This window comes from Mytilus galloprovincialis, chromosome 7 (assembly GCF_965363235.1).
Source record: "Mytilus galloprovincialis chromosome 7, xbMytGall1.hap1.1, whole genome shotgun sequence".
NCBI lineage: Eukaryota > Metazoa > Mollusca > Bivalvia > Mytilida > Mytilidae > Mytilus > Mytilus galloprovincialis.
In genome coordinates, this window is record NC_134844.1 from 24,043,074 (window position 1) to 24,470,845 (window position 427,772).

Genomic DNA, 427,772 nt, shown 5'->3' on the forward strand with positions numbered 1-427,772 from the left:
GTTTGATTTGCTTTACACTTGTCATTTTTGAACCCTTTTATAGCTTTCTGTTCAGTGTGAGCCAACAGTTCCATGTTGAAAGCCATAATTCAACCTATATTTGTTAATTTTTTATACATTTGGACTTGGATCGGGAAATCAAATAATTTTAGTTTGATTTTTGAAAAGGCATCACAGATTGACATACAAAACGACATATATATAAATGAAACTTTTAATGCACAAGTTCATATGTTACAAAGATTACAGAAACATTATCCACCGATATATCACTATATCACAATCTGATTAACACCATTCAAAGTTTCATCAATGTCTGAAAATTTTTCTATTTTTTTTTTTCATTATTTTTTTTCTTTTTTTTTGACAAAAATGCTGGATGCAATCAATACTATCTTTGATTGACTTTTGTGTTTTGTTCAAAGATGTAAATATAAACAAAATCATAGAACTGAATGAATAAACAAAAAATACGTAAGTTACTTGGTATTGAATCAATTCCTGATCAATTTTTGTACAAAAGAGTTCATATCAGTCTCTACAACACCACATTATTAAAGTACAAAAAATCATCTGAGTGAAGCACTTTCATTGGATGTTCATTTTAATCTGTACAATCACAACTTAGGTTTAAACGTTGTTTGCCGTTGAATATTGCCTTGCCACGTCTATAATGGCAGAATTATGCTATTTATACATCAAGTTGTGGACAAAAAAAGAGTGGTCTGACACATACATACATGCATACATACAAATTTATAAGTACCCCTTACAATCAATACAAAATGAATTTACAGTAATTTTAATTTGTATTTTGATGTGAAATGAGGATGTTTAGAATTTTGTTAACAAATGCATGGTTCAAACATGTAAAGCCCAAGGAAAAGAAAAAGCTTTCAAAAACTGTAATCAAATTTGCCCAAAGATCAATTATTAAGAATGCTATCACAAATAAACCACAGTCCACATGCTTAATCATCCACAACTTTATATATATAAAAGCTTCTGACATGCTGTCTATGACACTTGTTGTGCCTGTGGCTTTCCAAAGCCACCTGATGAGCCACCACGATGTCCACCACTTCCACTTCCACGGCCACCTCTCGGAGCTCCTCTTCCTGCTGAAATGAGAATGTGTTATATTTAAAAGCGGAGTAGCATGTGAATCAAATGATTTGATAAACTTGAAGTCTATGTAAAGTTGTATTGTCATTGACCTTCAAATGCCAACTAGAGATTTGGAGTCATTGACCTTCAAATGTCAACTAGAGGTTTGGTCATTGACCTTCAAATGCCAACTAGAGATTTGGAGTCATTGACCTTCAAATGCCAACTAGAGATTTGGAGTCATTGACCTTCAAATGCCAACTAGAGATTTGGAGTCATTGACCTTCAAATGCCAACTAGAGATTTGGAGTCATTGACCTTCAAATGCCAACTAGAGATTTGGAAACTATATGCTATTCCATGAATGATAGGTGTTCCAATGTCGAACTCAATAAATCAGATTTACACACTTATGATCCTTTAAGCAGCTGATATTGCAAGGGAATTAAGCCTATGATACCATATTCATTTTTTGAAACAAGAAAATTTACTGTGACAGTGACCTTGAACTTTGAACTATTTACCCCAAAAGCACAAGAAATTTTCCCCATGCTGGTGTCTTTCACCTTTATCAACAGGAAAACTAAAATTGCATACAGAACCTATTTGTTTGTGACAAACAGACCAAAGAACATGTACAATGTAATGACTGCATGAACAGTTCTTTTTTCAGGGACTACAAAAAGATTAGAAATTCAAAATTTAAAATGCCCAGATGAAAGAACTTCAAAGGACTGACTTTCAAACTCCTAAATACAACATTAAAACTCATTGAAGGGATGATTTTTATCTCTTATATAAAAATTCACATTAGTTCTAACTTGTTGACTTGTTTCAGAAATAACTTAGACATAACATTCATCACATGAATGTAATTGTTATGGGTGGCTGAACAAATATCATGCTCCAATAACAAAATTCATGCAAAACAAACATCACTCTCAGCCCATGTACAAGGGAGAGCTGTTTTTGCATGCATCTTAAATGCATTCTTATATTAACAGGGTTGGTGCATAGTTTTCCAAACATCCTTCAATGTATAGTTAATGACCACTTATAAATCTTGAGTTTTATCCGCCATCTCAGATATGATGTTTGTTACTGTATATAGTCAAATCAATAACTACGAATGTTATCAAGACTCAATCATGACCTCTTTTTTTTGGTATGTAAAAATTTGAGTTTTATAATAATATTTTACCAATTAGTTAATTGATATCTTGATTGTTTATGTGTGTGTTTATTATTAGATATTAATTTCTGGAATGATATTAACGCATAAATAGGATTATAACTGTAACAGTATTGCGGATAATACATCTGTGACAATAAAGATGTGCAAAGTTGACACGCACCTCCCCGAGGTCCACCTCGTGATTGACCACGTTTAAATCCTCCATCACGATCACGAGAGTAGCTGCCATTATAACCTTGGTAACCATCAGGACGATAGTTGTCTCTTGGTGGGTAGCCTTGGTAACCACCTAAATAAGTAAATGTTTTACACAAAGTTAATAATAATGGTTTAAAAGAGAATAAAATATCAAGAAAATGTATTTTTTACATACAACTAAGTTTGAATCATATTTGTAGTACAATTAAAGAGTGATATACTTTGTATCCTTATAATATATACTGAAAACTAATATACATATTTTTAAGGTAGTGTTACAAAATAATGCAAATATGATATGAAGTGTTGAATACTGTAATTTTTTTTATTGTGACAGTTTTTGATTACTGCCACTTGGTGAGTATTGCAATATTTACATTCTGATATCTGATACAATTTCAAGAAAAGATCCATACAGAAATATGAAATAGTAAGTCTCGCATTTTTGTCAATTCTTCAAAACTTTGAATAATAAATGCATGCAAAAATTTCTTGATTTTCAATTTGTCAAACTTGGTTCTTTTCCTATATTGGTACATACAAAACAATAGAAAATCAGTATTATAAATCACCATGAGAATAGACTATTTTTCATATTACTGACTTTTGACTCTGAATTATATAATTTTTTAGACTGGTTACCTTTTCTATGGTAGAACATCTTGCTACCAAGTCAGGTATGAGCTGGCTAAAGAAGTAAAACCAAGCTTCCAATTAGTATAATTTTGGGGAAAATTAACTGTTAAACATTTCTTTACACGACAAAATCATCTGAAAACAGTAGACTTTCCTCTCAATTAACACCAATTATATGTTTGTTTTTACTTTGCTCTTACTTGACCAAGTATCAGGATGTACAATCACAGAAAGAGTAACCTGTTGAAAATTATATACTCCAGAGTCAAAAGTCGATAATATGAAAATAGTCGACTAGTTTACAATAATCTAACATACGCTTTGAATTCAAAATTGTGCATATCAAATTATAAGTTTGTTGAAATGTAAATTTAATATTAAAGTTGTCTTTTGTATAATGCAAAATCTTTTGTTTGCAACCTATTGACAAGTGATCATGCTAATGCTCTTTAATGATGGTTTGATTTTACAAATGTTAATGTTGGAATATAAAAATATGTTTCTGATCAGCAGTAAGTATGTGGCAACAATCTTGCATTAAATAAAATTCTGTAATCTGTAGAAAAAACAGAAGATAATTTTAGGGCAAATATGCCATACTAACCTCGGTTTCCACCCCTATAATTGCCTCCTTCTGATCCACGGTTATTTCTGTCTCTGTAGCCGTTTGACATTCCACCTCGGTCACCACCTCTTCCTCCACGGCTTTTCCACTGGTTACCTCTATAACTATTGCTTGACTGGAAATTTCCTCCTTCAAAAAATTACATTACATTAGTGTTAGAAATAAGTTGTCCATGCCTTTGATTATTGGTTCAATTTCTTTCCTGGTAAATAAAACTTAGCTGTTTCATGAACTTGTTACAAAGGAAAATTTCTGATCTTAAAACTCGCTAATAATGTGAACACCTGGGCATTTAGATACTGCCTTTGAGGGTCAGAAAAAGCGAAGCGACTTCATTCACCTAATTGACCAGTAGCCAGGGCCTGCAACAGCTAGGTGAACTATAATCTTGTTAAAATTTGTTTGGTCCAATACAATTATAACAGATATTAAAAGTATACAAGAATATGTGTCCATGCTGAAATGACCATAAAAATCAGGGTCAACTTGAAATTTAAGTTCACCTTACAAGGAATATGTGTAGTTTCAAGATGATTTCACCCAAAGAACAGGGTAAACCATAAGTTGAAACCTAAGAATAATACAATAATAAATAGTTTAACATAACATTTTCTGTAATAACCCACCAGGTTCCAGTGTGTCCTGTGTTATTAATACATATTCTCAGTTTAATCATTCTTCTTGTAAATATTTTTACCGGGAAATCGACTCCAATTTTTGTAAATTGGTTTTTATTACAGTAAAATCAGAGATCAACAAAAAACCGTGATCATGTGATAGTCTTATAGTTGTTAATGTCTGTGTCATTTTAGTCTTTTCTGGATAGTTGTCTCATTGGTAATCATACCACATCTTCTTTTTTATATTACACTTTTGTGATAAAACCTTTTATACGCCTTTTACTGGCAATAAATGAGCTCATGTAACCCCCATCTACAGTAACACACAAATCAATATGTAAATTTAATTCACTGATCATTTTTCCTACCTGTACCTACCTTCTGATTGTTCATTTTGTTGTGAGTCTTCCCCATCTGGGTGAGAGGCAGAGTATAACTGAGACTGGAATACTCCGGCATTTGGATTCATGGTAAATTTCTTATCTTGGGACTCGGCGGACTGGGAGTTCTGTTCAAAGAATACAATTTTACATTTTACATTTATTAATTCTAATTTCAAAATTTGTGAAGTGTCCATTTTAACAGTTGTATCACATATTTTGTTTTGAGTGACCATAACTGTATTTCTTGAATTTCATTTTATATTAACACATGTAGAAAGACGTGATCTTCTAGTAAAAGTTTTCTTTTGCATTTTATTATACTGGTTATTCATTGGATACCAATTTTTGTTGTTTTTTGTGTGTAGAAGTAAACCACAAATTAAAATGCTCAACGAATTCTTTAAGGTTGTTAGCAGACATTGGCAAAACCATGAAATCACATAGTCAGGAAAAAGGTAAGTTTTCTGCAATCCACGAAAATTAATGAATCCAATTTTTTAATATTCTTTCCTTATAGTCAGTATACATCTTTACAAATAAATATGAAAAAGTTTATTTTCCTTACAGACCTATATGTAAGAGAAATCTAAGAATACACAGTTGACTTACAGTTTGTATCCTTAAAGCTGGACCTATTACATGCATACACATACACAATGTATGAAACAATACTCATCAATCCATGGCACAAGATGATGAGAAAATACTTTATCCATCATTATGTTTAAAGCTTGAATCGTACCTGTTGATTGGAATCGCGACCAGGTGGCATCTGTGAATGTAATTCAAACTGGGAAATTGTTGAATCGGGCACACTTTGTCCTAAAACTTTTTGTGAAATAGTGTCCTCACTGAATAAAGAGTCACTGTTTTGTCCATATGATTGTGATGAATGCCCAGGTTGTGAATATGACTGTGGTGTTTCTGCTGTCTGTGATAATGATGGTGTTTGTTGCTGCTGATGAACGTCTCCTCCATAACCCGAGTTGGTGAATGTCTGTGACATACCACTATCGGTCTGTCTTGATTGTGGTCTTCCTGGCATAGGATGTGCTGCTACCACAGCTGGATCCATGTGCGGGGCTGTAAAATATATCAAACATTAGTTTTGATTGTCATAACTACTAGATTCATGTGCGGGGCTGTAAAATATATCAAACATTAGTTTTGATTGTCATAACTACTAGATTCATGTGCGGGGCTGTAAAATATATCATACATTAGCTTTGCTTTGATTGTCATAACACCCCTAAGTTGCTGCGTTAATGTCTCACCAATTTATATGAACTGCATAGCCATACGATTTAGAAAAATATTTTAGTTACACCATGTCAGGTTGAACAAAGTTAGACCTTTACCTCATTTCACTAACAAAAGAAAAACTTTTGAATTGGTTGATTTATATTATATACATGTTTTTGAGTAGGAGAGGGAAAATATAATAATTCACCTATCAATAAAAGTAGTAGTTTTCAAAGCATAAAATCTATTTTGCAAACAAATGTTTGACCAATTTAGACAGCAAGCCACTGTCTTGACTGAACCCACTCCTATGATAATATCTAGACCTGCATATACATGGTATCAATCATTATCAAATATACATGCAAGTAAATCTATGTACTCTTCTTGTTCTTTTTTCCCCAGTGAAAACATTAATACGGTTTAAACAATTTCACTTTTTTTAAAAGATATTACATGTACAATATACAAATTTCTGATGCCCAGATGTAAATTATAGTGTTGTTATTTTTTAATCATCATTTTTCAAATACAAATGTTTTTCATCTGTTACTTTCCTAAACAAACATGTGTATATTGTACCTACACTGGTTTAATATATTGCAGATAACATAAAGAGGTGAGGTATATGTCATAAAAAATTGTGCACACACACACTGCAAACAGGCTATGTTTAGTATGTTAATGTTATATAAATTAAACTACATGTAAATATTTAAATCTACTAAAACTGTTTGATGAACCTAATTACTTCAGAATATTGTGATTTTTTATGTGAAATTTTGACCCAATTTCTTTGAGTTTCATGCATCAAAACATTAAGTAATAAAAGTAAAGGTTTAACGAAAAAATTTAAAAGAAATATACAATAAATACTAAGGGCTCTCTTACTAATGTTTTGGTGTCATATCTGCACTTTTTAAACCCTCAAATGATGTTATTTTTTATATGTTAATTGTATATATTATTTAATTCACAGCAAACCAATACTTACAACAGTCCATGGCTGACAGCTGGAGACTAACACCTAATAATTATCAACAATTCATTCATACTCTGGTGCACGACTCTTAACATGCCAAACTTAAAAGGACAGAAACATTCTCGTACCATAAAGAGTAAAACAGTAATTGGATTTATTTCAAAATTTATGAAGATCAAACAATTTAGTTAACTACAAAAGTAGAAAGTAGGGCAGTAAAAATAATCAAAATAAATGAGTACAGTATTCCTCAAAATTGGGATTATTTTTCAGTTTATAATCTTAGTGCAAACAATACAGGACAACAACAAGTGTTCCCCTTCTCCTATTTCTGTTTATAATTGTTTCTTTACAAGATACATTTTGTACTTGGGGGAAAGGAAAGACAAATGTATCATATTTCCTATAAATACTAGTACTTTATGATCTCAATTTACTTTAAACTGTTCCAGAAAGGGGTTCAAAGGGTAGTCATAAATCATATCTGGTGGAGGGTTCTATTTTCCCATATTAAATTCTTAAGGTATTATTATATAATTATTTTTCCTTCTCCCTAACGCTCCTCTTTTCAACATTAAATTATGGAATAGCTGTGTCAACACAATCAAAATTACATCAAATCTCATATCATACCCTAACTGTTTTCTCTTAACTCAGTAAAATTATTATAAATCAAACATTATTCCATAAAGCTTTCACACAAAAATGAATAAAAAGCATGCCTGTTTGCTATAAGAGTCAAATCAGAGTAAACTTTAGGTGGGTGAACTCCAAATGCTTTTAGTATATATTACAATGAACACTGTAAAGTGAGGAATTTTGCAGACTTCAAAATTTCAAACTTTATAGGACCAAACATATTTGTCAGGTTACTATTTTCTTAAATTCTCATTTTTGCCTACTTAAGAAATCAAATTTGCACAATAATTGTTCTGAAAACTAATCCTAATCCAAAAATTTCAAAAAAATGGAAACCTTGCAAAGTTTTTCTCACTTTAAAGTATAGTCACAGTGGCAGAACCAATAACAGCTGAAGTGAGACAGGCATATGCTGTGTATTAATTGCATATCTTACATTCCATATCTATTGTTGATTCTTGTAAAAAATTAAAGTTGCCTTGTACTGAAGAGACTATTTCTTGGAATGGTCGCTGGCGTTGGTAAGATACATCTTGTTGTGTTGTTGTTGCCGTTGGAGCTTCTGAGAAAAAAGAATCTGGGTCCTGTAAATTGTTCATTGGTGGTTGTCCATTTTCTGTTGTCATTTCAGGTTGTTCTTCAGACACATCTGGTGGTAATGCAGACTGAACTTCTACAGAGTCTGGTTCAGGAACTTCCTGAGCGTTAACAACCACAAATTCCTGTTCAGTATTGCACTCCTCTGCAGTTTCTTCCTTGAGAGCTTGTTCAAAGTAGCCACACCCACTTATATCATCAATGAGTGCCTTTAATACCTTGTATGTTGTTCCTACTACTTCTTTCTCCTTTGCATCAATTAAGTTGACAACATGATCTGCGGCAGTGGTTAGTTGAGCTAGATGATCCTTGTCAGCTTCCCGAGATGGATTAATCAGTTTATACAAATCGTCCAACTGATTCAAATTTTCTTCCGACAAAACCTGTAATAAAGATTGCACTTTAAAACATGGTATGGCATTTAATTATAATCAGATTCTGAAAACTTAAATATTGAAGAGTGAATTTCTTTTTACAAATTTTCCAGATCGTTATATTTCATGCATTTAGAAGCAACAAAATATTGCAAGAGTACAGTGACATGTCTTGTGTCTGTTGTGTGCAAGCATATTAAAATATTTCTTTAAATATGAGGTTAATACAAAGCACTGTCATTTTGTCTTTGGTTCTATTTTATTCTTTTCCATGTAATTATTGCAAATTTAAAATGTTTATAGAAACTTGCAATACTACAAATTATATTACTAGGAATCGGTGCAATTTGATCACAGCACAAAAGATATAACTGTGTGCTCAACGCCAAACTAACCACCTCTCCATCCATGTCTGCCTGACTGAAAATAACTTTTTACTTAAACTGAACCTAGACTTAAAAATATCATTACTTACCACAGCTCCATGTCTGCCTTTCTGGAAGTCACTTCTCACTTGATCTGAACCTAGACCGTCAAGAAGATTTTGAACTCTTAACATCTCCTTCACACGTTTAAGTTCAGCAGTCTGACGTTCCAACTTTTCCTTCTTTGCATGCTTCTTGTTGTACTTTTCAGCCTAAAATAAGAAATGCCATATCAAATATAAAGTAACTTTCTTGGAGCATTTGAAAACTGTTAAACCTATTCAAAACTTCAATTTGAAAGCCTTCAACATAACACTGGCAACAGTGTGAAATGCAAAATCTGAACAAATATTAAGTTATATATAATATATCATTATGCAATGAAAGGAAATCTGTGTTAAAGCCTTATATTTGAATATCTATGAACTGAAAAGAAGGTATCAGGTGTAGAAATCATAGTTAGGAGTAGCAAGGTTAAATATTTTCAGAAACCTATGAAATGATAATTATAGCCCCATTTTTGTTTGTTCAGTTTGTTAAATGGTTTCTTTATGTAAAGGCAAACTATACAATTTTAAAATTGTGTCTTTTAATTTAGAACTACCACATGCTTAAACATAAATTTTTCTGTAACTGTAATTTTGACCTTCGTTTTACATTAATGTTATTTCAGCTTGCAAGTTTAAAGGAAGCAATGATCATTCAATTTCAACACACTGGCATGAAATTATAATTATAAACAATAAAAGATTTATCTTACATCAGCATTGATGGAAAGAAACTGCTTCATAAGCTCTTGAGCAAAGATCAAGTTCTGATCAACTTCATTGTACTTGTCTACTGCAACCTGCAAAAAATTATTATTTTATAGATCATAATACATCTCACATTATTTAACAGTCAAAATTTCACAAGCACTAACGTATCATGTTTATTCCTCTTTTTTTAATTTCATTTTTTTTGGGTAAAATATATATGTTTCCTTTTTCATAACATTTCAATCATTTTTTTTCATTCACAATTTATATGAGTTAAATCAACATGAATACTTTACATTTTTGAAGGGCAGCACATGCATGCAATTAATCACAAATTCGTGTACACCATTTAATCCTTTATTTTAGACTGGATTTTTAGTATTGGTATTGTCATCTGATAAAGTCGTGCTGATTAAAAGACACAGTTTGCTCTGCTTTCAAAACCTTTCTGTTCTTTGAACCCATCGACTTGGAACTTATCAATTATTGGTAATATTAATTATTTGAAAAACAAAAGGGTCTCGAATGGAGTATTTTGTTTATCAACAGCATTGTAATATATAAAGTTATAAAGTTGTATTCTTTGATTCACCGTTTTTTCGTCATGTTGGCTGACAAATTGGAAACTGTACCTATGCCTTATTTCAAGTCTAGAATTTTAGTATTTGTATTGTCATTTTATTAAGGCCAAAATAAATTAATAGTTTCCAGTTTCCCGACCCTACCTCTGTTTCTGACGCCGACCCTAAACATTTTATTGACAAAAATAAAAAAAAAAATGAAAAATCCGGATTTTTCGGTCTGTCCGGATCCGACTATTTGTTTAGAAAACTACAGATCTTTAAAACGTTTGATAGCAACGACCAATATGGATAAGTCAAGCGTTTCAAAAACCAAGATTTTTAATAAACAAGCATGGCTTTTTGACAACCGTGCAGCGTATTTATTAGCTGTCAAATATGCAAAATGTGATCACATGTTTGCAAATATAATGACATCAATTCCGGATAATTACAATATGATGAATCTTTTTAAAGAACAACATGATGGACCTATAGACGAAAAAAAAGTTTTAAGACATACAAAAACATACATGTACGACAAGAAAATAATTGACAAATAATTTTAAGAGTAAAATAAGATTAATTTACTGCTAAAATCAATCTAGCTTTTGTTGTAAAAAATGCTCTTACGAATGTTGTAAAAAATTGTTCTCAGACACAACATAACGGCTGTTAACGCTTTTGGGGATTTGACAGTTGGAGTTAATGATGACAAGAGGCAGACAATGTGTACCGAGAAATAGAAAACTTTCCCCAGTAGGCAGACATGGTGTATGATTCATGTTCATTTATAAATGAATCTGCCCCTGCACCATGTCTACTTTTATTTTTTTAAATTTTCTCTGGCTGGCACACAACAATTTATACCAGAGAAGGAAAAAAGTCATGCCCTATTAATATCTACAATTTTTTTCCATGTATTAAATATAAAGACAAAGATTCTCACTTTTCTCAAAACCTGAAATTTTAATATTGTCAGAACCCCACTCCTCAAGATTAAATTCTGTCAAACATCAAAAAACATCTATTTATTAAATAAAGAGGGTGGAAGAGTATTACCCAAAAAAAATCATAAGCCGCTGCTTAGGCCAAATAAAATAATATGTGTGTTTCCTGTTTCATCTTTGAAAAAAATAGGGTAGGTAGGTAGGGATTTTTTTTTATTTTACCATTTTTTTTACATTGAGTCTATGGGAGAGAAATCCTGACTTTAACAGTGCTTATTGAAAAATGACCAAAAAAACTTTAGGGTAGGCTATTTCTAAGCTTAAAATATAGGGTAGGTAGGGAAACAGGAAACACACATGCTTTTTTATTTGGCCTTAGCATCAATTTACAGTGATTCTACTACTAAAAAAAGGGGGTAGGAGTCTGTTCCCACATGTATACCCTGTGTGTCATTAGCATTGTTAGGTTCAACGAGGCCAAACAATAATACCATGCCAGATTTTTCACTGCCATTTTTGCTTTAAGATAATTAATTGGCAAGAACATATTCCTATTACGGCCCATGAAATTCGTAAGTTTATTTTCATATTTCTTATATTTTTTACAGAAAATTAACTAGAGGCTCTAAAGAGCCTGTGTCGCTCACCTTGGTATATGTGAATATTCAACAAAGGACGCAGATGGATTCGTGACAAAATTGTGTTTTGGTGATGGTGATGTGTTTGTAGATCTAACTTTACTGAACATTCTTGCTGCGTACATATATCCCCATCTATAATGATTGGCCCAGTAGTTTCAGTTGAAAGTGTTAGTAAAAATTGACAAATTTTATGAAAATTGTTAAAAATTGACTATCAATTCGTCTGAAATTTTCAGGGCAGATAGATCTTGACCTGATAAACAATTTAACTCCATGCCAGTTTTGCTCTTAATGCTTTTGTTTTTGAGTCATAAGCCAAAAACTGCATTTTACCCCTATGTTCTATTTTTAGCCATGGCGGCCATCTTGGTTGGTTGACCGGGTCACCTGACACAATTTTAAAACTAGATACCCCAATGATGATTGTGGCCAAATTTGGTTTAATTTGGCCCAGTAGTTTCAGAGGAGAAGATTTTTGTAAAAGATTACTAAGATTTATGAAAAATGGTTGAAAATTGACTATAAAGGGCAATAACTCCTAAAGGGGTCATTTGACCATTTCGGTCATGTTGACTTATTTGTAAATCTTATTTTGCTGAACATTATTGCTGTTTACAGTTTATCTCTATCTATAATATTATTCAAGATAATAACCAAAAACAGCAAAATTTCCTTAAAATGACCAATTAAGGGGTAGCAACCCAACAACAAGTTGTTCGATTCATCTGAAATTTTCAGGGCAGATAGATCTTGACCTGATAAACAATTTTACCCCATGTCAGAATTGCTCTAAATGCTTTGTTTTTTGAGTTATAAGCCAAAAACTGAATTTTACCCCTATGTTCTATTTTTAGCCATGGCGGCCATCTTGGTTGGTTGACCGGGTCACCGGACACAATTTTTAAACTAGATACCCCAATGATGATTGTGGCCAAGTTTGGTTTAATTTGGCCTGGTAGTTTCAGAGGAGAAGATTTTTGTAAAAGTTAACGCCGGACGCAGGACGACGACGACGGACGACGACGACGCCGGACGCCGGACGCAAAGTGATGAGAAAAGCTCACTTGGCCCTTTGGGCCAGGTGAGCTAAAAAACCTGTAGATTTAATTAAGTACTAATAAATATCAAAGAAGCATGCAGGCACATCAAATGATTTCATTTTGAATCTTTTTCTGCTGTCATCGATAGAAAAAAATAAAAAGTTTTCATAAAATAAAATGTTTTACCTACCTACCCTACCTAATTTTTTTCGGGGTGACATAGGAAACACACTATTTATTTATTTTGGCCTAAGTAATGCTGATTAAAATAGTACAACATTTGTACAATAGGAAACAATGTGACAATGATTGAATTTAGTAGTGTCAACCCTGTGATTATGACCAGTGTGTATAGCAAATCCCAAATACACCCGCTTGTTGGTGCGCCTGACAGACGTGAAACGTACAGATATTAAAGGTAAAATGTGAAATATAATGCCATGACTAAAAGGAAATCACATCGGATGGTTCCGGAATTTATTAATTTGTCTAATTGCTTATTGTTTGAAACAATAATCGATGTAAAAGGGTAAAATTTTCAGTATACCCTATCAAGTATATATACCCTTATATAAGTTTGACTTCTAGCTTTCTTCAGTTATACGTTTATTAGGTGAACAAACAAATCATTTTAAATGGTCTTTAGATTTAGTAGTATAGATACAATGCAGTCTTCACGACAAACTTTTAAATCTACAGGCCCGGAGCTCAAGTTTTGAAAATTTTTAGTTAGATTCTGTTGGCCTGTAGATATGATTTTTACAGGCCCGAGAGCAATTTTACTAGCCTGGGCTGCCACTCAGCGTGAAGACTGTACAATGTCATGGTATTTAGTATGTTTGGAGTCCAAATGTTGCACTTAAATAACAGATAAAACTTGAATAAGTATGCTACAGCTCATTTGGATGCAATCTTTTCAACCAGTCAATTGTAGGAGTGGAGAAAACTAGTGGATGGTACCATATGCCCATCTTTGTGTAGGGATATGTTGCTTCTTTTGTATCATAGTAATTGAACATACAATACCTTGAGAATGATAAGCTTAAGCTATTGTTTTAATAATTCTACGAAACCTTTTGTTTAAATTTGAGTGAAAAGACATGCATTAGACTGTGGTCCTGTCCCGTCTGTCCACCCAAATTTCACTGATGGGTAGATGGTGAAAGAAAATATCACCTGATCTGTAGTATATACATTCACATGTATCATATACTACTGTACCTGCTGGTCTTTCTCCAAAGGAATTCCTTTATCCTGCTTCTCCCTGTAAGCATCCAACTTCCCCTGAAATATAAGCAGAATTTATATACATATATATATATATACCATGCATACTGTATACATTTACATAAATTTATAATGTCAAATATTTTTGCATTGTCTTCAATCTGCAAAAAAATATCCGAGTTCAAGAGTTCAATAATTAAAATCTACAGGTATAATGAACTCAACTTAATCCCCTATCCTATAACAAACCCAAACCGAACACTAAATTAAAGAAGCTTGTTAGACATGTTAGATTTATAATAGCACTCTATATCATGATCATTAACCATTTTAAATGCTTTTAACATGTTTAAGCATCACAAATCATCAATGATTGTTTTCATTAAGGTTGATTTCACCTTCAGGCTTAAACTAAAGATGAACCTTAAAATTTATGTCTAGTTCCTTGTCTCCTTGCTTTATCAAACAGGTCACAACACACTGGGCAAGTTTATCTCCCTAGGCTTCCTGATTTTGCCTTAAAGTAAAGATGCATGTACATGTAAAACAATATATTTGTGTACTCCTCATTTTTCAAAAAAGTTCTCCAAATGTCACCTCATGATTGTAATAAAATTTCCTGATTTGAAATTCAACAGTATAAGCTTCTATATGAAACAACGTTTACAATCATCCCTTATGAAAATGTTTATGCAACACAGACTACACGAAATACGTCGGACCGTCGGACAAATCCGGTGAATAATGAATCGGTCTGGTAAAATTTTGTTGAATTCCGGTCCAAATGTCCGGTGTTTTTTTTCCATGGATTTTTCTAACATTCTAGCAAAATTGACAAACGATCTCAAATTCATTTTCATCTTTATTATTCATCACAGCGATGTTTATTTTGTTCAACCGCTAGCTTTATGCCGAATATCGCCAACAGGTAATGTGTAAATCCGGGTAAAAACATATCTGACTGGAACTGACTGTCAAAAACAACAATGGATGCCATCATTGGCACAACAGGAAATGTAAATAAAACCGGATCAGATTCTATGAACAGATAAGGATAATTCCAGGTTTGCCGATTTAAATACAATAAATGAATAAAAATCCAAGCAGATCACAAAATTTAGCTATGAAATATAAACACTAGAATTGAAAACCAAAAGATCTATGAAAAAGAAAGAAGAAACAGGAAATGATATTTTATACAGAAACTCTTAATTATGTTTAGTTCACAAACATTGTCAAAATCCAATAAAATGGGACATTACTCTTACACTGGCAGACCTATTTGGAAAATCACCGTGATTTTTGTAAAAAAATCGGTGTTTTTTGGACAATCTGCGCGGAACGGATAATTAATAGAGGTTCATCGTAAATTTTCCGTTTTACAGAATATTTTGCGGTTCTCCGGAGATTTTCCGTGTCTCAGGGAATTATCCGTTTGTCCGATAAAACGGGTGTGTATTGAGTCATTGATAGAACCAGTGATGCGTGAGCGACGGTTATTAAAAGGTCGGTTGTATAATCCGTTATGCGTGAGCGACGTTCAATCATTAATTGATCGTTGTATAATCCGTTAAGTGTGAGCTCGAGGGACGGTTGTATTGAGGTACAGATTGTGATATATGTAGAAGTTTACAGAACTACTAGTATCATTAATCGATTGAGATATAAGGAATTTTCAAAAATTTATCACATAATGTTTCTGTAAATTTAGAGAGAAACAGATTATATATTTCTCGGGGTGAAAGGTTTACTTTTATGGTGGAAAAATACATGTGTATTTCTGAGGCCGCAGATCATTTAACCTTCATTGGCAAATAGGAATTTTTAAAACGGTCTTGATCACCTGCTGATCCATTAATCGTTCAGAATGAAATGCACATTTATACCTCTTGGGGTTGAAGGCATATATTAGCAAAATTAACAATATGCTACGATGAGATAATAACAAGTTGCGAATTTTAGTCCGAATGTGTATATATATATGGGCATATGGACATACATTCATCTTTATAATTAATCAGTTCATCTGTCATTTGTTTTATTAAATTACTTTTCAATTGTGGTATAAATACAATTTTATCATTGTGTAAGACGATTTGAGAATAATGCTTTCATCGTAAATACTTCAGAAATTATAATTGATTCAAGAACCGTTTATTGGAACAAAAATAAAATGAACGGCTTGGAGGAAGTTCTAACCTTAGTTGATATCAGGGGTTAATTGGTATAGCAGTATGTTACGTAATACAGCGATCGTCGATGCATAATATGCATATGTATGTATATAGTATGCATGCAACTGGATTTCGACATCTCGTGGGTTGTCTTTTAGACAAAGAAGTTCCATTTTAAAGATATGAAAGTACGTCAATGCACGTCTTGTAAACTAATCTGTTACTTTTTTAAATATAAATAAGTTATATTTTAAAAGATTGGATGGTTATTTCACACGTATCAAAGTTCTTCTGTCATCATTACTGTTTTTCAATTATATTTTGAGAGTTCGATCTTAAAAGTTAAAACTAAGTTCGTCCTGACATTTATGGAATATTTGCCACTGGAAGTTAAACAACCAACAATCAATCATCTTATTACAAAATTTAAAATATGCCTGAGCGATAATATTCTTTTAAATTTTAATGTGAAAGACAGTTTCTCCATTTATAAGACGGAACTTCCCGGTCTAATGTTAAGTGTATCTACATCCCGGGATTGAGATTTATTTACTATACTAGCAAAAAAAAAAGAAAAGAAAAGAAATGATGATACGTTTTTTTTTTAATAATTAAATAATTAACGTTAAAAATATATGTAATTAACTTGATCTAAAACTTGACCTCGCTCATAATAGAGAATGTTAAAAATCAATTGTGTCGACTGCACGGGATTGTCCAACGGCGGGAAATACCCTGTAACTATAAACACAGGTGATGTTACTGACCGATTGTGGAATGTCAACTCAGGGTTAAAGTGATGTGTAATGATTGTGCGCTTGAAAGTTGAGGCTCTAGTAGGTTCATTTCAATTGATAATCGATAATCTAAAATCATTTTTTTTTCCAAATCAACGATGAAGTTTTGGATATTATGGAAGGGATTTTGTTTAAGGACAACGGAGGTACCTTAAAAGTCTATAGGAAAATATACAAATAAAATAATATAAAATAATTTCGAAGGTCACAACTTGTATCTTATAATTCAATGATAAAGCGACTTCATCAGTATTAACAGTTGTAAGATTGCAATCAGATGACTTTTAATTTTGTTTGTGTTTCAGGAGTGGGAGTGTATAAGATTACCTTATATTACAATGTTTGTTTATATTGCTTGACCCTTATGGGTGTAATTTTGCAATAAAGATTAAAAATATATACTTTGGATGTTCCATTCTCAGCATTGTTTCTGGTCTGTCTGTTCGTTTGTTCGTTCGTCCGTCTGTCCCGCTTCAGGTTGAAGTTTTTGGTCGAGGTAGTGTTTGATGAAGTTGATATCCAATCAATTTTAAATTTAGTACACATGTTCACAATGATATGATCTTTCTAGATTTAATGCCAAATTAGAATTACCTCATTTCCTCATTTCCTCAGTCCACTCAGGGACTTTCTATAATAAGTAAAGAAAGTCCCTGGTAGTCCCTGGTCTGTTAAACAGAAAATGATAGTGCGGATTGGGCATCCGTGTATACTAGTGACACATTCTTTTTTTTAATTTATTAAACTTGTTCTCAGTGGCAGATCCAGATTTTTTTTATATATAAGGAGAGGGGAGACTAACTGATAATGTCATGAGAGGACCAGCTCCAGTCATTCTCAAGTGATTCCCTATATAATCAATATTTATTTTTCAACAAAAGGGGGCGGACACCGTGTCATTCCCCCTTTATAGCCGACTGAAAAACTCAAAGGGCTGTTTAGGCAGTCAATGTCGTCAAAAACTTCTATGTGTTGTATAGCCAGTCATTGAGTCAGTGTCGTTAAAAACTTCCATGTATATCAATCAATCAAATCAAGACTATTAAAAACTCCCATCAACGCCATTCCCCACTAAATCCGGCTCTGGTTCTATTAATTTCATTACTTCTTCAACATACTAGTATCGGGAGCATGTGAGTATGGTAGCACTCCGTAGATAGGTCTGTAGTTTTGCATGTAAGACACTAACAGTTGGCCTAACGTATTAGAAGGCCAGGGTTGGAAGGTTATTCAACATTCTGTGGCTCAATTGTAACCATATTTTCTGTGAAGTGCTACCTAAGCCGTGTCCTGGTGAACCCTACCCATTTTTTTCAAAGGATTTTCCAATAGCACATCGAAACGCTTCCAGCATTCTATATTTTTTTCAAATTGTACCTCAGCATAATACAGGTCATGAGGTACATTTGTTTGATGTACATACTGTTTAATTTCCTGTTACTTCGAATTTTCGGGATTTTTTTTTTCATCAGATTTGCCCTGTTGTCTTTTCTTTTAACTCCGTGTAAACCCTCACACGCGATGTTTACAGAATTATTTGTTTGAAAAATTAAATTTGTTGTATTACCTCTTTTATCAAAATAATATTTAGTTAGCTTTATAAGCGCCTTTTCAAAGTCCAAGCATTGAACATTGCAAACACATATAGATATTTTCAAATGAATTAGAAAATATCTTCCCAAATCGACAGAACGAACAGAGAGATATTTGCCACTGGTCTTTACCCAGTTAACGATTCACTCTTAAATGCATTTCTCAAAAAACGATGGGAAACAGAAAAAACCCAGACTAAACAGAAAAAAACCAGACTATATCTTTTGGATAAACAGCCAAGGACATTTCCAGACATGAATATAACTGCATGGACCATCGCTTACAAGTTTTGTGACAGAACAGGCTTACAACTTTACTATAGTACATGTACAGTGCTTAGAACTCGCATAATTTTACTCCAGTTTACATAGTGCATTATTTTATGTTTTATGATAACAGAACTGTGTTTTATCAAGGTTTATCATGACTCGTATGGTTTTATGATAACTGATTTCTGAGGAATATGTTTAATAATGTAAACTTTATTTAAAGATACGTTTTTAACCGGATTTTTGTGACAAAAATGTCGGTTATTGATTTGGGGATGTACGGCGGGCGGGCGGGCGGGCGGTCGGGCAGTCGGGCGGGCGGGCGGGCGGGCGGCAATCAAATGTTGTCCGTGCATTAACTCATGAACCGTTCAACCAAAGCTTTTAAAATTTTAATATGTTATTACTGACAACTATTCGAAGGTCAAGTTCAATAATGGCGATTTTGACTTTTACCGTTCAGGAGTTATGGTTCTTGAAAGATTGAAAAATGGAGTTGTCCGTGCATTTACGCATGAACTGTTCTACCAAAGCTTCCCAAATTTTAATATGTTGTTACTTATGACAGAATGGAGGTCAAGTTCAATAATGACGAATTTGACTTTTACCGTTCAGGAGTTATGGTTCTTGAAAGATTAAAAAATGGAGTTTCCAGTCGTGTCCGTGCATTTATGCATGAACTGTTCTACCAAAGCTTCCGAAATTTTAATATGCTGTTACTGATGACAAAATGGAGGTCAAGTTCAATAATGACGATTTTGACTTTTACCGTTCAGGAGTTATGGTTCTTGAAAGATTGAAAAATGGTGTTTCCCGTCGTGTCCGTGCATTTTCTCATGAACCATTCAACCAAAGCTTTTGAAATTTTAATATGTTGTTACGGATGACAAAATAGAGGTCAAGTTCAATAATGACGATTTTGACTTTTACCGTTCAGGAGTTATGGTTCTTGAAAGATCGTAAAATGGCGTTTCCATTCAGGTAGTTGCATTTACTCATGAACCATTCAATCTAAGCTTTTCAAATTTTAATATGTTGATACTGATGACAAAATGGAGGTCAAATTTGATATTGACGATTTTCACTTTCACCATTCATCAGTAATGGTTCTTGTGATATTGCCAGGACACAAATAAATGTTAATAAATCCGGTTTGCTGTCGTTGTGACAGCCTCTTGTTTCCAATTGGTGCTAAAGAAAAGCACCATATGAATATTCATGAACCTACAACGATTGGTCAAAATCGTTATTTAAAAATCCTGTTTGTGAGATGCAGATTCATTTCAATACCGAACTTTCGTCTATATATTAAGTTTCACAAGTGTATAACACGGAGAAGCTATCAGAAGGTACATTACTCCCATTTTGTTTGGGTGTGAACCATCGATGTTCACAGCAATATCAAAGAATAAGATGATGATGGTAGAAAGAACTATGGGCGTCATGTGGCAAATATTACATGCATATCGGACCATGAGTTGTCAATCTGTATGAAAAGATTTCCAATACAACCATATTATTGAGAAGGAATGTTCACATGCTCTCGTTCTTGTGTCGTTCACCTTAGACACACATCCTTTTAACGATGTTTAAAAAAAAAGACAGAACCAATTTAATGTCATATATCCCTATTTTTTAATATAACTATAACAAGAATACCCCTATTTAGCGGACAAGCAGTTTATTCTTTTTTCTGTTATTGAATATTGAATACCAAGAAAGAAAATAAATCCCGAAATTAATTTGAAACTTTGATACTCAATAGTTTTCCAGCAAAATATTCACATCCCTTGGGGATAATTAGTGTTTGTCCAGTTGCATATATAACATGCATGTCGGAATAGGAAATTTTGCATAATGTACTTTCAGAACCATGTTCACATCATTATACATTATAGCCAACAATTGTGATGACAACTCCTTCCTTTGTTCGAGAACAATCTTGTTGAAATAGAAATTTGTGATTTTACTATGTCCATAACTTCGATGAACCCAAAGCAAGTTAAATATCGACATGTATTTAATTCAAATAAGTTCTCTTCTTCTTCTTCGTCCATCGACATCCAATGATAACATACTGTTGTCATACAAGGACTAGTTTATTTACAAAACTTTTAACTCAAATAAACAAAATGTATGTTTCTTTCTTATGTTCAATGTAAAAATGTATATAATTTTGAATTGCAACTATCTATAGTTCCGTAACTTTCTATCAAGGCGTATAAAAGAATGGTCGATAAGTGCGTATATTTTTGTTAAATCAATATTTCTTGTACGTTTCAAACTGTCCTTCACTTTTGAGAACGAGTACTTACATTTCCCCAAATTTACCCTTGGAAAAAATGTGAAAACAGATTTTTATTTTATCAAATCTTTTTTTTTTGGAATTATTTAGATTTTTATAAATAATATTCTTTACAACAGAAATGTAATTTATAAACAAGCTTATGCGTTTAATAATGAATAGTATATCGGACACGCAAGACAGAGATTTATACTATACACCTGATAGTTCAAAATGGAAAGTTTCAAGTTATCGGTCGTATACACTGATCAATACCCTTAGAAGTGAAGCGATGCATGAACTTGCAAGTCCGACAGGAAATCGCTTGAATACCTGAACGGGTCACCTCACAATACATTTGGGAGTAATACCTTTAGCCATGCTGGTGATCAGACAAGGGAAGGTACAAATTTATTTAAATAAGTTTATTACATAAAAGAATTATGAACAAATTAGATTTTCGAAAACAATTTTCACGGAACACTTATTTACGCTCATTTATGACTTTGAACTATGACTTTTTCACCAATTCCCATATAAACAGTTAAAAACTACATACCTTGGTTACCACGGTATAGCTGACTTATATTAACCCTTAAACCAAATTTCAGAAATCCTTGTATTGTAGTTCCTGAGAAAAATGTGACGAAAAATTTTCAACTTGGCTATTATGTGTAAAATCAAACAAGTGTTCGGTAAGGGAGCTACCATTTGATTTTTATGGGGGGGGGGGGGGGGGGGGGGCTAGGAGGAAATTTGAAAAAAATAGGCAGGACAGGAGTTTTGAGTAATAAAAAAAAAGGCAGGATGAGACACTTGCAAAAAAAAAGTCAGGACGACAATTTAGGTAAAAAAAAGTCAGGATCAACTAAAAAAAAAAAGGCAGGACCGAACAGAGTGAAAAATAAAAAGGCAGGACAGAGATCACAGCTTAAAAAAAAAAATGCAGGACAAAATTTTTCATCCTAGCCCCCCCCCCCCTACCCACCCCCCCCATAAAAATCAAATGGTAGCTCCCTAAACAGGAAGTTGTTGAGTGATGAATCTGAAAACGCATCAGCTGACTTATATTAACCCTTAAACCAAATTTCAGAAATCCTTGTATTGTAGTTCCTTAGAAAAATGTGACGAAAAATTTTCAACTTGGCTATCATGTGTAAAATCAAACAAGTGTTCGGTAAACAGGAAGTTGTTGAGTGATGAATCTGAAAACGCATCAAGTTCCAAGTATAGCTGACTTATATCAAGCCTGAAACCAAATTTCAGAAATCCTGGTAGTGTATATAGTTCCTGACAAAAAATGTGACGAAAAATATTCATGGGACGGACGGACTGACTGACAGACTGACGGACGGATGGACTGACGGACTGACGGAAGGACAGACAGAGGTAAAACAGTATACCCCCCTTTTTTTCAAAGCGGGGGTATAATTAAATATCTTGCAATGCAAAGCTAGTTGTTTGCGATGTGCGATGATGCGTGGCTGCATGGTAGATTACCACGTGAATTAGATCATTTTGATTATCTTTGAATTCACCACAGTCGCTTGAATTTTAGTGATGTATGTACGAAATTTTTTTTTTAAAATACTGTTATATGTATAATATATATAACAGTATTTTTTTAATTTTTTTTCCATACATATATCACTAAAATTCAAGCGACTGTGAATTCACTAACACGTGGCTGTTGACACATTACACGCAATATACTTAAAATACCTGGGGCAATTTACACTTCTGGTTTATTGTCCCTTTAACCAGCCAGTGTATCTGTGTATGATGTATTTATCTACCGTGCAAGGGTTGTGTAGCCAGTCAAGGTCGTTAAATGTATCTCTAGCTTCATTGACAGACTCCCATAATATATTCGAATTTTGAAAAAAAAGAATGTGGAAGGACGTAAAGACAACATTACAAATTGGACTAGTGTACATGCAACATTCAATCTATTTCTTGTGTGACAGTTTACTGACTGTCAAACCCGTGTTCAATTTATTATTTTGATATGGTTCCATCATTCGAAAATAAGTTATCAAAATCTCAGTAGGCTAAAAAAAAACTACTGGATTTTACCCACAGAGTGCAACAAACACAGGTCACGGAAATGGTCTCTACTACTTCAAACTTTGGCAATCTAAAATGAAATCTAATCAGTCAATTTCCCAGTATCACAATTTCATGTAACAGAAGAAGATGGTGCCTTGAAGATATATATATATATAGCTGAGTAAAATAAATATTTTTTTAAACAAGATATATGCAGGGAGCTCTATTTTTAACCAACCCGCGCATGAACAGATTCATTTTTTCTTGTATTTACTTCCTGAATGACACGACTCTAGAAATGTTTGCCACTGGACATCAATTTAAAAATTAAATAGAATCAGACAGTCATGCTCGAGCAAATAACATTGAGAACGGAACTTTATAGCAAGATATATACTATAGTGTATACAGATTGTATTTGAACACATACGAGGGTCTTGAATATTGTCTTATAGTTGTAAGTAATTTTTCTGTAGTCTTCATATTTTCCCCCATTATTCTATATTCTTTGTTTTCTTGGTGTCTATTTTATTTACTTTTTTGGCCCTTTGTTGTGCACTTTTTGTCCATATATATTCTCTCTTCTTCTATATAAATCCTATTCAAACCCTTATAAACATACACAATCAAAATGTTCAACTCAAAACCCCAGTTGACTTGTCATCCATGGAGTTTTTCTCAACCGTTGAGAATATAACAAATGCTAAATGAGTCCGTTTAAAAAAAAGATGTGGTGTGATTGCCAATGAGAAAACTCTCGTTAAGAGACCATATGCCACAGAAATTAACAACTATACATGTAGGTCACCGTACGGCCTTCAACAATGAGCACAGCCCATACTGCATAGTCGGCTATAAAAGGAGAAAAAGTCTAGGAGTCCATTACTGATATTACATATATATATGATTAATGTATCACGTATACGTCTGATGCTTAATTGTTGGCTCTGCTGGAAGGCAAAATATTTAGCTCTTTACTGACTAGTATTTAACAACTGAAACTAGATAAGTTATGAAAATCAAGGAATCTATGTATGCTATAACAGCAAATTTGAACGGAACCAAAACGCAACTTAGTAAAATAATAAGTATACAACTTGCATTCCAGCATTTTAATATTGGTAATTATTAATGATGTAATGCGTAAATAAGTTATCCTACACAGTGGAACAAATGGGAAGCCAAAGTACGTTAATGTCTGGATTAATCTTCTGCAAAAACAATGTCATTTTGTTTATTTTATCTGGTTAAATCTTCTGACATCAGACTCGGACTTCTTTAGAACTGAATTTTAAATGTGCGTATTGTTATGCGTTTACTTTTCTACATTGGCTAGAGGTATAGGGGGAGGGTTGATATCTCATAAACATGTTTAACCCCGCCGCATTTTCCCGCCTGTCACAAGTCTCTAGTTTTAGTCTCTTGTGTACAATTTGGAAATTAGTATGGCGTTCATTATCACTGAACTAGTATATATTTGTTTAGGGGCCAGCTGAAGGACGCCTTCGGGTGCGGGAGTTTCTCGCTACATTGAAGACCTGTTGGTGACCTTCTGCTGCTGTTTTTCTATGGTCGGGTTGCTATCTCTTTGACACATTCCCCATTTCCATTTTCAATTTTATTTCAATAAACTGACTTAAATAAAATTTAAGCAAGTTAAACTGTAAGCTTGCCGCCGTTGATACCCCCACCGAAATATTTCGGTTCACAGGAAGTTGTTGAGAAATGAATCTGAAAACGCACCACACGGTACAACTTACTTGCATAAACCCTGTAACCAAATTGATAGATACGAAAAAGATAGATACGAAAAAAAATTACTTAAATAAATTTTTAATTTACATGTAATGTATGACGTACTTAAAATCATCTTTGTGTAAAGAAACGTTTGAATTGGCTGATCTTTTTGTAAAGCATGCTATTTTGACGGTTACGGATTCAGACTCATTAAAGATGCATTTCTTTCTAACACAAACGATGCAAACGGCTAAGCTCGCACATGTTTTGATCATTTCTTTCAAACACATACGTTTGCAAAGTTTACATAAACTTTGACAAACTATGCAAACGCTAAAAATGCGTCTGCAGTTTGTCGTTTGTTAGTACAAACGCTGCATTTGTTTCTAACTTCAACCTGATTAAACGAAGTATTTGTTTCTACGTTTGTAAAAAAGTCTGATTACCAACAACATGTGCATGAATTATTGAAAATTCAAACAGGGTCATTAAAGATTTATCAAACGATGTATTTGTTTCTCGTGTATCGTTTAGAAAACAGTAACACACGCGACACAACGTTTACAAAATTCTTGTTAGAAAGAAATGCGGCCTAAGAAAAATCTTATTAGAATCACAAGAAGTTCTGATAGGTCGTAAAATAAACTTCCCATCACTTTATTCTTTTAACATGTCAATTTCAAAAAAAAAAATTCGCAACGATGTCATAATTGAAAGCACGAGGAAGGCTGACCAAAATGTTCAACTTGCGGCTAGTGATTGACAGGTGTGATTATATCTTGGGGCTCTTGTGGGGAGCATGGTGTCGGACGGAAAAAAGATTTCCAGTATTCATATATATATAAATGTCGATCTGATGTGGAAAATTGTGAGTTCTTTTTTAATAGCACAAAGAAAAAGACGTTAGAAGAGTAACAATGTGTAACTATAAACGAATTAAAGTTTGATAAAAAAAAAAAAAAAAAAAAGCATTCAATATCAAACCTTCTTGGTTGGAGAAAACATGTTCAACGTATACCTGCAAATATGTCTTAATAAATTATTTTGTGTATTTAAATTATCTCCATTGAATACAATACAATTTATTAAATGTATCTATGATATCCTCCGTAAATAAATATCTGTACAGGTAAAGTTAAATTCGGATCAACAGATTGATTTACGACCTTCCGCTTGTCCATGTTGTATTGCAAAAATATCACAGCAGGTGTTACTCACACTAGACAAGTGTCAAATCAGTATGACATTATGTCGGATTACGGCATCTGCAGTAATTAAGACTCTGTTTTTACTGTTTTTACAGGAACTGATTTATCTTAACATGACAATAAAGAAGAATTTTGTAAGGTGAACATATTTGTAGTATTGCAAAGTTACCACGTGCACTTTTCCTGTTCATTGGTCACATTTAAATAGATGATTCTTTATTGAACTAAATTCGATATTTAAATTGCAAGTAACTTTAATATCAAAACCACCGCTTTTTATTTCTCGACTGAAAAGGGTAATAAGACGGTTATTTTTATCTGACTGTAAACATTGTATATAATCACAACGATCTATTAATAATCGTTGCTCACAGATAACGGATTATACAACGATCTATTAATAACCGTCGCTCACGCATCACTGGTTCTATCACTGACTCAATACACACCAGTTTAATCGGACAAACGGATAATTCCCTGAGACATGCGGATAATTCCCTGAGACACGGAAAATCTCCGGAGAACCGCAAAATATTCTGTAAAACAGAAAATTTACGATGAACCTATATTTATTATCCGTTCCGCGAAGATTTGCCAAAAATCGCGGTCATTTGCCAAATAGGTCTACCAGTGTTAACTGAAATGCATTCAAGCAATTGTGCACAACTTTCATAACAATATACCCTCTTGTTACATCATTTTGTTTTAATTTGTGCATTTTGGGGAGGAGTAGGGCACAACAAAGTCATATGTTTGTTGTTTTTTGTCGGATAATATACAATTAAATGAGAAAAAAAAATTGGTCTGGTAAAATTTCATTCGGTCTGGTAAAGCTAGGATGCTTACCAGACCGAATGTCCTGTAAAAATAAAATTCATTCGTGTAGTTTGTATGTAATGCACTTTTGATGCATGTCATTGATTATTACTTGTCAGTCTATTTTTGCTTCAATAAGAATCCTTTTCCCTGCAACTTCATTTAATTTTTTTTAGTAAATAAGACTGTTTATTTGTCAAAATCCCACAAGTTCCATGTGAAATAAATATAAATTTGGACATCACAAAGGAAAATGTGGGACACCCCACAGGTAAATTAATTGTATGATTTTCAATGTCAAATGCCACAGATTCCCAAATAGAGATAGTGTTTGTATGTATATATATATAGCAGTAGCGGGTCCAAAATTTTTCATACAGGGGGCCAGCTCCAGTCATTCCCTTTATAATCATCCAAATTTTTCCCCAGAAAGGGGGTCCTGGGACCTCTAGATCCGCCCATGTTTAAAAGAACCTAAATAAGGAATATACCAATCCAGTTCTCTTAAATGAACAAGTTTCTAAACTTACACCAGATAGCTCAAGGTTAAAATGAGTAAATGAAGCTATCAAAAAATTGGGACTTAATGTGACATAATAACATTAATAACATTGTGATGTTGAAATTGCAATAAAAAATGGAAATATACGGGAAAGTGAAAAATTTATGTAGTCTATTCACTTTTGAGGATTTGCTCTTATGCACACAACAGTAAGAAATTTGGACCAATAGCATTATAATGTTGAAATTGCGATAAAAAACGGAAATTTATGGAAAAGTGAAAAAATTTATATGCGTCTATTCACTTTTGAGGATTTGCTCTTATGCACACAACAGTAAGAAATTGGGACCCTGATTACAGAGTTGATGATACAGTGTCTTATCATTTCACTAAGTTGTGGAAGATTCTCATAAATGGGTTCTCAATTTCTTTTAAGGAGTAAATTATACCCCAAAATAATTTTTGAAGATCTTCCTCAGTCTGATTTAAGAATTAAAAATGAACTCTTTACAGTAGTTTGAAAGAATTAAATCTTGCTTTGAAATATACGGCTTTCTTTATAAAATGATGTTAAGTTATCAAAAATCGACTTCTTGTAATACGACCGTTTTGGAATCATAAGGAACCTTGCATTTTTAATACGTTTCCGGTTTTGTCCGCCATTTTGTCTAGTAAATGCGTCATGACCATTTTTGAACAAAACTAAATAGTCTTTGTACATATAATCCAAAAGATAACAACAAAAGTATGAAAAGAGGCATCTTTAATCATCAATCTTTAACGCCATGACACATATAATAAACTGTTATAATTATCGATTGAGAATACACGAAGAAACCGAAGTTGCTAGGGTCGAATTCCTATGAGCAAATGAATAGTTCACAATGTCAATGATTTACCTTTCTTTTTTCAAGATTTCGAACTTTTTTTTCCAAAACTGCTAGGATCTGTTTCATTGGATCCCCAGCATCCGAATTGACTTGTTTCTCTGCTTTTGTAGAGGCGGCAGGCATCGTTCAACGGCAACAACTCGACATAGATTTTTCACGTGCTTCGATAATTTTCGTAGTTCCTCAGTCTTAACACTACGGAGTTTTGATTCCTCAAATACAAGAGATGGGTAAATATGTTAAAAGTAAACTTGAAAGGCACGAATTTTAGGAAAATAAGAGATTGAGAATAAATTGAAACATTATTTGAATCCAAATTAAATAAATTTATGAAGCACCGAGTAGACTGGATACCTGTTTAACTTTGAGCGAAGTGCAAGGCAATTCCAGATGAAAATAAGAATGAGGTAAACATTCTGTTATAAATATAAATCACCAGATTGGAGCACTCCACTTTGGAAAAGAGTCTTTATATCAGAACCAGTATTTAAGAAAAACAGGTAATAATATTTTGAACACATTATATTCAATAAAAACGTGATTTCTTGTCCCAGCCACTTAAAAAAAAATATGTTAGGATCTATTGATCTATACACAACTGAGTTATTTTTTGTACAGTCAGCACATTGAAGTAGATCTAACTTGCATTTTTAAGCAAAGAAACATGCTATTTTTAGAGGGATTAATCAGTTATTGATCCCTGAATGGTTCAAAATAATCAAAATGGCATGCTTTAGACCTCCTGAAATTCAAACTTTTATTGAAAAACGTCCATTTAATATATGATCGTTTCGAAACATTTATCAATCAAAGTGTAACTTTAATAGCTGCTATTAAAAAAATATATATTGAGCATCCATTTGTATGTACATACGATAAGAACAAAACTAAGATTTTTGAACGGTATGTTATAAAAAAAATAAAAGGTAAAAATCTCATTGCATCATAAATTTGATAAAACATTAGGGACTTATCATCGCCTCTTATCCTATCATTTTTTATCTGGGAGGGGCCGGGGCTCAGTCGGGTCAAAATACAGGGGGGATCATTTTTTTCTTTCTGTATGTGGAAGAGGGGGGTTCAAATTTTTTTTTGTAAATTCAAAGTGATCAATATTTTTTTACACATGGAAATAAGTATTTCACATACTTCAAGAGACAACATGTCAAGAAGAACATTACAACAGTCAAATCTAAATATATTTTATCACCATTCATATACAATTAATTATGAGTAAAACATCACAAGACTTTGGTGATGTAGGAAGCTGCATATGTGTTTCATAATCCAAATAATTTAGTCGTTATACATGTATTTCACTCACGTTGATCACTAAATTCACAAGCATAATACTGGCTGCCAAGTTTTGTCTTAATCAGCTTAATAGTTTGAGAAAAATTAAATATAAATTATAACGAAATCTACAGCGATTTGTGCAAAATTTTGTCCAAAATACAAAGCATGCCGAATCATGAAAGAATATAGTGTAGAGTAATAAATTCTCCAATAAATGATTAAATATTCATCTTATCTGCATACAAACAGTTGAATTTAGATACACAAGACGATTCTGAGATGCTGAACACCACTAAATTAGTAATGCATCTTTTTGTTTTCATTACAAGATTCCTTTGGGTCCATTTATACTCTTACTTTTTAGGCTAATAAATCAAAAATTTTAGGTTACTTTCACAATAAAGGAGTTACTTTATTGTTCAAGCTGAAAGCATGAACTATCCATAGAAAAGTTTAGCGACTCAATTGACGTGTCAAGCAAGGCAGGCGCGGATCCAGAGGGGGGGGGGTTCCGGGGGTTGGAACCCCCCTTTTTTGGACGATCAATGCATTTGAATGGGGACATGTAATTGGAACCCTTTGTCCTGGGTTAGGACCCCCTTTTTAAAATGGCTGGATCCGCTCCTGCAAGGCCTTACGTAGAACTTAAGTTTAAGTAGCGTTCAGGAGAGGGACATAATTATACTTGATTTCTCTTAGTAAATAATGTGTTGTTATTGTTTCAAAAAGTTATTTTTTTAAAGTTACTAAGGATCAAGTTTTCTTTAATAGCACAATATAGGAAATTAGAAAAAAAAGTCAGGAAAATCTACCCAAAGCACTGGCTTGTACTACCTACTTATATTCATGGAAGAGGCCTCATGGAAGAGCCCTATTTCAAGACAATTTCCCCTCAAATATGTTTTTGGACTCAATCAACTGAGAATATTTCATTTCCTAATTTTCGTGAAATAACATGATAAGTGTTTTGCATGTTAAAGTTTTTGCATGTTTGATAGAGGGGGGATCAATTTTTTTTAAATGATTTTACTAAGGGGATCAAATAAAAATAGTCAAATATTAAAGGGGGATCAAGAAATTTTGTATGTTTGATTTCAAAATGACCAGCCCCCCTCCCAGGTAAGAAATGAAAAGTCCCTAAATTGAACTTGTTTTGAAATAATTGTCAAGTTATTTGAATTACATTTGTGGAAATATTTTTTTTTTACTTGGCTTCCACTTACATAAAGTCAGCAAAATAACATATTTTCCATACCGTTTCCAGCGTCGGAAATCACTACATCTACATGATCTACATCGTTGAAATGTAAAAAGGGTCTAAGACCCATCACGCAAGTACTAACATAAAGTCACTATAATGTTGATGCCGGCAAAATAGCCATTTTTATAGAATAGGCTATTTTGCCGGCTTGAATTGGGATATTTCAATAAAAGCTATGGCAAGCCGGCGTTCTCGTCAAAACTATGTTTAAACCATTTTTCGAGAAATTTACACACTGAGAATTACAAAAAAACACACTGAGATTTAAAAACTTCAAAACACACACTGAGAATTAAAAATTACACACTGAGAATTAAAAATTACACACTGAGAATTAAAAATTACACACTGAGATTTCATAAAGACGCACTGAGATAACAAAAATGAAAAACACACACTGAGAATTGAAAATTACACACTGAGAATTGAAAATTACACACTGAGAATTGAAAATTACACACTGAGAATTGAAAATAACACACTGAGATTTCAAAAAGACACACTGAGAATAAATAAACTGAAAAACACACACTGAGAATTGTTAATTACACACTGAGATTTCAAAAATACACACGGAGATTAATATGCAAATTACTAATGAATATTCATGAGATGAATAATTCAACAGATTAATATCTTGATCTCAAAAACTCTTGTCATTATAGTGAAATGCGATTCCTTCAACCAATTAACATTCGTAATAAATTTCATGACTTAACATCGCTCATATTCACAAGTTTGTTGCCTATAATTCATATCATTACTACCAGTGTATCGGGACTTAAAACCGTTTTAGCATGGGTCCCTTTTAAAAAGTCTTCCAACTGTTACCCTGATTTCGCAAGTTAATCTTTTATATTTTTGTTACGTTTATATGCTATTATAGACACTTGAGTAAAAACGTCACTGCATTATTTGTTTTTCAGTGCAAATTGTTCCAAGTTTTCTTATAATTTTAATACAAAGTTTTTTACCATTTGGTATAAATATTTTGTAATAAGAATAAGCGGGTATTTTTTTTTGTTCTTTTTTTTTATGAATAATTTGGAACCAAATCGAAGGACTAACGAGTTCTGTCCCCTAGTTGCTTTAAGCTTGTAATAGATTCAGATTAAGTATGCTAATTAGATATGTGCGCATAAAAAGTGCGCACAAATCTCAGTGTGTCATTTTAAATTCTCAGTGTGTGTTTTCAATTTATTTATTCTCAGTGTGTCTTTTTGAAATCTCAGTGTGTTATTTTCAATTCTCAGTGTGTAATTTTCAATTCTCAGTGTGTGTTTTCATTTTTGTTATCTCAGTGCGTCTTTATGAAATCTCAGTGTGTAATTTTTAATTCTCAGTGTGTGTTTTGAAGTTTTTAAATCTCAGTGTGTTTTTTTTTTTGTAATTCTCAGTGTGTAAATTTCTCGAAAAATGGTTTAAACATAGTTTTGACGAGAACGGCTTGCCATAAAAAGCCAACACAATATATGTTGAATGTGATTAATGGTATCAGGGTGAGGCCGTTCCCAGCTACCAGAGATTGGTATATAGACGGAGTGGCCGACCTTGAAGAGGCTTCTATCTCTATAGGCAAAGTATCTATCTTAGTTAATTAAGATTTGGGTCAAGTGCACCTTACACCTGCATGATTCAAACTCACAACCTCAGCGTTGACGGACTCAGGCTATCGGAATACAGTAGTTTGACTCAGACTTTATCATAAAAATTATTCATGTCTGACAAAACAATTCATTGAGCTGAATCCAGTGGTGTAATTATTTTTTTCTAGCTTCGATGATCTTCGATAAACGATCCATAAAATGAAAAAGGGGCCGGGTTACTCATCAATAAATTTATACACATTTTACACACACAAAATGTTCACAAAATGACACATTGGTTGAATTTACTTGCATGCAATATTTTGAACATCGAAAAAGACAGGCATTATGTTTGTTGACCACATTAATATCATTGTGTAAAAAATCTACACGAAAATCCGTATTTTGGTGACATTAATCAATTTTTATTTAAAACCTGGTCCGTCAATGGGTCGCATGTATAAAACCTGGTCTGTTAAGAGTTATGAATGGCAATAAAAGTATAACTTTATTGCTATATTGGGTGTTATCGGATCAAATGGATAAGCTCAAGACGAGTGGCTAAAATATACGGAAACAACACATGAACAATGAACAATTTAGACAATGGAAATTGAAAATTGATAAAAATGGTTCCAGAAAGTGTAATATTATAGTTATTTTAATTTGATTTTCATCCAAGAATGGTCGCATATATCATGTGGATTCTGTTTAATATAGCCATGAATGACACCAATTTGTCCTCTACATTGGTAACTAGATATATAAACAGAGATAAACGTATGGCACGCCGTTATTATATTTATTCAATTTCAAGATATCTTATTTAGTTAAATAAGATATCTTATAAACTAATTGAGATATCTTATAAACTTTTAGAGATATCTTATATATTAATTGAGATATCTGATTTATTAAATAAGATATCTTATATATTAAATAAGATATCTTATTAAAATGTTTATAAAGATATCTTATTAAATATATAAGATATCTTATTTAAAATATAAGATATCTCTATTAATTTATAAGATATCTTATTAACTATATAAGATATCTTTTATATAGTTCATAATAGAGATATCTTATTTACTAAATAAGATATCTCCATAAGTTAATAAGATATCTCTATTAGTTTATAAGATATCTCTATTAATTAATAAGATATCTCTATTAGTTTATAAGATATCTCTATTAATTAATAAGATATCTTATAAAGTATGTATTTAAACGATATCTTTATAAAGAAGTAAGATATCTTATATACTTTATAAGATATCTTATTAATTAATAGAGATATCTTATTAACTTATAGAGATATCTTATAAACTAATAGAGATATCTTATAAACTAATAGAGATATCTTATAAACTTTTAGAGATATCTTATTAACTTATAGAGATATCTTATAAACTAATAGAGATATCTTATAAACTTTTAGAGATATCTTATTAATTTATAGAGATATCTTATTTAATTGGTTATAAAGATATCTCTATTAGTTTATAATATATCTCTATTAATTAATAAGATATCTCTATTAGTTTATAAGATATCTCTATTAATTAATAAGATATCTTATAAAGTATGTATTTAAAAGATATCTTTATAAAGAAGTAATATATCTTATATACTTTATAAGATATCTTATATATTTTATAAGATATCTTATTAATTAATAGAGATATCTTATTAACTTATAGAGATATCTTATAAACTAATAGAGATATCTTATAAACTAATAGAGATATCTTATAAACTTTTAGAGATATCTTATTAACTTATAGAGATATCTTATTAACTTATAGAGATATCTTATAAACTAATAGAGATATCTTATAAACTTTTAGAGATATCTTATTAATTTATAGAGATATCTTATTTAATTGGTTATAAAGATATCTCTATTAGTTTATAATATATCTCTATTAATTAATAAGATATCTCTATTAGTTTATAAGATATCTCTATTAATTAATAAGATATCTTATAAAGTATGTATTTAAAAGATATCTTTATAAAGAAGTAATATATCTTATATACTTTATAAGATATCTTATATATTTTATAAGATATCTTATTAATTAATAGAGATATCTTATTAACTTATAGAGATATCTTATAAACTTTTAGAGATATCTTATAAACTAATAGAGATATCTTATTTACTTTCAAATTAAATAAGATATCTTATAAAAATTAAAGATATCTTAATACTTAATAAGATATCTTGTTAAATAAATAAGATATCTTCAAATTTGAATAAATATAAAAACGGCGTGCCATATAAACGTCGTAATGTAACTAAACATCAGTAAGTAAAATATATTGGGATGCTAAAATATAAAGAACAGAGAAAGAATAATGAGCAAAATAAATAAAATGTAGAGAAAAGTAACATAACAATTTATAGAATACAGAAATAAACAACACTCCCAATACGGACCCTCATGGTATACACGAGAATCTGGATGGAGACGCAGAATATAGAATGAAAGATAAGGACAGTAGAGAGTGATGCATTGCTAAGAGAGAGAGAGAGAGTAAAAATCAAAAATTGTTTAAGAATACACACATGAAACACCCCTGGGTGTTGAAACAGTAACGGATTGCGATGTACTCAAATTGGTGACAAATGCTATAAGTTTACATACGCATATGGACAACTGCAGTTCTCCTCTGAGTCTGCACTTATGTAGAAAGGAACTAAACGGAATAAAATGAATTAAAACTCAAGATAACCAAATGTAGCTGCATTCGCTCCTTTCCATTTACTTCTTTAGAATGATTTGTAAATAACATATGATAAGTAATAGAAGAACAGAACCAATTGGATGATGCTGACGAATTAGCGTTTAACGTCCAGTGACAAATATCATGTGCATATGAGAACGGCAACACGTTATATGTACCCTGTGTTGTATTAGAAAGACACTTTCAGTTCTTTTCCTTTTATAACGTGCTACTTTGAACAGCCACAAACATTAAGGCTAATTGAAAAAGTTAATAATTAATTCATGCATATTCCAGCGGCCAATCCATGTCACGCTATATTATAGTGACACACCCTTCAATAACATTCAAAGAAAGTCAAAATAAAAACGCTCTTACTAGAAGGATATCGTATTGTATTTTTTTTTACTTGAGAACTTCGCATCTCAATGGGAAAATATAAAGGTAGCCCAAACTATTTTCTTGGCTAAATAACTCTGAACTGACACAATTTTAATTGTCCAACCCATTAACATACTTTATTCTCATAATTTTCACTAAAACGTGGTATTATTCACGTTATATTACAATTATGAAATATTAACTAATAACCGGTTAGCCGAGTGTCGGTCGTGTATATGCTGAGCTTTTTTAAAATGATTATCACGAAATTGAATAGACAGTCATTATGATACCAGTCGGAAACCCGGTTGAAATAGAACAATAGAATCGAAGCTCTTTGTTAGAGAAGGCGATAAATGTTTACTGTAATGTTTACTATAGTGACAAACATTTTAAAAGTTAATAGAAACAAACAAAATTACAATTTTCTTCTCAATTTCGAAGTGTTTTATTTTAAAAACACCATTTGCATAAGTTTTCTATTTATCTAGTACATAGTTAAGCAGAACAACTAGATATCAAGTCGACGACATGGGTATCTTTCAAGTTGGATGAAGAAAATGCATAACCTCCGATTTTTTTTTACCACGGACGGAAAACATATCAATCTATTAGTTCAGTAATTTTCGTTTCTGCCCTTCCATTATGTGACTCAAGAAAAAATTCAAAAAAATGGGTAACAATTGTACCGAAAAGAGTGCACCTTTTTATGTTAGGGCGTGTTTGAGTTGAATATTTTGTCTTGATATCGTACAAAGCAAGAATATTTCATACATCGTCTCGCTTCAGATTCTCTGATTTTTATATATCAAAGCTACAGCTTGACTTTATAACATAAAAAAATCACAGCACTAAAAGATGAAATATATGGGTCAAGTGAAATACCTATCTAATGAATCACAAAAACAGAGTACGAATAGCTATTTTTTTACTGAAAGTACTTGACGACAGTCTTTCAAGTTGGATGATGAAAATGCATATCTTCGAAAAATTATAATTTTGTGTGTGTGATAACTAGGGTTTATAGTCTTCAACCACTAAAAAAATCTAGTCTGCCCTTCCACGAAATATTTAATTAGATTTTTTTTAAATGTTTATGAATTTTTGAAAATTCCACCTGACAACCGATTAGACAATAATATTAAGTTGAATCAATGCAGACAAGATCATTAACTGATGCTCATTAGCTAGTAGATACATTTGTCTTTTAAAATACAACTGACATATAAACTGAGGATCGTAATGGTGCCATGCGGATAAATTTATCGATTTTCAAGAGCAAAATTGGCAGCGCGTCATTCCTACAATGGCTTCCATTTCTACGACTGTGAAAATTAACTGGCGTAATGGGTGATAATTTTGACGAAGTAGAATCCTGACTGCTTATAAAAATATTGTTTTGAAAATTTTCCTAAATTTTGAATTTAAATCTTAAAATACACCTGTAAATTATTGGTGTTACCAGAGACATATAATATATAATGTATTATATGTCTCTGGTGTTACTGTCAATGGTGAGACCACTTTGATAAAATAACACCATTGACCAGTTAAGTTACACCACTGAATATATAATGACAATCAGCATTTGTGTTTCTTTCTTGTTAAACAAGCGAATTATCATATTATTTATGAAAAACAATACTTATTTAACAATGTTTTAACAATATCATGTATATATGGTCCATGCCACTGCTGGTGGAGATTTATTTCCCCAGCCAAGTAGTCAGCACTTCTCTGTTGACTTGAGTTATCATTGATATGTTCATAATGATAAATTAACTGTTAACAAAACTTTGAACTTTTGGAAACTAAGGCTTTTCTACCTCAAGATAGATTACCTTAGTTGTATTTGGCAACACATTTTAGGAATTTGTGGTCCTCAATGCTCTTCTACTTCGTACTTTATTTGGCCTTTTCAACTTTTTGGGAGTCGAGCGTCACTGATGAGTCTTTTGTAGACGAAACGCGCGTCTGGCGTAAATATAAAATTTTAATCCTGGTATCTATGATGAGTTTATTAACATATACAAAGTTTTAAAAAACTGGTGTATGCTGGAAACTAATGACACTATTTAGTCACACTACTGACATTTTTAGTTATTGATATTATGTTATATAATTTGAGATTTTTTTTCCTTCTTTTTCTTTTTCTCAGTGTTCTTTATTTTTTGTTCAGTACTTAATAAAAGTAAAATTTGAAATGTGTTGTCAATGGTGATACTTTTGTGTCATTGGAGTTACTGAAGGGTCAGTGGTGTTACTATATAAAAATGCGATATTTTTATTCATAAATGAAAGTGTGTTTAGATCGTATACTAAGGATTAGGCATATTCTTATCATTTCATCTTATATATTTTACATATATTCAATTTAAGTGTATTTTTTAGTATTTACAACAGCCATAATTAGGACAGCCAACTTTTTTACGACAATGTATTCTGAAATCTATGTTTGAATAGAATGCACAGTTATATGAATAATGTCAATAAGTAGTAATTTAAACCTTAACAACAAATTGGAAGAGTTGTTTGATGTTTAACAATAATATTTAGAACACAAATGCATGTTTTAAATTGGTAACACCATTGACACGATTCTATCAAAGGATGACCTAAAATTGTTAAAATTGAAGGAACTCTTCATTTTTCCCATTGCATATTTCTGAATATAGTTGCTACCATACTATAGAATAGAGGGGCACATTTAAATGTTTTAAACAATGACATAATTTTTCCAAATATTACTTCATCGAAATTTGCATGATTTTTTATAATGACCCATGTACGTTCATGGATCTACAATCTGTCGACTCCTTATCTTGGAATTGCACAAGGTCATGTTTTTCTCTGACTGCTTATGACGTCTTTACACTAAATTCATTGGATGCTAGATCGATAATTTAGTCTTAGATGCATGATTTTTCTAAAGTTTATTAGTTGTCATTGGCTTTGAGCTAGCTGTCAGTAACTGCGAATACACAGCTAAGGTAATCTATTCATGAGGTAGAAAAGCCTTAGTTTTTCAAACATTTAAAGTTTTGATTACAGTTAATTTATAATTATGAACATATCAATGATAACTCAAGTCAATACAGAAGGGCTGACTACTGGGCTGGTGATACCATCGGGGAAATAAATCTCCACCAGCAGTGGCATCGACCCAGTGGTTGCAAATAACCTCATCATAGATACCAGGATTAAAATTTTATATTTACGCCAGACGCGCGTTTTGTCTTCAAAAGACCAACCAGTGACGCTCGAATAAAAAAGTGTTTAAAAGGCCAAATAGAGGACGAAGTTGAAGAGCATTAAGGACCAAAAATTCCTAAACGTTTGCCAAATAAAACCAAGGTTATCTATTCCTTGGGTAGAAAAGCCTTAGTTTTCATAGATACCAGGATTAAAATTTTATATTAACGCCAGACGCACGTTTCGTCTACAAAAGACTCATCATTGACGCTCCAATCAAAAAATGTTTAAAAGGCCAAATAGAGGACGAAGTTGAAGAGCATTGAGGACCAACAATTCTTAAAGTTTGCCAAATACAGCTAAGGGAATCTTTTTCTGAGGTAGAAAAGCCTTAGTTTTTCAAAAAATTAAAGATTTTTTTGCAGTTAATTAAAAATTATGAACATATCAATGATAACTCAAGTCAACACAGAAGTGCTGACTACTGGGCTGGTGATACCATCGGGGAAATAAATCTCCACCAGCAGTGGCATCGACCCAGTGGTTGCAAATAAACTCATCATAGATAGCAGGATTAAAATTTTATATTTACGCCATACGCGCGTTTCGTCTACAAAAGACTTATCAGTGACGCTCGAATAAAAAAATGTTTAAAAGGCCAAATAGAATACGAAGTTGAAGAGCATTGAGGACTAATATATATATAAACAAAATATTAAAAATTTCCAAAACGAATTGACAAGTTTTACTCTGTTATTAACGAACCTGCCGCCCAAGAAAAGACATCAACCAAGTAACCTCAGTCAATATGGACAAAACCTGTGTTCAAATCCTAATGCTCGGAAGATCGTCTAGAGAGGTGTACATTTGACAGTACTGAAAATTGACTTATATTTAAATAAACAATATACCTATGTATTAGTACATAACAAGAAAAATCAAACAATATTGAGTGAACATACGTTCTGTCGATACATGTATCTTGAAATTGCACAATGTTTTGTTTTTCTCTGACTGTAAATGACGTCTTTACACTAAATCCATTAGATGTTGGATGTATACCGATTGGTATTTCAGTCTTGGATGCTTGATTTTATTTTCATTAGGTGTAAATGTCTTTGAACTGGCTGTCAGAAGCTGCAAGTACTCTGAGATTTTTCTTTAGTGTTTTTGTTCTTGTGGGGATGTATGAATACACTGCCACGTCCGGTCTGTGTTTTTGATAGATGTTTTTTCTTCTGCTTTTTATCTATCCGATGAGTTAAGCCCTTTTCAACTGATTTTTATTTTCTACTGATTTTTATATACTAGTATGAGTTGTTATTATGTTGTACTGTTGCACCATTGGCCCTATGTTAGGGGTATGGTTTGGAGTCACCTAACTAGTTTACTCTGCCGCATAGATCAGGCCGTTATAGTTTTCTCGTTTAAATTGTGCTTGACAAGTTGACCTTGGTGGTGTTAGTGGGCGATGTTATGACCTGTATTCAACTTCACCATTTGGAACTCTTGTTTTAATAGCTTCCTTGTGAGCAGGACCCTCTATCAAGGAAATTATGATAAGAAATACAAACCCAGGAATATTCAGTCTTGTATTATTTTTAATTTTAGTTTCTTGTGTACAATTTTGAGTTTAGTATGGTGTTCATTATCACTGAACTAGTATATATATTTGTTTAGGGGCCAGCTGAAGGACGCCTCCGGGTGCGGGAATTTCTCGCTGCATTGAAGACCTGTTGGTGACCTTCTGCTGCTGCTGTAGTGAGAGAACATCATATGTAGCGGAAAGTAAAGTTAAAGAATATTGCTAACTTTTTGTCTTTCTTCCTAAGAATTTCCCGTATGAAGTCAGCCTCATAAGAATAACGAAACAAGTCGGAAAGAAAAGGGGCACGCTTGGTTCCAATGAGAATGCCGATAGTTTGTTGAAAAACATGTTCTCCAAACGAAACAAATATGCTGTCAATCAAGTATCCTGATAATGTCCGTTGACCTGTTGACTTGATTCTGATTTTAATTACATCAACGACATTCAGAAAGAATATACATATTTTATACAATATATTGTTTTTTACTTCTGTTTTACTATTCCGCCAACTAAAAGGCAAAAACCCAGGATAGAATTCCGTTTTGATTATTATAGAAATATATCACAACCTGAACTCTTATAGGTAAAAAGCGAAATTGAGAAAAATGCACTCCTAGAAATTTCGTCTAAACAACGACGATGTACAAACGCACTATATAAGGAATTGTTAATGTATTATAATTTTGTTGTCAGAATAAGGTCATTCAGATTTTGTCACATGTCTTAACGTTTGTAGTTGTAAATCTTATTTATTTCTGTTGTATTCGTGTGTTATGGTAAAGATAATTAATCATCCAGTTCACTTATTAGATTTTAGGGAGCTACCAATTGATTTTTAGGGGTTGGGGGGTCTAGGATGACAAATTTTGTCCTGCAATTTTTTTAGTTGTAATCTCTGTCCTGCCTTTATATGTTTCACTCGATTCGGTCCTGCCTTTTTTTTCATGCCAAGAAATCCTCGCTAAAAATTCCGGTCGACCTCCTACGGCAGTCATTAGTAGCTAAAGATTTGATTTCATTCAAGAAATTAATTTATGACCCTCATGTACGTGTCGCTTAGAACACGGCCATATACCAAATGGTCAATATCAATCATCCATGTAATTTGCTCTATGGGGTGTTGGCAGAATTTCAACGGAGGCAATTTCTTGGCATGATTAGTTTATCCGGACTTTTTTTTACATAAATTGTCATCCTGCCTTTTTTTTTTGCAAAGTAGCTCATCCTGCCTTTTTTTTAACGCAATACTCCTGTCATATCCTGTCCTGTCCTGTCCTGTCCTGGCCAAGTGAGCTTTTCTCGTCACTTTGCGTCCGGCGTCTGTCGTCGTCGTCGTCGTCCGTCGTCGTTAACTTTTACAAACATCTTCTCCTCTGAAACTACTGGGCCAAATTAAACAAAACTTGGCCACAATCATCATTGGGATATCTAGTTTAAAAATGTGTCCGGTGACCCGGCCAACCATCAAAGACGGCCGCCATGGCTAAAAATAGAACATAGGGGTAAAATGTAGATTTTGGCTTATAACTATGAAACGAAAGCATTTAGAGCAAATCTGATAGGGTAAAATTGTTTATCAAGTCAAGATCTATCTGCCCTGAAATTTTCAGATGAATCGGACAACCAGTTGTTGGGTTGCTGCCCCTGAATTGGTAATTTTCAAAGAAATTTTGCTATTTTTGGTTATTATCTTGAATACTATTATAGATAGAGATATACTATAAACAGCAATAATGTTTAGCAAAGTAAGATCTACAAATAATTCAACATGACCAAAATGGTCAGTTTATCCCTTAAGGAGTTATTTCCCTTTATAGTAAATTTTTAACAATTTTCATTTTTTCGGTCATTTTTTGTAAATTTTTACAAATTATTGTCCTCTGTAACAGAAGGGTCAAGTTTATTATAGATAGAGAAAACTTTAAGTGGCAAGAATGTTCAGTAAAGTAAGATCTACAAACACATCACCATCACCAAAACACAATTTTGTCATGAATCCATTTGTGTAATTTGTTTAATATATACATATAACAAGGTGAGCGACACAGGCTCTTAAGAGCCTCTAGTTTTCAAATTTCATCCTAGCCCGCCCCCCTAAAAATCAAATGGTAGCTCCCTTTGTTTGGATCAACGAAATTTACACTATATATTTGGTTTACAGTTTGATTCAGAAGAAACACCGGCATATAGGTGAATAATTGTGCACTTTGTGTTAAAAGCATAAAATTTGGTAGACACCTAGTTTGTACCAATCTAAACAAAATTAGATATGGATCGAGGCAAGTTCAATTTTATCCACTTCCGATTTTATCATAAAAATGGCGATCATGCATTTGATAACTGAATATGGTTAAATAATTCTTATAACTGGTCGCCAACGTTTGATTTGTAGACGATTCAAGTATTGTGTATTCATTGTTTGACATAATGTATCAATTCTTTGAAGCCCTCGGGGTATTTAAGTCGATTTTTTTTTCACTTCCGGTAAAAAATATCACGAAAAACGTAATTTAGGGACAAAATACATATGTTTAATAAAAATAAGCAATGTTTCCAAAAAAAAGTTTGAATATCATTGACCTGATTTGTTCAATCATACATCAGAATAACGAATCGCTCGATTAATGGCGTAATAGTGGTTTTGGCATTCAGAGTCCTTTTATTTAAATCTTTAAGAGCTTATCTTTGAATTGTTATTTAGACTCATGATTTATAAAGTGTAAGTCTATCTACATTCAAAAATAATAATGAAACGATAATATTCACCATAAATGAATTTCAAATTAAAAGTCAACATTTCTTATGAATTTTAACACGAAATTTCGACCGGAAGTAGACCAAACGTCACCAAAATTCTGCTACAACTTCATAAACAACTCTGAAAACAATCTGATGCACTTCCGATCAAATTCAAACATCAGTTCTTGTAGTTTAAACTATAAAAAAATAAAGAGAATTAAAAACGTTGAGTTTCAACATGCATCCGCCATCTTGGATTTTACCGGAAGTAAACTATATTTCTAGCTTGCCTCCATATATAAAATTGAAGAGTATAGATAGAAGTATGTTTGAGCAAAATTTGGTGCTTTTAACATGAAGTGCACAATTCTTTCAAATATTACATCTATCTGCTGTGACGCTCGAATAATATTTAAAAGAAAGGTAAAATGAAGTACGAATTAACTGGAAAATCATTGAGGACCAAAAAGTTTTGTCAAATACAGCTAAGGTAATCTATTCCTGAGGTAGAAAAGTGGGAGGTTTGGTAAGCCAAACAACCAGATTCAACCCATCAGTTTTCTAAAAATGTCCTGTACCATGTTGAAGCGCCGACCGTTATTGTAAATGGTTGGCAGATATTATATAAATATCAATTTTAAAGTCGAAGGAATAAAACTGTTTTGAAGTCCAAACTTTGAATAATCAAGAATAAGATTTGTTGGAATTAAATAAAAGCAGCTTTATTAAAAGCTAATATCATAAATAATAATTATGAATCAATTACAATATATCTAAATAGAATTGCAGTGTGTGCTACTATATTGAAAATACATGAATAGTAAAATCTAGGTCACTTACTAAAAACAGCTGATCTGTCTGCTATATAATTTGAAACTGACTATACTTTTCTCTAAACGTTTAAAAGATCAAGTTAATCAATACACCTAAAAATAGTACGTGTGTACACAAAATGAAAGTAACCAAAATGGCCATAAAGTTGACAAGTTCGATTTGGGATAATTCTAACATTATAAAAGGATAAATATGGATTAAATAGGATGCATTAATAACTTCTGAATAAGGTAATTATGTTGTAACTATAGAAAATCATTCCGCATAACAAGCAAGTGTACAAAAAGTGAAAACATGTATGACCTAGTTTCGCGGAAAATATACGCCGGGAAATACGAATGAATGAACGTTATTATTAAAATAAACTGCAAATAATCGTGGCACAACACTGCTCCTCTTAAAGAAAAAAGAATTCTGTCCCTAGAATTGATATAAAATGAATGAATATTCAAATTTCAACTAAGAAGCATACATACAATGTATATAAACAGTAAAATAATAAATATTATATATATAAATCTCATAAAATTAAAGTTCAATATGAATACAAAGTTCTTTTCTATTTTCTTGAATTCACAACACAAACGGAACTTCTGATCTTCTTAATACCAAAATGACCAGAATATGCAGTATCGCGACAGCTGATTAATATTGGTATCAGGTCCGTTCGCGCCCAAAACACTTTCTTTATAACAGCTGATACCAGAAGTTGTAAATGATCTAGTTCACTTTTAACTTCTCTCCATTTTTGGTATATTACTCCACCAATACGGACAAGATTACTCCAATTCAGCCAATAATGTCTTACTGCTGGGCTGAAACTGGCACATTTATCTCTATCTGGTGTTTCTTCTGCATCCATCCATTTATGTAAAAAGGTGTAATCTGGGTCTTCTTTCTGGAATGTACTCATCTCTTTTTCTGTGTATTTAGTTAACCAACTGGAACAATTACCATCACTTGACTGTGTTACATTCCTTATCATAGGTTTATCTGTTAAATTCTTTACATTATCAACCTTTTTTCTAAATTCTGACCATTCTTGTTTCCATTCAATGCATTCAGTGCAACTGGAATCAAGATTTCCCTCTTTCAAATGTATACAAAGATCATTTTCATTAGAATTTCTAGACATTGCATCAGCATTAGAATGTTTTGTTCCTGGGCGGTGTTGAATGTCAAAATTGTATTGACTAAGACTTTCAATCCATCGTGCTAACTGTCCCTGAGGGTCTTTAAATGCAAATATCCATCGTAATGATCCATGGTCTGTTCTCAGCAAAAATTTTCTTCTGATCAAATAGTGTCGAAATTGCTGCATAAATGTGACAACTGCAAGTATTTCTCGTTTTGTGACACTATACCTCTGTTGTACCCTGTCTAGTTTCAATAAATCCTTTAGATGATCTGGTAATGCAGGAATTTCGGCCTCATTTCTGCATTTATCATTCATCTCCCAGGAATTTTCTGCTTTACAGTTCCGAATGGTACTATTCCATTCATCAGGAATACGTACTGGTTCATCTGTAAGGTTTATATTCATCTTCAAATTTAATTGTACAGGGTGGTCCTCCATATTCACCAGTCTAAAGGGAATGACTTTCTCAAAAGGGTCAACAAGGATTTGTGTAACCATAATATTCCGATTATCTTCAACCACTGATTTTAGCATGGTATATCTGGTATCTATAGCATCAGTATTATAACTCCCACCAAATAATATCTTCTCAGAATTGGCTGGAACGGTTACATTTTCAGTTAAAACCACTCTTGCTATCTTGTCATCCACCTTCCTCTCAGTGTAACACTCTATCCACTTGCCGTCCACATGTATTCCCTTCTTAGAGTTTATTGTAATGTCAAGTTCATCTACAATATCACATCCAAGAAGAATGCTATCACCAATAGGGGCAATATACATATCCCAAGAAAATTCATGGTTCCCAAGTTTAACATTCATCATAGCTATTCCATGGGTCTCCATACTTTTCCCTGCCTCAGCTACTACTAAATTTCTGGTCGCTTTCTTTAATATTGGTCTCTTTTCCTCAGGAATCCCAAAATACAGACTGCTATTAAGAACCGTCACTTCTGCTCCTGTATCCAAAACAGCTTTGGTCACCTGCCCATTAATACTTATGGGAACTTTAATTGTTGCTGACCTCACTCTGTCTATCTGGATAACACAACTAGATTGCCGTCTACTGTCCATCTTCTCTGTTTTCATCATAGGAGTCATTACAGCTGTCGAGGTACTTTGTTCTGACGTCAACTCAGACATTACCTCTACAATCTTTGTTTCTCTCACAGGTGACAAAGGACTTAAATCCTTTTCTTGTTCTTTATTTCCCTTCTGCATCTTGGATTCTTTGAAAAGAATATCAATATCAAAATCTGCTGACTCAGCATCTTCATTTCTCATCTCTAAGAAAGCTGCTGACTCATCATCTTCATTTCTCATCTCTAAGGCTGACACTTGGCCAACAGTCCCAGCCTCTACTTGTTTAAAGAATTCTCTTCAGTGCTATTCTTATACTGTTGTTTATCATTTTTCTTATTTGGGCAGTCCCTGCTGTAATGCCCTGCTTGATTGCATGAATAGCATTTGGAGTTGGGTTTCTGTTGTTTTTCACTAACTGCTCTCTTCTCTGTGGTTAGATTCATCAGCTTTTCCTCCACTATTTCTCCAACTGCCTTTATTATATCTCTGGTCATAGACTCTTTCATGTCCCTACCAAACTGATTCAATCTCTCCTCAGTTACGAATCTCTGGGGACCTGCTTTTCTGCAGTTGAGGTCTTCATAGTCATATCCTTCTTCTTCTTCCATTGTCTCCACTTGACGGATCTGAGTTTTTCCTTTCATGCCATTCTTACAAGTTAGATGCCAAGTCACCAGGTTTATCGTTTCTTCCATGGTTTTTGGTCGCTTGGTCAGCACATCATATGCCAGACTCTGATCAGGTAATCCAGACAACATATATTCAATACTGATATTATTGAACAGCTGTTTGTCCATTCCAGGGTAAGCCTTTCTAACCATGCCTTCTATCCTAGCAGCATATTCATGGATGCTTTCTTTATATTGTTTCTTGATGGTCTGTAATTCACGTCTGTAGGTCTCCGGAAAATTGTTGTTTCCAAAACGTCTTTCCATTTCTGAGTTAAACAGCATAAAGGAAGTGCGAACTTCTGGAGCTAACTCTGTGGCAAAAGTAAGGGCCTCATCTTTAAGGACTAGAAGGATTTCTTCTGTTTGCTGTCGTGGACTCCAGTTATTACGTTCTGCAATTATCTGGAACTGTACCATAAAAGTTTTCCAGTCTCCTTTACCATTAAAAAATGGAAGTCTTGACTTATAGGAATCTTGACTTGCAAATGATTCTGTTCGATTTCGCATTGGATAGGCCGTCTCACTAAATCTTGTGTCAGGGTAGTATGTGGAATTTTGTTGATTCCATCTATATGGTTGTTGTTCACTGTTACCATGGTTACCATAATTTCTATATTGTGACTGCATACTATGTGCTGAAGGTTGGGATTCAGTAGTCATTGTTTGCCTTATATTAAATTCTTTCTCTCTTTCAAGTTCTTGTATCCTTCGTCTAAGTTCCATCACCTCATCTGGTTGATGATTCACATATGTTGATCTGTTCAGATTGCTGTCACTCAAAGAAGATGTTCTGGGCCGTGATAGGTTTGTCATGGTATTTGTCTGATTTGCTGTCATTGGTTGAGTCAAATTAGTAGTACTATTCATTGGATTTGAATAAGAACTTACATTTATACTATTAGTACTAATATTTGTATGTAACCCCCAAGCAGGATATGACTGACTGTTTAACCTAATACTAGGTGAACTTATAGTATTAAAGTTTGAAATGCTGGGACCAGCCATTGAACTATTAAAATTATTAACACTTGTAATTGAAGGGTAAGTATCAGAAATAATACCACTAGCCCCTGGTGCACTATTCGAAACAATTTGTGTCTCATTTTCTCTTGTTAAACTCGAAAAATTGGAATTAACACTACATAAGGGAGCTCTTGGGGACCCTCCATTATTTAAAAACATAGGAGGTGGTAGTTGTCTGTGTCTTAAATTCATATTTAATATACCAGACTGAATTAATACTTAATTTCAGTTACCCTTATATTATTAAAATATTTTAAGGAAAAATACACCTTGAGTTTCAATAACTCTTGGTGTTCAATAATTTATTTATGGAAAATACATCTTGAATTTCAATAACTCTTGGTGCTCAATAATTTATTTATGGAAAATACACCTTGAATTTCAATAACTCTTGGTGTTCAATAATTTATAAATGGAAAATACACCTTGAATTTCAATAATTCTTGGTGTTCAATAATTTATTTATGGAAAATACACCTTGAATTTCAATAACTCTTGGTGTTCAATAATTTATATGGAAAATACACCTTGAATTTCAATAACTCTTGGTGCTCAATAATTTATATGTAAAAATACACCTTGAATTTCAATAACTCTTGGTGTTCAACAATTTATTTATGGAAAATACACCTTGAATTTCAATAACTCTTGGTGTTCAATAATTTATTTATGGAAAATACACCTTGAATTTCAATAAATCTTGGTGTTCAATAATTTATTTATGGAAAAATACACCTTGAATTTCAATAACTCTTGGTGTTCAATAATTTATTTATGGAAAATACACCTTGAATTTCAATAACTCTTGGTGTTCAATAATTTATTTATGGAAAAATACACCCTGAGTTTCAATAACTCTTGGTGCTCAATAATATCATGTAAACTACAGTTTGAGTTTCAATATATGCTGATTTGTATGTTGTTGGGTTTTTTTCTATGTATTACTTTTTTCCTCTCTTTTTCTTTTTTTTTTTTTTTTTTTTTTTAAATGTTCTTTTTACCGCTGCCACCAATTGAAGCGCCGACCGTTATTGTAAATGGTTGGCAGATATTATATAAATATCAATTTTAAAGTCGAAGGAATAAAACTGTTTTGAAGTCCAAACTTTGAATAATCAAGAATAAGATTTGTTGGAATTAAATAAAAGCAGCTTTATTAAAAGCTAATATCATAAATAATAATTATGAATCAATTACAATATATCTAAATAGAATTGCAGTGTGTGCTACTATATTGAAAATACATGAATAGTAAAATCTAGGTCACTTACTAAAAACAGCTGATCTGTCTGCTATATAATTTGAAACTGACTATACTTTTCTCTAAACGTTTAAAAGATCAAGTTAATCAATACACCTAAAAATAGTACGTGTGTACACAAAATGAAAGTAACCAAAATGGCCATAAAGTTGACAAGTTCGATTTGGGATAATTCTAACATTATAAAAGGATAAATATGGATTAAATAGGATGCATTAATAACTTCTGAATAAGGTAATTATGTTGTAACTATAGAAAATCATTCCGCATAACAAGCAAGTGTACAAAAAGTGAAAACATGTATGACCTAGTTTCGCGGAAAATATACGCCGGGAAATACGAATGAATGAACGTTATTATTAAAATAAACTGCAAATAATCGTGGCACAACACATGTCAAGAATATATCAGTTGTAATCAAATGGTTAGTTTCTATGTGTGTTAGCGTTTTTTGTGCAGTTCACTGTTTCTGTTATTTTGTTGTTTATTCATAGTTGATGTTTGTTAGTTTTTAATCCGGATTCGTTTTCTCTGTATCGACTTTTGACTTTAGAACAGTAATATACTACTGTTGCCTTTATTTAAGCACATAAAACGGGAACATTTGCGCTGATACGAACTCAGAACAAACACTAGATACATAAAAAAACATCAAAAAGCGAACCCATGACAAACACTAGAGTTAAGAAGAGAAAGCATTTAAAAGGGGTAACATTTTAAAACGAAATAAAAGTAACACATGAAGAATAAGTAACGAGTAAAAGAATAAGTAACGAAAACGTAATGAATGAGGAAGAAGTAACGAATACGGAATAAGTAACGGATAAGAAATAAGGAATATCAACGATTAAGAAATAAGGAATAAATAACCAACTTGAAGACCCTGGATTTTTGTTATGCTTTAATACTGAGATTATTTTGTTATGATTGTATCCCAAGATCTATTTTTTCAATGCTTTTTATATTGTACTTTAATCATTTTTAGCTCTATTTTTTTGTTCAAGTTAACAAAACATTCTCCCAATACATGGAATTGACTGAACTCTGTTTTTAAAAATTGTCATGTTTTCCGACGTGGATCTGCGTTCAGACCATTCAATAATTGTTATTTTTGGATCCCAACGGAACGCTCGTGGGACTTCTGCATTATTCCATTTGACCACGATCACGTGATGTCCTTGGTGTTCGTGAATCATTTGCAGAATTAAATCCCCCAAAATAAATTCATTGTTCCATTGGTCATTTACGAATTTATCTGATCCAATGATAACAAAGTTCCTACACGATTGAACTGCTTCGGAATACGCACGCGCTTTTGTTTTACCTGGTATCATATCACGATCATCTACGAAAACTGATAAGTTATGATTTTCGAAGAATGGAACGAACGAATTTTTTACAAGACTGTATTCATCTTCATTATACGTTATCATAATATCATATTTTATAGCCTCATTAACGGACAAATTTCCGATGTTACATGGACACGCTTCAGGGAGTGTATGTTGAGGACCCTGGATTAGAATGTACCTCGAAACCCGTCTTATAAATATGTAATGATAAGATTTGACAATCAATATTATTATTATGCATAAATCCATAGCAAATAAAATGGTGACAACATTTTCCACAGCGTGCATATAATGATTAAATGCGTTTTCGTCATCTTTGAAAAATTGAAAGGAATATCTCCAGTCTTCACTTTTTGATATGCGTCCAATGACATCTTTCCTCAGCTTATCATATTTTTGTCTTGAATAATGCGTAAGACCAGTTGGGAGCACAACAAAAGAATAAGGTAGCTCTATCTCTGTCAACACTGACCTGTTTAGATTCTTCACAAATGTCAATTTCTGGGCAAAGAATTTGTGTTTGCCGTAAACGAATGTGCAAACACATGCCAGTGAATTTGCCCAAATTTCGTTATTTGAAGATGAAAGTTTAATAGAATTAAGTTTTCGTTCGTCGAAATATGTATTGTAGTATTTTTTGTACAAATACTTTACCATGGGTCTACAACCATCAAATTCCTTATCGCATAGTGCCGAGGTATCGCCAGATACATTTTCACTTACAATACTAGATATATTATTTGAAATTACCACGTCATCATAAGTCGACTGTGCATAAAACTTAAGATTATAAATATTTAATATATAACCGTTTGGAACATGAATACAATGTTCAATATCATTTTGCATTTGCAGGAAAAAATATCCAATTTTAATCTTTATGGTCAGAACTGTATCCTTGTAGATTACGTCTCTTTCGCCCCAAAAACTAATTTCTGTACTGAAGTCTTCAGATTTAATAGATTTTATTGTTAAGTGAAACGTTTCATCTTTCCTATATGAATCATTGTCGAAATCTTTTATACGTTTTAAATTTTGTTCCCAGTAATATGATCGATATTTGCCAGTAAATGATGTATTTCGAAAGTCTAGGAGCTGCGTTGTCCATATCTTCGCATTACACGATATTTTGACATATTCTCCTGGTACTCGATAATACACTTCCCTACATAATGGTGTACGTATATTGTCTATTTTGGCATATGATCCCTCATATGTTAGCATACCCTTCGAAAGTACTTTATAAGAATGGTGTTTTTCATACAACTGCAATTCAGGCAACGAATAATCCATATTTCGGAAATCAGTTGAAAGTTGTACAGAGACAGTGGACGTCTTTAAATAAAAAAAGTAATACATCCAGTATTGAGCAATCCAAGCAAAATAGTCAAGAAAGAACACCAATATAAACGCATGTACCATACACACTATTATATACAATATAACCCTACTCTGACCATATTTTTGTATCCATTTATAGAGGCGGTATATGATAACACTTGTAATAGAGATGATTTCATCTTTGAAAACATGCATGAGAGATATAACATCAATGAATGTTAAGCAATCATAGACCATTTCCTTGTATTTCCTCGATTCTTTAACTAACTCCAATGTCTGGATGTGCTCATTATTTTGTGGAATCCCTAGAATAATAAATGGGGTTAAATATCTAAATACCCATTTAATTTTCCTTGGTAGAAAAACAGAAACAAGAATGCACCACATAATAGGTATATATATCCTCCACAGATCCAGTTCTATATTAGTATCAAGGCTTTTTAAAACGATGACAGGTAATATAAATAGCATTAACCTTACCACCAAAAATTCAATAACATCCATGAGTACTTTGCGTGTTTTTAATCCGTTCTGAAAATTGATAGGAAAACAGATATTATAAAATTGTAATGTGATTAAAAAATCTCTTTGATTTTCATAAAACAAAACAAGTTGATGATGAGCTAATAATTCATATTTAAAAGAGCAAGTGCAAAAATGTAAGAAGATGCAATGAGATAAAAGGTAAAATCACAAAAATAATGAACTCTGAGGAAAATTCAAAACGGAAAGTTCCTAATCAAATGACAAAATCAAAAGCTCAAATGCACAAAATGAATGGAAAACAACTGCCATATTTCTGACTTGGTACAGTCATTTTCCTATGTAGAAAATGGTGGATTAAACCTGGTTTTATAGCTAGCCTAACCTCTTACTTGTATGAAATTCGCATCAAATTTCATTATATTGACAACGATGTGTGAGCAAAACAAACAGCCTTATTCGGTAAACAAGTCAAAATTAGGGTACAGCAGTCAACATTGTGTTATAATCATAATCACGATGAAAACAACGAAAAATGTAACAAAGAAGCACAAAAAGGCATACAGACCAATCACATTATCAAAAATGAAAGACAAGAATACATATTATCATCAATCAATAACACAATGACGGGATATTTAAGTACAGAGCCACGTCATACTGTAATAGAACAATAACATAATGACGGAAAAATCATTAACAACATGGACAGAAAAACTCTTCAACTTCGTACCTTTTTTGGCCTTTTTAACTTCTTTTTTTCGAGCGTCACTGATGAGTCTTTTGTAGACGAAACGCACGTCTGGCGAATACACAAAATTTCAACTCTGGTATCTATGATAAGTTTATTTACAACCACTTGGTCGATGTCACTGCTGTTGGAGTTTTGATTCTATGTTGACATGAATTATCATTGAATATGGTCATAATTATAAATTAACTGTTTACAAAAAATTGAATTTTTCAAGTACTAAGGATTTTCTACCACAGGAATAGACACTACAAAAGTCAAAAAGTTTGAAAAGACCAATTTTTGTCTGAAAGTGCATGAATTTTTACTCAACATTCTTTCTATGTCTGAATTATTGAAAAAATTCTTAACAAAGTATGAATTTATCATATAAGGTTCTTGATTTTTCTTGACAAATTCTTGACTGTCCTAAATGTTTCTCGATCAGTCTTGAAATGTTCTTGACATTCTAAATTATATCTGAATATTGATACACGGTAAATAGTGATGTTTCGTCCATTTATAAAAACAGAACGGTACTGAGAAAAAATCTTTAAGGTTTAACAAACGATGAAAGATTGAATTAATTCATAAAACATATTTAAAGCTAACAATTTAAGTTGGCATTTCTTTTTGAATGATCAATGGGAGTATAGGTTCTTAATGCTAACGGTGTTTGAAGACTTGCTCACTATGATAGGTCACTAGTCTAAGGCCACATGTTAAGATAGTCGGTAAGATAAATTCGTTACATAGTGAACTAGTGACGTAATACGGTCTATATGGGGTCAGTAAATTCCATATGGGGATTTGAGCTTCGGTTTCACACAATATGAAATTTACTGACCCCATATATACATTATTGGGTCACTAGCACAATATGTAACATATATTATATTACCTCCTATAAATTTATGGGGATACGATTGGTTGACAGACTACACGTGGTAACTATATATATTTTGTGTAGGGTGCCCTAAAAAATACATGGTAAGTTACCATATAGAGTTAATAACCATGTGGGGTTAGTAAGGAATTACCCTTTCAAAACAAAAAAGAAATCTGAAAGGTTTAAACAGACGAAGAAACTGATAATGAACGATTGAAATTCATTCATAAAACAAATTTAAAGCTAACAGTTGTTATTGTTGCCATCTATTTTTTTGTATAGACAAAAGTAGGTTCTTAAACATGTTAAAACTAAATATTGACAAGACTTAATCACTTTGATAGGCCGATAGTCTTAATACCACATGTAAAGACAGTCGTAAGATAGATTCGTTACACGATGGGCTAGTGACCTAATACGATATATATGGGGTCAGTAAATTCCGTATGGGGTGAGACCGTATACGCTCACTAACACACCATGTAACTAATAATATCATGTATATTGGTCATGATTTGTAAAACTCAGAAATGTCCAGGAAATTCAAGACACAATTATAATTGTTCTATATAATAAGAATGTTCTTATCCCGGGCATAAAAAACAATGCCGTATTTGGCGAAACCTTTTCAACTTTTTATCTCCAGTGCTGTACAACTTTGTACTTTTTTCACTTTCGATCTTTTATATCTGGGCGTCACTTGTAAGTCCTGTGTGGAAAAGGCGCGTTTTTGGCGTATTGAATTTTAAACCTGATGCTTTTTGTTATCTATTAATCATGTTTTTCTTTGTCTAATATGTTCTCCTATTTATTTGTATTGTAGTCCTGTAATATTATGTTGTCATTTCAATGTTATATTTAACTTTGCCATTAAAGTGCGAGGTTTGGCATGCCACAAAACCAGGTTCAACCCACCACTTTTACTCCCCTTTAAAAGTGTCCTGTACCAAGTCAGGAAGATGGCCATTGTTATATTGTTGTTCGTTTCTGTGTGTGTTACATTTTAACGTTGAGTCGTTTGTGTTTTCTCTTATTTTTGAGATATTGAGATCAGACGTGGCACGGTACTTGTCTATACCAAATTCATGTATTTGGTTTTCATGTTATATTTGTTATTCTCGTGGTGTTTTGTCTGATGCTTGGTCCGTTTCTGTGTGTGTTACGTTTCGGTGTTATGTCGTTGTTCTCCTCTTATATTTAATGCGTTTCCCTCGGTTTTAGTTTGTTACCCCGATTTTGTTTTTTGTCCCTGGATTTATGAGTTTTGAACAGCGGTATACTACTGTTGCCTTTATTTATCACAAGCCCAGTAGTCATAACTTCTGTGCTGACATGAATAATCATTGATATGGTCATATTTATAAATTAACTGTTAACAAAACTTTAGAATTTTTGAAATACTAAGGCTTTTCTACCTCATGGATAGATTACCTTAGCTGTATTTGCAAACCTTTTAGGAACTTTGGTCCTCAATGCTCTTCAACTTCGTACTTTATTTGGCCCTTTTAACTTTTTTGGATTCGAGCGTCACTGATGAGTCTTTTGTAGACGAAACGCGCGTAAGGCGTAAATACAAAATTTAATCCTGGTATCTATGAAGAATTTATATTAAAATGTCAAGAATTTGTCAAGAAATTTTAAGACCATATTCAGAATGTCGAGAATTTGTCGAGTTAATTTAATACAAATTTAATATGAATCCGAATTTGTCAAGAAAAATTGAGACACAAGTCATATTTTTGGAGAGAATGTCGAGTAATTGTTCATGCAAATTAATACAAAATTGGCTTTCCAGACTTTTGTAGTGAGAGTACGTTAGCAGAATTTGGCAAAACGTTCAAGAACTTTTGTTCTTCAATGCTCTTCAACTTTGTACTTTCTTTGGCCTTTATAAACTTTTTTTGATTAGACGAAACGCGCGTATGGCGCATATTCAAAATTTCTATCCTGGTATCTATGATGAGTTAATTTTATCGACCCAGTGGTTGTAAATAAACTCATCATAGATACCAGGTTTAACTCTGATAATGTCGGTTAATTTAATTGACAATTAAATTGCATTCGGAATATTTGGTCTTCAATGCCCCTAATAGTTATCAAAAGTATCAGGATTATAATTTAATACGCCAGACGCGCGTTTCGTCTACATAAGACTCATCAGTGACGCTAAGATCAAAATGGTTATTAAGCCAAAACAGTACAAAGTTGAAGAGCATTGGGGACCTAAATTCCAAAAAATGTACCAAATACGGCCTAAACGTCGTACTTTATATTGATGTTTTTACTATTTTGATTCAAGCGCCAGTTATGACGATAAGCGTGTCTGACGTACAAAATGATCAACGAGAATCTTTGATGTGTATGTTTTTAACGTATTATGACAGAAGTACGTCATATAGTATAACACGACAACATCCATATCTAAATGATAAACTATCTTTTGGAAACGCGACATTAAAAATAACAGATGTATTCATAATATAGTAACACAAACTTAATAATTTTCAAAAGAATCTACTTTGAAATGCGTATTATATTTATATATTATATCAATACACACATTGCACTTAAAATAGGTTTAAACCTTATATCATATGTAAATTATCGATATATGCATGTACGTATTGATTTAACTGGATACATAATGATAGAAACGATTGAATGGGTAAACTGAATGGTCTTAAAATACGTTTATTGAAAACAAATATTGGTTTTTAACATAAAAAGCATATAAGCAAAATGGAGAGTCTTTTCTTCAATTCTTATCATAACAACTTGATTATCTTACCTTCGGTTCATAACAACATCAAGCCAAAGTTCTATTTCAAATTCTATAAGACAATTCGAGAGAAGCACATACTAACTTAATATATATTTGACATGTGTGCGAAATAGATAGAATGCATTTGTTCTGGATGAACAGACATTTTTGAGTTGTCTTCCTTTTACTTGAAAGAAAACATAAAAACGTTTTTGCTCACAATATACTCACTTATAAAACTTTTAAATTAACTCAGTCAATTTATGTGTAGTGACATTCGCAATATTTGATATTGTGGATAGGCTTGTCAACCACAATTTAATAGATATAGGAAGATGTGGTATGAATGCCAATGAGACAACTCTCCGTCCAAATAACAATTTATAAAAGTAAACCATTATAGGTCAAGGTACGGCCTTTAACACGGAGCCTTTGCTCACACCGAACAGAAAGCTATAAAGGGCCCCAAAAATAAGTAATGTAAAACCATTCAAACGGGAAAACCAACGGTCTAAACTATATAAAAACGATAAACGAGAAACACGTATGAACTACATAAGCAAACGACAACTACTGTACATCAGATTCCTGACTTAGGACAGGTGCAAACATTTGCAGCAGGATTAAACGTTTTAATGGAACCAAACCTTCTCTCTTTTTTGAACCAATAGTATAACATCACAACATACAAAAACATACTATAAAATATCAATTGGAAGGCTTAACTCAATAAAAAAAACGCAAATTAACATACAATGAACGAACAAATTTGATCTTGGATATCTGACGGCAAACTCATAGTTAATAACATTTATAAGGGATAAATAATTAAGGTCAAAAGTAAATACACAGGTTTAAACGAAGTAAAAGTAAGATACAATTGTGAAATATTAAACAATTTATAGAAAATCTTCACTTTTGAAAAAAGCTGCGTCATATCAAGAAGATAAAAAATATACAATATAACGCAAGCTGTGTTGCATTTTTTTTCCGATTCATATTTTGTCAATTATCGTTCAGCTATGCTGCATTTTTGTTATTTGTTTAATTTTAAAGGTAATATTTTCTTAGATCTCATTTCTCTAATGTCTCGATAGCCACAATTCTACAAGGATGTATTAAATATAACTTAAAATAAAAGTTTCAATAAATTGGTCCTACAAGTTTATTTCCACGACATAAGTTCAAATTTATATTTGATTTTTTTAAATTGTTTTTCTACTACATTTTGTACAATTGTTTTTAAAGAAATGGAAAAATCAACCATAGTCTTTAAAGAGGATCACATTACATTTAATACCTAAATAAGGCAAGTTACTTATAAATTCCCCTTTTATGAATCTTTTTGGGACTTTTTAGATGAAAGTGAGTCTCGATTGAATACCGAAAAATAGGATCTAAATGAAATAAAATATAGGTGGCACTTTTGAAATATACATAATGTATCAGTTGGTCCTTCACTGAACATCAATCAATCAATCAATCAATCAATCAATCAATCAATCAATCAATCAATCAATCAATCAATCAATTAGTTAATAAATTAGTGTTTATTTTTAAAAAAGCTCCTATTTGATTTTAGTAAGGTACAATGATTGAAGATTGTATTTCTGTAAATATTAGCAATGCAATAGGAACTCCCTTTTCGTCTAACCTGTGCCACTTTTACTATAAAGTTTCGTAAAAAAAATATATCATAGAATGAAATGTTGATATGTACTTCTATCTTATTCAAAGGTCAAAACATAGGGGTGCCCGGCACATTTTTTTTATATTTATATGAACCAAACTTCTAAGAGTTTAAACTTATACTAAAATTCTGCTCTACCACTCACTTCACTATAAGTCCTTCTCAAAATTAGATTTCATCGTTTACCATGTGCATTCATACTGTTAACATTCACAAGTTATGTTTATTTGAGATGAAACATAGATATCATATCTGCGAACTAGCAGTTTAACGAAACAAAACATATATAAATATCATATATCTCCCAAAAGATGGATGGCTTGCGAGACAGCTGTATTTACAAAGTGCAACCGATATGATATACCGATAGTTTAATTTGGTTAAAACATACTTCATTTGCAAAAGAAGTAAAAGGGTTTGGACACAAGTTATAACAACATTAGAGACGTCCTCTCCCAATATAAATATAAACACAAAGTACATTAGATAATGACACAAAAACATAGTAGGAATGCATGTAATACATACTTCAAACGAAATAAGAAATAAGAAATAAAAATTAAAAAAAAAAAATACAATATAATAAGGAATAATAATGAAAAAACTGGACTGGAGTTTAGTTTAAACATATTTTATTTGCTGAATTAAAGCAAAATGGATTAGACACAAGTAAATCATACTTATGAAGTCTTCTCCATAATACAATATAAAGTTACAATAATAATATAATATAATGGACATGCATATAAAACAAACAATTTATGCAATATAATACTAGCTTTGATAGGTGAACAAAGAGGATAGAAAGTAAAAAGAGAAAAAGAAAGTTTGAAAAGTCGTATAATTCTGTGACGATGACTTGTGAATTGATGACAATGTTGACGTTCCGTGTCAGTAATAATAACGCTCTATCAAGGCATAAGAAATCTGTTTGACCTTTTTATGAAATTTTGAACATGTTTGAAAATTTGAATATTTTGTTCGTTCGAAAGTTCCAAGTGTCCGCAAATTAATAGTTTTGTATCTAAAACAAAGTTTTCAGATAGCCAGTTAAGGTTATGGAATAAGGTTTTTCTACATAATGTGTATTTTGGGCAAACGAAGAAGTAATGGTAGACATCCTCAATATCGGACCCACAATGGCAAGAAGGATCATCTATAATATTAGCTCTAAATAGGTCATTGTTTAAGAATGAAGCGGAACATCGCAATTGCGTTAAGATTATATTTAATTTCCTTGGGCCGTACAAATAAAACGTTTCAATTTTACATAATAGACTATCGTTTTTTAATTCTTTCTTAAATTTAGAAATAGAGTCGACACTGCGAGTTTTGGATCAAGTTTATTCCATTCACGTATAGTAGAGGGAATAAACGATTCAGTAGTAAGGGAAAGTCTACAAAATGGAACAATAATATCATGACCATTTCGCAACGGGTAGTTGGTTGTACTTTGTACACAAGGAGGTACAAGATTACATAAATATTCTGGTGCATGCTTTTGGTTCATGTTATAAAACATCTGTAATTTTCTTCTCCTTCTTCTTTCAAAAAGAGACTGGAGTGAAGGGTTGTAAAGTTGAAATTTAGAATGTTAATTGATTGTTTTAAATCTTTGTGTTATTCTGATATAAGATTGTACGGACTCAAAAAATGTCTTTGTTTTACTGAAAATAAAGGTCACCGTCACCGGCTAATAGAAGCTCAATGGATATAGCATATCTTTCTAATTTTGAAAACAGTATTTCTCTTGCTTCGTTGTGAAAAGCGCACTCTAAAAAATAGTGTATACTATCCTCAACAGGATGACCACAGCTGCATGCGGTACTGGGTTTAATATTAACACGATGTAAATCTGAATATAATCTGATATACCGATCATTGATTATAAAAAAAAAATAACGAAATATTGGTTGCTGGTTACAGAGAATTGCTATTAATTACTTTTATAAGATCGTTTTTTCTTTTTTCTTTTACATGTACTTTGTTATTTTCATTAAATTGTTTTCGTTACACACTTTTTGAGTATTTATAACCAGAATTACATCTTTTTAGCCAACAACTTGGCAGTTGTAAACAAGTGAGCACTTTCCTTTTTATATGTAAGACAGTTACACTCAGATTTTACAAACTCTAAATCATGAATGTTGGTAGGCTCCATCCGAATACATGTGCGTTGATGGTTTACTTCAACTGAAATTATTTATCATATTAAGCCCAATCAAAACAAAACAAAATTACAAAAAGTGACTTTTCTACAGCAGTTTACAACTGTTTCCTATTTCATTCAATTAGTACTCCAGTACTTAATTTAAATACCTCATTTAAATTGTTCATGCTAATTTTTCATAACACTGTTCTGTCCTGGATTTTAGTGAATAATAATACGTAAATAAATGAATAATGCCTTTGTTTTTTTGGGTATAATTTATCATTTCCAAATGATAAATTCACAATTTTTGCCTAAATGCATGAATAAAGTTTTAACTGTTTAAAAGTGTAAATTATGTGAAAAAGTTAGTAATTCACTACCGGACTTACATAATCTATAAAATAGATGACACGATTGCTAAATTTACAGACAATTACTTGGGAAGAACATGAATTCTTGAAATTAAATCAAATTTAAAAATGACCTTCAGCATTTGCTTAAATGTAATGATTTGACCAATCATTTAAAAATAGCTATTTAATGACACATTATCGTTTGAAGATTAGCATCATCATATACTTAAATGTAATAAATTGGTTAATTTTCTGAAAATTACCATTAAAAAGTAAAATCACAAAAAAACTGAACTCCGAGGAAAATTCAAAACGAAAATTAAAGTCCCTAATCAAATGGCAAACTCAAAAGCTCAAGACATTAAACAAATGGACAAAATCTGTCATATTCCTGACATTTTCTTATGTATAGAGTGACAGTATCTTCAAATGTAAGGTGTAGAATAAATTTAAGTTAAAATTGTTTCAGGTAGTCGCATAATGTATTATTCCATTGTGTTTGGGGATAAAGTATCCTCAAGTGGGAGTAACTAAATTCATTTTGATCATTGTACATATTTGCCTTCTCCATTTGATACATATAATGCGTCAGTATCAAACTTTTGCTTAATAGTGACAAGAAACCCAAGCTTCGATTCACTTTACCAATTTCAAACAGAAGTGATAATTTTGGTAACCCAGTCTCGATATTATACTTGCAAGACGGTCTAGCTGTTGAGAGTGTCAGTGTATTTTATTGTTAATAGTGTGCAATGTTTTTGCTGAATAAGATTTTTGTTTGTTAGGCAAATTAAGAAAACGACCAATTGATAAAATCTAAGGTTCTTTAAAGGGCTAAACCAAGAGCCTAGCTATGTGCATACTGAAAAGTAGCAAAGTATAGACCCCTGGCTTGACATCACACCAATCCAATTGGAACGATGGTTCAAAATAAATGCATGAGGCTATCAGGAAGCCTATGAGGCTATCATTCCTAGAGGCTATCATGCCTATGAGGCTATGAGGAAGCCTATAATGAGACAACGAGGAAGCCTGTAAGGAGGCTATGAGGAAGCCTAGTAGTGTTGATGTTGAATTGGTGTTGGAATGAATTTGTATGAAATTTGACAGTTTATCCCCAGAAATTCTTGGGGGATGAGTGAAATTTTTGAAACAACCAGTGATAAAATTTCATAAATGAAATCAATAAACATAATGCTGAGATTGCTTCCCCTGTCATGGCAATATTGAAGGTGAAAGGAGGGGTCGGTGGGAGGCAAGTTTTTAGCTAAAACACTATTAGCACTATTAGCCAAGATTATTCTATAACTGCTTAATCTGCATTTAGATAAATGAATACTCAAGGCAGCATACACAGGTTTTTAATACACAACTTCTTAATGGGATACTCCTAAGTGGGAGGAGTTAAAACTGCACCCAGATTAATGTATCAAGAAACAAAGGACAAAGGAAGCCAAATGCCACAAGTGGTCACTAATTAACAAGACATGTATATTTGTATTGGAACTGATAAAATTAGACCTCCTGCTTGTTATGTAATAGGGAAATGTGTGTTAACACCTGAGCAAACATCCAACCTCATATCTTCTTGCAAATTCTTTGACCTGACAATTAAACCATCCTGATCTAACTTTCGGCCCTATATTTTAATTTTGCTAATAAATGTGTCAGTGAACAAAATCCTCAAAGTCACACATAATGAGTTCATATTAATTTCATAGTAATTTAAATAATTTAATTACCCCTGATTTCTTTCAGAACACACTGTTTGAACTCATGATATGTAAAATTAAGGATTTAGTGCTCACACTATTATCAACCTAATTTTTCCTGCTATCACCTATCTTGTAAATAAACTCCTGGGAAATACTGTGTAGCAATGCCATTGGTATCCATGTTTGAATTAAACATAAATCATAATTTAATTGCAACTTTTATTTTATATATATACATCACAATTATAATTTGGCCCTTGGGGAAACTACTCAGCTAAAAAATTTTAATTTTTTGCTCCATGCCTAAACCAAGAGCCTAGCTATGTGCATACTGAAAAGTAGCAAAGTATAGACCCCTGGCTTGACATCACACCAATCCAATTGGAACGATGGTTCAAAATAAATGCATGAGGCTATCAGGAAGCCTATGAGGCTATCATTCCTAGAGGCTATCATGCCTATGAGGCTATGAGGAAGCCTATAATGAGACAATGAGGAAGCCTGTAAGGAGGCTATGAGGAAGCCTAGTAGTGTTGATGTTGAATTGGTGTTGGAATGAATTTGTATGAAATTTGACAGTTGAAATTCCCTTGGGGAAACTACTCAGCTAAAAAATTTAATTTTTTGCTCCATGCCTAAACCAAGAGCCTAGCTATGTGCATACTGAAAAGTAGCAAAGTATAGACCCCTGGCTTGACATCACACCAATCCAATTGGAACGATGGTTCAAAATAAATGCATGAGGCTATCAGGAAGCCTATGAGGCTATCATTCCTAGAGGCTATCATGCCTATGAGGCTATGAGGAAGCCTATAATGAGACAATGAGGAAGCCTGTAAGGAGGCTATGAGGAAGCCTAGTAGTGTTGATGTTGAATTGGTGTTGGAATGAATTTGTATGAAATTTGACAGTTTATCCCCAGAAATTCTTGGGGGATGAGTGAAATTTTTGAAACAACCAGTGATAAAATTTCATAAATGAAATGAAATCAATAAACATAATGCTGAGATTGCTTCCCCTGTCATGGCAATATTGAAGGTGAAAGGAGGGGTCGGTGGGAGGCAAGTTTTTAGCTAAAACACTATTAGCACTCGATTGTGAAGGGAATTTCGTCTACAAATCTAGAAAGAAAGGTATCGATATAATCAGGTACAACACTTTGCCTTCCACCCGAGGCCCTCTTACAAGAGGTGGCTGGTATGTATGTTTTTTTTTATCGCACTGAGTGACACCCAACATTCACGGATCATCTGTTTAATGTCCAAATTTCGAACGAACGGGAATGGCTATATGTTTCTACATTCTGCTAAACAAACGAACGCTTCGATGAAGAGTTTTTTGACGCACAAGAAAAGTCCAGAGATAACCAAATTTTGTACCCATAATAACCACAAAAAAGGCTAGACACGTAATTAACTTCAACGCTTCAAAAATCGCCATCTTTACCTGGTATACAAATATAATCAGTTCACAAAAAAGAAAATAACTGTTTTTTCTGTTACCATTGTGTTATATCACACTATAAAAAAGTGAAATGCAAACAATACGTCTTGTAGTAGAATTTTTAACTTTTTTGATTAATAAAATTAAGTCAGATATAACCCTTTCGAGCACCCCAAACGACACATATATATAAATATCGGTTTAAAACATTCAGTATTAATGTTCTCAAATATGTTTTCAACATTAGTTGTTATAATTTTGATTTTCAATTTAGCAGTAAATGAGGGAAGTTTTATTGATAAAATAAATGACGAGAATGATCAGCTAAAACCAGGTAAGCTATATCAATCACTCTTTACTGTTTTACCTTTATATATTAGATTTAAGTACTATATGTCTGTCAAAATTCATCTTATTTTACCAATATCTGTTATATGAATGGCTTGGAAATTTTCTACGCGTCCTTTTGTTGATTTTGTGAAACTCATATTCGAAAAAAACCGTCAAGTAATGGTATATGTACAATCATAGTGCAGTTTTTTTGACGTTTTTGTTATTGAAAACAATGTATTCTTTTCAGAAGAAGGCATTTAAAATTATTTAGCGATAATGTTCATGCCTATTTCGCACACAAGTTGTTAGGCTTTGTTGACCTGTATTGCATAAGAGTTTTCCATCTATCAAAGATATACTGCACGGTTATATCTATATTTGACATATGAACCATGATGAGTAATAAACTATTATGCATGTGTGTTTTGTTCACACAATATCATGAATTTGTAGGTGACTGTCATACAAGTAAAAGGTTTAGTTACCTATAAAATCAGGTTCATCCACCGTTTTGCTACATCAGAAAATGCCTGTTCCAAGTCATGAATATGACAAGTGTTTTCCATTCATTTTTATGATTGTGAGCTTTTGGTTTTGTCATTTGTTAATGTATTTTCCGTTTTAAATTTTCTTGGAGTCGGTATTTTTGTTATTTCACTTTTTTGTTATACTTGGTCAAAAGTTTTGTATTCGGTATGGAGAACTGGTTGGAAAAGAAAATTTCAAATTTAGATTTTAGAAACTGGGTTTTGAAATGCCGTACCAGGTATCAATGACATAGTTAGGATTCATAAATATTAAATTTTGAAAACTTCCTGTGGTTAAAGTGATTTCCTGGGTTAATTATGTTAAAGAGGCTCAAAACAAATGAGAACCCTTGACATCAAGATCACTTAAAGTTATCTTAAATTACAATTTAGCAACATTTTTTGTTTGGTAGAATAATTATGCATATAATGAGATGTGAACTTTACTATAACATAATTACACAAATGAAAATTTACAAGATGAATGTGTCTGAAAGAACTTTCAGAACATATCGAGAAGGAAAAACGGGCAATTTCAACAGTATTCAAAATATATTCAGAAGGACAAACGAAAGTCTCAAGCTAATACAAACAAATAGAAACATTGCTTGGGGTTGATCTATCATAAAAAAGAAAGTAAAAAATCAGACAACACTGTAGCCACGATTAAAGACGACCACAAGACAAACAAAATTATAAAACATTTCACAAAAAACAATAGATTAAACGTATGTTCACAAAAAAGCTACCAGTAAATTAAGTTATGACGTAAGGATTGATTAAAAATATACATGTTAGCTGAGGAATTTGTATTTTGAATAGGATAGCTAGCGAGGCAACGTTTGCCTCTGCATGTTGACATAAATAGTTCATTTTGGTTGCCTTACCATAACCTCTCAATGAAACAATGAGCTAAAATGCTTTAACAGTTGATCAATTTGTATAGGTGTTACAGGCTGCATTTGGCTCAAAAATTTTGTTAGTCGACGTTACATAAGTAACCAGTGTATGTTCAAGTGTAAGTATAATCCATTAGGATATGAAATGAAAATAACACTTGATAAAATCCGTTCGTGCGTGCGAAACGCTTTTCTGCTTATGTTTTCTCCAGTGATGCTCAAACTTAATAGTTTCAAGTAAAGAATGTATAAATACCCGAAAACATGAGGAACAATATATATGTAGGACTCAAATCTATGGCGGGTTCCTAATCCAGTGCAATATGAGGTTACAAACGCTAAATAAATCAAATCTATGGCAGATTTTTGTTTTCTCCAAATTATGACAGATTAAGAAACTACGTAATTTTCCTGGAAAAAGAGTGAAATAGAACGTCACAATAAAGTAACGCCATATAAGTCGTCGCCGACTTCAGCAAAATTGTTGGATCTCCAAACTTTTCTGGAGTCATGTGTTTAAAATACTAAGGAAAACACTTTCCGTTTTCCAACTAGAACAATTTGCCAATGGTTTAAACATGTTAAAAGAAGATGTGATATTTTATCCATAGGAGGAACAATAATTATGTGATGTACAATCCGAATACCGCGATCAAAAAATGCACAGCTGTTTTTAGTAGTGGATATTTTGGGAATGGAGTTATAGTAAATATTTTAGCGTCTACGACTGGCAAAGAATTAAAAGTCAGAAAATGAAATTACTGATTACAACCTTGACTTAAATCGTCAAAGTGAAAAAAAATAATCGTAAACGCTGAAATAAAAATATCAAAAACTGCTTTCCATTTTTTTTCTAGTGTTTTAATTAATGGTTAAAACAGGTACAATGCACAAATTAAGACATGCTTTTTTTACCGGGGAAGATCATTTTAATCCTGATTTCTGTATTACGGTATATCCCTTCTATACTTTTTTATTGGTTGACCTCTATGGTTTTGTTTTTATTTCACAAATGTTTATAGACATGCCCCGTTGTCGTACATTTCAACTTACTTAAGCCAAGTCAGTGATTGTTCATATGTACTGCTTTGTTCTACATTTGCATAAAACTTGCCATAGATTTGGAAACAACAAAAATCCGCCATAGATTAGGAAATTACAAAACTTGACATAGATTAGGATTTTAAAAAATCTGCCATAGATTTGGGATGGCATGACGTCATAGTTGCCATAGATTAGGAATCTGCCATAGATCTGGAACCCACTATAGATGTGTTTTTTTCTACATATATAGCCAACAGGAACTTTGAAAATAAGGTCGAATTCATATATGGTCATCTTTGCCTGAAGAAGTTTGACCCTTTGTTTCTTATTAATTCCTTTATTTTATTACTACGAATTAAGAAAATATGGTATAAATCATGTCAGTACTGGATCACTTACTACTGAGCTTAACTTGCTTTCCTTTTTCAGAATGAATTAATTTGAATAGAACTTATTCAGGTAGTAATATATGTTGAATTTATGTAAAACAAGATATTCTTGCATTTTTCACAGTATCCACGATTAATTCCACATGTAAAAATTCATTGGAATGCAGTGGGAAACTTCTGTGCTTAGATGGTACCTGTCAGTGCGTTGCAGATCTAACATGGAATGGCACAAGCTGCATTACGAGTAAGCTTTTTGAATCCAAATTTTGAAAGGGTGGAGTTATACGTTAACATTACATTTTACAGCCAAGAATGCTGTAATAATCATGTCTGAGACAAAAAATTTCAAATCTGGTGACTCAAACATAATTGAAGATTTTAAAATAAATTAAGATTGACAACAAACTTATATAATTAATAATCTTCGATTGATTTTTGAAGGTTTGTTTCAAATATAACTTTTAACAATTGTAATAGGGTTACACTATGCCACAACCTTGTGGATGTTAGAATTGTACCAGAACATTGTGGTTGCTATTTGGTGTTGGGTATGCCTTATTGAAAATGACCTAATATGTAAAACGTAAACATTAATTGCAATTTATGAAATAGCTATAGTGAATTTTTGTGGTCACATTAAAGCAGAAACGTCATTTGCGATATAACTTGTCAAAATTATAAGGTATAATTAAAAAAAAAAGATATCTTATAGACATTTGTTGATTTTATATATTTTTGTTTACCGGCAAAAATGATTTTGTCATATCTTCTTTTAATGGTAAATGGTTATGACCAAGAAGTTGTAGTTTGGTTAAGTCTTTTCATTTTCATAATTACTGGTAATTACAGAAAAAATATTCGGTATGCAGTGCTATTCTCAGACGGAATGCCAAGACGATCTGTTTTGTGTGGCCGGAATATGTTCATGTCCAGATACGTACTACCTTGATGAAAACAAATGTGTTCGAAGTGAGTTAACTAAATGGTATGATATCGGTAACTTGCAGTTGTTTTTTGCTTATTAAAAGAAAGACGAAAGATACCAAAGTGATAATAGCACTCTTTAGTCGTAAACAAAATTAACAATATCATGGCAAAACACCGGTAAACATCCAACAGACCAATAACAGTATATATAACACATCATAGACATGTCAAGACTGAGCAGTACAAACCCCAACACAACAGGGGTGATCTCCTGTGCTCTGAAAGGGCAAACAGATACTACTCTACATGTGATATCCGTTGTGTTACTTTTATAAAAAGCTAAATAACAACAATACCGAACTACAAGAAAAGTCCCCCAAAAAAATGGCAAAATCAAAACCTCAAACGAACGGAAAAACGTTCATATACCTGACTTGGTACAAGCTTTGCCTTATGTAAAAATTGGTGAAAAAAAACCTTATTTTATAGCTAGCTAAACCTCCCACTAGTATGACAGTCGTATGAAATTATAATGACAACCATATGTGAAAAATACAAACAGTTCTGTAAAATCTAACGATGAGACATCACTCAATAGAGGATATGAAATTGATTCTTATCTAACCCATAGACAACACCAAATTAATAAACCATCGTTCATGGAAATTTTCTAATCCTGAAACAGAAGTGCAGATCTTGCTACACAGATGGCACTCGTAGTGTTGCTGATTATCAAATAAGAAGTCTAATTCGGAAAAGCACATTTGGAGAAAAGATAACAATATTGTGGTTTAGACAAAGGATCATGTCGGTTGTCATCTGAACAACAAATATTCCAGAACAGTCAATAAAGTTGTGATGTAGAATGTGCAATCTGCCAAAATATATAAACTAATTTTTAAATTGTGAAGAATCCTTCAAAAACAAACCAGCATGTATGCTAACTTATCTTCAAGAAGTCTATCACAATTGATGTTTTAATTATCTTTTGAAATAATAAAACAACAATTCAAATTGATGTTAACTTTGTGAAAAGTTTTCGTTTTGATGTATGATTCCAAATTTATTGACGCGTCGAAAACTAAAGATTGATTGATTGATTGTTGGTTGCTTCACATCCAGTTGCAACTATTTCATGCACGAAAACTCAAAAAGACTGATATTAAATTTGATACCAAGATTTATTGCCAAAATAAGAATGTTCTGTGCGTTCATGTGTACATCATTGTGTGTTCTCAAAATGTCTTGGATAAATTTACTTAATTTAAAGAATAAACACTAAGAATTTAGTATTTTCACATGAAATTGAACTAAAGTATTGAATACAAAGCTGGTTCTCAAATGCGAAAGATAAAAAATAAACTCCTCCTGATTTGATAAGATTATAGTTCACCGACCATTTGTAGTTCAATTATAGAATTTGGTATTACTGGAAAAAAAGAAAACATTCTTGTACTATTATCTTTATAACACTTAAAACTTTACTTTAATGAAAATTATGTATAATGCTATTTTTCTGCCATTCAGGGAAGGCTTCTAAAGAGGAATGCAGTAAATCAGCAGATTGCCAACCAAGTTTATCATGTTTTCGTCAGATATGCCAGTGTCCTTCCTCGGATTTTTGGAATGGTTCCATTTGTACATTGAGTATGAGTAGATTGATATATATCCAAATTATAGATATATACTATACATGTGTTCAAAATTCATGTAACACACCCGTATGTTATAGATGTATCCAAAAGCAACGAGAATCAAAAGATGTGTGGAGTATATGTCAGAAAGACAGGAACTATATATAGAGAACCAAAAGACATCTAGAGGTCTTTAACAACAAACAGGTGTCAAAATGAGAATTCTCCTGAATCTTAAAATGTAACAAGTTAAAAGATACGATCACAGATCTGCAATCAGCCTCACATTTCTCCAAATTACAAAAGCATTAATAATGAATTCTTACTGCAGAATGCATTTCAGTCAGTGCATGTATACTTCAATGAGTGTGATAAAAGATTTATTCCATTCCTAAATGTTTTATGAAAATAGCAACATTTTTATTTTTTGGAACTTAAACAAAACCACTTTAACGTGCAATTTGTTGCTAAGGATATTGCAGGTTAAAAAATAATAATTCATAATCCTATGTTTCAGGAAAAACTGTTAATTCTACATGTTACAGTTATCCAGAATGTAAGGAAACATTAGAATGCAAAGAGGATATATGTCAATGTAGAGATACCGATTACTGGGATGGCAGTTACTGTGTTAACAGTAGGTATTTTTGTTAGTGTTTACAGTCCTTACATGTACAGTTGGAATATATAAAACATTGCTTCTTACAGCCCGTAGATATACAGTTAGAATATATAAAAACCTTGCTACTTCATTGTAATGAGGACAACATAAGAAAAATTAACAATTTGAATCCGATCAATCTTTTAAAAGATTCTACACAATAAAGGCAACAGTATACCGCTGTTCGAAATTCATAAATCGATTGTGAAAAAAACAATTCCGAATTACAAACTAAAACTGAGGAAACGCATCAAATATAAGAGGAGAACTACGACACAACGGTAACACATCATTAAAATGTAACACAAACAGAAACGAAGTATAATCAAACAATGGCTATTTTCCTGACTTGGTACAGGACATTTAAAAAAAAAATGGTGGGTTAAACCTGGTTTTGTGGCATGCCAAACCTCCCGCTTTAATGGCAATGTTAAATATAACATTAAAATGACAGCATTACATGACAGGACTACAATACAAATAAATGGGAGAAAATATAGGACAGAGAAACACGAATAATAGCTAACAAAAAGTATAAGGTTTAAAATTTAATACGCCAGACACAGAAGACTAACCAGTGACGCTCAGGTGAAAAAGTTCGAAAGCCAAAACAAATACAAAGTTGAAGAGCACTGAAGACCAAAAGTTCCAAAAAGTTAAGACCAAAAGTTCCAAAAAGTTGTGACTAATACGGCTTAGGTTTTCTTTTTTTTTTGTAATGTGTTTATTGGCAAAGAACTACATGTATATTAACAATAGTAAATAAGTTCATAGTACATCAGCAAAATCGAGACAAGTGCATAAAGTTGACATTTTGAATCCTTCTATAAACATATAATATTTTATTAATAATAACTTTAAAAAAGAATAGAAAATCTTAATCTGAGGTAGCATGGATTGGGTAGATATTTTTATTTCGTGAAAGTTAACTTATAAAATCATTCTATTAGTTGGAGCCAGGGGTTCCAGCAGGTGTACGCTCTTTGCAGTGGTTTATTTTTATAAAATATTATTTTTTCAATAAACAGATTTTCTTTAAGATAATTTTTTAAGGCTACACTATTTACTTGTCCACATTGCATTTTTGTTTTGTATATATAGTATTTAGTTAATAGTATTATGAGATTTCTTATGTAGTTTTTTTCTGTTTTTTCTAATATCCCAAATAAGACAATATCTAAATTAAGTGGTAGTTCAATTTGGACTTTTGAATATATCCATTTATTAAGTTCTTCCCAAACATCAAAAACTTTCGGACATGTCCAGAATATGTGTTCAATAATTTCTATTGAGTCCAAACAGAAAGTGCATTTATTGTTTTGTGAGACTTTAATTTTGTAGAGTAATTTATTTGTTCCCAAAATTCTGTGATTTATCCTGTATTGGAGCCACTGTAATTTTGAGTTTTTAGTAATGTAAAACGGAAGTCTGTATATTTTATTCCAAATAATATTATGTCTATTTAAGATTAAGGACCACTTTTCCTGTGATGTGATATTTGTTATTTTTTCATTTAAAACATTGTACATGTCTTTTGATCCTTTTGTAGATTTCATAAATATAGAAATAGTAGTTGGTATAATTGGCCCATAAGGCTTTATAAGCTGATTACTTTTAATATTAAGACTTTTCATATAGGAATAAACAGCTGACATTACTCCTTGAAATATAAGAAAGTTAGGCTTAGGTTTTCTGTCTGGGATAGGAACATCCTTATTATTTAGAATAATTCATACTTTGGCAAACAGTAAATTTAATAAAATGGCTATATAATGGATATACATGATGAGACCGAAGTGGTGACTAACTATAGAATAAAAACGGATACATTACATAAAGCAACTTAAACCAGCACATCAGCCGAGTTAGCCAAAGTCATCAACACACTTGGTGACGTCACATTTGAATTTCTAAAAAGATTCCCCAAAAATAAGATAGAATTATGATAGAATTCAAGATTAGATTTGTAAGACTGATAAAACATTTATTTATAACTATGAAAATTACACTACTTATTAATATCAAATTGTGATAGTAATTAGATAATTAATTATATTATCTAGCTATGTCGGTGTTTCTTCTGAATTAAATTGTCAACCAAATATATCGCATAAATTTCGTTGATCCAAACTAAAATCTAATAAATGAACTGAATCATTAATTATCTTTACAATAACACACGAATACAACAGAACAAAATAAGATTTACAACTACAAACGTTAAGACATTTGACAAAATCCGATGAGAATAACAAATTTAATATAACATCAAAACTAAATACATGAATTTGGGATGGAAAAGTACCGTGACACGTCTTATAGCAATGCGAATTCACACTCAGCAAAACAGTCACAATCGAGATAAGTCACGTTCGGTAATGAAAAGATCAGACTACGTAATGACAAACTACAATCTAACACATGGTAAAAATGTCCTGCATAACATCGCCTCCATATAAGAACTTCTGTATTTCCGTGATAATAGTCTCTTAACTGTTTCAAATAGCATGTTCTTTAAGCAGTCTATATCATTAATTTAGTCTGAGTCAGTTAATCGTTTATCTTGATATTATGTGGTAATAAGTATAGATTATAACATGGCCTTTTCCATATTGGCCCTGGTATCATCCCGAGACTCCCATATCGGCCTCGAGGCTTTAGCCGAGGGCCCATATGGGTCGAGGGATGATACCAGGGCCAATATGGAAAAGACATGTTATAATCTATTTATCACATATCTAAGTTCTGCAGAATAGAGACACAAAGTTCAATTATTACAATTTAATGAAACATAACAGGTAAAATTTTGAATTTTGTATCACAAAAGTGTCGTTAAGGACGCATTGACGTGACGTCATTTGGAATCAGGGCACAATATGAATATCGTCTTTTTTGCCCCGGGCAATTTTGAGGTTATTGCATATGCAAAACCCAACGTATTCGTAACAAATATGTGATAAAACTTAATATTTTTTTATGTCGTTTCCGATCTATTTATAGGAAATGTTTCAGAGTACTCCAAAATACAGGTTAAAATAACATACGGTATTAATTTAAACAATTAAAAAAGTTCCCTCTTATTCAAAAAGAGATGCATCCTATTAACATTGGATTGTTTTATATTGGCGGTTGTAGGTTTTGATAATGGAGCGAGGAATGTATACTATGTAAGCTGTTTGTCTTTTTCATATCTAGATTTCAAATTTAATCACGCTATTAGCAATATCATAAGTATAATTTATACATAACTAAGTTTAAAATTTTAGGTCTTTACCTATCTGTGTACACTGTGCGATATCAAAAAACTGGTCTGTAAAAAGTTGATTATGTTTTTAACATAGTTATATTTAACTGCAGTTATAGTATAAATGATCGCTTTTACATTCGATTTACAAACTTACTTCTAGGGTTGTTTTTGAAGTAATTTTAACGATATACTTTTGTGTTTTTCTATCATTAAAGAAAAGTTACCAGGAATGACATGCAAAGATCAGTTTGAATGCAGACCAGAATTACCCTGTCTTGATGGTACTTGTAATTGTCCTGAAACAGAATTTCTTGAAGAACACAAATGTTTATCAAGTAAGTTTGAAAGGTTTTTCTTTCAATGAATGTAAATTTTGATATCTTCTGGAAGTAAATGTATGTGCGTTATTGTTGATGATACCAATACTTTATTCTTTTTTTCGATTTAAATATTATCTCAAGACAAGCATAAACGGTTTACAAATAACAGTAAAAACAATGAAATATCAGAAAGATATAATCAATTGTTCCTTGTATTTGTTTTGCACTTTTTTCTCTGTTTAGAGCTTTATTAAAATACACAGTATCATAGCTTCAAAAATGTTTTAACATCATTTAGACATATTTTATGAAAACGTCACCAACATGTAACAAAATGATAGATATTTGGTATGCTAAATTGCAAAGAACATCCTTAACAAACAAATCTTCTATCACAAATGAATCAAACCATTGCCTTTTAGATACACATTAATTCATTTAATCTAAGCAAAATTGAAAAAAAAACACTGCAAGACTGTATCAAAATTTTCTCTCCAGTGATGTTTCACGCCAATATATTTGAAAATCCAAATATTTAATTAAAGATTAAGAGATTATCTACCAAAATAAAGAAAAAGCATAGCCAAAACCGGCCAAATAAGTAGCCAAATTCTGGTCTTATAACTGTAACAAATACTGAGAGGAAATTAGTTGAACCTATTTCATCCTTTATATATTTTTTATTGAAGTCGTTTTAAAATAAAGAACGAACTGAATCCTTCTTTTTTACTTTAGAGAAAATTGAAAATTCTGTTTGCCAGACTACGGCTGAATGTAAAGACACTATGAATTGCAGAAATGGAAAATGTAAATGTACGGATTTGGAATATTGGAAATCAGAAAACGAGCAATGTATTTTAAGTACGTATTTTCTTTCTTATATTTTTGAACGTGATTGTATGTATTAACATGGACCAAAATATTTCAATTGTTCAAGGTCTGTCATGTATGCCTTTAAAAACATTATTAACCGCGGCTTCGGCAAGTTTGATTGTTTCTTTGGTTATCATGCTGCTATCGCATCCAAGCACCTGTGTATGAACTCCCAAAATATAAGGATGATAAACAAATAATCGGGTTTTCTGTGTAAAGAAAAAAATGGAAATACATAACTATTCAAAATTGAAAGCAGAACACTTTATTAATGTAATGCCACCATTGATTTCCCCTATCAGTGTTTGTTAAATTTGTATTTTTTGAAAAATTGTGCTTAATTTATCTTTGCTTTGAATAAAGAAATACTCGGCATGAGTAAATTTTTATCATATCCAGAAGTACAGACAAAATTTCACATACTATGTCATTGCAAATAAGATAATAACTATCACAGGAAGTTAAGGAATCAAAATTCCAAACTTTCTTTCCCGTTTACAAGCTTTAGTAACCATGTAACCACAAGTTTTCAAAATCTTTTATAGAAACACCAAATAAAAATGGTCCTTTGAAACACCCAAGATATATGTTTACGACTCAGAATTGCTACTGCAATGAAATGTAGGAATAATTTCCTACAACTGTAAAATTCAAGGCAAAAAATCGACCCTTTTTCGTATGAAACCGGATGTGACGTACTACAATTTGGTGGTATTACACCTCATAATAAATATCATCACTAAGAACACTTGTAGTATATTTTATAAAACAACAAGATTTTTCATTATTTTTTTTTCAATATCAGAAAAGGAACTAGGTGGTGATTGCTCTTCGTCAATTGAATGTCAGAAAAATCTAGAGTGTGACTCCGGTGACACGTGTGTCTGCAAAAGATCGACGTACTGGAATGGCATAAATTGTGTAAAAAGTAAGCACATAAAAAATATCGGTGATTTCAAATCATTTTTTTTTTAATTATGATTGCCTGATTTCAAATATAAAGAAAAGAACAAACTTGTGTATATTATATTTGTTTTTTTCTTTTGTTTTGGTTTTGTACATAATTTAAACCAGGTCGTTGGTTTTCTTGTTTGAATTGTATAACAATTTTATTTTTAAATTGACATGTAATAAAATTTTTTGCTAATTTTTGAAGGTCGAACATCCACTTGTTTATTTATATTTATTTTGTTATTGTCCGATTGTCGGCATGTTTTTTTTAAACGACTTCTGATATTTACTTAGATGTTTTGCCTGGAATATGCATTATATATATATGCTAATATTTGGGCACAATCAGCACACCTTTCAAACATCATAGGTAATAAATTAAAAAAAAATATCATTCAAAGTCTTTAATATTTCCTGATTTGGTACAATCATCAAATAACAAAAAGATTTCTCGTTATTTCTTATCATAGGGTGTATGAATTGCACTTAAATTGGTATGAAAATGAAAAAAAAGTTATCAAAATCATTTCCTGAATATACTTTTGTCTACGTCTTTTTAATCTTTAGATCTACCATCTGAGTGTGAAGACATAGACATCGACACCGATGGGGTGTATTCAGTATACCCTAAAGGAAAGACATCATCGAGAAGAATATCTGTCTACTGTATAGTAACGGAGGAGAAGAAATGGACGGTACATGTATTAACTGAAATATAATCTTATGATTTACAATAAACAGAGTATGTAAGACTGTCCACTCTGTCATCAAATTAACTCACCGATGACAGCTCGAGGTGTACTCTCATTTTGCTTTGAGTGTACCTGATATTTTTTGTTTGCAAAAACTTTGTTAATGAAATAAACAGTAAAGTTCATGTTTCCAAAGTGCTTTTAGGATTGACCTTCATAAGTAGCGTTGAAACATTTGAAAGCCAGGGATTCCTTAAATATTAGGATCTTTATGATCAAAAGTGACATACACAGATTATTAAATATCAAATAAAATTGAGAATGGAATGGGAAATGTGTCAAAGAGACAACAATTTAATGTCTCTTTTGCATCTTTCGCCTCTATTCGAACTATGTTTATTGATATTTTAACTTTCAATGAATTGTTTTATTAATTATACTGATGTATTTTCGGGTAATCAAAATGTTAAAATGTGTAAGAAAATTTTAAACATAAAATCGGAAATGGTAAAATGAATCATGCCTTCCCCTATCATATATGTTGATTTTAATGATATAATCTAAGTTCAAGCCTTTCACAATTATGTTAATCTTTATGATATAATCTGGACACTTTCGAAATACATTGTAATAGTCACATGTGTTGTCACTATGATGTCAAAAACCATGTCGAAATTGACATATTTAGTCAATAATTGCCATTTTACACCTAGTGTATCGACGAAGTATAACCAACGTTTTCCCCAAAACGATGTTTAAAACACAGTTAAATCTTTTGTAAATTTATTTTGTACCCACATGTTTTTAGAATTCACAATTTGCTCATATCTGGAAATAAATTATATGATCTAACGTTATGATGTTCATTGTAGTTTTTGCAGTTTTGCAATAAATTCAAGTAGGTTTGAAACCCAAAATGAAAATATGAAACACTTTTGCCTGGTATTCATATAAAGTATATAATTATTTGTGTATTTTTTTCGAATGTAATGCATCAATGTTTGGTTCAACATACTCTGTTAATAAGTTAGTTTAAATACCCACATCCAGAGTCCAAAGTATGAATGGTGTGCTGCAATTACCATATAAAAATGATTAAATCACAAAAATATCGATCTCCATGGCAAATTCATAAATTACCTTATCAAATCGCAAAACCAAAAACCTGGTTTTATAGCTAGCCAAACCTATAATTTGTATGACAGTCGCATCAAATTTCATTATATTGATAATGATGTGTGAACAAAACAAACAGACATAACAGGCAAAAATGTAAAAAATAGGGGTAGAGCAGTCAACATTGTGTTATAATCTTTATCACTATAAAAAAAAACCACACATATGTAACAAAGAAGCACAAAAAGGCATAAAGACAAACTACATTAGCAAAATTGAAATACAAGAATCCAAAAATTTACAAAATCACAATAACATAATATTACGAGATGTATAAATACAGAGCCAAGCCATATGTATCAAAGAAACACAAAATGGCATATAGACAAAGCACATTAACAAAAATGAAATAAAAGATTACAAAAATTATCATAGTCAATAACAAAATGACGAGATGTATAAGTAAAAAGCCATTATAAGTCATATGTATCAAAGAAACACAAAAAGGCACACAGACAAAGCTCATCAGCGAAAAATAATGACAAGAATTTAAAAAAATATTAAAACAATAACACAATGGGTATCACCAACCCAGTAGTCAGCACTTCGGTGTTGACATGAATATCAATTATATGGTCATTTTGATAAATTTTCTGTTGACAAAACTTTTAATTTTTCGTAAAACTAAGGATTTTCTTATCCCAGGAATAGATTACCTTAGCCGTATTTGACACAACTTTTTGAAATTTTGGGTCCTCAATGCTTTTCAACTATGTAATTGTTTGGCTTTATAACTATTTTAATCTGGGCGTCACTGATGAGTCTTATGTAGACGAAACACGCGTCTGGCGTATAAAAGGATAATCCTGGTACCTTTGATAACTATTTTCACCACTGGGTCGATGCTACTGCTGGTGGACGTTTCGTCCCCGAGGGTATCACCAACCCAGAAGTCAGCACTTCGGTGTTGACATGAATATCAATTATATGGTCATTTTAATAAATTTCCTGTTGACAAAACTTTAAATTTTTCGTAAAATTAAGGATTTTCTTGTCCCAGGAATAGATTACCTTAGCCATATTTGGCACAGCTTTTTGAAATTTTGGGTCCACAATGCTCTTCAACTATGTACTTGCTTGGCTTTATAACTATTTTGATCTGAGCGTCACTGATGAGTCTTATGTAGACAAAACGCGCGTCTGGCGTATAAAATGATAAGCCTGGTACCTTTGATAACTATTATCAGGCGCCAACCTTCCTCTAACCTGAAATAATAGTGTAATATCACAGCATAGAAAGACTAACTAAAAATGGTCAATTGAACTGACTTAACTCAATCAAAAGACATATTAACAAAGGCAAGTAAACATACATTGAACGAAGAAATTTGACCTATGACACAATGTAGATACAATATAAATACAAAAGGGGGAGGTGTAAAACAATATCAGTCAGACAGTTTTAACCTAAGACAGAATGTAGTTGAAAAAATAACGTACACTGGTAAATCTAATAATTGTATTGTAAGGAGTACATGGAGTACGGAAATATTTTTTACAAAATGAATAATTTGTTGTTCAGAGAACGCAAACAGCAGTACAAATTAGATTGGTAGTGAATGTGTTGCCACTCAGTGTATAATGACGAGTAGGGTTAAAATGTTTTCATTGTATATTTTTTTGTAGGTTATACAAAGGCGGTATGATGGTTCTGTAGATTTTTACAGATCTTTGTCTGAATACACCGAAGGATTCGGAAGAGTTGACAAAGAACATTGGTTAGGTAATTAGATTTATCTCTTATGTACGTTTTGGATCTCAAAACCCGTGATAATTGTTCGGATCTAGAAGAAACTATAGGTCCACGTGTCAACAAACCAATAGCGAAACACATGTTAAACAGGAAACAAACACTAACCTATACTAAATTAAAGGTTAATGACTTAGAACAGTCAAATACATAATGTGGCGGTATCAAACATGCTGAACATCCCTTATAAAGCTACTTTTTTGACAGTCGAAAACTTCTGATGAAACTACACATCGACTGAAATTGCTGTCTCTTGTAACGGTTTTCACAAAACAACTATTCAAAGTATGGATTCTACAGGGAATACATATTTTGATGTGAAAGAATTTTTAATAACTAATCTATCCATCGTAACGTTTCAAGTTCCATATATATTTTTTCTTAAAGATACCAGTTTTATAATTGAGTACACCAAGAACGCGTTTTGTATTCATATTAAGGGCGTTGTTTTGAAGCCAAATCAAAATAAAGTTGAATAGCATTGAGAACCAATTACAGAAAAGGTGTGATCAATCAGAAAGAAGACGAAATAATGCAGAAAAGGTAGTCAAAAATCACACTATACATAATACTTAAAAGATACCAGGGATTACCAATGATTTAGTGGGTAAACAGATGAAGGGGGCATACACATCGTTTTTAAAAATATTGAATTTCATAGCCAATCAATTGAAGAACTTAAGTTTTCAGAAGGATACAGTTTTTACAATTCTAAAATGTTTAACCACAGAGTGAATGTAATGTTTCCTGGCAAAAAAACTAAGTCCATTTTTAAGTAAAAAACGGAAAAACAGGATTTTGTTTTTACAAAATTTACTTCTGGATACTATCTTATGATCATAAACAAGCTTCTATCCAAGTTTAGTAGAAATCCAGGATAGTTTAAGAAATTATTAAAATTTCAAAAACTTTAACCACAGAGTGAATATTTGTGGATCCTTTGGATCTGAAAAAAAAAACAAACAACAGACAGAGTTTGGAGCCAATGGCCCAAAATATTGAATTTCATAGCCAATCAATTGAAGAACTTAAGTTTTCAGAAGGATACAGTTGAGAACTATGCCAAAGGATTAACCAATACTCGACACTTTATTTGAATGGTTTCAGACCCTTCCAAAAAACCGGAGGTTTTAGATGCGTTTTCTTTTATTTGAAACAAATAAGTTGTTGTTTAAGGATGTATTCTTCTGACTTTTCAGTCTCGTTCAGTCTCGTTGAAATCTCGTTCTTGATTTATTTCCAAAACATGTGATAGAAGTGGAAAATATCAATGAATTTTAAAAATATTATAAGTAAACATAAATCTGTGAAAAAATTTTGTATTTACAATGAATGGATTTTGCGTAATCCAGTTTTCAAATTTTACGACCAATCAAGGCAGTATGGTTAGCCAAAATTTTGAGAAAATGGGTGAGGGATACAAAAAATGATTTTACAAGAATCATGTACATCCCATATCATTTCGGCCTTTTCAAATTTCTTAGATATGTCTTTTTCCATTCATTTATAACAAAAAAGTTGAAATAATATGCATTTTGTTCTTAAAACTGAGAAAAATCAGAAAAATACAAGATTGACAGCACGGTAAATTTTAAACAAAAAAGCGTCAAAATATGATAAAACTTTCTTATATTAACACCTACCTATAGTTTTTGTAAGTAAAATTTATTCAGATTGGTCCACTTCATCTTTATAGAAAGTATGAGAAAAAGTTTAATTGTGGAACTGTGATTTTTTTCATGGTAATAGCCCAAAAATAGGTAAAAATCGATGAAAAATGGGAAAATCATCAAAATTGGTCATTTTCAAAGGGCCGTAGCAAAAATAGAAGTGCACCACCATATGATTTTTTCTTCACCAATTATTTTGTCACAGTCTTATAAACCCAAAAATCAGGTTAAGAAAAAAAGTTTAATTCTAGTAATTTTTGGCTCCTCAGAGGTGTACATCCTTAAATACACAGAGCCTCGAACGATATTATTTTATATGCAAAAACTATTATTTGGAATGTAATACTTACGAATTTGGGATTGACATCAAAACTAGGAATCCAACATACACTTTTCATCATTCATGAAAGAAGAACTTTAAGAAAATCCTCAATCCAACTTCCTGTCATTCGGTATTAACAGAAAAAAAGAATGACGAAAATATCCTATAATTGTACTACATACCATTTTACTGTGTACCTAAACTTCATAAAAATCTTGTAAAGACAATATATAGCTTGGCAGTCAAGATGTATGACAAAACATCTTTTTAAAGATTAGAAAACATTTTTTCCACAGAAAAGGTGGCCTGCAGTAAAACTGTGATGATATCAAAGAAGTATGGAATGTCAATCGGACGTTGATTTAAAAAAACAACTTATGAAAATCTAAAATAACAATATTTGCATTTCTAGATATATCAAAACGCTTGATTTATCTTGGCGTAACTACTTTTCCCCTCGATCATTTGAGAGATCGACTGCATCATTTCATTTATCAGGGTGTTGTTAAAAAATTGTGAAACGTAGTTACAAATGCATTGATTAAGAGCTTGAATAATCCTACTTTGTGTATAACCACAATGAATCCCTCAACAAATAAAGTGCAGAAACCAAAATGCTTTTTTTTTAATTGACAGCATATTTGTTAAATTTAAAGAATGACAATTCAATTTATAGTCGGTTCTTCAATGGGTACTAACTTCGCACCATAACTAGATTTCCCTTTAGTACCTATTTGAAGAAAAATTATAGAGAACCTTCCAAAAGTCACAAAAACATCTTCTTCTAACATTAACTTTCCATTTTTATTGCATCAGATGCAAAATCCTTAATTTCACTTTCATAAGTATTAATGATGTTTTGTCATTTAATAACCCACAATTTAATGAGTGCTTACATCTCGATTTAACCTTTACTCTGAAGTTGTTGTTTTTTTTATCTCCAAACCAGTGGTAATAATTTAATCTTTCGTATCCGGACACCATGAAGTGGATTGTAGAAACTATAAATTTGATATAAGTTAAGATATTGGACGAAATACCCTACATTTTGACATAGTAATCTATATGTTGCACCAGCGTCATTTAGATTTTGAAACAAAATACCTGGGGTTACCAATGCTGCAGTGCTTTTCAGAATAAAGGGATTATAGTCATCTAACAATGACTCCAACGCTATTCACTTCGTGTCTAAAGATTACTGTGAAAGTACTTTATTCGTGGGTATCAATTTTCGTAGTTTTAGGACAAGTTACATGTTCGTGGGTTTTTAAATTCGTGGAGTTTTGATTTCTGAAAAAAAAAATCCATCGAAGAATCTGAAACCATCCGAAACGCAGAGTCCTGAAAATAAACAACCAAGACAATCACATAAACAGTTTGCAGATTCCCATAAACCTTTAAATTTTCTGAAAAAGGGCAAACATATCGTCAACCGTCGTAAATAAATAAATAAATTGGGAAGAGTACCTATTGTAAAAAATTGTGAGGGTTCCGCGGAACCCGGTGTCTCGCCTACTTTTGCTGTTAATCGCAGGCTCAACAAAAATGAGGAAAAAAATTCATAAAAATATTCCTCTCGATACTATCTTTTGATTGTAAAAAGCTTCTGTCCAGTTTTCGTAAAAATCCAGGATAGTTTATGTATCTAATAAATGTTTTAAAAAAGATTAACTGCAGACTGTGTGTAATGTTTCCTGGCAAAAAAACTAAGTCCATTTATAAGTAAAAAACGGTGAAAACGGGAGAAATCTGACAAAAAAATCACTTGATTCTAATTAAAATAAATGATGTTTGAATAATTCGAAAATAATTAAGAATTAAATTAAAGTACCACGCCCATTTCTAGGATTTAAAACAAAATTCAAGTAATCTAATATTGATTTATTGTCCAATACACTAATTCGGCGATATTTTGCCATATGTAATTTAAACATATTTATTTATAGTGGATTGGGAAACAAGTTTTGCAACTTATATTAATCCCTTTCCACTTTCCGGTTGCGAGTACTGCCTTATAGCGGCATTAGCCTGCCATTTTTCGAAGTCTATACAAGGGTTCTTTAGCGTGCAAGAGATATGGTTTTCTCTTAACACGGGTCAGCTATTTATCGTCCCCTTCCGACGGACTAAGTATGAAGTCACATTAACTTTGACCTCTCATTACAACTTCATCCACTGCACAGAGCAAGTGCATGGGAGGAAATGTGATGTAAATGAACATCCACTGGACGATTTAAAATAGATAGAGCAGGTTTTAAAAGTACAAATATAAAACAACAGTCAAGTGAAAATAAGATTAACAATTGGAAACGCATGGGAAATGTAATCATTTTTTTTTATCATGACTCTTTCAATTCTCTTCTTTGTCACGTAATCGGTGTTATCTGTCTGTCTTGATTGTTTATTGATGTCACGATCCACTAAACTTCGGCAACAAATTCGAAAGATAATTAGCTTGCGATCATCTATCATCGAGTGAAATACTTTTTGTCGATAATAAGTTATAGATTCATAATGAATATAAAAAATAAAAACCGTGCATACAGAACCTATATGATTATACATGCATGCAATGGTTTAATAATTTCAAAAGCATTAAAATAACAAGAAACTCATTTAAAATGACTGTAATGAAAGCAAAAATGCTTATAGTATTTAATTTGTTTCAGGACTTGAAAACATTTATCGTATCTCCATCGATAGAACACATGAGCTAAGTGTTGTCTTAGAAGACTGGGAAGGCCAAAAAAGAGAGGCAAACTATTCCAATTTTTACATTAATTCCGGAAATTCCTACGGTTTAGATACATCGGGCTATTCAGGCAATGCAGGTAACTGGTTTTAATAGAAAGAAAAATAACCTATATATTCAAAATGAAGAATCTAATGAAACTCTTTATTCTGTATTGTTTAAAATTCTATACAACAATTAAGACTCTTTCTAAGTTCAATTTAGGTATATATTTACAACATGGCCTACATCGTGTTATATATCTTATCAGTTACATACCTCACAAATAAAAACTGTATTATTTCATTTCAATGAAAGTCTATATACATGATATACAGCTTGTACAAATTAAAAAGATGAACTAGTCTTTTCACTTATCAATTACATTTGGTGACTGAGACATCTTTAGCTTCATTCTGTGACGCAATAATTCGATGATTCTCGTGCTAATATGGTAATTATACAAAATCATCACAACAATGTGCTATCTGAATGTTTATAAATGTTGTCAAGTCTTATTTCCATTTGCTTTTTTGTCTTATATTCACATATGATTTTATATTGTTTTTCCTTTCAGGAAATAGTCTTGATTACAGTAATGGGAGATCTTTTTACACATATGATAGAGACTATGGCAATTGTGCGAAAACGAAAACAGGGGCGTTCTGGTTTCGGAGTGGTTACTGTTATAGATCAAATCTAAACGGAAAATATAACGGAACAGGTCAAACAGGAATTATCTGGAATGCCTACAAACCATATTATTCCTTAAAATCATCAATAATGATGATAAGAAGACGGTAATCGGATTTCAGAGTTTAAGGAATTCAACGTCTTAGTTCTTTTTATGAAATAACATTTAAAATTAACTAGTGGAAACTAACAATAACGGTTGAGTTGCTTTCTTTTGATGAATTAGTGTATATTGTAATCTTTTTTGTTTGTAATTTGTTTACTTTGGAAATAAAGACAAATATATACATCAAGCTTAATAACATGTGTACAGTTTTTAAGAATGTCTTTAAAATATTTTTTTAAACAGTCTTATTTATTACATCAACCCTATGTTATAAATACAAAAAACACGATGTGAATATATTTTTTTTTTATCTAGGACAATTTCTAATGGCAACCATTATCGATATATTACTAGTAATAATCTTTTTGTGTCAGAGGTGAATAATTACACTTTTTTTTTGCCATTACATAGTCAGTTTGTTTTCGTCTTATGAGTTTTAATGTTTGGAATATTCGCCTCTTGTTGCACTAGCAAGACAATAACATTAAACAAAATTGATTTAACATGTACAATAAGATTGAATCTGTTCAAATGTCAATAGATATAAGATGTGGTTTTGAGTGCCAAAGAGACAACTCCCCATCCACGTCAATATATGTAAAAGTAAACTATAATATATCAAAGTACGGTCTTGGCTTACACCGAGCATCAAGCGATAAGGGGCCCCAAAAAAATACTAGTGTAAAATGATTAAAACGGGAAAACCAACGGTCTAATCTATATGAAACACGAGAATGTTTTCTCCATCTGAGATTAGATGATTTATAAAAATACGATACCCTCACACAAGTAATTCTCATAAATGAATGGCTTCCCACATCTTTCAATATCAATATTCAAGCAAATCGGTTGACTCAAGATTCTAATAGCATTGTTATCATGTTTTAACTTTTTTGGTGTTAATTTGTACAGATTAAGAAATATGTCTCTCCAAAGAGGATTTAACTTTTGAATAATAGTATCTAAAAAAAAATCTCACAAAAACACTGGCCTCTGAGGAAAATTCAAACTTAGTCTAATGGAAAACAAATGTCATATAAACCGTCTCTCGTTATTTTCACGATTTTATCTATCTCAAAAATTTCTATATTATAATTTAAAAACAAAATTTATCTTTGGTAAAGCTTCATAGCGTCTATCAATATATACAACTGTCACATTTTACAGCAGATTTCAATGAGTTTCATCTATCTGAAAAATTTCTATATAATTTAAAAACAAAATTTCTCTTTGGTAAAGCTTTATAGCGTCTATCAATATATACAACTGTCACATTTTACAGCAGATTTCAATGAGTGTATGTGTAGCTAAAGGTAATCTTTGGTTAGTTTGCTTGCTAGCTGAACCGTGAAGTCATTATTAGTAAAGGTATACTACCCTCCTTTCGAAGTAGCATAGTCCTACAGACAGATATATTGGTTATCTAGTCTTGTATGATTTTGAATTTTAGTTCATTTCAATATTTAGGAGTTTAGTATGACGTCCATTATCACTGAACTGTACATTTATGTTTAGCGGCCAGCTAAAGCTCGCCTCCAGGTGTGGGATTTTCTCGCAAAGTTGATGACCTATTGTTGGTCATCTGCTGTTTTCTGCTCTTTGGTCGGGCTGTTTTCTCTTTGACACATTCCCCATTTCTTTTCATAATTTTATTAAAAAGGGATTCCTTATAGGTTAATACTGATGACGCATCCTCTAGCAATCATTTCTTGTTTTTTCTGTCTTTTTCTCCCGTTAAAAGTAATGAAAATTCCTTGTATTTCTTGTATAACCTTACTGAAGTACGATGAGAAAAACTACTAAACAAGAGATTTGAAATGGTAATGTTGATAAACATGTTGAAAGTTTTACGGACATCATGATGATACAATTATTGTATATTTGTAGCTCAGAAAAAAAATAATAGAAATGGTTTGTTTTCAGGAAGCCACAACCCCTATGCCTTCGTTGTCTATTAGTGTAAGCTATCAAAGAGAAAAAAACATGGGAGCAGACATACTAAATTATATGTTGCACTTGGTATCTTCCGTCGTTTATTTTTTAGTCCTTAAAGCTGTGTCTCGTCCACATTTTTTAGTATAGTTTATTATCCAATGGTATTTTCTGATTTTTTACCTATCCTTTATCTTCCAATCGGTAAATTTGACCGATAAGACAAATCTTCAGACAACTATGTCGCATGAAGTCTTGTATCGTTGACAATTGTGATATAAAAATGTGGTTGAGGGCTCAAATTTTATTAAAGTAATATGTGCCTGTAACTAATGTCATGCAATGTGTTATACCAAAGGCCCTTTATTGACAAGAATATTTTTAAGAAAACTGTCTGCATCTTCATTCTTAGATAGACTGTAAACTGTAATTGAAACCTGTACATATATAATATGTTTGATTCGTAGAGTAACATCATTAAGACAAACTTAAAACACACCCAAAATTCATATTCTTTTTTACCTTTTTTTTTTAGCAAAAGGGATGAAAACAGCTAAAACAAATCAGAAAAAGCTATAACAAAACATTGTTTCTGTAATGATTTATTATCAGGAAGTTGGACACCATATCGCTTCAATAAGGAAATAGTTACATTCAATAAGAATACACACATTTCAGAATAATTTCTCATATATTTGCTTGATAATGGGATTCTCAGATTAAGGTTACTTTGAGAAAAGAAGTTGGATCTACCAAAATGTTGGTCTATTCTCACAAAGAAGTGTCTTTCGGTTGTTTTCTGCTTATCTCTTTGACACTTTCTTATTTCCATTCTCAATTTTATTGCACAATTAATTTCATGCCTTTCACCTTTTACCTTTGGTATAGTGACTTAATGGTTAGACGAACAATCTGACGCCATAAAGGTCGCATGTTTAAACTTCACTGCCGCTGGTGAAAAAAAATATTTCCTATATTAAATATAATCTTAACTTAATTTTACTTTTATTTCAAATAAGATCACTGAAATACATGTTTAAGTTATGTTAAAAGGAAAAATAAATTCTTCATAACTCCGTTATTTTTGTATGGTTTGAGCATCGATATTTCAATGCACCTGGCACGTTTTCATCTTTTTTTTTTATATATGTTTGTACATATTACGTCTCCAAAAGGTGGTCCTCAGCTGACGTTTAAGAGATACCACATGACCAAGGAATAGATTATTTTAAATTTTCTACAAACATATCAGTTATCTGTCATATGAGTCTAAGTTGGCCTATGGATGAGCCTTTGTTGACATGAGCAATTTGACATATTGGACAGCGTTTATTCGGGTAGAAAACATAAACAAAACGTGCATCCCAAATGGTTAAGCATGAAATGATGACTGCAAAAGAATATGTATGCAACATTGCTGGCAATCAGTATAAAAATAATCTGATTACGAAAACAACTGTTCAAATCTGTTAAACAATAAACAAGGACACAAATAACCGTTGCAATATATTCAGGGCAAACAATACAGTATAAATATCTCGTTGATATCTCCTTAAAATTTTGTCACCAAGAAAGAACGTATACAAGTCTATGCAATGTTTTTCATCATTTGTCAGGAAATTCAATGTTTAATTGCTTTTAATATTGTTTTCCCCAACACAAAATTTCAGCCCCGTTAACATTTTAAAAATCGTCATCCCTTGATTGACAGGTAACTAAATATTTGGCCTGCAATAAACATGTCTGAAATGAAACTGTCAATAAAACCAATGCTAAATAAATTCAATTAAGCTCAATTTAGACATGAATACGTGATGTGCATAAAGATATAAAGGTACACACAGATGTAAGCTGGTCATGATCACTTTCTTAGAATGTCAAATATATAGATATTTCAATATGTTGGAATGTATATGGTGTATATTCACTTGTATCAATATATATTTTGAATGAGTTAAGCCATTTCAATTGATATTTTATAGTGTGGGTTTCTATTTTGTAACGTTACACACTAAAAATCTTTAATTGAAATAATTTTACACGATCAAATAAAACATATACTGAACGATAAAATTGAGAAAGGAAATGGGGAATGTGTCAAAGCGACAACAACCCGACGATAGAGCAGACAACAGCCGAGGGCCACCAATGGGTCTTCAATGTAGCGAGAAACTCCCGCACCGTCCTTCAGCTGGCCCTTTAATAAATACATAATACATTTGATCAATGACACAATATATAAAAAAGTGCCAATAAGACAACTATAACGTGTTCTTTTTTTGTTATGATGTCTACAAAATACCTGTTCTCATCTTTTTATCTCATGATATGAATCACGGATTCGATGTGGTTTTAAAATATATCATTGAAATAACCTGGCATGATAACTGGGAAATTCATTTAAATGGGTTGTAATATTATTTAAATTTGTGAATTAGTAGGAAATTCTCAAACATCTCAAACAACCAACACTATGACAACAGACAATATATCTAAATGTGTCAATACTTTTCAAATAAATGACATATTTACCATCACTTGACCTATTGGCATTTAGATTCTTGGGGGGTGTTATCGGCTCAAAAGTCATGCAATCACATGTTTTTGGTAAAGATTGTAGTATGAAAGAGAATGGTTTTATTAGCACAATCTTGGGATGTTATGCCTTCAAACATTGTGTTTGATTTTGGCTTTCCAATCTTTTTTTCTTTTTCTTTTTTTATTGAAATCTGTACATTTGTTAGTAATGAAAACATCTAATACCGGTACCTTACCCCTGCCTCGTTAATGTTAGCAATAGATCATGTAAAAATATATGTGTTAGTATTTGTTAGTTCATTTTACAAAACATTATATCAGCTGTAGTTACATTAATATACTTGGTATGAGCGCGTCTTGCGTAATAAATTATACACCTTGTATTATTGGTGAATGTTGTTTATATTTTTTTTTATAAATTTCGTGTATGTGTAGCTAAAACGCATTAAAATTACCAGGATTATAGTTAAATACGCTCAACAAAACAAATTGAACCAAAAAATTATAATGACTAAACATGGCAGATCTAATTAAAAAAAAACTCCATGTTGCAGAAGTACTAAATGCCTTTACTTTTGTGAATCACAAATTGAGGTTAAGTTGTTTGGTCGAGTATGGTTCGGGCATTGAAAGCATTATAACATTAGATAAAGTACATGTCGAGAATGGGTCACGACTGATAAAATATAGACTTTAATATATGGTTAAGATTAGTACCGAGTATAAATCAGTTAAGTCGAGAAGGATTAACATGGGGTTCAACTCTATCCAGAAAAGTAAGAATGATTCATGTAGAGTATAAACACTGCGCATTCAATACTTGTACATGTTTCTAATGTAGCGTTTTGTCATCCATCGTGTCATATTTTTGCCCGTTTGAGAATTTGTTGACGTTAACTGCGACTTTTCATTTGGAATATATTAAGAGCTATGCAAAACAAGGGATATTTTGTTTTGTTAACAATCATCATGGATTTATATTATTTGCATTCCAAAGACATTGTCTAATCCTGTTGTGTGTGTACGTGTTTGTGCTGTGCTAAATTGGTTAAAGTTATAAAATTAACAAAAATAGAATGAGAATTTCGAATCAATACAAAAAAATAGATGGCAAACAATAAGTTTGAAAACATAATTTTTGATAATAATATCGGTAAAAAAAATAGTATACATAAAATTGTATGAGTTAAACCAACACTGAATTAGAGTTAAACAACAGTGAATAACTGATCATTTCAGTTTATTTCAAATTATTCTAACCGTGAAAATGTTATGCTAAAACAGCATTGTGTTGATATTCTTTAATCCAACTACCGTCGTCTTCTAATCATCATCATTGATGCTTTTAATAAACCACCTCCAAAGCCACTCCAAACAAACCCTGTTTCTCCTGTCTGGTTGTATTTTCCATTCAGGTTTGAATAATAACAGTTATTTTGCCAACCTCCCCTGTTCCAAGTTCGAGTACAACCGTTGACTTTGCTTTTAGTGTGAAATGATTTACCCTGATGATACTTTAAAGAGTCTCCTAAAATAAGACAAAATAATAGTAGATAAAAAAGTTATGCAAAATAAAATACAAAGATGTCTACAGGTAATTCTAATTGATTGTCAAGAGAATAAACATCAATGTATTAGAGATTGAGTTTATTTGATAAAAAAATGCATGCCTATGAAAAGACAGACAACTTCCAAAACATGACTTTTCAGAGAAAAACTTCCATATGTCAAATAACATCATTAGAAACAAGATCAAACGAATTTAATGACAAATGAAGTCGTAGGAAGAAGGAGAACTCGGATTTTAATAGCTAGCCTATTTAGATATCGAGATATAATTTATACAATAACATCATCAGAACAGACATTTTATTACATATACGACTAGATAAAAAAGAACGGGACGCTACAGGATGAGTTTACTTTTGTAAAGCACATGATCCAACAATACATATTTTGTATTATACTTTTTGGAACGACGTACTCTCCGTTCATTGTGTATGCGACCGTTTGTATCATTTGTCTATGCACCCAAGCAAAGTATTTATGATTCAAAAGAAAGACTTACTTATGGATAATCTATCAACTAGCATATACTCCAGGGCATCAGTAGATATACGTGTCAAAGAATCGAGGGGATTACTAAAACCGGGAGGTGTTAACTTACAATCATGAATTTCAAACCTAAACAAAAAATGTTAAGGTCCTTCTCGATAAAGTAAAATTGAAAATGGAAATGGTGAATGAGTCAAATAGGCAAGAAGCCTTCCAGTGAGCAGCAAACAGACGAGGACCATCGATGTGTCTTCAATACAGCGAGAAAAATAGTTTGCAGACACGGACAATTAAAGTTTAATACACAGCTAACCATATAAGTATTATCTACAACACTTTTATGGTCCGTTTGGTCTACTAGGATCATTTTCCATTCGAATATGCAATATTGCTACCCGTAGCAGAACGTCTCCGACGCTGTAAAATTGAGAAATTAAAAGGTGTGTCACTTTGTGTTAATTTGAAAGGATATTCAAAATATGGTTAATTTTGAAATTATTAAGAAACTAAGGATTCAACTCCCTCATGCAAAGTTGGCTTTAGATTAATTTGGCTTTTTATTTTAGGTAATTTTGACATATAGCTCTTCAACGGTTTCGGTACTTATCCTCTTCGGATTTCAAATGTTAGGTTTTGAGTGTTCCTGATGAAGGTAAATCCAGAAAAGCGCTTCGGACGCAATAAATTATTAAACGTGTTGTTTTCAATTTTTTCCCATTCTTATAAAAATTGGCAAATAAAAATGAGAGTATGAAATTGTTTAAAACTAGTTTGCAAACAACCCTAAGACTATCATTGATATATCAATTTTATCACTGTTTACTAAACTTTGAATTGTTCGAAATCAAAAGTATTTTTGATCCAGGAATAGATGCCCTTAGCTGTATGGCTTTTGCAAAATCTTTCGGAACTATAGATCTCAAAAGAATTTAAACTCGTACCTGATTTGGGTTTTTAACTTGTTTTGAGCATCGCTGATGAGTTGTTTGTAGAAAAAAACGCACGTACTAGGTTTAAAGCCGGGTATCTTTTTAGTTGTTTAGCTATAAGAGCTTTCTGTCAAATTTTTACAAAAGAGTTTCGTTCAGAACGTATTGTTTTTTGCAATATTCCAAAAATTATAAGTTCCGCAATTTAAAAAAAACGATCAAAAAGACAGTTTAATATTGTCAACTATACATGATGCAATCCTAGTAAGTATTGGCGTTTTCCGTCAAGTGATCTCAGAGGAATTGCATCCACAGTCAATCAATCAAATACAAACATGACAAAGAATGGATTCCAATAAAAAATCCTACATAAGACTTATAACATGATTTATAAAGGCAAACACCAATTGGAAATTCATTCCCATAGGAATGCCTTGCATAAAAACGGCTGCTGTGGTTGTTAAATTTGTTTTATGAAAAGATTTGACAAGTTTTCGTATATCAGGTATGAGCGAATATCCATTTTCAACAAAATTGACAAAGATTAAAACTTTTTAATCCATTATCCCTTCCCTTTATATCATAAGATATAGGAGATCCCAAAATTAATCCATTCAACCTTTCATACGGAATTCTTCGACAAGATAGATGCACAAGGACACACATAACTGTAAACAGCTTTTTTGAGGGGAAAAATCTTTTATCAGACCATTTAAAATCAATTGTCAAAGGTAGTACCTTTTTGAGTTTCATGCATGAAATACATCAACATTTGACCAACGGAAAACATAATAAACAACTTAATCGGGGATAGCTGCTTGAAAATGGGAGGTAATTGCTACTTCTAGTTTCTTAATAGATTACATCACACTGATTTAAAAAAAATGTTTTCTAGCTGCTTTAACATCAAAATGGTTACTTTTGGTTTAAACAAGATCACATCTGGTTGACCTTTATCAAGATCATATGTCGGCCAACCTAATGAAAAGGATCTTTTTGCTTTGTACTGTATAAATATGAAGTTGTGACAAAGTCGAAATCTACAAGAGTGGCTAAAGATAACAAAGGAACAGTCAAACTTATAGATCGAAAACAAACTGACAACGCCATGGCTAAAAAAAGGAAAAGACAAACAGACAAATAATAGTACACCAGACACCAAATAGAAAACTAAAGAATAAGCAACACGAACTGTAATTTTAAGGTACATGGATATGTATCACTCGAAAATTATCAGTTTAAACAATTACTACATTCTGAAATTTGAATTTTTCTAGGAGTTCTGTATTTTTGTAATTTTGCTTTTTTCTTGCATAAATATAAATTTTTGGTCTAGAAGTTTAGCTGCACCGTTTTTCTGGTTAGATAGTAATTTTGTCTACGAAAAAGTATTTTCTTATAAGTTGTGATTAGCTTTGAACTCACCTTTAGAAAATGTGAGTTCTACTTTGTGTCGTTAGTCTTTTTGTTAACAATGTTGTGGGTTTTGTTGATCTGACAAGGCAAACCATTTTAACTGATTTTTATAGTTTGTTCCTACATGTTTGTTGTGGTGTTACACCGACTAAAAAGTCTGCACCAGATTTTGTATGCGCTTGTCTAAATTTAAAGTCTGCAACTTAGTGATTGTCGTTGGTTGCTGCCCATCATTGTTTTTTTTATAAACTTTATTGACGGCGGAAATGTGACCAATATTTGCAAAACAGATTTTAGAAATACAAATCAAGAAAACTGGTGATCAGCGTCAGCTTTTTATGGATTCAGTGTATTAAAAAAACTAACTTAAAATGGAAACAACGATAAGAATTTCATTTACTGAAAGTTAAATCCGTTGAGAATTGTTTCAATGTCGTGGTCACAGGGGTCGAAATTAGCGCTAGTCCGGTAGTCCGGGACTAGTAAAATTTGCGTCGGACCAGTAGATTTTGTCAGCTGGTGGTCCGGCGGACCAGTAGAAATTTGTCGATAAAAATCACTGATTGCATCGCAATCTCCGTTTGTTTACAAAACAATTCACCTGTGAAATCAATTACACGGTATGGGGGTATTACAAATGATCAAGTTAATTAATATCTCGGGTGGGCGTCCTTCACAACAATATAAAATGTGGAAATTTTTGGAAGGAGTTAAACCGCCGGACAAAATAATTAAGATAACTGAAAATCAAAAGGAAGATCGAAATAAAGTATACGAAAGTGACTAAAGGAAACGCAAATACCAAAAATCATGGGAAAAAGATCGTGAATGGTTGCATTATATAGTAGATCGAATATTTCTGGACAGTGCTCCAGACGACCTAGTCAGGCACCCTATGGTCGTCGTGAGGATTGCGATGACGTGGAAGACAATGTTGATATTTTTTCTGTCCTTGATCCTGATTTTGATAAAGAAAATCATTGAGATTACCAAAGCCTTTATCAAAATCAGAATAAAGACTATTCCTTTGTCTAACTTATGTCGAAACGAAAGCATCACAATAAAATTAAACATCTGTCATTTATATTAGTGTTTGTCAAATGAATGTCATTTTTGCAGGACCAGTAGATTTGGAGCCGGACCAGTAGAGTTGTCAGTCCACTGGTCCGGCTGGCCAGTACACAAAAAAGCTTAAATTCGACTCCACGACTCGTGGATATCGAAAATTTTCTTAGCTTAAGGGTGCAGCATGTGGAGCAGGATATGTTTACCCTTCCATAGCACCTTGGATAACCACCGGTTTTTGGTGGTGTTCGTGTTGTTCAGTCTTCAGTTTTCTAAGTTGTTGTGTTTGTACAGTAGTTTGTCTTTTTGTCTTAATCTTTTTTCGGCATGGCGTTGACAGTTTAATATCAAGTTATGCTTTAAAAATGTCCCTTTTATAGCTTTCGCTATTCTTTTTAAGATCATCAAGAAAATAAAAGTATCCTTTTTCATGTTTTTAAGATAATTGTTAAATATAAAATTTTCTAAAATAAAACTTGAATTTTCATTTTTGTAACGACAAATAAATATAAATGATGTTATGCATAACAAATAAACTTGGAGGTAAATACTAATAATTTATGGTTGATTTTAAAAATGAATATTTGCTTATTTGAAGGGAAATTAAAAAAAAACATGTGTATAGCGATGTTATAATCATAAAGAAACTAATCTACAGGGTTGTCAATTTTTTTCAATCTTAAAGTTTATGCAATAAAAAAGGTAAACCTTTAAAATATTTTGAATGGTTAATGTCACAAAGTCGGCTTTACATCTTGTTTAAAACAAAAACGTATGTGAATTTACCTAACCAATGTTCTTTGTGTACTCTTCCAAAGCCTTGAGTGTATTCGGACAACGCCCTGTAGAAGTTTACGGTGCCATCGTATCGTCTCTGCATAACCTAAAAATAAAAAGAACAGAGGTATCGAATGGAATCTGTTCTTTTTAGTTTAAGATACAACGAAATGTTATCTTATACACTTTTAAACAAATCTATCGTTGATCTGTATTTTGATAAGACCTGTTTAGTTTTAGTCATTATTTTGTTGTTAAAATAGTATAGGCTTATGAAAGAGGGGCGAAAAATACCAGATGAACAGTCTAAATCTAAAATAAAAGAGGGATGAAAGATACCAGAGGGACAGTCAAGCTCATAAATCGAAAATAAACTGACAACGCCATGGCTAAAAATGAAAAGGACAAACAGACAAACAATAGTGTTGCTTAGTCTTTAGTTTTCTATGTTGTGTCTTGTGTACTATTATTTGTCTGTTTGTCTTTTTCATCTTTAGCCATGGTGTTGTCAGTTTATTTTCGATCTATGTGTTTGACTGTCTATCTGGTATCTTCCACCCCTCTTTTAGACAACAATATCACGTGTATATAGAGTGAATGTAATAAGGTTCTTCGATAATAAAAAAAAAAAAACCAACACATTTCTAAAAAATTTCTAACTTGATATTATGTAGTAGACTTATTTATGTTTATTATATAGAAAAAAATCGTAGTCTCACCTTCTTCGTTTATCATATGTTAACCAATCGTTACAGAAACGAGAAGGTTGACTTATTGAATTGAAACCCTTTAAATTATCATGCAATTGTAGACAAAAGTCAGTATGTATGTACCTCCAAAATATTGAGATAGTACAAAAAGTATATGATTGAGAGTTTCTCAAAGAAAGAGAAGCCTCATCTAAGTGGATTTAGTTCTTTCGTTCATAATATCCAAGTTGTCTGAACATCAACTATTCAAATATACTAGTCAACAAAAGAAACTTTGGAATAAAATTTATCAAAAAGTATTTAATATAAAACAAAATGAGATACACTATTTTAAAACGCTTTCATTTGCAATGTATGCAAATATGATCATGAAAATCAAAACATGTCGGCAAGTAACAAAATTCCGTGTAAACGATCATAGGGTGCAAATTATTTTTGCCGAAAGTTGGATAAAAAAATCGACACATAATTTTCTAATTACGAAATGAACTTTCAAATTTGTTTAAAAATATTCAATATGCTAATCAAGTTATGTTCATATTGTAACTGTATGCTGGTTCTTTGTTTCAAATTATAAAATATCGAAGTTAAATAGTAGTCAAATTTGCGTTTAATAAAAATTGTGATAGAATTTGGCATATTTTAATTATTCATCTGAACAAGAATTAAAGAAAATTCACACTTATAGACAGCATGTTTAGTTAAGAGCGAGTCTGTGTATTGATTTCCTTTTGGTTTCGTATATGCTTAAATATCAAATTTGACAATAGCATTTGTAAAAAGTGCATTATTCTAAATTATGTCATCAAAAACAATATGGAATATTAAATATCATGTTTTTTTTATGACTCTTGAATATTTAGAAAAGTTACAGTCTTAAGAATTAGATATTCTCTAGATTTCGCCTACTTTACAAACCGGGCATTTCGGCAAACAAAAACAGTTATTTTCTTTAAACTACTCTCTTTATCAAAACCATACAAACATTTGTGAGGGTTAACATTTATCGTAAGTTTAAAAGTTTATTATTTTCATACATTTTATTAAACAACTTCTAGAGATAATTGTCGAAACAGAGATAAAAGTCAAATAAACTAAGTTGTCCTGGTGAGATTACCATTTTATGTATATAAGTGGTTACAACTTAGAAAACTTAATGAAAAGTTAAAAACAAATTCAGAACATTATATTAGTAAATGAAATGGAAAAAGAAAAGAAAAGTTTACCTTCATTTATAGTAATATATTCTACAGATCCAACAACTATTGCTAGTGCAGAAATAATCAAGCCAAATGTTAATGCCATTTTCCCACTTTAATGAATCGTGCAAATCATAGCCGTGTGTTTATATAGAGTTTGGAGGCTACAAGGAAATGGAAAATAACTTTAAAAAAAAACCAAAAAAAAACCAACCGTCTAAAAAACATAACATAGACGGAGCAGCACAAACCCAACATAAACTATAGGAATTCCAAGGAGTTTATTCAGAGTACTTTGATCGTCATACACCTATACAAAAATAATCTTGGCTTAAATATCACAAACATAATAAAACGTACGTAGAAAAATATGTTTCTTATTTCAACGGATTGTAAAACGTACGTTAAAACATGATGCTTTATGCATAGTAAACATACGTAAAAATGAGTAAAAAAATTAGATGTATGACTTAAGTTGCAATTTTTTCCAATGTAAAAAAAGAAAACAAACAATAAAAATATCAGGGTGATACATGCTTTATTCATCTCACTTGTCCTATTACATTTAAAAGAGGGACGAAAGATACCAGAGGTACAGTCAAACTCATAAATCGAAAATAAACTGACAACGCCATGGCTAAAAATGAAAAAGACAAACAGACAAACAATAGTACACATGACACAACATAGAAAACTAAAAAATAAACAACACGAACCTCACCAAGAACTAGGGGTGATATCAGATGCTCCGGAAGGGTAAGCAGATCCTGCTCCACATGTGGCACCCGTCGTGTTGCTTATAAGATAACAAATCCGGTAAATAGTCTAATTCGGTAGGTAACATTTATGAAAGGGAAGGGGATTGTAGTTACGACATAAGGAACATATCCTATATCATTTGTGAAACGGTTATTCAATAACAGTCAACCAACTTGTGATGGCGTCTGTAAAATGTACGAAGAGATGATTTCAACTTCACCATTTGGAACTCTTGATTTAATAGCTTCCTTGTGAGCAACAACCCTCTATCAAGAAAATCATGATAAGAAATGCAAGCACGGGAATATCGTATCAATTGGGAGATACACCGTATGCAGGTGCTGCTGGAATGTTGCTACTTAGAAATGAAAATTCACAATTGGAAAGCTGAAATCATCTCCTTTGTCGTTAAGTTTTGTTTTCGACCCTCATTGTCAATTTCTAGCTATAGATGTAAGTCAAGAAAGTTTGACAATTATAAGTAATGTTTTATCAGCTATTAGAAATCATATGAATAGTCATAATAAGTGATATAATCTAATATATATTTGATATACAAATGTGCGTGTAATATGAATCTCACAACTAATTACTTCCCTAGGTGATTAGTGGAATGTAACAGGAACCATCAGGAGGAGCTTGGACTCCTGAAGGATATTTTAACAAGCAAATATTTGAAATAAATATTTAATTATGTTGTTAAAAAAAGACCACAATACAATGGCAAAAAACAGTCACCAGAATCAAACACTTGGTGATTTTAAGAATATGTTTTTAGCGAATCAGCGGAGTGCTGTGTTCAGTCAAATGCCAGTTGAAAAACAGATCATTTTTTTTTAACTGATGTTCGTATTTAATAAAAAATAATAATAAAAAAAAAACGGATAACGACATGACAAAATCCTTTAAGGGCGTACGATACATGGAAGGTTATTTATGACTTTGTCTACATAAAATGTTATTTTCGCGACGACAAACTATGACATATAAAAGATGCATGTTCGACTGTATTTTTTATAATTTAAATTGATTTACCTCGAAAACGAGTACAAGGTTTGATTACTAATGACGATTATTTGTACCAATTTTGATACAAAATTCAACATTGATTTTTTTTAAATTTGATGCATATACCGCAAACAATGCAGTATTTGACCTAAAATCTTGAAACTTTGTTAAAAAATGATTATTTCGAAAGAATTGTCGTTCATAAACGAAGCATATAAATGCAAAGAATACTTTTATAATGTTTTTTTTTACAAAAATCCGCTGGTGTTGATACAAAAATTAGGCGGGTTTATCATAAAAAAACCCACCCCGAAATGTTTAGTAAATGTCTTATATTTTGACCCCTTTATCTCTTAAAGTACCATACGAAGATATACTTTTATAACATAATTGAATTGCTAAGGTGAAAAATAGCTTAATGCAAATTTTCGTAGATCATGGGATCGAATTGTATCGCATGCACTTAAGTAGGTGTACAATCAGTAATTGCGCACTACATTTTCAAATTTAAGACTTCATAATTAAAACAGAAATTGTATAAATGAAGTACCTACTTGGAAATATCTTAAGGGATAATACATTTCTGTTAATGATTTTACGTAATGCTACTTAAAACAAATGTTATCATGTGATCAGGAAAGGAAGTACTTTTATATTTACTATAAAATCCTTTTGCATTACAGGTGTCCAATTTAAGCAGAGAACCGCCATCCAAAAATGAAAAGCTTACTATTTATATCTCTTATTTTTGAAATGACATTTTTTTGTTTACCCAGTAGTTTGCCATGCGAAGGGGAACTCTGTCCCAAAGTAATATCTATGCCGCTGATGGATAATATGAAAGCATCGCTGAAGGCCGATATTGACGTTTCACAGATAAATAGGTATCTAAAAGCTTATATCCAACAGGAGATAAAAAAAGACGTACGCACAATAATAAAAGATTTAGTGGAAAAAAAACTAAATAACATGAAGGTAGAGATGTCTTCAAGAGCAGAGGGTAAGTTTGAAAGAATATATATGTAACATTAAATAGTTGAAATTAGGAATTACATGTATTTACTGAAATTTAGGAATTACATATTACTCCCGATGCACTTAGTTAATACAAGGAATACCTGAAACAGCCCAATTATTACCAGTAACTCAAAATATTTAAATAATTTTTTTCACCTATTTACTAACTGTTAACAATGTCGTAAAATTAGGCCGGTGACCGAAGTCGGTATTATGAAATTTTAATCGTCAAAAATGGTATACGGCTGTATCCTATATCATTCGATTTGAAAATATGTGTACTTTGAGATTATTTTGGTCGTCAAAAGAAAATATGGTGCAGTTTTTTCAGAAATCAAGATCAATAAAATTAACGGTACCAATTTTCTTGCACCAGATGCGCATTTCGACAATACATGTCTCTTCAGTGATGCTCGTGGCCAAAATATTTGAAATCCAAAGCTTATATAAAAGATGAAGAGCTATAATCCAAAAGGTTCAAAAAGTATAGCCAAATCCGTGAAAGGAATCAGAGCTTTGCATGAGGGAGATACATTCCTTAATTTAAAATAATTTCTAATATTTTGTAACAGCAAATTTTAATAACACAAAAAATCCGTATTTTCATGCCAGTACCGAAGTACTGGCTACTGGGCTGGTGATACCCTCGGGGACTAATAGTCCACCAGCAGAGGCATCGACCCAGTGGTAGTAATAAAATTAACGGTACCAAGGTCACATGTCGTTTTCTAGGAAAAACAAAATTGAATATTCAATTCTACTTTAAATACACTTTTTACAGTAGAATGATTGAAAACTTGAATTCCTTTTCTTCCTTATTCATTTTTTATCAAAAAGTGGAAACCTACCATTAAATGAGATTTTCTAGTACACGTATGCGACTTTACAAAAAGGGGTGTAGTTTTCAGTTTGAAACGATGTATTTTGTTCAATTTATAAGAACAACGACCGTAAAAACTTTACAAAATTTATAGAAAATTATGAACAAATATGTTTTTGTTAATATGTCCATCTAGTATGCCTCAATGAAAGGGGAAACTTAAGTTTTGGCCATAAACGTTGAATTCGGTACATGCAAAACTGGCAACAAAAAATATTTCAAAACAAACTTATAGTTTAGTTTCTACAATGTAATGACAATTTCTATGAAATGAAATGTATCTATAGGAATATAAATCATTGTAAAATAGACTTAAAACTTTAAAAAGACATGTTTAATGACAGAACCGCCTTTTCTTCGGTTAAAAGATGGATAAAGATTTGGTTATTCAATCTCAAACTTAGTTACTCAAGATAATTTTTTTTTCTATCAAGGACAGTTTAACATACCACTAAATATATGTATTACTACATTTGATCAGTAGTTCAGACCTCAAATGACTTTTGTAGTTTTAGAACGTTATTACGATGTTATGACCCTTGGCTGGAATACATATATTCCTACATGGAAGGTTTAGCAAATCTCGAGTTAGTATTGGTCCCAAGTGTTTAATGAACACGACATAATTCTTAAGCCAAAATCCTATAATAATATTGCGAATATGAATGCTAAGCTTAGGACATTAAACCTGCTGTGCCTTAGAGTAGAGTGGTGGCAAAATGTTTGTGTACCACACCATCTTTATCCAGCATCATTGGACATTGAATTCAAAATATTTTGTCATTGAAAAAAACATTTTAGCCGTATCAATCTATAAATTGGGGAATATAAAACAACCGTTTCATCAGTGCACCTATAGGACAAATGTCAAATGAACCCTGTCCTGATTGCAACTCCTAATATCTCTAGACAAAGGTAAAAGCGCCATCTCTGATTGACAGTATACACTTGCCATGATCACATGACTGTAGTCTGTGGATTTTTTCTATTGTCGTTATCATTCTGTAATCACTGTTATGTTATTAAGACTTTTGCATCATTCGTATCCATTCTTAAAATAAGCAATTTCCAAGCAAATAGAACATTAGAATGATTGATCAAAATAAAGTAACAATCATTCGCGCACTTTCGGGTAAATTTCATAATTACACCTATCAACTGTGTCAAAATACAACATTCTACTGTACGTGATAGATAAAATATCCACTTCTGCATTTAAGAAAATAACAGTATTTAAATAATTAAACTTAGTGTTTGCTTCTTTGAAATGTTGAGGCAAGTTTCAACGGAACTGAGAAACTTATTTTGCCTCTTATATAGATAAAACTATATGAACACAACCTCAAAAAAGAATAACGGACACCAAAATGATTCAACAAAACAAGAAAACATCAACAAAAACAAGAAATATCAAGTCCAAAATATTTGATGAAAACTATGTATTCAGCCCAATCATGGACAGGACACAACTATCCGGAATTGTTTTAAGTTAATTTTTGAAAAATAAAAAAATATCGTTTTTTACAATCTTACCTCATAAAAATTTGTGTACATGAATAGAAAAATAGCAGTTTTATTACTTTATAGTGTTCGATATAATCCATTCATCAGCGCTTTGTTATATGATGTTGGAATCAGGTGAAACACAAATTGTTCCCGTTTACAGAAATGTTTACCTTCATAATTTGTCATCAAAAGGCTTTTATGATTATCTTTTTGGCCTATTGCATAGAACGTTATGTGTGATGTTTGAATACAACAAAAAAAAAGATATTTGAGGGCAGCGTTTGAATAAAAAGCCAAACTGCATGCCACTAATGATCTGCATTTGATGTCAAAATTTTCTGGCTAAAAGCTAAAATACAAAAAAAAAAACTGCACCAAATGTCTTTTTGACGACCAATCTTAATTTCAAGTTTAATCATTTTTCTAAGACTGTGCCACTTTTAAGCCGTATACCCTGGTGTGAAATTAAAACTCTTTAAATAATCGACTTTTGCCTATTCCGTCACCGCACTATATGGTCAGCTGATCAAACGTTAAGGTAAAACTAAATAGAAGATCAGTGAGTACAATTGAAAAGTGATCATCCTAAAAGATATCTTGATGTTAAACATATTCGTTGAAAACGGCTGATGAGAAAGAAAAAATATTTACAGAGGAGTTGTTAGAATTGTACAAGATTACAAGTAAGTAATTTGTTCATGATATTTTTGTTGTATTTCAAATAAGTCAACTTATACAAGATATTTAACATTTCTTTTTAAATTCTGCAGTAAAAGGGGGGGGGGGTAATTGGTGTAAACCCTAATTTAAGTCCCCTTCCAGGTCCTTTTTCACGAACAAATCAGAACAAGGGGCTTCGTAATAGCCGTTTAACACGTAATAAACATATCCATGTGTTTTAATACTATGAGAACGACCAAATAATTTAAGGATGGGGGGGGGGGGGGGGGGTATGTTTTTTCCTAAAAAATAGTATTGCCAGATTTGAATATAACTTATAGCATATCTTTAAATTGGCATTAAAGATTGCATATTTTGGCGTTAATATTGAGTCACTGATAAGGTCTTTGCGTCGGAACTAAACACATTTATACTAAAAACAGTTGTTGGCATGACACGGGTTATGTTCTTCACATATATGTTATGATGGTATGATACTAAACCCCTTACGGGAAGGATTGTGCCTGATGTTCATATGATGAAATCATAATCTTTCAGTCAGTTTAATTGAAGTCTGGAGCTGGCATGTCAGTTAACTGCTAGTAGTCTGTTGTTATTTATGTATTATTGTCATTTTGTTTATTTTCTTTGGTTACATCTTCTGACATCAGACTCGGACTTCTCTTGAACTGAATTTTAATGTGCGTATTGTTATGCTTTTACTTTTCTACACTGGTTAGAGGTATAGGGGGAGGGTTGAGATCTCACAAACATGTTTAACCCCGCCGCATTTTTTGCGCCTGTCCCAAGTCAGGAGCCTCTGGCCTTTGTTAGTCTTGTATTATTTAAATTTTAGTTTCTTGTGTACAATTTGGAAATTAGTATGGCGTTCATTATCACTGAACTAGTATATATTTGTTTAGGGGCCAGCTGAAGGACGCCTCCGGGTGCGGGAATTTCTCGCTACATTGAAGACCTGTTGGTGACCTTCTACTGTTGTGTTTTTTTATTTTGGTCGGGTTGTTGTCTTTTTGACACATTCCGCATTTCCATTCTCAATTTTATTAACTCGGGAAAATTGGAAAACCAACTTAATACAAAACTGCATTGTCAGTTCCCTCACGAGTCCAAATTACCAGATTTTTTTTTATCAAATTGATAATCCAGTTCAAATAAGCAATGTCTTAGAAAATTTGAAAATCAAATATTTTTTAACGAATGACGACCCTAGGAAATATTAATCGTACCTGAACTCGTGGGACATTGAAACTTTTCTTTTGTTCTCATTGTTGAATGCAATAAGGTTGCCTATAATTTCATCCACTTCAGTAAACTTTGAAGAATAGGTGTTTAATTGGCAATCATATCACAACTCCTTACTTTTATATTTATGATACAATTTGTTTGCAGGTATATGAAGTGCTGAAGATAAGAGGTCTTGAAAAAGTTATCAGAAAAAGAAAAAGTGAAGATGATCATATTATGTACTTTGTTTCTTTGAAGAAACATTTGATGTGATCAAGAAATCCTTGTTCAGTTCGACATCCGGGGCTTGATTGCTATGGCGGTTTATGTCACGGCTCTCACAAAAAGTATGATTTAATGTTTATAAGATGTGATCAGTTAATTGATTTTCGTTCAGACGAATTTGTTTAAGAAGTCGGAAATTTTTACAGTCGTAAGATGTCAAATTCAGCAAATATTACAATTGAAAACTCAGAGGAAAACCAAGACAATGAAAAAAAAAACCATGGTGGAAACTCGGGAACCTTTGGAAAGGATGAGACCTATTCTTCTAAATTACAAAAATAAAAAACCAATTATGATGTCGAGGATGTAAGACCATTTTTCATATTAGAAACACACATAGAACTGTACAAAACCATCGACGCTACAATCTGCCAAGCCAGCCATCTTAAAGGGTTTCGGCGTGTTCGAGGTTTACGGAGAATCTATTTTAATTCTGAGATCGATATAGAATCCCTCATTCCAGCAGGCATAACCATTCGAAATAAATATATCCAGGTTTACAGTAGAAACACAAGGATAATTGTTCATGAAAGACAAACTCACCTGAAAATACGTGTTAAAAATGTGCCTTGTTCCGCCAAGGATGGACAGATTTAGCGTTGCTTAGAATTTCACGGATGCGAGGTTATAAAAATGTTCAGAAAACTAATGCGGGTAGATGGCATGTTATCGAATTATCAAATTGGTGATCGAATCGCAATGGAAGCTCCTCTAACTAAAGCTTTACCAAGATCTGTAATTATTGGTAAATACAGAATAATAGTTATTTGAATTGTTTACATTGTCATTTCGGGGACTTTTAAAGCTGACTATGCTGTAGGGGATTTGATCATTGTTGAAAGCGTTACGGTGACCTATAGTTGTTAATATCTGTGTCATGTTGGTCTCTTGTGGAGAGCTGTCTCGTTGGCATCATACCACATCTTCTTTTTTATATTCACCAAGGCCAAGACCATCATAATCGTTCTGATATCTCATGCAATAAATGCCTACAGATAAGTCATAAATGTTCACAGTGTCTAAATAAACTCATCATAGATACCAGGACTAAATTTAGTATATACGCCAGACGCGCGTTTCGTCTACAATGACTGGTGTTGTCTTCATTGTAACAACCAAGGACACAGACAAGCAGAGTGTGATTTGCACCTTAGTGAAAGAGACGACACAGAAGACAAAAATTCAGATGAGTATAAATCGGAATCAGATGATTCTGTGCAGATATCACAATCAATACTGCAAACTAATCCCCAATGGCAGTCAAACAAAATTACCTACTAAGATCAAACTGACACTTCTACCAATACAAGTGCAGACAAAGATGATACGTACAATCACGACCCAGGATTAAAAGCTATGAACATCAACTTTTCCACCGATCGTTCACGGGAAAAAAGACAAGAAAACAAACCTGACTAATAATTAAAAAAAAGCAGGAAAGGAGATATAAGCCAATATTTCCAAGGAACAAACTAAACTCAAAGAAAACAAAACTGATAAGAGAAATGAAACCACCCCAACAGAAGAGTACTCAGAACGTATAGGTCCTGCACGAAAGACAAGTAAAACATAGGACCAGTACCGTATGTTAATCTATTACAATGCAATTGTTAAATAATTAAAACAGTACAATGTTCAAATATTAAATATATGTACACAACATTTATTTTTTTATTTTAATAATTAAAAAAAACAAACAAAAAAATTAATGTAATGCAATGCAAGATTGCATACTTTCAAAAGATATTGTCCATTTGAATGTATAGTATATGTATATCATAAAAAATGTACCAAACAATCACATGTTAAAATCAATGGTACGCTATTAATAGAACATTGAATGTATATATGGTAAACACAACATCATTGATATTAAAATTGCAAGAAATATCTATATCCAACAATTGTTTTCCATGCAAAAAAAAAAAAGAAATCAATCAGACATATATATATGTCACGTTTATAATCCAGAGTGGTAATATTTTAAACTTCTTTGAAATGTATAGAAAAGGAAAATCCACATCTATTTTTTGAACATGAAAGACAATTTACAGCCATCCGTATTTTCTAAATATTCGCATGTGAATCGAACAATAGTACTTTACATTTCCTGTTAGTACTTGGAATATTGTATATCACTAAGCCATCATTTAAATTGTTTAACTTTTCTTTAAATAACGTCTGGTTTTCGGACATACCACTTCAATTTGCTAATCCTAGTTTGGGTCATTGTCTAATGAATATCAAGGCCAAGTGCGGTCTGAAAATATATAATGAAATAATAACAAAACAATGTAGTTATCATACTAGGCATGTTAAAATGATTACTTACAACAATATTGTAAAACTATTGACAAAGTTATGTACAATTAGTATATTAATATAATACAAACTGTATACCATGTAAACAAATGCTGTTTATATTATGTATGAGAAAACTTTACTTTTTTAATTATTAAATGTTTATGGTAAACAAAGAGTGAAACAATACATATATGTACATAAATTGTATTGGTTCAAAAGATAAAAGTCAAAGGCTTTTTATATGTCAACATTGTTATATTCTATTTGTACAAGAAAGTCATTTTACTTTACAGAAAAATTTAAAAATGAATTCAAAGGTGATGTATATCACAGTTATGGAAATTCGCAATCAAGAGCGGTATCTATTTATATTAGTGATCACACAGATTATCCATTAATTGATAAATTTCAGGATGAGTAGGGGCGACTAACATAGGAATTTCAAAAAGAATTAAAAGTTATATACTTTAGTTAAAATGTATGCACCAAATCTTCCTAAAAATAGAAAAGTAAATGACATGATACAGAGAAACAGTTTAGGTATGGTCATAGTTAAGGGAGATATGAAGGATACACTATCTAATATTGACAGCAAAAAAACCTAACAACAAGAAAAAAAAAAGAAAAAAATAGGGAAATAAAAAAGGAAACAGGTTAAAAGGGTTAATCAAAACACATAAGTTGATAGACATTTGGCGAGATATACATAGTAACAATATACAATTTACACGGAGACGTAAAAATAAGATAAATGAAGCTTCACACATAGATTACTTTCTTGTTTGTTCAGAAATAAGGTCACATATATTTTCAGCAGATATAAGACCTGTTCTTATTTCGAATACAGATCACTAAGCTATATCTTTAAAGGTAAAAGGGAGATCACAATCAAAAGGGAAATAATTTAAATTAATAATTTTAAGTATCTTGGATCATGGAAGTATTATATTAATACTTCCATGCTTGGATAATATAGAACAAAAAAATATAACAAAAGGTCTTATCATAAAATATCAGAATAAAACAAAACTTACTGATAAAGTAGGCCATCAATGTGATATGTTTAAAATTGAAGTTCGAGAACATACTGTTGCATACTGTAAAAGAAATGCAAATCAAAATAAAAGTGAAATACACCTTTTGGAAAATTAGATTAGAAAATTAAATGAAAGTATAAACAAAAATTGTAAAAATGATGTTATTAAACATTTTCAAGAATAATCAATTTATCATGAATGTAAACTAAGAAAATAGTTATGAAATAAAAAGTAAAGGAGCTTAAATAAGGTCAAGGATAAAATGGGAAGAGGAAGGAGAGAAAAATACTATATTTTTGGGGGTTAGATTAAGCCAGACAAACTATGAAGACTATAACTGCCTTAAAAGATGACAAAGGAGTTGTACAGACAGAATCTTCTAAATTTTTACAAATAGAAAAATGAATTCTATCAAAATATTTATAATAGTAAAATCATAAATTAATCATAAATTAAATTTTAAAAAAGTGAGATAATGAAAGGCACTTTAACCATTGAAGAATGCACTAATTCATTATTCAAGATGAAACTGAACAAATCACCAGGAATTAATGGACTTCGTAATGTTGAGTTCTATAGAACTTTTTGGGATGAGGTAAAAGAATTTGCTGTATCTACATTTAAATATTCATATAAAAAAGGGGAGTCAACGAATTCCCCAAAATTAGGAGTTATTTCTCTTATACATAAAAACAATGATCCGCTTTGTGTAAAAAATTATAGAACTATAACTTTATTAAATACTGACACAAAAAATTAATTGCATATTCATTGGCTCAGCGCATTAAAAATATCCTTCCAAAATTATTCATAAAGATCAAAAAGGTTATGTTAAAAATAAATATACAGGTTATAATATTAGACAAAACCAAGATATAATTGATTATGCGGAAAAATTTAATATAGAGGGGGCACTACTATTTTTAGATTTCCCAAAAGCATTCGACTCTTTAGAACAGGATTTTATTTTTTCAGCTTTTAAAAAAATTATGGATTTCGAAATTCAATGCGTCATTGGATTAAAACTTTAAATACAGATATTAAAAGCGCAGTTATAAATAATGGATTATTATCTGAACCGTTTTACATTCAATGCGGAATACGACATGGATGTCCGTGCAGTGCGATAATTTTTGTTATTGCAGTAGAGATATTAGCCTGTAAGATAAGGCAAAACCATAATATTAGAGACTTTGAAATTAAGATAGATGGGAAAACACATTCATTAAAAATCAGCCAACTTGCATACAACACTTTTTTTCTAAAAACACAAAAAAAGACATTTTAAAAGTTTTAAATATTATTGAAATTTTTTGCACATTATCAGGGCTTTTAAATTAAACAGGTAAAAAACCCGAAGGAATTTAGATAGGAAAACATAAACACTGTAAAGAAAAATACGAAAACATCAACTTTACAGACAAAACAGTGAAATTTTTATGAGTTTTTTTGTTGTTGTAATAAAAATGTTTCTCAAATGCTCAACAATAATTTCTTTGTTTGAGAAATATATGATCTAGCAAAAATAAATGAATGAATAAATGAATAAAAGATATAAATTTTACGAATTACACATCTGGAACTGATTAAGTAATATAATTTTACCTTTCACCGCTACATGATAACCTTTACTAGCACTAACACATTAACAATAAATGGTTATGGCAACAAATTACAGACAAACTACAATAACATATGTACAATGAAGGAGTGACAGTGGATAATTATGAGAAAAATATATAAAAATAAAAGAGAAGCATATAAAATAGTTATCGAAGGTACCGGGATATAATATAATATAATAGAAATTATTACAGAAATCAAGTACCTTTTAAAAATGAGTTTCTCAACAACAAGCATTCATTAAAATAGTTGACAACAATTTTTGATATAATTGTTTGAGAATTACCGTTTAGAATTGATTTAAGCAAGTTATATAATAAAGAAGGTAATTTGTTGTTCAATTGATCATTATTCAAGTTTTTAATGATATTATCTCTCACATAGTTATAGGATGAACATTTTAAAAGAAATGTGTAGTTCATCTTCAATGCCTCCATTGTTGCAGCAAAGACATACCCTACTCTGCTTTGGCATTTTTAGATATCGCCCTCTTTCAATAGATAAAGTATGAGCACTTAATCTTAATTTACATAATGTTGATCTTTCACATTTGGATGTTTGTACCTGTTTGATTTTATAAATATTTTGATATGAGCGTCACTGGTGAGTCTTATGTATACGAAACGCGCGTCTGGCGTACTAAATTATAATCCTTGTACCTTTGATAACTATTACATTGATCAACATACGAGGGTCCTTTTTTTGGTTTATATAGTATATTAAAAGTTTTTTTTTATTGATGTCAGTCTCTAGCTTCTGAAAGGCTATATCATTGATTCTCTCTTGAATGGGTTTTAAAAACATTTTAATATCAAATGAAAATAGATTAACTAAATGAAATCGAAGTCTTGAAATAAGATTTTTCATATTTATTATCGAAGAGGTTTTTTTCAGTTCCATTGTATATTTTTAGGGCAAGAGAATTATTTGACTCTAGTATATGGAGCCAATATTTTATTGCGGAAGATACTATTCTGGTATATAAGGGCAAACTATTCAGCTCGGCTAAATATGCAGCATTTGATGCTTTGCAATGTATTCCTAGAATTTCTTTAATAAATTTAAACTGCACGTGTTCAAAGGGATCTGAATCCCTGTGTTGTTTGTCTATCCCCCATACTTCACTACCATATATAGCAAATATTATAGGCTCAACAAGGGTGTCAAATTAGTGTTTTTAATAGCTTGCATTGGTTATTCAGTCCAATTGTGTGGGTTTTTTTTTTAATTTAAAAAAGTGCTTTTCTACCCTTTTCAACAAGCAATGAGCTGCATAGATTTACATTTCATGTGTGCTGCAGTGTTATGCCAAGATAGCAGTATGATTTAACTGTTTCCATGAATTCATTATTACATTTAAAAAAATATTATGGGTTTTACCATTTATGTTAAATATAAAGACTTTTTTATTTGTTTATGTTATTTCTAGTTTCCAAAATTGACAAAAATTACTTCTAGCATTTAGAGCTGTTTTTAATCCCTTTTTTTAGAATTTGATAATAAAAGTATATCGTCTGCAAATAAAAGGGAATTTATGTTTGTGTCTCCAATAACAATGGGATCTGTATTAGCATCTTGGATACTTTTAACCAAATTATTTATGTAAAGATTAAATAATAACGGACTGAGAACTTATCCCTGTGTAACACCATTGTTGGAGACGAATTCTTCACTGAGACCATTTTGGAATTTAATTCTACACGTAAGTTCGCCTTACATGGAATTAATTATATTAAAAGTTTACAGGGTAATTCAAGTTCCAAAAGGATATAAAATAATCCATTTCTCCAAACTGTATCAAAGGCTTTCCTGAGATCAACAAAGGCAGCAAACACCTTCTGTGTCTTACTTTTCTTTTGTTCTATCACAGATTGTAAGGTGAAGATGTGACATGAGGAACGGGATTTTTCTTTAAATCCAATTTAGTTTTCGCTTATAATGTTTTGTTCATTGACAAAATTTGTAATTCTCACAAATATAACTTTGTTGAATAATTTTCCTGGGTTAGAGGTTATAGAAATTCCTCTGTAGTTTGAAGGGTTCAGCTTATTGTCCTTTTTGTGTATAAAGAAATGAAACTTTCATTTCACACCTTAGAAAATGTTCTTTCTCTGAAGATAAGGTAAAATAATTTAGTTATAGGGTCAACTATTACTTGTATATATATCATATTTGATCATTTCATTTGAAATCGAGTCCTTTGCAGTGGATTTTTAGGGTTTTAGAGGCTTTAATTATTTCATCTGCTGTTATTTGTTGGTTATAAGACATGTGACGATTAATAACAAAACTATTTACCGTTAAAAAAAAGAAGATTAAAAAATGAAATATTTATTAAATCTTAATCTTCTTTATATTACAGATAAATTTTGATTCTGACATACCTGTGAAAATGCTACAGCACATCTTTTGTTTTATTTTTAAAGTCATGACCGGTGTGACAATTTTGTATCAAAACCAGGATATCTGAAAGAAAAAGAATTCACACTTTTACAGAGAAAATATGAAAAATTTCCTGACACAATTCTCGAAATATCAGTTATTGCTAGTTGATATATATATATAGTAAATAGTTAAAACAATAAATCTCACTGATATGTGTTTGTTTATTTCATTGCTGATAATTTCATAATTAAGCTGTTAGATTAAATCTAATGTTAATTTTATATACTGATGCTTACCAGAAAACAACCCTGGATTTCTGGTATTAACAAACAGGGACTCTTCACTGAAATGCTTGACTAGTGAAGTATATTGTTAACAGCAGACAGTACAATTTGTTGTTGATTAAAAATATAAAAAAAGAAATAAGCAAACGTGACTCTCAATGCCATCAGTTTGTACACGTCTATATTGCAGAATGTCACCCTCGATGCAAAAATCAGGCAAAAAGGGGTCGTTGGAAAACGTATTTTGTCAAAAGAATTTTACTCTCGAGGGCAAGTTGATCTTATTGATATGCAAATTATGTCTGATGGAGATTTAAATTTATTATGAACTATTAAGATCAATTAACCAAATTTAGCATAGTTGAATGTTTATCATCAAAAAGAGCTGCTGAAGTTGCCTATAAACTTCTCACAAATGTGTTTCTTATATTAGAAGCGCCTCACATTTTGCAGAGCAACAATGGTAGGGAATTTACATCTTATATCATTCTAAAAGTGAAGAAGTTATGGCCTGAATTGGTAATAGTACATGGAAAACCACCTGATCCTAAATCCCAAGACAGTGTGGAGAGGTCCAACGATGACGTCCATGACATGCTAGTTGAATGGAGACAACGCAACTACAAAATGGGCAACAGGAATTAAATTTGTGCAGTTGCAGTAAAAAACCTTTATACTTCTCTTCTAAAGTGCTCAGATTATGTCTTGCTATGCAAAAATCAATTAATCAAGTAAATTAACATGAATTTGAGGATGTTCGCTTGTCATGTTTTGGAATTTCTGTCAGATTTTCGGAATCCTCTGGTTTTATCCATTTGATTGTCTTTAAAAAAAAATGCCCTATAACCCCTTTTTTTCTTTTTATAAATCTTTTACCTGTAGAATTATAAGCCATCTGTAAAAGTCTTATAGAATTGTTGTTATTCTTTAATAGTTTTTAATTAACTTAAACTTGTCAATGATGAAGCTATGAAAAATCAAGACAGAACATTTTCCCGCCAAAATTTCAATGGCTATTATCTCGAAAACATGCACACTGACCTATATTTTTTTTGCTTTTTTTGTTCCTTTATTAATACCCTATCAATCTATACTAATATTATGACAAGCTTGTTATTTTGAAACTGAGAAGCGAACTTCCTTAAACGGCTTGAATTTGCAATTACAGGGGCCGAATTAGTTCTCTTAGCATACTTCCTTCCATTCTTTAACATGTATATTACTGTTACCAACATCATAGTCTCATCATACGTAAAACCATTACAACAATTAATCCTACAAACGCTGAATCGCTGAAACAACCTTTTCATTTTATATTCGATAGAGTTTACGTTTTAATCACGACTTTCTGGTAACAAACATATGTATAGAACTCACGATCAACTCACCATGCAAAAATACATATAAGTTGCACTGAAAATTGTTTATGCATAGATGGTATTTGTCAGAATGGAACTAATTGCGTCATAATTAAGATTTTGTTTTATATACCAGTGAAATAGATACTAGCAACACTATACTAGTTTCCGTATATAATTGTTTTATTGAGAGAATGTGATTGTTATTGGTAATTGTTATCATACTAGTAATTATTTGTTATTTGGAATGTTCCGTCTACTTCAAGAAACACTATCTGGACAATGTCTTGTTTTTTATATATATATGTGTGTATTTGTAAAAAAAAAAACTCAGCAAAGCCAATAATTTAAACAATTCTTTCTGTACATTTTCATCTTGTACAAATACGTGAATCTCAAAAACACAGAAGTCTTTGACATTTGCTCATCTTGTCGCATGGTTCATTTGAGCCATCGCTATTTGGCAAGAAAAGTTACTTAAAACATAAATTAGAAAATAATTAAGAAAGTGAATAGCTGCCTTGGTGTTGTTTTGTTTTTATCTTTCATTCTCCAATCGAGTAAAACGTATGGCTAACAGCAAAGAAGCCCTGATGATAAGGAATAGAAACAGAATATTCTCGCTAGGATATAGCACATTTTTCCTTTATATTGGGGTGAATCTATCATTTTGGATGTTCCTAACCATAACAATCGGTATGTGACTTGTCACCAGTCAACCTGGGCTGGCAGATTATTGAACAGTTTATCCTTTGTACAACTATGAACCTTTGTTCTAATAAAAATAATGTTCTCAGATAGCACAAATATAAAATAAGCTCGACCTTTAACCTCCACATGATCCCTTGCCCATATCATGACCCCAAAACCATAAATCATGTATCCATGTCTGATAAAAAGAAGTCGTTCCCAATTTTTATATGGTAGTTATTATGGTTGTTTATTCCACAATGTTGTCTGTTTTGCTAATTCTAATTTCTTTCAAGTTTTACCTATCAAAACTTCATTATTTGTAATTCATCCAGAGAAAGAAATGGGCAAAGTTTGTACAGATTCTGTAGAATGTCAAGACAATTTGGACTGTATAAATGGCAGATGTAGTTGCAACCGCTCAACATATTGGAATGGTATACGCTGTGACCAAAGTAAGTTTTTATAAGTAATTTTATTTATAGTTTTTTTCAATAAAAAGAGTCTCAGGGAACACAGTCTAGATCTATTTAGAGTTCGTGTGTTTTCCCGCGGGTATTTCCGTTGGTTTGTATATTTATGGAAAAAAAACCTCAGCAAAGACACATTTGAGGTTTATAATTTGTTTCGCAAGACGTGTTTCGTCTACATAATAAACTCATCATAGATACCAGGATTTAAATTTTGTATTTAAGCCTGACGCGCCTTACGTCTACAAAAGAATCATCAGTGACGCTCGAATAAAAATAATAAAAAGGCTAAATGAAGTGCGAAGTTAAAAAGCATTGAGGACCAAAATTCTTATCGGTTTTGCCAAATACAGCTAAGGTAATCGAATCTTGAGGTAAAAAGGCCTTTTTAGTATGGGTTTAACATTTGTTGATACTAAGAATTTTTCAAATTTTCAACACAATTATCATATCGTGTAACACACGCACATACATAAATTTATAACGTTTGAAACGTTTTTGTTTAATACCCAGTCATTTTGTACTTGCAATATATCTATGAACCTTTTTGTAGAATTACCTTCTGAATGTGAGGATATATCTAGTGATAAGGATGGTATATATTTGGTCTACCCTAAAGGCAAAATGACGTCTCGTAAAATATCTGTTTACTGTATCATGAGCGGAAACAAGAAATGGACAGTAAGTATGAAAATAAAACAAATAAAATTCAATATCGTGAATAAACTCATCATATATATCAGGATTGAAATTTTGTATTCACGCCAGACGCGCGTTTCGTCTACATAAGACTCATCAGTGACGCTTTAATAAAAAAAGTAAAAAATCCTAAAATGAAGTGCGAAGTTGAAGGACCAAAAGTACCAAACATTTTTGACAAATACAGCAGAAATATTTTTTCGGAGGTAGGAATGCCTTAGTATTTCACAAATTCAAAGTTTTGTAAAAAGTTCATTCATAATTATGACCATATCAGTGATAATTCAATATGGTATCATGTTTTATGAAAATATTTTTTTTTCCTTTCGAACATTGTTTTCGTTTCTCCTTATATTTTCATGAAATTCGTAAGTTATAATTAATTTGATTTTGATTTTAAATGAGTTGCAATCAAAAACTATCATTCATGTCACAAAAAAAGGAAACTTTATCTTAAAACAAGCAGAATCTATAAAGATAAAAGTAGATAAATAAAATCACGAATGATTATTATGTTCAATATAAACGATGTAGCAAAGTGTAGTGTCATTAAAGGACATAACACAGTGTAAGGTGTTTTTTGTTTGTTCTGTTATTCTTTCCCTTAAATTAAAAATTGATTGTAAACAAAAATAATCGGAATATTAACGCACTTTATAATTCAAAAAGTAGACAGGTTGATGAGATCTTATAAATAAAACTTTTAATCGTTTCAATTAGATTTACACTCATTTTTGTTTTTCTTATGTATTTTTGGTATGTCTTATTTGAACACACATGTATTTATCTTTTTTTGCACACAGGTAATACAGAAGAGAACTGATGGATCTATGGACTTTTACAGAACGTGGTCGGAATATTCAAACGGATTTGGAAGGGTAGATGAAGACCATTGGCTAGGTCATTGCTTTTTTCATTTTGAGTAAACTTTTTGGAGTGACGAAATATACACTATGGTATTATGATGACGTCATTATGACATGGGCTTTGCCTGATTTATTTTAAGAATCCATTTTACCCACAGTTCATGGCAGGATATTAAGTATATATAACCAGTAGTTTTACCCAAAAAGCCATGTCTTCCATATCAAAAGGAGAAGGACTACTTTTGCCAAAACATCAAATGTATTTCAAACTGACTCTTATTTAAAGAATTCAATTTTGAATCTAAGAAGCTAAATAAAACAAGTACTGTTCAAGTTTACAATACACCTTTATATGCGCTACACAGACACAAAGAATAAATAGAAATCTTCGCAAAATCGGATTTTTTTGGTCTTAACATAGAGCACAGTAGTTGCCAAGAAAGATATATACACATTAAATTGTTTATTGTATTAATCCCCCCCCCCCAAAAAAAACCCCAACCCCAACACCATTTGACGGACGCTTGTGCATTTTTTTTTTATATTTATATATTTGTCTTAGCCTGCAATTAGCCTATTTTGCTATAAAATCTTGAAAGCCTACACATGGTGTCATAGTCAATTTGTGTAACAAATGATTGATTAATATTCATATTTCAGAATGACTTCCTTTTCAAACTAAATTTGCAGCCCCTACATATCTACCGTAATTCCAAGCGTCTACAACCCCTTGAAAAATTAATATAAAAGTGTATATACATATAAATATCTATTTACCGATATATATATTTATGATTATATGAATATATATAAATATTATTTGATGAACTTATATATTTGTAAGCTCTTTTTCGAACGCAAGGGACTGCAAAGTAGTATCTTTTCCTCTCACTCTGAACTGACATTCCAATATTTTATAAAACATCATATAAATTTAAATAAGCTACATATTAGAGGCATTTGTCCTTCATATAGAATGAAATTCAAAACAGTGTGGCTGTGGCCATTGATTGACACATTAAATTCATCCATTGACTGGGACAATTTAGGTGAACGTGTGTATGTAACGACCATTGCTCACTGTGTACTTTTTAAAGACACTTAAACTATGGGGTCACCAAAGGTTCTCAACACCTTAATAAAGTTATTCGAAAAAATTAATCAGAAATAACACGATGTTTTGATTTATATCAATTATATAAATCAAAACATAAAGGTTATTTCTGATTAATTTTTCGAATTATTTTATAATAAAAAGCGTTAAGAAACCTTGGTGACCCAACGGTTTAAATGTCTATCGTAGGTACGTCGTGAACAGTGGTCGTTACAGAAAACGTTCACGTAAATTGTCCCAGTCAATGGATGAATTTAATGTGTCAATCAATGGCCACAGCCACTGTTTTGAATTTCATTCTAAGTATTTAACAAGTTGGTGTACTAATTTCCCTTTTTAAAATTATTTCAGGCAACGAGAATATTTACCGTTTATCCCAAGATGGCACTCATGAACTAAGCATCGTCTTAGTAGATTGGGAAGGAAATCTAATGGAAGCTAATTATTCTAAATTTTCAGTAGATAGCGAAGAAGACAACTACTCACTCAGTGTGTCAGGATACTCGGGAAACGCAGGTTTGACAAATTTATTGAGGTCTTTTAAAAATTATTGTCAGTATTTATAAAAGGCCAGCAAGAATAATTTTACTTTACACTTGAATAAGTGAGTATATCATACCTGAAACTGTTAATGTAAAGAACATTATCAATATATCTGAATGTGAAAATAAATGATCTGTCTGCTTGCTTACCCTTTTTGTTTTTGACAAGTTTCTGAAGGAACTCAGAGTCGTATGAAAATAAAAAGAGGTCGGCAAATCAGGCACACAGTTCGTTCTCATTGTAATGTTGACAATTTGTTGAAAAAGTTCGACTGTGCGATGTTATTTATATATAGGTGGATGATATTGGCCAACAGTTGCTCTGTTAGTGCAATATATAACACTAAATAAGATGACTTCTTTGTGGTCACTTTTCTGCCTTCCTTATCAAATCAATAAATCTGTCTCTCTACTATATATTAAGTATGCAATTTGTTGTTTTTTATTCTCTCAAATTATTGTTCAATATGGGTTAGTTTGGGCAAAAATTCGGAAAACAAAACCAATTGTGGATGTCCTTTCCGTGATTACAATCTAATTCAACGCAGTGCTTGTTCACGTTCAAATTTCCTAGATTGCTTCAAATTATAAATATTCATTCTGAATACATTGACAGCAAAAATATATTAACCAATGGAGTAAGACCGTTGTGTAATTTGTAAAATTTCAACAATCCTATCCCTTTTTGTATTCATTATGATTAAATCATAAAATCTGGCATTTAGAATGGGACTGTTATACTAGCATAATATACCAGATTTAGATCTCCTTTAATTTTCGACTGTCATTTCCTAACTTTTATTAAATGTGTTCAAATATAAGAATATCCTTCTTTTGAATTTTATGTTTGATTCAATCGTTTAAGAAAAGTAGATCTCACATTGGTCTACTGTTCAGATGGCGTGGGCTAACATTTGCTCTGACAGTGCAATATTTATATTATTTATCAGGGAAATTATCTAACATCTGCTCTGACAGTGCAATATCTATTTATCAGGGTAAATTATCTAACATCTGCTCTGACAGTGCAATATCTATTTATCAAGGACATTATCTAACATCAGGTCTGATAGTGCAATATTTATCTATCAGGGAAATTATCTAACATCTGCTCTGATAGTGCAATATCTATTTATCAAATAATGATCTAACATCAGGTCTGATAGTGCAAGATCTATTTATCAAGGACATTATCTAACATCAGGTCTGATAGTGCAATATTTATCTATCAGGGAAATTATCTAACATCAGGTCTGACAGTGCAATATCTATTTATCAGGGAAATGATCTAACATCTGCTCTCATAGTGCAATATCTATTTATCAAGGAAATGATCTAACATCAGGTCTGATAGTGCAATATTTATTTATCAAGGAAATGATCTAACATCTGCTCTGATAGTGCAATATCTATTTATCAAGGACATTATTTAACATCAGGTCTGACAGTGCAATATCTATTTATCAGGAAAATGATCTAACATCTGCTCTGATAGTGCAATATCTATTTATCAGGGAAATTATCTAACATCTGCTCTGACAGTGCAATATCTATTTATCAGGGAAATTATCTAACATCTGCTCTGACAGTGCAATATCTATTTATCAGGGAAATGATCTAACATCAGGTCTGACAGTGCAATATCTATTTAACAGGGAAATGATAAAACATCTGCTCTGATAGTGCAATATCTATTTATCAGGAAAATGATCTAACATCAGGTCTAACAGTGCAATATCTACTTATCAGGGAAATGATATAACATCTGCTCTGACAGTGCAATATCTACTTATCAGGGAAATGATCTAACATCAGGTCTGACAGTGCAATATCTATTTAACAGGGAAATTATCTAACATCAGGTCTGACAGTGCAATATTTATTTATCAGTGAAATGATTAAATCATAAAATCTGGCATTTGGACTGGGACTGTTATACTAGCATAATATACCAGATTTAGATCTCCTTTAATTTTCGACTGTCATTTCCTAACTTTTATTAAATGTGTTCAAATATAAGAATATCCTTCTTTTGAATTTTATGTTTGATTTAATCGTTTAAGAAAAGTGGGAAGCGGGCTAACATTTGCTCTGACAGTGCAATATTTATATTATTTATCAGGGAAATTATCTAACATCTGCTCTGACAGTGCAATATCTATTTATCAAGGAAATGATCTAACATTTGCTCTGCTAGTGCAATATCTATTTATCAAGGAAATGATCTAACATTTGCTCTACTAGTGCAATATCTATTTATCAAGGAAATTATCTAACATCAGGTCTGACAGTGCAATATCTATTTATCAGGGAAATGATCTAACATCTGCTCTGATAGTGCAATATCTATTTATCAAGGAAATGATCTAACATCTGCTCTGATAGTGCAATATCTATTTATCAAGGAAATTATCTAACATCAGGTCTGACAGTGCAATATCTATTTATCAGGGAAATGATCTAACATCTGCTCTGATAGTGCAATATCTATTTATCAAGGAAATGATCTAACATCAGGTCTGACAGTGCAATATCTATTTATCAGGGAAATTATCTAACATCAGGTCTGGCAGTGCAATATCTATTTATCAGGGAAATGATCTAACATCAGGTCTGACAGTGCAATATCTATTTATCAGGGAAATGATCTAACATCTGCTCTGACAGTGCAATATCTATTTATCAGGGAAATTATCTAACATCAGGTCTGACAGTGCAATATCTATTTATCAGGGAAATGATCTAACATCAGGTCTGACAGTGCAATATCTATTTATCAGGGAAATGATCTAACATCTGCTCTGACAGTGCAATATCTATTTATCAGGGAAATTATTTAACATCAGCTCTGACAGTGCAATATCTATTTATCAGGGAAATTATCCAACATCGGCTTTGAAAGTGCCAGATTATAAATTAATCAGGGGATGGTATGGGCTTCAGATTGTTCTGATATTTTAATATAAAATATCTATAAGGGAATGTTATGGGCTAACAGCTGCTCCTATAATTAAATCTTATCTATTGATCAGGTGATGGTATGGACTACCACAACTCCAAATCATTTTATACAAAAGACCGGGACAACAAGAATGGATGTGCCGTCAGCAGACATGGCGGTTGGTGGTATGACGACTGTTATCAAGCAAACCTTAATGGGATGTATAATGGGACAATAAATGAATCTGGAAAATATACAGGACTAGTATGGTTTGAATGGAAAAGGGACTATTCTTTAAAAACAACGCTGATGATGATCAGAAGGAAAGAGTAAATACTGATACTCGTATTAAAACTATTAGGATAGAAACCAACTTACATCAACTTACTTAATAAATTATTTTGTATACTTTATTGCTTAGACACAATATGATTTTTCTACAAAACTGCTACCAATTAGCCTGTTCTACAAAACTGCTACCAATTCCCATGTAATTTGATGATTGATATTCGAAAACACTGGTGTAGACCATTTTGCTAAACAAGTTACAGCTGGCCACACATCATCATACCTATTTGTGATGGAGTACATCAACTTTAGTTTTTTAAGTCTTCAGGCCAATTAACTGGGATCTAATTTATATAATAGACAGCATCTTCAAATATTTCACTCATTTAATAATACCACAACTGCATGTGTGTACTTTGAGATTTAAAAAGATCATGTCATATTTTAAACATGTTCAAAAGTTAGAACACTCGAAACTACAATTTGGGAACAAATTAGAGGTATTTATCCTGAAAATAACTATAAAGGACAAAGTTGGAGTCTCTTGTGGAGAGTTGTTTCATTGACAATCATACCACATCTTCTTTTTTTAAATTTTTGCAAACATTGTTTTTAATCAGTTATACTACTTTATCACGAATGTCTTTTTTTCTGCAAAATTTTATCCAAAACATTCTCATTAAAATTGTATTTTGCCGCAATTTTATATGTGATTTTAATTTGAATATTTACTATTTTTATTTATTCTACAAGTATATGTTGAGTGGCTATGGGGCACTCTTACAGCTTTCATTATTTGAAATTCTGATATTTAACAGGCAATCAGAAATCATATAGTCAAATAAAAAAACAAAAAACCCAATGTCCAAAAATATATAAATAAATTTGGTGTATTTACTGTCTTCTGATTGGTTAAAATTATTAGTTTTATTTTCAATGTTGTCAATTTTGATGGCGACACGCCCACTCTGACGTTGTGTATTCATACGCCAACATGTGTGTACGTTGTTATTGTTAATATATATAATATAAAAAGTTCTTTGATTATTCAATGTGAAGAGTCAAAAATTAGTTGTATGGTTCAATAAATTCAAAATAAATAATAGCCGTTCATTAAATAAACCAGGAAAAAAACGAACAACAATAACAAAATTACACAGATAACTAAAGATTGATCAACATATATCCCACAACTATAGGTCATCTCACTGTCTGTATTTTTCTGGTCATCTCCTAATAAGATTGCATACCATGGCTTTGTTATGACAAATACATTAACCCGGCCTTAAATACTTACACAGACATATCAAACATGTCATAATAAATTAAACAACATTGATAAATTTGATCCAAAAATATCAAAGTATCTACCTATTTACTGGTAAGACAAAGAAAACAATTGTTTCTATCATGCAAAATACACAAATACAAACCAATAAATCGATTATATTGTTGTATGCATATTTATATTGTATTGTCATCTATTCTATCATTATATCATTAGTCTTTAATGTAATAATCATATCAAGCCAAAGTTGTATAATAACTGAATACTGAATAAAATAAAGCAACAAATTAGGAAAGACAAGAATGGTCAACTGTTATAGCTTTTTATTACCAAATAAAACAATATAGTTTCAGTCATTGAGAATTATTGCTATATATATTCAGAAAAGAAAGAAAGGTTTGGTTCCATTTAAACGTTTAATCCCGCTTCAAATGTGTGCACCTGTCCTAAGTCAGGAATCTGATGTTCAGTGGTTGCTGTCTGTTTGTGTGGTTCCTGTGTGTTTCTCGTTTCTAGTTTTTTATATAGATTAGACCGTTGATTTTTCCGTTTGAATGGTTTTACACTAGTAGTTTTGGGACCCTTTATAGCTTGATGTTCGGTGTGAGCCTAGGCTCCGTGTTGACTACCGTACCTTGACCTATCATGGTTTACTTTTAAAATTGTGACTTGGATGGAAAGTTGTATCATTGGTACTCATACCACATCTTCCTATATCTACGTAACATATGGTCAAGATTATGACCGAGTATAAATCAGTTAAGTCGAGAAGGAATAACATGGTGTTCAACTCATTACCAGAAAAGTAAGAATGAGTACTGTAGAGTATATTAACAGTATGCATTCAATACTTGTACTTGTTTGTAATGTAGTGTTTTTTCATCCTTCTTGTCATATTTTTTCAGGTTAGATAATTTGTTGACTCTACCTTCGACTTTAAATTTGGGGTATATTAAGGGCTATGAAAAACAAGGGATATTTTTGTTTGTGTACAAATATCAGGGATTTGTATTTTTTGCATTCCAAAGATATTTGTCTAGTCCTGTTGTGTGTGTTCGTGTTTGTGCTGTTCTAAATTGGTCATCATTCACAAAAATAGAATGAGCAAAAACCATTCCAAATCATTACAAAAAGTAAGATGGCAAACAATAAGCTTTAAAACAAAAAAATCATAATAGTATTGATAAAATAATTTGATATACATAAAATTATATGAGTTTAACAAACACTGAATTAGAGTAAGTAAAATGATGAGTCTCTGATCATCGCAGTTTGTTTCAAATCGTTCTAATCTTTAAAATGTTATGCTCTTACATATAAGCAGCTGAAACGGACTTGTGTTGATATTCTGAAATCCAACTACCGTCGTCTTCTAATCAGCATCATTGAGGCTTTTAACGAACCACTTCCAAAGCCATTCCAAACAAACCCTGTTTCTCCTGTCCCGTTGTATTTCCCATTTAGGTTTGAATATTGACAGTTATTATACCACACTTCATTATTCCAATTTTTAGTACAACCGCTGCCTTTGTTTTTAGTGTAAAATGATTTACCATTATGATACTTTAAAGAGTCCCCTAAAATAAGACGAAGTAATCGTATATAAAAAAACATAACGCAAAGGAAAAAAATCAAAGATACTACAAACAATTCTAACGGATAGCTAGGTGTCAAGAAAAAATAAAAATCAATGATTCGGAAATTGAATTTATTGGACAGTATACCGATGAAGAGACAGACAACTTTTAAAAAAAATCCATATGTCTCTAAACAGCAATAGAAACCAGATCACACCGATTTACTGAAAAATAAATTCGTTAAGAAATGATGGAGAACTCGGAATTCAATATCAAATCTGACTAGAGATTCGAAGATGTAAATTTAAACCACAAGAAGAAAAGATGACAGACTTCATTTAAAACGGGTAATCTGTAAGTTAAAGAAAACATTGATTTATCATCCACTTCCAGTATATACTGTATCATCCGATGAAGAAGAAATAAACACAATCTCTATTCGAATTGTATATTGATTGCCTATCTTCATTGAATAAACTATCAAAAGCTTATTTATTTAACATATACAACTAGATAAAATGATTTGAAACTTTTTTCTCGTTTGTTATGAAAAACATTTTATCTAGGCATTTCATAGCTCACTGTACGGGGCGCCGAATGGGACTCTTGTGGTTTTGTAAAAAATTCAATTCTGTCATAACAAAATCATTTTTTGTCTTACAAAACTATGTGATAAAGACTTGTTTTATGAGAACTTCAATTTTGTGATGACAAAATTCATTTTTGTAGACAAAAAGGTATGCAAATATAAACTTATTTGCATACAAAAATGACTTTTGTGACAAAAATGAATTTTGTAACACAAAATTGACTTTTATGACAAAAATGAATTTTGTAACACAAAATTTAGTTTTGTGTTAAATTTTCACTTCTATTTAAACCAAATTCAATTTTGTTTTTCACAAAAATAAACAAAAAATGACTTTTGTGGCACAACATTGACTTTTGAGTTAAATTTTCACTTCTGTTTAACAAAACTTAATTTTGTCTACACAAAAATAAACACAAAATTGAATTTTGTGACAAAATATCAGTTTTGTATGCAAATTAGTTCACAGAATCCAAACATAACTAATTTGCATACAAAATTGACTTTTGTCGCCCAATTTTCAAATGACAAAACTTTAAATTTGTAGTATGCTACAAATTTTGTTAAACTGAACTCATTTTTGTTGAACAAAACTCACTTCTGTCCGTACAAAATTGAATTTCAAGTACAAAACCACAAGAGTCCCATTCGGCGCCCCGTACACTGTAATATATGTGCGGAAAAGGCTACCTATATTTGCTTACACCCACGTTGGTTGGTATTTGGTGGATATAGTTGTCTTATTGACATACATATACAACATTTTCAAATTTTCATTAAATCTAAAACAAGATATACCACACACAAATGGAATATTCACCTGCAGTACCAGAGTATCCCGAAGCACTAAAGGTGTATAATTTTTTAGAACCAACCGAAAATTGTGAATAGTTTGCTTGTCGTTGATTTCCATTCCAATCTTCAAGATGAACACTTAGTTCGTGTGTTCCATCTTGTGTTATACGACGAATCTTCATATTCCCTAAGAAATGAAAGAAATTATTTCAAAGAATAGGAGTCTCTTCAGTGCTTTGTAGTCAAAGACTTCGAGCAAATATTTAAATCATTTTGTATATAGCAAGTCCTCAATAATAAACCTTTTACTGAATGGTTGACATATGCCATATAGAACCTTATCGTGAAAATGGGGATCCGTTTAAGAGTTTGAGGTCATATATGATAGCCGATCTAAGACATTGGAGCAGTGTACATGTATTTAAAAACCTTCAATTTGAATCAACGAGAATCATATCAAATACTAAAACTTATGATCGGTTTGAATTTTTTTTCAATGTCATGGATAAATTTCCGTAGCTCAAATATTTATCAAAGATACCAGGATTATAATCTAGTACGCCAGACGCACGTTTCGTCTACATAAGACTCATCAGTGACGCTCATATCAAAATACTTATAAAGCCAAACGAGTATAAAGTTGAAGAGCATTGAGGATCCAAAATTCCAAAAATTTGTGCCAAATACGGCTAAGGTAATATATGCCTGGGATAAGAAAATCCTTAGTTTTTCGAAAAATTTAAAAATAGCCAAAAAAAATAATACAAAAGTCCCTTTTCGTGTCTTCAAAATGATTGAATAAATTTACAATGTTCTTAAAAAACAAAAGAATTTAATGAACTGAAAGTAATCTAAAGTGTTTTCAAGTGCTTTTGGTATGTTCTTTTTCAATCTAATATTATATGCAACAAAAATGTAAATGTAAATACACTGAATGACATATGTAACAAAAAGTCGAGTTTAAATAATTTTGCTTAAAACAAAATCGTAAGTAAATTCACTTATTGCGGACCTGTATTTGTATTGCTATGAGTTACAATTTATGACAAAAATCAGCAAAGACCCATCGAAACAACATCTCATAAACAAATTTAATAATATTTTTAGATATTTGGATGACATTTTGGCTTTCAATAATGACGACTTCAGTATGTATACTAAAGAAATTTATCCTGTTGAACTTTCTTTAAATAAAGCTAATACTAACAATGACCACTGCCCTTTCCTCGATCTTGATATCTATATCACTAACGGAAAGCTTAATACTAAAATTTATGATAAAAGAGATGATTTTTCATTTCCTATAGTTAATTATCCATTTTTAGATGGTGACGTTCCATTGTCACCATCTTACGGTGTTATATATCTCAACTTGTACGATTCGCTCGTGTATGTAACAATGTTCTAGATTTTAACGAGAGAAATTTATGTATTACTGAAAAATTATTACACCAGAGTTTTCGATATCACAAACTAGTCAAAACATTTACTAAATTTTAAAATCGGTATAAGGACACCATTCGTAAATATAGCTCAACATGCAGACTTCTTATACGTTCAGGTATTACACATCCAATTTTTTATGGAAATATTTTTTATAAAGCACAAAAATGTCAGTATTCACCTCAGAAACTAACAAAACCTTTAAATAGACTTATCAAGAAGGGATATAGCTACGATACTGTTGTCGGGTCACTAAAGATTGCTTATTTTGGCGTTAATATTGATTCACTTACAGGGTCTTTGCATCGGAACTAAACACATTTATTAAAAAACCAGTTGTTGGCATGACACGGGTTATGTTCTTCTCGTATATGTTATGATGATATGATACTAAACCCCTAACGGGAAGGATTGTGCCTGATATTCATATGATGAAATCATAATCTTTCAATCAGTTTAATTGAAGTCTGGAACTGGCATGTCAGTTAACTGCTAGTAGTCTGTTGTTATTTATGTATTATTGTCATTTTGTTTATTTTCTTTGGTTACATCTTCTGACATCAGACTCGGACTTCTCTTGAATTGAATTTTAAATGTGCGTATTGTTATGCATTTACTTTTCTACATTGGCTAGAGGTATAGGGGGAGGGTTGAGATCTCATAAACATGTTTAACCCCGCCGCATTTTTGCGCCTGTCCCAAATCAGGAGCCTCTGGCCTTTGTTAGTCTTGTATTTTTTTAATTTTAGTTTCTTGTGTACAATTTACGGAAATTAGTATGGCGTTCATTATCACTGAACTAGTATATATTTGTTTAGGGGCCAGCTGAAGGACGCCTCCGGGTGCGGGAATGTCTCGCTACATTGAAGACCTGTTAGTGACCTTCTGCTGTTGTGTTTTCTATGGTCGGGTTGTTGTCTCTTTGACACATTCCCCATTTCCATTCTCAATTTTATTACCTAACCAATGTTCTTTGTATACTATCCCAAAGCCTCGTGTATATTCATACAGATCCCTGTAGAAGTTGACGGTGCCATCGTATCGTCTCTGTATAACCTAAAATTAAAAAACCAAAGGTATCAATTGCAGCGAGATATAAGATTAAAAGGAAACACATGTCAATTTATTCATTGATAAGCAAAACCCATTTAATGTGTAATTTTCTTGTTGTAAGTGCTATGGACAATGTTTATGATCGTTTATAGAACGGATACCATTTTTAAGTCATGTAAATTCTATTTTCGTAATTCATGTACCTATGTCTTAAGGTTAACCTCACACAGAAGCAGTATAATGAAAACACACCGATTAGGTCTGGTCATGGAGACCAGACTAAGATCTATTTATAATTCATAATTACTCAAAAACAAAATAACAAGTAGAAAATACTTACAGTCCATTTCTTGTTATCCCTCATGATACAATATACGTAAGTTCGTCTTGTATTTCCTCCAGGATACACAGGATAAACACCATCAACTGTATCATTAAGATCTTCACATTCAGACGGCCGATCTAAAATCAGAAATTCACAACCAGAATATTGACATAAAATTGAGAATGGAAATGGGGAATGTGTCAAAGAGACAACCACCCGCCCAAATAAAAAACAACAGCAGAGGGTCAGACTATATACCAACATTCAGATGATCGTACTAAAAGAATGACGTTCACAAAAAGAACAGCATCTTTATCATTAATACATCAGTATCAAATCGTTTATAATTTTCTTGACAAGCATCATTTTATATGTGCTTTGGAAAACCTTCTATATATCATCACTTGCTGTGGTTGTCAAGACAATTACATTGAACAAACCGGCAACACCATATGAAAACGAATGACAGAACGTAAAAAGCAAATTCGAGTGCCCAGAACAAGAAAAACATACTTAGCGAATATATTGATAGATCGCTGGATCAAAACACCCAAATGTCTTTGTTTTTCTATGTTATCGGTGTTCAGATATACATCGGAAACCAATAGAAATTAAAAATATTCTTTTTTAACATTAATTTTGCTAACACAACTATCATTATTCGATTGAATAAATAAACTAAATAGTAGTCTTACATATGCAAGCGACTCCATCCCAATAGGCCTTATCTAGATTGCATACACAAATACCATTTGAACATTTTAAGTTGTCATAACAATCTGTGGATAAAATGCATGCGGCATCTACTCTTTTCCCTAAAAAAAAATAATATTTGACTTATTAATATACTTAGGATATGTCTGTCAACACAATTCAACTCAATATTCAAGTTTTCGTCATATTCAAACAATTTCGTTAATATAAATAAGAAGATGTGATATGATTGCCAATGACACAACTCTTCACAAGAGACCAAAATGACACTGATATTAACAACTATATGTCACTGTACGGCCTTCAACATTGAGCAAAGTCTATACTGCATAGTCAGATATAAAAGACCCCGCAATGACAATGTAAATCAATTCAAACGAGAAAACTAACGGCCCAATTTATGTATAAAAAATTAACGAAAAACGAATATGTCACACATAAACAAACGACAACCTTTGAATTACAGGATCCTGACTTATGACAAGCACATACAAGCTGAATGCGGCGGGGTTAAACATGTTATCGGGATCCAAACCCTCCCCTAACCTGGGACAGTGGTGTAACAGTAAATCTTAAGAAAGAACTATAAAAATCAGTTGAAAAAGGATAAACTCATCAGATGTAGGCTTGAATGTATAATTTGTAGAAAAAAATAAAGCATCATAAAATAAAAATCTTTTCTTCATACCGGAAATAAGCGCCAACGAATTATTGACAGAAATTATGACTTGAATACAAATGCCTCGAAATGCACTTGTTTCTCTTTTTCCTGCCATCCTTGTTGAGTTTTATAATTTTTAATTATATTGAGGTTGTGAGTTCGACACGTGACAAGTGCGTACTACTCATAATTGACTAACTAAAGATAGCCAGTTGGATTGCTGATTGCCGGTGTTTCTCCGGCATACTCAACCAATAAAAACTGACCGGCACAATTTAATCAATAGTGTGAAACAGTCGATTAACACCAACAATCAATTTATTATTAACTAACACAAGAAACACTAATGATCAGGAATGGAGAGTTGGTAACCATATTATCAGCAATATATGATTTTGTTTTCCAGATACATCTAATGTTTTAACTACCACTGGATCAATTCTACTGGTGGTGGACGTTTCATCCCGGAAAGTAACAATAGTCTAGTAGTCAGCACTTTTGTTGACACGATAATATCATTTTTCTGTTAGTTTACGATGCATTACATTTTGAATTAGTCACAATTATGGCAAGCCGTTTTGCTATGTATTCTTACTTCAAGACTATATAAAGTATATAAGATATCTTATAAACGTTATGAGATATTTTATATAACATAATTATAAAGATATCTTATATTACAAAAAATATTTAAGGAATGACTGTAATATTTTTTCTGTCCATGAAGAAATAACATAAAAAATGTGGTGCACACTGAATTACGATCGTAGCGGGTTATCTCACAGTGTGCATCACATTTTTATGTTATTTCGAAAAGACAAAAAAAAATATAACAGTCATTTCTTATAATTTATTTTTAAATTCCATTTTAAAACATTTTATTTTACTAAATTATGTCTATTGGCTGATAACAAAATAACGGCAAACAATCAGAAGACGCGTTACATCCAAAATTGTAACATAAATTGGATTTTTTCCTTTGATGTTTTTATGAAATAATTTGCTTAAAAAGTGTGGTGAGGGAAAACCATGGTATATTATATGCAAATTTATGTTGTACCATACTTTGCTAATTAAATATGCAACTCAACTAAAATCCAAAGGAAAAAAGGCGGAGCTTCAGCCATGGTATAACATATTCATTTTCATGTTATTCCATGGCTGAAGCTCCACCTTTTTTTTAATGTATCCGCCTCTAAAATATTTAGAAAACCGTAAAACGTACTAAAAGGTCAAGATCTTCCTTTGTTTTCATTTTATAAGAAAAAGCAATAAATTATGTGTACCACATTTTAAGAAACCTTTTTCAAACTATAGGATTGTTACGAATTCCCTTAATTTTGGAAACAATTACTAAATGTTTCTTCTTTCAGTTTTGAAAAAATTAAATGTAAAACTATCATTTCCTTTGCGAAAATTCAATTAAATTTCGATATAAAAAGGGGGGTACCTATAGAAAAAGGAATAAATATCAACTACAAATATCTGTGAAAAAAATATGATTTTTATTTTTGCAATCAATTAGGGGGACGTACACTATCTACGCCCCTGGATCCGCCACTGTTTAAATACATTGTGTTATCATTAAAATTGTGTTTTAATAAATAATCTAATAAAATAACGGAAGAAAAACATTTTTGTATGATACATTGAAAACAAACAAAGAAAAACAATTCTTACCGTCATTAGAATAATCATTTAATCCTTGTCGCTGGAATCCGACATTTTTTGTTTACCTCAGTCGGATGACATTATGAAATTACCTGCTCATACAATCATACACGGGGCGCAAAACTAAAAAAAAATGGGAAAATCTGACATTTTCTTACTTTCTGCAAATTCAGGGGTTCTATTACATGAAATACACAGACGATCATACACGAAGCGCAAAAGTGACTTGCGCGAGCTTCCATTTCATTGGATAAAACTGTAACGTGATCAATTTCTAATATAAGTTGAAGGTTTTGAAGCTGTCAATCATTTTATTTATATTACAAATTTTATATACCATGTGTCTTACTCATTAACATATTTAAACAAACTCATCCTTCGGATTCGTTTGTTTAAATATGTTAACTCGTAAAAACCATGGTATATATAGTACTTAAATTATTATGATATGTAGAAAGCTGGTTGTTAGTATAGTGGTTAAATCTAAAAATCAAGAGAAAAGATATTTCAAAACATTCAATATTAAATACTAGAATGAAATGTTATTACTTTGTACACAAACATTTCCTTTCCAATAGTTTGACTTGTCACACTGGCAATGCTCGTTAAAGCATTTTAATGTGTCTTTACATTGAACTGTAGCTTCACATGGAGATTTGTATTCTTTTCCTTAAATGAAAAAAGTGAAATTATATATTCTATATTATATGTTATCCGTTTCCTTAAAAAAATATAGCCAGATATATAGAAACATGTTAAACCTGTTCATCTGCCGTCTGGGAGAATATTACTCGATAATGTAGGACATCCGACATTTATAAATTCGCAGTTATGTCTGTTCAGAATACTAATGTTTAATCCGATGCTTCATGTAGTGAGGAGTGCAAGTTACAGAAATAAAATACGCACATAAACAGTAAAACATATTTGAATAATTATTTCAAATAAAGATAAAGAACTTCATATCAAACACTAAACACTATTTGGATTTTTATGCAGGGAAACTATTTATTTCTACGGTTTTTTTCTCAAAAACTCATCTAGTTCATGGACAGAAAACATACCAATAAATCACGCGAATAAAAAAACAAATCAAAAACGGAAAATTGGTACCTTGCACGTGCACCAATCGTGTTGCTCGTGTCATGAGGAATGTCCTATGATTCTACTTATTTTTTTGCTTATATGAAGCAAAATTCATACAGAACATTCTTCAGACAACAAAAAAGTCATCTAGCCAAGTTATTAAATTTCATTTCAATAAATATTGCTGCTGATGTCTTGAAGCTCAATTAACAATCTCATGTATCCCAGTAACTTTTTGTTGTATAATTTTTCTTTTAGTACATTAATCATGTCGTTGGTTTTACAGCTTACAGTATGGGTTTTGTTCATTATTGGAGAACGTATGAGGACCTTTGGTTAATAACCTTTACGTCATTTGGATTTTTGTTTAAAGTTGTTCTTCTCGAAATCATATCGCATTTTCTTATTTTTGTATTGAGATTAAGTTTACACATCTCATTCAATACTTTACGCTTTAATGTCATGTCAAAGATGTTTATGAAATTGTGGGTATAATTTCGGCATGTTCAACTGGATCTACAAATAGCAATGCAACTAAATCTATTATATTTTTAAACATGATCGCTTAAATAACAGTATGTATACTTTTAAATTGAATTTATGCAAATCCTTCAATTATAAAAAAAAAAAAAAAAAATAACATTGTAAAGATTTTTCTTAAAAATTGATATTTTGTAGCTATATTTATTTACTTTTGGTTTATATAAAATAATCAAAGGGCACCACCTCTGTTTATGATATATAAACCAAACGTTAAAACAGAGATGGTTGATACTGATATCATTGAATATTCAACCTATCAAAATATCAAGTATTTATCGACAAAAGATATTATTATGTTTGGGTCTCAAACCCATAGGCGATTATTAAAAAAACTCTTTTCAATAAATAAAACTATTTGATACTTCTTGTAGAACAAGAAGTCTCATATAAAGTGGAATTTGCTGTTCAGTATATCATATACAATTTGTCTGAACAATAACTATTCATAAGAAAAAAAAATAGAATTTAAAACTGATAACATACGTCGAAAACATGTATCTGCGTCCAGATATTCTGACACCTGACAATTGCAAGACTCATTTAAGCAACGGAAGTCGTCTTGACACTCATTCTGGGAACTGCATGGCATTCCTGCTGTTTTCCCTGATAACATAAATTTTAAATTACTTTTGTATTTGTTTCATATATGAATACTTTTAGAAATATGTTTTTTCTACCTCACCTAGATATCTTGTTGTTTTTGTTTTTAAGTTTGAAAATTATGCACAGTCAATTTAACTTTTGTTTACCGTTTCCTTCCATTATGCCGTTATATGATTTTGTAATTGTTGATTGTTTTCATTGTTTTGCTGTCTTGTTTGACATTTATTTAAAAGCAATTGTTATCTTAAAACATTCGGCAATTTCTGTTCATTACTTTATTATTCCACTGAGTGAAGGAAATTATTGGACAATTCAAAATAGATATAAGTATATATATAAATAAAGGCAACAGTAGTATACCGCTGTTCAAACTCATAAATCCATGGCCAAAAAACAAAATCGGGGTAACAAACTAAAACTGAGGGAAACGCATTAAATATAAGAGGAGAACAACGACACAACACTACAATGTAACACACACAGAAATATATAACATACATACTATTTACACAGTAGATGCCATCCCAGTAGTCTGTGTCATGACACTGACAGGTATTTTCTCTGCAATCAAGTGTTTCCTTACACTGACGACGATTTTGACATGGAACGTTTATTTCTCTTCCTACAAATTTTTCCATTTTTATTATAAAATTGTAATATCCATATAACAGTTTCTTGCATTTATAGCAAAGCATTGTAGGTTGAAAGTAATTGATTACCATTTTAACCACATTTTAGTGAGAATAACTACTGGCATCACAAAGTTAAGATTAAGGGGGCTCGCGGGTCTATATCATTTTTTTTAAGGGCATATCCAACAGTTTATTTTTGACGATGAGAATTTTTTCCCGTAAAGATATTTCATTCTTCAATTGACAGAGAATAAAATTTTGCCAAAAAAAATATTTGTTGTCGATTTCGTTTTTGCAAAAAATACTGCTGAAAATTGGACATTTTTGCAATTTTGAAGAAACAAACGTTTTTTATTTAAAAAAAATAAATATGATTTTTTAATCAACATATACTTATATAATGGGGCTCAAATTGAAGCAACATAGTTCAAGATGGTTAGAAAAATCTAACTTTACCATTTAAAGAACTAATTCTTACTCAAATAAAGTCAAAAACGTCACGGTTATCCCCAAAAACGTCAAGAAATGTACATTTGAAATGCACATTTTAGATTTTTTTAAATATTTCTAACGGTGTCGATTTGACCAAAGTAAGATATGTTATTCTTTTAAAAAAATGGAACGTCATAACATTTTGAAAAATATTTGTCACCATGCTCGTTTTTGAGAAAAATCCAGTAATATAATATTGTTTACTCTATCCCTTCCGTAAGCCTCACAAATTGCGCCAAAAATTAAGACGTTTCGGGACGTAACGTTATATTTCCCCGCTAATTTTTCAAAGGCAGTGCGACGGTGTTGCAGACTGTGACTTTGTTGGATAGTTGTCTCGATAGCACTCATATCGCATCTTCTTATTTATAATAGACCAGTATCTGTACGAGATAATAATTCAGTTAGCTTTACTATTGTGTTCGTCAAAATTGTGAAACATGCAAACAATTAATCCGAATAATTCAGTCGTTATATTCCGCTGATCTAAGATTACAAGTAGGAGAGATCGATTACGGGGAGGGACTGAATTATTCGGGTTAGCAAACCATAGAATTACAAACTATTAAAATAGTCCCCGTCTCTGGTATACGGTATTTCATCCCTCTTTTAAAACAAACGAATTACACGTTAGAAATCCGTTTCTGTGTGTCGGTCTATAGTACAAAGCAGGGTTAATTTTCATATTATATTTACATTTGATGTTTTTGTTCTGATTATTCATTTTATATGCCACTTGACGTCCGTCATCCATAATCATTATTTATTTTACCGTTACTTTACAAAGATGTGTTTTTCTTACACTGATTTATATTACACTGTCTATATAATTTCACATATCGAAATCAATAAAGAGCATGTGAAATTTTGCAACCAAACACTTGTCTAAAATCTCTCAGACTCTATATTATATATTCATGTTGCAGTTTTGTTTTTTTTCTTTCTTTACAGGCTTCTAGCTATAAAAAAAATCTGTATGTTGACTCTTAGTGTTTTGAATTATATGTGTCGTTGGGTTGCTGTCGTATTAATGTATACCTTTAAAATCTTTTTCATAAAAAAAGGATTGATTGGGTATAGAAATATTCACATCTCTGGACTGCTCCCGTCCAACAGTTACGTGTATATATCTCAGATGTATAAATTTGCAGCCTCGTTTATAGTCGAAATAAAAATGTCGTAATATCAGACGCATAGAGTAAGGAGAGTTTCGCGCTATCTATACGTTAAAATACCATCTAAATAAATGGTTGAAGCGATATACGAACTTCGAATAAAATCTATAAACAACAACAAAGGTCACATGAATCTTCAAATAAGTCGCATCTGTTGCGCCTTTTGCAGTTGTAGATGAAAAAAATACTTTGATTAACAAAACAGTTCAGTAAGATATTAACTTTGAGAATAAACGAAACGGCCGAAAAATGTTGAATATCATTATAAATTGTGGCAATTTTTTCGTGTGTTTTTGCTTTTAATATATAAGTATATGAAATTGACACGGTAATTTTTCCACATAAACGAGCCTGACTGCCGTGGTATAACGCTTCAATATATGAGTTATTGCATATATACACAATGGAAATTGTTTTCTGTTCTACTGCCCTCTACATAGTTCGGCTGCATACAATGTAACCACTGATGTAGACATTGATTATTCAATGAAATGAATTCAAAGAGAAAGATGCGGAAAGAAATTCTAAAATTTTCGTTCAGAAATAAGATATAAAATAAAAATAAAATACCAAAACTGGAGTACTGTTTGAGACACTTATCAGTTGAGAACTAATGATTATGCATCACTATATGAAACTGATGAATTGATTGCTCCCGTGCTCCAGTGGCAAATATCTCACGCATATTTACGACAATGCGAGAATGGATCTGAAGTAAATGATTGATAAATGTACATTATCAAGATATAAAGAGTGTACTAGCGGTAAAATGTATGCCGTACTAGATAAAGTTGAATAATGATCAAAATCTTGACTTAAGCTATTAGCCCCCCACCCCCCCCCCCCCCCCCCCCCCAATTTCGAATTATGGTATTTCGATGGCTGTTTTTTTTTCCAATCCTGTTATGGACCCGCTGACTTAAGAGGGCGTGTCTAATTAGTCAAGACCTACACTGGTTTTTTGTTTGTTAAATTATATTTATTCCCTCATACATAAGTAAACACCAACATCGTCAGATATTTTCCACTTGTATGTCAGTGTATATATTACAATGTTTTCCTAGTTCAATGTTTTTTTATTACTGTGTTATCTTTTGTTTTACATTGTTTTCCGGTTAAAGGTCGTATTTATTTAAAGAGCTACTGTAAATATATTAGCACTTCAACGCAAAGCTAGATGCATGATAAATGTTAGTTTTACGCCGTATTTTATTTTTCTCAAGAAACCATTTTTTTTCATCTTTCTCAAGTAAAACCAAACTTTGAGTTTTTTTTTTATCCTGAATGACAATCTCTCGGAAAAGTTTGGTAAAGAACTATTTACAATTTGTGTTGCATTCTATGCAATAATAAATCATTACGCATTTCCTTTCTACTGTATTGAAGATAATTTTCATAAAACGGAAACTTAAGTGAGTATGGTCTAGTAATGATTAAGATAATTGTAGTTCTTTTATAATAGACAAAAAGGACAAAGATATCTTTTAAGTTTTGAGTTCTAGTTCTGTTATTATTCTGTATGAGTTTTTTGCCGATTCCCGCCGTGCCCTTTCCTTTGAGGAAAGAAACCGCCCTTTCCAGACGGCCATTATGACGTCGTTGAAACACCGTGAAATTACGGGGAACAATAGACGACGGTTACGTTTGTTATTACCTCCCCTGAAACTGTTGGATATGCCCTTAAATAAAGGATTTCACTATTTTTCTATAAATAAACTTTATCCTATACTTAAAAGAAAAATTAAATAAATATATTGGTTCACCGTTCATTTGAGCTCACAATCTGCCTTAGAAAGAAGCATGTACTTCTGTTAAAGTACTTTTTCTGTTGAACTAATAGGAGACAAAAAGGTAAAACCGAAATAAAAAAAAGAACTAAATTACAGAAATTGCTTAATTTTAACAATAGTTTAGTTGAAGTTCAGTTCATTTGAAAAAAATAATAAAAAAATATAGGTCACCGATCAATTAAAAAGTTATTTCAATTTCTATGCAAAACAATGATATTTTGTCACCAAAGGGAGATAATTTGGAGCTTTTTCAATGATATAAACATTTTAAAAGTCATTTTGGGCCAAAACAAATTGATCTTTTTGGTTGACATTTGTACCATATCATAAAGTAACGACTAAAAGTGTACTAAATAAAATTTGTGATGAAAAAATAAATGCTTCAATTATTGCTGATTATTTGTACCCTCGAGCCTCCTTAACAGAAAAATAATTGTAATTTAAAGATTTTAAAACTAAAAGGTTACACACATTACGCACAAATAATAAACGCTTTTAAATAAGGAAAAGGCGGGAAATGCACTTTTTAGAATGACAATGAAAAAATAAAAAAAGTTGAAGAGCATGGAGGTCCCAAAATTCCAAAATGTTTGCCAAATACTGCTGAAGTTGTTTAGCTCTTGCGTAGAAAATCCTAAAACCTCACTGTTAAAACCTTAGGAAATACATATGGATAGAATGTTACGACAATTCTTAGATTAATTAAGAGCTGGATCTTACTCAGTTTACATGTTGTGCCATTCCAATAATCCGAAGATATACACTGGCATATTTGACGATGGCATACTAATGTAGACAGACATTCTTCTGAAGTACTACACAGCTCGTTTGACTGTTTTTCTAAGAACAAAAACAAATATATCACATGGAGTTTATACTTGTTGATGCAGTCGCATACTTAACAATACGATTTGGTAATTTTTCTGCGATTTCAAATTTATAATGAAAATGTGCGGAGATAGCAGTCAACATGTACGATTCTACGTACGTAGAAAAGTTTATTGAGAAGATATAGTTCCTCTTTGAGCAAATTATTAAGGGAAGTTATGTAGAATTGTACACAATTAAATTTGTTTAATGTTATCACAAAATTTAAATGATTGTGTATGAAGATTTTGAACATTTTTTTTTAAATCCAAATCTGATCAAACGGCTGCAAAAACAGACAGGAAAAGTGATCTTTGTCTCCTTTAATTCCTGATGAAGGTATTTCATATACGCAGCATAATGTGTATACCAACGTTACAGAAAAAGGGAATAAGATTTATCCTTGTTGATTGAACTGATTCCTTGACTCCTTTTAATTGCGTCATACATTTGACAGTGTATTTTATGTGAGCTTATTTTCGTCGATATTGGTGATGTCAAAGAACGTAAGTGTTTTAAGAACTGAAACAAATGTGCTAAAGACACCAGAAATAAAACTAGTCAAACTTGCACTTTTTTATTATAGAACTCTTTGCATTTTTTAATTACAAAACTACTTGCATCGGTAAGATTCTAATGCCCCCGCTTGTAAACGAATTAATTATAATCCAATACAATAGTGATGCCTTTAACTTTCTTATTGTCAACGTCTCACTCCTCAGCAATAACATATCACCTTTGTCCCACCGTTTAGCGTTTACAAGTCAGAAAAATGGCAGTTTTTATCTTATAGTTCGTCGTTTCTGTGTTGCACTTCAGTGTTTCTGTTGCTTTGTTGTTTTTCTCTTATAGTTGATGTGTTTACCCATGTTTTAGTTTGTAACCCGGATTTGTTTTCTCTCAATCGATTTATGACGTTCGAATAGCGGTATACTACTGTTGTCTTTTTTACATACCTTTATAGGTACTTTACGTTCGTACGATTCACAAATTTTGATCTTCAATATCCGAGATAGGCCCATGACACAAAAAGAGCTTCAACAGACTTAGAAGGTAGAACGACTGAAATCGAATGTAAATAAATAACTGTGATGGTCACCTACACCGATTTATTGACCGTTATGTCTGTGTCTTAATTTATACGCAACATGTTTCCGCGGTCTCAGATCTAAAAATCTAAAATATACCTCTTAAATGCAATTTTACCGACGACGTCTTATTTCGATTGTGAAATTTCGACAGACTTTTTTGGCGGGTGATACATACAGATTATGAGACAATATTTGAACATTGATAACATACTGTAGCCCTAATTGAAATATGTCATATTGTTTAAGCATATTAGTTACAACGCACTTGCATAATACATATATAATACATGCATGTTTCAAACTCAAGTCTTGTGAATAACAATGTTGCACCGTGATTGTGATGTGACATTGTGCACCAAATGTATCTTTGACAGAATTTTTCATAAAAGCAATTACTTGAATATGTGTGTTAATTGCCTTTGATATGATTGAGTGAGTTAATAATCTCTGTTTGTAAGTTCTTTGCTTATTTTGATACTTAGGTTGACGAGATTCAAAGTTGAAGGGTTAGCACCAAAGTACATGTAACAAGTTTTGTCCTTCAAATTTCGTTTCTTGTCGTGTTTAATTATTAGTTTGCAGTCTCATCAATGTTACATTTAAAATCATATCACATTAAACAAATTCTTGCTTGCACAAAAAGTAAAATTCTCATTTTCGGACAGTAAAAAAGAAAGATAAAAAACAATAGAAAAAAAAAACCAGTTTCTTGATAAAAGTGATGTCAACAACAGTTCCACTTGATATTTTGTATGACACGTGTCAGCACTCACTTATGATGCATTGTTTGTCCTTCAGGAAATGTGTTTCATGACATGAACACGTTTCTTCCACACAATGTAGGTCGTCTTGGCATTCAATCTGAGAAGTACACTGCATGCCGGCCATTTGTCCTGTAATGTACAGTTACATATAAGAAAATATATATCGCGTCTACATTCATAACGTAAAGAAAACCTCGAAATATCTGTTCTTCTACTTGACTTGAATGCAAATCGTTTTACCTGAGGAATGTAAATACCTATTGGTTTAAAATACTTAGAAACGTAACGTTGGGTCTTCAAATAGTTTTTAGAATATCTACATTGAGGCCAACGTGCGCATCTAAAAGAGTTTCTGGTGCAGTAAAATAGGTCAAGTGAAATAAGCGTCATCATTTAAACAGATAAGAGAATATTTGTCCGTCTGATTTTAATTTAAAGTGAAGTTACAATTATGTAACAATAGTTTACCAATATTCACGTCTCATCAATCGATTGAGAAGATACAAATTAAGGTAACAAAGACAAAATCAAGAAACTGCATGCAATCTTAACATGTTTAAATTCGGCAGGGTTGGATATTCCAACTACTGACATTTCAAAAGAATAAAATATTCCCCTACAAAACAGTGTTTTCACCTGTCTAATTGAATTTACTGCATTATGTATAAGTGTCGATCGATATCTCAGTGACATAAAATTAATGTTCATATTTGGAGATTTAATCTGTACAGTAGTGTTTTGGATTTTTATTTTGCCTGTTGAATATCGATGCAGTCATGTGTTGTATTGTGACTTCCTCGTTGACTTTTTCAAATAATTTACATCATTCTTAAGGCAAATCTTTTCATGGATAAGGTTGATATCGAAAAATAAAAAAAAAATGTTTAGTTTACTCGTAGACTCAGGGTAGAACTGTTACTAATAATTGTGTTATAATGGCAAAAATATCTTAACATTTATCTTACGCATGATACAGTTGGTTCCATTCCAGATAAGTTCTACACTGCATCGGCAAGTATCCTCTAAGCAAATAAGCTTTCCCCTGCATTCAAATGAATTCCGGCATGTTGAATTAAATGTGTAGCCTGTAATGTTGATAAGTATAAAGATACATCGTAACAATGATATAAAAAAAAACAATGCTAGAAGAAGTTTTTCCATCATTATATCAATATTGTTAACGTTATTTAGGCAATTTTTTTCATTTACAATGTTTAATTTGAAAGCTAATGAAGTAGAGCCAATTTTACTCTGACATTCTGTTCTTTGTTTCGAATAACTAACTATCAAATTAAATAGTAGTGATTAAAATTTACGTTAAACAAAAATAGTTATAGAATTTTTCATATTTTGATTATTCATCTTAAATGAGTAAAAGAACAATTCACACTTATAGACAGAATGTTTAGTTAACAGCGAGTCTGTGTATTGATTTTCTTTAGGGTTCGTATATGCATAAACATCAAATTTGACAATAGCATTTGTAAAAAGTGCATTATTCTATAATTATGTCATCGATAACAATATGAAAATTTTAAATATCAATTTTACATATGACTCTTGAATATTTACATAATTTACAGTCTTAAGAATTAGATAGACTTTAGATTTCGCCTATTTACGCACCGGGATCTTAGTCAAACAAAAACAGTTGTATTTCAAACTACCCTTTTTATCAAAACCATACAAACATGTGTAAGGGTTGACAATTGTCGTAAGTTTATGTTATATGATTCCAGTTATATCTTCTGTTAAAATGATTATTATTTTCATATATTTGGTTAAACAATTTCTAAAGCGTATAGAGATAAAAGTCAAATTAATTCTTCCTTGCAAATTTTGCAGTATACAAGTATGAGTGAAAACGACGGTTACGACAAGTTTTTAAATTACCATAACAAATCCAGAACATTACATTAATAACTGAATTTGAAAAATAAAATAAAATACAAGATTTACCTTTATTTATAGAATTATATTCTACTGATCCAACAACAATTGCTAAAACAGAGCTAATCAAGCTAAAGGTTGATACCATTGTCCCACTGTAATGAATCGTGCAAATCATAGCCGCATGTTTATATAGAATGATAGAGTGGGTATGCTACAAGAGATATAAGAGAGACGTAAGATATCAAATGGATATGCAAACTCATATGTCGAAGACAAGTTGATAAAGTATAAAAAAAGAAGATGTGGTATGATTACCCATGAGACAACTATCCACAAAAGACCAAAATGACACAAACATTAACAACTATAGGTCACCGTACGGACTTCAACAATGAGCAAAGCCCATACCGCATATAATCAGCTATAAAAGGCCCCGATAAGACAATGTAAAACAATTCAAACGAGAAAACTAACGGCCTTATTTATGTAAAAAAAAATGAACGAAAAACAAATATGTAACACATAAACAAGTGTTTACTGGGAAAAGTGAAATATACGTGAGTGTCGCCATGGGACGTCCACAAAAAGTAATCTTTTAAAAATGAGTAAATACAAAATGTTACAGGAATCAATTTCTAAGTTAATATTTAATAGCTAGCATGGACTATCTGGTATCTATGATGAGTTTATTTATTATCAAATTGTTCTAATTTTTAAATAATTAACACAAAACATCGATTTTTACGGACGTAAATTTTAGGATAGTCCGAACAGTTGACTGAAAGACTAAATACCGGTATGACATAAATAAGTCATAATGATTTATTTGTTATACCTTTCAGGTCAAGCATATAACAAAATGTTGAAAGCTGCTCAAATTAAATTATTTTTGTGTCCTTGTTCTATTTCAGAAAAATTCTGTATATGTTTTTTTTCTAGCACAGCATTTAAAAGTCTCTTAAATAAAAAGTATTTGACGTGTGTCTAGTATATGGTTTATCTTATTTGTATATGTAAAATATTGCAAGTTCTTGTTGATTAAACACAAATAAATTGTAAATGAAGTTTGACTTTGTGACAAATACGAAACTTACAAAGTCATGAAAACTCTTTAAAGACAACCAAAAATCAAATACATTTAGAAATATTGCGTAGAAGACACAAAACAAATTATAAGAAAGGAAAGAGATGTGAGAGGTATCGAGAAAAAAAACTAAAGAGAAAAGTACTATATTGACAACATTTAATGCAGCAAGTATAGACAACCTTTGAATTTCATAAGAGGGAAATTGTATTAAATGGTCAGAGAGGAGAACCATAATGTATTAGTCTATTGCTTCTTTTGCAAGACCCGTCATGTTACCAAGTTCTGAAATATTTTATAAGTGATAAAATCAGTTAATCAAGTGAAGTGAAACTCTTGTGGAAATGTTTCACCACAATTTATGACAAAGTCACATAAAAAAATGTAACATTTCATTTGTTGTTATACATAACGTTAAGATTAAATGTTTGAATTCTAAGAACCCTTCTAGTTCGAAAATTGTCAAAATGTCATCAAAAGTACCTGCATTTTTCATTTTAACCATGGCGTTGTCAGTTTGTTTTAGATTTATGAGTTTGATTGTCCCTTTGGTATCTTTCGTCCCTCTTTTAGAATAGTTGATATCTTAAACTCCAACTAAAATAGAAACTTTGAAGGGGATAATTCCATCTTACAGAGTCAACAACTACATGTTGCATTGTTTTGATACTCTTGTACTACAAATAATATAGCTGTAAATAAAGGCAATAGTAGTATACCACTGTTTGTTGTTGAGGCATCACAGATATTTTAGGTTACCGATACAGATGTATTATAAAGCAAGGAGCCAATGTTCTGTAATCTTCTTCCTTTTATATTTTCTGTTTACAATAATCTATTCCCTTTTCATTTGTCATATAATTTCTTTGGATTTTCAAATTATTGCTTTTCGTCCAAATTCAATTAAGGAGGCTCCTGGGTACAAAAATTTTAGCAAAAAATTAAACCTTTACTTTTTCATTACAAATTTTATTTATTACACTATTAGTTGTTATTTATGATATGGTACAAAAAACAACCCACAAAAATGATTTGGTTTGGCCCCAGATTACTTTAAAACTTGAAAAAGCTCCAAATTATCTCCCTTTGGTGCGAAAATGCCATTTTTTGGCCTTAAATTTGAAATATCTTTTTTAACTCATCGGTGACCTATATTTTTAATTATTGTTTTCAAATAAGCTGTACATAAACTAAATTATTGTAAAATTTAAGCGATTTCTTATATTAGGTTATTTTTTTATTTCGATATTTCCTCTTTTTCTCCTACTAGTTCAACAGAAAAAAAGGACATTAACAAAAATGTATGTTTTTTTCCAGAGGCAGATTTTAGCTTAAATGAACGGTGACCCCATTTTTTTATTTCATTTTACTTTTAAGTAGATGATAAAGTTCGTTTATGAAAAAAATATAGCGAAATCCATGTTGTTCGATGTCGTTGATATTTTGTTATCTTAAATTGTATATAGACATAGGAGGCTGCAATTAATAAAATACAAATTTCGGCTTATTTGTTTTGGTATATTTGTTTAATGTAAAACTAACAGTTACATATGTCCTAATTTTGAAATAACAATCAGAAGAACAATATGTTAAAAACAATATAAAAATTAAATTTCATCAGACAATATACCAAGAGCAATGCGCAACACACAATATCAATGCGCCACAGAAAATATAAATAGTAATGCGCAACAGACAGAATAAGAAGAAATGTGAAACATACAATAAAAAGTGCGAAAAAAGAACAATAAAAAAGCAATGCGAACAAAACAATACAAAAGCCATGCGTTACAGACAATATTAAGAGCAATGCGTAACAGACAATATAAAGAGTAAAACACAACAGTCAATACAAAGAGCAATGCGTAGCAGACAAAATAAAGAGTAATACACATCATAAAATTGAGAATGGAAATGGGGATTGTGTCAAAGAGACAACAACCCGACCATAGCACAGACAACAGACTAGATAAAGAGTAATGCGTAACAAACTACAAAAATGTATATAAACAGCTATGCATAACAGACAACACAAAGAGTAATGCGTAACCCCAGGTTAGGGGAGGGTTGGGATCCCGTTAACATGTTCAACCCCGCCATATAATATATGTATGTGCCTGTCCCAAGTCAGGAGCCTGTAATTCAGTGGTTGTCGTATGTTAATGTGTTACATATTTGTTTTTCGTTCATTTTTTTTTTACATAAATAAGGCCGTCAGTTTTTTCGTTTGAATTGTTTTACATTGTCTTATCGGGGCCTTTTATAGCTGACTATGCGGTATGAGCTTTGCTCATTGTTGAAGGCTGTACGGTGACCTATAGTTGTTAATGGTTGTGTCATTTTGGTCTTTTGTGGATAGTTGTCTCATTGACAATCATACCACATCTTCTTTTTTATAATACAAAGAGTAATGCGTAACAGACAATACAAAGAGTAATGCGTAACAGACAATACAAAGAGTAATGCGTAACAGACAATACAAAGAGTAATGCGTAACAGACAATACAAAGAGTAATGCGTAACAGACAATACAAAGAGTAATGCGTAACAGACAATACGAAGAGTAGTACACAACAGTCAATGCAAAGAGGAATGCGTAACAGACAATACGAAGAGCAAAGCTTAACAGACAATACAGAGATCAATGAGTAACAGAAAATATTAAGAGCAAAGCTCAATAGACACCATAAATAACAATGCGAGACAAACAATTTAACAAGTTAAACACAGCAGACAATTCAAGCAGCAGTACACAATAGACAATATAAAATTCAAGCCGGAACAGCAAACTGCACAACATACAATATCAGGAGAAATACTCCATGTACAAAATAAAGGGCAATGCGCAAAAGACAGTTCAACGAGAAATAAACAATTTAAATAGCAATGCGCAAAAGACAGTTCAACGAGAAATAAACAATTTAAATAACAATGCACAAAAGACAATATAAAGAGCAATGCGCAATGACAGTATAACGAACAATGTTCAAAAGGCAATATAAGGAGCAATGCCAAACAGATAATACAAAGAGCAATGTCCAACAGACAATATACAGACCAATGCGCAACAGACAATATTAAGATCAATGCGCAACAGACAATACCGAGGACAATGTACATCAGACAATATAAACATCAATGCGCGACATACAATATCAAGGGCAATGTGCAACAGAATATTAAGACCAATGCGCAATAGAAAAAGTACAAAGGGCCGATTTTGTAAACTGATATTTGTGTAGTCAATATTAGATTTTGAAAAATATAAATGCACCTTAAATAACCATGCACTTATAACATTCTTCTCAGAAACAACATAATCCCAACTTGTCTTTTAAGATTACGCACTAAAAATTATTACTTTACATGTCGTCTCAAAATGTCGTTTTATCTTTGCTTGAAGTAAACTGAATAAACATCAACTGGCAAATTATTTAAAAGGCCTCATTGTTTTTCCGAGGAAAGATTTTTACTTGTTTCGTGGTAGATTTAAATTTGTTTGCACAGTGCTTGAATTCTGCAAGTACTCCTTGTGTTGATTTCTTTCACTGTATTTAGTAGACTTCAATTAGTAAGTCAAAACGACACACTTCAAAAGGAGAAAACATATATATATAACGTACTTAATCGATATCCTGTCAAGATATACCTTTATTTAATTGATAAACAGCTCTATGGTATCTATCGAAGTATTAACACAAAACTTTCTTGTTTAAATTTGGTGTCCAATAACTTAAAAGTTTAAACTGTTATGGCCAATCGAGATTTTCGATAAGAGTTGGTGTTTGAACAGGCCTAGTATATAAGACATTTTGACTTCCTGATTCACAATTAGATTCAAACGTGAAAAGGGTTGATCAAGCGTGACTTGATGTTACGCAAAACATAATATAATAGTTATTTCACAACTACAATGGACCAGCCAGGGTCCGTAGTATGGACCTTCTGGTTTTTATGCCTATTTATGGTATATAGGCCAGTCAACACTAACTTTATTAAGTTTAGACCATTCTATGAGTACCAGTATAATTTCCAGTCGGATTCAGACGTCAAAGACCTCGGAAAGTTTAAAGTCGATGCAAAGGTAGGCCTCTGAACAACCATATTGTTGATTTACTTTTACTTTGTTTGAAAGTTCCATCAAAATGCACTTTTTAAAATAGATGCATATATTTACTAAAATTCTTTAAAATGTTTTACGTATATGCAATTCAGACGTCTTCCATCATTGATTTGAGAGCAAAATCTGCAAACTGTAAATTTAGACTGTGGTAGTCTTCCTTTGAAACGAAAGGCAATGTTTTTTTTTATATATGATTAACTTACTGCAAAATCACTTGTTTATTTGTATGATTAGACCGTTAATTTTCCCGTTTGAATGGTTTTACACTAGTAATTTTGGGGCCCTTTATAGCTTGTTGTTCGGTGTGAGCCAAGGCTCCGTGTTGAAGGCCGTACTTTAACCTATAATGGTTTACTTTTTAAATTGTTATTTGGATGGAGAGTTGTCTCATTGGCACTCACACCACATCTTCCTATATCTATATACGCAGTCAAACGACCGTATTGCAATTCTATGTTTTGTTGTTGTAAATTAAAACTTTCAGCTCCCAAATGTGAAATGCATTAATTTTATTTGATTGCACATATAAAACTAAATAAGTGTTTATTTACGGAGACGAAAATTTAACAACGATAACATGCTTCTTTCCGTTGTCAGGTTTTAATCAGTAATTGACAATGGAAGTTATTTTCTATCTCACATCATATGTCTTTATACTGATAAACAAATGTGTTAGTTTGATACAAGATATGCAAATGTTAGGTTTTATATTGACTAGTTCCTGTTTGAGAAGTTGATTTTAACATATTGTAAGTTAAAACAGCCAAAGACAGATGTTGGTGGTTGATGATAATGTAAATAAGACGTGATGATTTCAACTAGAACTGCACATGTCCGCCCATGCATAAGGGCCTTTAGTTTTAAGAACACGATATATTTTTGTACTGTCAATCTATACGATCTTTGGAATCATTTGCTATTAAGCTTTTGAATGGGGATAAAAGTATTATATATAACTATAGTTCCTCTATCATAGAGATTTGGTGAACATGAAATATATAAATTAGAAAAATATAAAACAAACAATTTAACGGACACAACTATCGATTGTAGAAACCTCGAACTGCAGGTTTTTTCCCCATAACGAATACAAATCTTAGAGAAAGAAGTTATTTCGTCATTTTCTGATTCATATGCAAATTGCTCTTTATCCCAATGTTTAGAAATTCGAACAACTGTGTTGTATATGTAGTAATTTACAGTATTACTGGAAAATACAACTTTTTCACAAATCCTCTTTGCCAATAGTTTTGCCCTCTGGTAGCAACAAGTAGGCAAATGTTCTAGATTTTAAACATTTTTTTCAAACAAAAAAATACAACGTTAATTTCGTATCAAACATCTTCCGTTAGTCCTAAGACAAAGGGCGGAGGCGCTGTAATGTTGAACGTCATGCAAAAAGACGATAAACTGGCCTGAAAACGTAGATCGTCCTTTGTATTGGTGCTTTCTACGGTAAATGTTTTTAAAAAACTTGATCAATGTTTTTTTTTTGTAAATTGCTGTCCGATTGACGGTTTACATTTTTTTAATAATGAAACGCCAACGCCATTTTTGTCATAATTCATGTTTGATTTTCGGATAAATTTTTTTATAAAACAAAAAGTATAATATTTCCCTTCCTTCTTTATATAAGAAAAAAATGAAACACAGTCTTCTCTTGTTATGTAACTATAAACAAAACCTTTGTTTTCACTTGATATAATCAAATGAAAGATAAACCTGTGATTTGGTCTCTGATAGAAAGTTTCAATCATAACACATCTTCTTATTTTTATATGTCTATTTTTTTTTATCACTGTTGAACCTAATTTACTAGCCTAAATCAATTTGTTTTGTTACCTTCACTAACTATCCCATTCGTCTAAACTGGCATGAAGACGTCTTTCGTTCCTTTTGTTATTTCACCGGAAAACTGAACTAAGATTTAATTAGTTGTTAGTGGCTTTGAACTAGCTGTCAGATAACTGCGAGTACTCTCAGATCTGTTCATTGTGTCTTTTTGTGTCGGGATGTATAAGTACCCGAGCACGTCCACTTGTATTTTTTGTCCATCTGATGAGTTAAGCCTTTTTCAACTGATTTTATAGTTCGTTCTTATGTTGTACCGTTATACCACTGTCCCGGGTTAGGGAAGGGTTGGGATCCCGCTAACATGTTTAACCCCGCCACATTATTTATGTATGTGCCTGTCCAAAGTTAGGAGCCTGTAATTTAGTGGTTGTCGTTTCTTTATGTGTTACATATTTGTTTTTCATTCATTTTTTTTTTACATAAATAAGGCCGTCAGTTTTTTTCGTTTGAATTGTTTTACATTGTCTTATCGGGGTCTTTTATAGCTGACTATGCGGTATGGTCTTTGCTCAATGTTGAAGGCCGTGCGGTGACCTATAGTTGTTAATTTTTTGTGTCATTATGGTCTTTTGTGGATAGTTGTCCCATTGGCAATCATGTTACATCTTCTTTTTTATAAGACACTAAGGAAGCAGTACCACTCTCGTATAAGCTTTTCTGAGAGGTGACTACCGACATGATAGCTGAACCAAATTTCAATATCAAACCAATGTCTTTCGTTTTTGCTATTGATAGAACCTCTAATACTTTTTTAAAAATCATGTTACACATATACGAATTGTAGACTCAATGTCATATAAAGAATACGCGGCATACAAAGAATTACATATATACATGTATGCTTGTGGAGTAATACGTGTCTATAAATAAGGAAAACGATACTACGAGTACAGTAAAAAAAAATCGACGGGAAACAGACAGCACTTTTAACATTGATAGAAAAACAACGAAAATGAAATCAACATTCAAATCACAAAAAAGTGAAATATACAGTTAAACCCGATCCTGATAAAACCGAATTTAGGAACTGCGAAAGGATCAACAGTATTTGCTCCACTTTTTAAAATATAGATAAGTCACATTACATGATTTTACAATATACAAATTCAGATTAAATCAAATGAAATCAAATTAAGTTTATTGTACGAAAAAAGGTTTCCAGCCCAGAATGATGAAAATGTATAAAAGTATAACGTTAAAAACATGTACGGCCTAAATGAACAAAAAAAAGTTTTCTGTTTTAAGCACCGATATTGATTGGTAATATAAAACTAAAAGATTCTTAATGTTTCTTTATTTGAAATATTAAAATGAAAATTTATAAAAAAAAATTCTCTTAGTTTTACAGTTAAATGTATGCTCTCATCCACCAGCAAAATACATCCACACTTTCCTTAACTTTTTATGAACAACTAATAAACAAAAATCCCAAAGGAGTAGGTCCAGTAAGACCCCTTTTTGGAGCCAAAATATAGCAGTTTTACAAAATTGTTAAAATATAAACTTTTAGTTATTTATTGGACAGTGGAATTTTTCTGCTACATAAATATGGGCTATTGACAATACAATGTACATATATCGAGTACTAGCACCATAAAGTCATGCTAAATTACTGATTCTTCACAATTCTAGCATTTCAGTTAAATTTTAGACGGTTTTCGTGTAAAAAAAAAAAGTGGCCGCATTCGTGTTCATCCTTAATATTGAAATGTAAGTTGTATTTTATGATAATACATAACATATATAAAGGTTGAGGATGAACACGGATGCGGCCACTTTCATTTTTGACAAAAACATCTGTAAAGTGACATTTTTCGGCAATTTGGTAGATTTTTCATGTATGAGCTTGAATCGGATGGTTTTTAATGACTAAATTTATCAGTTCAAATCTTTCACATAAACTAATTGAATCAAATGAAATAGACACATAAGTGTTTAAAAAGTAGTTAAAATCTTTCGTCAGATAAACCTGAAATTTGAGGCCATAATCGGTCCTTACCGGACCTACTACTTTTTAATGCGCTATTTATTAAGAATGATTAACCAGCACCAGGAAAAAACGAAAAAATAAACAAAATGATAAACGAACTAAATAAGAAGAACTATGGTGGCATTTAGCATGTATATGCCACCATAAAGAACACTACGCGCCTACGAATCAAAATAATAACAAGAATGTATCCCCAGTACACGGATGCCCCATCCGCACTACCATTTTCTCAGTGGACCGTGAAAATAGGGGGAAATCTCTAATTTGGTATTAAAATTAAAAAAGATCATATCATAGGGAACATGTGTACTAAGTTTCAAGTTGATTGGACTTCAACTTCATCAAAAACTACTTCGACCAAAAACTTTAACCAAAACTTTGACCTGAAGGGTGACGAACGGACGAACGCACGAACAGACGAACGAACAGACGGACGGACGGACGCACAGACCAGAAAACATAATGCCCATAATGAGGCATGAAAACCATTCACACCCTCCTTCCACTTTCTAAAAATTGCAACTACTCATTATGTTTGCAAAAAATAAATCGAATGTGCGCAAATAATCACCGATAGAAATGCAAATGCCGACCCCTTCTGTGAGCCGACAAAATTATATCAAGTTAGTTCATGTCGTATTAAATATTAAGTTTTGTAAACAAATGTTCCTACCCCACAAGGAAGTAATTCTAGGAGACGTCACTTGATAGTTTAATAATCAACTCAAATATTTTAAATAGTAAGGAGAAAGTTTCTTTACATGTCGGGGACAATGATAAATACAAGTAATATATTCATTAGAAATTCTTTTTCTATAAAACGTTACAATGTAATCTGATGTTTTCTATTGTGGCAATGTTGTTTGACTGTTCACTGCATAACAAAGTAAAAGATTTCAATGAAAAGATAATCAATTCTATGAATCATACCGATAAATATATACAGAAGTGGGAAAATGTTGAAAGTAGAAAATTAAAGTGTTAACATATCAAATAAAAAAAACTAGGATTAATTTGTTTTTCTTCTTTTCGTTTTGTTTGTTCGTTCTTTCGTTCGTGTATTCATGTGTTTTATGCCCCACTTACGATAGTAGAGGGGCGTTATGTTTTCTGATCGGTCCGTCTGTCTGTCCCGCTTCAGTTTAAAGTTTTTGGTTAAGATAGTTTTTGATGAAGTTGAAGTCCATTCGACTCCAAACTTAGTACACATGTTCCCTATGATATGATCTTTCTAATTGTAATGCCAAATTAGAGTTTTACCCGAATGTCACGGTCCACTGAACATAGAAAATGATTGTGCGAGAGGGGCATTCGTGTACTGGGGACACATTCCATTGTTTGTTTTTATTTGTTTTAATTTGTGCTTGTGCTTGTTTTTGTTTGAGGTTAAAGTTATTTTGATACATTAATCCCTGAAACGCGTTGAAAATATGATAAAAACATTTTTTTACCATAAGATGCTTTATTCATTATAGATAAGTTACACGAACATAGAAGAAACAGGTGCTTACCAGGAGATATTACTGAAAGTCTATACCTTCACATTCAAGGCTAACCATGAATCAGGTATGAATATATATAATGGTGAAGCGACCTAAGCTAATTTCTATTGTACGTCCTTCTTTATTTTGTCTTTTGTTGTGACATCGGTAGAGATTTAAAAGGATCGAAATCACTCAGTGCAAAGGAAGGAGGGGTAAAATCTAGTGGAACTCGACTTTTTGCAGCATAGAACCCCGCAACAGTCGTGTTGAGATGAACTTTAAAAAGATGGCAAATCCTTGATGATCTCATTTTTTCTGTACAAATTTATCGAATCGGGGAATTAAGATATTGGAATATGGTATAGACACTTGTTAATTGTTGATATGCGTATGCTGACCAATATGTCCATTCACGGTGTCGTTTTAATAGAACTGCAATTATCGCAAAATTCCTCGTTTTGGGGATAATAAGACATTATTTTACTATGAAGTTTTTAACTTCATCTGGAAAACCTTTAGCAGTTATAATTAGCAAGTATATTGGGTAAATAACTAATATATATAATTAATGTTTTACTTTAATTTAATTTAGATAGTTTAAAATATTTAAAATGTGCACCAATACATTATGGGTTGACATCGATCTAATGCAGTTTATATTTCAAACTTTTTCAGGTACTTCTGGCCATGACATGGATCTTTCGAAATGGTAAGTATTTTCATATTAATTTGTTTACCATATTAATGCATATATAAACGGCGGAAGATCGTTATGGTGGTGATGTTTATGTGTTTAGTTAGATGCGGGAAAGGGGTGTGATCATGTTTCTCAAATATTTGATATTTTTATATTCCGGTAAGCAAATTTTTGTTGGAGAAACGAGCTTTACGGTGTCTCTTGTGGACAGTTTTTTTCCCATTGGCAATCATACCACATCTTCTTTTTTATATTTTTTTTTACATTAGGGGTTAACGGAATGTAGCCTACAGTTTGAGTGACAGTATCATATCCCGCTCAAATGAAATTTTTAATATGATAATGAAACCGAATGAAAAATTCTAAATTATAAAAGTATATTTATTTGTATTGTATCAAAGAGAATTAATATCATAAATATATTAGTTGAGAGAAAACAAGTAATAACAATAGTATTTCATATTTGTCGATTTTAGCAAAATGTCATTGGATTAAATTATTTCCCCAGCGATGAATAAATTTCTTGCATAACTATCGTGACTTATTTGATCGCTGAACGCCTGTTTATTAAAGTTAATGATTATTGGTGTGTCCATGATTTATTGGTTGTCTAACTGTAAGTGGCTTATTCTGTCCCTTGCCGAATGACTTTCCCTCCGAAAGTATAATCGCAAAATAGAGTTTTATTTAGCCAATTGTGTTTCTCTAAACTTCTGACAGGCTATATGGTGTGGTGCCTGCAAAGACATGCGATTCAGAAGAGATGTCTCAGACAGCCATTTACTTTCTTGATTAGCTGATTAACGTCGCTGCGGTGAGGATGAAATTGTACTTTGTTAATTGTCTACAAAATATTTTTTTTCATGATCAAACTTTCGATTAGTATTTATTCATTTTGGATCATATATATATATATATATATTTATTCCATAGGTTTTCTTTTGAAATAACTCCGCATGGGGAGATTTTGAACGTTTATCATCCTAAGGAAGATGGTGAGGTATTGGCCACAAAGAAAGGGTTTGCTGCTCTGCTTGCGTCGAAACTGCACGGGAAACAGCAGGTATAACTTATATCATATATATCAGTGTTTTAACACTACACTGAATAAACGTACACTGTCAGACAGTTTGAGACTGATTAGACGTTAGGATGTAAACTGAAAACGATCCAGTTCATTATGGAAACAAGGAGTTCATACCTGCCAACTTGTCTAAATGCCCATGGGGGTTTTACGCGTAAGATTGTTCTTATAGTCCTACAAAACCCCCAAGGTGGCCTTCAAAGGCATTTTGATGTTGATTTTTAGATCATTCATACATTTATAAACATAGAGACAAAACTGCTCTTTCAAAATTTTAAGTTGGGAGCCTCTATGAATAGCAAATAGTTCACAGTTGGCAGGTATGAGAGTTGATTATTCCATATTGTTACGTACATTTCACTGATCTGTATTTAGACAAAAATTTACATACCAGAAATATATAATATCGTTTTATATGTCTCTGAAATCGTGAGTGAATTTTCAGGACTTTTCAAATTTGTGTCCACACTGCGGATTGCCGTTTCTTTCCCCTTACCAACATCGTCCCTTAAATAAAGTGTGGGAACCGACAGTCAAGATACGTTGATATTATATTCCCACTAACATTCCTTTCATATTTTATTCAATTGAAAGATATTAGGCATGTTTTTTTTTGTTTTAAACATATAACATTATCTCTGGAACAAACAGGTTGGGCTCAAGTAAGGAAAGGGGGGTATTCCCTGTTTTCAAGGAACACCCCAGTTTTATGATGTTACCCCCCCCCCCCCCCCCAGTCTACAGGGACTTCGTTTTTTCTATTTCAATTTATGGTATAATATTTACAAATGGTGCATTTTAGCTGCATCAATAGTATTTGCAAATTTCAGGACCAACAAAAATTTCATTGGGGGGGAGGGGAGGGTTTCGATAAAACTAACAAGTTGGGCACAAGTCAGGAAAAGGGGGTATTCCCTGTTTTCAAGGTGTTTTCAAGGAACGCCCCAGTTTTATGATGTTAAAAAAAACCAGTTTACAGGGACTTCCTTTTTTCTATTTCAATTTATGGCATTACATTTACAAAGGAGTGCATTTTAGCTGCATCAATAGTATTTGTAAATTTCAGGACCAACAAAAATTTCATTGGGGGAGAGGAGGGTTTCAATAAAAATGTCCTGCAATTTTTCGTTGGCATTGTAATCTCTATCCTGCCTTTTTATTTTTCAATTCATTCAGTACTGTTATTTTTATTAATTTAGATCAGATAATAATACTCAAAACTTCTGTCCTGCCTTTTTTTCAGATTTCATCCTAGCCCCTACCCCCATAAAAATCAAATGGTTGCTCCCTAAGTGGAGCCTTGTTTAGAACTCAAAAACACACACATCTTTTGTCATATCTTTCAGACTTTTGTTGAGGTATCAATTACTCCAGGTGTAACTGATCATGACTTTAGGTAAATTCATGGTACATGTATATCGCCATCTTGGATTGTAGGATTGCAGTACAACATCGGTCTAGTTATTTGCCCAAATCGTAGAATTTGGAGACAGATTTCAATTTATCAGTTAGACTTTACTTATATGAAGAAAAAATGGTGATTTATTGTTTTATTCAAAATATTAAAACGAATATCAAATCTTGTGTTTTAAGAATATTTTTTTCTTCAAATAAGCCATTTAATACATACATGTAACTCTTTTTGTAAAAAATATATATATACTGGACTGATAGGGATTTTTAATATTTTTACTTGTAGCAAGAAAACAAATCAGCGACACCATTTTTACTATGGATTTTGAGCAATATTTACTTGACATTTGTCCAGGAGTCTGTTTCCCAAATAAAAACTTACGATTAAGATTGATCGTAAGTCATTAACAATTCAGTATACTTGCGATAAATCTGAATTGTAAGTATTTTTTTGGAAACTGACTCTTGAGCTGTACATTTCTTACATTGAAATATTTTGCTCATTTGTAGATTTTGGGAAACAAGAGAGGAAATCAGTGGGTTTATCATACGAAAGAAATAGGAAATGAAGGTAACATTACCAAATAGGAAAGTGAAATTGCTGATGGTGAACTTAGCTTGTAGGCAGGCATACTAAGTTAAGATAGAACTGAAAAGGTTTAATTAAATGTTTGTACTTTTAAAGTAATCAAAACAGACATATAAAACATGTAAAAGTTCAGCTAACAGGCCCGAGAACACAGTTATTTCGTAGTGCATTTCTATTAGACAATAAATTCAAATTAAAAAAATCGCACCTGCTCTTTCTCAAAAATATTTTTACAGTGTAGTGTACTACCAGTGAGACAAATAATATCAAAATTATAGAAACTTCTACCAGCTCTAACTCAAAATATTGACAATTTTGTGTTAAGGGGGTGTAAAATTCAGTTTGACAGCTTCAGATGTGATAAAATTTGACCTTTTAGAACTGGACCAATTCACTACTTAACATAAAGTTTCAGCACCCAAATTTTTTTGACATGTAATTACATTCCCCTACTTAATATTTCATGCATTTAATATCAAGAAATAAATTGGGAAAGTGTGTTAAATAAAACATGCAAGTTATACACTGTTTACACTAGGGACTATATTCGTAGACAACGAAAACCAAAGAACGATAACTGTGTCCTTGGACCAACATTATTTAAATGTATTTGTCTAAGTTCTTGGAACAAATGTGTCACATAGTATAAATTGGCATGAGTATCATTAGTACATGTACATTTGTAGTGAGTTTTACCAAAAATATATTCGAAGCCATTACAGATGAACTAAATGTATTTATGATACGTTATCATTGATCTATCATATGGTGATAGTTTTATTAGCACCCTCATTAGGGTGGGGGGGGGGGGGGATATAATATATATAAACTGAAAAAAGAGACAGCATGTACATGTGTTCTTTAATATTTTGTAGGACCTCATAATGCAACCTATACAGTTGTGGACACTGCCACTGGAATTGAATTCAGGAAAGTACGATTGGGACATCCATTTGTTAATTCCAAGAGTACATTTCAAAAGGTATGGAATAAATGTTTATTTGAATTCGTTCGCAATGCAAGAATAGAATAACTTCTTCAGTCATGTCAGTTTTTATCAATTAAGGTGGCAATACATGTATTTCAGCATGTGTACTCTGTTTTCTTTATTCTAAAACTGTCTGAACGACATCATAGTACATGCACATGCAGAGAAAGTATGTATGAAAGATACATGACAGGGAATTTATTTTGTGAAAGTCTATATAATGACCTGATTTACTGTGTATCATCATTGTTTTGATTTCTACATCCAATTTTTCACTCAATTACTAAGAGTACAAGGCAGGGCCGTAACTACATTGAGGCAAATGAGGCAAATGCCTCATGCTGGAAATTTCAAAAAAAAACACAAAAAAACCTGAAACAAGATTGTCTTAATTCATATCAACCTGAAATGTTTTCACGGAAAGTTTCTTGCATGAAGCAAGTTCTCTTCACTCTCTGATGTCGCCCCTGCATGTTTTTCGTGATCCATGAGTCATCCATGTTTCTATTTTACTTTTAGCTTTCAGAGTTGATGGTCTATTGTTTGTACTTCTGTGTCCCGGGTTTGTCTTTTGTTCATTTATTGTCCTACTTTATAACTATAGTCTGCAGAGTGTTGATTTTCATTTGTAAAGTGTGGTTTTTGCAATGTTGCATGTCCACCGATGTCCAGACATTGTGCGAGAAAATATTTTAAGAATATACAATGCTACTGGACATAGAAACAAAATGTCGTTTCTGCATGGAGAATTGAACTCGATATCAAAAAATACAAAACTGGCTCTTTTTTTTTGTAGATAAATCTAGATAGCTGACATGGTTTAAATCAAAGTAAAACCACCAATTCCCCGGTATCAAATCATCTTTAAAAAAAACGTCAATGTATTGCCATATGACCTTTTACATTGAAGGGTTAAACTTGCATGAAGTCGTTTTCAGACTCTTAAACAGAAAATAAAAAAATATGAAGTAAACGTGCACATGACCTTATCTCACACAAAGTCAATGCATAGAAAAAATACAAATGCTCATTGGCCAAAGTTTTTTTTCCTGTTCTTCATCTTGATAGTTGGTGGAGGGTCTTCAACAATAAAAGAATCATTAATACCGAAAAACAAGGTCAAGATGGTCCTTAGTGTCGACTTGAGCAGTACTAGTACTTAAAGTATAATACTGCACTGTCACTATATTTAAATCTAGTCATAATTAATCACCAAAGTCTCAATTATGCACTGAATACAAGACAAGAACAGACAGACATAATGATAATGAGAATTTCGGTTTTTGCTTTATCCTACATATTCGTCTACTTTTAATGTTGTCCCTGTAAAACCTAAACGTCTTAAATTACAATGAATCTATGTTTTTGCTTTGAGACAAGAATAATGTCGAAAGAAATAGCTAAAAATTAATTGCGTTTCAATGTAAGAAAGAGTCTGTGAAACACTCAGAATGCACGATTTTGCGTTATTTTGCTCAGGGCTTCTGGGGCCTTCAGTGGCCACCAGACCTCTCGCCAAATATTTTCGCCTCGATACGCTCGGCGAATATCTTTTGCCTCAATATTAAAAGAGGCTAGTTACGGCCCTGCAAGGTCAATAGAAGTACATGCAAAAAATGCAAGATCTAGAGGTTTGTCTGACAATAAATATATTGTAGATTTTCCACAAATCACATTAAAAAGTCTCAAGTTTTTTTTCTATTTTTTAAAAATTGCAATAATAAATGCACATAATAGCTTCTGAATTTGAATTATATGAAATGTTGTGCTTTGCTCAGTAATGCTATTTAACTTCTGTCAGGTTAGTTTTGACAGACAAACATTTGCAATGAACAGTGGTTCTTAATAACTAATGATTCAGTGAATCACAGTAAGTCAATATATGTCAGCATTGTCTTCATTTATATTCAATAATCTAGGAATTATATTTTTCTACAAGATATATATGCAAACAGATTAAAAATTTCGTATCAAATATGTAATATTTTCAGACTAATATATACATATATGTTTTTCCTAATTTCTTTTAGACATTGCATTTCCACCATGAACTTGGAACCATTCATAAAATTCTTATTGAAGAACATTTCAAAGGTCCAACAACACAATCAAAGTAAGTAAAAGTTTTGTAACAAGTATTTAGATGGCATTTTTGTTTACCATATCTCTTACATCTCTTAACAAAAGTTGTTCAGGGGTTACATGTAAAGATCTGGATGTTAAGGGTAAACACTCATGTTAATATCTGGATATCTGATGACACGACTCGTGTAAATTTCTGGACAAGATTTTCAGGGGTTACAACTCGTGTAAAGTTTTTGATATTTAGGTATAAAAAATCATGTTAATAAATATTCAGAGTTTATATGGGGACAAAGTCCCCAATAACAGTAGAAAATTCATTAAAATAAAAAATTCAGGAAAATTTCCTGAATTTTTCATTGTACTAATGAACTCAAAATCGTTCAATTTTTTTAATGTCATGTTTTGAAATCCCGGAATTGCGCAGAAATCTACATTGCACTTACTTTATCCGGTCTTTTGAATCTTTGAGTAAAATGTATATTTATCAGTCTAGTATAAATAGGAAGGAACACAATACCAATTTCATTTTTAATAATTCCTTGATATGAAAAAACGTTACCTGATGAGAGCGTTTCTTTGTTTACATTGCATATAACGTCATATCTTAAATAACGTCACAACTAAAATCCCTAACAACAGAACCAAAATCGGAAACGTTACAGTATTTCCGTTTCTTTTTTTTATAACAAATATTTAAGTTACAAAAAAATACTTCATACAGACTTCGTCCCCATTAACAGGTTATGCCTACCTCATATTAACAACTAATGTAAGGCGCTTGATTTTCAGGGCAACAACTTATGTCTCAACTTAAAGTTTGCTATATTATTCTAAAGGAATACCAACTCTGTTGGAACAGTACAATATATATTTAACTGTTGCATAGAATAACAAAATTTGATTGGTTTCTGTTTTTGTTTATTTCCAGTTTTGACCCAAATTACAACATGAGGAAGGTGAAAGCTGTCAATGAATTCAGTTCTACAGGTATACTTTTTTAAGGGGAGACTTTCTTTTTATGCCCCACCTACGATAGAAGAGGGGCATTATGTTTTCTGGTCTGTGGCTCCCTTCGTTCGTTCGTCCGTCCGTCCATTCGTTCGTTCCTCCTGCTTCAGGTTAAAGTTTTTGGTCAAGGTAGTTTTTGAAACTTAGTACACTTGTTGCTTATGATATAATCTTTCTAATTCTAAAGCCAAATTAGAGTTTTGACCCCAATTTCATGGTCCATTGAACATGTAAAAAGATAGTGCGAGTGGGGCATCCGTGTATTTCAGACATATTCTTGTTTTTTGTTGAGATGTCTTTCTACACTTAGCTATAGACAATAGATTTGATTTTTATGCCCCACCTACGATAGTAGGGGGGCATTATGTTTTCTGGTCTGTGCGTCCGTTCGTCCATCTGTCCTTCCGTCTGTCTGTCCGTCCGTCCACCCGTTCGTCCGTCTGTCCCGCTTCAGGTTAAAGTTTTTGGTTGAGGTAGTTTTTGATGAAGTTGAAGTCAAATCAACTTGAACCTTAGTTCACATGTTCCCTATGATATGATCTTTCCAATTTTAACGCCAGATTAGAGATTTTATCTTATTTTCACGATCCACTGAACATAGAAAATGATATGGCAGATGGTGCATCCATGTACTGGGGACTCATTCTTGTTTGTAAATTATATTATAACAAAATATAGAAATGTTATTTGTTTGTCTATGATTACCAAAACATTAATTAGTTGTACATGTATAACTTCCATTGAGCTGCATTATGATTTTCCATAAGTAGGGTATATATAAAAAAGAAGATGTGGTATGATTGCCAATGAGACAACTCTCCACAAAAGACCAAAAAGACAAAAATGAACAACTATATATAGATATAAGAAGATTTCATGTAAGTGCAAATGAGACAACTCTCCATTTAAATGCATGCAAATGACTTGTAGTATGATTGCCAATTTTAAAAATTGGTAAAAAAGTCAATCCCTCAATAGAAAATTTAAAAGAAAAGTTGATTCATGTCCTATAGTACAAATATCAACATGTGATAAATGATTATTAAGAAATACAGAAATTTAAGAATATATATTACACATTATAGCCTACCCAGAAATGTCTGCCATTAGCAATGGAAAGCTTGAATTTCTAACCAGACACAGAGCTACAGACCTTCTAGATAAACCAATTACAGAACTGATTAATGGAACAATCCATGTACAACAGGTAAGAATTTAGCATTCCAGTGAGCACCAAGCTTATTATTTCTGATGCATGCAAAGATTAGATGAATCTTTGTTTAAAATTCTTTTCTTTTTTAATTGAAAAAGTAACTTTTAAAAACTCTTAATCCTGAAATTTCGAAAAAAATAAATAAATCCTTGCATGATTCAAATTTCAAAAGAGTACTTGTATTATTTCCTCTTTAATTGCATGCTTCATATCAGATAGTATTTACAGAATAGAAATCTTGAGGGGGTACAATAGAAAAGCAGTGTTGTTAGGCATATTATATTAACATGTTTACGTGCTGAATATATTGCATATCAATTCGACCATGGACCTTAAGCAGCTATCCATCAATTGTTCATGTGCTTCACTTAACACAGTTTTAAAATAAGATTTCTATTCTGTTAATACAATCTGATATGAAGCATGCAATTAATGTCAACAGCACATACTGTTTAAGAATGACAGACTTAAAATACACTTTTCTACAGTTTAAGAGAAAGAAACCAAAAGTACCTGTGATGCAGTTATGGCAAGATCTGAAGAGCAATGTGACATGTATCAGAGAGGAACCAGAAGAGGGTTTGTATTCTATTACTGTTTAGAAGCATTAATTCAGGCCTGATAAGATAGAATATACAAGAATGAAGTACATATGTTAAACAAAATAATTCCTACACTTAACTGTTACATTGTAAATAGGTTAGATATTTGTGTAATTTTGGCATCAAATGATCACTGTAGAACCCTGTGTTGAAGTTTATTTTGAATAAAACAAATATACTGTGGATTCATTTATTTTCGTGGGTACCAATTTTCGTGGTTTGAGGAAAACTTACATATTCGTGGATATTTAATTTCGTTGTTTTGGCGATGTCTATATTCATTCCTTTAAAAAATTTGTATTTCGTTGAACATTTGAATCGTGGTTCTCCTGTACCCACGAAATCCACGAAAATTGGTATCCAACGAATATTAATGAATTCACAGTATATGAAATTGAAATAGGAGGGCATATTTTGTCTGTTTCTCATATCAGAAGTACCAGTTTTTGAACTATCAAACATCAGAAAACCAGTGCACTCTTATATGGGAATACATATGTCCAATTTTCAGCACAAGCCAGTCATTTAATTTTTGATCTTAATTATTTGAAATTAATTTCAATAAAGAAAGCAAGGGGGAAATAAATTAGTGGTTTGTCGTAACAAATAGTTATAAATGTTCTAAGTACTGTATATTGACCTAAGATAGTAGTTGATAATTAAAACTGTTTAATGATACTGTTAATTAACAGGTTCCCCTATTGCATCTTATTGTTTCCTGAAGTCACTTGAGATCATGAAGCTGTTACCTGATGAAGAGATTGTTAAAGTGGCAGATTTCTACTTCATTCAACTTAAACCATTGTATGTAATATTGTAAAGATAGAAATACATTATTTATTTGGGGGATAGATCACATAATAGACACTGTTTTGAGACAAAAATCTCAGTTATTGATTTGGGAATGTACACCGGGCGGTCGGTTCGGCAGGTTGGCGGGCAGCAGCCACATGTTGTCTGTGCATTTACTCATGAAATGTTTAACCAAAGTTTTCAAAATTTTAATATGTTGTTACTGACAACAAAATGGAGGTCAAGTTCAATAATGACGATTTTGACTTTTACCATTCAGGAGTTGTGGTTCTTGAAAGATGGAAAAATTGTGTTTCCAGTCATGTTGTTGCTTTTACTCATGAACCATTCTACCAAAGCTTTTCAAATTTTAATATGTTGTTACTGATGATAAAATGGAGGTCAAATTTGATATTGACGATTTTCACTTTCACCGTTCATCAGTTGTGATATTGAAAAATGCCAGGACACAAATAAATGTTAATAAATCTGGTTTGCTATCACTCTGACAGCCTCTTGTTAAAAATTACACAGAAAATAATACATGGTGTATATATATTCTTTTTATTTCATTTACTATTTTACAGACAAGAACTAACTCTTTACATGTTTGTTGCCAAGATATATTTCATTGCGTTATATGATGCAATTTTAAAATGTTCATTGTAAATCAGAAATAAGAAATTAAAAATAATGCTTGTCTATTGCAAGGATAGTTTTATTCATCATGAACAAGTGTTGCTTAATTAATTGCTGGAGGTTCATTCTTTCAAATTTTAATGGGTTTATTGAGTAATCAATGTTATATATTCAGGTTAATGAGAAACAAAGAAGCCACAGAAATAATGGTTGATGTTTTTGGTGCCTTGGGAACAGACCTTACCCAAAATCTTTTAGTGGAGAAAATTTTGAGAGCTGATAGAGCTAACCCTACATTGATTGTACGTCTAATGACACATATAGTGGGCATGGATGAACCACCAGTTGAGGTAGGTCATCTTCAGGTTATATTTTGCACACCAGTTTCGTTGGACAATTGTGGAGGCTGATATTGTTTCACTCTTAGAATGGTGAAGTTATTTAATTGCCCTGTTTATATTGAACAAAAGTTTTTTGTAGACCATCAGTCTCATCTTTTTGACATATCTGGTTCATATCTAAACTCAGGTAACATTGAAATTTTTCATGCTGAAAAGTTCATCAGATTATAATGAGCAGGTTCTTGTACACATGTTTATTTTTAGATAGGTTTGTTTTGTGTGCAATGTTTTATAATAGGTGATTGGAAAAATATCAATATATAATCTCATACAATATGAATTTAGTGATATTCAAATATAAGTTTGAAATTTCATTAAAGATAAATCCTTAAAAATCTTGTAGAACATTACTACAGCCATGGAAGATATTTGTTTCAAACCAGAGAAGTTTCATAGTTATATGTATGAAGGGGACCTTCACAACAGAGTACTTCTGGCACTAGGGTCAGTAGCGCACAAGTTATCCAAAGCTGGACAGACGGACAAAGCTACAGAGATCATAAACAGAGTTCATAGTATGATTGGACTTCATGGTTAGTAAATAAGAATTAGATTGGACTCAAATACACTGTTAACCAATTTATTTTATAGATATTTTTTTGCAGGATTATCAGATTTCCTTGTAATAGTTGAATAAGGAACAATCGAAGTTTTACATTTGTGTGACGATTTATATTTACGTTATTTAAGTCACAAACATAAATTGCTTGCGATAATAAATGGCTCACAAGAGCAAGTTGGATTACAGTAATGAAGTTGGTTTTTTGGGTAAAGATTGCATGTGGATGCATTTCAGTGGGTGTCAATTTTTGTGGATTGAGGAAAACTTGCAGTTTTGTGGGTATTTGATTTCATGGTTTTTTGTCAATCTCTGAATACAAAGTCTGTAGACAATATGTACTTCGTAAAACATTTGAATTTGTGGTTAACTTGTATCCACAAAAAATACAAAAATTGGTATCTAATGCATAATAATGAATCCACTGTATACTGTGGATTCATTATTATTTGTTGGATACCAATTTTTATGGGTTTTGTGGGTAGAGAGGAACCACGAATTTAAATGTTCAAAGAATATCATATTTGCAATAGGTTTTGTATACAGAAATTGGCAAAACCACGAAATCAAATATCCACGAAAATGCCAGTTTTCAGCAATCCACATAAATTGATGCCCACGAAAATAAATGAATCCACAGTAGTTAAGAGAATATTGTTGCAACTTACATTTTCAAGCCAAGACTCACATTTTATTTGGTTTAAATACTCCTTCCTTTTGACAGACCCTTGGTTATACAGGCAGAGAAGATCATCCCAGTCCAGGGTACAGAAGATGGAGTATGACCGCTATAGAGCAGTATTACTGGAAACATTGGGTAACGCTAGGATTGATCACTCTTATGATTATATCATATCACACATCAATACTACAAACTCACCATGGATCAAAAGAGCGGGAGTACATGCTCTTAGAAAATATAACCACCATATGGTAAATTTTTATAACTTATCATGTATTAACAGAGATACATACTTTCATAAAATGTAAGATTCATAGATTAATTCAGAATTGTAATTTAATTGTGCTTTTCCTTTTAGGTGAAGTTCGACGTGTAGATACATTTAAAAGGTTTGAGCAACATTTGAAAAACTAATATATCATGTTGGTTTCCTGACTTGTTGCAGATCCAAATCCATCAATTTTTGATAGCTAGAGTGAATTCCCTTTAAATGTATTAAGCTTAAAAAATGGATAAAATTATATTCATTTTCCATTTTACAGTGAAGGGTAATGTATACAAATTTGATAGGAAAAGGTGTGGATGTTTGTCAATGTTGATATGAAGATAATATTTTAGTTACATTTCCTTGATATATGCCAACTATATTGTACTTACCAAATAAATTGGTTTTGACTTTCAGGCAGCCAATGTATTGCTGACCACTGCATTATATGATGATGATGAGAATGTAAGATATGAGGCTCTGCTGATGTACCAAGCTCATCCAAAGTCTGTCTTGCTTAATCCATTAAATGTCAGGTAAAACAGATTATAAGTAATCTAAATGTTCCTACATCATAATACTGCTTCAGTGGTCTACAGTAGAGTGCTCACTTTGAGAGTGAGATGTTGTGTGTTAGATCCCTGGGTTTGTCACATCAGAGTTTTTAGAATTAGAACAGTAAACAACAGTGGACAACACATATTTCAGATAGCCTATATAAATATAGGTCATATGTCTAAAAAATTAAACACAGTGATGCTTCCATCAGGATGACCACTAACTTGAACCAGGAAAAGCACATAATTTGGAAAGCAGAGTAATGCTCTTCTCATATATGTACAGAAACCACATTTTCTAATTTTGAAATTATATTGAGATTCACAATAGACCAATTTCAAGCTCTTTTTAATAAAAAATTATGAATGTCAGGTGACCAGAGTTTAATCATCATATATGACTTCATTGAACCATAAGCTCTTACTGTGACGTAACAAAATAAGCATTGGAACATTAAAAGAAATTCAGACCATCAAAGGTGGTTACCATTAGGTACCGGTAGTCAATAATTGGTTGACTACCTAATCTTATTGTTGATATCCATCACAGTAAATTTTGTGAGTCTTCAGATAAATCGTACAAATATCAAGGTTTATTAAAACTGATTAATGGTAACAATTTTGTACAGGTCCAATTTATGTTTTATTCCAGTGGTTATTGAAACCCTAGAAAAAGCAAAAAAAACATTATGTTTTTGTGTGTTGATATTTTCTATTAATTTCTCTATGAAATTTACTTATTTTAGGAATGACAGTAATGAAACTAGTGTTATAGATCCCTACGCATCAGATATGCATTTTGTGGCTGTAAATCAACGAGCAAAGAGAGGATTTTTTGATGGACTACATTTTAGACTGCAGGCACCAGGTGTAGACTGGAGGAAATTGCTTGGTTCTGAAGATGTTGGTGCATCATTTGGAATTATCATTGAAAACTACCTGGATTTGAAAATAGGTTAGAAAGTTCAAAAGTTAAGAAAGTTGTTATATTTCCTTCATTTTTCCTATGACCACAATGAAATAAGTTGTGAAATTTAGCATGTTGTGTATATTTGCTGCTATTTCTCACTGGGGTTTAAGCACCCATTATTTAATCTATTAAATAAATAGTTTTGGTAAGAACATTTACTCTATTTGGAGCTTATTAGATTGAATATGTAACCTCCAGATTAATATACTTTATATTGTGCTATTAGTGATAGTTTTCAAAAATTAACTTATCTCTATTCCAGCACCACTTAGTGGACATGTGAAAGTGAATGTCCATGATGAAGCCTACGCTAGAATACATCTTGGTATAGTTAATAAAAACTTGGATTTTTTCTTGGCAAGACTATGCTTCAAAGGTGGCACTAAATACAACCTTAACATTTTACAGGTAAAAACAATTTGCATATATATTCAAGACAGATTTTGGCCAGGTTGGACAAATTCCAAAATTGAATTATAGTATGGTGATGCTGGGCAAGTGGGTGGTTGGTCCAGAATGGTAGTAACGCTTCAGTTTAATGTTTTTAGTCGAGGTAGTTTTTGATGACGTTGGTAGTCCAATCAACTTGAAACTTAGTATACATGTTCTCTATGATATGAACTTTCTAATTTTAATGCCAAATTAAAGTTTTCATCCCAATTTCATGGTCCACTGAACATAGAAAATGAAAGTGCGAACTATGGACACATTCTTGTTTAACTTACAATAAGTTGCCAAAAGCAGAGTACATACTATGGATTTGAATATTTGTAAAATATTTTGAGGTTATTAATTTAACCTTTTTAAGTAGAAAAAAAGTAAGTGAGAACTTTTAATGACAAAACATGCGTGATATTTTGTAGGAAAATGAAATGAAGAAAGTTGGCAACATGGCAAAAGGATTTGACGGTGCCATAAAAGGAATTGTGGGAGGGATAAAAGATGGAATCGATCTGTTTAAACAGATCATCTCTGGAAAATTGTCATTTAAAAAAATGATTACAGACTTTGTCGATGCTCTAGAGGATCTACCTAAAACAGTGTGTATTGGATACTTTTGATTATGTTGATATAAAAAAACTAGAGATTTTGTCAAAAGGTGCAATCACCAAGTGTATTAGTTAATTACTGTGAAAACATAAAAAAATCATAAAAAAAAGTTATTAAAGAATAGTCTTATATACATGAGAAAAGGCAAACAATAAAGATTAAAGGAAAATCAGATTATAAAGAATAAAGTACTGGTCTAATCAGACTTCTTTTTCAATGTTGTTACATTCATAGAAAATGTCATAGCTATAGTTTCACTGTGTGTTTGCTTGTTATTGATGATAGATCAATTCTAAATAAATAAAAAGTTATTGAAGAAAAAAACTTAAATTGTCATTTATTTTTAGATATTATGTTTAATTATTTTCCAATTTCAGGTAGTGAAGCTGAGAGAAACAGCTATAGAGGTGATAAAGGCCCTTGGAAGAATTGATGAAAGAGATTTACCTCCCTTTATTCGACCAGTAAAAAGATTAGTGATGCATGTTACAAAGCTGTTCAACGATATCAAGTCAGATGTCATGACATTTTATAATGTAAATATCATTCTTCAGTTGATATCAGTTTTGGGGATATTTAGTAGCCTATCGAAAACTAAGGCCACCATGACAATTGGTACTAGCTCTGATATATCCAATATTTTTGTTTATAGAAATGAAAAAAATAATCTGTTTGGTACTTTCAAAAAGTTTCCAGTTTAAGATATTCAATCTTTCATTTTATATTTCTGTGAAGTAAAAAATATGGGGAAAATGTCTTCAAAATAATTCAGTATAATTCCAGTATGGATAAAAAAAAAATGAACTAATCAGCCCTGCATTTTTAAAATTCATATTGAAAACATAAGATTTATCTTTTACTAAATAGATAATATCTATAATGTATATTTTAGACTCTAGAAGAGACAATAACAGTGATAATACCAAAGAGTGCCACAGATGTGTATGAGGCCATCAAAGAGGTGATACATGCCTTTAGTATCATGATTAAAGATCCTAAAACCGCTATCACTCAAATAGGCAAAGGAGCATTGACGTAAGTGTAAAATGTTTATTTAATTTGTTTAATCAATTACTTGGTTGTTAATAAATTGATTTATATATTCCTGACTTACTTTAAATTCAGAAATTATTACATTGTTTTTATTAATGCAATGTGTCAATATTGTTTAATTGGTACTGTTCTGTTTGAAAAATTTAAGATTTATTATTTTGTAGGATCTACACATCTGTAATGTCTCTGATTGATGCAGTAAACAAGACAAGAGAAGCATGTTTCTTCCTTAAAGGTAGGAAGGATACAGAGGGTTAGCCATTGTATGTCAAAACATGAATACATTTATTAGTCAAACAGGGATAAATATCCTTCATATGTGAGAAATTCATCCTTTATAACATCCTGTTTAATAAAATCTTTTTAAAAATCATTGAATATTGAGTCAACTTGAATAGAAAAAAACAATTGAAGTCATGACATTTTTTATGTTTGATTGTCCTAACTACCCAGAAAATAGCTACCTACCCAAACTATTTTATTGTTCTGATGTGTAAAAGATATTTTTATGGCCCCGCAATGAAGTTGTCTGTGCCGTATAGTTTTACCCTTGTCAAAAATTCTGTAATTTTGTAAATCTGTAATTCTGTCATTCCGTCATTCCGCAACAAGCCATTATATGGAGTTTTTTCTATTGACTTTTAGATAATGGGCTGATTTTTGGTATGTGAGTTAACCATGATGACTTACAGATCAAGTTTAAGTTTCATTCCCCTCCGCTAATTTTTACCGAAATTACGGGCTTTGGACTTCGATAAATTGTTAAAAATCACAGTTATACAGACTTTTTTCTAAACACTTTCAGATATTGGGCTGATTTTTGATAAGTAAATTACCCATGATGAGTTATAGATCAAGTTTAAGTTTCGTTTCGCTCGGTTAATTTTTGCTGTAATTTCGAGCTTTTGACTTGGATAAAATTTTGAAAATCACAGTTATACAGACTTTTTTTTCTAAAAACCAAAATATTTTAAGTGAGTGCTGAATACAAATTATGTTATTACAAATATTTCATTGAATACAATGTAATAACAAGTATTTCATTGAATACAATGTAATAACAAGTATTTCATTGAATACAATGTAATAACAAGTATTTCATTGAATACAATGTAATAACAAATATTTTTTTAAATCACAATTTATGGAGTACTGTGACAGAAAAAAAAAGTATATTATACTTTTACAATTTCTGTATTTTTGTAGACGATAAACCATACTGGTTTGACATCCCACACCAGTTTGAGATTGTGAAAGGAATGTCCAAGGCTGCCTTTGATGCTATAGCCCATCACAGTGGAGACTGGGTCAAGGAAGAGATACAAGAAGACGTTGATAACATTGCTGCATTTACTAAAGGGAGACTATCCACTGTAAGTTACTTTGTGCCAGCAATTAGTTTAGCAAAACAACTTGTAAAGAAAGAGAACCAGCATTGTATTCCTAATGAATCAGTACACGTTCATCAAAAATAAATAGACAAAAAAAAACAGTTAGGATACCTAGCTGAGGGCAAGCAACAATTTTATTGAATCGCACAATACAATATAACTACATGTTTGTATGCATGTCATTGTGGTCAAAGTTTTAAAAGAAACCAAACTGGTATAGAACTTGACCACAATTTTCTGCCATAAAAGCTTAAGGAAGTATGGAGGGACATTGTCATATCAGCAAAGAAACTGATTTTAAAGGATTTAAATATATTTTGGTAATTTTGGTAAAGTGTTATGAAATTTTTTTTATCTACTTTCTCATTTTACACAATCTAAAGAACTTTTATTTAATTTTGTTTTAAACGTTGAATATAGGTATTTGTAGTTAAAATTACTGCTCTTACTAAGTTTGTTTACTATATTTTTAGACTGCACTGAGAAAAGAAATCACCCAAAATATCACTAAGCTAGTACATGATCTGTTAGAACCATTCCAACCACTGATAGGATTTATAGACCCATTCCTTAAGCTGTATAATACTGTGTTTGGAACAATCAAAAACGTCAAGAAAGCTTATGACATACTCAAAGAAGGGTAAGTTAATTACCCAGAATTCAAATCCAATATGATAACATTAAAAGGAAGTTTCATTCATCATGACAGGAGCTTCCACAATTAAGTACAGTTAGTAAATAAAAGAAAAACTGGATAGAAATTGTGTTTTCATGATCATAGCAAAACGGTATGGGCTTTGCTCATTGTTGAAGGCCGTACGGTGACCTATAGTTGTTAATTTCTGTGTCATTTTGGTCTCTTGTGGACAGTTAGTTGTCTCATTGGCCATCACACCACATCTTCTTTTTTATATGTAGCTAAAATGTTAATTTAAGTATTGAATGCTTTTTTTAGTAATTAAGTAGGGTTGTAAAAGCCTTGTCTGTGCGTACATTCTTAGAATGCAGCACTAATGCAATTCATGCAAAATGTACTTTGGTCAGCACTTCACAAAAATTTGAAAATTATGAAAATTTAGGTTTGCCTATTGCATTTGCTGTAAAATGTTTTGATGCAACTTTGAAAATTTGATATTGAGCAATTAGAAATGGGTTTTAAGAGGTTGTGGAATGATATTTGTTTTGGACATATTTATACAAATACCCATAATAATAATATAACATACATTTTGTGATTTTCATTGCAGGTACCAATTTGCTAGGTCCATCATTGACAGACTATTTGGTCCAAGGGCTCACAAAGAGTTTCCTAGGGATACAAGACTTAGTGGGAATGGTTGTAGTGGTGAAGGGTTCTATCCTTCTAAGAAAAATAGAGGATCAGAGTACTGGTCGAAAGGAGTTGATTTAGAGATTGATTATCATGAAGATGTAAGTTTAAATTTAAAAAGATGTTTGTTCTCTTTATTCAGATGTTATTATATTCCCTCTAAAATGTGGGCCTATAATGCATTCACCTTCTCAGTTTGGCTGTCTGAACAAATATTTCTCACACTTTTCTAATGTACGTCTCAACAAAAACTTTATATTTGATCAGCTACTTGACAGTTATGACTTTTGATATATGAACACTTTTCTGATCTGTCAGACACCTCCTTCATCCTGTCTACCAATACTTTGAATTTATTTTCAAATGCATAAAAACATGTGTCACTCTTTATCCAAAAAGACACATAAAGAGTGTAAATGATGAGCAAGATATCTAGACAACTGATAGCATAGCCGTAAAAAAATGTTTGTTAATTTTCATTGATAATTGCTAAATAAATGGAAATTTAGGTTAAACATAAATTATATTGTCATCTTAAAAGTGTAAAGGTTTTTCTATAAACACTTATAAAATGCTTCTTTCCACAGATTGTAGCCCCTTTCCCAGGATACATAACAAGGACCAATAGAGATGATGAAGTTGTCATTAAAGCAACTGGTGGTTCTCTTCAAGATGTCAACATTTACATTACCAACATCCATCCAGAAGGTGTTGATCATCCCAGTGATGAGAATGACAAAGGAAAGCTGGTAAGTGATGTATATATATACACATATGATTTTTTTTTTTTTTAAATATTTGTAGGTAGGAATTCTTTTTTTGTTCAATTTATTTTAACGCTGAGTATATGTGGAGTCCTATATTATTGTCATAATTAACTTCCTGAAGTGCTAATAATTTCTTTAGAATAGACTTTTTTTAGGTAAACAAACAAGGTATGTCGAGTTGCACTTTTCACAGCAATTTTATTTTCCTTGTCCTTAGTGATGCATGTAAAAAGGATGAAAGACAATCTCTTACTGTTGAATACTGTATGTTAACGTCTAGATATCTTTTTGATGTTTTTATTTGCCTTGTTGGATTGATGTCTCATTCTTTTGATTGATATTTACAAATATAACCTTTTGAAAAATGAACATTTCTTCGAAAATACTTTTAAAGGTATCAGCTGGTGTAAAGATTGGAACGGCTACACATTCAGGCTGTATGAATCATATACATGTGGCCTTTGAGAAGGGAGAAGAAGGATTTATAGATCCTACAAGGTTCTTTGAAGGCAGACCATTCTCTGTACCAGTATGGGATCAAAAATGTGATGATTATAAACTGGTGTGGAAGGTAAGATTCTTGTTAAAATTATACTAGCCTCAACAGCCTGATGCTTAAACACTATCCCAAATCAATATCTTGCATGTATTAAGTATAAAGATTACTGTCAGATAATAAAACATTTCTATATACATAGTTTGTATTTACTAAAAAGTATTAAGTAGGTCTGTCAGTAAATACATCTAGAAAGTTGTTTCCTTTCTGTAACTTTAGTTAATATCAACCAAATGTTATTACCACCAAACATAGATGAAGTTCATATTTGGGTAGGCTCACTTTCGCCAATCTGAAGTTATGTCCCTTTGTAAATGGAAAAATTGCTAAATTTGCCATTTCAGCACCCTTACTTCAATTTGCATCAACCAAATATTTTGTACTTCCTTGTCACCTACTTATATAGATCAAGCTCAATTTGGTTGGCTGCATTTTCACCCTTCTTGAGCTATGTCTCTTTATAAATGGAAACATTGATGAATGCATAGTAGATCATAGTACATTGACTCTTGCATATTTACTAGATGGTCCCATAGATACATTGATCTATTATTTCAGTTTGAAACAATAGCAGAAGGGTGTATATTATGTTTGGGAGAAGAAGATCCTGCTGAAGACACCAGTCCAGAGATAACCAGTACAGTAGATCAGCCTTCTGATTTAAGTTCTTCTGATAATCCAGGCTCAGATGTTTCATCCATTAAAAGTAAGTGTATAATGAAGCTTGATATTGTAAAACACAATCGAATTTATTTCATCAGTTGTAATTTGTAAAATAACAAATTTAATCGTATTTATAGATGATTTTCCATACATTTACAAGGTCACATGCTGTTGTCATTACATAAAAGCAAATTGAACAAAGATTTCATTTTGGCCGATTGACATCTGGTCAGCTTGTTAATTTCATTTAAAAAAAAGAATTTAGGATTGGTTTGGATTTTATCGGTGTATGCCATTTTATAACAAAATTAAAGTAAGATTAAAAATTTGAAAATTGTGTATTTGTAGGTGATCCTGGTGGAATGTACAACAAGTTTGAGAGTTCAGGGGTCAGAAAGAAAAGATCATTGTTTGGAGGAAGTGACAAAAAAAGTAAGGGCACACAATAACTTTTTGTGTATGTTACTTTTTAATCTAAATGATTTTTTTTGTGTTTGCGAAATTTTTATAGAATAGAGTTTATTTCAAAAGATCCAAATTATAACGTATGTTGTTTTCCAAGTGAAAACGGCAGATATTAATCTATGTATTCTTGCATTCACAGACCCTTTTATGACACTACTACACAAAGCCAACACTTTCTTCAAGAAATTCTCAATAAAGAGATTAAAGATGGGAACCATTATAAACTTTCTACATAAACTTAAAATGACAGACAGCATGAATAAAATGGCTGATGTAATGAAAACAATAAAGGTAAGACTTTAAAATATTGACATGTTACTAGAAATAATAAACATAAGCTTGAAAACAACAAGTCATTTATAAGTTGAAGAAATGTCATAGATTAAATAATCAAATGATTTCAAGGTTGATGTAAAATTATAGTATGTAGTCAAAATTCTTGTTATAAAGGGGAAAATTGTTTTTCATTAAAAAGACACAAGTTAAAATATCTTGAAGACTTTTTCCCAAAAGTGCCCTATTATAAGCATAGGCAGTGAGCCAAAAAACTAATGCAGAGTTGCAGAGACTAGAGGCTCTAGTCCTAGGCATCCTCCCGATTCCACAACAGAGCCAGCTTTTTTTGGTTGTTAATTTATTTGAGGAAAAGGGGGTGCTTTATTTTTATTTTCTTTGATTATCTGAAGTATTTAAAAATATGCTTAACTTTAGGCAAATAGTGAAAAGCAACTAAATATCAAATGTCATAAATGTTTAGAAAATAAATTTTACCAAAGTACCAATCTTTTTAGAAAATAATTGACAACAAACCATGTTTCAACCCAGCACAAGCTACAGATGACCAACTTGTTCAGGAGCTTATGGAGAGAGGCAAACCTTTTACTGGTACCAGAGATCAGATGATTAAACGTCTTACACAGGCTGACAATCGTATGTAGAAATATCTGTGTACAATTAACATTAGACAAACAACATTCATGTCTTTGAAGGAAATCAAAATAGTTTTGCTTATAAGTTAAACTATCTTAACAGGATTTTTAAATGTGTAGTAGCAACCATGCACAAATGTGTTATTAAATTGTATTAAAGATGTTACTAAAAATTGATGAATTATTTCATGTTGTTTTAATTTTGTGAAAAAGATTGATAAAATGTTTTTTGAGCTTTTCCATTAGAAGAGTTGTTTGGATTAACTAACATCTTTGATTTCACCTTCCATTATATCAGCTTTTATTTGCCAAATGTTGACAGTTCTCTAGCATCCTTCACAAATAAAAACTGACATCCAAGACATAGCCAATAGTGTTAATGTGGCCTTAAATACCAACCAATCAATCAATCAATCTATTGCATATTTAAATATTCTATTATATATTTCCAGAATGTCCCTTGTTATCCTTCACCATGCCTGAGAACCTTGTCTGTACCTTTGACCCTATGTGTATGGGAGTGGAATGTTGTATAAATGTCAAACTATTCATGTTCTTACACACAGTCAAGGCCTATGCCAGGTTTGATCCTTGTCAGATGGAATTCCATTATGGTATTGATGATTGGCACAATAGTATAAAGTTGGATATACACATTGATGGTAAGTATAAGGTGACATTTGTTAGTGTTGGTCAATGAGGTACACACACATGAAGACATGTGGTAGTTGTCATGTTATGTTCTCCACACCTTGAAGACACTTGTCAGCTTTAATGATTGAAATTACTGACACCAGTGTCAAGTTTTTAATGGACTGTTCTGTACAATGGGGGAGTGTAGGGTATAAGTCATAAAAACAATAAAGGAATTTATCAGTTTGGATCTTTGTTTGTTGAATATCCATTAGTTTTTTGTTTGCACAAGCAAATCATCTTGGATAAACATCTTTATAAAAATTGTTCAATTCTGTGTCACGTGTTAACCACGTGCCTGACAGAGACATATTTTTTGATTACATTATTTTTGTTTATTGCAGGACTGAAGAAAGATATTAGAAGTGGAATCAAAATGAATATCCTTGGAGGAATAGAAATCATTCTTAGGTACTTATGCTGCTAAGATTTGTTTATAGTGTTATTTGAAAAAGTTGACAAAGGACTGGATATGTGAGAGCTTTTCTGATGAACTCATTTCTCTAACATTTTGGACATTTACGTATAATCTTTTTATACCATGTTTGTAGATTTAAGATTTTATTTTCTAAGATATATTAACATAAATAAGAATCATTATCGGTTTTCACTATATATTTGTTTGATATTTCCAGATTAGAGATTCAGAAAACCGACTCGGAAGCGTTTGCAAATGTAGGTTTAGGTTTCTGTGACCAGAGTGATACATCTAACTGTGTAGTGTATGTAGATCTACTGAAGGATGCTATTCTACCTCTACCAATTTGTCATCCAGATGGTTCATTTGAATGGCCAAAAAGTATGTCTATTTTGATTTATCTTCAAAGTTTTAATGAACAATATCAAGAAATTAAACTCCATGTGGTGAACCAACGCCTGTGTGAATCATTTCGATAGAGTCCCTGAAGTCGATACCTTGGTATGCAGGGTTGTCAAATTATGCAAATGAATGCAACATTAAAATGATACTCCAAATTGACAACAACACTTCAAATGGTCTGCAATTTTATTTGCTATGGTCTACATGTTTGGTCTGCAAGGCAGGCTTCATCAGGGCAATTTGAAGAAATGTTTAGGTTGTGGAGTTGATCAAGTAACAAACAATGTACCTACCCATTTTACTGTCGGAACCATTTGGATTAGTCTGAGTTATTGTCAATTTATCCTCAATATGAATGTGCATTAATTTTTGCAACTGCAAACAAATTATAATTCTAGTTTTTATCCCCCATTTATGGGCATTATGTTTTCTGGTCTGTGTGTCCTTTAGTCTGTCCCACTTCAGGTTAAATTTTTTCGTCAAGGTAGTTTTTGATGAAGTTGAAATCCAATCAACTTGAAACTTAGTACACCTGTTCCCTATAACATGATCTTTCTAATTTACATGCCACATGAGATTTTTGACCCAATTTCACATTCCACTGAACATAGAAAATGATTGAGGGAGTGGGCATCCATGTACTATGGACACATTCTTGTTTATTGACTAACTTACTTACTTTTATTTCTTATTTGATTGTAGTTGATTGGTCAAAGTTCTTCAGTAAGGAGGCAGTGTTAGAGAGGCTGAAAAATGCTGGAAAATCAGCTGCTAAACAAATAACTCAGGCTGCTGCCGGGGAAATCCTCAATGCTCTAGGACTACCAAAGGTATGATTTTATTGTATTGTATTGAATTTTGCTTTGGTTGTGGATATTAAAGTTTTCAGATTTTAAATCCTGGAGATAGTGTCTTTAAATACTGTCATTGACTGTACTATACAGATAATAATAACAAATAATTTGAAATTAAATATACATTAAAAGTTTCTAATAACAACCCCCACTCTCCAAAAAATGTTGAAAATGTGTGTAAAACCTTGTAAAGACTTCTTATGTCATTTTTGAAAGGACTATTTGAAAAATATATTTAAACGTAGCTCTGGACTTGTTATAAATATATTTATAAAGAATGAATTATTATTTATGAAGAATGAACTATTACAAAATTTTGCATAGAACCTTCTTCTATCCACTGGACCATGTCCCAGACCAGGTAAAATGACAAAAGGCCAGCTGACAGAGGAATTAAAACAACGTGGACTTGTGGTAACTGGAACAGATGATGAAAGAATACAACGTCTGGAGGATGATGACAGACGTAAGATCCTAGATCATAAAACCATATTTCTACACTTTTTCTTATTATACTGTATGCCATTAAAGTTTATCAATAAATCTGTAGAATCCTTTGTGTTATCACTTCTTAGCAATAAAATAAAAAAATTCTCAGAATAAAATTTTGCGGAAATTCAGTACTTTGAAACATGAAACTTTGAAAATATATGTTTTTACATATTTCACATATGGTTCAAAATTAAAACAGCTCTTGACGCTAGAGTAAAGCATAGAAACATAAAATAATACAGACTATATTACAAGAACAAAGCTGTCTGTGGTCAAGTTTGTGAACAGCAATGATAATTCCTAGGTATGTTTATATTACCATGAATCCTTCAATTATCAAAACAGGAATGAAAACCATGACACAAAAAGTAAAAAAAAGTGAAATTACTAGTAACACTTTAGAAATTTTATCCGTTTGTAAAGTAACATTTGTGGCATAGATTTCTATGAAAACTGGTAAAACTGTGATAATTTATAAATGTTTGTTGCATTTTCAGGTTGCAAGTTATTTGGAAAGGACCATAACCTTTTACCAGAGATTACAAATGAGTTTCTGAAGGACCATTTATACTATTCCGTGTCATCTAACTGTCTAAGGATTGATGCTTGTACAGACTTCTCCATAGACCTTGGAGCAAACATTCCAGCCTATACAAAAGCCTTCAGAGCCTTTATTGATGTGGACTTTTGTAAATTTATCCTATCATTTGGATTTGAAGGCTGGAAGGAGACACTGGTTTTGATTAGTTATGATTGGGGTAGGTTGTTTAAAGTGATGATTGTATCAACTAAAGAAATATCAAAAACATTGACTTAAATGTGCTTTAATCGGAAGTTAAGCAACTTCATTGATATTGAAATTTTCTTTTTCTATGAGAATTGCTTCTGTGCTCTCCTGGCAATGTGCTTGCCTTGAGTGTTTGACGTTCTGGATTTCATTCCCAGCCAGATCAAACCAAAGACTTCAGAAATGTGTTGTTTTTCTGCTAAGCATGTGGCATTTCAGAATAAAAAAATTAGAATATTGTGTTCATATAAAGTTATATGTCTTTTTCTTGAATAAGCATGTAGAAATTCCGGCTCAGCATTTCAGTGTAGTTCAAAACAGGGTTCATATTCATATCACATTGACATGTTCTCATCCTGAATAAACTTTTTATTTGCCACATGACATTAAACAGCTATCCATCATCATAAACTTTTGCTAATTTTAGCATTGCTAGTTTTCAAATCAAAATAAGGTAAATAATAATTTAAAAAAATGATAATAATCAGACTCTTAATGTGTCGTTTCCTTTTAATAACTTATAAACTGTCCAGTCAACTCTTTTTATATTTTATATGTTTTTCACTGTTGAATAATTGGAGGTCAAGTTCTTTATTGACAAGTTTTACTTTTACTGTTCAGGCATTATGGCCCTTTAAAGGGAAAACAATTATAAACACTTTCAAATAAGTAAAAAAATGGTTTGCTGTCATTTTACATCCTCTTGTTTGCATATTTTTTCAAATGTATGTATAAAATTCAAATTATAGTGCTTATCTTGTATTTTAGGCACAGAAAGAAATATTCCAATATCTAAAGATATTCAGATCAAGTAAGTAAAAGATTTTTTTCATACTCCCTAGTTTGGTATTAAGCGACACATAACAACAGAAAACAAATTTAATTAATAAAAATATCTCTGTACCATGTGCTTACATGAGTAGTTGAATTCAAGTAAGATGAAAAAATGATACTTTTTAAACCTGATCTGTATTTTGCAATCTATATGCAATGGCACTTTCTATTCAGTTTCGAAAAGGAGAATTAATTTAAGGGGATATTGTTTTGTATTTTGTAATGAAATGGATTGAAATAGCAGTGTAGCAGTAAATAGTTATCAAAGGTACCAGGATTATAATTTAGTACGCCAGACGTGCGTTTCGTCTACATAAGACTCATCAGTGACGCTAGTATCAAAATATTTATAAAGCCAAACAAGTACAAAGTTGAAGAGCATTGAGGATCCAAAATTCCAAAAAGTTGTGCCAAATACGGCTAAGGTAATCTATGCCTGGGATTAGAAAATCCTTAGTTTTTCGAAAAATTCAAAGTTTTACAATCCTTGATATTTTGATTTTAGATTGAATATAGATAAGGATGATGACAGAAAGATGTTTATTATAGACTTTGGATTGAAGATTGTCGTTGGTGAAAAACCATTGATTGATCAATACTTACTGACGAAGCAGGAAATACCAATACCAATCTGTAATGAAAACTTTACACTACCAGGTAATCTCATACCAATCTATAATGAAAACTTTACACTACCAGGTAATCTCATACCAATCTGTAATGAAAACTTTACACTACCAGGGTAATCTCATACCAATCTGTAATGAAAACTTTACACTACCAGGTAATCTCGTACCAATCTGTAATGAAAACTTTACACTACCAGGTATAGTTTTTATGGCCCCGCAACGAAGTTGTCGGTGCCATATAGTTTTACCCTTGTTCGTCATTCTATCATTCCGTAATTCCATCATTCCATTATTCCGCAACAAACTATTATACAGAGTTTTTTTCTAAACGCCTTCAGATATTGGGCTGATTTTTGGTATGTGAGTTAACCATGATGAGTTACAGATCAAGTTTAAGTTTCATTCCATTCTGCTAACTTTCGCTGTGATTTCGGGATTTGGACTTTGATAAATTTTTGAAAATCAGTTATATATGGACCTTTTTTAGCTCACCTGGCCTAAAAGGCCAAGTGAGCTTTTCTCATCACTTGGCATCCATCGTCCGTCGTCCGTCGTTCATCGTCGTCCGTCGTCGACCATCGTCGTAACTTTTACAAAAATCTTCTCCTCTGAAACTACTGGGCCAAATTAAACCAAACTTGGCCACAATCATCATTTGGGTATCTAGTTTAAAAAATGTGTCCGGTGACCCGGCCAACCATCCAAGATGGCCGCCATGGCTAAAAATAGAACATAGGGGTAAAATGCAGTTTTTGGCTTATAAGTCAAAACCAAAGCATTTAGAGCAAATCCGACATGAGTAGAATTGTTAAACAGGTGAAGATCTATCTGCCCTGAAATTTTCAGATGAATCAGATAACCCGTTGTTGGGTTGCTGCCCCTGAATTAGTAATTTTAAGGAAATTTTGCTTTTTTTGGTTATTATCTTGAATATTATTATAGATAGAGATAAACAGTAAGCAGCAATAATGTTCAGCAAAGTAAGATTTACAAATAAGTCAACATGACTGAAATGGTCAGTTGACCCCTGTAGGAGTTATTGCCCTTTATAGTCAATTTTTAACCATTTTTCGTAAATCTTAGTAATATTTTACAAAAATCTTCTCCTCTGAAATTACTGGGCCAAATTAATCCAAACTTGGCCACAATCATCTTTTGGGTTAGTAGTTTGCAAAATGTGTCCGGTGACCCTGCCATCAAACCAAGATGGCCGCCATGGCTAAAAATTGAACATGGGGTAAAATGCAGTTTTTGGCTTATAACTCAAAACCCAAAGCATTTAGAGCAAATCTGACATGGGGTAAAATTGTTTATCAGTTCAAGATCTATCTGCCCTGAAATTTTCAGATGAATCGGACAACCCGTTGTTTGGTTGCTGGCCCTGAATTAGTAATTTTAAGGAAATTTTGCTCTTTTTGGTTATTATCTTGAATATTATTATAGATAGAGATAAATTATAAACAGCAATAATGTTCAGCAAAGTAAGATTTACAAATAAGTCAAAATGACTGAAATGGTCAGTTGACCCCTTTAGGAGTTATTGCCCTTTATAGTCAATTTTTAACCATTTTTCGTATACGCCTCCAGCTTTGAGCTTATTTGAGACAACTATCATGTTTGTGTCCACATGTGTTATTGAAACTGCAGATTTTTCAACTTTTTGAGATGGGGCCATTCGTGTCACTTTGACACATCTAGTTTATATTCTATTTATCATAGAAGTACTAGTGGCCCAATTGTAATATTCAAAGCTTTAATTGATCCAAGGAGCTACCAAGATCAGTTGTGAAACATAGAAATTTTCTGTTCACATCTGAAGACTAACTGGTAGCTGTTAATGGGTGATTTTAACTTTCAAAAGATAGTTCATGAGACATGCTTTTTTTTTTTATCAATTTGAGTCAAACTTCATAAAATAATTGTTGCTTTTCATTTTAGGTATTTTAAAAAATACACACATTTTTAGCTTCTCACCCTCTCCTTCCAATTATTATTTTCACCATTTTTTTCATACATTGAAATAAATGTTCATATATCCTTTTCAAACTCTTTTTAAAATATCACATGTAAATATCACAATCTTATGTTCATAAGAAGAACAAAATCTACCTTTCATCAAATTTTTTTGTGGATTGAAATAAAAAATTGGTTTTATATAGCTTGAATATATTACAAATATTTTGTTCAACACAGGAGGTGGTTCTTTTGCTGGTTTCCTGACTGCACTTGGTGGAAAGCTTACTGGACAGGCATTTGATTTAGTTATAAAAGAGATGGGACTTGAGGTAAAATAATAAATTGTATGGCTTATTTTTTTGGTAAGAAAACATATCATGAAGAAGAATTGAACATTGTAGTACATGTCAACATATCATCAGAGACCAATGTCCAAAATCATTGTCAAAATTATACCAGCATTTCAAATCATTGTTTGATGAAGTATAGACAAATTTAGCATCTGATGAACAGCTGAATCATTACTAAACAGGGATTTTGAGGGAAAAGGACAACTACAAATTAAGTGTTCAATGAAATTCAATTTTTCTAGCTTGTAGCTTATTTGTAGATTTTGGTTGAAAACTAAGTATCCACTGAAATACAATTTTACCTTTATCCATGAAAATCTGTTGATTCAAATATTAATGTGAATTACATTTATTTTCTACTTTCAGACAACCTTTAAAAAGATACATTTCAGTATTCCAGAGGGACCTAAAGGTAAATATTGAATGCTGCATTCAGACTTGAAGCTCCACAATTTCGTATTTTTATCAAAACCATATTATATACATAAATTTGTCTTACTATTTGACTTTACCTTTCATACAATGTAATATTTTACCACCACTGATGAAAATTATAAATCTTTTAAATTTATGCAATGATTTTTTCTGACCAGACTGTCCAGTGGACATCAATCCCCAGAAGTACCTCCCAGCGGCCATCAGGAACATGTTGAGATGTGAGATGCCACAGAATTGTTTTGGACTTAATTGTGGTCTGGACCTATCATTTAAGTTACCGTTCGGTGATTTCCATGTGTCGTACAACATACCATTCTGGTTTAAGATGAGCCCATGTGATTTTGATATTGACATTAAGTTTGGACCTTTCCAACATAAAACTGTATTGTTGAACTATGATTGGGGTAAGTACTTGTATATGTGCATGATTCAGCATCCAGTTAGATATTATTGTTGTTGCTAATTTTATCAATGATAAATGACCAATTTACATTTTGGCATGAAATAAATTGTAAAATATACATTTCCACTGAATATTGTTATGTCCTTTTATCAGGTCATTGAGTTTTATGAAAATTATACAGCACTCATACTTTTTAAGCTTAAATGATATTTTGAAATAGATGTAGTTAAAATTATTTCCAGTTTAGATGGGATATGACTGTTTTATCTAAAAATTTATTGTATACAAAAAAAAATTAAAAAAAAATTGTGAGATGTAATTAACTTTTCAAATTAAAATGTCAGTAATTATAACTCTATTTTGTGGTGGATTGCTTACTTTTCAGAATGCCATTTCTTTTTTGAGTAAAGAAGATTTGCTCATTTCCAAGTTTGTCAGCTGTGAAACTTTTCCTTCTGCTTTCAGTATTTTTGCTTTAATGGTATGTATTCTAGACTTTTGACAACAATTTGAATTTCTTACACCTTTTCTCAGGTACACCAGACGTCTTGACTATTGGAAAAGGGGACAAGCCTCCTATCACCATTAAGTAAGTTTATAGTTCGATGAACAAACTTGTTATTTAAATCGCAGTCTATATATCAGGCATTTCTTTTCTCTGAAGTGAGAGTTCTAATTCCATTCTCAAAATTCTACTTTATCCAAAACCTCACTGACGTTACAAATACAAGGGATGCAGCAATGGAATAATGTCTAGCATAGGATCTGGTTGGAAAATAAATCAAATTCTACTCCTCTAAAAGTACTGCTGAGAACCAGAAAATATCAAGATGACAACAATTCAACACAATATATAGAAAGGCATTATGAGGTCGAAATAAAGTTTTCAACTATAGCCAGTTGTCTTATACCTTAATCTGGATGAGTTGAAAAATGTATGAACTAACAAAGATAGGCTGCCAAAAATATTTTCCTACTGGAAAAACCCTCTCTGCCCTAAAAAACTCAATAAATGTATACAAAAACTAGCCAGCTTGTTAAAATTGTGATTGCTGAATGAGACTTTGTTAGTTTAAACCATCCTCCTTTTTATCAATAAAAAACAATAAAAGATGTTCTTGTCATGATAGATCAATAAAAATTTGTATAACTCTATAGTTATTAGGATTGAAAATCAACTGACCATTTTTTTGTTTTTTTAGTTATTCCATAGACAAGATGGGTGATGGTCAAGGATTTATCGTAGATGTAAAGATTACCATTTGTTTCCCCCTGGGTGATGACCCATTCTGTATACCAGAGCATGGACTACATATGCTGCAACACCAGGAAATACCAGCATGTTCTAAAAACTTTACAGATATGATGAAGAGTGAGATTTTAGTTATTATGAGAAAGAGAAAAGTTTATGTTGATAATATTTTAAAACATTTTGTTTTTATTGAGAATGTTAAATGTATAGGAGAACAATAAGTTTGAATAATCAGGTATTCTACCTTTGTCATGGTAAAATATCAGATGCATGAACCTCAATTGAGACTATAGGGATCATGCAAGCAGGAATTAAGTAACGGTTAAATGGCTTAATTGTATTTATTCACTAAAACATTGTTCTTAATTTTTAGACTTTTCGGTCTCAGAAATAGCAAAAGATTTTGGTTTAGAATTAAAAGCAGGACTGAAAGAAGGAGCTGTTCAGTTTATCCTAGAAAGATTGGGCTTGGAAGAATTCTTCAGTGGACCAAAGTGTGACAAGAGAAGACCACCATACAGTCCGGCTGTACAAGGATGGAACAATGGTAGGGAGCTGTTTTATATTTACCAAAAAAAACCACATTTAAAAAAAAAATTATTCAGTGTAAACGAATGAAGAATCAAATAAAATTACTCTTTATTGCAGACTATATATTATGTGTTTTCTCATTGTTAAAGGCCTTACAGCAAAGACATATAATAGGTTATTGTAACAGAAGATATTGTCCCCCATGGAAAAAAGTAAAATCACAAAAATACTGAACTTAGAGGAAGATCAATTGGGAAAGTCCATAATCACATGGCAAAATCAAATAACAAAACGCATCAAAAACGAATCGACAAGAACTGTCATATTTCTGACTTGGTATATTGCCAAAATTTCATATAGAATATTGTCCACAGACATTATTATACTGTTATATTTTCAGAATATCCCCTTGGTATCTTTAACCTGCCAAACAAAGAGTTGTCTATTGTCATGAAATACAAGTTTCTTTGTAATATTACAAATGGAACAAATGCTCTTAATAATGATTATTAATATATTTATGTTAATGTTATAATTTCAGAATGTCCCCTGAGTATCTTTAACCTACCAAACATAGAGGAGATGATGAGTTGTCACTTTACAGAGACCTGTACTGGTATAGAATGTTGTGTAGAGATACCGTACCTCGGACTGACACTCCATCCATTCTTCTTACTGGATCCCTGTCAGTATACACTCAGTTTTGGTATCAATACAATCAACAACACATTCTCTCTATTTGAATATGAATGGGGTAAGTAAAGATTTGCAGGTTGAATTTAGATATGGGATCAACTATGTAGATTTCCTTCATTTTTAACAGCTAAAAAAGCAGATGAATTAAATGAACTTTTGTAAGCTCTACCATTTCAGTAATTTTCATGTTTAAAAGTTAAGATCTTATTTAAAGATGGCTATATATACCTTGACAATACTTATGAAGTGCTGACAACATTATTGAAGTAAGATTTATTAAAAGCTAAAAGTTATGAAATAATTGCTAACATGTATCCCATGTTATATTACATGCAGTTGATTGATAAATGTTTGATGTATAATGAATGCAATGCAAGCATACTAAGAATATAAGAAAGTTTAAGAATAAACAATTCATTAAGTTTTACCAAAGGGGAAAACTAAGAAAACTGAAAGGAAAATTCAATTTGGACATAAAGGATAAAAACAGACCTTACAATGATGTAACCAATTCTATAAATGACCTGAATAGATTTTTACAAAATATGATTGATATTGGAGGCAATATCTTGACCTGAAAATGCATCTATGTCATTTGGTCTCTGGTGGAAGGTTGTCCCATTGGCAATTATACCACATAGTCTTAAGTATTCTATATTGAGTCATTATCAAAAAGTAATAGACTTTAAGACATTGTAATGTTCTTATATTTTAGGGAAGAAGGAGAAGATTTCTCTAGCAGATGGAGTAATACAGCTTGAGTAAGTACTTCAGTTGTATAGAGCTTCAATTCTTTGAAAATGAGTTCCAGTAGTGAAACCAAAGCAAACAACAAAGCAAGCACAAAATCTTTTGAATAACTTCAATGGTTTTTTAAGAAAAATGTCTGACTGATTTTAAGATAATAATAAGTGATATATTTTACTCAAAAGAAATTAGGAACAAATGTGATGAAAATAAGGTTTCATTTACAGGACGATTGGTTCCAACCTGCTGAAAATCATATTATTTTGTTGTATTATTTATTTCAGGTTTACCATAAAGAAACCTCCAGAACAGAAAAAGTTTGTGATAGATTTAAATGTAAAGACATGTCTGGAAGAAGGGAAGCCATGTGAAGTTGATGAAGCAATATTCCAGGGAACGGAAGTACCTCAGCCAATGTGTGACATGGAGGCCACCATGAGTCTCAAAAGTAAGAACTATCAACAAATGTTACTTTTAAGAATAAGTGTCTAGTTCAATTAATAATTGAAAAAGGAGAAGAAAAAATGACATATACCAAAACAAGATGTTGGACATTTAATTTACAAAATCACATGAAATATATCAAGATAAAAAGAAATTAAAAGCTGCAATACTAAGATACTTCTTACTTACAAATCATGCTATAAGTTCTGTATATTTTGTCAGTCTTTGTATACGTATCAGATGCAAATGGGAATAGGGCAGCTTTTGAGACTGTGGACATTGTTTTTCAGAATTCATTTTGTTGCGCTATTGAAATTTTTTCTGAATTAGTAATTTCTTCAAGCTTTTAATTGAAATATCAGAAAGCTCAATAAAGGACTTAAAATTAGGGTTTTCTGATTATTCTTTGATTATTGAAGCCAATATTTAGGCCAAGCCCACCAAACCATGAAAAAAGAGTTTTTGCAATTTATCAATATTTTGCCACATACTTTTACTGATGACTTAAATTTTTTAGATGTTATTGACAATCCAAAATGCCATGTAATCATACCATGGCTGCAACATGAACTTCTTTTACAGATATTAAATTAAATGACATGGGTTTTGTTGATACCTGCTCACAAAGTAACATACAGTTTTATGAATACTTGAAATTACTTATTTGCCTCTGCCTCCATAAATTGTAACTTGTTGTTTATTTGATTTTTTCAGACTTTTCTTTGACTGATTGGGCAAGTCAGGTTGGAGCAGAGATCGCAGGGCAGTTACAGGGGAAATTTGTCAAGATACTGTTACAACAGCTAGGACTTGATGTCATGTTAAAGAAACCCTCATGTGACCTTCAGTCAGAGATGTATTCTCCTGCAGTAAAGGGATGGAAAAGTGGTACGTATGCATGGGACAGTCAGTGCTTGTACTAGGAACATATACTGATTTTAAAAATAAGAAGATGTGGTATGATTGACAATGAGACAACACTCAACAAGAGACCAAATGACTCATAAATTAACAACTATATGTCACAATACAACCTTCAACAATGAGCAAAACCTATACTGCTTAGTCAGCTATAAAAGGCTCCAAAATGACATATGTAAAACAATCCAAACGAGAAAATGTGTTCTTTCTATAAACAGCTGTCTTGTTTTCATTGAATATTTTTGTAAGTTTTTCAAAAAATTGAGTTTGCGAATTTTTTTTATTTTTTGGTTTTTTAACTATGGAACAATAGTCTTTTTTTTCTTATTATTATTAAAGTTGACTATTTGGTATTATTATTTTTTTTTTATTAAAGGTGACTATTTGGTATTATTTTTTTTTTTATTAAAGGTGACTATTTGGTATTATTTTATTTAAGGTTTACAATTGTATTTGTTTTTATGTTTATAGTTTGTTATGATTTTGTTTATAGAATGTCCCAAGCCATTATCATTACCCGATTTACCCTCAGCTTTAACATGTTACGTCCCAGACTACTGTACAGGCATAGACTGTTGTTATCACTTTGACTACCTGGATCTGTCACTCAATATTTACCTGTATATTGATACCTGTAATTATGTCATCAAAGGAGGGATAGAGAAATTTACCTTTGAGTTACCTTTCTTCCATTATAACTGGGGTGAGTATTGTACTCTTTGGAGTTGTCACTCAATATTTACCTGTATATAGATACCTCTAATTATGTCATCAAAGGAGGGAAAGAGAAATTTACCTTTGAGTTACCTTTCTTCCATTATAACTGGGGTGAGTATTGTACTCTTTGGAGTTGTCACTCAATATTTACCTGTATATAGATACCTCTAATTATGTCATCAAAGGAGGGAAAGAGAAATTTACCTTTGAGTTACCTTTCTTCCATTATAACTGGGGTGAGTATTGTACTCTTTGGAGTTGTCACTCAATATTTACCTGTATATAGATACCTCTAATTATGTCATCAAAGGAGGGAAAGAGAAATTTACCTTTGAGTTACCTTTCTTTCATTATAACTGGGGTGAGTATTGTACTCAGTATATTGTTTGTTTTTTTTGTTACATTTATACATGAGGTAAAGATACTTTATTCCGAATGATATTACTGACTATTGAATACAGATTTTGCTTAATTTTTAGGTTCTGTTTTTTTTTTGGGGGGGGGGGGGGATTACAAATTTTCATGGATTGAGGATAAATAGTATGTTCTCCACATGGATATTTGAATTTTATTGTGTTTTTAATGTCTGCATGTAAACCAATAGAAAATGTGTCTTTTGAATAACATTTGAATTCTTAGAGAACCTTAAGTCACAGTATCAAAGACAATTGGTAACCCATAAATTATAATGAACACACAGTATCTGCAACTTATGATCCTGAATTTTCCTGTGCTGTGAGCAAATGGAATTTCAAATATATAAAGGTCACATTCAAGAGTCATGTCTTTGAAAAAATACTTTTGTAGGAGCTTGTCACTCAGAAAAAGATATTGGCAATACATTTTGTAACTTTAAATTTAATTTTTAGTCATCAGATTTTCATCAAACGTAAAAGAGCTTGAAACTTTTCAGAATCTGCAACATATATTGTAACTTTTGACATTTGATTCAGACATTTCTTTTATGACTTTGTGTATATTGTTCTAATATAGTTATACCCCAGCTTAAAAAAAGTGGGGATATACTGTTTTACCTCTGTCTATCCATCCATATGTCAGTCCATCCATCCATCAGTCCGTCCGTCGCATGAATATTTTTGTCACATTTTTCTCAGGAACTATGTTACAAGGATTTCTGAAATTTGGTTTGAGGGTTTGTAAAAGTCAACTATACCGTGTTATGTGTTTTCAGATTCATCACTCAACAACTTTGTTTACCGATCACTTGTATTATATTTCACATGATAGCGAAGTTGAACGTTTAGTCACATTTTTCTCAGAAACTGCTAAGCAGGGATATCTGAAATTTGTTTTCAAGGTTTATATAGGTCAGTTATACCGTGTGATGCATTTTATGATACATCACTTAGCAACTTCCTCTTGACCGAACACTTGTAACATTTTACACATGATAGCAAAGTTGAAAATTTTCGTCACATTTTTCTGAGGAACAACAATACAAGGATTTCGAAAATTTGGTTTCAGGGTTTATATAAGTAAGTTATACTGTGTGATGCGTTTTCAGATTCATCACTCAACAACTTCCTGTTTACCGAAATATTTCGGCAGGGGAATCATCAGTGAGGTACTGCTCACAGTTTCACTTGTTTTATACTGAGTTTAATCTCTTTGTATATGCAATGTGATAAAAATACATGACCATTAAATGCTTAATAATGAATGTTCTTTAGGTGAAGAAAAAGAAGAAAGATTGCAAGAAGTTATCAGGATCAAGTAAGTGATCAGTCTTAAAACATCAATGTGTGTCCTGTACATTTTGTTATCTTATTTCATAACAAATTATTTTAATATATTGCTGATCAAATGTGAATGTTTTGTAAATTTCAGCAGATCAACATAGGGCTTTTAAGTGGCTTCAACAATGAGCAAAGCCCATACAGCATAGTCATTCTTGAATTTCCATAATTGTATCAAAGATCCAACTAATGAACATAAATTTAACTTTAAATCTTTTAGACAGGACTTACTTTGTTTAAATTTTATTTTATTAACTTGTAGGTACAAAATTAACAAGTTGTCAGAACAGAAGAAATTCATTGTAGACTTAGAGTTCAGTATTTGTCTTGAGAAGGATAAATGTGCTACCAAGCTTCCATTGTTTACCAAACAGTTGATACCACAACCATTCTGTGATATGAATATGAATTTCAGTATAACAGGTATACTTGATACAGCTTTAAGATGTGTAGTAATAAACTTAAGTGTGTCATTGACATGTTTTTTAAAATGAAAAAAGTATTTTTTACTTGAAAAATTTAAGGCTTTCATTTAAAAAAAAAAATCTTAATTTATTTTACTGTTAAGTGAAGACTAGGTTAAAGTGTAGAAATACAGCAAGGGAATAAACTTTGGTAGGTATGAGCTAAAGTGAAATCTAGAAACCTGAAACTTTTGCATTGATTGCAAATCTGTGTTATTGCATCATCACAGGGCTTTGTAAGTTGGGTAGAAAATAGCCTGTAAATATGTTAAAAATCTATCTTAAGTTTGAGAATGGAAATGGGGAATGTATCAAAGAGACAACAACCAGACCAAAGAGCATTTCATTTATGTTTATAAATTGAAATGGAAGGATGGCAACAACACTTTGCAACACCAGTCTTCAATACTACTCCATCATAAAAACATCTACCCAGTATTTACTATGAAATCTTCCCTCCAAAGTCAAGCTTATAAATAAAGAGTGCATAGTTTTATATGTTTTATTTACTTTAAGATGTGTCACTGTCTGAATGGATGAAAGACAAAGGATTACAGTTAGGTCAGAGTTTGTCTACAGCCCTAGCTAACAGATTGCTAGATGAACTAGGATTATCTCCCTTTATGAATGAGGAACAGTGTGATAGATATACAGGTGTATTTGCTGGAACTGTTGATGGCTGGAATTCTCAAGGTAATGAATGTGTGTTAGCTGATATATTCCAGAAGATTGCATTACTTGAGCCTTTTTAAAATATCTAGTATTATGAAGGCAATGATTTTAGTCTTGTAAAGATTATATGGATTTAAGTAGTTAAAACTTGCTCATAAAAATTTATTTAAATTTTTTTTTTTTATTACCAGTAAAAAGATTATTAACCTAAAGTAGCATTGTAAATTCAACATGCAGTGCTCTTTAAAGTAAATATAGGTTGAATTTGCTAGTAATTTGTTCTTTTATAGATTTGTTTATTGAAAATAATCTTATTTAAAGAAAGCACAAACATCAAATACAACAATCAAGACTAAACAAAGGAAATCTTCTGAAAAAATATTATTTTGAAAGCACTTCATTGAAAGCAGTATTGAATTGCTTTTAATAGACTAGTGACTGAGTTTCTAATTCTTTTTTTTTTGCAGACTGTCCCCTGAATATGACACTCCCTAAGATCCACAGCTCTGTGAGTTGTTATATCCCAGATTACTGCACAGGAATAAGCTGTTGTATAGAAGTTGGAAAGATAGGAAAGTCCTTCAGTACATATGCACTAATGGATGCATGTAACTGGAAACTCAGTGTGGGGATAGAGAAAAGGAGCTTCAATATCTCGCTGTCAAACTATGAATGGGGTATTTATATTATTTTTGTTTATATATAATTTGAATTTGATTTGATCTCATATATCTCGTGTTTGGTTCTTATACTTGTTTGTTTATTTCCCTGGAATTGGTACTTTATAGTTATTTTTTCCAGAATTCCAGATTAAATGTTTGAACAAATTTATAGTATGTAATTTTCGTTCAAGCTGAGAAATTTTACATAGTTACAAACACCAGTTGTCACGTTATTAGATATATAAATGCAGAACTTTTCATTTTTTGTTCTTGATTAATTGGTAGATTTTAAGAAAATTTATTAATGTTTTATAGTACTATTTTGAAAATTCAATTATTTTCAGGTAAAAAAGAGGTTTTCTCATTGCTTAATGTTATACGATTAGAGTAAGTATGATAACTGTTTTAAATATATTTCAGTGTTAAAATTTTGAAAGTTTTCTTTTCTGAAAAATATAGATTTTTATTGAACTTTATTTATAAATGCTGATGCTTTTATCTTGTTGGTTCAACATACTGAAAAGCCTAAAATGAAAAAAAAAAAGACATTTTAAAATGACAACAATCACATAAACTTTTATGAAAGTTGAAATCGATATTGCTTTCAATTGGACTATGTTAAAATTACAGTACATCAATTTAACAAATGATGCTATCAGAATATTCTGTTGATGCAGATCACTTCCAAGTAATTTAAAATCAAGTTTTACTATATGTTGTATTCGCATATTAGAAATTATGGTAAATTTCTTTTTTCTTATATTACTTGTTCAATATTTACTGATTGCAGTTTACAATTTATTGGATTTATGGACTTAAGAAATATCAGTTTGCAGCCATCAAATATTCTATTATGAGTTATACCAGCAAACATGATTAGCAGTACCTGGTTTAATTACTTGTAAACTTGTACCATTTAAATTGTTAATGTTTGTCTGACTTTTTAACTGGCATGTGGCTTTCTTCCATTCTCCATTCAAATATTATTCCAGATTTACAATCCATGATTTGAATGCTGAGAAGAAGTATATGTTAAACATGAATATGAGTGTTTGTTTGGAACAGGATGGAGCTTGTCTGGTTTCTGTACCAATCTTCCAAAACACCAAACTACCTAAACTAGGATGTGATTGGTCTGGTGGCTTCAAAATACCAGGTAAGTTAATAGAATGTTTGATGTTGTACAATGTTTTAGAATACAAAGTTTTTTAAGCTTAGATAATTCATAAACTGGTATCAGATCTACTACAGTTAATAATATTTCATTACCAAAGTGCTCTAGAAAGGATTTTGTTGAAGGAAAGTTTAAGAATTCAAACTATGCCGTGTAAGGTAACCATCTAGATCATCATCATAGGGTTGTAAATGGGATCAGTATACAGTGCTGTCAAATATTCAGGGTCTTTGCAATCACTTTGTGTCCTATTTTTGTTAAGCGTTACCACAGTGGTCTGGTTATATCATGCCGGTCTGTAGTATGTAATGCTGGCATGGTCAAAACAGATACTTTAACTTTCTAAGCAAACGAAACAGGTAATTAGCTCAGAGTCAAATTACTGTGTTTTGAGCAAGAACTTTGAAAATTTGATTCAGCTTGTTGTTCTGGGACAAAACACATTATTCTTGTAGTATTTGCTACTGTACTTTACACATATATCAGTCTTCCATCTTATATAAGATAAGACCATACTATTGAGCAACCTTTTGTTCTCCATAATTACTAATTCAATGTAGTTGACTCATAAGACTTGCTTGTGAACAGTCACAGATTGTTATGTATTATTTTTTAGAATATACACATTATATATAGATTTCTTAATGTTTTTATTATTATTTTGTAGAATTTTCACTGGACAAATTCCTAGCTGAAAATAACATCATAGGAAGTGTTCAAGGATTACTACTAGATCAGTTGATGGAGGCCTTAGGAATAACTCCCTACTTAAAGGACACGCCCTGTAACAGACACTTACCTCCCTTTAGCTCAGCACAATCAGATGGCTGGAATAATGGTATGATATAAAGTCACAATAACTCCTTACTTAAAGGACACGCCCTGTAACAGACAGTTACCTCCTTTTAGCTCAGCACAATCAGATGGCTGGAATAATGGTATGATATAAAGTCACAATAACTCCTTACTTAAAGGACACGCCCTGTAACAGACAGTTACCTCCTTTTAGCTCAGCACAATCAGATGGCTGGAATAATGGTATGATATAAAGTCACAATAACTCCTTACTTAAAGGACACGCCCTGTAACAGACAGTTAACGCCCTTTAGCTCTGCACAATCAGATGGCTGGAATAATGGTATGATATAAAGTCACAATAACTCCTTACTTAAAGGACACGCCCTGTAACAGACATTTATCTCCATTTAGTTCAGCACAATCAGATGGCTGGAATAATGGTACGATATAAAGTCACAACAATGTGAAATGCATTTACATTATTGGTTAATTTTGGTCAGTCACAAAAGTTTTTTACTTATTATCTTCTATTATCTACATTCTTTGTTTACAGAATGTAAATTGAACCTTCCATATAGACTGCCAACATTATCTGGGCCCCTAACTTGTCAATTGACTGATACCTGTATAGGGATCCAGTGCTGTGTTGAGATTAAGGAGATTGGTAAATCTATTGATGTTTTTGTTATGCTGGATGCCTGTAACTACCAATTTGCAGCTGGAATAGAAAAGCTAACATTCAACCAGTCACTGCTGAATTATGAATTTGGGAAGAAAGAAAGCTTCAACTTAATGAATGTGTTTAGAGTTGGGTTAGTATGAATAATGTCAAATAAATATATTTTAAAGAGGCTGTCATTAAAATCCTACATCTTAGTATGGACAAAGGGAGATTTGGGTAAACAATAATGAGATAGCAACCCTAAGAAAAAAAATAACCAAAATACATCTTTTAAGGTATTAATTTTCAGTTGATGCTAATTTTAAAAATACATTTTTTTTAGCAACTTAAGTTTGTCATACTTTAGTGTATATCTCTAAATTGTGCAGTAAATGCATTTTTCCATCTTTACTTGACATTCAAGTTGTGATTCTTTAGCATATCAGCTTATCACTTTTCTTATTATTATTTCAATGATTTTCAGATATTCTATAGACGACTTAAAGGGAGAGAAACAGTTCCTTGTCAGTGTTGATATCAGTATATGTTTCGAAGCTAATAAACCATGTGCAAAATCAATTCCAATCTTAGAAGAAATTAGACTGCCTAAACCATTATGTAACCTAGAGAGTGGATTCTCTTTCCCAGGTAAAATGCTTACTGTGAAATTAAAGTTCTTTTTTGTATAATTTTCTTGGTTCTTTTGTTCATGTATAATTTCAAGGTCAACTTTTAAAAGATTTGTTTGTTAGACTCCTAGAATAACTTTGACAATGCATAGATGCCAACCATTACGATTTTTCCGTAGTTTTTCCGATTTTGCGATAAAAACTACGCTATTACGGTCAAAGTCGAATAGTTACGGATTCCCAATCATCGACGTTCAATTTTGTAAAACACGGATTTTTATCATTACTTTTCCGTCCTGGTCTAGTATTTAGGAAACGCCAATGTAATGCTTCCGGTTTCTCGGGAGTTATCAACTTATTGTTGGGTAACCAACTGACTTCCGAAGAGGCAAACTTGCATTTTATTAATTAGCTTTCCCCCTTTCTCTACTTCTCCTTGACAAAACGAAAATGTTTGAGTCGAGAACATCTGAACAATTAATGAATGGAATACATACTACAGACAACATGTTTAATGACAAATTTTAGTGTACATCACTTTGCAACCACTCGTCAGTAATTTTTATTGGTAAATGCACGTTTATGAATGATTACTGAAAACTTTTCAAAAATACGGAAAATTTGATAGTTTGTTACTGATTGTGTCAAAAGGGGGTTGGCATCTATGACAATGTCTGACATACTTCAAACAACATCTGTTGATTCACAGACCTTATAGTTTACAACTCATTTTACGATTTGTATTGAAATTTGTATTTAATGTTTCCTATTCAAATATTCTTTTTCTATTTAGACATCTCTCTGAAGAATTTCACTCAGAGTGTAGGGTTGAATATACTGGATCAACTACCTGGCTATGCTGTTGACCTGTTATTAGAAAAGTCGGGGATATCCCAATTCTTAGAGGAGAAGCCATGTGACAGGATGATGTCCCCTTACAGTCCAGCAGTGAATGGATGGAATAAGAGTAAGTATAACAGCCTGGATAGATATTTTTCCTTCAATACTTAAGTTTTCAAACTTGTTAAGCACTCAACAACTTCATATTTACCCAACACTTACAACATTTTACACATAACATCCAAGTTGATAATTTTTGTCACATTTTTCTCAGGCATTTCATTACAAGGATTTCTGGAATTTGATTTCATGGTTTATATAAATCAGCTATGCCGTCTGATGCATTTTCAGATTCATAACTCAACAACTTTCTGTTTACCATCAAGTATTTGGGCGGTGGTATCATCAGTGAGCAGTAGCTCGCAGTTTCACTTGTTTTCTCTAAATTACAGACTTGTTTTTCAATGAAATTTTCATGCCAATCTTGTGTAGGAAAATGCATGCAACGTAATTTTATATTATCCTTATGGATTTAAATGTTTTCCATAGCAAATATTTTTGAATCAACAACTAGTATTTAATTATTGACTAAATCTCCTTTGGTTTATCAAGGTTCAATATATATTATGAAATGGTGAAAAAAAGTACATTTGTACATTTTTACGTGGATCCATGTCAGCTTTATGTTAAAATCATGGAAAAAAGGAAGACATTGGCTATTGAAAGTACAAATGGCATTAAAAATTTAAATATACTTACAGCCTGTCCAGTAGATTTATCATTGCCAGCGCTGACAGGACCATTGACATGTCACATCCCAGACTATTGTACTGGTGTTGAATGCTGTGTGGATGTGAAACCCATCGGTAGATCCTTCCATGTTTACATCTTCTTGGATGCCTGCTCAAACAGAATCAAGCTTGGAATTGAAAAGTTTGGAATAGATGTCTCATACCTCAACTTTAAATTTGGTATGCTTGTATTAACTGCACTTTGAAATTGTTTAGTTGTGATATAACTATGATTTGCATGCTATCCCTTTAGAAACAGAGAAAATTATAGGTTATGGGAAACACATATATTTGAAGAAAAATGTTTTCATGTTTCAACACCTCAGGGTTATAACTTAAATATTTAGTTCAACTGCTATTTTAAAAAAGAATTTTAAATTAACATTAAATTTACCATATACAAGACCTTATAAGCTTGTTGATTTCCCTGTTTTCATGTCGTCCAAGAGAATTAGTACCCTTTAATCCGTCCTCTAACTTTAGTTGGCCTCAACGAAAATGTTATGAAACTTATACACAATGCTTATTACCACAAAACACAAGTCAAGTTATTGAATTTTGGTATAGTCACTTTTTCCATTTTAGAGTTATGCAAAGGGACAAATGGAAAAATTGCAAAAATTTTTGTTTCTGTCTTAACTTTAGTCCGCCTCAACCAAATATTATGAAACTTACACACAATGCTTATTACCACAAAACACAGATTATGTCTGAATTTTGATAGTGTCACTTTTATTGTTCTAGATTTATTTCCCTTTACCAATGGAAACATTGCTGAAATATTGGTCTCTGTTCTCTAACTTTAGTTTACCTCAACAAAATGTTATGAATCTTATAAACAATGCTTATTACCACAAAACTCAGATCAAGTACAAATTTTGGTAACGTCATTTATACAGATCTTGAGTTATGTCCCTTTATAACATTGTATGCAAGTGGGTCTTCATCTGTGTCCCATGGACACATTCACCATTATTTTCATGCGTAGAAAAACACAGATTCTATCACTCTGTTACCCTGTTAATTCTGATATTTGTTCACATATATATACATTGAATTTTTTTCCAGTTGATTAAAATGTCTTTTAAATGGGACAGTAAATGAAAGGGTTATTTAATTTGTGAATACAAAAGCATAATGTTGTTAAGTACCTTTCAGGTGCTGTACAACATGCCAAACTAGCCAGTATTATTACAGTCGAGTAAGTTTGTAATCACACAAACGGTTTTGAAACATTCTTTTTAAAACAAGCTTCAGACAATATTTAAGGTTTCATATTTACCGGAAAAGTTAATTTCAGTTAATTTAATTTGTTCCAAGTTGATATTGCTCAACATGTTCATATACATCTTTGAATATTTAAACCCTTTTTTGTCTTAGCAAATTCCTAGTGAAGATCAAAATGAAAATGACTTCAAATATATGTAGAAGATTAAATATGTTTGATTTCCCTCTCAAAAAATGTTTTAGCCAGTGTTATTGATATGAAAATGAATAAAAATGTAAATAAATGAAACTTGATCATCAATGATGCGACTTCATTTTGATGAATTAAGAAAAAAGGAAAATATGAAAAAAATAATATGAAACTTTGCAAATAAAATGACTTCAAATATTCTTCGATACTTTTATTAGTTACTCCATATATGATCTGTTTGATGAGAAGAAATACATGGTGAACATGAACCTCAGTGTTTGTCTAGAGCCAGGGTCATGTGACATCAATGTGGAAATATTTAATGAAATGTACCTGCCAAAGATTGGATGTGACTGGAATGTTGATTTCTCAGGTAAACAAAAATTTTAGTCACTCATTTATTTATTTAAAAGTCATGATTGGTTAAAGACACCAGAGGACATTCAAACTCATATGTTGCAAATGAATAGACAGCAGGGTAAAAATCACTTTTTGTGTTTTGCAATTCTGTTTTTCAAAACTTGAATAGATTTAAATATTATCTATTGTCCTTATTGTAAATTGAAACAAATCTTCATTGGCAATTGTGTTAGACATATTGGAAGTTTGGTGAGAGGATGGTTTGAAAAGAAAACACACTGAATGATACATTATAAAAGTTTATATTAAATTTCTCATCATACATGTAAACAAATTTTAACATTGTACATTGTTATATTACAGGAATTTCAGTGACAGATTTCTTGAAGGAGAAGGGTCTCTCACTATCCAACCAATTATCCAACAATGTTATTTCCCAGGTGTTAGAAAGGATAGGTGTTACAGAATACTTAGAAAGTCCACAGTGTGATAGACATAGCTCAACCTATAGTCCTTCTAAAAATGGGTGGAAAAATGGTTAGTAAATTCTAGTGATATTTAATGATTACTTGATGTTATTTTTGGTTAATTCAATTAGGAAGTACTCTTTACTGTGGATTCATTATATTCGTTGTATTCCAATTTTCGTGGTTTTAGAAGGTACAGGTGAACCTCGAATTCAAATGTTCGACGAATTACAATTTTTCTATCAGGTTGTATGCAGTCTTTGGCCACAAAAATTACATATCTAAGAAAAGGCAAGTTTTCCTCAATCCACGAAAATTGGTACCCACGAAAATAAAGGAATCTTTAGTATATTATACAGAAAGATAAGTGAGATTGTTGATCAACAAATTCAATACAAGCTAGACTAATGAATTTTTATTTCAGGACATGCTGCAAAAAATAATGTCATCAAAATTGACAATGCAAGCAAAACTAATCTTGTTGCAATATTTTTCGATAATAGTAACATAGCAAACATTTTCAAGTTCTGTTTCTTGCTTTAGAATAACTTTCTGTGTTTTAGATTGTCCATCAAGCAAATTAGACCTACCAGCTTTATCAGGACCCTTGCAATGTACACTCAAATCAAGTTGCACTGCTGTTGACTGTTGTATTTATGTTGATTTCCTCAAACGATCATTCCATGCTGTGTTAGATATTGATATGTGTTCAAGGAAGATAACTCTTGGAGTAGAAAAACTCAAAATGGATCTTTCTGTTTTGGATTACACATGGGGTAAGTTATTCTTGTTATCTTGATTAGATCATTCACAAAATAGAGGTAATGAGCACGAAAATATAAAACTTTAATGTATCAAGATGTTACAAATGTTTTTTTAGAGCTTTAATTTAAATTTAAATCTCTTTAAGTATATCAAAATCCTGCTTTACAAATCACAAACCAATTAGAATAAGAATGCTTTCTTACTTACACATTTATGGCTTTTTTTTTTAATGTAGTTTCAAAATACTTTAAATAGTTAGAATTTCAAATATCTGAAAAATTCTGGTTGTTGGGTATAAATACATTTTTATTATGTTTTTATACAGGTGTAAAAGACAGCTATAAACTTATGGATACAGTTGTTATGGAGTATGTACATTTACTTTATAATTTTCTTTAACAAAACTGGAAGAACACTGACATTGACTTCCATTTCATAACTTTTAATAAAGTTTTTGTTATTGAAAAAAAAGCTCCCTTAACTTTCTATTTTATTTAATAGACTTTTTTTATGTGCATATACATTTTGGGATTTTTGGAAATAATAAGATTGAGCATACATTTGTTATGCAGGCTTAACTTGACTTGGATTTTATGAGCTTTTGGTAACCCTTGATGGTGATTTATTAAAAAAGATTAAAGGAATGGATCAAAAGATATTTTCTGTCATGTGTTTTTATGATTACTTTGTTTTGCCAACAGTTACAGCATTGACAACAGAGATGACAAAAACATATTTAAAGTCAGCCTCAATGTCAGTGTTAGATTTGACCCTGGGAACAGCATGTTTGATTGGATCTTGTTACAGGACACACCCCTTCCTCAGATACCATGTGACTGGAACAGTGGATTTGCTGTAAAAGGTATACTAAATTTTGAGTTTGAAATTGGCTGACTCTGCAAGACCCTCATGGGTAGTAAAGGTTATTAAAATCCACCCTCATCATCAGTTTGATAGACAATAAAGTCACCTTTTTATTAATTTTATAATTACAGACGATTTTGAAACTATTTGGTGTTTAACATAGGCGAATCCAGGGGGAGGCACCCCAATTATGGGAAAAATTTGGTTGATTGTATAGGGAATCACTGAAGCGTGACTGAAGCGGCTCCCCCTTAGGTCAGTCAGTGGGCCCCCCTAACAAAAAGTTTTGGATCCGCCACTGTTAACCTGTTAATCTTCACTTGCATAAAAGCCAAAAGGAGATACATATTATAAGGTGTAGAAATCAACATGATAGAAATCCAACAACACAATGGAACGACTGCGAACTTAAAACTGTCATATTAAAAGAAATTATTTACTTCTGAAACATTTTGAACTTATATTCAGTTTATATTGTTTGATGTATTACAATAATCCTAAAATATGTGTGAAATATTTGCCACTGGTCATTAAACTACAAACAATCAATCAATATGAAAAATATGGAAAATTTATCATTTTCAATGAGACAACTATACATAGACAAAAGAGCAAAGATTTCTCATTTACAGACACTTTACAGTCTTCAACAATGAGCAAACCAATTACAATCATGACAATAGAATGCGATAAATGGAAAACAAATATTACAAATTGTAAAAAAATCTAAAAGAGAAAACCAACTGGCTGATTTATTTTACAACAATTAATGTGTAATTGTTTCACTTGTACCAGTAAATGACCACAGACTATCAGACAGATGTTAAATTTACTTTATTTATTTCAGATTTTTCTCTGACATCCTGGATGCAGAATGTAAACTTGCCATCAGGACAACAGTTATCTAGAATCATGGCCTCAAAACTGTTTGAACAACTTGGCATAGGTAGTCTGATGGAGGAGAACTCCTGTCAGAGATCTGGCCCTAAATACAGTCCTGCTGTTGATGGCTGGAAGAAAGGTAACGTAATATATTAAGAATATTTGACAAATAATAATATCTTGAAGACTTTTTTATGTTGAATAATGTTATAAATAAAAATAATTTCAGCAAAACCATTCATATGTTATTCTCTGTTTTACAGACATAGCCCTAATGTGTGAAAAAACAGCCTGTATTCTACTATGTAATTGCTTTTTATTGTTTCAAGGTATAAACTTATTTATTCATGTAATTCCATTGATGACACTGAGATATTTGTGTTAATGCTTATATATATATTGCTAGTATATGTTTTTTCAGACTGTCCATTAAATGTACCAATGACAACTCTGAAGGTACCGGCCACTTGTCTGATACCCTCACACTGTACTGGAGTTGACTGTTGTGTAGACGTAGATCTCCTAGGAAGATCCTTACATGCCTTCATAGATCTGGATACCTGTAACAACCAGTTCACTGTTGGGATTGAGAAACTTAAACTGGATCCTGTCAGTCTGATTGATTATAAATTTGGTAGGTGTATTTCTTTATACTGTATTTTCATGAGTACCAAAATTTGTGGATTCAGTTAAACATGCATTTTCGTGGATATTAGATTTAGACGTTTTTTCAAAGTCATCATACGATTATATACAGATGTATAGAAAGTTTGTAATTTGTTGAAATTTTAAATTTTTTGTTCACTTGTTGCAACGAAATCCACAAAAAACACAAAATTTACTGAAAATTCTTGTTGAACAAGCTTTTCATAAAATTTTGATGAGAAGGTAACTCCTATCCTGCTTTCATTTCGCAGCAAAATAGTAAAGTAGGTCTTGTGACTATGTGACATTAAACAATTAATTTTTGGCCAATCAGAAAATATTGGTGTCTGATTTGATCACAACTTTTGAAAATCTGTTTATCAGAGGGAACAAAATGTTTTAAGAAGTGTAAGAAAAGTTTAAAATATGCAAATGTTAAAGACAGCAGATAATAAATAAACAAAAGTAAGATGAAACTTTCTTATCTTTTTAGTGAACAATAATTTCAACTTTTTTATAAATTAAGTTAAGGATAAAAGTTTTGTTTTCTAGGAACAACAAATCATTTCAATTTGAAAGGAGCTGTACGTGTCACGTAAGTACATAATTTATGTAATAATACCTTACATTCATTATAAACAATTCTATTAGGTAACATGTTATGTAAGTGCTTTTTCATCGGTTCAAATGGCCCTCCCACTGTTAGTTTAGTATAATAAAACAATTGTGGTACCTTAGAAGTGATGAATATCCAAAATTATCAACCCTCAAAAATTATTTCACTTCGAGCTGTGCCCTCAGTCAAATAACCTTTTCATGATGACAATTTTGGATATTCACCTTTTGTACGGGCCATAATTGTATTTTATAAGATACACTATAAATAAGTAGTTTTTTCATCTACAAAAAACAGTATCTCAATAAATATTTAAACAGTAGTTCAGTTTTGTCGAGAGATGGCTAAAAAAAATATATACTATGTAAAACATTTAGATTTTATTAACCGGATTTTTGTGACAAAAATGTCGGTTATTGATTTGGGGATGTACGGCGGGCGGGCGGGTGGCAATCAAATGTTGTCCGTGCATTAACTCATGAACCGTTCAACCAAAGCTTTTAAAATTTTAATATGTTATTACTGACAACTATACGAAGGTCAAGTTCAATAATGGCGATTTTGACTTTTACCGTTCAGGAGTTATGGTTCTTGAAAGATTGAAAAATGGAGTTTCCAGTCGTGTCCGTGCATTTACGCATGAACTGTTCTACCAAAGCTTCCCAAATTTTTATATGTTGTTACTAATGACAGAATGGAGGTCAAGTTCAAAAATGACGAATTTGACTTTTACCGTTCAGGAGTTATGGTTCTTAAGAGATTGAAAAATGGAGTTTCCAGTCGTGTCCGTGCATTTATGCATGAACTGTTCTACCAAAGCTTCCGAAATTTTAATATGCTGTTACTGATGACAAAATTGAGGTCAAGTTCAATAATGACGATTTTGACTTTTACGGTTCAGGAGTTATGGTTCTTGAAAGATTGAAAAATGGTGGTTCCCTTTGTGTCCGTGCATTTTCTCATGAACCATTAAACCAAAGCTTTTGAAATTTTAATATGTTGTTACTGATGACAAAATAGAGGTCAAGTTCAATAATGACGATTTTGACTTTTACCGTTCAGGAGTTATGGTTCTTGAAAGATCGTAAAATGGCGTTTCCATTCACGTTGTTGCATTTACTCATGAACCATTCAATCTAAGCTTTTCAAATTTTAATATGTTGATACTGATGACAAAATGGAGGTCAAATTTGATATTGACGATTTTCACTTTCACCATTCATCAGTAATGGTTCTTGTGATATTGCCAGGACACAAATAAATGTTAATAAATCCGGTTTGCTCTCGTTGTGACAGCCTCTTGTTGTGGTTATGCTTAAATATTTCATGACAATCATCAGTAAAATTGAATTGTCTAATTTCACAAATACTTTATTATTTTAGGTATAAAATAGATGACCTGAAGGTTGAGCGACAGTATCGTGTAAGCCTGAACATCAGCATATGCTTTGAGTCCACTGGATCTTGTTTATACGATTTTGAACTGTTCAACAATGCTCTTGTTCCCAAAATACTCTGTGATTGGGAGTCAGGATTCTCTGTTCCAGGTATTGAAAAATTTATTCATTGGCATGGCATTAACTTATAGTTAAATCCCTTATATGAATATTTTAACCTTTTAAAACATACCATTCAAAATGCCAAAAATTCATGATTTCTGCTTGGGTGAATATAACGTTATAAAAAGGATTTCCTTTACTTTTAGCCAATGATAAAGCAGAAAATTTATAGTCATATAATAAATATATTTAATTTATAATTTTGATTTAAAAAAAATGAAAGCATAAAAAATAAACTATTAGTAAATGCACTTACTGGAGTTTATATGAGATCCTTTAAAATGATCACTTTTTTTTATTTTCAGGATTTTCTCTTCAGAAGTTTGTAACTGATGCTGGCCTGTCTATAGGACAAACCCTAACAGACTCTGTCCTGAGTAACCTGTTTAATCAGCTGGGTATATCATCTTACCTACTGGATACACCATGTCATCTGAATGAGTATACACCCAGTAAAGATGGATGGAAAACAGGTTTGTATCTGTAGATTATTTAAATGTCCTAAACCACCTCTGTGGTCTCTAGTTATCATGTTTTCTTGGAGTGCAGGAGGTTACTGGTTCAAACCACAGCCAGGACAAACCAAAGACTTTAAAATTGGTATTTGGCTTTTTTTGCAATTTAGTCATAATATTGTCGTTCAGAATGTCAAAAAGACTTATTACTGCAACGGCTACATACATGCTTTTGTCAAGATATATTGTTATGTGCTTATTTGAAATGAAACTGACATCAGTTAAACATACTGATACCATTTTAATCCTCTGATGCTAGATATAAAACTATTAACTGTATATATTTCAGACTGTAAGAATGATCTGGCCTTACCAACTTTACCACCCACAGCCAGATGTAGCATAGGAGATTCCTGTACTGCTGTTAGTTGTTGTATGGAGGTAGACGTGCTGAAGAGGGCATTCAATGCTAGAGTAGATCTAGACACTTGTAACTACAAACTCAAATTTGGTCTCGAGAAACTCAGCCAGGAAATAGATTTATTTGATTACAAATGGGGTAAGAGTATGTGTAAACACATATGTAATTGAGAATGTAATATATTTGTAAAATCTTATTTGTTTTATTAACTTTAAATGTCCGCTGTAGTATACAAATGAATAAATTGTACATTTAGAAATTTTACATTTTATAAAATCATGACGAATTATGTGGTATGTTTGATCTCAGCTTTTCACAAGTAAAATTTTATTTATGATGTCAAATTTTCTTCTTTTCCTTTGAATATCAAATTGCAAAGTCCTGACAAAAGCAACCATGTCTGATGAGAATTAACACACTTTTTTGCAAATCATTGAAAAAGTTTAATAGAGATTGCCTACATATTGTCTAAAAAAATTGAGAGAAATAGATAACAACAAATTAGATAGTTCTGTAATAACCTTATGCAGATCTATGGTTATTAATACACATTTTTATACATTATACAAATAAATGTTGTTTATCTTGATAATAAGTTGCAAATAAATCCAAACTGTTTTAAGGGGAACTATACAATAAAGTGTATTTATTTATTTTTACCGTAGGAACCCTAGAGAAAAAGTATCTGATGAATGTAGTAAGGATTGAGTAAGTGCTTAAATTTCTTGTATGTATGAGGGTGTAGAAAACTCACTTTTGGGACCAAATATGTTAATTGTTAGTATGTCTTTTGTTGCCAGTTTGTCGTGTTATATGAATTAGATGAAAAAATAATTGCGTTGTCTTAGATAAACATGTAAAAGTAAAGTTGTGTATTATATTCCAATAAGGTACTAAGGCTGTATAAAGCAAACACCAATAAATCAATTCAGTAAGATATTTTAAATCTAGCAGACACAGCATAATGGAAAATAAAATAAAACATTTAGATTTCATTGCAATTGACATGTTACTACAATAACCTGTATCAGACCAGCTTTTGAAGAAATCTTTTGAAAGATCAATGCTTATTTTTTTTATAGCATCCTAACTAATGTGATATTTGTCTATGCCCCCTGCGCTAAGCATTGCTTGGAAAATAAAAATATAGTGCATCAGTCCATCATCCAGATAAAATATGTGCAATGGGGAGAGATTCAAACTCTGTTCTTACATTAAAATTAAATTAAATAGTCTTTGACTGAAATGAAAATAAAAGATCTTTTTGTTTGTAGGTTTATTGTTGATGACATGGTTGATGACAAACAGTTCAAAGTAAATCTGAATCTCAGTCTGTGTTTTGAAGATGGGAATGCTTGTATGTTCACAATGAATGTTTTCAAGGATACAAAGTTACCAAAAGTCTTCTGTGATTGGGGAACAGGCTTCTTAATACCAGGTTAGTATAAGGGATTATATTATTTATTCAAGTAAAGTAATTCAGATAAAAACGTAGAAAGGTACATCATTGGATTTAATCTTAAAAAAGATGATGGTTTTCACATGTATAAAGCTATAGCTAGCTAGTGATTACCAAATGATGAAAATATACATGTACAGGACAGGTTTTAAACAAAAGTTTAATAAAAAAAAAAATTCCCACTGTAGCAATCATAACAGACAGGTCTATATAATAGACTTGCCCTTGCTCAGTTGTTGCAACATCAAAACACTGCATCATTGAAACTTAAAGACAATATGCCTAAGCAAAAATTATAAACAAAAATGCAAAATAGAGATGCATAGCAGTCCAAAGGATTTATTTACAAGTAAAACATTTTCCTCTGTCAAAAAAATATCTATCGTTTTACAGACTTTTCCCTGAAGAAGTTCCTTGAAAACCATGGAGAAAAACTAGGAACCAGTCTTTCAAGTGGTACAACATCATTACTAATGAAAACATTGGGTGTAGATAAATTCCTAGGAATGGCAGAATGTCAAAGATCATCTAGTCCCTACATCATAACTAATGGAGGATGGAACAGTACAGGTAGGTAGACTAACTTCTGTTGATTCCGATTTTGTTGAAATCAAATTCTTATGTAGCACAGTGTAACAGCTGTCTTCTGATTGTTAAAGTTATCTGAAGTTAAATGTTTATCAAAGGGAGATAAATTCTATTGCTGTCTGGGGTCAAATTACCCTTGTTTGGCTACCTTCAATACTAATTGCTATAGTGTATATGTAAATGCTAGTTTTGTTTCAAATTGCTTGTACCATGTAGTAAAAAAATAGTTATATTTTTGCAATTATTTTACATGCACTCATATATTTACCATACACAATTGAATATATATACCTTTTGCCACACTTATTTAAAGAAACATCAGCTGGATTTACTCAACATTGCATTCAAGAAGCAACCTTCTCATAAGTTTAATAATTATCTTCCATATAATATTTCAGCTTGTCCAGTAATAACAGGAACACCTGTCTTACCTTCATCTGTGTCCTGCTCCCTAGCAAGCACCTGTTCAGCTATAGATTGCTGTATGGATGTCAAGTTCATAGGTCGAACCATCAACACTAAGATATCACTGGACCCATGTAAATATGAATTGGAGCTGAAAATAGAAGCTCTCCAGATCACAAAATCACTACTCAACTACAAATGGGGAGAACAAGAAACATTCAATTTGCAAGGAGGAATAAAACTACAGTAAGATTTCAGAATTTTCTTTATATGGAATCATAAATATTGTTCAATAGTATTGATTGATTGATAGATGTTTGCTTTACGCCGCATTAGCACAGAAAGGCTATATCGCGGCCATGTTCAATATTAAAAGGCAAAAACCTACTATATGTAAACAGTAAAATAATGAATATTAATCTCTTTGGTTTCAACCTACATGTATATACCTTCAAAGAAAATATTTTAATGAATTGGAATGAATTAAAAGGAAAAAATCAATAACAAAATCAGAAAAACACAAACCAACAGTTAATATACATCTCATATCATATTTTCAATACTATTACAGGTATAGAATAGATGACTTAGCCAGTGAGAAGATGTTTATGTTAGATCTGGAGTTTGCTATATGTTTGGAAGAGAGAAAACCTAGTGACTGTGTTGTCCATATACCGTTACTGAAGAATTTAAAGATACCCAAACCACTGTGTAATTGGAATATGGGTTATTCTGTACCAAGTGAGTAATTTATTTAATTAAATTCAGATCATTCTGGTGCAGTAAAGGTACTTTCACCAAATGAAACTTTACATGTAACCAGTTAGTAATGTGAAGTACAGAAAAAGACCACAGTTTTGAATAATAATTTGAAAATTTGGTATCATTTAAAAAAAACTAGCTTACTTTAGATGAATGACAATAGATGTTGAGTATAATGCAACACAACACCATAGAATAATAAAATAAAAGACACCTGTTAAAGTTCATGTTAGAAATAGATTCCCAAATATTTAAATATTAAGGACATGTTTTGTGTTTAACAATGAACATATGACTAGTAGAGTGCATCTTAAAATAAACATTAAGTACTCCCTGATGTAAGACAGTGAAAACTGTTTCAAATCAACATGTGATCATATTTTTGATCAAATAAATAGTTTTATCATATGTTTAAAGAGTTTCTTTAATAAAGCATTAAAGGTATTGAACATGAATTTTCAGATTTCTCTCTCAATCATTGGTTGACGAACAATGGAATAACCAACACAGCTAAGTTACAACAGTATGTTGTCCAGCAGTTACTGAGAGAACTTGGAGTGGAGGAATACCTCAATGACCCACAGTGTAACAGAAACACCTCACCTTATATACCCTCAGATACTCAGGGATGGAATGTTAGTGCAGGTAAGTTGATGAAATATATCTGTTTTCAATTTGGGAAAAGTGTGATCTTCTGAGTCATGATTTATTAATTTTGTCATTTTCCAATGAGAAAAAAAGATTTGTTAAGACACTGGTTTGCATTTTTGTTTATCACATAAATTAAATAGTTCTATACAGCAATACAAATAAAGTTATCCAGCTATAAATAGCATTCATGGGCATTTTATTTAATGGTGAGCTGTGGAGCAAAGTAGACAAATAATCACCCTGAAATGAATGTCTGGGTAAGATAATCACTTTTCAAATGTTTCCTGCTTATAAGGTAATCAAAACACTCATTCCAAGTCTTATTGATCTTTTTGCTAACTTTGATATGTGGACAACAAAAAATAACTTTGAATTTTGGTTTTTCAGAATGTCCAGCACAGCTTACCCTCCCATCGCTGCCACCAAATGTTACGTGTCATATAACAGACACTTGTACAGGCATAAACTGCTGTCTAGATGTGGATAAACTTGGTTTATCACTCAATGCCTATGTTGTGCTGGATACATGTGACAACAAGTTTACAGTGGGTGTAGAGAAATTCAGCAGGACCATATCATTGTTGAATGTTAACTTTGGGAGAGTTGAGACATTTTCATTCCTTGGTCTGTCCAAAATAGAGTAAGAAAATTAACATTCATATACTGTTGGTTCAATAATATTCCTGGGATACCAATTTCCTGGATTTTGTGGTTACATGTGAACCACGAATTTAAATGTTCAAGGAAGTACAAAATTTCTATTGGCTTGTATGCAGACTCGGGAAAAACCACAAAATCAAATATCCATGAAAATACAATTTTTCCTCAAACCACGAAATTTGGTACCCAGGAAAATAAATGAATCCACAGTATCACAAAATGTATAAAAAAATGATTTGATGTTAAAAAAAAAAATTATAGAAGATTTAAAGAAATGAAAAATATTTTAATACAGACAATCAGATAGTGAAAGAACATGTTTTAATAAGTGTATAAAAATATTATGACAATTAGATACTGTTTACACCAAAATGAAAAAGTACAATTACCTACATGTCATTTATGTACTATATTTTCCAGGTACAAGATAGAGGACTTCCGAAGTGAAAAGACATTTGTAGTCAGTGTAAATATCAGTGTCTGTCTAGAATCCAACAAACCATGTGACGTACAGTTAACAATTCTAAAGAATGTCAAATTACCAAAACCTTTCTGTCACTACAGTGGAGAATTTTCTATTGCAAGTATGTATGAAATGATAGAAATGTCTTTTAGATTTATGAAATATCAACAACTCGGAAATTTAAAATGCTGGATTGCCTTTATGACTTGAAGTATTAGGACTTATAGTAAGGTTTTTGTCATTGCATAAAGACAGGTATTGGATTGGTAAAAATTCTTGAAAGAGTGGAACAGAAACATATCCATATGAATGCAAGATTTTTAGTCTTACATAATTTCACCACTTGTAAAACATTCCACTTTTTTTTTTATATTCACACATCCTTGAATTTAGTATTTTTACGGTTTGATAAATGTTGTTAGTAGAACATGCAGCAGAGTAATGATGAATACATTCCCCAATAGATTTCTCTCTGACCAACTGGATGAAGGAACAAGATATCAGCCTTGGTCAAAAGTTACCACAATTTGGAGTAGATCTACTGATGGAAGAGCTTGGAGTTGCTGGTTACCTACAGAAAACACAATGTCAGAGACAGGGTTACAGTCCTGATGGACATGGATGGAACAAAACAGGTAAAAGTTGGTACTGTTGGACTACTTTTATGATCAGTAACCAGATCTGTGTAAATCATCTACAGCTGTTTTATTCAATTGACATGAGTTTCAACAGGTATTTTTTTCTAATTAAATTGAAAATGAATGACTTTTTGACAAGAATTATTTTCACAACAAAGTAAATGTTGTAAAATGTAAATATGCATGAAGTGTAAGCCAAGGCTCCTTGTTGAAGGCCATACCTTGACCTATAATGGTTTACTTTTATAAATTGTTACGTGGATGGAGAGTTGTCTAATTTGGTACTCATACCACATCTTCCTATATCTATGAAGATATATCACATATAGCTTATCCTGTTGATTTTCTTTTACTGAACTATTCCAAATTCCACATTTAATTACCTTTTCAGCCTGTCCAAAAGCTGTAAACATGCCAACATTACCTGTTACCATGGCCTGTAGCCTACCAGAATACTGTACAGGGATCCAGTGTTGTACTGATGTTCCTCTACTCGGAAGATCATTTGAAGCTCATGTATTATTGGATGTCTGCCACTATAAGCTCAGTATTGGTCTGGAGAAACTAGTTCTAAATGTTTCCCTGTTTGATTATCATTACAATACATGGGAAGTAGTCTCCCTTGGAAATATGTTCAGGCTTAGGTAAGAAAAAAGGACAGAAGCTAATGCCTGTAACTAATGAGTTTAAAAACAAAATTTGAAAACTTGCTTTATGATGACCACATAAAAATTCATCAAAATATGGAATATTTTTTATTCTACAACTTCTATTTCATTTCGAAATTAAGGCAAATTATTAATAAACAAATGAAAACTGCATTGAATTAAAGATGTATCATAATTCTGAGAATTCTTGTCTAAACTTGCTATTTATGAAAATTAACACACCAATATCTTCTTCTTTGAAGATGATTATGCAAGGGAGACAAGATTTTTCATAATTTAGAAAAGTGGCAGTTTGACTCGATGTGAAATAGGAAGTGATCATAGGTTAACTTTTGTTCAATTTATTGGTAAAGTCATGTGAAATATATAAAAAAGCATTCCTGAAAACATATTATTATTTTTTAGTTACAAGATAGAGGATTTGGAGGCAGAAAAGATGTTCCTGTTTAATGCTAAGATCAGTGTATGTTTTGAGAGTGGTGGAGACTGTAGATATTCTTACAATGTACTTGAGAATACAAAACTCCCGAAACAACCATGTGACTGGAAGAGTGGATTTGCTGTACCAGGTTTGTTGGGTTTTCTAAAGAATAATATAAACTTTTGAATGTAAAAACAATAATTTTTGACTTTGAAAGAATATTTTCTTGTTTGGTCATTGAAATTGTTGTGCATCAGCATCATTTATGATATTCTTTGAGATCTTCATATGATAGGATTATTATCATTTTTCAACTTATTTTTGCAACCATGTATAACTAGTAAAAAATGATGGGGGGAAAAACAAATAAGAAAATGTTAAACAGAAAATAAGGGTTTAAATTTTGCTTAGATTTTCATGTAAATTTATTCTACTGGTAAAAATTTACTGAATTTGTAGGAATTGTCTGAACTTGGTGACTGAAAAATCACTTAAAGGTCTTCAAGTACTATAATGGTAACAAAATATGAACAAGTTAAACTTATTTTCATTACACATTTTGTAGGTTTTAGTATTGCTCAATGGTTGGCTGACAAAGGATTATCAAACACCACCAGCCATTTGACTGATCTGATGTCTTCACGACTGTTAGAAGATCTGGGTATAGCTGGCTTCATGTTACATCCTTCCTGTGATAAACTCTCAGCTAAATACAGTCCTGTTGATGGACAAGGATGGAAATCTGGTAGAATTTAATTTATAATATGTTTAACTTTTTTAATCACATTTTCTTTCAAACTTTCATAATCACAGATTACATCCTGTTTAGGTTTAAAAATAGAAATAAAGTATGATATGTATTGATAAGCTTTAAAAACAGAGAGAAATGTGAGGCTTGCCAAGCTTTTTTCTGTTTTGTATTAAGCACAAATTAGTGTTTTAATAAATCAACATGACTAAAACGTGGACAGTAATGAGGACCCCAAATTGAACTGATATGTAAACAGAAACTTGAACATAACCATTAGCTGGCAACAGAAGCACAATACCAGGATACCATAAACATACACCATACATTTGTCGACCTGTATCTTTATAATACAAAGGTAGATTGCAGGATAAAAACCTTGTAAAGGCAATTGTATTTTCTCTTATATTGCAGATTGCAGTTCCAATATATCAGTTCCAACATTACCTAATGACATAGTTTGTCACCTAGATTCTACCTGCACAGGTATAAGCTGCTGTGTTGATGTAGGACTAATTGACCAATCAATTAGTGTCTACCTGACCTTAGATCCATGTGACTACAAACTAAATATAGGCATAGAGAAATATCAGTTTGAATTTTCTCTCCTTGACTTTGAGTTTGGAATACGCAAACGTTTTCATATAGCAGGAGTAATGGAGATGGAGTGAGTATCATATATTTATGGTAGAAAAATAATTTGATATGACAAAGTTACAGTAAATAGTTACAAAGTCTTTACTATGCTACGGTATGAAGTATCTAAAATTATTGTCTATAGCTTTTAAAGATTTAGAGTTTTGAATGTCCCATTGTTATCTTCCCTTGCTTTTCTTTTTTAATATGATCATATTAACAATAAAGAAATTTCAGCCACAAAAAGCTTAAATGTAAGATGTTATATAGTTCCAGTAATATTTCATGTACAAAAAAAATAATACTTTATGAATTTCATGTATTCAAAGTTCTTTTCTGGATTATCCTTCAGCTTAAACGCTTATTTTAAAAAGATATTTCAAAAATATTGAAAGCCAAAGAGGCATAAGAATATTAACCATTGAAGAGCTACATGACCAAAATAGAATCCATGAAATACATTGTAATAGCCAAATCATTCTAAGGTCAACTGCCTTTGTATTACTTTAAAAAATAATTTTGAGAGATTTGTTATATTTTAGTAAGACTGACATTATACTATTATTTATTAAGATACAAGATAACAGATTTACCAGGTGAAGCTGCATTCTATGTTGACCTTGACTTGAAGGTCTGCTTTGATGATCCTGGACTACCTGGTCTGTTAAATACCAAAGTCTGTCTGATACACACTAACATCTTATCTGGCACCAAACTACCAAAGACTCCATGTGGATGGCAGAAAGGATTTGTTGATTCCGGTAAGTATTGTAAATATCTGTTCTGTTCATTGTGTTCTTGATGACACCTGATGTTAAAATTTTTAAAAATCAAGATCACCACCAAAAGTGATTTTAAATTTGATGGAACATAATTTGGTATTTAGATGACAATTTTTCTAATTAAGCGCCTTTAATGGCTCATTATTTTGAGGATACATACTTTCTTGTAAATGTCTCGAGACAGAAAAAAATCAAAAAGTATCTACCAAGCAAAATACATATTACTTTTCATTTAATGTGTAGCATATGATATAAAAACAGAGACAACTTGTTTTGTTTTAAATTATACATAAATAACAACTACAAATAAATAAAAAAACTAGGGATGTGAAAGTAAAAATGAAATTGAAAGTTAGTTCCCCTTGTTTCAACTCACTTCTTATAGAAAAAGGTTGAATAGCTTGGAAATGTTTTATTTCTGGTTAAACTTGATGTCGTTACTAAAAATCTTGTTGGAAAAATAGCAACCCAACTATAAATTTCATATAAAAAAGGATAATCTATCTTATCTATCTCTAGCATTAAATGCTGACCATATACTTTTTATTAGCTCAATGGACATAAAAGATGACTAGCTCAGTCACAGAGATGCAAAATGAGAAATAATCTGTCAATATTAATATACCTTTTCAGACTGGTCTTTGTCAACATGGTACAACAACATGGGTTTGAAAGCAGGGACCCAGTTACCTACTGATGCTGTTCTATTATTGATGGATACCCTGGGTGTAGCTGAGTTCCTTAATGACAAACAATGTGACAGACATGATCCATTCTCTGTGTACGCCTCACAGTATGAAGGTTGGAGCACAGGTAAGTTCTACTATTAATGTGACCAACAGGTAATTTACAGGTAGCTATCAAAATTATCATTTTGTAACTTCTTTCTCCCTCCTTAAAGTGGAGACATGTATACATAAACTCTTCCCTTCATGGTTATATAGTTTTGTAATAAGTAGTTACATATTGCATGTGTTTCAAACCAAGCTGACTTTATTTAAAGGAAAGTTTCCTCCTTTGTTATCCCTCCTTGTAGAAATTGGGTACATTCATTTCATAATTTTTATGTAGGTACAGTAGTACTTATTTTAGTAAGACAGTAAATATCTATCTTTTAATAGATTGCAGATCTACCTCAGTTGTGTTACCAAGACTACAAGATGACTATATCACTTGTTACCTTGACAACACCTGTAGAAATGTACAATGTTGTATGGATGAGCTTTTCATCAGTAGATCTTTCCAAGTTCAAGTCAACTTTGACCCTTGTAATTATCTAATGACATTTGAAATTGAGAAGCTACAGATAAATGCTACACTGAACGAGTATGAATGGGGTAAATGGAAGCAGATTGATTTGTATGGAGTCATTAAGTTAAGGTAAAATTTAAAGAGTTGTTTTGCTAGTGTATTATTATTGCATTACTAATTTCTTACTTATTCTACTCTAACTGGTTCATAATTTGACACTTGTGTTGTTGGGTTGCTGTCTCTTGGATGTATATGCCACATCTAATTTTATAATACTTATGTCAAATAAATTTGATTTGTAATTATGGCAAGTTAAATATCAGTATATCTTTAAATAAGAAGATGTGGTATCTAGTACTGTAGTGACAATTTAATGTTGAGAGAATTAAAATAGGTCCCATGTATCCAAGAATGAAACATTGTTTAAAGAAGACTGAAAATTTACAGTGCAAAATATCAAATCAATAACATCAAATGCACAGACAAATTAACAAAGATCACCTTAATTCCTGGCTTTAGACAGACTATGAAAATTAATTATCCAAAAATCAAAGAAGTTGACAGAATACTTTTAGATGGCATTCATATTAGAGATATTTGAAACATAAATCTTATATTAATAGTTATCTTATGAAACAAAAGGAAATATGGTAATAGTGTTTCTTATGTTTTACAGATTTGTTCTGCATGATCTGTATGCTGAGGACCAGTATCTGTTGTCCTTGACCTTAAGTCTGTGTTGGGAATCACATGGCAACTGTCAGGATCATCACATATTTAGAAATGCCCGTCTCCCTAAACCAACATGTAACTGGAATATGGACTTCAAGATTCCAGGTAAGTCTAATATTAAACAGACTAGTTCATATGAGTTGTAACACTTACCTTGTGGTTGTTTACAGAATAGGAGGAAGAGGTTTCAAAAGGAACACATTTTTAAAAAAGCTTCTGAACAACTTTAGCAAATTTTTATTCCATTTAGAACAAAAAAAAATTGTGGTATCTTTCAACCATCTCAAATAATGTAAAGTGGTAGGTCAGTCTATTTCATAGTATGAAATGTTTAAAGTTGATATTTTTAGGCTTTCAAATAAATAATGGCTTACTGTTGGATGCTGGGGGTTGAGAATACTTCTCCAACTCTTACACGATTTATCCCTTTCCTGACATGTTGATTATTTTTATTTCTCTAATTCTTCGTCAATTTATCCCTTTCTGCACCCATTGTATAAAAAATTTAGTCAACGTGTGGTTTGTTTGATCTCAGTTCTTCATTGGTTTAAATCCGATTATGACGTCGAATTTTCTTGCTTTCCTCTGTATTTCCTATTGTGATGGCATGAAAAAAGGCGACCATGCCTGATGACATCACATAGAAAGAACACATCTTTTTGCAGATCATTCGAAAAGAAGGAATACTTTTGCCTGCATATTGTTTGAAAATTATTAGAGAAACAGATTCTACCACCAAATCTCGTGTAATACTATATTTATCCACTCTCGACAGTTGAATTTTAAATATTTAATACGCCTGGTGAGCCTCACGTTGTAAATTTGAAAATTTAACTGTCTCCAGTGGATAAATATCGTATCACACTTGATGCAGTGGTAGAATCTATATTTAATCAACGTGTGGATCGTTTGATCTCAGTTCTTTATTGGTCAAAATTTGATTATGCCGTCAAATTTTCTTGCTTTCCTCTGAATTTACTATTGTGACGGCACGAAGAAAGGCGAACATTCCTGATGATGTCACATAGAAAGAACACATCTTTTTGCAGATCATTTGAAAAGAAGTATTGAAGTTGTCTGCATATTGTTTAAAAATCATTAGAGAAACGGATTTCACCACCAAATCTTGTGTAATATGATATTTATCAATTCTCAACAGTTAAATTTTAAATATTTTAAACGCTAGGCGAGCCTCGCCTTTTAAATTTGAAAATTTAAATGTCTCGAGTGGATAAATATCGTATCTGCTTGATGCAGTGGTAGAATCTTTATTTAATATACACTTGAATATATTTCAAGTTGAAGAAATTTGACTATTTTGTTAATTGTCTGTTGTAGGATTTTCTTTGGCGACATTTATGACATCAGAAGGACTAACTACCTTAACTGATCCTGTGATATCACAGCTGTCAGAAGATTTAGGACTCTCTACTTATCTCAACTCACCGACATGTGATAGATCAGTCTTGCCATATAAACCAAAAGTCAATGGCTGGAATAATGGTAGGCTTTCAGAAGAGAAAAAAAATATTGCCATTATGAATCAGTTAAATAAAAATCATAAAATTCAACATAATTCATGTGGAGTGACAAATAATTTTTAAAGACTTAATCTTTTTCTTTTGTATTTGATATTCAAGCATAGTTTTATAAAAGGTGAGATAGAATCAAGAGATAAGCAATTATATAATAAAGATGTAATAAAAACTGAATGTTTATATTCTGATCAATAGACCATTTTATCATATTATGTTTCATTCATAGTCAAGTAATACATTAAAAAATGATAACCAAAATTACTGAGCTGTATTTTGAAGAAAAAATGTACAAAGAGAGGCAATAAGGAATACCACATGGTTCACATTGGTTCAGTTGGACAGTACAATAATTTCCTTGGTAAATTTCTTTAAGTTCCTAAGAAAAAAAGCTGTAAAGTATGATATGTTCTATCCAAACCTCATAATTTTCCTTAATTAAAAAAATTGAGACTTTATATTTAGGCTTTGGAATCCATTTCATCTTTCATATTGAGTTTCTCCTGTAGTGACTTCCCCAAGACACATATATAGCTGTTGTCTAATCCTGATTTTCAAACATAATTTGTCTTGTAGAATGTAAGACACCAGTTTCCCACCTTGAAGACATTTCCTCCTATGCTGCATGCCACATCCCAGACAGATGTACAGCTATAGACTGCTGTATCACCTTACCAAGCTTTAAACGTAATGTCAATGTATTCGTTGATCTGGACCCATGTGAATACAGACTCAGTATTGCTATAGAAAAAGTCCATTTGAATTTGTCCTTGGTGGATTACAAATGGGGTTCATTCCAACAATTCTCTCTACTTGGTGTCATTAATTTAAAGTAAGTGCTTATTTTATAATAGTTATCTTTATTATTTGATAAAGCAACATTTTGAATATACATTATTGCTATTTGTTTGCCATAATACTTCATCACAGATTACCCTTAAGATTATGACACAGGTCAAGTGTGTCAGATTCTGAAATAGCGATAAGGTCTCTTTTTAAGTTTTTAAGAATACCAGTACAATTTCTGTTTAATCAAAAAAAGTTGTATGGTATAATCGCTAATGAGATTACCAAAAAAAAAACAAAGAACAAGGATAGAAACAAAGAGCATTCAGAAATTTTCAGATTTTTGCATAGAAGCTTTTAACAAGTTTACTTTGAATACTAGTTTTCTTCATAAAATGATTTTTCATTTGAAATATTAACATCAACTTTGTGGCTACAAGGGAGTTACAAAAAATGACACAAAGAAAATTAAAGAAGCTGTACTATTATGTTAAGTCATAATTATAACATAATTGATACTAGATGAGATATAAAACTTTTGTTCTAGCTTTACCATTGATGATTTGGCCAGTGAGGATGTATTTGTCTTTAATATGAATGTGTCCGTATGTCTAGAATCGTCAGGACCTTGTGAGTTACAACTTCATCTTTTCAAGTCAACTAAATTACCAAAGCAGACTTGTAACTGGAACACAGATTATAAAATTCAAGGTAATATAAGGATTAATCCTGATTTGAAAGTAAATGATTAGTTAATTGTTTGTTTGCCTTTTGAAATGTGCGCAAAATTTGCACAAATAACAGCAAATAAAATCATTAATAGGTATAGGTTTTCATTTTTCTGTTTATCAACTTAATTGTGCACTTAATATGAAACAACAAAACAAACTCTTTTTATGTCACGAAAGCATAACATAGCAATCCTAGATTCTGTCGTTGGCATTGCTGGCATCAACATTTAGGTTCAGTCTGTGGTTAAAATCTTTTTCAACATGAATAACATTATCAAATCAGAAAAATTTACTTCTTTTCAGATTTTTCATTGAGGTCATACTTAACTGATCTTGGTCTCAGTTCATCATTGAAGAAATTGGAATCCCATACAACTTCAGAATTACTTCACGATCTTGGTATTGCTCCGTTCCTTCTGGATGACCAGTGTGACAGAGGAAATCTACCATACTTCCCAAACAAAGATGGTTGGAATAAAGGTAAATATGAACTTCATAGTGTTAAAGGACTAACAGAGTGTTTATATTGTCTGTAATATGTGAAATTTTACCTTCCCTTTTATAAATGTATAAAAAAAAATTAGAAGATCAAGAGAAGAAATCACTATGATGTTGACTAGAAAGAATGTAACATGAAATAAAGAAGCCCCAAAATAAGTTGGTTTACAGTTATTAATCGATCGATATCTATATTTTAGGATGTCCCAAACCAGTTTCACTGAGCCCACTTCCTAACAACACATTCTGTCATCTGTATGAATATTGTACTGGTGTCACATGTTGTTCAGACGTGGCATTGATTGGTAGAACCATTAAAACATATGTCAGCCTGGATCCCTGTAACAGAAAGATGAGCATAGGGATAGAGAAACTGAGTGTTAATACCAGTCTGTTTGATTATCACTTTGGTTCAATAGAGCGAGTTAAACTTCATGGAGTTGTTCACTTGGAGTAAGTTTTAAAAAACTTACTATTTTTGAATGGGGAGTTAAAAATCATAAAATAAAGTAACGAAGAGTTAACCTAAAAGTTGTTTCCAAAATTTTCTCTTAAAAAATTTCATATTTCAAATACAACTATATTCATGATTTTCAAATGGCAACCTTTATAAAAAAAATTACACTTTAAACATTTTTCATGCTTATTTTATTATTACCCTAAGAGAACAGAATTTCCTTAAATGTTAAGAAAGCAATTTGGAGGAATGAAAATGAACTGTTACATTTTTTCAGTAACAATGTAGTATGTTCTAACAAAGTGAATGTTCTGTTACTTTTTGCTTGACTTGGATTTCAGATCATTTATATATATGTACATATTTCAAACTTTTTTGCTTAAATTATTTGCAAAATCATTTATTGATATATACATGTTCCAAATACTTTTTAGTTACCAAGTAGAAGACTTGGAAAGTGAGAAGAAGTACATGGTCAGTCTGAACCTAAGTATATGTTTTGAATCACATGGTCCTTGTGTAGTTAGTATACCAGTTCTGAAGAATGCAAGGCTACCTAAGGCTGTTTGTGACTGGAAGAGTGATTTCATAGATCCTAGTAAGTATACATATTATTTTTTTCTAGTAATTATGCCCACACTCTTAAAGTGGGGCTTTATTGCTTTCATCTTGTCTGTTGGTCTTGTTGTCTGTATGTTTATCTGTTATGATTTTATATTTGATAAGTTGTGAAGTATGGGCAATTTTTGGATTTGTTAGACACCAACTTCCTGTTTGCAAATACATTGACCTATAGGAATGATTATACAATTTTTTGTCGTTACGTCAGATTTGGAGGTCGATTTGAGGAACGGACATTGATTAGAGACAAGATGTCAATCTGAGTCTAACACATTTATGCAAAATATATGCACATTCAATGCTTGCAAAATAACAATTAGGATATTCTCTTTGTAGATTTTTCCTTTGAAAGATTCTTAAGTGAAAAAAGACTATCATCAGATCATCACCTGAACACAAATGAGATGAAAAGTTTAATGGACAAATTACGAATTACAGAGTTTCTACAGGACAGCCAGTGTGATCCGAGTCAGTCACCATTCAGTCCTAGTGTAAATGGTTGGAACAATGGTACAGTATAGATGGATAACAGGGGGGATAAGAAAAGAAACCCAGAAATCTTTCAAAGGACAATAGCTGTCCAATTCATGTTCACTGATTTTACTCAAAATTATAAAATGCCTTAAATAAACAATTAACAGGACACGGACTCGATAATATGTAGCTTTGTTTCATGTGTATTTTATTGTAGTTTATTATATTACTACATTACTACATTTATTGTTTATTGTACAATTTTTGAATGTTTTTCTTCTCTCAGATAGCACTGGTATATCTTATGAATTATAATTTTAGATTGTAAGTTACCAATGGCAGTATTACCCAACAATACAGGCCCAGCAACATGTAACATACACAATACATGTACAGCAGTAGAATGTTGTGTTACTGCAGAACAGATCGGTAGATCATTCAGAACATTTGTAAACTTTGAACCCTGCTTGTTTAAATTGACTGTTGGTATAGAACAGCTGACATTTGATCGACTTCTATTTGATTATGAGTGGGGACAACCTGTACAAGTCTGGCTGTTTGGTTTTGTCAGATTAGAGTAAGTGTATACCAGTAGAACGTATACAGAAATATGGACAATCTGTACCAAAGTGGGACAGAGTTTAGTCAGAGTGAATATTTCTTCTTTATTGTTATTTTGATTGATTTGGAAGATATAGAAGCCAACCCAAATGTATTTGAATGTCAGATTACCAGGACAATTGATAAAAATACTAGTTGTTATGTCTAGTAATCAAACTTGTTCACCTTATTTAGTTTTTCTTGGTGTTACATTTCAATTAAATTTTTCTGCTAAACTTTAACTGTAATTACATCATAATACCTAATAATTACATTAGATGTATGTTTCATTACAATACGTTATTCTGATTGGCTAATTAAGCAGTTGTATCACTCAATAAAACTTCTCATTCATGATGACACGAGGTCCCACAATAAAGTGCACGGGTAAATGAAATAAAAACTTGATAAAAGGCGTGTTTTCATGATCCTATAGGTAAAAATGTAATTATAAGTATTGAATGCTTTTTTTTGTAATTTTATAGGGTTGTAAAAGCGTTGACCGTGCGCACATTTTAAGTATGAAGCGCTTCCGCGCTTCATACAAAATGTACTTCGGTCAACTCTTTTACACCCCAATAAATTTACAAAAAAGAGCATTCAATTCTTAATTATTTTGGTGCAATTTTTAAATGTTTCATGGTTGCTCAGCTTTTTATAATTCAATAGGAATTTCACCTTCATTTTCATGTGTACCTTTAAAAATGATTTATGTATGTTAAATTTTCAGTCAGTCGATATTTCAAGATTTTCAGTGATGAATTTATGTTACAAATCTTATTACAGGTTTACTATATCTGATTTGGAGACAGAAGGACAGTACTTATTTGATATGACCTTGAAAGTTTGTTTTGAAGTTGAAGGACCTTGTTATGTTACTGTCAGTGTCTTTAACAAGTACAGACTACCTAAACCAGCATGTGATTGGAACACAGACTTCTCTATTATAGGTAATTATCAAATGTTGATAGTTTTTGTTTTGTTGAAGATTTTGCGCAAGTAATTAAAGGATACAAGGAGACCACAAATGGAGTTTGTGAGAGCAAATAATCATAAGTTTATGGTTCAAAAGAATTAAAGTTGTTTTATTATTAGTCTCCAAAGCTATACTATGTGATATGAAAGGAAGATGTGGTATGATTGCTAATGAGACAACTCTCCACAATAGACCAAATGACATATAAATAAACAACTATAGGTCACAGAATGGTCTTCAACAATCAGCAAATCCCACACCACACAGTCGGTTATAAAAGGCCCTGAAATGACAAATGTAAAACAATTCAATCAGGAAAACTATGAAGGTGGCAACCCTCCCCTAACCTATCACAGTCATGTACAAGTACAACATATGAACAAACTGTAAACATAATGATTTACTAGATTTCTGATTTAGCTTAATGTCTATGTTATGTTTTGTAGGATTCTCACTTGACCAGTGGATGAAGAATGAAAGTTTTACTGCCACACCAACCTTGGCACCATATATGACATCTAAACTTCTCTCTGATCTCAATGTAGCAGCCTATATGAAGAATGAAAAATGTAAATTGAATGGACCATTATTCACTCCAAATATTAAGGGATGGAAGAGTGGTAAGCATTTATAAAAATTATTATACAAGTCAATTTTCATTGACCAATTTATGATCAATTGAAATTCCTTTTATGTAATTTTATTTTAACAAATTTAAGATGCAATTACAGACTTCATTAATTATTTCAACAGAAACCATTTTACATTTTATGCAGTGCTGTTCATACATGTTGCCATTTCTTAGTAGTACAAAATTAAAAGAAAGGTGGAACCATCGATATGAAAATTCTAAAAAGGAACTGTGATTCATTTCAGGGAAAATGACTAATGGCTGTTTCATTTGGGCAATTTAATTTTGGTATTGTTGGGTTTATCATATATTTATTTGTTAAAAGCTCTACAGAGCTAATGTTGTTTTGTTATATGTATACCCAATCCATACAAGTCTTTTATGCTTGATGATAAATTACAATTTTGTAAAAGTAAAAAGATATTCTGTTATATGTTTGAATTGACCACTTGGACACCAATTCTTGAATAAACAAATGGATTCTTCTCTTAAGAATGTTAAATAAAGAGATCATTTGAAATGTTTGTTGCAGAATGTCCAACACCAATAGCAGTTCCTGATCTCCCAGACAACATTGTATGCCACATATCAGATACATGTACAGATGTTAACTGCTGTGTTCATATTCCACTGATCAACAAAACATTTGATGCCTACATCAAACTGGATCCCTGTTATGAAAAGCTATCTGTGGGTATAGAGAAGATGCATAACCAGTACAAACTATTGGACTATACTTATGGTAAAACTGAGAATTTTAACCTGCTTGGACTACTGAGATTTGAGTAAGTCAAGATAAAATCAGCACTAACTTTACATGTTGTAATTATACTTTGGAATCATTTAATTTCATGACAACCAATTTTTTCAGGGATTAACTTACATTTTTACAGTTTTTTATTTTAGTGATTTTTCAGTAGTCTGCATACAAATTATTAGAAAAATTTCATTCATTGAAGCATATAATTTCTTGGATCACCTGTACCTACAAAATCCATGAAATTTGTTATCCAACAAATGATACTAAATCTGTAGTATACAATTGTTGCCTTTATAAAAAGTTTACATGTATATTTTTTTTTTTATATCAAGTATATGAAAGGTTTCAATACTGATATAAATCTAATATACAGCATATATAGTTCTTTTGGCTAAAAATACAGTAATTATGACTGTTGTTTCCTTTAATACAAAAAACTGAGAATGGAAATGGGGAATGTGTCAAAGAGGCAACAAACCGACCATAGAACAGACAATAGCTGAAGGTCACCAATGGGTCTTCAATGCAGCGAGAAACTTTGGCACCTGGAGGCGTCCTTCAGCTGGCCCTAAAACAAATATGTATACAAGTTCAGTGATAATAGACGTCATACTAAACTCCAAATTATACACAAGAAACTAAGATAAAAAATGATACAAGATGTTTGAGTTTATTTCCATATATATAGCTTGCAGGATTATTTTTTTTAACACATTTTATAAACATGATAATTTTTTGTTTGAATAGATACAGCATGTTTGACTTTAAAGATGAAGGAATGTACATGATGAACTTGACCCTCAATTTTTGTGTGGAGAGCAGCAGTAACTGTAACATCAGCATTCCAGTCCTTCAAAATGTCAGATTACCCAAGAAAACTTGCACTTGGACTGAGGATTACAAGGTCAAAGGTTAGATATTAATCTTATATATAAAAGAAGATATAGGGTATTCATCATTGAAACAGCAGCCAAAAAAATTTAAATTTTCAACCACTGACAAATTTCCTATAGGCTTTTATGCAAACTCCAGCAAAAACCATGAAATTAAGTATCCATGAATATTTAATTTTTCCTTAATCCATGAAAATTGATAACCTCGAAAGTAAATGAATCCACAGTAACTGAAGAAAACCAATGACTAGATTGCTGACATAGGACATTTATGCCATATCATAAACTGAAATGTGAAATGTATAAGTTCAAGGTTACATAATCATTTTTGAAACTAAAAATGTACTGAATTGACAAATGTGTCATGTTTCTATTTATATTCTTTCTGTCTTGTCCTAATTCTGTGTCAATCAACAATTAATAAAATCCATTTAACCTGATTTACTCTTTAGATTTCTCTCTTGACCAATGGACTAAAGAAAGGAACCAGAAACCAGGTGCAGTCCTTCCTGATTATCACACGTCAGAGTTATTACAACAATTAGACATTACCAACTATCTGAATACTCCGATGTGTTCAAGGAAAAATAGTACTAATGGCTGGATAAAAGGTAAAGAATTCAATTTTTTTTAACAGAAATAAGATTATAATAATTGAAAGTCTTTGAATACCTTCATTGTACAAATGAAAAAAGACCCCAGTTAAAAAATATCTAAAATTTTAGTAACTTTTTAAGATCAGTTAAATGTCAGCTTGCAACCAATAACTATTTCAAAAGTAGAATACAAGATAATTTTGTATTTGAACAGAGGAGTTATATAAAAAAAACACTTTATAGAATTTTAGAATCAGTGAGATATGCATTGAACACCTTTTATTAAGTTGAGTGAACTTCTAGCATATGCCTTGGCACAAAGACTTAAACCCCTACTTCATAAACTGGTACATTCTGATCAAAAAGGATATATAAAAAATAGGTACATTGGTTTCAACATTAGACAGATACAAGATGCTATTGACTATTCAGAAAATCTCAAAATAGACGGAGCTGTCTTATTTCTAGATTTTAGCAAAGCTTTTGACTCTCTTGAGTGGATCTTTATGTTTGAAACACTAAAAAAGTTTGGTTTTAAAGAAAGTTTTTTAAAATGGATTCAACTAATGTATTCAGATATTAAGGGATGTATAACTAATAATGGCTGGGTTTCAAGTCGTTTTAAAGCATTCCGTGGTATTAAACAAGGCTGTCCGCTTTCTTCGTTACTTTTTGTTCTTGCCGTAGAAATAATGGCTATAAAAATTAGAGAAAATAAAAATATTAAAGGATTAGAAATTAAGCTAGAAAGCAGCACCAATACACTAAAAATATGTCAACTAGCAGACGATACTACTCTGTTCCTACATTCTAAACAGGACATTACAATTGCATTAAATTTAATTGAAACATTTGGTAACTTTTCTGGTCTTAAACTTAATAGAACTAAAACTGAAGGAATATGGCTTGGCAAATTAAAGCACTGCAAAGAAAAATATGAGAATATTAATTGGAGTGATAAACCTATCAAAAGTTTAGGAATTTATTTTGGACACAACAGATTAGAATGTCAAAATCTTAATATTGAAAAACAAATATTGAAATGTGAAAAAATAATAGCTAACTGGAAGAAAAGAAAACTAAGTATATTAGGAAGAATAGTAGTAACTAAATCTTTAATTCTACCAAACTTAACATATATAGCATCAAATACTGTAATACCAAAAGATTCGCTACAAAAATTTAAAACCCTCATATATAATTTTATATGGAATGGTAAAAGAGACAAAATTAAAAGATCAACTCTTTCAACAGAGTACAAAAAAGGGGGACTTAAAATGATAGACATCGATAATTTTATAAAATCCATACACATAGGCTGGATAACAAAATTATTTAATACTGAAACAGACAATTGGACAGTTATACCAAGATATTATTTAAATAAATTTGGTAATAACCTGATAATATTTCTAATGAATCTGAAAAATATAAATGATCTAGATAAATCAATTTTCAAGAGTGTTCCAGAATTTTACCAAGAATTAATTAAAACTTGGATTAGTGTTAAAGGAGGTGGGTCATCATACCCACATGACTTTCTACAAATAAGAAAACAATTTCTATGGGGAAATAACTTTCTCAGACTAAATGGAAAATGTTTATTCTTTGAAGAGTGGGTAAAAAGCAATTTGTATTTCATAAATGATATTATAGATGATAGAGGTCAAATTTCAGAAACATATATACTTTCTAAACTAAAAAACAAACAAGATTGGATCAGGCAGATATCTTGCATTAAAAAAGCTATACCAAATCAATGGCTTACAATAATAAATCAAGATAATTCAATTAAAACTAAAGTTAATATTCATAATACTATAAATAGTCTAAAAATCATGCTTAATCAAGAAATCAATTCTAAAATGAGTACAAAACAAATTTATAACATTATTATAAATGAAAACAAACTGGACAAACCTATAGGAGTTATAATGTGGGAAAAAATGTTTGCCAAAAACCTGTACTTCAAACTAGAAAATTGTTTCAACTTCATTTTTAACTACTTACCTGACAATAAATTGAAAATGTTTAGATGGAAATTAATTCACTTTATACTTCCATGCAATGATTTATTAGTTAAATGGAAAATACTCACAAATAATAAATGTAATCATTGCAGTATAAAAGAAGATTATGAACATCTTTATTTTTCTTGCAGTTACAACAGCAATTTTTTATCAAAAATATCCAACCTTCTTAAATTTATAGGTTTCAATGAAAGTATTCTTAATATAGAAAATCTTGTAGTAGGATATAAAATAAATGATGAAGCTTACTATGAAATTAACTTTCTTTTGACTGTAATATTTTTTTCTATCTACAAATCATATTACATCTCTGACTCAAGAAGAACAAAAGTAGATATCTTTAAAATATTCAAGGCAGAAATAAAATCTATAGTTGAAATCAATAATATAATTAAAAGAAAAACCAGTAAATTGATTTTAAAAACCCTAAACTACATAAATGATCATAAATAATAACAAGGATTTGTACAAATATCCCTGAGATCACATGACCCAAGTATTAAGTCACATGACTTGAGCATGTCAGGTGACATTAATGTACTTTAATACCACGTGTTAAAAAAAAAGATAATAATGTATTATTCAATATTGTATAATACACACTTTTTTGTCTTCTTTTTTTACTTTATACCTTATGTGTTTATCTTTGACAACTATGTGTAGTGCACTCTGATGTCGTGTATAATCATGTTTACCCGAGTAGTTTAGATACATCAGTCTAAAATACAACAGGTTTCAAATAAGTTAACAGTTACACTTTTATTATGATTCAAAACATCACGAAAATTATGATCAACTTACCTTTTAAATTAGACAAACTGTCTAAGTATTGTGAATTAAATTTATCCAAATCACAAAGATGATGATAAAACGATGCACATTTATCTAATATTAAAAAACACTATCGGACGGAAGTGAAATATTCTCCGGTAAACATGAAATCATTTAAAATATTGTAACATTGTAATGTAACATCAATTTACTTTTATTAGATATTCTCCCTGGATACCTAATAACTAATATATCAGGGATACTTAGTGCAATGCTGTACACTAAGTAAATTGTTAACAGCAATAGAGTGCAATAAAGTATATTATCCACGTTAAAAAAAAAAAAAAAAAAAGTTGAGTGTTGTTTCCTGTTTCAGATTGTCCAGAAAATGTAACCCTACCAGATCTGACCTCTAACCCATTGACTTGTCAGTTACATAGTTCCTGTACATCAGTAGAATGTTGTATGGATGTACCTTTCATTGGGAAGACATTCCGGGCTGTACTAGACTTGAACCAGGATACACAAATACTCAATGTTGGAATAGAAAAACTACAGTTTCCAATATCTCTGCTGGATTTTGAATTTGGTAAATTATAGTCAATGCTTATTGCATATTTATTGTTCTCTCAATTTAAATGAAGTAGATTCATGCATAATTTGATACCTGTGTTTGCAGTCCTAAACTCAACTCCGATATGATAAAATGTTCCTTCTAAAGTATATTATTGAGCATGCACTGCTGTTAAAATAGTACAAAACTAAACAATTTTTACCAATCTGATTTGTTACTAATAATAGATTTTTCAGAGGGTAATATTATATGCATATACATTATGATTGAAATACATGTTTTTCAAGTTGATATCTTTTAAGTTTATAAACTTTCATAACAAAGGCAAAAATGTCTGCTTTACTGAATGTTGAAATTGTATCTTCAAGTGAAAAAAGGTAATATAGGAACAAAAAATCAGGTTAGTATACTGTGATGAAATTATTCCTCAGGTCAAAATTTAAACTTCTTTCTAGATTTTATTTTAATGAAAAGTACAGTGTAATAAAGCAAAATCAAAATGCTGTCTTTTTTCTTTGTTTTTACTGTTGGATATTTGAATTTAGGAAGTTTTATCCATTACAACATTGAACATTTTGATGTTATTATTTTTTAGGGAAAGACCATGAATTTAGACTGAATAGCGTTGTCAGAATCAGGTTAGTATTCTCTGATAAAGTTTTGTTTATGTTTCATGCCAGTGAGTGTAGAAGGTGGGAGGACATTTAGTTCTACAGGTTAACAGCATCAATTAGTTTTTATTTACATCCAACTTCTGGTTGAGGTTTTGTTGAAGGTAGTTAAGAGGTAGATATGATACATGTACTTCATCATAGAGTAGAGTGAATCAAGATATGTTAAAAGGTGAATTGTGACCTTAGTTTAACATCTTTCAACTCTGTGTTGTTATATCAGCTGCTGTACTTCTGAATAGATAAAAGCATTTTTATTAATGGTAAATTACACCTGTGTATTCACAAAATCTAGATGTTAACATACATCTTCAACAAAACTGTTTGCCCCAAAGTTGATCCTCATGTGCAAAAAGCGTCAATTTTGACGTTTTCCTTTCTTTTTCTCGACCTGGAAGTCCGAAAATGCTAATAGATGCATCCAACTGTAGTTTACATGTAGAGTGGACCCCAGTGAATACGTTTATCACAACAGTTGTAAGGACGGAGTGAAACTGATCTGGGTTCATCAGTTTTAAGAAGTTCATTTGCACCAAAATTAAAAAAAAAATCTGATTTTTCCGATTTTGAACTTTAACTGGATTTGCAACCGGAAGTAGTTGTTTCCTTGGTGTATTTTGATAATAAACATGATCAGTCGTTATATGATTTCGTATTAACAGTATTTGTCAAGGTTTCAGTCCTCATAACTCCGTGTTTCAGACCTCGAAGGTAAGCCCACCCCCCAATTTTGTTCGATTTCAATTTTTGATGTTCGTATTTGAGTTTAAAATGAATTTTTAAAGAGAGAAACATGACAATCAATAGTGTCAGATTAAGGAAACATGCACACACTACGAATTAAATGGCATTACGATGGCCTCCAAATGTATGGAGCACCATTTATGCCAAATAACTGGGTCTGGGTACAGCCATAATATTACGGCCCCCACATGACAAGGGTTTTAAAAAACTTAAGGTCAATTTAACAGAGACTGGTCTGCCATCATCATATTATTTATAAATGTTAGTTAGGAACTTCTTTGTTTTATGGATACATCCTTTTGTCTTGAAATATTCATTTAAAAATTTAAAGTAAATAAATCTAAATTTTGATCAAATTTATCAATCCACAGGAATTTAAATAAATAAAGTGATGAAGTTGTATAAAAACTTTCCCTCTTTTCTTACAAATTGCTTTTTACTATCAGATATAATATCTATGATTTGGAGAGTCAGAACAAATACCTTGTTACCATGGAGATATCAATGTGTTGGGAGAAGTACAAGTCATGTGACTGGACAGCCAAAGTGTTTGACCACACCAGACTGCATAAACTGACCAGAAATAAACAGACAGGTTTCAATATTCCAAGTAAGTATCTGTGACAATACTAAACCCCACTGATATACATGTCTTAAAAAAGATCACTGTGGAAGAACTTATATTTTAGAATCTTAGAATAGCTGTTTTATGAGTATATTGTTGGATATTTCAAGACTCCGGTCAACATCTATTGCGGCAGTAATTCCTGATGAATCTGGAAAGTAATCAGGTTTAAAGTTGAGTTGTGATACCTTTGTAAAGTGACATTATCAATTGATTTATTATGAGTTTTAACAAGATACGTATATGGTGTCTACTCCTTGATAATTTTGTTTTTAAATGGAATCTAATCAATTCCTAACTAAAAGGGGAAATTTTCTCCTTTTAAGTAATAACATTAAATTAATAACTTATTATTTTGTAGATTTTTCATTAACATCATGGTCAAACAGTAATGGTATTAATACAGCAACAATGAATAACCTTGACCTTTCCAAATTGTACCGAGACCTTGACCTTGGTTGGTATTTGACAGAGTCCTGTAACAGAAGTCTAGCACCATATCAACCACAAACAGATGGTTGGAATTCAGGTAAGGATGAATATGTATCTTAACAGAAATTTTAAAACTGTAATTTTATACACCAATAGCTTTGTCGGACATTGAAACTTGGACAAACTTGTCTTAACAATAAAGAGACAGGAATGAGTAATTCTTTTATTATTATTTTTTTTCTCATTTTTCCTGTTTGACTGATAGATATAGTTTCTTTAATTTTAAGCACAAAACATGAACAGAATATAGTCTTTATAATCTACCGATTTCTAGGCAAGATTAAAAAAAAATTAGTTGGAGGTGACACTCAGGGTTTGTAAAACTGTTAACAAATATTGCCTTTTCAACACATTCACATTATTTTCCTACAGCCTGCGCCGAAGAAATCCACCTAGCATCACTACCTCCAAACTCTGCCTGTCATGTGACAGACACATGTACAGACATTCAATGTTGTGTAGACATCCCAATACTACAAAGATCTGTTAGCTTACAGATAAACCTAGAACCATGTGACCTGAGATTAACAGTCCAATTGGAGGGAATGGAATACAGCCAGATGTTGTATAACTACAGCTGGGGAACTCAGGATTCGTTCTGGTTAAGAGGAGTGTTTAGATTCAGGTAGGTCATTTATCTACCTAGTAGCATTTATATACATGATTCTCTTATAACCTACAATAACATTGGTTGTAACTTTGAAATTGTAAATGAAATGCCTATTTCTCCTGTATCATGTGTGATTCTTATATTTAATAGTATTGAAGTTTCATATCTAGAACTCTGTAGTTTGTTGAAAATAAAAACTTTTACAATATTTGAATATAAACTCACTCAAATTATATATGATTATCATTAGGTAGAGTTTTTTTTTAATTTTCAGCTTTCCTTACAGTAAACTGCACCACTAGAGAAACACCATGTTTTTAAATAGTGTATTATTTCCTCTCAAAATATAATCCCAATTAAAAAAAGTATGAACATTTAAGTATAGTTTTATACTTGTTGATATGAAAATGCTTTTTAGAAATGACCTGTAAATATTGAGATTGATAATTTGAATACACCTTTAGTTAAGTACATTTGATAGTCCCTATTCTTACATTAAAACCTACTGCATTTGTACTTCCAGTTATAAGATTGAAGACTTAGTCCTGGCCAACAGATACAGACTGTCTCTACAGTTTGACAGTTGTTTTGAGTCCAGTCAGCCATGCTCACAGTCTGTTACAATCTTAGATAAAGTAGAACTACCTAAAGTGGTCTGTGATTGGAAACAAGATTATCAAATTCAGGGTAAGTTATATTGCAATGTTTCTTATGATTTCTTAGAACAATTATATTTTAGACAAAAATGTGGTAGCATTTATGGGATTGGAATGAAATATTGACCAGAGAGAAGACTGTAAGTGAGACTTTCAAAGATCTACTAACTTCCCCAACAAAAGACAACCATTTAAGAAGTTCCTGTCTTTGGACAAAAACATGAAAGTGGGTGGGGCCTATTTATTACACCCTCTTTTCTGTTTTATTTATTTTATGTCCAATGGTGAATAGTATTTGATCTTTTTTGTAGATTTCTCTGTTGACCAATGGAAACAGATAAAGAGTTTTAAGGCTGCCACATTGGCTGAGTATGAAATATCACAGTTACTGGAGGAAACAAGATTAGGATTTTATCTCAATGATGCACAATGTATCATTCCAACGGGTTCTAGTAAATGGAAGAACGGTAAGTGATGTTGCTACATTTGAGAATTGTTTAGTTTTGCACACTCCCCCCTCATCACAGCCCTGAAGTGTTATATGACTCTCTACACTGCCATATGTTATTGTTTTATTTCTGAGACTTGCTCTCATCTCATTATAGAAGTGTTGTATAAGTCCATTCTGTAATTCTTACTGGATTTTTACTGTTCCAATTAATTGATTATTTTTTTATCATTAATGTGTGATTCGTTTGGGAGCAGTTCTTTATTGGTTAGAATTCAAATATGATGTCACATTTTCTTCCTGTCTGTTGAAAATCCTATTATGATGTCTTGAAAAATGGAACAATGCCTGATGAGGTCACATTACAGTGAGTTGCTTGTAGGTGTTATGGTAAAATTTTACCTTTAGCTCAACCTGTTTTTAAAATTGTCAACACAATAGGGACATTTAAATTGACCAGTTGGTATTGTTAGATTTAAATCTACCTTGATGCCACCTGTAAAAAAAATTATTCACCTAACCAAAAGTTTCAGCATGCTTTTTTCCTGAAGATTTTCTTACCTAGGATTATTCTATTAAAAATTGATAGGGAAGAAAATAATTTGGTTTTCATTGTTTTAAATCCCTGATATATTTGATTTATCTATTTTTTACCTAAAATTCTAAATCAGTAAAAGATTAAAATAAATATGTATTATATATGTTTGAAAATTTAAACTGTTTTTACACCAAAATGCTTCTTTAAAATTCGAACCCTTATACATAGTATTGTCCAGCTGCCAGTGAAACAAGAAATAGCTGTTCAGGGTGTTTACAGTTTAAATTTTCAGAGGGATATGTTGTTTTTTTCTTCACATGACCCTTCAAGATTCTCATTTTGGATTATTATTTGCAATGTTTTAAATCTTTTGGTGTCATTGTGCATACAATATTGGATTTATTTTATTTGAATTCACTACTCAGACTTTTTATAGCAATTTTGCTTCTTAAGATGTGATGTGTTTCTTTCAAGATTTTATTGTCATGAAGGACATCAAGGAGGAAATAATTCATTCAAACCGTTTTGTGGGGCTTACATATGATGTTGTACATATAAAATTCGAAATAATTTTGGAGTATACCTTGCTGTGTTTTTTCTTTGAAATCTATTATAATATTAGTGGGAGTTTTGTGCATAAAATGCTGTGTTCACTAAAGGAATTCAATTTTTCATACGATGGGATTTAGTTATGTCAAAGATTTAAAGATTTCAAAACAGGAATTCAAGTAGGAGATATAGTGTGAGTTCATCCAACATGTTTCTGTGGCTTTAAATGTGATTTTTGAAATATTCATTATTAATTTTGGGATCTATTACAAATTTAAGATGATTCCCTATTTAAATGGGATCTTGGAAATGAAATAAAATGTTAAAGTAATGCAGTGGATATAGTCTAATCTAGTGATAAAGTGAAAAATAAAAGTAAAATATTCTAAAATATTCCTAACGTGAGGAAATGTTTTATAAAAGTGAATGTGAAATTGGAAATAGTCATTATAGTGGGTCTCATTGGGGTCTAAGTGTGACGCGGGATTGCCGATTTTTTGTAAGCGTGACACGTGAAAGTCAAATTATTGTGGCGTGAAAACGGGAAATTAGGTCTTGCCGGACCCGGGAAATGACAAAAAAATGAGAATTGCTTATGTACATAGTGTAAGCGGGATACGAGAATCTGACAAAACAGTAAGCGGGATCCGGGATCGGAACCCCCCAATGAGACCCCCATTATAAAATTCTGAATCAAATATTGTTTGATTTGGAAATTATTATAGGAAATGAAATAAAATGTTGAAGTAATGCAGTGGATATAGTCTAATCTAGTGATAAAGTGAAAAATGAAAGTAAAATATTCTAAAATATTCCTAACATGAGGAAATGTTTTAAGTGAATGTGAAATTGGAAATAGTCATTATGAAATTCTAAATCAAATATTGTATGATTTGGAAATTTATTATAGGAAATGAAATAAAATGTTTACTGTGGATATATTAAAATCAGGTGATATATATTAAAAATATAAATAAAATATTACAAAATATAAGTGAGGATAACTATTTGGAATATAGTAATGGAAATGATTCTGAATTATGTATAGATTCTGCACCTGTTAAATTAGGATGTATATAATTGGAAGTTAATCAGAATTTATACTATGGATTTAGAAAAAAATCTAGTGAAGTAGTGAAAAATGAATAAAATTGGGAATTATTTAAAATCATTGGAATTCTGGATGAGATGTCAAATATTAGTGTAAATAAATTAATGAAATTGTTTATTCAAATATGATTTTGAGGTTTCATTAAAGTCAGTGAAATATTACGACTGGATTATTTAGGGTATTAAACACTGCTAGTAGTGGCTATGCAAACATTTAGATGAAATGTAGTGCATTTTAGGTCATGCAATTTTAAATTACATATGTAACTGCAAGAAAATAAAATATATGATATAGTCATTCTTGTTTGGCTTGATCACTCATAAGATTTTGAATGACAGTAAAATAAAAATTTCTCAATAGAATAATCCTAGGTAAAAAAAAGTTCAGGAAAAAAGCATGCTGAAACTTTTGGTTAGGTGAATAAATTTTTTTACAGGTAGCATCAAGGTAGATTTAAATCTAACAATACCAACTGGTCAATTTAAATGTCCCTATTGTGTTGACAATTTTAAAAACAGGTTGAGCTATACGTAAAATTTTACCATAACACCTACAAGCAACTCACTGTAAAAGAATACATCTTTTTGCAGATCAGTGAAAATGTTTATCTACATATTGTCTAATTTTCATTTAAAAAATGATTCCACCACCGAATATAGTGCACTACAATATTTCTTCACTCTCAATTGTTAAATTTTCAATATATGAAAATCTCTGCAAGACTCATGTTTTAAAATTCTGAAAATTTATGGTCTCGATTTGAGAAATATTGTATCACACATACACGGCTATGTGTGTTTTTTCTATTTTTTAGAATGTCCCTCACCGATCAGCCCAGGAGTGTTAGATGGACCAATACACTGTCACATCAGTAAAGAGTGTACCTCAGTGGACTGTTGTGTACAAGATGAGATTACACAGAGAAATTATAACATCTATCTTACCATAGATCCTTGTGACTTCAAAGTTATCATTGGAGCAGAAAAATATACATTTACTCAATCTCTCCTTGATTTCAAATGGAGTAAGTATAGGAATATGTAAATAGAACTGATCTTATACTTATATAACCTTTCGAAACTTTATAAATAATTAGCTTTTATACAAATATATGAAAACAGATTAACATTATATTTTAACAAGGAATGTACATATACTATGGTACTGAGATAAATACTTTTGATGATTTAATTTATTTTCAAATTTATTAAGATACTTTCTATTATTTGTAAATTCAGAAATTGTTGCAAGGATTTTATTAATGGGTATAATGTGACAAGGGTAGTATCAGAACTCACTATCTAAATTTTGATACACACATTTGTATGCAGATTATCTTAAAGTTGCAATAATAATCTTGCATTTTTGTCAACTCATCAAAAATTGCAAAATTAAATTCATGCAATAATTTCTGAATTTTCAAGACTGGGCCGTTTGTTTTGTTTTATTGTTAAAAGCTTAGTTAAGTTTGCCAAATCTAAGTTTATTTTTCATACACTAATCATTTGTATATTCATATACTTAATTTAATCATTGTAATATATTACTTTTGTTTTATATTGTTTAAAGAAATGTTTTCTTCTCTTTTTCAGAGTCTCAATACTTGTTTGAAATGGAAGGAATTATTAGAATGAGGTGAATTTGAAAGAGTTTGTCATTATGTTCATAACCTAGCTTAAATAAGTCCTCAAAACAGAATGTTTATAAACATTTTAATTTTCTTTAAATTAGGTCAAATTGTCACCAATTGTTTTGTCTTGATCTTGAAATTGTTTTCCTGAAGTTTTTCAATAACTGAACATTTTGCGAAATTAACTGCAACTGCAAATTAAAAACCAACATTTAAATATTAAAATGTTCTATACAGCTATGACTCAGTAATATGCATGAGATGTATTGTAAAAAAGGGAGAAGGATAAAGGATGTTTATCTATAAATCCTTTGTTAATGGCATACCAATTTTGCAGTTCTAATTGAAAAGTGAACTTAATTGTATGATTTATATTCATTATATTATCAAGTAGATAGAAAACAAATTTTCTCACAAATCTCTACCTACCATTTGTTCGGTAAAGAAGATAAAATCTATTTTTCAGCATTGATGTAGAGGATTTGCCGGGACAAGGAGTCTACATTGTAAGCGTTAACAGCAGTATCTGCTGGGACAACAACAGTACATGTGATTACAGTGTAAAGATCTTTGAGAACATACAGTTACCCAAACCTAAATGTAACTTCAATAAAGATTATCTGACAAATGGTAAGTAAGTGTTAACAGCAATATTAGCTGGAACCACAACTTCATAGTGTCTTATGGACACATATTCTTGTTAATCCTGGTTCCTCAATATTAGAAATTTAGCAAAATAGTAACTCTTTACTTGGCAAATAATATAGTTTTATATGATTTTTGTATGTCAGATCATTTTATAGTTTCCTTTCAATTATACCCCACGCAACGGGTTGCGGAGGGTATAATGTTTTTGACCGGTCCGTCCGTCTGTCAGTTCGTTCGTTCGTCAGTCCTGTTTCTTGTCATCGCAACTCCTCTCAAACCATTCACGAAACCTTTTCAGATAATAAGGACATACTATGTAGTTGTGCATATCGACGGGAAATTGAGATTCAATTTTTTTTCTAGGAGTTACGCCCCTTTGAACTTATTTACTTTAATGTACTACTGCAACAGTTTGTCATCGCAACTCCTGTCAAACCACACAACAGAATTTCACGAAACCTTTTCAGATAATAAGGACATACTATGAAGTTGTGCATATCGATGGGAAATTGCGATTCAATTTTTTTTTCTAGGAGTTATGCCCCTTTGAACTTATTTACTTTAATGTACTACTGCAACAGTTTGTCATCGCAACTCCTCTCAAACCACACAACAGAATTTCACGAAACCTTTTCAGATAATAAGGACATACTATGTAGTTGTGCATATCAACAGGAAATTGCTATTCAATTTTTTTTCTAGGAGTTACTCCCCTTTGAACTTATTTACTTTAATGTACTACTGCAACAGTTTGTTATCGCAACTCCTCTCAAACCACACAACAGAATTTCACGAAACCTTTTCAGATAATAAGGACATACTATTTAGTTGTGCATATCGACGGGAAATTGCGATTCAGTTTTTTTTCTAGGAGTTACGCCCCTTTGAACTTATTTACTTTAATGTATACTACTGCAACAGTTTGTCATCGCAACTCCTCTTAAACTACACAATAGAATTTCATGAAACCTTTTAAGATAATAAGGACATACCAAGTAGATGTGCATATCAACAGGAAATTACGATACATTTTTTTTTCTAGGTGTTACGCCCCTTTGAACTTATTTGTTTCAATGTACTACTGCAACAGTTTGTCATCTCAACTCCTCTCAAACCACACAACAGAAGATAATAAGAACATACTATGTAGATGTGCATATTGGCAGGAAATTATTATTCAATATTTTTTCTTACACTTATTTAATTTCTCCAATGATGATGTGGGGACGTGGGGTATGTGAGCGTGCTCACTAAGGTTCTTTGATTTGATATGAGTATTTATTATCCCCTGATTATAGCGTTTTATTTGTTATTCATTTGTCAGTGGCTTTGAGTTAGGTTCCATATTTAGACAATAACAAGTCTTTGAAGAGAACAATATTTTGCCAGTTGATGAAACATCATGTTAAGAAACAACTGGAAATTAAGCTATCTTAGATCCCTGTTTTTTTGTTGAAATCGTTTTGATCAGTCTTCTTTTCTATGTTACTTTTTTATTAGCCATGGCTTTGTCCGTATATTTTTGACTTATGACATTGAATGTACAATTATGGTGGTTTCTTTTGCTTCTCTTTTAGCATACTTAAATAAAATGAATTACTGGTGAGGGGATCAGGTATCATTTCAATTTCTGTAATTTATGGAAAATATAATATTTATTTCAGATTTTTCATTGACTCAATGGTACACTGACACTGGATACAAGGCCACAACAACACTGACTGGTAACCCACTGACTGACATCTTAGAGGAGCTAGGGATTGTTAGATATTATGAAACCAGTGAATGTAATAGGACATTGCTTCCCTATCAGCCTACTGAGGCTAATGGATGGAATATTGGTAAGGCACTGATTACATGGTTTATAGTCAGTACATTCCAGACAAACTTGTTTAGAGCTCTGACTAATTTGTTTTAATATGTACATACTTGCTGTCTTTTCAAAATCTCCATGGAGGACTTTACCCATATGAGGAACTTCTGTTCCTCTTTTTTTGTCAGAATAAAGAATTTCAAAATTCAGCTCAACATCCCTCATGGGGAATATTCCTCATAAATTGGGATATTTTGCAGGTCTGTATGTATATGATTTATATTCTTACGTAATAGTTTTTAATAAATGATGTGAAAAGCATAGAAAAATATGAACTTCTTAATATTCTACATTTGAATATAGTGGAAGAAAAAAGTCTCAAAATGGAATGTTAGCTAAAATTAGATTCCAATTATGATAATGATGTCACAATAACAAGAAGATAATTTGCTACTTATATAGAAATAAGGATTACACTTATATGGATTCTTGTGCTTTTATTTTAGCCTGCCCAGCCCTAGAAGACACTCTGCCAACACTGCCATCAGAAGTGTCATGCAGTTTACCCAATACATGTACTGGCGTGGATTGTTGTGTGGATGTTGAACTATTAGGACAATCTGTCCACACCACTGTGGATATAGATCCATGTTATCTAGGAATGACAGTTGGTATAGAGAGGATGAGATTCAATACCAGTCTAATGGACTATACTTGGGGATCAGTTATTGATGTGGCTCTCTATGGAGTTGTCAGATTTAAGTAAGTATGTCCAAGTGTATAATTCCAAGCATCATGACATGATTATTAGTTCTTGTCTGTCATTCCTAGCTTTATAATGACCTAAAGATATTAATCTTGTTCTCTCATTGAAATTTACACCCCTTTTTATTTAAATGAAGACTTTATCTTTTATATTTTGCAAAAAAAAATCTATCATCAATAAGGTCAGACAAAAAGCTGAATAAAATCTCACACGGGCCACAATTTTGAAATATGAATATACATTTGTAAGATCTATTTAGACTGTTGGCTTAATTTGTAGCAGAGACTTTGTTGCAAATATTTATTTTATTAATCACTGATTTAGCCTTATCTCTATTTATATATAAATTCTTTACTTACTTTATTAAACCTTCCTACTTAATTAATTGGTTCTTGACCTGAATATGCATGAGACATTTACCACTGGACAGTGAACATACACAATGAATTCAGAATGGTATAACAGTGATTATTTTACTGATATGTTTCTCTTTCAAAATACAAAAAAAAACTTAGAAATCGTGTCATTCTGACCTACATTTTACACTTTAATGACAGATTCTTTTTACATTAGATTTACATTCAGGGGACTTAATTTAGTTTTTTTGACTACATGTATCTATTTTGTCTTAAATAAACATGAGTAAATGTCCATTTAAAATATTTTACAGATTAACAGTAGATGATTTATCAGAAGAAAACCTGTATATTGTAAACATGAACATCAGTGTATGTTTTGAATCTAAAGGGCCATGTGCTATAGAATCAGCTGTAATCCTTCAAAATTCTTTGATACCTAAGATGCAGTGCAATTTCACACATGGATTCAATATACAAGGTACACTATGGCTGTCTTGAATATCAAACCAGCTTTATTAGTAGTTATTAGTATTTTTTTGAATGAAGGTTGTTTATAAAGGCCCTTAACCATAGAACTGTTTTATTTAAGAGGAGAGACTAAATTTCAATACTACTAACACTGATTTTAAGAACCGAGATCGTTGTATAAGATGTGTGTAAAATTTATATGCAAAAAACTTGAGTTTAAATATTGCAATAAATAATTGCAAAATAGTAGGCTTTTACTTTATGTAAAAAACATGCAAGTAAACTATGAATACAATGTTGACCAGAAATGATGAGTTATCAGTTCTTGACCATTTGGAATAATGTTTTATGCTTTTTGATCAAAATGCTCACAAAACAGATGAATCATGCCTTCTGTTACCTTATTTATGATGTCTTGAAATATTTTAGGATTTTCCCTGTCAAGATGGCTGACAGAAAGGGACCTAAAAGGAAGCAAAACTATACCAAAGTATATTGTATCCCAGATGATGGAATATTTAGACCTGTCTCCCTACCTACATGACACATCTTGTAATAGACAGGTAGCACCTTGGGGACCAAACTTTGATGGATGGATGAAAGGTAAAATTGTTCTCAGTTTTCTTTGCTCTTATTAATTAGAGATGGGTGTCATGTGTATGGAATCACATGGGAAACACCTGATATCATAAAAACCAAATATAATGTTTTTACTTAGAAGAGTTAGTTTTTAATCAGTTTGTAATCGGCAGAACAGCAGGAAAACATATGAAGTATAAAAAAATGTTACACCTAAGTTCTCAAGTTAAGGTTAATATGTTTTTCCTTGTCAAAAAATATGAGTTTTACATATTTTAGTGGAAGGAGATATTGTAATTACAATGTGTTAGGGATTATTGAAGCCAGCACTAATGGATAAATACAATGTAAGGGGTAATAGTCAATGAGACAGCAAACCAATAAAAAAAACTTTAACCATATATCTAAAAAAAAAGTCATAAGAACAAATGCTTCCATTGTATTACCTCACTATAGTTTTGCATGACTGCCAGGACTTTTAGTGCTTTGATTATTTAACTGTTGAGTATTTTACCAGTTATGTATTTTAAAATTTTAATTTAACATGCTTAGGAGTGTGGAGGTGATATTGTATTCCTTCTGGACCAAGTAGTAGAATATTTTCTAACTTGTATTTGAATTTCCTGATATCTCCTTGGTCATGTTTACACCTCATCAAATATTGTAGAAACATTATTTTTTTTTTCATATAATACATTAGTATAGTGTAATTGGTATATTTTCAGAATGTAAAACACCAATATCTGTTCCCTACCTGAAAGAGACAGAGACAACCTGTATAGTGGAGGACACATGTACAGCTGTTAGATGTTGTGTAGAAATGTCCTTACTAGACAGGTCATTTGTGTATTCTATAAAACTGGATGCCTGCAGTTTTGTTCTGAGTGTTGGAATAGAGAAGCTGACACATAATCATTCACTGATTGGTTATAAATATGGTAAAAAAATATTATTCAAAACTTTGTATAACTCTGAATAAAGTACGGTATTTGTCAAATTGAATCTACAGCTTCAGAATTGAGATAAAAAGAACAAAATGGTCATTGAAATACCAACATTTAAAAACTTTGTTTGATAGATATCCTAGTTATAAGATGGAGTTATTAATGCTTTCACAGCCATATTAGAATAAGCATATATTTTACATTGAAATAGAATAAATATCACTTAAATGCAAATGGCAGAGATTTTTGTTGAAATTTTTTTTTATTTGTATTGAAAAAAATTACACACAAACAGAAATACCGGTAAGATCAAGCATAACAATTTGAAACAGTAGAAATAAAAGATTATGAAATTCTTATTGTAATACTCTAAAAAGTAATTCAATTCAGTACCTCACCATTTTTAATGAAATAATCTGGAATATGAACAGTCACAACTATGATCATTTGTTTTCTTTTTGCAGGAGAGAAAAGACAATTTTACATGAATGGAGTGCTAAAAATTGAGTGAGTGAATTATCCAATGTATAATTTTAAGAAAATTTCATAGCTGCATCACTTGAAATATATATATATATGTTTATCAAACTAAATTGGTGATATAAAAAAAGATACTTTGTTTGTTCCAAAATTACTTGCTTTGAACATTTCATTTTTTTGTGAATGATTTGTCATATATTTACTTTCCTAATTTTATTTTCAGCTACATCATAGATGAGTTACAGAGTAGCAATGAATTCCTGCTGTCAGTCAACCTTAGTGTATGTCTGGAACCTACCTATTGTGTGATCAATAGGACCATAGCAGAGAATGTCAGGATGCCTAAACCTAAGTGTGACTGGAACAGAGACTATAACATACCAGGTCAGTGGCAAATTGTTTGACGGAGTAAATAGAAATGACTGATTAATTATTTTTGTATCGGAATTGTCTCATGAATTGGATTAAACATTTCAGTATTATTACTATTAACAATGCACATTAAAAAGGTACAGTGAGTCATTACCTTGCTGTAAAAAAGTTGTGGAGGACCTTCAAGCAACTAACAAGATGAAAATCAGCAATAAATACACAGCCTCATATATATTGGAGAAGTAGTATGTCTCATGTATATTAAACCCATTTCCTTTTCCCTAAATTTCCATTTAAGGGAGTTTCAAAACATTAGTTTATATTGATAGGGGATCAATAAAGGAATCCAAATAGCAAAAAAAAATATATAGGTCACCGTGCTTGTTTTCGAGATATTAACCATTGAAATTCTGTCGGGAAAATATTCTCTCTTGACTTTTCATAGCTTTATCATTGACAAGTTTCAGTTCTAAAAAACTATAAAAAAATAATTAAAATTTTATAAGACTTTTACAGATGGCTTATCATGATACATGTAAAAGATTTACAAAAAGAAAAATGGGGGTCACCAGGCAAATTTATTCAAGGCATTCAAATGGATAAAACCAGAGGATTCCAAAAATCTGACAAAAAATCCAAAACATGACAAGCCAGCTTCTTTAATATTATTGCAGGAAAACCTATTTAAATTTTAGCAGCAACTTAAATTTATTTCATTGTAAAATGAAAACCATTTATAGCTACAAGAAATCAAATTTAAATGTCATCCAATATAGTAGAAGCATACAGAATAATAGAAAGTTTGTTTTACAGGGTTCTCATTGAAAAGCTGGATGACAGAGAGACATTTTGTTCCTGGGAACACCCTGCATGAGTATGCTATTCTGCAGTTGGTTAAAGACCTGGGTGTGGCTGGTTACCTGAAAGGAACACCATGTAACAGAACTGACTATACACCTGCTGTACAGGGATGGAAGAATGGTAAGGAAGTCGAGTTAAAGTACTGTGGATTCATATGTTCATGTGGATACCAATTTTCCTATGATTGAGAAAAACTAGTATTTTGAGAGATATTTGATTTCTTTGTTTTGCTAAAGCCTGCATACATTCCTGCTCCTTAAACTAATTTGTATTTTGTTATATGACAACATTCAGTAGATACATTTTACATGAGAGCACAGTCAGGTTTGTACCTTGATTTTTGCAGGATTCTGATATTTACACTTGTCGGGTCATATTTACTGAACAGAATTGTCTGTCTTTGAGTCTATGTTATCTTACAAGGATATGCTGTCTATACGTTTTCTTATCATACTATGCTTTTCCCTTTCTCATCACAGAATGTCCTGTAACAACAGTGATACCATCTCTCCAGAATGGAATGTCTTGTAGACTGCTGTCATCTTGTACTGCTGTGGACTGTTGCTTAGATGTAGACATTATAGGTCATTCTATCAATGCTGTCCTAACTCTTGACCCCTGTGATCAGAGACTGACCATTGGTATAGAGAACCTCATGTTTAATGTTTCCTTGTATGACTTTGACTGGGGTAAGTTTTCTGTCTATTTTAAAATGCTTCAAATCAATTAAGAGTTCTAAGCAAAGTTAGTTTGCATATATTTACAATTTCACTTTAAATACAATTATCCAGTCAACAATTTAATTTAAAGGATATTTGACATTTAGTTTTGCCTAATTAACAATTTAAAAGAATTGCAACAGGACGTTAATTAGCAACCAACAATCAATCAATTAGAAAGAAATATTTAGGGATTATTTGTTAGAAAAAAAACCATCTGTATCCCACATATATATCATATTACCAAAGTAAATATATCTAGAACTTTTAAAAAGTGTAGTTTGTTAGAAAAGAGTTGATCAATGAAAATATTTGTTAGTGGTTGGGATTCTGTCTCAATGAAGAATACTCTACATCTCATCTATTCTTTTTGTAATCATTTACTTGAAACTATATCTTTGAAATGATGAAAATTAGCAGCATGTCAAATGTTTCTTGACTAAAAACAATCAAGGCCCTAAATTATTTTGCATATTTATATTTTTTCTGCTAGCTTGACAAAATCTAGTGCATTTTCAAATAATTAATTTGACTCTTAATTGCCCTTAATATAAATTAATCTTGTTTTACCTTATTTATTTTACAGCCACTGCTCACAAACTGTACATGGATAAAGTCTTCCGCTTAGAGTAAGGATATTTATCTTTAAATTGTGCTAATGCGACGTAAAGCCACCAACGATCACTCAATCTTTAAATACAGTAAAATTTATATTTAGATATAAGAAGATGTGGTATGATGCCAATGAGACAACTCTCCATTCAAGTAACAATTTGTAAAAGAATACCATTATAGGTCAAAGTACGGCCTTCAAAACAAAGCCTTGGTTCACAACAAACAGCAAACAATAAAGGGCTCCCAAAATGACTAGTTTTAAACCATTCAAACAGGAAAACTAACGATCTAATCTATATAAAAAACAAGAATTGATTAACACTTATGAACCACATCATCAAACGACAACCACTTACCAACTGCATGTATGCATTTTAATCAGGAATTTCAATCTCTCATGATCTTTCAAATTTAAATAAATCCTGTTTTATAACATCCTCTCCTTTCAGAAAAAAAAAACCAAAAGAGTAAAAACACTCATCGTATAAGATCAAAACTTATGATCAATTTTATTCAAACATTTTATGAGAGGAGTCCCATATTGTAATAGATGTGCTTTATTTTCTTTTTTGTCATCTTATATTGATCTGAAACATTTGTCACTGGACATACATGAATGTTTTATTTAACTTGCAAAGAATCCAAGAAACATGTTGTAGAAATAGTGATCTCCACATTCAGAAAACAATTGAAATAAATATAGGGCATTATGAAAGATATCAAGATAAGAATTTGGAGCTGAATAAATGAAAGTAGATTTTGAACTATCTGGTATTAATTTTACATTTTTTTCCCCCAGCTATGCCATCTATGACTTAGAGAGTGACCACCAATATATGATAGAGTTGAACATCAGTCTGTGTTTTGAATCATCAGAACCGTGCATGTTTACACAAGCAATATTCTCCAACACTAAACTTACAAAGAAACCTTGTGATTGGCAGACTGGATTTGTTAATCCAAGTAAGAGTCTAACAACTTTTTCTGTCTGTTTATTCAGATCAGCCTAAAATACTGAAGATAATACCAGTCACTACTATAAAATCTGGTATCATTGGTGTATATTTTTGAAGAAGAAAAAAATAAAGTATCTATGTAAATACTGTTATTTGACCAAGTAGTAGGATTTTGAAATATCAAGTCTAATTTCAAGTAAACATATGTTAAATACAGACATTTAACAAAACATTTGAATTATCATTTTAAAAGTTGTTTAGAATTAAATGTTGATACTGGTATTTTTGAGAACATCAGAAATTATGGTTTTATGTTCTAACAAATTTGACCACTATTTCTAATTTTTGACAGAGTTTTCTGTGTCAGGGTGGAGAAAGGAGCATGGCATTGATCTAACCAGTGCATTATCTCCGATCGAAATATCTAAACTGAAGGAGACATTGGGTGTAGCTCCCTACCTCAGTGACAAAGCTTGTCAGAGATATAACTCTCCGTACAGTCCACCTCTCAATGGGTGGAGAACAGGTTAGTTTAAAACATAATTTGACACCAGAATGAGGACTAAAATTACTTCTACAGAGCACCTAGAATTTGACTGGTTTTGTTTTAAAATTTTAACATGGATTTCTTTTTTACCCTCTGATTGCTGTAATTGTATCATTCTATTTAAACTTATAAGCCAAAACGGACTGATATTTTTCCGAATTACAATGTACACAATATATTGGGAAGATTCTTATTTATTGAAAACATGCACAGCTATGGCAAACTTTATACAAATAACATAACTATTTTACAGAATGTAGTACCCACATGTCTGAGTTGAAGGCTCTACCATTCAATATAAACTGTTATATTGACCAAACCTGTACAGATGTCCAGTGTTGTATGGATATAGGACTGCTCAGTACCTCCATGGAGGCAGAGGTCAAGATAGATCCATGTGACTTCATGTTGACAGTCAGGATAGAGAAGTTGACCTTTGAACTGACCTTATTCGATTACCAGTGGGGTGAGTAAAACCTAATTGGTTTGGCATACAAATAAATAAAAAAGTTTGACTGTTGGTTTTCCTGTTTGAATTTTTTTACACTAGTCGTTTTTGGACCCTTTATTGCTTGCTGTTGGATGTGAGCCAAGGCTGTTGAAGTCCATACTTTGACCTATAATAGTTAACTTTTAATTCATAGTGACTTGGATGAAGAGTTGTCTCATTGGCACTCATACCACATCTTCTTATTTATATTGGGTTATATATCAATGAGACAGCAACTGTAGAACAGAAAAAGCAAAAGACATATAGACATTTCAACACAAATAAAGTTAACTTAATTTCTCATAGACCATTTTATCATCCATATATACAAATAGGATGTTCAAGGGATAAAAAAATATTTCAAAATTATCAAAAGTTTGAAAAAATTAATGAAATTTAAGGCAATTGTAAATGTCCCTTTATTGCTATGTTTATGTCATCTTTAATTTGTGTAATCTTCTTTCAGGAAAACAGGAATATTTTGACCTGTATGGAGTTATGCTAATAGAGTAAGTCTATACATTATTATTTTTTTTATTATACCCCCGCTTTAAAAAAAGGGGGGTATACTGTTTTACCTCTGTCTGTCCATCCTTCCATCCTTCCGTCAGTCCGTCAGTCTGTCAGTCCTATGAATATGTTTTGTTGCATTTTTCTCAGGAACTACAATACAGAGATTTCTGAAATTTGGTTTCAGGGTTTATATAAGTCAGCTATACTGTGTGATGCATTTTCAGATTCATCACTGGACAACTTCCTGTTGCATTTTCAGATTCATCACTGGACAACTTCCTGTTTACTGAACACTTGTATGATTTAACACATGATAGCCAAGTTGAAAATTTTCATCACATTTTTCTCAGGAACTACAATACAAGGATTTCTGAAATTTGGTTTCAGGGTTAATAGAAGTCAGCTATACTGTGTGATGTGTTTTCAGAGTCATCACTGGACAACTTCCTGTTTACTGAACACTTGCATATTTTTACACTATTAATATTATCCACTTGTGGCGGGGGTATCATCAGTGAGCAGTAGCTCTCAGATTCACCTGTTTTTTCTATCTTAAGTAAAACTTTTAAAACAGTTGGTTCTTTATGTTTATATTAGTTTTTATTCTTTCTACTGAACCACAATAAAAATATTTTGATATTGTCTGAGGCAATAGACATCAAACAGCCATTCATCACCATCATGATCTGGTCTGAAGTAGATGTAACATGACCCAAGACATACAGTAGTGTGATTTTTCTTGTAAATTAAGGAAATGTACTTGCAATCATCTTGCATTGATCCTTTAGTTTAATTTTAGAATAAATATTTGTGATAGACCATTGATAATTGGTTACAAACTGTCGTCTTATTGTCATGCCTGTCAGATAGCTTCTAGGATACACTTACAAATTTATGCATTGTTTGTATTTCTTTATTAGACTTGTTTTATATGTAGGAGATAATTTAAAAAAGAAGTGATCTTGCATTTTCTTTACACTGACTGTATTTTACTAACAGATTTTCCATTGACAACTTGTATGAAGAGAAGAAGTACCTTATCAACATGAACATGACCAACAGTTTTGAAGCCAGTGGTGCTGTGGAGTCTCATGTGGTTATCTTTGAGAATCATTTACTACCTAAACAGGCTTGTCAGTGGAAGTCAGATTATTTCATCAATGGTAATAAACATATGTTTTCTTGAAATGAATTCTCAATTTTTTAAACACATGTTTAATAAAGACTTTGAATCTCATAGATTGTTAGATTTAGTAGCTAAAGACATAAACCAGATGCTCTTACAAGTTTTGAACCTTTCTGAATATTTATAACTTCATGCCCTCAGGAGAAAGATAAACCTAAGATTGAGTAGAATTAATCAGAAGAATGAATTTACCTATTTTATTAAATAACAATATCTATGCTGTTTTCTAGGATTTTCCCTGTATAGTTGGTTATCACACAGGGGGTTTAAGCCTACAGATGCCTTACCAAAGTATTTTTGTTATTTTCTAGGATTTTCCCTGTATAGTTGGTTATCACACAGGGGGTTTAAGCCTACAGATGCCTTACCAAAGTTCATGCTATATCAGCTCTATGAAGAAACAAACCTGGCTGCTTACTTCCTAGATGACAAATGTGACAGGGGTGTTCATCCTTATAATAATGGATGGTCACAAGGTAAGGATATGGTCAGTTCAGGTAGTTGTCTAACATAAAGCCAGAGATGCCCTATCAAAGTATATCATAAAATGAGAAAGAAATGTTTTGATGTATGCCAATAAAGGTTGTTACCTCCCTTCCTCTGTGTTAATAGTTAAGTAAATCAGAAAATGACTCTAAAGTTTGTATCAGATATATGAGAAACCAAATGCCACTTTGATATAGTGTTGGAGCTCTTTATCTGAAGTGTAATGTTTTAAAAAGTTAAATAAATATAAGACTAAGATGGTCTGTTTTTTCAATGATTTTTGCTAAACTGTTTTGTTTTTCAAATTTTCTTAAGTATTTGGTTCAGTGGATAACAATAAAACAGAAGATACACCTTTTGGCATTATAATCAATAGTACTGTATTTTCTTTTAATTACTTTCAGATTGTTCCATGAACCTGACCTTGCCAACCTTGAAACCAGAGGTAGCCTGTCACATCTCTGATGTCTGTACTGGTCTGACCTGTTGTAGCTATAACCAGTTCTTACAACAAACATTTGAAGTAATGTTCCAACTAGATCCCTGTGAGAACAGACTCAGTATTGGTATAGAGAAGACTATGTATAACAGAACATTGAATGACTTTAAATGGGGTAAGGTGACTATGATGTTTCCAGCCATTTGTCGGGGGAATTATAGATGATAATGTTTGGTGGATATCTTTCAAGCATGTTCAGGATAAAACTTGTTCTTTTACAGCGGATTCCATTGAGTGTGTAGCGAAAGGTAATATCTTTGGTTAGCTTGCTTGTTAGCTGAACTGTGAAGTCATTATTAGGTCAGGTATACTACCCTAGCCTCCTTATGAAGTAGCATAGTTCAACAGAGGGATAGATTGGTTTTCTGTCGGACTAGTCTATTCTTAAGGTATAATTCTGTCTTGATGTTTTGGTAATGGAAAGAATTAAAAGATTGAATAAAATGTGATAAACAAAAATTGTATTAATATGCTTTACATTACAATGTTATGATTTTTTTTTCAGGAGAAGATCACTATTTCAGCATGCAAGGCGTTGTAAGAGTTAGGTGAGTGATTTTTTTTTTTTGGAAGTTATATATTTATATATGATATAAGAATTTTCTTAACATTCTGATTATGACCTCATTTGAATGGTCAGAACTGGACTCTGTAGGTTAGATGTGTAAGGAAACTAAATTGCATTAGATATTAGAATTAACATTATATCAAAGTAGTAAAGAAATTACCCTTATTCTCCATCCAATTGTTCATGAAAGGCGTTCATTTCATATTTTAATAGTTAATCTGTAAAAAATGGAGATTCATAAGTCAGAAAAGTAAAGGAAAATCTTGAGCATGCAGAAATCTCTAGTTAATATATATACTAAATAAAAGTAGATAGGTGGACACTTATATATTTCACCCTTTGCTCTTGTAGGTTTACAGTGACTTGACTGTTAGTGTTGCTATCCACCAATTGCAACTCATTCAAAATTTTGACCAAATTGCAATTTGTTTTATAAAATCAAATTGTTCAACTGGTCAAAATATTGAACAAATTGTTCAGTCAAAATGTGAAAGTGCAAGGTGATAAAATAAAATATACTTACAATCCTATAAGACTTTAACTCCACTTTATTGATGGTATTACTAAATCAGTCTATCAATCTGTATAGTTATATTATAGCCATTACCATACTAAAGGTGAACTGTTTTATTTTTAATTGCTATAAAAATGTCCAAACTAAGCTTTTATATAGTTTTTCTTTCGAAAAGTATTCTATATTCATAAGAATCACACATTATGTGAATAAAAACATTTCATATTCAGTAAAATATTTGTGAAATTGCAATATGTTTGTAGGAAGGGGAGATAATCTTTTTTGGTTTCAAAAAATCTTTATTCAAAAGAATAGTATTTTAGGTTATCTCCCCAAGGAAACTTATCAATAGCATGTTGTTATTTCACACATATTTTACTGAATATATGATGTATTATTTTAAATGATATATGATTCTTATAAATATAAAATCCTTTTTATTTTTAATTGCTATAAAAATGTCCAAACTAAGCTTTTATATAGTTTTTCTTTTGAAAAGGATTTTATATTTATAAGAATCATATATCATTTAAAATAATACATCATATATTCAGTAAAATATGTGTGAAATAACTATATGCTATTGATAAGTTTCCTTGTGGAGATAACCTAAAATACTATTCTTTTGAATAAAGATTTTTTGAAACCAAAAAAGATTATCTCCCCTTCCTACAAACATATTGCAATTTCACAAATATTTTACTGAATATGAAATGTTTTTATTCACATAATGTGTGATTCTTATGAATATAGAATACTTTTCGAAAGAAAAACTATATAAAAGCTTAGTTTGGACATTTTTATAGCAATTAAAAATAAAACAGTTCACCTTTAGTATGGTAATGGCTATAATATAACTATACAGATTGATAGACTGGTTTAAAAATACCATCAATAAAGTGGAGTTAAAGTCTTATAGGATTGTAAGTATGTTTTATATTATCACCTTGCACTTTCAGTCTTGACTGTGGTTTTCTACATTAGTTGGTTCAAATTTCTGACCAGTTGAACAATTTGGTTTAATAAAACAAATTGCAATTTGGTCAAAATTTTGAATGAATTGCAATTGGTGGATAGCAACACTTACAGTCAAGTCACTGTAATTGTTTTCGTTAAGATCTGAACTCTCCCTTCTTTTTATAGCTTTTTGACTTTTTTGTGAATTTTTTTTTATGTTTTAGAAAATGTTTTCAAACTTTTTATTGCAGCTTGAATCAATTCAATTAGAAGAGAGATAAAAATGAAAAAAAGTAAGGAACAACTTATTTGAAATTGATTTAAGGAACTGTGTATAATTTCTTTGTTAATAGGTACAATATAGAGGACTTACAGACAGAGAGAATGTATTTAGTTAATATAGAGGTGATGTTCTGCTACGAGACTAACATTCCACAGTGTGACAGTGACAAAAAGTTCACAGTATTAAAGAATACCAAACTACCTAAACAACATTGTGACTGGTCAAGTCATTCTATACCCTCAGGTAATTATATTCATGTTGTTGGACTAGAAGAATTTGAAACTACCCTTGACAATTGTTTAACTTTTATTGTCTTGGGTTTTTCTGACAAAGAAAAACAATTAATTTTAACAAATGAACAATGAGTAAAGCCCATACAGCATAGTCAACTTTAAAAGGCCTTGAAATAACAAATTTAAAACCAAATTTGTTTTTGGCAGCAACAAATTTAGCTTCAGACTTCACCTTCTGTGAATCTTATACTTTATAACTACAGGGTTCTCTTTATCCAACTGGTACAATGAGTATGGCCTAGCACCAGGAGCCAAGTTAAAGGACTGGATGATATCATACTTACTCAATGACTTAACTATCTCTTCATATCTCAATACTCAACAGTGTAGACGCAGTGACAACACATATACACCTAGTACTAATGGATGGAATAAAGGTGAGTATTCACAGAGGACATGCTGAGGGTTGATATGTACTCCGATAGGTCTGTTACATGATTAGCTTCTATTTCAGTGCATGATAGTGTATTCTAAGGTTGGAGGAAAGTTAGATTATTTTATTTTGCAACCTTGCTATTCCTTCAGTCAAATTGTATTGACTATATAAACAACTGGGATATACAATCACCGAAGGTACAATTCTTTTGGTGACTTTTAATGTATGAAAGAAATATGGGTTTGTCAATTTTTTTTCAAAGTCTGCTTCTATAAAGTGTTGTGTAATAATAGAAAAATGATACATTCTCAAATGTTTCTAGAATTAACTACATTAGGCATACTCAAGATTTCATATACAAACATGTACCAAAAAGTGTCAAAATTAAAAAAGGGCATAAACAGAATATTGTAGATGAATTGTGGCAGAATTATATTATTTTGGATGAAAGGTGAATTCATGAATGAATTAAAAAAATGGTTTTATAAATCTTTTTTCAGCGTGCATCAAATCAGTCTCATTGCCCGTCATTCCTGATCCTACTTCCTGTCACCTGATGGATGACTGTACCAGTATCGAGTGTTGTGTCGATGTGGATTTCATTCCAAGGTCCTTTGGATTTTACCTACATATTGATCCATGTTCATACGAGTTGATAGTAGGCATAGAGAAGTTCCGAAGAAACATCTCCCTCACTAACTACAAATGGGGTAGGTATTACATAAAAATGTTATATATAAAATTCTGATTAATTGATTGTAGTAAATTTTAAAAGTGTCTTGTACTATGTCACAGCAATTTCTATTGTCTAAGATGTCAAGAGATGCAAAAGATTCCAGAAGGACATTCAAACTCATGTGTTGAAAATAAACAGACACCACTTTGGCTAAAATAGAAAAAAAAGACCATTAGGCAAACAATAGTACACAAAACACAAAATAAAAAACTTAAGACTGAGCAACTTTAACCCCATCAAAAACTGGGGATGATTTCATGTGCTCTTAGAAGGTAAGCAGATCCTGTTTCACATGTGGCACTTAATGTCCTACATGTATGTCATACAATTACTGATATTTATTCCTGACATTGTTTATATTGGATTTTTAGGCCAGAAAGAAGATTTATGGTTAGTTGGTGTGTTCCATATGTCCTTCACTATAGATGATTTACCAGGGGAGAGAATTTATGTTGTGAGCCTCAATATGAGTGAATGTTTTGAAGATGGTCAACCCTGTAATACAACTATAGTTCTTAACAAAAGCAGATTACCTAAAGACTTATGTGTTATGGACAACAGTTACTATATTGCTAGTAAGTTTAATTTGTAAGAAATTTGAATGAAAACTAGAATTTTGGAGTGGAGAATATTTTCTGAAGACTAATGTTCAGTTATGTTGTAAGTTTGCCTATTGTCTAATGTGCTCATAATCTTAGTATTATATTACTATAAAAATAAATAACTCACAAAATGCTGTCACATTTGTTATCTAGGAAGTAATGCTTAATCAATTTGAGTTCTTCCCTAGACATGGATAAACTATGTTACATTTTTCACATGTGCAGAAATAAAAGTTTTCAATTGAGACTAACTCAAGTTGTAGATTGAACAAACAATTTTTATGGTGAAATGTTGATGGGGGAAAAAAATAGTTGCCTCAATTTTTTTCAAGCAGAGCAATTAATCTGGATGTTTTTTTTAAACCCAATAATAGTAAGTAAGTATAAAAACTATATATTTATATTTAGGTGTGTAACAAATTAAGTTACTTTAACCCCAAAAATAATAATACAATTTTAGATCAAATGTTTAATTAAAGTGCGTTGAATGCCCAAATTTAGCAAAGTGTTACTTTTATTCATGTTTTCATTTCAGACTTTTCACTAAGAAACTGGAAAGCTTCACACAATGGCATGAATCCCTATGCTCCTTTACCAGATTTTGGCAAATCATTATTGTTTGAGAAACTTGGAATCTCACCATATCTACAGCAGGAGGAGTGTCGGAAGAATACGGCCATGTTCAACCAGACTGTCTGGACTGATGGTACAATTTATATTTTATTCAATTATTGTACTCCTTTGGTTGTGTTTTATAGAATTTCCAATTTTACACATCTTTGGATTTTTGAATCATACTATGGCATTGTTCTGTAAATCATTGTAAATTTTTAATCTGCTATGGACATTTACATACAAGAAAGGTTTTGGCGGGTTTTACCTTTTTTGTTCAAATATTATGACCATTCTGATCTAGGATGTTGGTATTTGGAGATAGATGAATCTGAATTCAAGTTAAAATATTCAATATATTGAGTCTCATATGTTTTCTTGTCCAACACAATTGTCTTAACTTAGCTTAAACAAATTTACAATAAAACTTATAAGAAAAATAATTAAATTCAGGATTCTATCGCATTTTTTCTTAGATCTTCATTTATTGTTGAAGAGATTTAAATGATGATAACATCTATGTAGTCATACATCATTTCCAAAAGAATTTTTAAGCTTCACATTTAAATTGTGATAGGCATTTTAGAATTCAGCAACAGTTATATGATTAAAAATGAATTTCAGCCTGTCCTCTTAACACTACTGTATCCTGGACGTCGACACCTGATGTTGGAATTCCCTGTCAGATTACCTCCCTTTGTACTGGCATGGAGTGTTGTCTACATGCTGACCAGTTAGACAGAGACTTCCAGACCAGAGTTATAGTGAACCCATGTCAGTTTGTGGTCAGTGTTGGAATAGATAACTACATCCACAATATATCTTTGGCCAAGTATGAATTTGGTGAGTCTTTTTGAAGAATGTGTTTTAAGAATGTTACTGAAAATCAGAAATCCATTATTCAAAACACATAAAAATAAATATTTGAAACCTCATGTTTTTTGTTTATTTATTTTTGACAGAATTTAACCATCAAATATTAAGAAAGTTTGATATTCCAGTTTAATTATCTCCCCTGAATTACAAACAATTATAAAGTTATCTCCCATTGCACAGATTCTTTGGATTTTTTTTAACAATATTTTTCAACTGTACTTTTAAAGTATATGTAAAAGAATAAGAATGTATTTTCAATCTTATGGTAAAGAAATCTTTGTTTTGTTTCAATATTTGCAAATTAGAATAAAAAAATCATGATACTAATAAATAAGGTTAAGGTTAACAAACTATCAAAGCTTCTTTAGATGTTCTGCTTTTTGCTTGGTTTAACATTGTTGAATATTACTATTAGGTATTTACATGTGCTTGTTATATAATTGAAAATAATTTTTTTTGCTTTGAAAATTTAATATTTTATTATGAAGTGATTTATGTTGTAGGAAAGTTGAGCCAGTTTTCTATAGCAGGAGTAGTTACTGTCTCGTGAGTATTAGTCATTTAATGTGATAAGAAAAATCTAGTTTATATTTGAAGAAAAACTACAAAAGAAATTGTGGTAGTGTTGAACATGCAATGTGTCTGTTAAATGAATGTTGATTCAAGGAAACTAATGTTTGCTTATATGTGTGCCTTCATATTATTGTGGTATTTGTATTCAAAAAGTAAAATCACAAAAATATTGAACTCTGGAAAAAATTTAAAACAGAAAGTCCCTAATCAAATGGCAAAATCAAATGATATAACACATCAAACTAATAAATAACATCTGTCATATTCCTGACTTGGTACAGGCATTTTCTTATGTAGAAAATGGTGGATTGAACCTGGTTTTATAGCAAGCTAAACCTCTCACTTGTATGACAGAAAATATACATTGATTCAAAAATTGAAATGATAGTATTCATATCTCACACAAAATTTGATTTGCAGGACTGAAGTCAACAGTAGTAGGCAGGTTGATACAATAAAAATCTGATTGCTTAATTGTTGTTGACAGGTTATAGGTTTTAATCAAATTTAATATACAATGAAACCTTTATTGATTTTTACCCATGTGCACATGCAAAGTGTCTTCATAACAAACAAAATGGAAAAATATACTGTGACTTTTCTGCAGGTATGCCATAGAAAAGATAAGTGAAGAGCATTCCTACATGATGTCTATGAATGTATCAGTATGTACAGAGAGTCAGCAATCTTGTGAACAGAACTATGTTATACTAGACAATGTATTGTTACCAGTTCTACAATGTGATTGGGATACAGGGTTCAGTGTGGCAAGTAAGTATAAATTTACAATGTTCTGTAACCAATTCTATAATATTACTGCGACACAGAGAGAGAACACATACCCTTCTATCTAAAACCAATTGGTTTAAAAGTAAATTTTTAAATCCCCGTACTTTAGTTTCCATTTTTGTTTTGGAACTTGGATCTATTATGTTGTTTGTGCCTCTGTTCTCATTGGTCTTGTTCTTTTATTTTTTTGCTGTATTTTTTCAGCTTTTTCAATATTTTCTGTTATTCTAGATAGTTTCTTCAAAGTCATCTCTACATATTTAAGATTTTAAGAACCAGAACATTTTTTGAGCCATAAAAAAGAGGCAAAAGATACCAAAGGAATATTCAAGTCAAAGATAAACTAACAATTCCATATAAAAAGAAAGGACCAACAGACAAATAAAAGTACACATAACACAACAGAGAAACCTAAAGAGGGAGCAATACGAACTCATCATAAAGGGGGTGATCTAATGTGCTCTGGTAGGGTAAGCAGATCGGAGCACCCACCAAAGTATTTCCTTTCTAAGAATACAACTTAAAGTTAATCATAATTACCAAGTTATTACTCATTTGATTTTTTCCAAACCAAAAAAGATAAATCAATAGATGAATAACAATGCATCGTGTAAGTACGTAGGGGAAAAGTTTAAAACAATTCTTTAGAACACATTTGTAAATATTTGAATGGAAAAAGTCATGCAATGCTAATGAATACAAATCTTATATTTTCTTCTTGTAGATTTCTCCTTGTCTGATTGGATGACAGATCACATGATACCTCCAGCATCACAGCTATCAGACAACATGGCCTCCAGACTATTCCAGTATCTAGGATTATCATATTACCTAAAATCTCCATCATGTAGTAGATCCAGTAATCCTTATACACCTTCACAACAAGGCTGGAATAACTGTAAGATTTTTGGCAATATACAAAAAATGTTTCATATGCATTTTGTCTAATGTGTACTAAGTATTGAATCTGTTTTTTCATTAATTACAAGGAATTCAGTCTGAGTGACCCGATTGACTCATTATGATACCATGCCAACAGTATAACTAATGTTTTGTATTTTCAGTATGCACTAGGAATGTCACTCTCAGTGACCTGACAGACCCATTAAGTTGTTACTTGGACTACACTTGTTCTACTGTGGACTGTTGTATTGATGTAGATAAAGTAGGAAGGACTTTAATGGCTTCTTTGTCAATAGACGACTGCCAACAGAAACTGACGATACAACTAGAAAGACTAACTAAGGATGTGTCACTTCTTAACTATACATGGGGTAAGGTTTAATGATAAACACTTGATCAGGCTATTTGAAGTTTATTAATTTTGTAGAATGAGCATTGTATGGCAAAACCTATACCATCATTGATTTGTCTTGAAGGACTCATTGCAAAATATTTTACATATTACAGCTATAAATTAGATTTTCAAAAATAATATCAACAGAAAAAATGTAAACAAAATTTAGTTAACTTTTACCAAGCAGAAATTACAGGTTTCAATAACTGGTGTTGACTCTTTATGGATTGATCAGTTGTTAAAATGGCTTCAATAAATGTTTTGATTTGACTTGTTTACTGTTTTATCTGGTACCATTTTTAAGCAAGATAGTATCTGTTTGTTTTGGAGTAGCCTATTTCGACTAAGGAATGAGGATTAATAATATATTTTGTTACAGGAACTCAAGAACAGTTGAACTTGTTAGGAGTTCTGAGAGCAGAGTAAGTGCCATTATTTTATAAGATTTATTACATCAGCACATTGTCCTACAACAAACAGATACATTTAATAATTAATTTATGGATACATTCAACTTAAACATTATTTTAAAAGCAGTGATATGTTTTCCAGAATATCTTCAGTAAATAAAGCAGAAAATGGCAATAATTTATTCTTTTTCTTTATAGTTGAAATACTGTTAACATTATTACATATCACCTTGGAAATGACTTTTATTTTTATTTTTAGTTTCTCAGTACATAATCTAGAATCAGAAGACAGTTACCTTGTGAATCTTGATCTACATGTTTGTTTTGAAACAACTGGACCTTGTGTGTTTAGTACATCTGTACTTAGTAATGTCAAATTACCACAAACAAAGTGTGATTGGTCGGCAGGCAAAGGTTTGTATACATATATTTTCGTATTCGTTGTTCTTGGTATATTATTTTCAAAGTGCTGTCATTATATAAATAACACATAGCTGAGAGGGTGATGGAGCAGATTGGTACACCAAGAAAACAATGTCAACCGTGGCAAAGCCATGGTTGAAAATGCTTTTTTAAGGGGTACCAATCTTATTTAATTTTATTGAAAAGTATTTTATTATGATGTCACGTACATAACAACATTACTGGTATGTGAAAAATCAACAGAAGTGAAGCAAGATATTTATTTTTTTTATTTTGACAGTCAAATAATAGAATCTGAGCCAAAACATAGAACTTAAGCATTGTCATTTAAAATACCTTGATGTAAATTTAATTTGTTGTCCTTTAAATTATTTATTTTTGATTGGTCTGGACGTGAGGGTGACATTCAAATAAATTGTCACCCTCTCAGCCATGTGATAAAGTAAATTAACACCCTCGTATTAGCCAATCAAAATATGGCATTTTAACATGAAGTATAATAAATCTAATTGGAAAATATTTAAATTCTGATCGAAATATTTGTTTACAGCATTTCTTGTTCCCTTGACCTAGATTTTTTAAATAGCTGCATGAACTTAAACTGATCTCTGATTTTCTTATGAATGATTTTCACTGGTTGACCAGAGGTCAATCTGTGTAAATATAGCTATTTAACAATCAGTTCTAACTGTGATGTTTAAAGATATAAAAAAATATAAGTATTGTTGCAAAGGAAATGTAAAGGAGACATGAAATTGAATAAACTCAAAAGTGATTCATTGTCGACTTTCATGAAATTTTAAATTAGCATTGATTACTATTATATATGTTAGAATTTAAATCCATTATGCATCCATTTCTTTAGATTTCTCATTGACTAAATGGTTGTCAGAGAAATACTTGACCAGACCAGTAGGATCAGATAGCCTTCCACAGTGGGCAGTTCTCCAGCTTAGAGAAGATTTAGGACTATCTAGATTCTTGTCTGATCAACAGTGTTATAACATTACCAATCAGTTTATGATTACTGATGATGGCTGGAATTCTGGTAATGTTACTATAATCATTGTTCAAACAGATTTTACTTTTAAATATATAATTTAGCTAACGATAAAGAGTTTAAATAAAACTATATTATGAATAAATGTAGATATGGGATATATACGTCAACAAGCAATTCATAACAACAAAATTAACCAAAAGATATCCATTCATTGTTGAGTAAGGAAATGGCAAGTGGTTATTTTTGCAAAAAATCTGTAATCATGTTGATTAGATTTGGATTTTGTGCTAATGGTAAAAAATTCACAATAACCAATGCACACATTAATTTTTGAATTTACAGTAATTTTAAAATTGTTTTTATGTTTTATAGAATGTGTTAATGATGTGAGTGTACCAGATATATCAGGAAGTGGTGTGGTATGTTCTATACCAACGGCCTGTACGACCTTGGATTGTTGTGTTGATACACCATTACTAAATACCTCCATCCAAACTTCTCTAAGCATCATTGACTGTAGAAACACCCTACATGTACAGATAGGAGAAAGACAGACAAGCATTAGACTAAATGAGGTTCCATATGGTAAGATAATGTCATGTACATTAGTTTGATATGTTTGATCAGTAAATATATATTTTTTCAAAAAAGTCAATAATAACTGCCTCCTTGGATTGGTATTATTATGCTCCCATTCAAAGCCGGAGGTCCTGTGCTTTATCCTCTGCAGTGTTAAACTGAAGACTTGAAATTTGGAATTGCTGCTTGCCAAGCTGAACACACAGTATTTATGAATAAAATCAAAGGCTAGTCAGACCAGATTCAGAATAATGTGTTTAGTAGGGTGACGTCTTTTCCTGCAAACTGTTAACTGTTCAAAATCAGACTCAGCTTTTTGGACTAGTAGTATAAAGCAGGCATCATTATTCATATTACATTTAAATGTTCTTGTCCTGAATATGATTTTGATTCACCACTAATGTTAAACAGCCATCAACAGTCATCATTACTTCAGTAATATATGATATGGAAAGGTGAACAAACATTTACATTGGACCCCCTTGCAGGTCAAATAGGAATAATTGCTTTCCTATTTAAAAATAGAAATGAACCTTATTTATCAAGTAAAAAGTTAAGCTCACTGATTTATACAATCTCTTTGGAAATTTTCATAACCATTCATACTGAAAATTCCAAAATATTTAGAGTTTCTTAATTAGTATCATTATTAAAGATCTTGATATAATGTACATGTACTTTAAAAAAAAAATAATGTTTATATAATTGAAAAGTTATTGATTGTTATCTTTTTGGTTACAGGTATTGAGAATACATTCTCCATGTTTGGAATAGTCAAGTTAATGTAAGTTCATATGTTATAATATATTCCTTAGTAGTGTAGGTCATTTAGAAGTCCTTTCCCAAACTTAGTGTGTTACTGCTTTGAGTATTAAAAAAGTCTTTCTGTAAGGGATTTAAAAAAAAAGAAAACAAAACATTATTAAAATTTATGCTTCTGAAACGCTTTTCTGGATTTACCTTCATCAGGAACGCTAAAATCCAAATATTTGAAACCCAAGAATTTATAAATAACAAAACAATTGAAGAGCTATATGACCAAAAAAACCTAATCAAATAACTAAATCCATCTAAGGCTAACTTTGGCTGAGGTATATTCATAACAGTGTATTCTAGATTATTTCCTAGTACTATTTATTTTCACTTTTTTTTTTTTACAAAAATGGAAACCTTGCTGAAATTTCTAAATTTAAAGTTTACAAATCTTTTATTAATATGGTTGGAATGATTCACAATAAGCATTTATGTTCCACACAATGACAGTAGTCAAAATAAAGTTTATATACTTGACAATAAACAGAACACCCAACTTATAGATCAAAATTAGAATGTTTAATTTGTAGGTAACAGTGGTTTATTTGTTTTTATTTTCACATTTGCAGATACCAGATAGACAAGTTGAGCCTGGAGAAAGCCTATTATCTCAATGTTAATATATCTGTTTGTTACGAGACTGGAGGACCATGTCAGATAAATGTACAGGTCTTTAACAATACAATCCTAAATCAGACAACTTGTAAAGATGAGGGATTTCTGGATAAAGGTTAATATACCATTATTAATGAGAGAATTAACTATTCTATACTCTATCATTTTTTTATTTTTACTATAACTTAAAACAACTTTTTCATTGAAAATTGAACATTAAGTCCAACCACTACATACATTTTATTTATTTTTTTAGTTGACTTTGATTAAGAGCTAATTGATATTTCTGTTATCACTAAGCATCAGTTATTAGTAGTTGTCTTTTATAATGCCGATGAAATCTGGAAAGCCATTAGGAATTATGTATTTCTAAAAAGATGTTTTGCCTCTCAGTAACAACTCCTACAACTAATTTCAGCAATCTTTGGTGACCTACTGGAAGGTCAAATATCTGCAGCCAATCAACAAATTTTATTACTGAATTTCACATTTGCAACCCTCCACCTCATTGGGCTGACTATGCTGAAGTTTCTTTAAATGTTATAATGTTAAATTTGTGAGATTTCTAACTATTTTTAATGATTTTGTTTCGTGTATTTTTAGCATTTTCTTTAACAAAATGGTTGACAGACCGAGGACTGACTACATCTTCTCCAGCCACTGATGTCACAGCTAATGATTTGATTATGGACCTAGGACTAAATGATTACATGGGACCTACCAGTAGATGTGACCTAACAGCACCCCCTTACAGCCTGGCTGTGAAGGGTTGGATGAATGGTAAAATATCAGACAGCTTATAACAATAGTTTGTTGATACAGATTTTTACAATTATACATATTTGATAAGTTAATGTCTGATAGTAAAAAACTTACAATTACTGAAATACTAACATTTAAGTACTTTTGTAACTCTGATTCTATGCTATAAATGTATTGTTATATTTTACAGAATGTTCTAACCTTACCAAAGCAGGACTGGATCTCTCCGGTGATATAGCCTGTCACATACCATCTACATGTAACTCCATGGCTTGCTGTGTCCAGTCTGACCTACTAAGGAGGTCACTGTTTACCTCTATAGACCTCAATGCATGTCTGTACACAATGACTGTCACTATAGAGGACTTTCAACATGAAATACAACTCCTGAATTATAAATGGGGTATGTTACTTTTAAGAATTGCGTAAACATTTCATAGTTAATTTAGTTGCTAGAAAATTAGTTGTTAATTTGGCACAACCTCCATTTCTATTCTTAATTTGATAATGTCACCTTTCGTTTATGCAATTTAAATATGATTGTAGATTTTCACATTGCTGATATTTCAATGGAAATATTTTCACCTTGATTAGAAACAACAGAGTATTTTAAAATGTTCAATCTAATTTAATGTCTTAGTAACTATATAAAGGCATGATACTGAATTTATATTAATTTGCCTAATTTGTTGATAGAAAATAGTGTTCTTATAACGCATTGCAGCCAGACCAGTGTTTTGTGTGATGTTTTTATGCCTACTTAAAATGTCTTTTATAGGAACTAATGAAGAGATACAACTTCATGGAGCATTCCGTTTGAAGTAAGTTTAACATATATTTATATATTTGACAATATTTGTTTGTCTCAGTTATGTACTACATAAAGTTAAAGTCTATACTGTTCTTCCCATAAATGTAGGAGTGTAGCCAAGTATTTAAAAAAAACACCAGTACATATAAATCATTTAATTTCCACTATATCCTTAATTTATGTGCAAAAGCATGGTTGCACCTTTAGAAGAAATATTTGTTGTAGAAATGGTTTTAAAAAAGATGCAAAAGATACTGAAAGGACATTAAAACTCATTAGTGGAAAATAAACTGAGGCAATGTCTATAAAAGAAAAAAACAAACAACAAAACACAACATAGAAAATTAAAGACTGAGCAACACCACACCTAACAAAAACTAGGGGTGATCTCAGGTGCTTCAGAGGGATAAGCAGATCCTGCTCCACATGTGGCAACCTTTATGTTGCTCATGTAGGTCACATTCAGGGAAAGAAGAAGGGTTTTTTAGTTAAGACAATTAAAACATATCCGTTGTCATCTGTGAAACAGATATTCCATAAATATTTAAATCTTATAAACAGTATGATTTTCTGACTCAATTTATTAGAAAACAATAGGATTAACGACATCAATTAATTATTTTTATGATATCTAGTACATTGGGGTTCTTTTATTGTCATGTATGATACCTATACAATTTTTGTTTTGTTTCAATAGAATTTGTACCATAAAACTCATTCCTATAAAAGTGATGTTACAAACTTTTATACAAATTTCACTGTAGATATGCTGTAAATAATATTCCATCACAAGGAAAATTTGCTGTTGATGCCTCTATCCATGTGTGTTTTGAAGCTGGTAAAAGTCCATGTAGAAATGTGTATAATGTGATGAAGACATCAGATCTTCTATTTCCTTCCTGTGATAGTCTACAAAACATGATGCCATTCAAAGGTAAATATTTATTGAAACTTGTCATGTGAAATGTTAATATTTTGGAATTAAAGGGATTACAAAGTGGTCAAATACCTGACAATAACTTACATTTCTCTATGCATTCAAACAAGTTTGACAAGTAATATCATGTTTAATAATATCTTGATTGAATGTGTTTGCGGTTTCTTTCTTTCTGTAATTCCCACAATATCCATTCAAATCATTGCACTCTATTTTTACCATTAAATCTTTAGATAACTCACACAAATTCCACATTATAACTTTATATCTCAACAATATTGATCAAGTCTCAATAGCTATTGAAAAAAAGTTATATTTTGCAATTAATCTCCCATTTAAACCATTTAAGATTTGAAAATTAGATGTCTGGAGTGGATAAGTAGAAATCAGTTTGGTATAGTATATTTTAAACATGATACTTTTTCTTTATAAACAGGACTATCCTTTGACTTCTGGAAAATAACTGAGTGTACAGTCCAAAAGGGAGCTAATCCACTAACAGGTAATGTACTAAATTTATAGGTTTGATGATTTCTGAAAGATTACTACAGTTACTACAATATTAGATATGTGATCATTGAGGGGGGGTAGGAGGGGTCCTGATCCCGAAATCCCGGGTTTAAAACATGAAATCCGGAAATCCTGGGCTTAAAAGTACGAATTCCGAGGTCCCGAAATTCGAAAAAAGAAATTCCCGGATCCCGAAAGGGTCAACCCAGAAATCCCGAGCTTAAAAACACCCGATCCCGGAGTCCTGATAAAGATCATATCCCCCCTCATCATTGTTATTTAGAAAAAATCATATTCATATCTTTTTAGCTCACCTGGCCCGAAGGGCCAAGTGAGCTTTTCCCATCACTTTGCGTCAGGCATCGTCGTCCGGCGTCGGCGTCCGTCGTTGTCGTCCGTTGTAGTTAACTTTTACAAAAATCTTCTCCTCTGAAACTACTGGGCCAAATTAAACCAAACTTGGCCACAATTATCTAGTTTAAAAAAATGTGTGGCGTGACCCCGCTAACCAACCAAGATGGCCGCAATGGCTAAAAATAGAACATAGGGGTAAAATGCAGTTTTTGGCTTATAACTCAAAAACCAAAGCATTTAGAGCAAATCTGACTGGGTAAAATTGTTTATCAGGTCAAGATCTATCTGCCCTGAAATTTTCAGATGAATCGGACAACCCGTTGTTGGGTTGCTGCCCCTGAATTGGTAATTTTAAGGAAATTTTGCTGTTTTTGGTTATTATCTTGAATATTATTATAGATAAACTGTAAACAGCAATAATGTTCAGCAAAGTAAGATTTACAAATAAGTCAACATGACCGAAATGGTCAGTTGACCCCTTAAGGAGTTATTGCCCTTTATAGTCAATTTTTAACCATTTTTCGTAAATCTTAGTAATCTATTACAAAAATCTTCTCCTCTGAAACTACATGGCCAAATTAATCCAAACTTGGCCACAATCATCTTTGGGGTATCTAGTTTAAAAAAAAGTGTGGCGTGACCCGGCCAACCAACCAAGATAGCCGCCATGGCTAAAAATAGAACATAGGGGTGAAATGTAGATTTCGGCTTATATCTCTGAAACCAAAGCATATAGAGCAAATCTGACATGGGGGTAAAATTGTTCATCAAGTGAAAATCTATCAGCCCTGAAATTTTCAAATGAATAGGACAACCGGTTATTGGGTTGCTGCCCCGAAATAAGTAATTTGAAGGAAATTTTGCAGATTTTGGTTATTATCTTGAATATTATTATAGAAAGAGATAAACTGTAAACAGCAATAATGTTCAGCAAAGTAAGATCTACAAATAAGTCAAAATGACCAAAATTATCAGTTGACCCCTTAAGGAGTTATTGCCCTTTAATCTTTTACAAAAATCTTCTCCTCTGAAACTCCTGGGCCGAATTTAACCAAACTTGACCACAATCATTATTGGGGTATCTAGTTTAAAAAACGTGTGGCGTGACCCATCCAACCAAGATGGCTGCCATGGCTAAAAATAGAACATAGAGGGGAAATGTAGATTTTGGCTTATATCTCTGAAACCAAACCATTGAGAGCAAATCTGACAGGGGTAAAATTGTTTATCAGGTCAAGATCTATCTGCCCTGAAATTTTCAGACAAATCAGACAACCTGTTGTTGGGTTGCTGCCCCCGAATTAGTAATTTTAACGAAATTTTGCAGATTTTGGTTATTATCTTGAATATTATTATAGATAGAGATAAACTGTAAACAGCAATGATGTTCAGCAAAATAAGATCTACTAATAAGTCAACATGACCAAAATTTTCAATTGACCCCTTAAGGAGTTATTGCCCTTTATAGTCAATTGTTAACAATTTTCATAATTTTTTGTTAATTTTTGTAAATTTTTAGGAAATATTTTCCACTGTAATTACTGGGCCAAGTTCATTATAGATAGAGATAATTGTAGCAACAAGAATTTTCAGTAAAGAAAGATCTACAAACACATCACCATCACAAAAACACCATTTTGTCATGAATTTATCTGTGTCCATTGATAATATGCACATAGACCAAGGTGAGCGACACAGGCTCTTAAGAGCCTCTAGTTTGAATTCCTTATGTAAGACAGACTTCACCAGCAGGAGTCAATTTAAAAGTGTGAGGTGAAACCAAAATTGCTCAGACATATAGTTCATACATGTAGTTTGTTGTAAAATTTAATGTTTAAACAACTGCAATATCAGCAAAGCCTAGTCTTTTATTGGTTCAAAAATTGCAATGTAAGATTAATTAAATTTTATTCACATCAATATTACAGGATGTCCTGCAACAGCCACTGCACAGAATTTTGAATGCTGCATGCCGCTGAAGTTCCGATCTGGAAATAGGAATGTTAATGTTAAGTTTACTGTGTCTGCCTGTGATGAGGTACAGTACAGTGTGGAGAGGAAACAATGGACTAAATCTGGATTGTCTGTCATTTCTGGTAAGTAATATACCTAAGGGGAAGACTACATGAAACCAAAATTAAACACTTTTGTACTTTGTATCCTATGTATCTTTTAATGCCATATGCGCATAAATTCCTGATTAATATCTTTCCTATAAAACGTTTCAAGCATAACAGAAATTGTTTTTGTAGTTTCATTAATTTATTTAAAATCCTTTTATTTTTTTTTTATCTATGTTGCAAGAAAAATAAATTTTCAATTAATATCAAACCTTACAAAATCTTGAATTATTTGATCTTGATGTTCATGAAACCTGATTCTCAACAGGCCTTAGATGAACTCCTTTAAGGATTGTAATATAATTTGAAACTTGAATGCAATGTTTCTCTGTGCCTAATGCTTAAGTGAAAAATCATTTTGAAATCGGGATAAAAAACTTAACAGGTTATTACATTTAATTTCGTAAAGTTTGGAGAAAATTTCCTTTTCAACAGACAGATTTTATTTTCACTTTACTTTGTAGGCAACCCAGTATCAGAGGACTTGGGCCAATCATTCCAGATGAACTATACCCTAACTGATGCCTCTGGATCTGTTAGAGTTATCATGTCTCTACAAGCATGCTACCTAGCTCAACAACAACCATGTGATATATATGAACTGACCCCTAAAGCTGGAGTAACCATTACAAAGCCATCATGTACTGGTAGGAGAAGGAGAAGGAGGGAAGCTACTGAGTGAGTTTGAATTTAATGCTTTAAAAAACCCAAATATGAACAAATTAAAAAAACGAGGCACACTTTATCAATAAAATTTAGTTAATAAACAGTTGTTTCATTATATACCACATTTCTTTCTCTTTTTGTTGTTACATTAAATTGAGCTTTAATCACAATGTCTTCTTTGATTTCAATGAAAGCTAAAATTGGGAAAAATATTTTCTCCAAATGTAACATCATGCAAAGAAGACAAATAGTTTTATCACTTGTAGCTATAGGGTACAGTTGTATTTCATGATAAGAGAAATTAGTCACACTATATGCTTTGGATTATTTCAGACCAAGCCCTGCCAACTTCCATGAAGGAATGAGAATTCTAACAGAAAGAAAAGCATCTAATGAAGAAATGGAATCATATATTGGCGAAGTCCAACAACATGAGGTTAGATATTTTAGTTCATTTATTGTTATGGCCAGCCATAAAAAGGATAGGATATTAAATATTATACAATTACTGTCTTTTGATGAGGTAAATGTGTGGTTTTATTGACTTTTTAAAAACTGATATTCACTGAGGCCAACAGCCGAAGTGAATATCAGTTTTTCAAAAGTCAATTAAACCACATATTTACCGAGACAAAAGACAGTAATTGTTTTATTCCATATTCCAAGAGAAATGGGTGTAATGGAAAACCTATTGTACATCAAACCTTTTTTTTACCAAAATTGAAAACATGTAAAAGCACGCAACAGTTTGCACTGTGAATATCCTTTTCCGCAGGTGAATATGCTTATTTATTCAAAATCCCATTTATAAAGTAAAACCTACTAAAGTTTAATCAATATGGAATAACATTAAATATCCTATGTGTTTATTAATCAGTACCATCTTTCACTAATTGTTAACCACACTATATCTTTTGTTTATTTCTGCGTTGTTTTGATTTTCAAAAACCAGTATGATCTTTTATCAATATGACCCTATTCTATTGGCATTAACTAATACATTTAGTCAATTTGATCTACATTTGGCATCAATTAAAGTTTTCAAAATGCATTTTCAAACTGAACATTTTTTTATTAGTAACCAAACGAACAGTAAGGTTTGATAAACACATTGCAATTTGGTTAGAATATTGAATACACTAGTACTACTGCAATAGGTTGAGAGCAACACTTACAGTCAAGTCACAATCATCAATGCAAATTGTTTGAACATAATATATTAGAGGTGTTGTTTTATGTTTTGGATGTAGTTACCATTCCTGTTCTGACATTTTACAGCAAGAAGAAAAACTGATGAATTTGGAAGGTGTTGAAATTTCACCGGGTGATACTAAAATAGGACCAAAGTCTGCTCTGAAGGCTTTAGGGAAGAATAACCCAGCAGCCATAGTAACTACAGGAGAAGTAGCTGCCCCAACACCTGTTGAAGGGGGTATGTACCTCATAAGATATACAAAAACACATCTATAGGGGGGTGTGTAAAAAAAAAGGTCATTTAAAATCAACTTTTTACTTTTATGCAGTGTTCATTTAACATTCTGTTAACACAGTAAATCACTGTAGCCTGTGAATTCTTTTGTTTTCTTTAGATACTTATTTTTCATAGACTTATGTGTGTATAGATGCACAAATACAATTGGTTAAACATCACAAACTCAATTAAAAAAACAAATAAACACTTTTTTGTGCAAAAAAATGGTACCAACAAATATAGATGAATAGGAATGCTTATTTTCAAGCTTGTAGTTAGTATTTTGTTTAGATATTTACAGAAACTGTTTAAAATGAATTCAATTTTAGATTAATTATTGCCTATATTTGAAGAACTTCTTTTATGTGCTATAATACTCAGCACAATGGTAAATATTAATAAAAAAATGTTCTATCTTGATAACTAGGGTCAGCTATAGCTGATATGATGGGTGTAACTGGTGACATAAAAGGCAGAACAAAACAGGCATTTGTTGTTGGAAGTGGTTTGACTAATGTTGGTATCAAGTTACTGGGAGAGAAAGTGGCCAACATGACCATTGGTGACCTGGGTACTATGTTTGATATGAAAAATATTGATCCAGTTCTTATATACAAACTTGGATTGCAACTAAAAGATTTGGCAAAGGCTTTGGTAAGTAAGACTTGAAAAACTAAACATATTAATTTTCCAACTTTGTGAGTAGTTGTCTCATTGGCAGTCATACCATATCTTTTTATTTTTTAGATCAATATTTAATGTTCTGAAATTTGAATATATTCAAAATATGAGGAGCCTGTCTGGTATTTCTTTACTTGGCCTAACTTAGCTTAATTTAAAATATTTTATTATTTATTTTTATGCCTCCACAACTAAAAGTTGGGGGGGGGGGGGGGATATTGTTATGTTGTTTTACCCCTGTTTGTCAGTCTGTCTATCAATCTTCTGTCTGTCCTTCTGTCCTCTCCTATTATGGGTATATTTTTATTACAGATAACTCCTCCTACAGTTTGAATACTTGACCATTTTTTCACTTTTCTGACTGTTTGTACATAAATTGAAGATGTGCATGTGGTCAAAGTTTTGCTTTTTTCTAATATTTGCTCTTTTGGGAGATAGTTGAACTTTGTCAATATTGGAGTATTTACTTGCATAAGAGATGCATACCATTTCCTGATAACTCCTTCTACATTGAACCATAGACATATGTGCTACCATGCTCAAATTTGTGTATTTAAAAATAACACATTGCATCGGAGGGTATCATTTGTGTCTCACAGAAACAATAATATCTCAAAGAAAGTCCTACATTGACTTTGTTATAATACAGTTACTTCAGAGTGGAGTGTGGGGCATCACTTTATATAGTTTATATTTTGAAGAAGTTTCAAAGTATACATCTGGCAGTTCAATTATTTACTAACCAAAGTTAGTCACACTTTATATAAATTTAAATGATATGGTGTTGTATAGTATTGTGAGAAAAATGAGAAAATCAATACAAAAAAGATTATGTTTTAATTGTTTTTCAGCTGTCTGAGTTCATTGACCATATAATGAATGGGCAGATAATGAACATACTTCAATCCTTTGATGTTCCAATGAAAGGAGATTTTAGTTTTCCTAAACAGCATGCCACTTTCTTCGAATACCACCAGACCTATGTTCTTGGCGGCTTTATAATAATGACGTTTGGTAAGTAAGCTTGGAGAGGACTACTTGCACTTATGTTTCATATTTTATTTGTCCCATTAATTTATTAGCTTACCTGGCGCAATAGGTTAGCTATTGCACCTATTGGTATGCAATTGTATTAACATTGGCACATCTCTATGATCTCATTTTCATTTTCCCCTCTGATTATTTAGTCATGGTCTCTTGACTTTGAAACTTTGAAACTTTTGCTTAGTTTACATGTAATAGTTAGTGATTAAGTCAGTTTCAGATGAACCACTTATGTTTAGTCAATGAAATTTGGTATGCAAATTTATTCGCATTTGCAAGTCTCATTCCCATAGAGATCATCATGAACAATTGCCTTTTTTTTTTGAAAATTTTACACAGCAACAAGTTAATGTTGTGTTCTGTCTATTTAAAGAGAACAACTTATTATAAGTCGTTGGTATTTAGTATGCAATTGTATTAACATTGGCATATCTCATTTCCATGAAGAATGTTTAGCCATGTACATTCAGTCATGGTGCATTGACTTTGAATACTTGCAAAATTAACATGTAAAAGTACAACTGTTTTAATTTCAACATTTGTATTATCAAAATTACAAAAAGGCAACACAGATATCTCTGTGATAATAGTTTATATTAATTTACTTCCATCTTTTGAACCTCAGTCATGATACTAATCTTTGATATGTTAATAATTTGACTGTGAAGCCATGGTCATATCATCTTGAAAAGTTGTGCATATGTTCATTGTGCTATTAAATTTTATGCCAGATTATGGTTTTGACTCCATTTTGTGGTCCTCTAAACAAAGTACAGTGACTTAACTTCTACATCATTTGGTCTCATGAGCAATCATATCACATCTTCTAAATTTATACATGAATGTGATAGTGTTAAAGCAAAGACCCCAACTTCAAGGTTCCCTAAACATGAATATATGTCTGTGTGAGCATGGTGTGCTTTAGACACATATTCTTGATTTTACAAATAAAAAGGATGATGTTTTCTGGTTACTCAGTGCAGAAATGTAATTTATGATGTCACAAACATGTTATAAAGATCCAAATCTAAGCAAAACAAATTATAAATTAATGATCTTTTTATATATCTATTTAAAATAAGTCAATCTATATCATGTTTACTTATATTTATAGAGTTTGGTGCTGGTGCTTATTATGGGATGAAGTTTGAAATAGGTGCCAAATTAATGGATATGAAAGCTTATGCTACGATAGTACCCTATGGTGGTGTAGAGGTTTGGGGTGAGTTAGGAATAGGTTTCCTATTGTATGGCAAACTTAGATTGGAAGGCAGAATTATGGATCTGAGATTTCCAACAACAGCTGAAATTGGTTTCAACAAGTTTCCACTTGATGTTGGGTAATATATATTTTAATAGAAAATATTATAAACTTTTTTTTTTAAGTTGAAACATTTAGATGTTTTCATACATAGCTGTATTGCCTATTTCATTTTTGAAATTTTGTACTTTGGACCCTTACAAATATCTTTAACTCAAGATTTTTAAAGAGTATTTGCAAAAGTATCACCTTTACTGAACAGAGTTGATTTGAAGAAATTTTTATGGCAGTAATGGATACTAGAATAGAGTTTAACTAACTATGATTGACTGAAAATTTAGAAATTTCTGTTAATGTCCTTTATATTTAACTTTAGATCTTTTTCAATGCAGTTGTGTTAAGATTAAACAGTTGATATTCTTTTCAATTTAATTTGATCTTTACACTTTTGTACATTTAACAATGCTGACATTCCTTCAAATAATTTTGATTACATCATGTATCTGATGGTGACTGTAAAAGTTGTTTTTTATTTTCAGAATGTCGATGTACTTGGAGCTGACACCAATAGAGATAAGACTACTAGGACTGGTAACACTAGAAATCAATTTACTGTTTGTATCGTTTAAGAAAGTGTTGTATCAGCATAAAATCTGGGGTTACAAAGCACCTACCATCAGAGCCAAAATAGTGGACACGTTTAAAAAAGAAGTCGACAAGTCTGCTCCAGAAATAGACTCTTTTGTAGATAAAGTAACTTCTGAAAGGGTAAACTGTCTTTATTATAGTCATTGTCAACTAATTTTACATATTTAACCCTGACACATTTGATGATAAAGTAAAGGAGGGGCAAAAGATACCAAAGGGACAGTCAAACTCATAGATCGCCATGGCTAAAAATGATAAAGACAAACAGACAAATAATAGTACACAAGACACAACATAGAAAACAAACCCCACCAAAAACTAGGGGTGATCTTAGGGTGCAATCAACAGTTTTTTTCTATGACGTCATATTTTGAGGGACCATGTATAAGTGACCCTTAGTGGTGGACTGATTAATAAAGATACCTGTATAAAACTAGATATCACTGGAATCAGAATGTTCTCTAGTTTATAATGGAATTAAAAAAAAGTGTACTTTTAATAGTATAAAAAAGTTTTATCCAGAGAAACTGGGAAAAACATTGCCTAATTTAAGCTTAAAAAACCTGAAATCAGGTCATGTGCACACCCCTGAAGACATGATACCTGCACATTTTTCATTATCAAAGTTGTATGAATTTCATAGATTTTTACCTGGTCTTTCAAAAAATTCATGCTTCAGGGTACGTTCACCTGCTCCGAAAAGAGCTACAGTGGCTGCAAATAAGTTTTGAATTTTCACTGCCAAAAAAACAGACTGTTTACAGTGTTGTCTCCCCTCAAAACATGAATATTTAATCTAATTTTTTAGGCAGTTAAGCTGCCTTATGCGAGCACCCTGGATTTTGGTTCCCCCTGGGAATTTTTGAAAAAGTGCCATTTCTCTAATCTGGCAGGTCTGGTAGATTATTTATAACTAATTAGACATTTTTTTCACACTTTTTGTTATGAAAAACAATAAATATAAGGAAGATTACCTTAAATGATCGTCGATTTTCCCAAAACAATTGATGTTCCCCATTTGAAAAAGTGCTAATTAAAAAGTTAAGCATAGCTTTTTATCGTCTGTGCTTTTGATGAAGATGTAAGTGAGCTATTGTAAGAATAATTTCATTGCCGAAAATGTTTATAATGAAGGCATTAAAATTTGCCAAATGGCGCATGGATATAATTTTGCGGCTATTTTTAATCAGTGACGCCGTTGAATTTGGTGGATTCCATCCCAATAAAGGTAAATATTTAAAAGCATTGTCTTACTTCCTCTCTGTATAAGTCTTGAATTTGTAAGAATACTTGATTATTTTATTTCTACATTGTATGAAGATATGTATTTTATTTAATTATTTAATGCAAGCTGATGTTATTATTGTTTGTCATCGTGTCTCTCCGTACTTGCTATGTATCGTCAAGGACGTATAACTAACATATACGTCCTTGGTATCGTGGAAACCCCCAAACATTATACTCGATCAGGGCCTTTGCAATTTTAATCGGGACCTCATTTGAATACGTATTTATAGATTTTGTCGATGTCAAGGTCATTTCAAGATGGTTTCCTTCATCGTGTTTTAGTTAAGGCTTTGGTGTTACAGACTGCTACATGTGCTTTGATATAGCCAAAGGCGCTTAAAAAATATTAAGATTACTACTTTATCAATAATTTGCTAATGGACAGCATTATTTCACTTCAAAAGTATATGATTGTAAAATATTAAGTACGAAATTTGTGACGCTTCCCAAGCCGTAATTGATTTGGATTTACTAAACTGGTCCGCCGTTCTATCTATAGCTTTGCACCGAAGGTCAGTGTAGCGATAAGTGAACACAACTGGGGTCCAGTTTATGGATTTACAAGCACTTTTCATTTTCCGGATATTTAAGCATTCGTGAAATTTTCAAGAATCATAACTTTTCGTTTCCTTCAGCAACTTGATACTGGTAAACCACTTTTCTATGAAATTACTGTGAAATAAAACTCGCATGGTACGAAAAGAAGCCTGTAGAAGGTAACGTTGTGCGTTACGAAGTTACGTTTTTAACAAGTTACAAACAGTATTTTTCTTAATTCCTACATCAATTATTTATAGAACAGATATATTATTTTATTATAACATTGGCAATGGATGACAGCGAATCCGTGATCAAGATATTTCACTAACAATTTCAAATAAAATTGGAATGAAAATGGGGAATGTACTAAAAAGACAACAACACGACCAAAGAGCTGAGAACAGCCGAAGGCCACCAAATGGTTTTCAATGCAGCGAGAAACTCTCAAACATGAAGGCTTGCTTCAATTGACCCCTAAACAAAAGTTACTAGTTCAATGATTATGGAGTTCATGTCATACTAAACTTAAGTTAGAACTATACACAAGAATCTATAATTGAAAATCATACAAGACTAACAAAGGCCAGACGATCCTGACTTGGGACCCTAGAGAATTTAAGCATTACAAATGTAATTATAAGGGCCTCAATGAACATGAACATGGAAAAAACTAATACATAAAGATTTTAGACATGAATATATAAAAAAAGAAGATGTGGTATGATTGCCAATGAGACAACTGTCCACAAGAGACCAAAATGATACAGACATTAACAACTATAGGTCACCGTGCAGCCTTCGACAATGAACAAAGCCCATACCCCATATAAAAGGCCCCAATAAGATAATGTAAAACAATTCAACCGAGAAAACTAACGGCCTTATTTATATAAAAAAATGAACGAAAAACAAATATGTAACACATAAACAAACGATTACCACTGAATTACAGGCTCCTGACTTGGGACAGGCACAAACGTAAATAATGTGGCGGGGTTGAACATATTAGCGGGATCCCAACCCTCCCCTAACCTGGTACAGTGGTATAACAGTACAACATGAGAACGAACTATAAAAATCAGTTGAAAAAGGTTAACTCATTAGATGGACAAAAATACAGGTGGACGTGACATGAAGCCTTTATGCTACATTGTAAATGTAAAAATTTTAAAGCAATAATGAATAGTATACCTATTTGTTTTTGCTTTTATTTCAGCTTGATTCCAATCTTTTGCAATGGCTAATTACAAGAAGAGGCAAGGCATTCATGTACATGTATATGTACAATACACGATTCTCTGTAGCAACTGGATTGTCTATTCACCCCTATAGTTCCACAACAACAATGAAACTCTAGACTACTACATGTACGATGTTATGAAAATATTTACATATACCTACATGTACATCTACATACATGATCAATTTTGAAGATTGTTTTTGCCAGGTGTAATCATGTCAACTAATACAACAAGTTTTGATTCAGCTTTCTGACAGGAATTATTTATAAACTTGCCAGCAGTTACAACAAATGAATATTATTAATTGAGTTAAACATCAAGCTCATTTGGACAGTGAAGTGATTTTGACGCGTATTGAAGTAGACATTAAACATGTTAAACGTTTCAAATTGATATCGAATTATGTGTAAATGCAGCATTGATTTATTTAAGAAATTAAGAATAAAGAAATATTAAAAAAAGATGGACAAAATATTTGTATTAAATTTGTTGGAATTTTTGTCTTGCCAAAGATGACAGAGTCAAAAAGAGAGGCATACATGTATATATAGTTGTGTTGTTTTGTCATCATGGTCAGCATCAACAATGTATTACAAAAATGTAGTTTGTGATTGTGTGATTAGGTCTAGTTTATGGGAGGTCAATGATATTTGGTACGCAGTTGTGTTAGCATAGGTATATCTCATTACCTGATTACCAGAATATTTAGCCCCACCCCCTTTGTCATAGTCAATTGACTCTGAAACTTAGTTTACATGTACAGCCCGTAACAGAGTATTAGTTTTTTATTAGGTCAGTTATTGAAGAACCACTAGTGAATGGTCAATGATATTTGGTGTGCAGTTGTATAAACTTTGTCACTTTCAATTTCAATTGAGGATATTTGACCCTGCCCCCTAAATTATTCTCTTTTCACTTTGAAACTTACGTTACTTTGAAATTTCATAAAGCTTTTGATTATTTTACTTTGAAGGAAACCAATCGTCATAAGTCAATGATGATTGCCATGTAGGTGAAGAAGCATTAGTACATTTCAGTTCCATAGAGGATATTTGGTCCTTACCCCTCGGTCATATGCATGATCTATTGACTTTGACTATAATTATGTTAGTTTAAGATACCAGTAATCTATGTGTTAGGGTTTGTTTAAATGGGACAACTTATGAAAAATCAATGTTATTTGGTAAGCAGTTGTATAAGTGTTGGCACATTTTATTTCCATAGGGATTGTTCAGCCCTGTACAATCAGTCATGGATCATTGTCTTTGAATATATTTTACATGTTAATGCATTTCTATTTTAATTGTATTATTTGTATTATCAAAATAACAAATAGGCAAAACATGTCTCTGTATTAAAAGCTGATTATAGATAAGACATGTACAATTATTATAAAGATAAGAATATGTGGAATGATAGCCAATGCATCATAATGAGACAACTATATATATATCCACCAAAATAAATGAAGAAAGTATGCAATTATAGTTAGGCAACCATACAGGCTTCAAAAAATGTTTTATCATTGCTAGACCATTATAACAACATCAGCATTTATTGTAATATAACTTACAAGAAAATTACACCACTTAAGATAGTTTCAGCTACGATTTGATGATTGTGCATACAATGTAGATGCACCAACTGATGCAACTAAAACTGCTAATATGGCATATTCATACTTTAGAATATAGTTGAATTAAACCATACACCACTTCTGGACCCCATTATTGAAATTATTAATCTGATAAGAATAATCCTCCATGCAGCTTTTAACTATTAGCAAAACCTACATGTATACTGCATAGTAAGCTTTACAAGACCAGAAAATTACAAATGTAAAACAATAAAACTACAGCAGCCTGATTTATGTACAAAACAATTATGAAAAATGGATATGATATACAGCAACAATTACCAAATTACTGGGTCCTCAATATGGACAGGCACAATTTTAACTCTTCCCTTACATGTGACAGTGTATATAGTATGTGCATAATCGCAGATATTAAATATTAAAAAAAAATAATTGGACATAACTTTTGAAAGTGGCAGGATTGGATAGTGAAAACTTTAGAGTACAAACATTATTCAATACTTGAGAAATAGCCGAGATAATATTTTCACCAATTTTTCAACAATATTCGTATTAACTTCTGCCAAGTTTGCCTCTCCTTTTTTTTACTTAACTGCCTACAGCGCCTTTGGTGCTTTGATTAAATTATTTTAATCATTTAACCTGTTTTAATTGAAGTTAATTAACATATCTTTACAACCAAATACAAAAAACATGATACTTTTCACCAATTATGTTGATCAAAAGGGACTTCCCTCCATGTCTAATTTTAGTTGGGGAATAACCCCTAGTTTTTTATACGAAACTGTTTATAGCACCCTTAGGTGCTTTGGAAGGTTAAGCAGATTCTGCTCCACATGCGACACCTGTCGTGTTGCTTATGTTATTTCAAATCTGTAAATAGTCTATTTCAGTAGGTCACTTTGTGAAAAGGGAAATGGATTGTAGTTGATTAAGTAACTGCTGAAGGGGTTGTCTGTCTTTATTATTGTTCCTTTCAACTAATCTGACATATTTAACCCTGCCACATTTTTGTGCCTGTCCCAATCAGGAACCTTTAGCCTTGGTAGTCCTATGTGGGTTTTTTAAATTTTGGTTCATTCATATGCTATGAAGTTTATAATGGAGTCAAATTCTTCAAACTGGTGTACAGTTTTGTTGAGGGCTAGCTGAAGCCTGACTCAGGGTGTAAGATTTTCTTGCTGCCATGATGACTCATTGGTGGCGTTGGGTTGTTTTCTGCTCTTAGGTAAAGTTTTTGTTTCTTTCACACATTCCCTGTTCCATTTGCTTCTACTTGAATTAAATACCAACCTATATTCAAAATTGTTTTCTCCATAATTGTAACAATATCATGTAAATGCTATATCAAGCAGTTCTATAATAACCCTTACCATGCTGAATTGTTATCAGAAATTGTCTAAATTTCGAGTATTTGCAAAATTATGCAAAAGATATGCAAATGAACTGTACCCTGATGCTGATGCATACTGATTGCAATAAATCTAAGATGGGGGATCACGGGGTGGGTGGTCGGGATGAGGAGGCTGGAATTTGCCCCAAAGTTGGTCCTCGGGTACAAAAAGCGTCAGTTTTGACATTTTTTCTTTCTTTTTCTTGACCTGTAAGTCCGGGAGATGCTAATAGATGCATCCATCTGTAGTTTTCATGTAGAGTGGACCCCAGTGAACGCTTTTATCATAACAGTTGTTAGGTCGGAGTGAAACTGATCTTGGTTCATCAGTGTAAAGAAGGTCATTTGCCCCAAAATTCACAAAATTTTAATTTTTTTCCGATTATGAACTTTAACTGGACTTGCAACCGGAAGTAGTTGTTTCCTTGGCGTATTTTGATAATAAACATGATCAGTCGTTATGTGCCTTTAGGTTAACAGTATTTGTCCAAATAACCCAAATTTGTCCGATTTTAAATTTTGAAGTTCGTATTTGAGCTCAAAATGAATATTAAAAGTCAGAAACATGCCAATCAATAGTGTCAGATTGAGAAAACGTGCATACACTCCGAATTAAAAGGCATTATGATGACCTACAAATGTATGGAGCACCATTGATGCCAAAATAATGGTGGTCTGGGTAGGGCCGTAATATTATGGTCCCCGCTGACAAGGGTTATATGACAAAGGTTATTAATAGTACTTAACTATATCAATAACTTTATGTTTTCAAATATTTTAATTTAATTTATCAGTAGTGTTTGTGTTTTTCTTATTAGAAAAAGAGAGGAGCTGCACCATGTCAGGTCCGACAGTTACCAGGATTAGACTTTACTGAGCCTCGTTTTGAGATAGCTGTAAGAGCAGCAGACGACAGATGTCAGGTCAAATTATTTCTCAATGTGGGAACTGTTCCTGGAGGTCATGATGTCCTTAATGAGAAAGAACTGGGAGGCCCATCTACAATAGTAAAGGAGGTAAAATGGTCTATCTTGTATAGGAATACGATAACATTTCTGGAATTTAAGAATTAAATGTTTTTCCAACTTGTACAATAGTATTGTAAAAATAGACATATTTGACAAATGTTCAGTAGATTGGTACCATATTTACAGAGTATTCCCCTTGGATATCTTGTCTGTTAAATTAAGGATTATGTACCCTTGTGTTGATTCAATGCTTAATATATGCAATTTTACAGAAAATCCTCAGCCTTTCGCCTTTTACTCTTATATTTGGCAATTAAGTGCTTGATATATAGAGGACTATTGCATGCAGTGCTAACAATGATTTCCTTAAGTCAAGTTTATAAATTTAGATATTGGTTAAAACAAATATAAATATGGACCAGTTCAAGTACACCCTCTAGGGTGCACTCAACTTTAGTGACTCAGCACGAGGTTTTTTGGAATTTAAAGACTGTTTAGGACTTTTTGTAAACAATAAATGCTAGCACATCACAGAAAATCTATGTTTAAGATTTTATAACACAAATCTCGTTTTTAAAGTCTGTGGATTTTCTACAAAAATATTGTATTTTTTGCCACAATATCCCCTTTTTCTATTAAACGCAATGAAACAATAAATAATAATGCTTTGCACAAAGTTTCCCCCTAGTTTATGTTCAAAATTAACCATCTTTATTATTCATTATTTTTGCTGTTTTGAAACTATTGCATTTTGAAAATTTCGTAATTTCATGGCTACAGAAGGGGTCATAAACCTTAAGTCATTACAAATGTTTGTAGAGTAAATCAATTTGGTAAGAGAGAGATTATGAATTTGAAGGTCACATAATCAAAGATCAAGGTTGTAAGTTCATTTGATTTGACACAATGCTGAATTTTGAGCTTTAAGATGAAAATAAAATCATAAAACTATTGTATATTCAATTTGGAATAACCTTATGGAGATAGGAAAGTGCCTGTTAGATTTGAGCCCAATTACCCAAAGATTAAGGTTACATTGTCAGTAGATTTACTTAAACTCCTGGATTTCTGTGTAGATTTTCATTAATCTTTTTTTTTATGTGTGTGCGTTTCAAAATGAAATGTCATATTCTCCATAGGAATTTTCAGATATCCTTAGCCAAGCTCTGATGGATAGCTCAAATCTTATATTCTTTATTCTCTCATCTTTATGGCTATGAAATTTAATATATTACATTGCAATATATATTTTTTTCCAGAGATTAAAAACATCAGGAGTTCCTCTTTACTTCACTATGATTGCTGAAAATGACTCGGGTCAAAGGTCAAGGGCAAGCTGTTACTTAGCAACATATGATGTTACCTTGCCTGGAGGTCGTTTCCAAGAGGAATACATTACCTCTAGTAATCCAGCTGTAATGAGAGCATCAATTACAGTGTATGAAGACTCAGACCTTCAACAGTCTATGGTTGGTGTCGGATTTGGCAAGGATATCTATGGAGATCAAGTTATTAGTTGGGCTGATGTTTCCATGAAAGAACAACAGCACACATTCAACATTGGTAAATAATTTTTGTACATGTACTTATGTTTAGCTTTAGTATCAAATGAAACTTTATGCAAATTTCATACAAAAAGTAGACTTTTGAAAAAGGGAGATAACTCTCACAAACAGCATTGTATGAAGGTTTAGTTACAATAATTGAAGAGAACCATTTAATTTGATATTAGATGAGTACATTTTTTGTATAAAATTCATAATTTTTAATGAGAATGTCTAATTTTGATGATATACATTTAACTCTGAGGCCATATATGTCCGCTTCAAAAGAAAAAAAAAATGAAGTAATTAAATGATGGAAATATAATCTATAAGCCATATAGTTTGGTGTACTGTTGATATTTAAAGTTCATACCTAAAGATTTAATTGCTCTTTTTATAATTGTTTAGGATATGATCCATTTAACCATGAAGTTTTGAGAAAGATGTTCACTGGTTCCCGTACAGGACGTTTGATAGCACCTAAAGCTGGCCCAGATACTACCAAGAATTCCCCTGGAGACTGTGCCAGGGCATGTGCTGATCTACCTCACACAAAGTGCATGAGTTTTAATTATGACTTTGGCAACGCTAAATGTGAACTAGTTGAAGCCATAGAAGGCCATGACTACAAACGATCCAAGTCAGGACTATTTGAACATTATGAAAGACTTGGTGTAGGAAAAACAAAACAGTTTGTTTATGATCAACTGATCTTACAGCATAATAAGATACACTACTTCAATTTTATGATGGTAAATGTTCTGGCTTACACTAATATCATATCATCTAGAGGCGTATTGGTAGACCTGACTACACCATTAACAGGTTAGATGATGTTTAGTTTTTTAAATTTCTAAGACTTTGAATGAAATAAAAACAACCTGATAAAATAACATATAAAAAATAAATATATCCTGCTTCGATGTAGGAGGGATTCTGTTTTAAGGTCTGTTTCAATTCAACTTGAACTTTTTTTAACATGTGCAATATCATTTTTCTCATCACTTGGCGTCCGTCGTCGTCCGTTGTCGTCTGTTAACTTTAACAAACATCTTCTCCTCTGAAACTACTAGGCCAAATTTAACCAAACTTGGCCACAATCATCATTAGGGTATCTAAATCAAAAAATGTGTCCGGTGACCCGGCCAGCCAACCAAAATGGCTGCCATGGCTAAAAATAGAACATAGGTGTAAAATGTAGATTTTGGCTTATAACTCAAAAACCAAGCATTTAGAGCAAATCTGACATGGGGGTCAATTTGTTTATCAAGTCAAGATCTATCTGTCCTGAAATTTTCAGATGAATCAGACAACCCGTTGTTGGGTTGCTGCCCCTAAATTGGTAATTTTAAGGAAATTTTGCTGTTTTTGTTTATTATCTTGAATATTATTATAGATAGAGATAAACTGTAAACAGAAATAATGTTCAGCAAAGTAAGATCTACAAATAAGTCAACAAATCCAAAATGGTCAGTTTACCCTTTAAGGCGTTATTGCCCTTTATATTCAATTTTACCATTTTTTCTTAAATTTTTGTAATCTTTTACAAAAATCTTCTCCTCTGAAACCACTGGGCCAAATTCAACCAAACTTTGCCAAAATCATCATTGGGGTATCAATTTTAAAAAATGTGTTTGGTGACCTGTCCAGCCAACAAAGATGGCCGCCATGACTAAAAATAGAACATAGGGGTAAAATGTAGATTTTGGCTTATATTTAACTCTGAAACCAAAGCATTTAGAGCAAATCTGACAGGGTTAAATTGTTTATCAAGTCAAGATCTAACTGCCCTGAAATTTTCAGTTGAATTGAACAACCGGTTGTTGGGTTGCTGCCCCTGAATTGGTAATTTTAAGGAAATTTTGCTGATTTGGTTATTATCTTGAATATTATTATAGATAGAGATAAACTGTAAACAGCAATAATGTTCAGTAAAGTAATATGGCATCACAGGGGTGTGCCAATATCTACGAACACATCACCATCACCAAAACACAATTTTGTCATGAATCCATCTGTGTCCTTTGTTTAATATGCACATAGACCAAGGTGAGCGACACAGGCTCTTTAGAGCCTCTAGTTTGTAAATGTAGCCCAATGTAAGGTTATTGCCAAGATTTCGTAATTCACTTAAAATGGAAATTGATAGTTTATGCAGAGCATGGTGTCCTTTATTGACACTATTCTTTGTTTGTCATTCTTCCTATATAACACATTGGATTGGTTTTTCAGACAGTTAAACCTTCTTTTTTTTTTAGGTCTAATCAAGAATGCCAGTGCTGACTACCTAGAAATTGTTCCGTGTTTAAGTATGATTCCAGAACAAAACAGACCAGACTGGAAAATATGGTGCAAAGGGATCAATCCTAAAGTCAAAAATCACAGGTACTTTATACAAAGCATAAATGGATAGATCTCAGTACTTTCTTAAAATTATTGAGCCACCAAAACATCTTTTTTTCTTCTAATGCTACCTAGAAAGCTTAAGTTTTCACATTTTGAGATGATTTAAATAAAAAATCTATTAATTGAAATAAATAAATGCAATATAAAAAAAAACCAACACCTGTATTCAGTGAACTTTGAAATGTAAATATTTTTTAAATCTGAATGAGTTGCTGATGGTTATCCTGCATGTTTCAGATTAATTATTGATGGGCAAGGATCTCTGACTGTGTTCAATGGACCAGACCCGATGACTGACCTTAGATACACCAGAGCAAACAGATATATTTCTGGTAAGCTTAGGAACGACATCAAAAGTTCAATGTAGGATAAAAACCTTAATTCACATAGTTTTTTCACTGACACCCTACCCCCCCCCCCCTCTTAACTTAATTTGAGAAAAATTGATTGACCAATAGGGATATATGTAATAATCGATTTTGTATATACAAAACTTGCAGAATCTTAACCCCCACCCCCAAACTATTTGATTTAAGTTTTTTTTATCCTACATCGATCTTTTGATGTCGGCCCTTAATGAGTATCTCATGTTGGTCTTCATGAATGAGTAACAGGGATTAACCATATCAGTGTAAATGACATTATTGAACAATCGGCTCTTGTTGTGACATAGGAAATGTACAGGAAAGTGCAAGAATTTGAAAGATATCGATATGTCATGTCATACCTTTAAAGAAATATAGATTCTAATACTGCATCTAGTGAGATTCAATATTATTCACTATTTTTCTATTCAGGCTGTTTGGTTTTGAAAGGAGAAGTACAATTGCCATTGGAAGCCAAATTGGCCTTAAAATCAAATATATTCCAAACTATCTCTGACATTACACAGTATACCAATTGTTAGTTTCTTAAATAAGGCTTATTTCAAGATTATATTTAAGTTATTAAGACTGTTGCATCATATTTTCATCTTTCTGAATCCTTTACTTTTACTGTTGTTCATGGGTTCTAAGAAAGAAAGGTATTTTTAAATTGGCATATAAAAAGTGTGTGTTAAGAACTTGCTAGGAGTATGCAACTAACATTCCATGATTATTAATAGAGATATATCACTATTTCAGCTAACTGGGATGGTTTTAATGACAAGGAGAGTGGATTATTGGGATACACTATTACAGTGGGTAAACAACATTGTGAGGATTTGATCCACCCTCATCATGATCCACATAAACATCTGTTCGACAAGTCACAGTGGACTAATTCAGCCATGATCAGTCCAATACCAGCTCCATATACAATACTTCCAGGTAACTATGCGTTACAGGCTTTGCTCATTGTTGAAGGTCACTCCTTTATTGCAGATAGGGTATTTTAGTTCAGCTTATATGTATTAATAACAACCAATGATGTAAGGAATTCCCTACTGGCAACTCTTGAAATCTCGCTCTCTAATTGCTTTGTGAGATGTGGGAAGGGAACCAATCAGAACAAGGCCCTATAAAAGATTACCTGCTTTTGTACTAGAAATTATAGTTTAGATTCTATAATGTCATACCTGATATCTCAAGTATGAGTTTTTTCCTACCAAAGGTTGGTTGTTGTCTCAGGGCACTCTGGCTTCCTCCACAAATAAAAACTGACCCCCACAAAATAGCACTACAATGTTGATTGGGGCTTTAAAGACGAATCCATCAATCATTCAAGTATGAGTTGAATGGTCATTAACTTTTGTAATTTGAAATTGAACATAGATTATATATGTTTTCAGATGGAACATACTTTATCACAGTGAGAGCTTTAAATGAAGTAAAGTATGGAGGGCCATTATCAACAACAGTATGTCATACCACACCATATATAGTGGACAATTCTCCTCCATTTGTGTGGGAGATATTTGATATCAACTATGATGAAGATACATTAGAATTGACTGCAAAACACAATTCCAGGTAAGTTTTGTTGATACATTTATCATATTTTAAGCCTTCTATATATATGTATGGCTAAATAAAGACGTAAAAGATTACTCCTTAATCTTTCTAGATTTTTAGTAAGATTACTTGTTAGTTATTTTTTTCTTCATTTTAGTGATCCTGATTCTGGACTAGAGTCCAATGATTTATGTTTTGGACACACCACACGTGATTGTGATGAGATGGAATGGACAAGACTAACCTTTAACCCTAACATTTCATACACTAAAAGACTGTCAAATGGTATACCAATCTGGATCAAAATCAAGGCAGTGAATAGAGGTAGGTTAATATAGATTATAGAGTTCGAGGATTTAAATTTTACTTCAATTCTTCAAATGGAAAACAAATGTAGCATATCAATTCATGACACAAGATCCTACACACTCTTTTTTCTAAGTTTTGCTGTCAAAGTCCTTCAAAGTGACTTTCATTAACATGAAACCTTCAATTTGTTTTGCAGTCAGCTGTGGTTTCATTTGGTTAAGATATCTAAGAATAAACAGTTTGTTCAATCAACAGAAGACAATTTAAGGTTGATGTTATCATGAAATTGAAACCTACATGTAGTGAATTAATATGATAACAGTGTAATGTTACAATGTAAAGCCTTAATTTACTCCTAGAGATTTTGTTTAGTAGTTAAAATGTGAAAAAAAATCATTTTGTCTTGAAAAAATTTCGATATAACAATATTATTGTTGTTCGACACTATCAATGATTACAAAATTAAAATGCATTTATCTTTTCTTTTTGTAGTTGATTTGAGGACTATAGGTGTAGCAGACCAGGCCATTATTATAGACAAGACCCCACCAGAACCTGGTACAGTGAATGATGGACCATTGTATGGTACAGACCTACTCTACACCAAAAACTTTGATACTGTAAGTGTAACTATGATAATTTGGTGTATACTATATCTTTTGATTGTGGGAAAGATTTGTCTTACATATACATTCCCCAAATTGTTATTTTTGCTTTTGTTAATTCATTGATAGTTCAGTTGATTTCCAGTCTTTCAACGTTGAAATTTACAGCCGATTTCAATGAGTGTGTAGCCAAAGGTAATTTCTTTGGTTAGCTTGCTTGCTAGCTGAACTGTGAAGTCATTGTTAGGTAAGGTATTCTACCCTCCTTTCGAAGTAGCCCAGTCCTACATACATATAGATTGGTTATCTGGCTGACTAGTCTACTCTTAAAGGAGGGTAGTTTACCTAACTTAACAATGACTTCACGGTTCAGCTAGCAAGCAAGCTAACCAAATATATTACATTTGCCAACACACTCATTGAAATTGGCTGTAATAATCACAGTAAACATTTGGCTGTCCATGTTTTTTCCAATTTTGATGGAATGGAAATAAGACCATGCATATGGCTGCTGATATCAGAAACAGAAGGGATTGGGCATCAAAATAACCCTCTACAAAGAACACATGTAATGTATCAAAAAAGAAGGATGTCAGTGTTTGATAACATGCTTTCTCTAGCTCAGCAAAGAAACATAGTGTTCTATTATATATCAAACATTAATTTTGCCTGGTTTCCCACTTTTTTTTAAAACAAATGTATAGCTACTGTATTACAATTTGGGTATATGTTGAAGAACTTTTACACATTTTTTTGGGAATACAGTTTTATCATAATGGAAATAAAGTATGAACTTTTAGTCTTTTAAATTATCATGCAGTATTGTTTCAGTTTTAAATATTTTTTCAGCTGTGTGCTAACTGGTTACACTTCTATGATCCTGAGTCAGGTATTGCCTTTTACATGGTGAGTGCAGGCTCTCTACCAGACATTAATGTTACAGACATTGCCAATCTGACTCAGTATAACAGGAAAACACACGAAGCATGTGTACCCTTGTCTACAGGTCAATATCTAGAACATGGAAAGACTTATTACACTACAGTGTGGGCTTACAATGGAGCCATTAGACAGAGGAACTGTGTGGGCATATCAAATGGAGGTTAGTTGAGACATTGTGGAACAAGGGAAGGTGTCTTAAGAATTTAGATTTATTGAAAGAAAACTATCTAGAAATGTATTATGAGTTCTTTGGAAAAATGATAATTACATGTATTAAGGATTAAACCGTGTGGATTTTTTACGTACAATGTTGTGATAGTTTCCAGTTCTATAGACCCTTTCAATACAAAGAAAGGCATGATTATAGGATGCAATGAATTGCAAAGTGTGTATTTTACTTAAAAACTTGAATTATTCAATTTTTTTCCTGTCAATTTATAAAAAAATAACATTTTATTTATAGTGACGGTAGATTTAACAAAGCCAGTCCCAGGACAGGTTGTTGATGGTAATGTTACTGGATTTAAAGATATTGAGTTTTCTCCAAGTCCTGCCAAGGTTGAGGTACAATGGAGAAACTACTATGACCCAGAGTCTACCATCAAACAGTATGAAGTACAAGTTGAGAGAGCTCCGTATGTAGATCATTATCACAAAAGTTCTGGGTTTTTATGTTTATATAAGACAATTTCTATGTTTTTGGATGATCTGAATTTGTTTTTCAAAAGTCAATTACAGCACTTATTTACAGAAACAATTAAGGACAGTATTTGTTTTATGCAATATTATTTTACTATGATTATACATGTAAACACATAGACGTTTTGTACAGAGAATATCACTTTTCTGCAGATGAAAATGCTGTTTTATTCAAAAACCAAACATTACTTGAGAATAATACCAATATTAAAGAAATAATTTCCTTTTCTGTTGTTTATCCATTTGATGAAAAGCATGACCCTGAGAGACATCTTTGATTCTGATTGGTCTATTTTCAAAATTTTCTCTCAAACTAGAAGGGGAAAGGTTTATCAAACTTAAGTTTAATTCTAATTTAATGAATATATATATATGTAAATAACCAAATTATCATTATAGCGATTTTGTTCTTCAAAATATACATGTATGACATAATATAAAAATATATTTGTATTTTTTTAATAGCCTTCTTCTCACATATTTTTTTGAATGCTACTTTACCCTTTGTCCAGGAATCAGACAAATGACTACAGTGTTATCAGAGACTGGGTTCCATATTCCAATACCACAAGGAGTGTCAAATGGTTGAACTTTCACCTCCAGCATAAGGATAAAGTCAAGGTCAACCTTAGGACAACAAATGGAGCATTAAATACTATTGTGAATACTACAAATGGGTTTGTGGTTGATCTGACACCTCCAACCTTGATAAGTCTGGGAGATGGTCTGGAACCAGGAAAGGATATAGAATTTCAGGTAATGAATTGAGTCTGATACGATAGTTCCATTGTCATGCAAGACTTGTGTCCTCCTTTTCCCTCTCCTTTGTGATTTCAGAGTTTCTTTTTATGCCCCACCTACGATAGTAGAGGGACATTATGTTTTCTGGTCTGTGCTTCAGGTTAAAGTTTTTGATCAAGGTAGTTTTTGATGAAGCTGCAGTCCAATCAACATGAAACTTAGTACACATGTTCCTTATGATATGATCTTTCTAATTTTATAGCCAAATTAGACTTTTGACCCCAATTTTACGGTCAACTGAACATAGAAAATAGATTTGCCAGTTTCAGGTTAAAGTTTTTGGTCAAGGTAGTTTTTGATGAAGTTGAAGTCCAATCAACTTTAAACTTAGTACACATGTTCCCTATGGTATGATATTTCTAATTTTAATGCCAAATTAGATTTTTATGCCCCACCTACGATAGTAGAGGGGCATTATCTTTTCTGGTCTGTGCGTTCGTTCGTCCCGCTTCAGGTTAAAGTTTTTAGTCAAGGTAGTTTTTGATGTAGTTGAAGTCCAATCAATTTGAAACTTAGTGCACATGTTCCTCATGATATGATCTTTCTAATTTATTATGCCAAATTAAAGTTTTGACCCCGATTTCACGGTCCTTTGAACAAAGAAAAAGATAGTATGATAGTGCGAAGCTTAGGTTAAAATTTTGGTTAAAGTTTTTGGTCAAGGTATTTTTTGAAGAAGTTGTCTTTAAATCTTTCTAATTTAAATGCCAAATTAAAGTATTGACCCCAATTTCAGGGTCCACTGAACATGTAAAATGATAGTGCGAGTGGGGCATCCGTTTACACATTCTTTTTTAACTAATTTAGGTTTAGAACTTTGAATTGTTATATTGTAGTCTGGGAATACCACATTGTCAGCCAACTTCAAGTTTGTGGATGAGGAGTCTGGACTAGACCATTATAAATTCCAAATATATGAGAGACATCAGGGAATCACCACACAGATTGTACCTAGTAAGGATTGATATTATCCTACTATTTTAAATGCCTTAATGTACTTAAAGTATACTGATGATTAATTATTATTTGTTGGATACCAATTATCTAGGATTTCATTGCTGGAAGTAGATCATGTATTCAAATGTTTAACGAAGTACCAAATTTTCTATATGCTAATGTATGCAAACTTTGGTAGAAATATCAATAAACATACAATTTTTCTAGAGTCCACGAAAATTGGTATTCACTAAAATAAGTGAATTTACAGTAACACATATTTGTAAAATAAAGATTAAATTAAGGATGGTTAAATTGATTCAGTTTTGCTGCAAAAATGTTTAGTAGATGCTATTATGTCAATAGTTATTATAGAATTGGTATAAAATGAAATGATCATTCCATTTATAATAAAAACCACTTTTATTTTGAACTGTTATAAATAAGGACATGTATAACAATAAGCCAGAAATTGACCTGTTGATTGTAAGTATTTTAATTTTTATGCCCCACCTATGATAGTAGAGGGGCATTATGTTTTCTGGTCTGTGCCTCCGTTCGTCCGTCCGGTTAAAGTTTTTGGTCGAGGTAGTTTTTGATGAAGCTGAAGTCCAATCAACTTGAAACTTAATACACATGTTCCCCATGATATGATCTTTCTAATTTTAATGCCAAATTATAGTTTTGACCCCAATTTCATGGTCCACTGAACATAGAAAATGATAGTGCAAAGTTCAGGTTAAAGTTTTTGGTCAAGGTAGTTTTTGATGAAGTTAAAGTTACATCAACTTGAAACTTAGTACACATGTTCCCTATGATATGATCTTTCTAATTTTAATTCCAAATTAAAGTTTTGACCCCAATTTCACGGTCCACTGAACATAGAAAATGATAGTGGGAGTGGGGCATCCGTGTACTATGGACACATTCTTGTTCTTTGTTCAATTGTACAATTTTTTGTATAATACATATCATGTAGGAAAAAGGAGAAACCGATTATTAACAAAAGATTACTTTAGAATATTTAATAATCTATCAATTTCAGTAGAGAGGAGAGTATCCTATAATTTAGTAAACAAACTTTTCATCTTATTTCAGACAAACATGGAGCATGGTTAGAAATAAAAGATGATATACACAGAGCTAAATATACACACACAGGACTGTCACTGCACCAGGGAGGATTGTACAGTATCAGGGTGGGGGCTGTCAACAAAGCAGGATTTGTAGCTGCCTTTGATACCAGTGGGGTGGTGATAGACCATGAACCCCCTATAGTAAGTATACAGGGGCATATCAACAAAGCAGGATTTTGGGTGACAATTTAAAATAGAGAGGTAGTGATAAAACTTTTTTTTTAATTTTTATACGACCGCAAAAATTAAAAGATTTTTGGTCGTATATTGGTATGATGTTGGCGTTGTCGTCGTCGTCCGAATACTTTTAGTTTTCGCACTCTAACTTTAGTAAAAGTGAATAGAAATCTATGAAATTTTAACACAAGGTTTATGACCACAAAAGGAAGGTTGGGATTGATTTTGGGAGTTTTGGTCCCAACATTTTAGGAATTAGGGGCCAAAAAGGGCCAAAATAAGCATGTTCTTGGTTTTTATACGATATTGCTATCACGTGGCGTCGGCGTCGTCGTCGTCGTCGTCGTCCGGCGTCCGAATACTTTTAGTTTTCGCACTCTAACTTTAGTAAAATAGAATGGAAATCTATGAAACTTTAACACAAGGTTTATGACCACAAAAGGAAGGTTGGTATTGATTATGGGAGTTTTGGTCCCAACATTTTAGGAATTAGGGGCCAAAAAGGGCCCAAATAAGCATTTTCTTGGTTTTCACTCTATAACTTTAGTTTAAGTTAATAGAAATCTATGAAATTTTGACACAAGGTTTATGACCACAAAAGAAAGGTTGGGATTGATTTTGGGAGTTTTGGTTCCAACAGTTTAGGAATTAGGGGCCAAAAAAGGGCCCAAATAAGCATTATTCTAGGTTTTCGCACAATAACTTTAGTTTAAGTAAATAGAAATCAATGAAATTTAAACACAATGTTTATGACCACAAAAGGAAGGTTGGTATTGATTTTGGGAGTTTTGGTCCTAACAGTTTAGGCATAAGGGGCCCAAAGGGTCCAAAATTGAACTTTGTGTGATTTCATCAAAAATTGAATAATTGGGGTTCTTTGATATGCCGAATCTAACTATGTATGTAGATTCTTAACTTTTGGTCCCGTTTTCAAATTGGTCTACATTAAGGTCCAAAGGGTCCAAAATTAAACTTAGTTTGATTTTAACAAAAATTGAATCCTTGGGGTTCTTTGATATGCTGAATTTAAAAATGTACTTAGATTTTTAATTATTGGCCTAGTTTTCAAGTTGGTCCAAATGGGGGTCTAAAATTAAACTTTGTTTGATTTCACCAAAAATTGAATAAATGGGTTCTTTGATATGCCAAATCTAACTGTGTATGTAGATTCTTAATTTTTGGTCCAGTTTTCAAATTGGTCTACATCAAGGTCCAAAGGGTCCAAAATTAAACTAAGTTTGATTTTAACAAAAATTAAATTCTTGGGCTTATTTGATATGCTTTATCTAAATATGTACTTTGATTTTTGATTATGGGCCCAGTTTTCAAGTTGGTCCAAATCAGGATTCCATATGAAATATTGTGCAATAGCAAGAAATTTTCAATTGCACAGTATTGCACAATAGCAAGAAATATCTAATTGCACAATATTGTGTAATAGCAATTAATTTTCAATTGGAGTTATCTTTCTTTGTATAGAATAGTAGTTGATAATATATGTTGGAAATTTGCCAGACATGACTATGATGTCATTTTCTATTTTTATTTGCCAATAACTTTATGTAAATGACTTCATTGGAAATTTGCCAATATAAAATGTTGCTGATGAAGCTTTTTTTCCTTATCTTATCTAAAATGTTTTTAGATAATGTATGTTGGACATTTGCCAGACATGACTATGATGTCATTTTCTATTTTTATTTGCCAATAACTTTATGTAAATAACTTCATTGGAAATTTGCCAATATAAAATGTTGCTGATGAAGTTTTTTTTATTGTTTTATACAATAAACAATGTATATTCACTTTTACTACCAACCAATCTTTACCATTCAGTGATAACAAGCACTTTATTTTACATTTTAATATTTTATGATGTATTTAAAAGAGTAGTTATTGTTGCAAACTCCATTAGAAATTTGAATTGATATCAGTTTTGGAAAAAGGGAAACGGGGATGTGAAAAAAAAGGGGGGGGTTAAATTTTTCTCATTTCAGATTTCATAAATAAAAAGAAAATTTCTTCAAACATTTTTTTGAGAGGATTAATATTCAACAGCATAGTGAATTGCTCAAAGGCAAAAAAAAACTTTTAAGTTCATTAGACCACATTCGTTCTGTGTCAGAAACCTATGCTGTGTCATGATCAACTATTTAATTTTAGATTTAAAAAGTTTGAAGAAGAAATCTTTAATTGATTTGTAAAATCTTGACATTTGTTTTGTGTAAAAAAAAAACCATGTAATGTCAAAAATTTGATCACAATCCAAATTCAGAGCTGTATCACGCTTGAATGTTTTGTCCATACTTGCCCCAACTGTTCAGGGTTCGACCTCTGCGGTCGTATAAAGCTGCGCCCTGCGGAGCACCTGGTTGCACTATAACTTTAGTTTAAGTAAATAAAAATCTATGAAATTTTGACACAAGGTTTATGACCACAAAAGGAAGGTTGGGATTGATTTTGGGAGTTTTGGTTCCAACTGTTTAGGAATTAGGGGCCAAAAAAGGGCCCAAATAAGCATTATTCTTGGTTTTCGCACAATAACTTTAGTATAAGTCAAAGAAATCAATGAAACTTAAACACAAGGTTTATGACCACAAAAGGAAGGTTGGGATTGATTTTAGGAGTTGAGGTCTGAACAGTTTATGAATTAGGGGCCAAAAAGGGGCCCAAGTAAGCATTATTCTTGGTTTTCGCACCATAACTTTAGTATAAGTAAATAGAAATCTATGAAATTTAAACACAAGGTTTATGACCACTTAAGGAAGGTTGGGTTTGATTTTGGGAGTTTTGGTCCCAACAGTTTAGGAATAAGGGGCCCAAAGGGTCCAAAATTGAACTTTGTTTGATTTCATCAAAAATTGAACAATTGGGGTTCTTTGATATGCCGAATCTAACTGTGTATGTAGATTCTTAATTTTTGGTCCCGTTTTCAAATTGGTCTACATTAAGGTCCAAAGGGTCCAAAATTAAACTTAGTTTGATTTTAACAAAAATTGAATCCTTGGGGTTCTTTGATATGCTGAATCTAAAAATGTACTTAGATTTTTGATTATTGGCCCAGTTTTCAAGTTGGTCCAAATCGTTGTCCAAAATTAAACTTTGTTTGATTTCATCAAAATTTGAATAATTGGGGTTCTTTGATATGCCAAATCTAACTGTGTATGTAGATTCTTAATGTTTAGTCCTGTTTTCAAATTGGTCTACATCAAGGTCCAAAGGGTCCAAAATTAAACTAAGTTTGATTTTAACAAAAATTGAATTCTTGGGCTTTTTTGATATGCTGAATCTAAACATGTACTTAGATTTTTGATTATGGGCCCAGTTTTCAAGTTGGTTCAAATCAGGATCCAAAATTATTACATTAAGTATTGTGCAATAGCAAGAAATTTTCAATTGCACAGTATTCAGCAATAGCAAGAAATCTTTAATTGCACAGTATTGTGCAATAGCAAGAAATTTTCAATTGCACAGTATTGCGCAATAGCAAAAAATCTTCAATTGCACAGTATTGTGCAATAGCAAATATTTTCAATTGCACAGTATTGCGCAATAGCAAGAAATATAGAAATTTTCAATTGATTGGAGTTATCTTTCTTTGTCCAGAATAGTAGTTGAATCAACTTCTTAAATCATTGTTTTATACAATATACAATGTATATTCACTTTTACTACCAACTGATAAATTAAAACAATCTTTACCATTCAGTGATAACAAGCACCTTTTGTTACATTTTAATATTTTATGATGTATTTAAATGAGTAGTTATTGTTGCAAACTCCATTAGAAATTTGAATTGAGATCAGTTTTGGAAAAAGGGAAAGGGGGATGTGAAAAAAAAAATGGGCGGGGGGAGTAAATTTTTCTCATTTCAGATTTCATAAATAAAAAGAAAATTTCTTCAAACATTTTTTTGAGAGGATTAATATTCAACAGCATAGTGAATTGCTCAAAGGCAAAAAAAAATATTTTAAGTTCATTAGACCACATTCATTCTGTGTCCGAAACCTATGCTGTGTCAACTATTTAATCACAATCCAAATTTAGAGCTGAATCCAGCTTGAATGTTGTGTCCATACTTGCCCCAACCGTCAGGGTTCAACCTCTGCGGTCGTATAAAGCTGTGCCCTGCGGAGCATCTGGTTGAACATTAAAATTTGTTGTAGATAGTGATACTAGATTGAATGGTTATAAACTACTGATTCTGTAGAATTCAGTGGCCTGTGTTTACTTGTGTCATGGCTTTTTAAAAGTACTTTTAAAAATGAAAAAAGGATCATAGGGTACTGTGGATTCATAAATATTCTTTGGATATCAATTTTTGTGGGTTTCATGGATACAGGTGAACCAAGAATTCAAATGTGCAATCAATAACAAATTTTCAATAGGCTTTGTGTTCAGAGATTGGCAAAACCACAAAATCTAATATCCATGAATATGACAGTTTTCAGCAATCCACAAAAATTGATACACACGAAAATAAATGAATCCACAGTATATGTCAATAAGACAGCAACCTTGCATAATCTAATCCAAAAGTGCAGAAGTACCTCAGGCCATCTCTGCCTTTCATTTGGTAACTGACAGAATTATCCCATCAAATAAATCAAGTGCACTGTCCATCTCTACTACAAATCAACTTAGCAAGTCTTGAAACCCATAGTGATGGCAGCCTAAGGTAACTTATTATGTTTAAATATCAACTGCCTAGACCTCTCAACAAATGAGGCTCCCAATTTTACTATTCTACACTTCATCATTTATTAATATGTATTAGAAAGGACAATTAAATTACTGATATACATTTATTAGAATTTAATCAATACATAATTATACCCCACGCAACGAAGTTGCGGAGGGTATAATGTTTTTGACCCGTCCGTCCGTCCGTCCGTCCCTCCGTCCGTCCGTCTGTCCGTCAGTCCGTCCGTCCGTCAGTCCGTCCGTCCGTCAGTCCGTCAGTCCTGTTTCTTGTCATCGCAACTCCTCTCAAACCATACAACAGAATTTCACGAAACCTTTTCAGATAATAAGGACATACTATGTAGTTGTGCATATCGACGGGAAATTGCGATTCAATTTTTTTCTAGGAGTTACGCCCCTTTGAACTTATTTACTTTAATGTACTACTGCAACAGTTTGTCATCGCAACTCCTCTCAAACCACACAACAGAATTTCACGAAACCTTTTCAGATAATAAGGGCATACTATGTAGTTGTGCATATCAACGGGAAATTGCGATACAATTTTTTTTCTAAGAGTTACGCCCCTTTGAACTTATTTACTTTAATGTACTACTGCAACAGTTTGTCATCGCAACTCCTCTCAAACCACACAACAGAATTTCATGAAACCTTTTCAGATAATAAGGACATACTATGTAGTTGTGCATATCGACGGGAAATTGCGATACAATTTTTATCTAGGAGTTACGCCCCTTTGAACTTATTTACTTTAATGTATTACTGCAACAGTTTGTCATCGCAACTCCTCTCAAACCACACAACAAAATTTCACGAAAACCTTTTCAGATAATAAGGACATACTATGTAGTTGTGCATATCGACGGGAAATTGCGATTCAATTTTTTTTCTAGGAGTTATGCCTCTTTGAACTTATTTACTTTAATGTACTACTGCAACAGTTTGTCATCGCAACTCCTCTCAAACCACACAACAGAATTTCATGAAACTTTGTAGATAATAAGGACATACTATGTAGATGTGCATTTCAACAGGAAATTACGGTTCAATTTTTTTCTAGGAGTTGTGCCCCTTTGAACTTATTTGCTTCAATGTACTTCTGCAACAGTTGTCATCTCAACTCCTCTGAAAACACACAACAGAATTTCATGAAATTTTGTAGATAATAAGGACATACTATGTATATTGACAGGAAATTATTATTCAATATTTTTTCTTATACTTATTTAATTTCTCCAATGACAATGTGGGGACGTGGGGTATGTGAGCGTGCTCACTAAGGTTCTTTAATTGAATACTTGTGCTTGTAGATCCATTGGTTGAAAGTTGGTACACTATCTGAAGGACATGAAGAAGACATTGATGGCTATGTGTGGCAGGCAGACACCAGTGGCATTAAAGCCTCCTGGGATGCAGATGATCACCAGTCGGGTGTGCTTGGCTACAAGGTGGCTGTGGGTACTACTAAAGGTAGGTTAATAGCGATTACTGAAAAGTCACCAGGACGACACCAGTGGCATCAAAGTGGTTTGGAATGCAGACCATTATTAGTCAGGTGAAGATGGCCTCAAAGCATTAACAGTTTTGATGTTATTGATGTAATAACCAAGGAAGGCTCCAATTTACGATGTAATTTGTGGTTTAGATACTTCATGCTATTAAAATTCATGATTTTATGTTCACAAAAATAGTGATAACATAGGTGTCAACTGTTCCATAAATTACTTGAGAGTAAGTCTGCCCTATCAAATGTATTAAAACATAATGATATTTTACAATCATGTAATAGGTAATTTAGATCTTTCCCCGTCATAAGTAAATGTTTCAGAACAGAATGATTATATAGTAATAAGCATGTTCAACTGACATAGAAACTATCAATCAAGTATGTGCAGTAAGGATAAGCAGAATTTCAATTATCAAAAATTTCCTCTGGTTGTTATGTATTATAGGGGGGACAGACATTTCCTCATGGAAAGATTATGGATCAGATACAGATATATACATCAAGGGATTGACATTGACTGTCAGTAATGAGACAGCTCATTATCCAGTATACTATGTCAGTCTGAAGGCTATCAATGGAGCTGGTCAAGAGAGTGATCCTGTCATATCTTCACCTATCATGGTTGTTGATGAAGATGAACCAGGTAATAAATCTTAACAGTAGTTAGCTCTCTTTGATTATAGGATTGGTATTCAAAATACACAATTTTCTACATAAGAAAATGCCTGTACAAAGTCAGGAATATGACAGCTGTTATCCATTCGTTTGATGTGTTTGAGCTTTTTAATTTTTCTCGGAGTTCAGTATTTCTGTGATTTAACTGTTTACTGTTGTCCATGAATACTTTAAGGATTCTTCTTATTCTTGGAAAAGGTGTTTCAGTTTGAAAGTAAACAGTTTATAGTTGTTTAAGTTTTAAAGGTGTATCATTGCATGAACTTTGCTATCACAAATTATACATGTATATATAGTTGGTTTGAAGCTTGTCATTTACATTAGAGCATATTGAATGCATTGCATGGCCTTGTATAGTTCATTTAAATAAAAAACAAAATATTCATGCAGGGTTAATTTCATGGTCAATGCATACCACAGGCATAGAAAAATTAAACATACTCAAATTTCTTAAAATATAGTATTATATTTATTGTATAGGTATAGTTATTGATGGAGCAGACAGAACAGAAATTCCAATAATGTCAGATATTGGTGATGACCTTGACTACCAGTCAGACATGTCAACAGTCAGTGTACAGTATACAGGGTTCGAGAGCCACCTCCATGGTGTTATGGCCTATGAATGGGCTGTTGGGACTTCACAAGGAGGAGAGGAAGTACAACCCTTCATGCCACATGGTATCATCCATAATGAAGAGAAGGATGTGAAAGGAGATGGTAAGATTGGATGTTATACAGTGTAACTGCTAATATTGTCAATCAAGATAAGATAGGCGGAGTCTCTATAAATATGAACAGATTGATAAGATGGTATAGCAATATCATAACATACTTTCTTCAAATTGAAATTGAAAAAAAAATACAGAACCTTTATTCCTAGGTTGGAAAAATGTATAGAAAAGAAATAAAATAAAATTCACAGAAAACAGAAAAAAAAATCCATCATATCTATGGCTTGCATGATTTATTTCATAAATAGCTTTCATGATTAACACAAGAAAACTTTCATATTAAAAATTTTTGATAATTTTCAGGAGTAACAAGTTCAGGATATGCTCAGATAACTCTCCCTCTAGACCCAGAGACAACATACTACACCACAATCAGGGGTATTACTAATGCAGGAAATGTAATTGAGGCTACATCTGATGGCTTTACTGTTGATATAACTCCACCTATAATAGCAATTGACAGGTATTTATTTTTGTTTTCTTCATTGATTACTTGTGTCTATTCATTATGTCAAGCTATTCATCACCATGAATCTAGAAAATTGAACATATAATTTAATAGAGACTACGAAGTTATGTAAAAGAAAGACAAAAGACAAAATTTTACTGAAACCAAACTCAAAGTTTTCAGAAATGAAACCATTCTGTCCTATGACTTTTAACTAAACCAAAGGGGTAGAATGGTGTCTCATTGTGAATTCTAAAGAAAATAAATCCCAAATTCTAGTGACAATAATGTGACCATTCCTGCATCACAATACAATAAATCCACAATTTTTGATGAATTAACTGGCTATTCCCTAATTCCAAGGAATAAATAGGCTCAATCCCAAATTCTGAAAAAAAAGCTCTTCCAACATGTAGCTGATATATCCTAGGAATTAACAAGTTGTAATGACATTTTATGTTTATAGATATTTATTGATCAAATTTACTCATCATCATATACCATACATTGATATATCTGATGTTTTATTGAATATTTAGATTGACAGGACTGACATCATCTGACAACAATATACAATCAGGAGGATCTGTTTACCAGAAATCAGCTGATTCCCTGTCTGCTATGTGGCATTACAACGACACAGAAAGTGGTATTGAGAGGGCTTGGTACTCGGTAGGAACTTATCCCTATGCTGAAGATGTTTCACCTAGGAAAGAGGTGGATGTATCATCTGTACTTCTCAGTGAACTTCCCCTGGCCTTAGTCACTCCTGACTTAACAGGTCTGTTTGAGATAAAAAGGGTTTACATTAGAAACATATTGAGATAGTGGTATACATCAATGAGACAGGGATTCAGTGTCAAAAACTACCAGAAGAAATCTAGAGGGCTGAATACAAATACTAGACAGGTGTCTATATATAGATCTAAATCGTCAAGAGTCTATAAAAGCTTTATGATGATGTGAAATCAGAACATTCTGAGGTTTAAAGTTTTTTGTATTAACCGTTAAGGTAAAAATGACATTATGGTGTGTATTATTTAAAACATATATAAGATTAGGGTTTTTACCCAAATTTCATGGTTCACTGATCATAGAAATGTAGGGAAAGAGTAGATAATAGTCCTATTAACACAGATTTGTGTTTTGTTCTTTTGTGGACATTTATAAAAGCTTGTACAAATTATTATGTTACCTATAGCTAAAATCATGTTTAATTGTCTACCTTAATTAAAGCTTGTTTTATTTATCTATAATGTTGTATGTCTACAGACAGTATGGACCTTTCAATTCATGTTTTATCATTTTAAACATATTTTTCTCTAGGAAAGCCCAATATTGTAAATATCTGGGCAGAAAACAAAGCTGGCTTGGTGAGCCAGAGTATGTCTGGTGGAGTAATCATTGACACAACACCTCCAGGGCCTGGTGTGGTACAGTGTCCAGAATATGTTGGTGTAAGTTAATAATTTAGACTTTGATGGATACTTGTCTCACTCATACCACATCGTCTTATTTCTAATTAAATATTCATCCAAGTCACAATGTTTGAAAAGTAAACAATCATAGGTCAAATTTAGACTTGAACTAGAAGCCTTTTCTCACACTGAACAGTTAGCTGTATAGGGTCCCAAATTGACTAGTCTAAAACCATTCAAATAGGAAAACCTACAGTATGTATAACTATAGACTATAGACTATTGTGCCATGTAGGCATTTTAATTTGTTAACTCTGCATAAATCAAATGTCAATAAAAGAGGAAAATGTTTACAACATAAACATATACTGTCCTTACAAAAATGTTCTCATTTTAATCCATTTTCAAGGTGTAAAATTCTTGTGTTTAAAATTGAAAAAATAAGTTTAAGATATGTCTCTAAAAAAAGGGATGTCTTATTTGGTAAATTATGAAATTAATCAGTTGGTGTTGAAAGTTTATCCTATCTGTTTCTAAAGTAAGAAGGTCAAGTATGTTTCATACCATTACAAAAGAAGAGAAGCATGAGTTTTATTATGTAATTGTTTTTAAATACTTTCATGTAATGTATGTTTTATGTTCTATTGTAGCTTGAAATGCCAATTCATTGTAAATGGACAGGGTTCTTAGACAATGAAAGTCCAATAGAGAACTTCAACATTTCTATGGGGTCATCACAAGGGTCAAATGATATTCTGGCTGGTCATACAGTATCCGGGTATACAAGTCTGTATTCTATACAAGGTAAAGTTTTACTCAATGAAGAAAACTTGAATGATAAGGCCATCTGAAATCCTAACATTTGGAATTAAATTAAATCAAATGTCTTTGTGTTTGTGCACAAAATAAAAAGGAAATTGGGTATCATTGCCAATGAGAAAAATCTCAACAATAAACCAAATGATACAGAAATGATAAACTGCAGGTCATTGTACAGCCTTCAACAAGTATGTACTATGTAAACATTAAACAAAAGTGAATAAAACTGGAAGTTCAGTATTTCTATGAGATCCTTACAAAGTCATAAATATGTCACACTAACACTAGTATATTGCATATATCAAATTGAGTGTATCTTATTAAGAGCATTTGTCTGAATTTTAAGTATTTCTAATAAAGTTATATTTTAAATGAAAACACAAATATTTAAAATTATCTTTTTCTTTTCTTTTGTAAATGAATGTATGTATTTTCTAATGATACACTAATGTATGTATTTTCTAATGTTACACTACTGTATGTATTTTCTAATGTTAAACTACTGTATGTATTTTCTAATGTTACACTACTGTATGTATTTTCTATTGTTACACTACTCTGTTACTCAAGAATAAGATAGATTGCTCGATTGTTTTTGTATATGCCATCTTAGCACACATAGGCTGAATCTTGAAAAAAAAAAGGAAGTCTGGAACAAAGCGTGCAGCTATGTGACATTTATTTTAGATAGGTTACCATTTTCAACAGTATATTTTAAACAAGTAGTATTCTTATGATACATGCCTATTTTGTTTTCTAGGTGTAAATAGCTTGTTAGAACATGGAAAGTCTTACTATGTGACAGTAACAGCCATTAACACAGTTGGCATGGAAACCTATGCATTCTCTGGTCCTGTTGCCATAGATACAACCCCACCCAAATATGGCAAGGTTGTTGATCTCCATACGACCTACAGAATTGATGTGAGAGACAATGAAGCTACTGTCAGAATGAATGCAAAGATTTGTTCGAATGATAAAGGCAAGTATTGATAAGAAAATTGTCTTGATTGAAGGTCACATGAAGATTAAGTGATAAGGTCAATTTCTCAGATACTAGAACAGAAATATCAACTATACTGGTATGTTTGGTTGATATAATGATCATAAGGTGTACATCTTTGTGAAGGTTTATTTATTTGACTGGGGTCTGATTTTCATGAATAGTTGGTTCTTAATCTTATTCACCAGAAGATATGTTTGTAAATAAATTGTTTTAGGGAGTTTTATTGAACCAAAATAGTATAAAGTTAAAACAATCACAGTTGACAATTTAAGTATGATTCATTTAAGGAACAGATAAAACAGCAAACAGTCAGTTCAGATTTTTGCCTGTCCCCTTCTTCATATTACAAATACTGTAGTTTAAGTAACTATAATTAAGGCATTCCAGTTTTCTTAGTTGTTAGAGAGTTTTCATATTATTGTTTTTCTTAATTTGTGCCTAAAATACAAAAATAATCAAATGATAAATTTCTGAAAATGTTCTCATTTGCATACTTTATGTTTTATAGAGTGTGAAGATTTAGATGCTACTTGTTCAGAATCTCTCTCCTCAGTAACAGCAACATGGCAGCTATTTTATGATGAAGAATCTGGTATTGAGGGGTAAGATTTTATTATTAACATTGGTTCTTCTTCTAACTGAAAAGATTATATATATATGTATTCCATTAATGTAAAATCTGAATGGCAGTAAGTTTAACCTTATACCCTGAATGAATCTATCATAGAAAAATATAAATACTTCCATTGACTAAAAAGTTAGTACATATATTGTTCTATGTTGTAAGAAAAATGCAATGGTACATGGTTTTGGATACATATATAAAAAAAGAAGATGTGATATGATTGCCAATGAGACAACTCTCCACAAGAGACCAAATGTCATAGAAATTAACAACTACAGGTCACCATCCAGCTTTCAACAATTAGCAGAGCACATACCACATAAACTATATAAGTCCTCAAAATGACAAATGTAAAACAATTCAAAAGAGAAAACTAATTTATGTAAAAAAAAAAAGAACAAAAAACAAATATGTAACACATCAACAAACGACAACCACTGAATAACAGACTCCTGACTTGGATCAGGCATATACATTCAGAATGTGACGGGGTTAAACATGTTAGCGGGATCCGAAACCTCCCCAACCTGGAACAGTGGTCAAACAGTACAACATAAGAGCGAACTATAAAAATCAGTTGAAAAGGCTAAACTCATCAGATTGATTGTTATGTCATAGTCTTAATAGCAGCAGGTACCCTGCCAAACTCAGCTTCCAGCTGGGTCCTGTATATCATGTGATATGTAATACATAAGCAACTATGTCACTATCTTGTGGTTGATAGCATTTTTATCTATGATGCTTTAGTTTGTAAGTTTTATCCCTGATTAGTGTTATTCAGAGAGTTAACGATCTGCCTCTTTTTAAGCATGTAGCATTTCAGCATTTAGTAGTAAGAGCAAAGGCTGATTTGTTGGAGTCACAATATATTGTTTCCATCTAAGATGATAAATCTTTTCTTCTGATTGTTTTTTTGTGAATTAACTTCTCAAAGAGTCTCCTAGTTTCTGAGTTTAGTGTGACGTCTGTTTTTATTGAACTAGTACACATTTTTGTTAAAAAGGCTACGAGACCCCCTCTAGGTACAGGATTTTCTTGGTGTATTGAAGCCCCATTGGTGGCCTTTGGCTGTGTTTTTTGCTCTTTTGTCAGGTTGTTGTTTCTTTTACACATTCCCCATTTCCATTCACAATTTCATCATTCTGATTTAAAGACAATGTACAAATTCTAATCTCAATAAAATGTACAAAACACAAAATATTTAAATTTATTTATAGGTACCAGATAGCCTTGGGAACTACTCCTGGTGGTGGACAGATTAAACCATTCTTTGACATACCTATTGATGTGAAGTATTTCACAATTGGAGGACTAGATTTGATGGGTCAGAGAAAGGTTAGTCAATTTTGTCATGGGTCATTGCAGTTAATAGTTTATGGGGAATTCAATATGATGTTTTACTATTATCACTTCTGGTCTGCATACTTTAGATATGCTTTCAATATAAGTTTGACAAAAAATGAATCTTATTGTCTGGAAAATATGGTTATCCCAGTAGCTTTTAATTGTACTAATTAAGCCAGCCTAGCTCCACCAAAGGATTTCAAGACACCCACTGATCATTTGCAAAATGGAAAGGTTAACTTTTGTATATTGAAAAGTACAAGATAAAGTTTGTCTTTCCAAAAGATTAGAAGTTTACTATTGGTGTTACAATTAAATCTAATTACAGAGTCAATTTCTTATAAAGGTTGAAAGTTGTTTATTATCACTCAGAAATTAAAGATTGATTATGATTTGTATGCTTCATTTGATTGGCTATTTTAGGTTTATGTATCCATCAAAGGAACCAATGGAGCTGGACTATCTAGTGTTGCAACATCCAATGGTTTGTTTTTGTCTTACATCAACCAAGGATTACCTCCCCTAACACACATAGGAGTGTATGATGTACTGAAAGGATCACATGGTGATGTGTAAGTCATTTATTGGAATACTTAACTATATAGATTAAAACAGATTTTATCATTTTCCGCAAAATAATTTAGAAACAGCCCCAGTCATATACAATTCCTTGAACTCTTCTTTTATTTGACTGGGAGTAAGTTATAATGAGTTTTTCTTAGTTAGTAAGGACTTAGCTAGTTTATTATAGAGGGACCTGATGGGGGGTCTCATCACCATTCAAGAGTTGATTTTTTGTCAATCATGATTTACAGAAAATAAATTTCCATGATCAGATCACAAAAATACAAAAAAAAAAAAAATCAGTAGAATAACGGATCATGATAGAGAAAATGCGCCGATCACGAAGAACAAAAATAACCCATCAGGCCCCTCATTATATAGTTGTATAGTCATGTGCCATAGTCCCAGCTATTATTGAAAGGTATCTGCACATTCTTAGATAAGGGTAAAATGTGAATCTTATTAAGAAGTGAGTAATTTTATATTATTTTATTTTTGTTTTCAATGTTCTTTTAGTGATTATCTCGTTTCAAACAGCCTGAGTGACATATTCTAGCTTTTAATGTTCTGTATTAATTGGTAATGAATGTCACCTCTTCTTCTAAATAAGGGGATGGATTTCACCAAACATTTAGTAAATGAATATTCATGTGCACTCATAACAAAAACAACTTTATCAAATGTTTTGATTTTTTCATTTGAGGTTATAATAATACATTATGATTCTTAATTTTAGGAATTTCCAGGAGAGTTTTGACACTTACAGAGCATCATGGGATGTGTCAGGTGATCCATGTCCAGTTGTTAAATATGAATGGCAGATACAGAGGCTGGATGGATTGGTTGTACAAGAATGGCTAGATGTAGGAGGTGAGTTGTTAAATATGGATTATTTCAAATGAAAAAATAACTGGATGAGTTAAATTGTTAAGGAATACCAGTTATAAAAGCTATAATAGAAATACATCTGCATACCAATTTAATACAATTTCATTTAGAAAGAAATATGGATATTTAGATAAAGTGCAATGGTAGATTAGGAGTAAGAAAAAAGATGTTAGGTTTTGAACTATAAAATTATTACCATTTGAAAAATCTAGATTTGTAGTTGACAGTTAAATGCAAGACAGCAGTTTTAATCTTAACTTCATTCAGAATTTCATAGTTTGTAAATGACCTATGTTTTACAGTGAAAACAGCAGGAATGAATGATGGTCTACACATGAAGAATGGAGAGTTGTATTACTCGTTACTGAGAGTGACTAACGCCTTGAACTACACCTACATCATCAGGTCTGATGGAGTAACTATAGAACAGGATCCATTACTACCAGGCAAGGTGTTTGATGGGGACATTACAGGGTATGACTTAAACTTCCTACCATCCAAAACAATGGTCACAGCTAACTGGGATGGATTTGGACTCCCTGCTGGTGCCTCATCTCAAGTGGATGTAATTTCAGGTAAGCTATGAAGCAGGAATCTATACACCTTATCGCTATCCCCTGCTGACCTTAGAATCTGGCCCGTTTGAACTATTGACGTCATACACAATCACTTGTCCATTGCTGCGTCAGATATTTTGTATTTTGACATCAAAATTTTACGGAAACCTGTGTGATGTCCAGTAATGGGAGACAAAGAGGGATAAGGTGCATTACATTCATCAGTACTTTGGCTTGGCTTTTCATCCTAAACTGGTGTCCAGGTTTTTTGAAATTTTCAGAGATGTTCACCTGCCTTTTTTTTTATCCTAGGGATTTAGGGATTTCTAATAGCAGGTGAGCATGCATCTTTTATCTGCAACCTCTCATCTAATCTTTCTTATGTAAAACCAAAATGTACCTCCTGTTATTACTTTTTAGCTAAATTATTTGGATTTTTCACTGGCATAGGAGCTCTAAGCGTAAGCCTAGCGATTACCTGAAATTGATGTATATATGTAATACCTACATTACAAACTTAAGGTGTTGAAAACTTTTTAACACTGAGGATTAATATTCATCTACCTTTGATCTTGAAAGGAGTACTAAAGGCTTAAATGAAGCATTCTCAATAAGAACCCCCCCCCCCCTAAACCAAATTTTGTTTGGTTAGGGGGGGGGTAATAGTTTTGACTTGATGTTTTGGTGTATCACAAGCTAAAACGTCAAGACTGCATGACTACCATGAAATACTATTATAAGACTTGATATTTAGGTGTATCATAAGCCAAAGATCAAGACTGCATGACTACCATGAATTACTATTTCAAGACTTGATATACAGGTGTATCATAAGCCTGAGGTCAAGACTGCATGACTACTAGGAAGTACTATTTCAAGACTTGATATTTAGGTGTATCATAAACCAAATATTAAGATCACATAACTACCATGAAATACTATTCCAAGACTTGATATTTAGGTGGATCATAAGCCAAAGATCAAGACTAAATGATTACTATGTACTTCTTAAATTATTAAAACACCCTTTATCCAATGCTAAAGCCCAAATATGGTTATATCATCAGGTCACATGTTTACCATATAGTGTAAAAATGTTTACCGTAACATGTCAAAAAGTTTACTGTAACATGAACATTAGCTAAATATAGATAATTGTAACCATGGAAAATCCCACTGGGATTTTTCACCGGTTAACTCAACCGCCGCCTAACTCAACCGCCGGTTAACTCAACCGCCGGTTAACTCAACCGCCGGTCAACTCAACCGCCGGTTAACGCAACCGCCGGTTGACTCAACCGCCGGTTAACCCAACCGCCGGTTAACTCAACCGCCGGTTACCATATCTATATAAATAGGGTGCAAACATTAATCCACCATTCTGCCTCTGATGAAGGTCCTTTATGGACCGAAACCGGTCAGGCTATCAAACATCACCAGGCGCTGTTAATTATGTGTATTGGTATATACTATATTTTTATGCTTTTACATTTTTCTCACTGATACACATAGTTAATATGGCTTCTACTAACGAAAGCTCCATGGAGCTAATGTGTTTAGAGACTACTTATGTCAGTACACCTTTCCTATATTGCCTAAATTATTTGGAGGGTTCCAAAAAAATAAATATGAAATTCAGATATCCATACAAATAGGGGAGTGGTTTTATGAATGTATGAGCTCTGTTTCAAGCTATTGAGAAGGTATTGGAAGTTTTTGTTTCTTCTCTTTGTTCACTCTGTCTTTACTTTAATGGTTAAACTACTATGACATGAAACTGAATTAGTTGATCTGCTATTTTTAGAAAAGGGAATTATTTATTCTGTTTTTTAATAGGAAATCCGGGAATTCATGTGGACCAATCAAAATTAGAAGAACAACCAGATAACCAACAGGTGGCATTCTATGAGGTTGCTGTAGGAACAGATCGAAGATTTCCAAAGACCAGAGACAATATTGTGCCATTTACAAATGTGGAAAAGAATACTACTGTGACCTTCTATAACCTTGATCTGGTACCTGGAACTGGACTTTATTACTTTACTGTTAAAGCATCCAGTGCATCATATTCAGTTGCTACAGTAACATCAAATGGCTTCCATGTTGGATTTGATGGAGGTGTCACTCGTAAGTTTTATCTCAAATAAATCATTATTTTAAAATATAAGAAATGAGGCATTAGAAAATTGAAATTTACTGGAACATAAAATATTAAACAGACACATGTTAGGTATCAGATACTGAGGTAACTTTTTATGTGTTTTAAAAAAAATGTATCCTTTAAATGGGCCTCTTTTTCTATATTATTTTGCAGTCCATTTTGCTTTTGTTTCTTTATGACCTTGATATAGTTAACTTCTCTTACCACACCTGAGTATGATTAGCTTTTTGAATAAATAACATTTTATTATAGATTGTTGGAGTTCAGTCACGCTTCTAATGATAAACATTTCTATTACAGCTGGCACTATTATAATGAATGACTACATAAACACAGACAAGCAGGTGGATGTTCAGTTTGAAGGTTTTACATCCAAGTTAGACATACTAATGTATTATGTAGCTATATCTAATAACACAGATCTCAACGGAACTGACTGTAAATTATATGTAAGTTATAAGTTAGACATACTAATGTATTATGTAGCTATATCCAATAACACAGATCTCAATGGAACTGATTGTAAATTATATTTAAGTTTTCAATTGTTCTAATATATTATAGAAAAGTTATCCTATTAATATCAATATTGAAAATTATAAAAGAATGCATTAAGCAGGGCAATTAGTGTGAATTATTGCAAACATTGAAGCTGTATTCAGGATGAAAAAAAAGTTAAAATGATTATTTCCACCTAATTGGCTAAGACACATAGTCAAATCAGTCAATTAGACTTCTAAAGGCATGAGTTATTGATGTGTTTATGTACAGTGGGCAGTTGGTTGAGTGGGCAGCTGCACAGGAGCTTGTTAATTGTTAATTGTTAATGATTGCCATTTTAATTTTAGAACAGCTAGTTCTTAAAAAAGGTAGTTTTACATAATATGCTATCATACATTTAAACATGTTTACAGTGTAAACTTATTGTTTATTAATAGATTGATGGAGGATCAGCCACTGAAGAAGAGAAACAGCACCTGTTCAGTATCTTCCCTGTCAGTAATATCAACAAGAACACATTCTACACACTAACACCTCTACATCTGGACCAGGGACACACATATTATGTATATGTTATGGGTAAGTCAACAAATTCTACACACTAGTACCTCTACAACTGGACCAGGGACACACATATTATGTATATGTTATGGGTAAGTCAACAAATTCTACACACTAGTACCTCTACAGCTGGACCAGGGACACACATATTATGTATATGTTATGGGTAAGTCAACACATTCTACACACTAACACCTCTACAGCTGGACCAGGGACACACATATTATGTATATGTTATGGGTAAGTCAACAAATTCTACACACTAGTACCTCTACAACTGGACCAGGGACACACATATTATGTATATGTTATGGGTAAGTCAACACATTCTACACACTAACACCTCTACAGCTGGACCAGGGACACACATATTATGTATATGTTATGGGTAAGTTATTATATATAACGTGAATCACTTCCCGTGTAAGGCCATCTATGTATAATCTTCAAACTAACAATAGGACAGTTCACCTCTTTAAAACTTAACCCTTTCCTCCATAATGACGCCTTTTGACGCCACCCCCTTTACTCCATAATGACGCCTGTGTAGTACCTCAGTTGAAATGCTTTGACTGCAAAATGTCTGCATCAGACTTAAAAAAAATTGTATCCAATATGAAAAGGAGATTCATGAGAATTATCTGACTTGAATTTCATTGATGAAATATTGGTTTTCACAATGCATTAACACTTTAAAACTGATGATTTTTTTTAACTGAAAAAAATCCTATGCAGATCAAGTATATTAAAAAAAAATCCATGGAGGAAAGGGCTACCAGGGTAATCAAATTGTTCATACACCAAAATAAGAAAATTGTTAAGTCAGAGGTTTTCAAATTTTTACCCAAAATGCATTAGATTCTGAAAAGGCGAATTGTTTATTGGGTCAAATGAAAAAATGTAGGTCAAATCTGAATTAATCATTATTGCACTCAGGTATATCATAACATAAGAATGGTGTAACATAGACATGTATGTATCTAGGTACATATGAATTCAGTGTGGTTTTATGGAATCTAGATGTGAAACATTCTTTCCTATTTTTTAGGCACTGACAAATCTGGTGAATGTGGAATGACCTATCACAAGTTTACAGTAGATATAACACCACCACAGTCTGGCCACATCAAAGCAGGACCTTATTATGATATGGTAAAACTTTAACTTGATTACTTTTTACCTGTAGAGTCAGAAAAATACTGTATAGTACCTTTTAAAATTTTAATTTCAATAGAAGTGTTCACAATTTTTTTTAAACTGGCGAGATATATCTTGAGAAGAAAAGTAAAATAACAAAAATACAGAAATCCAAGGGATATTAAACAAAAAGTCCTCTATAAAATTGCAAAATCAAGAGCTTAAACACAACTTCCCAACATAAAACTGTAATATTTATGACTTGGTACATGCACTTCCTTATGTAGAAAGTGGTGGATTAAAGCTGGTTTTGTAGCTAGCTAAACCTCTCACTTGTATGAGATAAATATTTATATAATTTGATAATTTATTTATTCCATTTGAAAGTGTTCCATTGGTGATGTAATAAACTGATGATCAAATAAAACAATATAATTCCTCCACTAGGTACAAACCCATCTTGATTTATTTTCAGCCTGTAACCTATACCCCAGACAACTCAACAATATCGGTGACCTGGAAGGACTTTATTGACCTTGAATCTGACATAGATACATTTGAAGTATCACTGTGGAGGAATTTATCATGTGACAGTGATAGTACAGAGGAGTTAGTGGTTGACTGGATAGAGCTGACCAGTAATTATACACAGTATGACTTTGTGGAACTGGAACTTAAGGTATGTATCATACAGGCGTAGTAACAGCATAATCTTAGTCCCATGTCTGCATTGACCTTGCTCAAAAACAGATAAATCAGAATTGTAATCTGCATCTGCAGACTATGTTTCAAGCAAAATAGGAAATAAGAGTAAATTGTTCTTATGCCAGAACCTCTAATCATTATGTTTGTAAAGCCAAAAATGATTTGTTTACTTAAATTAATTATAAAAGAAACTTTTAATCAATTTATTTTTGTTCTTTCCATTCTTTTAGAAAAACATTCCCTATACAGTAAGATTCAAGGTGACAAATCAAGCAGGCCTTTTTATACTACAAGAAACCTCACCAGTTCTATTTGATGTCTCACAACCAAGCGTTGGCAAAGTGGTGGATGGAAAAGATTTCTTGAATGATCAAGTCTGGTTTAGTTCATCTACAACTGCTACAGGTATGAACACTATATTTTATTTGATCTTGATATATAATTATAACATTTGATATTTTTCTATAGAATTTGAAACAACTATAATGAATGTGATGTAGATATGTATTTATTGAATTCTTGAAGATAAGCATATATTTTCAAACTTTGTTTTAATTTTTTTTTCTGTTTGTTATGCTTTTCATTCAAATTGTTTTTGCTGTAAATTTTTAAAACATTTTCAAAGGAGAAATACACAAAAAATTAAGCATATGTAAAACATATATTGTTGAAGGCCGTACTTTAACCTATAATGGTTTACTTTTTAAATTGTTATTTGTATGGAGAGTTGTCTCATTGGCACTCACACCACATCTTCCTATATCTATTTTAATAGTATCATACTGTTCAAAAAGTGTTCATGGTAAGGGAATAATGTTTAATACTTTTTTCAAACAATATACTGAAATTCCAGAAAATATGAATGTTCCCTAGCTCATTAAAAAGATTTCACATGTATAGTATGTCTATCCTATATAATTTTTGAGTATGTTAATAGGATCCTTGCTGCATTTGGCTAGTCCATTTGGTCCAGCTTGTCCATCAAGAAGTATATCTATGGTCAATGATCCAAAGTGGACAGAACTCCAACAGATTGGTCTGAGGGATCCCAGTGGACAGAAATGGTCACTTATCCATCGTACAGAGAATGTTGACCGACTTGTCTATGATGATACAGTGACCATCAAGCTGGGCAGAGACAATCATAAAAAACAGATGTTTACTGGGGCATTATACAGATCAGCTGACTATGAAAATGGAGGCACTTACTCTGTATGTACTTCGTAAAATCTTAACATCTCATGTTAACTGATTATAATCATATTTAGATTTAATAGATAAAGTGACATGATTTCCTTTTTATTTTTATTTTTAAATAAAAATATACATTCTTTCATTTGTTATATACAATTTTTGATATTTAAGTATCAGAGCCTCTAAATATATTTATTTTTCAGATCAGATTCATAAAGGGGTGTGTGCATGTGTCCCTTGATCTATAAACTTGATTTTCCTCGCATTTTTGGATATTGACTCTTGTTCCGAGTGTACAGCCTCTTTAATCAAAATGCTTAATTCATTAATTGCAATCTTTATATATATGTACTACCAGAGTATAAAACAGTCTGATGTTAAAATTACCCAAAATGCATTTCATTTTCTTTATGTTATTCTTTAAAAAATATTCATTGGTATAAAAGTAGATTCACAAAGACCTCACCATGAAAATTTGACGTAATGATATCATTTTTATACTACAGATATCCGTAAAAGCTGCCGGGGGAGAAGGGATAGGTGTTACTGGTATAATGTTATGGGACGGACCAGAAGATGGTATAGCTACCTATGACTATAAAGAGGAGGCAGATTGGAGCCAGTCTGTGGCCCAGTGCTGCTTGTTAGATATCATACCTAAAGTAAGTCATTATATTTGACTTTGAATAGTTAAATGATTTCTGTTAAAATATAATGTCATGGGCAAAATATGCCAGTGGCAAACACTAGAAATTTAGATGACACAACAGTTGTTGTCAAAATCAAAGTTTAACTTCTAAATCCTCCTTACAATTTTGATTTATAGAGAGTGGTTTGAATAAAATATCAAGTGTGATAAATTAACTTACCTGGAACTAAGTTAAGCTACCTGATTCATACTGTTTTATTGGACCAAATTTTATTTTCAGCACTTAGTAAATGTTTTTATGAAAAAAACATTTGGTAAAATTCAAATAGAGCTGGTCAGTTGCAGGATAATAACTTAAAAATTATATGTGTTTTGGTGAACAAAATTTGTCAAATGTTAGAAATATGTGTAGTACTAATGTACATGAAGTAAATACCTATGTATTTTTTTGTCTTAAGGAATGCTGGAAAGTTATAAACTGTACTACATACCTGGAAAGCAGATACTTCAACTCAACAGTGCCCACAGCCTCTCCCACCACTACTACAATAACCCCTCAGAACATCACAGACCCACCCTACCATGTGGTAAACAAACCAGATGGAAGTATAGTAGACACACCTATGGACACAAGTGTACCTATAGCACAGTCATCTTGTGGAATACAAATATTCTCGGGTAAATCATGATTTATATATTGCATAAATTATATAGATATAGGAAGATGTGGTATGAGTGCCAATTAGACAACTCTCCATCCAAGTAACCATAGGCAGATCCAGGGGGACCCTGGGGGCCTGGGGCCTCCTTTTTGTTGGAAAAAAATGGTTGATTATATAGGGAATCACTGAAGCATGACTGGAGCTAGCCCCCTTTAGGTCAGTCAAGCCCCCCTTATAAAAAGTTCTGGATCCGCCAATGGTAACAATTTATAAAAGTTAACCATTATAGGTCAAGGTACAGCCTTGGCTCACATCAAACAGCAAGCTATAAAGGGCCAATATACATGTTTTAGCCAATTTTTAAACTCATTAGGAGCTTTTTTTAACACCACCCAAGTGTAAGGTATTGGAATTGATATTGTTCAGCTGAAATCAGCTACATCTTGAATTAAACTGAGTTCAAACTGCTTTCAAATGATACTCTATGTGTATATATCAATAAGACAGCAACCAAACAACAGAAACAATTCAATGAAAGTAGCATGTTCTGATTGTGGGCAAGCTTGTGTTAAGCATGCATTCATTAATTCAGCGATCAACACACATTTAAAGTCCAAAATTCTGTATTTTCATATCTAGAAAGTCTCTTCTAGTTTATTGAAAATCTATGATGAATTGTAGCTTCTAGTTTTGCAGCATATATAAGATAAAACCTTTCTCTTCCTGCAAATATAAAACATTATACTGTATAAGTATTTACTAATTTGTTGACTACTATTTACATTTTGGTTATAGGTGCCTCTCCACACATTGTAACATGGTGCAGAACATTCAATGACACTTTTAGGGTTATGAAAACAAATATACCTGTCAACTTTGACCCATCTGCTACTTTCCATAGATACAGAATCCAGATTAGTGCTGAGAAGGAGGAAGCTGTAGATGTAATATTAAGTTATAGTATTCATAATTATTAGTGTAGAAATTGGATACTGTAAAAGCAGAAATTTTTATTGGGGTTTTAAATTTGTTATAGATAGACATTATTCATGATATCAAACCATAACAAGAATGTTACTTTTACATGTTTTAAATCTCAAAATTGAATTCCCTTGAAGTCAAATTTAGAGACAAAACCACAAAATTTTAACCCCCACAAAAATCATTATTTCTACATTATATAAAAAGAAATAACTGGAAACTTTATTGAAATTGAACTGAACGTGCAAACTGTGGTGAATTTATTTTTGCTCTCCAGCAAGCCTCTGAAGCTAAGTATAAATGTTACTTCTTACTTACTTTAAAAGAATACTTGGTTGGTACTATATTTTGTTTATTATTCAATCTTTTCTTCATACAACATGTTCAAGATGTAGTTACATTACTGACTTTCTTTTTTTTTAATTCTACATGAAAAGATACAAATCAAATCATTTAAGGTAGATGTTTTCCCTTTTGGATTTATAAACTAGAAAAAAACCAAAGCAGGTATGTTTTACATGGGTCTAGAATTATGAACATAAACTCGAACAAGATTGAAAAGATAATCCCAACCAGAATATGTTGGTGAACTCAGGTACTCTGGATCAGTAGATGCATCTAAAATTTACTCTTTATATCTGTTAGATTCTGTCATAAATTAGAATGAAATTCAAAACAGTGTGGCTGTGGCCATTGATTGACACATTAAATTCATCCATTGACTGGGACAATTTACGTGAACGTTTGTCTGTAACGACCACTGTTCACAACGTACCTACGATAGACATTTAAACTGTGGGGTCACCAAAGGTTTCTTAACGCCTTTAATTATAAAATAATTCGACAAATTAATCAGGAATAACCTTTATGTGTTTATTTATATAATTGATATAAATCAAAACATCGTGTTACTTCTGAATATTTTTCGAATTACTTTATTAAGGTGTTGAGAAACTTTGGTGACCCCATAGTTTAAGTGTCTTTAAAAAGTACATAGTGAGCAGTGGTCGTTACATACAAACGTTCACCTAAATTGTCCCAGTCAATGGATGAATTTAATGTGTCAATCAATGGCCACAGCCACACTGTTTTGAATTTCATTCTATAAATGTTAAGTCATTACACAGAAGTGAATTCATAAATGTCTCCTGTTTAACATCATTCTAAGACATTACAAAATATATAAACCATTGGTATGTACAAAAGTGAATTCATTCTTTTGTTTTGTAGCTGAACTGGTGCATGACAGTACATGTGGATGAGGATCAGTTGACAAGGATTTGTGGAATAGTTCCACTAAGTGATTCCACTAAATTAATTCTGCATGTGTGGAACAGAGACAACTTTGTGCCAGATATAACTGATATGTTTAATGTATTCTCTACTAAGGCATACTTCAAAGATCTAGTCATGCCTCCTGCTCCAGGATCATTGTGTCGCTATGGTGACCCCTTTAGAGGAGGAACCAATCCAATCCTCCGATATGAAGTGGGAATTGGAAGTGACAAGTTGTTGACAGACATTGCACCATTTAGAGAAGTTATAAAACCATGCATTCCCTGCTATGGAGAATGTTCTAAATATAACTGTGATGCAACCTGTAATGCTAATGAATATGTAGATATGACCTTCACCTTAAACAATCTTGATCTGAAATCTGTTGCCCTGGTAACCAATGACACAGGACATCAAATCAACAAAACATTAATATATTTCTTCACTGGTAAGTAAAATTCAAAGCTGTTTTAACCCTTGCCATGCGGGGGCGGTAATATTACGGCCTTACCCAGACCACTGTTATTAGGCACCAATGGTGCTCCATACATTTTGAGGTCATTGTTATGCCATTTAATTGAAGTGTATGCATGTTTCCTCAATCTTTCACTATTGATTGTCATTGTTCTCACTTTTAATGTTCATTTTGAGCTCAAATACGAATTTCAAAAATTGAAATCGGACATTATTGGGTTATAGTTCAAAATCGGAAAAAATCAGATATTTTCTGAATTTTTGTGCAATGACCTTCTTTAGACAGATGTACCCAGATCAGTTTCAAACTTACCTATTTTGTAATAAATGTGTTCTCTGGGGTCCACTGTACATGTAAACTACAGTTGGATGCATCTATTAGTATCCCTCGGATATCCATGTCGAGGAAAAGACCGTAAAAACGTCAAAATTGACGCTTTTTGCCATGAGGACCAACTTTGGGGCAAAAATATCTAAATATCTATGCAATAACATTTAAACCTGAAAGGTATTTCTTTGTTTTATAGTGAAGGCAGTTCTTGGTTCTGGAATCAATAAAATGGCCTCATCTGATGGATTCTATGTTGATATGACCTCACCGATATTTGACCCAGATGTCATGACCCAGATATATATAGATGTATCACAAGGAGAATTTACACCAGTGGTTTACCAGGCTTCCAACAGTACCATTAAAGCATTCTGGAGATGTTTGGATGAGGAAAGTTCTGTCAAGGTAATTTTATCTCATACATTCATAAATACATAAATGATTCAATGGAGAAATTGGATTTATAATAGAAATAGGGACAGCAACCCATTGACACAAACAAAATAAATGATATTATCAGGAGATTTGCATATAAAGGCAGACAAAATGACAAAAAAATATTAAGATATGACAAAAGGCAATCACTGTCAACATATTTGACTTTGAAAAGGTTTTCTTTTTATTGTTTCACAGTTATGTTCCAATGTTTTAAGTAAATATTGACAATGCAAGAAACTAGATTCCCTTTCATTATTTCCTAGCTGCTTTCTTAATTTTAAACAGAAACAATGAATCTCAAATTTCTAAACAATACCAGTAACTTGCATTTGCCTTGATGAACTGCAACAAAGATATTTATCAATAAATATTGCAGTGAAATTTCTTTATGTTAGAAAGGGGTTTTATGACCCCATATATGTGGTAGTAGATCTCACCTTTCATTTCTTTTTAAAGGATTATTTATTTTTACTATACAAGATAAAAAAGAGAATAATCATGAAAATGTATTGTTTTTCACTTAATTAGAAAACTTATTTTACTTCTAGAAATACATTAAAATTGTTGGTATTTTTATCAAAATCTTGCCTATGGCCCTCCAGTTCATCTTATGAATATATTTTCAGGAAAGTTTCTGGGCTATTGGTAATACAACAGGTGGAGAAGAATTACAACCCTTTACATCTGTAGGCCTCAATGCTTCAGCTATAAACAGTTCATTTGAAGGCATATTACAACATAACCATACGTACTATGTATCAATCAGATGTGTAAATGGTGGAGGACAGGCAACACAGTGGAATGATACTACAGGTCAGCTAGGATCTTTAATTGTTATATGTATAATATATATTAATGAAATATCAAGTCTCAGTCAAAATAGTCTAATGCTTCTTAATTTTAAAAAGAAAGAAAACTTTGAAGATTTGAAAATTTTGTTAGACGTACAAAAGACAACAGAACATGAAATACAAAGAACTTGCTGTATGTTGTAAGGACAACACTTTGCATTTATAGAGATACAGAATTACTTCCCATATATAAACCCTTTCACATTTCCCTTTTTCTGGAAAATAGACCAATTTCTCACAAGGTGTTGTCTAAGAACTTCTTCTTCTACCAGTCTGTATGTCTGTCTGTTCATCCCAGAATTGGTTTCCCTTCTCTATCTATAGTTACCTCAACCAAATGTTATGAAACTTATGCACAATGCTTATTACCACAAAATACAGATCAAGTTTGAATTAAAGTAGCTTCACTTATACTTTTCTAAAGTTATATCCCTTTACAAATGGAAAACTGATGAATTTTTTTGTTTTCTTTTTCTAACTTTAGTTTGCCTCAATTAATTGTTATGAATCTTATACACAATGCAAATTACCAGAAAACACAGACCAAGTTACAATTGTGGTGTAGTCACTTTTACAATTCTAGAGTTATGGCCCTTGACAAATGGAAAAATTGCTTCATGTTTTGTTTCTGTTCTCTAACTTAAGTTTGCCTTGATCAAATGTTATGAAACTTATGCAGAAAGCTTATTACCCATAATACTCAGAACAAGTATGAATTTGGTAGCGTCACTTTTACCATTGTTTAATTATGACCCTTTGTATCTTTATATGCAAGCGGGGGCATCATCTGTATGCCTTGGACACATTCCCCTTTTATTTATTTTTTACAACAATTATTTAATCTTTGACTTAATAGTATTATAAAACATGTATAATTTCAGGAGTGACTGTCTTACTTGAACCCCCATTGGTAGATGATATAAACAATACAATACCAGGTGCTACAGAATTCCCTCACCCTGTCACACCTTCAGATGCTAAGGAAAGTACAGATCCAACTAGTATAGGGTTTACCTTTTCAGTCAGTGAGGATAAATCAGTCACTAGATATGGTAAGACATCCACAAGTTCACTAGTGTGAATATTTTGATTTGTCTGATACCAATTTTTGTGCATTTTGTGGGAATAAGTGAACCACAAATTATAATTTGCAACAAAATACAAATTTTCTATAAAACATGTGTTCATACTTCTTCAAAACCATGAAAACAAATATCCACAAAATTCATTTATGCATCTTCCATAAAACATATGAATCCACAGTATTCAGGGTTGAGAAATAGTTAAACTTAAAAGATAAATAAGCCCTTTCAATGCTATACACTGCATATGCCACGATGTTGTACGCCGTCCACTACTGCTATTTGCAGCATTTGCCGCGATGACAATGGATTTTTTTATCCAGACTCTTAAACCATTCGGTTTTCATTCAGATCCTCTCTTCTTTTTGGCTGGTATGAATGGAGGATATACAAGGTTCAGTTTGCGCTTGAAATCCCAGAAATTTTTATGGTAAAATCATGCGGTAGAAGGAAAATAAAAACAAATATTTTGACAAATGCTAATAGCGGAAATCAAAAACGGCGCTGTAAATATGGAAATATTTCAGCATTTCTATGGCAAAACTCACAACTTGTTAGTTAATAGGTTCCCAGTTATATCAATGTGTTTATTACATTCAATTCGTGTGAGGAATATGATTTGATCAATTTTTACAAGACGTAGAAAAAGGGGTGAAACGGAGGTTGACTGAAAATTTTGAGGACAGTGCCACTTATTTGCGCCATGATTACATTATACGTTGTTTATGGTGCAATACAATATGGAATTGAGCCCCTGGTGTCTCCTGTATTATATGGCAGATAAAACAACAAAATAAATGAAGATTAAAAGTCGTTTTTATTCAAAATTCAACCTGAATACAATAATTTACACCTTTTAGGTTGCATTTCTGTAAATATTGACAATGCAATTTCCCATTGGAACTCTTTTTATGGCTAAAACTGTACCACTTTTACTATGAAGTTTTGAAAAAAATCTTATCCTAGAATGGAAAGTTCATATGCACTTCAATTTTTTTCAAAGTCAAAATATAGGGCTGTGTGGCATAATTTCAACGTTTATATGCCCTGAACTTTTCAGAGTTTAAACTAACACTAATTTTCTTAACTACCCCTACCTCGAATGAAGGGTTACCACAGATTTCAATGTAAACAATATGTACATGTATTTTTACTGGTAACATTCCCAAGTTATGTCTCTATGAGATGGAACACAGAGAGCATAACTGGGAACCAGTATGTAAACAAAATTAAATTTCTATGAATATTTTAAATCTCCCCAAAAGAGGCGTGGTTTGAGAAAAAGCTGTATTTACAAAGTGCAACCTTTACCTATTAATTACCTGAAAATGCAGGGAGCCTGTTAAAAATTTCCTGAGCATTTTTCATGCACTAACTTTGTCTGTATCTCTTATAATCTCTTCTTTTTTTTTTTTTTTTTTTTATTTGTTTGTTTGTTTATTTTTGTATTTGTATTTTGTAAATGTCGGCTGGTATCATTTCTGTATAGGAATTTACACCAATAAAATTATTTGATTTGATTTGATTTTATAATAAAAAAGATACAGCAGTATGAAGTTGTAATGAATGAATAAAAAAAAAATGCTGCAGCAGCAGCCATTTTTCTATTTTTTGGTGTAGCTTTGAAAGAGTTAGTAACATTAGGAAGATGTGTAGGTGTCTGCCCTAGCTGGTAACATGTCTGTGATTAATATTTCATAAACATACATCTTTAAAAGTTGTTAATAGTTTTAGTATCAAAATATAATTGGATTATTAGAATATAAAGTAAAGTGGATTAAACCATTTGTGGTTTTAATGATCGTAGTTTCAATGAAGAGGGGATTCCAAACCTCCAATTGATAATTGTTGAAATCTAGACAAAGAATCCATTTATTTAAAAATATCAAAAAATAAACAATGTGTTGATTAATTATGTATGACTTTTTTCCACAGCAGTACCAACCAATACAACTATAAAACTTCACCTTCTTGGTTATATTTATATTTAGTTTAAAATGAGTATTTTTCAAAACTTTTGATTTTGTAGATATGTGTATTGGGACATCAGAAGACAATGATGACATTTTCCCCTGTTTGTGGGTAGGCTATAATATTTCCGGCTCTGCTATAATAAAACATGGTTGGCTGTACATAAATGATCATAAAATCAGACAATTATCAGAACTACGTCCTAATGATAACAATGCAACAGACACAAGTACCAATGTCTTCCACATGGAACCAGGTCGGACATTGTTTATGACAATGAGGGTCTGTAATGATGCAATGCTGTGTACCAACAAATCTCTAGGCTCTATCACTATCACTGACAAAAAGGCAGTGTTACAGACATCTGTTAATGGAGGAGCCATTAAATTGGTCCATTCATTCTCATCTAATTCTACACGGAGAAAGCGAAGTGTTGATGTACTAACTATAACTACACCTGATGGTATGTATATTAGTTTAGCTGGTGGATTGCTAAACCTTTTAGGCTGATTTAAACACAATTTGACAGGCTGATTTTAAAATAGACTTGATATAGTTACTTCCATTCCATTTAGTCATCTCATATGATAATATAGCTAGCTAAGTTTTCCTCTTTCAAGAAGACTTTTTCAGCATAAGATTAATCATGTATAACTTCTTCATATCTGAAGGGGAGAGGACAATCAGAATTATGTTGCAGAAGAGTAGTTAGATCTAAGCTCCAAAATACTATTTTAAAAATAGACTTGATAAATTTACTTACATCCACATCATTTGGTCTTTTGTGAATAGTTGTCTCATAAGCAATCATACTACATATTCTTTTTTTTAATGTTTTACATTAATTAATACTGATCTGATATTGTAGGACTTGAGTCAGGCCAGAGTATAATGATGCAGCCACTAGAGGAAAAAGACTTGATAACAGACTATAGGTCAGACTCATCTCCTCACTTCCAGCCCTACATAGTTAACCCAGATACCACATCAGATATGGTGGAAAGATTATTATATAAAAGGTATGATATGTGTCTTGGTTATAAGTGTTTTTCTCAACGTATTGCTGTTCATTCAAAATTCTGACGAAATTAAAATTTGTTTCATTAAATCAAGCTGGTCACCTGGTCAGACATTTTAACCAATAGTTGAAGACATAGAATAGTCAAGTCAACAGAGCGCTAGGTGATACAATAAAGCTGACAATTATATAGAACTTCAGTTCTACATGATTAGATAATCTGACGCAAGTCTCAAAATTATCTGGGATGGGAAAAATAAGGTCCATCACAAGTCACAATATTCTCTGTCAAGGGGTATACAAGATACCCTGGCCAAAGTCCTAAAACAACCTGCTTTGAGGAATATCGTAATTATGTGCTCTGATTGTAATTTCCTTTTTCTTTGCATATTAAGTACCCAGAAAAATGTAGGTATAATAAATAGATACACATCTTTGTTTTTTGTAATTCAAAGATTGGACAATCCAGTTAATTTGGGGAATATTATCTGTTTTGTTGTGTATGGTATTAAGTATACAGGAATAGGTTGGATCACAAACAACTTAAATTGGAGCTAAGCTGTGGAAAATTGATGTATTTGTAGATTCGGTTCAATAAATTAAATTCTGCAACATAATGTAATGAAATCTTCAAAATACCTTGAGTATATCCTTGTTTTTTTAGTGTTTAAACATTTTCTCTTATACAGAAATCCTAGTATAGAAAGAATATGATTGGAAGTTTTCTACTTAAAATATTAAAATGGAAATTACAATGATGGAATGAATATCTTAAACTACAGATTGATTTAAGGAAAGACATATCAGTCAAACATCTGTTTAAAATTTATCAATCTTTGTCTATTTATTTGCATAATTTGTTTCTTATTTCAGGCCACTGCACAGTTTTTATTCCTTTGCACTGGTACCAATTGGCCATCTGTCAATGCCAGGACCAGTAAACATCACATTCAATGACTTAGTTGGTGATAATGATGAAAATAAGACAGCACTGTTGCATTGGAACCCTAGTAAGGATAACATTTATCTAATGTATTAATATCAGATGGTGTTAACTGTCAAGTCTTTCTATAAAAGTATACATTATTTTCAGATAGCTTTTTATGATTCTGTGGTCATAATTTGATTCTATAGAATAAGTGTGCTATAGCAAACAATGCAAACAATGATGTATGCAATATTTATTTCAATGTTTAGAAAAAGACTTAAGATGCTATTGAGTTAATAAGAAAATGGAATAAATTTAATTGGAGTCGAAAGATGGCAATGGGACATTGGAACTCTTTAGAAATAAACTGTCAAACAAATAAAAGCTGGTATTAAAATTAGGTATTTATTTTCACTGGCATTTGTTTCCCAGGCAAAGAATAATCATTGAATCTATTTGAGAATGACACTTTGTAGTCACATCATATGATACATAAAATATTACACTTTTAAAGCCTTTGCATAAGGTCGTTACAAGGACATATCAACCTGAAAATAGTAGATCAACTGCACATGTTACCCTTTCTAAATTAATCAAATTAGTTAGATTATAAATTAATATGATAAGTAATTTTTCATGAAGCTAAAGTTAATTTGTATTTAGTAAAATGGAAACAACCCCATAAATTATGTGAAAAACTGTGTTTCAGTAATGCAACAATGGGAGATAACTAGTAGAACTTGTGGTCAGGATTCAGAGGTTGTCAATGGAGACGGAACTATAACTGTTATGGTAACATTATTCTTATTAGCTATTTTGTTAAAATATTGTATTTATATTATTTCTACTTTTTGCAATATGCATAATTTATCTGTTTTTATATTATTTTGATACCAAAATTTATAAAAGTTTTATATGTTGCTGTTACACAAGTTTTTATTTTTCTCTTTGAATTTTGTTTTTAAAAATATAGCCCAATAGCTTGTATGTCTAGATTAAATAACAAGTGAAGAAAAATAATCATATTATTCTTTATAATATCAGGCAACTGTATTTTGCAGATATCAAATCTCATTTATCTATAAAGAACTATTAAAAATCAAGGTAACACACAAAAATGAAAAAAATTTAGACTGGGGTGTTGATAGAGTAAGCGTCTACTATTATGCTTACATCAAGCAACCTGTGAATCCACAATCAGTCAAAATGTCCCTTAAGAATTAAAACACAATGGGTAAAATTAAAAGTAGTGTCCATTTCTTCCTCATAAATCTTCATGGTAGAACTATAGTTTAAATCAATTGCCTTTATTGTAGATTTGTAATACATGGATTGAACATGAAAACAAACAGGAAAAGTCCAACAGGAAGAAGAGATCCGCTGAAGTGACAACTCCTTATCTGTCAACAGAAACCCAGTATATACTGGTATCCCTCAGTAAAGGAATCTATAATTCCCCACCTTGGCTCATCAGTTCAGATAATGTTACTATAGAAGAGGATTCAGGTTAGTTAAAGTAATAGTTGGTGTTATATTAAAGAATACTGTACAGCTGGGTGTAAATTTTCGCTTATTTTTGTGGATAGAACAAAATGGCCAAAATAAATTCCATTAATTTAAAAGTGTACATGCAAAGGTATTGATAAAAGTTTTGAATCCGCCAAAATATTTTGTATACCTTATTCAATGAAAATCGTGAAATTTTACATCCGCGAAAAATAACCCGCTATACGGTACCAGAGACGTTGTCTGTGTGAGTGTTCTGATACATCTGCTTGACTTTACTCTTGGGTAGCATAACACTAAATTAATACTAAATTAAACTGTAGATTTATTTAGTTTTTAAAATACCAATTTTGATGGATTGAGGAAAACCCCAATTGTTTGAGGCCTCATTTACAGAGGACTTAATTTTAGCACAAAGTGAATACCTGTTATTCCACTCTCTAGGATCCATTACAAATAGTGTTTTAGTATGAAAATGAAGATCTCCAAGAATTATTTTTCATTAAATATCTTTTGAAAATATTATATCTTATAAAATAATGGAATACTATCATGCTGCCTGATACAGAAATTCATTCAATGGTCTAATTTTCAAGAGCAATTAATTATAAGTTAGGAAGAGTATATACTAATGTTAACATTGTTTTCTAGGTACCCTACAGTATCCCTTACAGGCATTTGATGATGAAGGAGAAGAGATTCAGTTTATTTTAGATGATAGTTTTACTGGATATAAAATGTCAGAACCCCTACTAACTGAAGATGGAATGTAAGTCAAAATTATAAATAAAAGTGAAAACCATCTGCTCTGAAGGAATTTGGCAGGGAAATTTACTAGTTGTTTACATTGTTCATCACATTATTAATCACTCTTTCCTTAATTCTTTCATTTCTTATACAGTTATTGTATAGATATGTCCTAAGCTGTGACCTTGTTTTTATGCACCATCAACAGTAGCAGAGGGATAACCGTATGTTTCTTCCACCAAGTGTGTCTATTTATCTGTTTGGAAGTGCAGCTGTCCATGCCATATCAGCTTTAAGTTTTGGTTAAAGATGGTTTACCATGAAGTTTAGTCACATGCGTTAACTTGAAACTGAGAACACAATGATGTGAATTTTCTAACATGTATACCAAATAAGGGTTTTTACTCAGATTTCAAAGTTCTTTTTTTGCTTTAATGTACACACGGAAACAGCAAACTGATTTTGTAATGATTTGAAGTTCTTGATTTAAATACCGCCTGAGTGTGTTTGTTTTTTGGTGTGAATATTTTATGTTTAATGAGTAAGGATTTTTTAATTTTTTATAGCCTGCTGTATACACCTTGTAAAGATTGTTATGGAGTGGAATCTATCCCTATCATACTAAAGGAGAACCAATCAGATCCAGACATTCCACCAGCTGACACACCCGTCACAGTGACCATCAATGTTATAGATGTTAACGACCCTCCAGTGATGTTTGTTACACAGCATGGTCAGTCTGTCATGCATTCAGATCCTACTGAAGCCATTCCGGTAATTTTTTTATTAAACTTGATAAATGTGTAAAAGTTTTTAATGTAATGTTTATGGTAAATAGAATGTACTTGAACATGTCTGGTATTGAATTAAACTTAAAATAAACATAGACCTATACAATAAGAAAAACTGATTGACTGATGTTGGGTTTTAACGTCCAACCATCTTGGTAGATATTGCAGACTAGAATGACCTTTTGGATCTGCTGTTCTTTCACTTTCATTTTGCTCTGACCTGGTAGTTGAGGTTGATATGGAGTGGGTAGCTGTTCTAGTTAGGCAAAGACAGTTTGAATGGCCTCTGGATTTGGCATGGATACTGGAGAAGTATGAAATGGTGTGCAAAGTAGGTCAGGGCCATCAATGTCAAATCTCTCTGTGAAATATCTATCCTACAATGCTTACTTCTAGGTTTAGATGGAGTTTAGAAGTAACAGCAATGGCATGCATTCTGGGATTTGTACAGACTAGTGACAATGTCCATCTTGATGTTGAGTCCCTTTGGTTCTCCACGATACTTTTATTGGTGTAAGAAAGACGGGAGAAGATTGATTTATATGTCTCAGTTCTTTCAAGAAGCCTAGTTATGTAATTTGGTTAAGTGACATTAGCTGAAATTGACATATTTATTCTTCAATAGGTTTTGCATCTTATTTTGTGCATTTGGATATACATGTATACATTGGTAATTATTGTCGTAATCCATGATAGGAGGCAAAAAAGATTAAAATTTTGTTGGTTCCATTATTAAAATTAGATGTTATGGTGACTTGAATAACACCGGTATCACTCAGATTACAATTCTACCTTGACAGGTAAGTTTGTATTTAGCCTATAAAATACTTATTTAGCCTTGAGAATTGAAAGGTCAGTTTATCCCATTCATACAATAGAAGTTTACCTATAAGGGTCAGAATGGGGTTTACAGAATAGAGAATAAATGTAATAGCAACAAAAAATAGAGAATAGAGAAAATGAACATCAAAATAAAGAATAGAGAATAATTTAATGTGGTGCAAAAGTATAAAGAATAAATGTGCAAAATAAAAAGGAAACTAAGGTAACTGTAATCAAGGATTTGTATAGTGAGATATACAAATCCTTGCTGTAATGCAATACCGATAATATAATGATCAATGTGCATAATTGATAAATAATCTTGTAACAGAAAGACTATATAGTAAAATCATTTTCATGAGAATTTGCTTTACAGAATGAGAGTTATTTTTAAGGCTATTAAAAGAAAAATGCCCTAAAAATTTAAAGAATACAGATATTAAAAAACCCATGCAGGTCCTCATGTCATTTACATTGTCAAAATATAGGACACATCTAGTCAAACTGGTTTTAAACTAGACATCTAGTCAAACTGGTTTGGTATAACTGACTGTTTCTTGCCCTAGATGTCTATTTCACAGTGACCTTATGTGTTTGTGCTAAGAGTACATTGTACTGTCAAATTCATTGATTTTCTGTTGGGACATGACCTACATTGTAAACATGCAAAATAGTGGCTTGAGATTTCAACTGATATTAGTATAATAAATTAAAATTTGGAATATTATATCCTGGTTGATGATGTTTTTTTTTTGGGACCAAGATGTTTTCTTCATTCCTGTTCACATTATGATTATTTTAACCTTCAACAGTGTTCAATGCACATTTAAAGATAGAAAAAAATTTCAGCTCTCATTTAAAATATTTTGCAACTTAATTATAATCTGTCAGATTTGGTGTAAACAAAAAACAAGACCCTGCAAGCATAGTCTATTTCTATAACAGTCAAGCAGATAGTTTTTTTTATATCTGAAAAAAAAAACTACCATGTAAAGAAATATGCAATTAAAAGGCCTAAAATAACCCCTAAAATTCAACATTAACAGATTTTTAACAATTAAATCAAGATGCACAAAGTTTTAAGTATTGGTCAGAATATAGGGTTCTTTTGTACTTTAACAATATCACAATAACAATAAAGTCACCTTAATTTTGGACAAGGTAAATGGCATGAAGCCAAATTTATCAACCTCTATTGTATGAATGGGAAACTGACCTTTCAATTCTCAAGGCTAAATAAGTATTTTATAGGCTAAATACAAACTTATCTGTCAAGGTAGAATTGTAATCTGAGTGATACCGGTGTTATTCAAGTCACCATAATGGTATTAATTTTTGATATATTGATTGTGTGCAAATTTGGAGGGAAATGGTGAAGTTAGTGGTAATAGATTATTTATTTCCTGATGTGAAATGTGTTTAGGTATATCTGGAACAGATGAATACATTTAACAAAGAGAAATGGAACAAGTCATATACAGCACTGATTGGTGCCTATGATATTGATAGAAGTGATAGCCTCCATATTGAGGTGAATGAACCATCACATGGTAACCACACTCTGACAGAGAAACATATAGCTCCCTTTGATGTACAGCCATGTACAGAAAGTCTACAGGTAAGAATATATAAACAAAGGTAAGTAAATTAAGGAGAGGAGAACCTGGTCATACATATAAAAATTGCAACAGATCTATAGAATTGATTGCCTACATCAAGTCCGACTGAAGATGTCTCATTAGTTTATGTACAACTATTCTTGACATTATGTGATCTTCTGTTGTTACTTTATTTTCTGAGTGCCTATTTTTTATTTTTTTTATTTTCAATCATCTCCTTAAAGAACTGCTTTTAAAATTTTAAAAGAAAGTTAACAGGAACAATTTTTTAAAGTTTCTTTATAATGTTCAACAATTCTGAAAAATGAATGCTAGGCTATATATTTCAGGAAGTGAAAGGCCATTTTATAATAAACAGTTTGTAGATATCAACCAGATGTGTCTTTACTTTGTATTGACAATGATAGGTAAAACTGGAAAGTTATTTACATGTAATATATTGCCACAGATTGTTTGTTTTAAAAGAATAAAACAAACTGAAATATGTACTTTCTCAGTAACAATGTGATATTCAGATTTTTAGAATATGTATATTGTAACATCCTGGAAAGAACAGACCTCTTACTAGAAGATAAATGATTTTGGAAATATAAAATTACTGATATCATGTCTTTCAGATGAACAGCCTACCTTGTGGTAACTTTAGTCATACATTACCTTATGCTGGGATGAATATGTCATGGATTTATTACACCATCAGTTATGACCAAGCTATGTTGTTTACTGGTTATGATGAAATCAAAATATATATCAATGATACCCATAATGCCACATCAAATGTTGTCACTATTAAATTTATCATCATGGAGTCGCCTTGCGAAAATGAAGGAATTTGTGAAGGTAATTATATTTATAAATGATGGTAAAGCAAGCATTGTGATCGATCAATATTAGCGGTGGCTATTTTAAGTAATATAATGCATAAGGAAATTTAAATGTAATCTGAAAAGGCAAAAATGTTTAGAAACTAGTTTTTGTTACCTGGATATATGTAACTTTTAAAAGTAGAACGTACCGTAAATCACCAAGAAATGGGAGATTACTTAATATGTTTGTTTGTGGACAATAATTTTGTGAAAAATTCTAACTATTGTGTCTTATTTCATTAAAATCAAATAATGTTGGTAACTATAAATGTAAAAATAAGGAGATCTCTTGTGATTGCCAATGAGACAACTATCAACCAGACACCAAATAAAGTGAATGTGAGCATTTATAGGCAACCATATGGTCTTCAACAGTGAGAAAAATACATGCTGTATAGGTGGCTATGAAAGGCCAGTCATGAAAAATATGGAACAATTCAATTAAGAAATCTGACAGCCTTATTTATTACAAAACAGTTGAGAAAAATGAGAGACATGAACCAGCAACAACCGCTAAATTACAGGCTCCTGACTTGGGACGCACATAAAAAAAGGGCAATGCATGGTTAAACATGTTGTTCTTTAAAAAAAATTCCAATTAGTTTTTAAAACTGCTTATCCTAGGTTTTTAATCACAGGTGTATAGTAAAAATTGTTAAAAGTCATTATATCCGTTTGAAAATACAAAGTGACTTTGGATTTGTAATACAGATATACTATGGTATATATTAATTCTGTTTTAGGTAAGAATGACAGTTCATTCCCACTGTATCCCTGTAAGCATCCAAACAGAGCTGAGGGCTTTGACAAGTACTATAGATGTACATGTAAACCAGGGTACACAGGAATACATTGTGAAACTGACATAGACGAGTGTGTGTCCTCTCCCTGTACGGAACCCCATGTATGTTACAACCAGGTGAATGGATACAAATGTGCATGTCCACAGGATGATCCTAAATGTGACTTTAAACCATGGATAGTAGCTGTTGGTGTGGTGGGAGGATTGATGTTCCTGTTTATTATACTGGCAGCTCTCTACAGACGTAAAGTCAAAAAGAGGTATGTCACTTTTGTATCATTGACAGTAACCTGGAAACCATAAAATTGAGAATGGAAATGGGGAATGTGTTAAAGAGACAACAACCAAACCATATATATAGAGCAGACAACAGCCAAATATATATGAATATATAGTCTTTTTGATGAAACGAAAGGTTTCTCTAAATTAAACATTTGTATGATTATTTTCTTATACATCTGTATATTGTAATGATTTTGAAAAAAGCTACATTCTAAGAAAAGTTGTTTTAAGGATACCTATAATACATATTAAAATAAGGAGATGTGAAATGATTGCAAATGAGACATGTACAGCTCTCCAGCATAGTTAAAATGACCTGGTAGTAAGCAATTACAGGCCACAATATGACTTTCAAAATAGTGAAAAAACCATACTGTATTGTTCGCTTTAAATGTCACAATCATGTAAAAAATGTGAAACAATCTATTTAACAGAAAACTAATGACCTTATTGCTAACAAAACAATTAATGAAAAACAAATATGACACAACTACAACAATTATTCAACAACCTCCTGATCTGGGTCAGGTACAAAAAGAACGTTGTTGTGTTAAACATGTTTTAAAGCTCTCAACTGTACCCTAACCTAGAACAGCAGCTAGTGTATTGTATTTCATTATAAAATAGTTATAATGTAACACAATTTTTTTTTAATGCAAAAGTATTAAAGAACTCGTTTATTAATAAATGTTATATACTGTGTTTCAGTGGCCATTTTAGATGGGTAGAGAAGCATATTCTAAAGAGAAAAATCAACGATTCCCTGACATCACTGAGATCTGAATCCTCAGAGGCCAGTATGGGAGATATCAATTTTGGAAGCCTTGTTTTTACTGATGGTAATTATATACAAAGATTTGTATTAATATTTGTTGTTTGTTTAGTTTTAAACATATTTATTTATAGTGGATTGGGAAACAAGTTTTTGCAACTTATATTAATTCCTTTCCACTTTGCCGGTGCGAGTGCTGCCTTACAGCGGCATTAGCCTGCTCTTTTTCGAAATCTACTAGGGTGTCTCTTAACACAGGTCAGCCATTTATCGTCCCCTTCCGATGAACTATCATAGTTTCCTCAAGACCATACTCGCAAATAGTGTCAAGGGAGAGCCTTTTTGTTACTAGCAGTAGTAGTATTGGATAGTTTAAAAAAAACATGTTAAAATACATGTGTTAGATATGATAATTTTTCCTAAGTTGAAAATGTCTATCAGATGGTCATTTACATCATAACAATCTTGTAACAATATATGTTGAAATAATATAAGTATCTTGTCTTGGCTTCATAATCTGTGAGAAAAAAACTATTGGACAATCATTCCTTATAAGAAGGCAGTTAGGTTCAGTTTTGTGAAAATAAGACCAAATGACTTCCTTGACTTGACGTCATTTAGAACCATATCCAGGAAATCTTCAATATAACATCTGTTGGAGATCTTAACGATTGCACATGTGCTCAGCGTGTTCAGTTTTTCTTATTGAAAAAAAAGTCAGCCAAAAAGTGAATGTTTAAAAGAAGGTTCTATTTATTCTACTGATTCAATCCTAAATAAAAAACATTCTTACATCAGTAACCGGTAAACCATTAGAAATATTTGTTGGGGAAAATGGACAATTGGTGAATCAGATAAGCTACTGTATCATATTATTTTGTGTTAATCTGTAAAAGATTTATCTTAGTCCATTGAAGAAATGTTAAAATTAATTATTTTAATTGTTTGTGTTTTTTATTATAGGTAAAACTGGGCCTTTTGACAGCGATGCAAATGAATCATCTGTTGACAAGGTAAATTAATAAATAGGAATTATTTGTAGAAATAAAATGTTGAGGTCAAAGCCTGGGCTATATGGTTTATACATAAGTAGATCAGGGAGGATTTTGAAAACGATAAAAGAATTAAAATTTACCCATATTTGTACCATGATGACGATGATGTATAGCTGTTTAAAGTCCAGAATTAAATTAAATGCAGTCAGAACAAGACCATGTAAATGTAATATGAGTATTAACCCTCCTTTGTACATGGCCAAAATGCTGAGCAAGATTTTTAATGTGCTAGTATCCAAGGTAACAGTCTGCAGGAAGACACTCATTTTAAATAATCTGTCTTCAAACTTTGTTGACCTCTGGGAATAAAGATATTTATCATTGGAAATTTTGTTGAATGTATGCACTATGCTATACCCAACATAGGCCTCCATTTCCCAATAAACTAATCTTATTTGTATATAAAAGATCATCTTGTTTAATTTTACTGATACTGATACCACAAAGTTCTTTCTTTCAGGGCTTAATTTTATTCCCAGAAAAAGATGGGAAACCTGAGCCCCAGAAAGGATGGAGACGACCATTTGTATCAGAGTTTCCTCTTTTTAACAACGCATCAGTCAGTCCAGAGCCACTACAACCAAATGCTAAACCAGTATTTGAGCCAAAATCTCTGGAACCAACTGAATCTGACACAGTTGGAGGTTTAACAACGGCTCCTGTTATCATGAAGTCTGAGGGCCCAAAGGCAAAGGGACTTACACCAGATTCACAAGGGAGAAACAGGAAACCAGCTCAACTAGAAAAGATTGTCCATCCTGAAAAGTCCAGCAAAGAAGGCAAAGAGAAGAGAAAGCATAAGGATGCCAAAGAGGATTATCCTGAAAACTGGGTAATTCCTTCACTTGCAACAGCATTTGCCATGCCAGATCCATTGAAAGGCTCTAACCGTCCACCAAAGTTTAAACCAAAGAGACCAAAATCACAAGATTTAAAGAACTGGACACCTGAATTCACATCACACAGGACTGCAGAATCCTCTGGTCAAGAAATAGATCTGGAGATGACAACTTCAGAAAGACCAGCATCAGGTCAAAGACCAAAGTCGCCATACCGAGTGACGGAACAAAATGAATCATCAACTGATGACCAAGTTCCCTACAGTCTTTATCCTGATACTAAGACACCAATGCTGTGATTGAATGGACTTGAAAACTGATTTACGTCAAATTTATAGTAATTGATTATTTTGTGATTTTATTCTTCCGTCCATTTTAAGACTGTGATACAGTTACTTCTTCTAGTTTTGTTTAAGTAATTGCATATATTTACATAAACTTTTATATTCTTATTTAGTGTTAAAAGTCTGTCCATAGACATTAAGGAATCTGCTTCTAAAGACAAAATTAACAAAAAATAGTAATAATTTTCAATGGTTGTAACGATATTGATTTGTTTGTTTTTTTGGTAAAAAAACCTTACAGTTGACCAGGTATTTTAAAAATTCAGTATCCAAATATTATACAACTAATGCTTGTTATGTTTATTACATTAAACACTATATGATATAATGATTAAATAAAATATAAGTAGCATTACAAAATTTTGTTATTGTTCATAGAGTATTTGAACCTAGAAATCTTTCTTCAAGATATGAATTTATTGTTCCAACATTTATTTGAGAAAACTTGTTTATCAGTGAACTTTTAATTTAGATATTTACATCCTCCTTCAAAAACATAGTTTATTACTTCCTGCTTCATGTTGTGTAAAACAGCTAATTATTAACACTAAATATATGGATAACCTGATAATTGATTTATCCAGTTGTATTTGCATATTTTGCTTGATAGAAACAAGTGTTTTCTTTGTCTCACCAGCAAAATACAATTTAAATGCAAACGTTTTTTAGTAAAATTTTGCAAAATGACATATTTTACAAAGTAGATTAAAAAAGAAGTAGGGAAAAAAACTGTATGCATAATTACAAGAGATTTGGTTTTGGTCAAATTGTTCTAAGGGCTTACTAATTTTCAGGAAAATACCCAAAGTTTTCAAATTTGTAGATTTAAAATGTTTAAAAATATGCCATGATGTTTTCAAACCCCAAAGAACACATATGCAGCTTTGGTGTTGTGTATTTTAATGGAATATTAGAAGACATGTTCATACTGTCTATTTTATGTAAAAGATTGCAGTGAATTGGCTTGTCCACTTCAACAACTGAAGTGGATTAACTCCAACACAAATAGGTGCAAAGATGTGTAGTCAGCGATACCTTTTAACGCATAATATCCTGCAGCAGTGCTTTCAAATTTCAATCATTTGATTACACTGGAAGCTTATTATAATCATCTTGTTTCTAAGCAATTAAATACACACATTCATTCATTAAGCAAAGTATTATAAGTTGGTTTCTTTCACTTAAGTCATTATTTATTTACTATTTCCTTCTGATCATCATCAGCGTTGCCTTTAAGGAATAGTCCCTTTTCCATTTAAACCATACTAGTCCTGTATATTTTCCAGATTCATTTATTGTCCCATTATACCTCCCATTTAGGTTTGCTTGGTAACAGTTGTCATACCACCAACCACCATGTCTGTTGACAGCACATCCATTCTTGTTGTCCCGATCTTTTGTATAGAATGATTTGGAGTTGTGGTAGTCCATACCATCACCTAGTCAATAGATAAGATTTAATTATAGCAGCAGCTGTTAGTCCATGACTTTCCCTTATGAATATAATAAGTTCCCTGATAAATAGATATTGCACTATCAGAGCAGATGATAGCCCACACCATCAGACCAATGTGAAATCCCCTTTTCCGATTGAATCACCCATGAAATTCGTAAGAAGGACGTTTTTATATTTGAACAAATTAAATAAAGTTAAGAAAATTACATTTTTATGAAATTTGGCATGAAGGGAGAAAATCTAAGCATTAAATCTAAATGCCAGATTTAATAATTTAAATACAAGGAATACTGAAAGGTTACGATGGTTGTAATTTTCCAAATAACACAACAGGCATACACAATCAACAGTGAATAATTATTTGAGAGGATAAAAATACAACAATCTGCATACTTCCTATATGGTAGAGAGACAGATTTATTGATTTCATAAGGAAGACGGAAAAGCGACCACACATCAGTCATTTTATTTAGTATTATAGATTGCACTACCAAAGCAACTCTTCGCCAATACCTTCCACTTATATATATAGATAACATCACACAGTGCACTTCCATTGATAAGTAGATACTATTTCACTATCAGAGAAGCTGTAAGGTAGTACCATAGCCCAGGGACAGTCTGTACTATACTAAGGATACTGATAACTTATAACAATGTTTATACAAGTGTGCAGATATGAACAGTAAGTATAGACAGTTCCTGCTTCGCCTGTTAACCCATGTCATACCGGATACAAAAGATAAGTTTTATGAGCATCAGAGCAGTTGTTAGCTTCTTATTATCGCCTGATAAATAGATAGTATAGAACCATCATAGCAGCTATAAACCCATACTATGCCAGATAAAAGAGATTAGATTAAACCGTCAGGGCAGCTATAATCGTCTGATAAGTATATAATATTGAAGTATCAGAAATGAATTAAGCTTATATAATCATCTGATACATACTAGTAGATAATATTGCATTATCAGATCAACTTTAACTCCATACTATCGCCTGATATATAATATTGACCTAGCAGAGTATTTGTTTGTATATTCCTCCGCCTGTTGTATAATATCTTCTCCTGGTGAAACTATGAGCCCATGATATTGCCTGATTATTAGATAAGTTTTAGGGGAACGGCAGTCACCATTGTGTTATAATCTTAATCACTATAAAACAAGCAAACATGCCAACAAAGACAAACAAAAAGGCATAAAGACACAGCACATAAACAGAATACACAAAAGTAGCATTGCATAATAACACAATGAAGGAATGTATAAGTAGCGAGCCACGTCAAATGGATATAAAGAAAAATAGATAAAGCAGTAAAAGTAACAATTTAAAAAGACAAATGAAAGATCGCTATAAAAGGTTATTATAATGATAAACAAAGACAGTACCTATAGAATCTATACTTCAAGACTAAAGTGCATTATTTATGAAGTTTAAACAGACTACTTTAAAAATTTAAAAGCAGTAAAAGTAACAATTTAAAAAGACAAATGAAAGATCGCTATAAAAGGTTATTAAAATGATAAACAAAGACAGTACCTATAGAATCTATACTTCAAGACTAAAGTGCATTATTTATGAAGTTTAAACAGACTACTTATCAATAAGGTTTTGGAATATTCCGATTAATTTTTTTTTCGTTTTTTTTTTTACATAACCCTGGTTCATCAGCTTTTATTCATCACACTGGTGACGTTTTATAAAGTCTTAGTAGCAGCTGCAAGCCCGGTAGTCAACACTCCTAGGCAACACTTCTGTGTTGACATGAATTATCATTGATATGGTCTTTATTATAAATTAACTGTTTTGAAATACAAAGGGGTTTCTACCTCATGGAATAGATTCCCTTAGGTGTATTTGGCAAAATTTTTAGAAACTTTTGGTCCTTAATGCTCTTTAACTTCCTACTGTATTTAGCCTTTTTACATTTTTGTCGAGCCTTCGACTTTAGTCGAAAAAGCGAGACTAAGCGATCCTACATTCCGTCGTCGTCGGCGTCGTCGGCGTCGTCCACAAATATTCACTCTGTGGTTAAAGTTTTTGAAATTTTAATAACTCTCTTACAATATCCTCAGTTCGTACCAAACTTGGACAGAAGCTTGTTTATGATCATAAGATAGTATCCAGAAGTAAATTTTGTAAAAATAAAATTCTATTTTTTCCGTATTTTACTTATAAATGGACTTATATTTTCTGCCAGGAAACAACACATTCACTCTGTGGTTAAACTTTTTAAAATTTTAAAAACTTTCTTATACTATTTTGGATTTGTACCAAACTTGGACAGAAGCTTGTTTATGATCAAAAGCTAGTATCAGGAAGGAAATTTTGTAAATGACTAAATCTATATTTTCATATTTTACTTTTAAATGGACTTAGATTTGCTGCCAGGAAACAACACATTCACTCTGTGGTTAAACTTTTTAAAACTTTAATAACTTTCTTATACTATTTTGCATTTGTTCTTAACTTGGACAGACAGAAGCTTGTTTATGATCAAAAGCTAGTATCTAGAAGGAAATTTTGTTTTCTTCCAGTTAACATTATATTCAGTCTGCAGTTAAAGTTTTTAAACATTTATTAGATTCATAAACTATCCTGGATTTTTACAAAACTTGGACAGAAGCTTCTTACAATCAAAAGATAGTATCAACAGGAATATCTCATTGATTTATTTCCTCATTTTTATTGAGCCTGCGATTAACAGAAAGAGTAGGCGAGACACTGGGTTCCGCGGAACCCTTACGAATTGTTTTATTCCAGGGTAACTGATGCGTCTTGTCTGTTGTTTGTTTAATTTTTGATATTGGAGTGTATATTAATGGAGCCCAATCAGAAAAGATTGAGTTTGTGTTAATGGAAAGAACATCATCAATAGATCTGAAATTAAATGATCTGGCTTTTTTTTTTTAAAGAATGTTACCTTTTATGAACATAAAAGTTAATTTTACATGGTCAGAAACAACCACAGACTTTAAGTAGTTTACCAGAATTATAATTAAATACGCCACACGCATGTTTCGTCTTCATAAGACTCATCTGTGATTCATCTGTGACACTCAGATCAAAATAGTTATAAAGCCAAACAAGTACAAAGTTAAAGCGCATTGAGGACCTAAAATGCCAAAAAGTTGTGCCAAATACGTCTACGGTAATCGTTGTCTGGGATAAGAAAAATCCTTAATTTTTGGAAAAAAAATCAATTCAGTTTTGTAAACAGGATAGTTTCCTAAAGTTCATATCTGTGAATGAGGTGTTGGTCGTAATAACGTTTACATTAAGCAGTTTTCTCCTATACCTTTTGTACTGTCGTACATGGGACTACAACACTAAACATTAAAATATTTCAATAGGAGTAATTTCTGACATTCTAAACATAATGGATATCTGGTGTGAGGTAATCACTTCTTCAATTATAAAGTAAAACTATTGTAGCTGGCCTTTTATAAATACTGGCAAATGGTTTTTTGTAAAGACCTCAAACCTGCGTTTCCCGAGTATCCTGACACACTGAGTGAGTATTTGTTTTCTTCACTCATTAATGCAAATTTAGAATAGTTAGCTTCCATTAGATTTCCTTCCCAATCTACTAAGACAATGCTTAGTTCATGCGTGCCATCTTGGGATAAACGGTAAATATTCTCGTTTCCTGAAATAATTTTAAAAAAGGAAATTAGTACACAACCATGTTAAATACGTCTATGCATAAAAAATGTCGGTAATGTGTAACTTAAAAAATTATATAGTTTTTTTTTTAAATATTGGACTGCAAGGTATTTTTTTTTTTAGAGAGAGAGAGATAGTTATCAAAGGCACCAGGATAATAATTTAGTACGCCAGACGCGCGTTTCGTCTATATAAGACTCATCAGTGACACTCATATCAAAATACTTATAAAGCCAAACAAGTATGAAGTTGAAGAGCATTGAGGATCCAAAATTCCAAAGAGTTGTACCAAATACGGCTAAGGTAATCTATGCCTTGGATAAGAAAATTCTTAGTTTTTCGAAAAATTCAAAGTTTTGTTAACAGGATATTTATAACAATGACCTCATATAATGATATTCTTGGCTGGTGAAACCCTCGAGGACGAAAGCCCACCAGCAGCGGCATCGACCCAGTGGTGTACATAGTTATCAAAGGTACCAGGATTATAATTTAGTACGCCAGACGCGCGTTTCGTCTATATCAGACTCATCAGTGACACTCATATCAAAATATTTATAGAGAAAGAGATACCACTTTTCAGTCCCTTGCATTCGAAAAAGAGCTAACAAATATATAATTCAACAAATACTATTTATATATATTCAGATAATCACAACTATATATACAATTTTATGTTAATTTTTGCAGGGGTTTAAGACGCTTGAAAGTACGGTAGACATGTAGAGGCTGCAAAAATAAGGATCTTCTTCTATCTAGATATAAATAACAGTCATAACCAGAACGATAATTTGTTTCACGATGTTAAATATTATTCATTTAGTTTGTAAAGGAAGTCATTCTGAATTATGAATATAAAGCAAGCCTTGGTTAAACAAACTGACTATGACGTCATTTGGTGGCGTTATAGAATTTTAGCAAAATAGGCTAATTGCAGGAACACTTCGGCTTAAAGAAATAAATGAATATAAAATTAAGCCACAAGCGTCTGCCAAATGTTGTTGCGTTTTTTCGGGGAGATGGGTTTTAGTTGATTGATAGATACAATAAACAATGAAGTGTGTATATATCTTTCTTGGCAACTGCTGTGCTCTATGTTAGTTCTAATCAGATGCAAGACCACAAAAATCCAGATTTGGCGAGAATTTCCATTTATTTTTTGTGTTTTTGAAGGGCGTTTAAGGGTATATTGTAAACTTAAACAGTTTTTATGTTATTTAGCTTTTAAGATTAAACATTTGATTCTTGAAATTAGAGTCAGCTTGAAATACATTTGATGTTATGGCCAAATTATTCCTTCTCCTTTTGATATCAAAGACATGTCTGTAGCGGTAAAACTGTTAGTTGTACATAATTAATCCTGTCATGAGCTCTAAGTAAAAGGTATTCTTAAAATACTCAGGCCAATCCAACGTCATAGTGACACCATAATAAATATTTCTTCACTTCAATAAGATTTACGTGGTCATATTTTTCTAACTATCGTAGAAAAAGTAATGACCTAGCCAATGGTCTTTATCTACTCTTCCAAATCCGTTTGAATATTCCGACCATGTTCTGTAAAAGTCCACAGATCCATCAGTTCTCTTCTGTATTACCTGTGTGCAAAAATAAAACATAAATACAGGTGTTCTTAACTTAAACATACCAAAACCTCACAAGGAAAACAAAAATGAGTGAATCCGGAATTGAAAACGATTTAAAGTTTTATTTATAAGATCTCATCAACCTGTCCACTTTTAAATTATAGAGTTCTTTAGTATTTCAATTATTATGTTTAATTGAAGGGAAAGAATAACACACAAAACACAGTCTATACTGTTTTAGGTCCTTTAAGATAATAAACCTTTCTACATCGTTGATGTTGAATAATATAATCATTCGTGATCATTTATCTACTTCATTGATTGCAATGAATTACATTGATTTTCTTCCCAGTTAGATAAAAACCGATAATTTCACATGTGAAATAAACGTGGTTATTTTGCTCTCTGACGTCATATATAGCAATAGGCGTTGTCAAGACGTCTATAACGGTGGATCAAAACAAATTATGAACGCGTAGAAAAAAGATCTAGTTCCTTACATGTTTTACATTAATTTCTTTTAAAAAAGCCATTTGCAAATGTAATAAAAAGAATAACTGATTAAAGGATTCAAAAATTGAAAAATATTCAAATCGTGACCGAACAACACTGATAATTAAATCATGCGCTACGCGCTTTCGTGAATTAATGTGCTGTTTGGTGACTCATTGAATATTTTTCTCTATTTGAATTCTTGGATTAGTTATTCTATAATTATCTTTATAGATTCTGCTTGTTTCAAGATAAAGCTTCATTGTTCTGTGACTTAAATGCTAGTTTTTGGAAAGATTAGAACTTGTTTCTAAATTTTACTAAGGCACTGGCCTCCCTTACAACACGACAGGTTAGCTACTGTTACTAAATGTATTCACACTGAAATATAGTTCCCTATAGTTCTCATGTATGTGCACTTAATACACATATAAACTGAAAAAATGGGTATATTTTTGGAGTATTTCATTCAAGAATGTATGTTATTTTGGTGTGTTGATGTGCAGGCTTTTTTTTAAAAACATTTTGATTAGGTAATTCGGCATTGATGCAATTGGGTATTGACAACTGTCATTATCACCAAACAATCAGAGACAAGGTGGACCTTTAATTACAATGCCACATCTCCTAAACTGTCAATCAAATTGACCACAGTACATAATTATACAGAACATCTCAATATACAAATATTTGACCTCATAATTGAATACACACATGTTTATACTAGATGTTTGATATATATAAGGATGATAGATTTAATTATTGCCTATTACTAATACTTTTGATCTAAAATACATAAAGTTGTTCTGCAAATTATGTCTGAAAGATAAATGATTAGTGGATTAACAAGATCTTTTAAAAAATGAAATATGAATATAAATATGAATATATAAAAGCTATTCAAGTAAGGCCTATAATTTACTTGATAAATTTCCAATAATTATCTGTAATTGATCAACAAATTAGATTAGTTCACTTATTTTTTTTTATCATCAGGAATTGACTTGAAAAACAGTTTTAATTATAACAAACCATTGTTTATTAATTTATTCCCCATCAATCATTAGGTCTATTTTAGTCATTTGAATTTTTATTAGAAGTGAATATATATTTTTCCAATCAAGAAAGAATCCACATTTTAACACAATAATTTTTTTTTAAATTTTTTTACGTTGAAAAAGTACATTTTCAATGCCCTGTGTTGAAAAATACTTTAAAAATTGATCAAAGACACTCTACAGCTTTTAATCTTCAATGTCATATAACCTATGTTTCAACTAACAAGAAGAATTTTTGATTTCAATTGGTTTTTTTTTTTTTTAAACATGTTCAGAACAGGTGACATTATTTTGATAAGATATAAACTGGAATTTAAATAAAATTGTGCAAATTAAGAGACCCATATTATTTAATTAAATGAGCTCATTTCATTCTCATACTGGAAAAACACTTTTCCTTCTAAAAACTTTCTGTTAATGCAATTGTCAACAATAGTGCTTTATTAATGTTCATTTCCCCCCACCATACCTTTGATTTTTTTGCAACTCAATTAACATGGTTTTAACTGTCATGAAAGTGTATGAGGATATGAAAACATTGTTCGAAAAGAAACAAAACCTATTTTCAGAAAACATGCTGCCATATTTGGTCATATTTATAAATTAACTGTTAACACAACTTTGACATTTTGAAATACTAAGGTCTCAGGAAAAGATAACATTGGCTGCACAACTTATAAGCATTTTTGGTTCTGAATTCTTTTCAATTTCAAAATTTATTTGGTTTTTTTTTAACTTTTTTTATTCGTGTCTTATGTATCCGAAATGCGCTTCTGGCCCAAGCATAACATTTAAAACCTGGTATATATGATTATTCATGATACTGAATACGGTCTATTGGTTTTGTTTTTATACTTACTGTCCATTTCTTGTTTCCGCTCATGATGCAGTAAACAAATATTTTACGAGACGTCATTTTTCCTTTAGGGTAGACCAAATATACACCATCCTTATCACTAGAGATATCCTCACATTCAGAAGGTAATTCTACAAAACGGTTGCAGATATATAGGCAGTACAAAATGGCTGGGTATTAAACAAACATTTTTTTAAACGTTATAAAAAGTAAAATCACGAAAATACTGAACTCCGAGAATACAAAAAGGAAGTTTCCTAATCAAATGGCAAAATCAAAAGCTGTAACACATCAAACAAATGGATAACAACTTTCATATTTCTGACTTGGTACAGGCATTTTCTTTTGTAGAAAATGGTGAAATAAACCAGGTTTTGAAACTAGTTAAACATTTTACTTATATAACACTTGTATCAAATTCCATTATATTGACATTTACAACGAAGTAAACAAAACAAACAGACATACTAGACAAGAATGTCAATAATGGAGTATAAATGTATGGATGTGTGTGTGTGGCACGATATTGTAATTGTGTTGAAAATTTGAAAAGTTATCAAATTCTGAACTTGTTGAAATAAGTAGCAACATATTTGAACCCATACTGAAAACTCGTTATCCACTTATTTGTCTTATGTAGACTTAACGTGTGTAGCGAACCAAATTATAAACCTTGTATCGTTGCAAGTGTTTTTTTTTTCTTTAAGGTGGTACCTAACACTACAGGGAGATAACTCTGTAAAATCAGCTTAACGTTTTAATTACGTTGTGTTGTAAAGGGAATATTAAGCTTCTCAATGATAAAAAATGGTGTTTGTCAAACTACTATATAACCAGTGTAATTTTTCTGACAAAACGGTTGTTTAACAATTTTTGAAATTTTTATATTTCTGTTAAAGGGTCAAAGTAAATACTTTATCAAATTTTTTTGAAAATTAAACGAGCCAAATTTATTTTAGCTAAAGTGTTGGGTACCACCTTAAATATACAAAAAAAAAAATAACTGCGAGAAAACACATTAACTCTCAAAAAAGCGAGATTTTGTGTTTTGACACGGTAAGCGTCTCCAACATTGCATAAACTACCAACCATGCATCAAATACAAAAGTTCATTCAGATTCTTTTTTTTTTTATCTAAATAATTATTTTATAAAAATATTTATAAAATCACTAATAAAAACTTACTTCGGGCACACCTTATACCGTTCCAATATGTTGAGCGGATGCAACTGCATATACTATTTATACAGTTCAAATCGTCTTGACATTCTACTGAATCTGTGCAAGTTTTGCCCATTTCTTTCTCTGGATGAAAACAAATAATGAAGTTTTGATAAGTAAAACTTGAAAGAAAAACGTTTGTGCAACAATACACAATAATAAATACCTGATAAAAATTGAGAACGATTTCTTTTCATCCAACGTGGATTTATGGTTCTTGGTTCATGATATATGCAAGGAATCGTGTGCCGTTTAAGAGTCAAGCTTTTTTTTTTATATTTGTGCTATCTGGAAAATTTTATTTTCATAACAAAGGTTCATAGATGTACACAGGATAAACTGTTCAATAATCTGGCAACCAAGATTGACGGATGACAAGTAACATACGATTTTAATGGTAAGAAACATTCAAAATGACAGATTCACCCCAAAATAAAGACAATAGCTTATATTTTAGCAAGAATATTCTGTTTCTCTTCATGTTCATCAGGGTTACTCGTGGAGAAAGATAGATAAGAACAAAACAACACCAAGACAGCTTTTCGCTCTCTTACTTATTTTTTTTAATGTTTCAAGTAGCTTGTCCCGCAAAATGGAGATTGGCTCATATGAACCTTGTGACACGATGCGAAAATGTCAAAGACTACTGTTTTTGGAACTTCAAGTATTTGTACAAGATGAAAAAGTTATAAAAAAAACCGCTTTTTTCTTTACAAACACACACATATATATATATATATATAAAAAACAACAAGACATTGTCCAGATAGTGTGACTTGCAGTAGACTGGCCATTCCAAATACCAAAACATAACTTATATCACATGACATAAAACAATCAACAAGAATCTTATTCTCTGATAAAAAAAACAAATATATATGGAAAATAGTATATAGTTGCTGGTTTCATAATCTATTTCACTAGTGTATAAAACATCTTACTTTTGACACAAATAGTTCCATTCCAAACAAACTGTTTACAACACTGACAAATACCATCTATGCATAAAAGTTTTCCACTGCACTCATTAGTATTTTCGCATGTTGAGTTGATCGTGAGTTCTAAATATATATATAAATATGATTGTTGCCAGATAGTCGTGATTGAAACGTTAACTTGATTGTATTTAAAATGAAAAGGAAAATGGCCATTATTATATTATAGTTCGTTTCTGTGAAGTGAAGTCCTAAACATAGCGAAACGGATATATTTGGCCATATTTCCATTTTAACCATAGTATTTAAGAAAGATAGGCATGAGACATGGCATTACCAAAAAATATCTTTTCATTAAATCGTCATCTTAGTACAAGACAACTTAAAGCAACAAATAATTTTGGTTTGGTCCATATTTACATTTTAAAAAAGTGCCAAGACCTCAAAGATATGAATATTTTGGATTTTTTTGCACTTCTGTTTTATTAATAGAGTTTGTATCCGTTATATTCTAAAGTTTATAAGATTTCTTATATATCATACAACACAGATTATAAATACAGAAATCCGACTAATTAATGTATGAAGAATAACGAATATTTGATCTGATAGATTTGTAATACTTCTTGATTTTCGAAAAAAAAGGTTGTCTGAACGTTGTTTATTTTTCAAGAGTAAAGTATTGATGGCAGATCCTTGGCTATAGTAATAACTTGTCTAAATTTTGGTGCAATCTACCCTTTAAAAAATATGTTGACCTTGACCGATCTTATCTGCCTTGTGATTGCTGCCTCATTGACCCAATATATTGTTTTTTTCGTTTATTATGAAACACTGGTTCGAATATGATATGTGATTGTTCTATCGAGTTCATTTATATAAACTCAAAATCCATTTTTGTTCTTTTAACACACAAAAAATAACTTAGTATGATAATGATATTTTACTTTTATCAGCTCGAAGTGTCGTCATGGATGTTGATTGGGATTCAGCCGATGATTGTGTAGTTAGTATGGTGTTGTTATCGGTTACAGTTCTCTCTGATGTTGTCATTGTCGTCACTTCAGTTGTATCCATATCTGAAACTAACAGTAATTCATACATTATTCTTTATTCAAACGGATCAATTTACATTAGGGTATGGATTTTAAAAACAGAATGAAATAATTTGGCTGATAAACTTCAATATTATGATTTAATTGGGCACAAAGACTGAAGAAATAAACAAACAAAATGTACTAGTTTAGCCGGCGTACGTGATTTCACCATCGGGGTTTGATGGGGTTGGTTTTAATTATTGTACGATCTTAAGTTTTCTGAATTACTGCTGTTTATTGTCTATTCGTCTATTTGTTCTGTGTGGTAGTTATCTCATTGACCTAATATATTGTTTTTTTCGTTTATTATTATAATTAAACACTGGTTCGTATATGATGTGTGATTTACATAAACTCAAAATCCCCTTTTGTTCTTTTAACACACAAAAAAATGATTTTATACTATAATAATTTTCTACTTTCATCAAATCTAAGTGTCTAAATGGATGTTGGTTGCGATTCAGCCGATGCTTGTGCAGTTAGTATGTTGTTGTCATCGGTGACAGTTCTCTCTGGTGTTGTTATTGTCGTCACTACAGTTGACGGATAATCTGTATTCATATCTGAAACTTATTTTGATGTGTTTTGTCATTTTATTTTGCAATTTGATTAGGGACTTTCCGTTTTGACTTTTCCTCGGAGTTCAGTATTTTTGTGATTATACTTTTTACAGTAATTCATACATTTTTTCTTTATTCAAATGGATAAACTTACATTGGGCATGAATTTCAAAAACATAATGAAATAATTTGGCTGATATACTTCAGTATTGCAATTTCATTGGGCTCAAAGACTGAGTTAACCTTGGGTGATTGATTGGTATTAATTATTGCTCGATCTGTAGTTTTCTTATTTACTGCCGTTAATTGTCTATTCGTCTTTTTCGTTTGGTTATGGTATTGTTTTCGTGGTTTCCTTCTGGGTTTTGTTTTTAATGCCAAACATTTTAATCGTAAGAAATGATCCATATAAATATATATTCCATATACAAATTGCAAACTGTATTATTGAGGAAACTGCCTTATCTGAAAAGTGACAATATCAAAATAATCTTACCTTTTGGAACGCATGTGTGACCGTTGTGTGATATATTCTTGTTTTCTGGACAAACACATGTATACGAAAGTAAAGTTGAATCGTCTGACAGTACACGTGGTTTTGGTAAACACAAGTATTCACAGTTCACCTGAATATCATCACATACATTGTGTCCTTTTATGAAAAAGTGAAAAGTTACAGTTTCAAATTTCATCAATAAAAATTTTAAATGAAGAGACAGGGTGATTTGAATCTTCATCAACACCATTATTCATAGCTTAGGCAACCTAAATCAAACTCAAGTGCAGACATCGAGGACTAGCTTGATTAGGAGCTGATGTACAAAAATCAATGAAAGTATCCCCAAAAAAGAAATGTTGATACTCACGATCGTCATGTTGTTCATTACCTTTCATATTATGTCTGATTCAAGCAGATTTTTTTGATGAGAAAGACAACTATGGCACCAGTTAATAGTGCTGTTCTGATCTGTTTGTTTTATTGAGCAGGAGTCTCCAAAAACACATGTAGCTCCCTCAGCTTGCTTCTTTTAATAAAGATGGCATTTTGATCATGCTTTTTAAATTGTGCCATTTTTGATTATTAGCACCTTGTTCTTGTAAGTGCTTATTCAGTTTATATTTGTACTGTTGATAATTATGTTGATTGACGACAAATGATCTATCAAGGTATCAGTGAAATTTGTGTGCGCGTAAGCTAAAAAAAAACTTAGCATTTGTCAGGTCATCTGAATTATTCTTTTATCGTTGTTTTTAGTCCTTGCGTGTACGCCTGTGTTTTTGTAGGAGACTGGTTTTGGAGGTTGATGTGGTAATTATACTGCCTGTGTGTTTTTTTAGTGATGCCTGTGATCCTGGTAACGTATAAATCATATCCTTTCGTCTCATGTTGCGTATGGTTTATCAATTAAATCGATGTTGATATAAAATGTATGTATAGTGATGTGAGTTTTTGGTGTATTGTTTTGTGAAATGAAAAAAATAACGATTGTCTTTCATTTTTCAACTTCATTAGCAAGTGCTTGTTAAAGAGAATTTGTAACATTTTACAAGCAAACGGTTGCAAATGTTATTATAGAGGATAGTTAAGGCAATGTGAATTACAACAACTGTTCAGAAAATACATTTAAGGTGGTATGGGAGACTAAATTAGAAATGATCGAATTTGTTCATACTTTGCCAAAGCGTAGTATCTATTGATATATGTTCAAAAATATAATTAAAATAATAGGTCACCGCGCATTTTCTAAAGTTATGGGTTGTGACAAAATGACACATTTTGTATGGATTATATAGGAAAAAACATCATTATGTAATTATAAGCTAAACTAAATGATAGAAATGTAAAATGAAATACGAGAAGATAGCTTTTTGAAAATACTTTGTGAATATCAAAAGAAGAGATAGGGTCGCCGTGCGTTTTTTCAAGCTAGAATACAAAATACCAAAATTCCATGTAGATTCCTTCAGAAAATGCACTATATTAGAGTTACCTCCCCTTAAAATGCGAATTAAAAAAAAAAGCATGAAAAATCAAGCAATGATAATTTACACTTATAAATATATTAATATTTTAAAGTTATAATCTTACAAATTTGTTCTTTTAAATGCAGATTCAAATTTGTTAACTGCATTCCTTCATCAAATTTTGCTAACTTGATTGACAATTTGAACCTTAGATTCTCTGTTTTTCACAATCCGAGATGGCAAAAGACAACCATACAACCTTAATATACAAGGACGTATTTCTGCTCAAGGCGACGTCACGTCACTAACAATACGTCGTCGACCATGGACAAGTGCAATAGTTTGGACGTTATGTTCCCGCGATAATCTAAACAGTTATTGTGCTACAGTCATTTTTGTATTCTTGTCTTTCATTTTTGCTAAATTGCTTTGTCTATATGTCATTCAAAGGTACCAGGATTATCATTTAGTACGCCAGACGCGCGTTTCGTCTAAATAAGACTCATCAGTGGCGCTCATATCAAAATATTCAAAATAAAGCCAAAGTTGAAGAGACTCAAAATTCCAAAAAGTTGTGCCAAATATGGCTAAGGTAATTTATGCCTGAGATAAGAAAATCCTCTGAGCTTTTAATTTTTCAATTTGATAATGGACTTTCCGTTTTTAATTTTCCTTGGAGTTCGGTATTTTTTTTTAAATCTCAACTTTCATCGTGAAACTTATTTGCTTACCCGAATTTTGTAGAGATTCATGATACACTTTGATACCCATTGGTGAATTAAGACCTAGTACGGTTTTTTGGAAGTGTTTTCCTGTATATTTATGAGCCATGCGAATATCTCCTCCCGACCAGTCTGTCCAAAAAATATTATCCTCAAATACAGCCATAGAAAATGGATGAGATATCTGTTCATTATTATGTAATACGGTACGGATTCGGGAACCATCTAAATCAGCAGACATGATAGTATGTAGTTTAGCATCAATCCAGAAAATTCTACTATCAATGTAATCTGTAAAATAGTTACCAAAAGAAATGTATGGGAAATAAAAAGTGACATCCAAGGATATATGTAGTGAAATATATTAATCGGTATGTATAACAAATACTTTAATACGCATATAAATTTAAAACAGAGTTATTGATTTAACAAAATGTATGTACCTGAGCATTATCCTACCTCCAATACATTTCTAGAAATATGAATGTTTAACAGTAACCGCGTGGAGAACGTGTATATTTCATATTGGGTTAGTAGGCGGGGCTTATTTCAATACACCATATCGCTATTTGGAAATCTTTTCCGCTTGAACCGGTTATCTGTTCCGCTTGAACTTTTAACGCCATACAACAACTACTTTTCCATTTTTGCGTAAGATATTTTCTGTTATGACGTTAATATTTTACGGGAACTTTTGTGAGATCTAGTTATGGCAGGCAGATAAGGTGTATACATGGTTAGCAGTTGTGTTACATGTACGTCCTCTTATAAAAAAACAACACGGCGTTGAGCAAAATCTGAAAGGGCTTCTACGATCGAAGACATAGATAATAGACGATTGAAACGAATTCATTAAAACACTTTTAAAACTTTCAAACCCTGGCATAAGTTTTTTTTATAGACCAATAGAAGCAGGTTCTTTATTCTTAATCACTTTGCTATGTCACTAGTATAAAAAACACATGTTAGTATAGTCGGTACACAGTGTGCTAGTGTGTGACCTAATACGATATACCTTTATATGGAGTCAGTAAATTCCATATTGGGATTTGAGGTTCACTCACTCCATATATATGGAATTTATTTACCACTTTTATATCGTATTAGGTCACTTGCACACTATCATATAATCAATTGTATCCACTTTTTTTGGAGCATAAGACATTTTTGAATTCTTGGCTAAATCAGGACAGGTACAGTTGACCGATATTTATTAAGAATTATAGATTTAAAAATACATTAAGGTAACAAAACGTAGAGGCTCAAAGGAGACTGTGTGGTTCACCTTATATTTTCATTTACAATAATGCATGATATAATGTAACCGTTACATTTTTTGCTTAAGTTCCAGAGAAATCAGCAACAAACTGCATGTTCCCCTTATGTTTTGTTTTTAGCCTTGTCTGTCATGTTGGTCATCGGACACATGTTTTAAACTAATTACCTTAATGGTGATTGCAATCAAGTTTTGTTAAGTTTACTCTGTGGTTTCAGGAGAAGACTTTTGTAATACCACTGAGAGGTTTAGCTAGCTGTAAAACCAGGTTTAATTCACCATTTCTACATTGTACCAAGTTAGGAATATGACAGTTGTTATCCATTCGTTTGATGTGTTTCAGCTTTTTATTTTGCCATTTGATTAAAGAATTTATGTTCTGAATTTTTTTGTTTTTTTTTTAAATTTTTATAACAATGTATTTGTGCACTGAAATTATCAGTAAAACAATAAGAAATAATAAAAGATAATGAATGCAAACATTTTGCAGTGTAGAAATTGAAATTTTAACACACTATATTCCAAAGGTCAAAGTTTGGAAGGGAAAACGAAATTTCTTTTGTTTGTTTCAAATGGCTTTAAATATTTTCCTTAAATAACTGCTTTAAATTAGCTGTTATCTTCGTTAACCTTACCAAAAATATTAACATCATTTATAAACAAAAGCAATCACTCGTCTGAATTTTCTCGTTAAAAATTATGTGCAAATATTGGCCAATTGATTGGTGTATATAAAATGTCTTTCGGATGGTGTCGTTTGAAGTTCTCTCGCACAAAATACACATGTATTATTTTTTCCGACTTGAGGTTGGTACCGATTAAAAGTTTAAACCTGCTGCATTTGTTTTGCACCTGTCCTTAGTCAGGAACTTGACTTTCAGTTGTTGTCGTTTGTTGATGTGGTTCATGAGTATTTCCTGTTTTTATATATAGATTAGACCGTTTGTTTTCATGTTTAAATGGTTTTACATAAGTCATTTTTTGCTTTTCGGTATAATGGTTTACTTTTATAAATTGTGACTTGGATAAATGGTTGTCTCACCGGCACTCATATCACATCTTCTAATATCTACGGATAAAGTTGTTTTGATTCATATATTTTTATTAGAAAGTTGTAGAAGGTAACTGCCTCTTCAACCTCTCTGTGATTCATATTTTTTTTTCAAATTCGATCACAAAATGTTAAAATCGACATAAATGCGGGGAAAACACATATTTTAACTCATACGAATAACAACATCTGGCAAAAAAAAAAAAAAAACTGACACGAAATCAATTTTATTATTTTTTTTTTGTCGTCGTTACAAAACACTGAATAGCTTTTGTGTTTTAATCGAATGAAAATTCCGACTGAAACTAAACAAAACGTCGATTATTGAATAATATTGCTACATAGTTTTAAAAGAAGATTGTCACACAGTTAAGGCATTTTTGTTTAAACCTCATCAGTAGCTTTGTAACTACTATTGTGCAAGCAGGTATACACATATTATTTACTCACCGATAGTTATAGCATTAGGCCATACGACATCATTTGTAATTATTTTTCTGTTTGATCCATCCATACCGATTCTTTCTATCTTTGGGTCTTTTCCCCAGTCCGTCATATAAAAATATCTATAATTATAGATTTATTTTCAAAATAAACCGCAAAATCAATTTCTACTCTATTTGTTTGAACAAATAAGGGACAAATAGTTTAAGATTAAATAAAACCTTAAAAAAAAATCAAATAAATTTATATCATAGTGTACAAAGAATAAAAATATGGGAAGACAAATGCCAAAATGGAACAACTGTAGGATAAACTCCCAGTGAATGACAGTCAATCTCAGCTGAATGCATAGCCGATTCAAGCCCAATTGAATTGAAACGAAACATATTATTTTTATCCCTATTCAAAGAGGTACATATTTACAACGTACCCATGTATTGGATCTAAAGCGATTCCTCTTGGTTCATCTAGATCATTATCAATTATTGTTGCTTTTTTATCGCCTTCGAGATTTGATACTTGAATATTGTTTAGTCCAGTGTCTGTCCAGTACAAATGGTCATGAATCCAATCTATAGCAATACCATCAGGTGTGTCTATATCCTCTTTTACAATTACTTGTTTCTTGATCATCATACCATCCTTTATTTCAGATCTAAAAATATTTGAATAAAGCTGTAAATGTTTTCTTACAATCTGTATGTCTGTAAGATTTAATTTACAGTAAGGTAGTGTATCCCTAAATTTGAGATACACCATGCTTAATAACAAAATAATTGAATTGTCTTTCAACCTCGTTGATTATAATGACCATTTAAAGTTTCTCACATATATTAAAATTCCATTTGTATATGCTGTTTTGTCAATCTTCATTCCATTTATCATTTGTATAATGCATATTTTGTTATGTTTTTCATCATTAGACATAAAAAAAAAAGCAGATGTGGTACGATTGTCAATGAGACAACTCTTCACATATACAAGATGACACAGAAATTAACAGGGTTTATTAGAGCTTTGCTTTGAAATTGTTCTTATCGATTGCTACTTGTTTTATAACAATCAAACTCTAGCTCATTAAGGAGATTGAAATCTAACAAATTATATGACTATAAATTTTCTGCTTTCTCATTGGATAAAAGCTTAAAAAATCCTCTTTTCATGTACCGAAATATCGATATGCTCAGACATTCCAAGGTCATTTCGTTAAATTTTGGTGTATTTTTCTCTTTTTGTTATTTTCTTTTTTTTTTTTTTGGTAAACTTTATTGAACATTTCATCTTTTGCAGATGATATATTTAGTGCTAAAATAGGGAGCAATTTTAAAAGTATCTTGAACAAAAACTTGAGGATAAATAGTCATATAATAAAACCATTGCTGACTTATTTCAGTTGATACAATGATTTATCAACCCAAGAAACTTGACACATTGGCCGTTGGCCTCTGTGAATATCATATCTTAGTGTTGATAAATTTTTGTATCGACCTAATCAAAAGTCAATTATTGTATATTAATTGACTGCATACATTTGTTTTACTATGATATAGTTTTTATCAGTCCTTAATTATGTAGATATAGCATATAGGTCATATATCTTTAAACTTCTTCCGTACCTACATGTATTTTAAAAAACAAAATATGTCTAAGCTTTGAAATCAACAGATTATTTTACTTATGTTCACATGGGTGCATGATGGAGTTACAAAAACTTTAACCATTTGAAGATTATTCTCTAGTAACGCAAGTATACATTTAAGAACTGTTCACTTTCTTTTTTTTAATCCAAATACATTAACCTACAGTTGTCGAATAACTCATTCAAACATTGTTTTTCAGAATTTAGAAAAAAACTTAATCTTAACACGTCATTACATTATCAAAAGAAAATGATCACCAATATATACCTAGCTATTTGTTGTATTGAAACATCGGACCAATATACATATTTATCTTTGTAAAAATCAACAGAAACAGGTCTGGATAGTCCATCCACCAACGTTTCTTGGAACCAAGTACCAACTACTAACTTTCTAATATCGTTTCTATTTGCGAGTAGTAACCACGGTCTTGGACCTATAAAATAAATATTTCATGATACTATTTCATTAAAACATGAAATGTGGTATGAGCGCCAAATCTCCATCCAAGTCACAATTTGTAAAAATAAACCAGTATAGGTCAAGGTAGGGACTTCAACACGGAGCCTAGACTCACAAGCATAATATTTTAGAACTAAAAGAATATCAAGAGAAAATCATTAATCACTGGTAGAAAATATCGAAAACTAATCACTTAAATGTGTCCTTTGTGGTAAAAAAGAATAAAAAAAATATTTGTTCTTTTATAAACATTTGATATATTGTTCTTAACTAAGGTTTAAACTACCTCTCGAAAAACTGGCATTGCATGATGTTTCCGTTTTTGTGTATTAAAGATTAAGATTAATAAGAAATACAGTTTCAAGGATGCTTTACTAACGTACTTTTCTTAGTGTTTTACATCGCATAGAAACTAATAAATATTCATTAGATTAATGGGTAGATGCAATTAGATACGTTACTTTTTTATGTGTCTATGTCCTTTATATTCCTATGTATTTTGACGTGTGTTTTTGTAGCAGTTCAATGTTTCTGTTGCTCCGTTTTGTTTCCTCTTAAAGTTGGTGTGTTTCCCTCAGTTTATTTTGTGACTCGGTTTTGTTTCAGTTAAATCGATTTATGACTATTGAATAGCGGTATACTACTATTCCCTTTTTTGTTTGGAATTTAATTCCGTTATGTTGTATATCTGTGATATATGTTTACACATTTACACGTTAACAAATTATGTCTGTTTGGTTGATCGCTGTAGTGTTTTTTTTTTTGACATTCCTTATGTGAATTTTTCAATTCAATATTTATGCTTATACTTTTATACATTGTACTATGGTAAATTTGTGTATTCCTGTCTTTAATATTGGCTAATATGTTTAATTCATATGACATTTTTGTATTTCTTTGTTACACATTTGTTTGTTTTTATTGATTAAGATTAAAACACCATGTTGACTGCTGTACCTCTATTTTTGATATTTTACCAATTATATAGATATAGGAAGATGTGGTATGAGTGCCAAATAACAATTTATAAAAGTAAACCATTATATGTCAATGTATGGCTTTCAATGAATGTCTGTTTGTTTTGCTCGTACATCGTTGTCAATATAATAGAATTTGATTCGACTATCATACAGATTCAATCCACTATTTTCTAAATAAAAAATGTCTGTTCCTAGCCAGGAATATGACAGTTGTTATACATACATTCGTTTTATATGCTTTTGATTTTGCCATTTGATTATGGACTTGCCGTTTAGAATTTTCCTCGGGTGTCAGTATTTTTGTGACTTTACTTTTTACTAGCATTTACTTTCTTTTTTATTAGCTATACACGCGCCGCAGATTATGAGTTAGAATAAAAGAGGGACGAAATATACCAAAGGGACAGTCAAACTCATTAATCTAAAACAAACTGACAACGCCATGGCTAAAAAGAAAAAAAAAGAAAAAAAAAACAACAGCACACATGACACAACATTGAAAACTAAAGAATAAACAACACGAACCCACCAAAAAACTACGGGTGATCTCAGGTGCTCCGGAAGGTTTAGCAGATCCTGCTCCACACGTGGCACATGCCGTGTTGCTTATGTGATAACAAATCCTGTAAATAGTCTAATTCGATAGGTCGAATTCATGAAAGGGAAGGGGATTTTAATTACGTCGTCAGGAACATATCCGATATCATTTGTGAAACGGTTATTCCATAACTGTCAACCAACTCTTGATGGCGTCCGTAAAATTTACGAAGGGATGATTTCAACTTCACCATTTGGAACTCTTGGTTTAATAGCTTCCTTGCGAGCAGCAACCCTCTATCAAGAAAATCATGATAGGAAATGCAAGCACGGGAATATCCTATCAATTGGGAGATATATACCCCGTATGCAGGTGCTGCTGGAATGTTGCTACTTAGAAATGGAAAGTTCACAATTGGAAAGCTGAAATTATCTCTTTTGTCGTAAAGTTTTGTTTTTAACCGACCCTCATTGCCAATTTCTAGATGTAAGTCAAGATATGAGGCCGACTTAACTGTATCTGTAGTATCTTTTATCTCTAGCTCGATGGAATAGCTGCGTTCTACATAGTCACCAAATTTTGAATTATTTAGTGAAAGAACATCATCTATATAGCATTAATAATAGAGTTAAAGGATATTGCTAACTTATTATCTTTCTTCCTAAGAAGTTCCTGCATGAACTCAGCCTCATAATAATAAAGAAACAAGTCGGCAAGTAGAGGGGTAAAAGTTTGTTCCCATTGGAATGCCGACAGTCTGTTGAAAAACACGTCCTCCGAACGTAACAAATATGTTGTCAATCAAGAAATCAAGCATCTTGATAATATCAGTTTCAGAGACTTTTTTGTTTGAATCAGAGTGATCCTTTACAAAGTAGGATTTATCCCTCCCTAAGACAAGATACTTGTATCTTCTTTGGCCATTCTTTTTTATGAAGCAAAGCAATACCAACTCTTTCAATTTGTCTCTTAGTTTGGAATGTGGAATACTTCTGTAAAAAGTAGAAAAGTCAAATGTTTAATACTGTTACAAGATGAAAAAGAGTTAGATTGTATTACTCTAAAAGTATCCACATCTGATTCACGCCACCTCTAGAATAGGCAGTTTCACAATAACTTTGAAGCCCGTCTTTGATTGCCGATAAAACAGATGTTAATAATTTAGAAAGAGGTTTCATGGAAACACGTGGAACACCCAGCAATATAACGTTGTTTGTAAGGACACTTATGTAGTTTAGGTATCCAATACAGTGATGGAAGATCCAGTTCTTCATCTTTGGTTGAAATTCCAAAGGAACACAGGACAGACCTATGATTATCCAGGATTGCCTCTGTGGTAAGTGTCGTGAGGGTATATGTTGAGTTTCCAAGTGAATTGTCAATACCTAATTCGTTTATCAAGCAGTTAATGTAATGAGATTTACACACAAAAACGATGTTGTTTGGTGCTCTATCTGCGGAGACAAAAGCATATTTGTCATGGAGGTTGGATAGGTGTTTTGCAACATTTGGGTCTTTAAAGATTGACGTAGCATGGGTATTGATAGACCCATTCAGTTTCTTAATTCTGATTTGTATCAACGACCTCACTGCCTTAATCCATTCGGAAAGAGTGTCTACGTCTTCCTTCTCGCGCTTAACATATTCGAAGGAAAACAATTTGTCAACATCATTATAATTTGTTGTATTCCCTAAAAAAAAGCCTTCTTTTTTGTTGATATATGCTATTATAACTACCTTTGTTAGTTTGTTATGATCTTAATGTTTGGTTTGGTGTTGCTTTCAAAACGTTTGGCCTTACTGTGGTCGTTAATGTACGTGTTTAAGGTTATTCCAGAAGTTCATGTTGTTTAAAAGAAAAATACTTTCAATGGGTAGGTTCAGCTAAATTCTTCTCGAGGATTCACGTATCGACGTGATTTAAACGAAATATTTTGTCTTAAATTTATAGTTGGTATAATTATGTATTGTTCTAAAACTTCAGATGAAATTCTTATTGACAAAGAATAAGAGGAGTTATATTTAGACGCTCAATCGCACAGAAACATTTGTAATACACACGGATGTATAATATACAAAGGGGTATTTTTTAAACTGAAATTCAATTCGTTAAACAAAACAAAAAAAGACAACAAGTTTAATGACAAAACGTTAAAAGGACTTTTTTTTCACAATATTTTATGAGCTGTATATTAAGTCATATCGGGTAACAAATAAGTATTTGTTTGTTCGCTGTTGACTCTTACCATTCACTTTACATGTTGTTACACCAGCTACAACGGTCTTATTATAGCCTTCAATACATTCACATTCATAAGTTCCCTGTTTATCGTTACATAACTGTGAACAAATGGGAGCAGTGATAACTGTGCATTCGTCAATATCTGAAAAGATATTATAAAAAAAATGATCCACATGTTTTCTTTTTATTCTGAAATCAAATTACAAAGAACAGAAACACAAAATTTGTATTAAATTTTTTCATATGTATTAAAATATTTTTTTGACCGAAAATGTTTTAACTGCAGAACGTTTTTTTTTTAGAATATGATGATAATGTCATTTATTCCATATTGATAAAATTTTAGTAGGTTTGTCTGTATAAATGGGATTTTGAATTAAAAAAAAAACATATTCACCTGCGGAAAAGAATATTCACCGCGCAAAATGTCGCGTGCTTTTATGTGCATAATTTTGGTAAAAAAAAAACGTTCGATGTACAATTGGTTTTGGTAAATATCAGTTTTTCAAAAGTCAATAAAACTACATATTTACGTCATCAAAAGACAGTAATTGTAAAATATTGACCTTGTATAGAATTTTAACAAAAAGTTGACAAATAGACATAGCATGCATGCTATTCCAAGCTTATTATCAGTGACAAAAATCAATCAACTGGAATCTGATTAGAATCTTAGTGTTAATCTTTAGTGAAATAAAATAAACATTTCTTTTTTTTCTGCATAAATCAACTTTATAATGAAATTTCTGAAACACTAATAAACATCATTTAAAATCGACTGGACGCGAATTTTCCGAACAATACCGATTTAAGCGCACTTTTTGTTTGAGTATTGATCAAAAGACAGAACATGACTTACTTAGATGATTAAAAGACAGAACATGACTTACTTAGATGATTAAAAGACAGAACATGACTTACTTAGATCATGGAAGTATTATATTGACAGGAACTCCAACGTAAAATTAGCACATTCGCACCCCACTGATTTCTTTAGGAAAATAAAAGGTTCCGACTCAGTATGTCAAGTATGTGATAACTCCTTTGTGGGGTATCTGCGATGCCGCCCTCGCGTGTGTAGGTTACAGAAACTGATCTTATCACGTGATCTGTTATCGAGGGTCTAATCTACCTACCAATGTAAATAAACACGGAAACTCCCGTGGCTAATTGCGAATCGCTACATGAATAACGACACCTGTTTCTATTCAATAATTAAAGACTACAGCTGAAACAATCTTAAAAATCGGTCCATATTTAACAGAATGACAAAAGAAAAATAACTGTATTTGGAAAGAAGGTAAGATTATTTTTAGTTTTGTCTAATATGTTTTTATCACTAGAACTAGGAAATCGGGAAATATCGGATTATGCAGATTACATGACTCTGAAGTAGAGTGTTTGCAGAAAATAATTTGATGTCCGTGTAGTGTGCCTGATGGCGCCTGATAACTCAAATTTTAAGTTAAAGATTGTAAATTTTAATCGAGTGTAACACAAATATTAATAGTTTTCTCGATCGTAAAATGTAACAACATATTTATAGAAATTGTTTTAAGCACTAAGAGGTGGATAATTATACGCCCGTGATTGTCTCTCCATATAGTATGTATCAAGTTAAAACACAGATTACATGTACACCTTCTTTTTTTAAATTCAACCTGGTCCGAGATTGCTCTGGCGTCTGACGGATTTGTTTTGGGAAATTTATAAAATTTTCTTTTTGTTGAAATGAATGAAACATTTGACACCGGACTTTCAGTAAACAATTCAACAAGTGATTTGTTAGCAGTAAACCTCAATTATACATGCAGATTACAACTATTTGTTTCCTTACACAAGACATTTATTATAATTCAATATAAAAATAAGAAGATATGATTGCCAATAAGACTACTCTCCACCAGAGATCAAATGAAACAGAAGTTTTCATCTATAGGTCACCTTACAGCCTTAAACATATTTTAGCAAATCCATTTCATGTATGAAAAAAATTCTATTGGCCTGATTATGCACAAAACAAATAACAGAGAAACAAATAAGCGAATATAAAGAATAAATAGATATTTGCGATTGAAAATGATGTCCATGCAAACGATTTTTTGGGAGGGGGGATCCTATGGCATCTGTTTGAAATTAATCAGTTAGTTGTCAGTAATGATTTTGTTTCACATTGGTAGCGCAAAAGGGGGATGGTTAATTTTTTACTACAACTGAATCAAATGAAGAATAGCATTACTTTTTTTTTTCAGTAAACTGATATGGCGGAACTTTGCCGTTTATGTAGTTCTACTATTCCACACACTAAGAATCATTTGCCATATGATAAATCAAGATTTTCAAGGGATATAAAACTTGCCTTAAACGTTGATATAAAACAAGACACAAATAGTCATCCACAGTATATTTGTGAGTCATGCAGAATGAAATTTAGGCGCTGGAGAAAGAACTTTAATAATCGGAAAGTAAATTTTGATTAGTGAAATATTTGTAAATGTTTATTAACATAGAAAACCTAAAAACTATAAATTGTCAACTGTCAAATATTGGCATGGTCGTTAAATGTCATATCCTTGACATTTATGTATACATCCGGTTACTTCGGTAAATTCCGTAACTACGAGTATCCCGAAAACGTCGTTGAACCCATGCATCGATACAACTAATTGAAAGATGTCAAATTAATTAACAGATACTTAACGATTTTGCGGCATCGCACTATAAACGTTTGAAGTCGGTTTGTTGGAGTTCCTGTCAATATAATACTTCCATGCTTAGATGATTAAAAGACAGAACATGACTTACTTAGATGATTAAAAGACAGAACATGACTTACTTAGATGATGAAAAGACAGAACATGACTTACTTAGACTTTTGGATTATGTTAAAAATAAATATGACCGTTTAAGTCTTAACTAAATATTAAACTATATAACCACTATTTGCAATGAAAGAAATGTACTTACTAACACATCTGGTCTTTTCTTCTAGTTTGTATCCATTTCTACATGAACAAAGATCTTTTGATTCACCATTTTCATTACAAATATGATCACATCCACCATTATTAATTGTACATGGATTAGCTGTACCTAAAAAATTGGTGCTTGTAAGTTGCTCATAAAATATATTCCAGCTAACTATAATAAAAACGGGCGAAAGATACCAATGGAACAGTCAAATAATACAACGAAAATAAACTGACACTGCCATGGCTAAAAATAAAATAAAAAAAAAAAACAGAAAAAAAAATGGTACACAAGAAACAACATAGAAAACTAAAGACTGAGCTACACGAACCCCACCAAAAACTGAGGGTGATCTCAGGTTCTCTGGAAGCACATCCTACTTACATATGGCTCCCGTCGTGTTACTAATATCATTACGTGTCTGGTAAATAGTCTAATTCGGTAGTTCACATTCGTGAAAAGGGAAAGGTATTGTAGTAACGACGCAAGATACATATCCAATAGCATCTGTGAAACTGTTATTTCATAACATTCAACCAACTCGTGATGTCGTCCGTAAAATTTACAAAGGGATGATTTCAACATCACCATTTGGAATTCTTTAATACAAGCGTCGGAAAATCGTATCAATAGGGAGATATATACTCCGTTAGCAGGTGCTGCTGGAATGTTGTTAAAATATCAATATAAGAAGTCAATAAGGGTCATAAATGGTATTTGCACGAAAAAAAGCTGAAGTACAAAGTCATTTCTCGGTTCACAATAAATACTTGTACGGTACATGTTGTTCTATTTGCAAATTTAGGGGCAAATAATAGAACATATCTACTGGCAATTACAGTACTTGATTCTTATTAATGTAATACAACCCTATGTATGTCGATGGCTAACTTATTCAGATGCAACTGTTTTATAATAGTGCTATACAGTTTGGTAGTTTTATATTAAGAAAAAAAATATAACCTTAAATATATGCTGCGTTCGAAGAGCTTTTATTAATCAATTTTCCTAGGGAAGCTCACAAAATTTTTAAAGCCAAAAAACTTTTGTTTTAGACAAGGTATATAACCAAAGAGGACATAAAAAGAATAGCCAACAGAATATAATGTTAACTTTGATGGGGAGTGATTTTTAAAAAAAATCTATTAATTGATTTCAAGAAATGTATGTTATTTATGTTCGCGGAAAAGCATTGGCATTATTTAAAACAAACACATTTGCATTTTTTCTTTTTATATCATTTCTCCTATAAGAAATCACCTGACAATTTTGAAGCCAAAAACAACTGGAAGAACTCAAGATTCTGAACATGTTTGCCCTTGTCAGATTTTCTGTATTAATAGCAATCATCATAATGATAGACAAAACTACACGGGCCGGGTCAGCGGACACATTTTAAAACTAGATTGTTGGCCAGGTGAGCTGAAAATGTAGTTTGGAAAATTATTAGTTCTTAAAATAATTTTTGAAAAATCCATGAAACATACGACAATAATCATGATATTTCTATTTTGTAATAAAAAGAGTCGACGACAGATGTTGTAGGGATACGTCTAGACATCTCATGTATGCAGATATTTCTTTTAACCGATTAAGCAGACGCAATGATTCCAAGTAGGAAGATTTGAAAGAAACTGTATATCTATTTTGTATTGTCTTTTTGACTTGATTAAAATGTATAATATAAACACTTACTACAATTTGACTCATCTGAACTATCTACACAGTCTTGAAGACCATCACATTTTGATGTGTTTGCTATACATTGATTATTATCACACTGAAACTGGTCACCACCACATGTGTGTGTACCTAGAATTTAAATACAGTCTCACTTTAGATGATGTGGTTTGTAAATTAATATTACATGCTTTACTTGAAACATGAACAAGCTGATTTTGTGAGTACCTTATGATTTTTTAACAGTTAAACATTAAAAGCTGTTCATCATTGTATTTAGAATAGACAATGATATAATCAACTATATAGCAGTGTAAGGCCTAAACCCATGAATAAATCCTACTTCGTTTAGTATGCTATTATGGGGACCGGCATGACAAAATGAAAAATAATTCTAACGAGAAACTCTTTTTCCTTAAATTCTTAAAATTTGAGTTGTGCATTAGAAGCTTGAGTTTAATCCTGATAAAATCAAATACCGAAAAGTTCCACTGCAAATGATCACATTTTAAACTGTGTAAAAGGCATAAAACACACAAGGCCGAATGGTTATCAAAGGTATCAGGTACTGGGCTGGTGATATCCACCTAGCAGTGACATCGACCCAGAGGTTGTAAATAGTTATCAAAGAAACCAAGCTTAAAAATTTATACGCCAGACGCGAAGTTCGTCTACATCAGACTCGTAAGTGACGTTCAAATCAAAATAGTTAGGAACCCAAATAAGCATAAAGTTGAAGAGAATTGAGGACCCAAAATTTCGAGAAAAAAAATACCAAATACGGAGTTTATTTATTTTATTTTCAGAACCATTATCAAAACTTTTCACACATATTTTGCATCAAATTTATACTTCAAAGATTCCATTAAGTCCTATTTTTATTTAGGTTTTTTGGAGTTTTAGATGCGTCCTTCGATGTAATTTTTAAGGATTTCACAATAAACAAAAAATTGGAATACATTGTTAAGCCTAGGATGTCAGGAAATTTGACGATGAAAGCTATTTCTAGTCTACTGACAGCATATTAAAAAATCCACTGATGTCCTTTAGCAAAATACAAACATAAGGTAAAACCGCAATTCAATAGTCATAAATCATTTTACTGAAAAAAACCTGATCACAAACCAAAACGGAGGGAATAAACTGTGCGTCATACAAACGTATTAACGACACAGAAAGGCACATACAGAATGTTACGGGTTAAATAGAAACTTGTTTGTAGGCGCGCCAACCCTTCCCTAACATGTTACAGTAATTAACAGTACAATATAAGAAAATAAACCAGTTAAGAGGGCCATATGTGCTTTTAATTTTAAAATTCTGTCATACATTTTTGTATTATTCAAAATTATCAGTAAATTGTGTATCCTACAAGAATCATCAATAGTTCACTTATCATCTGATCCATCATTTAATAAAATAAAAGTACACATATTCATTCCCACTACAAAAAAAACCCCACTAATTACAAATCTGACAGTACTCGCAGTTACTGACAGCTGGTTCAAAGCCAAAAAAAAAAAAAAAAAAAAAACGAAAAAAATAATCATTTAATACTAAAATATCAATCAGTTTATATAGAACATCTAATGGAGTTAATATAAATACGTCATTAACAGTCATAAAACAAGAATGTGTCCATAGTACACGGATGCCCCACTCGCAATATCATTTTCTATGTTCAGTGGACCGTGAAATTGGGATCAAAACTGTAATTTGGAATTAAAATTAGAAAGATCATTTCATAGGGAACATGTGTACTAAGTTTCAAGTTGATGTAATTTTAACTTCATCAAAAACTACCTTGACCAAAAACTTTAACCTGAAGCGAACGGACGTACGGACGGACGGAAGCACAGACCAGAAAAACATAATGCCCCTCTTCTATCGTAGGTGAGGCATACAGACATGATCTAGTACATGCCGATGATAGATACAGGTATCGACAGATTGTAGAGACATGCATGTGCATATGGCCATATACGTACAGTTAACCTCATCAGACCCATCATGACAGTCTACTTCGCCATCACATCTCCAATTCGCAAGAATGCACTGCTCTTTGCTAAAACATTGCCATTCTGTTTCCTTACATAATTTCTCTGCAGGAACTGTTTCACAGCTTTCTTCATCACTGTTGTCATCACAATCCTTATCTCCATCGCATCGCCATTTAATGTCTATACACTTTCCATGTGTACATTTAAACTGTTCATCACGGCATGTTGATGCTGAAATGTCAAGTTTATTGTTTGGAAATCGCATTTGGAATGTATTTAAAAATTTTTCTAATTTTTGTGCTATTTTCACATTTCCTGAGAGGTGTGAGAAAATTATTTCTCCTCAATAGTGAAATATCTGTTATTAGCATATGAATAGTCGAAATTTAATTATGACGTTGAATTTTCTTCAGACGCTCCTTGATTGTGTCTGCAGAAAAAGGCGATCATACCCGATGACGCCACATATAACATCAACTAACCCTGAATAATTCAATGCTAAAATTTATTTGACATTTTTGAATTGTGATGTCAGAGATTTATATGATAATGTTCATCCGTCTTATTTATACTCCTTCCTTCAAATATTCAGTGAAAAACAAATTATTTGATATATCGATGATATGGTCATAACTTTGAATAAAAATTTCCGCAATATAGATCACAAAAGCTGTAAGCGTCAGTGACAAATAAACTCATCATAGATATCAGGACAAAAGTTTGTATATACGCGTTTCGTCTAAAAAAGACTCATCAGTGACGCTCGAATCCCAAAAAATTAAAAAAAGCCAAATGAAGTACGAAGTTGAAGTGCAGTGAGGACTAAAATTCTTAAAAGTGTTGCCAAATCCAGCTATGGTAATCTATGTCTGAGGTAGAAAAGCCTTAGTATTTCAAAAATTCTTTTTTTTAAACAGTTAATTTATAAATATAACCATATCAATGATAATTCATGTCAGCAAAAAAAGTGCTGACTACTGGGCTGGTGATACCCTCGGGGAAATAAATCTCGACCAGCAGTGGCATCGACCCAGTGGTTGTAAATAAACTCATCTTAGATATCAGGACAACATTTTGTATATACGCAAGACGCGATTTCGTCTACAAAAGACTCATCAGTGATGCTCGAATCCCAAAAAATTAAAAAAGCCAAATAATGTACCAAGTTGAAGAGCATTGAGGACTAAAATTCCTAAAAGTTTTTCCAAATCTAGCTAAGGTAATGTATGCCTGAGGTAGTAAAGCCTTAGTATTTCAAAAAATTCTAAATGCATGTCTAGCGTTCAAAATAGAAAGCTTATTTTCTAAGCTGAGATTCTTTGGTTAGATTTTTGTGTGTGTTTGAATTGATGTCTCAGATTGACATGAATTTTTATGTTCCCGAAAAATTGCAACAATATTGATTGTATATTAAAAGCAGGTAGGTCAAAATGTTTTCTAGCTTATGATACATATGTAGAGATTGGTTGATAATATGATTCTAACTGCATGAAAGAGGTCTCCTATACCTATTGCTCTACCGAATATATTATTTATAAGGCAGAACAGTTCAGTAGTAAATAATCGAGTTAGTATTTCAAGTTACCTCTGTATTACAAATGAAATAAATATAAATGATTTTGTTTTATAATATTCAGCAATCAAACAAAATTGCCTTATAATGTTTCTTATTGTTTGATTGAAATCTGGTGTAATCCTATTTTGTAATGTATCACTCCTACATTCAAATTTTTTGATTCCTTGCTCTAATTTGGTCATACTTTTGGTCTACTTGTTTATTTTGTCAACTCCTCAAGGTTTGTATTCAATTTTTGATTTTCAATTATTTTCTTCTGATAATGTTAGTAACCTCTATTGTACCAATATACGATTCGACTATCTGAGTTAAGAGTTTGTCATAGACAACAGGACGGATGGTACACTGCTACTTTTGCATAGGTACTCTTTCTGTACCAAAAATCTGTAGTACTTTAAATCTACTTCTGATATTCAATACTATTTTGTTACTTAAGAATTATTGTAATACTTAGTTCCTTTTTTTTTTTTACAGTACTTGATTTGTAGTTGAAATTTAAGTACTACAAATTTTTGGATGCACGGTTAAATTTACAGCATTTTATAAGTTTTTCAAATCTCATAAAGTTATGAGGTTCAAACATGGAATACTGTGATCATTGTTAGTTCAGTCAAATTTTACTTCTAAAACTAAAATGGTTTAAATATTAATAAAAAATACAAGTCTACTGGAAAACACTCTTTAAAACGCTAGTTTTACAAGCTAGGAAAACACAATTTGTTTTGCTCTGCTGTCATGACAATGGCTATGACGTCAGAGGAATGAAATAATCATGTTTATTTCAAATGTGAAATGATCGGTTTTTATTTCACTCTTTTCATTGTTTCTCTGTTAACTTCTGTGCTTTAAGACAGTAATTTGCATTATTTAAAATACCTATTGTTTAAGTTTGTCCTTAATTCATGTCTACACGATCATAATCTAAACATATTAAGGTAAGTACGAAATGTAACTATTTGAAACAAAAATGCTACCAGAGGAATTTACATTGCCACCTGATAAAGAAGCATTATCAAAGTTCAATAATTAACAATGCAATGTATTACTTGAGTTTTAATAACTGCAGTCTGTCCATGATTCGGAACTTACCATTGCACTTAAGTTCATCCGTGCTGTCATAACAATCTTTTTCTCCGTCACATTTCCAATTTATATGAATACACTGGCCAGAGTCACATGTGAATTCACCAGAAGAACAGGTCTTCCCTAAAACCAAACAAACGTATGTTATTTTGTAAAAGTTTTTTAAAATGATTTTTTTGGGGGTATTTATAACAAACATTTTCATCCAGATTTTTAAAACTTGTATTGGTATTTGTTGTTGCCAAATTTGATTGAAATCTGTTTTAGACATTTTAAAAATAAAAGAAATGTTTATTGAAATGATGTACTAATATTCAGTACAAATGAATCATCAAATTTTCTTATTAGGTTTTAAAATCAAAATCTGTTTTTTTATACACTAATATAAATATTCTATTCATGAAAATCGATCATTTAAATTGATGGTTATAAAATTAATATACAGTAAACCTACTAGCTTCCCTTTGCAAAGAGCCGAATTGTTTCAGCAATTGATAACTGTAAAAAATGTTTCTGATATGCCGATTTTCTGATAGAGAGACTTATGATCAGTACAAAAAGGGAAAGAAAAGATAGATGAATGCGAAAGAAGTTATCGCTATGTTCAGTTATTTATCATTTCATTCAATTGCTGAACAACAAAAATATTTGAATGGTCAGGTGTTTTTCTTAATGAATGTCAGATTCATATCAATGAAGGTGAGCTATCTCCAGCATGCTGTTGTAAGCTAGACTTATACGTCTATGTAAGTACTAATGAAATGTAAAAAATGAAACTGTATCATTTGTTAGTATATAAAAATATAAGTACAATACAATGAACTGGTATTATTTCAAAGTTGACTGGAAGGACAAAGATAAGTCAATATATTAGAAATATTTAGATACGTCAATATATTAGAAATATTTATGATGGGTTAATTTATGCCAAGCTTCAATTCATAACATGCATTAACAGAAATTTAGCTTTAAAAACGGTATAGAAATGTGGATGCATACAAGGCAACAGCAGTTTGCCGATGTTTAAATCTTGTAAATAGATTTGGAAGAAAAAAATCAAATTATCAAAAATATCTGAAATTGAAATTTGTTATTTCATATTGTTTAATATTGTCGTTATGCAGTGTACAGTTCATTGAATTTGATTTCCTCGCCATACAGTGTATAGTTTATTGAATTTGATTTCCCAGTCATGTAGTGTATGGTCCCATGAATTTAATTTCATCGACAAGCAGTGTCTGTTTTTTTTTTTAATTTGATTCTAAACATCATGCAGTGTATAGTCCCTTGAATTTGATTTCATCGACAAGCAGTGTCTGTTTTTTTTTAATTTGATTTCATCTTCATGCAGTGTATAGTCCCTTGAATTTGATTTCATCGACAAGCATTTGCATTTGATTTTTTAGGACACCTTATGCCTGTTCTAAATAGCATCATTAAAACCTGTTGGTGATATAAAAAGTCGTTGAAATAAGAGTTGAAATTAAGATTAATGCAATATGTCTTTCGTTCGTAATGAAAAGCCCTTGTCGACAAGAAGAGGAGCCCATTTGATTCCCCATATGAATGCCGATTGATTGTTGAAAAACACATCATTCAAACGTAACAAATATGTAGTGAACAAAAAAACATGAGTTGTTTTTAAAAGAAAAACATTTATCCGCTTCACAATTTAACTGATTTAAGTACTGGTAAACAATGCTAAACACGACATTTATTTTACATTGATATTTTCTAACTTTAATAATTTCCCTTATCAAAATTACAAAAAATGTAAAAATAATACAACAAAAGATTTATCAACAAATGTCATATGAATTAATACGAAGCTAATTGTCATCGCCTTGAAGATCAATACACTTTCTTTTCCAAAACTGAATGTATCCGTTCAATCCACATGTTTCAATTTTTTCTATATTAATTTAATACATGCACGGTTGCCTTACCTCTAGCTGATGAAATAATATCTGCTAACGACACCGAATTAACTGTGATGAGAAAAACAATCAAGATGGACGTGGAACACATTTTGAACATAAAATGACCAAATCTGCAGTCAATATATATATTTTCATCACATAGAGGTATAGTTGGGGTTTCTGCTAAGGATATTATAATTTTGAAAACAAAATCTAAACACAAAAGTTTAATGACACACTTCATGTGCAATTGTTTATTTTTATTTCTTTCGGAAAATTTTTTCCAAGTAAATCTACCAACAACAATGGCTTTAATTTCTATCTCCTGTGTTTTATATAAAACATTATAAAATGTATCAATAAAGGTTGCGTACAGTTGACATTTAACCATCAAAAGTGTTATTTACGTCAAAAGATTTGTCAATTTTTAATTTGAAATTTCCGCTTTTTACAAGATTGGGTTGATAGTTTACGTCAATTATATTAACTATAATTGACATGACACCAATTTTACTAAATTTAAATTGTGAGTGGATTTAAATATTTCACGTGTATATTTTGAAAATATATCTATTAATTTAAGAGACACGAGACAATATTATGAGTAATATTTTTTTTGAAAGGCAATAGGCTTTCTTTCCATTTAGATTCAAGATGTGTGAGCCGACCACTGCCTCGCACTATAACCAAACGTAATCTTTCAAAACTTCTGTGTTTTTTTCAGGTATGTTCTTGGATTTTGCAAATATTTGTTTATTCAGTGATTTCACGCATAATTGGTTTGTTCTGGGATTTTTAATATATGACCCAGTCCATGCAAAAAGGTACAAAATGTCCTTTTGATAAACTTTACAAGTCATGTAATAAAAGTTTGTTATAATATTTTTGAAAAACGATTTTATCCGAAAAAAAAATTACATTAATGTAAACATTCATAACATTGTCAATTATATCCCGAATTTGTCAATTAAAACAGCAAAAGACGTAGAAATATTTGAATTTTTGGTATTTGAGCAAGTGTAAAATCATTTGTTCCCCGGACTAATGCTATACCTACTAGAAAATTTTACGACACTAGAGAGACAAAGTCAATAATTTTCTTCAGTAATACCGGTTTAAGGAAAGTAAGACTACAATAAGGGACGACATCAAAAGATCAATGTAAGATAACAAACTTAGTTCAAATAATTTGGGGGGGGGGGGGGGTTGAACTTCTACAAGATGTGGTTATCCGACATTGATTTTTACATATATCTACATGGGTCAATCAATTTTTCCCAAATTAAGTTAAGAGGGGGGTGAGGAGGTCAGTGAAAAAAACTATGTGAATTAAGTTTTTTATCCTTCATTGAACTTTTGATGTTGTTCCTAAAACATTAGGGAAAATACAAAAACTAATGACCTCTGATGTTTTAGAAATTGAAATTTAAGTTAAGTTTTTTAATATTATATTAATCAACCGTCGTTGCACGGGATTCGAACCGTTGCCCGGTCTGATTGCATTTATATCAGCACTGTAAGCGAGAGCCTTATCCCCACTGCTACCTGGGTTAACATTATCAATTGGCAAATCAAGCCATTTAAACTGTACTTTGAAAATGATTGTAATATATGAAATAATTCATTAAAAATCTTGATAAAACTAAAAGGGGGTTATGGGGTCTCAACACTTGCAGGTGCGTGTAGCTCACAGCTTAAGGATATGAGGGAAAGTAAATGTGTTTTATAAATCACAAGTCTACTACCAATAATTATGCACACTTTTTAGAATTTCGTAAACTTTTCGTTTGTTGTTGTACCTTTTCGCATGGACTGGCTCATATTTGGTTTGTTCTTGGATTCTTAACATATTTGGTATGTTTTGGGATTCTGTACATATTTGGTTTCTTTCTTTGATTTTGCACATATTTGGTGTGTTCTGGATTTTTGTGTTATCAAGGTGACGTTGAATAAAAATGTCCACAATTGATGAATTAGGATAGCACAACTACAGCAATGCAAATATAACGGAACTATTTCAAAACTTGAAAAGGAGTTTCTGTGAACTTTTCAAATTTAATGATACATACCAATTATATAGTTGCTAAACAATGCGTTGAAATCATTTGCTGTTTTTTTTTTAATGTAAGCAAAATTTTATATTTCAAACATGTTAATGTACTGTTTATGGGACCATATGAAAAGACCATAAAAAAGGAGCTTAATAACTTCTAACACTTAAAAGCATACAATGTTGTGGCATAATTTTATATTGAAAGTATGTGACCAGATTTGCTTATACACCAGTTAAAGGAACGAAAACGAATAAGCAAGATTGCGTCCATTGTCAAATAACCTTTTTATATATCACATCTATCATAAATAAGTTTGACTGAAATAAAATTATACATGATCCTGTTTAAATGGGTTATCTAATTGCATACGTATTCGTATATCTTATTAGCTTCTAAATTGACTTATATATCAGTATTTGAGAAAATAACAAAATATATACATAACACCCAATTTCAGAAAATTCTTTAAAAGAGGGACACAAGATACCAGAGGGATATTCAAACTCAGTTAACTGTAGGTATTGCTGTGCGTTTGGTTTTTCTTCATTAGCTAGAGGTATAGGGTGAGGCTTGAAATTTCACTTAACATGTTTAACCCCGCCGCAATTGAGCGGCTGTCCCAATTCAGGAGCTTCCGGCCTTTGTTAGTCATTAATGTTGTTTTTTTGTTTTAAATTTAAGTTCATTTATATGTTTTGAAATTTAGTATTACGTCCATTTTCACTGAATTAGTGCACATTTTTGTTTAGGGGCCGGCAGAAGTTTTCCTATGTCGAATATGAACAGACAACGCCATGGCTAAAATAGAAAAAGAAAAAATAGAAAAAATATTACACAAAACAAAACACAGAAAACTGAACTGTACCAAGTCAGGAATATGACCTTCTTTTGATATGTATGAGCTTTTGATTTTGCCATTTGATTAAGGACTTTCAGTTTTGATTTTTTTTTCGGAGTTTGGTATTTATGCTATTTTACTTTTAACTCAATTCTCTGACATGATTATATTGTTCTAATTGAAAATAGTTTTCAAGAATCCCCTGACGTTTATTTCTAGTCTGTGTTTTAACTTTTAACTGACGTTCTTTTTACCTCTTAAAAATGGAAATAAAGTTCACAGAACGAACTTTCGCGTTGTTTTTTTTTCAATACACATCTTAATCTTGAATGTAGTATCTCGATCCACTTGCTTACATACACTATATGATTACATTTACTCTTGATGCACTTATTTAATAAATATTGTCCATATGTGTTTTTCAACTAATTTATTTTATTGATGGCATTAATTGTAAACTGAAAGAAAATAAGTTCCAAGAACTTTTTAATGTTGCACTTAAGTGTATTGGTTGTTTCGTTTTTTTCCTCCAATCTAGTTGATTTGTTTCCATCTGCTATAGTTTGTTACCAGATTTGTTCTCTCTCAATCGATTTATCACTTTCGAAGATCGGTATATTACTGTTGCCATTAGTTAGACACATAACCCTTCTATATCTCTTAAATCACGTATTAATATAAGATTCAGCATAAGCATCGAAATGTATTGTTCTTTCTCCGACCTTCTTTATTTCATGAAATACACCTAATGTGTTTTTTTACATAATTTTTTCCCATTTGTTTGATGATGTAATGTATTGTAGGCGATAGTTATTATTTCAACCGAGACTAGCTACGAGATATATAACAAGATCTCAAGCATGATTTTTTTTTTTTTTTTGTTTAATCATAAGTGAAAGTGAAAAACTAAAGTAGCAACTCGCTTTTAGCAGCCAGTACGGTTCAATTTTGTCAAATAAAGATAAAAATATTGATGATGAATTATTCTATTGTAATTGAATAATTCATTAAATCTGTATTCATGTGAACGTCAATATAGCCCCTACCTAGCTTTACCAAAATGGATAACGCATGCAGTGTGCGTGTTGAGTTATCAAAAGGAAAAAAATGTCAACATTAAAAGTGAAACAAAGTTAATCATTTGATTGACTGATTCAATCCCCCAAAAAATCATTCTTATACAGGTAAAAACGACGATTTACATATAATTTTAATCTATCATATGATATTAAATAGATTAAGAAACAAATCTTATTGCGCGTGTTCGCTTTGTATTCGTGTCTATAGTTATGTTTATGTCTCTTATATAAACATCGGAGGTCATGGTAACCACAGGTAAATTAAGGAGAGGACAACCTGGTCATACATAGAAAAAATTGCAACAGATCTATATAGAATTGATTGCCTACATCAAGTCCGACTGAAGATGTCTCATTAGTTACTGTACAACTATTCTTGACATTATGTGATCCTTTGTTGTTACTTTATTTCCTGAGTGCCTTTTTTTTTTTTAATTTTCAATCATCTCCTGAAAGAACTGCTTTTAAAATTTTGAAAGAAAGTTAACAGGAACAATTTTTTAAAGTTTTTTTTATAATGTTCAACAATTCTGAAAAATGAATGCTAGGCTATATATTACAGGGAGTGAAAGGCTATTTTATAATAAAGAGTTTGTGGATATCAACCAGATGTGTCTTTACTTTGTATTGACAATGATAAGTAAAACTGGAAAGTTATTTACATGTAATATATTGCCACAGATTGTTTGTTTTTTAAAATGAATAAAACAAACTGAAATATGTACTTTCTCAGTAACAATATGATATTCAGATTTTTAGAATATGTATTGTAACATCCTGGAAAGAACAGACTTCTTACTAGAAGATAAATGATATTGGAAATATAAAATTACTGATATTATGATATCTTTCAGATGAACAGCCTACCTTGTGGTAACTTTAGCCATACATTACCTTATGCTGGGATGAATATGTCATGGATTTATTACAGCCAAGCTATGCTGTTTTCTGGTTATGATGAAATCAAAATTTATATCAATGATACCCATAATGCCACATCAAATGTTGTCACTATTAAATTTATCATCATGGAGTCGCCTTGCGAAAATGAAGGAATTTGTGAAGGTAATTATATTTATAAATGATAGTAAAGCAAGCATTGTGATCAATCAATATTAGCGGTGGATATTTTCAGTAATATGATACATAAGGAAATTTAAATGTAATCTGAAAAGGCAAAAATGTTTAGAAACTAGTTTTTGTTACCTGGATATATGTAACTTTTAAATGTAGAACTTACTGTAAATCACCAAGAAATGGGAGATTACTTAATATGTTTGTTTGTGGACAATAATTTTGTGAAAAATTCTAACTATTGTGTCTTATTTCATTAAAATCAAATAATGTTGGTAACTATAAATGTAAAAATAAGGAGATCTCTTGTGACTTATCCACCAGACACCAAATGAAGTGAATGTGAGAATTTATAGGCAACCATATGGTCTTCAACAGTGAGAAAAATCCATGCTGTATAGGTGACTATGAAAGGCCAGTCATGAAAAATATGGAACAATTCAATTAAGAAATCTGACAGCCTTATTTATGTCAATACAGTTGAGGAAAATAAGAGACATGAACCAGCAACAACCACTAAATTACAGGCTCCTGACTTGGGACGCATATAAAAAAGGACAATACATGGTTAAACATGTTGTACTTTAAAAAAGAAATCCAATTAATTTTTAAAACTGCTTATCCTAGGTTTTTAAAGAGTCATTATATCCGTTTGAAAATACAAAGTGACTTTGGATTTGTAATACAGATATATAATGGTATATATTTATTCTGTTTTAGGCAAGAATGACAGTTCATTCCCACTGTATCCTTGTCAGCTTCCAAACAGAGCTGAGGGCTTTGACAAGTACTACAGATGTCTATGTAAACCAGGGTACACAGGAATACACTGTGAATTTGAGATAGATGAGTGTGTTTCCTCTCCCTGTACAGAGCCCCATGTATGTTACAACCAGATCAATGGATACAAATGTGCATGTCCACAGGATGATCCTAAATGTGACTTTAAACCATGGATAGTAGCTGTTGGTGTGGTGTGGGGATTGATGTTCCTGTTTATAATACTGGCAGCTCTCTACAGACGTAAAGTCAAAAAGAGGTATGTCATCTTTGTATCATTGGTCATGGGAAGACCTGAATGCAAAGCAATTCTGATGAAAAAATGTTGCCCTAAATTCAACATTAATATGATTGTATTCTTACACATCTGTATATTGTAATGATTTTGAAAAAGCTCCTAGAGATATTTTGTTTAAAATGGAGGGAAATAAAAATTGTTTTTAGGGAACTACAGTACATATATATATAAAATTAGGAGATGTGAAATGATTGCCAATGAGATAACTCTCCACCGTAGTTCAAATGATGTGGTAGAAGGCAATGATAGGTATTACTATGGCCTTCAAAAATATGAAAAACATATACTGTATATTGCCTGCTATAAAAAGCCCAATCATGAAAAATGTGAAACAATTCAAATAAGAAACAAATGGGCTTTTTTTTCTAACAAAACAATTACTGAACTACAGACTTTTGATTTTGGACAGGTTCAAAAACAATGTGGTTAGGTTAAACATGTTTGTGGGAACTCAAACCTACCATATCCTATGATAATTTTAATGTAACAAAAATTTTTAAATGCAGAAGAATTTGTTAATTTGATACAGTAAATAAATGTTATGTATTTTGTTTCAGTGGCCATTTTAGATGGGTAGAGAAGCACATCTTAAAGAGAAAAATGAACGATTCCCTGACATCACTAAGATTTGAATCCTCAGAGGCCAGTATGGGAGATGTAAATTTCGGAAACCTTGTTTTTACTGATGGTAAGTATTTCCAAATATTATATTGATATGTGTGGTTTGATTCTAATATTTCTACTGTGAAACCATAAAGAATAATTGTAATTGAAACATTACACATACTTTTGATAATTGTCTGTTTATTTTCATTTATATCAAAATGAAAAATAAAATCCAATTTATTATTTTTTGAAACTTGCTTTTTTACCTCTTACTATAATTTTTATGGGGAAATTGGTGAATCAGGTAAGACGTACTGTTTCATGTTGCTTATGATGATCTAATAGATTTACGTTAAAGGAATGAAGAAATGTTATAAATTAATATTATTTGTTTGTTGTCTTTTTATAGGTAAAACTGGACCTTTTAACAGCGATGCATCTGTTGACAAGGTAAACTAATAAATAGAAATTCACAAAGAAGGATATTAGGTTGAAATCAGTTAGATAGTTACACAACAATAAACAGAAAATCAGAAATAAAATGTTGAGGTCAATATCTGGCCTATGCATTTTATGTATTAGTAGATCATGGAGTCTGATAGGGAGGATTTTGAAAATGATACAAGAATTAAATGCTAAACCAGTATTTGAGCCCAAATCTCTGGAACCAACTAAATCTGACACAGTTGGAGGTTTAACAACGGCTCCTGTTATCATAAAGTCTGAAGGCCTTAAGGCAAAGGGAGTTACACCAGATTCACAAGGGAGAAACAGGAAACCAGCTCAACTAGAAAAAATTGTCCATCCTGAAAAGTCCAGCATAGAAGGCAAAGAGAAGAGAAAGCGTAGTAAGGATGCCAAAGAGGATTATCCTGAAAACTGGGTAATTCCTTCACTTGCAACAGCATTTGCCATGCCAGATCCTTTGAAAGGCTCTAACCGTCCACCAAAGTTTAAGCCAAAAAGACCAAAATCAAATGATTTAAAGAACTGGACACCTGAATTCACATCACACAGGACTGCAGAATCCTCTGGTCAAGAAATAGATCTGGAGATGACAACTTCAGAAAGACCAGCATCAGGTCAAAGACCAAAGTCCCCATACCGAGTGACGGAACAAAATGAATCATCAACTGATGACCAAGTTTCCTACAGTTTTTATCCTGATACTAAGACACCAATGCTGTGATTGAATTGACTTGAAAACTGATTTACATCAAATTTAAAGTAATTGATTATTTTGTGATTTTATTCTTCCGTCCATTTTAAGACTGTGATACTGTTACTTCTTCTAGTTTTGTTTAAGTAATTGCACATATTTACATAAACTTTTATATTCTTATTTAGTGTTAAAAGTCTGTCCATAGACATTAAGGAATCTGCTTCTAAAGACAAAATTAACAAAAAAAAATAGTAATAATTTTCAATGGTTGTAACGATATTGATTTATTTGTTTTTTTGGTAAAAACAACTTACAGTTGACCAGGTATTTTTAAAATTCAGTATCCAAATATTATACAACTAATGCTTGTTATGTTTATTACATTAAACACTATATGATATAATATTAATGATAAAATAAAATATAAGTAGCATTACAAAATTTTATTATTGTTCATAGAGTATTTGAACCTAGAAATCATTTTCCAACATTTATTTGAGAAAACTTGTTTATCAGTGAACTTTTAATTAAGATATTTACATCCTCCTTCGCAAACATAGTTTATTACTTCCTGCTTCATATTGTGTAAAACAGCTAATTATTAACACTGAATATATGGATAACTTGATAATTGATTTATCCAGTTGTATTTGCGTATTTTGCTTGATTGAAACAAGTGTTTTTTCTTTGTCTCACCAGCTAAATACAATTTTAATGCAAACGTTTTTTAGTAAAATTTTGCAAAATGACATATTATACAAAGTAGATTAAAAAAGAAGTATGGAAAAAAAACTGTATGCATAATTACAAGATAATTGGTTTTGGTCAAATTGTTCTAAGGGCTTACTAATTTTCAGGACAAATACCCAAAGTTTTCGAATTTGTAGATTAAAATGTTTAAAATATGCCATGATGTTTTTAAAACCCCAAAGAACACATATGTAGCTTTGGTATTGTGCATTTTAATGGAACATTGGAAGACATGTTCATTCTGTCTATTTTATGTAAAAGATTGCAGTGAATTGGCTTGTCCACTTCAACAACTGAAGTGGATGATCTCCAACACAAATAGGTGCAAAGATGTGTAGTCAGCGTTTCCTTTTAATGCATAATATCCTGCAGCAGTGCTTTCAAATGTCAATCATTTGATTACACTGGAAGCTTATTGGGAACAAATTAGAAGAATAATCATCTTGTTTCTAAGCAATTAAATACATGCATTCATTCATTAAGCAAAGTAATATAAGTTGGCTTCTTTCACACAAGTCTATGCATTTACTCTTTCCTTCTGATCATCATCAGCGTTGCCTTTAAGGAATAGTCCCTTTTCCATTTAAACCATACTAGTCCTGTATATTTTCCAGATTCATTTATTGTCCCATTATACCTCCCATTTAGGTTTGCTAGGTAACAGTTGCCATACCACCAACCACCATGTCTGTTGACAGCACATCCATTCTTGTTGTCCCGATCTTTTGTATAGAATGATTTGGAGTTGTGGTAGTCCATACCATCACCTAGTCAATAGATAAGATTTAATTATAGCAGCAGCTGTTAGTCCATGACTTTCCCTTATGACTATTTTATATTAAAATATCAAAGCAACTTTAAGCCAATACCATTCCCTGATAAATTTACAATCTTACACTTTCAGAGCCAATGTTGGATAAATTCGCTGATAAATAGATATTGCACTAGCAGAACACTTTTAGAGCAGATGTTAGCCCACACCATCAGACCAATGTGAAATCCCCTTTTCCGATTGAATCACCCATGAAATTCGTAAGAAGGACGTTTTTATGTTTGAACACATTAAATAAAGTTAAGAAAATGACATTTTTATGAAATTTGGCATGAAGGGAGAAAATCTAAGCATTAAATCTAAATGCCAGATTTAATAATTTAGATACAAGGAATATTGAAAGGTTACGATGGTTGTAATTTTCCAAATAACACAACAGGCATACTCAATTAATCAACAGTAAATAATTATTTGATAAAATAAAAATACAACAATCTTCATACTTCCTATATGGTAGAGAGACAGATTTATTGATTTCATAAGGAAGACGGAAAAGCGACCACACATCAGTCATATTATTTAGTATTATAGATTGCACTACCAGAGCAACTGTTCGCCAATACCATCCACTTACATATAGATAACATCACACAGTGCACTTCCATTGATAAGTAGATAATATTTCACTATCAGAGAAGCTGTAAGCCAGTACCATCGCCCAGGGACAGTCTGTTCTATACTAACGATACTGATCACTTATAACAATAATGTTTATACAAATGTGCAGATATAAACAGTAAGTATAGAAAGTTCCTGCTTCGCCTGTTAACCCATGCCATACCGGATACAAAAGATAATATTACACCATCAGAGCAGTTGTTAGCTTCTCATTATCGCCTGATAAATAGATAGTATTGAACCATCAGAGTAGCTATAAACCCATACCATGCCAGATAAAAGAGATTCAATTAAACCGTCAGGGCAGCTATTAGCTAATATAATCGACTGATAAATACATAATATTGCAGTATCAGAAATGAATTAAGCCTATATCATCATCTGATACATACTAGTAGATAATATTGCATTATCAGATCAACTTTAACTCCATACTATCGCCTGATATATAATATTGACCTATCAGACTATTTGTTGGTACATTCCTCCGCCTGCTATATAATATCTTCTCCTAGTGAAACTATGAGCCCATGATATTGCCTGATTATTAGATAAGTTTTAGGGGTACATCAGTCACCATTGTGTTATAATCTTAATCACTATAAAACAAACAAACATGCCAACAAAGACAAACAAAAAGGCATATAGACAAAGCACATAAACATAAACAAAAGACAAGAATACAAAAAATTATCATTGCATAATAACACAATGAAGGAATGTATTAGTACCGAGCCACGTCAAATGGATATAAAGAAAAATAAATAAAGCAGTAAAAGTAACAATTTAAAAAGACAAATGAAAGATCGCTATAAAAGGTTATTAAAATGATAAACAAAGTCAGTACCTATATTCTATACTTCAAGACTATAGTGCCATATTAATGAAGTTGAAACGGACTACTTATCAATAAGGTCTTGGAATATTCCGATTAACTTTTTTTTTCGTTTTATTTTACACAACCCTGGATCATCAGCTTTTTTTTCATCACACTGGTCACGTTTTATAAAGTCTTAGTTGCAGCTGCAAGCCCAGTAGTCAACACTTCTGTGTTGACATGAATTATCATTGCTATGGTCTTAATTATAAATTGTTAATTATAAAACAAAACTGTTTTGAAATACAAAGGGTTTTCTACCTCATGGAATAGATTCCCTTAGCTGTATTTGGCAAAACTTTTAGAAACTTTTGGTCCTCAATGCTTTTCAACTTCCTACTATATTTAGCCTTTTTACATTTTTTTATTCGAGCAACATTGATGAGTCTTGTCTGTTGTTTGTTTAATTTTTGATTTTGGAGTGTATATTAATGGAGCCCAATCAAAAAAGATTGAGTTTGTGTTAATGGAAAGAACATCATCAATAGATCTAAAATTAAATTATCTGGCTTTTTTTTCAGAATGTTACCTTTCATGAACATAAAAGTTAATTTTACATGGTCAGAAACAACTCATCTGTGATTCATCTGTGACACTCAGATCAAAATAGTTATAAAGCCAAACAAGTACAAAGTTGAAGCGCATTGAGGACCCAAAATGCCAAAAAGTTGTGCCAAATACGGCTACGGTAATCTTTGTCTGGGATAAGAAAAATCCTTAATTTTTCGAAAAAAAATCAATTCAGTTTTGAAAACTGGATAGTTTCCTAAAGTTTTATATCTGTGACTGAGGTGTTGGTCGTAAAAACATTAAACAGTTTTCTCCTATAACCCTTTGAACTGTCGATCATGGGACTATAACAATAAGCATTAATATATCTCAATTGGGGTTATTTCTAACATTCTAAACATAATGGATATCAGGTGTGATGTAATCGCTTCTTAAGTTATAATGATTTTTGCTTGCCTTTTATGAATACTGGCAATATGTTTTTAAAGACCTCAATAAATTTGTCAAACCTGCGTTTCCCGAGTATCCTGACACACTGAGTGAGTAGTTGTCTTCTTCACTCTTTACTGCAAATTTAGAATAGTTTGCTTCCATTAGATTTCCTTCCCAATCTACTAAGACAATGCTTAGTTCATGTGTGCCATCTTGTGATAAACGGTAAATATTCTCGTTTCCTGAAATAATTTTTAAAAGGGAAATTAGTACAAAACCATGTTTAATACGTCTATGCATTAAAAATGCCTGTTATGTGTAACTTTTGAAAATTAATATAGTTTTTTTTAAGTATTAGACTGCAAGGTAAAATTTTTTAGAGAGAGAGAGATAGTTATCAAAGGTACCAGGATTATAATTTAGTACGCCAGACGCGCGTTTCATCTAAGACTCATCAGTGACACTCATATCGAAATATTTATAGAGAAAAAGTTACCACTTTTCAATCCCTTGCATTCGAAAAAGAGCTAACAAATATATAATTCAACAAATACTATTTATATATATTCAGATAATCACAACTATATATCGGTAAACATATATTTATATAAATACAATTTTATGTTAATTTTCGCAGGGGTTTAAGGTTGCATTTCTGTAAATATTGACAATGCAATTTCCCATAGGAACTCCTTTTACGGCTAAAACTGTACCACTTTTACTATGAAGTTTTGAAAAAATCTTATCCTAGAATTGAAAGTTCATATACACTACAATTGTTTTCCAAGGTCAAAATATAGGGCTGTGCGGCATATTTTCAACGTTTATATGCCCTGAACTTTTCAGAGTTTAAACTAACACTAATTTTCTTAACTACCCCTACCTCGAATGAAGGGTTACCACAGATTTCCATGTAAACAATATGCATGTGTATATTTACTGGTAACATTCCCAAGTAATGTCTATTTGAGATGGAACACAGATAGCATAACTGGGAACCAGTATGTAAACAAAATTAATTTTCTATGCATATTCAAGATCTCCCCAAAAGAGGCGTGGTTTGAGAAACAGCTGTATTTACAAAGTGCAACCTATAAGACGCTTGTAATTACGGTAGACATGTAGAGGCTGCAAAAATAAGGATCTTCTTCTATCTAGATATGAATAACAGTCATAACCAGAACGATAATTTGTTTCACGATGTTTAATATCATCCATTTAGTTTGTGAAGGAAGTCATTCTGAATTATGAATATAAAGCAAGCCTTGGTTAAACAAACTGACTATGACGTCATTTGATGGCGTTATAGAATTTTAGCAAAATCAGCTAATTGCAGGAACACTTCGGCTTAAAGAAATAAATGAATATAAAAATAAGCCACAAGCGTCTGCCAAATGTTGTTGTGTTTTTTCGGGGAGATGGGTTTTAGTTGATTGATAGATACCATAATCAATTTAGTGTGTAGATATCTTTCTTGGCAACTGCTGTGCTCTATGTTAGTTCTAATCAGATGCAAGACAAAAAAATCCAGAATTTGCGAGAATTTCTATTTATTTTTTGTGTCTTTGAAGGGCGTTTAAGGGTGTATTGTAAAATTAAAAGTTTTTGTGTTATTTAGCTTTTAGGATTAAACATTTGATTCTTGAAATTACAGTCAGCTTAAAATACATTTGATGTTACGGCCAAATTATTCCTTCTCTTTTTGATATCGAAGACATGTCTGTAGGGGTAAAACTGTTGTTTGTACATAATTAATCCTGTCATGAGCTGTGAGTAAAATGAATTTTTAAAATACTCAGGCCAAGCTAATGTCATAATGACACCATAATAAATATTTCTTCACTTTAATAAGATTTACGTGGTCATATTGTTCAAACTATCATAGAAAAAGTAATGACCTAGCCAATGGTCTTTATCTACTCTTCCAAATCCGTTTGAATATTCCGACCATGTTCTGTAAAAGTCCATAGATCCATCAGTTCTCTTCTGTATTACCTGTGTGCAAAAATAAAACATAAATACAGGTGCTTTCAACTTAAACATACCAAAAACTCACAAGGAAAACCAAAAATGAGTGAATCCGGAATTGAAAACGGTTTAAAGTTTTATTATAAGATCTCATCAACCTGTCCACTTTTTAAATTATAGAGTTCTTTAGTATTTCAATTATTATTTTTAAAATCAATTTTTAATTGAAAGGAAAGAATAACACACAAAACACAGCCTACAATGTTTTAGGTCCTTTAAGGATATTTAACTTTGCTACATCGTTGATATTGAACAATATAATCATTCGTGATCATTTATCTACTTTTCTTACATGGGTTGCAATGAATTACATAGATTTCCCAGTTAGATAAAAACCGATAATTTCACATGTGAAATAAACGTGGTTATTTCATTCTCTGACGTCATGCAACAATATGCGTTGTCAAAACGTCTATAACGGTGGATCAAAGCAAATTGTGAACGCGTAGAAAAAAGATATAGTTCCTTACATGTTTTACATTAATTTCTTTTAAAAAATGCCATTTGTCAATGTAATAAAAAGAATAACTGATTAAAGAATTCAAATATCGAAAAAAATTCAACTCGTGATCGAACAACACTGATAATTAACTCTTGCGCTACGCTCTTTCGTGAATTAATGTGTTGTTCGGTCACTTGTATATTTTTCTCTATTTGAATTCTTGGATTAGTTATTCTATAATTATCTTTATAGATTCTGCTTGTTTTAAGATAAAGCTTCATTATTCTGTCACTTGAATGCTAGTTTTTGGAAAGATTAAAACTTGTTTCTAAATCTTGACTAAGGCACTGGCCTCCCTAACAACACGACAGGTTAGCTACTATTACTAAATGTATTCACACTGAAATATAGTTCCCTATAGTTCTCATGTATGTGCACATAATACACATATGAACTGAAAAAATGGGTATATTTTTGGAGCAGTTCTTTCAAGAATGTATGTTATTAAGGTGTGTTGATGTTCAGGCTTTTTAAACATTTTGATTAGGTAATTCGGTATTGATAAAATTGGGTATTGACAACTGTCATTATCACCAAACAATCAGAGACAAGGTGGACCTTTAATTACAATGCCCCATCTCCTAAACTGTCAACCAAATTGACCACATTACTTATCAACCTCAGTCTTACATAATTATACAGAACATCTCAATATACAAATATTTGACCTCATAATTGAATACACACATGTATATATTAGATGTTTGATATATATAAGGATGATAGATTTATTTGTTGCCTATTACTAATACTTTTGATCTAAAATACATAAAGTATTTCTGTAAATTATGTCTGAAAGATAAATGATTAGTGGATTAACAAGATTTAAAAAAAAATGAAATATGAATATAAATATGAATATTTAAAAGCTATTCAAGTAAGGCCAATAATTTAGTTAATAAATTTCCAATAATCATCTGTAATTTATCAACAAATTAGATTCGTTCACTTATTTTTTTATCATCAAGAATTGGCTTGAAACAGTTTTAAAATTTATAAAACTTTTAATTATAAAAAACCATTGTTTATTAATTTATTCCCCATCAATCATTATGTCTATTTTAATCATTATTAGAAGGAATATATATTTTTCCAATCAAGAAAGAATCCACATTTTAACACAATATTTTTTTTTTAATTTGTTTACATCAAAAAAGTACATTTTCAATGCCCTGTGTTGAAAAATAAAATTTATCAAAAGGCACTCTACAACTTTTAATCTTCAATGTCATCTAATCTATGTTTCAACTTACAAGAAGAATTTTTGATTTGCAATTGTTTTTTTTTTCTCAAAAAAACATGTTCAGAACAGGCGACATTATTTTGATATATAAACTGGAATTTAAATAAAATTGTGCAAATTAAGAAACCCATATTATTTATTTAAATGAACTCATTTCATTCTCATACTGGAAAAACACTTTTCCTTCTAAAGACCTTCTGTTAATGCAATTTTCAGCAATAGTGCTTTATTAATGTTCGTTTTCCCCACAATACCTTAATATGAAATTATTCAAACTACTCTTCTAATCTTTACATGAGAGATTTCCATCACTTTGATTTTTTTTGCAACTCAATTAACATTTTTGTAACTTTATTGAAAGTGTATGGAGATATGAAAACATTGTTCGAAAAGAAACATAACCTATTTTCTGAAAACATGCTGCCATATTGAATTATCTTTGATATGGTCATATTTATAAATTTACTGTTTACACAACTTTGGTTTTGGAGTACTAAGGTCTCCGGAAAAGATAATTTTGGCTGCACAACTTTTAGACATTTTTGGTTTTGAATGCTTTTCAATTTCATAATTTATTTGGTTTTTTTTTAACTTTTTTATTCGTGTCTTATGTAGTCGAAATGCGCTTCTGGCCCAAGCATAACATTTAAAACCTGGTATATATGATTATTCATGATACTGAATAAGGTCTATTTATTTTATATTTATACTTACTGTCCATTTCTTGTTTCCGCTCATGATGCAGTAAACAAATATTTTACGAGACGTCATTTTGCCTTTAGGGTAGACCAAATATACACCATCCTTATCACTAGAAATATCCTCACATTCAGAAGGTAATTCTACAAAACGGTTCGCAGATATATAGGAAGTACAAAATGGCTGGGTATTAAACAAACATTTTTTAAACGTTATAAAAAGTAAAATCACAAAAATACTGAACTCCGAAAATTCAAAAAGGAAGTTTCCTAATCAAATGGCAAAATCAAATGCTGTAACACATCAAACGAATGGATAACAACTGTCATATTTCTGACTTTTTTGGCATTTTCTTATGTGGTGAAATAAACCTGGTTTTAAAGCTAGCTAAACATTTTACTTATATAACAGTTGCATCAAATTCCATTATATTGACATTTACAACGATGTGTAAACAACACAAACAGACATAATAGGTAAGAATGTCAATAATGGAGTATAAATGTATGGATGTGTGTGTGTGGCACGATATTGTAATTGTGTTGAAAATTTGAAAAGTTCTCAAATTCTGAACTTGTTCAAATAAGTAGCAACATATTTGAACCCATACTGAAAACTCGTTATCCACTTATTTGTCTTATGTAGACTTAACGTGTGTAGCGAACCAAATCCTAACCTTTTATCTTTGCAGAGTGTTTTTTTCTTTAAATATACAAACCAAAGAAAATAACTGCGGGAAAACACATTAACTCTAAAAAGAGCGAGACTTTGTGTTTTGAAAGGGTAAGCGTCTCCAACATTGCATAAACTACCAACCATGCATCACATACAAGAGTTCACTCAGATTCTTTTTTTTTTATATAAATAATTATTTTATAAAACTATTTATAAAATCACTAATAAAAACTTACTTCGGGCACACCTTATACCGTTCCAATATGTTGAGCGGTTGCAACTGCATCTACTATTTATACAGTTCAAATCGTCTTGACATTCTACTGAATCTGTGCAAGCTTTGCCCATTTCTTTCTCTGAGTGAACAACAAATAATGAAGTTTTGATAAGTAAAACTTGAAAGAAAAACGTTTGTGGTACACTAAACAATAATAAATACCTTATAAAAATTGAGAACGATTTCTTTTCATCCAACGTGGATCCATGATTTATGGTTCTTTGTTCATGATATATGCAAGGAATCGTGTGCGGTTTAAGAGTCAATCTTTTTTCATATTTGTGCTATCTGGAAAATTTTATTTTCAAAACAAAGGTTCATTTATGTACACAGGATAAACTGTTCAATAATCTGGCAACCAAGATTGACGGATGACAAGTATCATACGATTTTAATGGTAAGAAACATTCAAAATGACAGATTCACCCCAAAATAAAGACAATAGCCTATATTTTAGCAAGAATATTCTGTTTCTCTTCATGTTCATCAGGGTTACTCGTGAAGAAAGATAGATAAGAACAGAACAACACCAAGGCAGCTTTTCGCTCTCTTACTTATTTTTTTTAATGTGTCAAGTAGCTTGTCCCGCCAAATGGAGATTGGCTCATATGAACCTTGCGACACGATGCACAAAGGTCAAAGACTACTGCTTTTGGAAATTCAAGTATTTGTACAAGATGAAAAAGTTAAAAAAAATTGCTTTCTTCTTTACAAACACACATATATATATACATGTATATATAAAAAACCAACAAGACATTGTCCAGATAGTGTGACTTGCAGTAGACTGAACATTCCAAATACCAAATCATAACTTGTATCATATGACATAAAACAATCAATAAGAATCTTATTCTCTAATAAAAAAAAAAAAAAAAAACAAATACATATGGAAAATATGCTGGTTTCATAATCTATTTCACTAGTGTATAAAACATCTTACTTTTGACACAAATAGTTCCATTCCAAACAAACTGTTTACAACACTGACAAATACCATCTATGCATAAAAGTTTTCCACTGCACTCATAAGTATTTTGGCATGTTGAGTTGATCGTGAGTTCTAAATATATATATAAATATGATTGTTGCCATATAGTTGTGATTGAAACGTTAACTTGATTGTATTTAAAATGAAAAGGAAAATGGCCATTGTTATATTATAGTTCGTTTCTGTGAAGTGAAGTCCTAAACATAGCGAAACGGATATATTTGGCCATATGTCAATTTTACCCATAGTATTTAAGAAAGATAGGCATGAGACATGGCATGACCAAAGAATATCTTTTCATTAAATCGTCATCTTTGTACAAAACAACTTAAAGAAACGGATAATTTTGGTTTGGGCCATATTCACACTTCAAAAAAGTGCCAAGACCTCAAAGATATGAATATTTTGGATTTTTTTGCACTTCTGTTTTATTAATAGAGTTTGTATCCTTCATATTTTGAAGTTTATAAGAGTTCTCATATATCATACAACACAGCTTATAAATACAGAAATCCGACTAATTAATGTAACGAATATTTTATCTGATAGATTTGTAATACTTCTTGATTTTCGATAAAAAGGTTGTCAGAACGTTGTTTAATTTTCAAGAATATAGTGTTGATGGCAGATCCTTGGATATAGCAGTAACTTGTCTAGATTTTTGTGCAATCTACCCTTTAAAAAAAATATGTTGACCTTGACCGATCTTATCTGCCTTGTGATTGCTGCCTCATTGACCCAATATATTGGTTTTTTCGTTTATTATGAAACACTGGTTCGAATATGATGTGTGATTGTTCTATCGAGTTCATTTACATAAACTCAAAATCCATTTTTGTTCTTTTAACACACAAAAAATAACTTAGTATGATAATGATATTTTACTTTTATCAGCTCGAAGTGTCGTCATGGATGTTGATTGGGATTCAGCCGATGATTGTGTAGTTAGTATGTTGTTGTTATCGGTTACAGTTCTCTCTGATGTTGTCATTGTCGTCACTTCAGTTGTATCCATATCTGAAACTAACAGTAATTCATACATTATTCTTTATTCAAACGGATCAATTTACATTAGGGTGTGGATTTTAAAAACATAATGAAATAATTTGGCTGATATACTTCAGTATTACGGTTTAATTGGGCACAAAGACAAAATGTACTAGTTTAGCCGGCGTACGTGATTTCATAATCGGGGTTTGATGGGGTTGGTTTTAATTATTGTTCGATCTTAGGTTTTCTGATTTACTGCTGTTTATTGTCTATTCGTCTATTTGTTCTGTGTGGTAGTTATCTCATTGACCTAATATATTGTTTTTTTTCGTTTATTATTAAACACTGGTTTGTATATGATGTGTGATTTACATAAACTCAAATTCCTCTTTTGTTCTTTTAACACACAAAAAAATGATTTTATACTATAATAATATTCTACTTTCATCAGATCTAAGTGTCTAAATGGATGTTGGTTGGGATTCAGCCGATGCTTGTGCAGTTAGTATGTTGTTGTCATCGGTGACAGTTCTCTCTGGTGTTGTCATTGTCGTCACTACAGTTGACGGATAATCTGTATTCATATCTGAAACTTATTTTGATGTGTTTTGTCATTTTATTTTGCCATTTGATTAAGGACTTTCCGTTTTGAATTTTCCTCGGAGTTCAGTATTTTTGTGATTTTACTTTTTACAGTAATTCATACATTTTTCTTTATTCAAATGGATAAACTTACATTGGGCATGAATTTCAAAAACATAATGAAATGATTTGGCTGATATACTTCAGTATTGCAATTTCATCGGGCACAAAGACTGAGTTAACCTTGGGTGTTTGATGTGGATTGGTATTAATTATTGCTCGATCTTAAGTTTTCTTATTTACTGCCGTTAATTGTCTAGTCGTCTTTTCCTTTTGGTTATGATAATTTTTTCGTGGTTTCCTACTGGGTTTTGATTTTAATGCCAAACATTTTAATCGTAACAAATGATCCATATAAATATATATACCATATACAAATTGCAAACTGTATTATTGAGAAAACTGCCTTATTTGAAAAGTCACAATATCAAAATAATCTTACCTTTAGAAACGCATGTGTGACCGTTGTCTGATATATTCTTGTTATCTGGACAAACACATGTATACGAAAGTAAAGTTGAATTGTCTGACAGTACACGTGGTTTTGGTAAACACAAGTATTCACAGTTCACCTGAATATCATCACATACATTGTGTCCTTTTATGAAAAAGTGAAAAGTTACAGTTTAAAATTTCATCATTAAAAATTTTAAATGAAGAGACAGGGTGATTTGAATCTTCATCAACACCATTATCCATAGCTTAGGCAACCTAAATCAAACTCAAGTGCAGACATCGAGGACTAACTTGATTAGAAGCTGATGTACAAAAATCAATGAAAGTATCCCCAAAAAAGAAATGTTGATAGCTCACGCTCGTCATGTTGTTCATTACTTTTCATATTATGTCTGATTCAAGCAGATTTCTTTGATGAGAAAGACAACTATGTCACCAGTTAATAGTGCTGTTCTGATCTGATTGTTTTATTGAGCAGGAGTCTCCAAAAACACATGTAGCTCCCTCAGCTTGCTTCTTTTAATAAAGATCACATTTTGATCATGCTTTTTAAATTGTGCCTTTTTTTATTACTAGTACCTTGTTCTTGTAAGTGCTTATTCAGTTTATATTTGTACTGTTGATAACTATGTTGATTGACGACAAATGATCTATCATGGTGTCAGAGAAATTTGTGTGCGCGTAAGCTAAAAAAAAACTCTTAGCATTTGTCCGGTCATCTGAATTATTCTTTTATCGTTGCTTTTAGTCCTTGTGTGTACCCTGTGTTTTTGTAGAAGACTGGTTTCGGAGGTTGATGTGGTAATTATACTGCCTGTGGTTTTTTAAGTGATGCCTGTGATCCTGGTAACGTATAAATCATATCCTTACGTCTCATGTTGCGTATGGATTATCAATTAAATCGATGTTGATATAAAAGGTATGTATAGTGATGTGAGTTTTTTGTGTATTGTTTTGTGAAATGAAAAAAATAACGATTGTCTTTCATTTTTCAATTTCATTAGCAAGTGCTTGTTAAAGAGAATTTGTAACATTTACAAGCAAACGGTTGTAAACGTTATTACAGAGGATAGTTAAGGCAATGTGTATTACAACAACTGTTCAGCAAATACATTTAAGGTGGTATGGGAGACTAAATTAGAAATTATAGAATTTGTTCATACTTTGCCAAAACGTAATATCTATTGATATATGTTCAAAAATATAATTAAAATGATAGGTCACCGCGCATTTTCTAAAGTTACGGGTTGTGACAAAATGACACATTTTGTATGGATTATTCAGGAAAAAACATTATGTAATTATAAGCTAAACTAAATGATAGAATTGTGAAATAAAATACGAGAAGATAGCTTTTAGAAAATACTTTTTGAATATCAAAAGAAGAGATAGGGTCACCGTGCGTTTTTTCAAGCTAGAATACAAAATAGCAAAATTCCATGTAGATTTCTTCAGAAAATGCACTATTTTAGAGTTACCTCTCCTTAAGATGCCAATTTAAAAAAAAACATGAAAAATCAAGCATTGATAATTTACACTTATAAATCTTTTAATATTTTAAAGTTATAATCTTACAAATTTGTTCTTTTAAATGCAAATTCACATTTGTTAACTGCATTCCTTCATCAATTTTTTTTGCTAATTTGTATTGTATTTTGTCGACCATGGACAAGTGCAATAGTTTGGACGTTATGTTCCCGCGATAATCTAAACAGTTATTGTGCTATAGTAATTTTTGTATTCTTGTCTTTCATTTTTGCTTAATTGCTTTGTCTATATGCCATTTTGTTTTTCTTTGTTGACATATTTGTTTGTTTAAAAAGTGATTACGATAACAGTACAATGTTGCCTGCTGTACCACTATTTTTGACTTTTTTACCTTTAATGTCTGTTTGTTTTGTTAACCTTTTTTTTTTCAATATAATGGACTTGTGCAACTGTCATACAAGTATGAGATTTAGCTTGTTTTGCAACCAGGTTTAATCCACCATTCTATACATACGGAAATGCATATAAATGTCAGCAATATGACAGTTGTTTCCATTCGTTGTCTGATTATATAGTTATCAAAGGTACCAGGATTATAATATAAATTTTACGGACGCCATCACAAGTTGGTTGACCGTTATGGAATAACCGTTTCACCAATGATATCGGATATGTTCCTTACGTCGTAACTACAATCCCCTTCCCTTTCATGAATGTGACTTACCGAATTAGACTATTTACCGGATTTGTAATCACATAAGCAACACGACGGGTGCCACATGTGGAGCAGGATCTGCTTACCCTTCCGGAGCACCTGAGATCACCCCTAGTTTTTGGTGGGGTTCGTGTTGTTTATTCTTTAGTTTTCTATGTTGTGTCATGTGTTTTTCTGTTTTTCTGTTTGTCTTTTTCATTTTTAGCCATGGCGTTGTCAGTTTGTTTTAGATTTATGAGTTTGACTGTCCATTTGGTATCTTTCGTCCCTCTTTTAGTACGCAAGACGCGAGTTTCGTCTAAATAAGACTCATCAGTGACGCTCATATCAAAATATTTATAAAGCCAAAGTTGAAGAGCATTAAGGACTCAAAATTCCAAAAAAGTTGTGCCAAATACGGCTTTGGTAATCTATGCCTGGGATAAGAAAATCCTCTGAGCTTTTAATTTTTCAATTTAATAATAGACTTTCCGTTTTTAATTTTCCTTGGAGTTCGGTATTTTTGTTTTTGTACTTTTAAAATCTTAACTTTCATCGTTAAACTAATTTGCTTACCCGACTTTTGTAGAGATTCATGATACACTTTGATACCCATTGGTGAATTTAGACCTAGTACGGTTTTTTGGAAGTGTTTTCCTGTATATTTATGAGCCATACGAATATCTTCTCCCGCCCAGTCTGTCCAAAAAATATTATCCTCAAATACAGCCATAGAAAATGGATGGGATATCTGTTCATTATTATGTAATACGGTACGGATTCGGGAACCATCTAAATCAGCAGACATAATAGTATGTAGTTTAGCATCAATCCATAAAATTCTACTATCAATGTAATCTGTAAAATAATTACCAAGAAAAATTTATAGTGATTAAGATGATAACACAATGTTGACTGCTGTACCCCTATTTTTGACATTTTTACTCTTTGAGTATGTTTGTTTTGCGTTCACGCATCGTTGACAATGTAATGGAATTTGATGCGACTGTCATACAAGTGAGAGGTTTGGCTAGCTATAAAACCAGGTTCAATCCACCATTTTCTACATTAGAAAATGACTGTACCAAGTCAGGAATATGACAGTTGTTATCCATTCGTTTGATGTGTTTGGACTTTTGATTTTTGATTTTCCTTTTTGAATTTTCCTCGGAGTTCAGTATTTTTGTGTTTTTACTTTTTATGGGTAATATTAAGTGACATCCAGGGATATATGCGAGTGAAATAGATTAATCGGCATTTATAACAAATACAATCATACGCATATATATTTAAAAACAGAGTTATTGATTTAACAAAATGTATGTAGCATTATCCTACCTCTTATACATTTCCAGTAAAAAAAGCTTAACAGTTACCGCGTGGAGAAAGTGTATATTTCATATGGGTTAGTAGGCGGGGCTTATTTCAATACACCATATTGCTATTTGGAAATCTGTTCCGCTTGAACCGGTTATCTGTTCCGCTTGAACTGTTGACGCCATACAGCAACTACTTTTCCATTTTTGCGTATGATATTTTCTGTTATGACGTTCATTTTTTACGGGAACTTTTGTGAGGTCTAGTTATGGCAGACAAATAGCGATAAGGTGTATTCATGGTAAGTAGTGGTATAACGTCCTTCTATAAAAACAACACGGCGTTGAGCAAAACTCTGAAAGGTTTCTACGATCGAAGACATAGATAATAGACGATTGAAACAAATTCAGTAAAACACTTTTAAAGCTTTCAAATTGTTATCCTGACATTGGAAATAAACTCATCATAGAAACCAGGACAAAAAAATATATTTACGCCAGACGCGCGTTTCGTCTACAAAAGACTTATCAGTGACGCTCGAATCAAAAAATGTGTAAAAGGCCAAATAGAGTACGAAGTTGAAGAGCATTCAGGACCAAAAATTCCTAATAGTTTTGCCAAATACAGCTAAAGTAAAATTGAGAATGGAAATGGGGAATGTGTCAAAGAGACAACAACCCGACCAAATAAAAAACAACAGCAGAGGGTCACCAACAGGTCTTCAATGTAGCGAGAAACTCCTGCACCCGGAGGCGTCCCACACTGGCCCCTAAACAAATATATGCTAGTCCAGTGATAATGAACGCCATACTAATTTCCAAATTGTACACAAGAAACTAAAATTAAAATAATACAAGACTAACAAAGGCCAGAGGCTCCTGACTTGGGACAGGCGCAAAAATGCGGCGGGGTAATCTATTCCTGAAGTAGAAAAGCCATAGTTTTTCAAAAATTCAAAGTTTTGTTTACAGTTACAGCAGATTCCAGCGAGTATGAAGCTACAGGTAGATTCCTTGGTTAGCTTCCTTGCTAGCTCAACCATGAAATCATTATTAGGTAAGGTACACAAGCCTTTGGGTGGAGTCAATGGTTGAACAGAGAACCAATCAGAGCTAGTGACATAATATAAACATTGTAAAACTAGTTTTACAAGTCAGTTTAAAAAAATAAGTTTTCAATCTAAATTTAAAATTTATTGATAAGTATAAGCAAATTCACAAGCATGTTGTAGGTGTGTTTGATTTGCCAATTTTATTTCAATCAATTACTCAGTTCATTTATAAATACAGTTATGTGAATGTACTTTAAAATGGTACAATCACGGCGTAAATATCTTTCTGTTGCCTTTGAATTAGGAATTTGTCAAACTGCAATAGTATAAAAACAGCAAAGATAATGAATAAGAGATGGGCCATTTTGTACATATACAAAGGGGAAACTTCGAGCAAGCATTACTATTATAGTTTTTTTGCATTTTTAAAGTTAAACGGGATTTTGTTGCAAATAAACCAAGATTTTTGTAGAAAATCCACAGATATGTTTGTTATAAAATTTAAAGCATAAATTACTCACTTGATTTTCTATGATGTGCTAGCGTTTATAGTTTACAACAAATCCTAAACAACCTTTTGAATTAAACTTAAAAAATCGCGCTAAGTCACGAAAGTCGAGCGCACCCTAGAAGGTGTACTTGAATTGGTCCATATTGATATTTGTTTAAACCAATATCTAAATTTATAAACTTGTCTTAAGGAAATCATTGCTAGCACTGCTTATAATAATCCTCCATCTATCAGGTACCAAATTGCCAAATTTGAAAGTACAAGGAGAAATGCTATGGATTTTCTATAGAATTTCTATTTGTTTAGCATTGAATCAACACTAAATATTATCATCCTTGAACAAAACATAAACCATAACTCCGCTTCTAATTTATAGTAATACTAAGAATTTTTTAATTCAATCAAAGACTATAAGAAATAAAATTTAATTTGCAAAGTTGTTTACATGTAGGTAAACCTGTTTGTATGAAACATACATATTATAAACACGCCATTGATATGAGTGTTTTCATTGGATGATGAATTGGTGATATGCTCCTCCAAATTTTAAGGTAATAATCCTTTCATGGTTGAGCTAGCAAGGAAGCTAACCAAAGAATGTACCTGTAGCTTCATACTCGTTGGAATCTGCTGTAATTTATAATTATGAATATATCAATGATAACCTAAGTCAACACAGAAGTGCTGACTACTGGGCTAGTGATACCCTCGGGGAAATAAATCTCCACCAGCAGTGGCATCGACCAAGTGTTTGCAAATAAACTCATCATAGATACCAGGACAAAAAAAAATATTTACACCAGACGCGCGTTTCGTCTACAAAAGACTCATCAGTGACGCTCGAAGCAGGTTCTTTATTCTTAATCACTTTGCTATGCCACTAGTCTAAACACAACATTTTAGTAGATTCTTAGTAAAGTCGGTACACAGTGTGATAGTGAGTGACATAATACGATATACCTGTATATGGAGTCAGTAAATTCCATATTGGAATTGAGGTTCACTCACTCCATACATATGGAATTTATTGACCACTTATATATCGTATTAGGTCACTGGCACACTATCTTATATTTACATTTACAATTAATGCATGATATAATGCAACCGTTACAATTTGTACTTAAGTTTCAGAGATATCAGCCAAAAACTGCATTTTCCCCTTATGTTTCATTTTTAGCCATGTCTGTCATGTTGGTCATCGGACACATGTTTTAAACTAATAACCTTAATGGTGATTTTGTTAAGTTTACTCTGTCGTTTCAGGAGAAAACTTTTGTAATACCAGTGAGAGGTTTAGCTAGCTGTAAAACCAGGTTTAATTCACCATTTCTACATTAGAAAATGCCTGTACCAAGTCAGGAATATGACAGTTGTTATCCATTCATTTGATGTGTTTCAGCTTTTTATTTTGCCATTTGATTAGGGTTTCTGTTCTGAATTTTCCTCGGAGTTCAGTATTTTTTTTGTAGAAATTGAAACAAAACACATTATATTCCAAAGGTCAAAGTTTGGGAGGGAAAACGAAATTTCTTTTGTTTGTTTGCAATGGCTTTAAATATTTTCCTTAAATAAATGCGTTAAATTGCTCTGTTATCTTCGTAAACCTGACCAACAATATTAACATCATTTATACACAAAAGTAATCACTCGTCTGAATTTTCTCGTTCAAAATGATGTGCAAATATTGGCTAATTGATTGGTGTCTATAAAATGTTTTTCGGATGTTGTCTTTTGAAGTTGTCTCGCACAAAATACACATGTATTATTTTTTCCGACTTGAGGTTGGTACCGATTAAAAGTTTAAACCTGCTGCATTTGTTTTGCACCTGTCCTTAGTCAGGAACCTGACTTTTAGTTGTTGTCGTTTGTTGATGTGGTTCATGAGTATTTCTTGTTTTTATATATAGATTAGACCGTTTGTTTTCATGTTTAAATGGTTTTACATAAGTCATTATTTGCTTTTCGGTTTAATGGTTTACTTTAACAAATTGTGACTTGGATGAATAGTTGTCTCACCGGCACTCATACCACGTCTTCTTATATCTACGGATAAAGTTGTTTTGATTCATATCTTTTATCAGAAAGTTGCAGAAGGTAACTGCCTCTTCAACCTCTCTGTGATTCGATCACAAAATGTTCAAATCGACATTAATACGGGGAAAACACATATTTCAACTCATACAAATAAAATATCTGGCCCAAAAAACTAACACGAAATCAATTTAATTATTTCGGGATTTTTTTTGTCGTCGATACAAAACACTAAATAGGTTTTGTGTTTTAATCGAATGAAAATTCCGACTGAAACTAAACAAAACGACGATTATTGAATAATGTTACTATATAGTTTTAAATTAAAGTTGTTACACAGTCAAGGCAATTTTGTGTAAACCTGATCAGTAGCTATGTAACAACTATTGTGCAAGCAGGTATACACGTATTATTTACTCACCAATAGTTATAGCGTTAGGCCATACGACATCATTTGTAATTATTTTTCTGTTTGATCCATCCATACCGATTCTTTCTATCTTTGGGTCTTTTCCCCAGTCCGTCATGTAAAAATATCTATGATTATAGATTTATATTCAAAATAAACCGCAAAATCAATTTCTACTCTATTTGTTTAGACACATAAAGGACAAATAGTTTAAAATTAAATAAAATTAAAAAAAATCAAATAAATTTATATCATAGTGTACAAAAACTAAACTTTCGGAAGACAAATGCCAAAAAGGGAACAACTGTAGGATACAAAGTGACTCCCAGTGAATAACAGTCATCTTCAGCTGAAGTTTAACTATCATACATAGCTGATTGGAGCCTATTTGAATTGAAACGAAACATGTTTTTTTATCCCTACTCAAAGAGGTACATATTTACAACGTACCCATGTATTGGATCTAAAGCGATTCCTCTTGGTTTATCTAGATCATTATCAATAATGGTTGCTTTTTTATCGCCTTCGAGATTGGATACTTGAATAGTATTTAGTCCAGTGTCTGTCCAGTACAAATGATCATGGATCCAATCTATAGCAATACCATCAGGTGCGTCTATATCCTCATTTACAATTACTTGTTTCTTGCTCATAATACCATTCTTTATTTCAGATCTGCAAATATTTGAATAAAGCTGTAAATGTTTTCTTACAATCTGTAGGTCTGTAAGATTTGATTTACAGTAAGGTAGTGTCTCCCTAAATTTGAGATACACCATGCTTAATAACAAAATAATTGAATTGTCTTTCAACCTCGTTGATTATAATGACCATTTAAAGTTTCTCACATATATTAAAATTCCATTTGTACATGCTGTTTTGTCAATCTTCATTCCATTTATCATTTTGTGATGTATAATGCATATTTTGTTATGTTTTTCATCATTAGACATAAAAAAAAAGAAGATGTGGTACGATTGCCAATTATACAATTCTTTACATATACAAGATGACACAGAAATTAACAGGATCTAATAGAGCTTTGATTTGAAATTGTTCTTATAGTCTGCTACTTTTTTTTTATAACCATCATATTCTACTTATCAGCTCGTTAAGGAGTTAAAATCTAACAAAACAGAAGTGTCTTCCTAAATTAGAATACACCATGCTAAATAAAAAAAAATAGTCATTCACCCTCGGTGATTTATCAATATGCATGGTCTTTTAAAGCTTCTCACATACATGTATAAAGATGTCATTTTTATACGTTGTTTTGTCAATTTAAACTGCATAAAACATTGTGTGATGTATAATGATATCAGTTTTGTTATGTTTTCACCAATAGAACTTTCAACATTTTTATTATATGTCTATAAATTTTCTGCTTTCTCATTGGATAAAACCGTAGAAAATCCTCTTTGATAAAACAGTATATTTACCGCTGCAAAAATCATAAAAGTTTATATAAGATTTGAAACAGCGTCCATGTACCGAAATATAGATATGCTCAGACATTCCAAGGTCATTCCGTTAAATTTTGGTGTATTTTTTTCTCTTCTTCTTTTTTTCTTTTTTTTGGTAAACTTTATAAAACATTTCATCTTTTGCAGATGATATATTTAGTATTAAAGTAGGGAGCAATTTTAAAAGTATCTTGAACAAAAACTTGAAATTTGAGGATAAAGAGTCATATAATAAAACCATTGTTGACTTATTATTTCAGTTGATACAATGATTAATCGACCCACGAAATATGACACATTGGCCGTTTGCCTCTGTGAATATCATATCTTAGTGTTGATAAATCTTTGTATCGACCTAATCAAAAGTCAATTATTGTATATTAATTGACTGCATACATTTTTGTTACTATGATTTAGTTTTTATCAGTCCTTTATTATGAAGATATAGCATACAGGTCATATATCTTTAAACTTCTTCCGTACCTACATGTATTTTAAAAAAACAAAATATGTCTAAGCTTTGAAATCAACAGATTATTTTACTTATGTTCACATGGGTGCTTGATGGAGTTCGCAATTACAAAAAACTTCAACCAATTGACGATTATTCTTAATAACGCAAGTATACATTTTAGAACTGTTCACTTTCTTTTTTTAATCCGAATACATTTACCGTCATCGATTGTACAGTTGTCGAATAACTCATTCAAACATTGTTTTTTTAGAATTTAGAAAATACTTAATCTTGACACGTCATTACATTATCAAAAGAAAATGATCACCAATAAATACCTAGCTATTTGTTGTATTGACACCTCGGACCAATATACATATTTATCTTTGTAAAAATCAACAGAAACAGCGCTGGATAGTCCATCCACCAACGTTTCTTGGAACCAAGTACCAACTTCAAACTTTCTAATATCGTTTCTATTTGCGAACAGTAACCACGGTCTTGGACCTATAAAATACATATTTCATGATTATATTTCATTAACACATGGTATAGATATAGGAAGATGTGGTATGAGTGCCAAATCTCCATCCAAGTCACAATTTATAAAAGTAAACCATTATAGGTCAAGGTAGGGTCTTCAACACGGAGCCTAATATTTTAGAACTAAAAGAATATCAAGAGAAAATCAGTACCGGTAGTCACTGGTAGACAATCTGTAACTATCGAAAACTAATCACTTAAGTATGTGCTGTGTGGTTGAAATGAATAAAAGATTATTTGATCCTTTGAAAACATTTGATATATTGTTCTTAAACTAAGGTTTAATCTACCTCTTGATAATCTGACATTGCAAGATTTTTCCGTTTTTGTGTATTAAAGATGACATATTTCAGAATAATAAGAAATACAATTTCAAGGATGCTTTACTAACGTACTTTTCTTATTGTTTTACATCGCATAGAAACTAATAAATAGTCATCAGATTAATGGGAAGATGCAAATAGTTACGTTACGTTTTTTTAGATGTCTATTTCCTTTATATTCCTATGCGTTTTGACGTGTGTTTTTGTAGCAGTTCAATGTTTCTATTGCTCCGTTTTGTTTCCTCTTAAAGTTGTTTGTTGTGTTTCCCTCAGTTTATTTTGGGACTCGGATTTGTTTCAATTAAATCAATTTATGACTATTGGATAGCGGTATACAACTATTACCTTTATTTGTTTGGAATTTAATTCCGTTATATTGTATATCTGTGAAAAGTAACATCACAAAAATACTGACCTCAGAGGAAAATCAAATCGGAAAGTCCATAATCACATAGCAAAATCAAATGACAAAACACATCACAAAACGAATAGACAACATCTGTCATATTCCTGACTTGGTACAGGCATTTCCAAATGTAGAAAATAATATATGTTTACACATTTACACGTTAATGAATTATTTCTGTTTGGGGTTGTACATTTAACTTTGTAAATAAAACGGAATTGAAAATACTTTCATATAAGTAGGGAATTAAGCTAGATTTAAAACAAGGAATCACTATTGTTTGCGGAAAAATGCTTGTTCCAAGTTAGAAGTATGATAGTTGTGTTTGATTCTTTCTGTTGATTGATGAGTCGAGTGTTTAATTTTTTGACTATCCTTATTTCAATTTTTCAATTTGATATTTATGCTTATACTTTTTGATATTGTACTATGGTAAATTTGTGTATTCTTGTCTTTAATATTTGCTAATATGCTTAATTTATATGCCAATTTTTTGTGTTTCTTTGTTACATATTTGTTTCTTTTAGTGATTAAGTCTTAGATTATAACACCATGTTGACTGCTGTACACTTATTTTTGATATTTTTACCTATTATGTCTGTTTGTTTTGCTCGTACATCGTTGTCAATATAATGGAATTTGATGCGACTATCATAGAAGTGAGAGGTTTATCTAGCTATAAAACTAGGGTTAATCCACTATTTTCTACATGAAAAAAATGTCTGTACCACGTCAGGAATATGATAGTTGTTATACATTCGTTTGATGTGTTAGTGCTTTTGATTTTGCCTATCACTATGGACTTTCCGTTTTGAATTTTCCTCGGGGATCAGTATTTTTGTGACTTTACTTTTTACTATCTTCTTTATCAGCGGTGTAGATAATGAGTTAGAATAACATATTCAAAGGAAAATAATTTGTCAACATCATTTTAATTTGTTGTATTCCCTAAAAAAATCAAGCCTTCTTTCTGTTGCTGTATGCTAATACAACTAGCTTTGATAGTTTATTAAGATCTTAACGTTTGGTGCTGCTTTTTTCAAAATGTTTGGCCTTACGGTGGCCATTAATGTACATTTTTTAAGGTTATTCCAGAAATTCATGTTGTTCAAAAGAAAAATACTATCAATGGGTAGGTTCAGCTAATTGTGGAAATTCTTCCCGAGGACTACCTAACCATAGCTCACGTATCGACGTGATTTAAACGAAATATTGAGTCTTAAATTTGTAGTTCGTATAATTATGTATTGTGCTAAAACTTCAGATGAGATTCTTATTGACAAAGAATAAGAGGAGTTATATTTAGACCCTCAATCGTTTTAGCCTCATACATACCCGATGGAAGTTATCACAGAAACATTTGTAATACACACGGATGTACAATATACAAAGGGGTATTTTTAAAACTGAAATGCAATTCGTTAGACAAAAAAAAAACAAGTTTAATGACAAAACGTTGAAAGGATTTTTTTTAAAATGTTCACAATATTTTATGAGCTGTATATTAATTCATATCGGGTAACAAATGATTATTTGTTTGTTCGCTGTTGACTCTTACCATTCACTTTACATGTTGTTGCACCAGCTACATCACCAAATACGACGCTCGTATTATAGCCTTCAATACATTCACATTCATAAGTTCCCTGTGTATCAATACATAACTGTGAACAAATGGGAGCACTGCTAACTGTACATTCGTCAATGTCTGGAAAGATATGATAAAAACAATGATCCAAATATTTCATTATTATTCTGAAATAAAATTACAAAAGACAGTGACACAAAACTTTTTTTTGGAATATGATGATGTCATTTATTCCGTATTGAGAACATTTTAGTAGGTTTTTCTATATAAATGGGATTTTAAATTAAAAAAAAAGCATATTAACCTGCGGAAAAGAATTTTCACCGCGCAAAATGTCGCTTGCTTTTACGTGCATAATTTTGGTAAAAAAACGTTTGATGTACAATTGGTTTTGGTAAATAATTGCCATTAAATACATTTCTCTCGGAATATGGAATAAAACAATAACTGTCATTTGGTTTGGTAAATATGTGACTTAATTGACTTTTGAAAAACTGATATTCACTTCGGCCGTTGGCCTCAGTGAATATCAGTTTTTCAAAAGTCAACAAAACTACATATTTACCTATTCAAAAGACAGTAATTGTAAAATATTGACCTTGTATGGAATTTTAACAAAACGTTGATAAATAGACAAAGCATGCATGCTATTCCAAGCTTATTATCAGTGACAACAATCAATCAGCTTGAATCTGATTAGAATACTTTTTTTTAGTGAAATAAAATCAATATTTTTTTTTGTATACATCAACTTCATAATAAATTTTCTGAAACACTAATAAATAAATAGCATCTAAAATCGACTGGAAGCGAATTTTCCGAACACTACCGATTTGAGCCCACTTGTTGTTTGAGTATGGATATGCCTGACTTATTTAGACTTTTTGGATTATGTTAAAAATAAAAATTACTGTTTAAGTCTTAACTAAATATTAAACTATATATCCACCATTTCAATGAAAGAAGTGTACTTACTAACACATCTGGTCTTTTCTTCTAGTTTGTATCCATTTCTACATGAACAAAGATCTTTTGATTCACCATTTTCATTACAAATATGATCACATCCCCCATTATTTATCGTACATGGATAAGCTGTGCCTAAAAAAATGCTTGTATGTTTCAAAGATAGTTGGGCATAAAATATATTCCAGCTAAATATAAAAAACGGGTGAAAGATACCAATGGAAAAGTCAACTAATACACCAAAAATAAACTGACAACGCCATGGCTAAAAATAAAAAAAACCCAGAAAAACAGAAAAAAAATGGTACACAAGAAACAATATAGAAAACTAAAGACTGAGCAACACGAACTCCACCAAAAACTGAGGGTGATCCAGGTGCTCCGGAGGCAGATCCTGCTTACATGTGGCACCCGTCGTGTTGGTAATATCATTACAAATCCGGTAAATAGTCTAATTCGGTAGATCACATTCGTGAAAATGAAAAGGTATTGCAGTAACGACGCAAGATACATATCCAATATCATCTGTGAAACAGTTATTCCATAACGGTCAACCAACTCGTGATGGCGTCCTTAAATTCACAAAGGGATGATTTCAACTTCACCATTTGGAAATCTTGGTTTAATAGCAACCTTCTATCAAGAAAATCATGATAGGAAATACAATCGTCGGAAAATCGTATCAATAGGGAGATATATACTCCATTTGCAGGCGCTGCTGGAATGTTGCTAAAATATAAATATAAGAAGTTAATAAGGGTCATAAATGGTATTTGCACGAAAAAAAGCTGAAGTACAAAATCATTTCTCGGTTCACAATAAAGACTTGTACGGTACATGTTGTTCTATTTACAAATGTAGGGGCAAACAATAGAACACATAAACTGGCAATTACAGTACTTGTATCTAATTAATCTAATACAACCCTATGTATGTCGATGGATAACTTATTCAGTTGCAACTGTTTTATAATAATTAGTGCTATAAAGTTTGGTAGTTTTATATTAAAAAAATATAAACTTAAATATGTGCTGCGTTCGAAAAGCTTTTTTTGATCAATTTTCACCAGGGAAGCTCACAAAATTTTAAAAGCCAGAATTTTTTTGTTTTGAACAAGGTATGTAACCAAAGAGGACATAAAAAAGAATAGCCAATATAAGATAATGTTAACTATGATGGAGAGAGATTTTTTTTCTTAAATCTATTAACTGATTTCAAGAAATGTATGTTATTAATGTTCGCGGCGAAGCATTGGCATCATTTAAAACATACACACATTTGCATTTTTTTCTCCTATAAGAAATCACCTGACAATTTTAAAGTCCAAAACAATTGGAAGAACTCAACATGTTTGCCCTTGTCAGATTTTCTGTATTTATGACGATCAGCAAAATGATAGACAAAACTACACGGGCCGGCCGAGCGGACACATTTTTAAAACAAGATTGTTGGCCAGGTGAGCCGAAAATATAGTTTAGAAAATCATTTGTTCTGAAAATAACTTTTGTAAAATCCATGAAACATACGACAATAATCATGATATTTCTATCTTTTGTAATAAAAAGAGTCTACTACAGGTGATGTAGTGATACGTTTAGACATCTCATGTTTGTAGATATTTCTTTTAACTGATTAAGGAAGTTTGCTGCTCAGTTCAAAGTAAATAGGGGATTAATTGAGGAATCAAATAAGCAAAAAAGATATAGTTGTCAATGTGCTTGTTTTCGGAATATTATCCATTGTAATTTTGGCGGGAAAATGTTCTCTCTTGATTTTTCATTGCATAATCATTGACCAGACGCAATGATAGCATTCCAAGTAGGAAGATTAAAAAAAAATGTATATTTATTTTGCATTGTCTATTTGATTTGATTAGGATGTATAGTATAAACACTTACTACAATTTGACTCATCTGAACTATCTTCACAGTCTTGAAGACCATCACATTTTGATGTGTTTGCTATACATTGATTACTATCACACAGAAACTGGTCACCACCACATGTGTGTGTACCTAGAATTTAAATACAGTCTCACTTCAGATGATGTGGTTTGTAAATTTATATTACATGCTTTACTTGAAACTTGAACAAGCTGATATTGTGAATACCTTATGATTTTTTAACAGTTGAATATTAAAAGCTGTTCATCATTGTATTCAGAATAGACAAGGATCTAATCAACTATATATCAATGTAAGGCCTAAACCCATGAACAAATCCTACTTCGTTTAGTATGGTATTATGGGGACCGGCATGACAAAATGAAAAACAATTCTAACGAGAAACTATTTTTCCTAAAATCCTTTAAATTTGAGTTTGGCATTAGAAGCTTGAGTTTAGTCCTGATAAAATCAAATACCGCAAAGTTCCACTGCATATGATCACATTTGAAACTATGTAAATTGCATAAAACACACGCGGCCAAATGATTATCAAAGGTATCAGGTACTGGACTGGTGATACCCACCTGGCAGTGACATCTACTCAGTGGTTGTAAATAGTTATCAAAGGTACCAAGCTTATAAATTGATACGCCAGACGCGAAGTTCATCTACATTAGACTCATAAGTGACGTTCAAATCAAAATAGTTAGGAATCAAAACAAGCATAAAGTTGAAGAGCATTGAGGACCTAAAATTTCAAAAAACAATTACCAAATACGGAGTTCATTTATTTTATTTTCAGAACCATTATCCAATCTTTTCACACATATTATGTAGCATTGATTCCTTTATCTTGCATTAAATTTATATTTCAAAGATTCGATTAAGTCCTATTTTAATTAAGATCGTTTTGAGTTTCATATTCGTCATTCGATGTAATTTTTAAGGATTTTACAATAAACAAAAAATAGGAATATATTGTTAAGCCTAGGATGTCAGGAAATTTGACGATGAAAGCTATTTCTTGTCAACTGACAACATATTAAGAATTCCACTGATGTCCTAATGTAAAATACAAACATAAGGTAAAACCGCAATTCAATAGTCATAAATCGTTTTAAATGAAAAAAAAACCTGATCACAAACCAAAACTGAAGGAATAAACTGTGCGTCATACAAATGTATCAACGCCACAAAAAGGCACATACAGAATGTTACGGATTAAATAGGAACTAGTCTACAGGCGCGCCAACCCTTTCCTAACATGGTACAGAAGTTTAACAGTACAACATAAGAACAAACTATAAAAACCAGTTAAAAGGGCCATATGTGCTTTTAATTTAAAAATTCATTCATACATTTTTGTATAATTCACTAATAGTAGTAAATTGTGTATCCTACAAGAATCACCAATAGTTCACTTTTCATCTGATACATCACTTATTAAAATATAGGTACATATACATCCCCACTATCCAAAGACACTTATTACAAATCTAACAGTAATCGAAGTTACTGACAGCCAGTTCAAAGCCAAAAACAACGAAAAAGAATAATCATTTAATACTAAAATATCAATCAGTTTATATAAAACATCTAATGGATTTAATGTAAAGACGTCATTAACAGTCATAGAAAAACATGATCTAGTACATGCCGATGACAGATACAGGTATCGACAGATTGTAGAGCCATGCATGTATATATGCCCTTATACGTACAGTTAACCTCATCAGACCCATCATAACAGTTTGCATCGCCATCACATCTCCACTTCGCAAGAATGCACTGCTCTTTTCTAAAACATTTCCATTCTGTCTCCTTACAGTAGTTTTTTGCAGGCACTGTTTCACAGCTTTCTTCATCACTGTGGTCATCACAATCGTTATCTCCATCGCATCGCCATTTAATGTCTATACACTTTCCATTTGTACATTTAAACTGTTCGGCACGGCATGTTGATGCTGAAATGTCAAGTTTATTGTTTGGGAATCGCATTTGGAATGTATTTCATTTTTTTTTTATTTTTGTGTTATTTTCACATTTCCTGAGAGGTGTGAGAAAACTATTTCTCCTCATTACTGAAATATCTGTTATAAGCGAATGAATTGGCGAACTTTAATTATGACGTTAAATTTTCTTGATTTCTTCCGAAACACCTAAAGTGACTGCATAAAAAGGCGATCATGCCCAATGAAGTCACAAATAACATCAACTAACCCTGAATAATTCAAAACTAAAAGTTATTTCTGACATTTTTAAAGTATAATGTCAAATATTTATATGATAATGTTCATTCATCTTGTTTATTCCCCTCCTTCAAATATTCAGTGTAAAAATATCATTTGATTTATCGAGGATATGGTCATAACTTTAGATAACAATTTCTGCAGAATAGATTACCTCAGCTGTTTTTGACAAATGTTTTCGAAATTTGGTGTCCTCAATTTTCTTCAACTGCGCACTTTATTTGGCCTTTTTTACTGTATGAAACGAGCGTCACTGACAAAATGCGTACCTGGCGTTCAAAATAGCAAGCTTAGAATTTAATATGAGTTCCATGGTTAAATTTCAGTGTGTGTTTGAATTGATGTCTCAGATTGAGATGAATGTTTTATATTCCCCCCCCCCCCCCCCAAAAAAAAAAGATTATAATTTAATACGCCAGACGCGCGTTTCGTCTACATAAGAATTATCAGTGACGCTCATGAAGAGTATTGAGGACCCAAAATTCCAAAAAGTTGTGCCAAATACGGCTTAGGTAATCTATTCCTGGGATAAGAAAATCCTTAGTTTTTTGAATAATTCAAAGTTTTGTAACAGGAAATTTATAAAAAAAAAATGACCAGATAATTGATATTCATGTCAACACCGAAGTGCTGACCACTAGGCTGGTGATACCAAATCTAGTTAGCATGTCAGGTTAACTCTGTATTACAAATGCAATATATATGAATGACATTCTCTCATATTATTCAGCAACTTAACAAAAATCAATTGCCTTATACTGTTTCTTATTGTTTGATTGAAATCGGCTGTAATTTTGAAATAGATCTCTCCCACATTACAAATTTTGATTCCTTACTCGGATTTGGTCATACTTTTGGTCTATTTGTATTCGTTCACTCATCAACGTTTTTATTAGGTTTTTGTTTTTACATTATTTTCTTCTAATGATGTTAGATACGTGTTATATATCATTATTTAAGGACGAAAAAGCGACTTGACTACCTAAGTTAGAGTTTTGTCATAGACCACACGACAGATGGTACTAGTCGAGCAGAAAATTCTTACCAATCTAGATCACTTTTGTGGGATTCGTATTGGTGTTTTGTTTTTGTTGGCTGACGTTTATCTAACTTTTTTTTGTGTTGTTTGTGTCTATTCGCCTGTTGTTTTTATTGCATCTAGCCATCTTCTCTCCAATGAATTACAGTCAAACAAAAAATAAATCAATATTATGTCAAAGCATGACGAATTAACCATTTGTCATAACACTTTGAATCTTGGGGTAAAAAACAGCTACGAAATGTAAAGTCATCTATGGTCATCTATACATTTACATAAATCCACATACTTACTACAGTTCTGTTCATCGCTTCCATCACCACAATCATCTTCACCATCGCACAACCATTTCTGTGTCAAACATTTGTCGTTAGAACACCTCATTTCATCTTTAGCACATGTTGGAGTTTCTGGTATATATTTAATAGCGAAATTGTAACAATATGCATTTTCTCAATAAAATGGACATGACATGCCATGTATTTCTCTGTTCTTAAAAATCTAATGTTATTTTCACTTTCTGTTAAGAATCAAAAACTTGTAAGTGTTGCTCTGCACCATTTGCAGTTTATTTAATATTCAGAGTTCTTACCTAATTACAATTTCATAATTTATTGATCAAATTAAAATGTTCAAGCTGACAGAAATTTTAACCATCTTCTGTAGAAAACCACTGTCAACTCATCCAAGTGTCAGGTGAAAAAATAAAGCCTACTTACAACTGAAAATTTTAATTCAATTTTACTGCAGGGCTGTTATAAACAAGTTTCTTAGATTCTTTAAATATTGTTATAGTAGAGAGTTATTTGAGTTGATATTGCTAAAAATGCAAACTAAGTTTTCCTACTATTTTTCCTATTACGAACATCAGTTTGAATTAAAGCGTGATATTTTCAGTAAAATAAATATAAAGTTACAATATGGTATAATAATAATCATGTGACATAATCTGACATACATTCCTAAAATTGATTGGACTGTTTTATCTCCATGTAACATATAAAACATATGTTAGCTAAAAGTATAAACCTTTTTTTAAATTGTTATTTGGATGGAGAGTTGTCTCATTGGCACTCACACCACATCTTCCTATATCTAACTAATTGCAATGGAGTATTTCATATTTTAATCTAATGACAGCTTAGAAGTATATATAGATCAAATATTATTAGAAGTAATCTAAAGCGTAAACTGTTCATAGTTTTGGCAATTTGAAAAATATATATGTTTTTAAATGTTTAGATATTCTAACACAAGTGTCATATTAACAAGGAAATGGAATTATTAAAATCTTACAGAATTGTAAGTATTCTTTATTTTATCACATTATATTTCGATAATCAAATGATTTGGTGTTCGTTTTCAGTTGCTTAAAATATTGTAGCAGATAAACAGTTTCATTTGATGAACAAATAATAATTTGATCAGAAGTTTGAATGAAGTATAAAAGAGGTAAAGAGCGACATTAACAGTTAATTCACAGATTTTTTTTATTGTAAATGTTGTGCTATTTATTGATCAATCGAAAACTGTTAACGAATATCGAAATTGAGTGGTGTTTTAAAGATTATCATTTATGTAATGGAATTTACTTGTTTAATCATTTTGTACATTTGTCGAACAGTAACTCCTCATCTCCAAAATGTTTTCAATTCTAATATAATATGACATGAATTTGTCTATGGTTGTTTGTTTATACAAATACAGATGTGAAAGAAATTGACTAAGTAAGATAGCTGTTATCACATAGATATACCGTTGAATGGCAATTCCGTTTGAGTCGATATAGTTCCGTGCAATGTTAACTAATTTTTAAAATTCATTTAAATAAAATATCATTTGTTGCATTAATAAGAGTTATACTCGATATCCAATGCATCCGGAACTCTAGAATAACAAAAAAAAATAAAATAAAAATAGGCTTTTGATTTTAATACGTATCCAGGTTTATAACAAAAATTACTCGTGCATATTATTGATTATTTTTTTAGTTTCTATGTTGTGTCATGTGTACTATTGTTTGTCTGTTTGTCTGTTTGTCTTTTTTATTTTTAGCCATGGCGTTGTCAGTTTATTTTCGATTTATGAGTTTGACTGTCCCTCTGGTATCTTTCGTCCCTCTTTTTGAACTTAATTTTACCACAGTTTTCATCATCGCCCTCCGTACAGTCCTTCGTTCCATCGCAACGCCAACTATTTGGTATGCATTGTCCATTATTACATCTAAATTCTTCTGGCTTGCATGTAATTTCTTGAAAATATTTTAATAATAGTTGATAACCGCAAATCATTAAATTGCATTAGATATTAAATTAAGTTGTATGCATTATCATTAACTGCATGACAGATGCCACTAACTACACTCGAAGTACTCGATGTTTTTGGAAATAATTCTTTATAAATATAAACAAGAAGATATGGTATGAGTTCCAATAAGACAAATCTCAATCCAAGTCAAAATGTATAAAAAGTTAACAATGATAGGTTTTAAGTACGACCGTCAACACGCTGCTTTGGCTCACATCTAACAACATCCGATAAAGGGCCCAAAAATGACTAGTGTAAAATAATTCAAACAGGAAACCAACGGTCTAATCTTTATACAAACGAGAAACGAAAAATACTTTGTTTAGCCTTTTTTTACATTTTTTTTTAATCGATCGTCACTGATGAGTCTTTTGTAGACGAAACGTGCGTCTGGAGTAGATATAAAATTTCAACACTGGTATTTATGATGAGTTTATTAAGAACCATATCAACAAACGGCTACCACTGAACAACAGACTCTTGATTTAGGATAGGTGCACAAAAAATGCAACGAAATAACACGTTCTAACAGACTCAAACCTTCACTCTAAATCGAGACAATAGTGTATCATTACAACATAATATAAAATTTGAATTTAAATACTTAACTAGCTGAAAAAGACATTTGAACAAAATTAGCTCCAAGCATAACTTGTATTAGTAAGCCTACATTGACAATACATAGTACTTTTAATATCACAGTTTATAAATATATTTGGCAAAACATTTTCACAAATGAAAGATTTGCCAAAATATGCATTTTGGTTTATTTTGTGACCAGCTTTTACATAATATTTTTTTTGCATTACAATTATATGGTAGAGGTGCCTAGGTATGCAAAGTGTTAGCACTTGTTGGACTAACGGAACGTCATTAGTCACACATTGATTGACTTTTTATCGACATGTTACAAATAAATGATTTGGCTATTGGCGTTTTTTGTAAATGTACAATCAGGATATATATAGTTTCAATCAATTTTATAACTGCGACATTGCTGAAATTCGAATTCTAGAGGATTGTTTTATAATAAATAATTCGTTGAATGTCATCTTAAACAAATTCATATAAAAAGACAACTTCAAATGTCAGTGTCTAGTCTGTTGTGATGAATTTATTTCTAATTATTTGAATCTACTTGAAAGAGTTTACCGTGAATGAAATACATTAAAGTTTATCATCAAAATATCTGTTAAAATATTGTTTCACTTAAATGAAGTTATGTTTAGTGGAAATATGGCTGGACAGAAATAAGGCCAGAAAGTCAGGTGGTGGGACAAGACGATTTATATTTTCCCACGAAACGCATTAAAAGTCTCCTTGTGATATAATCTGTTAGTGCTGAGGCGGAGTCTTGAAACACCAATCAATCATTAATCCCTGAGCTTTAAACAAAAAATGTCTGTTTGAAATCTAAAAGAAGGATATCAAGAGGCAAATATTAGCCGTAAAAAATAAAACCAAAAATCAAAGATACCACTATTACCAGAGCAAAAAGGTTGAACAGTCATTCAACAGTGAGTCCACAAAACACTACACCGAACTGTCACAAAGTGGAAAGGGATTGATATAAATTGCAAAACTTGTTCCCCGATCTACTTTAAATAAATATGTTTAAACAAAAACAAACAACCGAACTGTCAAAGCAAGAACTACCTAACAACCTGGAGTTCTCTCGTGTGTTTTGAGGGATGTTCAATCCAGAATATTGCGAAATTCTAGAAAAAAAGTGACTACTTAATATTGTGTATATATTGTGTCATCACTTAAATTCACGGGAATATTGCATTATTTAAAATACCTATTGTTTAAGTTTGTCCTTTTAATTTAATAACCACTACCTGAAAAACACGTCTAAACGATCTTAATTTAAACATGTTAAGAAAGTACGACATGTAACTATTTAAAACAAAAATACTACATGAGGAATGTACATTGCCACCTGATAAAGAATCATTATCAAAGTTCAATATTTAACAATGCCATTAGTATATTTACTTGAATTTTAATATTTGCAGTCTATCGAGGATTCGAAACTTACCATAGCACTTTAGTTCATCTTCATCCGTGCCGTCATCACAATCTCTTTCTCCGTCACATTTCCATTTTATAAGAATACACTGGCCAGAGTCACACCTGAACTCACCAGAAAGACATGTCTTCACTAAAACCAATCAAATATATTTTATTTCGTAAAAGTTTTATGGTAAGATTATGCAAGAAAGATTCATATAAGATCATTTTCAAACTCTACACAGTTAAATGTCAGTAAAACATAGTTTTGTTGGCTTCTATGATTGTTTTTTGGAAAAAAAAGGGGGTGTATTTCTAAAAAACATTTTTATTCAGATTTTTAAAACTTGTATTGGTATTTGTTGTTGCCAAATTTGATTGAAATCTGTTTTAGACATTTTAAAAATAAAAGAACTGTTGATTGACATGATGTAGTAATATTCAGTACAAATGAATCATCGAATTTCCTTATTAGGTTTTTAAATCAAAGTCTGGTATTTTTTAAACACTAATATTAATATTATGTTCATGAAAATCGATCATTAAACTGTGTGGTTTTAAAATTAATATACAAAAAACTACTGGCTTTCCTTTGCAATGAGCCGAATTGTTCTACCAATTGATCACTCTAAAAAATGTTTCTGGTATGCCGATTTTCTGATATAGAGACTTATGATCAGTACAAATAGAGAAAGAAAAGATGGATAATGTGAAAAGAAGGATATTTGAATCGTCAGGTTTTTTCCTTATAGAAACATGTCAATGAAGGTGAGCTATCAATTTGTAAGTCATCTCTAACATGCTGTTGTAAGCTAGACGTCTATGTAAGTACTAATGTAAACCCTTTTCAATTAAATGTAAAAACTGAATAACAATATCATTTGTTAGTATACATGTCTTAAAATTTATATACAATACAATAGACTGGCGTTATTTTAAAGTTGACTGGATGGAAAAAAATAATTTTATATATTAGAAAAATCTAGATACATGTATAATGGTTAAATTAATTCAAAACTTCAATTTTACAGACATTTTACTTTAAGTTTTACAGAACTTTATCGTTATAAACGGTATAAAAATGTGAATACATTCAAATTAAGGCAACAGCAGCTTACCGATGTTTAAATCTTGTAAATCGATTTGGAAGAAACAAATTGAATTATAAATCATCGCCAATTTGATGATTATGTTCATGGTCTCACTACCTTTTTGTCGTTAGAATTCCGGTTGTCATTTGTTGTATTGCCAAAGATTGCTTACAATCATAATACGGCAAAAATAAAGTAGTGCTTTTAATGTAATTTTGGAATTACTGAAGCAGTAGTTAAATATGATAGTCAAAATGGGTGTTAAATGCTTTTGATTTTTGATTTTTTTGTTTTTTAACGCCACTTTTGAGCACCGCTTTTGGGCTTTTTTGTGGCGGCCAGTTTATATTGGTTGGGGAAGCCAGAGTGCCCGGAGAAAACCATCGACCTTCGATAAGAAAACTGACAATCCATATAAGATTAGAGTCGAGTGCATCTGCATTGGCTAGTGATTTTGTACTATGTGTTAAATACAGAAAGAACCCATTATGAGAGAATTAAATGCTGCATCCTTCTTGACAGTTAAAATCTGTTTTTTACATACCAGTGCAATTTTGTTCGTCAGACTGATCACCATAACCACAGTCACTTTCACCATCACACATCCAATTAATTGCTATACATCTGCCAGTTTTCATACATTTGAATTGGTTTCTAGCGGGACAGTTAGTATCTGAAAATACAATTGCCAATTTTGTATTGTTTGATATAGTTTTCATGCAGTGTACTCTTCCATGAAATTTGATTTCCTAGCCATACAGTGTATGTTCCCTTGAATATGATTTCCTCGTCATGAAGTGTGTGGTCCCTTGAATTTGATTTCCCCGTCATGCAGTGTTTGATCCCTTGAATATGATTTCCTCGTCATGCAGTATTTGGTCCCCTGTATTTGATTTTTTAGGACCCCTTTTATAATATATTGTTTGACACCTTATGTCTGTTTTAAATAGCTGCATCGAAACTTGTTGGTAATATCAAAAGTAGTTGACATAAGAGTTGAAGTTAAGGTTAATGCTTAATTCCTTTCGTTCTTGTCGGCAAAAACAGGAGCTCATTTGATTCCCCATATGAATGCCGATTGATTGTGGAAAAACACACCATTCAAACGTAACAAATAACATAAGTTGTTTTTAAAAGAAAAAAAACATTTATCCGCTTCACAATTTAACTAATTTAAGTACTAGTAAACAATACTAAACACGACATTTAGTGTACATCAATATTTTTTAACTTTGATAACTTCACTTATTAAATTTACCAAAATTGTAATAATAATATTAATATAATACAACAAGAGATTTATCAACATATCTGATATGAATTAATACTAAGCTATTTGCCATCGCATTGAATATCAATACACTTTCTTTTCCACTACTGAATGAATCCGTTAACGCCATATTTTTCTTCAACGGAATATATTTAGTTTCTATAATAATTTTATACATGCATGGTTGTCTTACCTCTACCTGATGAAATAATATCTGACGACACCGAATTTACTGTGATGAGAAAAACAATCAAGATGGACGTGGAACACATTTTGAACATAAAATGACGAAATCTGCAGTCAATATATATATTTTCATCACATATAGAGGTATAGTTGGGGTTTCTGCAAAGGATGTTATAATTGTAAAAACAAAATCTAAACACCAAAGTTTAATGACACGCTTCATGTGCAATTGTTTATTTTTTTATTTCTTTCGGAAAATTATATTTTTTCAAACAAAAATCTACCAACAAAAATGACTTTACTTTCTTTCTCCTGTGTTTTATATAAAACTAAAACATTACAAAATGTATCATTAGAGGTTACGTACAATTGACATTTAACCATCTAAAGTGTTATCAACTTCAAAAGATTTGTCAATTTTTAATTTGAAATTTCCGTTTTCTACGTGATTGGGATGATAGTTTACGCCAATTATATCAATTATATTTGACATTACACCAATTTTACTAAATTTAAATTTAGAGTGGATTTGAATATTTCATGTGTATATTTTAAAAATATATCTATTAATTTAAGAGACACGAGTCAATATTATGAGTAATATTTTTTTCGAAAGGCAATAGGCATTATTTCCATTTAGATTCAAGATGTGTGAACAGACCACTGACAAGCACTATAACCAAAGTTAAGCATAATTATATACCAAACTTAAAAGTAGTTAAACCAAACATTAAACGTAATTATTCAAAACTTCTGTGTTTTTTTTCCAGGTATGTTCTTGGATTTTGCAAATATTTGTTTATTCAGTGATTTCACACATATTTGGTTTGTTCTGGGATTTTTAATATATCTGGTTTGTTCATGGATTTTTAACATATTTGGTATGTTCTGGGATTCGACATATATTTGGTATGTTCTGGGATTCTGCACATATTTGGTATGTTCTAGGATTTTTAATATATTTGGTTTGTTCTGGGATTTTTAACATATTTGGTATGTTCAGGGATTCTGCACATATTTGGTATGTTCTGGGATTCTGCACATATTTGGTTTCTTTCTTGGATTTTGCACATATTTGGTGTGTTCTGGATTTTTTGTGTTATCAAGGTGACGTTGAATAAAAATGTCCACAATTGATGAATAAGGATAGCTTAACTACAGCAATCGAAACATAACGGAATTTTTTCAAAACTTGGAAAGGAGTTTCTGTGAACTTTTCAAATTGAATGATACATACCAATATCTAGTTGCTAAACAAAGCGTTGAAATCATTTGCTGTTTTGTTTTCAATGTAAGCAGAATTTTATATTTCAAACATAATGTACTGTATGTGAGATCATATGAAAAGACAATAAAAAAGTAGCTTCTTAACTTCTAACATATAAAAGGTGGCTAATTAAATCAGTTTATCCAAAGATATATACAATGTTGTGGCAGAATTTTATATTGAAAGTATGTGACCAGCTAAGAAAATTAGGGGTTATGATACATTTATATTTTTGATAAATGTTTCATATAAGATATTGATAATTTTGTGAGTTTTTCGATTACATTTTGTACCGAAATATCACAATTTCTTCCAATTGTATCTATGAAATATAAATGGCCAATTGTCAGCACTAAAAATAATATCCAAAATATTATGAAAATTAAAAAGAGTTTAATCATACAAATAATTACTTAACATCTAGTTTCATTTATGAAATTAACATTCAATATCAAAGAACGTTAGTTTTGGTTAACCACAAGATTGACGCATGACCATGCTCTTTTTAATAAATTCCAATAAGATATTCAGACTATCTAAATTAAGAATAAGAACAAAACATTACTGGAAAACAAAACAGATACAAATAAATGTTCTATATATATATGTATGTCATTTGTCGTTAATGTAAGCATATCATCTTACTTGTATAATTGGAATGCCGGTGTATTCCGTCTTGGGTAAGATAACACCGTTAACAGGATAGGTACACGTTGTCCTCGTGTTGATAGAAACATTAATTAAGCAAACCATAATAAGTATGATTTCAATTAAATTTCATTGTAATCTATAAAACTTTGCTACTAGCTTTTGTCTTATTAAACAGATTTGATTATACACCAGTTAAAGGAACGAAAACGAATAAGCAGGATTGTGTCACCTTTTCTATTGTTAAATAACCTTTTTATATATCACATCTATCATGAAATAATTTAATTTTGGATGTAACGCGTCTTCTGATTGGCCGACGTTATTTTGTTATCAGACCATAGACATAATTTAGTCATGTAACCGTGACGTCATCAACGTTTTTTCAAGGTTTTCTGCGGTTTAAAATGGAATAAGAATTAAATTATAAGAAATGACTGTAATATTTTTTCTGTCTATTCGAAATAGACACGCGTTATTCAGTGTGCACCATTTTTTTTATGTTATTTCTTCATAGACAGAAAAAATATTGCAGTCATTCCTTAATAAGTTTGACTGAAATAAAATTATACCTGATCCTGTGTAAATGGGTTATCTAATTGCATCCGTATTCGTATATCTTATGATTAGCTTCTAAATTGACTTACATATCAGTATTTGAGAAAATAACCAAAATATATACATATCACGCGTCTGGCGCAGATACATTCTTTTTTGTAATCCTGGTATCTATGATGAGTTGACTTGAATAAAGACAACAGTAGTTCTAAAATTGTAAGAAAGTCTCCCAATTTCAGAAAATTCTTTAAAAGAGGGACACAAGATACCAGAGGGATATTCAAACTCAGTTAACTGTAGGTATTGCTGTGCGTTTGGTTTTTCTTCATCAGCTAGATGTATAGGGTGAGGGTTGAAATTTCACTAAACATATTTAATAACAATTGAGCGCCTATCCCAATTCAGGAGCTTCCGGCCTTTGTTAGTCATTAATGTTTTTTTTTTATTTTTAATTTAAGTTCATTTATATGTACTGCAATTTAGTATGACGTCCATTCTAACTGAATTAGTGCACATTTATGTTTAGGGGCCGGTGTAAGTCCTCCTCCGGGTGCAGGATTTTCTCGCTGTGTTAGAGAACCATTGGTGGCCTTCAGCTGCTCTTTGGTTAAGTTTTATCTCTTTTAAACATTCCCAATAACTATTCTCAGTTTTATTATATGTCGAATATGAACAGACAGCGCCATGGCTAAAATAGAAAAAGACAAATAGAAAAACAATAGTACACAAAACAAAACACAGAAAACTGAACTGTACCAAGTCAGGAATATGACCTTCTTTTGATATGTATGAGCTTTTGATTTTGCCATTTGATTAAGGACTTTCAGTTTTGATTTTTTTTCGGAGTTTGGTATTTATGTTATTTTACTTTTAACTCAATTCTCTGACATGATTACATTGTTCTAGTTGAAAATAGTTTTTAAGAATCCCCTGACGTTTGTTTTTAGTCTGTGTTTTAACTTTTAACTGGCGTTCTTTTTACTTCTTAAAAATTGAAATAACGTTCACAGAACGAACTTGCGCGTTTTATTTTTAATATACATCATAATCTTGAATGTAGGATCTCGATCCACTTGCTTACATACACTATATGATAACATTTACTCTTAGTGCACTTAATCAATAAATATTGTCCATATGTGTTTTTCATCTATTTTATTTTTTGGTAATTTATTTTATTGATGGCAATAATTGTTAACTGAAGGAAAATACGTTCCAAGAACTTTTTTTGTTGCACTTAAGTGTTTCTGTTGTTTCGTTGTTTTCTCCAATCTAGTTGATTTGTTTCCAACTGCTATAGTTTGTAACCCGGATTTATTCTCCCTAAATCGATTTATCACTTTCGAACAGCGGTATACTACTGTTGCCATTAGTTAGACACATAGCCCTTCTATATCTCTTAAATCACGTATTAATATCAGTTTCAGTATATGCATCGAAATGTATTGTTGTTTCTCCGACGTTCTTTATTTCGTGTTCACCTAATGTGTTTTTTCACATCATTTTTCCCATTTGTTTGATGATGTACAAATGTAATGTATTGTAGGCGATAGTTATTATTTCAACCGAGACTAGCTACGATATATATATAACAAAATCTCAAGTATGATTTTTGTTGTTCAATCATAAGTGAGAAGTGAAAAAGTAAAGTAACAAATCGCTTTTAGCAACCAGTATGGTTCAATTTTGTCAAATAAAGATAAGAATATTGATGATGAATTTTTCTATTGTAATTGAATAATTAGACCTCATTGAATCTGTATTCATGTGAACGTCAATGTAGCTCCTACCTAGCTATACCAAAATGGATAACGCATGCAGTATGCGCGTTGAGTTATCAAAAGGAAAAAAAATTAACATTGAAAGTGAAACAAAGGTAAATCATTTGAATGATTGATTCAATCCCCCAAAAAATCATTCTTATAGAGGTAAAAACGACGATTTACATATAATTATACATATTATTTACATATATCTATCATATGATATTAAATAGATTAAGAAAAAATCTTATTGCGCGTGTTCGCTTTGTATTCATGTCTATATTTATGTTTATGTCGCTTATATAAACATCGGAGGTCAACTCTATAGTTAATAAGATGGCGTCGGGACACACAAAACGAAGCTACATATTATCAAGCCCATTCCCTTGAATATATGTTTTTTTTATACCTTTTATAATTTTGATAAATGTTTTACGTACATGATTATAAATGCTTTAATATTATTTATTTGTGTGAATAATGATTTTGCTATCTATAAATCAAATATTAGAATTTGAGTCAAATCGGTGAAAATGAATTTGACTGCTTGTTCTCCTTTTAGGACGATAACATTCTATACTAACCGTTTTATGTCGAAACATACAACGGAAAAATATACAGTGTAATTATGACATATGCATCCCGCTATTGTGTTATTGTGCTTTGGTCACTTTTATATTCTCATCTTTCATTTTTGCTTCTGTGCTTTTTTGGGTAGGTGTGTAAAAGTTACCATCAACGTCCATTTTGTGTATTAGTTAGATATATTTCTATCTGTATCCATCTAATGAGTTTAGCCTTTTTCAACTGTTTTTATATTTTGTTCTTGTGTTGTACTGTTATAGCACTGTCCCAGTTTAGGTGGAGGGTTTGCGACTTCAGACTGGTCTAACCTTGTCACATTTGTATGTGTCTGTCCCAAGTCAGGAGCCTGTAATTCAGAGGTTCTTGTTTATGCTGTGTAATATATTTGTTTTTTGGTCATTGTTTTGCACTTAAATAAGCGCTTTACTTTTCTCGTTTGAAATACAAAGATTTAGTTGTCTGTTTTGTTTGCTGTACTTGTAAAAACTTATTTGAATCGGAGAGGGTTGTTTACTGAGATTGAGATACGATCTTTTAAATACATTTATTAGGATACCAATTCACAATTGTAATGAGATTCTTTAATATTGTTTTATTGGTATGAATATTGATTTTGCTATCTGTATATTGAAACCAATCTAATTTTGTTGTTTTATACATATTGATGCACATTCACGGTTTAATTCTACTATCGGTCGATAACTGTAATATGGTATTGCAACAAGTCATGTGTTTTTTCTGACTGTTGATGTTACACGTATCTATCCCATCAAAGGTCAGATAAATGACACTTATATGTCTGCCTCAAATCTTGACCTACATTTACATATTGAGAATGTTATGTATTTTTAGTTAAAATGGCCTCACTGGTGATCCAATGTTTGGAACTGGTGCAGAGTTGTCACTTGTTTAGACTTACTTAAATTAAGAACAGTTTTTCTTGGTATTCATTATTTTGTCTGTTTTGTAGATCAATAGAAACAATTTGAGGGTTATGCTAATGATTAGAGATTTACCTTCTCCTGTTGAATCAGCAAGAACCAGTTTTACCATTAAGAAATACACGTGCTATTATTTTTAAAAGTTTGAAAACTGATGTTAAAGTGGAAACAACAAGATATAAATTACATGTGTTTGAAGTTCTTTTCTGGATCAGGAACGTTCTAAGCCGAATAAGGCCAATTTTGCATAAGGGAGTTAAAACCATAGTTTCTGTATAATTTCAAAATTTATAAACGACCATTTTTAATAACTTGTTCTAAATTATGTCAGTCCGAAGTTTTGATTACCGAGCTGATACCCTCAGGTACTCATAGTCCACCAGCAGAGGTATCGACTCAGTGCTGTGAAAATAAAAACAACAGGATAAACATTTCATGCAAATTAATATCTACCTGCGACAATCACAACATGTTCGCCCTATTTAGATATTCTAGTATAGCAATTTTAGATTTTAGCTCTTATTCATGTTATTCAATTGAAAAGTTTATAATTCTCATTTCAAACATAATCCTTGTTCATATAATCAACGATAATCTAAAGCTGTTTAAACATTATGCAGTGTGAATAAGCAATTATCCTACTGGAGCTAGGGAGATTTAGAGTCAGAGGGTTTGGCAGACATTAGTTTTGATTATTCTACGGTTGGGCTCCATAGTTTAAAAAAGCGGGGGTGTTTCCAGTGATACATCGAATGTATCAAATATGTTATTTAAAGCTCATGATAGTTGGTCTTCTGATAAAGCCAAAGAAGTTTATAATAAAGACACTTTAAAATCTCAGATGGTCGTCTCTTAAGATTTTGGCATATATTTTCATTAACATATGTTTTTCATTTCAAGCTAAATACTAGAAATATCAAACTCCTAGGCAAATTCAAAACGGAAAGTCCTTTATAAAATGGTAAAATCAATACTCCAAAGACATGTAACGAATAGAAAACAACTGTCATATATCAAACTTGGTACATTCATTTCTTGTGTAGAAAATGATGGATTAAACTAGTTTTTAGGTATCAAAACCTCTCACTTTTATGACAGTCGCATTGAACTATATTATATTTACAACATTGTTGGAGAAAACAATTCAGACATTTTAAGTAAAAACGCCAATAATTTAAATAAAACAGTCAACATTGTAATATAGTCTTAATCACCATAAAAACAAATATTTGAAAGAAATACAAAAAGGCATATAGACACATATAATGTACATGAGAAAAAATAAAAGCGAAGAATTCAAAATTATTTTTTATTAAGTGTGAGTAGCTGCTGCAAGCTCTTGAATACCGAGTCAGCATTGGAAAATATCAAGAATTTATTTAGAGGTTTTCAGAATCCAATGTGGTATATACTACTTCGCCAGTAAATAGTTTCGCAATATTTTTTAGGACTGACTCTCGTAAACTGTGAACCAGTTACTGAGCATAAACCGAGCTAATATTTTGAATTGCCTCTCATTAGCCATTTAGATATATTCAAAATATTTTAAATCCGGAAGAATTTCACTGTATTAATGTTCATCTACTTAATTTAAAATTTCCCTTTTTTATTTCTATCTTTAGTAACTGCAGAACTTGTTTTTAGAACTAGTTTGTATATCTATAACAAAAGAAGATGTGTTATGATTGCCAATGAGACAACTGTCCACAAGAGACCAAATGACACAGATATTAACACCTATAGGTCACCGTACGCCCTTCAACAATGAACAAAACACTTATAAAAAATAACTTAATTGTTGGGCACATGCGTTTGGTTGTTTGAAGTAGATGTGGGTAACAAAATATTCTTTGAGTAAATTAAATTTCCATCTTTTTGTGAAACAGTAAAAAGATAGAGCTTTTTACTCCCTACGATAGGACTTATTCCAAACTTTCACAGAAATCAAATGAATTATTCTAAAGTTGTTTGATGAAAGATAATGTCTAAATCAAATAAAAATAGGACGTTAATCAAACAACAATAAATCAGAAAGATATAAAGATTTTGAGTAAGGGGGACACGTGCTTTGGAAAAGACATCCTGACCAAAACTAAAATTTCAAAGACTGAATTCATTAAGATGTTTGATTTTTTTGTTATTGGCAACATATTTTTTTCTTTAAAAGTATAGTTAAGTGCCGCCGTTATGTGGTGTTAATATATCTTAATCAATACAATATTTATGTGCTTGCATTTTATTTCATTGAGGGTTGCATTAAAGGTATTAATTGAAGGATTTTGATAGCGAGTTTTAAAAAAGGAGGATTGAGATATGTTTTTCTAAAACTCATACAAAGAAATCTGTTTAACATTTGTTTGTTTTTGTTCTGATTGAGATTGTGACACGGCGATAATTGCTGTATCCCCATTTTGACAATTTTACCTATTATGTCTTTTTTTCACGCATCGTTATAGATATAATGGAATTTGATGCGACTGTCATACATATGAGAGGTTTAGCGCTTTAAAACTAAGTTCAATCCACCGTTTTCTGCATTTGAAAATGTCTGTACCAAGTCAGTTATATGACAGCTTTGTCTATTCGTTTGATGTGTTTTATCCTTTGATTTTGCCAATTGATTCGGGACTTTCCGTTTTGAAATTTTCTCGGAGTTCATTTTTTTTTTTTGTGATTTTACCTTTTGATATTTTACGACAACATACATCTTTTGTATATGTATACACCTCTCTAACTGATAAGCAAACCATAAGTGAAAGCGGAAAGGATACAACAAGGTTGGCAAGTCAATACATAAAGCAATCAATAGAGTGCCGTATTCCTTGTAAGGCAATAACAATCAAAACCAAGGAGTAAACAAAGACTCACAAAACCAAAGAACATTTACATCAACAGTTAGAAATAATAATTAAGAAACAACTCCACTAAAAACCGGGAGTGAAATCAGGTGCTCCGGAAGAATAAGCATTTGGTCCGAGACCATAATTGTCGTCCCTTGATTTTCGTAGTCCCTAGTGGTGACAGTGGGTTACTTGCCAATATTTTTTTTACCCCTTCCAAATTTATTTCTCCATGTTTTATGCCTCAAATTGTAAGTAGGGGGTGAAATTACACTGTAAAAAAAGTTGGGTTCAGAATTTTAAAGGAAAGTAGTGATTTGGTCCAGCTGTAAAAGGCTAAAAATTAGCACTTCGGAAGCTGTCAAAAGATTTCGTGACGCCCTTAACGTAAAATTGTCCATATTTTGAGTGAGAGCCGATGAAGTTTTCTATAATTTTGATATAGTTTGTCTCAAAAGTAGTACAACACACTGTAAAAATTTCATTGAGAAAGCGCAGATGGGATTTTTTTTAATTTTCATTTATGTTCTTAAAGAAATGCACTACGAATTAATAGTGGTCTCGGAACATTTCCTGCACCGTATACGGCACCCATCATGTTATTTCTTTGTTCAGTTCAGTAATGATGGGAGGTTCGTATGACTGAGGAAGAATATCAGATATGATTTCTGACACACTTTTGTCATAATGGGCAAATAACAAACTATTGGTTATAGTGTTGATGCCTCGAGAATTTGAGGCTCTATTTTTCTATTTTCTTTTTTAAATTTACCATTTTGATTTCGTCATATGGTGCATGTATGTTCATAATTGTCCAAATGTTTTTTTTCTTTTCATATTTATTTTGGGTACTCGGATCGTTAAAGCGTTTGCACAATAAGTACATGTACAATTAAAATGTTCCTTGCTTACAAAAAGATAGGTTAAACCCGGGTAAAATTACAACATAACAGAAGTCCCTCTTATAAATACAGACATGTCATTTTTCAAATTTAAATACATTAGGGTCTTTGCATGACCTTGAATGGTAAAAAATGTTATGCAATGTTAGATGGCCATAGAAAAAGAGACAGCCATTACCAACGATCTCATTAAAAAAAGTTTTGTGTGATATTAACACTGTCCCTACTCTTTTAAAGTTCGTCAAATAAGAAACAAAGACGAAAATTGTCAAAGGAGAAACAAAAACAAATGCAAAAAGTTTATGTCGCATTAAATATATTACATTTGAGATATGATGTTTACCAAATACCAATTAGTCAATTAATACCAATTGGTCAATTATTCATAGTATTGAAGGTAACCTATTGTTGTTTTTATTCGCATTATTTGGTCTCTGTAGGTTTGACAATTTACTGACAATCATACAAAATCTACCCGTTTTATACATAAAATAATCCTCGCCGTTTATATTGAGAAAACCTCATAACTACCTTAGGTTTAATTTATTTGGCGTTATACTAATCATAAAGCAAGCACATTGTTCATTCTATATATGCAGTAATTAAAGAAAAGAAAAAAGAATTG

The 427,772-nt window shown here is 31.6% G+C and overlaps 9 protein-coding genes and 1 long non-coding RNA gene across 14 annotated transcripts; 5 read left to right on the top strand and 5 right to left on the bottom strand.

Moving 5' to 3' along the window:
* Positions 1 to 200: 200 nt before the first annotated feature.
* Positions 201 to 28,716, bottom strand: LOC143082599 (caprin-1-like). 2 transcript variants are annotated; one of them, XM_076258357.1, is made up of 11 exons: positions 28,528 to 28,716; positions 14,194 to 14,256; positions 9,784 to 9,870; positions 9,074 to 9,235; positions 8,064 to 8,607; positions 7,001 to 7,033; positions 5,507 to 5,847; positions 4,760 to 4,889; positions 3,741 to 3,890; positions 2,463 to 2,591; positions 201 to 1,121 (listed from the first exon to the last, which is right to left on the bottom strand). In XM_076258357.1, exons 1-11 carry the CDS (start codon positions 28,639 to 28,641, stop codon positions 1,018 to 1,020), a joined length of 1,857 nt encoding a protein of 618 aa, XP_076114472.1. In that variant the 5' UTR covers positions 28,642 to 28,716; the 3' UTR covers positions 201 to 1,017. The 2 variants fall into 2 exon arrangements, with proteins under 2 accessions (XP_076114472.1, XP_076114473.1); XM_076258358.1 differs by lacking the exon at positions 7,001 to 7,033 and having other exon boundaries at positions 28,528 to 28,715.
* A 35,748-nt stretch (positions 28,717 to 64,464) lies between these two features.
* Positions 64,465 to 85,372, top strand: LOC143081578 (uncharacterized). The gene is made up of 12 exons (XM_076257375.1): positions 64,465 to 64,547; positions 67,530 to 67,649; positions 68,255 to 68,374; positions 69,860 to 69,979; positions 70,484 to 70,603; positions 74,090 to 74,209; positions 74,930 to 75,055; positions 75,873 to 75,995; positions 76,586 to 76,713; positions 79,513 to 79,609; positions 84,298 to 84,459; positions 84,937 to 85,372. Exons 3-12 carry the CDS (start codon positions 68,269 to 68,271, stop codon positions 85,161 to 85,163), a joined length of 1,329 nt encoding a protein of 442 aa, XP_076113490.1. The 5' UTR covers positions 64,465 to 64,547; positions 67,530 to 67,649; positions 68,255 to 68,268; the 3' UTR covers positions 85,164 to 85,372.
* Positions 85,373 to 90,746: 5,374 nt separating this feature from the next.
* Positions 90,747 to 95,976, bottom strand: LOC143081579 (uncharacterized). The gene is made up of 2 exons (XR_012979970.1): positions 95,880 to 95,976; positions 90,747 to 91,156 (listed from the first exon to the last, which is right to left on the bottom strand). It is a non-coding gene; the product is annotated as an uncharacterized LOC143081579 (long non-coding RNA).
* Positions 95,977 to 100,221: 4,245 nt separating this feature from the next.
* Positions 100,222 to 122,779, top strand: LOC143082605 (microfibril-associated glycoprotein 4-like). The gene is made up of 6 exons (XM_076258366.1): positions 100,222 to 100,546; positions 115,156 to 115,275; positions 115,844 to 115,971; positions 116,793 to 116,889; positions 118,321 to 118,485; positions 121,544 to 122,779. The coding sequence occupies exons 1-6, from the start codon at positions 100,264 to 100,266 to the stop codon at positions 121,783 to 121,785; spliced, it is 1,035 nt and encodes a 344-aa protein (XP_076114481.1). The 5' UTR covers positions 100,222 to 100,263; the 3' UTR covers positions 121,786 to 122,779.
* A 405-nt stretch (positions 122,780 to 123,184) lies between these two features.
* LOC143082604 (uncharacterized) lies at positions 123,185 to 142,979 on the bottom strand. 2 transcript variants are annotated; one of them, XM_076258363.1, is made up of 12 exons: positions 142,859 to 142,979; positions 141,865 to 141,984; positions 140,909 to 141,028; positions 138,898 to 139,017; positions 134,591 to 134,710; positions 133,969 to 134,088; positions 132,406 to 132,525; positions 129,506 to 129,625; positions 128,826 to 128,947; positions 128,392 to 128,488; positions 126,015 to 126,176; positions 123,185 to 124,605 (listed from the first exon to the last, which is right to left on the bottom strand). In XM_076258363.1, exons 1-12 carry the CDS (start codon positions 142,965 to 142,967, stop codon positions 124,388 to 124,390), a joined length of 1,548 nt encoding a protein of 515 aa, XP_076114478.1. In that variant the 5' UTR covers positions 142,968 to 142,979; the 3' UTR covers positions 123,185 to 124,387. The 2 variants fall into 2 exon arrangements, with proteins under 2 accessions (XP_076114478.1, XP_076114480.1); XM_076258365.1 differs by lacking the exon at positions 134,591 to 134,710.
* Positions 142,980 to 147,732: 4,753 nt separating this feature from the next.
* Positions 147,733 to 195,856, top strand: LOC143084161 (uncharacterized). The gene is made up of 57 exons (XM_076260567.1): positions 147,733 to 147,960; positions 153,319 to 153,409; positions 154,003 to 154,036; positions 154,958 to 155,087; positions 157,032 to 157,092; positions 157,986 to 158,092; positions 160,129 to 160,211; positions 161,112 to 161,170; positions 162,277 to 162,398; positions 162,893 to 162,983; positions 163,699 to 163,810; positions 164,613 to 164,787; positions 165,182 to 165,371; positions 166,122 to 166,330; positions 166,762 to 166,880; positions 167,648 to 167,856; positions 168,134 to 168,279; positions 168,735 to 168,911; positions 169,299 to 169,457; positions 169,814 to 169,956; positions 170,139 to 170,209; positions 171,181 to 171,347; positions 171,839 to 172,005; positions 172,613 to 172,796; positions 173,283 to 173,444; positions 173,857 to 174,033; positions 174,577 to 174,724; positions 175,030 to 175,113; positions 175,286 to 175,437; positions 175,938 to 176,076; positions 176,528 to 176,737; positions 177,113 to 177,179; positions 177,404 to 177,567; positions 178,291 to 178,418; positions 178,767 to 178,908; positions 179,432 to 179,692; positions 180,490 to 180,532; positions 181,061 to 181,212; positions 183,378 to 183,469; positions 183,857 to 183,902; positions 184,084 to 184,332; positions 184,866 to 184,920; positions 185,534 to 185,703; positions 185,957 to 186,130; positions 186,656 to 186,868; positions 187,526 to 187,571; positions 187,842 to 188,005; positions 188,716 to 188,889; positions 189,416 to 189,625; positions 191,331 to 191,373; positions 191,659 to 191,819; positions 192,377 to 192,553; positions 193,000 to 193,209; positions 193,539 to 193,581; positions 194,187 to 194,350; positions 195,036 to 195,506; positions 195,720 to 195,856. The coding sequence occupies exons 1-56, from the start codon at positions 147,790 to 147,792 to the stop codon at positions 195,215 to 195,217; spliced, it is 7,779 nt and encodes a 2,592-aa protein (XP_076116682.1). The 5' UTR covers positions 147,733 to 147,789; the 3' UTR covers positions 195,218 to 195,506; positions 195,720 to 195,856.
* Positions 195,854 to 215,897, top strand: LOC143084162 (uncharacterized). Its single transcript, XM_076260569.1, has 20 exons — positions 195,854 to 195,978; positions 196,312 to 196,475; positions 202,808 to 202,981; positions 204,040 to 204,082; positions 205,487 to 205,650; positions 205,968 to 206,103; positions 207,813 to 207,976; positions 208,391 to 208,567; positions 208,984 to 209,236; positions 209,562 to 209,731; positions 210,215 to 210,397; positions 210,791 to 211,043; positions 211,484 to 211,647; positions 211,991 to 212,161; positions 212,556 to 212,808; positions 213,238 to 213,401; positions 213,819 to 213,998; positions 214,416 to 214,668; positions 215,211 to 215,398; positions 215,884 to 215,897. Exons 1-20 carry the CDS (start codon positions 195,854 to 195,856, stop codon positions 215,895 to 215,897), a joined length of 3,393 nt encoding a protein of 1,130 aa, XP_076116684.1.
* Positions 215,898 to 216,079: 182 nt separating this feature from the next.
* On the top strand, positions 216,080 to 336,823 carry LOC143084163 (uncharacterized). The gene is made up of 126 exons (XM_076260570.1): positions 216,080 to 216,232; positions 216,541 to 216,799; positions 217,347 to 217,507; positions 218,741 to 218,905; positions 219,514 to 219,769; positions 220,271 to 220,434; positions 220,758 to 220,934; positions 221,153 to 221,405; positions 221,844 to 222,007; positions 222,367 to 222,540; positions 222,826 to 223,081; positions 223,891 to 224,054; positions 224,527 to 224,700; positions 225,244 to 225,496; positions 226,219 to 226,382; positions 226,817 to 226,975; positions 230,138 to 230,350; positions 230,931 to 230,973; positions 232,197 to 232,360; positions 232,737 to 232,904; positions 233,240 to 233,492; positions 234,001 to 234,164; positions 234,445 to 234,600; positions 237,594 to 237,803; positions 238,372 to 238,414; positions 238,876 to 239,039; positions 240,722 to 240,898; positions 241,377 to 241,632; positions 242,307 to 242,473; positions 242,893 to 243,066; positions 243,768 to 243,980; positions 244,451 to 244,493; positions 244,690 to 244,850; positions 245,652 to 245,819; positions 246,179 to 246,388; positions 247,005 to 247,047; positions 247,833 to 247,996; positions 248,342 to 248,515; positions 248,790 to 249,002; positions 249,493 to 249,535; positions 251,032 to 251,201; positions 251,616 to 251,825; positions 252,216 to 252,258; positions 254,103 to 254,275; positions 254,529 to 254,702; positions 255,202 to 255,411; positions 255,809 to 256,012; positions 256,575 to 256,745; positions 257,276 to 257,494; positions 258,031 to 258,073; positions 258,708 to 258,871; positions 259,614 to 259,787; positions 259,954 to 260,163; positions 260,566 to 260,608; positions 260,856 to 261,010; positions 261,885 to 262,067; positions 262,395 to 262,607; positions 263,343 to 263,385; positions 263,984 to 264,144; positions 264,633 to 264,809; positions 264,982 to 265,194; positions 265,570 to 265,612; positions 266,367 to 266,536; positions 266,976 to 267,041; positions 269,332 to 269,499; positions 269,988 to 270,201; positions 270,523 to 270,625; positions 271,468 to 271,621; positions 272,088 to 272,314; positions 273,193 to 273,355; positions 274,500 to 274,725; positions 275,186 to 275,414; positions 282,171 to 282,368; positions 283,580 to 283,883; positions 284,273 to 284,689; positions 286,123 to 286,249; positions 286,508 to 286,602; positions 287,395 to 287,580; positions 288,042 to 288,222; positions 288,362 to 288,528; positions 289,006 to 289,133; positions 289,968 to 290,220; positions 290,524 to 290,695; positions 291,272 to 291,515; positions 292,397 to 292,514; positions 293,595 to 293,773; positions 299,825 to 299,984; positions 300,467 to 300,664; positions 301,177 to 301,416; positions 301,734 to 301,893; positions 302,418 to 302,659; positions 303,205 to 303,335; positions 303,947 to 304,100; positions 304,876 to 305,097; positions 305,630 to 305,723; positions 306,964 to 307,081; positions 307,514 to 307,662; positions 308,391 to 308,524; positions 308,845 to 309,117; positions 310,936 to 311,226; positions 311,561 to 311,709; positions 312,199 to 312,340; positions 313,371 to 313,474; positions 313,935 to 314,138; positions 314,395 to 314,569; positions 315,102 to 315,376; positions 315,865 to 316,020; positions 316,466 to 316,685; positions 317,465 to 317,613; positions 318,881 to 319,373; positions 319,927 to 320,135; positions 320,795 to 320,981; positions 321,901 to 322,071; positions 324,131 to 324,535; positions 324,941 to 325,091; positions 325,964 to 326,100; positions 326,728 to 326,810; positions 327,335 to 327,524; positions 328,176 to 328,293; positions 328,838 to 329,045; positions 331,308 to 331,502; positions 332,121 to 332,343; positions 333,113 to 333,431; positions 334,162 to 334,292; positions 335,189 to 335,238; positions 335,741 to 336,823. Exons 1-126 carry the CDS (start codon positions 216,082 to 216,084, stop codon positions 336,416 to 336,418), a joined length of 22,851 nt encoding a protein of 7,616 aa, XP_076116685.1. The 5' UTR covers positions 216,080 to 216,081; the 3' UTR covers positions 336,419 to 336,823.
* On the bottom strand, positions 336,749 to 372,096 carry LOC143082606 (low-density lipoprotein receptor-like). Of its 3 annotated transcripts, XM_076258367.1 has the most exons (18): positions 371,970 to 372,096; positions 370,030 to 370,146; positions 367,353 to 367,595; positions 365,380 to 365,496; positions 363,682 to 363,807; positions 360,719 to 360,856; positions 356,760 to 356,928; positions 355,283 to 355,507; positions 354,859 to 354,974; positions 352,091 to 352,372; positions 349,891 to 350,046; positions 348,685 to 348,822; positions 347,744 to 347,863; positions 346,767 to 346,886; positions 345,585 to 345,712; positions 343,091 to 343,187; positions 341,408 to 341,572; positions 336,749 to 337,902 (listed from the first exon to the last, which is right to left on the bottom strand). In XM_076258367.1, the coding sequence occupies exons 1-18, from the start codon at positions 372,058 to 372,060 to the stop codon at positions 337,664 to 337,666; spliced, it is 2,787 nt and encodes a 928-aa protein (XP_076114482.1). In that variant the 5' UTR covers positions 372,061 to 372,096; the 3' UTR covers positions 336,749 to 337,663. The 3 variants fall into 3 exon arrangements, with proteins under 3 accessions (XP_076114482.1, XP_076114484.1, XP_076114483.1); XM_076258369.1 differs by lacking the exon at positions 365,380 to 365,496; XM_076258368.1 differs by lacking the exon at positions 370,030 to 370,146 and having other exon boundaries at positions 371,970 to 372,084.
* An 8,099-nt stretch (positions 372,097 to 380,195) lies between these two features.
* On the bottom strand, positions 380,196 to 417,741 carry LOC143082607 (uncharacterized). Its single transcript, XM_076258370.1, has 21 exons — positions 417,651 to 417,741; positions 416,732 to 416,860; positions 415,125 to 415,247; positions 412,917 to 413,027; positions 411,070 to 411,186; positions 409,210 to 409,452; positions 407,501 to 407,617; positions 405,612 to 405,737; positions 404,607 to 404,756; positions 402,115 to 402,283; positions 400,310 to 400,534; positions 399,872 to 399,987; positions 395,114 to 395,395; positions 392,342 to 392,497; positions 391,153 to 391,290; positions 390,220 to 390,339; positions 389,236 to 389,355; positions 388,340 to 388,467; positions 385,751 to 385,847; positions 383,930 to 384,094; positions 380,196 to 381,350 (listed from the first exon to the last, which is right to left on the bottom strand). Exons 1-21 carry the CDS (start codon positions 417,736 to 417,738, stop codon positions 381,109 to 381,111), a joined length of 3,162 nt encoding a protein of 1,053 aa, XP_076114485.1. The 5' UTR covers positions 417,739 to 417,741; the 3' UTR covers positions 380,196 to 381,108.
* Between the last annotated feature and the right edge of the window lie 10,031 nt (positions 417,742 to 427,772).

Excerpts from the sequence above, each read along its gene's own strand:
- LOC143082599 (XM_076258357.1), bottom strand. The coding sequence starts at position 28,641 with ATGCCTGCCGCCTCTACAAAAGCAGAGAAACAAGTCAATTCGGATGCT. Across the intron at positions 14,257-28,527 it reads GAAATCTTGAAAAAAGAAAG|GGGAAGTTGGATGCTTACAG; the intron begins GTAAATCATTGA and ends CTTATATTTCAG. Across the intron at positions 7,034-8,063 it reads ATCAACAATAGATATGGAAT|GTGTTAGTCTCCAGCTGTCA; the intron begins GTAAGATATGCA and ends GATAATTATTAG.
- LOC143081578 (XM_076257375.1), top strand. The coding sequence starts at position 68,269 with ATGCAGTGCTATTCTCAGACGGAATGCCAAGACGATCTGTTTTGTGTG. Across the intron at positions 69,980-70,483 it reads TGGTTCCATTTGTACATTGA|GAAAAACTGTTAATTCTACA; the intron begins GTATGAGTAGAT and ends CCTATGTTTCAG. Across the intron at positions 70,604-74,089 it reads TGGCAGTTACTGTGTTAACA|AAAAGTTACCAGGAATGACA; the intron begins GTAGGTATTTTT and ends CTATCATTAAAG.
- LOC143082605 (XM_076258366.1), top strand. The coding sequence starts at position 100,264 with ATGAAAAGCTTACTATTTATATCTCTTATTTTTGAAATGACATTTTTT. Across the intron at positions 115,276-115,843 it reads TGGTATACGCTGTGACCAAA|AATTACCTTCTGAATGTGAG; the intron begins GTAAGTTTTTAT and ends ACCTTTTTGTAG. Across the intron at positions 115,972-116,792 it reads GCGGAAACAAGAAATGGACA|GTAATACAGAAGAGAACTGA; the intron begins GTAAGTATGAAA and ends TTTTGCACACAG.
- LOC143082604 (XM_076258363.1), bottom strand. The coding sequence starts at position 142,967 with ATGATTTGCACGATTCATTACAGTGGGACAATGGTATCAACCTTTAGC. Across the intron at positions 132,526-133,968 it reads CGCAGATACATGTTTTCGAC|GAAAAGAATACAAATCTCCA; the intron begins GTATGTTATCAG and ends TTTTCATTTAAG. Across the intron at positions 126,177-128,391 it reads ATACAAAGAACATTGGTTAG|GGAATATGAAGATTCGTCGT; the intron begins GTAATAAAATTG and ends TTCATTTCTTAG.
- LOC143084161 (XM_076260567.1), top strand. The coding sequence starts at position 147,790 with ATGGACCAGCCAGGGTCCGTAGTATGGACCTTCTGGTTTTTATGCCTA. Across the intron at positions 187,572-187,841 it reads GATGGAGTAATACAGCTTGA|GTTTACCATAAAGAAACCTC; the intron begins GTAAGTACTTCA and ends TATTTATTTCAG. Across the intron at positions 194,351-195,035 it reads TGGTGGCTTCAAAATACCAG|AATTTTCACTGGACAAATTC; the intron begins GTAAGTTAATAG and ends ATTATTTTGTAG.
- LOC143084162 (XM_076260569.1), top strand. The coding sequence starts at position 195,854 with ATGCTGGATGCCTGTAACTACCAATTTGCAGCTGGAATAGAAAAGCTA. Across the intron at positions 206,104-207,812 it reads ACACCATGTCATCTGAATGA|GTTTATTGTTGATGACATGG; the intron begins GTATACACCCAG and ends TTTTGTTTGTAG. Across the intron at positions 213,402-213,818 it reads GAGTGGATTTGCTGTACCAG|GTTTTAGTATTGCTCAATGG; the intron begins GTTTGTTGGGTT and ends CACATTTTGTAG.
- LOC143084163 (XM_076260570.1), top strand. The coding sequence starts at position 216,082 with ATGGGTTTGAAAGCAGGGACCCAGTTACCTACTGATGCTGTTCTATTA. Across the intron at positions 256,013-256,574 it reads CAACAGTTACTATATTGCTA|ACTTTTCACTAAGAAACTGG; the intron begins GTAAGTTTAATT and ends TTTTCATTTCAG. Across the intron at positions 286,603-287,394 it reads AGCAAACAGATATATTTCTG|CTAACTGGGATGGTTTTAAT; the intron begins GTAAGCTTAGGA and ends TCACTATTTCAG.
- LOC143082606 (XM_076258367.1), bottom strand. The coding sequence starts at position 372,060 with ATGTTCAAAATGTGTTCCACGTCCATCTTGATTGTTTTTCTCATCACA. Across the intron at positions 352,373-354,858 it reads GCCTAATGCTATAACTATCG|ATTACATTGATAGTAGAATT; the intron begins GTGAGTAAATAA and ends ACTATTTTACAG. Across the intron at positions 341,573-343,090 it reads AGATAAAGACCATTGGCTAG|GAAACGAGAATATTTACCGT; the intron begins GTCATTACTTTT and ends AAATTATTTCAG.
- LOC143082607 (XM_076258370.1), bottom strand. The coding sequence starts at position 417,738 with ATGTTCAAAATGTGTTCCACGTCCATCTTGATTGTTTTTCTCATCACA. Across the intron at positions 409,453-411,069 it reads AAGCGATGAACAGAACTGTA|CATCAACATGCCGTGCCGAA; the intron begins GTAAGTATGTGG and ends TTGACATTTCAG. Across the intron at positions 400,535-402,114 it reads TCAATACAACAAATAGCTAG|ATCTGAAATAAAGAATGGTA; the intron begins GTATTTATTGGT and ends AAATATTTGCAG.